General features: G+C 40.8%; 4 protein-coding genes and 1 long non-coding RNA gene across 8 annotated transcripts; 3 read left to right on the plus strand and 2 right to left on the minus strand.

The window, feature by feature from the left end:
• Window positions 1–987: 987 nt before the first annotated feature.
• Window positions 988–100,330, minus strand: hacl1 (2-hydroxyacyl-CoA lyase 1). The gene is made up of 17 exons (XM_060825507.1): window positions 100,193–100,330; window positions 98,774–98,878; window positions 98,637–98,677; window positions 98,439–98,519; window positions 93,432–93,504; window positions 73,178–73,255; window positions 65,087–65,181; window positions 62,131–62,243; window positions 49,382–49,517; window positions 45,605–45,710; window positions 41,310–41,393; window positions 25,957–26,058; window positions 22,600–22,754; window positions 20,494–20,652; window positions 16,574–16,681; window positions 7,768–7,954; window positions 988–1,587 (listed from the first exon to the last, which is right to left on the minus strand). The coding sequence occupies exons 1-17, from the start codon at window positions 100,274–100,276 to the stop codon at window positions 1,555–1,557; spliced, it is 1,740 nt and encodes a 579-aa protein (XP_060681490.1). The 5' UTR covers window positions 100,277–100,330; the 3' UTR covers window positions 988–1,554.
• An 11,324-nt stretch (window positions 100,331–111,654) lies between these two features.
• On the plus strand, window positions 111,655–114,815 carry LOC132816203 (biotinidase-like). Its single transcript, XM_060825696.1, has 3 exons — window positions 111,655–111,867; window positions 112,302–112,451; window positions 113,649–114,815. The coding sequence occupies exons 1-3, from the start codon at window positions 111,655–111,657 to the stop codon at window positions 114,813–114,815; spliced, it is 1,530 nt and encodes a 509-aa protein (XP_060681679.1).
• Window positions 114,816–127,070: 12,255 nt separating this feature from the next.
• Window positions 127,071–142,752, plus strand: LOC132816079 (biotinidase-like). Its single transcript, XM_060825508.1, has 3 exons — window positions 127,071–127,464; window positions 130,708–130,857; window positions 139,435–142,752. The coding sequence occupies exons 1-3, from the start codon at window positions 127,252–127,254 to the stop codon at window positions 140,605–140,607; spliced, it is 1,536 nt and encodes a 511-aa protein (XP_060681491.1). The 5' UTR covers window positions 127,071–127,251; the 3' UTR covers window positions 140,608–142,752.
• An 11,294-nt stretch (window positions 142,753–154,046) lies between these two features.
• LOC132815748 (serine/threonine-protein phosphatase 6 regulatory ankyrin repeat subunit A) lies at window positions 154,047–350,161 on the minus strand. Of its 4 annotated transcripts, none has more exons than XM_060824871.1 (28): window positions 350,101–350,161; window positions 285,151–285,234; window positions 250,034–250,112; window positions 248,513–248,583; window positions 236,339–236,539; window positions 231,777–231,864; window positions 230,658–230,800; window positions 228,127–228,339; window positions 215,016–215,094; window positions 212,926–213,040; window positions 208,474–208,556; window positions 205,717–205,780; window positions 204,509–204,577; window positions 198,837–198,977; window positions 192,774–192,885; window positions 188,239–188,265; window positions 187,443–187,517; window positions 186,640–186,841; window positions 182,572–182,659; window positions 180,287–180,401; window positions 178,773–178,992; window positions 176,104–176,191; window positions 175,925–176,008; window positions 172,537–172,682; window positions 169,592–169,674; window positions 162,253–162,335; window positions 158,855–158,946; window positions 154,047–156,280 (listed from the first exon to the last, which is right to left on the minus strand). In XM_060824871.1, exons 1-28 carry the CDS (start codon window positions 350,134–350,136, stop codon window positions 155,994–155,996), a joined length of 3,168 nt encoding a protein of 1,055 aa, XP_060680854.1. In that variant the 5' UTR covers window positions 350,137–350,161; the 3' UTR covers window positions 154,047–155,993. The 4 variants fall into 4 exon arrangements, 3 of the variants coding, with proteins under 3 accessions (XP_060680854.1, XP_060680855.1, XP_060680853.1); XM_060824872.1 differs by having other exon boundaries at window positions 349,950–350,143; XM_060824870.1 differs by lacking the exon at window positions 350,101–350,161 and adding an exon at window positions 285,655–286,963.
• On the plus strand, window positions 349,835–425,963 carry LOC132815749 (uncharacterized). The gene is made up of 4 exons (XR_009644703.1): window positions 349,835–350,274; window positions 388,256–388,398; window positions 416,691–416,735; window positions 425,709–425,963. It is a non-coding gene; the product is annotated as an uncharacterized LOC132815749 (long non-coding RNA).
• Window positions 425,964–530,780: the final 104,817 nt, after the last annotated feature.

A 530,780-nucleotide genomic window follows, 5' to 3' on the forward strand; every position in this document is an offset into this window, starting at 1 on the left:
CTCTCTCAACAGATATCCCAGACTTCTTGAGTTTCTCCAATACTTTGTTTTTTATTGTTCTTGATATGAAGTGGGATCAAATTGGCATGTACAGTTATTAGTTTTTATTGCTGAAGCTGCAGAGAATGACTTTGATCTTGAGACCAATAGATGAAAATAATAAAAGTTCAGCTGTGGAGTCTGTGCCAGCTTAAATTTGTCTCCCTCCCCAAACACCATTATTTACAAGAACAATAAAGATCAGTAGAATACAAAGAAGCTGTCTTAAACAAAAATGTTGTATTAATTATTTGATGTATTACATACATACAAATTGATATGTTTGATTCAGTTTTAGGATACCATAATGTCATATGATTCTATGGTAGACATTCACTTAGTTTAATGTTTTTTTTAAAATTCTACCTTTAAATAATTAGCACACCGAGATTAAAGTCATACATAGTTATAGATGTTAAAAATATTCTTGAAATTTGAAGTCAAGTTAAGACCCTCCATCATACCAAAGTAAATTACAGCACCATTACTCAATTTGAATACTCAATAATCCTATGTTTTACTTAATCAAATAGTTAAAACCTTTAAATATAACTCGTTTCCTTAAGATATATATACTTTTTAAATCTGGAAATATATTCCCTAAATAGGAACAAACATATCTGCACTAAATTTCTCACATTTTATATTTGCAATTTGCTAAATATTAGCTTTCTTTTTACTGGTCCAGCAAATTAAGATATTCATTTAGAGTATACCCAGTTTTGATTGCAGACTTCAAGTCATGAGTTGCGTGAAGACTTGAAGCTGTAGGCCAATGTCATTTTGAAATAAATATTAAATATCTGTGACAAATTTCTTCAGCAAGATGGCTTATTAAAATTACATTGTAATTATATAAAATTCCTCATAGCATTATAATGGTTATACGGTTATACTATCAATGCCTAAAATCTAATGATCAAATAACTCACTTCAGCACAATAAAAATGGAACTTAAAATCATATATGTTTTTATTTCTATGAAGTACAATTTCCCAACTACATTATGCTGGAATATCATGTAAACAGAAAGGTGTGCTTCATTTTGTAATAGAAGTTAAGAGAAAAAAAATGCAGTATTAGTTACAGGTATTAGTCTAAACATTGTATAAGATTATTTTCTGGTTGTAGTTAATGGCAGTGTTTTACAGTTATTTATATAATTTTACAATGGAATTATAACATCTTTACTACTTCCCATATTGACTCTGGTCTATCGTCCAGCAATCTAAACCTACTTTCCTCTTTGGCAAGACAAAAGATTATTGCCAACCTCTCTGCTTCAGAAACTTTCATGATCACAACCTTAGTAGCAGTATAAAGTTAATTTATTCTTGTGGTCCATCCCAAGTTCAGCAAATTCAGAATCAACAGTAATCACATTTTCTTTAAAGAATATAAGCATCCAATCTTGCCAAAATTTCACCTTGCAAATTGGTACGCAAAATGATGTCACTAACATATGTCTTCCAGTTAGCCTGGCTTACTCTGCTTTGGTTTTGCCATTTATTCCAGTCACATATTGGAACGAGTCAGCCAAGTAAAATCCTGAAAGCAAACACCATAACAGCATATAGTGAAAAGGTAGTAAAAAGTTATTTGGCTACTAACTCTACAAAATCAAGTAATGCTATTAATATCATTTCTCAACACATTGATTGATGATTTAATCCTCAATAATGTTTAATAGATTTGGGAAAGAAAATGTCAGCATTGCTTCTACACACACTCAAAATGTTCTGCAGTTGAACATGATTTCCAATAATTAGTTAGAGCTAAGAGGTGAATTGGAACTGTAGTAGTTTTTCCCCACTTGCACTTCTACATGCAGAAGAAATTACATCACATCTGAATTGGCAAAAACACCAACAACCTGTCAATCTTTTCTTGATATATATATATAAAATCATGTATTTCAGATACAGTCTGCATCTTCTCCAGTGCCTCTCTATTCTATTTATAAAATGGTAACGAAACTTGCACTTAAGTGCGGTCTCATCAATGTTTAGCATACTTTGTATACTTGTACTTTTAACTAACTGAAGAGTCGTTTGTGCCTCTACTCCAACAGGACTTGCATTTTCCAAGTTGTAACTGACCTCCCTATTCTTCCTCTCAAAATGTACTAACCCTCATTTATCTGCATTTAAGTTCGTTTGCCAAACATTTGCTCATTTGGGAAGTTTATTAATGTCCTCCCATAATTTATTGCAGTCCTTCTCATTATTGTTAATCCTCTCCATTTACATAATTTGTAAATTGTAAGCTTGATTACAAAGTCCAAATCATTATTGGGAACAGCAGTGGTTGTAACACTGATCCTTGCTGAATACTGCTTTCAACCTTTTGTCACTTAGAAAATCTACACTTTATTTCCATGCTCTGCCTTCTATCCTGAAGTTGGTTGGTAATCCATTCTGCCTGCTTATCCCTTACTCCACATTCCCTGGCCTTACAACAGCAAGAGCATTACTATTCATATTTAATTATTTGTCAGAAATAAGCAGTAGTGCCAGAGAATTGGTCAATAGTTACGATAATCCCAATACTTGAAAAGGGAAACAGAAAATATAACAGCAAATGTCGACAAGCCAGTTTAAGATCAGTGGTCTAAAAAAAATAAATAGAACTGTTACTAAAGCTGACAGTAAAAATACCCAGAAGTATCATAATGAAGAGTCAGCATTGATATCAAAAGGGAAAATTTTGCTTGACCACAATTATAGAATTTTTTGAGGAAATAAGAAACAGATAAATATTAATCATGCAACAAATGTAGTTTATCTGGATTTACAAAGGCATCAATGCCATTGTTATCTCTTCCCTAGATTCTTTCACTATACACAGCTACAAGCCATCCAGACCAGGAGTTTTATCCTCTTTGAATTTGTTTAGTTTATTCAGTATATCCTTTTAGTTTGAATTGGATGTAACTCACTTTTCCACTGATTATTGAATGTCATGATCACATGTTCTATCTCACTGGCAAATACATTATCATCTCCAAAATCCTCTCCTCTTTGGATTCCTCAACAACATTTGCCAACTGAAACTGAGATGACAGACAAGAGAGCGCCAATTCTTGGGTTTCTGGCAATGCTGTTCTTCCAAAGCATGACTGACTGACCTTTCCTCTCCATAGGAAAGCAGCTGACCCCTATCACACATCCTCTACTGGCGGGAGCTGGGCGGAAGTGAAGGCAGAGCGCAAAGCCGGTCGGGAAGGTAAGTGATTGTTCTTTGAGTGGGTGTGTTCTATGCCCCAGGTCCCACAAAGTAGGGCCTCCCTCCCTCCCTCCTCCTCTAACCTAAATTAAAAGTTCACAGACTTGCCCTAAAAAGAGGGTCCACGGAAGTTCCTGTGGATTTAAGAGTGAGGCTTTATCTCAGGAGTCTTTGACAAGGAGGTTGAGTGAAGTGATTACGCCACAGTTGAAGAGGGTGAAGACATGACTGCCCAGCTGGTTCAGTGTGCTACGTGCTTAATGTGGGAGGTCAATGACTCTGGTGTGTCTGGCTCGTATAAGTGTGGAAAGTGTGTGCACGTTCAGCTACTGACAGTATATATCGCAGCACTGATGAAAGAACTCAAGGACCTTAGGCTCATCCGAGAGAACGAGATCTTTCTGGATAAGACCTTCAGCGAGGTTATTACATCAATCGTACCAGAAGAGAGCAGAAGAGAGCAGACGATGAGGAAGACAGAGCGGAGACAGGTGCAAGAGACCCCGGGGGAAGTACCTGTCAGGAACAAGTTGAAGCTTTTCGAAACAGTAGTGACAGATGACACTGCCAGTCCGTGAGGTGGCCAGGTCTGTCAATCAAAAGTTGGCGTGGAGACAGAGCGGAAGAGTCGGACATCACACAGAGCCGTGGTAATAGGGGACTCCATAGTGAGAGGAACTGACCGGGGCTTTTGTGGCAGCAGACGGGACTTAAGGATGGTGTGTTGCCTTCCTGGTGCCAGGGTTAAAGACATCACAGACATAGTGCAGGAAATCCTCAAGGACGAAGGTGAAGAGCCAGAGGTGGTGGTACGTGTCGGCACAAATGATGTCGGGAAGAAGAGGTCGTTCATACTACAGTGGAACTTTGGAGAACTAGGAAGAAGGCTGAAAAGCAGGACGTCCAAGGTGGTTATCTCCGGTTTGCTTCCAGTTCCTCAGGCTGGTGAGGCCAGAAACAGGGAGATAATGGACTTGAACGTGTGGCTGGGGAACTGGTGCAGGAAGCAAGGATTTAAATTCTTAGATCACTAGGGTATGTTTTGTGATAAGCATAAATTATACGAGAGACGGTTTGCACCTTAATAGGTTAGGGACCAGCATTCTGGCAGGCAGGTTTGCTACTGCAACACAGTTAAGTTTAAACTAAGTAGCGGGGGGATGGGACAAACTGGATGTTTAAGAAGGAATTTGGAGGGAAAGTTAGAACAAGGGAAGTCAAGAAAGACAACTGTATCAATGAGGCAGAAAACTCAAAGGGATCATGCTGTAAGGTTGAGTGAAATAGGAGTTGATGGGAAGGATGAGAGCAGTAACAAATTAAAAATACTATACATGAATGCACGAAGCATTAGAAATAAGATGGATGAGCTTGAGGCTCTTTTGGAAATTGGCAGATACAATATTGTGGGGATAACTGAGATGTGGCTTCAAGTGGACAGGGCCTGGGAAATGAATATTCAAGGCTATACGTGCTATCATAAGGACAGACTGACTGGCAGAGGGGGTGGGGTGGCCTTGTTGGTAAGGGATGATATTCAGTTCCTTGGGGGGGGGACTAGAATCAGGGGATGTAGAGTCAGTGTGGATAGAGCAGAGAAATACTAAGGGTAAAAAGATCCTCTTGGGAGTTATCTACAGGCCCCCAAACAGTAGTCTGGATGTCGGATGTAAGTTAAATCAGGAGCTGAAATTGGCCTGTCGCAAAGATGTTACTACAGTTGTTATGGGGGATTTCACCATGCAGGTAGACTGGGAGAATCAGGATTGTATTGGACCTCAAGAAAGAGACTTTGTGGAGTGCCTCAGGGATGGATTCTTAGAACAGCTGGTGCTGGAGCTGACATGGGAGAAGGCAATTCTGGATCTGGTATTGTGCAATGAACCAAAATTGGTCAGGGATCTCGAAGTGAAGGAGCCATTGGGAAGTAGTGACCATAATACAATAAGTTTCAATCTGTAATTTGAGAGGGAGAGGGTATAATCGGAAGTGACAATATTTCTGTTGAATAAAGGGAACTATGGAGCTATGAGGGAGGAGCTGACCAAAGTTCAATGGCAATACCTTAGCAGGGATGACAGTGGAGGAACAATGGCAGATATTTCCGTGTATAATGCAGAAGTTGCAGGATCAGTTCATTCCAAAAAGGAAGAAAGATCCTAGGAGGAGGCATGGGTGGCCGTGGCTGATGAGGGAAGTTAAGAAACATATAAAGTTAAAAGAGAAAAAGTATAACATAGCAAAGATAAGTGAGAAAAAGGGGGACTGGGAAGCTTTGAAAGAACAACAGAGAGTTACTAAGAAGGAAATACGCAGAGAAAAAATGAGGTACGAAGGTAAACTGGCCAATAATATAAAGGAGGATAGTAAAAGTTTTTTTAGGTAAATGAAAAGCAAAAAACAGAAACAGGGGAATATATTACGGGGAACAATGAAATGGCAGAAGAATTGAATTGGTACTTCAGATCTGTGTTCACTGGAGAAGACACAAGCAATCTCCCTGAGGTAACAGTGGCTTAAGGACCTGAACTTAAGGGAATTTATATTTGCCAGGAATTGGTGTTGGAGAGACTGTTAGGTCTGAAGGTTGATTAGTCCCCGGGGCCTGATGGTCTACTTCCCAGGGTACTGAAGGAGGTGGCTCAGGAAATCGTGGATGCGTTGGTGATTATTTTCCAGAGTTCGATAGATTCGGGATCAGTTCCTGCAGATTGGAGGGTGGCTAATGTTGTACCACTTTTTAAGAAAGGTGGGAGAGAGAAAGCAAGAAATTATAGATCAGTTAGTCTGACCTCAGTGGTGGGAAAGATGCTGGAGTCTATTATAAAGGATGAAATTATGACATCTGGATAGTAGTAACAGGATAGGACAGAGTTAGCATGGATTTATGAAGGGGACATCATGCTTGACTAATCTTCTGGAATTTTTTGAGGATGTAACACTGAAGATGGACGAGGGAGATCCAGTAGATGTAGTGTACCTGGACTTTCAGAAAGCTTTTGGTAAAGTCCCACATAGGAGGTTAGTGAGCAAAATTAGGGCGCATAGTATTGGGGGCAAAGTACTAACTTGGATTGACAGTTAGTTGGCTGAAACAAAGAATAGTGATAAACAGCTCCATTTCGGAATGGCAGGCAGTGACCAGTGGGGTACCGCAGGGATCAGTACTGGGACTGCAGCTTTTTACAAGCTATATTAATGATATAGAAGATGGTATTAGTAACAACGTTAGCAAATTTGCTGATGATACTAAGCTGGATGGCAGGGTGAAATGTGATGAGGATGTTAGGAGATTACAGGGTAACCTGGACAAGTTAGGTGAGTGGTCAGATGCATGGCAGATGCAGTTTAATGTGGATAAATATATGGTTATCCACTTTGGTGGCAAGAACAGGAAGGCAGATTACTACCTAAATGGAATCAATTCAGGTAAAGGGGGAGTACAGAGAGATCTGGGTGTTCTTGTACACCAGTCAATGAAGGTAAGCATGCAGGTACAGCAGGTAGTGAAGAAGGGTCATAACATGCTGGCTTTCATAACAAGAAGCAAAGAGGTTCTTCTGCAGCTGTACAGGGCCCTGGTGAGACCACACCTGGAGTACTGTGTGCAGTTCTGGTCATTTTGGCTATTGAGGGAGTGCAGCGTAGGTTCACGAGGTCAATTCCTGGAATGGCAGGATTACCTTACACTGAAAGACTGGAGCGACTGGGCTTGTATTAGAAGACTAAGAGGGGATCTGATTGAGACATATAAGATTATTAAAGGATTAGACACTCTGGAGGCAGGAAACATGTTTCTGCTGATGGGTGAGTGCCGAACCAGAGGACACAGCTTAAAAATACAGGGTAGACCATTTAGGACAGAGATGAGGAGAAACTTCTTCACCCAGAGAGTGGTGGCTGTGTGGAATGCTCTGCCCCAGAGGGCAGTGGAGGCCCAGTCTCTGGATTCATTTAAGAAAGAGTTGGATAGAGCTCTCAAGGATTGTGGAATCAAGGCTTATGGGGATAAGGCAGGAACAGGATACTGATTAAGGATAATCAGCCATGATCATATTGAATGGTGGTGCAGGCTCAAAGGGCAGAATGGCCTACTCCTGCATCTACTGTCTATTGTCTCTCCAGGTAGCTGGCTGAAAGTTAAAAACTGTCTGTGTGGGTAGTCTTGTAAAAATCTTGAATGCAACAATTCTATTGGCACTATCTTGATGTGTTGCTGGAACATCACTACCAAACACAAATTTAATTTAAAAGATTCATGATAAAGAGTATAATCATCACCACAGGAGGTCACTCTAAATACTATACACTCTACAAAATACACAATCATCTAAACATACATAGCAATTTAATGTGATTAACTATAGATATGTTCATTCACATATGAGAATCTTTCAACTTTCTCCAACCTCAAAATATCAATGGCTGCTTCAAATGCTTAAGAATTAGTGGACTTCAAAATTATTACACGTATACAAAACTTATTCCTTCAAATACACTTACTTGTTTCTTTCTATCAGATGATGGGTCAATCATCACATTAATAAGTGATGGTAGTTTCTGGTCTGCTAAACATGCAGTAAGTGCCTTTTGCAGCTCCTCTGGTGTTTGTACAAAGTAGCCTTTTCCACCAAATGCAGTCATGACCTGCTCATAGTGAGCATTAGGTGAGAGAGAGATGGGTGGAGCTCTGAAAGAATTGAAAGAAAGTTTACATAAATTTATATTTTAATTATTTATTGAAGGAAAAAGCCATTCCTTCATTTATTTTTGTTTAAATGAGAGCCAAATTACACAATTAATCATGGTTTCAAAATTCAGCCAATTAATGAAATGCTATCCATTATTATATAAAAATATTCTTAAGACAATTGTTCCATCTGTAACATTGGCAATGTTTAGATAACGTCATTATTGGAAATCATGTTTGACAATACCAATGTTAACTGCTGCCTCAGTCATGTACAGTAACAAGTAAGATCAAAAGTTGCTATAAATTAAAAGCACATAATTCTCTGCAAGTTGAAAGAAGGCGATGGCCTAGGTGGTATTATCGCTAGACTGTTAATCTAAAACTCCCATACTATTCTGAGGGTTGGATCTGAATCCCATTGTGGTGAAATATGAATGAAATAAATATCTGAAATTAAGCATCTAATTGACCATGAAACCTATCTTGTTCACTAATGTCCTTCTGGGATGTAAATCTGCCATCCTTACCTGATCTGACCTACACATGGCTCCAGACCCACAGCAATGCGATTAATTCTCAACTGCCCTCTGAAATGGCTGAGCAAGCCACTCAGTTGTACCAATCATTATAAAGTCTCAAGAAAGCAATGAAACTGGACAGATGACTTGATATTAACCTAGACATCAGGAAAGACTACAGCAGAAACAGCTGCAAACAATGCTGCAAAGTCCTTTTTACTAATATCTGAGGATTAGTGCCAAAATTGGGAGGGTTTTCTCGCTGACTAATCAAACAACAGCTTGACTTAGTCATATTCATGGAATCATTCCTCACGCACAATGTCCCAAACACCACCGTCACCATCTTAGGTATGTCCTATCCTACTGGAAGGACAGACCCCACAGAGGTGACGACACTTTGGTATAGTCATGAGAGTGTAGCCCTGGGAGATTTCAACATTAACTCAATGATTTCAACGTCCACCACCAAGAGTGGTTCAGCAGTAGCACTACTGATTAAGCTGCTGATGTCCTCAAGGAAATAGCTGCTAGATTGGGTCTGCAGCTAATTACGAAGGAAACAAGTGGGAAAAACATACCTGACTCATCCTCACCAACTTGCCAGCTGCAGATGCATCTGGCCATAACAGTATGAGTAAGAACGGCCACCATTCCTTGTGGAGACAAAGTTCCACCTTCACATTGCGATGTGTGGCATTATCTTGAACTCAAGATTTGGCATCCATGATGCTCAGTAACAGCAGCAGAATTGTATTCCAACACACGGAGCCATTGCCATCAATCCGGGGGATCAACCCTGGTTCAATGAAAAGTGCAGGAGATCATGCCAAGAGCAGCACCAAGGCTTATTTAAAATTGAGGTATCAACCTGGCGAAGCCACTTAACAAGATTACGCACATGCCAAATGGCATAAGCAACAAGTGATAAAACTGAGCTAAGTGATCCCACAATCAATAGATCAGATCCAAGCTCTGCAGTCCTACCACATCCAGGTGTGAAAGGTGGTGGACAATTAAACAACTCAGTGGCTCCACAAATATACCCAATCTCAATGATGGAAGAGCCCACCACATCAGTACAAAGGATAAGGCTGAAACATTCACAGGAATATTCACTGAGGAATGCAGAGTGGATGATCCATCTCTGCCTCCTCCAGAGGTCACTAGCATCACAGATATCTGTCTTCAGCGACTTCAATTCACTCCATGTAGTATCAAGAAACAGTTAGGGACAATGGATACTGCAAAGGTTATGGGCCCTGAAAACACTCCAGCAATAGCAATGAAGACTTGTGTACCAGAACTTGCCGCTCCTTTAGCCAAGCTCTTCCAGTATAGATACTACACAGACAACATGGAAAATTGCCCAGGTATGTTCTGTACACAAAAAAAAGGGACAAATCCAACGCAGCGAATTACTACTCATCTGAAATGTAATGGAAGATATCATCAACAGTGCTATCAAGCAGCATCTGCTCAGCAATAACCTGCTCAGTGACGTCCAGTTTGGGTACAGCCAGGGTCAATCAGCCCCTGATCAGATCACAGCCATGGTTCAAACATGGACAAAAGGGCTGAGTTCCAGAGATGAGAAGAAAGTGACAGCCCTCGATATCAAGGCCGCATCTGACCAAGTGTGGTATCAAGGTTCCCTGGCAAAACCGGAATCAATGGGAATCAGACAGCAATCTCTCCATTGGTTAGAGACATACTTGCTACATAGGAAAATGGTTGTGGTCGTTGAAGGTCAGTCATCGCCACTCCAGGACACTTTTTCAGGAGTTCCATAAGGTAATGTTCTAGTCCCAACTATCTTCAGCTGCTTCATCAACACCCTTCCCTCCATTATAAAGGTCAGAGTGGGATGTTTACCAATGATTGCACAATATTCAACACCATTCACAACTCCTCAGATACTGAAGTAGTCCATGTTCAAAAGCAACAAGATCTGCACAACATCTAAGGTGGACTGAAAAATGGCAAATAACATACATACATACAAATACCAGGCATTGACTATCTCCAAAAACAGACAATTTAACCACTGCTCCTTGACATTCAGTGAATCCTCTATTAACATCCTGGGGGTTAATTACGAATAATTAGGAACACATTCTACAACCACTGAGACAGAGAAGGCTGCATCAGGAGCACCCAACTCAGCTTCCACACAATAAGTTGCATCCTACCAACTTGTTTGAATATTTTGAAGAAGTTGAGGAATGAAGGCAAGGAACCAACGAAGGCTAAAACATAACATGACCCCTTGTCAATTCATTTCTAGAGTCTCCTAAAATGGATCCCACTGTTTCACTCACTCCTCATCATCTTTCATCTTCAAGTCTGAAGCAGCTAAGGATGTTATGCCAACATTTAACTTTTCTTAAAATATGCTCAAGCAAAATGAAATGTAGATGATTTGTTTCCTACACATTGCCAAATTTTGCATTGCATGTAATCCAAGAGAAATGGAAATAAGAATATAATGCTTTATTTATTTCAATACATTTGTAAGTTTCATTCTCACAAATGAGAGTAGTAGGATGATACACAGATCATCGTTATCTTCTTCCACAATTCAGTGAGGTGCTCTCTCATCAGAGAGGTGACTGTTGGTGATTGAACCTGAGGGTCACCCCACCTCAGGCAAGGAGAGAGGTTGAGAAGGAAAGTCCTCCCTGGCAATCTCAGTCAGTATGAGAATTGAAACTACACTTTTGGCATCACTCAGCATCGTAAACTAGCTGTCCAGCCAAGTGAGCTAACCGACACTCCCACTGCCCGACAATTCACTGCACACCTCTGAAGAGAAAAGAGACAAAAGAACTGCAGATGTGGGAATCCAAGGTAGACAAGCAGGAGGCTGGAAGAACACAGCAAGCCAGCAGCATCAGGAGGTGGAGAAGTCAACGTTTTGGGTGTAACCCTTCTTCAGGATTGGGATGGGTGTAAGAGGAACTGCAGAGAAGGGAGGGTTTTGGGTGGCAAGAAGGGCTGAGTAGTGAGGTAGAGATAGGTGAACATAGATAGAGGGTACAGCCTGCTTGGTCAATGGGAGGAATGAATCTAGTTGGTAGCTGGAAGGAAGGATCAGTCAGAGGAATGGAAGGGATGAAAAGGGGATGGGAAGGGATATTATTTGAAATTGGAGAACTCTATGTTGAGTCCTCTGGGCTGCAGGTTGCCCAGGTGGAAGACGAGGTGTTGTTCCCTCAATTTGCGGTCTGATTCACTGTGGCAATGGAGGAGGCTGAGAATGGTCATGTCACAGAGAGAATGGGAAGGGGAATTGAAATGCACAGTGACTGGGATACAGTATCTGGTGTTCTCAATGTGACCTTCTCAACATCGGTAAGATCAAACATAAACGAAGGGTAGGTTTCCCTCTCCAACATGACCATCCTTGACCTCCTCCATTGCCACTGAGAATCAGACCACAAATTGGAGGAAGAATACCTCATCTTCCACTTGGGCAGCCTACAGCCCAGAGAACTCAACACTGAGTCGTCCAATTTTAAATAGCCCCTTCCCATTCCCTACTCCCTTTCCAACTGCACATCCTCCCTTCCATTCCTCTTAGACTGAACCTTCCTTCCAGCTACCAACCAGATTCATTCCTCCCATCGACCAACCAGGTCATACCCTCTATATGTGTTCACCAATTCCTACCTCACCACTCAGCTCTTCTCTCCACCCAAAACCCCACAACCCCCCTTTATCTGCAGCTCCCCCCTTACACCCACCTTTAGTCCAGAAGAAGGGTTACATCTGAAACGGTGACTTCTCCACTTCTTGATGCTGCCTGGCTTGCTGTGTTTTTTCAGCCTCCTGCTTGTCTATTCTGAAGAGAAAAGAGGTCTGATCATAGACACAATACAAGATAAATAGGTGGTATGTAAAATCACCAGGCCATGCAAGGATCTACATCTGAATGGAGCCCAGCCAAATGGAAGAGTAACTGATTTCACTGAACATCCATTTTAAAGAAAATCACATGAAGTGATTCTTAACAGTCATAGACAAACATCAATTTAGAACTAAAAGGTAACAACCTATAGCTCACCATTTGATATACAAATCATACTAACATCTCAGAGGGTGTGAAAAAGAAAACATTCAACCTAAAACATCAGAACGTATATTTATACAACGGCTTTAATTGTTACCGAGAAAATACTTGTATATTATTGAGATTATTTATTAAGGAATAAGAGACGACAAGCCATGGAATACTCAGCTGCCAATAAAGCAAAAAGAGAAATAAGCAAGCCCTGTAATGTTAGTGGCCTGGAATAATAGCTTCATTATCAAAAAGGCACTTCAGCTAGGCAAAGAACAAACTGCACCTCCTATAAACAAATCACACTTAGAAACAGAGCTTTGCTTTATACCCTCCAGATGAAAATCTAACAATCAAGGCCTTGGTTTAGTAAAACTTCATTTAGTAAAATTTGTTGCACAAACACCCACTGATATCCCAGCCCAAAAGAAATCATTGATATCAAATAATTGTTTTTTTTATGAAAATAGATGAATCAAGACTCTCATTAACAATGTGGGTCTTGTTCTGTGATCAGCAATGTGAACTCCCTCAATAGTTTACTGTCATTACGGTCCAGCACCTGCTGCTCTTGCAGCATCAGCTGTAGCTCACATTGTAGTCAGTGGAAACTCCAGTCGCTCTGTATGCTGTCATTTTGACTGAGGGGCAGTGGACGTGATCTATTTGGATTTCCAGAAGGCTTTTGACAAGATGCTGCACAGGAGGCTGCTAAATAAGAGCCGATTGTATAGGAGCAAGGTCCTGGCATGGATAGAGGATTGGCTGATGGGTAGAAGGCAGTGGGGATAAAAAGACCTTTATCAGGAGGGCAGCCAATGACTAGTGGAGTTCCGCAAGGGTCTGTATTGGGACCACAGCTATTCACATTATACATTAACAATCTGGATAAAGGAACTGAAGGCATTGTTGCTAAGTTTGCAGATGTCACAAAGATAGGTGGAGGGGCAGGTAATGTTGAGGAAGTTGGGAGGAAGTGCAGAATGACTTGGAAATAAAATGTAATGCTGAAAAACAAATTCACCCCATAAGCGTATGTGTGTGCGCATATAGGAGTGACAGATTGAGTGTGTCCACTTGGGTGTGAGAGCACGTAATAGAGTGTGTGTGTGTATATGTGTCTGTGTGTAAGTGTGATAGGGTATGTTTGAGATGGTGGGTGTGTTGGTGTAAGTGTGGGAGGCGTATGTGTGTGCATATGAGACAGAGCTTGTGTATGAGGGAGGGTCTTCGTGGGTGTGACAGTATGTAGGAGTGTGTGCGCGCACAAGCGAGCATGTGTTCGTGTATCGTGCAGTGGGGTCATCTGTAATGTGACATGAACCCACGGTCCCGGTTAAGGCCATCCCATGGGTACCGAACTTTGCTATTAGCTTCTGATCAGCCACTCTGTGTTGTTGCTTGCCCTGAAGTCCTCCTTGGAGGACAGTCCTGAAGATCTGAGGCTGAATGTCCCAGACAGTTGACTGTTCCCCGACTAGGAGGGAACACTCCTGTCTGTTGATTGTTGTGTGGTGTCCATTCATCCGTTCCCATAGCGTCCACTCAGTCTCGCCAATGTACTATGACTCAGGGCATCCTTGGAGTTCAAAATTATCAGATCAACTATGATCCAATTGATTGGCAGAGCAGACTTCAGGGTCTACTTCTGCCCTGTGCATTATGTCTTATACATGAGGCCCTTGCTGGAGTACTCTGAAGGGTTCCATTGGACTGATCAAAGCACTGAAATTGCATCCTCAGAACCTGTATGGTCTGCTAGATGGCTGATTGAATTGCTCTGAGGATCCTCTTGAAGTGGACCTCAGGCCCGTCAATGATGTAACTTCAGATTGTGAAACCCCACACCAACCTCCTCTTGATGCCTGAAACAATCCACAGGTTTCGATTTTCAGTGTCATGATAACTTCAGGTGCCACATGGTCACCACCTCCCATGGAGGACACTAGCCCTGCATGATGGCAGAGAGACCAGTGATGGCCTCACTGGAAAAGAGAACCAGTGGAGACAGAGTTGCTTGGACATTTACAGGTAGTTAGGCCTTAGACAGTGGACTCTGTATGGATGACCTGTTTTCAGGATATGGCTCATATATCCTTCTCCCATATTCTCTTACCTGCTGACCCCAAAGTAGACCCTTTTGTCAGCCTGATGGTGTTCTCCTGTTGCTGGGCAGAAGTCCTCCTTTCCTCTCTCATACTCCTCAAATGGGCCTCAACCAAACTCAGTCCAAATGATGTCTATGTCAGGTAGCCTCTCAGGTTGCAATGCCTCTAATGCAAAGGCCATATCAACAATCCCTTCCCTGCTCATTTCTTGAGCTAAAGCTACAGTGTTCAGAAACACCAGTGGAACATGGTCCATCAGTATTGGCACCTTCATCCTCCCCTCGACTTTCATTCATCAATGTCCATGTTGTTCCAGCCACAGCCCCTGCTGAATGAAGCCAGCATGAAGCTCCCTCTTGCTTGCTGCCTCCTTTTTCTATGTGAAGTCCTGACAGATCGTGATTCTTCAGTGACATTTGGAAAATTAGTCTCAATTGTTTAATTATTTGGCTTAACTACCTTCTTACTCCATTCACCCGCAATGTCTTCTTGTCATGATAGTTACAATCAGGAATATCTAATCGCACAAAGTAGGGCCAGGATGCATAGGGCTTTCAATTTCTTGATCTTGGTCTACTTTACTATACAAAGTTAGAACGTAACATAATCTACAATAAACATCTAATTTATATTCAAAGATCTAGAATTAACCTGAGGTAAATATGGATAATAATAAACTATAGCACTGCACCCTGTAGAGTTCAGCAAATAGCAAATAAAGACAAGACAGATCCCTCAGATCTTTTGGCAATGTTCCACATGATGTTAATGACCCTTTGGTTGTTCAAACCTCATTAAAACTTGACAAGTGATTCCAATTATTTAATTTTTGAAGTTTTGCAATTCTTTATGAAGTACTCCATCACAGATTGTCTCAACAACTGCTCATGTTCTGGTATTTCACCTGTCTTTCCTGAGCTTAAATTCCTGTGGATTCTGGGAATTGTTCTCTACCGCTCACTCACAGATATAATTCCAGCTTTTCACCGACAGCTAGCTTCACCCAGCTAATATTGTCTGTGGAATTTGTTTTCTGAGGTCTACTCATACAATTCCTTCACCTTTCTGATTCTTAAAACACAGAACTAGCCAACTATTCTTTGACTTCTTTCTGAATCCCCAACTCCCAGAACCTGTACAGTTTAGTTACCTTCTGAGCAGTCCAGCTGAACAGCCTGCTTCTGTTGGCCTCTCTCTCAGGCACTCCTGTCCAACCTTAAGGTTTGCACTGCTCTTCAGAGACCCTTGCATTTTTTTTGAGTGGCCTATTGAAAACTTTGCAACAAGACCATTTTTGTACATAGGTTGATTTGAATGTGGTCACCGAACAACCATTAGAACACTCAGTTCCTGGAATTTTCCATTTCACAGGTCATTTTTTCTTACACATCAAATAGATACGACTAAAGAAAAGGAATCCATCACAAGGGAAAAAGTGTGTTACAAAGTGTGCATGGATACTATAATATTATTTGACATCATTTGTACACAAGCATCCAGACTAATAAATTACTAGAACAAAATAAGAACATGAGCAAATGAAAAAATTCTGCTTAGATAACTAATTTTACAAAAAATTATTTTTACTCCACCACCCAGATGTTCCAAAAACAGTAAAGGGTAAAATGAACTAACCTAATCAAGTTCTGACCGATAGCACACCAGTATCTGATACCAAATACTATGTTATGATACCTTTTATTCAACGATCAGTACAAAGCACACAAATATACCTCAGTTTCCATAACTTTGACAAGCTTGGCCATTAGGGAATGTGTTTGCAATTGGCTTATTATCTTGCAGCCACTTGGACATATTACTGAAATGGAATCAGCTCCAGATACAGTTCTGTACATTCAAAAGGAAGCTTTTGTACTCCATCATGCACATTGACATTTATTCACCATTAAAAAGGTTCTTTACTTACACAATTGCAGCATCCCCTGCTTCTGCCAGCTCTTTCCATGTGTCCTCGTCCACTCCACTGTAAATTCCGTTATTGTTTACTACAATTACCACTATTGGCAAACGGTACCTAAGAATTAAAAAAAAATGCTTAGAGGAAGATTATATTCACACGCACATGGGACAAATGAGAAGGAAATACATAATGAATGGTAGGATCTTGGGAAGCACCAAATTTCAGAGGGACTTTAGCGTGCACGTATACTTGTCCCTGAAGGTATCAGGAAAGGTGGATAAATTAGAACATCAAAACACACAGCCCAAAGCGGGGGCCCAGATCCAACAAAAGACGTGATTGGAACAGAACCCAAGTATTGGACTTGGAGTAAAACCACAGAGAGTTTGTATGATGTGGAGTATAATAACAGGCTACAGTAAGATCCTGTGCACACTGTCTTTATATATGCGACTGTCCCATGTGTCTTTCATCTTATTTTCTGCTCTGTAGGTTTTATCTATTCTGGAATATGGAAGCTTACTATTCAAAACTAATGATGACTTTCTAGTGTTAGCTTGATCTGACAAAGATTAAACAAACAATAGTAGGGAATTTCATTGTTACCTGTTACCACACCAAAATAAGTCGGGCAGTGAAACTATCTTCAGTAAGAAGGAAGCTGGTTAAAATGTGCTGAAGGCACCTTTGAGTCAAAGTCAATATTTGTTTAAATTAGAAATAGTTTACCTGCCATTGGAAACACTCCTTTGAAACAGTACCTTTTTTTGAGCACAGGATCTTTCAAAGTACATAACAACCAATTCAGGACATTGCAGTAAAGTAGGGAAACTAAATGGAGAATACCTAAACAGCAAAGTCTAACAGGGCTTATGCTCGAAACGTCGAATTCCCTATTCCTGAGATGCTGCCTGGCCTGCTGTGCTTTGACCAGCAACACATTTTCCGCTGTGATCTCCAGCATCTGCAGACCTCATTTTTTACTCAAAGTCTAACAGGAAGCAAAGCAACAATTCCAGGTTATGGTTGAGGGTTTGTTTTTGATCTGAACATTGGGAGAACAGCCCAGATCTTCACCAAATAGTACCACAAGATCTCAGTTTGCACATTCTTAATGAATACATGTAATCTTGAAGCATTTCCTCCCCCGAGCACAAACGATAGATCATTTTATCAAGAAATGTTAAGGCTGGCACTTAGTATACCTTTTTGCAGCCATTTCGAGAGGGTGAGCTTGCTATCAGGATTATATGTGAATGCTGATTCTGATGATGTGTGTCAAAGGTGATCACACTTGCCTGTGTGAACTTTGTGGAAGTGGCCAATTAACAAGATGCCTCTCCGAGCTTTGTCCAAATGGGACAGTGGATCTACTGCACAGGCAGGAGAACTGAATATCCACCAACGCTGTAGGCAGCTGGCAGCTTCACCAGGAAACTGCTGATATTGGTGCGAAATGGCAAGGATATCACATGGAGGTGCTCTCCAAGGACAGATTAAGAATGGCAGCAGCTGCCAAGCTATCATTGTGGAAGGCACTGGAATAATACAAAACTGCAGACACTGAAGATCTGAAACGAAAACAGAAATTGCAGGAGAACCTTTGCACGTCTGGCAGCATCTGCGGAGCGAAAGCAGAGTTAACATTTCGAGTGCAGTGACCCTTGTTCAGAACTGTGACTGCAGCTGGGGTCGGTACAAATGCAAGGATGTAAAGGAGCAACTGACAGACCACCAGTTTGAGGCTGGGAAACCCTCTCCACAGCTGACACACACACACTTGCGCTGTTGCAACCAGCCCTTGAGCGTTGCCCTAATTATCTTAATTGGTTGCCCACCTCCACGGAGTAGACAGAGAAGTCTGGTCCCAATCTGCACCAGGAAAACTCCATTGAGGCGGGAATAAGAGGCAATCTGTCCCAATGCAGCTCCTCCCTATTTTCCTGGCTGGCATCCCACCTCCACCCTTTTCTTCCCAGGGCTGATAAAATTAAGCCCTGGGTTTCTGGACTTCCTTTCACTATTTTGTAGTTCGTGCTTTCCTCTCAATTCCTTCACTGCCACTCTCTCTTTCTGGTGCGAGGGAATTCCTTTTCAAACAGTGCCAGAGTATAATTTTAGAAAGCAATTAACCTTTCGGAACATAGATGTTGCTCATGCATGCCTGAGGAGCTACGCTGTCACTGAGATATGCATACTTCACTGAATAATTGTGTGCGATCCACCTTCAGAAAATTTGAAAAATAGCATTGCCAGGACAACTATATTTTTATCAATAGTAAATATTACACAACCACCCAAGCACCTAACCACCTACAAACATCAGCACTGACAAAATTACAGATGTACACAATTAACTGGTTGATATTTTGATTTAAAATTATTGTCTCCAAAATTCTATGAACAGCTCACCAATCTGAATAAAAATGTTAACACTATCAGTGGTGCTTCAGTACCTGTAGTTGCCACAATCGTTTAATGAGTGTTACATAAGCAAAAAAAAATGTTTTCCCAAAATAATAGGAAAATAGACAAGGAAGCAAATTTATTTTAAGAATCATAAGCTGCCCGAGTCTCAGTAGGTAAATATGGCAAGACTCGTTTTGTTAAGATTTCAAATCATTTCTTGGTTCCTCCTGATCTTTGCTTGGTTTATAGAGTGGACAAAGCCTCAGTATCTGAGTCTGAAAGACCAGGAAACAAAGAGGATTCATTTTTCTGCAATGGCTCCCGGTTATACAAAACTGGAAAAAGTGTGTTGCTGGTGACAATGTGGGATGAATGGGGCCAGGGCATTATCTACCTGGATCTTATAACCAATAAAATAAACATTTGTGTCTTGTCCTTGATTCTGTTCAATAAATTGGGGAGGTTACAGAGGAAATGTTCTTTTGATTGGATGGATAGAATTGTTAATCAGCACGGAGGTCCCCAAATCCTTCTTGAGAGCTACTGGCTCACAGCCTGAACCTTCTCCCAACAATTCCTTCTCCACCATTCCTATATTCCACTATATGACTGGTTCCACTAGCTGCTGTTGCACACTTTTCACTCCCTTATCATCACCTTCTGACTTGACACCGGATCTAAAACTGTCACTTAATAGAGCTGAGCACTTCCAATCAGGGATGGTGAGTGCTGTTCTGATACCAAGTCATTATTACCCAAGTTTTCTATTCTCCAATCTCTGTGTCACTGACCCCATATGAAAATCTAGGTCTATCACCTCAGGGACTGAGGAGCAGAGGATTCTAAAGTTCATTGGATTGATTGATAGAGGTAGCTGTTCATACAACAAACAGCTGCCTCCACTCTTGGGTGCTTTTGGTGAGGTAGGTGCCTCAAATCCAAATGGGCTCATTAGAGTTGGTCAGAGCAGGTCAGAATTTTGTGGATACAGTTCAAAACCCAAGATAATCCAAGGTAAAGCACCCATTCAGAAATGTTCTTCAGAAACGTTTGGGAAGTATCAGGAGCCTTTTTGGACAGGTAAGGTATTCCATGGAGGGAGGTCAGATGCCCTTTGGGATAGTTAAAAGTTGACATGAGTATGTGTAAAAATCTAAGACCACATTAAAACCATCAAAGTTGTCAAAGAACTGACAAGATGTCAAAGAGCTGTCAAATCTACAAAATACAGAGGAACCTCAATTATCCAAAAGACATGGACGGGGAGTATTTTGTTTGGATAATTGAATGTTTAGGTAATCGAATGCTGTATAACACAGTTTAGCTAAGCATCGGGACATTGTGATCTTGTCCAGAAAATCCATAATTCAGATAATCGAATACTGGATAATCAGGATTCCTCTGTAAAAATGAATATTGTTTTTGTTAAAATAATTCCATTTTCAGTTCCAGTACTGAAGCATACAAACCAATAACAAGGTCTATTCTTTCATACCCTCAGAGGTTTATTGCATTACCTGCATATAGTCTCCACTTCCATGCCAGAAAAGCCAAAGGCACTGTCTCCTTCAATACAGATAACCCGCTGACGGGGACTCTCATCCTTGGCAATCAGTGCTGCAGCTACAGCAAAACCTAGACCTACACCCATGGTGCCGAAGGTGCCAGCATCCAATCTAAAACAAGATCATCAGAGAGAACTTTTTATAGATTTTGGTTGCAATAATATAAACCAGGCGCAGTTTGAGAAAATACAAAATGGAAACATGGAAGATGGCCAATTGATGCTTCCCGTCTGTTTTGGTATTCAATGGGAATACAGAGGGACCTCGACTATCCAGCAAGATCGCAAGATCCCAATGTTTGGCTAAACTATGTTATCTGGCATTCAATTATCCGGAATTCGATTAACTCGGATAATCGAGTTTCCTCTGTACAGTTGATATACATCATTACTCCGTCTACCTGTCTTTGGTTTATATACTGATCTATCCTTGTCCAGCAAAATTCTATTGAGATCAGATTTAAGATGATTAATTGGTATCCGCCACATTTTAGTGGGAGTGGCTTCTGCACAATTCACATTTCCACCATCCTTTCAATGGAAGTGTGCTTCCTAATTCCGCTATTAAACACCAGGCTGCACAGAGCTTCAAGATCCACACATGGCACTGGCTCCAGAAGCAGACATCAATGCCATGTTGCAGCTCAGGGCTGCCATCTGACCTCAGCCACTCAACGGCAACGTCCTGCCTGGCCACAATTAGTGGAAATATGTTTTGACCTTTTGATCATTTTGTTTATTTTTGTGACATCAATTCATTTGGAAGACAAACACTGCAGGGAATCAAATGAGGACATTCCATTGACTACTGCGTTTTGAGAGTCAAATTCCATTTGGCTAACATAGTTACTTCAGTAACATAAATACACTGACATGAGAAAGAGAGAGAAGAGAGAGAGAGAGAAAGAGAAAAAGGGAGAGAGAGAGAGAAAGGGAGAGAGAAAGAAAGGGAGAGAGAAAGGAAGAAAAGAATGAAAGAAAGAAAGAGAGAAAGAAAGAATGAACAACAGAAAGAACGGAACAAAGAACAATAGAAAGAATGGGAGAAAGAGAGAATGACAGAATGATCAAATTCTTCCATTCTTTCTTGTGTCAGAATAGGTACATTACTGAAGTAACTATGTTAATCAAATGGAATTTGATTCTCAAAATACAGTAGTCAAAGAAACATCTTAATTTGATTCACCGTCGTATTTGGCTTCTGAGTGAATTTATGTCACAACAAACATCCAAAATGATCAAATGGTGGAAATCTATTCCTTCCTTCCTTCCTTCCTTCCTCCCTCCCTCCCTCCATTCCATTTGATAATTCCATTTATTTTTGTGACATCGATTCACTTGGAACACAAATACAACGTTAAACCAAATGAGGACATTGTATTGACTACTGCATTTGAGAATTAAATTCCATTTGGCCAACATAGTTACTTCAGTAACATAAATACTCTGACATGAGAAAGAATGAAAGAATGAAAGAAAAAAGAATGAAAGGAGGAAAGAAGAAAGGAACAAAAGAAAGAGGAAAGAAGAAGAAAGAAGGAAAGAAGAAGAAAGAAGGAAAGAAGAAGAAAGTAGGGAAGGAAGGAAATGATAGAAAGAAAGAACAATCGATCATATGGTAGAAATAGATTTCACAGTTGGGCCCTCACCCACCTTCAAGTGCTCCCAATGCTTTTGGCCATTTCAGAGACACCACCCAAATCCAGCAGTCTCCAGCTGTCACCACTTTAGATCCCTCTCCCTATTTGGTCCCAGGGTTCCCAGCATTTACACCTGTGGGATGTAGTCCCAGCATTGGCCATTGCTTCCTGTGGGGCTGCTGGGATTGCCAACCTCAATCGGATTAGCCAACAGCTCTCTGAGCCAAGACTTCCTCCTGAGTGAGGAAATGAGGTCTCACACCCAGCTCTATCCAGTATTGATTCATCTGGAGCTTTCATTGAATGACTTGGACAAAATATCGAGAGTTTTGCAGGAGTACAAAGCAGTTGGTAATAACTAAAACTGCTCTTCTTATTAAGTATTAATTTAACCCTTTATTTACTACGGGAATAATTACCTGTGCCTAGGCAGGTAGTTTTGCAACACTGTACGTCCAATGTCCATGGTATTGGCACCCTCGCTGACTATAATACAATCTTCTGGTAGCACTGCTTGGATGTTGTGGAACACAGTGTAATAATTCATGGGCAGGGTTTTCTGTGCAGCCAAAGCCTGGAATTCAGAAAATCTTGACTTGTCAAGTAATAATCTTTTGCGATATAAGGTGACAAGTAGCCAACTGACGCTTATTACCATAGCTAAGATATTACATCATGAGTCTTTTGTAAACTCATGACTGTGTAAACTCATGACCATTGGTAGCATCTTGTTCTATTAGAAACTCACTTCAGATAAGACGCTGAAACAAGTGTGTTCTTAGGGTCCAGTATGGTCTGTGTGCACTGATCAAAACTCATCCTCCAAACTGACAAATGATTGCATAATTTAAGATGATACCAAATCATAATACTTTGGGATAGGAGTTTGCATTGCCAAGGGTGCAGCCCTACAGATAAAATGTTAAACTAAAGTTTCAGTGCCTATTGAGGTGAACAGGATGTAACAATGTTGGTGGCTACGGTACTGATCCAACAATCTACAGGTCATTAAATTAATGCCAACATGAAGTCGTAAAGTTGTGAGACTCAATTCTAAAAAGCTCATCTATTTAAATGACACAAAGTAGGAGGACCACTGTTGAAATCCAAATAGATTTACGAGGCAAAAGACCTGCTCCTGCTACCCAGTCTGATCTGCATGTGACAGTACTTCCACTTGATAGAAATAAAATACTAATGCTTGAGAACCACTCAAAACAAGCAAACAGTATTGCCTTGCTAGTACTGTCATATCACAAAAGTAAGTATAAAAGACATTGAGGAGTGAATTTTCATTTTCAGCTGAAATGATGCGACATTGACAGACATGGCCAAAGATGGACTCACTGTTCAAAATATTTTATTCGTTCACAGGTCATGGGCAGCAATGGCTCAGTGACAATCAAGCAACTGCCATATTATTTAAGTTGGACTGGTGTGTGATTTGAAGGGAAAGTTATAGGCACTGGTGTTCCCTTGCATCTGCTGTCTGGTGACAATTAAACATGGCAAGCAGGTACCTAAACTTGGAGGGCCAGGAGAACAGCAAGCCACACAGTCAGGGGTTGAAGGGAGAGTGCGCAAGGGAGAGTGCGTGAGGGAAAGCGTGAGCTGTTGCCCCAAAACGGAAGAGCACCTGAGTTACACTGAAATGAATTTCAAAACTGGCCACAACCTGTGATGACTGTAGTGGAAGACACTCCATAGGGAGACCTATGACCATGGATATGGAGATCACAGAATGTTGGCTACTGAAGGTATGGTGAGAGGTTCAAATACAGTATAAAGTGCTCCCCTCAGCCCTGGCCAAATCCCTGCATTAGTTCAGCTCTGGACACTGCAGCTGGCCTCAAAACCTTAGCCCTTTAAATGGCTGTTTGTGGGCGTGCAGCCAAGTTAACTGTCACCCCACCAAACCGGACACGACTTAAAACGGGCCAGAGTTAGGAACATCTGGACCAAATAGCACCTCACTGGGCAGTCCCAATCTGCCAGGCCTCCTGTATCCATGCCTACCAATACCACACCCCATCCCTCCCCCTCCACCACATCCAACTGCTGTACAACTCAAACATTCTACCCGAGAAGTGTGGTTTCACCGACTTTGATATTTCAGTAAACATGAAGGAGTGGGCGGCACGGTGGCACAGTGGTTAGCACTGCTGCCTCACAGCGCCTGAGACCCGGGTTCAGTTCCCGACTCAGGCGACTGTGTGGAGTTTGCACGTTCTCCCCGTATCTGTGTGGGTTTCCTCTGGGTGCTCCGGTTTCCTCCCACAGTCCAAAGATGTGCGGGTCAGGTGAATTGGCCATGCTAAATTGTCCCTACCTTAGATAAGGGGTAAATGTAGGGGTATGGGTGGGTTGCGCTTCGGCGGGTCGGTGTGGACTTGTTGGGCCAAAGGGCCTGTTTCCACACTGTAAGTGATCTAATCTAATCTAAGATTCCATTAAATGCTCACTATTTAGCGCCAGTTGGGCAATCTTGCTGCAAGTAACACTTTTGTTTGATTCACTTAAATAAACATTTCTGAAGCAAGTGTTGACTTCTTCTAAATAAATGCTTTTCTTCCTTATTGATTGGTTAGATCATTACTGTGGTTTAAAGTGTTCTTTTTTTATGGCATATAGTTACCAGTCAGGGCAGTTACTGAGTAATAATCTTTTTAACTATCCCTCAGTAGAAAGCACTAGATTTCCCATGTGGATTACCAAAATGGCCAGTACAGAATAATGTAGCAAACTAATTTACAATGATATTTAAAAAATGGTTCACAATTTCAATAATTGCTGATTTCCAAAAAACAGCTATTCACAGAATCATAGAATTCCTACAGTATGGAAGCAGGCCATTTGGCCCATCGTGTCTACACTGCCGCTCCAAACAGCATCCCACCCAGAGCCACCCCGCTTATCCTATCCCTGTAACCCTACATTTCCCATGGCCAATCCACCTAGCCTGCACATCTTTGGACTGTGGGAGAAAACCCATGCAGACACAGGTAGAACATGCAAATTCCACACAAAGTCGCCCAAAGGTGGAATCGAACCTGGATCTGTGGCACTGTGATGTTAACTACTGAGTTATCATGCCCCCCTATCTGTTCCTGAAATAGAAGACATAATTTTTTTATTCAGGTGATCATTACCCTGCTGTGCCTTTCATATTTCTGAGCGTATTTCAAAATTTTCTTCACTCTTGCTTCTTTCCCCCACACCTGTAGCCACTTGTTTCTTAATGCTAACAGATTGTCACTACTTCTCCAGCCAATATTATTTTCCTTGAAGAGGAGTTGAGAATAACCTCTAGAATATTCTTTCATGCAAATAGAAATTAAGCTGTCAATGAAAATGTGTGAAATATTTCAATTCTCGTCTTAACACTCAATGTAAAAGTGTCAATCAAACCCACAAATTAAAAATAAACTGAATAATCATAGCTCATATCTTAAATAGATCATAATCTTTCTGCTAGAATTTTCCATCAGTCTTTCTCCCCTCAGAAATGTAGCCTTCCTCTGGTTGGAACACTTCACTCTGTGATCCAGGAAGAAACACAAATGAGGTTTCAAATGTCAATCAAAACTGACATTTTAATCACATCCTGCCAGGCTGCTGTGAACAATTTATTTAAATTAGTAGTAGTTTAAGAAATTTAATCATAATGAATGGCATAAATGACACAAGTCACATCTTTCCATCAATATACAGAACTGTATTAATTCAGACAATCATTTGCAATAGAAATATATCATTCAACAGTTTTGCCGATTTACCTTGGATTCTTCTTCATTGTCTTTCATTTTCTCCTTTAGGCGAAGCCACCACTCAGAGTTGGATGGGTAAGTCCAAGGGTTAATCCTGAAGCACTCCAATAACTGAAAAACAAAAGTTGCAGTTATATCACTGAATAAGAGGCAGAAAATAAATAAATTGATATACTGGAAATAAATCATCGTGTTGATTTTTTTTCAAAATCTCCTATAACAAGATACCAATAGAATTAAAAGAGATTATAGATAGTTACATGGAAGAGGTTTCCTGTGAGCAGCCAATGTGCTGAATGAGAAATGCTTACAAAATAACCTACAATGGGAAATGTTAATGCAAGAGTGTGATCACAAATTGAGAAAACTTGAATGAAGATTGAAGACAGGAAGCATGGATCCTCTGCAAGGCACACTGGCACATATACAACACTGCACAGGCAGCTGTGCCAATTCATGTCACCATGTTTCTACCCACCAATGGAAACAACTTCACTGCTTCGGTCTTATTTATTCTCTTCATAAATTTATGTGTTTCTATAAGATCACCCCCTCATTCCTCTAAATTCCAATGAGTAAAGCCCTAGTTACCAAATCTCAGATTGCAATTGAATATGTACAGCAAAAATTTCAAAGTGTGCAGATAATGCAAAACTTGGAAGTAAATGTAGAACTTAAGAGTCAGAGATCTACTGCATGGTGTGGCTCAGTATTAGTACTACTGCCTCACAGCGCCAGGGACCTGGGTTCAATTCCACCCTCAGGCAATTCTCTGTGCAGGGTTTGCACATTTGCCCTGTGTCTGGATAGGTTTTCTCTGGGTGTTCCAGTTTTTTCCCACAGTCCAAAGATGTGCAGGTGAGGTGGATTGTCCATGGTGTCCAGGGATGTGGAGGCTTGGTGATGAGCCATGGGAAATACAGAGTTACAAGAACTGGGTGGGAAAGTCTTCAGAAAGTTGGTGTGGACTCAATGGACCAAATAGCCTGCTTCCACACAGTAGAGATTCAGTGAAAAAGGCCTGTGGCCCATCACATCTGTGCCAGTCAACACTTCAAAAGGCCATTGCCAAGCCAATGGAGTGAAAAGGTATAGTGCTGGAAAGTCACAGCACGTCAGCCAGCATCCAAGAAGCAGCACAGTCAACATTTCAATCATAAGCTCTTCAAAACATTGATTTGCCTGCTCCTCAGATGCTGCCTGACTTGCTGTGCTTTTCCAGTGCCACATATTTTGACTCTGATCTCCAGCATCTGCAGTCCTCACTTTGGGAGGGGAGTGGACAAATGGATGGCAGATAAAGCTCAACACAAAGAAGTGCGAGGTGATATATTTTAGTGGAAATAACTTGGACATACAATATGAAAGAAAGGGTCCTATCCTAAGAAATGTGGAGGAGCAGACAAAACTGGGTGTGTGTATATGCACAAATCTTTAAAAGGTGAAGACAGGTGAGGAGAGCAGTTATTAAAGCATGTGGTATCATCTGCTTTACCAATAGGAACAAAGAGTACAAGAGCTCTGGAGACAGCAAGAGAGTTTACTTGAATGATTTCAGAGATGAGAAACTTGAGTTATCAATGTAGATTTGAGAATTTGTTTCCCTTTTTTTGGGGGGGGGGGGGGGGGGAGGGGGGGGAGGATTTGAAGAGATTTGGTACATCAGGACCCAATAGCTGGCCCCAGGGGCTTGCTGTGCTTGGGTCAGGAAGAGAAGCTACTGTATTCAGTTTAAGAATCACAGGTGGGGCTAGGGTCCAGGTAGGTATCAGGACCACAGCCTATGATTCTTGTCCCTGTCCTTGGATAACTGTTAAATCAATGCCTCTAAATCAACACTGATAGCAACTGCACACCCAAGACTTGATGCTTCCCACCACACCCAATCTAACCACTGACTCTTTCATCCAACCCAGAATTGACAACACCAACTACACTTAACCTGATCACACATTCCCAGGCCTTTATACCCTCCCCAGTTCCAACAACTCCCTGCCAGACACCAAACTGAAATCCCCGCTCCATCCTCAGTACCTGGCTCCCTACAACCCCTACATACAGCCTACAATACCACCTCCACACCAACACATTTCAACTCCCGATACATCTAACACTAATCACCCAACCTCCCCTAGTCTCCCATTACCACCTCCCAGTTAGAACTCCAACCAGATCTGTCCCAACAAATTCAAAATTTCACCCCTCTCAACCTAACCCCTTTCAACTTATCCAAAGTACAGATCCACTTGCCTGCCATCATACCCTATCATCCACTTGGAACCCTATCCTCCCCCCTCACCCTCCTGCCACTTCACTCCCCAGCCAAGTGCCACATCAATTCCTAACACATCTCACACCTGGTACCCTAAACCCAGCTACCACTCTCACCCCTCACTGATCTCATGCACTCACTTCCCCTCAGTAGGTGTGACAGTGGTTTCAAAACCTTTTAAACCTGGAACATGGCAGAATGTTGAATTTGGCACTCTGCTAACAACACTCATCCACTTTGCTATCAGCCATATAGATTCCTGGACTAAAACTGCTTTACTTAGCTCAGAGTCCACAATGAGAATTCTTCAGAATGTGAGTGTGGATTTTTTTTTATGGCTGATCAGGATTGGAATCCATTCCCATTCATATAACATGGAGCAGTACAGTGCAGGAATAAACCCTACGGCCCACCATGTCTGTACTGACCATGATGCCATTCTAAACTAATCCCATCTGTCTGTACATGGATCATATCCCCCTATTCTTTGTCTGTTTATGTGCCTGTCTGAATGCCTCTTAAACATTGCAATCGCACCTGCTTTTACCATTGCTCCTTTCAGAGCATTCCAGGCATCTAAGTAAAAATCTTTACTTGCACATCTCCTTTAAACATCTCCCCTCACCTGATCAGAATTAGATTAGATTCCCTACAGTGTGGAAACAAGCCCTTCAGCCCACCAAGTCCACACCGACCCTCCGAAGAGCAAACCACCCAGATCCATTCCCCTACATTTACCCCTGCACCTAACACTATGGGCAATTTAGCACGGCAATTCACCTAGCCTGCACATCTTTGAACTGTGGTAGGAAAGCGGAGCACCCGGAGGAAACCCACGCAGACACGGGGAGAACGTGCAAACTCCACACAGACAGTTGCCCGAGGCAGGAATTGAATCCAGATCCCTAGGGCTGTGAGGCAGCAGTGCTAATGACTGAGCCACCGTGCCACCCCCACGTACTTGGGCCCACATGTTTACCATCCTAAGGCCAAACAAACAGACTGCAACCATCATTAATTAGACTTCTCAGATAGTCATTGCATCAAGGCACAGCATAACAGTCAATAGAGTGGAGAACACTATTGAAAAAAATTGTAAATAAAATAGTTATCTATATATTAATAGCACTTGATGAATAAACACATAAGAACAACTAAGTTAAGTAAGTTAGCAATAATGAAATCATTAAATCCTCAAGCCATTAAATCCTATAAGTGTTGTATTATACATCAAAAGGTTGCAGCAAGTTCAATTTCTTTTGGAGAACAATGAAGTCCATGTTGCAGTTGTTGTAGTCTTAAGAACTGGTATCTAGGGAGCATTGTTGGAGAAAGTCTGCGCCTCTGATTTTTTCAAGACTTAACCCACAACATCTTCATGAGCTACACTGCCTGTTATTCATGCAGCTTTCTCCACATGCTCCACTGACTTTCTATTTATTAATCTCTGCAGCTGCACACAATGCAGCTATTTCAGATGCTGAAGAGTCTATTTACTATCTTCACTGCAACAAACAGGCGAATGCAAAAGATTAAGTAATGTTTAGCCAAAATAATTGAAAATGACTATTTACCAAAAAGATATAATGTGCCTTTGCAATAACATAAATTACAATGTTTGCTGCTAAGATAATTAGTGCTTCCTGTATTTCAAGTTTTGTTGAAAGTGTGCGTGGATCATGAAAGCAGTGATAAAGACAGAACTGTAATTTGTACACTACTCAAACCAGATTTAATTACTCCCAAGTGTGATATTATAGACTTCAGAACTTTAATAACTGTTCATGGGATTGAATGAATCAACAAAGATAAACTGTTACACTCGGAAATAACACTGTCTGGAATAAGCTATTAAAGGACAAGGACAAACATATACAGGAATTGAAAGCAAGTGGAGGTTACATAGACAAGATTGCTTGATAAACTGGATGTTTTATACTATAAGCATAACTGATTGTCCTGCAGAAGAAATTAAGGAGTTAATCACAGGAAAGCTGCGTCTTCAAACAGACAGTTAAGGTCAAATGTAAAAAAAAACAAAGAAGTTACTTTTGGTTGGAAGGCAAGCTGCACGTTGTAATAATGGACAGATTTTGAAAAAATCATCAATACATCACCTCAGAGACCAAAGGATGAAAATCTGTATAAGAATCGAACACAAGACAATTGCAGAACTTCGAAGAACAACGCTGCAGAAGGACCAAACTCTGGAAACTTCCAGAGACAGGCCATCATTGGTTAAACTCCTGGCCAGATTTCATCATTAATTGGGTAATAGAAAGGTGCATTGCAGCCTTACACTTGCTTCCTTGAGGGGTATTATATTTAGTTGCTAAATGCAATAAAGTTTGAATTATTGTTTCGGTACTTGATTGTACGGGAGATTACTTAATAAGTAGTCAAATTAAACATAAATTGTGGTGATTTGCCCAAAACATAAACTATGCTAAGGCTCAGCTAATCTACAGATCTGGTCTCAGGCCAATGATTACATAGTGCCAAGAGAAGTTGGCAAGACTCAATTAATGTTGCAGATCACACTAGATCTGCTTGCACTCTGCCCGTGAAATGAGTCACTGCTATACATCCATGCAAAGCTTTTGTATGCAGCATGTACTTCCTTGTCTGTCATATTTCAGTTATTGTGGAAATTTTTATGCATAATTACCAGTTTTATTCTGCTCAACTTATAATTATCAATATTTAACAATTACCATCTGAATCAATCAATTTGCTGTAAAACAATTTTGCATCTATTTTCACCCTCGGCCACGATTGTCTTCATCAGCTTCCAAAATGCACAGAACTGACCTGGCCTGGGATTTTGTTATTAAATTTAATTATAGACAAACTAGCATCAGCAGGCATGTATAAGGTGACAACAAATTGATGTGTGGACGGATGAGCAGCTATCAATGACAAAGGCCTTCTGTCTGCCAACAGGTATGTGATTAGCTCCCAGGTACCTGAACAGCTTGTGGGTATGGATTGTACAACCAGAAGCTTATGGACATTTGGAATGGGACGTGTCTGTCTTTCTGTAGTCAAAGATACCTAGAGCTTGAAGAAATCCAATTTATTTTCCCTCACCAGTTACTGCAAGCTATGGCTTTTACCCCAATAAGCTAGAGACTTTATAAGTTGTGACCAGTCGCTCTGTTCCTCCTGCAAGCATATAGAACTCCTGTAGAAGACAGACCGAGGAACAGCATGGCCTAACAAGTGAATAGAATCATTTCTTGAACCCTGTGGTCAGGGACCATTGAACTGCCTTGCCAGCATCTCCCTCCATGCATAACACTCATTTGCATAATACTCATTTTTTGATGTCTACATGAGAGTGTAAGGTGGGGGGGATGATTTCTAAAGGGGTCAGAATTTTAATTACTAGTTATATGTCAACATTTCATAGATATTTACCTATAGCTGGAATCTATTTATGTCAAATAAATAGTCATTTCTGTTAAGAACAGTTTGTGTTTTTGTGGTTCATGATTTGACAAACTGGGCTGATAAAGACAGGTAGCCTGAGGAACTTTCGCACACTTTTATAAAATCTTTAACTTTTTGGATAACAACAGGTATAGTGAGGTTTTCTAATGGGTTACCCAGCAAGATGTGACAGCAGACTGATCAGGAGGCCCATCTCAGCCCTCGAGGACAATGGCCCAGCTCAGTTTTAAGTCCCTTAACCTTACCCCTTTCATATACGAAGCCAAGCACTCCTCACTTATGTACATACTTGTTAAAACATTAACTTTCAGAATCGCCTGAACTTGAAGGAACATGTGATGTATTTTCCATTTCAAAGAAGGTTAACTGTCAATCAATGAAGTGGAGGTGGTAGTGAGTTGAGAAGAAGGTGGTTGTTAAAACTTTTTAACAATCAATAGCCGGGCATTTTTTAAAAATAAATTGTACATGACATTCAAGTTGAGTCCAAAATATTTGTCAGCTGCTTTGAATACATTAAAGCACTCCCCCCCACCCCCCCCGCATTTTTCAGTGGGTTTCCCAAACGTCCTATTGTTTCAAAATTTCCTATTGTTCTCAGAGGCAACCTGACCTCAGAATAGATGTATGTGCTTTTAATATCTAAGGACTTCCTGACGCATGAATAAATTAGATCTAGAACAAAGGAAATCTGTTTTACAGCCACTACAAAATCACAACTTCAGGTATCTTGAACAGATTTCCACTTCCAAAATGTGATGGAAATCTGGCCTGTTAAATTTTAAAAATTATGGTTACATGTACAGGCATTCTCTCATGTACAGCGGTGTTCATTATTCTCAGTCACCTAAATGGAATGCTTAAGGATGTTTAGGGGTCTTAATGCATAATATCCAACAATGTGATAATGTAACTCAATAGTGAAAGGTAAAGTAAAGGTCACCATAGTCCTATAGGACAATAGGCTGATTTCCCAGTAGGCAAAGATGACTCTGGTGGTGGTTTAACCTCAAGATCAGAGTGGTGCTGGAAATGCACAGCAGGTCAGGCAGCTTACGAGGAGCAGGAGCCTGATGATCATTCTTTCATCATTCCTGATGAAGAGCTCCTGCCTGAAATGTCAATTATCCTACTCCATGGATGCTGCCTGACCTGCTGTGCATTTCCAGCACCACTCTAATCTCCAGCAACTGCAGTACCCACTTTCACCTGGTGGTTTAACCTGACAACCACCAGATCTCAGGTGAGGAGAGAAGTTGAGAAGGAGATACCGTCAGGGTAACGTCAGCCAGTTTGGGAATTGAACCCACGTTGTTGACATCATCCTGCAATGCAAACTAGCCACCCAGGCAACTGAGCTAACAGACCACCTGGGAAGGAGTAGAATCAGACTGTTCTAAACTGAATATTGCTTGATTCACATACACCAGTTCTGTGATCTGTTACGACACTGGGCAAACCCTCCTGCTTAATTTAAAACCAGCAACTCAAAAGATTTATCTCGTGCAGTAATCTGTAAATATTTGAGTAGCCAAGAACTATTTAAAGTAAAAATTAACAACTTTATTTCTTAAAGTATAACAGAGAATAATTAACTAACAGCTATTTGCAATTCCTTTCTTTTACCTTCCTTTCTATAATATTAGACCAATAAAACTCCCAATTAAGATCTACAGAAAATTCAAATTTTAAAACCAGCCAGTAATTGAATCTCCTCTTTATCTTAGTCAATGGATTTTGCTCCCCAGGTTAGTGTTGAGGTTTTTCTCTGAGCAAACTTCTCCTCTAGACAGGTACTTCTCAAAGAGTTCGGACTAGCAGTCTACAGCTGTTGGTCTTCTGGCAGTTCTCCTCCCAACTGTTTAATTCTCCCCGGTCTTATACACCAAAGCATCAGATTATGTCATTGGCTTATAAGATTGTCAATATACACACTTCAGACTTGATTGGAATTTGGGGTATAATTTAAACTGATTGGCCTAATTCAAAACTGTTTTGGTGTGTCCAAGCAACCAGGTACCCGAGTAGCTGGACTACATGTTACATTGTTTGTTATTGAGAACACTTGGTACTGTCACTGCTAGCTTTTAACTCTCTTAAAAGTGCAGTACACACACATCTTCATAACAGGCCACCACAAAGGTGGACAATAACACTGGGGAAGAGGCCTGATATAATAGTTGAAACGCTTAATTTCATAATCAGCAAGTGGACACAAAAGGCATTAAAGTAAATTCCAACACGTTGGCTTAAACTCAGACCTCTCCTCAAAAACATGGATCTAAATTTTGCAGCAGCACTGTCAGCAAACGATTAACCACCATTTTTCCAACTAGTCACTCCTTCTGGGATTTGATATCTAGACCCCTTGTGGGGCAAAATCAGTGACAAGCAGGAACTAAAAGGAGCTTTGCTGCTAGCTACAATTCCTTGGCTTCATCCTGCATGAAAAACCTAACAGAAGGTGGAGATTGTTTAAAAATGCAACATTGCAATCAAAGAACCCTTTGGTTGAAAACACAATGCCTCATCTTCTGCCTCGGAACCCTCCAACCACAAGGGATGAATGCAGATTTCTCCAGCTTCCTCACTTCCCCTCCCCCCACCTTATCTCAGTCCCAACCCTCGGACTCAGCACCACCTTCTTGACCTGCAATCTTCTTCCCGACCTCTCCGCCCCCAACCCCCACTCCGGCCTATCACCCTCACCTTAACCTCCTTCCACTTATCGCATTCCCAACCCCCCTCCCCCAAGTCCTTCCTCCCTACTTTTTATCTTAGCCTGCTTGGCACACCTTCCTCATTCCTGAAGAAGGGCTTATGCCTGAAATGTCGATTCTCCTGCTCCTTGGATGCTGCCTGACGTGCTGCGCTTTTCCAACAACACATTTTCCAGCTCTGAAAATACGAGTCAAACATCCCACAATGTAACAATGACATAATTCACAACAGTAGAATTGAAGTTTCATAAATTTAATTAATTCATGGGGTGTAAGCATTGTGTATTGTCAATGCTTAATTGCTCTTCAGAAGGTACGAAGCCTTTTGGTTCGGCTGCAGTCCATATGTATTAGGTAGGCAGTTATCAACTGTACTGAAACGTTTTTAATTTCATTGGGTTAATGCACCATAAATTGAACCAGTTAATCTTGAGTCATACCAAATGTAACTTTATTTTTGCAGGTTCACACAGTACCCCAATTTACCTGGCTTTCAGATTAAGATTGGTAAAAAGCCCAGAGCAACTTTCTGTAGAAAACAAGAATGATTAATTATTACACATAATTAGACTACAGCTACAAGCAAACATGCACAAACCACTCTCACCTAACAGTACTGACTGAAACTCTCACGCGGTTATAAATTCCCCCCTTACATACAACAAAAGTAGGTTATTTGTGGAGGTAGAAAAACTGCAAAATTATTTTCATGGTCCTTGCTTCCCGATTCTAACAGTGGAAAATATCTTTCTTCAGCTTGCCAGGATCTTGGTATTCAGTTGACTTTATTTGGAAGCTTCCACTGGTCTGTAACGATAAAGTGACCGATTCCTTCGGAAAATGTCACGATTTATCAATACAAAAGCCACAGCTCACAACAACTGATACAGGGATAGTAACTGGCTTTCTTCAAACTTAAATTGAGCTTTTTTAAAAATACTGCAGAGAACAGGCAGCCTCTCTGAACAGCAGCATACCATTCTGTGATTTTCTCTCTCACTCTATGCCTCTGTAACTAACTTCCAGTTCCAATCTGCTCAGTAAGCTGAAAGCCAATCAGCTTCACTTGAAAACAACTCCTTAGCTCCTGATCATCTGCAGATAACAGACAATCACAGCCACAAAACAGGAGCTCACAACAGGTAACAAATTCCTTGCTTTGCAATTATATAGCCATCTTGATAATTCCACGGTTTTTAGAAAGTTATTTTTCCTTACTGTTCACAGTTTTTAAAGACACAAAAGTTAAGAAGATATGGTTCTTATATTTTATATTTATTCATGGAATTTGGACATCACTGGCTGTTCTAGTACTTATTTCCCATCCCCAATTGTCCTTGAGAAGATGGTGGGAAGCTGCTTTCTTGAACCGCTGTAGCGCATTTGTAGTAGACACACCAAAAATGCTGTTAGAGACAGATTACCTGGACTTTGAACCTGCAACACTGAAGGAATGGGAATATATTTTAAAATCAGAATGATGCATAGCTTGGAGGTGAACTTGCAATATGCTGGTGTTCCTATGTATCTGCTGCCCTTCTAGACAGAAGTGGTCGTGGGTTTGGAAGGTGCTTTCTAAGCAGCCTCGGTGAATTGCTGCAGTGTATCTTGTAGATGGTACATACTGCTGCTACTGAGCATGCATGGTGGATGGAGTGGATGTGATGCCAATCAAGAGGGCTGCTTTGTCCTGGATGGTGTCAAGCTTTTTGAGTGTTGTTGTTGTACTCTTCTAGACAAGTGGGGAATATTTCCTCACACTCCTGACTTGTGCCTTATGAATAAGCTTTGTGGAGGTCAAGGAGGAGTTACATGCTGCAGGATTCCTAGCTACTGACCTGTTCTTATCGAGACATCATTTACATGGCTAACTCTTTCTGTCTTCAGAGATGCTGCCTGATCTGCTGAGTTTCTCCAGCACCTTCAGTTTCTATTACTGATTTCCAACAGACACAGCATTTTCTTTTATATGGCTAGCCCTATTCAATGTAGGATGAATGATATGCCCCAAGAATGTCAAAATAATGAGGAATTCAGCAATGGCACCACATCTGAATTTCAATGGGCAATGGTTGGATTCTCTCCTGTTCAAGGTTGTCAGTGTTTAGCACTTAAGCAGCGCAAATGTTACTTGCCACTTTTCAGCCCAAGTCTGAATATTGTCCAGATTTTGTTGCATTTGAACATGGTCTGCTTCAGGATCACAATTATGCTGTACATGTGCAATTGTCAACGAACACCTCCACTTCTAACCTTATGATGGAGGAGAGATCATCGATGAAGCAGCTGGCAATAGTTGGCCTGGACGCTACCTGGAGGAACTCCTGCAGAGATGCCTTTGAGCTGAGGTGACTGACCTCCAACAACTACAACCATCTTCTTTTGTGCAATGGATAACTCCAAGGAGCTAAGAGTTTTTCCTTTGATTTGCATTGACTTCAGTTGTGCCAGGACTCCTTGATATCACATGTGTCCTTGATACAAGGACAGTCACTTTCACTCACCTCTGATATTCAGCTCATTTGTCCAAATTTGGATCAGTGCTGGAATAAGGATAGGAGCTGAGTGCCCTCAGCAGAACCCAAACGGAGTGATTTGCCTGCAGTGTCAATTGGTGGATTCCAGCCCATTGTAACAACATCTGCTCTCCAAATGAACAATTCACTTAGTTCTATTATTCCACCTTTTGTGTCACTGCATAGTTTCCTTTGTCAGATAAAGGTTCAATTCCTTTTTGAATGTTTCAGTTGAATTTGCCTCCACCACAGTCACAGACTACACAAGAAAGCTTTTTCTCATGTCAGTTTTGCTTCTCTTACCAATGACTCTAAATCGGTGTCATCACATCAGAGATCCCTTCACGAGTGGCAACAGTTTCTCCCTATCTCCTCTGAAAGCAGCCTTCATGATTTTGAACACCTCGATTAAATTTCCTCTCAACCTGGATTTTCTTCAAAGAAAACAGTTCTAATTTCTCAAATATATCTTCATGAATGAAATTCTTCATCCCTGGAACCTTTCTTGTGAATTGTTTTCTCACTGTTTCCAAGGCATTCACATCCTTCCTAAAGTGCAGAATGGAGAACTGGAGGAAATTAGGATGAATCAGGTGTTTTGTTCAAGTTCAACATCATCCTTTCACTCCTGTACCTTATGCACCTATTAATAAAGCCTAGGATACTATTTTTTTTTAAACCGTGCTCTCATCCCATCCTGTCACCTCAATAAAAACCAAACGAACTGTGGATGCCGAAAATCAGAAATAAAAACAGAAAATTGCTCAAAAGCTCAACAGTTAATGTTTTGGGTCGAGTGACCCTCCATCAGAACTATTGTGAGAAAGGGTCATTCAACCCAAAGTGATAACTCTGACTTCTCTCCATAGATACTGTCAGATTTGCTGAGGTTTTCCAGCAATTTCTGGTTTTGTTTCTGCCACCTTTAATGACTTATGCACAAACACATGAGTTGCATCCATTATTTCATGTTGCCTTACACTTGGACCTTAGGTTTCCATTCTCTTTGCTGTTGACCATTTTCCATTAGTCCTTGTGCCTTCAGTCTTGCCAATGCTTTCACAACATTCGTCTCTCTATTGCAGCACTATCTGTTTACATTGAACATATTCAATTTTCCCAGCGCTTGTTGGAACTGACATTTGAATCAGTAACAAATTACAATAATGAAGTGACCTCAAAAATTAGTTGCAGAAAACACACTTCCATACATGCTCCCATCCATTTGGAAATCAACTGCATTCCTAGTAACAACTTGGCTTTTTCTTCATATTTCTTCACAAGATATCTGTGCTTTGCTCCAACTTCAAGAACGATTTGCATTTACTTAGCACTTTTCACTCAAACTACATTACAACAGTAGTCAATATTTACTTTGGTGTAAAACAGTTTGGAACATCCTGAAGTCATGACGGTGCTGCATAAATGCAAGTCTTGAAGATCCTAAAGGTTTTTGGGCAGTCTTAAAGAACAGAGATTTAAGATGGCAGAGAATACAGCCCACACACACCAACAATGTTGCAGCAAAACCAAAATCAAGCATGTGCAAGGGTCAGATTAGCAATGGCTCAAATATTTCGGAGGGTTGTCAACTTGGAGGGAATAGCAGAGAAATGGCAGGGGCGAGGTCATGGCAAGATTTGAAAAACAAAGATGAGAATTTCCAACTCAAAGGCAATGCCAGAAATGACACCAATGTATATCAGCAAGCAGAAGATATGTGAATGAGACCAGCAGCAAGTTAAGATATGGCAACAGAGTTTGGATTGCACAAAAATATGTATTACAGGGAGAGTATTAGTCCAAACTGCTTTACACCCGTAGCTGTTGTATACTTGGTGTTCAGCTGTTCAGTATACCTGATCAGCTCAATGTTGACACTGATTCCAGAATTAGAATGTTTTTAAGGCACTGACTCACTCCCTTGGTGAAGGCAGCAACAGAGCTGTCTGTAGCTCCAGATTTCCACCATCTCCAGCCTGACCCACTTTCTCAGACAGTGCAGACTGCAGAGGATCTAATGCAGTGTTTAAAAATAAACAGACTTGTTCTTTCACTTCTGCTATTCACAGTGGGCTTACTCTACTCCTTACTCAACCAAATGGAGAAGATCCAGCTCTCCATTAAGACGACCTCTTTGAAACTATTTTTCAAAACTATTTTTGAAAATTATTGCAGATGTTCTAAATATATGAAAATGATCTATAGCTTAGTTACTAAATATAATGCTTATTTTGTACAGCTCTTTAATTTCATAGGTCACTTAAGAATCATTAAGTTCCTCTGTGAACAGAAAGTGTATTAGGTGAGAAGCTGATGAGTCATGAATAAAATGCTTTTGTTTCACAAGGTTTTGAAACAAACAACAAACAAGAAACAAGAGTAAGCAATTCAACCTCTCGAGTCTTCTCTGCCATTTAATAAGATCATGGCTGATCTGATTGTAATTGCAAGGTTAAATTTCTAACAAACCATGATAACCTTTCACCCTTTGTTTATCAGGAACCTAGCCATCTCTGCCTTAAAATTATTTAGACTCCGCTTCCACCGGATTTTTCAGGAAGTAAATTCCTAGAATTCATGACTCGTGAGAAGAAATTACATCTTTAAACAACGATGAATGATATTAGCTAAAAACATGCTGAGAAACCAAATGCTCCTATGCACTTCTCTGATGAAGGTAATGAGGCTGGAGGAATATGGGAATGAAGTGGGCGAGTGTGATTTTAACAATGTAATTGTGTTCAGGCTAAATGCACAGGCTGATTCAAATGACTAGTTTCACATTGTAACATTAACATGGATATCAGATTTCTACGTTGGCAGTCTTAGTGGTCAGGCCTATACGTGATCGAAAGCAAATGCTGAGGTAGAGTATAGGTTGAGTACAGACTGCTTCAGCTTCAGGCAGTTGCCAGAGAGGAGTTAGTGACAAGTGAAGAGTTTGTTGTGGTGATTGAAGACAATGGATTCTTCCCATTATTTAATGGGAGAATAAAGCAGTCTATTAACATAGCAACAGTGGGGGAGTTGAGAGATCTAGTGGGTCATTAGCCTACATGAGGAAAGTAAGACTATCTTCAAGTGATTGTTTTATCCTACAGTATGGAAACAGGATCTTCAGCCCAACCTGACCCTCCAAAGAGTAACCCACCCAGACCCATTCCCCCACATATACCCCTAACTAACGCACCTAACACTATGGGCAATTTAGCATGGCCAATTCACCTGACCTGCACATCTTTGGATTGTGAGAGGAAACTGGAGCACCCAGAGGAAATCCACACAGACAGTCACCTGAGGTAGAAATCGAACCCAGGTCTCTGGCACTGTGAGGCAGCAGTGCTAACCACTGGGCCACCATGCACATAGATAAGGAACAGATAGTGTCAATGAATAGATCCTGGAGGTATAGAGACGTAACAGCATGCAAGTGTATGAGAAGTTATTGCATGGTTGTCTTGTTACAATTAGATTGATAAGAATTTAATGATGCGAGGGCAGTCCCACCAAGGTGGATGTGAGACTTTAGAAGCAAAAAGTACCACCAGCTGAGGAAAAGATTGAAAGCAGATCAAGAAAGACTAAGAGGGCAAATTCACCATCGTCACTGTTCCCTAGCAGTTCATTTCTAACTTTGAAAAGAGCTCTCTGTACTGAGGGAGAGGCAGAAAGCTGATTAGAAGGTCTCAAATATGACACTGCTGAACAGATGGACATTGATTTGGGATGTGATATGATCAAGGACTTCAGAGTAAAGGCAGGTGGAGAGGGGTCAGCAGTTTATAAAGAAGGAAAATCAAGGTTTGTTTCTTTCAGAAATATGATGGCATCAGATTGGAAGGAAAAGGAGACTGCAGCTGAAAAGAGACAAACAGAAGTGACATCAGCAATAGTAGGAGCTTTGAAGGGAAACTGGGTGCTCAGCAGTTTAGTGAGAACAGGGCCTAGGGAATAGGAAGTAGGTCCTTTGGACAAGATAAACTTGGAGAGAGCATGAGGGGATAGATATTACACAACATTGTGAGGCCTTGACTTGAGCAAACAACAGAGTCATAGAAAGAAAGATTGCTTTAATGGGTCATTGGAAGAGAGGGAAGTGACAGAGGCAGCTGATCAGGTGGTGTCAATCTTAGTGACAAGTTCCTTGCTTTTGCAGTTGAAGGTAAGTGTGAAGAAAACAGGGGAGAAGGGTTTAAGAAGATGGCTTGCAGAAAAGAATCTAAGTGTCATCTTGGCAGAATAACCTGTAAAATAAGGAACTGGAACAGAGAGGAGTAAGGTCCAGTGATGGTTTATGTGGTGATGAATGGTTAAACCATAACATAATGCCTGAAGAGATATCTAGGCAGCAAGGAAAGTAACTCAGAAAAGGAGATCTTTATGAAAATATTAAATTACCTGTTCGACCACAGCATTCACATCACCGAGTAAGGCAGCAACGGGCTTCACATTATTTCCTAGTTCTTCAGCACATAGATCAACCTTATTTTTAAAAAAGTGAAGTCATTGTTTAATATCTAAGGGCCACATGTAACATACAACAAATAAAAAGGTGCAATAAAAGTGACAGAAATGGAAATAACATGCGAATTTTAAAAATGTGACATAAATATAGGAAACATTGAAAATAAAGACTACATTTTTCTGCTTTAGGCACATATCAGGAGATTAGACTGATCCCAGTCACATTGATAGCCTGGACAGCATTTTGTTGGGGACAGGGTCTTAATGACATAAGAGACTGGTTTGCTGCTGAATTAATGCCTGTGGTAATGGAGCTGGGACACTGGGAAAGCAGGCCGCACTGAGGCAGTGGTTGCCAGCTGCATGCAGCCTTAGAAAAAAATGAGAGGATCCGCTTCAAAGTGTCAGTGGCTTTCTGTTGTTGTTAAAACATTGACTGACATATCTTTTCACGTGCATTTTAACATTCCAACATCAATTGTTTTCAATGTAGGCCAAATTCAAAATATTGCAGAATCATAGAATCCCTACAGTGCGAAAAGAGGCCAGTTGGCCCATCAAGTCTACACCGACCCTCTGAAGAGCGACCCACTCAGACCCAATCGCCCATCCTCTCCCAGTATGCCCACATTTCCCATGGCTAACCCCTCTTGCCTCCACATTTCCCGTGGCTAACTCCTCTTGCCTGCACATTCCTGGAACACTGCAGACAATTTAGCATGGCTAATCCACATTGGATTGTGGGAGGCAACCACAGCACCCAGTGGAAACCCATACAGTCACAGGGAGAACATGCAAATTCCACACAGACAATCACTCGAGGCTAGCAGTCAGCCCAGTTGCCTAGCAATGTGAGACTGCAATGCTAACCACTGTGCCAGCAAATCACCTTTATTGTGGTCAAAATTTTACAGATGGCAGGGTTCCCACAGTTGAGCAGGGAATGGATTCCTTCTAATGAAGCTGCATTTGATTGGCTTTAGGTAAGATTCTTGCCCTCCAACCTAGCCAAACGTCCCATACAGAGAGTTGTCTGGCCAATCTGATTAGTCAGCATCTCTTCAGTCCCAGCTGCAGGAAGGGAGCCTTGGTCTTTCCTGAGGCCACAAGCCATGCCCAAATTCCAAGTCGTAGAGATATGTTTGGGGACATTGCAGCAGGCACTCGTGGGGAGGCCCATGTTGGTGCTCATGATGGCCAGGACAGGCTAGGAAGCTCAGCATCCCTGGCCTCTGATCTGGAAGGAAGCCAGTGAGTCTATCAACTATGCAACCCACTGTCCTACTCAAGCCAGGAAAATGGATCTCTCTGTCCTGAACCCCTCCCCCAGCCTGAGAAATGCAGCCAGGTTGGAAGTGGGCCTTGAGTGGACAGTAATTGACCCTTAAGGGTCTCATCTGGAGCAAGGGCAGGCAGGCTACCCTACGCCTTGCTTATTTCCTGTAAAATAGCTGACTGGCTAAGGTGGGAGGCAAGGCCAGCCCAGAATATTACAGACCCCCTATCCACCCTGCAAACCTGCCAGGAGGGGTATTGTAAAATTGCACCCTGTATAAAATAGCTGGAAGATTGGAGTTTCAGATACATTTATTTTTCAGATCCCAAAAGATATATTAATGCCTCATGAAAAAGTAAGTAATGCAACTCACTAAATATCGCACTTTCCAGTTTATAATCTGTCTTCATCTTACTTCAAGAGAGCTTAGATGGAGAGCTGTTTCAGGTCACGTGACCATGTTGTTAAGGATTCCCAAACAATTTCCTACTTTGACCGCGGTTTAACTGGCACGTTCCCAGGGGTTGGGGAAGAATAGTAATTTCAGCTACTGGAGTACCAAGGGGTGGTCAGTAGCAGATGGGCGAAGGGGATTTCAGACAGGCCAAATTCATCAGGGTTTGCATAATCTAACCCATGGAGCCTTTTATCTAAAAAACTAACATGTATCTTTTCAAAAACTTTCTTTTAGCAGCAAGCAGGCCTCAAAGATCTGACCTTTAAGCCATACACACCAAAATAAGAGGACTTAAAGGGGTCTTACTGTTATTAATGTTCCGTCTCAGCTCCACAGGCATCATTGCTGCTTCAGAACTCAATTTTAAAATCCTATTGTCTTGTGACCCCAGTGGGGGTTACAACACACAGTTTGGGAAGTTGTGATTCATAACTAGTATTACCATAACACTTTTAGTTTACACAGTTCTCCCCTTCAATGAATATTCTTTACATTAAATTTTTCCTCATAGCAGTGTGCACACAATCAGATCACTTGTCCACACAGCTGCTCTGTCTCCATCCTGCAATCCATTTTCTGGGCCACTTATTTTGCCTAAGCTCAGAAAAATGGAGTGGTTACAAAATGAAAGCTAAACGGATCTTATTGCTCTTGATAATCCAGTAGCTCACTGACAAGAAAATACCAGAGTTACTCCTGCTCCTTAGTTGTGAAGCAAGTCGTTCAGGGAAATGTTAATTTGAGCAATACAAATAAACTCAAAAAGATGGTTAAACAAATGTTCTGGTCATACTGGATTTCTGTTTTAACGCATACAAGGCCATTCAGACCAGTACGCGTCATGCACAATCTTGCCTGGTTTTTCAGAGGCTGAAATGGTGTGTGGAGGGACTAAGTCACATGGTAAGCTCCATCTAGTTCCAGAACTGTGTGAGGCTTCAACAAATTGTGGCTTGTCTTCTTTTACACAAGACAGATTGAACTATTATCCAACCCCAGCAGGAATCAGTGCCTGGCCAGTAGCTGATAGCAGGACTTCTGGTGGCAAAAGGTAAATGCCAGGTACCTGACAAAAGTTTTCTTCATAGCTAGGGATCTGGGGAGAGGGACAGGGCGTCACAATTGCAGTTGATTACAGTAGGGTTCCTCCTCCTCTTTATTCATACACAAGCTTTTTAAAAAAAAACACTCCTACTTATCTGGGCCTCTCCTGTCCCTCAATCTACCATTGCACCTTAATAGCGATAACTGTTCCCCTCTCGCACCCCTGGTCAGACGACAGAATAATGCAGCAGTTAGGCACTGAAGACTTGTATTCCAGAACTTGCCACACCCCAACCTAAGCTATTCCAACACAGCATTCAATGGCAATGGCATCACTATCATTGAACCTACATCCTAATAGTTACCAGGAACTGAATTGAGCTTGCCATATAAATAGTGGCTACAAGGCCAGGTCAGACATGTGGAAGCGTGCAGTGAGCAACTCACCTCCTGACTCCCCAGAGCCTGTCCACTATTTACAAAGGAGCGTGATAGAATCCTTACCACTTTTTGGGATAAGTGCAGCTCTAACAACATTCAAGAAACTTGACACCATTCACGATGATGCAACCCACTTGATCGGCATCATAACCACAAACATTCACTCCTTCACTGCCAATGCTTAGTAGCAGCAGTCTGTAATATCTACAAGATGCATTGCATAAATTCACTAAGGCTCTTTCGACAGCACCTTTCAAACCCATAACCACCACCATCAACAAGTGTAAAAGATATATGGGAACACCATCTGCATTTCCCACCCCTCTAGGTGAGGCATTAGCCATTCTGAATTGTTCCTTCACTGGCACTGGGTCACAATCCTGGGATTCCTTCCATAGTGGCATTGTGGGTCAACCTACAGAACATGGTCTACAGCAGTTCAAGAAGGCAGCTCACCACCATCTACTCAAGTATAACTGGAGATGGACAACTCTAGCCCAGCCAGCAATGCCCAAATCCTGAGAGGGAATACATTTTTAAAAAGACCCCAGTCAGAGTTTAACCTGCATAATTAAAGTCTGCATCACTGGTTTTGGCCAATTATCCTTTCTACTTAAAACTGCTGTTTGGCAAATGGGAACCAAAAGGTAATGGTTCAGCCCTGCCCACAGTTGTACATGAAAAGCCTCTTACTCCTGCTTTAGGCCAAGTGGGATGGAAATTCCTCCCATAATTATATGATAATATCCTGCATTTTGACATTTAAGACATATTTGAGATTCAAATTTTGTGAAGAAACTAAGAAAACAAGTAATCCAGCAGTCAGAAAGTCAATGGATGCCTGTAATAATCTAATTATTGTATGCAAATCAACTTGCTTTACATGCACATGGATATACAGCTGATGGTTGGACTAAGGAAAAACAATGAACCTAGATGCTGAGATACATTAAAATCTTGATCAATCCTTTTGAAATGGAAGCCCTTTATATGATGAAGTGCTCTCCATACCTGTATGATTTTTACATCAGCACGAAACCTTGGTGGATGCCCGAAATGTAAAATCCAGTTTAACCTGGCTCCCAGCAGCAGAATCACATCTGCGTTCTGCAAAGCTCTGAATAAGAGAAACTTTCAGTAAGGAACTTAAAAATGTTGACAAATAATTACTAACACCATCTTTAATTCTTTGTTTCTCAGGAAAGGAAAGCTGGAAAAGAACGTAATGAACAATGAAATTAGACTACATTTTCCTTTAAAGAGTTGGCAAGGTCTGGGAGAAGCCAATGAGGAGGTACTGGACGATTATGAAAATGCTGAGTCAGTATATGGACTATGAATAGCTCTTCACAACATGTGTGTGCACATTCATGACAGGCAATAATGAACAGATTGCATCAATTAGTGAAGATTTCTAGGCAAGGTCATTCTTCTATTAATACAATTTAGATTGAGGAAAACTATTTTAAGCTGAGCATCTATAGAAAAGATGACCATTAAAGAATAAGTTGAGATGTTTTCAGCCAGACACTGAATTCTTGTCTTTACAGAACCTTCTCAGAGTTGCCATCATCCATCACTGTCATTCTAAGGATAGCAGCATGGAGCTTTGGAAGAACAATCTTCTCAATGATACAGTGAGGTGCTTTCCAAGATTACAAATGACACATTATGGAGCACAGCAAGAACAGTTTCATTTTGCATCCTCAAATTTATATTTAAAAGAGATAGATTTAAAAAAGAAATCATATCCAGTGCGTTCACTGACATGCATGTCTCAGGCAATTCTCCAGGCCCAAAGAGATCGAAGAGGTAAAACATCAAGAGAATTAACTGAACTGGATGACCGGAGCAAGAATAAATTGAAGCAGCAAACTGATGAATCAACAGGAGGAATCTCATTAGTTTACCATTTGGTTAGGCTGACTCTGTTTTATTCTTCTTGGAGCTGAGAAAATTGATGCCCGAAAGAAATAGGCCTTTAAAGTGGTTCTTCAGTGGTCATCAATTGATCATGTAGGTAATGTGAGAAGATTATGCACCCAGAACTTACTTGAGTAAAGGTGGGAAAGCATGGGATGGCTATACCAAAAACAGCACACCAATTTTTTTTTTGACCTCCCAATTCCATCCAATATCATGCAGGACCAGGAAGTTCCACCCAATATCTTCTAGATAGCCACAGAAGTCACCAGTTATGATGCTGGTGGCTCCGTTAGAACCAGGTAGAGCAATGTAAATCAGAAAAGGAACACTATTGTCAATGTTCACACCTTCACAACTAGTGCGAGTATCATCAATAAAGTACCCCTGTTCTGATTTACATTGCTCTACCTGGTATATAATTGGACCCAAGCGCCTTTGCTCCAGGTCACCTGACTAGCTCTCTTAAAAGGGAAACATCTCCAACTATATACATAACACCAGGAAAAGCTGGACACTTAGGAAACTGTGAATTATTTCTTCTGATGAATTACCAGATTAAAAAAGAAGTAACTACCTAACTTGGGGGTACAGTGTGCTCAATTTGAATTTCAATAAAGACTGGTTTACCTCATGTTTGTCAAGGTCTGGGGGCGGGGGGGAAGAGAGGTAAAAAATCTTAATAGCCTCTGGATGGAGCTTGTTCAGTTCTCTATCCAGTCACTGGGCAGAATTCAATGCCTTCTCCTGTGGTGAGTTTGGTGCTACAGAGACCATTTGACCCAGCACAAGGATGACCAGGGCATCCTCATGCCTTCTCGTTTTTACCCAGATTAAGTCTGGGACAGGAAGTTCTATGAATTGCCTCCTTTCTAATTGTCAATTAAGGCCCTTAACTTGACAATTAATGTCTATTTCAGGACCTCATCCTATTCAACCAGCAGCAAGAGGGTAGCATGCCACAAGGGTAACCCGATAAGTAAACCATTGGGCGAGGAGGTGATGGTAGTTCCCCATTCAAAGGCATTCAGTGATCTTACAATAAGATTGGCCCATCAGAGAATGAATTAGATAACAGCAGGAAGTAATGTCGTTCAGGAGATCATTGCTTTAAAGAAACTAGTTAGGAATCTGTTTAGCCAATCTGAGATTAATCATGTGGTGCCCTTATGTGGCAAGCCAATTAGACTTCAGGATGTCCCTGATAATACAGGGGATACTGCCTAGAAAATCACAGAAATCATAGAATCCCTACAGTGTGGAAACAGGCTATTTCATACTGACCCTCCAAAGAATATCCCACCCAAAGCTACCTCCTATCCTATTGCTCCACATTTACCTTGACTAATACTCCTAACCCCCACATCACTGAACAAGTTAAAAAAAATTTTTGCAAGTGATTTGCTGTATAAGGAAGACCAAAGATAGAAGGAGAATTATAATCAACAGAAGGGAACAAGTGATATGTGCCTAGACAACCAGTATAATGAACTTGTGCCCCAAAGTAGATTGACTGTGAGCTACTACCTTAATTGAGTATCATTTCTTTTGTACTCATGTTGTTAAAATTAATAAATTCTGTGAAAATTGTAAAATCATATTTGCAGATGGAATGGGTCTTGTAGTTAATCAAGATTTGAGTATTATTGAAAAAAAAGCAAATTCTCTCAAAGCTTTTTATCTTACAGTCATCAGGATAATTTGTAAGAAATGCCAAAGTAAATATACTTACGCTATAGGAGAGGACAGCACTGATTGATTGGCAAATGGATTCTAATTAGTTGAGGTGGTGACATGAAAAGTGTAGAAGTTAATAGTGATTGACAGTTAACTGCCAAACTTTGTTTAAATTTTAAACTAAAACTAGAAATTTCTAGAGAAACTCAGCAGGTCCGGCAGCACCTATAGGAAGAAAGTGGAATTAACATTTTGAGTCTGGTGATTCTTCATCAAAACTTTAACTCTGTTTTCTGTCCACAGATGTTGCCAGATCTTCGAAGTTTCTCCAGAAATGTCTGCTTTTGTTTTAAATTTCCAGCAGCAGCAGTCTTTGTTTCTTTTTAGATTTTAAACCATAGTGATTGGTTACGGTTTTGCCCTGAGGAATGAACCAGCTATCCACCTATTTTGTGAGTTGAAACAGATTCTTATGAACATGATGCTGTACCTTTTTGTCTTAAACATATCAGGACAATTGCAAAACTCCAAAGTTTCAACCAATCATATTAACACTCTCTGGTTTGTCCAATGGGTTGAAGGCAAACATCTGTAACAACATGACTCACTTTTCAGCTATAATTGAGCTCCATAATACCAAGAAACTGTTCCCATAGCATTGTTCATGTGGAGTGTAAAATTCTGTACTTTACAACAACCTCTCTTTTTTTTAAAATAAAGCATGTTAGAGGAAATGTTCCATTCAAGACAGACACACACCTTTATTAAACTATAGTTGTCAAGATTTAGATTTAAAGACTCTGATGACGGTAGGCTCCCACTGAATGTAAAAGATAATTTTAATTTTTTAGCCTTTATGTAGTTTGATGGGAAAGATATACTGTGGGATAAGGCAGTTTCATCATAGAATTGAGAGGTGATAAGAAATCTGAAGTATGGATGATAAAAGCTAAAGATATTGCTATTTAGTGACAAGGAGAGTGCTACAATATAAAAAAGGGAATGTTAGTATAATTAAGAGTGCAATTAATGGGCAAAAGGTTTTTGTATTCATGTTCCCACAAACAGAAAATGAAAATTGAACAATGCTGAAATGTGAAGTCCTAAAAGATTGCTCAATAATTGGAATGTAATTTCCAGTGACATCAATTTTCCACATTGAAAAGACATCAGCATCGTCTCACTAACCTAGACCTGGCAGCAGAGACACAGTTGTGATGGTTGTCAGGTACCACACCTTTCCCCATTGGAGTAGGCAGAAATGGTAGTCCACACGAGTTTATAAGCTTCTTGATGTTATCTTCAGCACGAGAATAGGCTGCACCTTTAAAAAATGAAGGCCATGCATTTGTAAAGTTATGTCTGTTTTAACAATCAAGTGTTTATATTGTAACTGTGAAAGAAAGTATCTTGCTACAATACCCAGAAACTTTGATTATTAATCCTATATCCTGTGATCTTCAGTCCTTAGTTTGTTGATGCAGTAGCTTCTATCTACGTACTTTAGAATCAATGCAATATACAATTTGTTTTACATTAATATAGATCACCTTTAACTCATTGTGGAATTAGAGAATTACAGAAAGTTTACAGCCATTAGGCCTGACCAAATCAGGTCTTTGCCAAAGCTATCTAGTTAGTTCCACTGCCTTTCCCTTTCCGTGTAGCTCTGTGCCGTTTTTCTCTTTAAGTACGTATTGAATTTTCTTTTGTAAACTAAAATTCGATATGCCTCCAAAACTCCTTCAGACTGTGCATTACAGTTCATAAGCATTTGACGTGTAAAGATGATCTTCCCCATGCCATCTTTGATTACTTTAATAATCAGTGTCAATATGTGTTCTCTGCTCTTGAACATTCTACTAATGGGAACAGCTTCTCTCCTCTTACTCTACCCAAACCTGTCAAGCTTTCAAACGTTGAAAATAACCCCAGCTTCTCCAATCCTTCCACTTAACTGTTATACTCACCCTCAAGAATTAAATGATTCTTTCAAACCTTTTGTACACTTTCCAAGTGTTTCCTAAAGAATGAACCTTCTACTCCAACTGAGGCTGACAAAGCATTTTATTACAGCTTATTATAAGTTTTCCTTTGTACTCTATGTCTCATGTCATACAGCACATGATCCTCTAAGGTTCTTTAACCATTTTCACAGCCTACCTTGTGACCTTCAACAAGTTGTGTAAATATGTTGCTTGAACATTCTGTTCCTGAACACCTTTGGAATTGTACCCATTAAGTTATTCGCCTTTACTAATTCTTCTCACCAAAAGGTATCACATGTATCTGTAATAAATTTAACCTGGTCTCTCTCTTAAAGTCTATCAATATCCTTCTCAAATCACAACACTTCTAAGTTTTGCATTCTGCGCAAATTTTGAAATTGTACCCTTATATCTAAGTCATTAACATATGTTAAAGCAATGATCCTAGGACTAATCACTGAGGAACTCCAATAGCTTTTTAAGTACAAATCTTTCATGGATTGGTAGCATGTTCATCCATAATTGCCTTCGAGAAGTTAGTGGTGAGCTGCATTCTTGAGCTGGAAATCCATGTGTTGTAGGTAAACCAGCCATACCTTCTGATACTTCCAGGATTTTGATCCCATGACAGTGAAAGGATAGCGACACAATTCCAAATCAGGACAATGACTGACTTGGAGAGGAACTTGCAGGTGATTGTGTATCAATGCTCCTACTGCACTTATCTCTCTAGGTGGTGCAGTTTGTGGATCTGGAAGGTGGCACTGAAGGATGCTTGGTGAGTTGGTGCAATTTATTGTTTGTATGGTAGGTACATACTGCTGTCACCGTGCATCGGTGGTGGAGGAATGCTTCCAAAAGGGGATGGACTAGTTTGTCCAGGATAATCATAAGCTTCTTGATTGTCGTTGGAACCTCATTCATGCAATTAAATGGAGAACTATCCATTACCTTTCTGACTTAGAGATGCTGGGCAGATTTTGCCAAGTCAGGAGGTGAATTCCCAGTCTCTGACTTGCTGTTGCACCCACAATCTGAAAAACAAACATTTGCTACTCTTTTGTGTTCTGTTAGTTAGGCAACTCTGTATTCATGCTGCCACTGTCTATTCCTGGCAAGTGATTGTGTAGGTACTTTTGGGAGTTCATATACCTGTATACATCAAGCACCACACTCCCATCGCCACTACCAGTTATCTCACCAAAACAACCTAGGGAAGCATAAACAAAAACAAAATGCTGGAGAAACTCAGTGGTTCTGGCAACATCTGTGGAGGGAAAAGCATAGTTAACATTTCAAGTCAGAACAGTTCTGAACAAGAGTCACATTGTAACCAAATCCATGCTGGCTTTCCAGAACTAAGCCTCTCTTGTGCAGTGATTGTATATTTTGATCCAGATTATTGCTTTTAAGTTCTGTTTCCCTTGCGCTCCCCACCCCCCACCCCGCCCAACAAGGTGAAACTGGCTGTAGTTTCTGGGTTTATCTGAATTTATTTGACTACGGCAGCAACCTTAACAATTCTCATTCCTATTCGACAGAAGAACCACTGAGCCATCGCGCCACCATGAGCAGAAAGTGAAGTCACTGAGGTAGGATCTCTGTTTATGAGCATGTAGGTAACAATGGAACTAGCTGAATAAGTTCCACTTAGCTGTCCAATAGAGAAGCTATGAAGGAGGATGGTATCTATGCCAAGGGGTTGCAGATGGGTTAACAGGGCTGAAATGGCATAGATTTGCATGATCATAGTCACATCTGAAGACAGCGTGACTTTGTTGAGAGTAGTTTAGGTACTAATGCAAGGCCATAAAGCTGGAAAAATTTCTCCCTTAGCATTTGTGCTTTTGTTCCCTTCCAGAACTCGGACCATTACTCTTTTGTCTGGAGGCCCAGGAAGGTAACAGACAACATGCAGCATAATATAGTGGTAAAAACAATGACTGCAGATGCTGGAAACCAGATTCTGGATCAGTGGTGCTGGAAGAGCACAGAAGTTCAGGCAGCATCCAACGAGCAGCGAAATCGACGCTTCGGGCAAAAGCCCTTCATCAGGAATAAAGGCAGTGAGCTGCTCTTCCAGCACCACTGATCCATAATATACTGGTGCAGAGTAAATTCAAACTGCTGCTGCCACCTACTGTTCAAACAAAGCAGATGATTTAGTATGCGACTGTCCTGCCTGATTTTGTTTGCAGTAAGAACCTTCTCAATTTTCACATTCTCAAAAGCAAAATCTCCAAGATGAATATGGAAATCAAATTCAAGAAAAATTAGTTATTGCAGACTACTCATAGATGTTTACAGCACAGAAGATGGCCATTTGGTCCACCGTGTCTGTGAGACAATAAAGATCTGACTACACTAACACCATTTTCCAGCTTTTCATCCTTAGCCCTGGACGCTATGATAATGCAAGTGATTCTTTTATAAAAATACTCACTAAATGTTACAAGAGTTGCAACTCTAGCACTCTTTCATACAGTGAATCAAGACACCCACCTCGCTCTGGGTGAAACAGTTTCTCCTCAGCTCAGCTATTAGCCTTCCACCTTTTACCTGGTTACTGACGCGATACTAATGGAAGAAAGTGTCTTTGTGTCTACCCTATCTATGCCCCTGATAACCTTATACACTTTTATCAAATCCCCTCTCAACCTTCACTTCTCCAAGGAAAACAATTCCAGTCTATCCAATCTTTCCTCATAGTTCAGACTCCCTCTGCCTAGGCAGCATCCTGGTAAATCTCCTCTGCAGCCCCTCTAGTGCAATCATATTATTCTTGTATTGTGTTCATCAGAACTGATTGCAGTTTGGTCAAACCAGCATTTTAAACAGTCGCACATAACCTCACTGCTCGTATATTCTGTGCATTTATGAGTATTTCTCCGCCCTTTCTATGCTTTTAAACTACACTGGCACTGCTCCCAAGTCTCTCCTAGCTCTATCACTGATCTGTCTGCTTTAGGAATCTCTGCGCACTCTCTAGCCTCTTGTTTATTTCATAAAAGAAGGGAACTCTGTATTTCTGAGAGGAGATTGCATTTCAGGTTTCCCTCAGTCAAACAGAAGAATACTTCCATTCTGACAGCTGTCAGATGGTGACACACACCATGCCCCTTTTCACAACAGTCGGCTACTGGATTCTGTTAAAGTTCTGACAGCCATTTTGACAGCTGGTGTCAAAGGGCAAGTACAGGAGGTAAGTGTGATGTTAGGCTGCTGGGAGGTTAAGGTGTCATTTAAGTAGTGGGGACTGAGTGCCAACCGGGCAGTATATGGAGTGCCAAAGATAGGAATGCCAGATTATCAGGGGATAAGGAGCCAGCGGGGGAGGGATAGGGTGCTAGGTGAGTAGGGGTAAGATAACATTTAAGTAGGGTGACAAGTAGGGATGAAGTCAGGTCTGTAGGTTACCAGCTGGGTGGGGTACTAAGGGGAAGGATACCAGGTGGGTAGAGGTAAAGTGGTAGGTGGGTAGGGTGCCAGTTGGAGAGGGGCACAGTGCCAAACATAATGTGCAAATGAGTAGGTAATGTCAGTCATGTAGAATGACAGCTGTGTAAGGACTGAAGAAGAGGTAGGTGGTCAGGTGGGTAGGATGCCAAATGGGATTTGGGATAGGGTCTAGATTAGAAGGATGCTGGAAAAGCACAGCAGGCAGCATCCGAGGAGCAGGAAAATCAACATTTCGGGCAAAAGCTCTTAATCAGGAATGAATTTGGGGTAGGGTGTCAAGTAAATGCCAGGTTTCAAGGTGGGAAGATGAGGAATGCTGCTTTGGGTAGGTCAGAGTGAGTGGGAGAAATCAAGTCTTCCAGGCTGAGTGTGTTAGGTCAGGGTCTGGCAAGTGTAAGTTCCGGGAGAGTTGTAGTTACTCGTGTGTGTGAATTAAGTGTACAGTCAGTTTAATAGTTACTATATATTTATTTGTCTGTATTTTTCTGACTAGCTATTTTGTTTCATTTCATTTCATTGGAACTCTCAAAAATCTCTGGTTTAAATGGAGATCTTCAGAGGGTTCTATGCATCGATTTAATTTCCAGGGTAATTCCTTCAGTGTGAACCATGATCAGTATTCTGTAAGTCACCATTCACAACTCCAATCTATGCTAGAATACCAACAATCTGGCCATCGAAAAATCTGGGCCATAGATTTCTGAACCTTCCATATTTAGTCCAATTTTAAGTATAATTTACAATGCAACAGTTGAACAGTATCCCTTAAGTAGGACAGCAATGCAACATTAGCCTCTTATTGTAGAGAGTCTGACAGCTCAATAACTGTTTCAAAACAAAGTAGCTATTGCAATTAGCATGGAAATTTTCAATTCTACAGATCAATAACATGCGAAAATCCTGCACCTAATAGTCTTAACATAGATTGTAGCTGCATCAGAAATAGCATGAATAATACAAAGATTGCTCTTAAAAATATCTTGCAGTATTATCCTGCTCATAAATCAAAAGGCTTTAAAGTTTATCGCAGCTATATTTTATCAGGATAACTTTTAAGCAGACCTCTATTTTAACCACTGATGCCAAATGAATCTCTAACAGATGAATATAGTTTTCAAAACATCTACAGCTTCTTTTTAAATGCACTATTTTACTGAAAGCAAAGCAAAATGAATCTAAAGACAAACACACATTTTTTGGAGAGTTAAATATATTTGACAGAAGCATAGTTTAGTCAGTGTGAAGGAGAATTTTTTAAAGTTATGTTTCAGAATATCCATTATACATTAAAAATACTTTATCTGAATGCTTGTTATTTATTATTAAAATTACTCATGTCAGCATTTCCATTTTAACCTAAATGAATAAAATGAGAACTGGCCACTTGGTGCTGCTAAACTGTGATTACAGTGAAGGTACTTTAAGGCTACTGCATTGCGGTTATCCTCCTAGAGTAATTCATGGGCCTGGGCTAATGATTTGAAGGTACACGTTCAATCCCCATCATAGGAGCTGAGGAATTTTAAGTTCAACGAATTGAATAAAATCTGAAATAAAAGAGCTAGTATTAGTGATGGTGACCATGAAACTGCTACAGGGCCATAAAAGCTGAACTGGCTCACCCTTTGAGGAAGGAAATCTGTTGCCCTTACAAGATCTGATCCATGTGACTCCAGGGCCACAGCAAGTGGTTATTCTCTGTAATTCCACAGTAAACCACTTGAGTTTTAATCAAGAAATCACGTCACCACCTTCTGAAAATCCACCAGGAATTAACATTAGATGATGTGAACTGGCTCAAAGGTAGAAGACAGAGGGTGGTGGTGGAGGGTTGTTTTTCAGACTGGAGGCCTGTGACCAGTGGAGTGCCACAAGGATCGGTGCTGGGTCTTCTACTTTTTTCCATTTACATAAATGATTTGGATGCGAGCATAAGAGGTACAGTTAGTAAGTTTGCAGATGACACCAAAATTGGAGGTGTAGCGGGCAATGAAGAGGGTTACCTCAGACTACAACAGGATCTTGACCAGATGGGCCAATGGGCTGAGAAGTGGCATTTATTCAGATAAATGAGAGGTGCTGCATTTTGGGAAAGTAAATCTTAGCAGGACTTATACACTTAATGGTAAGGTCCTAGGGAGTGTGGCTGAACAAAGAAACCTTGGAGTGCAGGTTCATAGCTCCTTGAAAGTGGAGTTGCAGGTAGATAGGATATTGAAGAAGGCATTTGGTATGCTTTCCTTTATTGGTCAGAGTACTGAGTATAGGAGTTGGGAGGTCATGTTGCGGCTGTACAGGACACTACTTAGGCCACTATAGGAATATTGCAATTCTGGCCTTTTTCTTATTGGAAAGATGTTGTGAAACTTGAAAGAGTTCAGAAAAGATTTACAAGGATGTTGCCAGGGTTGGAGGACTTGAGCTATAGGGAGAGGCTGAACAGGCTGGGACTGTTTTCCCTGAAGCGTCAGAGGCTGAGGGGTGACCTTATAGAGGTTTACAAAATTATGAGGGGCATGGATAGGGTAAATAGGCAAAGTCTTTTTCCTGGGTTCGGGGAGTCCAGAACTAGAGGGCACAGGTTTAGGGTGAGAGGGGGAAGGTATAAAAGAGACCTAAGGGGCAACTTTTTCACGCAGAGGGTGGTATGTGTATGGAATGAGCTGCCAGAGGAAGTGGTGGAGGCTGGTACAAATTGCAACATTTAAGAGGCATTTGGATGGGTATATGAATAGGAAGGGTTTGGAGGGATATGGGCCAGGTGCTGGCAGGTGGGACTAGATTGGGTTGGGATTTCTGGTCAGCATGGACAGGTTGGACCGAAGGGTCTGTTTCCATGCTGTACATCTCTATGACTCTGTGACTCTATGGGCTTGGTAATGACAGCCACTTGTTGTGAATTTATAAACACTGCTAGTGGGGGCAGTGTCGCACCTCAGTTTCACAGCACCAATTAGTTACTCTGCACCACAGAGAACCTTCCAAACTCCCATTCTACTTCAACGTGTTTTGTTTCCCCAACCAGAGACCTTTACACCTTTAGTTATAAATTATACAACAGTATAAAGTATGATATAAAAATAAAGGCAGAACTTAAGATTTTGAATTGAGGACACATTTACTGGGCTATCTGGATATTTTCTAATCAACCTGTTCAGAGATATTACTCCACATCTCTGGAGCAAGTGGGACTTGAATCCAGGTCTCATTGTCCAGAGATGAGGCCACTACCAAAGCATCACATGAACCACTCCACACAACCCTCCCCCACCACCACCACCCACCCATCCCCAACCCACTCTCCTTCATTCTCCTAATCTGAATCACTTGAAGACTACACATTGAGTCATAGAGTTATAGAAATGTACAGTACAGCACAGAAACAGACTCTTCAGTCCAACCCATCCATGCTAACCAGATATCCCAACCCAATCTAGTCCCACATGCCAGCACTGGCCCATATCCTTCTAAACCCTTCCTATTCATATATTCGTCCAAGTGTCTTTTAAATGTTGCAATTGTACCAGCCTCCACCACTTCCTCTGGCAGCTCACTCCATACATGTATCACCCTCTGCATGAAAAAGTTGCCCCTTATATCTCTTTTATATCTTTGCCCTCTCACCCTAAACTTATACCCTCTAATTCTAGACTCCCACACCCTAGGGAAAAGAATTTGTCTATTTATTCTATCCATGCCCCTCATAATTTTGTAAACCTCCATAAGGTCACCCCTCAGCTTCCGACGCTCCAAGGAAAACAGCCCCAGCCTGTTCAGCCTCTCCCTATAGCTCAAATCCTCCAACTCTGGCAACATCCTTGTAAACGTTTTCTGAACCCTTTCAAGTTTCACAACATTTTTTCCGAGAGGAAGGTGACAATGTGTGATTCTATTGTTAGTTACAAGTACTTAATGGGTTCTTTGACTAAATGATTACACAAAGTCACCTGCACTTCAATACATAGTTAATTTATTGGGTTAAAATACTTAATATATAAATGATTTAATAATTGTCAGTTTAGACTATATATATATATGTTACAACATTACATAATCAGATAAAACATCTGAGATAAGCAACTGAGACTCTGCATTTCTATTTGATAGGGCCTTTGGCAACAACGGTATCAGCTGCTCTATCTCAGACTCCTGGGCACTGGTCACGTGAAGCCCAGTCCAATGGTGTGAAGTCTAATGAGTGAGGCAAAGTCCCTGATCTTAATACTTCTCTGAATCTAAGGCTGGTGTGCACTATCAGTTGGTGTCAAGTTTAGCACTTCACTTCACTTCACTTTTGGCTCCTTCAGAAATCAACTGGAGATATCGGCAGGATTTCTCAATGTGAATTATACAAGGCCATTCCACAGTTCGCACACACACAGCAAATGTCAGAATGACACAGGAGTCCATTCATCCCATAATGTCCATGCTGTTCTCTGTAGTCAGTCATTCTGCTTTCCCCACTTTACTGTCAGAGAACTACAAGTCCACTTCCCTCGAGTTCCCGTTGATTTTCATTCTCAAAACACTCATTTCCACCAATCTCTTGGGCAGTGAGTTGCAGGACATTACCAATTACTGCACAAAAGTGTTCTTCCTTTCACCATTTCACCCACCTGCCCCCACTCCCTGCACACCCCACTCTCGTGCCTTTTGATCATAAGTTGGAGGAGCAGAAATAGGCCATGCAGCCCAGTCAGTCTGCTGAGCTAGTCAATGATATTCCTCAACTTCACTTTCCTGCCTTTACCCTATAACCGTCAATTTCCCTCCGGATTAAAAATCTGTCTACCTCAGTCTTGAATATACCTAACAACCTTGATATCCTCTATGATAAAGAAACCACAGAAAGGAAAATATTCCTCCACAGCTGTCTTAAATGAGCAGCTCCTAACTCTGACATCATGTCCTGTGGCCCGAGGTCTCCCACAAGGGGAAACAACCTTTCTGCATCTAATCTGTCAAGATCCCAACAACCTTATATGTTTTAATAAGGTCACTTCGCATTCTTCTATATTCCACCAAGTACAGGCCCAATCCAATCTCCTCATAATCCAGTCCCTCCATATCTGGTATCAGCCTAGTAACCCTTCTGCGGACTGCCTCCAATGCCAATCTCCTTAGATAAAGGGTCCATACCGTTCACAGTATTGTGTCCGCTAGTCCTGGCATCTTTAATTAATTGGAACAGCTTGACTTTGTCTATGTAATCTTAATTTGGCATAATCTTATAAACCTCTATCTGGTCTCTCCTCAACATTTTTTGCTCCAATCAGAGCAATCCCAATTGCCTCAGCATAACCTCGCAGCTAAAATGCTTTGTGCCTGGAACAATTGAGAAAGGCAGAAACAGTTAAGAATTGGACGGTGCGCTGAGCACAGAGAACAAACAGTTATGGATAGAGATGTACAGCACAGAAACAGGCCCTTCCATGTCAACTAGATATCCCCATTTTGACTAATCAGTGTGAGATGACAATAAATAGAGGTTCAGTTTAGAGGTTGTCTATTTAGTTGGAGATTTAAGGAGGAGCTAGGGAAAAGGGATTGGGAGTGACTATAAGCTGTGTCAACCTGAAGAGTGCTGTACAGGAGAACACTGGTGAGATGAGAAAGTAAAGGCTGCGATTTAAGAACTGTATGACAGCCACCTTGACAGACCTTGACGTGATTGAATGTTTTACAATGCTGAGCCCCGATCCCCCGTGCACCATACTCCTACTGCTCATCAGCTCTGTCACTCACAGCCAAACCTGCTCAGTGAGCTTGGAGACTTCCATAAAGTGCCCCAGGGACAAGTCTGAGAACCAGGGTCAACCAATCCACAAAGGTGAGACCGTGTGGGTGCTGGAAATCTGAAATAAGAATGCTGAAGAAACCCAACAAGATTAACAATATCTTTGGAGAGAGAAACAAATTTAAGATTTTGAGAATAACTCATACTGGTATTGAAACATTAACTCTGTTTTTCTTTCCACAGATGCTGTCAGACAATGCTAAGCTTGCCCCAGCAGCATCTGTGTTTGTTTCAGCCTTCTGATTCAGCACCAGTTGCCACCTTCCATTTGTATCCAGAAACCTTCACTTGGAGTTGCCGTTGTGAGTCCTGCTGGAGTCCCTTTACATAAAAATCCTTCATTGATTATTTAAGCACTTTATTCCACTCACTCTCCCAGGTTGGGTGCCGTGCCTCTTGGAAAGGACCATACTCATTGAGTAATCAAACAGGTTCTTGACTCTCAAATAGTTCTGCCATTTCAGAAGGAAGTAAGTTGGCAAAATTTCTATCCTTAATAATTATAGTTTCCTACAGTTAGCAACACATGAATGAGTCTACTCTTAACACTCACAAAAATTTTAATTTGCCTTTTATAATAAGGTACCCCGAATTGCTACTTTAAATGTGTCCTACCAATGTTTTGCACATCCTTGCCACCTGGATTATGACAGACTATTCTGAAATGCTGATAAAGGGGGGACCTGTTCAAAGTTTTTAACATATTAAATGGTATAGGCCAAGTAATATTCTAGAAGTACATTAACTTTATTTAGATTTTAGAACAAAGTATGATAAATACAGATGTTCGAAAAATACCCTATACTTGAGAATACTCTACCAGCTAAGCTGTTGAAACAAACATGTTTGAAGAGTTTCTGATACAACTGGAAACTAGGATGCAGGAATTCAAATGCGAGGGAAATAAACACAGAGTCTGATAGCCTTTACTTGTCCTCGCCTTTCCCTTATATTCTGATGAGCTCGAGCTCTAACGCAGCAACTCTCTCACCTCCCTTACAATATGTTGTACCCTTGTTCCTCCATGTATGTTAAATAATCCTGACTCTCCACTCATATTAGCCCAGATAGCTCTGGGCTGAAAAGGCAAGGCATATTTGTCACAATTCACATTGTGCCTCACTAATACACACAAAAGGAAAACGGTATAGTGAGCCCCATTCATGACTTGGCACGAACCCTCCACAGAGAACGGATCATACCAGTTCTTGTAGATTTGAGACCTATCTGTACGTATGGGGTGATCTCCTTCCTGAGGCCAGTCTTTGCTCTTTCCCTCTAATGCTAAATGTATTTAATCCATTCAGATTAGTTGGGATAGTATTTACTGCCCATGCCAAGTTGCTCTTGGAAAGGTCCTTTCTTGAAACACTGTAGTCCAGTGATCTATATCCAAAGATGTGCAAGTCAGGTGAATTGGTTATGCTAAATTGCCCATAGTGTTAGGCGCATTAGTCAGAGGGAAATGGGTCTGGGTGGGTTACTCTTCGGAGGGTCACTGTGGACTTGTTGGGCTGAAGTCTAGGAATTTAGGAAATCTAATCTAATCCAATTGGTGTTGGCAGATTCACAATGTCACTGGGGTAGGAATTCCAGGCTCTAAACCTAACGATGCTGAAGGTATGGTGATATATTTCTAAATCAGGGTAGTGAGTAACCTGGCAGGGAATTTGCGGACTGTGGTGCATCTATGTATCTGCTGCCTTTGACTTTTAGATGGCAGTGATTGTGGGCTAGAAGGTACAGTCTAAGGAGCTTTGGCGAATTTCTTGTAGATAGTACACAGTGCTGATCTTGAGCAATTGAGAAAGTGAATATTTGTGGATGTGGTGCCAATCCAGCGGGCTGCTTTGTCCTGGTTAGTGTCCAGCTTTGAGTGTCCTTGGAGCTACATCCATTCAGGCACATGGACAATATTCTATCACGCTCCTGACTTAGAACATAGACTTGTACCTTGGAGATGCTAGAGAGGCTTCAGGGAGATAAACAATGAATTTCCCATTGCAGGATACCTGGCCTCTGCCCTATTGTAGAGGTAATACTTATACGACTAGTTTAATTCAATTTCTGGTCAAGGATAAACCCAGGATGTTGGCAGTAGGGGACTCAGTGATGACAATGCCATTGAATGTCCGAGGGCAGTATTAGATTCTCTCTTGTTGGAGATGGTCATCACTTGCCACTTTCACAGTGTGAATGTTAATCACCATTTGTCAGCCCAAGTGTGAAGACTGTCAACTTCTTGCTTTAACTACTGATAAAGCTATTAAGCTGCTAGCACAATTGCCCTCCAGGAGATTTGCAGCAAACACCAGCACACTAGAATTTTAAAAAATGAGGGCAGCAGGTTCCAGGATGCTGTCACTTTCCAACTTGTGACGTGCTACATGTACTGTCAGGTAACCAAATCAAAGAGTCATTCATCTCAAGAATATCTCGACATTAAATTTCAAAAACAAGACTGCACGTTTCAAACATGTAACAATAAGACATAGTCAACAATATATTCCCAATTACAAATAGGAAGAAGATTTTTTAAATTAATTACACACATTTAACATTTCTGTTTTATAAAAGTGCTGCAAAATTATTATCGACATGGATCATTAGCGAAAAGTTTGACTTCATTTGGTAGATGAAAACTACGGTTCTTAACATTTTCATTTTAAAAATTCTAATTTCCATCTCCATACCTTTGCCAACAATAACAAGCGGCCTCTTGGCACTTCTAATGATCAAAGCTGCTTCTTTTACTACTTGAGGTTCTGCCATGGCCACTGGAGCACGGAGACAACAAGGAACAGTTCTATATGGAGAAACACAGTTAAATAGATTCTCTCAGCTGTACAGAAGACTATGAGAGCAAATTTCACAGTAAAAGAAATCAATATCAATTGCAAGATTTGTATCAACAAGAAAAAAGGCATTGAACATGCATGTGATTTATTAGGTCAGCAGAACACTTTATCATGATAGTTACCGAAAACAAATTGTATTCAGAGATGTTTTAGTAAAAAATGAGGTCTGCAGATGCTGGAGATCACAGCTGCAAATGTGTTGCTGGTCGAAGCACAGCAGGTTAGGCAGCATCTCAGGAATAGAGAATTCGACGTTTCGAGCATAAGCCCTTCATCAGGAATAAGAGATGTTTTCCAAAGCTATGAATTGATCGTATCTAGAATGTATTCAATGTGAGGTGCTGAATGGGTAGTGATTCTGACTCTAAGCCAGAAGCTCAAGGTCTCATTCAAGGACTCACTCCTCAAAGAAGACACCCTAGTAAAGTGTCTAAGATTAGAAGCTGATCTGCAAATCCTTTCAACATATACCAAAGGCAGGTGGAGAAAGCAGAAGAAATTTCTGGTTCAGACAGAAAGAACTTTGTGATCCAAGCAAGACCTGCATGTATATACACACATTGCAAACACCAGGACTCTTCATAGAGTGCAGACATGCACACAAACATGGTAACCTAGTGTTGTCATTAACTACTTTCAAATGGTAAGATATGAGTAAAGGATGATCATCAGTTGAAAGACTGAAGGCAGTCAGCCTGGAAGTCAAAGCAGTGTCTGTAATCTCCCAGCCCAATACAGATCAGAGCCCATTATTCGGCCTCTGCCACTATTCAAGGGTATGCCTTATTTTTCAAACCATCTCAAGTTGTGAAACGTTGCTGCTGGAAAACATATTGAAGTCAATGGAAGCTACCATGTGCTAAATTGGCCCGAGGGCAGACTTGAGCACAGTAAAACTTAAAATTGTCATCTGAAGCCCAATTTCCAGTTTTCAGTTTTTGTCTGGACTCTCAGGCACAAATATAAGGGAATTTATTACTTTCTCCTCTAACATGACACAAATAATCAAAAATAATCTTGGTCCTACAACTGCACTGCGATATCAGTGAGTAAAGAATCTAATGCAATTAATATTATACTGATCAATTCATGTAAAGGAACAGCACTTGTCAAAGGAATACTAACACTGGAAAATTGGGAAAGGTTTGGTGGAAACACCTATGCCAGGCCGTAACTATTAATTTGCTTTTTGTTTTTTGGGTTTTGTTTTTTGGGTGGGCTTTAATTGTACATAACTATTAAAGCAGGCTTTTGTAAATGTGTTTCTGTAAATAAACTCCTGTAAGTGAATAAAGACAAGGCTCCAGTATTACATTGATCAGTAGCTGGCTAATTCAAGATTGTTATCAGCTCCCTTTGAAATTATAGCAGTACCATTTTCTTTTTAAAATGATTACATTACAAAATATTTTTCCTTATAATTACAGCATAACCTGTTTTAGGCCTACCAAACATAGATTACCTACACAAACGGAAGGATAGGGACAACAAGGGGCAAAATGTAGCTTCATGTGGACAAATGCAGTGGGATGAGTTTGAGGAAGGGGAAATATAGTAGAAATAATAGTGCGTTACAAGACAAGGGGGATCTGAAAAGGAAAACATTAAAACCATCAGCAAAGTATACATTAACAAGCCAACATCTTTGCGAATGAGTAGCTGAAGAATCTAATACATACTTTGGAGATATTACTATAGTAATAGCATGAATGGCCACAAATAGAATGTTCTAAATGCACTTTGAAAATAAAATGAGTTTGAGCACAGCCTATTTCACCCCTTATATATTCTTTATTTAGTTAAGGTCACCAAATAACAAAGGGGGAATTCAGAATATGATTTGATTTGATTTGATTTGATTTGTTGTAGTCACATGTACCTAACTACAGTGAAAAGCTTTGTTTTGCAAGCAGTGCAGGTAGGACATAGCAAACAAGGACATACAGATCATAGGGCTCTTAGACAGAGTGAAGTATACAAGGTTTCGGTTGCACAGGAGGTGCACAAAGCAGGATCAACATTATTTGAAGTTAGGGAGGTCCCTTCAGCAGTCTAATAACAGCCAGGAAGAAGCTGTTCCTGAACCTGCTGGTGTGTGTGTTCAGTCTTCTGTATATTCTGCCTGATGGAAGAGGTTGTAGGGGAGCATAGCCGAGGTGTGAGGGGTCTTTGATGATGCTGGCAGCCTGTCTGCGGCAACGAGTCCATGGATGGGAAGTTGGCTTTTCTGATGGTCAGGGCTGTGCATACAACCTTCTGTAGTTTCTTACAGTCCTGAGCAGAGCAGTTATCATACCAAGATGTTATGGAGGGACAGAAATTAAAATAGCTGAGACAGTTTACTCTGCAGCCAAGTAAACTCAATGAGATCTCACCGCCTTCATATTTCAGGGCTCTCAGGAAATAAACTGAAGTCAAGTATATATTACCTACAATCAACAACACAGACTCACGCTCAGGAGAATGAGTGTAGACAGAAAGCGTAGCTTCAACTCCCCAAGGTCAGTGAATGGGTGGAACTGACTTCCCAGGAGACAAACTGTTTACTTTGCAGATTAATGACTGAGTCAGCCATGGTCATGCTAAACAACAAAGCAGGCTCAAAGGGCCGAATGGCCTACATCTGCTTCTAGTTTCTTTGTCTCTACGAGTAGGTACAAGTGAAGGTGTTCTTTTCATACAAGGTAACGTTAGAATTGTCCAAACACAATGTTTGTTCCCACATCCCCATGATCAAAGAAGCAGCATTAATTCTAAAGCTTATGATCGATGTCCTGGCTCACAGACCTACCTCAGTAATTCACTCCGGATTGTTGACGTCACCATATCTCCAGGAATATCAACATAACAAGCTCCTGGACGGCCATAGATGCTGCTTCTAACTGCCTTGAACAAAATATAAAATTAATCGAGATTTCTACAGGTGAACAGCCTGGAGAACAACAAAGAAAAATAATTAACGTAAATTTATATAGCACTGATCAAGATGTCCCAAAGTGCTTTACAGACAATTTAAAACCATCAAATCTTCCATCATCATCCTTGAAGATGTTCTGTCCCATCAACAGGATACAACCATTAGGCATGGTAGCACAATGGTGTTTAATGCTGTACCATTGAGAGGGAGTTACCTCAGAAGCAGGGTCCAAATAACTTTCCTTTTCCAAGGGCTCTTTTTGAGACATTTCTGAGGAAGACTTTTGGATTTTCGGGGGTGGCATTTTTATTCTCAGTAAGGAGCAAGTGAGCTGAGGACCCTGGGACCATGCAAAGGGAGAGATCAGGACCACGAAACCAGTCCAAGAAAACACAAGTGGCTAAGTTCAGTCAGAGCAGCAGCTAAACCACAAAAGGAACCCCCACCATACTCCAGTATTCAAAAAGGCTGACAGAAGTGACATCAAAGCTGACTGATAGGTAGAGGTCAAGTTGTTTTTCTCCATTTTAAAATCAAAAGTGAATGTCCACATTTCTGTGAGTACATAGATTCCCAATAGGGGGCAGATATGGAGGCAAATCTCAGAGAAATGTAAATATGCTAAAATGTAATGGAGTAACAATGGTAGGGGATTTCAACTTCTCCAATATTGACTGAGAGAGACAAAACGAGAAAGTCTTGGAGGGGGAAAAGTTCTTAACGTGCATCCAGGAGCACTTGTTAAACCAGCACATGGAAAGTAATGTAAGGACGGAAGGTGCTGAATCTAATTTTGGAGAATGAAACTGAGCAAGTGGTTAAGAGTCAGTAGATGAGCGTTTTCGTGGTAGTGATCGTAAGTCAGCAAGACTTGTTATGGAAAAGTACAAGGATAGTCTGGAAGTAAAGTCTATGAATTGGGCAAGGGCCAGTAAGACAGGATTTCGCCAAAGAGGACTCGGAGCAACTACTTGCAGGAAAATCTACGTTAGAGCATTGGATGTCAAGAGACATATAGGATTGGATAAGGAAAAAAGTGAAACTTATGCCTTATGCTGAGGGTTCAAAACAGTAAAAGGTGGAGGAGTACAGAAAGTACAGGGGGTTATTTAATGAAAAAAAATTAAACTCTGGCACATAAAATAAAGGGATTTGTGCCAAAAGCATTTCATGAATACACCAAGGGGCAAGAACATAACAGAGAAAGAATGGGAGCAATTTGGAATTAAAGTAGCAATCTGTGGCTCTAGGCAGAAGATGTAGTTGGTCTTAAATGAGTACTTTGCACCTGTATTCACTGTGGAGGAGGACAATGTAAGTGAGGAAATTGTGATGGGGGTGTGTGATTACTGTGATATATTTGAACAGATTAGCATTGAGAGAGAGGAGATATTAGTGGTTTTAGTTGGCTATTGTGGAAAGCAAGGGAGAAGATTGCAGGAGCTCTGATACTAATTTTCAAATCCTCTCAGGCCACAGAAAATGTACCAGAGGAATGGAGGGTAGTTAATGTGGCACCATCATTCAAGAAGGGTAGTAGGGATAGACCAAGAAATTACAGACAAGTGAGTTGAATATCTGTGCTAGGGAAAATATTAGAAAGAAGTCGGAGGGTCAAAATTAATCTCCACCTGGAAAGACAAGGATTAATCAAGGATAGTCAGCGGGAGATCTTGTCCAACAAATTTGACTGACATTTTCAAAGTGATCACGAGGTGTGTAAATAACAGCTGTGCAGTTAATGTAGCCTACATGGACCTCAGCAAGACTTTCGACACTCCAGAGAAATTAGTGTCAGTCTAGTCAGCCTTTCCCTACAGCCCGCACCTTCCAATCCCAGCAACATCTTTGTAAATATTTTCTGAACCTTTTCAAGTTTAACAACAATTTTTCTATAGCAGGGAGACCAGAACTGAACGCAGTATTGTAGAAGTGGCCACACCAATGTTCTGTGCAGCCACAACATGACATCCCAACTCCTGTACTCAACGTTCTGATCAATGAAGGAAAGTATGTAAATACCCTCTTCACCATAAGACTACCTGCAATTCTACTTTTAAGGAACTATGTATCTGCACCCCTAGTTCTCTTTGTTCGGCAACACTTCCTAGGGCCCTACCATTAACTGCTTCAGTCCTGCTCTGATTTGCCTTATCAAAAATGCAACACCTCACATTTATGTAAATTGAACTCCATCTGCCAGTCCTCGGCCTATTGGCCCATCTGGTCAAGGTCTAGTTGTATATGTCATTCTGGTATATTGCACATTTTGTCAACATAAATTGGCTATAACATGATTGATGAATTGTGGACACTGTTTGGGTAACGTAGACATTTCACTGAACAGGTAAAGCAATTTTCTACAGCGATCCTCGACAGCGCTATTTTCTACAGCAGTTTTCCATAACGCAATTTTCTGTAGCATGAGGTTGCAGAAAACGCAACTGTCATGTTATACCAGAAAGTCTTGTACTCTAAGATAACCTTCTTCACTGTCCACTACATGACCAATTTTGGTGTCATCTGCAAACTTACTAACCATATCTCCTGATTTCACAACCAAATTAATTACATAAATAATGAAAAGCAGTGGACCCAATACCAACCAAAAGAGAAAATGCTGGAAAATCTCAGCAGGTCTGGCAGCATCTGTAAGGAGAGAAAAGAGCTGATATTTCAAGTCTAACTGACCCTTTATCAAATAGGGACGTATTTATACTAAGCTGAGAGGTGAGTCATGGCTCCAGAAGCCAAGATAGCAATAAAGAGGTGATAATGACACTGCATAGAGAGATTATAGGGAGATTGGGAGCTGTGAATGACCAAAGCTGAAGCCAGTGCTATGTGCTAACACTGAGAGAGAAAAGGAAAGCAGTGAAGGTGGACAGGAGGAGAGAGACAAATGAAAATCCTGTCGGAGAAAAGAGCAGTACTTCTTCAGGGTAGGCATTCCTGGAAGAGAGGTGGCAGTGGGTTAAACACTGGACAAAAGCAAATTATTGCGGACCCAATATCAATCCTTGCAGCACACCATTGATCACTGGCCAGATTCCTAGCCCCTGACCTGCTGTTGTATAGTATGTATATAGCTGTTCCAGTTTCAGCTTCTGGTCAATGGTACAAAAGGTTTCAGTAATGAAAATGTCAAGGCATGATAGTTAGAATCTCTCTTGTTAGAGATGGCCATTGTTTATTACTCATGTGGCACAAATGTTACCATTTCTCAGCTCAAACCTGGATATTGTCCAAGTTTTGCTTCTTTTGGACACTGACTGCTTGCACTTTGCGAGGATTAACAAGGCAAAGGAGTACATGTTAAAAAGTAGGACCCTACAAAGTAGAGGGTATTGGAGAGACTTAGTGTACATGTCCATACATCCATGAAGACAGCAAGACCGGTAGATAAGGTGGTTAAGAAAGCATTTAGAACGCTTTTCTTTATTAGTTAAGACACTGAAAACAAGAGCAGGGAGGTTATGATGGAGCTGTATAACATTTTAGTTAGGCCACAGTATTTGTGCAGTCCTAGTCACCACAATACAGGAAGAAGTTGATTGCACTCATGAGAGGAGACTCAGCAGCTAGCTAGAACGTTTTAGTTATAAAGAGAGACTGGATAAGCTGAGGTTGTTTTCCTTAGACTAGAGAAGGCTGAGAGGGGACCTGATTAAGGTGTACAAAATTATAAAGGGCATAGGCGGGGTGCATGGTAAAAAACCTTTCCCCTGTGTCAATGACCAGAGAGTATAGATTTAAAGTAAGTGGTGGGAGATATTGAGGGACTTAAGGCATAATTTTTTCACCTAGTGTGGAGTTATGTGGAACTCCCTGGTGAAAGGTTATAGTTTCAGCAACTCTCACAACATTTAGGAAGCATTCATAATGAACACTTTCAATACTACAGTATACAAAATGGGATTATAATAGATACACGTTTGATTAACCAGTATAAACATGATAGGCTGAAGGGTCCCTTTCTGTTCTGTAAATCTCAATAACTCTGCATCATTTATCAAGTGATGCTGTCACATGATAATACATTTTGCAATTGTGTTTATATATGGGGTACAATTAGAATAATTATCAACTCTTGCATTAAACTTAAAGCTACAATATGTAATGAAAGAATTGATTTTTGGACACCAAAGCATTTAAATTAGTACAAGATAACAGGAATAAGTTAACTAATGTTTTTATTAAAATAACTGACGCACACTTCTACATTTGAAAATAAATCATTCCAAACATATCTTCCACAGACTGATGAAGTTACAGCTAATGCATTTTTATCACATACACACAACGCTGGAGTCTCTTAATGAGGCAGTTACAATCTCGGATCTCAACCCAGATTTAAATGGAATGACGGGCAGAGTTCATTACAGTTGGGTTCACTACGGTTTTAGCAGGTGTAGTAATGCCTCAATATACACAGCTTGAAACTGTACATTCCACAGCATTTGTGACAAATTCATTACCTCATTAATTTGAACTTTGCTGGATCCAAGTTAACTGTGCATTTTTTTTTCAAAGGTTTAAAACTGTACTCTCTCCTGAGCAGCCTCCATCTCCCACCCTTCCTGCAAACTTCTTCTCATCCTCATGTCTCTCTTCCAGTCTCCTTCTTCCTGCTTTCCACAAATCCTCTTGCTGCCTCTACCCCACAGAAGCCTCTTAATCCCTCCCCAAGCCATCCTGTGACTGCCTCCTCTTCCCTCCTTCGGCTGATATCCCCATCTGGGTACCAAGTGAAAGAATTCCCGGATCTATTAAAATTCCCTTCTGGTCTAGACAGAAGGGCAACGCCAGCAAAACTGCCTGCACCCTGACCTTTTATGGTGACTTTTGATGGTCTATTCCTGTGCCATGCCCCAACTCTCATTTCCTCCCAATATTGGTGTTAGCTTTTCCACCCTTTCCTTTAACCCCAGCTACCCCACACCCTCGGCCCCATTATCTGCCCCACCCCGGCCCTAATTCAAGCACTGTCCCCATCACCCTCCCCAGGACTCACTCTCATCCACCCCCTCCACACCCATACCTAGCTCTCAGCACACAGCCCCAACTCCTGGTTCTGAGTAACAGCTGCTCCACAATGCTTTCAACACCAGCGCTGACTTCCCTAACTGCTCACTACTCCTTGGATCACGGGCTGTCTCTCTCCTGTGTTTGCTGCTAATAGGTTCATTCCTCACAACCACTTCTTAACATCACTGCAGATATACACCTCTCCATGGATTGTACTGGTCCTGGTAAGGATCTCACCACTACTTTCTCAAGGGCAATTAGAGATAGGCAATATATGCTGGCTGGGCCATCGATCCTCACGTCCCATGAATGAATATAGACAATTAAATACTTTCATAGTGTAATTTGGACATATTTTTATGATGAGAGGAGACATATATAAAAGGGTGGCAACTTTTTCACACAGAAGGTGGTTCATATGTGGAATGAACTGTTTGAGGGAGTGGTAGGAGCAGGTGTAGTTATAACATTTAAAAGATATTTGAACAGAACAGATATATAGAGGGATATGGGCCAAATGCAGGCAAATGGGACTAGTTTAGTTTGAGAAACTTGGTCGGCATGGACGAGTTGGACTTAAGGGTCTGTTTCCGTGATGTATGACTCCATTAGTATAGTGCATGAACTGGGCAGCCAAGTCGCACAAACATGAGATAATCGGTATCAATGAGAGAGAAAGAATAACATTCAAAAGAAGGCCAGCCCCTGAAAGTGCAGCACCTCCTCAGTCTTGCACCGAGGTAACGCTGAATATTTAATCTGATATACGCTAACAAGTTTAGTTTATACACACACTGACAACATAAATTCACTCTGAGTGCCTCTTACTGTAAATTGAAAATCCATACATTTTTTAAACATTTTGAAAATGTTAATAAAATTTAAATTGAGAATTAAAGGAAAGATAGGTCAGCAATTGTTGGCTGACAAAAGAATACAAATTTCTCTGTTGCTGAGTGGAATTTTTCCAGACTCAAGTGAGTTTGTCAACATGGAGAGAGTTAAATCCCATAAGTCTACCAAAGGTATGAAGTAATGACATCATCCGCTCCTTCCATGTTTCAGGGTGGGATTGAAGACAAGCAGGACGTATCCTGCAGGTTCCAGGTAAATAATTAAAATAATCAAATAGCTCATTGAGTGATGTTTATGAATTTCATAACAAGGGTATCTGCTAGGGTCACTGAAGTGAAGGAGAAGCTGGAAAAGATGCTTCAGTGAAATTGACAATCTAGAAATGCTTTGATCAGTGAAACTGAAAAGCTCCAGGTATGGCCAGGTTAAGAAGCTGCTGTTCGAAGCACTTGCCTCAGAATGCTATCATTGCTTGACAGCTGACTTCCAACCACCTGGGAATCAGTTCAGTTGCTGAGCACTTCACTCACCTTCAGCTGCACTTCCCACCTGCCAGCTTTCACAATGGCATGGCAGCAGCTTCAGCAGCTCTACCACAGACCTCTGATGAGAAAGCAGAGGATAAGCCACACAATCCCCACTAGCAGCAGCAGCAGCTGCCCTATCATCAGCCACATGGCCCTCCACAGGACAGATTTGATGGACACCAAGATGCAGCTGGAAAGAGGAAATACTCCCCAACCCAGGGTCTACAGGCAAAGGATCAAATCTCTCATCTTGCATGAGCATCAGTTTCACGAGAAGCACAGGCTCTCAAGGCAGGTAACTGCTGAGATCTAGAGCCTCCTGGAACAAGATCTTCTTCCCAATGAAGAAGGTTAGCACAGATTACCAGCAGCTAAAAAAGCATAGGCAGCCAATGTCTCCACTGGATCTCTTCCTCTCACCAAGACTAGCACTCTCTTCTCCCACAAGAAGAAAAAAAGAAGAGCGATCCAATGTCTGAAATGTTCTGTGGAAAGGAGGAAAGATGCTTGTGGCAGCTAACAGGGGAAGCCTGGGTGTCAGGAGTACAATAAGGTGAGCGTGAGTGAGTGTTTGTTACTCAGATGAGCAATGAGGAGGAGCCTGGAAAGACAGAAATGGGTGGAGCTGCAGGATGTGTCGACAGATTCCTGAGGAATACCGTGTAGACAAATGCAGTAAAAGACAGAATGTGGTGTTTGGCAATGACAGTATTCCAGCACTGTTTCTTAGTTAGATGGACCAGACCCCTGCTGCTGTCTGCTTGGCCAATTCCATACATGTCTGTTTGATTAAGAGGCTGGCCCTCCCATCAATGGGAGAGCTCACCTCACTAAAACACCTTAATACTACCTCTAGGTAACAGTGAGAGACCTGGACCACAGCCTTCTCAGCTCGCCTCATCATTCCTATAGTTGCTGCCATTCCCAAAATACAAGTATTCCCTTCGAGCTGATGCTGAGGTTCCACTCATTGTAAAACTTTCTTCGGACAGATCTGGCCACTCACCCTGACTGACTGAGGAAGCTACGGGCTGGATGTTCATTCTGAGGCTCAGCTGAAGAGCTTCGGCAAAGCCTGATAAATGTTCCTGCCACTTGGCCAGGGACTAAATTGGCAAAATCTGATTCGCTGTGTCAAACTATCCACTGTGAAATGAAGTGCTCATCTGAAAACAAAAAAGTCTCAGGAGTTCTTCCACTTGCAAACTCTGGAATACAAATTTCTCAGACCTTAGTCTCTCTGAAGTTAATTACTAGAAACCAGAAAGTTAACTCATTATACTTCCTTTGACAAAGATTACAAATAACATTGAATATAAGGGTTAATAATTTTTGCTGATGTACTTTCACTTTAGTGTCAATTTGTTTCAAATGGTTTGATAGATTCTGTTTATAGTCACAAAAGAAATTAAGTTGTAACTATAGTATATAACAATGAGCTATTGCCAACTTCCTATGGAACAGCGCTCACTGTGTATTTTAAAACTATTTTTTGAGATAAACTTAATGATACATGATATCTTACCTACTATCTCTACTATGTATTCCAAATTACCTTTTCTATAATGGCAGGTATAGCTTCCAAACTGTTTGGTCTAGATGAAAATTTGCTGTAAAGCCGACACGCCTCAACCTGTCAAAAAGATATAATGAAACCTGTTAAATAGATTTAGCAGAAAGACAGAGAACATCTACAAACAGAACATCTACAATGTTAATAAACAATGTAATGGCGTGGAATTTGCCACATGGGAAGGTGGTCACCACTGACATCAAAGACAGTCTCTCTGATAGCACCAGCAATCTATGGAGAAAATGTAACCTCCTCTGGCCATATCTGGAGCTTTACAATAGATACTAATGTCTTTCATGTGAACTCCAGTTGTAGAACTGCTGAAATGTTTTCAAACTGTCCAAGTAACCACCTGCATTAAAGAAGTTTTAAAGATAGCAAACCAGGAAATTCTAAGTGCTATAATCAAATTTTGAAAAATTTTGCTAAATGAAGGTGGGAACATGTACTTAGGGTGCGAAGATAGCAGTTGAAATATCATGAAGGCATATTTTTCATTATCTTTGAAGATCCAGTTTTTTTAAAAAAACTAATAATGAATAAAATGAGACATTTTCTGGGCCAGATTTGTTGTTCAACAGTAGGTCATAAACAGATTTAATTTTCAATGGGGTTTGTAACAGTGAAATGAGAGAGGGCGAAAGGGGGACATTCGCATTACATTGCTATGCTACACACAGAGGCCAATAAATTCAAACAAGAGATTTGAATTCCCAGTGACCAACTTAAGAAATTACATGATAAGATTTCACGTTTTAATATTTTTACTGTAACAACCAACTAAACCTTGTAAATAATCATTAGTCTAAACTGCAGAAAGGACATTGGCTTATTACTTTTTTAACATGAGCAAACCCCCAAGCCACAGCAATGTTTATGTCCCATTCTCTGCATGACAACAGTTTTCACAAGTTCATTCCATCAAGTGTCATGGGTTCTAAGGTCAAGTGGCCAACAAAAAGTGCTATTTCAGTTTTATGGAAAATTCTGAGCTAAGTTTTATCAGAAAACCCATTTTCAGCTTCACCACCATCACCCCAACACTGCCATTTCAGGATGAATCTTCCAGGATCCACTGATTGCCTTGGGATACCCAGGTACAGAGCTGAATTTTATCAAAAAATAGCTAAGTGTCAACTTCAGGCAGATTAATAAAGGATTCTTTCCATAAGCTCCATCGTATTATCTCTCACCATTCTCTCCTGTTCACCTTGTCATCGATGCACCATGCTCTTATAGTGCCACTCTCGCAGTATGCTGAGATCACCAGTTTCGGAAGTGCTAACGACTGCCATGATGTTCTGGGATTTCTGCCATCAAGTCATAGAGATGTACAGCATGGAAACAGACCCTTCAGTCCAACTCATCCATGCCAACCAGATATCCTGAATTAATCTAATCCCATTTGCTAGCATTTGGCCCATATCCCTCTAAGCCCTTCCTATTCATAGACCCATTCAGATGCCTTTTAAATGTGATAATTGTACCAGCCTCCACCATTTCCTTTGGCAGCTCATTCCATACATGTGCACCACCCTCTGCACGAAAAAGATGCTCCTTAGGTTCCTTTTAAAATCCGCCCCCCCTCCCTCACCCTAAACCTATGCCCTCTAGTTCTGGATGCCCCCAACCAGGGAAAAGACTTTGTCTATTTATCCTATCCATATCCCTCATGATTTTATAAACCTCTATAAAGTCACCCCTCAGCCTCCAACGCTCCAGGGAAAACAGCCCCAGCCTGTTCAGCCTCTCCCTATAGCTCAAATCTTCCAATCCTGGAAACATCCTTGTAAATCTTTTCTGAACCCTTTCAAATTTCACAACATCTTTCCAATAGGAAGGAGACCAGAATTGCACACAATATTCCATAAGTGGTCTAACCAATGTCCTGTACACCTGCAACATGACCTCCCAACTCCTAGACTGAATCCTCTGACCAATAAAGGGAAGCATACCAAACACCTTCTTCACTATCGTATCTACCTGAGACTCCACTTTCAAGGTGCTATAAACCTGCACTCCAAGGTCTCTTTGTTCAGCAACACTCCCCAGGACCTTACCATCAAACGTATAAATCCTGCCCTGATTTGTCTTTCCAAAATACAGCACCTCACATTTATCTAAATTAAACTCTGTCTGCCACTCCTTGGCCTATTGACCCATCTGATCAAGATCCCATTGTAATCTGAGATAACCTTCTTCGGTGGCCATCGAACTATACCTCTTATGCTCCCATGTAAATCACTTATATAAATGATGAAAACCAGTGGACCCAGCACCGATCCTTGTAGCACACCACTGGTCACTGGCCTCCACTGCAAAGGATCCTTGCCTTAGCAGAGGAGGACTGTGACTGCTCACATGATGATGCCAAGACCTCCAAGTGATGGCAAACAATTAAGATTCATTACCATGTGCTGTGTTGCTCCCCCATTACTAACACTGTAAATGTATTCTTAACCATCCAAAACCTCTACCCACTTTTCTCCAAAATCTCCTTTCTGTTAACGGCAGGCACCAGCAGCAAACACACTGGTGACATTGTCAAGAATGGACCCTGCCTGAATATCTTCCAGGAACCGGCCATAGCTCCTCCTCTTGACTGGAGGGTGCAGCAGCAGGAGGAAGGGGGCAGAAAGAGGAATACCAGCAACAGCAAGAACATGACCCCTCCCAGCCCCTCGCAGGTTGACCAAGACTCCAGGCCTTGGCTAGGCCGGGGTGCCAGCATCGGCGACTGAACATTCCAAATACTTTCATAAAAACAGGGCTTTCAAATTTGGTAATTTCTCTTCCCTTGTGGCTCTGGTTCTTTTATTTCTCCTGCTTTTTGGAAGTTCTGATTTGTATCCAAGATGACACTGGAGAATGATGACTTTGTACACTTTTCGCTGTACTGCTGCATTCCTATACTAGAGTACACATGACAATAACATCTAATTCTAATTCCACCTTGAAGAGAGAAGGCATTCTGGACATCGGCTTGAAAGATCGGTTGGAAAATTGGACTTTTCTTCCTGACATTGAAAACCTAAATTTTCTGATTTCACCAGATTTTATCAATTGAATCACCATCACCCATATCATTCAGGGACTTGGAAGATTCTACCTTCTGTGTGATTTCCCACATCCTGCATGATAGTTTGCAGAGGATTGGCAGTCTTATCCTCCACTACTAGGTGCAGTCTTTGCCACCCTCTTCCTAACAAAGGGCTTATGCCTGAAACATTGATTCTCCTGCTCCTCAGATGCTGCCTGACTTGCTGTGCTTTTCCAGCACTACACTTTCAACCCTGACGTCTCCCTCACTCTCTTTTTGTTGATGGCCTGGAGACTGAAAGTCTATCCATAGTCAGCACAGCTGCCCTTGCCTTTGGTTCCTGGTGAAATATTTGACCGTATATGTTTCAACCTGAACCTCCCTGTTCCCATCGTAACCAAACCACCCAGGAACAGATCACATGATTTCCTTCGCTGTTCCACTTTACCCGCTATTAAAGAGACAGTTCAAAACACAACCATCTTATGAGACATGGTATTCACAAAAAAAAAGTCAGTTGATTTCAATGACTGAATGCTTTGGAAAAGGTGTCCACAGCTGATACCAAAACAACCAGTGCACAGCTCAACTTCAGAGCCTTCATGTTAATCTGCACTCTGACTAAATTCTGAAGTTGCAGTCAGTATCAGAGGGGTAATGATAGTGAACACTGACTGCTCAACTTTCCTTCCACGTTAGGTATACCAATCATACAGAAGCTTTGACCGTCAAAACTTGAACATCTATCTCACTGCCTTCTAAGGAGTATGAATTTTGTAAAGAAAATTGCAGAATCCCAACCATTCAGTCATTAATAGGGAAGAAAATCCTAAGAGCCATAGTACTTGAACAGTATCAAACGCACATGTTTTTGCACCAGCACAGCAGGCTTTGATAGCAGACGGTATACAGTATACCAGCAAACTCACTGAGATAAACACAGGAGGAGAGGAAAGGTAAACATTTGAAGAAGTATGTGGAATTTTTAAATGGATTAATCTGTAGGATTATTTTAGGGAAGATATAGTTACTGTCCAGAGAAATAAAGAGAATTAATATCAACAGGCTGCTCTTTTTTCTCAAAAGCAATACATGTGGGCGGCACGGTGGCACAGTGGTTAGCACAGCTGCCTCACAGCGCCTGAGACCCGGGTTCAATTCCCGACTCAGGCGACAGACTGTGTGGAGTTTGCACGTTCTCCCCGTGTCTGCGTGGGTTTCCTCCGGGTGCTCCGGTTTCCTCCCACAGTCCAAAGATGTGCGGATCAGGTGAATTGGCCATGCTAAATTGCCCGTACTGTTAGGTAAGGGGTAAGGGGTATGGGTGGGTTGCGCTTCGGCGGGTCGGTGTGGACTTGTTGGGCCGAAGGGCCTGTTTCCACACTGTAAGTCTAATCTAAACATGTCTTGATTGTCTCGAATGCCAACCATATCCAGTGCTGCTTGGACCTGTTTTAATGTGTTTCTCTGACGATTCTTCTTTTGATAATACATAAAAGAAATTTCTGTTGCCATTATAATTGACCTATGAGTCCAAAACCCAAGGAAAACAATTTTATAAATAACCATGAGGTCAACAACTACAAAGCTTCACAGCTACTAGGAGGTGAGGAGAGCTGGTAGCTCATTTGGCTGGACAGTGGATATACAATGCAAAGTGGCACCAACAGCATGGGTTCAATTCTCACACCAGCTGAGGTTACTATGAAGCACTGTCCTTCTTATGCTCTACCCTCACGTGAGGTGTTAAACCTCCAGTAGTTGTGTCTCTCTCTCATGAGAAAGAGATGGTCCGGTACAACAACTTTACCTTTGTATCAAGTAGATCATAATATTTCAAGTCAAAATGGATTGAAAAACCTCTTACAACCTGGATTTTCTACTATATTTGATTTTTATTTCCTTGCTCCATCTGATACATCTGAAGGCAGCACTTACATGATAATGTTTAGAATCAACCATAGCATTAGCTTTGGTTTTGAATAGTCAGACAACACGTACTTCCTCTCTAATGCCACAGGGTGACACCAAAGGGCTTGTAAATCTACTGATTTAAGCCCTGCAACTTCTGCTCATATGTTTATAGTGTTGGCCAGTTTTTGTATTGATCTTTTCGAATGTTCCCTTCCTACAACTACAAGGAGAAATACAAAGATTGGTCATCACGTTTGCACTCCTCTCTGAAGGGGTTTTAGATTTGATCGAGAATATAATGGACCAACAACATCTGGTCAATGGGCTTTAACATGCTTGAATTTTACTTGCAGCTTGAGGGACAGAAGAGTGAACTGAAGTAAATTACTTTAAACTTAAATAAGGACACGAAGATCCATGTAGCTATAGTAAACTAGAAATTTAGATTTAGGGATGGGTCAATAGCGAGTACATACTTAATAGTTACATTCCATGGAAAAAGAAAAATTCCAAGAGGAGGCCATACTATATGTGATTAACTAAGAAAGTTAACACTAGTATCAAACTTAAAGAGAAAGCATATAATTATGCAAAAATTGACAGCAGGTCAGAAAATTGGACAGATTATTTTAAAAATGAGCAAAGAATGATCAAAAGATTAATGACACAGAGTTATTAAGAGAGTTTAAAAATCTGTGCCAAAGAAATCTATCCACATATACAAATACAGACAGTAATTAAGATCTCTTCCTTCAGTATTTCACTAATTTTTATTAAATTTTAAAAATATAAACCATAAGTATTAAATTAGCTTGCAGCATTTTTTTGAGAGCAGAAAGATTATGCTATTTTCTGGGTCTGTAGATTGTGAAGGAACAAAGATGGCCTTTAGTGGAGTGATGTGCTCTTCCAGTCAGATGTGGGAGTTGAGGGAGAATTTCCATGTTACTGATGGATTATATCTACAGGAAGTGTCTTTGGTTGTAAATTCTCTTAAATTGCATGGGTTAGTTGGAGCGACAGTTAGAGGGAATAAGGAATTTACAGGAGCTAGAGGGTATGATGGATGGCAGTTATAGGAAGGGAGAAAAGCTGCAAATACAGTCAAGTAGATGGGTTAACTCCAGGAAAAGTAGGAGGGGTAGGCACATGGTGCAGGAGTCTTCTGTGGCTATGCCCATTTCAAACAAGTATGCTGTTCTGGAAAATGTAGGGGGTGATGGACTCTCAGGGGAATGTAGCATGAACAGCCAAGTTTCTGATATCGAGACAGGCTCTAGTGTAAGAGGGGTACGCTGGGTTCCAAGCAATCGATTGTGATAGGGGATTCTCTAGTCAGAAGCACAGACAGACATTTCTGCAGCTGGCAGCAAAAAATCAGAATGGTGTGTTACTTCCCTGGTGCCAAAGACAGCTCAAAGAGGGTGCAAAATGTTCTCAAAGGTGAGAGGAACCAGCAGGAGGTTTTTATACACATTGGAACTAAAGACATAGGAAGGGAAAAGGGTGAGATTCTGACAGGAGAAGAAAGAAATTTAGACAGGAATTTAAAATGTAGGTCTTCAAGGGTAGTAATATCTGGATTATGACTGGTGCTACGAGCTAATGAGGGTAGGAATAGGAGGATAGAGCAGATGAATGCATGGCTGAGGAGCTGGTGCAGGGGAGAAGGGTTCACATTTTGGATCACTGGAATCTCTTCTGGGGTAGAAGTGACCTGTACAAGAAGGACAGATTGCACCTCAATTGTTAAGGGACAAATATATTGGAAGGGAGATTTGCTAGAGCTGCTCGGGAGGATTTAAACTAGTAAGGTGGCTGGATGGGACCCAGTGAAATACTGAAGAAAGAGATCAATCTGAAAATGGCACAGTTGGGAAAAGAAACCAAGGCAAACAGTCAGGGCAGGCAGGAACAAGGTAGAGAACGAGATAGTGCTGATAAGTTAAACTGCATTTCTTTCAATGCAAGGGGCCTAACAGGGAAGGCTGATGGATTCAGGACATGCTTAGGAACATGGAACTGGGATATCATAACAATTATAGAGCCGCAGCTCAGTGATGGACAAGACTGGCAGCTAAATGTTCCAGGATGCAGATGCTAGAGGAAGGATAGAAAGGGGGGCAAGAGAGAAGAGAGAGTGGTGTTTTTGATAAGGGATAACATTATTGCTGTACTGAGGGAGGATATTCCTGGGAATACATCCAGTGAAGTTATTTGGGTGGAACTAAGAAATAAGAAAAGGATGATCACCTTATTAGGATTATATTATGGACTCCACCCCCACCCTGGCCTGATGGTCAGGAGAAAATTGGGGAACAAATTTCTATGGAGATCTCAGTTATCTGTAAGAATAATAGGGTAATTATAGTAAGGGATTTTAAATTTCTAAACATAGACTGGCACTGCCATAGTGTTAAGGGTTTTGTTAAGTTTGTCCAAGAAAATTTTCTGATTCCGTATGTGGATGAACCTACTAGAGAAGGTGCAAAACCTGACCTACTTTTGGGAAATAAGGCAGGGCCGGTGACTGAGGAGTCAGTGGGGGAGCACTTTGGAGCCAGCAACCAGAATTCTATTAGATTTTAAATAGTGATGGAAAAGGATAGACTGGATCTAAAAGTTGATGTTCTAAATTGGAGGAAGGCTAATTTTGGCAATATTAGGCAAGAACTTTCAAAAGTTGATTAGTGGCAGATGTTCGCATTTAAAGGGAAGATGGGAAGTCTTCAAAAATGAAATAACTAGAGTCAAGAAACAGTATATTCCTGTTAGGGTGAAAGGAAAGGCTGCAGGTATAGGGAATGCTGGACGACTAAGGAAATTGAGGCTTTGGTTGACAAAAGGAAGGAAGCACATGTCAGGTTTAGACAGCAGAGATCGAGTGAATCATTACAAAATTATAAAGGCAGGAGGAGTATACTAAAGGGGGAAAATCGGGAGGGCAAAAAGGGGACAGTAGATAGCTTTGGCAAATAGGGTTAAGGACAATCCAGGGAAATTCTAGAATACATTGAGGAAAAAAGGGTAACTAGGAAGAGAATAGGCCCCCTCAAAGATCAGCAAGGCAGCCTACGTATGGAACTGCAGGAGATGGGAGAGATACTAAACAAGTATTTTGTATCAGTGTTTACTGTGGAGAAGGACATGGAAGATACAGAATGTGGGGAAATAGATGGTGACATCTTGAAAATGTCCATATTAAAGAGGAGGTGCTGGATGTCTTAAAGTGCATACGAGTGAATAAATCCCCGGGACCTGATCAGGTGTACCCTAGAACTCTGTGGGAGGCTAGGGAAGTGATTGCTGGGCCAGTTGCTGAGATATTTGTACCATTGATAGTCACACGTCAGGTGCCAGAAGACTGGAGGTTTGCTAACTTAGTGCTACCATTTAAGAAAGGCGGTAAAGAAAAGCCAGAGAACTATAGACCAGTGAGTCTGACATCAGTGTTGGGCAAGTAGTTGGAGGGGATCCTGAGGGACAGGATTTACGTGTATTTGGAAAGGCAAGGACTGATTAGGGACAGTCAACATGGCTTTGTGCATGGGAAATCATGTCTCACGAACTTGATTGAGTTTTTTGAAGAAGTAACAAAGAGGATTAATGAGGGCAAAGCAGTGGACATGATCTATCTGGACTTCAGGAAGGTATTCAACAAGGTTCCTCTTGGTAGACTAGTTAGCAAGGTCAGATTTCATGGAATGCAGTGAAAACTAGCCATTTGGATACAGAACTGGCTTGAAGGTAGAAAATAGAAGATGGTGGTGGAGAGTTGTCTTTCAGACTGGAGGCCTGTGACCAGTGGAGTGCCACAAGGATCAGTACTGGGTCCACTGCTTTTCATCATTTATGTAAATGATTTGGATGTGAGCATAAGAGGTATAGTTAGAATGTTTGCACATGACACCAAAATCGGAGGTGTAGTGGATAGCAAAGAAAGTTATCTCAGAGTACAACAGGATCTTGATCAGATGGGCCAATGGGCTGAGGAGTGGCAGATGGAGTTTAATTTAGATAAATGGGAGGTGCTGCATTTTTGAAAGGCAAATCAGAGCAGGAGTTATACACATAATAGTCAGATCCTGGGGAGTGTTGCTGAACAAAGAAACCTTGGAGTGCAAGTTCATAGTTCCTTGAAAGTAGAATCGTAGGTAGATAGGATAGTGAAGGCGGCATTTGGTATGCTTTCCTTTATTGGTCAGAGCATTGAGTATAGGAGTTGGGAGCTCATGTTGCAGCTGTACGGGACATTGATTAGGCCACTTTTGGAATATTGTGTACAATTCTGGTCTCCCTCCTATCAGAAGAATGTTGTGAAACTTAAAGGGTTCAGAAAAGATTTACAGGAATGTTGCCAGAATTGGAGGATTTGAGCTACAGGGAGAGGCTGATTAGGTTGGGGCTGTTTTCCCAGGAGCGTCGATTGCTGAGGGGTAACCTTACAGAGGTTTATAAAATCATGAAGGGCATGGATATGGTAAATAGACAAGATCTTTTTCCTGGTGTGAGACAGTCTAGAACTAGGGGGCGTAGGATTAGGGTGACAGTGGAAAATTTCAAAAGGGACCTAAGGGGTAACGTTTTCTCACAGAGAGTGGTGCGTGGATGAAATGAGCTGCCAGAGGAAGTAATGGAAGCTGGTACAATTACAACATTTAAAAGGCATCTGGATGGGCATATGAATTGGAAGTATTTCGAGTAATATGGACCAAATGCTGGCAAAAGGGATGAGATGAGGTTATGATATCTGGTCGGCATAGACGAGTTGGACCAAATGGTCTGTTTCCATGCTGCACATCTCTACAACTCTTGAACTCTAAGTGAGCATTGTCCAGTAGAAATTGAGTCTAGGGGATCAGTAATGGAAAATAAGGAGATGGCAAATGAGTTGAAGAAATATTTGCATGTGTCTTTAATATAGAGGAAATAAGTATCACCTTAGAGCCAGCTGAAAAATAGAAATGGAAGGGAGAGAGGAAATCAAGAAAATTACAATCACCAGGGAAGTTGTACTGAGTAAACTGTTGGAGCTGCAAGCTGACAAGTCCCTCGGCCCTGATGGAATTCATAAGAAAGTGGCTTAAAAGAAGTGAACAGTTGATTACCTCAGTTGGCAGGATGGCTGGTTTGTGATGTAGACTGATGCCAATAGTGTGGGTTCAGTTCCCATATTGGCTGAGGTCACCAATGAAGACCATCCAAAATAGGGACAGGCATAGGCAGTTAGGCCCTTGAGCCTGATTCTCCACTCAGTAGGATCATGGCTGATTCAACATTCCTCATATCCACTTACCTGCGTTGCCCTTGTCATCTGTGATTCCCCGAATGATCAAGTATCTATCTATCACAACCTTAAATGTACACAAGGACTCTGCCCCCCACAGCTCTGTGCAGCAAGGCATTTCAACCCTCTGAGAGAATAAATTCGTCCTCATCACAGTCTCAAATTAGTTCCACTTTATTCTGAGATTTTGCTGTCTGGTCCTAGACTCTCCCATGTGGGGAAGAGTCCTCTCAGTATTTACCTTGTTGAGTCCCTTAAGAATCCTATATGTTTCAGTGAGATCATCTCTCATTTATCTGAACTCCAGTGAGTAAAGTCCCAACCTGTTTAACCTTTGTTCTTCAGCCAATCCCTCTATATTGGGGATCATTCTCTTGAACATTCTCCGAACTGCCTCCAATGAAATAATACCTTTTCTTAAAGGGACCAAAACTGCTAACAGTACTCCAGATGTGGTCTCACCAGCACCTTGTACAAATGCAGTAAGTATCCCCTACTCCAATCCCCTGGAAATAAAGGCCAACTTTCCATTAGCCTTCCTGATTACCAGCTGCAACTGTTAGCTTTCTGGGTTTCATATCCCCAAGTCCCTTCATGTTGCAGCTTTCTGCAGTTTTTCTCAGTTTAAGAAATACTGTTCTTTTGGGCAGCACGGTGGCACAGTGGTTAGCACTGCTGCCTCACAGCGCCAGAGAGCCAGGTCAATTCACGCTTCAGGCAACTGTCTGTGTGGAGTTTGCACATTCTGCGAGGGTTTCCTCCGGGTGCTCCGGTTTCCTCCCACAGTCCAAAAATGTGCAGATTAGGTGAATTGGCCATGCTAAATTGCCCGTAGTGTTAGGTGAAGGGGTAAATGTAATGGGTCTGGATGCGTTGCTCTTCAGAGGGTCAGTGTGGACTTATAGGGCCGAAGGGCCTGTTTCTACACTGTAAGTAATCTTATCTAATCTAATGTTCTCCCTGCCAAAATGAACAAGTTCTCATTTCCCCGCATTATACTCCATTGGCCAATTTTTTAACCACTTATTTAAACTATCAAGATCTTTCTGCATCCCTCCCACAACCTGTCTTTCCCCTGTTTTTATGTCATCTGCAAATTTGGCTGCAGTACATTCACTTCCTTCCTGCAAGTCATTAATATATAAAGTAATAACTAGCACTGATCCTTGTGGAACCCCATTAGTCATAAGTCACCAACCTGAAAAAACTCCTCATCCCTACTCACTGGTACCTGCCCATTAGCCAATGCTCGATTCCTGAAGAAGGGCTTATGCCCGAAACGTCGATTCTCCTGATCCTCGGATGCTGCCTGGCCTGCTGTGTTTTTCCAGCACCACACTTTTCAACTCTGGTACTCCAGCATCTGCAGTCCTCACTTTCTCCTAATGCTCTATCAATGCCAATATACTCCCTCCAACACTGTGGGCTCCTATCTTACTGTATCACTAAACCTTCGTGAGATACATTGTCAAGTGCCTTCTGGAAATCTAAATTCAATAAATCTTTTGGTTCCCATCTATCCATTCTGGTCAAGACTTCCTCAAAAGTTTTAATTACATTAGACAGATGTGATTTCCCTTTTCATGAAGCCATGTTGACTCTGTTTGATTAGATAATTTTCCAAATGTTCCCTTGTTACTTCCCTTATAATTAATTCCAACACTTCTCCAACAATAGATGCTAAGCTAATCAGCCTATGGTTATCTGCTTTTTTTCCTCCCTCTCATTTTCAGCAGGGATATCACATTGGCATTTTTCCAATTCCCCCGGTTCATCCCAAGAATCCAAGGATTTTTGGAAAATTACCTTTAATGCATCTACTATCTCTTTAGCTACCTCCTTTGGAATGGGGAGGTGCAAGCCTTCAGGGCCAGAGATCCTATCTGCTTTTACTCTGATTAGTTTATCTAAATATTACTTCTCAAGTGATGGCAGTTATTTCCTCCTCCACATTAATGGGATGTTCAAAGTATTTTCTACTGTAATGACTGATGCAAATATCTGTTTATCTTCTCTGTAATTGCATTGTTCCCCATAACCACCACCCTTTCACTTTTTAGGTAGCCTATGTACACTTTGACCTCTCTCTTTCTTTTTGTATATTTAAAGAAGCCCTTCCTGTCAGTTTTCATATTTCTCATTAGTTTGTCTTCACAGACTATTTTCTGTATCGCTATTATCTTTTTAGTTCCTCCTTTACTAGATTCTGAACTTATTGCAGACTTTGGGGCTATCACTGATTTTTGCTTCTATAAATGCTTTTTCCTTCAACTTACCATTCTTCTTAACTCCCTTGGTTAGCCATGGCTTGTTTATCCCTATCTTAGGATCTTTTGCTCTCACTGGGATGAAGTTTTGCTGAGTGTCATGAAGTACCTCCTTAAGTGTCTGCCATTGCTTGCTTACTGTCCTTCCTGCCAATCTATCCACATAGTCCACATTAGCTAACCCTAGCATCATTTCATTTCAGTTCCCTTTATTTAAGTTAAACATAATTGTTTCTGACCCAAGTTTCTTATACTCAAGCTGAATATTGAGTTCAATCATATTATGAGCACTCCTTCCTAGGAAATCCTTTACTCAGAAGTCATTTATTAAACCTGCCTCATTACCTATTCCCAGATCTAAGACAGCCTGCACCCTGGTCAGCTCTAGGAAAGGATCCTTAATTAACTCTATAAATTTATTGTTGGAGGTGCTCTTTTCAATTTAATGAATCCAATCAATATGAAGATTAAAGTCAACAATAATTATTGCCCTTTTTTAATACATGCTTCTATTATTTGCTGATTTATAGCCTTTCCTACCGAGTGGCTACTCGTTGGAGTCTGTAATGTCTTCGTTCCCTTGCATTTTTTTTACCTCTTCCCAAATAATCCCCACATCATCTGAGCCTAGATTATCTCTCACAGTTGTCCACATTCCATCTATTATTAACAATTCTATAGAACATAGAACATAACAGTGCAGTACAGGCCCTTCAGCCTTCGATGTTGCACCGACCTGACGCCCATCTAACCTAGACCATTCCATTTTCATCCATATGTTTATCCAATGACCATTTATATGTCCTTAAAGTTGGCAAGTCTACTACTATTTCAGGCAGACCATTCTACACCCCTACTACTCTGAGTAAAGAAACTACCTCTACCAATAAAAGCTAACACACTGTATGCCTTCTTAACAAAACTATCAACCGGGATGGTAACTTTCAGGGATCTACATACATGGACACCAAGATCTCTCTGTTCATCTGCACTGCCAAGAATCTTACCATTAGTCCAGTACCCTTTCTTCCTGTTACTCCTTCCAAAGTGAATCACCTCACACTTTTCTGCATTAAACTCCATTTGCCACCTCTCAGCACAGCTCTGCAGCTTATCTATGTCCCTCTGTAACCTGCAACATCCTTCAGCACTGTGCACAATTCTACACCACCACCACTTCCAACCCTCCAGTCTTTCTGAAGGTCAAATATCTCCGAATGTTTTGTGCCTAGTTCTGATCTCCTTGTAACCACATTTCCATAATGGCTATGAGATCATATCTATTTACCTGCGCTATTGGTTCACCTACATTAACCCGAACGCTTCGTCCATTAAGATACAAAGCTTTTAAATTTGTTTCTATTTTCAAATTTTCTGACACTTTTACAGTTCTTATTATAATATGACATTGGAGAAAGTGAGGTCTGCAGATGCTGGAGATCAGAGCTGAAAAATGTGTTGCTGGAAAAGCGCAGCAGGTCAGGCAGCATCCAAGGAGCAGGAGAATTGACGCTTCGGGCATAAGCCCTTCTTCAGGAAGCGCTTTTCCAGCAACACATTTTCCAGCTCTGTAATATGACATTCACAATTACTGTCTGTGCGTTTTATTTTCTGGTACCAATCAGGATGGTCAGGAAGGAGAGATCATACCCAGAGTGAGACGCAGCCCGAGGGAGAATATAGTTTGGTGAATTACGAGGCAGCTTGAGAATTCAGTGCAGATGGGAAGAAGTGTTTTTTACTCATAGTTTTTATGTTTTTTTAGTCTGGGATAAATTGAAGCCCAGAATAAGGGGCTCAGCACAAAACAAAGAGTGAAATCACAGGGAAAGCTTAAGTTCATTGGTTGGTAATGGCTGCTAATTTGGCTATCTCTTACAGGTTACTTGCACATTGAAAGTAAATAGGGGTAAGAACTTACAGATTATACACAAAAAGACGAGTAGGAAACTTTTCTAAATCAAATTAAAAATAAGTAAATAAATTAGGAATGCTGGGCCAGGCAATGCGTTGTAATTGTATGACATGGGAACTGTTGGACCCTACTGTGGCTCATAGTGACCACATCTTTAGCAAGTGAAGGTTACTTGAGGAACTCTGGTTTCAGTGGTGATGAGCTTCAAACACCGCAGTACATCAGGAAGGGGGAGACTGACCTGGACGCTGTGTTTCAGGAGGCAGTCACATGCATTCTTGTGTCTCCTCTCTGAAACCCTTCATCTCCTTATCAATTGAGAACCTAACCATTTTAAAAACACTGAAAGACTTGGCCTCCACAGCCCTCTGCAGCAATGGGTTCCACAAGATCATCTGAAGAAATTCCTCTTCCTCTCAGTTCTAAGGGTCATTCTTTCACTCTTGGGTCTCAGTCTCTCCCACTAGTGGAATCATCTTCACCATATCCACTCTATTCAGGCCATTCAGTATTCTGTAACTTCCGATGAGATTCCCACCTGATCCTTCTAAACTCCATTTAGTAGAGAACCAGAATCCTGAACTGTTCCTGACGTGACAAGCCATTCATCCTCGGGATAATTTCCCATTTAATGCCATTTTTGTTTCAGCAGCATCGACTTGGAGGTTGACAGGAAGGTGAATCATTGAATTAAAAACTTACCTTGAGCGTCAGGGCCTCCGGGGGGGCTGATGGGAAGGTTAATGCTTTAAATACTTACCTTGTCAATAGATGGAGTGCATGCTGAGCAGCATCGGACACAGGGCTGCTGAGCAAGTGAAGTAATATATTATGGGTGCTTGCATTACCCAAAACACTACTTAGGTAATGTCTCCCACCCAAACTCCTTCTCTAACCAAGGAAAAAGGTTCTGTGCACCGGATTGGCAAGGTAACTAGTTTTTTTTATTCTTTATTTTTCTACAATCTCTTTGGGAATTTAGAATAGTGGGAATGGAGGTTAGGGCAGTTGAATGTTCCTCTTGCAGAATGTGGGAGGTAACGGTCACCACTAGTGTCCCTGCTGACTACATCTGTGGGAAGTGCACCCAACTCCAGCTTCTCGAAAACCGCGTTAGAGAACTAGAACTGGATCTGGATGAACTTTGGATCATTCGGGAGGTGGAGGGGGTTATTGAGAGAAATTACAGCAAGTTAGTCACACCTCAGGTGCAAGAAAAGAGGCAGATGGGGGTTACACTCAAGGGACGGAAAGGGAACCAGCAGGCAGTGCAGGGAACCCCTGTGGCCGTTCCCCTCATTAACAAGTAGACCATATTGGATACTATTGGGGAGAATGACTTACCCGGAGTAAGCCATGGGGTACAGGTGTCTGGCACAGAGTCTGTCCCTGTTGCTCAGAAGGGAAGGGGGAATGGAGCAAAACATTAGGCATTGGGGACACCATAGTTAGAGGGACAGATGGAAGGTTCTGCAGGAATGAGAAAAGGTTGGTGTGCTGCCTCCCAGGTGCTAGGGTTCGTGATGTCCAGGAGGAGCAGCCCCAAGTTATGTTCCACATGGGCACTAACGACATAGGGAGGAAAAGAGATGGGGATTTGAGGCAGAAATTCAGGGAGCTAGGGTGGAAGATTAGAGCTAGAACGAACAGCAGTTGTTATCTCTGGTTTGTTGTCCATGCCACATGCTGGTGAGGTCAGGAATAGGGATACAGAGGAACTGAACACATGGTTACAGAGACGGTGCAGGAGGGAGGGTTTTGATTACCTGGATAATTGGGGCTCATTCTGAGGTAGGTGGGACCTCTACAAACAGGATGGTCTACACCTGAACCAGAGGGATACCAATATCCTTGGGAGAAAAATGTGCTTATGCTCCTTAAACTAAGGGTTTTAACAATTCAGCTTCTGGGATGGGAACCTAAATTATAGTTCCAGTTTCCAGGAGGTTGAGAATAGTGAGGTCAGAAATGAGGTTTCAAGGTCACAAGAGTTGACTGGCAAGCAGGAAGGTTGTTTGGTTTGTGTCTACTTCAATGCCAGGAGAATCCAGAATAAGGTGGGTCAATTTGCAGCATGGGTTGGTACCTGGGACTTCGATGTCATGGCCATTTCAGAGACATGGATAGAGCATGGACAGGAATGGTTGTTGCTGGTTCTGGGATTTTGATATTTCAGTAAGAACAGAGAAGATGGTAAAAGAGGGGGTGGTGTCACATTGTTAGCAAGGACAGTATTACGGTGGCAGAAAGGACATTTGAGGACTGTCTACTAAGGTAGTATGGGCTGAGATTAGAAACAGGAAAGGAGAGGTCGCCCTGTTGGGAGTTTTCTATAGGCCTCCGAATAGTTCCAGAGATGTAGAGGAAAGGATAGCAAAGCTAATTCTGGATAGGCACAAGAGGAACAGGGTAGTTGTTATGGGGGACTTTAACTTTCCAAACATTGACTGGAACTACTGTAATTCGAGTACATGAGATGGGTCAGTTTTTGTCTAATGTGTGCAGGAGGGTTTTCTGACACAGTATGTAGACAAGCCAACAAGGAGTAAGGCCACACTGGATTTGTTACTGGGTAATGGACCTGTCCAGGTGTTAGATTTGGAGGTAGGTGAGCACTTTGGTGAGAGTGATGGGGAAGGAAACTGCAGGGGATGGACACACTTGAAATGTGAGCTTATTCAAGGAACAGCTACTGCGTGTCCTTGGTAAGTATGTACCTGTCAGGCAGGGAGGAAATGGTCGAGCGGGGGAAGCCATGGTTTACAAAAGAAGTTGAATCTCTTGTTAAGAGGATGAAGAAGGCTTATGTTAGGATGAAATGTGATGGCTCAGTTAGGGCACTTGAGAGTTAAAAGTTGGCCTAACAAAGGAGCTAAGAAGAACCAGGAGGGGGCATGAGAAGTTGTTGGTGGATAGGATCAAGGGAAACCCCAAGGCTTTCTATAGGTATATCAGGAATAAAAGAAAGATTAGAGAAAGTTAGGGACAATCAAAGATAGGAGTGGGAAGCTGGGCCTGGAGTCCGAGAAGATAGGGGAAGCGCTAAATGAATATTTTCGTCTGTACTCACACTGGAAAAAGACAATAATGCCAGGGAGAATACTGAAATACAGACTGTTAGACTGGATAGGATTGAGGTCACAAGGATGGCTAGCATGAGGGAACATAGCTTTAAATGGAGGGGTGATAGATATAGGACAGATGTCAGAGGTAGTTTCTTTATTCAGAGAGTAGGTAGAGACATGGAATGGCCTGCCTGCAACAGTAGTAGACTCATCACTTTAAGGGCATTTAAATGGTCATTGGATAAATATATGGATGAAAATGGAATAGAGCAGGATAGATAGGCTTCAGATTGGATCCACAGGTCGGCGCAAATCGAGGGCCAAAGGCTACACTGTAACGTTCTATATTCTATGATTCTTGTCAACCTCCTCTGAAGCCCCCCCAATACCAGCACATCCTTCCTTAAGCACTGAGCCCAAACATTCTCACACTATTCCAAATGCAGTCTGACCAGAGTTTTTTACAGCCTGAGCAGTACATCTCAGACAGTAGAGAAGACATGTGAGAAAGGTACTCTTATAACAATCAGGGAGGCTTCAATGAGTAGGTGGTCTGGGAATGTCAGGTTGGTCACAAATCCCAAGCAAAAGAATCTATGGAATGTTTATGACATGGTTTTGTGGAGCAGCTAACGGTAGAGCCCACTTAAGAACAGGAAATTCTGCAGCTGGTGATGTATCATAATGCAGACTTGATTAGGGAGCTTAAAGTGAAGAAACCCCTAGAGGCCAGTAACCATAATATTATAGAACTCACCCTGCAGTTTGAGAGGGAAAAACTGGATTCAGATATAACAGTGCTACGGTTGAGTAATGTTTAGGGAGGAGCTGGCCAGAATTGTTTGGAAGGAGGCCCTAGGAGGGAAGACATTGGAGCAGCTTTGGTTGGATTTCTGGGGGTAATTCGGCAGGCACAGCAGAAACTCATCCCAAGGAAGAAGAAATGTAAGAAGGAGAGGAGGGTGCAAACATGGAGGACTAGGGAAAGTCAGGGACAGCATAAATGCCCAGTACTAGTGCCAATCACCCATGAATTCAAACTCATTCCTCCCACACCAAACTTTGAGCCATGCGTTTACCTCTTTAATCTTGTTGACTCTGTGCCAATACACTTGTTGCTCAGGTAGTAATCGAAGATTATTACCTTTTTGGCTCAGTTTCTTAATATAGACCCTAACTGCTCACATTCCTTCAAGTTAAATTCACCACCATTCGTCTCTCTCGAATGAGAGAGCAACCCAATAGGGTCATGATGACTTTACCTTTACTTGTTGTAATTTACCAAAATTTCCTAGGGTCAGGAGAAGTTCCATTAGACTGGAAAAAAGTGAATGCGATTCAATAGACGAAAGTAGGAAAGGCATAATTCAGTGATGCAGGCACTGGTGTCCAACAAGGAGGAGCAAGCAGCAAGCTGACGACACTCTGATTTCCATTTTGAAATTTGTTGGTATCGAGCTTGCTTGGTGCATTTGGTAAGATGGAAGCTCAACAGTAGTGAGGTGAGTTGGGTGTTAACAAGGTTTTTAACAAACATTAATTTCTTATAATTAGCAACATGCTACTGCACAGCAAAAAACTCACCACAAGCAAATGCATTACAGGTGACACGAAGGGCTCCTGTGGTGCAGTGGTACTGTCCCTACATTTGAGACAGGAGGCCTGAGTTCCAGTCCTGCCTACTCCAGAGGTATGTCAGAACAAGCTGAATAAAAATATCTAAAAGACAGTGTGAGAAGCTCCTGACATTCAAATGCCAGATTTCTCATTCAATCCTACCACAAATCTTGCTGTAGTCCACATCACTCAGACCCCGACATAATTCCACCCCAAGTTTTTTTTTCTGGGGGCAGATAAAAAGGAGCTTGTTTTAGGAACTGTCTTTCATTATCTCTTTTTTCATATTCAAAAGCAAACAGGTTGTTTAGACAGCCAGTTCCGACCTGTTCCTCTCCTCCCTCCTGCTCCTGGAAATATGGCCTAATATATGCCAGCAGATGGCTATTGTATATTGGCTGTGTGCCATAATTTACTATTCCCACAATTCCCACTATTTCCACAGTTTTTGTCAGAATGTACCATCCCTAAACACTCACATGGACATTATTTCTCAAGAAAAAGGAATCAATTGGTCCATTTGTTACATTTAAGAAGATTATCAGTTTATGTGCTTTGCAATTAAAGGTAATATCTCCAACTCACACTTTGAACTTCCACTGTTTTCTTTAAAAGAAGTATCCAGAAACAATGACCCACCAACATAATCTATTAATTTAAAATAAACTGAATAACAGCAAGTTTACATGATTGGTAATTGATTAAGTGAAGAAAATAATTACAATGAACAACAGGCAAACTCTGCAGCCGAACTGGTATTATTATATCATCATTGTTAGGCTGAATCATTTATTTTCTTTGCATTGCTAAATATTCAGATTTCTCTGAGGTATGCACAACAGGGCTGGGTGTTGCTAACAATTAAAATCATAAAGCACCCAGCATGTTTTAAAAGTGCCAGAATAGAGCAAAATATTGGATCCAATGCCCAATATTTTATCAGGCAGTATACTTTAAACCTGAAAAAACACTGAAATCCAGGAGATGGCAATAATGATAACTTGGTAAAGCTTTCACTCATTCACTACAATGCCTGCATCCAAACAGATGGCAGCATCACCAATTTCAAACAGTTGCACATCTTCCAAATACAAATAATAATAACTTTAATGAGTTTTGAGTCCAACAAACCTGTGGAAATTCCTGAAATGCACCCATTGTTTCCTGATTTCGGTCAGAGGATCCTGCAAGGACAATTAAAGGCCTGAAAGAAAGAGCATTGTTTTTTATTCAACGGTTTTTCATACAGTGGACTTCATTCTTTGACAATTATAATGTTCTCGAAATTTGATATTTAACAACCTTAGAGCACTCAGCAGCAATACATCAATCATATCAACTTCACATGTAATTTCTTCAAATTAAAATACCATTATACAAAACTTGGTGTAGCTGAAGCCTGATACAACAAATATGCAGCAGGCAATGAGAACAAGTGGTCTTAAGCTAAATTATTGAGCCACGACATTACTGCACCAATGTGAAAATGTCACATTCATTACTCAACAAAAACCTATTATCTTTAGTGCCTTACAAAATATGCAACTTTAATTGGAATGTTGAATTTCTTCTGTCTATAATGTTAACTGAACTGCAACATTCACACTCTATAAAAAATGCAAGAAATATCAAGTAGGTCTTTCAATATTGCAAAAAGTAAAAAGCAATGTCTTCCCAGGTATAGGCATTATTTCCAAGGAAAAGTAATGCCAAAGGCATGAACCCATATTTTGTTAGCAATTTGGTGATTGAATTGTACTGAGAAAAATCTAACCTGGTGAAAGCAATCTACTTTAAAAAGATGCAGTGTTTTGGGAGGCACAGCAGACCAAGCTACACATTTCAAATTATTCAATGAGATGTAATGTCAGTGGACATACTTGCCAAACAAAAAAATCAATGTATACTATTTAACTTGCTTTAAAATAACTATCCAAAAGAGACTCATATTTCATCTAGTTCTGGATCAGTGGTGCTGGAAGAGCACAGCAGTTCAGGCAGCATCCAAAGTGCAGCGAAATCAATGTTTCGGGCAAAAGCCCTTCATCAGGAATAAAGGCAGTGAGCCTGAAGCGTGGAGAGATAAGCTAGGGGAGGGTGGGGGTGGGGAGAAAGTAGCATAGAGTACAATGGGTGAGTGGGGGAGGGGATGACGGTGATAGGTCAGGGAGGAGAGGGTGGAGTGGATAGGTGGAAAAGGAGATAGGCAGGTAGGACAAGTCCAGACAAGTCATGGGGACAGTGCTGAGCTGGAAGTTTGGAACTAGGATGAGGTGGGGGAAGGGGAAATGAGGAAACTGTTGAAGTCCACATTGATGCCCTGGGGTTGAAGTGTTCCGAGGCGGAAGATGAGGCGTTCTTCCTCCAGGCGTCTGGTGGTGAGGGAGCAGCGGTGAAGGAGGCCCAGGACCTCCATGTCCTCGACAGAGTGTGAGGGGGAGTTGAAATGTTGGAGCATGGGGCGGTGTGGTTGATTGGTGTGGGTGTCCCGGAGATGTTCCCTAAAGCACTCTGCTAGGAGGAGTTCGGTCTCCCCAATGTAGAGGAGACCGCACTGGGGGCAACGGATTCACCTAGCTGCCCAGTGCAGGTTTCTTTTAAAAGCAAATTTATTGAATTCTGTCATATTTAATTGTATAAGGTACAGTGATACACATGATTTTGTAATGATGTTGTCAGCAAACGTTTTCCTGTATATCCTCATTTGTTATTGAAACGGACAGCAAACCCTGCGGCCAGAGTTCTCCGCTGGAGACAGGAAATGGGGAAGTAGACAGGAACCCACCTCCATCAGGAAGGCAGAATTGGATGTGACTGTTAGGGATATGGGTCTGAGGGGTATGGGTCTGAATTGTCTTCAGGACAGCTTTGCTGCCCAGTTATGCAGACAGGAAGTTGGAAACAGGGACTGCGGGGCCACAGAGCGGGCAGTAACAAAGATATCACATGCCTATCATTTTCAACCCTGATCAAAAGGGTGGCATGCCTATAAGTGAAAGGCATAAAATGTTGGTGACCTTCCATCAAGATGGGGAAAAGTTAGAGATTTTGAGGAAGAGATGGCTGGAACGCAGACAAAATGAAAGTCTGTGACAGGGAGGAAGATCACAGAGAGCGAGTTAGACCTTCAGGGCAAGCTGGAATGGTGATGCAGCAGGAAAAAAAAGGAACAAAAGACCTGCCTTGAGATGTTGAAGGAGCGAGAGAAAAGCCAAACAAAGAAAAGGGGAAATGGAGTAGTAATTATCATCTGCAATTGTTCTGGCAGGCTGCAAACTGCCTAATGAAGAGATCGAGGCAACCAAATGCTGGCCTTGCCAGCCATCTCCACATCTACTTGAGAAATGCAAAAGTAGACTTTTATTCTGACAATTCTTTCAAAGGATTGAATTGTTCAAGGAAAGCAAACTACACTCTATTTTCACAGCAGTGAGCAACTGAGCTTTGACATTTAAAAATCCTTATAGCCACTTTGACAGCAGGAAGTACATAAGGTAAGAGTGATATTAGGGATTTGGTTACAGGTAGGGTGCCAGGTGTAGAATGCTAGGTTACAAAGTGAAGGTGTCAGGTACCAGCTGAAAGGGTGCCATCTGGGTAGGGGTAAGATGGATAGGATGCTAAGTGAAAAGGGGGTAGGGTACCGAGTGGGTAGGGTGCAACATGGTGAGGTAGTCAGGTAAGTGGCCAGGATGTGTGGAAGGATTCGGGACCATAGGAGGGGGGAGTCAAGAAAGATAGCTGATGGGTTTGGAGGGAGTTTGGCACACAGGGATTTGGGTCCGGTTGGCCGAAAGTAAGGGCTGTCAGGTTGGGTCTGGAGGTAGAGGGGACTAGTGCCAGGGGATAGTCAAATGGTGTCTGGTCGAGTGAAGCAGGAGAAGGGAAGTGTGCTGAGCAACGAGGGATAGGGAATGAGGAAAGGGGCAGGAGAAGAGGAGAGTGTGTTGAGCTGCAAAGGACAGTGAGGGAAGGGTTAGGGGGAGGGAACAGTGTTTTGCCAGCCAGGGAAGGGGAGTAAGGTCAGGAGCAGGGGAAGAGGGGAGTGGATCCCATAGTATGGCAAGGGTTGGGAAGAGGTAGATCACATTTGAGTGATGTAAATGCTCTGCAGCGTGTGTTGATAGGGGGTTGTGTGATGTAAGTATGAATTCTGTTTAATAGCTTCTCACGAGTTGGATGAAGTATTTAATTGGAAATCACTTCCCCCACACAGCAGTGGAGGCTGAGTCGTTAAATATTTGTTAGGGCAGAGGTAGCTTGTTTCTTTATGAACAACAGAGTCAAAGGTCACCAGGCTAGACGAGAAAGTGGAGTTATGGTCATAATCAGATCAACTAAAATGCGGAGGAAGCTTGAGAAACTGAATGGCCTACCCCTGCCCATAATTCACACATACAAATGCTCCTAGAACTACATTCCTGGCCAGATTTTACATCTTTTACTTAATATTCCTTTAAGCGATTTGGTATCCTACTTTGTATTACAACACTTCTGCAAAATGTTTTAAACTGATTTAATTGTGTTTAGGGTATTTAATGATATATGTTGTGGTCATTCCAAATTTTGAAAATGGAGATTGCACAGAAACAACTTACAGTGATCATTAATAAAGGCAAGGCTTTGGCAAAAGTGCAAGGTTGGGAATGTATTGGTCAAATCTATCAGACTCAGCACAGGCAGATTCATTGACAGGGTAAATGCTGAGAGGATGTTTCCCCTCATGGGAGAGTCTGGGGCCAGAGGTCATAGTCTCAGAATAAAGAGTTGCCAATTTAAGAATGAGATAAGGATGAATTTCTGCTCTCAGAGAATGGGGATTTGGAACTCCTTGCCACAGAGGGTTATGGGGGCAAAGTCCTTATGTATATTTAAGGCTGAGATAGATAAATTTTTGATCAATAGAAGAATCAAGGTTCTGGGGAACAGGCAGGAAAGTGGACATAAAGAACAATGGATCAGCCACAAACCTATTGAATGGCAGACCAGGGTCTAGGGGCCAAACAGCCTATTCCTTTATCTTATTGTCTTATTTATAAATGGTGTTCATTGGCCTCTTGCACATTACCAACTCTTCCTTCTCATATTTGTTCACTACCCCTACCCTTTTGAAAAACATATGTTCCTGAAAATGAGACAGCACCACTTCCTGTTAACACCTGAAATAACTCCAGAGGTACCTCATCACCAAGTTACCCTTTGTTTACTTGTGGAGAGTACTTGACACCGATCCAGCTCCCTCAGAGTCCGCTCTCAGTGAACTGGATGGCTGATATTCCTGTTTATATCTGTCACCCAGAGCTCCCTGTTTGGACCAGATTCTCAACCCCAGTCAGGGAATTCCTATTCTATGAGGTCCACCTGACTGACCCTGTTACAATCACTATAACACTAACCAACATAAATAGAAGACTTCCCATATCTATTGAGGAGCTTTTACACAAAACTAAATTTTGATTAGAATACTAATACTTAACTTTTCCACCTGTAATAACTCAGGAAACCTGACTAGAAAGAAACATTGTTTATTGTTAAACAACAAGGTAGAGTCACTACTCCTGATTAGTCCCGGCCTGGGATAGACAGTCTGTCTGGGTCTGTTTTTTTAATCCAAAATCATCCTATTCAGAGATGTTATGATACACCTCTGGAGCAGGTGGGACTTGAGCTTGGGCCTCCTGTCTCAAAGATAGGGAGAGAACCCTTGTGCCACAAGAACCTGCCTGGGTCTGCTTTCTGATTTTTCCCAATCAACCTGTACAGAAATGTTATACACCGCTGCAGCAGGTGGGATTTAAACCCTGGTCCACAGGTAGGGACACTACCACTCTGCCACACGAAGGCTTCTTGGGTCTGCTTTATTTTTGTCCCCATGGCCCTTGTAGGGGTTAGCATAACACCCATCCTTCCCAAAACTGACTAGTTAACAGCTCACTATCCAGGTAGAAATGAATAGGAGACAAAGAAGGCTTCACATTCACTGCCTGATCCATATATAGCTAACTAGGACAATCCGCAATGACAACTGAAATTACACTAGGCTTTTAAATGTATCAGTTTGAATAAATATTTGCAGGTTGACTTCCTAGAATTGCAATGGTTGCAACTGTTTCTTTGGTAACAGTTCATAGAACTTACCAGCAATTCATGTTTGCATTTGCCATTCCTCCTAGTGTGTGTAAAAGACCTGGGCCAGAGACTGCAAGGCAAATGCCTGGCCTAAAATGAGGAAAAACAGTCGTGTTTAAATTGCAGGTAAATCGGTAAAAATACAATTAAAAGCTCATCGTGGCAAAGTCATGAGATTTAAAACCAGCTACATTTTGAGAGACTAACCTTCCAGTTAAATATCCCACTGCAGATGCTGCATAACAAGCCTGTTTAAACAGCAAACATGAGGTCAGTAAAACACTAATTGATTTATTTTTACACTGTTGAAAGAACAGACAGAAGGTACACAGAATATTACTTACAGCTTGCTCATTTCTCATTCCAATGTATTTAATCCCAGCAGCTTGGGCTGCCATGGCTATTTCTATCACTGGTATACCAACAATCCCAAACATATACCGAAGATTCTGCAAAGAAACATGAAAGGTGGCCTTCAGGTTATTGCCCGTTTATTTTTAGTGTGAACTCAGCAAGAAATCATCTGTTCAGATCACAGATATTAGCTTCAAAATTTTCTGGTATCTATAAGTGTGTGTTGCAAATGTGCAAGATACAGAGAATATGAACAATTCGTAATTCCAGAGGGAAAACATATGATCGTACCTTTGGTCACTTTCTAAAGTCTGAGTGGTCTTTCTTAGTAACAGCACTTGAGGCCATTGAGTTTGGGAGACGTTTACTTAAATGATAACTGAATTGCAGCTCACTATTTCTCACTACATATATCAAATGTATTTTTTTTTCTTAAATTGTTCCAACACACCTTTCAACAACTATTCTACAAAACAACAGCCATTGAGTCACAGAATCCTGACAATACAGAAAAAGGCCACTCTGCCCATTGAGACTGCACTGGCCCTTCTAAGAACATTCCACACAGACCTAGCTCCCTCACCCTATCCCCACATTTACCATGGCTAATACACCTAACCTGCACATCTTTGGAGTGTGGAAGGAAACATGGAGCACCCAGAAGAAACCCACACAGACACAGAGAGAATATGCAAACCCCACACAGACAGTGACTCAAGCCAGGAATTGAACCCAGGCACCGTGAAGCAGTAGCGCTAACCACAGAGGCACCATATGTCAGCATGCCAGTTAAAATATACACAGCTATTCATTTATTTTCATTTCCTGCCTTTTCCCCATAATCTCAAAATTTTGTCATTAAGTTGAGTGAGTTCTTTATCTAATTTCCTTTTCAAATTTCTGATGTAGATTAAGCTTTCTGATCTTTCCATGATGTGGACGTGTTGGTGTTGGACTGGGGTGGTCAAAGTAAAAAAATCACACAACAACAGGTTATAGTCCAACAGGTTTATTTGAAGCCACAAGATTTCGGAATGCTGTTCCTCCTTCAGGCAGCTAATGCCTGAGGAAGAAGCGGGGGCTCTGAAAGCTCACAGACCTGAAAGGTTAACTGTTTTCATGTCACACTGCTGTCAGGCCTGCTGAGTGTTTCCAGGAGTTTCTGTTTTATTTCAAGCATTAAACAAATGCATTGGGTGATCAGGAGAGGAGAAATTCAAGCATAAGAAGAGGTTTACGTTCAGGTGGTAACTAATACGTTGTGGCTTCCTACCCAAGGTGAAGACATTGGTGTCAATGAAATTGAATAAGTTAGTCATACAGTGGCCTATATCGGTGAAGCCTACTGATTTCAATAAAGTTTCATTTATTGCAGTGGATTGGCAGCACATGGGGTGAATACTCCTCACCTGCCCTCTCAGTGCTTCTGCTACGATCTGAGCTCCGCTGAGTTCCTCTGGCTGTAACCCACCATCTCCCTCCGGAGCTGCCATTTCCACTTGGGGCAAAGGAGCAGTCACCGGTTGCTAAAGCCAGCTCGACATCGCTGCAGGGCGGAGATTGACAAACTGCAGCACCAACCCCAGCAAAGGAAGAACCAAGTCGCTCAGGAAGAGGAGTCACTGCAGTATGAATGTGTATCCTGTTGGAAAGCTCTGTTCGTTTTGTTTCGTGGAGAATTTTCAACAACAAAGTAATATGAAAAGATGCGTGTATATTTTGAAATTCAGTCCACTGCGGCGGTTTGGCATTTGTGTGCAAAATTACATACCAATACAAGTCCCGTAAGACCTCAATGTTTCTACCTGAGCAGTCCCAGTGCATTTGGCGCAATTCGAAGCAAATATAAGTTTTTTTTTAAAATGGACCAGCAAGAATGTTCAATTTCAGTTGCTGGTCTGATTTCCTTTTAAGATCCTTAATTGGCTCCAAAAAGGAATTCCCGTAGTGTCTGGCCTGATTTTTTTTTAATTCAGAAATTCTCACACGTTCGTCTGAAGGGAGAGAAGGGAAAACGGAAATTTCTAGAAGTTAGTGAAAGAGGGGAGAGAGCAGGTAAACCAGAAACTGCAGACAAAGAACGAACTGGAAAAGGTTGGATGATATCAGTAATTGACATTGATACTATGTTTTTACAGTGAAGCTTTAATCCAGAGTGCTTCAAAGCAGCATTATAAAAGAAAATATGTTAAACTGGATGACCAAAAGCTTAGGTGAGCTTTATAAGAAGTGTCTTAAACAAGGAAGTCAAAAATCACACACCAGGTTATAGTACAACAGGCTTATTTGGAAGCATTACCTGGTGTCATGTGATTTTTAACTTTGTCCAGCCCAGTCCCATACCGGCACCTCCGCATTATTCTTATTAAATAAGGAAAGCATCTTAGAAAAGATTAGGGAGAGAATTCCAAATTTTACATAGTTAAAAATCACACAACACCAGGTTATAGTCCAACAGGTTTAATTGGAAGCACACTAGCTTTCGGAGCGACGCTCCTTCATCAGGTAATAGTGGAGGGCTCGATTGTAACACAGAATTTATAGCAAAAATTTACAGTGTGATGTAACTGAAATTATACATTGAAAAATTGATTGTCTGTTAAGCCTTTCATCTGTTAGAATACAGTGATAGTTTCACTTCTTTCATGTGTAAATCACAAAACCTTTTTAAAAAGTTGCATTCTCGGGTTAGCTGTTAACAATGGTGATAGCTAGACAATATGTTGAAAGTGTTAGCCCCCTGTGTTCTCTGTCTATGACCTGATGTTTAGATTGATTCTAATCTAAAAAGTGAGATAACAGAGTTTTACATAAATTCATGCAGTTTTTGAGCTCAGAGTTCTACATGAATGTATGCAGTTTTTGAGCAAAGTGCAATGTAACTCTGCAAGTACAAATTCACCACACAAAATATTTGTGTGCGTGTGAGTCTTTGTCTGTTTGTGTGTCTGTCTGGAGTGGGGGTTGTGAGTGTGAGAAAGTGTGTGTGTGTAATGAATGTAGAGTGTCTTAAGTCTGTGAGGGGTGTGTGTGGGTGTCTGTGTGTATATGAGAGTGTGTGTGTGTAGTACAATGGTGATCACTTGTAATGTGACATGAACTCAAGTGTTCATAGGCCAACTGAAGAGATAGCAACCAATGGTGGAGTTATTAACATCAGGAATCCTCAAAAGGTGACATTAGAGAGGCACAGATAGCTTTGAATTTTGAGAGACTGGGAGAGATTATGGAGATGGACAGAGATATAAAATCCTTGAAGGATTTCTAAGCCATGGGTAACAGTGTGTAGGTGACCTCAGGTTTACAAAGTGTAGAATATAGGCGAGCAGCCAAGAATGTGTTGGAATAAGACCATAAGACATAGGAGCAGAAATTATGCCATTCAGCCCATCGAGTGCTCTGTCCTTCAATCATGGCTGATAACTTTCTCAACCCAATTCTCCCGTTTTCTCCCCAAAATCCTTGATCCCCATGACAATCAATAACCTATGTGTCTCCGTCTTAAGTATACTCAATGATCTGGCCTCCACAGCCTTCTGTGGCAACGAATTACATAGATTCACCACTCTCTGGCTGAGAATTATATAGAATCCCTACAGTGTGGAAACAGGCAATTCGGCCTAACAAGTTCACACCGACCCTCCGAAGAATAACCCACCCAGAACCTATTACCCCTGAGTAATGCACCTAGTCTATACATTGCTAAATACTATAGGCAATTCAGCATGGGCAATTCACCTAACCTGCACATCTTTGGTCTGTGGGAGGAAACCCAGAGCACCCAGAAGAGACCCACACACATCTGGAGAATGTGCAAACTCCACACAGACAGTCACCCAAGGCGGGATTCAAATCCCGGTCCCTGATGCTGTGAGGCAGAAGTGCCAACCACTGAGCCACCATGCTCAGTGATTAGGAAGAAGTTTCTCCCTATCTCTGTTGTAATAGGTCTTACCTTTACTCTAAGGATGTGCCTTCAGGTCCTAGTCTCTCCTACCAATGGAAACATTTTCCCAACATCAATTCTGTCCAGACTATTCAGTATTCTGTAAGTTTCAATTAGATTCCCTCTCACCTTTCTAAACTCCATTGAGTATAGTCATGTGTTAAGCATTTTATTCCTAGGACCATTCGCGTGAACGTCCTATGAACACGCTCCAGGGCCAGTACATCCTTCATGAGATATGGGACCCAAAACTGCACAGAATACTCCAAATGTGGTCTTATAGAGCCTGTTTTTATATTCAAGTCCTCTCAAAATAAATTGCAGCATTCCTAATTATTGACTCAACCTGCAAGTTTACCTTGAGAGAATCCTGGGCTGGAAATCTCAAGTTTCTTTGGAATTCAGATTGCTAAATTTTCATTGCATTTAGAAAATAGTCCATGCTTCTATTCTTCCTACCAAAGTGCATGACCTCACACTTACCCATGCTGTACCCCACCTGCCACTTCTTTGCCCATTCTCTTAAACTGTTCAAATCCTTCTGCAGCCTCCCCACCTCCTCTACACTACCTGTCCCTCTACCTATCTTTGTGTAGACAGAATGCCCTAAGTTCCTTCATCTAGATCATTAATATATAAAAGTGAAAAGTTGTAGTCCCAACAGTGACCCTTGCAGAACTGCCATCCTAAGAAAGACTCTTTTATTCCCAGTCAAGCTTCTGTCCAGGCTAACACCTTGCCTCTAACACCACAGACCATCATTGAATGGCAGAACAGTCTGAAGGGCTGAATGATCTGGTAGGAAGATTTTCCCAAGGCAGTCTTAGTGACAGCAGTTCATCCTGGATCAAATATGACACTAAAGTTGTGAACAAATTGGTTTGGTTTCAAACAGCTAACAAGAGAGGGGTGGTAACAGGAACATAGTTTGCAGTAGGGACAAAAGCAATAGCTTCAATATTTCAAATGTTTAATTGAAGGACATTTCTGGTTATCTAAAAGTAGATGTCAGTCAAGCAACCATGGAGGGAGTTGAGCAAAATGATTTTGATGTAGATCAAGGTGTCATCAGTGTACATGTGAAAACTAAAATACGTTTTAGCTGATGATCGAGAGAAGAAACATGTAGTTGGAAATTAGGTCGGAAATTCTTTAAGATACTCCAAAAGTAACTGTGTGGGAATAGTGCCTGGCCTTCCCCACCTGGAGACCAGCTGACACCTTTAAGTGACTTCTTTAGGACCTTATCCCAATAACACAGGAATTCAACCAGCAGTTTCCCACCACATCAGGAAACCAACAGTGAAACCCTGGTTGGAGAATGGTCCCTTCTTATCCGACACCCACAATCCCAAAGGAGGGAAGCACCTTTCTCAAGAGAGGGGCTGACAAAAGCTGCTGTGGGCCCTTTTCATCAATTCATCTTCGCTGATCACTCCCATGTCCTTTCTGGGGCATGACTAACTGTCTGATGATGATGCAGCTCCACTTACCTGCATTCTAGGGCTCCAGCTGGACTTCAATTCAGTACCAACAGTGTCCACTGCTCTGAGGGGGCGCAGCCAGCCTCTCGATGGCCAGCAAATCTCCGTGGTCAGCTGTCTGCCTTGAAGGAGAAAATAATTTGGGAAATTTCCCCAGTAGAAGCCAGGACCCCTGCTGACGTCCAGGAGGGTGCCTGATTCGAACTTAATTCTTTTGGTTTCTGACAAAAGGCTGTGGTCAGATTACCAGAAGTCTTCCAGTTGGTAGAGGAACCCACTGCTACAACCCTTCAATTGTGCCAATGACTAAATGCTGTTTGCTATGATTCTATGATTACTAAGCTATTACTTCACCCCCATGTGTAAATCATTTGCTTTCAAAGCAAAACTAAATTACTTAATTTGTGTGGAGCCTGAGGGGTGCTAGTGCGAATGCTAATATCTGAACTTTATAGGGTGGTCTGATAAATCACAATTAGACACTGTCTGTGTAATAAACATCATCCAATTCCACATTGAGCAATTAAAATGAAAGAGTTAAAGATTTATTTCATGCCCTTAATGAATATTCTTGTCTATATGTCAATTAAATGTTTTTATATGGGGATATGTTAATTCACTTCCTATCAGTGAACGGTTACTATCAATGTATTTCTAACTTACGTTAAATACATTATCTAAATTATATTTTTGTCTTCCCAACTGCATAAACCTATCTAAATAGGTTAATTCAAGATAACATGACAATGAGAGACTGTAAGCACTAATAACAGACCTGAATTGAGAAACTAGGTTTCTCAGATAGGAAGGAAGGAAAGAAATAATGGAGCATGATGGAGTAGGGGAGCAGGATAAAATTTTATCTACTTTCGTAAACTGAACTGGAATGGTACAATTATTATAGTGCAAAAATTTAGTAAGAGATTGATAGATTAGAAGATATGAGTATATTACAACAATCAGTATAAAATTAAACGACCTGCAAATTTATTTATACCTTGGAACATAATACATTGAATTGAGCAATTTTTTTTATTCATTAATGGGATGAGCACATCACTGGTCGGGCCAGCATTTATTGTCCATCCCTAATTGCCCAGAGGGCAGTTAAGAGTGAACCAAATTGTTGTGTCTGGAGCCACACATAGGCTAGACCAGCTAAGGATGGCAGTTTCCTTTCCTAAAGAACATCAGTGAACCAGATGGGTTTTTAACCAACAATGGACAATGGTTCATGGCCATCATTCAACTCTTGAATTCCAGATATTCACTGAATTAAAATTCCACCATCTGCCATGGTGGGATTCAAACCCAGGTTCCCAGAATGATATCTGGGTTTCTGGATTAACAGTCCAGCCATAATACCACTAGGCCATAGTCTCCCCTTAATTTCAATGAATCAAACTGCTTAGTGACTAGGGCAGCAAGTAGCAACATATAACCATCAGTTAAAAACAAACTCCAAGATATAAAATACAGACATGTTTGTCTATTATGACAGTTTAAAAACAGAACATGCTGCCTTTGCTTCGCCTCTTTTATTGTACATTGGCCACAAATGTTGCTGTGACAATTCCAAGACAATGCAGCATTTATGAAACAAACAATCAGTGTACAGAAATACATTAATTAACTGGTTTGCAACTTGTGTTGATGCTGTTCTTAAATCTAACAGGAATATACTAGGTTATTCTGAAAATCCATTGACATCTATTGAATGCACAATCCAATATAATCATTAACCAACATATAGATAAAAGAGGATAATTAATCAGGATATTTAAGTATCCAAATCATTGTCAAACTTATCTTCATATGAATTAACTTTGCTTGCATCTGCCTCTTGAAGCCTTTCATTTCTGCCAAGTCCCAAATTCACCCCTTTGCCAGTGAAATAGGATTGAAGGATTTGGAAAAACTGTTTCAAATAGGAAAGAAAGCAATATATTTAAGCAGACAATTCAATCTGGATAGTGCACAATCTGTTCAAAGGTTTAATTTTTGGTAATTAAAATTCTTGAAGGTTGCACACAATTTCCTGACGAAAATCAATAATCTTAAAATCATCTTTTCAACTGAAACTTCACTGAGTTATGCATCAAAAGTGTGATTGTTTTTAGAATCCTGGAAATCATTTGCCGTTCCGAACAGACATAATGATTAATAAGTCCAATCATAGAAATAGCTTATCACTATTTTTTTTACATATTTGCTTAGTGCTTATCATTTTTAACATGATTTTAAACCAAAATCATAACATTCCATCCAGCAAATGTCATTCTCAACAAAAGAATATCATGTTCCTCACTTTAAATATGGAATGTATTCATAATAGATTTTTTCGGATCATCTGTCTCTTAAAAATGGATAAAAAGGATTTCTGAAATGGCTGATTGTTTCTGCAATTTTTGACCAGACTACCTTAAGGTTTTGAAAAGTCCCTAATTGGATGACAGTGGGTTGGATGCCTCCTATAATGGGCATACCAAAATAAAAATCATCTGGAGGATTCAAATGGTTTGTGCATTTACTTACTGTCTATAAGCTTGGAAATTAATAATGAGAGTTGTACAGAAACCCGAGAATTCATTACCTGGTGTGTATGGCCACCATCCCTTCTTCATTGTATAGCAACGACATTAAGGATTAAATCATCCTGGGTGTGCAATTGAAGTATTGATCTAGTGACTGGAATTTATGATGGATAACAAATCTTGCTACCCCAAAATCTGGATTAAAACCATCAGTCTGGAAACCAACAGGATGAAATGGACCATTCTAGCAAAATCTCATTATTCCAAGGAGTGAAAAGGGAACAATGCATTGTCACTTGCAATCATTTGCCTCTACAGAAAATCGATATCTTTTGTGAATCCAAAGACTTCACACTACAATTCATCTCCAAAGAAACATGAGAATCAGGCCTACAACACATGAAGTTTAAAGAACTGAAATTTGAGTATGAGTTACTGATTGTATTTCTGCTAAAAGCCTAAACGCATACTTGGTCACTTTACATCTGTGTGAATGAGGAAGTTAGTGTTTTTTTTACCGAACTTGCATTTCAGAGATGTTGTGTGAATAAGCATCTTTTTTTGAATAAAATCTCTACAATGTGGAAACATTGCTCCAACAAGTCCACCCGACCCTCCAAAGAGTAACCCACCAAGACCCATTCCCCTACCCAATCACTCTACATTTGCCCCTAAAGTTAGCAGAAAGCCTGTTTGTTTTCTTTTGAAATCACGATGCTAAAAGAGTTTAAAACACTACCTCTCAGGCATATTTCATTGCAGACTATTGATAGGTTAGGACAAAGGGAGCAATCCCACCATCTCTCTTCCTGTTAGCAACAGTATAAACAACCTTTGTCAGCATTGACCTCCCAGCCTGTCTCCATAAGTCTGGTAAAATTCAGCATTCTATCGTGATTTATTTGGTTAAATTGGCAAAAATTTAGACTCTTGTTTTTCTGAGTAAGGAGATGTTGGTCAAAATGAAATAGAATTACAATAACCAGTTCACTTGTATTATTAAAGGAAGATCATTGTCAGCTTGTTGGTGCAACAGTATGATGTGCAATGGCAAGTATTAAACATATTTCTACCACACAATGTAACAAATTTTAGTATGTCATGGCATATGTTACATTTTGGCTGACAAAATAAAGCATCTCTTTCAAACTGAATATTGGAGTCAATGATTCACTTATTTCATGAGTCTGGTGATTTATTGAACATCTAGCCTTAGAAAATCAACTGCTCTCCAGTTCTTGTTAAACCTCCACTTTGTGACATTGTCATGTTTATTGTATTCTTATTATTGAAGGCTTCACAAGCACAACTAAACAGAATTTAGAATTCCACTTTTAAATATTGAAATTTGCTGTAGTGCAGATCAACTTTTTTCGGAATTTCTTCCTTTAATGAGGGAATATGAAGAATTAAGTTGGATCCTAAAACTAACACTACTATCCTCAATTGTAATATTGTTTGTAAATTTCTTTTCTCTTTTAATCTTAATCCAATGAAAACTCTCTTGAGTAAAGTTAGATTTCCATCCAGACACTTCAGGGCTGCATGTTACTTACCAGGTCCCTGTTTTGTTGTTTTTCTAAGGATTTCCATTCACTCTCAGTGATGATCAGCTCAGCAGTCACACATACCAGTAGCAAGATGGGGGCGAATATCATAAAGAAATTAATATTTTTCATCCTAAAGCACAAGAAATAACTTTACAAAGATAAATATGTAGAATTTACAGCACCAAAAGTGGCCTTTCACCTGTATGATCTATGCTGTTCTGTGTTTATGCTCAACATCAGTCTCCTCCTTCCACATTTCATCCCAATCCGATCAGTTGCTGTTTTCTCCTGCCCCTCGTGCGCTTAATACGTTATTAATGACAACATTATCTTTATGAGTGTACAAAGTTAAAAGGCACATAACACCAGTTTATAGTCCAAAGGTTTATTTGGAAGCAGTAGCTTTCGGACCACAGCTCCTTCATCAGGTGGTTGAAGGCACAGCGCTCCGAAAGCTTGTGCTTCCAAATAAAATTGTTAGACTACACCCTGGTGTTGTGTGATTTTTAATTTTGTACACTGCAGTCAAACACCGGCACTTCCAAATCATCTTTATGGGTTTGAGCTTTTGACCTACTCTCAAGTAGAAACTTCTACTTCACGTCGACTCTATTTATAATTTAGTAATAGTAAAAACCTGTAGAGAATAGGACCCCAACCTGCTTAGTCTTTCCTGATAATGCTGAAAAAAGTTTCAAAGAGAATACTGAGACTGAGTGTATGAATGAATTGCACAGTTCAAGCGTAAACATGGCTGACTGAATGGCAACTTCTTGTGGATAATACTGCTCCTAATCTAACCACAATGCATCACACCCAGCATCAAAAGTAATAACCCCAACCATTTAATATGTTTACACATCAAGATAAACCACTAGCCTACAGTAAAGGTTAACTCTCCATCATTGGAGATAACTCTCAGATGTCGCCTGAATTTAACCAGTGATCTAAAAGACAAGTAGTTTAGTGAAGTGCTGATTGATGATGAGGAATCTGAACTCATTTCTCATCTTCTAACAACTCTCTAGAGAAGGGATTCTACTCACTCAAACAAGCCAATATAGCAAGTCAGCATACACTAACCTGAAACTGCCTGCTCCCGGTGTCTGGTAAGAAGGGTATGTTGAGGCATTGGGCTTGGCATAATAAAACATCTGGGAGACTTCAGTGAACATGATAACCCAGAAAGAGATTAATGAACAAAATTTATTAATGCTGAACTTTTTCATTCAGATTGTAGTATGCCAATTGTGGAACAGTAATGTTGTGAATTAAATTTGACCATTAGTAAGTTACTCAAATTAATAGCAACACATCCTTGACAATATATTCTCAACAAGACTGGGATTATACACCTTTACAGATTTATCACATCTACAGGACATAATCACACTGTACTGGTAAAGCAGAGAAAGTAAATTGAAACAATATGAAATGTTTGCCAGATCACAATGCAGCATATAAGTGAACAAATAGGCAATGTCATAAGCAAGTGAATAAACACAAAGTAATAAAAGGCATAAATATAAATAAATGTTTCATAAGGGTCAATGAAAATATACTTAACATCGCATTTTACATTGAGAAGGTGTGCTATTAAAAATATTGATTTTTTGCACAGAAATATTGAAAGAAATAAGATATGCATAAGCAAGAAATGCTTATATAAAGATAATGGCAGCAGATTCCCGGCACTGTTTGTTACCTGTGTAGACAATTGTAAGTTGTGTATTACTGAAGGCTCTGCTGCTCCTTTTGATCTTCAATCTATAGAATCTCCCCAATTTATACTCTCTTCAACCCACTCCGATCTCTCAATGAAAGAACGACTCACTGAGCACAGACAATATACAATTTACAGATACCTCGATCAGATATCATAACACTTTGAAAATCTCAGACTTTTTTCTACCTGTCTTTGTAGAACATGCTTTATAGGACATGCTGTAGCGTACGTCACTAATGAATTTATGCAAAAGTGACATTGTTAACTGAAGGTATAAATACAAATTAACGAATACTGCCATTATAATGTTAAATTATATTTAAAAGAATGGAATTCATGAGCTAGCCAGTTTTATACTTGTAATTATGGAACCACTTCCTATGAAAACATAGTTATAATGAAAGATTAGAATATTTTATTTAGAGATGAATAAATAAATATTTAAACAATTTTTTTTATCAAAGTACGGAAGGTGATCTAATTCAGCAAAATCTGAAGTCCTCTGAATTAATGTTCAGAATAAATAATTTTCAAAGTAGCGCATTAATATACTTTTGAACTCAAGTATGACGAATATATCCTTTAATGTGATGCTCAGCTGGTAGGTTTTGAGATTATTATGCTGTAGATACAATGATCCAGTTGAAATTTCATTTTGAAGTTATACACAGGATGTTTTGCAGCTGCACTGTCCGATGGCAGGATATTGGAATAAAAACTGGTCAGTTGAGAAGTATCTTGAAACAAGGAAGGTTCACTGGGTGTGCTAATCGAACAACACGAGCATTATTTTGGTAACATTATCTGCACAACACCATGAAGGTTATAATTGTGCAGAGTATCCTTGCCCTTCCATGTATCCGCTAATCTTACCATTTAAACCAATCCCTGTGGAAACATAATTTCCAACTCTTACAGATTCAATTGCTATTGATCTGAATCCAGAAGAATTTCCTCATTCAACAATGGCAGAGAATACTTTGTTTGTCAGGTAAAGTTTCTTCTAAATTCATTTGATAGGAGAATAAAATTCATTAGGTGATTGAGGATGTTAGCCGACTGTGTTCATTTCCAGAGTGTCAACCTGATGTCCCATTGTAACTTCTATTTGTTTCTGATGAATCCTGTTGCTGGCCTCAGCCACTGCAGCAAGGTTAGATGTTACACCTTATGATAATAATGAATATCTATTGTTCTGTTTTGTTTATGGCAAAACATACTAAAAAGGTTCTGCAGTACAACTGCAAACAATAATAAAAATAGACACAGTTATCTTCATCAGCTTGGCTACCTGGAACTTCACAGTGACTAGAAACTGTACTGAGTAAGCATGGCAAAACTATTAAATAGTGCAGCAAAGTGATCACAAACAGCGGTTCCATGTGATGTTCAGGAAATCAAGGTAATATGATGTTTATTACAATACAGTCCAACTTTGTACAATGGATAAGGGATGATGATGAGGTGTTGCATCATTCAGGTCATTCTGACCTCAGTTTCCTTCTGGAGTACACATTGGATATTAACTGTTGTGCAACGTCTGAGGTATAAATTGTCATAGAGTCAAATATCCAGACAAACTTTGATTGCAGTGCTGCTACTTAACTGTTGTACTGAAACATCATTTAGTTATGGAAACATTTTTCTTGAGAGGGTTGCTGTTGTGTTGGCAATGCTTTGTAATCCCGGTGTGGGGACTGGATTTTTACACTGCGGCAGTCTTTGAACACCCATCATATTTTGAGTCAAACGTATCTATCGTTTCTACACGTTCAGAGGCACTGAATATAATGAGGGAATTCCTGGACATCTACCAAGAGCAAGTCCATGCTGCAAGTAAACAGGTAAAACAACTGACCTATCTAAACTAATCCAACCTTCCTGCACTTGGCCAATAGCCTTGATTGTTATGACACTTCAACAGCGCGTCTAAATACTTTTTAAAGGTGTGAGGTTTCTGGCCTCAACTACCCTCCCAGACATGCATTCCAGATTCCCACCTTCCTCTGAGTGAAAACATTTTTCGTAAAGCCCCTTAAACCTCCTGCCCTTCTCCTTGAAATTATACCTCCACATTCTAGCTAAACTGCTCCAAGCCAGGTGACATCCTGGCTATCTTACCTGCCAATCTTTGTGACCATTCACCTGGCCCTGACCTATTTTCAACTCTGAGGTTAGTCCACTTCCATTTGGATGTTTTATATCTGAATTTGCTTTTTGCTTTTCTAATTGTGGTCATACTAATGCATCAATTTTTTATTTATGATCTATATTGCAGGGAGTTAAGATAATTGTATTTCCAGAGAAAGGTATCCATGGCTTGCATCTCAGCAGACCTGCTCTTTTTCCCTATTTGGAGCCTATTCCAGATCCTAATGTTGTTCAATGGAATCCCTGCCTGCATCCAACTGCATATAATGATACAGAGGTAGGAGTGAGACAATATTTGAATTTGTTTATTTGTTTTTACATTTTAAGAATGTTTGTAGCTTTTTGTGGAACTCTCAGTTATAACCATTTAGACAACACTGCTTCTATTTTATACAGAATGCTTTATAAAAAGATCGATAGCCATTGTTTGGAATGCAAAATTAATTTTACATGATAAATTTCTCTACAATTTAAAGCATTGTGTCTATGGAACTAGATTTGTATCACTATTAACATCTGAATTTTGAAAATGGTGCTGATTTTGACAAAGTTAGAAGTCAGGTAGCTGCCTGATGAAGGAGCAGCATTCTGAAAGCTAGTGCTTCCAAATAAACGTGTTGGACTATAACCTGGTGTGTGAGTTTTCACTTGGTCCACCCACCCCAGTCCAATACTAGCACCTTCACATCATGATTTTGACAAGTTAATGCTGTTGAATCGTACGCCTGATATGGAGACATCTAATAAGGAGTGTGGAATGGGGATTGGGTTGTAATCCCTCCATCGATTTTCACCCATTTCTTACCGGACAGAAACCCATCACAGAATCCAATATGCACTCATAGCAGGTGAAGCTTTTCGCTGAATGCAATTTTGTAAGAATATCTCAAATATTTAATCAATTAAGGGAAGAGGACTGTGTTATGGACATTGCCCTATGAAAGGTCTTTCAGACAAATGAAGCAATGATCAACCTTGAATAAAATTAAACATTCCCCAGCTGTTTCATATTTAGACTGACAATTCTCTATTCTTTCTTTCCTCAGAAATCTACCTTCTATTTATTATTAAGTTCTCCTAATAACAAGTCATGGAGAGAATAATTCACCATTGGCTGAATCTCACATTCTATTTAGCAAAGTGAGAATTCTGTTGAGACTTTTTGCAGGTTATTTTACCATGTCTTCCTTGAAAATTGCTGCACTGCTTACAAAAATCATGAAGAACTGTGCAAAATGCTTCCATTGGAGTGTACCTTTGTTGGACTTGTTATCTGATTCTGCTACATATCTCACTCATGTGCCCATCTCACTCATACCCCTATAAGGTTCCAACCAACAATGCATTAAATAAACCACTGCATTAAGATACCCTTTGGGAGTGAGGAAATTATTTTGCAGAGAAATGTATAAATGATCAATTGTACTTTAATTATGTTAAAATGTAATGACTTCTCATGCCTGGTCTATTGTAGGTGCTTCATCAGCTGAGCTGTATGGCAAGGAACGGCAGTATGTACTTGGTTGCAAACATGGGAGAGAGACAAACCTGTGAGCAAAGCGATCCCAAATGTCCACCCGATGGAAGATATCACTTTAACACAAATGTGGTTTTTGATGCTGAAGGTACTTTCATTGCGAAATACCAGAGATGGAACCTTTATTATGGAAATATTTATGACAAACCCAAAACAGTGCAACACGTCATCTTTAATACATCATTTGCTGGAAGATTTGGCATCATAACTGGCTTTGATATATTGTTCTATGAGCCAGCAGTAAGTTTAATTGAGAATTATGATGTAAAACAAATTGTATTTCCTACAGCCTGGATGAACCAATTGCCCCTCTTATCTGCCGTACAGTTTCATCAAGCATTTGCTACTGCATTTGGGATCAATCTTTTCGCAGCCAATCAGCATCATCCTGAAGATGATATAACAGGAAGTGGTATCTACACCCCATTAGATTTCCCCTATTATTACAACTCCGAGAGCAGCGAAGGTAAACTTCTTGTGGCCAAGGTCCCTATAATCACATCCCGTCAAAATCACAGCCTACAACTTGAGGTGACGGCAGCACTTCTTAAAGGGAACAATTATTTTGAAGCTTTTGTCCTTCAGAAGAAGGGAGAAAAGCAGGAACAAATTGGCCCAATGGAAAGAAATGATCCTGGTGATATTTTTCATAATATCATGATGTATGATAATTACACATTTATCTCTTTGACAGGTTTAAAAGGTAGTCTGCACATCTGTTCCAACACCCTCTGTTGCCATGTAGCCTACAAACGTAGCAATGATACAGATGGTAATCTGTATGCATTGGGAGTCTATGATGGGTTTAACAATAGGGTTTTTGGCGCTTATTACACACAAGTGTGTACCTTGGTGAAGTGTGCAGGCTCAAGTTATGACACGTGTGGACAAAATGTTACAACTGCCTCTGATATCATAGACTTTGGATTATGGGGGAATTTCAGCGCAACCCATATTTATCCAGAAATATTGGCAGATAAGATGAAAATTTATCGTGCCGATACCAGAGGATGGGCTAACAGTAATTATTGTATGATCAAGAAGGGGATGTCAGCAGGTCTTGTCACTGCAGCACTCTATGGAAGGTGGTATGAGAAAGATTAGCTTTAGCTGCAGATTATTTCAAAGTGTGATTTGAATTAAATATAATTGGCACCATTTCAAATGATTTTCAGATAGTTTACAATGATAATATTTTTGCATTATATGTTATAATCTTGAATTTTGGCCAATTCTTTACAAAATAAATAACAGAATGACAGTATATACTCCACCAAAAGGCAAGACAAAGGCTGCCTGTCACATTCATCACCTGAATTCTCACTGGGCCTATTTTAAGTAACATTGTGAGGACAGATTCTGCTTTTGGATGTAGGTGAGACTGCTTCAGGTAAAGCCATTTGACCTTCTTGACTTCTCCAATTACTGCGATCCACCTGCAAACTTCCAACTGCAAGCAGACGCTGGCTACAAAGTTAGCTTACAAAGCAGCGTTTCTACACTGCCACATTGATACCAAACTGTGTCTGTGTACACAGATCTTCAATATGATTCTCACTGGGTGTCATATGGGGTTATCTGACAGAACTATAATGGATTTTTTGTTTTCCTTAGTGACAAATTTACCAGGTCTATATAAATGCTGATACAGCAGCAAAAAATGCAGCGGCTTTAAGAAACTGAAAACTGATTTGCAAAAATTAAAATATCATGGCATTTTAACTGCAGGATTGCCTTTGAAGTCTCTGCCTAACCCATTCCAAGCCATTTAATATCTTCCAAGACAGGGTGCTTAGACATGATGGTCTGGACATAATCAGTAAATTAACTAAAAACACTTCCGTCTCTGATTTTATAGAGCACTTGTAACATATTAAAGCACAAATAATTATGTTTTTGATGTTTGAGTTAACAAAATAAAGAGATTTGAATTACTTTTTCATGATCATTTCACCTGATGTTTAAGTGGACAATTGAATTTTCAATTAAAAAAACTAAAAAAAGTGAAACAGTCTCAAAAGCATCTGTTTAGTAAGGTGTCGGTATGTGGGAATATAACTGAACATCAACATAAGCATCTATCATATAACATTGCTGTTTAACTTGGGGGAATTTTGAAATGATAAAATGTTCAGCACAATTAAGTACTTTATTTTAGAAAAAGCAAAACATCATCCAAAATACAGAACAAACAAGAACAGTTATTGTGTCAATAACAGAGTCCTTTTGAGAATATCTGGTTTTTGTTTTGAAGTATTATGAGAATATTGTATTGGACACTAAAGTTTCTCAGGATTCATGAATGAGATAGAATCAGATATGCTCACCTTGGGACAGAAGATCAAGGCAAGAAAATCACACACCAAATGAGAGGGAGAAAATGCTAAGGACATATTTGGGAATAAAGTGTGTTTGAATAATAGGTACCATATCGTAGAGTGAACAAGTGTACACCCAGTGATTTGCAGGGTTCAATCCCCATGGAAAGTTGAAAGGATTAGTTGAGGTTTGGGTATTTTACCTCAGTGAATGCAATGAGATGGTATCTTTAAAATTAAATCAGCCTGATGTGTGAGATAACAAAAGAACCCTACGAAAAATTCAGAACAACTTTGACAGAATCTGAATTCAAACTGTTGTATTAATTTATGAGTGAATTTCCAAGAAGTCCAGAAAATTTTAGTGAAAGGCAGAGTAGATGAGATGAGAAAATTGATAGCTATCTCTTGGAGTTGTTTGTATCCTTCCTGTGGACATTTTCAAGATAACTGTGCCTGATAATCGACTGGCCACAATACGATATAATGGGCCAATGCCAGGGGAGCTAAGGAGAGAGACAATTTTCTTGATCTGATAGGATTACTGATAGTAGGGAATTTGCATGTAATTGGGAATTGTGAAAGTGCACACAGAGTGGGACGATTGGGTGCCGGTGTTTTGGCACGGCCGTTTGGGCGACAGCTGATTTGCTGCCAACCTGTTTGGTGACAGACAGTTTGGCGCTAGGAAAAAATGTTGATTGATTCATCATTATTCAAATGTAGAATTTAAAAAGTTTTAAAACCATAACTTTATTGAAAAATAAAAACATTAAATCTGTTAATCACTAAAAACTGTAACATAGTTTCATTTAGTTCATTTAGTAATTATGAGCAAGGCTCCTTAAGTACTCGATAACATCCATGTTTTCAAATCTAAGAACAGTTTCATGTATTCTTCTATCTGCATCTCTATACTTTTTTAGTTTCTGTGCTGGTTCATGCCCAGCTAATAACCCTTGATAATATGCATCTCTACCTTTCTGTACTTTATGCAGGCCATCTATTACTTTCCATATGGTAGGATGGTGCATGCTAAGTTTGTATTGTAATTGATGGTGGGCTGCCTCCACATGATTTTTTGTGCGGTTTTCCACGATTAATGTTCTCTGATGAAGGTTCCAAACCTCATGGAGAAATGGAGGTGTTTGTCTTGCATTTCCTCATCTGATCTGGTGACCAAAATATGTATCTTCAAACCAGTTGAGTAAATCTTGAAGTTCTTGCGGCAGTTCGGTCGCTAGAGCATCCAGATATTCATCGATTTTGTTCAAAGGTACAAAGGCAAGAGCAATAATCATTCTAGCTTTTAACACAAAATCAGGATCAGTGTCATACAAACTAGTGAACCCCAATCTAGCGAAATGTTTTTGCATATATTGAGCTAAATGAAAAAAACATCATTTTATTTGAACATCAGGGAATATGTCCCTCACAGCACTGTGCGCAGCTTGTTCAAAATAACAGACAATTGAAGTGGGTTTCACATTGGGTTCTATTTCTTTCAATAATTCGAACATTCTCACATATGCGTGTGTTGCTGGTTGGGCAAAAGAGCATACACTAGAGGGTGAACACCTTTGTGGTTTTTTTTGACAGAATTACATAAATCTGAGAAAAGACGCTGGGAGCAATACTGAATGTGCCATCGCCAAACCAAATATCAGATGTCACTAAGTGTGGGAGCCAGCTCTGTCTTCCGAAGATAAATATCTGGTCGGGACCTGGTCCGCTATCACACAGTAAAAAATTTTCTTTCACACCTGGTTGAGGGACATATATTCTGTAGCATTCTAGCAGAAATAATTGTTGCAAATCAGTTGGATTGGTGGGGTGTTCATCACTGAAGTACGCTTTCTGTGTATTATTTTCCTCAAAGCAGACATATTAGGAATGATGTCTAGACTAGCTTGGGATCTGTCTGTCAAACATTCATTAACAACTACAGTCGGTGACTCAAGAGTCTCCTCTGCTCTCTTATCCAGCAGAAGCTTCATGCGAATGGCTGTTCAGCTCCCTCACCACCTCTCCAGCCTTAGTATGGAGCCGTGCTTTGCACCGATGTTTTTGCTCACAACGCCAAAATTTCAAGTCGCGGTCAACTTTGCTTGCTTTGTCAGAGACGTAGAAGAGTCCATTATGCGCAAACTTTTCTTTACCATGTTTTATTAATACCTCCTCAGCCATCATATGCATAAAATGATTAAAAAAAATAAAAAGATGGCAAAAGAACGACACACTTGTGGCAGCGCACCCGCAGTTAACTCAACTGAGGCTAAGGACTAACTGTAGCCTGAGCAAACAGCTAATTGAGGAGAGAGCTAGTTTTCCTGTTCCAAATGCGTACTAGCTCAATTGATAGAAAGGAATACAAAGGAAGTGCAAACAGCAACGTACATATTGGTCTTTTCGAGGCTGCATGCTCAACTACTATACACAAAAACACTTAGTACAAAAAAAACATGCAATTATATGTTCATATGTACAAGTAGTATATTTATGTTGAAATTAAACTTATCTACACCATTTGATAAACATACATGGTTATTCAACATAACAGATGGTTATATAACAGATATAACATTATAACACAAAACAGATATAACACAAAATTCCCACATTATTGTAACATTAAAGCTGTCCATACAGACAGATTTACAAATAATGTTCTTCGCGCCAAAACATCCGTCGCCAAATGGGCAGTCGCCAAATAAGTTTGGCGCCCAAATGGCTGTGCCAAAACGCCGGCACCCAAACGGATGCGCCAAAACGTACCAAACCCAAGTGCACATGTGATTTATTCCCTGTGAAACAAATACCATGCAGAGACACTTCCTGGTCTTTTATTGAAGAATAGGCCGCAACCATTCCCTGTTACAGAACAACTGCTGAGGAGTGGAAGATGGAGCTCAATTTAGATAAATGGGAGTTGCTGCATTTTGGAAATGCAAATCAGGGCAGGACTTACACACTTAATCGTAAGGTCCTGGGGAGTGTTGCTGAACAAAGAGACCTTGGAGTGCAGGTTCATAGCTCCTTGAAAGTGGAATCACAGGATGGTGAAGAAGGCGTTTAGTATGCTTTCCTTTATTGGTCACAGCATTGAGCACAGGAGTTGGGAGGTCATGTTGCAGCTGAAGAGGACGTTGGTTAAGCCACTGTTGGAATATTGCTTGCAAGTTTGGCCTCCCTCCTATAGGAAGGATGTTGAGAAACTTGAAAGGGTTCAGAAAAGATTTGCAAGGACGTTTCCAGGGTTGGAATTTGAGCTACAGGGAGAGGCTGAAAAGGCTGTGACTGTTTTCCATGGAGCGTCGGAGGCTGAGGGGTGATCTTATAGTGGTTCATGAAATCATGTGGCGCAAGGATAGAATAAATAGACAAGGTATTTTCCCTGCAGTGGGGGAGTCCAGAACTAGAGGGCATAGGTTTAGGTTGAGAGGGGAAAGATATAAAAGGGACCTAAGGGGCAACATTTTCATGCAAAGGGTCGTGCATGTATGAAATGAGCTGCCAGAGGAATTGGTGGTGGCTGGTACAATTATAACATTTAAATGGGTATATGAATAGGAAGGGTTTGGAGGGATATGGGCCAAGTGCTGGCAAATGGGACTAGAGTAATTTAGGACAGGTGGTTGGCATGGTCAAGTTGGACCAATTGGTCAGTTTCTGTGCTGTCCATCTCTGTGATTCCATGACTGTATAACTATATTATATGAATTGATTAATAGGGTCAATGGAATGAGAACTTATTTTTTACTTTACTAAAGCATTGCCACATATTCCATGGAGAAACTGACTTTAAAACAATTTGTATATTAGTAAACACAACTGGTAATAACTAAGGAAAATGACATTAAATAATAAAGGATACAAAATTTGCATGGGACAATTGAGAGCTAGGCTGAATAACAATTAGCAAGACCGAGGAAACACAGATCCTGAGAGAACCAGAAAATTTCTCAAGTCCATGTTTAACTGTCACTTGAAGCCTAACACGTACATAGTAATATCTTGGAATTAGTACCTCTTTTCTGGGCAATTTTAAGGTTGAAGTGTATTGACAGGTTGCTTGTTAGGATTAGTGCCTAACTTGGAAATATGTCTGTTGTAGGAGGTGAGTTAAACAATGATGTTAGCCTGTGTCTCAGTTTGGTGTGACATCTTACCCATGACAACACACTCGGCGGAGTTACTGAGACTTGACAGTTTGTACACTTTGATCCAGAACAATCATGAAATTCAAAACTAAATTCCTGCAAGAGGGTGTGATTCCTCCTGGTGAGAGATTGGAATACCATCATATATCTGTGATTGGAATTAGTTGGCAGTGATGGCCTGATCACTTTTACTCATTAGTCCAATGCTACAAAAGTAAAAGAAGCGGTAGAAAACATGTTTTAAAATTTGACAGAGTGCTAGACAAGAATTAATTACAAAAGTGTCCTAGTGAAGTAAAAAAAAATCATAGTCGAGATTAGAGTGGTGCTGGAAAAGCACAGCAGGTCAGGCAGCATCCGAGGAGCAGGAAAATCGATGTTTCAGGCAAAAGCCCTTCATCAGGAATCATATGGCAGTCTATTGTTAGGACGGGCTACCGTCCCCGTGTTCGTTTGGAGGAGAGAAACACTGGATCTGATTCAAAATATAAGCTGGTTTAATGAGAGAGAGCCGTACAAAATACAGTGAGATTTGCTGCTCACTGGAGAAAGCGCTTTCTGATCTATTGTTCTCTTTGTCTAGCTTTTTAGCCCCCTCGCATCCCAGTGCTACATCCTTATTTGGTAGGATGCAGTATACTCTTATGGGATTGGTCCCAAAGCTGATAACATTCTGTTACCTCCGTATGAGCTACGTGCAATCTAACACGGTTTCAATGTCCTGTTATCTGTTCACCCTCCCTGGGGCCTCTTCAGGCTATGCCATCAGCTTTTCAGTCTGTTCTTAGTGTAACATAATGGCTTACTGTTGTCTAGTGAAGCTAACAAGTTCCAGACTTGCTAATACTACCTTACGTGAGCACTACCTAACAATAAAGTTTCTTACACTGCCTAACCTTAATAATGGATCCCAACACTATAAAGGCAACTCAAGCCAGTGAGATCCTTGTACCACCATTTTTCAAGAAGGTCCACGACAATCTTCTACCATTCAGGGTTTTGATCCATCCGCTGTGGCTCTCCCCAGTAGCACGGGCCCCATTTAAAGACCCCTCTTGCCTGTTGAGAGAAGCAGCGTGTTAGAGGCCTGCAGCGATTTTGTTCTCAGCAGTGCCACTGTGGGGATGATGACTACCACTTGCATCACATACTCCAACAATCTCCACTCGAGTTGTGGTGCAGGCACAGTTAAGTGATGGGGAAATAGGGCCACAGGCTTGAGGATATGTGGAAAGGGGGATGGAAGTGACATTCAGTAATCCCTTCCTGATGCCAACTCCCTCACTGAGTGCCTTGGAACAAGCAAACATTGGGAGCCTGCAAGCAAGGATGCCCTTGCTGACCAGCAACAGCTGGCTGAGTCCCTTAACTTGGTGACGGAGCAGTCACTAAGCCTTCCTATCAGAAATGCAACAGACGGAGGGTGTAGGTAGGAAGGTGTAGAATCCTACCATGCCACTTTCCTGTGTGATTAAATACCTACCTGACATTAAGCTCTCCCCAGACAGAAACAAAACTTCTGCCCAGAGACACATGAGGACAGACTGCAATTATGCTGAAAATAAGGCTTTTGATCTCATTTTAATGCCTGATATGAAGCCAGCATGGATTGGAAACCAAGAACAAACAAAAGGGACAAATATGTGCTCTCAGCCTATTTATAATAAATCTACTGAACTTGTTTAACTCTGAAACAAAGTATTACCAAAGCAAAGGAACAGAAATAGTTCAGGTCAAGAGATTAATTCACGTTTAAATTCATTAAAAAACAGACTTTGAACAGATGAAATAATGCACTGGAGGAGGAGCCACTATAAATATCCCAAAAGTGTGCTGGGCAAGCCCAGCAAATCTGTGCAAAAGATAAGGCTGAAGCATTGGCAACAATCTTCAGCCAAATGGGCCTGAGTGGATAATCTATCTTGGCCTCTTCTAAAGGTCCCGGCATCACAGACAGTAGTCCTCAACCAATTCGATTCACTGCATCTGATATCAAGAAACAGTGTAGGCAGTGTATCTGCAAATGCTCTGGGCCCTGACAACATTCCAGCAGTAGTAGAGGACTTGTGCTCCTCTAACCAAGCTGTTCCAGTACAGTGGGAAACAGGGAGCAGGAATAAATTTGAGGACAAAGTAATTATTTGCCTTAGCAATTACTTTCTCTTATGCTACTTTCTTCTCAATATCATTATTTCCTTTTACATTTGAAAGTGCACGTAATGTCAACGTTTGATGCCAACAATGACTTAGACTTCTGCAAAATGTTTTAGTATGCTTAAAAATGTTGCATAAATGTGAGTGGGAAAACATGAAGATAATAAAGGTGATCAAATACTTTCGATGTTAGTTTAGACGAGGATTTTGAAAGAGGATAAGGGGATGTTTTAAGATGAAAATTCAAAAGAATGGGACCTAGGCAGTTAAAATGAAAACCATCAAAAAGCACAAAAAAGGGAGAGTTGACAGAGAGGGGAGGCATTACTTAAGAGAAAGGGATCAAAGGATTGGGGATTTGCACTTTTAAGCTAACAGATGTTACAGGTCTCAGGGAACTGACAAAAATAGACTGGAAGCAGAGGCTAACTAGGTAGACAGTAGAGCAAAAATGGCAGGAGTTTGTAGGTATAATTGAGGACTCTGTACAGAGGTTCATTCCCAAGAAAAGAAAGATTATCCGGGGAGGGATTAGACAACCATGGCTGACAAAGGAAGTCAGGAAATGTATTAAAGAAAAAGAGAGATCCTATAAAGTGGCTAAGAACAGTGGGAAATCAGAAGATTGGGAAGGATACAAAAGCAAACAGAGGATAACAAAGAGTGTAATAAGAAATGAGAGGATCAAATATGAAGGTAGGCTAGCCAGTAATATTAGAAATGACAGTAAAAGTTTCTTTCAGTACATAAGAAACAAACGACAGGCAAAAGTAGACATTGGGCCACTTCAAACTGATGCAGGAAGCCTAGTGATGGGAGATAAGGAAATAGCAGGAGAACTTAACAAGTACTTTGTGTCAGTTTTCGCAGTGGAAGATATGAGTAATATCCCAAAAATTAAAGGGAGTCACGGGGCTGAGTTGAGTATGGTTGCCATTATGAAAGAGATAGTGCTAGAAAAGTTAAAAAGTCTTAAAATTGATAAATCTCCTGGCCCCGATGGGATACACCCTAGAGTTCTGAGAGAGATGGCTGAGGAAATAGCAGAGGCATTGGTTGAGATCTTTCAAGAGTCACTGGAGTCAGGAAAGGTCCCGGATGATTGGAAGGTGGCTGTTGTAACCCCCTTGTTCAAGAAAGGATCAAGGCAAAAGATGGAAAATTATAGGCCAATCAGCTTAACCTCAGTTGTTGGTAAAATTCTAGAATCCATCATTAAGGATGAGGTTTCTAAATTCTTGGAAGAGCAGAATCTGATTAGAACAAGTCAACATGGATTTAGTAAGGGGAGGTCATGCCTGACAAACCTGTTGGAATTTTTTGAAGAGGTCACAAGTAGGTTACACCAGGGAAACCCAGTGGATGTAGTCTATCTAGACTTTCAAAAGGCATTTGATAAGGTGCCACACGGGAGGCTGCTGAGCAAGGTGAGGCCCCATGGTGTTTGAGGTGAGCTGCTGGGATGGATTGAGGATTGGCTGTCTAACAGAAGCAGAGAGTTAGGATAAAAGGTTCTTTTTCAGAATGGCAGCCAGTGACGAGCGGTGTCCCGCAGGGTTCGGTGTTGGGGCCACAGCTATTCGCATTATATATTAATGATTTGGATGAGGGGACTGGGGGCATTCTAGCGAAGTTTGCCGATGATACGAAGTTAGGTGGACAGGCAGGTAGTACTGAGGAAGTGGGGAGGCTACAGAAGGATCTAGACAGGTTGGGAGAGTGGTCCAGGAAATGGCTGATGGAATTTAACGTGAGCAAGTGCGAGGTCTTGCACTTTGGCAAAAAGAATAAAAGCATAGACTACTTTCTAAATGTGAGAAAATTAGTAAAGCCAAAGCACAAAGGGATCTGGGAGTGCTAGTCGAGGATTCTCTAAAGGTAAACATGCAGGTTGAGTCCGTGATTAAGAAAGCGAATGCAATGTTGTCTCTTATCTCAAGAGGGTTGGAATATAAAAGCAGAGATGTGCTACTGAGACTTTATAAAGCTCTGGTTAGGCCCCATTTGGAGTACTGTGTCCAGTTTTGGTCCCCACACCTAAGGAAGGACATACTGGCACTGGAACGTGTCCAGCGGAGATTCACACGGATGATCCCTGGAATGGCAGGTCTAACATATGAGGAACGGCTGAGGATACTGGGATTGTATTCGTTGGAGTTTAGAAGATTGAGGGGAGACTTAATAGAGACGTACAAGATAATACATGGCTTGGAAAAGGTGGACGCTAGGAAATTGTTTCCGTTAGGCGAGGAGACTAGTGGACCTGTGGACACAGCCTTAGAATTAGAGGGGGTCAATTCAGAACAGAAATGCGGAGACATTTCTTCAGCCAGAGAGTGGTGGGCCTGTGGAATTCATTGCCACAGAGTGCAGTGGAGGCCGGGACGCTAAATGTCTTCAAGGCCGAGATTGATAGATTCTTGTTGTCTCGAGGAATTAAGGGCTACGGGGAGAACGCTGGTAAGTGGAGTTGAAATGTCCATCAGCCATGATTGAATGGCGGAGTGGACTCGATGGGCCGAATGGCCTTACTTCCACTCCTATGTCTTATGGTCTTATGGTCTAAAAATCAACTGCGGGAGAGCCAAGCTCAATAGGGTGAGAATGGACCTGTGCCAAATAGATTGCTAGGCGGCATGGTGGCTCAATGGCAAGCACTGCTGCCTCACAGCACCAGGACCCCTAGTTGATTCCCCCCTCAGGTGACTGTATGGAGTTTGCACATTCTCCCTGTGTCTGCATAGATTTCCTCCGGCTGCTCCAATTTCCTCTCACAATCCAAAGAAATGTAGGTGAGGTGAATTGGCCAAGCTAACTTGCCCACAGTGTTAGGTGCATTAGTCAGGGATACATATAGATTAGGGGAATGGGTCTGGGTAGGTTACTCTTCAGAGGGTCAGTGTGGACATGTTGGGCTAAATGGCCTAGTTTCCACACTGTAGGTAATCTAATCTAATCTAATTGAAGTAGCAGGGACCAGCTCTAATGACTGGAGGGCTATGGGGATGCTTGTTGGTGCCTCAAATCGTGTTACATTTCCTTTTTATGCTTTTGTGTTTATATTGTTGACTTGGATAAATTTACCAAATGCATAAGTTGCTAAATTTGTTGCTATAATGAAAACCATCAAAAAGCACAAAAACGGGAGGTGAGAAACATAGAAAACAACAGCAAGAACACATTATTCTCCCCCAACTCCTCAAACCAGCTCTGCCATTAAACTAGATCATGGATGATCATCTCCTTAATGTCATTTTCCTGTACTCAGACTCTAAGAGAGAAATCATGTGCCCTAGTCCCTTATTGCCTACAAAACTCCAACTATAGTATTTAACCAAGTCCTTCAGGATTGTCATTCAAGACCCAGTTTATTTTGTTATTATAATGGCAAAGTTTAATAAAACAAAATGGTTTGGAGTTAAGGATAGAAACTGAACAGACACTGAAAGTAAAATCTCACTTGAAGGAAACAAAATGTCTCTGATTTGTGTAGACTTACCGTTTTGTGTGATTGATCACTGGATCCTGAATGGCTCTGATTAATAAATCTTATTGGAAGACTATGCAGTGAGTACTAATGACTTGGATTAAAGGCTGTTTCCAAACTCTAAAGTATGATATTGTTTATGAAAGTGACAGCAAATTAATGTGGTCACTTAATACTTTGAGAGTCATAATATATATTTATTTTAAGTTTTGCAACATCAGTGTGTTTCCTCCAAAATTTGCCAAGCTTTTAAAATTGAAGCTTCACATCCTCCCATTTTACTTTCCAGCTTTAGTACTGACTCCCATAACCGGCCAACAACCTTAGAACATAGAACATTACAGCGCACTACCGGCCTTCTGGCCCTCAATGTTGCACCACCGTGTGAAACCAATCTGAAGCCCATCTAACCAACACTATTCCATTCTCGTCATATGTCTATCCAATGACCATTTAAATGCCCGTAGAGTTGGCGAGTCTATAACTGTTGCAGGCAGACCATGCCACACCCCTACTACTCTCTGAATAAAGAAACTACCTCTGACATCTGACCTATATATGTCACCCATCAATTTAAGCGATGCCCCCTCGTGCTAGCCATCACCATCTGAAGAAAAAAGTTCTCACTGTTCACCTGATCTCACCCTCTGATTATCTTATATGTCTGAATTAAGTCACCTCTGAACCTTCTTCTCGATAAAGTCCCTCAGCCTTTCCTCATAAGACCTTCCCTCCCTACCAGGCAACATCTTAGTAAATCTCCTGTGAACCCTTTCCAAAGCTTCCACATCCTTCCTTTAATGTGGTGACCAGAACTGCATGCAATTCCCCCAAGTATGACTGCACCAGAGTTGAGAACACCTGCAGCGTGACCTCATGGTTCCGAAGCCCCATCCCCCTACTAATAAAAGCTAACATACCAGATGCCTTCTTAACAACCCTATCAACCTGGGTGGCAACCTTGAGCTGAACTCAGAGGCATTGCATTTAGAACATTGAAGCTAAGACTTTTGGCAAAAAAATTGACGAAATGCTGCTTGTAATTTATAATTATCATATAGAACATCAACAAATGCATTTTATATTTTGCAACAGTTCTCATGATTTAATGTTAAACCCAAGTAAATAATACGTATTACTCATTAACTGAATAACCATTAGGAAACTATTAAAATACTGCAGCAAAGCAAGTCGTAGACTGTGTTTAGTAGTCAGCACCAGTAGCTGTTCCGCACGGTATCCCGACAGTCCACATGGTATTCTCGTTTAAAGACTATAGTCCGATTGTGTATAGTGACTAATGAGTTTTTGCAGATCATTTCCGACCCTGCCTTTTTCGCAGAATACTGTACACATTTGACGTGACTTATCGAAGTCTCGTACTTCCGTGTAACGTTGCAGTAAAACCTCCACGTTCAGGTATGGAGGTATTTGCCTTGAGGAGCTTGCTGTTGGGGTGGCAGTGTTTGCTCTTGCCGGTGTGGGGCCTGGATGGTTACACCGCAGCGGTCTATGAACATGCAGCAGTGTTGAATCCACGCTGGAAAATCCCTTCCACACGTCAGGGGGCGCTGAGACACATGAAGAAAAACCTGGATATCTATCGGGAACAAGTCTTTGCAGCAAGTAAACAGGTAAATGAAGTTTGATCCCTTCGCCCCAAACACTAAAGCATTTTCTGGCCTTTGAAGTCGTGGCTTCATCATATTCCGATAATAATAGGGGGTCAGTGAAACAAATGCAGACGGTTATAGCAAAATATTCTGAGAAGAATAACAACATTTGAGCCAAACTTTCACATTGTAAAATATTTAATGTAACTTGGCGTTCCATATTAGGATTGCCTCTGGACTATTAATGGGACAGCGTTCAAGGGAAAAAAAAGTTTATTGCTCCATGCAAAATATCAGCAAGATGCCAGGAGAACAACTTTGGTCTCCTCTGGTGTCTTCACTCGGGGCCTGGAATTAGCGTCTCACTCTGTATTCAACAGTGCACGACATTTATTTGTATGATCACAGAATACTGTAATACAGCGACAAAAATGCATTTAGTTCATTACATCCTTTGAAGGATTGATTCTAATTCGCCTAACTCCCTTGCTCTTCCTCCATTATATTTATTGTAATTTTCACCTTGAATTAATTAATTGATAGTATTTTGAAGGTGGTTATTTGTTTGCTCCCTTTCAGATTGTGCTTTGATCTGAAACGTAATGTAACTTGTTTTGTGGTAAATGGCTTGTCTTTTGCCAATCATTCTAAATGTGTGTCATCTAGTTACAGACCTCCTACTGGAAATAGGAACAAAAACTGAAATTGCTGGAAAGCTCAGCAGGTCTGTCAGCATCTGTGGAGAGAAATCAAAGGGTCGCTGGCATTAACTCTGCTTTCTCTCCACGAATGTTGCCAGACCTGCTGACATTTTCCAGCAAATTCTCTGTTTTGTTTCTGATTTCCAGCATCCACAATTCTTCAGTTTTTTTTGGACCGGTGGAATTCTTTTTAACTTTTCACTGTATAAAACCTTGTGAAGATTTTGAACATCTCACTCTGAACTTCACTGCCCCAAGGAGATAACTCCAGCCTCATTAGTCTCTCCATACAACTACAGTCTTCAGGCCAGGACCTGCCCCTCACTTGCTGGGCACTGCTGCTACTGGATGCTTCATTCTTCATCCTTCCCTCGGCGACTCTCCTGGTTTTAATGAAAGAAGAGAAAGTGCAATAGTAAAAAGAAGGAAAGAACAAAGAAGACACCATCTGCAGTCCTCACTTTCGCTGAGTTGATTTTAATCTCAAAGAGGAAAGAAAGCAGACAGCAATGGACAAGCCCTAGGCTCAGCCCTGCTACTCTGCAGCCATCTATGTTCCTGCTCTCCTCAGACCCCATTAATCCCTTAGCTGTTATAAACCTATTATTTTTCTTAAATATATTCAATGACTGGATGTCCACAGACTTCTGTGATCGAGAATTCCCCAGGGTGACCATGCTCTGAGTGAAGAAATGTCTAAGCAAATTACTGAAGATGCTAGAATCTGACCTGTTGGCTATGCTAAATTGCCCATAGTGTTAGGTGCATTGGTCAGACGGAAATGGGTCTGGGTGGGTTACTTTTCAGAAGGTCAGTGTGGACCTGTTGGACTAAATGACCTGCTTCCACACCGTAGGGGAATCCAATCTGAAAACAAAAAAATGCTGGAGAACATTGGAGAGTCCAGGTGAGTGTTTATCAAAGCTGATGTGAAGTGTGGAGGGAACGACATTTTGCAATGGTGGAGGAAGGGGTGGAGTTCCGGGGGAGAAATGGTGTTGACAGTGCAGATTAAATGTTTGGAATGTGAGAATGGCAGAACAATACTGTCAACGTGGAAAGAAAATACACTGTTACTAGAGTTGGTGGAGGTGAGAGAGGACATTGATGATGGAGAATGTAACAAGTTAAGCTAAAATAAAGGGAGAGTTGTGAACCCATCCCATTTCTTCCCTTTCTTTTAACTGTACTTATCTATCCCCCAAGTATAGACTCACCAAGAACTGCAGTAAACCATCCATACTCCTGTACTCCAACCCTCTCGCAATGAAGGCCAATATACTATTTCTTCCAAACTGCTTGCTGCATCTTAATGCATGCTTTCAATGATCAGTGTACAAAGACACCCAGCTCCTTTGTATAATGACATTCCAACATCAGTCAATCTCCCTTTCCTCTGAAGTGGATAACATTTCACATTTTTAATTGTTGCGCTGAATCTGCCGTGCATTTGCCCACTCTCTCTGAAGTCTCTAGAGGTCTTCCTCAACACTTACACTCCCACCTAGGTTTGAGTCATCGATAACTTGAAAACATTGCACTTGATTGCCTCATCTAAACCATTAATAAATATTGTGAATAACTAGGACCCAATGCCTGCAGTAACCCAGTTGTCATTTCCTTCCGCTTTGAAAATGACCCATTTATTCCTATGTCTGGTTCCTACCTGCTATCCAGTTCTCAATCCATTTCAGTATACTATCACCAATCCAATGTGCATTGATTTTGCACTGTCGCCTGTTGGGCCGGAAGTTATCAAGCTTTCTGAAAATGAATATGGTAATAGTTTATTTGGCATGGACATAGGTCTTGCAATTTCTGGATAACCTCAGCACCATCCTACCAATTTTATTTGTTCATGGGATGCGGACATCACTGGCATAGTCAGCATTAATTGCCCATTGCTAATAGCTCTGGAGAAGGTGGTGGTGAGGTACCTTTTTTGAACTTGTGAAGTCCTTGGAGTTTAGGGGCACCTACTGTAAGGGAGTTCCAGGATTTTGACCTAATGATAGTGAAGGAATATTTTCAAATCAGGATGGTGTGTGGCATAAAAGAAAACTTTCAGGTGGTATTAATACCAAGCCGAAGGTCCTTCTAGGTGATAGATATTTCCTAGATTTGGTTTGTGCTATTGGAGGAGCCTTGGTGACTTACTGCAGTGCATCATGGAGATGTTACACCCTGCTTCACTATATGCTGGGCTGGAGGAAGTGAATGGCATCATATCCACAAGCAATTGAGCAGACACTCCCCCTGGGTGGTGTTAAGCTACATGACTATCAATGGGGCTGCAGCCATCCAGGCAACTGGGGAGTCTTCCATCACACACCTGACCCGTGCCCTGTAGAAGGTGGACAGGTTCAAGGGAATGAGGAGGTGAGTTAGGTTCCTAGCCTCTGAATCTCTAGCTCTTAAAAATGATGTATTTGCATGGCTGGTCCAGTTATATTTCTGGTTTATGTTAACTTGCAGGAGATGGATGCTTAAGAAATTTGTATTTTAGAGTGTTCTTTATAATTGCAATTTTGCTAATGCATCAAATTATTATTATTATTTATAGGGAGCCAAGATAATTGTATTTCCAGAGGATGGTCTCCAAGGCTTTCATTTCAACAGGACTTCCATTTTTCCCTATTTGGAACCTATTCCAGATCCTAATGTTGTTCACTGGAATCCCTGCCTGCATCCAACTGTATATAATGGTACAGAGGTAGGAGCTGGACAAAGATCAACTTGTTACATCTTATGAATTCTTACACCTGTACACAACTCTCATTACATATAAATAGACAACACTGATGCTATTTTATCAAGGAAACTTTGCAAATGGTTGGCATGTATTATTTGAAATACTAAGATTTAAGGTGCCGGTGTTGGAGTGGGGTGGATGAAGTTAAAAACCAAATTATAGTCCAACAGGTTTATTTGAAAGTATAAGCTTTTGGAGTGCTGTTTCTTTGTCAGGTGCTTCCAAATAAACCTGTTGGACTATAACCTGGTGTTGTGTGGTTTTTAACTTTGAAATACTAAATTCACTTTATAAATTTCTATAAATTTTACAGGACAGTCTCTATAGAAATTCCTTGTATCTCAGGAGTTGGGTTGGAGTCTATGACCTTTTGAGAGGGCCTACACATGCAGAAGGATGATTTACCAGATTTTGTTGAAGAAAAAGGCCAAGATATGCAATTATTGCACTGCTTCCAGTTTTAATGTGGTTTAGTTTAGTTCCTATCCCCCGTGACTCACAAGTTCATCCAGCTACTTCATATTGATATGGAACTTCGTATTGTACAGTTTCACTAATGTTGGTTCTATAGCAACAGAGAGATTAGGAGCTGCAGTAAGCCATTCACCCCACTCAGCTCACTCTGCCATTCAAAATGATCGTAAACAGTGTGTTCAGCTCTCTCCTACCCTGTAATGATTAACATTTGGAATTTTACAATGGTATTGATTTCGATGGGGTCACATTGCTAAATCATGCTACAGGCATGTGAGCTTTCTTGCTAGGAATGTGCATTGGGCATTAAGGTGCAAACCCTTCCATGATGGATAGAAACATTACAGAAGTTCCAATATACACTTGCAGCAAGAAATATGGTCCAATGATTTAATTATTAATAGAAGAACAATATGCTAAGGGCATTAGCATAGGTAAAAGCCTTTCAAACAAATGAATGAATATTCACCTTCAAAAAAATTAACATTCCTACTCTCTTTCCATGAGGTCTGACTAGAGTGCAATTCTCTTTTTTTTAAATTTTAGATTGCTAACTTGTACCAATTTTACAAAAATAATTTCTCAAGTTTTGGATTTTGTCTCTCCTATTCAATTTGTTGTCAAGTTATTTTTTGAAAGTGGCATTAACTTGGTTTGACGGGGGTTGGGTCTCATGGGTTCCATGCACTGTCACAGAAATGAAGTGGGAATGCAGTGAAGGATGAGAATTTTATTGCACAACTTCATACATCCCAGCCCAATTCCAAGACAGGAAGAATGAGGCAGTGCTATATTTAAAAAGCATCCTTTTAAAAGTGGTTTTAGTAGTCCATAATTCTGCTTTGACCAGCAACACATTTGCAGCTGTGATCTCCAGCATCTGCAGACCTCATTTTTTACTCATAATTCGTAGAGATGCACTTTAATGTTTAGCCATCCTAAAAATGTTCATTTAGACACAGTATAAATCAGACGTCCAGTTTTAACCCTGCAATTTCTACTGTCATGATCACATTTTTTCACTACAATAATTGCAATTTAGCTCATACATCAAATTATTATTTATGTTTTGCGCTTGATTCAGCAGTTTTTGTTTTAACTGTTTCGTGTTAATATGTAGCAAGTCCCGCAACAGAGGACTTCATCAATTCTCAGTAACAAGTCTGGGACTTCGAGATCCAAATAAAATTGCGTTCCTTTCTTGAATTAATAATGAATAATATTACACTTTTTATTAAATATAAGAAGAATTAGTAAATTTCATATAGTTAAAAATAAGAGGCAAGTCCAAAAAGAAGGATTCAAAAAGCACAGAGACAGATCAGTCTCTGAATTATTCACGAAGAAGGGATGGTTGAATGTTGCAGCCCTTGCACTGGTGGTTATTGTCAAAAAGTATGATGCTAGAAAAGCACAGCCGGTCAGGCAGCATCTGAGGAGCAGGAGAGTCAACGTTTTGAGCAGAAGTTCTTCATCAGGAATGTCCTGATGGGGGTGTGGAGGTTATTGGTAATGTTAATGCTGGTGAGCAGTGGTCTTCATGATCTTTTAGTTTTGCAGATTCTCTCTTTAGTTGAGATTTTCTAATTCTGAAGCCTTTTGACCATAATTGAATTTCAGCATTCAGGGTGAGACAGAGTCCTTTGTTCTCCTGTTTCCTTTTGTCAAACTGGGTCACAGCACTCTGGTGAGAAAGGGTCTTTACCTGTAACACTAGGACAGCTACAGGATACTGTCCTGACTATGACTTCACAGTCTACTTCCGATCAAACCCAGGTGAGTGCAAAGAACAGTGTTCGGTCCCACTAATTCAAATAAAGGAAAATGCTAGTAATTAAGTGCCACCAATTCAGAAATGCCTGTTTCTTTTCATTTACGACCACAAAGATGTAGATGCAGGAGTTGAAGGAGGCCATTCAGGCCATCGAGTTTGCCTGCCATTAAACAAGATCGTGGCTGATCTCATAACCCTCAACTGCTTTTTGCTTTCTCCCATAATTCTTGATTCCTTCCACCTCAGCCTTCAATATCTTTCACAACCCAGCTCGACAACCCTCTGTGGCAAGGAATTCTACAAATTCAGAATCCTGTGAGAGAAGAATTCTTCCTCCTTTCCACCTTGAGTGTATTATCCCTTATTCCGAGATGATGCCTTTTGCGGCTCAGCTGTCCCAAAGGGGAAGTAACCTCCCTGCATCTATCCTGTCAAGTCATTGAATCAACAAAGTTGTCTCTCATTCTTCTAACTTCCAATCAGTAGAAGCCAAAATTTACTTGACCTCTCCTCAAAAGACAGTCCTTCCATACCTGATATCGGCTAAATGAAGCTTCAGTGGACTGCCTTCAATGCCAGTATATCCTTCCTTAGATAAGGAACCCAATACTGTTTGTTCACAATATTTCACCTGTAGTCTGAGTATTGCTTGGGTCATTTTAGCAACACCTCACTAATTTTATACTCCATTCCCCCAAAATAAAGACCAACCTTCCATTCCCTTCCCTGTTACCCACTGAACTTAGATGTTCACTTTTTTATGATTCATACATAAGGACTCCCAAGTCATACTGTTTTGTAGCTTTCTGCAGTCTTTCTTTCTTTAAATAATATTCAGCTCCTCTACTCTTCCTGCCAAAGTGCATAGCCTCACATTTTCTGACGTTATATTCCATCTGCAAAGTTTTTGATCAGTCATGTAACCTGTCGATATCCCTCTGCAGACTCTTTGTGTGTTCTTCACCACTTGCCTTCCCATCTATATTTGCGTCATGCACAAACCTGGCTACAGTATATTAACTTTGCTTATACAAGTCATTAATGTATATTGAAAATAATAGTGGCCCCAGCACTGATCTCTACAGCAGTCCACTAGTTACAGGTTTCATCCTGAAAATGTCCCCCATTAATCTCAATACTATCTTCTGTCAGTTAGTCAATCCTCTATCCACATTAATATACTACCTACAAAACCACAGGATCTTACCTTATTAAATACCCTCATGTGCAATGCCTTCTTTCGGAGAATTCAAATATAGTACGTCCACTGCTTACCCTTTATCTATTGTATTTGTTAATTAGAGTCATAGAGATGTACAGCATGGAAACAGACCCTTCGGTCCAACCCGTCCATGCTGACCAGATATCCCAACCCAATCTAGTCCCACCTGCCAGCACCCGGCCCATATCCTTCCAAACCCCTCCTATTCATATACCCATCCAAATGCCTCTTAAAATATTGCCATTGTACCAGCCTCCACCACTTCCTCTGGCAGCTCATTCCATACACGTACCACCCTCTGCGGGAAAAAGTTGCCCCTTAGGTCTTTCTTATATCTTTCCCCTCTCACCCTAAACCTATGCCCTCTAGTTCTGGACTCCCCGATCCCAGGGAAAAGACTTTATCTATTTATCCTATCCATGCCCCTCATAATTTTATAAACCTCTATAAGGTCACCCCTCAGCCTCCAACGCTCCAGGGAAAACAGCCCCAGCCTGTTCAGCCTCTCCATGTAGCTCAGATCCTCCAACCCTGGCAACATCCTTGTAAATCTTTTCTGAACCCTTTCAAGTTTCACAACATCTTTCCGATAGGAAGGAGACCAGAATTGCATGCAATATTCCAACAGTGGCCTCACCCAATGTCCTGTACAGCTGCAACATGACCTCCCAACTCCTGTACTCAATACTCTGACCAATAAAGGAAAGCATACCAAATGCCTTTTTCACTATCCTACCTACCTGCGACTCCACTTTCAAGGAGCTATGAACCTGCAGTCCAAGGTCTCTTTGGACCTTACCATTAAGTGTATAAATCCTGCTAAGATTTGCTTTCTCAAAATGCAGCACCTCACATTTATCTGAATTAAACTCCATCTGGCACTTCTCAGCCCATTGGCCCATCTGGTCAAGATCCTGTTATAATCTGAGGTAACCTTATCCGCTGTCCACTACACCTCCAAGTTTGGTGTCATCTGCAAACTTACTAACTGTACCTCTTATGCTCGCATCCAAATCATTTATGTAAATGACAAAAAGCAGAGGATCCAGTACCAATCCTTGTGGCACTCCACTGGTCACAGGCCTCCAGTCTGAAAAGCAACCCTCCACCACCACCCTCTGTCTTCTATCTTTGAGCCAGTTCTGTATCCAAATGGCTAGTTCTCCCTGTACCCCATGAGATCTAACCTTGCTATTCAGTCTCCCATGGGGAACCTTGTTGAACGCCTTACTGAAGTCCATACAGATCACATCTACTGCTCTGCCCTCATCAATCTTCTTTGTTACTTCTTCAAAAAACTCAATCAAGTTTCTGAGACATGATTTCCCACGCACAAAGCCATGTTGACTATCCCGAATCAGTCCTTGCCTTTCCAAATACATGTACATCCTGTCCCTCAGGATTCCCTCCAACAACTTGCCCACCACCGAGATCAGGCTCAACCGTCTATGATTCCCTGGCTTGTCCTTACCACCCTTCTTAAACAGTGGCACCACGTTTGCCAACCTCCAGTCTTCCAGCACCTCACCTGTGACTATTGATGATATAACTATCTCAGCAAGAGGCCAGCAATCACTTCTCTAGCTTCCCACAGAGTTCTCGGGTACACCTGATCAGGTCCTGGGGATTTATCCACCTTTAACCATTTCACGGCATCCAGCACTTTCTCCTCTGTAATCTGGACATTTAGCAAGATGTCACCACCTGTCTCCCTGCAGTCTATATCTTCCATACACTTTTCCACAGTAAATACTTATGCAAAATATTCATTTAGTATCTCCTCCATTTTCTGTGGCTCCACACAAAGGCCGCCTTGCTGATCTTTGAGGGGCCCTATTCTCTCCCTAGTTACCCTTTTGTCTTTCAGATATTTCTAAAAAACCCTTTGGATTCTCCTTAATTCTATTTGCCAAAGCTATTTCATGTCCCCGTTTTGCCCTCCTGATTTCCCTCTTAAGTATACTCCTATTTTCTTTATACTCTTCTAAGGATTCACTTGATCTATCCTGTCTATACCTGACATATGCCTCCTTCTTTTTCTTGACCAAACCCTCAATTTCTTTAGTCATCCAACATTCCCTATACCTACCAGCCTTCCCTTTCACCTTGACAGGAATATACTTTCTCTGGATTCTTGTTATCTAATTTCTGAAGGCTTCCCATTTTCCAGCCGTCCCTTTACCTGTGAACATCTGCCTCCAATCAGCTTTCGAAAGTTCTTGCCTAATACTGTCAAAATTGGCCTTTCTCTAATTTAGAACTTTAACTTTTAGATCTGGTCTATCCTTTTCCATCACTGTTTTAAAACTAATACAATTATGATCACTGACCCCAAAGTGCTCCCCCACTGACACCTCAGTCACCTGCCCTGCCTTATTTCCCAAGAGTAGGTCAAGTTTTGCACCTTCCCTAGTGGGTACATCCACATACTGAATCAGAAAATTGTCTTGTACACACTTAACAAATTCCTCTCCATCTAACCTTTAACACTATGGCAGTCCCAGTCGATGTTTGGAAAGTTAAAATCCCCTACCATAACTACCCTAATATTCTTACAGATAGATGAGATCTCCTTACAAGTTTGTTTCTCAATTTCCCTCTGACTGTTGGGGGGTCTATAATACAAACCCAATAAGGTGGTCATCCTTTTCTTATTTCTCATTTCCACCCAAATAACTTCCCTGGATGTATTTCCGGGAATATCCTCCCTCAGCCCAGCTGTAATGCTATCCCTTATCAAAAATGCCACTCCCCCTCCTCTCTTGCCTCCCTTTCTATCTTTCCTGTAACATTTGTATCCTGGAACATTAAGCTGCCAGTCCTGCCCATCCCTGAGCCATGTTTCCGTAATTGCTATGACATCCCAGTCCCATGTTCCTAACCATGCCCTGAGTTCATCTGCCTTCCCTGTTAGGCCCCTTGCATTGAAATAAATGCAGTTTAATTTATTAGTCCTACCTTGTCCCTGCCTGCCCTAACTGTTTGATTCACTTCTGTTCTCAACTGTACCCATCTCAGATCGATCTCTTTCCTCACTATCTCCCTGGGTCCCACTCCCCCCCCCCCCCACCTTACTGGTTTAAATCCCCCCAAGCAGTTCTAGCAAATTTCCCTGTCAGTATATTAGTTCCCTTCCAATTTATGTGCAACTGTCCTTCTTGTACAGGTCACTTCTACCCCAAAAGGGATTCCAATGATCCAAAAATGTGAATCCTTCTACCGTACACCAGCTGCTCAGCCATGCATTCATCTGCTCTATCCTCCTGTTCCTGCCCTCACTAGCTCATAGCACTGGGAGTAATCCAGATATTACTACCCTTGAGGACCTTCTTTTTAAATTTCTGCCTAACTCTATGTATTCTCTCTTCAGAGTCTCAACCTTTTCCCTTCCAATGTTGTTGGTTCCAATGTGGACAATAACCGTGAGAACATTCTGCACCCTCACTGAGACATCCTTGATCCTGGCACCAGGGAAACAACACACCATTCTGCTTTGTCTCTGCTGGCCACAGAAACATCTGTCTATATCTCTGACTACAGAATCCCCTAATACAAATGAACTCTTGGAAGCTGACGTACCCCTCACTGCATTAGAGCCAGTCTAAACACCAGAAATTTGGCTGTTCATGCTATGTTCCCCTGAGAATTCATCACCCCATACATTTTCCAAAACAGCATACCTGTTTGAAATGAGTATATCCACAAATGACTCCTGCTCTAGTTGCCTACCTCTCTTACCCTTCCTGGAGTTAACCCATCTATGTGACTGTATCTGAGACTCCCCCGCCCCCCCTTCTATAACTGCCATCCATCACATACTGTTGCTGTTGCAAATTCCTCATCGCTTCTATCTATCTATCCAACCGATCCACTCGATCTGATAAGAGTCGCATCCCAACAGCATTTACTGCAGATATAATCCGCAGTAATCCTTAAATTCTCTTTAAACTCCCACATCTGACGAGAAGTACATATCACTGCAAAGGCCATTTTTGCTCCTTCACAATCTACAGAAAATAACACCATCTTATTCCTCTACAAACACTGCCCCAGGTTAAATTAATTCCTATGGCTTATATTTTAAGTTTAATCAAGAGACTTATCTCCAAAAACATATAATCAAGAAAGAATCCACTGTACTCACTACTGCAGCCTTTCTCTTGGACAGACTTAAAACAACAATTAACTTATCTGATTCTGTGCTGTGAACTTCGCCCAACAGTTTCTCCAAGATTAGTTGTGAATTTCACTGTTTGTTAATTTTCCCAGGTGCACTCCGATTTCCAGCGAAACACAAATTCAAACAGCAAAGGTAGTAACTGTGCAGGTTCTCTCTCTCTCTCTCTTTCTCTCTCTTTCTCTCTCCCCTGCACTGTCCTCACCATGTGCTTCCTTTGTCTGCTGTTCTCCCTTTTAAAACTGTTGTTGTTTTGACTTTTTTCCCCAAAGTTCCAAAACAATGCAGCAGCATATAAAACAGTAATTGCTGCTCCTGGAATTCGAGGAAATCACCTCTAAGATACCTCAAAAAAAGAGGAGCAACTCTTACAGCCAGAAATTTTTCCTGTCCTCCATCTTGGATTACCCAGATTCCTCAATGACTTCAAATAAATTGGTGAGGCATGATTCTCCTGAGAATTTAGTCTCTTGTGGCACAGTGGTAGTGACCCTAACCCTGACCCAGGAGATCTAGATTCGAGTTTGACCTGCTCCAGAGGTGTGTTTATAACAACATTGCTGAACAGGTTGATTTGAAGACTATCTGCATCTGGAGCATCAGAAAGCATGATCCGAAAGGTAAGATTGTGTTTAACTGCTCCTCCAATCCACTTTCCCTATTCCTTCAGCAATCCACCTGAAATTTGCTCTGGTATTCTCTGAATTATAGCTCAAGACGGGATTGAGTCACAGTTTAGTTAAGTAAACCATAGCCTTAAATACCCTTTGGCAAGGAATGAGAGGTCTTTTTCACAGAGAAAAACATCAAATAGTTTCTTATTCTTTAATTCTGTTGAAGCAAAATGTACATTTATTCTAAAATTCACCAATGTTTTCATATCTATTGTAGGTGCTTCATCAGCTGAGCTGCATGGCAAGGAACGGCAGTATGTACTTGGTTGCAAACATGGGAGAGAGACAAACCTGTGAGCAAAGCGATCCCAAATGTCCGCCCGATGGAAGATATCACTTTAACACAAATGTGGTTTTTGATGCTGAAGGCACTCTCGTTGCAAAATACCAGAAATGGAACCTTTACTTTGAATATGCTTATGACACACCCAAAACAGTGCAACACGCCATCTTTAATACATCATTTGCTGGAAGATTTGGCATCTTTACTTGCTTTGATATATTGTTCTATGAGCCAGCAGTAAGTTTAATTGAGAATTATGGTGTAAAACAAATTGTATTTCCTACAGCCTGGATGAACCAATTGCCCCTCTTATCTGCCGTACAGTTTCATCAAGCATTTGCTACTGCATTTGGGATCAATCTTTTCGCAGCCAATCAGCATCATCCGAAATACAATATGACAGGAAGTGGTATCTACACCCCGTTAGATTTCCCCTATTATTACAACTCCGAGAGCAGTGAAGGTAAACTTCTTGTGGCCAAGGTCCCTATAATCACATCCCGTCAAAATCACAGCCTACAACCTGAGGTGACGGCAGCACTTCTTAAAGGGAACAATTATTTTGAAGCTTTTGTCCTTCAGAAGAAGGGAGAAAAGCAGGAACAAATTGGCCCAATGGAAAGAAATGATCCTGGTGATATTTTTCATAATATCATGATGTATGATAATTACACATTTATCTCTTTGACAGGTTTAAAAGGTAGTCTGCACATCTGTTCCAACACTCTCTGTTGCCATGTAGCCTACAAATGTAGCAATTATACAGACGGTAATCTGTATGCATTAGGAGCCTATGATGGGCTTCACACGACGCATGGCACTTATTACACACAAGTGTGTGCCTTGGTGAAGTGTGCAGGCTCCAGTTATGACACGTGTGGACAAAATGTTACAACTGCCTCTGATATCATAGATTTTGAATTATGGGGGAATTTCAGCACAACCCATATTTATCCAGAAATATTGGCAGATAAGATGAAAATTTATCGTGCCGATACCAGAGGATGGGCTAACAGTAATTATTATATGATCAAGAAGGGGATGTCAGCAGGTCTTGTCACTGCAGCACTCTATGGAAGGTGGTATGAGAAAGATTGTTGTTATTGAGTTCTCTGTCTGAATGTAGTGATAATTCACTAAAATCCAGGAATCTTACATTTTTTTTACTATGAAGTAATCAAAAAAGGGGTTTCTGAGTATTCCTCATTGAGGTTGAGGATTGCATCCTGTACTGTTGACAGAATATTTACTAACTGAATTCAGGAACTGTGGAAAAGCAGGGATGTTTAGAAGTCCAAGTACAGAAAATATTAAAAAGCCAGTGGACAGGTCCCGAAAAGTGTAATAGGCCAATGGAATGTTGACCGTTATCTCAAAGTTTGTAGAATATCAAGGATAGAAATAATAGTCCTGTTACATACTGCCCTGATTCTACCCCATTAACAGTCCTGCCAGCTTGCCTAAGGGATAACTTGGGAAGGATATATTTTTATTTCAGGAGGTATGGTGCCAGACTGATGCTGGTGCTAATGGTGTTAAAGAATGAGGACAGATTGGACTGTCAAACTTTGTATTCTTTTTGAATATAGAAAATGAAGGTGCAAAGTAATTGCAATATTTAAGATCATTTAAAAGGATTGTTAGACTAGATCAAGTGAAATTAGACATTTCTTCCACTGCTGGTGGTACCCAGAACAAGGCAACACAATCATCATCTTAGAGGCAGGCTGTTCAGCATCATGTCAGGAAGAAATCTTGACAGAAAGAAGTGAGAAAGTATGAAACTCCCCCCCCCCCCCCCCACAAAAAAAAAGGTGAAGTCACCTGAAAATTTCAAAATTCTGATTGATTAAAAAGACCATGAGATATAGGAGCCCAAATTATGCCACTCGGCCTATTGAGTCTGCTCTGATCGAATTGGTGAGGCATGATTCTCCTGAGAATTTAGTCTCTTGTGGCACAGTGGTAGTGACCCTAACCCTGACCCAGGAGATCTAGATTCGAGTTTGACCTGCTCCAGAGGTGTGTTTATAACAACATTGCTGAACAGGTTGATTTGAAGAGTATCTGCATCTGGAGCATCAGGAAGCATGATCCGAAAGGTAAGATTGTGTTTAACTGCTCCTCCACTCCACTTTCCCTATTCTTTCAGTAATCCACCTGAAATTTGCTCTGGTATTCTCTGAATTATAGCTCAAGACGGGATTGAGTCACAGTTTAGTTAAGTAAACCATAGCCTTAAATATCCTTTGGCAAGGAATGAGAGTTTTTTTTCACAGAGAATTATCATGGCTGATAAGTTTCTTAACACCATTCTCCTGCCTTCCCCCGGAACCTTTGATGCCCTTACTAATCAAAAACCTATTTGTCTCTGTCTTAACTACACTCAATATTTGTTCGGTAAGCTATCAAGACTTCAAGATGAAAAAGATGGACTTAAGATACTGATCATCCACAGTCTAAATGAGTGGGCAGAACAGACTGGAAGGATTGACTGTCCTACTCCTGTCACTGTGTCCGCTGATGCTTAGGATTGAAAGAAATTATGAAGTTAATTAAACAGCATAATTGTAAACAGCTTGTACAGGCTTTATGCTTTTGTGCTGTGATAACTTTAAATATTTCCAATACATTTTCAGTACTTACAAAGCAGAGGCAGGAAATAGTATACAACTATACAACCTATTACCTTCTGAGCTCGGGATATGAATAAATGAATGAGGTAAATATTCTATTGTTAATACAGGTAAATCCTCAAAGCAAATGTCTTTTTGCATGATAAATGTATTGCTTTTATCTTTTTAATTTTACCACTCCAGTTGTATTTGAGTGCTTCTGGAAATTGATCTTGCCAGGGTTGAATATATTTCTGGAATCAAAGTGTGGAAACATCAAAGACAGGCTTTTCAAAGAGTGAATCCATACAAATATTAATACCTTACTAATATCTTACATTGCTTACATCCGCATGAAGCCATCGGGCATCTAATTATATGTTTAACTCACTGCCAAGATACTTCACCTCGGCTTGTGTTGGGGGGAGCGCGTGGAATGTAAGCTTTGACCAAGAATTAGATTTACTGACAGGCCTACAGATAGATTTGTCTGAGTTTTGCTTCAGCAATTAGTTTTTATTACAATGGGAAAGATATGTGATAGCCAATGATCCAAGTCTGTGTTTAACTGGGGAAATCGATGGATACCAATAGGACTTGTAAGCTGTAATGATAAACTCTTCCTAAAATGTTGTCACATCATCTCCTGCATTGTTTTTCTTAAAGAAGAAAAGGTACCTTACAGTAAAGTTCAGGAAATAGATTCACTGACCTGTTTCTCTGGGGAACTTATTTTTCATTTAGTTTTTGGAGATAAATGGAAACATTTGCCATAATACTGCAACAAAATATTGACATAAATAGTACAAAATTGAATACAAGCACAATGGGAACAGTTTTCCTGTGACAAGCATTTTGGCATTACGTCTAACATTCCTTCAGGATGCCTGAGTGAAGGGATGTGAATTATTGGCATATGCAACAAAGTCAGGCTAAAGCCCACTTGTCAAATGAAACAAGAAGGGGTTGTGATTACTCCTTTCCCTGTTGTATTCCGCTGCTTCGTCAGTGATATACCCTTGTCACAAGATCAGGAGTGAGATTTTTTGCTGATAATTCCATTTTAGTTGGTAACGGTCTTATGATAATGAAACAGGCTTTGGATAAAATCCAGATGTACGTTGAGAACTGGCAGGTAACATTTGCCCGCTAGATTCTCTGCTATTGCTGGATGATCATCAAGCGAAAGCCAAACCACCAGCCCTAACCTTCAATGCATCAACGTTGCTTGGTCACCTGACATCACTGACTTGGCTGAGGCAAGGCTTTTGTGGGATTGGCCGAAATAACATTGTGGCTCTAAGAGCAGTGCAGAAGTTTTCCACCTGGTATCTTTTTAACAGCAAAACTTCTGAAAGACGTCTCATAGGAGTGTTACCTAATGCAACATGACACTGAAATATTTGAGTCGATATGCGCTGGAAAAGCACAGAAGTCAGGAAGCGTCCTTTGAGGAGACATTAGAACAGGTAACCTAAATTGTCAAAGGGAGAGATTTTAAAGACATGAGTCTTTAAAGAAGGACAGAGGTGCAGAGACATTGAGTGTGGGAATTTGAAATCTCAGACATTTGAAGGAATGGCTGCCTATGCTGGAAAAATGAGAGTGACACATGTTCGAATGTTGAAGGGGTTACTAATTTAGTGAAAAGCAAGACGGTGGGTGACGTTTAAAGTAGGAATGAATATTTTATTATTGAGGTATTAATCGGGGGAAGGCAAGTGATTACTGAACAAGTTTAGTGACAGTCTAGGAAGCGTGAGGGTAGAGTGTGGGTGGCATAAAAGGACTGGGTGAGAATAGTTGTACATGGATATAATAAAGGCACAGATCAGCATTTCAGCAGCAAAGTGATGTGACAGTGGTAGGCATCAGCAGTCTTTCTCCCAGAGAGGAGGCAGTCAGGTCTGTGTAAAATAGGAATCAAGATTGTAAACAGGCTGGACAGAATCAGACAGGGATCAGGGAGAGGGAAAGCGTTTCAGCTTCAAGATGATGACATAACACTTGGTGTTGTATTGTCACCAGTCAGAAGATTGGAGATGGTTGAAAGCAGCCCGGCCGGTCAGTATCTTGTTACTGGGCAGGGGTTTGTTAGATGGCTGGTATTTTTGGAGAATACTTAGGAGCTGCTGACTTGGGCAGCTGTTGCTGCTGCTTTAAATATTTGGCAGTTGCCTACATTTATCCCACTGTTCCAGGAACTTGACCCTACCAAGTGCCTGGCCTGAGCAAACATTGCTAAAAGAGTATTCAAATGACATGGGCTAGCAAGTTTCTGTATTGATAAACTCTCATGCAACTCAGAAACCTACACAGCACACAGACAAGGGTACTATAACTAAGACAGAAGTCCACCGCCTCTCCCATTACTTTACGAGTCACAACTTGAATACAAGTGTTTCATCCAGTTTTCGATATAGCCAATCATATCATAGCCAATCTTAGGGTCTAAATAATTCCAATTTGAGCTGGGCAGTAACTTCAATGGTACACTATGGCTCTTGTTTTCCATTTCAGCTTCGGACCCAGCCTGACATCCTGTCTCTTTTCCGTGCATTCTGCTTCCAGTTGGAAGTGGGAAAACTTCAAACATCTCATACACCTTGGTCACTGAAAAGTAGCTTAGAAGCCACAGCATGATCAATCACAATTTTCTATTTGGATTGGTCTAGGCTCGACAAAGTTAATTGGTTTAAGGGACTCCTGATCAATCTCTGATTGGCTCTAATGAGTGATGGACAGTGACTAACTTTCTCCTGACCAGCTCCTTAAGGTGTCAATTATCCACGGGTTTGAAATGTTCTTTACATTTTCATTAAAGGAAGGAGGGGGCATTTGTAGTCAGCACTGCAAGCTTGTTAGTTTGTGCTCATGTCTCAATCCTCACTTAATTCTAGCAAAGTTCCTATGACATCAGACATTTAACAATCACCATTTGTTTTTCCCATTGTCATCAACTAATTAGTTTTTTCACTGTGTTGGAATGCTTGGAATTTTATTTTTATCAAAGGAAAAAGTTAGAATATCAAAGCTACATAAAAAAAACAGAAAATACGAATCTCAACAAATTCTCATACAGTGTATGATAAAGTCTAAAAGGTAATAGAGCTGCAAACTTACACGCTGTGTTACAAAGTTAATTCAAATATAGATGTTGCATTTAAGCAAAAGGTGCCCTTCTGAACAAATTAAAACACACTAGCCCTGAACAAGAAATCATAACTGTAGCTGTGCCCTTGTTCTAATGAGCTAATAATACTTTGTCTTATATAACCTTGGAAGTCTGATTACATCAGCTAACTTAGAGGCCCTTCAGCTTACAGCTGTAACTCTAGAACACTAGGTTACTGTCTTCACTTTGTTCACAATCCCATTGTGCAATTCTTTGTCAAGTGAAGCTAAGCAGAGTCACATGATGTCAGTGTGAAGATCTGCATTGGCTTTAGTGAGCAGAATAATATATTAGGTTAATCAATAAATATACTTTAATTGTGAGATTATAACTAAATTAAAATCATAAAATGTTAGCTTCCCACTTAATCTGCCTTTGTTGTACTTTTTAAATTGGGTTCTGAAATGAGAGAGGAGTGTTTCAGGATAGTGATGGTGGTGTTTGGTATGCTTGCCTTAATAGGTCAGTGCATTTGAGTATGGAGCTGGGAGGTCATGTTGTGGCTGTACAGAACATTGGTTAGGCCACTTTTGGAATACAATGCACAATTCTGGTCTCATTGCTATGGGAAGGATGTTGTGAAACTTGAAAGGGTTCATAAAAAATTTACAAGGATGTTGCAAGGGTTGGAGTACTTGAGCTTCAGGGAGAGGCTGAATAGAGACCTTATAGAGGTTTATAAACTCATGAGGGATATAGATAATGGTAGTGGTAGCTGTCTTTTCCCTAGGATAGGGGATTTCAAGACTAGGGGATACATTTTTAGGTTGAGAGGAGAAAGATTTAAAAAGGACATGATGGGTAATTTATTTTACCCAGAGAATGGTTCGTATGTGGGGAATGAACTCCCTGAGGAAGTGGTGAACATTTACAATGTTTAGACAAGACATTTGGATAAATAACAAATAGGAAAGGTTTAGGAGGGATATGGACCAGGAGCAGACAGGTGGGACTAGTTTAGTTTGAGATTATGTTCGGCATGGACTGTTTGGACAGAAGAGTCTGTTTCCGTGCTGTATGACTCAATGAGGGACATGGACAGGGTGTATAGCCAAGATCTTTTCCCCAGCGTAGGGAAGTCCAAAACAAGAGAGCATAGGTGTAAAGGGAAAGATTTAAAAGGAACCTAACGGGCAAACTTTTCACAGGGCATGGTGCGTATATGGAACAAGCTGTGAAACATTTAAAAGGCATCTGAATGGGTATATGAATAGGAAGAGTTTCGAGGGATACGGGCAAAGTGCTGGCAGGTGGGACTAGATTAGGTTAGGGATATCTGGTCAGCACGGATGAGTTGGACTGAAGGGTTTGTTTCCGTGCTGTACATCTATAAACACTTTTGAGTCTAACAGTGTTTTGCAAGGATTGCTGCACATTTTGAAGAAGTGAGTAAACAGACCCTGCTGGAAACCATCAACTATACGGCAATTTGAACAAGCAATAATTGAAGTGGTTGCAGATGAACTGAAGCTGAGGGGTTTTATATTCGGATGGAGCTCTGGTTTACAAGAACTAGACAAGTGATCAAGTATCAGTGATAGGCTAAAGACCTTTGACAATGATCATGTGATTGGTTCTTGAATAACTGAACAGCTTTGGACTGAGAACAAGATAGATAAAAACAATCAGATCGCCACCAGCTCACGAGCTCCCTCTTCTCTGCAGTCAAAACCCCACTTTAAGTCTGAAGAAAACCTATTCATTTTTCATTCTGCAGTTGCTATAAGCTGTGACTTTTAAAAAATAAATCAGAAAGAAATAATTGTCTTAATTTTTCAAGTATTCATAAATATAACATTTTATTATGAATATCAACAGATTAAAGCTGCCACACTTTTATATCTTAACTGTATATAAGCATACAGTACTCCAAATGCAGCCGGTTTCATAATTACCTCTCAAATAATCCCATTTTACTAAAGTTTGATTTCAGAATCACATCTAGTGTTGGACACTATGTTGTGAGTTTTCCAAGAGCAGGCTGGTTTGATAAAATCAGTACCTTGTTGCAAACAGATGAAGGGGTTTACTATTTGGTACAATCTGCCAATCATTGAGACATTGGCCTTATATTGTTGGTACCAGTCTGGCACTGAAATGATCATATACCACATTACTTATTTGTGCAATGTACCGAACATCTCTTTGATTAGTCATGTTGGAAAAGCACAGGAGGTCAAGCAGCATCAAGGAGCAGGAAAATAGATGTTTCGGGCAGGAGCCCTTCATCACCTTCCTGATGAAGGGCTCCTGCCTGAAACATTGATGTTTCTGCTCCTTGAATGCTGCCAGACCTGCTGTGCTTTTCCAGCACCACTCTAATCTTGACTTTGATCTCCAGCGTCTGTAGTCCTCACTTTCGCCGAGAACACCTCTTTGGCTTAACAGCACAAGATCATAGGGCCATATAATATAGGAGGCCAAGACGACCATCCTGCTCCATCAATCAGTGAGATTATGGCTGATCTGATAACTCCACTGTCCTGCTAATTCTCCATAACCCTAGTTTCCCATCCTAATTTTAAAATAAAATCTATCTCAGCCTTGAATATACTGAATGAGCCAGTATCTGCGAATTCCACAGACTCACTATCCTCAGTGAGGAGTAATTCCTCCTCACCTCTGTCCTAACTGGACACCCCCACACCCTGGGATTATGCTTGCTGGTCAGAGTTTCTCACATTAGGGGTAACAGCCTGTATGTATCCAGACTGTCAACCCCAAGAATCTTGGGGCAGATTTTCCACTGGTCACACAGTTGTTATGTGGGTAGAGATGGGAGTTATTCTTGGTTATCCTGGAGAATCCCTATTGCAGTATTTGCCAAAGAAATTGTCTGGGAAATCGAATCTCCTGCTGGGCAATTCTACCACATCTGAAAGTGTCCAGAGAAATGGGAGACTTTGGAAGGTTCTGATTAAATTAAGTAAAACAGTTACATGAAATGCTAAACTATTAAATACATATTCTAACTCATCAGTAGCTATTAAACAGAGTCAATAGTTATCTACCCACAGTCCCAGACCTTCAGCATCAGAGCCTGACATGACCATCTCTTGGTGATCCAACAACCCCTGGAACCAGAACTCCACCCCAGCTAGGATGTGAAATCCCTGGCCTGATCTGTACCTAACTACCCTCCCCATGCCTCCACCACCTGACCAGGCCCCACCTCCTGCAACTCCCATCCCTACCACTGGACCTACTCATTTGTTTCCTCTGCCCTGTTAGCTCTCTCCCTGCTTCCCTGTGTCAGATCTGGACCAAACCAGAACGTGGACCCAATACCTGGTCTCCCCCTCCTCTGCTAAACCCGATTTCTCCAGCCCTGCCATACCAAATCTAAACACTAAGTGCCGCCTTGCACCGGACCTGCACCACATATGGAACTTTGATCTCTCCTTGGCTAGCATTCTAGCACTGTACCCCATCCTATCCAACATGCTTATAGGTGAAACAGCAATTTACTTGCACTTCTCTCAATCTAGTTGACTATATTCACTGCTCAAAATGTGGTGGACAAAGTTAAAAATCACACAACACCAGGTTATAGTCCAACAGGTTTATTTGTGGTGTTGTGAGATGTTTAACTTTGTCCACCCCAGTCCAACACCGGCTCCTCCACATCACAATGTAGTGGGCAGTACTCTATACTGGCTGACTGCAGAACGCCTACAGTCTGTCCATCAAAATAACCCTGAGCTTCCAGTTGCCAGTCATTTCAACACACCATTGTGTTCCCACACCAAATTTCTGTCTCGGGTCTGCTGCAGTATCCAGTGAGGCTCAATGCGAGTGGAGGAACAACATCTCATCTTCTACTTACGCACCTAACAGCCTTCGGGAGGCAGCATTGAGTTTAGCCATTTCAGAATGAAACTCAAATAGTTTAGAGAGAGATATTGATAGTTTAGAGAGAGATATTGATAGTTTAACTGGGCCAACAGTTGGTAACTGGAGAATGATGTGGCAAGATGTGATGTGCATTTTGGAAGGGATAACAAAAAAAAAGTGTTCAAAAGGAAAGAAACTGCAGAAAGATGCACTTGGAGGTCCTTGTGCACAAAACACAAAACTCATGTACAGGTGCAGCAGCTAATCAGGAAGGCTAAAGGAATGTTGGGTCTTGTTCTCAAGAGGGAATGTAAGAATAGCAACAACAATTGTGACCTATATTTCCAAGTCCTGTTTCAGTGGCTGGTATTTTCAACAACTCACACTTCCCCTTAGCACCTACTCAGCAGTTACTTTTTTCCTGGCTTAGTATTAGCAACCCCTTGATCTGCACTTTTTCCCATCTCCCTCTCTCTGGGCACTGTCTCCATCCATGTGTCTCCTTTCTTCCCCTCAACCCACACCCCCATCATGAGCATAAATGCCTTTTCACAGCTATTTTCAGTTCTGAAGAAAGGTCACTTGACTCAAACTGTTAACTGTTTCTCTCTCCATAGATGCTGCCAGACCTGCTGAGCTTCTCCAGCACTTCTGTCTTTATATTAATGGACAATGTTTCTTTCACTACTGCTATGTATTTTCCAATATTGCTGACAACACTGTTCAGGAGGGCAATATAGAATTTTGGAGATTCTTCAACAACTTTTTAGGCTTTAAAGATGGAAGGCACCCAAGTCTGTGTGTTAATGATCTATTTGCAAGGAAATCTGGACATTATGGTAGATACTTGCACTGATCTACACTTGAGAAGGTCAAAAGGCGGCACGGTGGCACAGTGGTTAGCACTACTGCCTCACAGCGCCAGAGACCCGGGTTCAATTCCCGACTCAGGCGACTGACTGTGTGGAGTTTGAACGTGCTCCCAGTGTCTGCGTGGGTTTCCTCCGGGTGCTCCGGTTTCCTCCCACAGTCCAAAGATGTGCAGGTCAGATGAACTGGCCATGCTAAATTGCCCATAGTATTAGGTGAAGGGATAAATGTAGGGGTGTGGGTGGGTTGCGCTTCGGCAGGTCGGTGTGGACTTGTTGGGCCGAAGGGCCTGTTTCCACTCTGTAAGTAATCTAATCTAATCTAAAAGAACTGGAAACATTGGGTTTTGCAAGCGTCACCATCAAACTGCATTTTCAAACAATATACTGTAAAATTCTCACTAGCTATGGAAGAGTTTGCTTGGGTGCTATCTTGTGTGTGAACTGACCTCTTTTGAAGCATCTTGACCTTTCTAGACACTGATGAATTCTTCATGTTGAGAAAAAATTCTTGTTAGAAATTATCACAAACTGGTAAAATCATCACCTCGTACTTTTTAATTTGCTTTTCTGCTCACAAGCGTCTCATAACCAGCGATAAGTCAAAGATTAAAGCAAAGAATGCCAAATAGACCAAAACTGTGTTCCATTGGAAACAGGGACAGGAAGGTGCAAAATATATGAATTGTGAGTTTGTTCATGCAAGCTGTTTGCAAGCAGAGAAGTCACATTACAAGGAATCAGGGACATGACAGATCACGAACTGAGAAAAACAGACTTCAGTCTTGAACTAATCGGCTAAAACTTATAATTGCCTCAAATTGCCTTAAGTGGGCGGCACGGTGGCACAGTGGTTAGCACTGCTGCCTCACAGCGCCTGAGACCCGGGTTCAGTTCCCGACTCAGGCGACTGACTGTGTGGAGTTTGCACGTTCTCCCCGTGTCTGCGTGGGTTTCCTCCGGGTGCTCCGGTTTCCTCCCACAGTCCAAAGATGTGCGGGTCAGGTGAATTGGCCATGCTAAATTGCCCGTAGTGTTAGGTAAGGGGTAAATGTAGGGGTATGGGTGGGTTTCGCTTCGGCGGGTCGGTGTGGACTTGTTGGGCCGAAGGGCCTGTTTCCACACTGTAAGTCTAATCTAATCAAAAAAAAAATTTTCCAGAAATATTTTAAGATTGAACTCTGGAAACAGGTACAATGGATCATTTTATAGGAGATAACATTTTCAATATGAGAAAAAGTTATTTGAGTGTTGTTGATCATCATGGACATTAGGTCTTGTCGGAGACCAATGACCCGTAGGGGAAAGGATGCCTGGCAGAGAATAGTCAATAGGACACAGTGTTTCCTTACTCTCACTTCATTGCCCTCAAAACTCTAAACTCATTTTGTAGGCCGGCCTATATGGTCCCAAAGAAATAAGTTTCCAGTGTTTACACTTCTATGAAAAAGCATTTTCGTATTAAGGGGGAATAACAAAAATGAGTCAAGGAGTCACAAAATGGATTGGATGTGAACAGACAGTTAAATCAAGAAGAAAATTAGCCAGTTATCTGAACTGCTCAAAAAAAGTACCATTTCAGTAATATATAGATAAGATCCAATTGTGAGATTTTATTTTCAACATCATTGACATTAAAGTTAGTCTTTCAATCCTTGATTGAGGGTTGCTGATTATCATCTACGATTTTGAGCAAGTCGGAGGACATGCCGGGGTAGCATCGGGTCAACCTAAAAATGGAGTGCCAACCTACTTTCCATATCCTGATAACCATCAACCCCTTGCTTCTCAAGGATCTATATTCTGCTTCTGTCCCCTTTTCACAAGGAGAGCTACAAAGCTTCCTGATCCTCAGTGGGAAAAAAAGTCATCTCATCTGTTTTAAATGGGCAGTTTTGTTTTTAAAATACTGATCCTGAGTTCTCGATTCTCCCAGAAGTGGAAATCTCTTCCCAACATCTCGCCTCTCACTACCTTTCAGGATCTCAAATGTTTCAATCAAGTTACCACTTATTCTTTTAATCTTTAGGTCAGAGGTGAGATGACAATGACAGCAAGGCAGCATTTGAAACAGTGCAGCATCAAGTACCCTAGCATGGGGTCACTCACTGGGATTTGGAGGTGGGGGGGGGGGGGGGGGTGTTGGGGGAAGAGGGAACCTTCACTGGTTAAAGTCATACCAAATGCAAAGGAGGTTAGGTGTAGTCAGAGGTAAATCATCTCAAAGCAAGGACATCACTGCAAGAGTTCCTCAGGATAAATATTTTCTAACTGACCTGTTTAGAGATAGTATTACATACCTCTGGTGCAGGTAGGACTTGAACTAGAGTCTCCTGACTCAGAGGTAGGGACATTGCCACCGCACTACAAGATCCCTCAGCAGATTCCACACATTCCTGTTGTTGAATTGCCTTACCAATAACTCTGGGGGTTACCACTGACCCGATATTTAACTGGATCAGTCATACTGTGGCTACAAGAACAGATGAGAAGCTAGGAATTCTGTGGTGACTTTCTAAAACCTGGCTTTCATTTACAAGGCACAAGTTGGGAGGGGAATGGATTACTCTTCATTTACCTGGAAGAGTGCTGCTTCAACAATCAATAAACTCACCACCATCCATGATAAGGCATCTGCCTGACTGGCACCCATTCTCTCCATCAGCAATACATAGTGACAGCAAAGTGCATCATCTACAAGATGCACTGCAGCAACTTAATACATTTCCATTGACAATACCTTAAAACCTAGAATCTTCATTACTTTGACTAAGGGCAGCAAGTGCATAGGAACACCACTACCTCCCAAGTTTTCCTCCAAATCACACACCATCCTGATTTGTAACCATCACTGTTTGGTTTTGTTGTTGAATCAGAAATCCAGAATTTCATTCCTAACTGCACTGCAAATGTACATGCACTACATAAACCACAACAGTTCAAGAGAGCTACGTGCTGAGTTAGAAGTAAGCACATATTGTAAGGTTAATTCTGAGAAATTAGAGATAAGGGGTTGGAATAAGAACCAAGTGTTAGGAGAGTTTCTGTAGGATAGGATAGAGAATGGAATAGTCAAGAGTCAATGTGGTACCAAAGGAAATCTTAGTTCAAGCAATGTCAGAAAGACAGGTGGACAATGTAGCTGCAAATAACGAATCAAGGATAAGTGAATGGTAAAGCTAGATGTTGTCAGTTTACTTATCAGAGCACTGAGGATTCAATTTTAGCTATATTCTAAAACACATCAAATATCGTGATGTAAGCTTAATAAATGTTTAAATATTGTTTATGTTGGATTTTGAGTTTTGTACTAGTAGCAAATGAGTTTTCTCTGTCCGAAGGGGTTTAATGATTAATGTGCAAGTATCTCTTTAACAATGATGAGTTCTTTTGAAACACAGTTATTAGAGAGACTTTATGGACAGTTTGAGTGAATGAAATAAACAATGTAATGCAAGATTTTCAGATCCAAGATTCTGGACTTTTTTTTGGAACTTGGGGAAAACACTTGGAATTTGGGAAAAAAAAAACTTTTTAGTTTCAGCTTGGGCAGATTTGCAGAGGTATTGGGTGATAACATATAAAACAATTGGTCCTGAAAAAGGAAGGTAGTTCGTGACCATTAACGAAGAGGTTACCTCAGTGCAGATAGTGTAGACTAGAAGTATTTTGGTTAAAACCTTGAAGGGGAAGCTGAGAATTTAAAGTAGAGGCTATCAGATTCTTATGAGAGAGAATTGAAGCCACAGCTAACTCAAATTCTGTATGGGACTCTCTGGCATGATGACTCAATTGTGTAGGGCTGGGATTAATGGAATTGCACTTTAAACCATGTGTTTCAACATCTTTAAACATGCTTTCATATCCAAATAGTATGGTTATTCTAACTTTTTTAAAAAAAAAGATGAGATCTATCAAGCCAGATTCAGTCTAGGATCTGACTCGTCCAATAATAACATCACCTGGGATCTTAACAAATACACAGAATGCAACACTTAATTACATACAACTCACATTTTTGTTTTATTATCCATAAAATATACAATAATCTCAGCAAAGTATTTAAAGAATGCAGGTAGGTAACCAAGCAGTCACAATTTCTATATACATGCTATAATCTTAACCTCTTCAAAAGAAATAAAACAAATCAGAAATACATTAAAACAGCACAGATTTTGTCCCATTTCATATTTCAAAACTTTGAGAAATCAGTTTGCACTTTAAAGGATTCCAGTTATTAAAATACCATGGTCTGATGGAACTGTTTTTAAGGGCCTTTATCCAAGACTGCTGAAAAGTCACACCAACTGAAAAAGTGGCAAAATAGGTAAAAGTCACACAGTAGTTGACATTAAACAACTAAGTAAAGAAACTGCTAAATGAAATGCAACAATAAACTGTTCAGAATGTAGTGATTTAAAAGGACTAAACTGAATCAAAATCAGCCATTTATTGTGCACTCCAGGCCTGCTGTTTGGAATGAATACATTTCAGGAGCACTATATTAACTAAATTAATTTGTACCAAGTAGTGCACTTAAAAAAAAGTAGTTTCATTTTGACAAGTAACAGGTAGAAGTCCTTCAGACACAGCTTATTCTGACTTGACAGAACCAAATGCAGGGCTATCATACTTCAATCGTGCAACACAGCATGAAGATACTGCCTGCTTCAATTGAAAATATATGCCTGTCATGAAATACTGGATAAGTTCTTCCCAAACACCTGTCAAACCAGTTCAAAGTATTCTGAAGCAAATTACTGAAGAGCTGCAACATTTTAGCTATGCCAAATGGGTACTGAAAAGTAACTTCTCAACATGGAAAGAAGTCTCAATTATAATGACTTCATACGTCTCCTCTCTGATGCACATCCATAACTATGAAACAGACAACAATGAAGGCACTGAAGAAATTGAAAACCAAACAAACAGTTGTACAAATGTAGCTCAAATAACTGTAATACAGTTAACCATCTATAAGGTGAATGTCAATTAAAAACTAAAGTCCAATATATTGCAAAGTCCAGGAAATATTACTATCTGAGACTTGTGGTATAGTTGGCTTCCACACCTACAAATCTATTTTAAAATACCAATTATATTATAAAATACACTGGTAAAATTTGGGTTTGAAAAATTGCAAAAAGAATGGGTGGCTCTCCACAACAACTTGGTCGATTTTAATATTTAATTAACCATCACCTTAACTGCACCAGGTCTGTCGGTCTTATGCCAAACTAGAAAAGTAGGAAAGGGGCATTTTCTGTTGGCTCAAAAATAGGTTTTAGTTTTCTCTTCCCTTTCCCTCCCTACTCTAACACAATGCCTTGACTATACTCATGCAAATCTCGTAAGATCTAGAATTGATCAACAAATGTACATCAAAATCTCTGAACGGTTTACTTTAATACTGTTAAAGCAAAGTTTTTAAACTTGCAGGTTGAGAATCAATTACAGCTCTCTAGTATTTGTATTTTGTTTTTATATAAGATTATTGTTTTAAAATCAGTTTGTTTGGTCCCTTTGGCAAATCATCATGCAAGCGAATGATGTGATATACACCAATCTTTTTACACCATTTTCTTTATTAAATTCAATAATGCCTAAGACTTGGGAATTTTTGATTGGACGTCTCCATTAATTTTAGTAGTGCTATTCCACCCAGCACTGAAAAATCTTCTCATTCAAACCATTAACCAGTGTATGCTGTTGAAATGGATCCTGGCACTGGAAATAAAGAGCTTTAAAATAACACAACATTGGCATCCATCAACTTTGTCCATAGTTTCCTACATTGTTTACAAGCTCGGAGCTGCTCGTTTCTTGTTCCATAGACCTGCATTCTTCTGTGTCTTTTTTTTTGATAAATTCAACTTTAAACCTATAATGTAATTTCTCCACTTGGCTGAGGGAGTTTAGAAGGTGTTCATTTAAAAAAAAACCCATCAATCTATGGGCATGCTTCAAGGGCTTTCATCATGAAAGTTCAAGTCAGTGTCTTCAGTAGGTCTCTGAATCAGAATCATTTAGTTCGTCGTCTTCAGTATAAGGGTAACCATCTTCCCTTCCTATACTGTTCAAACTGCAGAAAGAGCTATGATCACTTCTCATTATTGGTAAAGAGTCAAAGGACACAGTCTTCGAAGGATTATTGTAGTGATTAATGGCATTAAAGCTGAGAGTGGGTAAAGTGCTGCTGGATGAAACAGGCATCATGGTGGCCAGAATGAGGGCTAAGCAGTCTGCCACATCTTTATTTGGAGCACAAGCCAATGCAGGTGTGTATCCTAAAACAGCAAGTTTTAAAAGACACATTAGTTAGATTACTCTAATCTTATACAAATGGTAATTCAGTACAATTAATGGACAGTTATGAAAAGTCATTTTGATTGAACAAATTAATATACTTGAAACATATGAAATTTTGTTATATTTCATATTGGTAAATAGATATAAAAGCATGGAGCTGTGATGTAAATATTTAAAAATAAGACTATAACATTGATAAGGACTATCTTAACAATATGCAGTCAACAGGAGGAGGAAAGCACAAAAGTACACTTAGTTTCTTGATGAGGGGTAGAGCATCAGTCTCAGCATGTGAAGGAAACAACCTCGACTTAAAGATTTTCCTCTTCGAGCTATATCTAAATCTATTGCAGTTTTGTTGCTGACAATGTCAATATAAAACCATCTTAAGGTTCTTTAAATTATAGCTGTTCATACGTCCAGCAACAACTAAAATTTCAAGGAAATTTCTAATCAAGTACTACAAGAAGAAATAACCGGACAAGAATCTATAACCACTCTTTGGTGAATATAGCTACCCATAGAGCAGTGATAGCTCTCTCCCCTGAGTCAAGAGGTTGAGATTTTAAGTTCCACTGGAGAAACATGACACTATTGACCATGTCCACAGGTTTAAAAGTTGACAGCTCTGTACTAGTTGGCTAAAATTCTGGTCTTAGAAACTCAACGTTTACATGAGTAATATTTTGGAGAGGTTGCAGTTTAGTCTCTCCTACTGCTACTATAGCAGAATAGTCAAATTGTAGGCAATCGACAGTGGCTACATGGCTAACCTTTTACTCTAGAGTTTTATTGAATTTGAATTTTAACATCTACCACAGTGGGATTTGAAAACATGTCTCCATAATATTCCCCTGGGGTTCTGGATTACTAGCACAGTGACATGAGCATTGCACCACTATCTCCTCCTTATGAAAACTGATTGATTTTGGTTATATGTCAGGGGTTGACATTTACATGAGATCAACCAGCACTGAGGTATACACTTAAGCAAGATTGACACAACACTGTAAGACTAAAGGAAGAATGTGGTAGCTCTAATCTGAGGAAAGAATTAGGGGCAGTTAGAGAGAGAAGAAGAGTAATTGTCTGACAATTATTTTAAACTTAAACAAGGGCATTTACGAAGGCATGAAGACAGAGCTGACTGAACTCAACTGGGAAATTAGGTTAAAGGATATGAAGGGGTGCAGTAGTAGACATTTATGGAATGTTGTCAAGAATGTTGTCAAAACACAGGTGGTTAGGCAGCATCCAAGGAGCAGGAAAATTGACGTTTCAGGCAAAAGCCTTCATCAGGAATGAGGCTGGAAGCCTTGGGGATGGAGTGATAAATGGGAGGAGTGTGGGTCTGATTGGGGGTGGAGGGGAAGGCAGCTGAGTATGCAACAGGTGGATGGAGGTGGGGCTAAAGGTGATAGGTTCGAGGGGAGGGTGGAGTGGATAGGTGGGAAGGAAGATGGACAGATGGGACGGGTCATGAGGACAGTGCTGAGCTGGAAGGTTGGACCTAGGGTAAGGTGCAGGGAGGGGAAATGAGGAAACTGGTGAAATCACATTCATGTGCTGGGGTTGGAAGGTCCTGAGTTTCATGACACTCAGCAAAGATACATTCCAATGAGAAAGACTCTGGGAAGACCCAAACACTGTGACAGTACAAAAGTGAATGAAAAAGTATACTATTTCACAAGACGTATGGCAGAAGACTGGACAGAGTATTAAAAGAACAGCAAAGAATGAAAAAAAATCAAAATGAGACATAAATTAGGAGTATGAGGGAAAGCTACTGAGAAATATGAAATAAAAAGTAATAAGTTTCTACAGATATTTTTAAAAAGTAGAGTAAGCTTTGGTCCTCTGTAGTGTCTATGGAAGTTACAGAAATGGCAGATGAACCAATAAGTATTCACAGAAGAGTTTATAGGGTGCTGGATTGATAGCTAAATGAGTGGGTTGTTTTAACAGGATAGGGTGAAAAGTCTGACTTGTTTCCACTGGACATTAGAACAGGAATGGTGTGAGAGGAGTGTCTAATATCCTGAAAGGTCTTGACAAGTTTGGTCTGGAAAAGATGTTTTCAGTTGTGGGGGTTGTGTTTTAAAATTGTGGTCATCCTTTTAGGACAGGGATGAGAAGTAATGTTTCTCAGAGAGTTCTGTAACATTGAAACAGTGTCCCCGGTGGTGGTAGACAGGGGATCACTTAATATTTTTAAGGCAGCGGTAGATTCTTATTATGCAAGGGATATTGGGGCAGATGGGAATGTGGAATTCGAAACACAAATAGATCAGCCATAATTTTACTGAATGGCAGAGCAGGATTAAAGGGCTGAATAGCCTACTTCAGCTCCTAATTGTTGTGTTCATATATTTAGCATCTGTCTCTGCTAATGGTATAAGCAATATCCCAGAAATAGCCGCAAATATAGAGGTGAAAGACAATCGTCTGGGAAAAGATGCTGAAATGTTATGAAACCTAGAACCTAACAAATTGCTAGGACCTGATAAGACTTCACTTGAAGATCTTAAAAAATTAATTAAAAACAAACTTACCATTCTCATCTACAGCAAGTACACTAGCTCCTTTGCTCAGAAGCTCTTGCACAACTACCGTTAGCCCATTACGTGCAGCAACATGCAGTGGCCTGTGAGAACAAAAAAAAAATTATAAACTGCATCCAGAACTATTATGGTAACAATTAATATTTATATGGTACCCTTAAATCAGAAAACTGTCTATGACATTTCAGAAAGATGGAAGGGTTAAAAATACTTCCTTTTGAAACCTCCTAACTCTTGCTCTAAAAGAATTTTCCTTAGCCAAGGGAAATAACCTCTCAACTTTATACACCTAACCTAATTTTTTTAGTCATGACGTTAGCCTGCTCCATTTCAAAGAGAACAATTCTAGCTTATTTGATCTTTAAGACAGAGTTCTCCAGTCCAGGAAACTGCTGAGCCTACCTAGTATTTCACATGGCTAAGAAACGCAAGGAGGCCTCATGTCTTCTTGATCACGTTATCTTCAGGGATCTGATGAGATGCACTCCAAAGTCCCTTTGTTTCTTGCCACTTCACATCCTATCATTTATTCTGCATTCCTTGGCCATGTTAGCATTCCCCAATTGCATTGTTGCATATTTCAACAGATTACAATCCATTTGTCACTGTTGCATGATCTGACCAGTCCACAGATTTCTTCGTGCCATTCACAGCTTTCTTCATTACTAACTGCATTGTCAATAGTTGAACAGTCTGCAAATTACATAACAAAACCCTTACATTCAGGTCTAAATCACTGATAAATTCCATAAAATAGAAAGGACTAAGCATATAGAACATAGAACATTAAAGCGCAGTACAAGCCCTTTGGCCCTCGATGTTGCGCCGACCAGACATACCAATCTGAAGCCCATCTAACCTACACTATTCCCATGTACATCCATATGCTTGTCCAATGATGACTTAAATGTACTTAAAGTTGGCGAATCTACTACCGTTGCAGGCAAAGCATTCCATACCCTTACTACTCTTGGAGTAAAGAAACTACCTCTGACATCTGTCCTATATCTATCACCCCTTAATTTAAAGCTATGCCCCCTTGTGCTCGCCGTCACCATTCTTGGAAAAAGGCTCTCCCTGTCCACCGTATCTAACCCTCTGATTATCTTCTATGTCTATTAAGTCTCCTCTCAACCTTCTTCTCTCCAACGAAAACAGCCTCAAATCCCTCAGCCTTTCCTCTTAAGACCTTCCCTCTATACCAGGCAACATCCTAGTAAATCTCCTCTGCACCCTTTCCAAAGCTTCCACATCCTTCTTATAATGTGGTGATCAGAACTGTACACAATACTCCAAGTGCGGCCGTACCAGAGCTTTATACACCTGTAGCATAACCTCATGGTTCCAGAAATCGATCCCTTTATTAAAGCTAAAAAACTATTCCTTCTTAACAACCCTGTTAACCTGGGTGGCAACTTTCAAGGATCCGTGTATCTGGACACAGAGATCTCTCTGCTCATCTACACTATCAAGAATCTTACCATTAGCCCAGTTCTTTGCATTCCGGTTACTCCGACCAAAGTAAATCACCTCACACTTGTCCACATTAAACTCCATTTGCTACCTCTCAGCCCAGCTCTGCAGCTTATCTATGTCTCTTTGTAACCTTCAACATCCTTCGTCACTATCCACAACTCCACCGACCTTAGTGCTGTCTGCAAATTTACTAACCCACCCTTCTACGCCTTCATCCACGTCATTTATAAAAATGACGAACAGCAGTGGACCCAAGACCGACCCTTGCGGTACACCACTGGTAACTGGACTCCAGGATGAACATTTCCCATCAACCACCACCCTCTGTCTTCTTTCAGCAAGCCAATTACTGATCCAAACTGCTATATCTCCCACAATCCCATTACTCCGCATTTTGTCCAATAGCCTACTGTGGGGAACCTTATCGAACACCTTGCTGAAATCCATATACACCACATCAACCAGTTTACTCTCATATACCTGTTTGGTCACCTTCTCAAAGAACTCAACACTGTCGAAAAATATTCATTTAGTGCTTTCCCTATCTCCTCGGACTCCACAGACAACTTCCCACTACTATCCTTGATTGGCCCTAATCTTACTCTTGTCATGCTTTTATTCCTTAAATGCCTATAGAAAGCCTTAGGGTTTGCCCTGATCCTATCCGCTAACAACTTCTCATGTCTCCTCCCGGTTCTTTTGAGCATATGGAACCACACAAAGAAGAATTCAAAAACACAATCAAACAACTACTCCTTTTTTGCACCCAATTTGCCATTTTGTCTTGGATCACATGGGCTTTTATTTTTGTGATCAGTTATACTGGACTTGAAATGTTAACTCTATTGCTCTCTCCAGGCCTGCTAAGTTTCTCCAGCAATCTGCATTTGTTTCTCATTTCTAGCATCCATCATTTCCAGTATTGTAAGTGAACAAATTGTTGATTTTGAGATCATAGCCTAGAGTCTTCATGTTTTGAACAGAGCAACTTGCAATGATTCTGCCATCTCATTGACATGTCTCCTCGACCCTTTGTTTCTAGTCTCATTACCATCCCTTTTAGCCATTTAATCTCTTGTTCCTTCCTTCCTCGCACGGACCTTCCTTTTCATTCTCATTGACCTATACACAGCTCCAACCTGCCTTTATAATTGCTTATACCATCTAACGTGCATAACCTTCCCATTTCTGATGAACAGCCAATCTGAAACTTAAGCTTCGCTCTCCTCAGATGAAACAACAAAACAGAGCAGTAGAAATAGACGATTTAGCTCCTCAAGCCTTGAAATCATGACAGATCCGTACCCTAATTCCACAAACCGAGCAACACACTAAAACAGCAGCTAATTAACCTAAAAGATCCTATTCAGGTAACAATCAAAATGAATGTTCTCTAAAAAATACTTTGCAAAAACGGTTAACAAACAGTACATTGGACAAACCGGCAGAAAGCTAGCTGTCAGGGTACATGAACATCAGATAGCCACAAAAAGACATGGCCCACTATCACTAGCATCCTTACATACACAGGAAGAAGGACACCACTTTGATTGGGACAACACATCCATCCTAGGACAAGCCAAACAGAGACAAGCACAAGAATTCCTGGAAGCATGGCACTTCAACCAGAACTCAATTAACAAACACATTGATTTGGACTGAAAATGGTTTCACCAATCCAAGGTAACCTAAAAGCATAAATAGAAAGCTGGGTTTAACACCAGTGCTTCACCATAGGCTCGCTGATGATGTTACCTAGTATGGTGATGAAACGTCTGAAAACAAACATTCCTGCTCAGCGTGAGATGAGAGGAAAAAGCTTCAAATATATGGACAAAATATGTTGCCTAAGTCTTCCTTTATGTAGGCAAAGCATTTGCTTGCTTGCTGAAAATAAATTTTAAAATGCTTACGTTTGTAATGAAGTATTTGTTGAATTTATGAGGCTCCTGTCAGTAATCTTCTCCAGTATTAACAAGGCACTAGTTTCATGGCCCTAAATGTAATCAAAAGTGTAAATTGTCAGATGTAAACAAAAGAAATTCAGACAATAATAAACATAGCTTAAATCTGAAAGCCTGAAATGGAGAGACTTCATGAGGACTAGAGTTATTGTTGAGAACTCCCAGGGCAACACCTGTATTGTACTGTGCTATCACCTCTGTTGGGTTTGTCCTGCCAGTGGAACAGGACATATCCAGCAATGGTGATGAGGTGTCTGGCACATTAGCTGTGAAGTACGATTCTGAGAGTATGACTACTTCGGGCTGTTGCTTGACTAGTCTGTGAGACAACTATCCCAATTTTGGCATTCGTCCCCAGATGTTAGAGTGGACAACATTGCTGGGTTGACACGGCTGTTTCTGCCCTTTTTTCCGGTGCCTAGGTGATGTGCTTAATTTCATTACTTTGTTGAGACTTCATAGCTGAGTGGCATGTTAAGCCATTTCAGAGGGCAGTTCAGAATAAACCACACTTTGCTGGTTCTAGATTTACATTTAGGCCAAATTGGGGATAATGTAGAAGTGGAGAGAAGCTATTTTTAAAGCAATAGAAAACATTCTCAGCTCGGTAATTTGTCAGGGATGGTTGAGAGTTTCCTAATGATGAATTGAGAGAGATGTATACAAACATGAACATTATCAACATGAATATGACAGCAGAAGACACTTTTAGCAATGGGATGTGAGAAAGTAACTACGCAGAAGTAGACAAAACGGTTCAGAAAATTTCAGCAAATCACCCAAACTGTGAATTCTCAGCTGCTTGAGCAAGGGTTGTCCATGCACAGACTAGAAAATGCAAGTGAGAAGATTTCCTTGGCTTCCTTATCAATAAATGCTTGGGAATGTAGAACAATTGATGCTCAAAAGCTGCATTTTTGCAGGGAGATTAGCTCAAAAGGAAAACACTCCCTCTCCCTCAAACAGTAACCAAAAGCAATGGGAACACTCCACAAATTACATATCTATTTAACCTGAATGATCCTTCTGTAGTTTGGTACCTCTCAGTAAGTTTTGTTTTCTTAAACCTGGGTTGTCTCCAGTTGAAAGCAGACCTGCCATATGTTAATGTCACCAAGAAGTCAGCTTTCAGGCACCTTTGCTGTACATCAATGTTTTTGTGTGACTGGAGCAGCGAACTTGCAAACATTATCATAACTGGGCTAAGTAATTCAAAATTGGAAATCAAGCTTCAAGAGCTTTTACATGTATTGGATTGGAAATTAGGTAGAATGAATGAACTGTCACTTTTCATCAGGAACTTGTTTGGAAAATGTTAGCCTAATTGCTGTTACGCGAAGTGAAGTCTCACAAAAAGATGCAGCAGTTTCCAAAATGGAGTTTAATTGAACAGCTGAATGAGATGGGCATGCAAATGAGGTCCCATAACACATTTGAGGTCTTAACAGTTGATTACGAATACAAAAAGAAAATCCCAAGATGGAAGACATTATTTGGGCAAACAAAACATTTAAGAAATTAAAAATGCAGCATTGAAGTTTTGAAATTTCCACATTGGGGGATGCCAGGAAAATGAAACTTATTGGCTCAAGTGGTGGGTGGCACGGTGGCACAGTGGTTAGTACTGCGGCCTCACAGCGCCAGAGACCTGGGTTCAACTCCTTCCTCAGGCGACTCTCTCTGTGAAGTTTGCACATTCTCCCAGTGTCTGCGTGGGTTTCCTCCGGGTGCTCCGGTTTCCTCCCACAATCCAAAAATGTGCAGGTTAGACAAATTGGTCATGCTAAATGGTCCGTAGTGTAAGGTGAAGGGATAAATGTAGGGAATGGGTCTGGGTGGGTTGTGCTTCGGCGGGTCGGTGTGGACTTGTTGGGCCAAAGGGCCTGTTTCTACACTGTAATCTAATCTAAAAAAAAGTATCCTCTGTAAATCTACAGGAAAATTTTGTAGTTGTTATTTCGGGAATAAGAGGCACATGTTGCACTTTACCAAAAAGACCAGAAGAGTAGTAAAAAGTACTTTAGCAGTGAAAATTCTTGCTCTTGTTGAGGTGACAGATATGGTGTTTTTCTTAATGAAAATATTGAAAGACATTCTCAAAAGGGATTACACATCAATATCATACAATGAATGCTACATTTATAATAAATCAGTATGAGATAATATACTTGCATCAAAATATACCTATGAGAAAATACAGGATTGATATCATAGCTTAAAAACATGGAGGAGAATGAGAAATCTCCAAACTAAAATAGGTGTACAGCAATAGTCGATTATCACAAGATCTAAGAAGCAATGAGAAATACTGAGGGGCTTTGTAACTTTAATATTTATAAAAGAAAATAACGTAAGAGCTATTTTAAAAAATGTGTTGAAATTTTGTATTATTTTGTGGATGGATACCATTTTGAGAGAAGGATAATCTGTTATCACCTCACAGGGTCTGCCAGGGATCTCAGAGACCTCATGGAACTAGGGAGCGAGTGATGGTTGTACTCGAAGGGATAATTGGGTAAAAAGTGGGTGTCGAAATATGGGGAAAAAGAAATCAGAATTGCTGTAGAGGGAGGTGTTTGGTGTGGAAAATATGTCCTTCAACTTTATGGCCAGGAGTAAAGTCTGCTAATTATTATTCAGATTTATCATACTTGCAAGGCTTTATTTATTGGTGTATGGTTCATTGGTATTCATTTGGCTATTTTAAGCAATGACAAGATTAAATAATAAACAAAAGAATTGTAGGAGTACTCCAACTTCAAGAATGCAGGTACTGTGCTATGCAGGGTTTTATAGAAAATAATTTATTTTAATTTCGTGAGAGTATGGAAATCAAGAGACAATATCAGACAGGAATACCAAGGTGCACAGACAAGTGGGAGATAAAGACTGATTGTACTTAAAGTTGACAAGCCACTGGGACTGGTTAAATGCTTACAAATGGGCTGCACGGTGGCACAGTGGTTAGCACTGCTGCCTCACAGCGCCTGAGACCCGGGTTCAATTCCCGACTCAGGCGACTGACTGTGTGGAGTTTGCACGTTCTCCCCGTGTCTGCGTGGGTTTCCTCCGGGTGCTCCGGTTTCCTCCCACGGTCCAAAGATGTGCGGGTCAGGTGAATTGGCCATGCTAAATTGCCCGTAGTGTTAGGCAAGGGGTAAATGTGGGGATATGGGTGGGTTGCGCTTCGGCGGGTCGGTGTGGACTTGTTGGGCTGAAGGGCCTGTTTCCACACTGTAAGTAATCTAATCTAATCTAAAAATATACTGAGGGAAGTGAGAATAGGAGTATGGGAGGCAATGGCAATAAATTTTCACTCTTCCTTAGAGGACTTGTATCAGCAATAGTCACAGGTGAGGTGCCTGAAGACTGGAGGTTGGCTAACGTGGTGCCACTATTTAAGAAAGGTGGCAAGGAAAAACCAGGGAACTATAGACTGGTAACCCTGATATCGGTGGTGGGCATGTTGTTGGAGGGAATGCTGAAGGACAGGATTTGCACGTATTTGGAAAGGCAAGGACTGATTAGGGATAGTCAAAATGGCTTTATGCATGGGAAATCATGTCTCACTAACTTGATTGAGTTTTTTTGAAGAAATAACAAAGAGGACTGATGAGGGCTGAGTGGTAGATATGATCTATATGGACTCCAAAAGGCGTTCGACAAGGTTCTTCACAGTAGACTGATTATATTCCAAGTGATGTAACCTTGCCAGAGAGAATGAGTCATTTGGATATAGAACTGCCTTGAAGGTAGAAGACAGGGGGTGGTGATGGTGGAGGGTTGTTTTTCAGACTGGAGGTCTGTGACCAGCAGTGTGCCACAAGGATTGATGCTGCGTCCACTGCTTTTCGTCATTTACACAAATGATTTGGATGTGAACATAGGAGGTACAGTTAATAAGTTTGTAGATGACACCAAAATTGGAGGTGTAGTAGAGAGCGAAGGTTATCTCAGATTACAATGGGATCTTGATCAGATGGGCCAATGGGTCGAGGAGTGGCAGGTGGAGAATAATTTAGATAAATGGGAGGTGTTGCAGTTTGGAAAGGCAAATTCAGAGCAGGTCTTATATACTTAATGGTAAGGTCCTGGGGAGTGTTGCTGAAAAAAAAGAGACTTTGGAGTACAGGTTCATTGCTCCATGAAAGTAGAGTCATAGGTGAATAGAATATTGAAGGCAGCATTTGGTATGCCTTCCTTTGTTGATCAGTGCATTGACTATAGGAGTTGGGAGATCATGTTGCAGCTATAGAGGATATTGGTTAGGCCATTTTTGGAATATTGTATGCAATTTTGGTCTCCCTCAGAGATGAAGGATATTGTGAAACTTGAAAGGGTTCAGAGAGGATTTACATGGATGTTGTCAGGGTTAGAGGGTTTAAGCTATAAGGAGAGACTAAATAGGTTGAGGCTATTTTCACTAGGACATTGGAAGCTGAGGGGTGACCTTATGTAGATTTATAAAATCATGAGGGGCATGGATTTGGTAAATAAACAATGTATTTTCCTGGAGATGGGGTGGGAGAGTCCAGAACTAGAGGGTATAGGTTTCTGGTGAGAGGGGAAAGATTGAAAAGCGACCTAAGAGGCAACTTTTTCACGCAGAGGATGGTACATGTTATGGAATGAGCTGCCAGAGGAAGTGGTGGAGACTGGTACAATTACAACATTTAAAAGGCATCTAGATAGGTATACGAAAGGAAGGGTTTAGAGGGATGGGGGCCAAATGCTGGCAAATGGTACTATTTAATTTAGGATACTTAGTCAGCATGGACGAGTTGCACCGAAGAGTCTGTTTCCATGCTGTACATCTCTCTTACTAGAAAATTACATCATTTAAACCTTTGCTCAAAGAAATGGTGCAAGGAAAAACCAAGGAATTACAGACCAATGAATTTAACACATTGATTAGGAAATTTCTAGAAACAATAATTTGGGACAAGATTAATAATCACATGGAAAATTGTGGGTTAATGAAGGGACAGCATGACTTTCTTAAGAAAAAAATCATGTCTAACTAACTTACTGGAATCCTTTTGATAGACTAAGGGGGTTAATGAGGGTAATGCTGTTGACATGCTGTATATGGACATTGATAGTGTGCTGCACAGACCTGTGGACAAAATCTCATGGTATCAAAGGAACAATAGCAGCATCATACAAAATTTGTGGGGTAAGAAACAATAATTATGTATCTTTTTTGGACTGGGAGAAGATTTGTGGTGGTGTTCTTGTTTTTCCTGACATATAATGATGTAGACTTTGGGATACAAGACATGATTTTAAAAATTGATAGAAAACCAGGAAACACTATAAATTACAAGTTAATGTAAAACATCAAAAGGATATCGTTGAAAAGTGTGGTGCTGGAAAAGCACAGCAAGTCAGGCAGCATCTGAGGAGGAGAGCCAATTTTTCAGGCATAAGTCCTTCATTCTTGAGGATGGGTTTATGCCTGAAACGTCGAATCTCTTGCTTCTCAGATGCTGCCTGACCTGCTGTGCTTTTCCAGCACCACACTTATCGACTGATTTACAGCATCTGCAGTCCTCACTTTCTCCTAATCAAAAGGACACAAATCCAGTTGGTAGAATAAATGGATAGAATTGAACTTTATCTTCCATCTAAGTGTGAGGTAGTATACTTTGGTAGGAAGAACAAGGAGAGACAAGATAGAGGGCACAACTCTAAAACGGTTTAAGAGCAGATGGAGCTGTGTTATGTGCATAAGACATTAAAGGTGACAGGACAGGTGGAAACATTAGTTAATACAACATGTAGTAAACCAACTTTATTAAGTGGAGTATAAAATATGCAAGAGCAAGAGGCTATGCTTGTAAAAGACATAGCCTCAACTGGAATACTGCTTCCAGCTCAGAGCAGCACATATTAGAAAGAATGTGAAGGTGTTGGAGAGTGAAGAGTTTACAAGAATTGGTCTAGGGATGAGGAATTTCAGTTATGAAGATAGGTTGGAGACACTGGGACTAATCTTGAAGAACTGATGGCAAAAAGGAGATCTGATTGAAGTATTTAAAGGCATGAGATGTAGGCAGGGAAAATGACGAAAAGTGCTGTATGAGTGAAAGGATCATGAATGAGAGGGCATGAATTTAAACTAAGTTATTTTTTATTCATTGATGATTGTGGGAAATTCAGTGATGATGATGATGATGATGATGATGAAGAATGTCAAGGACGGTGGTTGCTTACTGGAGATGGTCACTGCCTGGCATTTGTGAGGTCTTGCTGCATTTGGACTGTTTCAGTATCTCAGGAGTTGTGACTAGTGCTGAAGATTGTGCAAACATCCCGACTTCTGATCTTATGATGGACATCGATGAAGCAGTTAAACATGGCTAGGCATAGGACAGTGTCCTGGAGCTGAGATGAGTGAACTCCAACAATTACAACCACCTTCCTGCCTGTCAGATATAACACCAACCAGCATAATGTTTGCTCCCAATTCTCATTGGTTCCAGTTTCCTCAGGACTACTTGATGCCACACACAGTCAAATGCTGTCTTGATATCAAGGGCTGTCACTCTCACTTCATCTCTTGAGTTCAGCTCTTTTTGTCCATTCTTGAACCAAGGCTGTAATGAGGTCAGCAACAGAATGACCCTGGTGGAATCCAAATTGGGTGTCACTGAGCAGGTGCTGCTTGATAGCATGGTTAATGACACCTTACATCAACAATAGGTAAATGAAGCGAAAAAAAAAAGAGGAAAACCCTTTTCACTTAGCAAATAGTCAGGTTGCAACTGTAAGACCACAAAATATAGGAGCAGAATTCAGCTATTCGGCCATCAAGTCTATTCTGTAATCATGACTGATTTGTTTCTCAACCCATTCCCCTACCTTCTCCACATAACTCTTGATCTCTTTACTAATCAAGAACCTATCCATCTCTGTCTTAAGTACATTCAGTGACTTGGCCTCCACAGCCTTCTGTGGCAATGAATTCCACAGATTAGCCACCCATCAGCTTAACAAATTCATCCTAATCAGTTCTAAAGATTCTATGCCCTCAGGTTCTAGTCTCTCCTCTTCGTGAAAATTCTTCTGCACATCCACTTTATCCAGGCCTCGCAGAATTCTGTTAGTTCCAATGGGACCCCCCATATCCTTCAAAATGCAATTGAGTACAGACCCAGTGAGTGACCGGGGAATGCTTAAATTACAACTATAATTTATTTAACAAAATGAACAATTACCAATAACTAATTCCATAAAATTGATAACTTTTGTTTCATATGTGAGGTCCATCACGTTTGACACTCACCTTGCTACAAGCTAAGTGGAGGGCTGTATTCTTGTTCATGTCCTGTAGGGTCAAATTGGCCTTTGCACTGCTGACCAGTACTTCTACAATAAAACAGCAAAAGCAAATTAGTTTAATTTTCAGCTTACAATGAAACTCCCATGAGAGTCCCACTTATTACATTTGATTCTACCTTCTTTAGATCATTTAAAAAGGCAGAAGCATTTATATGTTCAATCCTACAGCATACTTCTGGGTGGACGTACTGCCTTTAGACCTACTAACTGTGTATTAATTAATATTTACCAAATCTTGAGTTAGGAAGCATCAACAGTCGAGTTAAATGTAGAAACAATAAAATTTCTATGAAGTACTGAAGTTGAATAGTATATCAAACTTTGCTACTCAAGAGCACAGATTAACATTTTTCCGCAAAGAGAATTCAGTGATGCCAACTCCCAAAGACCTTCACCCACAGCTTTGTAATTCTTCCCTTTCAAGCATTTATTTAATTCCCTTTTAAGTATCAATTCAGTCCACCCTACCTGGCTGTGGGGCAGGAGTAACAAGAAGATGGATTACTGGGCTAATGGTAGGCTACTTGGTAGTGTGGATGAGCAGAGAGATCTTGGTGTCCATGTACACAGATCTCTGAAAGTTGCCACCCAGGTAAATAGTGCTGTGAAGAAGGCATATGGCGTACTGGGCTTTATTGGTAGAGGAATTGAGTTCCGGAGTCCTGAGGTCATGTTGCAGTTGTATAAGACTCTGGTGCGGCCTAATCTGGAGTATTGTGTACAGTTTTGGTCGCCATACTATAGGAAGGATGTGGAGGCACTGGAACGGGTGCAGGGGAGGTTTACTAGGATGTTGCCTGGCATGGTAGGAAGATCGTATGAGGAAAGACTGAGGCACTTGGGGCTGTTCTCAATGGAGAAAAGAAGGTTTAGGGGAGATTTGATAGAGGTGTACAAGATGATTAGAGGTTTAGATAGGGTTGACAGTGAGAATCTTTTTCCACATATGGAGTCAGCTGTTACTAGGGGACACTGCTTTAAATTAAGGGGGGGTTGGTATAGGACAGATGTTAGGGGTAGATTCTTTACTCAGCGGGTTGAGAGTTCATGGAATGCCCTGCCAGTAACAGTGGTGGACTCTCCCTCTTTACGGGCATTCAAGCGGGCATTGGATAAGCATATGGAGTTATTGGGCTAGTGTAGGTTAGGTAGGCTTCGGTTGGCGCAACATCGAGGGCCGAAGGGCCTGTACTGCGCTGTATTTTTCTATGTTCTATATCCGAACATAACCACTATCGCATTAAGTAGTTTAGCCTCATGTCACATTTGGTTCTTTTGCCTTTTACCTGAAAGCAGTATTCCCTGGTTCTAGTTCCCTCCTGCCAGTGGAACTCATTATCTCCTGTCTAGACACCTCTGGCAAAATGTTTTTGGCACTAAGGTTGCAGGCTGGGCAGTGGTGACAATGAAAACAACAGGGTGCTGCAACAGGATGGCTCTGTAATTTTTGCATCTGTGATTGAGTTTTCCTATCAGCAGGACCAATGCCAATCAGCTGCCTGCAAAATGGAAATGAGCGGCCTATTTAAATAATGAAGCCCTTATTAGAGTACAGCTGAAAAAAAAAGACTTCTCTTCAGTCTCTTCTGATGTATTATAAATGATCTAGTCTCTTTACAGTGGTATTTCTTGCAAATTGTCTTGATGTGTGCACAAAAAAGTTCGGTCTTATCTAACGACTATTACAAGAATAATTTTCGCATACCGCTCTAATTTACCAACAGCAAAACTGTTTCCTGCCACATGGGATGACTATGGCCATGCTGTAACTGCCTGGGCATCAGAGAAAGAAGCACTATTACTCAGATGGGAGTGAAGCGCATCCTGTGGTTTCACTCTGCTTCCCAGAGGGATTATTTGATCTTATCTTAGAGGGTTTAACATTATTATGCTCCTCTCGATCCCCACACGGCCTCAACATTGCACACCTCTCTCAATGAGGCAGCTGAGGGTTTAGAAATACATGCCCTCTGATTAAGCTGGCAATATGGGAACCTGCCTTAATGCCTTTAATTGGACAGATAGCCTAAAGATGGTCCATTAGAAGGCCTAGGAGAAAATGAGGACTGCAGATGCTGGAGACCAGAGTTGAAAAATGTGGTGCTGGAAAAACACAGCAGGACAGGCAACATCCAAGGAGCAGGAGAATCGATGTTTCGGGCATGAGCCCTTCTTCAGGATTCCTGAAGAAGGGCTTATGCCTGAAACGTCGATTCTCCTGCTCCTCGGATGCTGCCTGGCCTGCTTTGTTTTTCCAGCACATTTTTCAACTCCATTAGAAGGCCACATGGTAAAGCTGCCAAGTCAGTCCCAATGTCGGAATTCTCATTATGTCCTGATGATGGGGGTCCTGAAACTCTCGATAAAATCCTGTCACTCTCAATCTTGAACACATCAACCTGTTTTTTTTTTCAAACCATCTCTACTCTATAGACCTCAGCTTCTCCACTCTATCGACCTACCTATCTTAACTCCCTGATTTCTGGAACTATTCTAGTAAAGTCCTTCTAATATCCTTTCAAAGGCCTTCAATATTCTTCTTATAGTGTGATGCCCAGAATTGGGCATAGCGATCCAGTTGGGACCAAACCAGTGCGTAGCACAAGTTTATGATAATGTCCCTGTTTTTGCACTCTGACATCCATAGACTTACACAGCACAAGAATTCTCTATGTTCCACTTTCCCAACCACTTTGTCAACCCACACTGTCAATATTATATTTCCACATCCCTCTATTCCCACATCATCTTTATTTTATATTACCTCTCTTCTTTCCTCCTATCAAAATATATTACATTGCACTACTCTGCAATAATCTCACCTACCATGACAGTCTATGCCTTCTTGATGTCAATCATTACTGAAAAGTAAATAACGAATAGACTTACCAACTGCATTAGTTTGCCCATTTTCTGCTGCCATCATTATTGGCGTTTTCCCTGTTAAATCTGCAGTGTTTACTTGAGCATTATGGCTGAGTAGAAGTTGTAAACATTCAACATGATCTGTGAAAGCTGCTGCATGAAGAGGTGTTCTGTAATAAATAAAACAACAAAGTCACAATTGTTTCACAAGGTCAATTTTGTTCCTTCCAACATTAGAAAAGCTAAGTTACATGCTGGGTTGCCATTTAAATCACTGTCATTCCATGCACAAAATATTGGAATACAGTTTATAACATCTTATCTCTTCTTAGATTTCCCCATCTATTACGGAATTAGTGAAAATAGATTCAGACAGAAGGAATTTGATTTATACAGTACTTCGAGATATTTTAGGAACACCTCAATAAACCGTATACCAAGTGTTAGCAATTACTGCATACAAATTATTCTGTTGATGAGATAAATTGCTAGTTAATCTGTCTTTGTGGTATTGAAGGAGTATTAGTCAAAAAACATGGAGGTAATTGTGCTGCTCTTCAATTTGTAAAGACTTGAATCACTGAAACAGGGAAACAAATATAATGTCTAATGCAAGAACTGCACCTTAATAAGTAATCCGGTTCAGACAAAATGTATCCTAAGCTGCTGAATGAAGCCAAAGCAGAAATGGCAAAGGCATTGATCACAATCCATTAACTGTCATTAGATACAGGAGTAGTTTCAGAGAACTTGTAGAGGAACAAGGAAGGGGTGAGCTGCTATTATTATACTACAAAAGGAACCAGGAAACCATGGGTCAGTCACTGTAACATCAGCAAAGTGATGCTTCTGGAAACATTATCAGAGATAAAATAAATTTTCACTTGCAAAAGAAATGGATTAAGATGAGCCAGCATAGAGTCATAGAGCACAGAAACAGACCCTTCGCTCCAACTTGTCCATGCTGACCAAACATCTTAATATGACCTAGTCCGATTTGCCAGCATTTGACTCGTTTCTCTTTAAACCTTTCCTATTTATATACCCATCCACACACCTTTTAAATGTTGTAATCATTCCCATTTCCACTACTTCTTCTGGCAGCATGTTTCATATCTGCACCACTCTGAGTGGAAAAGTTACATTTCAGGTCCTTTGAAAATCTTTCCCCCTTTCATCTTAAAACTATGCCGTCTGGACATCCCCCACCCTCGCTATTCACTTTATCCATGCTCATGATTTTATAAACCTCTATAAGGTCACCCCTCAGCCTCTCATCCTCCAGGGAATAAAAGCCCCAGCCGAATCAGCCTCCCTCTATAACTCAAACCTTCCAGTCCTGGCATCATCTTTGTAAATCTTTACTGAACCCTCAAGTTTAACAGTATCCTTCCAATTGAAGGGTTACAAGAACTGTACGCAGTATTCTAAAAGTGGCCTCACCAATGTCTTGTACAGGCGCAACATGACATCCCAACTCCTATACTCAATTCTCTGATCAATGAAAGCAAGTGTGCCAAACAACTTCTTCACTATCCTGTCTACCCAAGTCAAGTTATCATTTAGGTAAGCCTGCTCCGTGTGCCTACTCAGGCCAATACAGGCTATCCTTTCTCAGGTCTGTTACACAGACTTGAACACATACTCAAGGATAATCTAATCAGGATTATCTAAGAACATTTATAGCAACACCAATACCAGAAACCATTTTTGGATTTGTTAAAGGTAAATTGACTAGTACAATTGAATTCTTTGAACTAGCAGACTATGTTGTTCAAGGTAGATATCTAAGTAGACTTTCAGAAGACATTCTTCAAAATAATAACTTATGAAAAAGATCAAAGCTAATGGATTTGGAAGGTTAAGTTCAGATATGAAAACAGAATTGGTTCAGTGACAGGTTGATCAGTCTTTGTGGCCAAATATCAATTTTGGGTCCATTTTAAAATTTTATGTATAATCTAAATCTGGGTGGAGGGACAGCACTGCAATATTTGTAGATGCTACAGAACTGGACAATGTTGTATATAGCAATGAGGATAGTTGCAGACTTCGGATGATTGATAGAATGGTGAAATGGTCAGAAATCTGGCAGATGAAATTCAATGCAGAGAAATGGGAGGTGATGGACTTCAGGTGGCCCATTAGGGAAGAGATGCTATGCAACAAAGGGCATAATTTAGAGGAGTACAGATGCATACAAATCCTTATATGTGACCTGACAAATTGATAAGGTACTTTTAAAACGTTGCATGTGACAACTGGTTTGGTAGACTGAAGAATAGATCATGAAAGTAAAGAGATCATTCTAAAACTTATGAATTATTAGTTAGGTTTCAATTGGAGTACCATGGACTATTCTGAGCATTACATTTCAGAAGATGTAAAGGCGTTAGAAAGGGTATACAGAAGGATTATCATGTTGTAACCAAGGATAAGGAATCTCTGTTTTAAGGGAAATAGTTCTAAATTCTTACACACCTGAATATTTAGAGGATTGATATATTTTTGGAGAAAACTATTCCCTCGGGTGAGTACATCATTAACCACAAGTCATAGATTTAAAACAATTTTGCAAAAATCAAGAAGAGAGATGAAGATTGTTTTCCACTCAGTTGTTTCCATCTGGAACAGTCCATCTTAAAAACTGGTAATCATGATTCCATGAATAATTTTAAAAACGGATCAGATAGGTTCTTGAGAATGAGGAACTTCAATTAAAAATGGAAAACAGGCCAAAGCACCGCTACGTTTTCGAAAAGCCAGTAAATGCACAATGGAATGAGTGGTCTCTTTCTGTGCTATACCTCAAACACAATACTCATTCAATGCAATATTCCTTGAAGTGTCAATTTATTTGCTCAAGTCCCAGTACAGAGCTAAAGGATATAATCTTTTGACGCATCAGAGTGCTGCCAACTGAATAAAGGCAAAATTTGTAATTATGAATCTGTAAAAATTCAAGATATGAAATTCTGACATTAAAAAGTTTAGCTGCAGAAAGAAATATAGAACTGTTCACGGACTATAAAAAGTGTTATTGGAATTGCTTTGCTGTTTGAGAGCTGCATGCATGTATTATTTTTTAAATTGGTTAAAGTTATGCTTGGCTGTTTGGTTTAAAAACTAATTCATTCTAAATACATTCTCCTCAAAATCTTGACCAATAACTCTTACACCAAAGTAAAAGACAGTTTTACATACGATATTGAATTATGTCACTAATTTGGATTGGCATAGCCTTTTCAACCATTTCATACCCCCTTAGAATACTAACATTGTCTTCTTTCTGCTGATTCTTTGTGTGCAAGAACTTTGAGAATCAAAGTGAAGGTTGGTTGGTTAGTCACCAAGATTCACTCTGTTTTCAATGGAGTATATAGGGATTAAATATGAAAATAAATTTCATTACCTTCCTTTTCCATCTGTAGAGTTTACAATACTAGCACCTAGAACATCTATTAACATTTCTGCTGAACCTTCATTGTCATTTATTCTGAAAGAAGAGGAAAAACAGTACTAGATGAAACATACATTTATTTGGACACTTACTAATAATTCAGATTATAGTGATTATAAAAAAAAACTTACACAGCACAATGCAATGGATTAAAAGAGTTACCATCCAGTTTTTGAAAAACCTCCTGTTCCAGCAGAAGTTCTACACAGGTATCGTGACCTGACAAAGACAAGAAAGCTCTTTATACCACTTTGTACTTTTACACGTTTCAAATTATGGAGATACTCCAGTCGTAGTCTCGCAAGGAAGTATTAGGCACAAGACATTGCAATTACAAGTCCATTTTTCGTTTTATGTTCGCGAATCCAATGGCCAAATAAGAGAGGGAAAATGTGTTGTTCAACTATTTTGTGAGTATTTACTGCAGGATGAGGAGTAAAACATTGTGCAAAGGAATATAACAGTTTTTCAAGAAATGACAAAAATTCCACAAAATATTAAAATTAACTGGTTTTATGATATAGTGATAATCAAGAGATCAATTTTAAGCACCAACATTAAAATAATCATTTAAACTCCTTGCTGGGACAAAATGAAGTCTGTGAGAAGGAGGAAATTTCTTCTATAATGAAAAGTCAAAATCTGTTATATGTGATTTCATGAAGTCCAAAGGAGGCAGGTAGTAAAGGAATCTGAGGTTATCACTGTTCTCCATAAAGATCCTGGAACAGTGATTAGATTTACAATAGAGAATTAGGTTCAGTGATATTTAAATGTTGTTCAAATAAATCAGGTTTGGAGGATTTAGTGAATTAAAGGCAAATGAGATGCTCAAGTCTGTATCTCTTGATACACACCTAAGTGCCTATATAAAAATTATTTGGAGAAATTTCATTTTTCTAAGACATGGAGGTATGATTTGATGGCTGATGTGGATGATAAATGATCAAAGAACATTAATTTTGGACATGGGGGGTTTTCTTGTGAGGAAAGGCTGAGTAGTTCAGGCTTGTACTCATTGACGTTTAGAAGAACATCTTATTCAACCATTTAAGATTATGAGGGGATTTGACAGAGTGGACAGAGAGTCTAGGAGCGAGGGCATAATGTCAGAATAAGGAGATACTTATTTAAGACAGAATGGAAGAGGAGTTTTTCTCTCGAAGGACAGGCAATGTATGGATTTGTTTTTTAAAAACCAGTGAGCTCTATCGAGGCTGGACAGGCAGAGTTTTAATAAGTACAGGAATCAATAATTATGGACAAAAGGCAGGAAACTGTAGCTGAGGATTATTAGATCAGCTACAATCTCATTGAATGGCAGAGCAGACTTCAAGGCCCAAATAGCCTACTCCTATTCCTATGGCTTGTTGGTTGGATAAGGTTTTGTTTGTGATGTGGACTTTCCAGTGGGGAAATGGACCACTCATGAAAATGCTCATTTAAACTGATAATGCTCAATTTAGTTTCTTGATAAATTTCAATGACCGTTTTAATTGTAATTTTTAAGTAACAGCTTCTTGACTACATAGGTTTACTAAGAAGTTTAAACAATTTCTTTGTGGAAAATGTGACATTGAACCATTTCTAATATGCCATTTTTGTTTATAAAAGTGCACATGATAGCACTTAGAAAATACAATTACTCAAGTACGATCCCTTTAACAACAGAACACTACTCCATTTTGTGTAGACCTTTAAAATGAGAGGAAAATGTTTGTAAACATCATGGAGGAGAATTCTGCAATGAGGTCTGGGTGTCCTTATAGACCAGTAGTTGAAAGTAAGCATTCAAGTGCATAGGTGGTAAAGGAGGCAACTGGCATATTTGTCTTCATGCTGAGAGGATTTGAGTGAATGTTTCGGGGTGATTTGCTGGAATTACACAGGCCATTGGTGAAACTACACTGGAATACTGTGTGCAATTTTGGTTTTCCTATCTGAGAAGGGACATTCTTGCTGCAGAGTGAGTATAGCAAAGGTTTACCAGACCGATTCCTGGGATGGCGAGATTTATGTATGAGGAGAGGTTGAATTGGTTAAGATTATATTCACTATAGTTTAGAAGAATGAAGGGCGATTTCATAGATAGCCATAAAATACTAACAGGAATAGATGGGGAGATGCAGGAAGGATGTTCCCAATGGCAGGGGAATCCAGAACCAGAGGTCAAATTCTAAGGATATAGGGTAAACCATTTATAACTGAAATGAGGAAATATGGCTTCATCCAGATAATGATGAGCCTGTGGAATTTGCTACTACTGAAAGCATTCAAGCACATTTTGTGGTTTCAAGTAGTTGTTGGATATAGCATCTGGGACTAAAGTGATGAAAGGACATGGGGGAAATGTGGGAATAGGTTACTGAGTTGAAGGATCAGCCATGGTCATAATAATTGTGCAGATACCATTAGAAAATAATGGTTGAAAATAAGGTGGCACAGAAAAACTAACAATGTATATTTTATATAAGTCATGATTTGGAGATGCTGGTGTTGGACTGGGGTGTACAAAGTTAAAAATCACACAACACCAGGTTATAGTCCAACAGGTTTAATTGGAAGCACACTAGCTTTCGGAGCGACGCTCCTTCATCACCTGATGAAGGAGCGTTGCTCCGAAAGCTAGTGTGCTTCCAATTAAACCTGTTGGACTATAACCTGGTGTTGTGTGATTTTTAACTTTATTTTATATAAAGAAACAAAGCTTCCATAAAATGTAATTTCCAAATAAAAAGGGCAAACAGCAAAAAGGATATATTTCCTATAAAGAAATTAATTGTAAAACTGCCTTATTTACCATTATAACAAGCCCAGTGCAGAGGGGTGTAACCGTGATTGTCTGAAACTGTAGGAACAATATCCATTGAGGATGCAGCTTGAAGCAATGCCCCAAGTACTCCTACATGCCCGCAAGCAGCTGCCAAGTGCAGGGACGTGCGGCCCTTGCAGTCCCGAATTAAAAAGTTAGCATTGTGTTGAAGTAAAGCTTCCACGCACTCTTCGTGACCAGTTACTGCCTGCAAATCAAAATGTTTAAAGTAACAAATCAACTTGTGTAAAATATACAATTACATTGCTTATGAATCAGAGGGTAAGTTACATGCCTAATGTATATAGTTGTTATATAATTAAATTTACTTTGCTGAAATAATTATACCTCATCCTATGATAAACCATTCAAAAGATTGTTTAGGTTTACATTTTTCTAAGTGAACAAATGAACTTTTACTCTTTTTAAAGAACTGTCATTTAGTTGGTACCTCAGCAAGCACAGGCGAATAAACCAAGAATTACTTCAGTGGTTTCAGCCAATATGGCAGACAAGAGTCAGATGTCTTTATAAGATTTTAGATAGGCCACACTTAGAGGCTACGCATTCAGTTTTTGTTGCCATATTTCAGTAAGGACGAGGAGGCTTTGGAAAGGATGCAGAAATGGTTTACCAGGATGCTGTCCGAATTCGAGGATATGACATATAAAGCAGAGTCTAGGAAAAACTTGGACTGTTTTCTCTGGAGTGGCGGGGACATGACAGGAGTCTATAAACTTATGAGATGCACAGATTACATTGATGGTCAGATCTTTTTCCTAGAGCTGAAATGTCTAATATTAAGGGGCATGCATTTAAGGTAAAAGGGGTTAAGTTCTAAGGAGATGTGAAGAGCAAGTCCTTTTTTTAAACAGAGTGGTAGGCATCTGGAACACACTACCAGGATGGTACTGATGGCAGATACCACCGGGGTGTTTTAAGGAACTTTTAGATAAGCATGAGTATACAAAGAATGGAGGGATGTGGACAAAGGGCAAGTAGAAGAGATTAGTTTAATTTGGCGTCATGCTCAGCACAACATCATGGGCTGAAGAGTCTGCTCCTGTGCTGTACTGTTATGTGTTCTATGCCATCAGATGGTTTTCAACTGTGATATGGACAATCATGCACATTTCTGTTTAGTGATAGAACCATGCAGTGTCTTTTTAAACATCTATGTCATATATTGTACATTTTTCCACAAGAATATTTCCAGATTTCTAGACTTTACACACCTTAAATATTCATAACATATTATTAAAATCAGTTTTGTGCTTACAGTTACAATGAATCTATTTCTGTTATTCGATTTATTATATCCTTGCTTCATCATTTCTAACTCTGCTCTGTGATCAGCAGCTAACAGAGACTGAAAAATGCAATCCATGCATGAGCTGCTGAGGCTGGAGTTCAATTTTAGGCAGCAACATTAGCCTCTTTCAAAGGCACCCGAGATTTCTTCATACAATACATTAGAAGTAGGACCATTAGAATCCACTAACCCCTCTGTGTAATGCAGTTCTCCCCCATTTGTCTTTGGCATCTACATTTGCACCCTTAAGAAGTGAGCATACACAGTCCGTATGTCCATTTAAAACAGAGAGCATCAGAGGAGTTCTACAATAAAGAAAACAATTCATACTATAATTATATGACAAATTTACATGTTCCAGCAATTTTTAAAGCAAATAGTTAGCATAAGGGAGTTAAACACAATGCATCGGATTATGGATATAAGTAATAAAAAGTAAAATGAAAAGGAAAATAAATATGGATTTGCGGAGAGCGATAGACACTGGGGAAAACACTTTCTTTTAATTTCAAATTTATAGAGTAATTAAAATGTACTACAGATAGAATCCATCACTGCTTATCATGTGATTTAATTATTACAATAACTTTACTTCAGAGGTAGCAATCATTATTGCAATCCTATATCGCTCAACTTATAAACATTAAATATGATTTATGATTATAAAATGCTATGAACTGGTCTGAACATTTTCTACATTAATAGCAAACTGCTGAGAGAATTGCAAATCTATTGTCAGTATATGCAGAATTTTCTTTGACCATTAAACTGCTAACTAAACTTTAGGCATTTCCACTGATATAACTAAAAATGCAGTCAAAGTAGACCAAATGTTCACTGCTTCTTTTGAACAACTGTGGTCCAATTAATAACCTACTTTGCAGCGGCTCTTGTGTAGGAATCCACGTTTTTAAATTTAGTTTGTATTTTTTGAAGCACACTAACTAAAACAGAATCTGACTGAAAGGGAAAACACCATAAGTAAATACAGAAATAAAAGAAACTCTTATACTTTCAAAGGACACAAAAACACAACTAAGGATTGAAATTTAGAACTTCTGGAAAACTAACTCTGCTCGAAGGATATAACGGGTAGCAGCAGCCAAGCAATAGCAGTTGATGAAATGACTGGTGTAGCACAAGCAAGCTAGTGACAGGAAGCTAAGAATAAGTTGCTGCAACTATTTCTGAAGCAGGTTCTGAAGGTGAATGCGACCCTGACTGAGGAACCCCAGGTTGTTGTGCCCCGTTGTTGGCTGGGGACCAGGCTAGCTCCTCAGAGGAGAGGAGCTGAAACTTCTTGCGTGAAGAATGGAGTCTGATGAACTTTGTGACTTGCTGTGATTACTAATGTTAAAGACTGGTCTGATAAGCCAATTTCCAGATCGGTTTTAGTTATACCGACTATTAACTGTGCAATTTATAGTCTATCAATCAATCGCAAATTGCTTACTAATTCATGTTTAACACGCAGAATATGGTCACAGTAAAGAGATGGTATTTGTTGACTTTTGTGTGTCAAACTTATCGAAATAAACTAAGGAATCTTGTAGCTTCACTAAGTCAGAACTGGGTTTTATGTTCCTTATTTTAAAAGGTGTCACTAGTCTCTACAGAATTGAAACTGTTTATACAAATTAAATAAATGAAGGGCTTATGTCCGAAACGTTGAGTTTCCTATTCCTTGGATGCTGCCTAACCTGCTGTGCTTTAACCAGCAACACATTTTCAGCATACAAATTAAATAGACAACACATGAAATAATCCTTTAAAAAAGTAACTGCATGAGTCAATGAGGGGTTGGGAAAGCAGGTTTCATTTACAAATGCGACTGAGTTAGCATTTCAAAGTCTGTAACAGGTTGTTCATACTTCATAGAACATGGGTAAACCTGCATCTGTTCTACTTTCTACAGTTTGCTTACCTCCTTTCAAACCTACAATTCTCTGCACAAAATTTTCTGTTCTCCCTGTAATTCCTCCTCAAGCTGTTATGCTTTGCTGCAGTACAGCTGGGATTAAAGGTGGCATTATTTCCTAACACTTATTCATATTAACTTCCAACAGGGATCACTGAACTACTTTCCCATTGGGGGCAAAGATCACTTCTCAAATCTCCCAACCTCCACCCCACCAGTCATGATATGTTGCAGTCTGCATTGCTCAGGTACTCAATGATTTAATCAATTCAAATATCTAGGGAGTACAAAAATGTCCTTCAAGCAGTTAGTAGCTTCAAATAATAACTTACTGAACATTTATAGTAAGAACAGATAAGTGTTGGCCTGCTCCCAGCTTCAATATGGCCATTTTGTAAACTGAGCCATTAAAAATACATATAATCAATCGTCATAAAGAAGAAAACAGCTTACATTAAACATAATTTGTTTCCTCTTACTTCCAGAGTAAACTTCCACTTAAACATTACAAAATGTCAATTTTTTCTGTCGAAATTCCATTAAAATATTTTACTCACTGTCCATTTCCATCTTGAATGTCCACTGCCGTGTAGAGGTCAGTATTACCTATTAGGAGCCGCAGGCACTCTGAATGACCATTTGTTGCTTAAAAAAAGTAAAGCGAATGGAATAATTCATGAGGAATAGCTTGTATCTTTTTCAATTAAAATAAATCCTGCAATGTCCAACTCCTTTCACAACTTGGAAAATGAAGAAACTTAATGTCTGGACAACATCCAGACTTGAGCCAGCTTATGCCATAACTTTCAAGATTAATATTGGGCAATCATCATTTTCATAGTTAAATAAACAGTCCAACAAATTGCATGGATTTTCAATAGCATCACCATAAAACATGTCCTGGGAAAGGCACAGGCTGAGAACTTGCATCAAGGGATTCACTACATGACTCATCTACATAATTCTTTATGATTCTATACCATTTCAAACGTTTCTTAAACATTGTGTGCTTTAGCAAAGAATATGATCTTTAATCTGATCGAATGAGTCAACATTAAGTGCATCTTAAATTAGATCTTAACTGTGTAGGTATAGCTAATTTAGATGTAACTACTGATGTATTAAAAAGACTGCACGTTAAGCTAACATACAGATCCTGGAAGTAGTTTGTTAAGTTTGAAGTAGCAGAGCGCTTGCTATTCCATCCCATACTCCGTTAAAATGTCATTGATGAGTCTGACTAGTTATGAATTATGATAAAGAAGGTAAAATGGTTGAGGAAGATTGTACAACCATTAGGCTTGAAATAAATGAGTTCCACTGAAATTTGTGATTGTTGAACTGCAAGTTCCAGAAATGAACAACTTTCTCTATATTTGCTATTTTCAGAAGCAGTTTAAAAAAAAAGTGAATTTTGTGATTGAGTTCTTTCCAAAAAAAGAATGTTTTATTTTATAGCAAAGATTAATTCCAAATCATTGTCTCTCACTGCTTAAAAGGTTTTCTCCTCACAATTATCTACACCTCTTGCCTAAACTCTTGCTAGTTCTACAACTGTTGAAACTTTTCCACAATCCTCATTATAATTGTTATCTTTCCAAATTTAGTGGCTTTAACAACAGGTGTTGTTCTCTCAATAAAGTTCAAACTGCTCCCTGAAGGAGCAAGAAGAGCAGTACCTGCCTGCTGAAAATCACTTTATATATATATTTCCAGTCTGAGAAGCTTCCCTTATTTTACACTTCGCACCTGCCAGCATATTAGTTTGAAACAATTATTTACTTCTCCCATTTACTTGTATGCTTACAACTTTTTAAACCTTGAAATGAAAAAGTAGCATGGATCAGGTGACTATTTTTCCACGTGCTCACTATAGTTCAAATCTTCTTGTCTTTGGATCACTGGAGAGAGGACATATAAATAGAGATGCACACTGAGTCTCTGAGAATGTCTTGATGTGCTGACCTGTGAGAAAATTGAGGGCATTCCAACTTGCCACCTGCCATCTATCACTCCATCTCACTTATCCTCCATACAAATTATTACCTTATCAATTCACCCCTTCACTAACATTCAAATTGGATCTTCAAAATTATTGTCTTGCAGCTCAAGTTGTTTAAAAAAAAGGCCCAATTCTATACTAGAGCTCTGACGATGTTAGTAAAAGCCAGGCTTGGAAGCCCAAGCACGAAATGCAGAGCGGTATCAAGGGAGAACATTCAGGCAGAGTGTCAACCTGACAATAATTGCCATTCTCTGGAAGATCTAGGTCATGTAAAAATGAAAGCACAAATTTTCATACATATTTTCCTCTGGTCATGTCATGTCATTTGCACAGAACAATGAGATTGTGTTTAATGAACCACTTCCCTGCAATATTCTGATGTCAAAATGAACACTGCTTCAGTGGCATAATCTTAAAAAAGGCCTATGGAATCTCTGACGCATTCATCAAGTTCCTTCGCTGTTGAAAGTAATAGTGGGTAACTAGATTAATCTTTGTGCTCCACTAACAGATGCAGATTCAAGGGCACACTTGGCAAGGTGGCTCAGTGGCTGGCACTGCTGCCTCAGTGCCAGGGACCCAGATTTGATTCCGCTGCCTGTGTGGAGCTTGCGTGTTCTCTCTGTGTCTGTGCGAGTTTCCTCCGGGTGCTTCGCTTCCTTCCATAATCCAAAGATGTGCAGACTGGGTGGATTGGCCATGCTAACTTGCCAATAATGTCCAGGGATGTGTAAGCTAGAAAGATTAACCTTGGGGAATGCAGGGTTACAGGGATAGGGTGAGGGGTAAGTCTGGGTGGGATCCTCTCTGGAGGGGTGATGTGGACTTGATGGGCTGAATGGCCTGTTTCCACACAGTAGGGATCCTAGGATAAGGAAAGTTGTGATGTTACCAACTAGCTCTGCATTGCTAATATTAAAGATTTCATCACTTCATGCACAGCTATAAAAACAATTTAGAACCTCCCAAAATCTTCAAGACCTGTCTGTTGAAACGCATCCTTAAATTTTTGGTGGCGAGTTAAAACAAGCTGAATGCAACAACAGGCAATTTACTGCAGTTGTCATAACAACCAGAACTGGGAGGAAGCATGCATGAGCAACAGGCCAAAGTGGGAGAGTGAGCAGCAGCCAGCATGAACAAGAGCCAGAGTGAGCTGGATAGAAAGAAATAACGAGATAGAAAGATAGAGATAGAGAGCTAGAGAGAGAGGGATTGGGATAGATAGAAATAGAGAGAGAGAGATAGACTTCTGAAGTATAATGTTGCATGGTACTTCACACAAGTGTTGAACCAAATCGGAAACTAAGCTGCATAGGTAATATTGCCTCCAACAACCCAAAGTCTGGTTTAAGTGGCTGGGTTTAATGGGATTCTTCAAGGACTGCATCCTGAAGGGATGCTGTTGTCTTGGGCATTTGCACACAGGAATAGGAATGAGTTATTCAGCCCATTGAACCTGCTCTACTGTTCAATTAGATCTTAGCTGACTATTTAACTCAATGCCACATTTCACACTACTGCCTCAGTATCAATAGTTGTCATTTCTGTCTCAAACACATTCAATGACTGAGCTTCCACAGTCAATGGGATTAGAGAATTCCATAAAATTTCCCTCATTTCAGTCTTAATGGCTTACCTCTTATCAATACATAGTTAACTAAATACCAGGGTCGGGCAGCAAACAAGGTCTGATGGATGTAGGGTTTTGACACTGGGCAGAGTTTTAGATTATCTTAAGCTTAGATTAGATTAGACTTACAGTGTGGAAACAGGCCCTTCGGCCCAACAAGTCCACACCGACCCGCCGAAGCGCAACCCACCCATACCCCTTACCTAACACTACGGGGAATTTAGCACGGCCAATTCACCTGACCCGCACATCTTTGGACTGTGGGAGGAAACCGGAGCACCCGGAGGAAACCCACGCAGACACGGGGAGAATGTGCAAACTCCACACAGTCAGTCGCCTGAGGCGGGAATTGAACCCAGGTCCCTGGCGCTGTGAGGCAGCAGTGCTAACCACTGTGCCTTATAGAGGCTAGAACTTGGGAGACAAGCCTGAACTGTGCTGGAATAGACAAATTGAGGAGGTCACAAAGTCATACATGAGAATATTTCAGCAGAAAAGGAAAGGAAATATAACCAGCAAAAATGCTGGAGAAACTCAGCAACTCTGAAAGCATCTGGATTCGCTTCTGTAAAAAGGCACCTCATAAGTTCCTGAGTGATAGGTATTCACAGTAAGTTGTTAGCTATCTGGGATAAGGAGGGCTAAAGGGCCAGCACAGCTGATGATTTGCATTTGGGAATTATAGAGAAGTTTTCTGGATGTTTTTGTAAGCTAATATCAATTTCTCTAACCCTTCCACCAATTATTTTGCCTTATACTTCTTCAGGAGATTGTATGGTAAAAAGGTAAGGAAACAGCACAGATATTTACACCTGATCCGGATGGTTTGGATTCAGTGTATGCGAACTGCCTTTGCTGTGCTACAATCCTTAACTCCCATGCTGCAGCAACTTCCTACATTACACCCTGAATGTAGATTTTGCACAAACACGATGAAAATTTGGTTAAATTCACTTGGTGCAATATTGTAACAAAATCTACACATACCTGCAGCATGAATTGGGGTTCTCTTAGTCACAAAATCTTTAACAAGAATGGATGCTCCCTGATTGATTAATACGTCCACGCACTCTACATGTCCTTTGAAAGCTGCTAGATCCAACGGTGTGCGACCATTATTATTTCTCACATCCAAATCTAGGAGAGACTGTACAAGTACCTCCAGAGCCTGGTGGTGTCCATGGTAAGCCTGAAAATGTAGAAAAGAGGTTTTGTTTAGCACAAAAAATGCATTTTGAATAAACATTAAAAGAAGTAAAACTGAATATTATAAAATTGTATGACAAAACCTGCACTCCCAAATATTGCAGGAGAAATTAATCCTTAAAATGTTCAAAATTTCATATTCACTTCCAATGGGAAATCAGTAAAATCACTTCAGAGAATGACATAGCTCAAATTGTGCACTGTTTAAATCAACAGCAAATTAGCTTATATTTAGAATTACAAACTATAATTGGGTTTGTATATTGCTTGTGGTTTTAATGTAGTTGGTAAACAAAATCATATTCCCCACTCAACATCACAAAGTTTCTGCTGCAATAAGTCAAAAATATGTGGAAAAAGCTTTCTCAAAAAATTTATAAAATTAGATTATGTTCAACAAGTTAGCTTTATGGCCAGAATAAAACAGTTACATAGGTGATTAAATACATCCCAGATTGTACAACAGTTACAATCCATTTCTGGACATGAAAAACTCATGATTTGACTGAAATGTTTGTATATAATCCAGATATACTTTAGACAGATATTCTACAAAAGCATTTGTATAAGCATTTTATACTCACAGCCAAATGCAAAGGACTGATGGGTGCCTTGTTATCAGAATCATTCAGCATGTCCGTACCTGATGTTTCCATCAACTAAGAAAATAGATAAAATACATTAGAAAATAAATATTATGCGGACAAAGAGAACTGATAAAAGTTCTTGAGCATGGCAGTATATATTCAATCTTAGGTAGGAAAATATCGGTACAGAGCTAATATAAAACTTCATGGGATAAACTTCAGGGGAGATGGCAAAACTAATATCAATAGATTTTGTTAAGGGCTATCGAATAATTTCATAAATATTTAGGATCAAGAAATCCTGACTTTCAGGCAGATCTAATATTTTGCTTTCTCCAGCAAGTTGCTTTGTCAACAATGTGGAAGTCAGCACATAACCTTTTCATTATGCTCACCTGATGCATTTGAGGGAGTGGCTTTAAAGACTTTGCGCCCTTTTAAGATTTGTAACTATACATGTAAAAATCAAAGGATACTGTATCCATTAACAGACATTTTGGGAGCAATGCTATTGCATCTTTTTTACACAATGTGGAAAGTGATGTAAAATATATGCTGCACTGTTTGACATCGTATGTAAGGTAACTAAAGTATCTTCATTCTGGAAAAATATAGGATTGAACTGACTCATATATTCAAAGTTAATATAGTAACTAAATAGGGGAGCAATTAAGTGGGTTTTAAACATACAAAACAAACATATTTAGCACAAACTCTCATCCATGTTTTAAAGGCTATGATATTAAATGACAGTTAGGATGCAAGATATGAAATGAATGTAATAATAACTTACTACATCAAGAGGAGTTTCATTAGCAATCTGAAAAAGTTGAAAAAAAACAATTTACTAAATGGGAAAAGCTCAAAAGTTTAAAGCATCCTTTTGATTCTACACACATCTAAAAATAAAATGAAACACGGGTTTAATTTATTTTTACATGAGCAGATATTTAATGCGTGCATGCATGCACAGCATAAAAAATATATTGCTTAATCTGGGCACTTGTCACTCTTTGGTAGTTTTTCATCACTGTTACTTTTCTCATGCTTATTTCGGAGCGAGCCCTGTCCTTGGTGCAACATTAGTTTCCTTGGATGCAGACTCTTCAGTGTCTATAAATATCCACTTAAAATAATCATGCATCCACTGCTTCTTTATTTCCACTGGCAACATGAGCATCATCAGTTGTCAAAAGGCTAATAATGCTGTTGACCACCCTCTTCCTCTTAAATGTAATTGCAAAATCAGTTTAATGTTGGTTTTGACATCCCTTGAGTGTTTTCCATGATCTTTTTGTAGCTCAACCATCCTTTGCTGGTCTTCATTCAGTTGCCTTTTCCAGGATGTAGTTGTTTTAATTTGTTCCTTGCTTCTTTGGTGTCAGTGTATTTTGCTTTGGCAAGTCCAATTCTTTCTCTGATGGCATATAAACTGGGAGTTTTTTTAAAAAGAACAATTTCACTGATTTTCTTTTCCTTCGCCCAGCAGCAGACTTGACCAATTTACTGTGGACAGTCTTTACCTGATCCCACTGAACATTAACTAAGTATAGAATCTTAATGGTTGTACTGAACATTTGCTTTTTAATCACAAGTTGAATTCGATAGCATCATGATTTCTTTCAGTTAAATATCGATGCACCATTAGACTGTTAACAAAACAGTCAAATGGCTGGTTCATTATTCATTTACTAATTATAACATGACAAAGCCCCTCATTTGTTATCAGAAATACTGGTGCAGCAAACGAACACAGGCTTATTCAAAATATTCACTGCCTTGCTCACAGGTGAGTTATTAGAATTTCATAAAAAGTGGCAATCTACTTTTTTTTAAAACCAACTAAACGTGGCTAGCAATTCTGTTTGGAAATAATAGTAGGGTAAATTGTCAAGTTAATCAAGAAACATCTATGGAGAACATGCAACTTCACTTCCACTAAAGTAAACTTCAAGTACAAACAGGACTGTTTTCTCCCCATACAATGGGTTTGATGGCAGAAGACACATTAATCATTTCCATTGTACAGACTTGGCGAAAAACACAGTGAAAGCAAAATTTTTACATTGTACTTTGTTCATTGATCTTGCCATGCATTAGGGTTTAAAATCATTTTCAGAATATTTAGAAAGGCATTTAACTCTTCAGATTAGAAATGGCAGCTACCTGGCAAATTATTGCTCAAAAAGTTCACAGAACAGTGTGCAATATATTGTTTAAAGGATGTAAAATATTTCCTAACAGTTGTTCTCATATTTCAAACAGATGCAAATGGTCTGAAACATTTGAATGACATTACTATTTTCCATTTATGAATTTTTCTCAATGGTTTATGAAGGTCGAGATAGGTTAGAAGGTAGGAGTCATCAATAAGCAAAACCTACTCACTCAGTAACATCCTCAACAATGCTCAGTTTGGTTACACTCGAATCATGTAGCTTCAGATTAATCATGGACGAAAGAGCTAATCAGAGAAGAATGTGGCTGCCCTTTGCATGAAGATAGAATTCAGCAACATTCCCCAGGACCTTACCATTAAGTTCTGATTTTATGATGGAAGAAAGGTCAATGAAATATTTGAGCATGGTTGAGCCAAAGACACTATTCTGTGGAATTCCTGCGGAGATGCTCGAGGAGCTGAGATGACTAATCTCTAATAACCACAACTGCCAGATATGACTCCAACTGGCAGCAAGTTTTCGCCGACTCCCACTGACTCCAGATTTATTGGGGCACCTTGCTGCCACATTTCGACAAACGTAACCTTGACGTCAATGACAGTCACACTCATGTCACCTCTGGAATTTAGCTTTTTTGTCTATGTTTGAACTAGGGTTGTAAGAGGTCTAATGTAAGTGGCATTGGTGGGATCCATTTGGACAGTTAGAGAATAGGTTATGACTAAGCAAGTGTTGCTTAACAGCACTGCTGATAATACCTTCCACAACTGCCCTGACAATCGAGGGTAGTGTGATGTGGCTGCAATTGGCAGAGTTATATTTATCCTGCCTTTTTGTGTTACATTTAAGAGCCATTACGGGCATTTAAGAGATGATTGTCGATCACATTGCTGTTTGTCTACAGTCACATGCAGGCAAACCCAGGTATGGACAGCAAAGCAAGAGAATTCCAAGCATTCAGTCCTGATATTAAGTATTGAAGGCTGCAGTGTCCCCAAGTGGAAAAAGAGATGTTTTAAAATGATGACTTTTTCAGGACTCATATCAAGTGCAATAAGTTTAAGGCTTCAGTTCCTTCTTCCAACTACTTCCCTCACCCCCACAAACTAGGCCTTATCATCACGTAAGCTGCTTTCATCAGTCAATGCAATTTCACCCACAAATGGTGCTCATTAACAAGTTTTTCTTTTAGCCCGACTCACCATGCCTTTGTCTGCTCTACTGTCTCTCTGACCCCAGCTCCATTTATTGTTTACTCCTCCCTGCATTCCCCCCCTTCACCCCACACTTACACACAGTAAACTCCATCTGTCACTTGTTGCCCACACATTTCATCTGGCTATACCTTTGCAGCTTCCTGTGTTTCCTTCTTAGGTCACTCTCCCACCTGCCTTGTATCATCAGCAAACTTGAATATATCACTATCCATCTCTTCATCGAGGATGAATGTTGTGAAACATGAAAAGATTTAAAAAGATGCTGCCGGGCTTGGAGGATTTGAGCTAAAGGGAGAGGCTAAATAGACTGGGGTTATTTTCCCTGGAGCGTCGGAGGCTGAGGGGTGACCTTATAGAGGCTTATAAAATCTTGAGGGGCATGGATAAATAGACAAGGTATTTTCCTTGGGGTGGAACTAGAGGGCATAGGTTTAGAGTGAGAGGAGAAAGATTTTAAAGAGACCTAAGGAGCAACTTCTTCACAGAGAGCGGTGTGTGTATGGAATGTGCTGCCAGAGGTACTGGTGGAGGTTGGTACAATGAAAACACTTAAAAGGCATCTGGATGGATATATGAAGGGTTTAGAGGGATATGGGCCAAGTGCTGGCAAATGGAACTAGATTAATTTAGAATATCTAGTCAGCATGGACAAGTTGAACCATAGGTTCTGTTTCCATGTTGTACATCTCTATGACTCTATGGAGATTAACAATAGCTGATACCCAGTGCTGATCCATTAGTCCCAGTTTGCAATCTGAAAATACACTAATTCTGCCCACTCTGCTTCCTATATATTAACCAATCCTCTTATTATATTACCCCAAACCCATGAGTCCATAAATTTTAGTGAGACACCGCAGCTCATTTTGGAAATCTAGGTTTACTATACCAGCTAAATATTACTGGAATTTGGAGATTGCAGCTGTTGGGAAAGATTGAAAAGGTTAAGGTTTCTATCCTTATGAACAGGAGAGATGTGGGGAGAATAATGTTTCCACATGTAGAGGATACCAAAACCCGATGCCACAAATACAAGACAGTTAGCCAATAATGATCCATTTAGGAAGTAAGGAGAAACACATGAACTGGAATATTGCGTTTAAAATACAAGATTTGCCATTACTGAAAATGGTCCAAGACAAGTAGTTTGGGTGCTTTCAAAAGGAAACTAGATAGAGGAAGTGTGAAAGAATGGATATGGTGAAATACTGATATCTGGTAAGTACATGGGAAGGGAAATCATGACTCTTGTGTAGAGTAGCAAAATAGGTGGATTGAATAGCTGTGGTGATGCTCTATATTGTGCATGATTCAATGTGTCTGCTCATAAAATATAAACAGGTTGACTGCCCCCAAATTAGGTGAAAAAGAATTGACAAGTCAGATCATTCACCTGAGTACAGCTCTGGCTTTGAAATACAGAATCTACTTAGTTTAGTTGGTCACTAGTTCAGAAGGTTCTGGGCTAATGCACCACTTGAGATCCGAACTCAATCTAGCACTTTAGTGAACTATTGTGAAAATATACTGAACACATTATTAAATGAAAATTACGCTTATAAAATGTAAAATTTCACATGGTTATATTTCAAAAGTAATGCTATCTTGGCTAATATTCCTCTCTCAACCAACGTAGATTAATCATTCATTAATTTCTTTTATTTCCTTTGCGACTGCAATTCATGGAAATTCACTGGCTTTCAAGAGCTTTAGGCTTAGAAATAATGAAAAATCCTTAATGCCGGATGCGATACATTTTTGATGGCAATCATACTGAAGTCTACATAAGAGATCAAAGTTATTCTATAACAAAGATGAATATGGAAGTTAACACATTTGCTACCTCCAAATTACTTTATCATTCAGTTCAATTACATCGACCAAAACATTTAGAGGTTAGTTCCTCAATTAAGAAAATCGAATAGACTTACAAGTTCAAGACATAAACGATGCCCATAAGCAGCTGCATAATGCACTGCATTATAGCCCTGTTTATCTCGAATTCCAGGATTTGCATCATTGCGGAGCAGATACTCCAGGCACCTAGACATGGAGAAAAAGTCATGAGTTGAGTGAACACCAATACTTCACCTTAAAAAGCACATGCAAGAATATTGCGTTTCCATATAATAAAAGCAGAGAATATTGAAAATTTCATCAGGCAACATTTGAATTCACATGAGTTGATATTTGAGTTGAAAACGAATTAACATTTCAGCTCAATGACCTTTTATTGGATTATTTATTCATGGAAAGTTCAGGAATTTTTAAGTTTTGAGTTGTACAGAAAGCACATTTAACCACTGACTAATGTTGGTGAGGTTTAAAAAATATATTTGGTCATAATGCAGTGAAAATGCTACTGTAATTGATAAGCATTTCACTGGACTATGTTTTGTGCCATAACGGGCGTCAAACCTCTCAACTCTCAATGTCTTTTCAGAATTACAAATTAAAGAAACTGACAATGGCTCAATGCACTCCCTGTAGATTACTCCTTACATCCTCTTCAGTGGCCGTTCCACGTGTTAAAATATTAGTCCTTATTTCAATCTCATCTCAACAGGTTCATGTCGTTGGGGATTATTAAGGTTTCATTCAACAATAGCAGTACTAACAACCACAGAACCAACTGCAACAAGGCCTATTACTATATTAAGTTACAGATAGAAAAGTCTTTAACCGTATACCTCAGACATCGTTTTTATTTTTTGGATAACTTCTGCTTTAGTAGCTTTCAATTGCAAACAATTTCAACCTGTCACTTCCCCAACCAAGCCTATCCTCCCAAAACATTTTGAATAAAGGCAATGAATTCATGTCTGGTGCCAAAAACAAAAAGAAAGAGAATCTTACTTATTTTAACAATGGAGAGCAAACTACAACTTAGCAAGTAATCTGAAATAAAAACAGAAAGTTCTGGAAATACATAGCATGCCTGACAGCATCAGATGCAAGAACTAATGTTTCAAGTTGCATATTACTCCACTTCAGAACTCTAGAACTTTTTTATTTCAGATCTTCAACATTCACAATATTTTGTTTTTATTTAAGTTCTCCGAAGACCTGCTCAATACCATTCTTTACTGCAGTATCCATTAGCTTTGCTCCACAGCTTCTCCAAGGGTAGGTTTCCTCCAATGGCTCGCACTGATCTGAAAGTGTGTGCTAGATTACCTCCAAATTTTAGTGCATTTCCCATTGCTTACCCATTAGATTAGATTACTTACAGTGTGGAAACAGGCCCTTCGGCCCAACAAGTCCACACCGACCCGCTGAAGCGCAACCCACCCATACCCCTAAATTTACCCCTTTACCTAACACTACGGGCAATTTAGCATGGCCAATTCACCTAACCTGCACATCTTTGGACTGTGGGAGGAAACCGGAGCACCCGGAGGAAACCCACGCAGACACGGGGAGAACGTGCAAACTCCACACAGTCAGTCGCCTGAGTCGGGAATTGAACCCGGGTCTCCAGGCACTGTGAGGCAGCAGTGCTAACCACTGTGCCGCCCACATACTTAACTATAAACTGGTTTTCTGATAAATCACAGGTGTTGCACAGGAAGTCTCATTACAGATGTCTGATACACCATCAAGATACACTCATATGATGTCATCACTTTATTGTGGCATGCGATTTAGTGGTACAAAGCTCAGTCTCCATCTTACTGGGCTGTGTTCTTTTGAAGTATGGTGTGTTGAGGGAAGTGTACAGCAGCAATCATTTCATGTCATGAGGACAAGCTCAGAAGTAAACATCAGTAGCTACTTACAAAATCATCATCACTGAAAATCAGCGGTCCAGTAAAATAAAGAAATGAATAAGTGCTGCATTCTACTTTAAAGAAATAAATGCCATAGATCTTCAACAAATAACTTCCAGATCATTAGTATTTATCAAAAAAAAACAGGGACATTATGAATAAAATTCACAAATCTCCTGGATTTTAATTGCCTACAATGGTATAAAATAAATCTTACATCATTGCATGTTTATGTTAGCTTTTCTTGAGACCTGTTCTGAAGCAGGATACAAAGCCAAGCATGGGTTACACCCAGTGTATGGAGTGTGTGAGGGTACCACACTTTGGGAAAGATACATTAGAGTTAAGTCACAGATCAGTCATGATCTCACAGAATGGCTGAACATGCTCAGGGATCAACTCTCTGACTTCTGCTCCTATGACACCCTCCAGTCTTCCCAAGACACAAGACTGGTTTCTTATCTTCTTCTCTGAATTGATGTATACCAAATTTCAATCTTTGATTCCTGAGCCAATACCGACCCCAATACGCATTAATATTGCAGACTTGTCCTCAAGTACTTAGCTCACGAACAGCTGCTATTATTTTATCCTCCACAAGATGGGGCTTTAATCTCTAAAAAACAAGACTACAAAACTTGTTATTGTTGTTTGCTACAGAGGTGGAGATTGAAATTCACCCAAGCAAACTCAACCGTAAGCAAAGTGGAAACTACATTTTGAAAGGGAAGGCAAGATTTAGCAAATGAAATCTCAAATTGGTTTTAAACCATCATTGAGGCCACATCGGAAATAATGAATGAGGAGGTTGAAGTTAAACACTTTTGAAATACTGATAAATCTACTGTACCTAACATGTTGCCCTACATTGAATTAGATAGGTAACATAGTATAGAAAGAGATCATTCAGGTCAACATGTGTAAGTGAGGACAGCAGATGCAGGAGATCAGAGTCCAAGAGTGTGGTGCTGGACAACACAGGTGGTCAGATATATCCAAGCAGTAGGAGAGTTGACGTTTTGAGCATTCCTAATGAAGAGCTTATGCATGAAATGTCAATTCTCCTGCTCCTTGGATGCTGCCTGACTGGCTGTGCTTTTCCAGCACCACACTCTTCAACTTGCACAGGTCAATTCACAAATCCTCCCATCTAAACCTATTTTCAATCCTCTTAAATGCATCTATACAATCATTTCAGTCTCTCCCTACTATTACTAAATGCTTCACTTGAACTCCCTATTGGACTTTTAATGATCATCTTGTACTGATGGCAATATAAGGACTGGTATAACATTTCAACATTTCTAGCAAACTTCAATCAGTAACCCCAAAGCAAGAATCAAACCCCTATCAAAAAGACAGATACGAAGACTTGGAAGCTATTACTGACTTAGAAGTACTTTATGTACTCAGATGTCAAATGCAAGCATTTTGTTCTTGAACTCTTAAAACCCATTTCTTGAAAAACAATTCAATCATCTAATTTTAAACATAAATTAAGCTGGCCTTTTGAAGTTGCTTTACAACTAGCAAGTTAACAAACGAACAGTCAAAAGGAAACTTGTCATTCACCTCACAATTTGTGTGGTAAAATACATTTACATTTTGGAGTTAATGTTTAAGAAAGGGAGTTAAAATTATGTTGCTGGAGTCATAATAAAAGCAGTTCAAAACATTGATATATAATACAGTAAGCTAACAGCAATAAAGCAAATGACTCAGTCAGTCATAACAATGGTGGGCTTCAAATATTTCTATGGACCAAGAAAGACAGATTTCACAATAAGACATCAATACTCACAAAACTACCATTTCCACAACTCCAGCATAAAATCATCCTTAAAACCCAGCTTGCATACAAAGTAGCTATTATCTTACAGAAAGTCAAATCAAACTGCTGGTTTATCTACAGGAACTTTTGAAGAGGCAATTAGAAAATGCGAAATGTAAAACCAACTTGGTACATTGCTCCCAGGCATCCTAAAATCTCATTTAGGAGTCAGTTTGAACTGTCCTAGTACAAGCATGATATTTTGCGTTGAACTGAAACTGACTTTCAATTAAAAAATACTGTAGTTTGCACAATAACTATTTGCAAATCTCTGTTGTACTTTAGACAAGATGTTCAATCAAGCATTCAGTATTTTCAAATACAAAACAGTAAACCACACATTTTGAAGACGTTTTGAGTTAAAGAAAAAAGTACAATATAAATAATGAAATAATTTCTACATGTTTGGGAAGTACACATGACAAGATATTTAAAATGGTAGGAAAAAAGAGTGGAAAAGTGCAGACCTCCAAACTATTGAGGGCGGCATGGTGGCTAGCACTGCTGCCTCATAGCGCCAGAGACCCAGGTTCAATTCCTGCCTCAGGCAACTGTGTGTGTGGAGTTTGCACATTCTCCCAGTGTCTGTGTGGGTTTCCTCCAGGTGCTCTGGTTTCCTCCCACAGTCCAAAAAAAAAATGTGCAGGTTAGGTAAATTGGCCATGCTAAATTGTCCGTTAGATGAAGGGGTAAATATAGGGGAGTAAGTCTGCGTGGGTTGCTCTTCGGAGGGTGGGTGTAGACTTGTTGGGCCGAAGGGCCTGTTTCCACACTAAGTAATGTAATGTAATCTAATCTATTAACAGCTGCCCATAAAAACACAAATTGCCAAAAAAAAGGAGTGCCTCGTGACAACAGGAAGACAAAAAAAACTCAAAAATGAAGGTGAATTATTTTGTTCATCTGTTATTATTGATGGGTTAATTTAAGGTTAATTTTTCAAATTATTTTACAAATTGGGAGGATTAGTTGATAAGAGGTCAGATGAAATACTATGCAGAGAAATATGAAGTAATGTACTTTCAGAAATTAAGGAATTATAATCTAAATGGCATAACTGTTAAAAGACAAAACGGAGATTTAAGGGTTCAGATACATAAACTTTCAAATGAAAGACATGATAAATTGATAATCTGTTCAGGTGTATCCAGTCTCCAATTATCTGGAGATTTAAAGATCTGGGCCATCTGCCTTAGTAAGGATATCAATAGCATGGAAAGGACATATTAGAGGTCTGTTCTAGGATACTAGAAAGAGAGGCTTTGAAATATTAACAGAAATATAAGAGAAATTATGTTAGAGATGCTCAAGACATTTTGATAATAAATAGTCCAATGAACAGATTTTATTATCTATCTAAACAGCAAAATAAAAGAAGCAAAGGAGTACTTGTGCATTTTTTAAAGGTGTTAGCACACAGAACATTCTTAAATACAATTGTGTTTTAAGTGATGTGGGGCAATATTTGAATACATTATAAAGTATTCAGAAAAAAGGAAAGATAATGGGGCTAAGCATCGAGTTGTTTTCCACATTTGGCAAAAAAAAATGAGTTCAAGCTGGATAACCTTTACCAATCACAATGAAATATTTAATAACTGATCAATCTGGGAGCTCAAGATCATTAAGAACATAGTCTGATATCTCAGTATCATTGTAGTTCAAATTATCCAAACAATTTCTGCTATAAAATGTTATCATTGTACGTTCCATTTTCCCTTTGAATTGCTGTGTTGCACAAACCCACAATCCAAGCAACTAAACTTAAATGAAAAGAGATGGAATTCAAAATACTTCGAGGAAAAAGAAAGAAAATGACATTGTTTAACCTTGACTTGTCCCTTCCAAAGATCCATCAGTTAAAAATTATATAAACCTTCAAAAAATAACTTTGCAAACATATTTTCAAATTTTTAACTTGCATTCAAAAATGCTCAACATTTATAAAACTGGTAGCGTTAATGTATGTTTTGGGGAGGGGTAGGGGTCTCTTCTATATCTTTCCCCTCTCACCCTAAACCTATGCCCTCTCGTCTGGACTCAGGGAAAAGACTTTGCCCATTTACCCTATCCATGCCCCTCATAATTTTGTAAACCTCTATAAGGTCACCCCTCACCCTCTGCAGGGAGTGAATAATTGCTGCCTCAAGTGGAACCTCGATTATCTGGCATTTGATTATCCGAATGTTGGATTATCCGGCAAAATCACAAGGTCCCGATGCTTGGCTAAACTGTTATCCAGCATTCGATTATCCAGGATTCAATTAACCATACAAAATACTTCCCACCCGTGTCCATTAGATTATCAAGGTTCCTCTGTATACAAATAAGGATCAATAAGGCTAGGTCACCGCCAATTTCCTACCATTTCCAATTTGCCTGCCATTACTTACTTTCCATCTGTATCCGACGCTGCTGCATAGTGAAGTGGTGTGCAACCTCTTTCATCAAGGTCATTTACACTGGCTCCAGATCCCACAAGAGCAAACAGGCACTGGTAGTTGCAGTTCGCAGCAGCATAATGCAGTGAGGTCCTTACAAGAATAGAAAAAAATCAATAAATATCTTTTTACTTGGTTATTATTTTTAGCTACATCATGATTTAAAGTTCTATTAACTGCCTTGTCATATTTTTGTTTTATTACTTTTTCATGAAGGCAGTGATTTTTGTTTGGATACAGCTCTTGTCAAACACCTTGTCCAAGTAAGCAGTTAAAATGTTTATTTAACCTATTTTTCTTATCAACCTGTTCAGAGGTGTTATTACACAATTTAGTAGCAGGCATGTGCAACATTTAAATACCATCAGCTTAGCTTAACTCTATCATGAATTAACGACTGTACTTAAGAGTTATAGAGATGTACAGCATGGAAACAGACCCTTCGATCCAACCCGTCCATACCAACCAGATATTCCAACCCAATCTAGTCCCATCTGCCAGCACCCGGCCCATATCCCTCCAAACCGTTCCTATTTATATACCCATCCAGATGCCTCTTAAATGTTCCAATTGTACCAGCCTCCACCACTTCCTCTGGCAGCTCATTCCATACCTGTACCACCCTCTGCGTGAAAACGTTGCCTCTTAGGTCTCTTTTGTATCTTTCCCCTCTCACCCTAAACCTATGCCCTCTGGACTCAGGGAAAAGACTTTGCCTAATTACCCTATCCATGCCCCTCATAATTTTGTAAACCTCTATAAGGTCAGTCCTCAGCCTCTGCAGGGAAAACAGCCCCAGCCTGTTGAGCCTCTCCCTATAGCTCAAATCCTCCAACCCTGGCAACATCCTTGTAAATCTTTTCTGAACCCTTTCAAGTAAGACTTCTGTCATAATGGCATCTCATTGCATGAGAAAGCAAGCACAGAGTTTTGCGTAATGGGTCTTGGAAGTAGTTTCATAAATACAATGAGGGAGAGTGGGGCCAGCAGCTTCATGAACATTGCAAATGAGAGAAACTTGGGATAGTAGCTTCATGTGATTGAACAAGAGAGGGTGCAGAGGAGATTTACCAAGATGTTGCCAGGGCTACAGGGTCTGAGTTAAGAGGAAAGATTGGGTAGGCTGGGGTTGTTTTCCTTGCAGCAGCAAAAGTTGAGAGTGGAACCTAAGAGATGTGTCTAAGACTATGAAACAAGGGAGGAAATTTGGGAAAATGGGGTAAATCAAAGAGTACAGACAAGCTAAGAGAATAAGCTATTAATGTGGGAAATTTACAAAGTAGGACAGGAAGGGATAGAGAGTATAGATCTAAGAGTAACTCAGCAAGTAAAACTTCAAGTATGAAAAATAACAAAAGAATAAAACTTAAAATTCTGTAATTGAATGTGCGATCAAAACAGAACAGATAAACTGATAGTACAAATCAAGGCAAAGTAGTATGAGTTAACAGCTATTATGGCTGCAGGATGATATTCATTCGGGCCTGAATACTAAAACTATATACCTTTCATGAAAGGGAAATCAGGTTTAACCAATGTATAGGAGTTCTTTGAAGGAGTAACATGCTGTGAATGGAAGGCACTGAATTTAGTGTACTGTATTTAGATTTTCAAAAGGCATTTGATAAAGTGCTAACAACAAAGATCATTATAGAAAATAAAGCTCATGATTTAAGGGGTAATATACTTGTACATATAAGAGATTGACTAGTTAACAGGAAACAGACAGGAGGCATAAATGGATCATTTTCTGGTTGGAAAGTTCTAATAACCGATGCACCACAGGGGCCAGTGCTGGGGCCTCAATTCTACAACTTGTATAAATGATTTGGAGTAAAGAACTAAGAAGTGGCTGCTATATCTGCTGTTATTCAAAGATAGATAGGAAAGAAATTTGTGAAGAAGACAGGAGAAGTTGACAAAGGGATAAAGGTAGGCTTGGTGAGTGGACAAAGACTTAGTAAATAGAGTACAATGTGGGAAAATGCGAAATTGTACATTTTAGCAGGATAGGTATTAAAAAAAAAACACTATCTGAAATGGATTGCTAAAACTATAGGTAGTAGTTAGACCATAGCAAAAGTTACTGTCCCTAGCTTCAGTCCCTTTATCTACTGAACTTAGGCGGCTATTACAGGCAGTCTAAAGAAGGTCGAATAAGTTTTCTTATGAGGAGCAGTTGAGTAGGATGGGCCTGTACTTATTGGAGGTTAGAAGAATGTGACGCAACATTATTGAAACATACAAGATTCTTAGAAGGGCTTGACAGGGTAGGTGCTGATTAGATTCCCTACAGTATGGAAACAGGCCTTTTTAGCCTAACAAGTCCACACCAACCCTCCGAAGAGTAACCCACCCAGACCCATTCCCCTATCCCATATTTACCACTGACTGATGCACCTAACATGACGGACAATGTAGCATGATCAATTCACCTGACCTACACACTTTTGGATTGTGAGAGGAAACCAGAGCACCCGGAGAAAACCCACACAGACACAGGGAGAATGTGCAAACTCTCATTCACCCGAGGTGGGAACCAGATACCTGGTGCTGTGAGGCAGTAGTGCTAACCACTGAGCCACTGTGCTGCCCCCATACTGAAAGGTTGTTTCCCTATGTAAGATTGTCTCGGAGGGTATGAACTCAGGGTAAGGAATATTATTAGGTATTTACTTATAGCAACTTTGTAATATTTTACCTCATTTCACATTCCTTGCTAAACTTTTATCAAAAATGAATAATAAACTAATGGTCCCATCTTCTTTTAACTAACAGGAATTAATCCGGTCCTTAAATCCTGCCATGGTTTATTGTTCAGATTCCCATGCTAATAATTTATCCCTCTCGCATAGTCATGGCATATATAAACAAAGAGACTCAAATTTCATCTTTTAATTGTGTCATGAATCCTCAAGTCCAGATTGCCTGACACATTCAACTGTGAATTAACAGAAAAAGTGATGGCTCCATAAATACCCATGACCATTACCATCCAGAAGGGCAAAGTCAGCAGATTATATGGGAACACCACCACCTGCAAGTTCCCCACCAACCCACTCACTATCCTGACTCCTGTCACTGGGTCAAAGTTCTGGAATTCCCTCTCTAATAGCATTGTGGGTCTAACTAACAGGACAGACACTATAGCAATTCAAGAATGCAGCTCATTATGTTTTTCTCATGGGCAGCTGGGACAGGCAATAAATGCTGGCCAGCCAGTAATGCTCACATACCATGAGTGAATAAAAAATATAGTTTTTTTAGATCTGATTTTTTTCACACCTGTGAAAGATAATCTTAATTTCTTTCCTCATCTTCCTTTAAATAAATTTCATTCAGTCATCAGATTGCATGAAATGAAATTAGTTGTTATTAATAATTAAGTGATTACAGAACTATCAATTCATTCAAAATGGATGTCAAAGAAGCAAGTGCAGAGAATGATAAAGTATACCAAATGTAATAAATAATTTCAAATAAATAGTTTATAAATATCAATGGGATATGTAACAAAGTGGGCAGCACGGTGGCACAGTGGTCAGCACTGCTGCCTCACAGTGCCAGAGACCCGGGTTCAATTCCCGCCTCAGGCGACTGACTATGTGGAGTTTGCATGTTCTCCTAGCGTCTGCGTGGGTTTCCTCCGGGTTCCTCCCACAGTCCAAAAATGTGCAGGTGAGGTGAATTGGCCGAGCTAAATTGCGCGTAGTGTTAGGTGAAGGGGTAAATGTAGGAGAATGGAGTCTGGGTGGGTTGCGCTTCAGTGGGTTGGTGTGGACTTGTTGGGCCGAAGGGCCTGTTTCCACACTATCTAAAACAAAAATCAGCATTCACTTATTTTGAAAAAAATATTCTTAGGTATAATGTTTTTTCCAGTTCTTCCTCAACTGTGTAAGAACGGGGAGAAATTAAATTGTATATTACATTTGTAATTCCTTATTGAGAGAACATGGAGAGATGTACTCAGATGATGGACTTGTGTATTGATTAAATGTCATTTGTGAAAATTACAAAAGGTCAGAATTACCATGGTGAGGAAAATAACTAGCAAGTATACATCATTACAGTCAGTTGATCTTCTCCTATTTTGGTATTTAGTTATCAGGTCTCCTGCACAGGTCCCAGACCTCTCATCTTTTCAATCTTAGTCGCTTTCTTGCCTCAAGCTCAAGGGGAGTCTACCATTCCTGGGTGCAGGATGAGAGCACGGGTAATCTGTCTCTCTGGACATTGAAAGCAGGAGGGATTATAGGCAAGAGAAATAAATTGAATGAAGGCCCATGCTCGGAAGGAGTTGAATAGCTATGCAGTTGTGCATGTGTAAAGCAACGATGGCCCTTTAAATCATTGCAGTGAAGTAGAAGAGGGGCGGTGTGGTATAAAATCAGATTTTGATATAAGGGAAATCAATTCAGCAAACCTTAACTACATAGGTGACTGATCAAATGTAACAGAAAAAATGAGATACATGATTCCATACTTAAATCAAATCACAAGATGAGGACTCCAGTAGGCAAATGAGACAATTAATAAAACACCCAAACTCTTTTGAAAAGTAGTAGTATGACACATACTAGCAGTAATGTCAACTTATTTGAAATTTGAAGGAAACAAACAAAAAAAACAAGGAAATGAGAAAACTGATGTCTGATAGAGAACTATGCAATTAAAACAAAAAGAGGAAGGCTGATAGTCAAATGTTCTTGCTCATCTGACCAATTTCTACTTATGACAGAACCATGCAGAAAAACAGAACTAAGGTTCTTAATAAATTACACTTGTTTCAAGTAAAGGAGGAAGATATTTTTGCTGATAACTGGGAATCATCCTGTCCTCATAGCAGCTGAGATAATAAAGTCATGAAAGACACTGATTTGTTTCCTCTATACAAGCAAAGATCTGGACACTACATCTGACGTCAATGTGTGTGCAATTTTCAAAGAACAGTTACATAGCAACCTAAATATTATACACAGATATATTTAATTTCTTTATATCTTGCTGTAAACAGTTTAATGTATGTGACAGAGAACTGGAAATACTGGGAAAATTCCATTGCAAAAGATGTGCCTTATGTGTCAAGCAGTCATGACTTCAAGCATCATATTCAGAAGTTCTAATATTTCCTTTCATTTATTCTTGAGGGAAACAAAATCACAAGCCCTCTTCTGAAGAGCCAGAAGCACTTGTAATACATTGAGTATACTAGTATTAAATGGGTGATCATGAATGTAAAGGAATATCAAGTTTTCTTCTGTGAAGCAGAAAACCTAACTTCAGGACAATAAGACCACCTGAATTAAAAGTGTGTCACAATGTACTAAAATAAACAGAATTACAGAGAGGTGCCACTAAGATCTTATGAAAATAGCCCAGCAAAACAGTATTAGCAAATAGGACCTAAAGTCCCATGCTAACAGCAATTTCAGTTCATTTGAATGTAAAAAGAAACCAAAAATAAAACGCAGTATGAGGAAATTTGAACCAAACGTAAGATCGGGTAGCTATAATGAGGCAGACACACCTACATAATCTTTTCCTGGAAAAGTCCTTTATATGAATTCTAAATTCTACACTTAGCTGCTTAATGAATTATTCTAGAAATCAGTTTCATCTCTTACCGTCCAAATTTATCTTTTTTGTTGAAATCAGCTCCACTATTAAGCAACAGATTCAAACATTCCAGATTTCTGGAAAATAATATACAGCAAAACTAAGTTGTAAAACTATATTCAAATTCCGCACACATACTGATCGCACTTTAAATAACAATCATTAACTGTATAAGCACAATTGTTTCTAGCAAGTTTCACAGTTGCCTGTGCTGCCATTACCAATTATTACATTAGGATTCTAGGGAAAAAGAACGTCACTAAAGCATCCCTTTCTTCTAAGACTTACAGGTCTAATAGGTTTCGAAACACCCTTTCCTCCCTGATGGGATACAGCTCTATGGGATCAAACTTACAAATATTAGCAAGAGAAGAACTTTGTTAACTACTCAAAAGACATGACATTGATTAAATCAGATGACCTAAACTTGGGACATGGAATCAGTATTGTTAAATACGAACAGGATGGCATTTTGAATATAGTAAATGGCAATAATTATACTCCACATTAAAGCAGCCTCAATGCTAGGTTGTAACAGAGGGATTTTTGCAGTAAATATACACAGATCTTTAATGACAGAACATATGGACCGGTGGGGCCGAATGGTCTGTTTCCTAGCTGTAATTGCTATGAGGTTCAAACAAGCACTCTGTCTAAATGGCCAATATCCATAATTAAATCAGGACAGGGTGATTCCCTCAGCAAGAATTACTGAATTGAGATCACGAGTGGGAATTCTATCTACGTCCCTCTTGAACTACAGCCAACAAAACAAACTATTTTTGTTCTGGTTAAAATCTGTTGAGCACAGACCCGAGATCAAAAACGATAGCTTGATACACTCATGTGTGACTTAATAACTCAGTCATTGGGAAACCACCCTTTCACAAGATATTCAGACTATTTCTAGAATTTGCAGAATGAATTTCAATGTCTTTAAGGTTAAGACTATTTTTGAGCAAGTATAACCTCCTAATATGGCAAAGGTATTGAACAGGAATAAACAGCAAAATGGTATATAACAAGATGCCTTAATAAATGCTTTCCTGATCAAGGTCATGTATTGTAATTAGCCAGTCTCCCACACAGATAATGGTGCTAGTTACTTGTAGGTTCCAACTGCTGCTCTGAGAGGCATAGGGATATAATTATGATCACGACAGTACTGTTGAGGGTTCAGTGCTATTGACTCAAAGAGCACAAGGTCATTACTCACCCTCCAGCAGCAGCCGCATGAAGACAGGTCCTGCCAAATTCATCTGGGGTGTCTATATCAAAACCTGTGCAATGAATAAGATGTTTGTGAAGCTATAAAAGGAACCCATCCATTCTGCCAAACTATTACTAGAATTTTTAAAGCTGTAACCAGTGCAAGCAGACTTAACAAACTGAAAGTAATTTTTTTTTTGTATTGTTGAACAACACAGAATATTGACCACACCAAATCTTTGAAACAATCAAGTGACAACTCCTATCCATACACGACTGATAGTCTGGTACAAGCAGTCCCCAAGTTGCAAATGGGTTCTGCTCTGGAGTCTGTTTGCAAGTTGAACACAATGCAAGACAATGTAAAGCATCTGTTCGTAAGTAGAAGTATTCATATGTCAAGTCTTTAAAATTACATCCCTGTATGGGATCATGTTTGCAAATTGTATTCACTTAACATAATCTAACATTATGTCACAACATATAAGATACAGAACTTTTATTAGAACATTGAGAGATTAGGGCAGTGATGTTATCACTTGTCTCAACTTGAGAAAGAAAATTATTTATATTAAGGTAATCAGTATACAATAATTGTTCCAGTCAAGATTAGATTAGATTAGATTAGATTAGACTTACAGTGTGGAAACAGGCCCTTCGGCCCAACAAGTCCACACCGACCCGCCGAAGCGAAACCCACCCATACCCCTACATTTACCCCTTACCTAACACTACGGGCAATTTAGCATGGCCAATTCACCTGACCCGCACATCTTTGGACTGTGGGAGGAAACCGGAGCACCCGGAGGAAACCCACGCTGACACGGGGAGAACGTGCAAACTCCACACAGTCAGTCGCCTGAGTCGGGAATTGAGGATATTATTTCCATGAAATCCCCAATTTATGATGGCAAGGAAGTGATAATACCAAGTTCCTGCAGTCCATTAACTTGCTTACATAACACAAGAAATTCAAATGCATTAAGTATTTGCATTACATACAATAATCAGCCATATTTGCTCATACTTTTTATCTTTGTATTTATCTTTTATTTTAATCCATCTCTATGTTACATAACAATCAAAAAAGTGCACGCAATTTTGGGGTGTGGAAGCCTAAGGAAGATAAATCAGGTAATAGTAAAAGGTGCAGATGTTTCGATTGGTTCATGATTTTTCACCATAAAATGATCACCCGTTCATTCTTGAATCAACTATTGTGTGCTGAAACAAAGAGAATTAAGGATCCAATACACAAAAATAAACAAGGTGATTTCTTTATTTTTCAATTGCCCAGTGGGCAGCTGAGAGTCAACCACTTTGTTGTGGGTCTGGAATCACATGTAGGCCAGACCAGGTAAGGATGGCAATTTCCTTCCCTAAAGGACATTAGTGAACCAGATGGGTTTTCCTAACAACTGGCAATGTCGCAATTAGATTCCTAATTCCAGATACTTATTAAATTCAAATTCTATCTTTTGCCATGGTGGGATTTGTACCCGGGGTCTGTGGAACATTACCTGCGTCTCTGGATTAATCACTAGGCCTTTGCCTCCCCTTAGGGGGAGGATACAAGAGCATTGGAATTTTGTTTTCAAGAAATGGGATCTGGATTAGGTAGGCCAATGGGCTGAGGAGTGGAAGATGGAGTTTAATTTAGATAAATGTGAGGTGCTGCATTTTGGAAAAGCAAATCAGAGCAGGACTTACACTTAATGGTAAGGTCCTAGAGAGTGTTGCTGAACAAAGGAGTTCAGGTTCGTAGTTCCTTGAAAGTAGAGTCGCAGGTAGATAGGATAGTGAAGACGGCGTTTGGTTTGCTTTCCTATATTGGTCAGAGTATTCAGTACAGGAGTTGGGAGTTCATGTTGTGGCTATGGTGGACATTAGTTAGGTCACTTTTGGAATATTACATGCAATTCTGGTTTCCTTCCTATCGGATGTTGCTGAACCTGAAAGGGTTCAGGGAATATTTACAAGGATGTTGCCAGGGTTGGAGGATTTTAGCTATAGGGAGAGGCTGAATAGGCTTGGGCCGTTTTCCCCTGAGCGTTGGAGGCTGAGGGGTGACCTTATAGAGGTTTATAAAATCACGAGGGACATGGATAAGATAAATAGACAAAGTCTTTTCCCTGGGGTGTGGGAGTCCAGAACTAGAGGGCATAGGTTTAAGGTGAGAGGGGAAAGATATAAAAGGGACCTAAGGGGTAACATTTTCACGCAGAAGGTGGTGTATATATAGAATGAGTTGCCAGAGGAAGTGGTGGTGGCTAGTCCAATTGCACCATTTAAAAGGCATCTGGATGGGTACATGAACAGGAAGGGTTTGGAGGGATATGGGTCAAGTGCTGGCAAATGGGACTAAATTAGTTTAGGTTATCTGGTTGGCATGGTCGGGTTAGACATAAGGGTCTGTTTCTGTGCTGGACATCTCTATGACCCTAAATGGTAATGCACACAGATCGTGGGTTAGAAAGTCATCTTGTGCAGTAGCATACAACTGGCATTATTAGTTAAGTGCTGGCTGTACTCCAATGGAATTAAATATTATTTTATTAAACATTATATTGTTTGCTATGGATCTAATATTTTGCATCACTGCCTGAGGTGAATTTCTATCCCCATATCTGGTGTATCTCAAAATGTCTTTGCTTCATGAGCCAGCAGCAGGGAATGGCCAGACAGGGAGTAGAGACTAAATAATTATTCTCACTAGGGTATGATCACAAAGTTAAACTTTTAGTTCCAAATTAATTATAAATACCTGAGGACAATAACTTTCGACAGCAATCAGAAAACCCACTTAAGGCTGCTAGATGTAGTGGAAACATTCCGTGGACACCCCGACTAGAGGGGAAGAAACAGAATTGTGAAGTGCTTTAAGTTATTCATCATCACATTATTCATGGAATCAATAAATACAAAATTCTAATCAAGAAAACAATCTTTTTGGCAGAGTCAGAATTAGTTACAGCATTAAAAACTGCCATTCAAATATCAAATTCCATCGTGTCAACAAATGCTTTAAATTACTGTACACTGACTTTTTGCTCTATCCCAATAGTTAGCCACTCTCTTCTATTGGGCAAAAGATAGCAAACAAAGTTTGAAAACACAACAGATTTAAGAACAGCTTTTTTCCCGCTGTTATCAGATTAACGAATGGACCGCTTATATTAGCTCTGATTTGTCTCTACACCTCTGTAGCTGTAACACTACATTTTGTATTCTGTTCTGTTACCCTGATGCACTTATGCAAGATATGATTACTCTGGTTAGCACGTAGAACAATACTTTCCACTGTATCTAAGTACATGTGACAATAATAAATCAAATATATGTTGGCAAAATATATAAATTAAAACAGAAAAATAAGGATGACTAAATGCACATTATTAATCTTAGCTATGTGTTGAGTAAACAATTGGAGAAGTAACAACTTGTCCTCAACCTGTGGAGGAATGAAATCTCAGCATTCAGTTCTTAGATCATCTTGCTTACTGCCTCAATTGCTGACAAATCAATATATATGAAGTGCCATGGATACTTTTATATACAATTCTGAAAAGTAACTTTTTTCTTCAGGGGTAATAAACCTTGCAGAAATAGTTGTCCAAGCAACCCTCAGTAAATAGTACCTCCAAATATCTTTGACTTCAGAAACATAGAATTGATCATTTAATGAATTCTTCGAGGAGAAAGTGAGGTCTGCAGATGCTGGAGATCAGAGCTGAAAATGTGTTGCTGGAAAAGCGCAGCAGGTCAGGCAGCATCCAAGGAATGAAGAAGGGCTTATGCCCGAAACGTCGAATTTCCTGTTTCTTGGATGCTGCCTGACCAGCTGCACTTTTCCAGCAACACATTTTCAGCATTTAATTAAATCACCTGGCATAGGAAGTGGGTTGGTACTTTGAAACTTTTCTTACCTGTTGGATTGCATCTATTTTCTATATTCTGAAATCCCCTTAAATGTCTGATACTGTTCCTATAAACCTATCCTTTGACTTAATTTGGTAATTCACTTCATTGAATTTTGCTTTCATGCTCTCAATTGTTTTTATTGAAATTTTAAAAAAATCTTGCACCCACGCTTTGCTCATTCAAACCGAATACAAAATTCAGTCATGGCTGCTATTACTTAGTAGCACCTTCACTGTGGCATCAATAATTAATCCACTCTCACTGTACAACACCTGGCCTGGCATAGCCTGCTTTCCAGTCAGCGACTGAGCATGCTGTTCTGAGAAGCTATCTTCAATAAATTCTATAAGTCTTCATTTAGACTACCTTTGCTCGCCTGACTTTTCCAACTGATACATAGATAGCGTCTCCCACGACAATCGCTGTGCCTCTCTCATTTCTTCCTTTATTGTTTCTGTTCATGGCCCAACAGTGACTTCTTGCCTTTATCATTTCTCATCTGTTTCCATATCTTGATTTCCTGAACTTAAGAGTTCAATTCTTGCAATTATGCTACGTACCAGAACCACCCCACGATCTTTACTTAGGAGAAAGTGAGGACTGCATGTGCCAGAGATCTGAGTCGAGAGTGTGGTGCTGGAAAAGCACAGGTCAGGCAGCATTCAAGCAGGCTTATGCCTGAATTCCTGATGAAGGGCTGATGCCCGAAATGCCAATTCTCCTCATCCTCGGATGTTGCCTGACCTGCTGTGCTTTTCCAGCACCACACACTCTTTACTTCCTTTCCTATAATTCCTAAATGTCCTTTATCCATCAAGATTCAGGTCCTTATTCATGTCCACCTCCATCCGTTGCTGTAATGGCTATCAGAATGTGCTTACTCATTTCTCTTTGCATACTCAGTTCATCAGTTCCGCTTCATGTCCCACAAGTATTCACATACAAAGCCTCTAATTTTATCCTTTTACTCAGTATAAACTCCAGTTTCATCTGTTGTTTGACTTTTAGGTTTATACTCTCTATCCATTCCTATCACTGACCATTTATCATTTCCCATATTAAAGTCACTACAGTCTGAGGACTATACAGCTGCTCTCTCTTTAAAGAGAGGCAACTAGGGGTGATTTAATCTGAGAGCCACCTCATCTCAGGTGAGGGGAGAGTTTGGGATGGTGAGATGTTCATGGTAACAGCCAGTGTGGAAACTGAACCTGCGCTGTTGATATCACTCTGTATCGCAAATCGGTCATCCAGCCAAATGAGCTAACCAATCCCATATTTAATAGCTCTCCCTTTTGTTTTGACTCTACTTACAACATTTTACAGACATTTTGGATTAATGAATGATCGGTTAGATAAACTGAGACTAACATGTTCTATGTATTTGTATTAAATTTACCCCCAACATTAGATGGAAGAGCCTTCAAAGTGCCAGCTCCATTTTCTGGAGGTGCTTTCCAAATCTCTCCTTTCCTTTATTAAATCTTTAAAAACTTTCCCAGAGCCTATAACTTTGATCAAATGTTTTGTTTTTCTTTATTCATTTATGGGAAATTGGGCATTGCTGGCTGGCCAGCATTTATTGCCCATCCCTAGTTGCCCGAGAAATGGTGGTGATGAGCTGCTTTCTTGAACCGCTCCAGTCCACTTGCTGTGGGTTTACCCACAGAGGGAATTCCATGATTTTCACACAGCAACAGTGAAGGAACGGCAATATACTGAGTGGCTTGGAGAAGAATTTGAAGTTCTGAGGAAGGGTTACTCGATCCAAAATGTTCACACTGATTTCTCTCCATAGGATAGCACAATGGCTCAATGGTCAGCACTGAAGCCTCACATTGCCAGGGACCTGGGTTGATTCAAGCCTCTGGTGGCTTTCTGTGTGGAGTTTCCCCTGTCTGCATGGTCTTTCTCTGGATGCTCTGGTTTCCTCCCACAGTCCAAAGATGTGCATGTTAGGTGAATTGACCATGCTAAATTGCCCAGTGTTCAGAGATGTGTAGCTTAAGTGCATTAGTCAGGGGAAACGTAGAGTAGTAGGGGTTTGGATGGGTTACTCTTTGGAGGGGTGGTTTGGACTTGTTGGGCCAAATGGCCTGTTTCTATCCTGTCAGGATTCTATAAATAAAAAGATGCTGCCAGACCTGCTAAATCTTTCTAGCAATTTCTATTTTTGTACTTGAAGGTGGTGGTGTCCCCATGTACCTGCTGCCTTTTACCTTCTAGATGGAAGTGGTTGTGCGTTTGGAAGGTGCTGTCTAAGGATCTTTAGTGGATTTCTGCAGTGCATCTTGTAGATAATTCAACACTGCTGCTGCTGAGAGTCAGTGGTGGAAGGAGAAGATGCTTGTGGATGTAGTGCCAATCAAGTTGGCTCCTTTGTCCTAGATCTTTACTAATTCTGTTATCTTTACTGATTCTCCCATGAAACTGCCTTTTCCTTTTGATTCTTTTCCTCTTATTTTATCTGGAGTTTCCATTTTAGAAACAGGCTGAACGATAGTTCTGTTGGAAATCACACTTAATGAAAACTTAGAAAAGCAGTGGAATTATTGCATGTAATCTAGTCAAGACTAAATCTACAAATGTTAAGTATTTAAATTTAAAAATTAAAATGAAATTCTTTCAATATTGTATACCCAACATTAGAATGAGAAATCACGGGACAGGAAAAATAAACAGTTCCCACCAAACTCAGCCATTCTGTCAACCATACATAATCCATCTTCCTACGGATTCTACTACATTGTAACCTGTGAGGGATGTTCAAAAGAAATGTCTATAATTTTAGACACAACTTTATTAAGAATATTAACACAGTAAGCTTAACAGAATCATTCTTGGATTTAGAATCTTATGTTATGGCACAAGATTTATTAAATTGAATTTCTGTAAGAATTGCATAAAGGATTACTCATGTGTCCACAATAGTGAGTGATACCTCCACCATGCTAATTAGTCATTTAAAATCAGGTCAAAACCCAGATCTTAGTACTCTCCTTGGCAACTTTAACCACACGACAGTCAACTTCAGACACTGAATCTGTGCTGAACTATTTAATTGTAACCACGACAGTGGCAAAGGTACAAAATACCTCACCTGGTGGCAAAGTGAGAGACCTTAATCACTGTCCAGGTATACCTGATTGAACCACACAGAAATTTCAAATGAAGACAAACTTGGGTTCAGCTCTGACACTTCTACAGTTGAACTACCTACCGACTCTATTAAGCTCACATACAAAGGCATTTGGGCGGATACTATCTAGCAGAAAAGTCAATTACTGTTACTCACTTTGCAGTGTCTGCTCCACTGGTGATTAGAGTGTTTATAAGAAGTTCATGTCCATATCGCGCAGCTATATGTAATGGAGTATTACCATTCTTATCTTCACAATCTATTTCTGCACCTACAGAAGAAAAAATAATTCATGACCATAAATATAAATAAACATGAGACTGGTTGTTTTATTTAGTTGTAGGATGTTTCTTCATCCAGAAAATGGCCACAATTCCTTCCTCATCAATTCTTCCAACTTAGCAAATTATACTCAATCTTGGCACTGTTTACCATTAGCAAAACCAAATCTCATGATTCATACCAACAAACCAGCCTATCTTCATTTGCATTGTACTGCTCATCTACACTTTTACCTGTGTTCCCACTGCCTCGACTCCGTTGAAACCAGTACTCAACCTTTCATCATTTCAAACCTGATTTATTTTAATCTCTCCTTACTAGTGATTCATTGCTCAGCCTCAAACTAAACTTTCCCAAAAAAAACCTCTCCTACCTATGGTAAGTTTTGCTTACTACTTACCTTATCACCTATGAACTATATTTAAACTAATGCATTAAATTTAAAATCATTATCCTTGCCTTTCAATCCCTGACAGCTTCTCTTTCTAAATCTTGTCATGCTTTACATCCTTTGGCTTTGTGCATTGTTTAGTTCTTTGACTATCGCCACGTACCTCACCATTCATGCCTCCCAGCTTCACTGACCATTTATGTCACTTCATTTTGGTCTCCCTCTGTAAATCCCAATACCTCCACTTCCTTGTTCTACAGTACCTTACTTGCCAAATAGCTACCATCAGTTCTGAGGAAGGGTCACCAGACTTGAAATGTTAACTCTGATTTGTCTTCACAGATGCTGCCAGACCTGTCGAGCTTTTCCAGCAACTTTTGTTTTTGTAGGTAAGTAGAATTACCTATTCTAATTTTATCCCATGACTTCATATCCATTGCTCCAATTCATTGAAGGTAGCTATGGTTTTCATGTTCTTTTATTTCCAATCAGATCTCAAAATTGTAAGGATACAACTGTTGCCTTGCTTCAAGATTATTTTTGGCAACTAATAAATGTAAGGCAATGGAAACATGTATTATCTAACTTCAAAAATATGCTTTCCTTTGGACTCACATTCTGTACGACAAGTATTATATATGTGCTTTGAAATAGTTTTAAAGCACTCCTATGGCTTGTTTTGAGAAATTAGCTTTTGCTTTTAATTTTGCTAAGGAGATTAGATTGGTGATAGCAGTAAATTAAAGAAAACATATCATTGTCTATTGGTCTGTTTTTCAGAGAAACCTAGTTATCATTTCTATTGCACGTCATCAATAAAGTTCTTTATTATTCATCGAGGGAATGTGACTTTGCAGATATCCTTGTGCTATAACTTATAGTTAAGTGATCAGGAAACACAAGCTTGTGTGTGGAAATGTCACCTATAAAAAGCAATCAGAGGATCCTTATACACGTTGGATAGGGCAAATTATTTCCCTTTCTTGAGCTATGCGTGGTTTTGGCAGCAGCAGTAGTCACTAAAGCTGGGCAAGGTATCATTCCAGTAACAACACTTGTGAAACAATTCAGAGGTGATTGCATATATAGTAAAACTGGACTTGTTCACCATTGGTAGTAGTAACATAATATTTTATATCACTAAAAATCTTGCATCATTATATCATGCCTTTTAAAAGGTTAGACATTTACTGTGCTTTGACCTGTAATACAGTAATGAGCCTACTATTCTGATTGCTATCACATGGTTAGCATAGATTAACCAGATATTCAATGTTTTTCTTAGAATTTTATATATTTGTATTTTTAAAAAAATATTGACTGCAGCAAATCGATTTGCTCAACCCCTCTGCATTAATTGACTGAAAGCTTTGCCACTGACTCAAGCACTATATTTAATCTAGTTCTTCTGCCTTGCTGGTCTCAATTTTACAAGGAACGAATTTGTTCATCACCTCTATACCAGATTAAAATTAAATATACAAAAAGAATAATTTAAAATGCAGAGGAAGATTATATAGACAACAAAAGTCTTGAAATGCATAATAACTGATTTAATGAATGGGTCAGTTACCATTCTGAATGATGGTCTGTGACCTTGAGAATCTGCCATGAATTGCAGTCATGTGCAATGGAGTCTTCCCGTCTTTACTCTACATCAGAATTAAATGAAAATGCATTATCACTGGGCCAGCAATACATATCAACATACATAATAGCCTGTACACTCTATTTTTCCATTATCACAAATTATTTAAATATCATTTAGCATTGATAATGACCAGAAAATTGAAACTGACAGCTTATTCATTCTTTATATTGTACAGAATCAAATGTCAGTTTTCTTTCTTTAACTGTGTTATCTAGAGGGTAATCCATGTAATGTAACCATTCAACTAAAAAGGATGGTATTCAGCGATGAAGAAAGCTCAATGCGCAGTGAATTACCCATCCACAAGAGAGATTCTTAAGTAGGTCAGGTATTCCACATGAGATGTTTCTAGGTTCCACTACACACCATTGGGACCTATATTTTGAGGTCATGCTGCATTTTACTATGAACAGATGCATATTCCTGTTAGTTTTATTTGTCTCACTTCATCCACTGCAAAAAGCTCCACTGCCTTTACACGAAAATAGACTGCTTAGATTTCACCAATAAAAACAACTTGGAGGATATTTACTGGATGTGAACAATGCACTTAAAGAACTGACAAACTGCGCACACATTGGTCTCAGGACGAATTAATAAACAGAACTTTAAATGCCAATACCAGACAAAACCATGACATTGAACCTCCACATTAATTCTTACATTCATCATATATTCTTCATATATTAACTACTTCTGAAAGTAAGAGGTGTCATTGACAGAATTAAATCTACTTTATGTCAAACAATTAAGTTTAAATCTGCCTCAAAAAAACCCCAGAAATGGCTATATCCATAAAACATAATAAAATCAAGTTGCTGTAAAGGAAAATTCAATTGGGGGGGGGGCGGAATCCATTTACTGAATTCCTGGATTCGTATGTTTCATTGGTTTATGGTCTTAAATTGTCCAATGTAAAGCTTTCAAATCCACACAGTCTTGGGGTTAGTATCAGAATTAAAATCAATCAAGCCTTCAGGTCTAGTAAACAAGGCAGAGATTATATGAAGTGATACAGTTCATTAGAATAATTATGGCATTATGAAATGATATGACGAATGTCAGACAGAAATAGCGTAGAGGATCAGCCTAATCATCTCAGGATATGAAAACTGGTCAAGGTGTCTTGATGATTTCTAAGGTAACATTCTATACAGAAATAGGGAAAGGTATTACAGTCTAACAGAAGCAGCAGATAGGTTCTAGATACCGCAAGGTATATGCATTAGGCATCTACTGGCTCTTTGGTAGACCTATCCAATTTATGCTATTTTGTTCTCTATGATCCCATAAAGTTTTCCCTTCAAGTCTATTTCATTCTCTTTTAAAAGCATGGCAATATTTTCAGTCGAAAATTTACTGGTCAGAAACATCAGTTGTCAGAAATTGCTTTGTTAAAACAACAATGACCCAAGCAGTTGGGTCATCAGCGTTTTATGAAGGGTGCAGAAACATAGAAGATATGGTAGTTGAGTAAGTAAAACAGCTGTTATTACTGCTTTATATTACGTCATCGCCTTTTAATGTTTGATTTAAATATTTATATCTTTGGTGTTTTCTGTTTCACATACCTGTGGTAAGGCATTCAAACCACAAATGTATTATAATTGAGAAATGACTCATCGAGCATTCTGGGTTGAGAGGTTACATTGTTTTACTATTAAAATTACAGCCCCTCCTCTCTTTCAGATACTGCAATACAGATCACTCATTATGTTAGAAAAAGCTTTGACACATTATGAAAGAATAGCAAGAAACAGAGCAATAAACTTTGACAGTCAACAATTATACACTAAATAATAAAACATTAACGGAAATTTTGGATGTCTCTACCACACATTCTGGGGGTTACTACTGAGCAGAAACTGACATGGACTAGCCATATAAATATAGTGGCCACAAGAGCAGGTCAGGGTCTAGGAAACTTGCAATAAGTAATTCACCTCTACTCCCAAAGCTTGTTCACAATCTGTAAGGCAGAAACTAGGAATTAGATGGAAAACTCGCTCCATCACTAACATTTAACAGTAGATGGCCTGCAAAGATTCATCAAGACTCCATACACAGACCCAAATCCACTACTACATTTGCAAAGGATAAGGGTATCAGATACATGGGAACACCACCATGTGCAATTTCCCCATCTAACTTGGAAATATACTGTCATTTCTTCAGTGTCATTGGATCAAAATCTGAGAACTTCCCCTCAGTACTAGTCACTGGGGAGCACTGTGGACTGTCCCCAGTGTTGGAAGCAGCAGTTCAAAAAACAGTTCACCACCACCTTCTCAAGGACAAATAGGAATGGGCAAGAAATTCAACCTGACCAGTAAAGCCCATACCCCATCAATAACAAAATGAAAACCACAGTTACATAAAATCTTTGTGAATGGAAAGACAGAGTTGTGAAAGTGTTACAATACCAGACCATTGTTTTCTTAAAAATGATATAGTATACAAATGGAATATTACCGATATATAAATAATAAGTTATTACATAAATAGAATTTCTACAGGGATTCCTCAATTTTGAATTCTGAATGAGCCCCAGAAAAATATTTATTGGTGCTTCTCCAGGCTATTAGCTAAGTGTCTGCTAAAGCTACTCAGAGAGATTGGGAATCCCTGAAAAATTATGGATGACTATGTTCAGTCTTTGGATCCTACATTAGAAATTATTTCAAAACGGTGGCATGGATGCAGTAAAGATTTATTTAAAAGCTACTAGGAATAAGCAGTTTTAGAGAAACTGAGTTATATTTCTTAGAAGTAAATTCGCTAAGGGTTCAAAGATTTTTTTTAATGGACTTTGATGAGGTAAACTGGAAAAAAAACTGTCAAATAGCAATAAATCACAACTAAAAAAAATCAAGAGGTTAGATAAAGTTCTTTGAGGGTTATGAGAACATAAATTCCCGACTTAGAGAAGTAGTGGGAGCAGAACTAATATTAGCACTGAGTGAACAAATCAAAAATGATTAATGTACAAAATTGATGGATAATGGAACAAAATGGATGGCTCTTTCAGAAATCTGATATGTTTTATGCACCAAGCAGTTCCTTTTTATTCACTAAATCCTACAATTCTAATTTAAATCGAACTTTTCCTCTAACATTTTACTTACACAAATAAATGTCTAAATTTGTCAGCAGTCAGACAGTGAAAACACCAACTCCTTCCCACATTTTTTAGAAAATGCCATGCATCATGACAGGTGGTTTGACTATACTTTGGGCATCAACTTTGTCATACAGCTACCCATTACATTGGTGGTCTAGAGTTTACATTTAAATTAATTAAAATTAGATCCAAGGAAAATTCTAAACAAAAATGTTTGCTCTGAGCAATGATGAAAAAGGCCGTTTAAGGGTTTAGTAGACAAACATAACCCGGATAAAGAATAAAGGCTTACATCCACATATCACCTTTCAGAGTTACCAAATCATAAAACAGTCTATAGCCAAAGATGAACTTTACAAGTGAAATACCTGTTAAATATCAGAAATGCTTGTAGGATCGAGTAAAAATCCCCAACATCTAAAATACTGGATTAGACTCTGAATTTTTTCCAATATCTTAAATACTGAACAAAAGCTCTGACTTTCCAAAACATTTAAGAGGTAAATGAAAACTGGAATGAGTTCTGTGAAGAATACATAAACAACCCTCAGAACTGAGATGGCTGTCTGGAACCATTGTTCAACCTGGAATTCCAATTTACACCTTGTAAGGCTGCAATAACTGAAACTAACGTTTACACTGAGGGCTACCTAGCACAGACACTATGGGACATACAGAAACACTGCTTCAGTCGAAATCCATTCAGAGACACCAGGCATTCACTTCAATCAAAATCCATTCATACATACACTTAAGGATCAGGAAACCAATGGACTTCAGAAGAAACACCAGAAACACAATTGACACCACAGATTTGATGGGAGATAATGGGACACACTGTTTATATAACTGCCAGCCCTGATCTCACCCAAGCGGAGAGTCTTTTTCAACACCAACCTTCCACACAAACAGCTTCCCACACGGGTTTCCAGCCCTGATAAGCAGCTTCGGAACGAAGAACCACAAAGGCCAAACCGAGAACCAAGAGCAGGGAACCTGAACCAAAGTCCTCATCGGAACAAAAGACATTTTTGGGGGAGAGGTGAACCAGAGCTTCCCGAACAACAACAGCTACCAGGCACAGGCCTGTTCCAAATCAAGAAAACTGAGGGTAAGAACCTCAGTAACCGGGCGGACTTTAAAACTGTCATTTCCTAAGTGGTGCATTGAAACTCTCAAGACCCTAAAGTTCTGATCTCATTAGCAGGAGGTGGTGACAGTGTATTGGGACCCCAAGGTTAGGAAGCCTGACTAAAGATTCTGTAATTAAAACTGTTGTATGGGGCATAGTAGTGTTTAATCTAGCTAATACATGTATTTAATAGCATTGCTGCCCTGTGTATAGTTGTTTGTGTCAATTTCCTTGCTTATTGCATTTACCTATATTTCTTATGTTATACATACCTTTTATACTGTAAATAAATGCAGAGATTTTTTTGTCCTGAAATACCTGTCTACTATCTTCTTCATTTCACATTCCCTAAATAGGTCCAATGTCTAGAACCAGGATCTGGGGATGATTTGAACCCCTTAAAAATCAGGAAATTACTGATTAGAAACTAGAACACTATATGCTGCAACTACTTTGCACAAAGAAAACTCTCAATTGAGAAGTGCTAATCATTAGATAATCTGCTTTTGTGTGATATTGACTGAGAGATAAAAATAGGCCAAAGCACAGATGCTAACTACCTTACCAGTCGTTGCAGTGGTGTTGTTGGAGCTTTATTTGTTAGCCACAGAGTATAAAGAGGACCTTGGTTTGAAGTCTCAAGCTAATATCTGTGACAGCACAGGACTCCATCCATATAGTGCTGCAAAAGCAGACTCCTACTTCTGAGTCACAGTTGACTAGTACTGCAACCCACATAGACCAAAGGTTGTCATCTGATATCACAATGGCTTCCTCTGTACTTTTGCATCTCAAAAGTTCATCACCAGGGTAAAATGAACTATAAAAAGCTTTATATCCAGGTGGAATAATGATTAGTTATCCTCGAAACCTCAATTCTTTCTTACATTGGAAATAAATAGACAATTTCAAATACTTCTGCTTACGACCTAATATCCTCAATATTCTTCTGGAATTTTGGAAACTGTTAGTCTATTCACTGTTAGAACACAGATTTCTGCCATTCTCTCTCTTGTGTAAACAAGGTTGGCAAGTTTATGTTTTGATTTGATTAAGGTCCAGTAATCTTTCCTTTTTTTAAAGTAGTCACAGTTCAAGATCCCAAGTACTTACAAAGAAAATAAAGCTACAAGCTCCCACAGCTTGGAAAAAAAACCAACAATACTAAATTGAAAATACTGCTTAATAACTTCCTTCAGCTCACTCTCAGCAGCAACGAACCGTCCATGATTCCCAGGTCTTCCTTTCAGTCCTAACCTTTTTCCACAGCATGCAACCACCACACCCACAGATATTCCTCAAGCCTTAACTTAGCAGCAGGACCTCTTCTGCTTCAGCACTGGCTGGTTCCAAACTAGAACTGACTCCTCTTTTGCAAAAGAATTCTCAGATAAACTGAATCCAGAGCATCTTCTTAAATTCTACTCATCACCATGACAACATAGACTGCTCCATACTCCTTAAAATGACCTTAGGTGGTGATTTTAAGCTACATTAGTTATGGCTCCCTTCGGACCGCTAGTACTACAAACTTCTCAAACACTATACACCTGCTTATTTATAACTTTCTTCTATTCAGGTTATATTAGGTAAACATGGTTACCATCTGAATTGTCATTTGTTTTAGGTGTTCTGGCACTCATTAAAACCCAGTATTTTAATTACTTTACCTTGCCAACTATTAACCTCTTAAATCAACATAACTCCAACCTTTTCAGTACAATAGACTTCAAAGTGCTTCAGTTATGTTTAATGTATTTTCTACTTAAAACTTTTAATCCTAAAACAAAAGAAACACACACACACCACAATTTAGATATCTACAATACCATTCAACAATGGGGACACACTTTAATTTCTAACAATAAACTGATTGTTTCAGGCATACGTCAAAATAGGTCCCATTCCTGATGAAGGGCTCTGGCCCGAAACGTCGAATTTCCTGTTCCTTGGATGCTGCCTAACTTGCTGTGCTTTAACCAGCAACACATTTTCAGCACATGATGAAACAGGCCCATTTTATCCTAAAATAGAGTTGTGTCTCAAAAAACAGTAATCTTATAAAACTCATAACTGGAATAGCACAATATACAAAGCAGGTAAGAAATTAATTTAAACCAATGCTGTATTAGTTAATCTCAGGGCAGAGAGTTTCACTTTTTATACAATTGAGAAAAGTCTAAACCTTAAGGGAAAACCATTGCCAAGATTGATAAGAGTAAGAGAACTCAAGATAAATAAAGTTGCAGTTGTTAAGATGAGTTTGGATTTTAAAAGTTGAAGATGGAAGTGAAGACTGAGGCTGATAAAAGTGTTGGGAAACAAAATAAACCAGAATCGGCAACTATACAAAGAGACTTGATTACAACATAGCAGCTGTTAGGAAGAGCAGACTTAACCACTAACGGATATGAAGAACCAATCAGCTACCAGACATATAATAGATGCATGCTAGACATAAGATTTTAATATTAAATCAGATGCCAGCTTTAGATCAATGCTGGTAATTTTACATTTCATTTATCCATTCATTCCTATGAGATTTGATGACATAATTTGTGTTGGAAACTCATTCAAAATTGTTGCATTGTCAAAGACACTGCATTTTGATGAATGTAAAAGACCCTATGGGCTATTTAAAGAACAGGGAGATCTTCTGGAGTGCTGGCATTTCCTCAACTAGCTTTATTAAAAATAGATTATTCAGTCATTTGTCATCTTGCTGTTGTTGATATTGACCGCTGTTTTTGTTGGTCAATCTTAGCTCCCGTGTTTGCCCAACAGTAAAGTAACATTATTTGAGAAATAAACCGATTTGATGCAAAGTGCTTCACACACCCTGAAGAAATGAAAGAGGTTACATAATGAAAGTTTTATTGTTCTTTTTAATGACATCGATTTAATTTTCAAACAAAATGAATTAATTTTGCTTTTAAATTTAAGCAAACATAAGATACAAGAACTGGTGTTTTATCTCACTGTTTCCATTTTTAGGACTAAAGTTTTGATTCAGTTTCAGGCCACACATTCAAGTCTCATCTCTGTCCTCACATTATGTTTAAATATTTTCAATCTGGTTTCAACCAAGGATTTCATAAAACAAAATGAAAAACCCTCAACACAAGTTGACACTATCGGCTACTAGAGGAAACAGAAAATTCAGCCTGGTAAAATTCCAGCACGCATCAAAAGTTGGAATTGAGATATTGTTGCAGCAAAGCAAAGGAACATCAATTCTATGCTACATTCAACAAATACTTCCTGGCTCAATACTGACATCCTTCACAGAATTATCAAATTTACAATTTTAAATATATGCACTATTATGCTTTTAGGAAAACCATACAAAATAGGATAAGATGGAGGATTCCTGATGAAGGGCTTTTGTTCGAAACCACAATTTTCTTGCTCCTGGAATGCTGCCTGACTTGCTGTGCTTCTCCAGCACCACTCTGATCTAAACTAAGATAGAGGCAGTCAAGTACTGGATGAGTTACAGTTTAAGTGAAAAGCATTGCATACGGCACTGGAGAAATCAAGCTTGGAGGTGAAGCAGAGTCTTGGTTCTGGTGGAGCTGTACTCTAATGGAGGCTCTGTAGGTTGTTATGCTCGACCTTTTGTTTTGTCAAAAAGAAATCCAAACTCCCAATTATGTACTAAAAGGATGAAGGAATCCTACTACACAAGAGTCAAACAAGGTAAAAACTAAATAGCAGGGTTGGGAGAGAGATCACAGGCTCCAGTTCTTCTCCTCTTCCTAGCACCCTTATTCCTGCACCCGTAACCCACCAACAAATGCCATCCCAGAAGAAAAATCAATTGTGGATGTTACCCACACTGTCCCACTTTCACAAATAGCAAGGTGCTATTGCCCTTTCTCCTGATCTTGCTTTCTCACCTGTTCCATTGCTCCTTTCAATGACATAGAACACTCTAGCACTGCTCAAACCCAAGTGCCACATGATCACATTGAAGTGTGCTCTCTACAGCTTTATCATTATCACTGGAGTTAGTCCAGACCCATCTGTGTGCATTTGCATCTGCTCTAACAGGGTCAGGGCCTTATGATGGAGCTCGACCAATTGGTGCACATCTGTGCAGACAGTAGTGTCCCATCTGTTTCCTGTGAAGTCATAAATAGCCTATGCCCAGAGCCTGTTGATTCATGAAAAAGCAGTATTTGAGTAACAATCTAAACCTAACTGCACTGGACACAGGGCTCATGTTTGTTCAAAACAGCTCTGGGATTTGTTCAGAAGTATATGGAGTAAATTTTCTCTCCAAGACTAAGACCATTTCTGTTTTGTTTAGTAAAAGCAAAAATTATTATCTTTGAAATGAGCTTGAGCCGACCTTCCCCACTTCTGGGACAGGCCCCAGTGTTTTGCACCTTGTGTGCCTGATTCTCCTAGGCCTTGCTATATTCAATTTTACGTAACTATATTCTATACAGTAGAATCAGCGTGAATTATCAGGCAGAATATGGATGATCGTAAACTATAAATTATAAATTAAATGCCAAACAGAACTAAGATGGATCTCATGTCGGCACGGTGGCACAGTGGTTAGCACTGCTGCCTCACAGCACCAGAGACCCAGGTTCAATTCCTGCCTTAGGTGACTGACTGTGTGGAGTTTGCACGCTCTCCCCGTGTCTGCGTGGGTTTCCTTCGGGTGCTCCGGTTTCCTCCCACAGTCCAAAAATGTGCGGGTCAGGTAAATTGGCCATGCTAAATTACCCGTAGTGTTAGGTAGGGGGTAAATGTAGGGGTATGGGTGGGTTGCGCTTCGGCGGGTCGCTGTGGACTTGTTGGGCCGAAGGGCCTGTTTCCACACTGAGTAATCTAATCTAATCGGCTTATAGTCCATTCAGCCATCAAACCCAGTCACAACATTCTTCAAAACTCTGTCTTCCTCGCAAATGTTTTCAATTCTTCTTCAGTGATTTAACATGATCCTTAAGCACATAACCAAGTTGGACTGCCCAGGCACAGACTTCGCCAAAAACGGGACATGTCTGCAGAGCTTCACCAACTCGGTTTACAACAGTCTGGATGGTATCTTCAATACAATCCTATCTTCAAGTAACAGAAACACTTACAGCAACTATATCTTTGCTTACCCTTTGCTTCTGCACTTGGCCTTTGTCCTCTTGATTTGCACCACTGGATTAATTAACTACTGAGCTCTGAGAGCTTTTCTATGATTTCAACCAGAAGTTTTATTTGCAATTTCAGTTTCCATCTTAGTTTCCTTAGCAACTGGGAGTCAGTTTTACTTCATAATTAGAGCTTGTCTTGAAAGGTACAAGCTTTGAAACCATGATTTCATACAGTTCAAATTGGAACTGGATATCAGAGGACGGACTGCACCTGAGCTTTGAAGATCAGCTCAAAATAAAAAGAGAATGTGCAGCTAAGCACGGATAATTTCAGTTTGAGGAAGGGAAGGAATCAAGAAGCAAAGATACTTCCTGTTTAATAAAGTTCTATATGATTCACAGCAGTAGCAAACAAGCATAATAACATTAGTCAAGGAGCTGATGATTGCAATGCAATGGTTAAGCTGGGTGGAAGTTGGTTCCATATTAACAGCAAGCACTGTTGATAGGAAGCTCAAAATTGAGGATTAGGAGAAATACAAGGGTGGAGCCTCGCAACATGGCGACAGTCAATGCGTAAATATTGAATAGGAACACATTTTGGTGGCCTGTTGACTCCACAGATTTTGCTGCACAGAAACAGGCCATTCACATCAATGGTCTATGGTAACATTTGTGCACCACACTCACATTCCAGCATTGTCTTCATTTAACTCTGCTCTTTTACTTTCTCATCAGTTTATCCTGGTTCCTCTTGATTGAATCTTTGCTATTTAAGAATTTAATGGTAAGCTGCCTTTTTGAATTGTTGTAGCCCATTTGGTGGACCCTCAATAGGGAAGGAGTCCCAGGATTTTGACATAGTGTCACTGAAGGAACAGAGATATATTTTGACATCAGGATGGTGAATGGCTTTAAACAGAACTTGCAGGTGGTGATGTTCCCATGTATCTGTAGCCCTTTTCCTTCTAGGTGGTAGTGGTCATGGATTTAGAAGGTGCTGTCAAAGAGTCTTAGTGAATTTTTGCACTGCATCTTGTAGATAGTAATCACCGCTGCAACTGAATGTCAGTGGTGGAGTGACTGAATGTTTGTAGATGTGGTGCCAATCAAGCAGCTTGCTTTGTCCTGGATGGTGTCAAGTTTCTTGACTGTTGTTAGAGGTTCATTTATCCAGACAAGCGGTGAGTATTCCATTATACTCCTGGCTTGTCCATTGTAGATGATGGATCAGCTTTGTGGAATCAGGAGGCATGTTACTTGCTGCATGGTTCTTGGCTTCTGACCTGTATCCAGTACTCCCCAGATATGGTCTATACAGTATTAGAATCAAATTCAACAATATACTGTATCTACTTTTCAATTCCATCTCTCCAGAAATAAATGTGAGGTGGTGCACTGGAGCAGGATAAACAAGGTTAAGGAAAGATATAATAAATGGAAGGACCCGGAAAAGCAGTGAGGAACAGAGGGACCGTGGTGTGCACGTGCACCAGTCATGTTGGGGAGCAGACAGATAAAGTGGATAAAGGCGGCTTTTGGGATAACTGCTTTTATTAGCTGAGGAATAGAGTTTAAGAGCAGAGATGTTATGTTGGAACCATAAAACAGAAAGTTAGAATACTGTGCACAGTTCTGGAATCCTCAACATAGGATGGATGCGACTGCACTAGAGGGGTGCAGAGGAGATTTATCAGGAAATTACCTGTGCTGGAGAGCTTTCCTTATGAACAGAGATTAGAGAGACTGGGTTTGTTTTGTTGGAACAGAGGAGACTAAGGGGAGATATAATTTTACACATCTAAATCCTGAGAGGCAGAGATCAGCCATGATTCTACTGAATGGCAGAGCAGGCTCAAAATGCTGAATAATCTACTGCTATTCCTATTTCTAATAGGATAGACAAAAAAGAACTTAACCTTTTGATGCCAAGGCATCAATTGACCGTGGGCACAGATTTACAGTAAGGGGCAGGAAGCTTAGAGGAGATATATGAGGAAAAGCTTATTCTCTCAGATGGTGGGAACATGGAACTTACTGACTGTAAGGGTGGTACGGGCAGAAACCTTTATAACATTAGTATTTAGATGTGCACTTGCGATGCCAAGACATGCAAGGCTATGGCCAAGTGTGAGATGATGGATTAAAACATTTAGGTGCTTGATATTGACTGGGGTGCAGACTCAATGGGCTGAAGGGCCATTTTCTGTGCTATGACTCTAAATGAACTGCTGTGCTTGGTCTGAAAATGTATTGCTGGTTAAAGCACAGCAAGTCAGGCAGATTCCAAGGAACAGGAAATTCGACGTTTCGGGCACAAGCCCTTCATCAGGAATGAGGAAAGTGTGTCCAGCAGGCTAAGATAAAAGGTAGGGAGGAGGGACTTGGGGGAGGGGCGATGGAGATGTGATAGGTGAAAGGAGGTCAAGGTGAGGGTGATAGGCCGGAGTGGGGTGGAGGCAGAAAGGTCAGGAGAAAATTGCAGGTTAGGAGGGCGGTGCTGAGTTTGAGGGAATCGACTGAGACAAGGTGGGGGGAGGGGAAATGAGGAAGCTGGAGAAATCTGAGTTCATCCCTTTTGGTTAGAGGGTTCCCAGGCGGAAGATGAGGCACTCTTCCTCCAACCGTCGTGTTGTTATGTTCTGGCGATGGACGAGTCCAAGGACCTGCATGTCCTTGGTGGAGTGGGAGGGAGAGTTAAAGTGTTGAGCCACGAGGTGGTTGGTTGGTTGACCTGCTGCGCTTTAACCAGCAACACATTTTCAGCTCTGATCTCCAGCATCTGCAGACCTCACTTTTTACTCTGCTGTGCTTGGTCTCCCAGTTTGTAATTTTATTAAAAAGCACAGTTGTTTTTAGTGATTTTTCTATGTATCCCTGAATCACATTATTTCTCTACTCTATTTGGATTTATGTACCAGGGAATATTTAACCGCTTTATTCTTCCTACCAAAATATAACATCTCAGCTGTCATTGCAGCTGAACATTAGCAAACCAGATGATGCCACAGAGTGGAAGCCCTGGACTATATTGAAATTGTCAATACTGCCAAAATGAAAACAGAATATTAAACAGTATTGATAACTTTTGACCAATACTGTCTCGTGAATGAGGTAGAACCCATATTTAACAGATTTAAATAGGCTTTGCTGGGAGAAGTGAGTGCAGTCGAGTGGAAATAATCTGCATAAAAATCTTGTAAAGGAAAAGGTTAATGAAGATTATGCGTTTACAGAAATTGGAGGCTGAGGGGACCTTTTCGACTTTTTACAGATCCATTGCTGATTCTAAAACTGAAGTATAACTGTTGCCAATATTTATCCTAACACAATATATTAAACAATGTATCAAATGACCTATTTTAAAGGATATGAAATATGTTACTGAATTACAAAAGTAGATCCTCTTTAGTCACAACCTTAAACAAAACTAAAGACTTGACAACTTAGTTAACTTTTACAGATATTTGCACTGATCCATGAAAGCTAATTATATTTACAATTCAGACATCCGATCCTCATTTAAGAATAAGATTTAAAAGGAAAAATGTACCCTCTATATGTAGGAGGACGGAAATTACCCTTATCAAATGATCCACTTAATTTAACAGTTCTCAGTATTAAAAAGTTGGTAAATTTTATTCTTATTCACTGACATTGCACATTTTTCCCCCTTACCTTAATGTTCACTTCTGCCCCATTACTGACCAAGAGTTCTAAACACAGTGCACCATGTGTTGAAGCAGCAGCGAAGTGCAGTGGGGTAAAGCCTTTCTCATTCACTTGGTTAACATTTGCTCCACAGTCAATGAGTTCATTCACAACTACATCCTGGCCATTGTAACAGGCCACATGAAGAGGAGTATTTCCATATGCATTTGGTTCATTAATCTGTGGAAGTACATAACAGTAATTAAGCACTGTGCTATCAATCAATCAATATACTTGCATTGCTATTACAGGTGGTCCATCCCTAATCTGGCATCTGGTTTTCCCTGTAGTGACATCTGGTAGTTCTGCATCAATCAACATTTATAACACTTTTTGTTTACTTTACTCAGTTTGGGTCCCCTAAATTGAGTGCTTTGTGTCCAATTGGAAATCGTCACCCATTAGGCATGTGATTGATATAGGTTAAGGTGAGGTCTTTACTTTTAAAACGTTGGTGCATCAAATATATTTAACATCCCATTGTACAGTGAAGGTCTGATGCAGAGACTGCGGGATTAGGGAGGCAAAGCCCGTAAAATATCATGTCTAAAGGTGCTAAAGAAACAGATATAAAATTTTAGAAATCATCAGAAATATTTGCAAAATATCAGCAAATTGTGTTAGTAATTCATTGTGCAGTCCAATGAACTGCTAACTTTCCAGGGAAACGTTAATCTAATTTAATAGTTGCAGTTATATTTTATTTCAAACTATTTATTTTGTAAATTCCATTCTATTGGATATAATGATTATCTGCAAGTTATCGATGTTAAGTTATACAAAAATATGGAAAAAAACTTGGACATTTCAAATTGGCCTGGGGAAATATGCAGCTATTTAAAGAATGACAATTAAAATAAAAAGTTTAGATTGGTGGAGATCTCCATTAAGAAGAAACTATGGAAAACTGTGTAAAGGAAAGCACACACTCATATCATCCAGTCCTTGAATATAACTCCAAGTTTCTTTTCAAAGGTATTTGCAAATATAATTCAAATATGTTTTATTGCTGTTTTACAGAAGGAACATTCAGCTAATCAGGCAGATTTTGTGGATAAGGAATCAGAGTCAATATTTTTAATAGATGACTTTCAGAGTTTCTATTTGAAATTCCAAGTGATTACCATCATTGAATTTCCCACTATCAATATCCCAATGGGAAGGGGAATATCACTGACCAGAAACTGAACTGGACTCGTTGTACGCATATTATGGCTGTAAGTCAGAGGCTAGAAATTTTGAGATTACCTCCTGTTGCCCGAGGACCGGTCCGCACAGGTACCTATTTAGAAGGCACAAGTCAGGACTGTCATGCAACATTCTCCACTTGCCTGGATAGGTGCAGTTCAAATAATACTCAAGAAACCTGACACCATTCAAGACAATCAGCCCACTTGATTGGCACCCCATTCACAACCTTAAAGATTCACTCCCTTCAACACCAATGCACAGCAGCTTTGTGTACCATTTAGAAAATGCAATGCAGCAACTCATCAACCCTCCTCTGCAAATCCATTTCAAAACCATGACATCTACCATCGAGAAGGACCAGGGCAGCAGATGCATTAGAAGACCAATTATTTTCGCTTCAAGTCATATACAATCCTGATTCGGAACTATATCTTCATTCCTTCATTGTCACTGGGTCAAAACCAGGGAATTCCTTTCTCAACAGCACTTTAAGGATTCCTACACTTGAAGGACCTTAGCACTTCAAGACAGCAGCTCAAAGCCACCTTCTCCAAGGCAATTATGGATGAACAATAAACACTGGCCTATCTAGTGTTGCTCACATTCCCTTGAGATAATAAAGCAAAAGTCAGATTTTCAGCATTTTGATCTATATGTATTAAACCACATGAAGGTTTGCATAGCTTTTTGCATCTGAGTTAACAGCAAGCGTGAAGCAATTTCCACATACAACTTATTGATCGAGAGGGGCCTACCACAAACAAAATATTTTCATGCAAACACAATACAAAATAAACCAAATATAAAACTTTCCCATATTAAAAATTAAACTAAATCTCAGAGTCGATGATACAAACTGTCAATTTCAAGTTTCACCATCAAAACAGGTAACATTTCGAAAAGGTTACAAAAACCAAATGAGAAAAAAAGGACGAACCTAAATAACAGACTCATGTTCAGACACAGATCCTAATGTTTGGTCATAGCTACCATTTTTTAAAAAAAATGATAGCAAGAAAATCAGTCTTGTGAAAAACTCAATTGAGAAAAGATCCCAATGAGATGGTATTCCCTCTGACAAATATATAAACAATGTTCATAGATAACTGCTAATGTCTATTTTTAAAAAAGAAATCTAGTACCATTTGAGGAACATACTTCACAAGTTTCAATAAAATTTGGTGCAGCATTATGTTAATATTAATAGCAATAGAAATTCTTATCTATAAATGCATTACATAAAGATAAATAAACACAGAGCTGGATAATTTTTAAAGATTCAAGTGAAAAACTGTAAGTTAACTTACATCAACTCCAAGGTCTAACAGGTACTTGACTACACTAAGCATTCCACTGGAAGCTGCAGCATGAAGTGGTGTATAAGCTTTCTTATCCTTGCATGTCACTTCAGCTCCATGTGCTACCAGCAGTTTGATCACCTCGATGTGGCCTACACAAAACAGCAGGGTAAGAATGACATCCAAGCACTGACGTACTGCTTTTCATCAATATTACAACTCTCATCGTCATCTGACATCACCAAATCTATAACGATTACTGAGCCTTAAAATTATTCTCCAATAGAATTTCACAAGTCTCAAGTCATATTAATTCAGTTGGAGAATATACTGAAAGTCTACATTTACCTGAAGTATCAATATTGTTTGTGGGTGTTCTCAATGTTAATTGTAATATTAATTATTGAAACAATGATAGACTTTGAGGTAATTCTAAAAACAAAATCAAGGTAAGTTCACATTGTTCCATGTTGTGGCTACTGAGTTTTCCTGTGGAGGGAAAAGACAAAGTTCCCACTTCCAAGCTGAGGGTGAGATGTAGTTTTTAAATGACATCCCTATCTCAAAGATGTACTTCATTTGAGCAATGATCACTTGTAAAGATTTAAAAGCAGATATGCATTGCTGAATTTGCTTTTAATCTCACCAAGAGACCTAGAGTTTTTTTTTATTTTCGTACTGTTTAGTTGAGATAAGCATTTGAAGGGAATTTTTTAAAAAAATTCTGATCACTTTGGATTAGCTGGAGAGAGAGAAAGTAGGATTATAATAGAATGATGACTCATATTACACCCAAAGCCACATGGAAGCACAATGGTGATCAATCACCATTTTTATTATTGACATACAAAGGAAAAGCAACTCAACATGTACCTTGAATTACACAATTATATTTATTTGGAGCACAATTTACTAGAGTTCAGCTGGCAAACTACTCATAACCCTGCTGCGCCCACCCTTGAAACATATAATTCTTTCGATTGCCTCACTACATCATTTCAAACCCCTCCAATACCACCCCCCAAACTGTTGCACTTCTGCAATTTTTACAAGAAACTATGACTTTAAAGCAAACAGAATAATACTTGTGAAAACTTAATCAACAGAATATGAAAAACAGTACAATACCCATGTATGCAGCCCAGTGAATTGCACGTCGATCTTTCTTATCAAAAGCATTGATGTTGGCACCTCGGGATAGAAGCAAGCTAACCATCTGGAAAACATTTTTTTATTGAATTTAAGTTTGTTTCTTACACAGTATGTAATGCTTTCTCAAGTTAACTTTAATTCAAATAATTTGCAAACATCTGTTCTATAACTAAGAATGCTTCAATATATAATCAAATGATCCTTTCAACAGAACTGCAATATTTTTCAACTTGGAAAACAATTAAAGTGTTACATCAAGCACTATGGGTCCAAAACATGAAGTGCAACTTCCAAAGTTATCTGAGGAAATCAGTACTTAAGCTCCTTCACTTCTGAGACAGTGTGTCCTGGAAGACATGATAATCCATCTTATGGATACTTTTATTCTACCTACTCAGACAGGCTGAGACACCTCAGAAGCATGTAGGACTTGAACCCAGGTTTCCTGTCTCAGAGGTAGGGATGCTACCACCGTGCCACAAGAGGAGTGCCCCCCCCCCCCCCCTTCAGAGTTTATCTTACATAGTTATAATAAAGAAGCCAGCATATGGTATTTTCAACACTGAATCATCACGACAGTGTGAAGTCGTATGTTAAAAATCTTCCTTCACTGTTGCTGGGTCAATATCCTGGAACTTCCTCTTTAACAGTCCTGTGGAAATCCTGATACCACAAGGATTTCAACTGTTCAAGATGCAGCTGACCACCACCTTCTCAAGGGCAATTAGAGATGGGAAATAAATATTGACCCAACCAGCAACATCCAAATCCTAAGAATGAATTTAAGAAAAGGCTGGTGCAAAAAAACAATTTTTCTATAACACCTAAATTATAATATGCAATATTTTGAGTGCGGCCTTGTAAAATTTCCTGAATTGTTAATATTTACACTTTTAAAATTGCATTTCAATATTATCTGAACCAGAACTCAATGCTGAGACTTCTCCTTAAAAAAGTGATTTTACCAATGTTTTGAACATTTGACATACTGTTTCAGTACTATTATTTGAGGATTCTATTACTTCAAATGTTTACTTTACAAGGTCATACTCAAACAATTACATACTTCAAACCAGATAGTTATTGCATTAAATACAAGCCTGTTCAATTAAATAATAGCATCAATGCTTCCAACACATCAGTAAGAATTTTGGAAAGATTTGGGGAAAAAAAAGGAATCAGATGACCCAACCAATAGATCTACGCCACACTTCACTTTCATTAACAAAAAATAAACTTTGTTATATATCAAAAGTAAACAAATTAAATTCTATTAACTTAACACGTTAGCAATTTATAAAGACTCAAAGCCATAACCTTGGCTCCATTATTGACTCACTCTCACTTGCCCCCTACACAAACCAGGAGTTCCACTTATGAAATTACTAAAGGCTTTCCTGAATGAACCGAAAAAGGTAAATTAAAGCTCTCAACATTCATTCTGATTTCTCTTCAGTATTCTATACTTTCTCCAAAGTATGAGGTTTCACAGGTAGTCCTTCTAATTGCTTTTAGCTAAATGACTGTCCAGTTTCTTTAGTGACCTCTTGATTTTGCGCTTTCAGCACAACCTCTATGTGGTGCCCATGAAGAAACTTACAATATCAGAAAACACCATTGTTTTTGTTTAGTATTGGAAAGCAAAGAAATGTGGATGCTGAAAATCAGAAAACACAAATTGCAGGAAAAGCTCAGCAGGTCTGGCAGCATCTGTGGAGAGAAAGCAGAGTTAACGTTTTGAGTCCAGTGAGCTTTCTACAGAACTTGATTTCCAGTGCCCTGCTGATATGGCTTCAAACTGCAACCAATTTCCAAATGCACAAGGATAAGCGTCTTTCATTGAGGATAACAGCAGAATTTGTGCTTTAGTTTCCAACTAAATAAATCTTCCAATTTCTTTTTTGCCCTTTCCAACTTGAGTCTCATACCGAATATCAGTTCCCAAAGGCGGACTGCATCATGGACAACATATCCATCGCTTACTATATTTCAGGTGTTGATGTTGCTTTATCTTTCAAATTTCAAGCTCGACAAGAGTCAAAATTGACAGTCCCTTGACTACTTTTCCAAATATTACAAAAGTTTGCCTGCTGGCTATATCACAACTGAATTCACAGAAAAAGCTCAAAACAATGACTCTCACTAAGCACCATCCATTTTCACGATAATGAAAATTTCTAAGGTAGAGAAATAAAAAGTAACTGCCTATCAATTCAAAGGAGCTGTTTAATTCTGTAAAACCAGATGAGCAACTTATCTTTTACTGGAACAAACGCAAACTACATGTCTCTAATTCTTTGGCTATATACACCTTCTTCCATGTATCTGTTTCTTGGACCAGCAGCCTCAAAATTGCCTGACTGCTTTCACTGAACAGTGAGACTGCTAAAAACCAAACCAAACCAGAGAAAGCTGAGCTGTGAGAACTGGCCACTCTCTTTTCATTGTACAGGTTTTATTTAAAACTCGAAAGCCTTTTGTTTGAGACAGTATCTGTTAGCTATAAACAAACTGGCCCTAAAACCGTTCAAACCTAGACTTTTCTGAATGACTGCTTTAGCAAACTCTCTGGAAAAAAAAAAGCCAAGGACAGCATAACCTTGCTAAAGGAGCAGCATCATCACAAAAGCTTCAGGTGTTGCCTCAATCTGGCACCATTTTGAATAGCTCAGAATAAAAAAGGTATAACGGAAAGAGAGTCCATCTTTGTTCCACCATCTCATGAGTTCTTACAACAGCAAGCTTTTGGTCACCTGACCTAAAATGTTCTATTTTGACTCAGTGACGTATTTTGTTTCATAATACTCCTGGAAAGTGGCATGAGTTGGTTTAATTTGTTAAAGGTACCATATAAATATGCTTTCATGAAGAAACTCCTCTGCTGTAATTCTCCGCCTTTTTTTTTCTCTCATTCACTTATTTAACTTGCTGCTTCTTTTTCTCTCTTGCCTCATGTCTGTTCAAGTGCCTCTCTTCAGCATCCCATTCCCCATTATCTTGCTCCTTATTCCTCTGCTCCTCAACCCTCCATATGTCACACTCTCTCCTTATTCTCATTCCAATGCTCTGCCTTCCTTTCCCACCGTTTTCTCTCCCTCGTGTCTCCCTACTCTTTGCTCCTGCAATCCACATACAACTTTTTAGCCTTGCTTGTGCGCTTACAGTTCGGAGACCATGTCATCCCTTGTTTAAAAAAGAAATATGGAATGGTAGGTCTGCTCGTCTTTGCATCACAAACACTCAACACTATCACTATGGAATGAAACAACAACAAAAACCATAATTTAAATTGTGTATTTCTTCTAAAGGAATCTAATTTTTATTATTTTAAAAAACATGCACCACATCCTGGCATTTACTGCATGATGGATGTAATATGTAATGCCTTTGTTGCCACTGTATTATGCTAAGTTGCCATATTGAACCTAACTAGTTACTGAATGGCTGTTTTCATCCATTTCTTTTGGGGTATTAATCAAGTTCATTATTTCTGCCTTTGACCTCTTTATGTGGAAAATACTATCACAAATCTGTTTCTTTCTTACAACATAATAGATCACTTGTGATAGAGCTTTAATGCTCAATATCTGTAACCAATTCAGTGAAAGTTTTGAATCCTGGTTAGAAATTTTCTTGAATCATTTATTTCTGTCTTTCTATTCCACCTTGTACAGGATTCTTTGACCTTTTTCATCATCTTGCCGTTGCTTAATGTTTGTTTGCCATCTCGCTGGTGCTCATACATCCTGATATATTTCTTATTGGCAGCTTGTCTTGGCCATGTAACGTAGAAAACAAAACCAGTCATGTCCTGGGGAGTGTTGCTGAACAAAGAGACCTTAAAGTGCAGGTTCATAGTTCCTTGAAAGTGGAGTTGCAGGTAGGTAGGATAGTGAAGGTGTTGGATCTGCTTTCCTTTATTGGTCAGAGCATTGAGTATAGGAGTTGAGGGGTCATTTATGGCTGCACAAGACATTGGTTAGACCACTTTTGGCATATTGTATGCAATTCTAGTCTCCCTCCTATTGGAAGGATGTTGTGAAATTTGAGAGGGTTCAGAAAAGATTTACAATGGTGTTGCCAGGGTTGGAGGATTTAAGCTATAGGGAAAGGCTGAATAGGCTGGGGCTGATTTCCCTGGAGCGTCGGAGGCTGAGGGGTGACCTTATAAAGGCTTATAAAATCATGAGGGACAAGGTCTTTTCCCTGGGGTGAGGGGAGTCCTGAACTAGAGGTCATAGAATTAAGGTGAGGGGAAAAGAATTAAAAGGGACCTAAGGGGCAACCTTTTCAAAAAGAGGGTGGTGTGTGAATGGAATGAGCTACAGTAGAAGCTCATTTAAAAGGCATCTGGGTGGATATAGAGTAGGCACCAGCTAAAATTATAAATCCTAGAACAAAAATAACATTCTAAAATAAATAATTTATGAATTAGATATTTTGCAACATGAAAAAGATGTTACTTTTAATTAAGGAAAAAGACAAGTAATCCCAACGATTCAACTTCAACCCACTTTAAAATAGCTTTAATAGAATACCTCCACATGTCCACTGAAGGCAGCATGGTGTAAAGCAGTTCTCCCTGCTCGGTCGGAGACATTTACATTACTTAAAAGGGGAACGAGAGCTTCGGCGCACTTCACAGCCTTGTTTGCAGCAGCAATGTGTAAAGGAGTCTGCCAGTTTTTGTCACGAGCATTTACATCAGCTGAATGCTTCAAAAGCACCTGAACTGCATCCTAAATCAAAATAAATAATTAAACAGAGAATCAGAGCATACAATATGTAAGCGAAGTAAAACCACTAGAACATACATATATATAGAGCTGATCACTTAGGCTAAATATTAAAAATATTTTTCAACACTTTTTTCACCCTCATAGCTACTGTTATCAAAATCTTCAACATCTGTAGGAGTAGATCTCCCTCCTTGCTGACTTATTTCACCTGAAATCAAGCTTTTAAGATCAACATTCCAGGTAAATCAGATAGCAAAGTCATAAATACATTTCCTAAAATTTCCACTGAGTTACTGCAATAATGGAAAAAGGCGAATAGTACAGATATATTTGCCAATATCTGACTTCCCGAAAAACATGCGTTTAAATCCTTAGTAAAGTATAATAGCCCTTTGCACCAAGGTAATTTAAATTCAGAACTTAGCTCTTTAAGAATGTTATGTAGCTAATGCATCTGTTCAAATTATTTGAGAACAATACTGGGGAACTTCTTATTTTTTTTCTAATTATAGAAGAAAAGACACAACATACTGAATTGAAATAATTAACCCTCTATCAAAGTAACTGAAATATTATGTACTCATCCTTTTCTTATAAGGTTAGCATTTGGAAGTTGAATCAACTCGACATTGTAAAAGCATGTAAAATAAACTGAAGTCACTCACAGAACATAGAACAATACAGCGCAGAATAGGCCCTTCGGCCCTCAATGTTGCGCTGACCTGTGAACTATTCATCCCCTACACTATCCCATCATCATCCATGTGCTTATCCAAGAATTGTTCAAATATCCCTAATGTGGCTGAGTTAACTACATTGGCAGGCAAGGCGTTCTATGCCCTGACCACTCTGAGTAAAGAACCTGCCTCTGACATATATCTCAAATCTATCACCCCTTAATTTGTAGTTATGCCCCCTCATACAAACTGATGTCATCATCCTAGGAAAAAGACTTTCACTGTCTACCCTACTTCATCCTCTGATCATCTTGTATGTGTCTATCAAATCCCCTCTTAGCCTTCTTCTCTCCAATGAGAACAGATCCAAGTCTTTCAGCCTTTCTTCATATGATTTTCCCTCCAGACCAGGCAACATCCTGGTAAATCTCCTCTGCACCTTTTCCAATGCTTCCACATCCCTTTTTGTAATGGGGCGACCAGAACTGTCCACAATATTCCACGTGTGGCCGCACCGGCGTTTTGTATAGTTGCAGCATGACACTGCGGCTCTGGAATTCAATCCCTCTACCAATGAAACCTAACACATTGTGTGCCTTCTTAACAGCACTATCAACCTGGGTAGCAACTTTTAGGAATCAATGCACATGGACTCCAAGATCCGTCTGCACATCCATACTACCAACAATCTTTCCATTGACCCAGTACTCTGCCTTCCTGTTATTCTTCCTAAAGTGCATCACCTCATACTTAGCTGCATTGAATTCCATTTGCCACCTCTCAGCCCAATTCTGCAGTTCATCCAAGTCCCCCTGCAGCATGTAACATTCTTCCAAACTGTCCACTGCTCCACCTACTTTAGTGTCATCTGCAAATTTACTAATCTATCCACTTATGCCTGCGTCCAAGTCATTTATAAAAATGACAAACAGCAGTGGCCCCATATGAATTATTTACAAATAATTTACATAAAAAGGAATCAGTCTTTTTAACAAAAATATCATGTCCTTAAGCACAAGGACAGGTTTAGGTTCCATAGATGGGTATAGATCTTATTCTAAATCATAACTTAAACCAGCTATCCCTAGTAGCCATACACTCAGACAACCAGGAACATGAATTTGACTGGGAAAACACTACCATCATAGGACAAGCCAGACAGAGAACAGCCAGGGAATTCCTAGAGGCATGGCATTCATCCACAAACTCCATTAACAGACACATCGACCTGGACCCCACATACAAACTACTACAGCTGAAACTGACACCCGGAAGCGGCAAGAACAAACCACTATAAATACCGGAAGAAACATCAAAGCAGCGCTTCACAGGAGGCTCCAATAGCACTGATGATGTTCCCTAGCCAGGGAACGAAACGTTTGCAGCAAAAACTTCCAGCTCGGCGAACAGAACCACAATAACTTAAACCCATAGCAAAACCATTTAATCTGGAAATTAAAACAAAATGCAGCAATAGAATAATCATTTCAAAAAGAGCAGGCACCAAACTAGCATCAACTCGAACTACTAAACAGAAACTAGTTGCATTAGTTTATTTAAGCTAAATAACCTAAGTTCACCCCTATATATAACATAGTGAGTCAATCAATAATATAAAAAAAACAAAATTAAATGATCCAGTTATCAGACCGAGCTACACTGTTGGACTTATTTACATGTCCATTTTGATTTACCATAGTAATTACAGCACCAGAGTCAATTTGGCTAAACTTCAAATGGAGTCATCCAATTTGCTTGCATCATTTTATATTTTAGTGAAGCTTCAATAACCACCACTTCTTGCAAAGCACCATATGTTGATATAAGCCTTGCATGAAATACCAAACTAAGCTCTTTGCTCTCCTGACAGAGACATTTTATAATTGTGTTGACTGCCTCTTGATACAATTAGTCATTTTGATACACCTTGTTCCTGCTTATTCATTAACCAGTGAAACAAATCTTTCATTTTTAAAATCTTTTTTATCACAGTTTCAGGATTTAATGTCACAGAATTTGATTTGCTATGAACACATGGAATAGGAGAAGCATTAGTCCATTCAACCCCATAAGCCTGCTCCACCATTCAATAATATCTTGGCTGATGGATGTGCTTTTAATTCCACATTCTCACCTGCCTACAAAGAACCTTGATTTCCTTGGCTCTCAATAACTGGTTATAGGGAATGGATGGGATTTTATTTTGCAAGTTATTTCAAATCTTTCAAAAAGTAATAGATTTGCTGCCAATTTTCAGGAGGACTCAAACTGACTCAGTTATTGGTCTGATTCTAGTTCAGGCAGTTATGAATCCAAGGCTCATATCAGCACACTATTTAATGCCAAGGCAGTACTTCGCTGGTGAAGATTGCAATCAAAACAAAACCAATTCCTTTTGCTCTGGCTACTTCAAGAGCAGTGATAGTTTGTTATATCTTTTGGTGGTTAGTGGGTGCTCATGTATCCTGGTGACTAGCCTCCTGCCCGTCAGTACAATGTAATGTTTGTTGCAGTCTGTGCAGAGTATTTTGTATATGATGTTCGTTCTGCTGGGTGTTGTGCAGGGTCTTTAAATTCATCAAGAGCCATTTCAGTGTAGTGGTAGGTTTGTGGACTACCATGATACCTAGAGTTCGAAGTAGTCTGGTTGCCATCTTTGAGATGTCTTTCATATATGGTAGGTTGGCTGGTGTCTCTGGGTATGTTGTGTCTTCCTGTTTCCATACACACAGGTATGTCATATCCATACACATTGACAGAGAGACACCAGTTCGACTTGGACAATACATCCATCCTGGGACAGGCTAAACAAGGACATACACGGGAATTCCTAGAGGCCTGGCATTCAAACCAGAACTCCATTAACAAACACATAGAATTGGACACCACTTACCAACCTCTCAGAAACAGAACTGGACATTATATCACCCACCACAACAAACCCAGACAGAAACAGCAAGCGGGACAGATCAATAATGCTTCACCGAAGGCTCACTGAATTTGTTACCTTGCACGGTGACGAAATATCTGCTCAGCTCAGCAAGCAAACTTACAACCTACGCTACAAATCTTCTCCAAAATCTCAGTTTTCTATATATTGGGCAACATACTTTGAATTATTCATTTCACTGATCACTGAGGAATCTTATTGGTAAAATGGTTCTGCTTCCATATAGACATTTAACTTGAACTTACTTCATCGTATTGAAGCTCTTATGCACAGATTCTGAATTTTTTTATGACCTCTGGTTTTGGACATTCCCACTCTAAGGAAAAAGACCTTGTCTATTCACCCTATCCATGCCCCTCATGATTTTATAAATCTATAAGGGTGCCCCTCAGTCTCCAACACTCCAGGGAAAAATGCCCCAGTGTATTAATCCTCTCTCTGTTGCTCAATATACTTCAGTCCAGACAACATCCTTGTAAATCTTATCTGCACCTTCTCAAGTTTAACAACATCCTTCCTAAGAAAGGGTGACCAGAATTGTATGCAGTATTCCAAAAGCATCCTCATCAATGCCTTGCACAGCGACAATATGACATCCTAATTCCTATACTCAATATTGTTAAACTTGCCACAAGCAGAGTTATATTTTTCAATCCATACTTTGCTTTTTGGAGTACTCCTATCAGTAGCATGGTTACTGTGATTTGGTGATGAATATTTCGGTGAATGGGGAACAAAGGTACACTATCTACTTTTGCAGCGCAGGTACCCATACACACAGGCAAAGAGGGACACCAGTTCAATTGGGACAATACAGAGTGTCTCAAAGACCTGTTCTAGATAGATTACCAAGGCTTTAATGAACCTTTGTGTGAGAACGATCACTCGGTCAGTTATCTGTATTCTTTGGAAGACAGCTTCCAGTTAAAATGCATTTCCCAGGTGTCACTGTGAATAGTCAGACCATCTAGGTACACCACACAATTAAGCCTGCCAGTATCTGGTTCATAATCCTTTAGAAAGCATCTAGGACACTACAGAATCTAAACAGCATGACTCGACAGTGATATAGCCCAACTGGATTACAAAGGGGAAATTTCTTTAACAGAGACAGTCAAGGGAACATGCCAATACATCTCAAGTAAATCTATCTAGTCAATGCAGTTGGCTGTAACTATTGGACATCCAATCCCTCGACACCTCCATCTGCCATGACCAGGGTCTCCAAGTCCTCCATTTCTTCCTCTCCCGATGATCCCACCAGTATTCTTCCACTGACACACTCATTCGTTCGGCTGAACTGGTCCTCATCCTCAACAATTTCTCCAGATGAAAGGGGTATCCATGGGCACTCGTCTGGCCCCCAGTTATGCCTCTTTGTTGGCTACCTAGAACAGTCCATCTTCCATAGTTACATCGGCACCAGTCCCCACTTCATCCTCTGCTACATTGATGACTACATCGGTGTCACCTCGTGCTCCCGCGAGGAGGTTGAGCAGTTCATTAACTTCAACACATTCCACCCTGACCTTAAATTTACCTGGACCATCTCTGACACCTCACTCCCCTTCCTGGATCGCTCCATCCCCATCAATGACGACCGACTTAACACTGACATTTTCTTTTATAAACCCCCCGACTTCCACAGCTACCTGGATTACACCTCTTCCTGCTCTACCTCCTGCAAAAATGCTATCCCATATTCCCAATTCCTCCGCCTCTGCCATATCTGCTCCCAGGAGGACCAGTTCCACCACAGAACACACCAGATGGCCTCCTTCTTTAAAGACCACAATTTCCCTTCCCACATGGTTGAAGATGCCCTCCAACCCATCTTATCCATGTCCTGCACCTCCGCCCTCAAACCCCACCCCTCCAACTGCAACAAGGACAGAACTGCAACAGGACCCCACCAACCTCCGCATAATCCGCATCGTCTGCTGACATTTCCACCACCTACAAACGGACCACCCCTATTCACTTTTCGTAAAGACTGTTCCCTCCGTGACTATTTAGTCAGGTCCATGCCCCCCAATAACAAACCCTCCCCTCCTGGCACCTTCCCTTGACACCGCAAGAATTACAAAACCTGTGCCCATACCTCCCCTCTCACCTCTATCCAAGGCCCCAAAGGAGCCTTCCACATGCAAAGTTTCACCTGCACATCCACAAATGTCATTTATTGTATCCGTTGCTCCCGATGCGGTCTCCTCTACATTGGGGAGACTGGGCGCCTTCTCGCAGAGTGCTTTAGGGAACATCTCCGGGACACTCGCACCAATCAACCCCACCACCCCGTGGCCGAACATTTCAACTCCCTCTCACACTCTGCTGAGGACATGCTGGTCCTAAGCCTCCTCCACTGCCACTCCCTTGCTACCCGATGCCTGGAGGAAGAATGCCTCATGTTCCGCCTTGGAACACGTCAATCCCAGGGCATCAATGTGGACTTCACCAGTTTCCTCATTTCCCCCCCCCCCCACCTTACCACAGTTTCAACTTGCCAGCTCAGCACCATCCTCATGACCTGTCCTACCTGCCAATCTTCCTTCCCATCTATCCACTCCATCCTCTTCTCCGACCTGTCACCTTCATCCACCTATTGTACTCTTAGCTACCTTCTCCCCAGCCCGACCCCTCCCATTTATCTCTTCACCCCGGAGGCTCCCAGCCTCATTCTTGATGAAGGGCTTTTGCCTGAAACGTTGATTTTCCTGCTCCTTGGATGCTGCCTGGCCTGCTGTGCTTTTCCAGCACCACTGTAGTCTTGACTCTGATCTCCAACATCTGCAGTCTTCACTTTCGCCCAGCTTTACCCACCTGCTTAAGCAATCTTCCAGATAGAGCATTGGGTAGGGGTTGGCTTTAGTCACCGCATTAACCTTTTGGCAGGCAATGCAGAGGTCTGTGGAATTGTCCGCGTTGGGCACAAACACAACAGGGGAACTCTCGCAACTGCTGGTAGGTTCTATTGGTTGATCTCTGAACCTGGGCCCAGTTTTCAAGGACTGCCTGATAGAGATGTTGCTCTATAGGATAGGCCTCTCTCACATCTATATTATGTAGACCTAGGATAATGCAGCCTGCCTAATACCTGCATTCATCCTTGAATGTAATGAGCTGCCTCACTGAATCTGCTCGTTATCCTGCACCAGGTGGGCACATAAGAAGTCTGCGGTTGCTCCTAATTCTGTAAAGTTAGCTGGGTAATAAGGGGTTCAATGTGCACCTCACCTATGTCTCTACTCAATCCATCCCCACTATACCGGTGGCCTCTATGCAAGTGGCAATGGGACAGATCTTTTCCCTGTTTGTCCCCTACTTGGTAGTGGAATTGCTTTAATCATGAGAAATGACCTAATCTTTGTTTCCTTACCCTGATTTGGGTCTTAATTAGAAAATTTATTTCCTGATGTACTTCACTACTCTAGATGAGACACTGAACCGGACTTGTAGGGGTTCACCTGATATTGCTAGGGCATTAACACATTGTCTCATGGCTGGAAGGTTTCAGGCATGGCATTTTTAACTGCCTTTTGATTCACCGCTGTTTGGGAGATTGTCAGACTACTTCACAAGCATGGAAGAGTTGCTATGGAGCTCTGTTATGTAGTCTATTATGGAAATTTCCTTCTTCTGTTCCAAACATCTCTCCTTGATTAATTTCAGAGGCCCTCACACTCAGTGCCTTTAAGTTAATTCAAATGGAGTAAAATGGATGAATTAGAAGAATCCCAGATTATAAACAAAAGCTCCTTACCCTAGTCATTGGGGGTACCCGTGGCATTATGCCCTGATCATTGTTCTTTTCAGTCTAATATTATTGTTCAAGAGCCCCCATGACTGTGGGCTATATGCCAAAGATTTTCCCAGATTCTGGACATGAAATAAGCACCATGGTTCAACTCAAGTGAGTGAACCTCACTGGGTGAAATATTGGGTCAATTACTTCATCACTATGGTGGAGCATGCAGTTCTCAGGGGTAAAGTTTCAGAGAATCAGGTCGCTGCATCAAGATGTTCAGGACATTGTGACAGATCCCTTTTGTTTTGGGCAGAAGACCCACAGGGTTCGCTAGTACTTACTGAATAGTTCCCCAGAAGCCAGCATTGGAATCAAGACAGCAGGTTTTATTGCAGGCTGAGGACTCCCCCAATCTCTAGCAGGCTTGGCAAGATCTGCAAAGCTTTACTACAGTACATCCTTGTGGATATATGGCCAGTGGAAATTCTGCTGACATTTACACCAACATGTCTAACAATTAAAATATGGTGACCTAACTACAATATTTCCCTGCTGATGATACCATTACCTGGTAGAACTTGTTAAGATAGTAGCAAATGTGTAAGTAGTTATATACACATAAATACCTAAAATTTTTAACTAAATGTCAAAATACTTGGACGGAGATGTTATACAAGGTAATGGCTCTGAGCAAAATTAATATTTAGCTGTCTTGTGCTCTATGCAATATACGAATGTCACATTGTTTCTCCGTGCAAAGACTGTCAGTCTGTCAGAAGGCCTGATAGACAGATGTGGCATCTAATTTCTGACGTCAGACCACTTCACAAGCCTGGAAGAGATGCTCCACAGCTCTTCTTCCAAGACCACAATTTCCCCTCCCACGTGGTTGATGATGTCCTCCAGCGCATCTCCTCCACTTCCTGCACTGCTGCCCTTAAACTCCACCCCTCCAATTGCAACAAGGACAGAACCCCGCCGGTCCTTACCTTCCACCCCCCCCAACCTCTAGATACACTGCATCAACCTCCTCCATCTACAAACAGACCCCACCACTAGGGGTATATTTGCCTCCCCATCTGTATGTCGGAGAGGCCATTCCCTCAGCAATGCCCTTGTTAGATCCATGCCACCCACTGGTCCCTCCAATGACCACATCCCACTTCTAGCACCTTCCCCAGCCAATGTAAGAAGTGCAAATCTTGCACCCACACCTCCCCCCTTACCTCCGCCCAAGGCCCCAAAGGATCCTTTCACATCCGACAGAAATTTGCGTGTACTTTCAAACTGTATTCCTTGCACCCGGTGTGGTCTCCTCTACATCAGGGAGACAGGACGTCAACCTGTGGATAGTTTCAGAGAACATCTCTGGGACACCCACACCAACCAACTCCACCACCCCATGGCCGAACACTAACTCCCCCATCCAACTTCACCAAAGACATGCAGGTCTGCGCTTCCTCCATTGCCAAGCCCTTACCACCTGAAGTCTGGAGGTAAATGCCCCTTCTTCAGCCTCAGGACCTTGCAACCACACGGGATCAACGTGGATTTCACCAGTTTCCTCATTTCCCCTCCCTCCACCTTATCCTAGTTCCAAGCCTCCAACTTGGCATTGCCTTCTTGACTTGTCAATCTTTCTTCACATCTCTCTGCTCCACCCTCCTCTCTGGCCTATCACCTTCCCCCTGAACCTTCATCTACCCATCACATTCCCAGCTACCTTCCCCACAGCCCCAAACCCCTCCCATTTATCACTCAGACCCCCAGCCCACAAGCCTCATTCCTGATGAAGGGCCTATGTCTGAAACTTCGATTCTCCTGCTCCTCGGATGCTGCCTGGCTTGCTGTGCTTTTCCAGCAGCATGCTCTCAAGTCTGACCTCGAATCTGCATTTGCAATCCTCACCTTCTCCTAGCTCTGTTATGTAGTCTGACAGAGTAACTATGCCTAGCTAATGTTAATTGTACCTAATGCTTGCATGCAATAAACAATACCTTGTTATGTTAGACAAGTACCTCTTCTGCTAAGGCACTATGAAAGTCTATCCTCTACCATTGATAATTAGGTATTTCCTTTAGACTCAGCGCAGAAAGGAGAGCTGGTGACAATAAACTAAACCCATCATGAACTGTCAGTGGCTGATAGTATTTCTTGTTGTATTTTGAGGCATTCTATCTTATTCTTTTACTATCCTAGCTGAAACAAGGAGCTGTCTGGCATGACACCTCGGTAACAGGCCATCACAGACGCATCACCCTCAAAGCTATAGCTATCTCTGGTTATCCCCTGCAAGGCTGGCACTCAGTGGCTGCACTCAGGAGCAGCAACTGAGGTCAGCACTTTTTCAATTTAAGTAAACAATTTCTGCTAATTATTATGAAAACTACAAACTAAGCTTAAAATAAAACAAAAGACACAAGAAGTCTCCTGCATTTCTACATTTCTGACCCAATTTTGTGATATAAAATTATGGCACAAAAACCATGCCACCTCATACTGAAATCATTTTCTGTGAATTATTCCCCCCTGCAAAGCATATTTCCATGGCAATGTGGATCAAACAGATCCTATATCTGATTAATGTTCTTCTATACTCACAACTTCATTTGTTTTAGAAATGAGCAGTCTAAAGTATAATTATTTATACAAGTTGACATTCTTAACATCTCTATGAGCATCAAAGATCAATAGTCTCCTCACAGATGGTTTAGCCATTATACACATATGAGCATGTTATACCTCCTCAGCAAGCCTTATGGTTGCATAACAACCAAGCCACCTAAGTTTGTTAACAAGTAGAATTCAGGTCACATAAACCCACCATTACTTCATTTTATCTTAAACTAGAAACAGTTCCAAAGCATAAACACTTTATAAACTTCATACTTACAAAACTGGCCATGCTTAATTGCCCATCGTATAAGGTGCATTAGTCAAGGGTAAATATGGGGAATGGATCTGAGTGGGTCACTCTTCAGAGGGTCAGTGTGGACTTGTTGGGCCGAAGGGCCTGATTCCATACCGTAGGGAATTTAATCTAATCTAATATAAAAACCTCCACCAAAAAGACAGGTTGTAATACCCATAATCTGCCTGTAAAGTCAACTGCTCCTATTGATACAAATACATAGAAAGACTTCAAAATGTTGCATGCCTTTTGGCTACAACTAATCAATTCAAATAAGCTTAAAAAACAATGTATATAGTTTTAATTTACAGTTTTCTATTAGGACTGCAGAAAGATTAAGCCTAGCAGGAAAAGTAGTTTTGCAACAGTGTCCAACCTATAAACAAGCTTGATTTCTGGTCAGCTTTAACAAATTTACATTTAAATATGACATTTAAAATGCAGAGAATGATGTCAAGATGCACATTAGTTCCATACTTAATCTATTAAGTGTGATTATCATTATTTGGGTTAGGAAGTCATTTAGGACTGCCAATCCAAAAAAGATTTTTGTTGGAGATGGAATACCAAAATCAGTCTGACTAAAGTATTAAAAGTCCACAGAAATTAAAGTCAAATTCAAATTCAAACAGGCCATCAGCTGTTATTAGCTGCAACATTGACAATTTTCAATAGTAAATACTGACCAGAATATACACCAAGCTCGTGTAGAAGGGCAAGGCTACATACGCTGGGACTTTTTTCATTGGAGCATAGGAGATTATGGGGTGACTTTATAGAGGTTTGTAAAATCATGATGGGCATAGATAAGGTGAATAGCAAAGATCTTTTCTCTGGGGTAGTATGTTCAAAACTAGTTGGTATAGGTTTAAGGTGAGAAGGGAAAGATTTAAAAGGGACCCGAGAGGCAACGCTTTCACACAGTGTGATTTGTACGTGGAAAGAATTGCCAGAGAAAGTGGTTAATTTAGGCACAGTTGCAAAATTTAAAAGACATTAGGACAGGTACATAAATAGAAAAGGTTTAAAGGGATATCTGACAAATACAGGTAAATGGGACTAGTTTAGTTTGGGAAACTTGATCGGCTTGGACAAGTTGGACAAAAGAGACTATTTCTGGGCCGTGTGACTATATGATTACAAATGCTGAACTGCTAAACTGTATAATGTGCAAAATTCTGATATTTGTTTACATTTTCAAATGTCTTAGCATCATAGAATCACTACAGTGTGGAAACAGGCCTACACTGACCCTCCAAAGAGTGACTCACCCAGATCCATTCCCCGACCCTATTACTCTACATTTACCCTGACTAATACACCTAACCTACATATCCCTGAACACTATTTGAGCATGGTTAATTCATCCAACCTGAACACCTTTAGAATGTGGGAGGAAACTGGAGTACCCAAAGAAATCCCCGCAGACAGGGGGAGAATGTGCAAACTCCACACAGTCGTCTGAGGCTGGAATCGAACCCGGATCCCTGGCAGTGAATTTTATTTTCTAAATTAAGACTATTCCTGGTTGCAACACCACTGCAGTCGAAATAATTCACGGAGGTGATTATTTCCAATACTTGGAACTCTGTCTTATGCAATACTGAAAAATCAAAATCACCTCTATGCAGGGTTTTAAGGTTAAATTTTCTAATTCTACAATAACAAGTTCAAAGTCATTTACACATACCTCACTGCATGAAGCAACAGCACGATGCAGAGGAGTCAACCATTTGTTGTCTTTGGCATTAACTCTAGCTCCTACAAGTACAAAATTATACAAGTAATAATGTTGCTATTTAGTGGTGATCTGCACCAAATTTTTACACCAATTTAATATAATTGCAATGATAGTGAAGGATGAGAAATTTAGTTAAAATGCTTCTGCAATGTTCAATGGATTAGCAAGAATGTGTAAAGTGACTTGCAATATTGACCTAAAACAAGGAAGTCCATTGCTAGTAGCAAAACCTAATTAACTTTTTCAATTAAAAGACAGTTGGTCAAGACCAGTTTAAAAGAAATTAAAAATGTTAAATTAACAAATATACAATTGTTTATATGAATCTGATAAAGATTTGAGGAAGTGAAGATCAAAATACAAGATGAACACAGCTTGCCTGTTTGATTGAAGGCAACTTAAGAAAATCCAAGCAATTTGGTTATAGGCACTTTGTAGAACAACTCTTATCACATTGCCTTCCAGCATCCGCTCTGTAGCTTGGAAGACTGGCTACTCGTATACACAAAAGCCGGATGAATTGAAAAAAACTGACATGCAAGTGAAATGTTTTCTTCATTTGACATAGGGGAGTACTTGCTGCAGGTAGTACCAAAGGTTCAAAAAAGTTGGTCATGGGTTAATTTTCAGCCCAACACATCAGTCAGGAATGGAGAATGAAGCTCTAAGCCCAAATCTAGCTGGCAACTCTTCCCAGAACAACCTTACAAGGCCTCACTGAAACTCGTGCCAGCCCAGAACTGACATGATTTCCACGAAGGTCATTTCAAAAAGCTGAGAAGCTCGGTCGAAAAAGGTCATCAAGCTCAGAAGGAAAAGATTATCTTTATTAACGTGAAAACTGACATTTTCCAATGCTTGACCATCACAGTTTTCATCAACCCATAGTGAGCTGGCCAGCATGCAATGGAACCACTGAGGTTAGTGGACTGGGCAAGCAAAACCCAGCCTAAAATGTACAGACATCATATCAGACTGGTATAGAGATGTCTTCAGGTTTAGGAACACATCACCTTCACTTGGTCAGCAGAGTGGGATGACTGGAGTTTTAAACTCATTTCGCCTGAACAGTTAAGTATGAGTGCACATTTAAGTTGACATGATTTGTTGAATTCTGTTTTTATTTGGCTCTTTCACGCTCTCAGCTAACAAGCGGCAAGCAATTGAGTTGCATTTTATAAAAATAATACTGACAATCAGCCAAATAAAAGCTCTTAAATGGCTCTGTAAACTAGCATTGAGAGTCTGGCTAGTTTGCACCAGTGAAATGAGATGCACAGTAGGCTTCAGAATATTTCATACAGACAAATACTGAAAATGAAAATACAAAATCCAAATTGTTAACACTTGTCTGGTATTTCCACGGGAGCTGTTCTGATCTCCTGTTGCAATCCAAAAAGATTTTGCAGAAATGCCACAGGAAACACCAACCTTTCTATAAGCTAGTTGAAGTACATAGTTGAAGTATACCTGATAGAATAAGGAGTTCAATAATTTCAGCATCTCCTAGATATGCAGCAGCATGCAAAGGAGTTCTCTTCTCAGCATCCTACAATGAGAGAAAAAATAATTTTACAGTAAGTCTCTTTGTTGTATCAAAGTGACAATGCCTACAAAAGTCACCTTTGGCACATCATTCCAAACTTAAAGCCAAGTAGCAATCTGGTATCTACAGTTGTAGCTAACAGTAAAACACCATTCCATTCAAATTCTGAAGTCCAGGACACATAGTTCATTCCTTGATTCTTACAGCAGAAGAGGCATTATTCAGGCCATCTTATCCGTGGCAGTCCTCTGAAAGTTATTCATTTAAAATTCCAACTCCTATATCTTTTCCGCATAAGCTTTAGCTCTTCAAGTTTGTGTCTTAATTCTCTCTCGAAAGCTGGTCAAACCTAATCATCACTTTTTCAGGTTGTGTATTCCAGATTATAACTTTCTCCTTTTAAAAAGTTCAACTCTGCTCTGGTCCTTTTGCTAATTATCTTAAAAATGTGTCCTGTGGTTATCAACATTCCTACCAATGGAATAGTTAATCCTTACTCCATCAAAGCTTGTTGCCTTCAGAACTTTTCACCAACTCACATCAGATATCCAAACCTTCCTGAATCAGCAAAAAATCAAGCAGAGGAAAACTAAACCAAAAAGGATTTGTGAAGCCTCAATCAATTAGGCTAAATTGGAATTGAAATTAGGTCCATTGGAATTGTGCAGAGCTTATTGATGAATATCTGTAGAAGAAATCGTTCTAAATATAGAGATAGTCAAAATAGGTGACAAAATCTGAATCAGAGCGGCCAGCAGCATAATTGGATGGGGCAGTAGGGGAGGCAATGGCCTAGTGGTATTATCACTATGCAATTATTCCAGCTAATGTTCTGGGGACCTGGGTTCAAATCCTGGCAGATTATGGAATTTGAATTCAATAAAACACATCTTGAATTAAGAATCTACTCATGAAATCATTGCTAATTGAAAAACTAATTGCTCAGAAAAAGTCACCTGGCTCACTAATGCCATCCTCACCACGCCCAGCCGACTTGTGACTCCAGAACCACAGCAATGTGGTTTGATGTTAAACTGTCCTCTGAAATGGCCTTGAAAGCCACTTGGCTGTACCAATCACTCCCACGTCTCAATAAAGAATGAAACTGGGTAAACCGCTTGGAATTGAACAAGGCACCAGAAAAGGTGATGGCAGAAACAGCCTCATCGATCCTGCAAAATTCTCCTTACTAACATCTCGGGATGAGTGCCAAAATTGGGAGAGCTATCTAACAGACAGCCAAGCAGCAGCTTGACACCCAGTAAGGTATGATTCCATGAATATGACAATGCCCCAGACAACACCACCATTGTCCCTCTCCTGTCCTAGGACAAACCCAGCAGAGGTATACAGTCAGGAGGGAGTTCTCTACTTTGACTCCAGAGCCCATGAGGTCTCATGACTTCAGGTTAAACATGGGCAAGGAAACTTCCTGAATAACATGCACCAGCCTCTTTCAACTGAAAAATCACTACCCCTCCATGTTCAACAACACTTGGAGGAAATACCAAGGGTGGCAAGGATGCAAAATGTACTCTGATGGGATTTCAATGCCCAACCACAACAGTGACTCAGCAACAGAATTTTACTGAATGAGCTGGTTGGATCCTTAAGGGCATAGCTGCTAAACTGGGTCTGCTGCAGGTGGTGAGGGAATCAACAAGAGAAAAAAAAACATACTTATAGAGTCAGAGTTACACAGTATGGAAACAGACCTTTTGGTCCAACTCACCCATGCTGATCAGACATCCTTATTAAGTCTAGTCCCATTTGCCAACATTTGACCCAATCCCTCTAAATCTTTCCTAATCATGTCCCCTTCCAGATGTCTTTTAAATGTTGTAAATGTATCAGCCTCCACCACCTCCTCTGACAGTTTGTGCCATACACACCCCCACCCCCATCTTCTGTGTGAAGACATTGCCCTTCAGATGCCTTTGAAATTTTACCCAAATCACCTTAAGCCTATGCCCTCTAGTTTGGACTCACCTATCCTAGGGAACAAGATCTTGGCTATTCACCCCATCAATGCCCTTCATGATTTTACAAATGGTTGCAAGGTCACCCCTCACCCTCCGACATTCTCGGCAAAAAATGCCCCCCCCCCCCCCCCCATTCAGCCTTGCCAAATAGCTTAAACCCTTCAACCACGACAACATCTCTATAAACCTTTTCTGCACCCTTTCAAGTTTAACATCTTCCCCATAACAGGGAGACCAGAATTGAATGCAATATTCTAAAAGTCGTCTCACCAATGTCCTGTAGAGCCGCAGCATGACATCCCAACTTCTAGACTCAATGCATTGACGAATGAAGGTAAGCATGCCAAATGCCTTTTTCACCATCCTGCCTACCTGCAATCCCACACCTGCACTCCTCACTCCCTATGCCTGGCAACACCCTCAAGGACCTACTATTAATTGTACAAATCCTGCCCTGAGTTGTCCTACCAAAATGCAACATCTAACATTTAGCTAAATGAAACTCCATCTGCCACTCCACTGCACATTGACCCATCTGATCAAGATCCCGTTGTACTCTGAGGTAACCTTCTTCACTGTCAACTTCACCATCAATCTTTAAACTAAAGTCATTTACATAAAAATGATGAAAAGCAGTGGATCCAGCATCTTATAGCATACCGCTGGTCACAGGCCTCCAGCCTGCAAAAAAATCCACCATTCTGTCTCCCACCTTCAAGCTAATTTTGCATTCAGTTGGCTAGCTCCTCCTGGATTCCATGTGACCTAACCTTGCTAACCTTCAGTCTACCACGCGGAACCTTGCCGAAATCAATATAAGCAACATCTACCACTCTGCCTTCAATCTTCTTTGAATTTTTGGAAGAAATGACAATCAAGTTAGTGAGACACAGCTCCCCACACACAAAGCCATACTGACTCTCACTAATCAGTCCTTGCCTTTCCAAAGGAATGTAAATCTTCTCCCACAGAATCGCCTCCAACAACCATAATGTCATCCTTATTAATCTGCCGGTTGTAGATGTATCTTTCAATGACAGCATTGGTAAGAGAGACTACTGCACAATCCTTGGAAAGACTAAGTCCCATCTTCACATTGAGAACATCCTCTATCGTATGGTGTGCCACTATCATCGTGCTAAATTGGACAAACTTCTAACAGATCGAGTCACTCAAGATTGGACATCCATGACCTACTGTGAGCGATGAGCAGAACTGTATTCATGCACATTCTGCAACCTATGGACTGGCATATTTACCACTACCATCAAACCAGGGGACCAACACTGGTTCAATGGAGAGTGCGGAAGGGCATGATAGCAGCAGTACTTGGGGCATTCCTAAAACTGGGTGTCAACTTGGTGAAGCTACCAAACAGGAATGCTTGCTTGCCAAACAACATAAGCAGCAAGTGATAGATAGAGCTAAGTGATCCCACAACCAACAGAACAGACCTATGTTTTGCAATCCTGCTATATCCAATCATGAATGGTGTTGATCAACAAGATACGTCAGTGTAAGAGGACGGTTCACAAATATCCTTATCCTCAATAATGGTGCAGCCAAATAAATCAGTGCAAAAAAATAAGGCTCAAACATTCACAGCAATCTTCAGCCAGAAGTGTTGAGTGGATGATCCATCTCCGTGTCCTCCAGTGGTCTCCAGCATCACAGATCTCAGTCTTCAGCAAACTCGATTCACTCCTCATGATATCAAGCAACAGTTGGAGGCACTGAATATGGACTATGGACTATGGACCCTGACAACATTCCAGCAATAGTACTTCAGACTTGTGCTCCAGAACTTGCAGTTTCCATATCAAAGCTGTTCCAGTACAGTTACAATACTGATATCTACCTAACAATTGCCCAGTATGGTCTGTCCACAAAAACATAGGACAAATCCAAGTTGAACAATTACTGCCTCATCAGTCTACTCTCAATCATCACAAAACTGACACAAGATGTCATCAACAGTGCTATCAAGCAACACCTGCTCAGTGTTGCCCAGATTGGGTTCTGCCAGGGTTACTCAGCTCCTGACCTCATTAAAACCTTGGTTTAAACATGGACAAAAAGGTCTGAATTCTGGATTAGAGTGATGCTGGAAAAGCACAGCAGGTCAGGTAGAATCCGAGGAGCAGGAAAATCAACGTTTCGGGCAAAAGCCCTTCATCAGGAATAACCCAAAATGTCAATTTTCCTGCTCCTCAGATACTGCCTGACCTGCTGTGCTTTTCCAGCACCACTCTAATCTAGACTCTGGTTTCCAGCATCTGTAGCCCGTGATTTTACCTAAAAGATCTGAATTCCAGAGTTGAGGTTAGAGTTACTGCTCTTGACATCAAGGTTGTATTGGACTAAGTGTGGCATCAAGGATCCAAATGGATACTGGGGGCAAACTCTCTGCTGGTAGGAGCCATACCTGGCACATAGGAAGATGGTTATAGTTGCTGGAGGTCACTGATCTCAGCAGGACTATCTTCAGCTGCTTCATCAGTGACTTGTCATCCACCATTATGTCAGAAGTGGGGATATTTGCCAATGATTGCACAATACTCAGCACCAATCACAATTCCTCAGATACTGAAGCAGTCCATGCTCAAATACAATAAGATCTGGACAATACTGACAGGCTGACAAGTGGCATGTAACATTCACATATACAAATGTGATTCAATGACCATCTCCAATAAGAGACAAGCTAACCACCACTCTCGACATTCAGTAGTGTTATTGTTGCTGAATCCTTCACCATTAACCAGAAACTGAACTGGACTCGCCACATAAACACAGTGTCTACAACAGCAGGGCAGAAGTTTGGAATACTGTGGTCAGTAATTCATCTCCTGACTCCCCAAAGTCTGTCCATCACCTGAAAGGTGTGTGATGGAATATTACCAACTTGCCTGGATAGGTGCAGCTCTAAAAACACTTTAGAAGCTTTCACCATCCAGGACAAAGCAGCCTTCTTGAGTGGCACCACATCCACAATCAAAGTTCAGTCGCAGCAGTATGTACAATCTATAAGATGCACTGCAGAAATTCACCAAAGATCCTTAGACAGCACCTTCCCTCCATGACCACTTCCATCCAGAAGAACAAGGGCAACAGATAAATTGGAAGACCACCAGCTACAAACTCCCCTCCAAATTACTTACCATCCGGAGTTGGAAATATTTCTCTATTCTTTCACTTTTGCTGGATAAGAATCCTGGAATTCCCACCCAACGGCATTGTGCATCAACCTACAGCAAATGGACTGCAGTTGTTCAAGAAGGCAGCTCAACACCACCTTCTCAAGACTCACTAGGGATAGGCAATAAATGCTGGCTAGCTAGCAACACCCATAAGTGAGTAAAACAAAACAACAGAAGCACAGCAGATTTCACAGCAACTCCTGCAATTGAAAGAGTTAGGGCATAAAATACAGGAATGACTAAAGAGTACAAATACTGCATCAGCAAAAATTAAAAAAAGGGCTGCACTCAATTCTTTAAAAACAGTGCTCAAAGTTACAAATGAGATGAAAAAAATACGGATTTCCCCAATGGCTAAGTAAGTTTATGCAATCACTAAATCGTGACCAGGAAATTCAATCCCATGGTACGCAAAGAGGTATTTGATCTCAGTTTATGCAATGACAGATGTAAGAAACAGCCCAGATTCGAGTGTGGTGAGGGAAGAGCAACACAAGAAAAGAAAATTATAAACTATGTTCTCAAGAAATTCTAAACAGTAACACTGTTATAGATGAACATTAGGTACGTGCTGTTACTGGTTAGACTATCTGTAATAGCAGGATCTTTAATTCTCAGCAACCATTGCTCCTTTACCAGCCTTTTCATCAAATCATTCATTGATAAATATAGCTCCAGTTACACCCACCACTTAGCTCACATCTATTAATTGCATGCTAAGCAGTAGCAAAATCGTTGAAAAGTAATTATTTTTGCGTTTTTTAAATGAAAGGTAATGGATGTAATGATTACAATGTGACCTCTTTCTGTGTTTGTGTAGTTTTTTTAAAAAAGGGAGCGAGTGAGTCCAGTCTGGGAACCAACATGGTTTGTTTAAAGTATATTTCCACCACTCCATGGGAGATTTTTGTGGGTTGTAAAATGACTCACCCTGTAACTCTAAAAAGACAACAAAGAGTACACAGGAAATGTGTAATGTATGAGTCAGAGGTAAAAAGTAATTCATTGCTTTAAGAGAATGTATGGATCTGAATGGAGAAAATAAGCTGAATTTCATGCAGTTATTAAATCTCGCTCCTACTGATGTAAACTTACACTAATACCCCAGCAAATTACGTAAAACATCTCTATCATACCTTATTAGAGTTAACAACACCCAAACATAAATTTGTCTTTATAGGTGATGCCATTACATTATAAAGATTCTCTTTGCCCACGCTGAAGTCTCACGTGCCCTAGAGGTGTGTCATAAATGGCTACAGATATTTTTAATCAACCTCTATCTAAAGGCTCTTGCAGCACATTGGAAATATCTCTACCTCAGGTGAGAAGGGCAGAGTTCAAGTCCCCCCTGCCACAGTGGTGGGTCATTACATGACTGAACAGGCTAATTACAAATAAGATGTGTTCAAGAACCAGGATGGAACAAAGGTTTTGAAGGGCGTTGACAAGCAAGGTAGGAATAATTTGAAAGAATGTTTGGATGCACAGTTGACATCGTAAAAGCTTGTTCAAGATGCATATACAAATGTAAATTAATTAAAGAATTAGCTTAAGGGAAAATAGATTTTCCACTGGTCAGGAGTTGTTATTCCAACATAGATAGGAGTTGTGCTTGGGGACTTTGTGGAATCCCCATTGCAACATACTCTGAAGGAATTGCTCTGGAGATTGAATTTACTGCAGGGTAATTCTTTGACACCAAGAACTCTCCAAAGTCTCGATAAAAAGACTTTAGAAGGTTCAAATGAAATTCAGTAAAATTTATTTGGGGAAGTTAGACTATGAAATAAATTCTCTAACTTCTGAATATCTTCAAGGTTTGTGTGAAGATTTGTAGCTCGGGTGCTCTTTGTTGTGGTTCTGTTCGCCGAGCTGGAAGTTTTTGTTGCAAACGTTTCGTCCCCTGGCCAGGCGACATCATCAGTGTCAAGCGGCAAGGACAGACCACTATAAATACCGGAAGAAACATCAAAGAAGCGCTTCGCAGGAGGCTCCAGAGTTCTGAATATCTATTGAAGTGACCCCATACTTACCTTTCCCATACTCAATTACATCTCTCTCAGACCACTTACATTCCTCAGATCTTGACTTTATACACCCCTCTGGGACCAGATCATTTAGCCCCACCTTGGTATGATCCAATGCTGTTGGACCCTTACAGGAACATCCCCCAATCTCTGCTGGACCTGACCGTCCCATTCCTTTCTTCTAACATACCCAATCCATCAAACATCCCCTTCTCCAGATCCATCCTATCTGCAAAAGATAGCCATTGCTTGGAGAATTCAACCCAATGTTTGATTAACTAAGCGGAGTTTTAGAAGAGATTTAATATTAGAAGAGAGGATTGACAAGTACATGCTGTTGATGTTGAGCACGTGGAATTCCAGAAGGCCTGTGATGAACTTGAGCACAATAGACTTATGAACTAAAGGAGAGTAGCAACATGGATACAAAACTGGCTGAGTGACAGGAAACAGCAAGTAATGGTTAATGAATATTTTGCGATAATTGGCGATAATGCAATAATTGTTCCCTGGCTAGGAGGCTCTGTCTCCTAGGCGAAAGCGAGGACTGCAGATGCTGAAGAATGGTGCTGGAAAAGCACAGCAGGTCAGGCAACATCCAAGGAGCAAAAAAATTGGGCAGGAGCCCTTCATCGGAAATGAGTCTGGGAGCCTCCGGGGTGAAGAGATAAATGGAAGGGAGGTGGGGCTGGGCAGAAAGTAGCTAAGAGTACAATAGGTGGATGGAGGTGGGGATGAAGGTGACAGGGCGGAGAGGAGGGTGGAGCAGATAGGTGGGAAGAAAGACTGGCAGGTAGGACATGTCATGAGGATGGTGCTGAGCTGGCAGGATGGACCTGGGGTCAGATGGAGGGAGAAGAAATGAGGAAACTGGTGAAGTCCACATTGATGCCCTGGGATTGAAGTGTTCCGAGGCGGAAGAGGAGATGTTCTTCCTCCAGGCGTCGGGTGGTGAGGGAGTGGCAGTGGAGAAAGGCCAGGACTTGCATGTCCTCAGAGTGCGAGGGAGGCTTGAAATGTTTGGCCACAGGGCGGTGGGATTGATTGGTGCTGGTGTCCTGGAGATGCTCCCTAAAGTGCTCTGCGAGAAGACGCCCAGTCTCCTGAGGGTAAAGGAGACCGCATTGGGAGCAACAGTTCCAATAAATGACATTTGTGGAAGTGCAGGCGAAACTCTGATGGATGTGGGAGTGCACTGACCCGACCAGGTAGTCTCATTTTTCTGCCATTCGACATACTTCTCATTCACTCACTGTGAAAGCTGAGAGATAAAAGGACAGGACAGTCTATTCTTGCATAAGCAAGCCAGCTTTGAGGGACACAAATGATTTAAAAAAATATTTGCATGCCCCATGGAAATCAACTGAGTCATCACCATGCAGTACTGGAAAGGGCTGCATTGCCAAAACACAAACAAGACAATAAATCTCATGTGAGCATTAAATAAAGTTCTATTCAAAGATGAGCAGAATAGCTCATTGATTGCCCTGGCCAACCTTTATCTCTCAACCAACTAGAAGAGATCATCTGAATATTTATCTCAAATGCTGTTAATGGAAGCTTGTTATATGCATGCTGACTGTCTTGTTTTTGATATTCTTGTGTATTCTCCTCTAGCCTTAGGCCAGTTTTGGCATTTACACCATCAGTTATATAAGTCCTCAAGCCTGAATTTCTATCCCTAGACCTCGCAGCTGCCATTTCTCTGTACTCCATTAAGACACTCCTTAACCTCTCTTATCAATTATACATTTATTTGGGTAATTAACACACTGCTTTTTTTTGCTGTCAATTTGACATTTTCCTACTTTAGCATGCCTCTAAAATTAAAGCTGTTTCCACAACTGAGAGTACAACTCAAAAATAATTGTGAAATACTGTGGACATCTTGAGGTTATAAAAGATACTTTATCAATAAAGGTTTATTTTTCTTCTCAATAATGCCTATTAAATTTTCCACGATTCCAAATGAAATCCTGTAAACCAAATGTCTTTTATTACTGTGATTGTGACCATTTACCTGTATGATTGTAAATTTCAGTATATTAAATATCAACATATAATTAATATTAAATATTAATTGCATCAAGTTAAAATATGGATTCTTTGCTCTCAATTTCAGTAAGTTTATTTAATCGTACATTCATCCAGTTTACCTGAACAAAAACATTTCAAAACAATCATCGCGGTTATACTTAGTTTTATAGTCTGGCTTGACTACAAGACGATTTTCACATGCGGAGCCTACAAGAGACAGTGGATTACTGTTCTCCTGCCAGAGAACTTTCCATACACTCTGAAACAATCAAATGTTTATTGCCACATCCATTCTCTGCAGCACAATAACTCCATTGATGAAATAAGATGAGTGGTTTCCACTTCAAGCTTTACAGGTTTGTGTCGTGGACTTAATAATGATACCATGTTCTAAATTTGCGATTATGATTACTTACTCTAAGTTATGGTAAATAAACTCTCATTCTGCAGAAGGTTGCTTGAGAAATGAAGCCAGCAAGTGGATATGCAAAGAAATGCAGGAAAGACTGGTAGATCAGCTTGGGCTTCAGGGTCTGCAGAACAACAAACAAAAAGCTGATTGGATGGCCAGTTTACAATATCACAGGATGTAGACATCGCAGGAGCACATGAAGTAACAAGTAGACAGATGAAGACACTGGCTACCCAAGTTTACTGGACTTCAATTAAGTCAAGGAAAAGACAACAGGGTTGATGCATGAAATAGTAGCGAAATAATGCACATCCGATAGAAAGAAAAGAACAGAAGCTCTGAACAACCATATGACATTACAGAGAGAAGGAAAAGTCCTGCATTGGGCTCCCAATGAAACACTTGTGGAAAGCCCAATCACTGAGAGAAGGTGTGCAGAATAAACAGAGCATCAGGGAAATGTGAAAGAAAAGAAACCAAATCACCAATAACTCTGGTAGATGACAATAAGAATACAACTGCATGAAATGTCTTTATGAGATTTACTAGATAAAGAAATTCAGACTTATCAGGGCAGGAAGACAGCAAGAAATAAGCCACAACCATAAATGTGAAGCTGAACTAGATTCTGTAACACAGAGAAACATCATCCTGAGTAGTGTTCTGTTGATAGTATATGGTCAAACTGAGATTCAACAGCTAGGAACAACTCAAATCAGAATGACACAAAAGAAAAGATGATAACTACATGTTCTGTTCCTAAAACAGACTATGCTACTACAGTGGTGCTGAAAAGTTGCTGGGAACTGCAGTAGATCTCGGTAAAGCATGAAATGAAGGAAGTGCCACTGAATGCTGAAGGTAATACAATGACTGAAAAGTCATCTCTGATCAGAAGCAAAAAAAAACTGGTTCAGTTTATTCAGATTGATTTGGTGAATGGTTGGATGAGTATCAATGCAGAGAAGAAACCTGTGACCCATTCCTGTCTATGTACACTGCATCTCCCACCTCAACCTTCATAACCCATGTAAAATATCAACAGAACTGAGATGGTAGGACAGAAAGTAATTGCCAATGTCTCACAGCTTACAAATTAAGTAAGTTTCATCATACTGAATGAGAGATGTCAAATGAAATACCATAAATTTGCTTTAATGCTTCTCTATTGTCATATGAAAATCATGATCGAAAAGACTTAGATGTAAAAATACATCAGCTAGCAACATTGCACCTCTGAAATAGAGTAAAATCAGAGACATGACCAGTAAAGACAGTTCAGATGCTCTCTCAGCAAGTGATCTTAAGGTTTCCTAATAGGATACAGTAAACAAAGTCAGGAATACATTTTATGATGACTTTCTTTGTATGCATTTTTGAATTGTTGAAGTCAGCACTCATTAAATAATGTAACACTCAGGGGAAACAATTCCAAGGGGTTGTCAATTTCAAGTCCCACTGCTGATTTACATTTAACTGTTCCAAATATTTGCCAAGAAACAAGGCATCCCTTGAATGTCTCATCCATGTTCTGCTGGATGATATCCTGATTCATTTTAAAGTCAAAAGGTAGATGCAGTAAGTTATATCATCTAAGGGGTATGGTGAATGTCGACAACAACCCAGATTCCTCACCTAAGCTATATGTTCCTGTGTCTGTTTCTAGCATCAAGTTTGCTGAAAAGGTTTGGTCCTACCAGGATTGGCATGATCTCTTCCAATATTGGTATATGGTAGTGATTTCTCGATCACTTGCACAACATGTTTGGCAACAAATTAGCAGGGTTTTTTTCAGATTTTCAAAGACCTTCTGGTATTGTGTGACTAGAATAATACATAGTTGATGATATTTAGATATGAAATGGATGAAAAAGATCAAGACTACCATCTACATGAAACCGTGGAGAGAAAGCTGGGATGAGCTAAATGCAGGTAAATGTGTTGTGAAAGCGACAACATGTCAATTCTTCAGAATAGGGTGCACAATTTATGATGTCAAGCAGTGTCCTGAAATATATCTCAGCTTCCTCATAGCACCAGAGATCCGGGTCCAATTCCTGCCTCAGGCGACTGTCTATGTGGAGTTTGCACATTCTCCCAGTGCTTGCGTGGGTTTTCTCTGGGTGCTCCGGTTTCCTCCCACAGTCCGAAAATGTGCAGGTTAGGTGAATTGGCCATGCTAAATTGCCCATAGTGTTAGGTGAAGGGGTAAATGTAGGGGAATGGGTTTGAGTGGGTTGCGCTTCGGCAGGTCGGTGTGGACTTGTTGGACCAAAGGGCCTGTTTCCACACTGTAACTAATCTAATCTATCTCAGAAATTAAAGCTCCAAAAGGACAAGGAAGAGCTATGAAATTTTCTTAGCTTGATCCAGTACATAAGTTCTTTTATACCTCGCATCATAAAACACAGAAAGGAGACAGGATGTTGAGTACAGAGATCTAAGTTAAGAAAGGAGTTCAGCAAACTTAAGGAAGGAGATATATGTCATATTAAAAAAAAGTACTTGTCACTCTACAAGTAAATATTTTTCACAAAAAAGACTGGGTGTTGGTCTGCTAAAAATATCAGTATCTGCATTCAAACCTCTAACATCTGCTGAGCCAGATATGACTCCAACATCTGCTAAAGCAGATATGACAAAGAATAATTTTAGTCAAATGTGCATAGATGAGATGTTCCAAACATACTTCCAAAGGAGAAAGGCTATAGTGGAGACTTGTCATCATCCGTGGGAGCAAATCTACAAGAAAATGTTCTATGAAATAAAAGCAAGAAAGCAGAGTTTACACTGGGGACTTGAAAGTTATAATTTCACTTTAAAGCAATCCATGGAGAGAAATGATCTTGTTCAATGCCATTTATCTATTGCCACATGAAAATCATGACCCATAAGATTTAGATGTAAAAATACACCAGCTAGCAACATTACACCTCTGAAACTGAGTAAAATCAGAGACATGACCAGTATAGACAAGGTTCAGATGCTCTCTCATCAAATGATCCTAAGGTTTCCTAATTAGATACAACAAACAAAGTCAGGAATAAAATTAAAATTATTCCAGTTGTCACCAAAAAGCAGTTTCCATGTCACAGTCAGTTGGAAAAAATGTCTAAGACAGAAGCAAGCGCTGTGCAGAAAGATAGTTGACCTCCACCGTTGAAATTTAACTATACTGGTTATGTGTAGTTGGGGATGTGGAGAAGTCAAGAGCATGAGGACAGCTCTGTACAGTTTGAAATTAGAAATAGTTTTTGGGAATTTTTGGGAACTATGTATTGGAGTTAAGGCTCTTTAAATGTTGAGAGAACTATGTTGGCTCAGAAAAAAGCTGTGTGCTTCTAACAGTTCAGTGCAACTGGATCGCAAATGAAGGAAACCCACAAAGCAGTTTTTGCTTTGCGCAATAGTCAGATTAGAGCTTGGAAAACTAACCGCCAAAGAAAGCATCACCTTAAGAAAGCTCACAGTCTGAGAGAAAACTAGAGCTACACCTATGAGTAAATGGTAGAGGGCAGTCTCCAAGAATACAGTGGAGTGAAGTCTCAGGAAAGGAAGGTGAACGACCGGAACATGAGCAGCTGCTGAGGCAGTCCACGACAAACTGGCTCGAGGAAGTTTCAATGCCAGGTGAAACATTGTAAACTGTTGTAAAGTTAAAATGAGATTTGGTGACCCACAGTGTCATTATCTGATCATGGGGCGTGGGTTGCATGTGTGTACAGATACACGTGTGTATATATATTTGTGTGCGCGTGCGCGCGCGTGCGTGTGTGAGATATATATAAAAATTGTTGTAAGAAATCCAGATTGATTGTATTTGCTGTTTGATGTGTTCTGCGGAATGTTTGACCAGTTTATCTGTTACACATACCCAGTCTAGGATATCTTATCTACGGTTGCACAGTCTAACCCATTTTATGTAAATAATTTTTGTAATTTTGTTTGTGCAAATTTAATTTGCAATAAACTTGTTATTCTTTGTTGACAAAATAAACTTGCTGATTTGTTTCAAGAACTGAAACAGATGCAGTTTAAACTTACATAATTGGTTTTACTATCACCCTGATTAAATTTCAAATTCATAGTGACAGGTGAAGAAACAGGACTTGAAAGAACTTGATACATCCTCCTATCTTGGTCACAACAACCTGTGCTGGTCTGTCAGAGATGACACCACACTCGTAGGTGATATTTAGTTGGTTGGATCCAGAATCATTGAATCCAAACAATGTAGAAAGACCAATTCAAGAAGAAAGGAAGGCTACATGGCAATATAACAGTGAGAGTTCAGAGACATTACAGCTTTGAAGTGGATGGGCTTCTATAAATAAACAAAAAGAATGGCACCTACATGTCACGCATGCCAGAAATGTAGAAAAAGGAAATAATAGCTAGCGAAACGGAACTAGACTAGGCATGCTGGAGAGACAATTTATTCACATTTAATTGAGAATAGCACCACATAGTAAACAGACTACTCAAAGTTCCCGGTTATCAGAAAAGAAATAAAAATCGGGAACTACAAACAATCGTCTCAAAAGCAAGAGAGTCCTTAAAGCGCAGGAAGAATGGAACCCAATTCACTGCGAGTGTGTTTATGGAATTTGCTGAACAATGTAGGTTTAACATCACCACACTACCCAAAAGCTCACTCTTATAGAAGGACGCATCTAGATGACAAAGGAAACCCTCACAAGGTGCTGGAAGACAAATGGAAGACCCTGGCCTTAATCAACACTCCAAGATGCACCTCTAAAAGCTGACGCAAAATTGTCTGTTGAGCTACGCAATGGCAAAAAATACAGATGACAATTTTGCCAATGAAATTCAGCCTACAATTTACCAGGAGGAAGAAAGAAACTGCTGGGTGCACATATGGCAGGGGGTGGTCAAAACCTGACGAAATATGTCAAATCTTTGCCCTAGTTGTTGAAGACAAATAATGAAAAGCTGCAAGCCAGCAAGAATTGTTGGTAAACCTCAGGGTCCACAGTCATACATGAGTAGTACAACAGCAACATCATCAGCCAGAAACACAGTATCAGCCAACATCAGGTAAAAATTCTACAATACCAGGGATACCATGCATAGCATCTCTTGTGCAGTATGTCAATTGAGAGTATAATGACAAACAAATTCATAAAATGGAGATATACCATCCTACCACCCATGTGACAATGCAAATGATTATTTTTGAGAAAAGAAAGACTATAAAATATTTGATAGCCCTCATCAATGAGTAAACCATCAGAAAGCACTGACACGTAAAGGTATAGACTTTTCTCATGTAATGAAAGCTGTTAAGATTGCAAACTTGATTTGAACAAGAACACTTCACCACTACTTGTTTAAACTCTTACTCTACAAAAGGAAACAGCCAAGATCAACTAAAGAGAGCATAAAACGAAGAAAATGGCTCTCAGAAAAAAAAACACAGATCCTGCTGAGCATGAAAGATGCAAAGATCAGCTAAGTGTCACAGAACTTCTAAGAGCTTCTAAAAGTGATTATGGAAAGAAACTCATCAAGCCCATCAAAATCAATAAGAAGAAACTTTATAGTTACATAAAGAGAATCAGCTGGTCAGGAGTAATGTTGGCTGACTAAAAACTGAAAGTGGGGACACTGTCAATGGCTACAGGGAAATGGTAGACACGTTGAAAAAATTACTTTGCCTCAGTATGTACGGCAAAAAGGATAGAGTGGTGCTGGAAAATATTCTTGATAAAGGGCTCCTGCCCGAAATGCCGATTTTCCTGCTCCTCGGAAGCCGCATGACTTGCTGTGTTTTTCCAGCACCACTCTAATCTAGACTCTAATCTCCAGCATCTGCAGTCCTCACTTTCGCCTGGTAAAAAGGACAGTTTGCTGGAAGTCTAAACAAAATTAGCACTGGAACAGGGATTGAATGAAATTAACACAAGTAAAACATCGGTAATGAAGAAACTAATGGAATTATAAAGTGAGCTAAATCCCAGGGATTTGATGACTTCCATCTAAGGTGTGAAAGTCGTGGAGCAGATTGTAAACATCCCATCTACATCCTTTCACAGTTCCTAGATACTTAAGTCCTCATTGTGAATTGAAAAACTGCACATCACTGAACTTTTTAAGAAGATGAATGAGGAAAACCAGGGAATTAGAGACCAACTGGCCTAACATCTGTCATACAGAAATTGGTGGAGTCTATAATTAAAGGTGGGATAACTGAACAGCGTGAAACTTTTCAGTTAATCAGGCATGGAATCATGACAAGTAGGTCACGCCTGGCAAACCTTGCTGAACATTTTGAAAAAGTGAAAAGGTCGTGGACACAGTAATGTCGATGGATGTTGGTTATATGGACTTCCAGAAGGCATTTGATAAAGCCCCACATAAGGGCTGTTAACTAAGGTAGAAACCCTGGAATGGAGTGTTCATTACTGACATCAGTAATGGATGCTGGCATTACTGGGAAATTGGTGTTGGCAGGGATAACAGCTAGGTACTCAAATTTGCAGAATGCCTGCAGTGGTATCCCACATGGAGCTGTGTTTGGGTCTGAACTCTTCAGATTATTTATTAATGAATTGGATAATGGCATAGGGGCATATATCCAAATATGCTAATGACAAAATTTGGAGGCAAGAAAGGCAATATAGATAATAGCATAAAATTACAGAGATATTGATAGATTGATGGGCAAAACTGTGGCAGATAGAGTTCATTTTCGCAATTGTGAAGTTTATTCATTTTGCACTGAAGGAGGGACGATCCGGGTATTTTCTCGATGCGGAGTTCAATACAGTGGTTGCCCAAAAAGACATGGAGGTTAATGTGCACAGATCTTTAAAACGTCACAAACAAGTGAAGAAAGTAATCAAGAAAGCTAATGGAACGCTGGCCTTTAGATCTACAGGATTGGAGTACAAAAATGCAGAAGTTATGCTGCAATTATACAAAATCCTGATTAGATCACAGTTGGAATACTGAGAGCAGATCTGGATCACACCTTAAGGAAGGACATATTCGCAGACTGCAATGTAGGTTTACAGGAATAATATCTGGAATTCAGGCTATGAAGAGAGATCACACAAACTAGATCAGTTTTCTCCAGAATATAGAAAATCAAATAAGGAGTGATCTGATTGAAGACTTTTGGATATTAATAGTAAAACACAGAGTAATTAAAGATAAACTATTCACACTGGTTGGGTTTTCCTTGAACTACAGGATGTGGTCTGAGATTTGGGGACAGACTATTTAGGATAGACATTTGGAAGCACTTCTACAGAGAAAGGATGGTAGATGTTTGGAACTCTCTTCCACAAATGGCACTGGATGTTGGATGTGTTGTCAACTTTAAATTTGAGAGATAATTTTTTCTTAAGGAAAACTATTTAAGGACATAGGCCAAGGGTAGGTAAAGTATTTGAGTTAGGCCAGAGATCAGACATGAATTCTCACTGAATGGTAGAAAAGGCTCAAGGATCTGAATGGCCTACCCCTGTTCCTGTTTCTTATTCCACAAACTCAATGCTCCCTACGGTGAACTAATCTTCCATGTTAATAAGATGATTAAGTTAAAGGATGGTCTGGCAAAGATTTTTAAATTTGATGCCTGAAACCATCACTTTTCTTAAATCAAACATACCCATCAAAATAGTTGATATGGAAATAATTTATATGCAAAATGAGACTAAGCTATAAGTCAAATCAAGACAGCAAATCAAGGACATTGCTCTCCAACATGAAGATATTCAAATCCAAATATTGTAACCCTCTCATAGATACCCACTTAATAGACTGTAGGCAACTAGCACACAAATTAGAACCTCAACTTCAAGACATTGGCAGAGTGTACAAACACAAGTCACTTTGAAACTTGGTGAGTAGAGGAAATAAAATATAGTTGGTTCGATACTTACATCGCACTAAACATAAACGGTTTATTTTTTTTTCAGGGTAGACCTTGGGTTGCACTTAAATTCAAAAAGTATCTTGTATTTAAAGATTGCAGATCAACAGCCTCAGGCTTTACATTATCTCTGGTGTTTTGCTCAATATTCATTCGAGTAAAAAATGAGGTCTGCAGATGCTGGAGATCACAGCTGCAAATGTGTTGCTGGTCAAAGCACAGCAGGTTAGGCAGCATCTCAGGAATAGAGAATTCGACGTTTCGAGCATAAGCCCTTCATCAATGAAGGGCTTATGCTCGAAACGTCGAATTCTCTATTCCTGAGATGCTGCCTAACCTGCTGTGCTTTGACCAGCAACACATTTGCAGCCTCAATATTCATTCCTCAATCAACTTCACAAAAAAATAGATTACATGCTCATTATCACTTTGCTATTTGTGGAAGCAAGTTCTGAGCAAATTAGCTGCTGCATTTCCTACAATACAACAGGGACTACACTTCAAAAGTACTTCACAGGTTATTAAGTCCGTCGAGAAATGTCATACTATAGAAAAGCAAGTATTTCTTCATCCCTTGCATTGCGACAATTTTTCAAAAAGCCCTTCATTGCTTGTAAAACATTGAGCTTTCTCAAGTTTGGGAAAAACATGATACAATAGCATCTTCCTTCTTTAAAACCTGTCACATAGAAAAGGATCTCAAAGTAATTTCTGGAACTGCAAAATACTGAGCACCAAGGCAAAGCAGAGAAGATAAAAGGTGAAGGTGACTAAATTCTGGCCAAAAGTGGCGATTATGGAAACTCTTACAAGAAAGGAAGCATGTGCATAGGTGGCAAACAAATGGAATTTCAGAGACGAACCTAGGACCCCAAGATATAATCACCAGTAGTTACTCAGAGTTGGAAGTTGGGATAGAAGATACACAGAAGGAATGAGCTATTTAGAATGAAAATATTCATGGCAGGAGGAAATTACAGTTGAAGTTCTCAAGACTATTGGAATTTAAAATGCAAGGCACTGAGGAATTAGACAACAGTGTAAATCTCGAGAAAAATAGTGACTGTTAAATGAGATTTATTGCAGGACAGAGTTGCTGTGGGAATACTTAATAAGATTATCATGACAATCAATTAAGTTGTGAAGCCAGCACAATGAGATGGTTTACATAGAGGTTAGACATTCCGAACAGGAAAAGGGCCTTATATCATTGATGGAAGAGAATAAATGCTGAAAACAGTGGATGGTGTGTCAATCAAGCAGGTTGTTTTGTCTCTGATGGTGTCAAACTTCTTAGGTGTTGTTGGATCTACACTCATCCAGCCAACTGGACAGTATTATAATCACGCCCCGACTTTTGCCTTATAGATACAAGTCAGACTTTGGGAAGTTAGGAAGCAAGTCACTCACTGCAGAAGTCCCACCCACTTACATGTTCACAGCTAATCCAGGTCTGTTTCAGGTTAATGTCACCCCCTGGATGCTGATAGTGGAGGATTCAGTGATTGTTAACAATTCACATAGATAATTTTTACGCTACACTTGGTCCCCTAAATTAACTAGAAGAAAGTGAGGACTGCAGATGCTGGAGATCAGAGTCGAGAGTGTGGTGCTGGAAAAGCTCAGCAGGTCAGGCAGCATTGAAGCAGGTGGAAAATCAATGTTTTGGGCATAAGCCCTTCTTTAGGAATGGAGATTGTGAGCCACGGTGGGGGGCTAAGAGATAAATGGGAATGGGAAGGTGGGGGTGGGGGAGCTGTGATAGTTTGGCTCACCGACCTCTAGTAAAAAGTGAGGTATGCAGATGCTGGAGATCAGAGCTGAAAATGTGTTGCTGGTTAAAGTGCAGCAGGTCAGGCAGCATCCAAGGAACAGGAAATTCGACGTTTCGGGCTAAAGCCCTTCATCAGGTGACCCTGATCACCGACCTCTACACAGCTGAAGCCAAGCGTGAACTTGCACACAGCTCCTTCTACTGGCCCCTCAACCACGACCTCACCTCCCATCACCAAAGCATCATGTCCCAGACCATCCGCAACCTCATCACCACTGGGGATCACCCATTCACAGCCTCCAACCTCATCGCCTGTGAACTCAGCACTGCCTGATTCTACCTCCTACCGAAGATTCACAAACCTGACTTCCCCAGTCGCCCTACTGTCTCAGCTTGCTCTCATCTCTGCATACCTTGACACCTGGCTGAACTGGTCCTCACCCTTAACAACTTCTCCTAAGTGGAACAGTCCATCTTCTGCAGCTACACCGGCACCATTCCCCACCTTTTCCTCTGCTACATCGAAGACTGTATCAGTGCTACCTTGTGCTCCCATGAGGTGGTTGAACAGTTTATCAACGCCACTAATACCTTTCATCCCGACCTGAAATTCACCAGGACCACCTCAGACATATCCCTCCCCTTTCTGGGCCTCTCCATCTCTGGCAACCAACTAACCATGGACATCTACTACAAACCCACGGACTCGCACAGCTATCTGAACTACACTTCCTCCCACACTGCCTCCTATAAAAATGCCATCCCTTATTCCCAATTCCTCCACCTTCACCACATCAGTTCCCAGGATGACCAATTTCACTGTAGAAAATACCTGCTCAAATCTCCTGCTTCTCAGATGTTGCCTGCCCTGCTGTGCTTTTCCAGCACCACACCCTTGACCAAGTGTAGTGTGCCAAAGTTCACAGATGACATTAAGGTAAGTGGTAGAGCAAAGTGTGAAGAGGACACAAAGTCTGCAGAGGGACATAGATATGTTAAGCGAGTGGGCAAGGGTCTGGCAGATGGAGTACAATGTTGGCAAATGTGAGGTCATCCATTTTGGTAGGAGTAACAGCAAAATGGATTACTTAAATGGTGAAAAACTGCAGCATGCTGCTGTGTAGAGGGGCCTGGGTGTCCTTGTGCATGAATCAGAAGAAGTTGTTTGCAGGTGCTACAAGTATTTAAGGCGGCAAACGGAATATTGTCCTTCAATGCTAGAGAGACAAGAGTTTAAAAACAGTGTGCTGGTGAGGCCAAACCTCGAGTATGGCTTACGGTTTTCATTTCCCAACTCGAGAAAGGATATACTGGCACTGGAGGGGGTGTAGAGGAGTTTTACCAGGTTGATTCAGAGTTGAGAAGGATGGTTTATGAGGAGAGACGGAGTAGATTGGAACCATACACATTGTAATTCAGAAGAATGAAGTGTTTCTGATAGAAACATATAAAATTACAAAGGGAACAGATAAGATAGAGAGGTAGTTCCACTGGTAGGTGAAACTAGAACTAGGGGGCAGACTCTCAAAGTAAGGGGGAGTTGAGCAGGAACGTCTTCACCCAAAGGGTTGTGAATCTGTGGAATTCCCTGCCCAGTGAAGCAGTTGCGGATACCTTGTTGAATGTTTTATACGGCAAAGATACATTTTTGAACAGTGAAGGAATTAAGAGATATGGTGAGTAGGCGGGCAAGTGGAGCTGTGCCCACAAAAAGATCAGCCATGATCTTATTGAATGGCAGAGCAGGCTTAAGGGGCCAAATGGCTTACTCCTGCTCCGATTTCTTATGTTTTCATGTTATAGCATTAAATATTAGGGGAAGACGATCAGAGTCTCTCCTGTTAGAGCAGGCAATTGTCTGGCATTTGTATGTCATAAAAACTAGCTTCCATGGCAGCCCAATCTTTGATGTTATCCAGGCAATGTTGTCCACGGGCACTGGCTGTTTCAACTATCAAGACCAACATTTATTGCCGATCCCAAATTGTCCTTCAGAATATGGCTTTGAGACGCCTTCTTGAACTACTTATCTCAAGAGGGTTGGAATATAAAAGCACTGTTGTGCTACTGAGACTTTATAAAGCTCTGGTTAGGTCCCATTTGGCGTACTGTGTCCAGTTTTGGTCCCCACACCTCAGGAAGGTCATACTGGCATTGGAACGTGTCCAGCGGAGATTCACACGGATGATCCCTGGAATAATAGGAACGGCTGAGGATCCTGGGATTGTATTCATTGGAGTTTAGAAGATTCAGGGGAGACTTAATAGAAACTTACAAGATAATACATGGCTTGGAAAGGGTGGACGCTAGGAAATTTTTTCTGTTAGGCGAGGAGACTAGGATCCGTGGACACAGCCTTAAAATTAGAGGGGGTCAATTCAGAACAGAAATGCGGAGACATTTCTTCAGCCAGAGAGTGGTGGGCCTGTGGAATTCATTGCCGCAGAGTGCAGTGGAGACCGGGATGCTAAATGTCTTCAAGGCAGAGGTTGATAATTCCTCGAGACATCAAGAATCTAAGGGCTACGGGGAGAATGCAGGTAAGTGGAGTTGAAATGCCCATCAGCCATGATTGAATGGCGGAGTGGACCCGATGGGCCGAATGGCCTTACTTCCACTCCTATGTCTTATGGTCTTAGTCTTACTGTAGACAATGGGTTGCAGAAACCCGCAATGCTTTTGAGAAGGAAGGGAGTTGTAGGATTCTGATCCTGTGATAATAAAGAAATAGTATAGAACAAAGAACAACATAGCACAAGAATAGACCCTTTGGCCCCCAAGCCTGCACTGACACATTTTGCCCTTTCACACTAAAACGGTCTTCATTTCCAGGATCCATATCCCTATACTCTTTTCCTATTCATGTATTTGTCCAAGTGCTTCTTAAATGCTGGTATTGTGTCTGCTTCCAACATCTCCTCTGGCAACATGTTTCAGGCACTCACCACCCTTTATATCAAAAGCTTGCATCTCATCTCTTTCAAACAGCACCTTCTACCCCCTCTTCCCCCCTACCACCACCTCCTCGCAACTTGAACCCATGACCCCTCGTAATCCACCCTGGAAAAAAGCTTCATACCTTATCCATGCAATTTGCAATCTTATAAACTTCTATCACATCACCCCTCAACCTCCTGTGTTCCAGTGAAAACAAACCCAAAATTTCCAAACTTTCTTCACAGCTAAAATCCCCCATTCCAGACAACATCCTGGTAAACCTTTTCTGTATGCTCTCCAAAGCATCCACATCCTCTGGTAGTGTGGTGACCAGAACTGGACACAATATTTCAAGTGCAGCCTAACTAAAGTTTTAAGTTGCACCATAATCTGTCTATTCTTATGTTTAAATCCCCTTCCAATAAAGGGAAGCATGACATAAGCTTTTTTTTTAAAACTACCTTATGTGCTTGCGCTGCTACCTTTAGTGATGTGTGGACCTGCACACTCAGATGCCTCAGTATATCCTAAGGATTCTGCTATTCACTGTACAATTGCCATCTGTAGCTGATCTTCAAGAATGCATCACATCAGTTTCAAATCAGTATTGTGCATGACTTGAAGGGAATGAGGGAGTGGTGACACTTCCTTATACTTGTTACCCCTGTCCTTCTAGATGGAAAAGATCATGGCTTTAGAAGGAACCTTGGTGAATTGTTGCAGTATTTCATAGATGGCATACACTGCTACCATTGTGTGTCAGTGGGGAAAGGAGTGTATGTTGAACATGACAGAGGAGGTGACAATTAAGCTGGCTACTTTGCCCTGTAAGGTGTCACATTCCAAGTGTTATTTGAGTTGCAATAATTTCACTAAGTATATTCTAGTATTTTATCACACTGCCAACTTACGCCTTGTAAACGGAGCATAGGACTTGAGAAGTCAGGGGCTAAATTGCTGGCATCAAAATTTCTAACCTCTGATCTGCTCTGTAGCCTAAGTGCTTATCCGGCTGGTTCAATTCAGTTTTTACTCAATGTTAACCTACCTCTGAATTTGAATATTCTAAAGAATCCTGGCTGACTTCCAGCTTCCGTAAACCTGAGGTCATCCAAAAGTCTACAGCAGTTGCCAAACTCAGACAAAAATCCCAGTCAACGATCAGTACTTTGCTTTTTGATTTACAAATAGGCTCACAGTCAAGAAATACCTCAATTTTCAATTCTCGTCCTTGTTTTCAAATCTCCCTGTAGTCTGACTGCCCCAAGATAACTGGACTCCTCTCATTCCAGTCTTGAGCATCACTGACTTTAATCATGCGACCTTTAGTAGCAATGCCTTCAGTTACCTGTCCTAAATTCCAGATTTACTTCCCTAGCCTCTCTATCTTTATTTGCTCCTCTTAGACACAACATATGGAATAGGAGGAAGAGTAGGTCATTCAGCCCTTCAGGCCAGCTGTGTCACGGTCACCTTCTCTATTTTCAGTCAACCTAGTTCAATGTCAAACATTGCTTTACAATATTTTTATGAAGTATTTTATTATGTTAAAGACACAATATAAATACAACTTACTATTACAGTCATCATCAGGATATACAATGCAGGGAAATTCTGAATTAAAACAGAGACTTTTAAAAACACACAACATATGCCTGAGATATTAAGGAGGAAAAAAGACAATGTTTATTTATTATTCAAATTATAAATGACCAATTTCCTCATCCAAGTATTTTCAAAATACCATATACAAAGTGAATGTTAAACCTTTCTCTGGTCAGGTTTTTATATGAAATTTAAGAAAAAAACTACTTTCACGCTTTGTAACTCAAACTTACTTCCATCATTTCATTTAAGAAAATAGGGCAATTATGAAAATGGCATATTTTATGAAGAGAACCATTACTTGTAATGCAAATTAGCTGCTCACAGTTCAGCATCAAATTTCTCCACATTTCTTAGCTACTTGATTAATCCAAAGTAACATCTAACTCTCACCTACTCCTCGTGCTCTATAAAATATGATGAAACTTGTGCAACTTCTGAACATTTCTTTTGTATACATGAACAGGATATTAGAAAAAAGCCTATCAATTCATACAATTCTTACCAACCTGTACAACAAACACACTCACCCTTTGCTAATGGATTAATACTTTCAGTGCTCTTTAAATTTACTTTTTCTTTATTCTCCTTTCAGAATGCCAAATAGGTTGAAGTACGTGCTTCCTCTGCCTCTCCACATAAACAGTGCATTGACAAAGATTCAACAGTCTCTAACTGACTCATTTGTTCCTGGTAGAATCAAAGAACAATTATTTTCCTTCCTTACCTCAAAATTCAAAAGACATAGCTTAATTTCTGCTCCTATCCGGCCAATCAAATCTGCTCTGCCATTCAATCATGTCTGATAGGTTTTTCTACTCCATTTTCCCACCCTCTCGCCGTAACCTTAGATCCACTTGACAATCAAGAACTTATCTCAGTTTTAAATAAACTATATGACCTGGTCTCCACAGTCTTCTGTGGCAATGAATTCCACAGATTCACCGCTCTCTGTCTAAAGAAATTTCTCCTTATTCTATCCATTCTAAAAGGTCTTTCCTAAGACTGTGCTTTCGGGTCCTCGTCTCCCCAGCCAATCAAAACATCTTCCCAATGTCAAGTCTGACCAGGCCATTCAGTATCTTTAAGTTTCAATCAGATCTCTGCCATCCATCTAAACACCATCGAATATAGTCCCAGAGTCCTCATACATTCCTCATATGTTAAACTTTTCACTCCTGGGATCATTCTCGTGAACCTCCTCTGGACCTGCTCCAGGGCCAATACATCATTCCTGAGGAATTGGATCCAAAATTGTTCACAATACTCTAAATGTGGTCTGACCAGAGCCTTATAAAGCCTCAAATATATCCCCGCTTTTATATTCCAGTCCTCATAAGATGAATGACAACATTGTATTGCCTTCCTAACCACCGACTCAACCTGTAAGTTTACCTTCTGGGAGTCCTGGACTGGGGCTCCCAAGTACATTTGCATTTCAGATTTCTGAATTTTCTCCCCATGTCTCTATTCTTCCTACTGAAGTGCATGACCTCACACTTTCCCACATTGTATTTCATCGGCCACTTCTTTGCCCACTCTCCTAACCTGTCTAAATCTTTCTGCAACCTCCTCAACACTACCTGCCCCTCTATCGATCTTTGTACAATCTACAAACTTAATCAGAATGCTTTCAGTTCTTTCATCCAAATCATTAATGTATAAGAGTAAAAAGTTGTGGTCCCAAAACCGACCCTTGTGGAACACCACTAGTCACCGGCTTCCATCCTGAGAAGGTCCCTTTTATCCACATTGTCTGCCTTCTGCCAGTCAGCCAACCTATGCTAGTATCTGGCCTCTAATACCATGGACCCTTATCTTACTCAGCAGCTTCCTGTGCGGCACCTTATCAAAAGGCCTTCTCAAAGTCCAGATAGATAACATCCATTGACTCACTTGGTCTAACCTGCTCATTACCTCCTTGTAAAATTCCAATAGATTCATCAGGCATGACCTCCCCTTGATGAAGCTATGCTGACTTTGCCCTACTTTACCATAGCATTTTTTCCCAAGTATTCAGGAATCTTATCCTTCACAATGGACTCCAAAATTCATATTTCTAATATCTATTTTGTAAAATTGAAATTTGGTGTCATCTGCTCACACCTTCCTGGTTTACACAGGACTGAAGTTAATGAGAAAATCCATTCCTCAAAATTCAAAACATAAACATTAAAATATTCAGCAAATGGAAATGAAATGATGGACAAAAAATGAAACTAGAAATTAGTGCTAACAAAATTGACTTTGATGATTAAATTAAACTGCTTGCCATTAAGAGCAGAACACACATATACAAATAAAATTCCTTCCTCTACTTGAATGCCAACACTTAACCATTATAATGCAATTTTTAAAAAAAACTTCAAAGCAATCGTATATTTACTATTCAAAAACATTGGGTTTGCCTACACAGCAGTTTCAACAATTTGTTGCTCACCAAATACAAGTATCAAAATTATCTCTGATTAGTAATTATTTAACAATCATTTTCTGATGAGTAATTAGAACCAAGATCATAAATAGTCTTAAACCAGTCTGAACTGGTGATATCAAAGTCTTGGAATTTGTTTAGGATTAATTATGGAGTATAGACTCCACCGCACCAAATTACCAATTGTTAAATATTACTGACAGACTTTGAGACATGATAGGTTGGACTGGCCAACCAATTAGTCACACTTTTGCACTATTTTTGCTCTTCTTAAATTGGTTTTGAGGTACATTTTTTGGGCATATGCATGATTTGCATTATTCTAGAATAAAAAAAATTGTTTGATGCAAACAAACACAGATGCAAATATAAAACCATACTTATTTTTTAAAAATCCACCCAATAAAAGCAAAAGAAATAACAGCAGGAATTATCAAATTAAAAATCAAATTCAATACATCAAATCACTTTTCCCATTTATGTAAATAATTCTAATTGCCTGCGTTGGAGGTACTTAAGTTCTCAGATCACTCAGGGATAATTTCAATAACTATCAATTTTTTGAAATTCATCTTTGTTCTAAGACATACTTTTCAACCTCCACCAAGAAAATATCACAAGCAGATGTTCCCCAATTCCCATTTTTAACAGCTTTCAGTAGCAATCAAAATTCAATGGTTATGACATGGTAAAACAAGATACTAACTATTAAAAATATTTAAGGGCACAATGACATAAAAAAAAACCATAAAGTGGTCAATTCAGATATTGAAAGCAATGAGGTGGTCATGAAAGACTATATAAGTGCAGACTGTGGAATAGCTGGATAACAAATATGCACTGTATAGTCATGATTTGGAGATTTGGACTGGGGTGTACAAAGTTAAAAATCACACAACACCAAGTTATAGTCCAACAGGTTTAATTTAAAGCATACTAGTGTGCTTCCAATTAAACCTGTTGGACTATAACCTGGTATTGTGTAATTTTTTGCACTGTTTGGTGTTCACTTTGAGAAGAAAATCAAAAGAATTAAAGTGTGCATGCATTAGTACATGAATGAACAGTGGTCTCAGCATAATTTGCTGCTAGTCAAAGTATAAAAACTTACATTTATATTGTACTTTAAAACAATAAAATGTCATAAGGCCCATCATGGAGCAGCATAAAACAGAAGACAACAACCTATCATATGGAGGTATTGGATCAGATAACCAAAGCCTTGACCAAGTAGTAAGCTATGGAGTGTCTTATCAAGACAAAAGCAAAGTAAAAAAGGGAAGAGATTGGGAGGGTGTGGAATGGGGAAGTTCCAGAATTTTTGGTTTAGGTAACTGTTGGCATGGCCACAATTGGTAGAGCAATTAAAATCGGAGGTGTCGAGAGGTCAGAATAAAAGGATCACACAAATCATTGATGGTTGCATGGCTACAGGAGTTAAAGTTCAGGAGAGGCAAGAACACTGAAGGATTTGAAGTTAAACAAAAACATATTAAAAGTCAAAGCATTACTTAACCATAATAAGCTAGTGCAGGTCAGTGAACACATGGTTGATAAATGAACAGGACTTATTACATATTGAGATATAGACAGCAACATATTATCTCAAGTTTGCTGAGAGTCAAATGTGAGATTGCATTAAAAGAAAGCCAAATGTGTGTTGATTTCAACAAAGTCGGCCAGGTAGACATCAGAGAATATAAGAGCCATTTGCTTTACGGGCAGCAATCAGGTGACTGGGAAGTAAAGAATAATCAAACCAGTCCAGTTTGCGGAATGGGCAGCACCAGTTGTACCGAGTGTGAAACCAGATGGATTGGTTCGCCTGTTTGAAGATTTTAAACAAATGGAAACTGCTCTTTGCAGCTTGATAAATACCTAATCTGCTGCACAGAAGATTTTTATATGCAAAGCTGGCAGATTTAGGGGCCGGGTGGAGGTTGCTTTCCTTAATTAAGCAGAACATAAGCCATGCATAAATGCAGCTGCGGTTAGATGTGGATTCCCTGAAGTATGCTAAAATTAACACCCATAAGGGTTTGTACTAATACACAAAACTGTCATATGGGATATCGACAGTCTGTGTAATTTTTCAGTGGACAATGGAAAACATTTTACGAGGTCTTCCCAGGTCACCGTTTATCTAGATGATGTGCCAGAGAAGATCAATAAGGAGCACTTAGAGAATTTGGACATAGCCCTTCAACGTTTCTCCCAGGTATGTGCAGGCCTTCGAGAAGGGAAAAATCTGTATCCCTGGCACCCCAAGTGACCTAATTAGGCTTCACAGTCAACAAAACTGGGTTACACCCCTTGGAAGGTAAAGAGTGATCAAAAAGTGCCCCAACTCTCACATCCGAACCAGATCTTAGGTCTTTCCTTGGACTGATGAATTATGGAAAGTTCAAATATGACCTGGCCTCCATTCTGGTACCTCTGCATCAACTCTTTTAAAAAAAAGGTAAGCCTTAGAAAAAGTCATGGAGCTAAGCCATAGTTTCAAGGAGTGAAGAAAGAGGTTTCATTCTCTAAGGTGTTGGCATGATCCCAAGCGAAATCTGGTACTGACATGCGATACCTCCCTGTAAGGCATCGGGGTAGTATTAGCTCAGAGGTGATCCAAAGAGAGAAAAACCCATAGTGTGCGCATCCAGGACTTTGGCTAATGCAGAGTATGAATACACCCAGATAATTGAAGTCAGAAAGTTCCAACAATGCCTTTATGAATGCAAATTTGTAATAGTTATGAACCAAATCCCTGCTAGACTTACATAAAGAGGACCAAGGCATCAGACCGAATTCAGCAGTGAACTGTCATTGTAAATGTACATAATTCAAATTGGAACACCATCCAGGAGGCCAAGTAACAAACACATATGCACTGAGCCACCTCCCACTAGCAAATATACCAGCAGTCACAGCACACTGGACACAGTTCCAGTCATATCTGACATCAGATATTGGACTCAGAGAGCCCGTCCTGGCAAAACTTAAATAGCTGGTGGCAATAGGGGACCGACAAGGGCCATCACAACCAGAAACGCAATCTTTGTGGAGCCAGACAGATTAGATCATAATAGAGGACAGTACATTATTATGGGGAGCAAGAGTGATTGTCCTAAGTGATTGCTACCAGATACTGACTGAACTCCCCCAAAGTTATCCTGGGATTTCCAAAATGAAGACATTAGTGAGAAGTTATGTCTTGTAGCCAGGGGTGGATGCAGACAAAGCCACATTGGTGGGGCACTACCCTGAGTGCCAGCAAGGACAAAAATTACCAACAGCAGCATTTGTGGGAATGGCTGGATAAACAATGGACTCAAGTGCATGTTGTCTATGCAAGCCCTTTGATGAGCTCAATGTTCTTAGTCATTATAGACACCCACTCAAAGTGGCTAGATATGCATTTGAGTTCTTTCGTCAAACATGGGGATGACAATATAAAAACCTGCGAGCACCTTTTGCAATACAGATGTGTTGGTCACAGATTATGCGCTATCATTTACCAGTGAGAAATTAGCGTATTCCCCAAAGTTGACATACAAGGTCACCTCCATACCATCCATCATCCAATGGCATGACAGAAAGAGCAGTCCAATTTTTGAATGCAAGCTTAACTAGATACCAGCTTCATTAGACACCAAAACTATCCCAGTTTCTATTTGATTATAGGACCACCCCTCATGCATCTACAGGAATAGCTCCAGCAGAGCTACTAATGGGAAAAAGACTTTGTACTAGGTTAAATGTTTACCTTCCTGGACCACCTGGAAGCAGGGAGGCACGCATGCGAGAAATGGCATCAAACAACGAGGTGGCAAAACGCGCCCAGCTCCTTGATGGTCTTTCCAACTGTCTGGAAAAATGGGTGCTCCTTTCCATCAAACGCTGAAGGTACCTCAGAATCAGAGATGGACATGGCAGATGTCGCCACCTCAACCTCTTTGCCAGCTCAAAAGAGAATCTCTTCTGAGATGCTCCGGGCTCCAAGAACTGAGCTACTGTATGTTACTTGCCGCCCCTATCAGAGGCAGAGTTGGAGGAACCTGACCCAGTGATAAAATGCCCCAGGAGGAGCTACAAAAAAAAAACTTGTCTACATCCTCAGACTCAGGGGAGGGATGTAGTGATTGTAACAAGGTCAGCTAGGTGGGCCTCAGAATATGAGCTCCCTGATTGGGGCTGTTAATCTAGTCCAATCAGGGAGCCTTGGTTGACAGACAAGAACAGATATGTCAGACATCCTATTCACTCAAAGCTGGCTCTGGGAGCTGGTTCAGTGTCAGGAACTCACCACATGTAAATAAGTGAAGGGATACTGGCATCTGTGGAGTTACTTCAACATAATTTCCATAATTGTGTTTTAGAATAAATGGTGAAATACTCATGTTAAAAAAAGTTCAATCCTGAAAGAAACATACAAATTGTGTTCTGTTTGAACCCCTTCATAGAAAAAACATTAAAGCCAAACAACGTTGTCGCACCTGCACAATGGCAGAATAGGAACCTAGTTAAGGGGAAAATGGTGATGTTTGTGCATTGTGAAAGGCAGGGAAAATTGGAGGTGATTTAACTAAACATTTTTAAAATTCTGAAGCGTTCATACTGGAAAAAGAGAAAGAACATTTTCCACATAAATTATGTCAACAATTTAATAATGTCTAAAATCTAGCAGAGTTGTTTTTAAACAGCAGGCTAAAATATGAAATGCTTAGTCTTAAAGTGACTGAGGCAGATTATTCCATATTTTCAGAATTGAATATATATTTAAAGCAGAGGAAGACAAAGAACGCCATCTTTAGTTTAAAGTAATATCATTGCGCCAACATAGGGAATTGTACACATAGGGAAATTAGTTTTCTCACATGTTATAATCTCTATGATTCTACGCATATTGTTCAGGTGTTTCGGGTTGTTGAGAGTCATTGTACTGTCCTATGAAGAAAGTTAAATTAGTTGCTTTCCATATATTTAGTGACAAAATCTACATTTTAGCTATCACATATTTATAATATCGTTCATGGTCTCTTTGTGATACATCCAAGTATATAGCACAGGATTATGGCATCAAACTCAACTGGTCTATGATCCACTCCTCTTCATCTAACCTATTAACATTTTATTCTCTTCCCTTCTAACTACCTAATACTGTAAAACTACTTTCAATTCACAAGATGAAAATCATTCATCAAGCAGTCAGTGCTGATTCGACACCAGCTACCCTATATATTACATTGAATAGCAGCTAGCTACAAAACATTCTGTGGTCTGTCTCATGACTCCACATGATTGGCCACATCATTAGCCTGCTGTGCAGTTCCACCTTGAAGTCTTTTGGAAAATCCAAAAAGGGTTACAAATACTACATTACTTGTCTAATTATTTTATAAACAATAAAGTTGAAAAAGCATAACCACTCTGTTTGAAATGTGCATTATAATTCCATTCTAGTTGTTTTTCTATTTTGTCTTTAAGTATCTTTCTCATGGGCAGTAAGCCAACTGATATAGTCAAATTGTGGTAAAAATATAGCAACATGTACTATGTTTGATGATGCTTGTAAATAATTGCACTTATATGCAAACAAGTTTAGAAGATTTGTAATCTGCCTTTTCAGTAATGGACATAATCTGTCGATCTGTGTTCATCAGCACTGGAATTTACAGGTTACTTGAGGATGTCTGACTTTGCGTTTCAAATATCTATGTCGTAGCATTATTAATAAACTAAAGGTTTGCAGCTACCCAAGCTTTGTAAAGCACTGCATGTAATTTAAACAATTCAGAAGAATGAATCGGAAAGAAGAAATTAAAACAAAATGCCCAGATGTTAATTTCATAGAATCCCTACAGTGTAGAAGCAGGCCATTCAGCCCATCAAGTTACACTGACCTTCCGAAGAGCATCCCAGCCAGACACACCTCTCCACCTTATCACTGTAACCCTGCATTCCGCATGGCCAATCCACCTTGCCTGCACATCCCTGGACACTATAGGCAATGTAGCTTAGCCAAGCCACCTAACCCGCACATCTTCAGACTGTGGGAGGAAACCCACGCAGAGACAGGGAGAATGTGTAAACACCACACAGGCAGTCACCCGAGGGTGGAATCAAACCCAGATCCCTGGCACTGAGAGGTATCAGTGTTAACTACTGAGCCACTGTGCTGCTCAAATTTGTGCAACTGAGGTGGTTTGCAAACTGTCCCCTAAATAACAATTTTAACCCCTACATACCCCATGCCAGTTTGCCATCTGAAATTTGGGGAGATCAGTGGGAGTGTCAAACAGCAACAGACATCCAAATGGATGAATGGGAAATCTTAAGCAGTGGGAGTCACTTCCAGAAACCAAAGGAATTGATTCTAATACACAGATAGCTTGTAGAAAGAGGTTTTGAAGAGGTTCTAATTCACCTGTCCCTCAAATTCATACATCTTATAAAACATTAAAATTTAGTTGCTGGTCTTGTTTGACTCCAACTCCTCTCACTTCATTGACCTGAAGGAAAAACAACAATGGGTTCCTTTCTCAGGTCTATTGTTAAAATAGGAGAAAGATCCCGAGAATCCTGAGCCTGATTTGTACACTGAATAAAGGTTTCCAGCAGACAGCCTTCCCATCTGTTAAGTGGAGCAGGCTAAAGTCAAAGGCCATCGGAACAGAGTGAAATACCAGCAATTCAGATACTTGATCAATTCTAACCTCTACAAGGCCAGACTGGAACAAACTTATTCGGGTAAAGTAAAAGTTGCATTATTATAGAGGAAATTAACATGGAAAAACAAAATGTCGGTACTAATATATCCATAAACCAATACACTCCAACTCAAAGCTGAATTTAGCAGTTCATAGTCAGTCAATTCAAAAAAAATATAAGGCTAATAAGACCACTCTATGCATTGATACCATACCTGCTCCCTTGTTATGGTTACCATTGTAATTACTCATTTTCTTCAAAAAATGAAAATAAAATTTAGAATTAAATGTTCAAACTCAAAATATTGATTGACTGGATTAGAATGACAGGCTTTTCAAACAGGTTAAAGCTGACTGGGAAAAAAGGCTAAAAAGTTTCAATATTACAAAAGTGAAAATTATCTCTGTACATAAACTGTTTCGAACACTTGTTTAATAGGAGTCTACCTTCCCTATTCCAATACTTGATTATCCGAATTTAATGCCAACTTAGAGAGAGTCAGAGTTGTCATGACTCTCACCCGCACTCAGCTTAAGAAGAAAATAAAGGCGGATTCTGACTTTAAATTAATTCACGGGATAAGGAGAAATCTCTAATCTCCCAAAAATAATTAAAAAGGAATTCTTAACTAGATTCAGAAAAGTATGTAATTCACAAAGAAATTGCCTAAATTTATCAATAAAAAAATGTGTTTGTAATATTTTACTTAATTCAACAATTAGGTAAAATTGCTAAAGTAAATGGCATGTTTGGTCCCTCTTGAAGGATTTATTTTCATGCTAATCACTGACATTATGAGTTAATACTAAGTTTAAATAGAATCCTTTCAGCTTTTTCAGTGAGGTGAAGCAAAACTGACTTATCAATAAGGGGTCAAAGTGATGATGGTGGCATGACACGTATCCTTCCCCGGCAAGATTAAATAAATGCATGCTGTAGAGAATTTAGATCTGAATGTGTTTCAACTTAATCAGAATCAAAACGTCTGCGTTCAAAATATTAAATACCACAATTTTTCTTTCTATGTAAAAGCACAAAACATTTAAACAAGAAATGTTCTATATTATCAAAGATACTAGCAGATGGATGCATTAAAAAGCTGTCCTGGTGTGTATGTCCATTGGTCTTCATAAAGAAGTTAAAGACATACAAGCAGAATATTCCCAAACATCACAAAATACTTTTTTGCAGCTTGATAAATGTTGCAAAAACAGTAACTACAGAATTAGTACTAGTATTTCCAGAAATCATATTTAAACCTCCTCCCAAACGCTTCTATATAAAAACCAGAAACAAAAGAATGAATAATAAATTTGAACAATTTATACAAAGTTTAAGATTGACTGTTGAACTTTAATAGATGACGCTTGCTTTTAAAAACTGGTCTCCAGTTGACCAGTTTGGAATTTTGGCCATATCACTGCAACAATTAGCCTTAAAAATGGCAAACATTTAACTTAAAGGCTTTTCAAACAAGTAATTTCCTTTAGGATATTTGGTATATTTTTTAACAGGAGGTACAGGCAATCCTTTAGCAAGCAACAAAAAGTCCTCGAGTATCCTGATGAGATTCCTCATCTGCTTAAATATAGGAAGTAAGTGAAGGACAGAGTAAGGAAACAGGTTTTAGTATACCCAATGGTTTAATCATGATCAATAATCAACAACACTTGTTAGCACATCAAACTAGCCTACTAAACCATTGGAACATATGGAAATAGGTAAAATAAAAGGAAAAGAGACTGCAGAAACAGATGTGTAATTTGGTGACAGCAGTTATGCTTTAAACAGAATTTCGGTTATTCACCCGAAAATTTCATTAATTTTGTTCATTGATAGTAACACTGGGTAGAATTCAGACCCAAGTACTGACGATCTCTTTTAGCCTTTCAAGTCACTTCTATAGCAACTGAAGACCAAGAGTCCAAGAACACTTTTGTGATGCACAATGACACCTGAGGGGGTGTTTGAGAGGATGGTCACTGCAGTTGGGAGTTGGCCTCTGGCAAACAATCAAATTACACTTACCTGGACATTAACATCCTCTTTTTTGAAAATTAGACTGCGGACTTCATCAGGATCTCCATTAAAAATAGCTTGAACCAGTGGTGGCTGCAATATTGAAAGAAAGTTAAGATTATACACTAAAATAACTCACCATATGACTGTGACATCACTAATTGACAAATGTGGATCGCATACATCACAGCAATTGTATGTAGGGTCCCTAACATTCAAATGTCAATGGGAAATGTAATATGCAGTATGAATTTACTCTGAAATATGGTCAAGACTTTTGGAAACTGCTGTTACACAATTTGTTTAAAAAATGTTGATACATGCAACTTATTCAGTTTATTATCCTCGAATGCCAAACCTTAAGACGCAATTGTTTGGACTCTCCACATTTTCTTTTTTTTCAAGTAACAAACATATTAAGAAAACATATAAATCCAGTTTTTCTATTTTTTTCAGATTGAAGCTGATGCAATACATTTACAGATATGTTTAGACAAGATGAGATATGCTCACCCTTCCATCTTCAGGTGGAAGAGACTTTGACACATCCTCGTACTTTTGCTGACGCTTTTTAGAAGTAGTAATAGGAGATTCATCGTCCACCTCCTCCAGAACAACAATACACACTCGGCTCATCCGATCCCCTGTTTACAGACTACTTTTATAATCGTTGATTCACAGACAACACCTGCACTTTTTGATGGAAAATAACAATCCTATCTTGTCACTGAGAACAAGTGACTATGCTGGAAATTGTGTGCCAGTTTTATCAATATGGTTTACATAAGTAGTTCCGGTGTAAACTCAATGCTAGTGCCAACTAATACTGCTGAACAGGTATCCTTATTTGACAGAGTATCCTCTATGCAGCGTAGCTGTTGTTATGGGTGACATGACACCATTCCTTAAATAGAAAAGCAGGCAAATCATGTGGTTTAGATTTTCACTGATTTATAAACATAGAGATACTGTGCATTTTCCATATCAGAAGGCTTCAAAATTTCTATTCCTCATCAATAGGTTTTCATCAGCCGAAGCAGAACCCAGGAGAAAGTACAAAACAATTTCACATGAAGATTCATTTAATTGACTCCACCGCAGTATAATCAAATACAGGCCAGATGAGAGCAAGAGAGCGACAAAGAGAAAGAGGCAAAGAGAGAGAAAGAAACCATGAACACGAAAAAGATAGCACAGCTCGTACAATAACGTGGAGTATGCAAGTGTGACCCAGAAACAAAGCACATCTATTACTCCGTTGGCGATTGTATTGTGCCAAGCAGTCACTTTTCTCCAATAGCTAGTCACTGCAGAAACTCCGACAAGAAATTCAATGAGCTGGAAACGTGCAGGCCAGTTCACTTCAACAGCACCCAAGAAGAAACTAGAATTCTCTTGAAAAATCTTGAATACAGACTTCCCAAGGAAGCAGACACTTAATTTCCTTCAGGTAACTGACTAAAATACTGAAGCTTTAATCTTCAATGCTGTGACTGCAGTAAAGAAAATGCCGCCGTCTGTGTATTTTCCCATGTGCTTGAAGTCAAGCTTCTGTCAGTCTGCCAGTTCAAGTTTACAATCCAAAACAGCTAATTTCCTGTTTTAGGCATCAATTATTGTTTCACCAAATCCAATCCATAACATTACAAAGCAGTCAGCAGATATCCGTGCATAGCCACCATTTCAGCATTATGTATGCTGATCCCAGACAGAGCAGCAGCAGAATTCTGGTAGCTTCTTCTACCGTGCTGCTTTCTGGCTGCCCTTGCAATTTCAACTGCATGCCAGAGATGTGAATAAATTACTAGTCTGACGTTAAAGCAGCTTTATTGCAGAATAGCTGCAATTTAACAGTTTCCATTCAAAGCCGCATGGAAAACTGGTCGCTGGCTTTGCTGACTCACACTACTACAGGGAGGACCCAACATTATGAGTAATCCTTTATGTATTTCATGTTTTTAAAAAAGCAATTAACGGTACTACTTCTTCCGTACAGTTCCCAGAAGTGTAAGAATACGCAAGCTTGGACGACTTCAAATGGTTAACCTTTCCTTGGTAATTGCACAAATGTCAGAAACTCTCAATGTACGCATAAAAGTATGGCTGCTGCTGAAAATCAGCAAATAAAACTTAGTGTCTTACAGATAATTGGCATGTAATACTTTGTGCAATTAGTCCAATAAATTCTAAATACAGAGGACTTCACAATTATTTTTGAAGTCTTGATAATGGATAGAGAATTGGTTCAGAAATAGGATTTAAATAAAGAGGGCCTTGCATAACCTGCAAACACTTTAACTTCACCCCAGTTTTGATATGTAAATACCTGGGAAAAGCTATTTTTTTAGCATGTAACATGCAAATAAAAGAGTACAGTAAACATGACACTGTGGAGCAAAGTTTAATTTAAATTAATCTGTTGTATGGGAGCAACTGAATAGATGACAAAATCATACAATGAATGGACATTTCTTTCTCATCATAGAAAAATGGGTGTAGCTTCCTCTACTTTTGCTATACTGTTTGCCTTTCTTAGCAGTCAAGAGAGTAGTCCTTCATGACATCAGAAAGCTCCATCAGCCTATCTGACCCTGAAAACTAACTTTCCTCTTAACAAATGGACATACAGGTCCATTCTGCTATAGTGCACATTTTGTCAGGCAAATTGGCTACAACACAATTGATGAATTGTGGATGTTGTTTGAATAACGCAAAATTTCTACTGAATTTTTCTGGTAGCAACCTTTTACCACACGAATTTCTATAGCAGTTTCCATAGTGTGACTTTCTATAGCGCCAGGTTGCAAAGGAACACAGCTGTCGTTTTATAGCAGAATGACCTGTATACACATACTAAATTAGTCGTTAATCACACGAAACTATTTCAGTTGCTATGTTAAATGCCACATTAGATTTTATAGTTTGTTCAATTAATTTTCATTTTATATTAAACAAAAATCACTACTTCAATATCAAAGTCTGATTAAATTAATTACAATCCCCATTCATTGTAGCTAATCCAATTCACAAAGGAAGTTGGATCGTACTTACAATGCCAGAAATGTACTCTCTCTAGTTAACAAAAAAATTTAATATCACAATTTAATATTGACTTAATTATAGATAAGTATGCTTTTCTAGTCTCAAAATTTACAATAAAGCATGAAACATGCCAGCTATTGGTCCTGTCATTGAACGGTTCCACACAATCCAACACAAAACTGCATCTTTACCAGTCTTGGATACCTCCTAAGATATTGCCTGAATTTATCATCATCAGTTAAGTACATGGTAGTAGCCAGTAGCTTAACAACACTGGCTTCTCAAAATGGTGAGTCAAATTAGAAATCAGAAAATGTTATTTACATATTTCCCAATAACATTACAAATATCCTTAGAAAGCAGATGTGCAGCCTTCAGGAACCTGAAATAAACATGGAAATATATGGAAATTAAAGGCCAAATATGCATAAAGCAAGATTTGGACTACATATCATAAGAATTTCAGCTAAGTGTCAGAAACATAAAACAAGGCACAAACTTCATTTTCACTTAAGCTCCATGTTCAAAACAATCCCAGTCATTCTGATCTTTCATCAAACAAAATTCACCAACCCAAGCAAAAACTTTGTAAATTTCTTCGGTACCATCCCAAGGGCAAGCATATTTCTCTTGCAATAGTTAGCAAAACTGCATTTGTGTACTGCAGCTGTGAGAAGTTACATGTAGTTTCAGGATAATTTCCTGGACATTAAATTAAGTGCTTCGACAAATAAAGGCAAGTTTTCCTTCCTACTACTTAATTGCCTTATCTTCCTGCCCTGACACCTTCAATGATCTCTGGACTCCAAGATCAAACTGCTGTTAATCTTCAATTCAGTATACTCCCTTTCATTACATATTCTCTTACTTTGCTTCTGCCCCGAATGCATCAGGTGAATATATAAAACACGTGTTTGCTCTTTTCCTTGGTAAAAATTGACAGTTATTTATTGAATTATTCTCAGATTTACTTTTCAAAAGTCATTAGTTTTGAATAATCCTTCATATTGAAATTACACCTTTACTAATTTCTTAAATATAGGAGTTAAGACAATAGACAATAGGTGCAGGAGTAGGCCATTCAGCCCTTCGAGCCTGCACCACCATTCAATGTGATCATGGCTGATCATTCCTAATCAGTATCCACTTCCTGCCTTATCTCCATAACCTTTGATTCCACTATCTTAGAGAGCTCTATCCAACTCTTTCTTAAATGAATCCAGAGACTGGGCCTCCACTGCCCTCTGGGGAAGAGCATTCCACACAGCCACCACTCTCTGGGTGAAGAAGTTTCTCCTCATCTCTGTCCTAAATGGTCCACCCCATATTTTTAAGCTGTGTCCTCTGGTTCGGCACTCACCCATCAGCGGAAACATGTTTCCTGCTGCCAGAGTGTCCAATCCTTTCATAATCTTATATGTCTCAATCAGATCCCCTCTCAGTCTTCTAAACTCAAGGGTATACAAGCCCAGTCGCATCAAATTTGGAGACCAGAACTGCACACAGTACTCCAGGTGTGGTCTCACCAGTGCCCTGTACAGCTGCAGAAGCACCTCTTTGCTTCTATACTCAATTCCTCTTGTTATGAAGGCCAGCATGCTATTAGCCTTCTTAAGAGGTCATGTTGCGTCTGTACAGGACATTGATGAGGCCACTTTTAGAATGCTGCATTCAATTCCGGTCTCCCTGCTGTAGGAAAATTGTTGTTAAACTTCAAAGGGTTCAGAGAAGATTTACAAGGATGATGTCAGGACTGAAGGATTTGAGCTACAGGGACAGGCTGAATCGGCTGGGGTTTTTATCCCCTCTATAGTGTTAGAAGCTGAGGGGTGACCTTATAGAGGTTTATAAAATCATGAGGGGCATGGATAGGGTGAATAGCCAAGAGATTTTTCCCAGGGTGGAGACAGTCCAAAACTAGACAGCATTGGTTTAAGGTGAAAGGGAAAAAAATTTAAAAGGGACCTGAGGCGTAACTTTTTCTCACAGAGGGTGGTGCGTGTATGGAATAGCGGCCACAGGTAATGCTGGAGGCAGGTATAATTATGACATTTAAAAGGCAACTGGATGGCTACATGAATAGGAAGGGTTTAGAGGGATGTGGGCCAAATGCTGGCAAATGGGACTGGATCAGTTTAGGATCTCTGTTTGGCAGGGACAAGTTGGACTGAAGGGTATGTTTCCATGCTGTATGACTACGTAAATATACCTGTTCAATCAATTAACCACACAAAATTTCAATAGTTGATTCAATTTTGAATCAATTTCTCCACAAATACCATGATGTGGGAATAGTCAGTTGAGGGTGCGTGAAAGGGCTCTCTGCTGGTAAGTTTCATATAAGGCAAAGTTGTATTATTTAATGTTTTATGGTATAAATAAAATATAACGGTGATGTGAATAGTCCCTACATTAGGTTTCTATTATTTAGTTATGTTTTTATGCTGATTACGTAGACCCCTTGTTCAACCAAAATGTTTGGTCCATTGGCACATTCCTGGCCACATGAGTGTTGCTTAATAAAACATTTGCTGTATTTTGGATAGACAAGAGTGTCAGGGGCAGAAGGAAAAGTGGTGTTGAGATGACAATTAGGTCAGCCTTGATCCTATCAAATGTAGAGCAGACTCAAGGAGCTGAACAACCTACTCCTGCCATGTTTATGCCCCAAAGTTTATAGTCATCTAGAAAAAACACAAGACTGCAAGCATTCTGTGTATTTGAACGAATTCTCAGATGCAGAAATTCATGTTGCTAATTTTTTAGTCTACTCACTGTGTGATAGACAATATCATCTCCTACTGGTATTTAGTTAAGGGTAGGGTGCAGTAGACAAGAACTGCAGTGGAAGCATGGACAATTATTCATTTTTGATCAATTTCAGTCAAACAGGAAATGACAAAACTACCAGATATCAGCTTCCTATTCTAAGTCCATAGATTTTACATCTACAATGGCTTATACTGCTTGCAAAAGATGATGATACCAAGTCCACTTTCATCACACCAAAAATAGATTTCAATCTGGTAGAGCTATTAAGCAGCTTTAAGTACTGATTCGTTTCCAATCAATTAGATTGTAAATTTGAAATTATATGGTATGAATGGCAAGCTTCCATTATATTGATGCACCACAAGTTTCTGAAGTGCATGCAGTCAATGGCAAACTTCAGTGTAAGGCTACTATATTAAAGCAATCTGGAAGAAATTATAAACCAAGTCTTCAGTGCTGCCTCCATAACAGCACCATGGGTGTACTGACACTGCAATAGACTGCAGCGGTTCACGAAGTTAGTTCAGCTCCACCTCCTCAGAACAATCTGAGATTAGCAATATGCGCTAGCCTAGCCAGCGACAACCACATTCTGAGAAAACGATCCTGAAAAAAAATTTAAGTTCTGTGCAACATGAGGCTCATACAAGGCTATTTTCAATTTCAGGCCTTTGACAACATTTTACCATTCATGCACATTAGAAAAACAGTTAAACTTCCCAGCTGTATGACTCACCTTCTGTTAAATATTACCCACACATGTATTTTGAATGAAAGTTTCGAAATCAAATTAACTCCATAATAAATTACATTTTATCTTGAGAAAATAAATCAGGAATCCCAATTCCACACAAGCTGAATTTACAATTTCCAAATTTCTAGTTAAGCTAAAAATGTTCTGCCTAAATAAGTAAAATAATCTAATAAATATACATCCTCCACAATTTGATTTATTTCTGGGAATAAAATCTGTGATAGGTGTGACTCAGATGACTAGGAAAACCCCAAAATTGATGATCTCAGCCACGAAGTATGGAAAATACTTTGAGAGTTTCCAAACCTCTCAGAATTGGAAGTTAGCAGTTGAAAAATGAATGTGCTGCTCTAACTAATAAAATTTCAAACTGTATTAATTCTGGCATTCTAATAGCAACAAATTATAGGCTGAATGAGTAATACAACTCCATACCCATAGATTAGACAATTGTTTTCATGATGCTGTGGAGAAATTGGAATGTAATACATTGTGATAATATCAGTTTTAGAATAAGAACCCATTTCAGCCAATCTTCAAGCAGACTTTCATTGTGCTTTTAGAAACACAATGATATTTGCATCCTATCATGATATAAAGAAAACATTTGTGTCAGTTTTACACTTAGATGTAAAGTTGCCTATAGAAATGTAAAAATAATGAAATATCACTAAATGCTTCAAATCTAAGGTTATTTAATGGGACATAGATTAATACCCAAAACTATCTTAGCTTCACTTAATTCTATACTGGATTTTAGATAGTCACTTTTCCAAACAAAAGCTTCACAAAATGGGCAATATAAAATGTGTTTGTGATAATTATTCATGGGGTGTGGACATCGCTGACAATGCCAGCATTTGTGAATTATTCTAAAAATGCTTGATATTAGTAGCTTGTTAGGCTATTTCTGAAGGCCTTTAGGAGCCAGCCACATTGATGTGGAACTGGAGTCAGACATAGCCCAGACCAGTTAAGGAAAGCATACTTTCTTCCATAAATGGCATTAATAAACCAAATGCAGCAATTTGCTTAGCAGCAATGATAGTTTCACAGATATTTTCTAATCGACCTTTTCAAAGACATTTTACACACCTCTGAAGTAGGTGAGACTAGAACCTCTCAGCTCAGAGATAGGGACACTACCACTGCGCTACAACAGCCCCAGTTTCATTGATACCATTACTGAGGCTACCTTTTAGTTTCAGAGCTTAATAAATTAAATTAAAAGAGGATTATTAAATGAAATTAGTTTGTCCTAAGCAATAACTAAATTGTTAAGTTTGTCTGCATGCTCAAAAATATCTCACACCTTTTTCGCTTAATCTATTCTCATTTCAATCATTCCTGGGATGCACGCAACTTCAGCAATGCTGTAATTACTGCTCATCCAAATGTGATTGTAGACACTGTATGCCAGACCAGAGTGATGTGATAGATTCAATGGAATTGAGTCAGTTGCTTTTTTAGAATAATCGAACAACTTTCATTGTCATTTTGTGGTGTAAACCTACAAATTATAAGATTAATTGAATTAAATGTTACATTTTGCTCCGCTGGGATCTGAATTCAACTTCTAGATTATTAGTATAGTATAACTTTCAGACTACGACACTCATTAGTCTAAAAGGGGAGATACAAATAGAAACTGGATCACAGGATAGGGGAAAAAGCCTGTTGAGACAGAAAGGTCACAAGGGTAATCAGGTTTATTATAAAGGAAAGCTAGAATAGCTTTGTTGATGGAAATTGGCTTGAAATGCTGGAAAGACTTGCTGTCAGATAAGACAATGAACAGATGAGGGGAGATGTATTCTCTTGTATTATTTCAAAAATAAGTTATACCAATTGCACTTCTTAAAAAAAAATTGGGTGACCTTTAATAGTTCAATTACCTGCTGTCAAATAAAGTAGCTCAACGATCCACAATAATCTGATCTGAATCATTGTTATCTTAATGTGCATTCAAAAAGAGGTGGAAGAACAGAGGGGAACAAAGACACATCACATCTTTGTACAGTCAATTCTGATATAACGCATGTTTCTTCAGCGCAAATTGGCTGTAACGCAACTGAAGAATTTAGACCATTATTTGTAGAACACAAACTTTCCTTATATGTATTGGCTCTAATGCAATTCCGATCCCATTGGTTTGAATGGTGCTATAATACAACTTTCTGATGATGTGGAATTGTGGGAATGGAATTATCGCATTACATCAAAACAGAGTTACATCAAGGGGGCAGACATCATAGTCTGAGGAATATAGCAAACATGCAAGTACATTAGTGTTTCAAACTTGAAGCTGTCTTGTTCACTGAGTGCAGTGGAGGAAATGATTCTATTCAAAATTCAGACTGATAACAAGCTTGGAGAAATTGAGGACTGTAGATGCTGGAGATCAGTGTCGAAAAGTGTTGCGCTAGAAAAGCACAGCAGGTCAGGCAACATTTGAGGACCAGAAGAGTTGACGTTTCAGGCATAAGCCCTTCACGGGTACTTTTCCAGTGCCATTCTTTTTGATTTTGATTGGTGTGGGTGATTTGGCTACTAAAGATTAGGGGATAGTGGCAGCAGGTATGCTGGCAAGTTGGAGACCTAAAGGATAGCTAGTTAACATTCCTACCTGAATAGAGGACTTGTGTGATTCAGCGTGACACAGTATTGGGCTTTAAGAAGGGATAAAGAGTCCATCGCAAACCATTGTAGCATCCAGTTACAGAACAGGAGTTTTGTTAAGATACCCCTGCACTTCACAGGTCAATCAGCAAGAATCTGGGAAGCAGTGACAGCAGAATCCTAAAATGAAGCTAGTCTGATGCCAAATAAAGGAGAAGTGTTTACTAAGAGAGCCAATACAGACAGTTAGAATGAAGAGACCAAGTTCTTGAGGATTTAAACAAGATTCAAGGATTCTTCCAACTTGCCTACAGGGAAATAATCTCCAATTCAGGCATCATGTTAGATCAGGGATTAGATGTTATTTGACTAGGACAAAAGAAAGCAAGCCCATCAGGTACTGTGAACACCACTGAACTCGTCCCTGGAAAATGAAGTATTCACTACTTATGGGACAGAATAAAGTGTATCCATGTAGAAAGATTTTCTGCTGTTTTAAAAGTTAATTTTCTACAGTTTGGAAAGAGTGTTTAGACAATGTTCCTTTAATGACTTTTTAAAAAATCAATAAACTTGAAATCTTGTCATGTGATTCTTTTTGTCAGTTGTTAGAAATTTAAAAGAAAACAGAAATGCTGGAAAAACTCAGCAGAACTGGTAGCATCCGTGGACAGAAATCAGAGTTAAAATGGCACGTCCAGTGACCCTTCTTCAGAAATTTAAGTATCTTTCTAGATTATAACATCAGTACAATTTAACTCCAGCACATTGAGGATACAGATCTGGGTATTGAAATCTGCACACTGGAGTGACAGGTGCCAATAAACTCAAAAGCGTATCTACCACAGAAATAAAAAAAATACTTTAATAGTACCACTATCAACACTTGTCACCATGTTAAATGCTACAGATACAAACTACATCCCAAACAGCAATTCAGAACGTTTTCACATAACATGCATCTTTTTAAAAGTTTAAAAACCTAAAGACCAAGATTGCATTTTCATATGTTGTATTCGAAATTGATACATACACAATGTATACATAAATGAATAAATGAAGTATTTAAGCTTTAGAATAACAACTCAAAAGAGCTAAACCAATTGTGATCAAAAAAATAATCGATTTGGGCAAATACTATTCTTCAACCCAATCAAAATTTGCAAACGCATCAGTAAATTAATTTGCCACTTCTGGGACCCTGTTTGCAGGAATCCTTTCTGCATTTGCCTCTGTACAGTAGCAATATTAATCTATTCACTGTAAAACCCTTTTTATGTAGTGTCATTCTTCTATGAACATGCTCATTTAAGTAAAGTTAAGTAGTTACATTTTGTGTCAAATATATTTAAAATTAAATGATTAACTGGATATTAGAATAAAATCACTTGTTACTTAAATAGTAGACCTTTGTCACTACCACAGATCATCTTTACTGTCATAAGAATTACATCATTCAATCAGCCTGACTTAATTCAAAAACATGCACCCCATTTAGAGTCATAGAGGTCTTACAGCATACAAACAGGCCCTTGAGCCCAACTTAGACATGTCACCCAGTTTTCACAATTAGACTAATTCTATTCATCTGCATTTGGTTCACATCCCTCCATACTTATCTCTTCGATGTACCTGTCTAAATGTTTTTTATGACAAAATTGTACTCACTTCCACCACTACCTCTGGCATCCCATTCCTAGCACACACCACCCTCAGAGAAAAATGCCACTTTGGACTCTTTTAGATCTCTCCCCTCTCAGTTTAAATCTATGCCCTCTAGTTTTAGACTCCCCTACCATGGGGAAAAACTGTTGGCCATCTACCTTATTTATACCTCTCATGATTTTATAGGCATCTATAAGATTAGATTCCCTACAGTGCGGAAACAGACCCTTTGACCCAACAAGTCCACACCAACCCTCCGAAGAGTAACCCATCCAGAACCATTCCCATACATTTACCTCTGACCTATGCACCGAACACTGTAGGCAATTTAGCCTGGCCAATTGACCTGACCTGCACATCTTTGGACTGTGGGAGGAAACCAGAGTACCTAGAGAAAACACATGCATACATGGGGAGAATGTGCAAACTCCATACAGACAATTGCCCAAGGTTAGAATCAAACCCAGGTACCTGGCGCTGTGAGGCAGCAGTGCTAACCACTGTGCCACCCAAAGGTCACTCCGCAGTCTCCTATGCGCCAGGGAAAAAATTCCCAGCATTCCAACCTCTCCTTATAACTCAAACCTTCCAGTCCAGGGAGCATCCTGGTAAATATTTTCTGCACTCTTCCTGGTTTAATAATATTTTTTCTATAGTAGAGTGACCAGAACTGCCCTCAGTATTCCAAATGTGGCCTCATGAACATCTTGTACAGCTGCAAAAAGATGTCCCAACTCCTATACCTAATGATCTAACTGATGAAAGCAAGCATGTGTCGGCCTTTTACTGAACCAATAGATCAAACGTTCTATAATTTTCTGACGATAGAATAAAAGTACATTTGTAGCTTAACTAGTAGTTAACTGCTCTTTAATTTAAACTGAAATGATGGTATGCCCAAAGTAAACCTAACTGAAGAGGAATGTTTCAATTCCCATTTTAATGTACATCAAAGCAAGACATTGTGCATGCTGCTGTATATATAATAGGCTGACTGATAAAATCCAACAGGACTGACTCAGACAAGGTTAATATTTATATAGTGTGTTCAAATCAATCTGTGAACTCACCAACTGAATAAAAGGTTATGCAGTAAAATGTTTAATGATATTTATCAAATGACAAATGAGAACAATTTTACATTAAAGCATGATCCTGCTTAATTAAAGCCTGAAGTTACAGAACACCTCAATGGTCCTAAATAACAAAGGGTGGGTTCCCAGTTTCAATTTCAGGGGTCTCAAATATCATCTTCAAAATCGAGGAGGAATGAGGGATCATGCAGGTTTACCACTAACAGAAATCTAGCTCATCTGGAAAAGCAAACTGCAAAGACAGAATCCCATGTGACAACAATGTCTCACTATAATCAAAAGGATGCCACATAACTCAGAAAAATTTCACGATATACTGCAAACATCTTGGCAGTAGAATCATTGACTTGTACTCCAGAACTAGCCACATCTCAAGTCTACTTCAATTGACACTGTGAATTACCAATATAATTCCTTTTGCTTTCTGATTTCTAAGCAGTTGTAAATCCAAATTATAACTCATTTCTTAACTCCATAATTTAAAGGAAAATGGATGACTAGCACTGCTGCCTCACAGCGCCAGGTGACTCTGTGTGAAAATTGCACATTTTCTCAGTGTCTGCATGGTTTTGCTCTGAGTGCGTCAGTTTCCTCCCACAGTCCAAACATGTGCTGATTAAGCGGCTTGGCCATGCTAAATTGTCCTTACTGTCCAGGGATGTGTAGGCTAAGTGGGCTAGCAAGGGGAATGCAGGGCTACAGGGATAGGGAAGGTGGGGGGGTGAGTCTGGGTGGGTTGGTCATCAGAGGGTCAATGTGGACTCAATGGGCTGAATGGCCTGCTTCCACACTGTAAGGATTCTATGACTGGCAAGCAAACTGGAAACAGTAAGAATAAATGGGTCACTTTTAAGTTGGCATGATGCAACTAGTGGAATGCCATAGGGATCAGGGCTATTGCCCAATGCTTATGTCAATGACAGATGAGGAGACAATGTATGATTGCCAAATTTGAAGATGACACTTAGAGAGATAGGACAGCAAACTCTAAAGACAACACAAGGAGCCTGCAATGGGATTTACAAAGCTTAAAGCAGCACATTAATTCAAAGGCGAGACATTACAGAACTCTACGGTACAGAGGAATTTGGATGTCCCAGTAGATGAATGACAACATGTTTGAGTACAGATACAAATTAAGAAGGCAAATGGAATATTGTTATTTAGTGTAAAAGGAATGGAATATCAAAAGAGGGGCTTGTATTTATAGGTTTCCAGAAAGTATTTGATAAGGTGCCATATCAAGGGTTATTGTGGAAAATAAACACTCATGGTATAGGGGGTAACATATTGGTAAAGAGAGAAGATTGGATTATTAACAGGAAGCAGAGAGTAGGGATAAGTGGGTCTTTCATAGGCTGGCGTGATGTATCACAGGTGTCCGTGTTGTGGCCTCAACACTTTACAATTTACACAAATTATATGGATGAAGGAATCAAAGGTATGGTAACTAAACTTGTTGCTGATACTAAGATACATAAGAAAGTGATTGCAAAGATGACAGAAAGGAGCCTATAGAAATAATATAGCTTGGTTAACTAAGTGGACAAAGATTTGGTAAATGGAATACAATATGTAAATTCTGTCCATTTTGGCAGAAAAATATTAAGTAGTACATTGTCTTAATAGGGAGTAGTTGCAAAACATTGAGGTGCAGAGAAATCTGGGTGTCGCATTACATGAATTATGGAAGATTACCAAGCAAGTACAGCAAGTAGTCAGGGAAGTAATAGAATGTAATGGCTTATTGTGGCTTAACTGAATCTAAGAGCAAGGAGGTAATGCCTAAGTCATCTAGGTGATATTGTATTGGGATGACTCTGTTCAGTACTGATCACCATATTTATGGAACGCCATTAACGGATTTGAAGCAGTTCAGAGAAGATTCATTAGACTAATACCTGGAATGAACGGATTGCCTTATGAGAAAAGGCTAGACAGGCTAGGTTCATATCCTCTCGAGGCTGAACGAGTCAAAGGTGACTTAACTGAAACATACAAGATCCAGAAGGGGCTTGACCACTTGGATGCTGAAAGGATACTTCCTCTTGTGACAGCGTATAGAACATGGTGTCATAATTTTTAAAAAAGGGAAGCACTACTTAAAACATAGATGAGGAAACTTATTTTTCTCTGAGGGTTGAGTGTCTTTGGAATTCCTTTCCTCAAAAGGCAATGGATGAAGATTTTAAATATTTTAAAAGCAGAGGCAGATAAGTTCTTGATTACCAAGGATGTGAAAGAGTTATCAGGAATATGCAGGATTGTAGTGATTAGGTTAAAATCAGATCATAACGCACTTGCACAGAGTTTTGGACTGGTAAGCCAGATTGGACCTTTGCAGTTTAGGGCAATGAGAGGTGAGAACGTATTGAAATAGAAGATTCTGAAGGGCATTGTCAGTGTGGATGCCAAAAGGGTCTTTGTCCTTCCAGGAGAGTAGAGAACTCTAGAGTCCACTTTAAAAACAGGGGATTTCCAATTTAAAATAGAAATGAGGAGAAATCTTTTCTCTGAGAGGGTCATTAATCTGCAGAATTCTCTTTTCCAAAAAATGACAGAGACAGTCGTTGACAATGTTTAAGTCAGAGGTAGATCAATTCTTGACCAACAAGGGAATCAAATGGTATTAGAGACAGCCAGGAAAATGAAGCCAAGGCCATAATCAGCCAAGATCTAAATGAATGGGGGAGCATTACAGGGAGGTGATGGCCTCATGGTATTATTTCGAGACACATAATCTCGAGATCCAGGTAATGTTCTGGGGATTTGGATTTGAAACTCACCTGTCTGACACTTATCCACACTTATTAAAATCCTTAAATAAATTCTAAGGCTTCCATAATATCTTTCCTAATTCTTTCAGGACTGTTGAATGTATTCAGTTTAGTCTGCAAGCCTGCCATTAAACATGGAAAAGATTATGAACAGCCAACTGACTGATGTTGGGTTCCAGATTCTGAATTAAAAGCCTACACAAACAGTAGGTTAACAGCAAATGGTATTCTAATGACTGAGCAGTAAGCATGCACATTTATCAAACATGGGTTGCTGAATAAGAATTTATGAACAAAACACTGTACCTCCCGATGGTTGGGCAAGGCATGGACAATGAACATTGCCATGAATATCACTCTGGAATTCTAATCTGTGATTCGGTGCAATATGATTTTTGAACTTCTGAAAAAACACTGAATTGCTAAAAAAAAAATCAGATTTCCAGCAATTACTTTGGCTAGTGATGCGAAGATCACAGCAACATAAATTCTACAGTAATGTGCTTGGAACTGTACTCAATTAGGTCAAGCAAAGGATTTCATTATTGTATAATGCACCAATTAATGTTAGTTTTAGGAAATATAATCAAATGCATAATTATCAGGAATGTCAACGACTGAAAGTATGTCAGAATTACCTAATCTTATCTGAAGTACAAGATCAATACTTCCTTTTGTTCAAGACCAACAAGATGTATTTAACAGCAACATTCAAATGCATGAAAGTAATTAGCTGATAGGCATTGAGCTAATTTTCCACATTAAAGGAGTCCAGAGTATACAGAACTATGCAAACAAATGAAAATGAGGGGGAAACAGAAATGTGTACAAAACAGCTGAAATACACCAAGAGAATAGGCTAGAAAGGAAAAAGGAAAAATTACAATATTTATTTCATAATAATAAATGAGCACCTTTCAAGGGGTCATAATGACTAGGAAAGATGATCAAAGAATTCTGTTAAATGGGAGGAATGGTGCTGGAGAAAGGACAGCTAAAAATCAATATGGCAGGTTAAAAAGAAAGGGACTAGACCAGTGAAGGAACAGAAATACCTGAAAGGGAGGGTAAACAGTTTGCTGACTACATGCAAGATGAAGTAAATTGTGTGCTACCTTTAATAGTTCAAGTAGTTAATTTAATTAAACCACAAGTTCATTTGTTCCTCCAATGTCATACTGCTGGACTTCCTACAGGGAAGTAAGGCTAAAATATAACAGGGAAGTAAGGCTCTTTCTGCTGATCTAATCATTTTAAGTCTGGCTACTGCTCTTTCAAATATCCTGTACCACTTGTTCTGCCAATGTGAATTTTAATTTTAGCCCTTTGTACAACCTCTAATGAAGAATTTTGAAGGAAAATATTTTGTTGGGATGCAACATTTCACAACCTTAAAAATTGAAGTACATTTGCAAACACAAGAGATTTAAGTGAAATCATCTAAGAAAAAATATATTGTATTTGAGTATCTGCCCAATAAAACAAATGCAGCTGCTTACGAAGGCAGCATGAGAGATTTAGTTCTGCCAGCAACACAATTTTTCCTCTGGCAGGAAAACTTTGCTTATTTAAATCAGGCCTTTGAGAACACAGCGCCAACTGATTCACAGACCACTTTTTTTTTCCTGGAAGGGTGGAGCATGAACACTCATAACTATAGTATGCTTGTCTCCATCAAAAATGTGGAAATTGATCCAAACCTACTTCTAGGCATGGTTCTTTTGGCACAGGGTATTTCTGAAACTGTCATGAGAGATTTGTTGTATAACCAAGACCACAAGTTGTTTGTTGCCATTCTCTCGTTTAGAGAAAAGGTTGGGGCTTACATTTATCATGTTTTCCACAACTGCCAGATATCTTAGAGGGGTACAAGGTACAGGTATAAGGCGGGCTGCAGCCACAGAGAAGTTTGATAAAAAAAGGGTGAGAATTTGAAAGCCTAGGCATTGCTACCAACCAGCACATCAATGCAGTACTGCAAAAGCTTTTCACAACCTCATCTGTGAGCTTAAAGGTCCTTTTCCCAAAAAAAAGAGTTGGGAGATATCTTAGTGCATTAAGTAGTATATATTCCTGAACAAAAAGACACAAAGTGTGCAATTTGTCCACAGAATCGTGATTACGCTTGAAAAGTTCATTTGCTTTAAATACATTGAGGATGCAGAAGCATTCACTGTAATAGCAAATTTTGAGAAGATTTATAGCACAGGTTGAGGTTTTGGATGTAGGTTTGCGCACTGATTTGGAAGGTTCATTTCCAGATGTTTTGTCACCCTTCTAGGTAACATCTTCAGTGGGCCTCAGGTGAAGCACTGCTGAAAATTCCTGCTTTCTATTTATATGTTTGGGTTTCTTTGGGTTGCTGATGCCATTTCCTATGGTGGTGATATTTCTTATGGTGATGTTATTTCTTGTGGTGAAGTCACTTCCTGTTCCTTTTCTCAGGGGGTGGTAGATGGGGTCTAACTCGATGGATTTGTTGATAGAGTTCCGGTTGGAATGCCATGCTTCTACGAATTCTCATGTGTCTCTCTGTTTGGCTTGTCCTAGGATGGATGGTGTTGTCCCTGTTGAAGTAGTGTCCTTCCTCATCTGTATATAAGGACACTAATGAGAGGAGGGTCATGTCTTTTTGTGGCTAGTTTGGTGTTCATACATCCTGGTGGCTAATTTTCTGCCTGTTTGTCCAATGCAGTGTTTGTTACAGTCCTTGCACAGTATTTTGTAAATAACATTAGTTTTGCTTGTTGTCTGTATGGGGTCTTTCAAGTTCATTACCCGCTATTTTAAGGTGTTGGTGGGTTTGTGAGCTATCATGATGCCAAGGGGTCCAAGTAGTCTGGCAGTCATTTCTGAGATGTCTTTGATGGAGGGGAGACTGGCTAAGATTTCTGGACGTGTTTTGTCTGCTTGTTTGGGTTTGTTGCTGAGAAACCGGCAGACTGTATTCATTGGGGACCCATTCTTTTTGAATACACGGTATTGGTGATTTTCCTCTGCGCTGCAGTGTGTGTTGGCTCATTGGAATAATGTTCTGATGCAGCTTTGTTTGTTGATGTTGGGGTGATTGCTTCTGTAGTTCAATATTTGGTCCGTATGTGTTGTTTTCCTGAAGACGCTTGTATTGAAGTTCCCCATTGACTGTTCACTCTCCTGTGACATCTAGGAATGGCAATTTGTTGTTGTTTTCCTCCTCTTTAGTGAATTTTATGAAGATGTTACCTAGTAAAATGATGAAATGTCTGGAAAGGAACCTTCAAGCTCAGGTTGAGTTACACCCAAAGCCTCAACCGGAGCTACAAATCTTCTCAAAACTCGCCAAGACCTATGGGCATAATACGCTAAAAATGGCCCGAAAATGGGAAACTAATGCCATCCGACAGAGTGCCACCCGCGAACAGCTGTACTTCCTGCACGAATGCCTAAGCAAACAGGTACTACCTAAATGCCTTAAATACAAATCTCCTCTTAACACCCCACTAGCCAAAAGAATTGTTGAGCAAAACGGTCTCAGAATGCTCAGAGAAACAATTAATGATGCCCACAACAGACTCTGTAAATACAGCCGGGAAATTTTGCACCAAAAATCTTTACTCACTCATGCAACAGACCGTGAATGGATAGACACAATACACAATATTAGACAGCGACAAACACAGAAAATGAAAAAAACTAGATTGCAGAAAAAACTAGACAAACTTACATCAAATAACAACACTGACAACACAGAAACATGGATTTAAAAAAAAAACTTATCTGACCGACCCTTAACAGACACTGAAAAAGCCGTCTTAGTAAGAGGATTAAATTACAACTGCCCGGATGTGGACAAGAAAGATTCCTTAGCAGCATTAGAAACAACACTAAAAGACAACCAACTCACAGAAGAAACCCAGCAAACCATCAGACAGGTAGTCGCACCAACATTAAGCAGAAAAAAGGAAGGAAGCACACTCAATACACAAGAAAGGAAAGCACGAAAAAAAGTTAAAAACATTGTTATCCTATTTGCAGACAAAGGACACTTGACAGTAATTTTAAATCGAAGAGACTACATTGAAAAAGTGAACGCACGACTTACAGATACTAACACTTACCAACAAGTGGTGGTAGACCCGACCTTATATCTAGAGAACCAAATCATAGCCCTACTCAAAAAAACTTCAGAAATCTGAAGAAATAAATAAGACAGACTTCCAAAAAATGAAACCAGACGGATCCAACACACCACACTTCTACAGATAACCCAAAATTCACAAACCAGGATCCCCCCAGTCAGACCCATAGTCTCACCACCCTGGAACACCACTTACGGATTGGCCAAGGAGCTACATCAAAAGACTAAAACACTTAGTAGAAGGCTCACGCCACTCCACCCATTCCATCCAAGAATTCCTGAAGATCAAAGACACTAAGATAGAAAAGGATGAAATAATGGGTCTCCTTTGATGTAGCAGCCCTGCTTACATCAATCAACATTAACCCGGGCCAAGAAAACACTGACTACACTATTAGAAGACCCAAAGACACATACACCAAACACCACTAACTTCATCAACAAGGACAGTACCATCAAGCTAGGGTACCTATGCCTTACCACACACTTCACCTTCAACACCAAAACCTACAGAAAACCAACGGAACACCTATGGGATCTCCGATATCAGGGTTCTTTAGCAGAAGCAATAATGCTGAGACTTGAACAAACAGCTCTGCCAACCATCCAACCCAAACTTAGGTCCGTTATATGGATGTCACCATTGTCATCATAAAACGAAACAAGTTAGAGGAAACCTTCAAGACCATACCCTTACTGGCATAAAATTCACTAAAGAGGAGGAAAACAACAACAAACTGCCATTCCTAGATGTCACAGTTGAGCAAACACGGGAACTTCAAACCAGCGTTTACAAGAAAACAACACCAAATATTGAACTACAGAAGCAACCATCCCAACATCCACAAATGAAGCAGTATCAGAACATTATTTTGACGAGCCAACACACACTGCAGCACAGAGGAAAATCACCAATACCGTGTATTCAAAAAGAATACCCAATGAACACATTCCACCGATTTCTCAGCAACAAACCCAAACAAGCAGACAAAACATGGCCAGTAACTTTAGCCACTCTCCCCTCCATCAAAGACATCTCTGAAATGACTGCCAGACTACTCGGACCATTTGGCAACATGGTAGTCCACAAACCCACCAACACACTAAAACAGCGGCTAATGAACTTGCAAGACCCTATACAGACAACAAGCAAAACTAATATCATTTACAAAATACCATGCAAGGACTGTAACAAACACTACATTGGACAAACAGGCAGAAAACTAGCCACCAGGATACATGAACATCAACTAGCCACAAAAAGACATGACCCTCTCTCACTAGTATCCTTACATACAGATGAGGAAGGACACTACTTCGACTGGGACAACACATCCATCCTAGGACAAGCCAAACAAAGACACGCACGAGAATTCCTAGAAGCATGGCATTCTAACCAGAACTCTATCAACAAAAACATTGAGTTAGACCCCATCTACCACCCCCTGAGCGAAGGAACAGGAAGTGACTTCACCACAGGAAATATCACCACCATAGGAAATGACATCACCAACCAAAAGAAACCCAAACATATAAACAGAAAGCAGCAATTTTCAGCAGTGTTTCACCTGAGGCCCAATGAAGATGTTACCTAGTAGGGTAACGAAACATCTGGAAGTCAACCTTCAAGCTCAGCAAGCAAACCTACATCCAAAGCACTCACTGTATAATTTTATCTGTAGGAACATATATAAATTATTCCAGATACACAAGCAAACATTTGCAATATGGAAGTTTATTTTGAAAACAACAATCTCAAACACAAATGAACGCATTATTTCACAAAGACACATCTACGCTTGAAAGGCATCCCAATATTTATCAAAAGCCAAAAGTGATAATTATTAGTATTGAATGAGTACATGGTTTAATGCCTCAAAGGATTAAAACTGCTGTAATACATAAAATAATACCTATATTTCGATGAAGATGCAGGCACTGAAGTTTCGGAATTCTTCATGCAATACATGTATGTCAACTGATACAATATATGTTAGTTTCATTATCAATATTACAACCAGATGAGGAAGGATGATTCAGCTCCTCTCCTTTTACACCCTGTGAATCAGCTGCAATAAATATTTTTATTTCTTTTTAGCACACAGATATTTCTATTAAAGATGCAGTTATCTGGACTAATACGAAGGAGCCAAAATGTAAGGTTTACTTGAGTGAAATTAATTGGAGTTATTTTGTTTAGAAACACAACAAACAAATCTGGCACAGTGGCTCAGTGGTTAGCACTGCTGCCTCACAGCGCCAGGGACCCAGGTTCAATTCCAGCCTTGGGTGGCTATCTGTCTGGAGTTTGCACATTCTCCCTGTGTCTGCATGGGTTTTCTCCGGGTGCTCCGGTTTCCTCCCACAATCCAAAGATGTGCAGGTCAGGTGAATTGGCCATGCTAAATTGCCCATAGTGTTAGGTGCATTAGGGTAGGGAAATGGGTCCGGGTGGGTTACTCTTCAGAGGTAATCTACTCCACCCTTTCCTCCCTGACCTATCACCTTCATCTCCTCCCCCACTGTACTCTATGCTACTCTCGCCCCACCCCCAACCTCCCCAAGCTTATCTCTCCACGCTTCAGTCTCTCTGCCTTTATTCCTGATGAAGGGCTTTTGCCCGAAATGTCGATTTCGCTGCTCCTTGGATGCTGCCTGAACTGCTGTGCTCTTCCAGCACCACTGATCCAGATCCTACTCTTCAGAGGGTCAGTACAGACTTGTTGGGCCTAAGGACCTGTTTCATACTATCGGGAATCTAATCTAAATAAAAAGCTTAAAGGTCTGCTCAATACAGATAGGATGAATCGAGGTTATATATTTAAAAATTATTAGTGTACTTGTGGTGATAGATTTTTAAAACTGAGATCACACATCACCGTGTTCCCTGGGCCCCATCTCTGTCTCAGGCTTACAGCAATGCTGCAGCAAAGCTCAGTGCAAGCCAGAAGAACAGCACGTAATTTTCTACTTGGAAATCCTGCAGCTTTCAGGAGTCAATATAGAGTTCAATAATTTTAAAGCCTGAACGCCTTCTCCCATGTCCTTATCCCAACCCTACATTCCAGGCCTTGCTATCACATGAGCTGCTACCACACCAACCCATTGTCAGCCACTGATGGTCTCCATTAGCAGCTACTGATTCTCCTTGGCTGACCTTTACCCATTCCTTTGTCTGCTCAACATATTTTTTCTTTCTCAGAGCTCCATGTCCACCAATCATTTACTTCTCCCCCTCCCAATCTTCAGCTTATATACCAAATGTTTCCTAACTGCAATCAGTCCTGAGCAAAGGTCACAGGACTTGAAACATGAACTCTGCTTTCTCTCCACAGATCATAGAGTCATAGAGATGTAAAGCACAGAAACAGATCCTTCGGTCCAACTCGTCCATGCCGACCAGCTATCCTAAATTAATCCAGTCCCATTTGCCAGCACTTGGCATATATCCCTCCAAACCCTTCCTATTCACATACCTTTCCAGATGCTTTAAAATGTTGTAATCATACCAGCCTCCACCATATCCTCTGGCAGCTCATTCCACACAAGTACCACCTTCTACGTGAAAATGTTGCCCATTAGGTCTCTTTTAAATCTTTCCCCTCTCACCCTAAACCTATGCTCTCTAGTTCTGGACACTCCCATCTCAGGGAAAAGACCTTGTCTATTTACCCTATTCATGGCACTTGTGATTTTATATACCTCTATACGGGTGACCCCTCAGCCTCCGATGTTGCAAGGAAAACAGCCACAGCTTATTCGGCCTCTCGAGCATCTCCCTTTACAGACGAACCTCAACTATTCAGCATTCAACTATCCAAATATCAGATTATCCAGCAGGATCGCAAGGTCCCGATGCTCAGCTAAACTATGTTAGTCAGTAGTCGATTAACCGAACGAAATACTGCCCACCCATGTCCTTTGGATAATCAAGGTTCCTCTGTAGTTCAAATCCTCCAATTCTGATAACATCCCTGTCTTTTCTGAACTCTTTTAAGATTCATAACATTCTGCTGCCAGACTTGCTGAGTTTTCTAACAATTTCTGTTTCTGATTTCCAGCATCCACAGTTTTTTGTTTTTTTTTCCTTTAGTGATCTCTAAAATACTAGGAAGAAAACTAAAACACTCTTGCTATTGTAAGATAAACATGTACAAAAGGCTCTTTGCTTTTGGGACCATCATCTTCTAGGAATACATCCATCTCAGAAAACAAAGTTTGGTTTTGATGAACTTGCCTTTTCAGTATCAAACCTCGAGTAAAAATAACCACTGAGCAATCAAATGAACACATCTTTTTCTCAAAGCAAATTTCATTACAGGAGCACAACAGGTAGCACAGAACAAAAACACAATGACTTAAAAAGTACTCTTGCAGCAAATAGGTATCTAAGTTAAAGTCAGAAGTCACACGACACCTGGTTATAGTCCAACAGGTTTATTTGAAATCACAACATTTTGGAGTATGACTTCTGACTTTGTCCATCCAGTCCAACACTAGCACCTCCACAGTGTGGCTGGCATCTAAGTTAATTATTGGTGTAGAAACAAAGATTAATACTTTGTTAACAGGGAATTCAGTTTCATTTTGCATACTAATTTAAATAACAGGTGGGTCAACTGCTCTCATAAAAGGTGATCCAGATTGTGGTCAAAAATCTAAAACTAATTTAGCAACAGTCCACTGACAAGAAAGTAGCAGTCAATCCATTAATAAGATAAAATGGAATGAAATCTCTCTCCAAAAATCTACTGACTAAAATCCTTGGAAATAGTTTTCAAAACTTGATAGAAAACGACACTTGGCTAGTGCTAAATATTTAAATGATGCACTGTGCTGAAGCAGTAAGTTGAACTACAATGACAAGCAACACACAGTATTGCACAAAAGCATTACATTTTCTGCATTCATTTTATATTAATTTTGTTCAAGCCTGCAGAGATAAAATCAAATATTTCAATGGACTATTTAGATCAACATAAATATATTTCATTCATCATGACGGATGCACAAATTCAGATTGGAACAGTGTGCATGTGCAAGCAATGGGTGGAAAGAGAAAAGAGATATATATCCAAACGTTTTTAATAGTTGCATATGAATCTAAATTTCTTATATGCCATAAAGATGTTATGTGGTGTATTATGACAAAAACATGAAACCTATAAACAAACAGCATTATAGTGAAAAAGTGAGGGGTCATTTGACAGACATTCATGTTTCTATGCTTGACAAGGTGGATGTGGAAATGTTTCTCTTGTGCAAAAGTCTAGAGCTAAAGGACTCTGTTTAAAAGTAAGAGATCACCCTTTTAGCACAGTGATGTGGGGAATTTTTGCTCCTTCGGAGGGGTGTGCAACTCTTAAATTCTGCCTCAGAAGACCGTGGAAGTGGAGTCGTTAAATATTTTTTCCAGAGGGGGTAGATTGATTCTTCATGGGTATTGAAACCAATGGTTATAGGGGATACAAGAAAATATGGAATTCAAAATACCAGCCATGATCCTACTGAGGAGCGGAGCTGGCTCGAAGGCTTACTTCTGCCTCTAATGTTTCTGAGTGAAGGACCTTTACTAAAGCAAGGACTTCATCTGCACAAAATGGGGTTCAACTGATGACAAATCACTTCAACTAGAAAGTTAGTTAGATTTATGATCAATGACTAATGAGTAGAGAAGTATGGACATTGAGAAGTCTTGTGAAGCGGAAATATTTTCAAATTGTTCTGTTCAGAGATATTATTACACATACCACTGAAGCAGTTTGGATAGGAATCTGGGCCTCTTTGCTCAGAGGTAGGGACACTACCATTGACCACCACTGTCATGGCAAACCTTGGGTAAGGTGATTGCTAGCTTCTGAAGTCTAAATTTCAATATCAAAACTTACAGTTTTGCAAAGAAATTGTCATTTTATTTTTCTGTATTTTTGACGACAGACTGAAATGGAAAGTGCACTGTTTTAAAAATAAAGTATTGTGGTAGGCATGCTACACATTTTGCCTGATATCCACTGTTTACACTGCAGTTTGTTTAGTTGCAGGATCACTGGAATCAAAGTGTAAATAAAAATGGAGATTCGGCAGCAATAAAGTCACTGACTTGTATGGGGAATGGTGACCAGTTATCGATGACAAAGGCTTTCTGCTTTCCAACAATGATGTGATTGTCTCCCAAGTTAGCCAAACAACTTTCATGAGTGAATGTTTGGGCAGAAGCTTTCACAAACTCAGAAAGGAAGGAGTGGTCTCTTCTCTACAGAAGAAAGTATCTCAAACTGAAAAAAAAGGATCATTGAACAGCCTTCCCTGTCTTCCACACCACCAATGTCACCCATGCTTTGTCTCGTGTCTATTTATTTGCCTATGTGTTTGTAGAGGGCACTTTTATAAAGGGAGCTAGAATTAAATTCTTATAGTTAAATGGAGAAAGTGAGGACTGCAGATGCTGGAAATCAGAGCTGAAAATGTGTTGCTGGAAAAGCGCAGCAAGTCAGGCAGCATCCAAGGAGCAGGAGAATCGACGTTTCAGGCATCAGCCAAAGGGCTCATTCCTGAAGAAGGGCTCATGCCTGAAACATCAATTCTCCTGTTGCTTGGATGCTGTTTGACCTGCTGCGCTTTTCCAGCAAAACATTTTCAGCTCTTATAGTTAAATGTCAACTGTTCGTTATTATTTACCACCAGTTAGAATCTATTTAATAGTAATCCTTGTTAAATGCAGGAAAGAGTCTGCATGATGAAGAACAGATAAATTGGGAAATTTTACGTATTTTTATAAAATCTTTCACTTTATTCTGATTGGGGAATAGCAGAACTTGATTTCCAGTGTTAATCCAAGGAGGCATAACAGCATTGCAATCTGCACATGAAGTCAAAAAAAACCTTTGTATTAAGAATCTTAATTAAAAGCAACACTGTTCCTGGAGGGTGTTTTCTACTGTTTAATTAAGGAAAGTCTTCCCAAATTTAAGAGGTGTCACCTAATTGTTTATTTTGTTGTTAAGTGGTGAAAGTGAACACATTCCAAGACAAATACTTAGTTAATTTTGTGTTATGGATTCACAAGAAGAACAATATAGAACACTGCTGTGACCTTTGTTAACATAAAAGCCTCTTCTGAAGAAATCGTTCCAGAGTGGAAATGTTCTATGTTCTATTAACGCTATTCATTTCTAGGATGCTGCCAGACCTGTTGAGTTTCTCTAACACTGTGTTTACTTCAAATTTCAAGCGTTTACACAAAAGCCATGCTTTCCCCCCCAAACATCAAGATATGACAGCATACATTTTTAAATGTAAAAGTCCGTTTTAATTTATGACATACATGATAGTGACTGTAATAAGGTCAGCCAGGTGGACTTCATGAGTTACCTGACGAGGGTTGTTAATCAGGTTCAATCAGGGAGCCCTGGCTGACAGATATAAATAGGAGTGTCAGAGGTTCTGTTCACAAAGAGCTGGTTCTGAGGAAGCTAGATCAATGTCAAGGACTTCCCACGTGTAAATAAAGGAAGACGTGGTGAAGCAATACTGGCCTCTATGGAGTTATTTAAGAACTGTATCTTTTTCTAACTGACAAACATGATCACACAGTTACAAGACAAGCAGAAAATTCAATAATTGGAGCAAAATGCCCACTATGCAGCCAGGATGTTGCATATGATCAAACTAAACAAAGTCACATTTTCTCGGCAATTGCCTTTCAAAGCACAAATTACTGCTTAATTTTAAACAAAAAACAATCACACACACAATGAAAACATACCATTATTGCTGCGCATTAAATGCTCATAGATATTAGATAATTGTTGCTCCAGCTTACTTTGCTTCTCTAAGCTTTTGACTATAATATTTAAATTCAAAAATATATAGAAATATGGAAAAATATAGGCCTAAAATAAGCTATGAAAATGGTGTACCCTTCCCCAATTCCAAAAGTATTTTGTTGAACTACTGTCAATATTGTTTTTTTTCTCTCATTTAGCAAGAGAAGCAATGTGCAGCTAAAAATGCAGAGTTATAAGAAATGTAACAAAACTGGCACCAGGCCTAAAACTGATTGAGTGTTACTCTACACGGATGGACGACATCTAACAGAATGAAAATAGAGTGGCAAGTGGAGAGAACAATGTGGACAAGGAAGGAGGAGTGGCAGTTAATATAGTTGGAGATTCAAGATAAAACTATTCAGGACTTTTTGCATCAGTACCGGTCAATTAAAGACTATTAAATTGTGGAAGAGAAATAGCAGAAGAAATCTAGAAACATAGAAGTTGTGTTTCTGAAGAAATTTTAAATCATTTATCCGCTGGAGTAAATTGGAAAATTAAACAGAACTTGGAAAGTATGCTCAACAGTACTATTGTTTAACAAAAATTAACAATGAAGAAAACTGAGAGCTGTCAGAATAATCAAAGCACTCCTACACTTCAATATTGCTGAACCAAAAAGGATATACTGTTAAACCTTTTTGTCTTGCAATTATGGGCGTATGGCCTATATCCCTTGCATCATACCAGGTAAAACAGCACATCCCTTCACTTGTTCACAAAGGCAGAAGGTTGACCATACTGAATCAGCACACGCTTGCAAGACTCATAACAGTATCCAACACTGGATATGATTCTGCGATTGGATAATATCTGTTGAAAGATTCTGAATGTGCTCAGCATTACACAAAATTTCAGCTATCAGTCAGACTTGTGGTGTGGTTCACTTATTTTACATGTAGTCACATGCAACACCCTGTCCTTTGCAAACAGAAATAACTTGTCCACGCATTGCACCCTTTCAGCCATATAAAAGCTTTATGGTAGTCATTCCATACTGAATTCCCAATGGGAAGGTTTTAGTAAATCAGATTTGCCTTGCCTAGTTTGAATTTAGACAAAAACTTGGCTGTAACTGCTCCTGATGCACTTTCCATGGCAAAAGGGGCACCATTTACATGCGAACCAATCAGTAACCTTTTCTCATCCAGTAACCCTCTTATTTCATCTTATATCTCCTGATTTTTTAAAAAATGTAACACTCAAACATCAAAGAAAATAAATTTAAAATGATAAAGGAAGGGTAAATGATGTGGTGGCAATGTTACTCAGCTAGCAATCCATAAACCTAGGATAAAGTTCTGTGGTCTTGGCTCAAAATCCACCATGGCAGACAGTGAAATTTAAATTTAATAAAAATCTGGAATTGAGCTAGCTAAATGGTGTCCATGTAGCCATTTTAAAACTTGTTGTAAAAACTTCTGTTCACTAACATGGTCATCCTTACTCGATCTAATCTATGTGACTCCAAATCCCACAGCAATGTGGTTAAGTTTCAACTAGCCACTAAAATGGTCCAAAACAAACCACTTACATCAAAAAACAATTAGGGATGAGCAATAAACACACAGCCGGCAACATCTATGAACAGGAAGAAAAAGACGGGGGATATTTGTGAAATCTCATCCTCCAGTGAGTTGTTTAATTGTCCACCACTGCTCCTGACTGCATTTGCCATGAGTGCAAAACTTGGATTTGATTGATTGGTTTCAGGATCAGATTGCTCTGTTTATCATTTGCTACTTGTGGGCAACACGGTGGCACAGTGGTTAGCACTGCTGCCTCACAGCGCCTGAGACCCGAGTTCAATTCCCGACTCAGGCTACTGACTGTGTGGAGTTTGTACGTTCTCCCCGTGTCTGCGTGGATTTCCTCCGGGTGCTCCGGTTTCCTCCCACAGTCCAAAGATGTGCAGGTCAGGTGAATTGGCCATGATAAATTGCCCGTAGTGTTAGATAAGGGGTAAATGTAGGGATATGGGTGGGTTGCGCTTTGGCGGGTCGATGTGGACTTGTTGGGCCGAAGGGCCTGTTTCCACACTGTATGTAATCTACTTATGCTGTCAACAGGTAAGCAATCCTGTTTTGTGGCTTCACTACATAGAGACCTAATTTTTAGGTATGCCTCATGCTGTTCCTGGCTAAATGCTAACACAAAGCAAGTTCACAGAGAAATGGTTATACTAGTTTTTATATATTATTCTTGGAATGGCAATGTTAGCAATCATTCATTCATTCATTCACACTCATTTTTATGAAGAAGGATTCCAGACTATTCATTCAATTGATGAAGGAAAGGTAAGATAGCTCCAAGTGAGTGACTTGGGAGGTGAACTTGCAAGTAGCATTCTCATGGGTCTGCATGCCTTGTTCTTCTAGGTAACAGAAACACGAGTTTGGAAATTTCTGACTCTGGGGCTTTAGTCACCCACTGCAATGCATCTTGTAGACAGTGCACACTGATGTTACTGCGCACATAGAATATCAAAATTAAAAATAACACAACACCAGGTTATAGTCCAACAGGTTTATCTGGAAGTACAAGCAGCTCTTCGAAAGCTAGTACTTCCAAATAAACCTGTTGGAGCACAACCTGGTGTTGTGCAAATTTTTTTACTTTGTCCACCCTAGTCCAACACTAGTACCTCCACATCATAGAGTATCAAGTTATATAGTTATACAGTCATACAGCATGGAAACAGACCCTTCAGTCCAACCAGTCCATGCCAAATGTAATTCCAAGTTGAACTAGTTCCACCTGCCTGCTCTTGACCATATCCCTCCAAACCTTTCCTATTCATGTACTTATCCAAGTGTCTTTTAAATGTGCCTGCATCCACCATTTCTTCTGAAAGTTCATTTCACACGAACGACCCTTGTGTAAAAACTTTGTCACTCATGTCTTTTTTAAATCTCTCTCTCACCTTAAAAATATGCCCCCTTGTTTTGAAAGTGCTCATACTAGGGAAAAGACTCCTATCATTAACCCGATCTATACTCCTCATAATTTTATAAACCTTTAAGATTACCTCTCAACTTCCTTCACTCCAGTGAAATATGTCCCAGCCTGTACAGCTTTTCTTTATAACTCAAACATTCGATATCTGGCAACATCCTGGTAAACCTCTTCTGAACCCTCTCTATCTTTAAAATAATCCCCCATTCAGTCAGCAAGAATACTCCCAACTTTTCCACGGTCTGTAATCTGACCTCCTCATATAGCTCTGACACTTACATTTGTGTCTCTGGCCTACTGGTGAATTTTTCAAATCTTACAGATGAAATTTGTTCAAGTTTTTTTTAAAATTCACTATTGGGATGTGAGCAACACTGACAAGGACAACAATTTTTTAAAAAACCCATCTCTACCTTGCCGCTGGGTGACTTGCTTTACTATTTCAGAAAGCAGGAGTCAATGACATTGCTATAGGTCTGGAGTCACATGTGGGCTAAACCAGGTAAGGACAGCAGATTTCTTGTGATAGAGTCAGGGTGAGGTTTGGGGTTGATGTTAACCCCATCGCAGATTCTCTTTCCAAAAAGAGGTTAAAAAACCATGAGAGTTTTTAAAGGCGAGATAATGGTTTCATGATCATTATTGATGAGACTTCCCTTGGACCAGTGGACCAGGGAATCACATAGGGAGTAGTACCTTTGGAATGCTGAAATGAGAGCATAGGTTTTGGTCGTGGCATGATGCTGATGATAATGGCTATAACAAAACAATCCATTGAATGTTACCGTCAAGAATTTTAGATGTTTCAATTGGGATACTTTCTCTTTCTTCTAAACTCCAGAGGCCTAATATAATGCAACTCATCACCAGACAATTCCTTTAGCTCAGGTCTCTGGAATAGGAGTCTCATCCCTGTACTTGATCACACTCATAAATACACGTAGTTCTCACATAATGCCATAGTTGCCTTCCAGTGAAAGCTCGCTTAAAAAAAACACAATGTAAATAACGGGGTCTATGGGAAAAGTAGGGGTGTGGGGGGGAGCAGATCTCTCAAAGTCACTCACGATCTCTCAAAGATCATCCAAAATTCTAACACAAAGTACTGTATAGCACAGCCTAATGAAGATTGAAATCGTATTTATTAATAAAATAAAAGTAAATTTAACACGGTACATGTAAAAAATGTAAGAAAGCTGCTTTCTGTACAGTCGAAAAGTGGCGCTGGGAAAGTACAACCGGTCAGGCAGCATCTAAGGAGGAGTCAATGTTTCGCTCATAAGCCTTTCATCAGGAACGTGTACAGTACCTCTCACAGAAAGCTGCTTTTTGAGTTCACAGAATGCAGCTGATATTGCGCATGCACAGAACGGCACGGAGACTTCAGTGCAGACATCGCACATGCTCAAAACGGCATGGCGGTTTTGGCGTGACGTTGGCACAGACATCGGCACATGCACAGCATGAAGTGCTCGATCCGGTCCGCACTGGAATTGTGCTGTTGCAAATAGAGATAAGCATTCTTGAAACCACCGTTCCCAAATTCTTCAATAACATGATAGCCAAATCACACAGCTGGAACATGTGTTATCCAAGAACTACTAGTACAAGCAGTCGTGAATCTGGTATCCCATCTATTTACAAAATGCAACATTACAGATGCCTTTTTCTTCCCGAACAGTCATCGTTACAGAAGTCTCTCTTTATATGTGTTCAAGGTACTCAATCAATGCTGTTCATCTCTTGATCCTTCACCTTAATAACAGAATTAACATAAAAAGCAAAAGAACTGGAGAGGCTATAAATCAGAAACAAAAACAAATTGCTCAAAAAGCTCTGCAGGTCTGTCAGCAACTGGGAAGAGATATCAGAGTTAATGTTTTGGGTCCAGTGACCCTTCCTCAGAACTGATGGTAGCGAGGAAAATGTTTTTTATGCAGAAGATATGGGGTAAGGAGTGAACGATTGGTGGGGATAGAGCCCAAAGAACGGTTGGACAGACAAAGGAGTGGATAATGATATGGCTAGGAGGGTGAATAGCTGACAACTGAGACTTTCAGTGGCTAACAATGGATTGTATGTAATAGCAGACTATGTGATAACAAGACGCGATGTGTGGAGGATGGGACTAGTTCATAGGAGCGTTTAAGCCCTAAAATTATTGAACTCGATATTGACTCCAGAGGACTGCAAGATCCCCAAGTCAAAAATGAGGTGTTGTTCTTCCAGCTTGCGCTGAGGTTCACGAGAACAACAAGCCTAAAACAGGGATATTGGCCAGGGAACAGGGTGGTGTGTTGAAGTGGCTCAGGGTCTGTTTTACAGGCAGAACACAGGTGTTCTGCAAAGCGGCCACCCATTCTACGCTTCACTTCCCCAATGTAGAGGAGACCATATTGTGAGCAGCGAATGCAACAGACTAGATTTTGTGAAGGGAAAGTAAAGTGCTGATTCATCTTGAAAGTATGTTTGGGTCCTTGAATATTGAGGTGGAAGGATGTACATGGGCAGGTGTTACACCTTCAGCAGTTGCAGGGGAAGGTGCCATGGGACTATTGGGAATGTCGAGCGTGAAGGAGGAGTGCATTTCTTAATGCAGATAAGGGAGGGGAGAGGGATGGGTGTCTGGCAGTGGCAGCTCACTGGATGTGGCAGAAATGATCTTGAGGAAATTCCTTCCAGTGACCCCCACGCCATTACCTCGAAGCTGATTGTATCCCAACTCCATACAGCTTGCTTCCACCTCCTTCCAGAAATCCACAAACGGACTACCTGTGCAGACCCATTGTTTCGACTTGCTTCTGCCCAACAGAGCTCACCTCTCTTTCAATCTTGACTGAGTTCTCTCCCCCGTTCCAGTCCCTACCTACTTATATCTACCATTCCTCTGATGTTTTACATCAGTTCCGGAATTTCCAGTTTGCAGGTTCCATCTGCCTCCTGGACACATAGAACATAGAACAGTACAGCACAGAGCAGGTCCTTCGACCCACGATGTTGTGCCGACCATTGACCCTCATGTAAGGTAAACCTAGTGTATGAACCCTCAAATTTCTGTGACCATATGCATGTCCAGCAGTCTCTTAAATATCCCCAATGACCTCGCTTCCACAACTGCTGCTGGCAACGCATTCCACGCTCTCACAACTCTCTGCGTAAACAACCTGCCTCTGACATCCCCTCTATACTTTCCGCCAAACAGCTTAAAACTACGACCTCTCATGTTAACAATTTCTGCCTTCAGAAAAACGTCTCTGGCTATCAACTCTATCTATGCCTCTCATCATCTTGTACACCTCAATTAGGTCCCCTCTCTTCCTTCTTTTTTCCAGGCAGCATCCTGGTAAACCTCCTCTGAACCCTCTCCAAAGCATCCACATCTTTCCTATAATAGGGCGACCAGAACTGGACACAGTATTCCAAGTACGGTCTAACCAAAGTTTTATAGAGCTGCAACAAGATCTCATGGCTCTTAAACTCAATCCCCCTGTTAATGAAAGCCAAAACACCTTATGCTTTCTTAACAACCTTGTCCACTTGGGTGGCAATTTTAAGGGATCTATGTATCTGCACACTGCCAAGAATCCTGACTTTAATCCTGTACTCAACTTTCAAGTTCGACCTTCCAAAATGCATCACTTCACATTTATCCAGGTTGAACTCAATTTGCCATCTCTCAGCCCATCTCTGCATCTTGTCAACGTTAAGCTGCAGCCTACAACACTCCTCTATACTATTTTGGATTTGGTGCTCGGCAATGAGCCGGGGCAGGTGTCAAATCTTGCGGTGGGAGAGCATTTTGGTGATAGTAACCACAACTGACTCACATTCTACATAGCTATGGAGAAGGAGAGAAGCAGGCACAATGGGAGGATATTTAATTGGGGAAAAGGAAACTATGATGCTATCAGACGAAAGTTGGGAAACATGGACTGGGAGCAATTGACCGATGGAAAGGGCACTATAGACATGTTGATACTGTTTAAGGAACAGTTGTTGCGAGTGATGCAAAAATGTGTTCCTCTGAGACAGGCAAGAAGGGGTAAGATAAAGGAACCTTGGATGACGAGAGCGGAGGAGCTTATTGTCAAAAGAAAGAAGGCAGCTTACATAAGGTGGAGGAAGTAAAGGTCTTGCTCAGCTCTACAGGATTACAGGCAGGCGAGGAAGGAGCTCAAAAATGGTCTGAGGAGAGCCAGGAGGGGGCACGAAAAAGGCTTGGCAGGAAGGATTAGGGAGAATCCAAAGGCATTTTACACATATGTGAGGAATAAGAGAATGATCAAAGAAAGAGTAGGGCCGATCAGGGATAGCATAGGGAACTTATGTATAGAGTCTGAGAAGGGAGGGGAAGCCCTAAATGAGTTTTTTGCTTGTCTGTACTAATGTAACAAGGAATGTTCCATGTACTTCACAAAGAGACAGGCTTAACTAGGGTCCATGTGGGTGTTCATGGCCACCCCCCCCGTACTGAAGAATATGAGAGGAGTTGAAAGTGAAGTAGTTTAGGATGAGGACGAGCTCAGCAAGGCACAGAGAGATGATGGTAGGTGGGGATGGTTCAGATCTTTGTTCACGGAAGAAGCAGGAGCAGGTGTGCATGCTGGAACGGATAGAGATTGAGGAAGCTGATGTGCTGAAAGTTTTGATAAACATTAAGATTGACAAGTTGCCAGGGCCAGACCAGATTTGTCCTCAGCTGCTTTGGGAAGCGAGAAATGTGATTGCTTCGCCGCTTGCAAAGATCTTTGCATCCTCGCTCTCCACTGGAGTCGTACCGGAGGATGGGAGGGAGGCAAATGTAATTCCTCTCTTCAAGAAAGGAAATAGGGAAATCCCTGGCAATTACAGACCAGTCAGTCTCATGTCTGTCATTTGCAAGGTGTTAGAAAGGATTCGGAGGGATTGGATTTATGACCATCTGGAAGAGCATGGCTTGATTCAATACAGTCAACACGGCTTTGTGAGGGGCAGGTCATGCCTCACAAACCTTGTCTAGTAACATCTTCAAAGAACTCGATAAGTTGATGAGGGTCGAGCTATGGATGTGGTGTATATGGACTTCAGCAAGGCATTTGATAAGGTTCTCCATAGTAGGCTCGTTCAGAAGGTCAGGAGGAATGGGATACAGGGAAATTTAGTTGTCTGGATACAAAATTGGCTGGTCGACAGAAGACAGCGAGTGGTAGTGGAAGGAACATATTCTGCCTGGAAGTCAGTGGCGAGTGGTGTTCCATAGGGCTCTGTTCTTGGGCCTCTACTCTTTGTAATTTTTATTAATGACTTGGATGAGGGGATTGAAGGATGGTTTAGCAAGTTTGCAGACGACACAAAGGTTGGAGGTGTTGTTGACAGTATTGTTGTAGGCTGCAGCATGACATTGACAGGATGCAGAGATGGGCTGAGAGGTGGCAGATGGAGTTCAACCTGGATAAATCTTTCTTCACAGGCATCCTCCACCAGGATGGTCTCAGGGCTCCCTGCTTCTTCCGTGAACAAAGATCTGAACCATCCCCACCTACCATCATCTCTCTGTGCCTTGCCGAGCTTGTCCTCATCCTAAACTACTTCACTTTCAACTCCTCTCATATTCTTCAGTACGGGGCGGTGACCATGAATACCCACATGGACCCTAGTTAAGCCTGTCTCTTTGTGAAGTACATTGGAACATTCCTTGTTCCAGTCCTATTCCAGCCCCCACCCAAAAAGAGAAAGAACAAAGAAAATTACAGCACAGGAACAGGCCTTTCGACCTTCCAAGCCTGCACCAGTCCAGATCCTCTATCTAAACCTGTCCCTTTTTTTCTAAGGATCTGTATCCCCCTTCTCCCTTTTCATTCATGTATCTGTCTAGATGACGCTATCATGCATGCCTCTATCATCTCTCCTGGCAACATGCTCCAGGCATCCACCACGCTCTGCATAAAGAATTTTCCACACATATCTCCCTTAAACTTTCCCCCTCTCACCTTGAACTCAAGACCCCTAGTAATTGTGTCTCCTGCTCTGGAAAAAGCTTTTTGCTATTTGTGTTGTCTATACCGCTCAATATTTTATATACCTCAATCAGGTCCCCCTTCAACCTCTGACTTTCTAATTAAAATATTCCTAATCTACTCAACCTCTCTTCATAACTAGTGCCCTCCATACAAGGCAACATCCTGGTGAATCTCCTCTGCACCCTCTCCAAAGCATCCACATCTTTTTGGTAATGTGGTGACCACAACTCTTTGTCTCATATAATCGATGATATCATCAGTGCTGTTTCCTTCTCTTCTCCAGAATTGGAAAGGTTTTATCAATATTGCTTCCAATTTCCACCCCATCCTCACTTTCACTTGTCCATCTCTAATTCCTCCTTTCCCATCCTCAACACCTCGTTTTCTATTTCTGGGGATAGATTGGCTGCTAATATCCACTATTACCCCACCAAATCCTACAGTTACCTGGACTATACATCCTTGCACCCTGCTTCCTGTAAAGACTCTAACCCAATATCCTAGTTCCTCCATCTCCATATCTTCCAATGATGTCAACTTCAACAAGGGAGCTTCCGAAATGTCCACCTTCTTCCTGATTCGAGGAACCCCCAGCACTGTTGTTGGCAGGGCCCTCAACCAGGACGGACCTCACCTCCCTCAACAGCGATAGGGCTCCCCTTGTGCTTACCTACCATCCCACTAGCATCCACATCCAACAAACATTCAAAGCCCCTCTCCCCAATACCCAAAATCTCACTCAATCAGTAGTTCCTTTGCCCAAAATTTCTCCCTCAACTTGCTCAGTCAGAAGTACCTCTCCCAACATTCACTCAACACATCTTTCAAAACTCCCTGCCTCTTGCAAACTCAATCGCCCAGTAACCTCTCTTCCCAAACCTTCCTGCCCCTATTCATTCTCTGTAGGCCCATTTCCCAAAGCCAATTCTCTCTTCCAACTTGCAGTTAATCTGCAACTCTTTTCCCTCATCGCCTTCTATCCCAGAATTACTCAGCCGACAATCACCAATCCCTCCTTACTCATTCACTCTCTCTTGGCAGTTCTTGTTCCCAAATCTGCAACCCTCCAAAGACACTTAACAGCCTCACTTCCCCTCCCCAGTTTCAGTTGACTTGCAGGTTCAAAGTATTGCTGATATCCTGTGGAAATGAAACAAGAATGGAAATATAATAAAATGTGAAGCCATTGTAAACCTTCCCAGTTCAAAAACAAATAACTACCAACCTCTGACTGCACAAACATCGAAGGCTGTTCATACATTGCTCCCAAAGCTAAATGGCACTTTAAGTTCAGAGTTGTCTTTGTTGTTTGGCTTTAAACCAGTGAATCCAGGTCTGCTCTGCCAGAGTTCCCTCTACACAATCAACTATTGTGACTTTGAAGGAGCAAGACTTCAAAACTCTGCAGGCAACCTCTGTAATCCTAATGGGAGAAATAACTACAATCATGCAGCTCAATTTAAAATACTAAAAGCTCAACAAAGGAAATGTATGCTAAATAAACTATAACATACTCAAACGTTAAGTGTCTGAAAAATAAATCTATATCTACCTTTCTTAAACACAGAGTAAAGGAAAACACCTAAGTGGAAATCAGCACTTTTATTTAAATTAGGAAACGAAAAGTATATATGGATTGGAAAAATCACTGACTTTTCTGTTTGGAATTTGGAATGGCAGTACAAAATTTGTAGCCAACAATCATTTCTATCTCACATTACTTCACATTAAAAAGACAAACCACAATATCAACGCTAGCCTTAAAAAAACATTGTTAAACCAGAGTAAACAAAGTGACATGGGTACAGTAACCAAGTCACAAATAACTTTCTTCTACCTCTTAAAATTACAAATCAAAAAAGCAGTTGCAAAACAGCACTGTTTACTTAATTTCATCAAGTTGAAGACTGACTCTATCTTAGTAGGCCCTCTACTGGCAGCTAGTTAACTTTTGTCTAAAGAATCACCCGAAGATAAAAAATTACAGAGTCAGAGTCAAAATGATGTACAACACGGAGACAGACCCTTCGGTCCAACTCGTCCATGCCGATCAGGTATCCCAACTCAATCTAGTCCTATTTGCCAGCACAAACGCCCATATCCTTCCAAACCTTTCCTATTCATATACCCATCCAGATGCCTTTTAAATGTTGCAATTGTACTAGCCTCCACTACTTCCTCTGGCAGCCCATTCCACACACATACCACCCTCTGCGTGTAAAGTTCCCCCCTTAGGGCTCTTTTATATCGCTTTCTCCTCTCACGCTAAACTTATGTTTTGGACTCACCCACGGCAAGGAAAATACCTTGTCTATTTACCCTATCCACGCCCCTCATTTTATAAACTTCTATAAGGTCACCCCTCAGCCTCCGCTGCTCCAAGGAAAACAGCCCTGGCTTTTCCAAAATGCAGCACCTTGCATTTATCTAGATTAAACTCCATCGGCCACTCCTCAGCCCATTGGCTCATCTATCTGATTAAGATCCCATTGCAATCTGAGGTAACTTCTTCACTGTCATCTGCAAACTTACTAATGAAACAACAAAAAAAGTGGTGGACCCAGTACCGACCCTTAGGTCACAGGCCTCCAGTCTGAAAACCAACTCTCCACCACCACCCTCTGTCTTCTACCTTTGAGCCAGTTCTATATCCAAATGGCGAGTGCTCCCTGTACTCCATGAGATCTAACCTTGCTAACCAGTCTCCCATGGGGAACTGTGTTGAACACCTTACTGAAGTTCAGATAGATCTCATCACTGTGCCCTCATCAATCCTCGTTGTTACTTCTTCAAAAAACTCAATCAAGTTTGTGAGACATGATTTCTCACGTACAAAGCCATGTTGACTATCCCTAAATAATCCTTGCCTTTCCAAATACATGTACATCCTGTCTCTCAGGATTCCCTCCAACAACTTGCTCACCGCCAATGTCAAACTCACTGGTCTATAGTTCTCTGGTTTGTCCTTACCACCCTTCTTAAACAGTGGCACCATATTTGCCAACCTCCAGTCTTCCAGAACCTCACCTGTGACTATCGTTGATACAAATATCTCAGCAAGGCACTCAGCAATCACTTCCTTAGCTTCCCACAGAGTTCTAAGTTACACCTGGTCAGGTCCTGGAGATTTATCCACTTTTATGTGTTTCCAGATATCCAGCACTTTACTGTCCTGTGCCTTAATATCTCTTTTGGTCAATCTACATGAAACCTCTTACAGCTAATTGCATGCAAAGGCAGAACTCAAACATTTCTAAAACGAGACATGAAGGCAAAGGATTTTTGTCTAGGATCAGGATGGAAAGGCAAGAAAACCAACTGTAGAAAGGAAACTATAACTTATACAGTATGGAAAGACTGTGATAGATGGACTACTGTTGACAAGGAAATGCAGCAGAACTGTTAATCATCTTAAATTAACTGAATGAACTCAAACAGAAAATGACACCCCTTCTGTCTACCATGGGAAGTAACCGCTGCTATACTAACTGCTGTGTACATACCGCCACAAGCAAAGGTTGATGAAGCTCTGGATGTGCTGTACTCCACCACTAACACCCTGGAAACGGAAGCATTGTTTATTGTAACTGGCGACTTCAATCAAGCCAATCTAAGGAAGGTGTTGCCCAAGTACCACCCGAACATTTTAGACCACCACCACACCATTGTGAAAGATGCCTACCCCCACCATCCCCGACCCTCATTTTGGGAACTCTGACCACAGTGCCGTGATTTTCTCCTGGCTTGCAGGCTAAAGCACAAGCAGGAGACTCCCCTCGCGGATTCAGGTCCAGTGCTGGTCAGAGGAGGCAGAGGATCAATTGCGGTGTAGTTTGGAATCAGCTGATTGGACCATTTTCAAAATTGTCCAAGGTACCTGTGGACTGTACGCCACCACCGTCACAGACTTTATCAGCAAGTGTGTTGGACGGCTGCATACCGAGGAAGTAAATCCGGGTTTCCCCAACAGGAAACCTGGATGAATCAGAACACACAGAACCTGCTAAAAAACAGGTATGAGGCCTTCAGTTCAGGAGACCCATTCAAATATAAGGCATCCTTCGCACAGCCATTAAGACAGCTAAGGACCAGAACCAATCCAAACGGGAGACCCAAACAGACACCCGGTGACTACGGCAAGGACCGAAGGGCATCACAAGTTCTAAAAACAGACAGTGCAAAATAGCAGACAATGACATATCCCTCCCAGATCGTCTCAATGCCTTCTATGCTCGCTTTGAGCAAAGTTTCGACGGAAATGTAACACCTATTCTAACAAGTCCTGATTAACCTGTCCCAACAGTCACTGCATCAGAGACCAGATCTGTTTTCCTTCATGCGAATCCAAGGAAAATGGGACCAGTTGGAATACTAGGCCGTGGACTCAGGGCATGTGCAGATCAACTGGCAGAAGTCTTCTTGGATATCTTCAACCTCTCCCTGCAGCAGGTCACTGTCCCTCCCTATTTCTAGAGGGCCAACATCATCCCTGTGCTTAAGAAGGCTCATGCAGCATGTCTCAGTGACTACGACCCAGTGGCCCTAACCTTGGGGGTCATGAAGTGCTTTGAAAGACTTGTCATGGCATTAATCAACTCCAGCCTCCCCACTGCTCTTGACCCACTCCAATTTGCCTATCGGACCAACGGATCCACTTGCTCTTCACTTCTCCCTGGAATATCTTGACACCAAGAACAGCGACATAAGAATCCTCAAAGTTTGTGCGAAGATTTATAGCTCGGGTGCTTGTTGTAGTGGTTCTGTTCGCCGAGCTGGAAGTTTTTGTTGCAAACATTTCGTCCCCTGTCTAGGAGACATCAGTGCTCTGGAGCCTCCTGCGAAGCGCTTCTTTGATGTTTCTTCCGGCATTTATAGTGGTCTGTCCTTGCCGCTTCCGGGTGTCAGTTTCAGCTGTCCGCTGTAGTGATTGGTATATTGGGTCCAGGTCGTTGTGTCTGTTGATGGAATTTGTGGATGAATGCCATGCCTCTAGGAATTCCCTGGCTGTTCTCTGTCTGGCTTGCCCTATGATAGTAGTGTTTTCCCAGTCATTGGGAAATAATGACATAAGAATCCTACTCATTGACTACAGCTCAGGCTTCAACACTATTATCTCCTCAAGACTGATTACTAAACTTAGTGATCTCGGACTAAAAGCCCCACTCTCTGCAACTGGATCCTCAGTTTCCTGACCAACAGGCCACAATCAGTGAAGACTGGGGACAATATTTCATCCTCACTAACACTCAACACTGGAGCCCCCCAGGGGTACGTACTCAACCCCCTACTGTACTCACTATATACCCATGGCTGTGTCACCAAATACCAGACGAATGCCATTTACAAGTTCGCTGACGACACCACCATAGTCAATCGAATCTCAGATGGCGATGAAACAGACTATAGATGGGAGGTGGAAGACCTGGAAAAATGGTTCACTGAGAACAACCTAGCTCTCAATGCCAGAAAAACTAAGGAAGTCATTATTGATTTTCGGCGGGATGTTACTCATGCCCCTCTACACATTAATAGCAGAGGTGAAACGAGTGGAAACTGTCAAGCTCCTGAGAGTGGTCATCCACAACAAGCTTTCTTGGACTCTTTATGTGGACGCACTGGTTACAAAGGCATAATAACTTCTCTTCTTCCTCAGATAGCTTATGAAATTTGGCATGATGGTGAATACCCTTGTCAACTTTTATAGGTGTGCCATCGAGAGTATTCTGTATGAATGTATCACTAAATGGTATGGGAGCTGTACCATTCAAGATCAGAGACAGTTACAAAGAGTGGTGAACTCAGCCTAGACAATCACAAAGGCCAACCTCCCATCTATAGAATCCATCCACCAGGCCCGCTGTCAAGGAAAGGCCACCAGCATTCTCAAAGATCCATCCCACCCTGGCAATGCTTTGCTACATCCGCTCCCATCAGGAAGAAGATACAGAAACCTGAACACACGCACCAGCCAGTTTCGAAGTAGTTTCTACCCTACTGTTGTTGGAATGCTGAATGGACCAAACTCTTAACACTGGCCTGTATCTGTGTTTTCTTTTTGCCACTGTTTGCCTATTATTTACTTATCTATGCTAGTTAACTCTGATCTGCCTGCATTGCTTGCAAGACAAAGCTTTTCACTGTGCCTCAGTACATGTGACAATAAATTCAATTCAAAAGTCAATTCTGATTGGTCAGGGGTTGCCAAAGGGATGCAGCAGGGATTGGTTGCCTCCACTACAGCATTTTCATTGAGGAATAGTCTGTATCTGGACATATTCCTTTCACCTATAAAGAACAGGGCTCTGTACAAGTATAAACGTGACTTCTGGCACACACAAATGAGTTGCGTAATGAATACAACTGATAATCTTGAGCTAATTTCTGGTGCAATGACTAGTACCGTAAAGTTTTTAAAAAAATCAATTGTTGACCAATAACAGAATCACAATATTGAACATTTCATACCTTGCAAGCATTGGCTGGTTGATGACATATGGAAAACTGTCCAATGCAGAGTCAAAGAGATGTAATGTTTGATAAAATCTGTTAGTCAAGAGGATGTATGGCCTCTATTCCTGCATCACCGGTGCACTGAAACTCGTGTCATGTAGTTAATTTGTGCAGTAGACAAAAGGTCTTTTTGGCTCGATGACAGCATCCTGTTACCAGAGAAAACCACGTGTATTTACAGAAGAACATAAGAACAAGGAGCAGGAGCAGGCCATCTGGCCTTCGAACCTGCTCTGCCATTCAAAAACATCATGGCTGATCTTTTCATGCCCTCAGTTCCATTTACCCTCACTCTCACAATAACCCTTAATTGCTTCATTGCACAAAAACATTCTATCTTAACTTTAAAAACACTTATTGAAGTTATATCAACTACTTCACCTGGGCAGATTCACAACCCTCTGGATGATGAAATTCCTTCTCAATTCAGTCCCAAATCTGTTGCCCCTAATTTTGAGGCTATGCGCTCTTGTCCTTGTCTTACCTGCCAGGGAAACATCCTCTCTAGATCGATCTTATCCACCCCCTTCATATGTTTCTACAAGATCCCCCCTCATTCCAATGAATACAATCCCAGTCTACTCAGTCTCTTCTCAAAAGCCACCCCCTCAACTCTGAAATCAACCTATGAACCTCCTCTGTATCCCTTCTAGTGCCAGTACATCCTTTCTTAAATAAGGAGACCAAAACTGCATACAGAACTCCAGGTGTGGCCTCACCAGCACCCTATCCAGTTGCAACATAACCTCCATGCTTTTAAACTCAATCCCTTTAGCAATGAAGGACAAAATTCAATTTGCTTCCCTAACTATTTGTTGTACCTGCAGACTAACCTTCTGTGATTCACACAAGCTTACTGCAAACTGGTCGTGTGAGATGGCCAGCTTCACTTGTTGCTCAAACTTTTGACACAATTTCCTCTTCCAGGATATGCGAAATAGACTGGGCACCTTAAAGAGTTTTAGACCCTTTGAGTTTGCACAATGTATAGTTAGTGATGACTTGACCATAGGTGCCATTATTGCACAGGATTTGAAATGACCAATATCAGCATCAAGCCTATAAGGTGAGCAGTTAGCTAGGGTGCTATTTGCAGGATTGCCTATAAAACTGATCTTGTAACACAAAGAGCTTTAAGAATCCAAAAGCACATATTGACTATTGAACACTAGCTTGCAGTGGAAAGCAACATAAATCCCACTGGCACATTTCTCAATGAATATATTAAGGAAAGGGAGGTGGGTTGACTGGACTATTTCAAAGGTGAGTTTGAGCACAAGATAGAATGCACTAAAGATGTGTGAGAAAATGTTTAGATGCAACTGCAGATTTAAATGCAGCAAATGTCTCATCTACACACCAGATGTCTTCAAAGGTAGAAGATTAGTGGTTATTTAATTGCAGATATAGTTCTCATGGTAACCAGATATTAGTTTAAATGGGCAAAAGTGAAGACTACAGATGCTGGAGATTAAAGTCGAGTGTGTGGTGCTGGAATAGCAGAGCAGGTCAGGCAGCATCCGGGGAGCAGGAAAATCGATGTTTTGGGCAAAAGCCCTTCATCATAGAAATGGGCCCAGAGGAAATCTCATGCAAAACTACAGTGATGCCATTGAAATTGAATTCAATTACACAGTTGCAATGTTCATGCGTTTGATGAACACACATTCAGACTGGGCATACCTAGATTGACATAATATGGTAACCTAGTGCCAACATAATGTTGACTCAGTGGTAGGTCAGTGAGTGGACTAGCAAGGTCAAAATAGTACAGGGATAAGATATTACTTTTGATATATAGGTCTTCCGTGGTCTAACAGAAGTGAAAGAATCCTTCATAGTGTAAACATGTTGTGCAGAACATGTCACAGATTATCTAGGGCACTCAGGGACATGGCTTGTGGGTCTGTGGCAACCTCCAAAATGCATCAGCACTGAGCCAGAAGTCAAATCCTATCATTTTTACCACCAGGCAAGTCACAACTCTTACTTAAATCCAATAAAACTCTCTTCAACTTGCCCTCCACATGTACAATCACATATCATGGTTATTCCTATAGTTATGTATAATAAAACAAAGATCTATGGACACAGAAGATCTGAAACAAAAACAGGAAGTGCTAGAGAAACTCAGTAGGTCTGACAACATCTGGAAAGAGAAAGACAGAGTTAATATTCGAGACCAAGTTTGCAACCTATACACAAAAATGACTGAAACAATATTGGACAACACTTTCCTGTGACTGCGTGCATCTGCTCAACCAGCCTACACTTTCACAACCCAGAACAGTGCTGACGAGCAAGTAGAAAAAAAATTAACATTGCAGGTCAATAAGTTTCCAAGATATTCCATGCAAAATCATTGACACAAAATGCCAACTCTCTTTCTCCCTTCATTGGTGCTGCAAGACCTGTATATTTCCAGCTTTTCAATTTTTATTCAAACTCAGTCAGAAAGGCTGCACCAATGGTTTTTATAGTAAAAATATTGGTATAAAAGATAAACTCTCAAAAGTTTGATTTGATTCTAGTCTGATTAGGCATCAACTGTTTGCCCTATTGGAACATTCCTGATGAAGGGCTTATGCCCGAAACATGGACTCTCCTGCTCCTTGGATGCTGCCTGACCTGCTGTGCTTTTCCAGCACCACACTATTTGAATGGCACAAAGATAGATAAATTCCCAGGACCTGATCAGGTGTACACCAGAAATTTCTGAAAAGCTAGGGAAGTGGTTGTTGGGCCCCTTGCTGAGATATTTGGATCATCGATAGTCACAGCTGAGGTGCCGGAAGACTGGAGCTAACATGTGCCACTGTTTAAGAAAGGTGGTAAGGAAAGACCAGGGAAGTGGAGAAGGCTGGAACAATTACAACATTTAAAAGATATCTGGATGGTTTTTTGAATAGGAAGGGTTTTGAAGGGTATCGGCCAAATGCTGGCAAATTGGACTGGATTAATTTAGGATATCTGATCGGTCTGGATGGTCTGTTCCATCTCTCTGACTCTGACTCTCCAGCATCCACAGTCCTCACTTCTTCACCAGAACAGCAGCAAATCTGAGCAATGGCTGAACACTGTAGCTCAGGAATTAAACAGAATAAAAGAGCCTCCGGTGAAATCAACAATAACTAAAACAATTGAAAACCAGCTGATAATGAAGTCAAAACCAACTGATTGGTGAGTAGCTAGTCAAGTCTTTCTAGTTAATAAACTATGAAGCAAGATATGGCAGAGTGTTTCAGCCCTGTGGAATGCACTTGATGTACCATCTAGAAAGTCCTGAATGACCATACATTTAAGAAACATTGCCAGTAAGAACAATAGGAGCTTTGGATTTCAAAGCTTGGGCTGGCAAGTTGAGTCTCCGCTGTGCATTTGCAAACTCAGAAGTCACTTAACACCAGGTTACAGTCAAATAGGTTGATTTGAAATCAAAAGCTTTTGGAGCTTTTGTTGTGAGTTATCCTCAAGTCACATCTTTTGTTGTGTGACTTCTGACTTTTTCCACCCCAGTCCAACACCACATCATGACATGCATTTGCAAGGTTGAGAGTTTGTGGATTTCATGCTTCTGGATAGAATCACTTCACACATTAATAAAGTGCAGATAGAGAGGGAATGAATGACCACCAAGCAGTAAAGGAAGATCTGGCAGGAGCTCCTGGATTACATCTTACACTCCAACAAGTATTCTGATCTGAACACTGGTGAAGGTGACAGTTCCTCCAATCAGTATGGACAGGCCAGGTCTGCAGCACTACTTCCAGCTACACAGAGGTTGGAGGAGTAGAAGACATGTGATAGGGAATTTGAATCCTCAATTCCACTTTTCTGCCTTTTCTCCACAACTGTGGAGTCCCCTACTGTCTCAGTTTGGAATATACATAATGACCAAGCCTCAAAAGCCCTCTGTGGTAAATAATTCCCCAAGTTAATAACCCTCAGAAAAAAAACATTCTTCCTCAACTGTCTTATATGTATATGCCCTTATTCTAAGATTATGCCCTCTGGACTAAGACTCTCCCAGAAGGGAAACAAACTTTCGACATCTACTGCGTCATGTCCTCTAAGAATCTTGTGTGTTTCAATAAGGTCACCTGTCAATTTTCTATATTTCAATGAGTATGGACCAATCTATTCAACCTCTCCTCATAAGACAGTTCCTCGATACCTTACAACAGACCAGTGAATCTTCTCAGACTCACTCCAATGCTGTATTTCTTCTATCATGCAGAAATGCAAGGTGAACCAGCACGAAAGAACAGTTTGATTTATAGGACTTGACAACAAACCACATGCAATGATTAATGCGGCCAGTAGGAGGAATATTTCAAATCAAAACATTGATATATTCACCATAGAGAAAGTGACTTTAGGATAACTCACAACCTATGTACAGTATATCCCTTTGCAGACTTTATATCTTCCTCACAACTTGATTTTACTTTTATATTTGTACTTTTATATTTGTATTTGGCAACAAGATCATCTGTCTCTTGATTCAAGTCATTCATATATATTTGTAAATAGTTAAGCCCCAGTACTGATTCTTGTCATTTTGATACAACAAAAAGATGATTAAGCAATACAGCTAGCAAATGGTCAGCACTTATGAAGATTATAAATGGGAGCCATTTGGAAATAAAAATAGATCCATAACAGCTGTTAACAAAGAATTTTCATATCCAACATAAGATTAAGATGAAATTCCAAAAATGTACTATATTAGTTACAGCAAGGAAATACATTCAGTAAACAGTGCAGGACAGCCATTGAGACATTTACACCTTACTGATCAAAAGTTCAAGCTTTAGCAGCAACCAGCAATGCACGGTGTGTAGTGAACTGATAGTTCACAAAGCATGGCAGACCAAAAGAGTAATTTGGGAAGGCAGTACAAATCGTGGTGGGTTACTTTTAGAGAAATATGGTAGGTAGCGAATAATTCTTCTCAGTAAATCAGTGATTTTATTTGATAAAATTCTCAGATACGTATCATAAGAAGCTTAACTTAACAGAGTAATATTTCAATAATACTCAATGACAATAGGAAAAAATCTTCAAAAGAAAAATCAACTTGGAACCACTTAGTTTCCACTAAACTTGAATTCAGGCCTACAGATTTATCATTGCTCCTGAACATGCTTCTACTCTCCATTACTTCCCTTTCATTACCAATGTTCATTCCATCACAAGTGAAATTACCATATATACATGAAAAGCACTTCCACACCAGACTACTTGATTTATTTTCAATTGCAGAGACAAGGACCTCAGCAGTAATATATATAGAAAAGTAAAGATGCAGTAATGCTGTTTTAAAATAGTGCCATGGTCTCTTTTACAACTAGTCCTCAATTAAAGTTGTGGTCATGTTCCTGAAAATTGTGACTTAGTTAAACAACTTTAATTCACTTGATGTTAAAGACTGCAATTTATTCGTTTGGACATTGTTTCTTCCAAGTGATATCTTATCAGCTTCCAAACCAGTTATGAAGGGTGCCAGGACCCAAAAATTAACTCTGCTTTTTCTCCACTGGTGCTGCTAAATCTGCTGAATTTTCCCAGCAGCTTCTATCTTTGTTTCTGATTTCCAGCATTCACGGTTCTTTGGGTTTTTTTCTTAAATTCAGTTACTTTAAAATTGTGCTTGCTTACAGTTAACTTGGTTTAAACTGTTGAATCATTTGGAATTCTACCTCTGAATCATATAGTGTGGTTGGGGGAAAAAATAAACTTCTCACCCGTAATTAGCAAAACAACTTATTAGATTATCTTGTAGTTTTCTTTTTCGATACAATAAGTACACACTTAATATTGACTTATTTAATAATGTTTTGTTTAGCATTGTTAACTGTCACTGTAAATATTTAATACTTTCAGTTTCATTATTTGCCACCAATGTCCTTTCCTGTGGCCTGCATCGTCACATGACCTTGCTCCAACTCTTCCACCCTCTCCCACGCTCCCTTCTTCCCTTGCCCTAAGGTCCACTGTTCTGATCTCGATTGCTGGTATTGCTCCAGGTTTCACATGGTTGGAACTCACATCCCCCTGGGTTCCATTTAATACAAACTGGTCAATGCAAGTAGTCTCTTCACATTAAAATATAGAGAGATCTCAGCTGATACCTGCACCAACCTACTCCTGCCACTAGGTGAAGGATGGTCAATTGAAATTGGAGTACTGCATGGTGAGTTTCTTTTAAATGCACCTCAATATTTAAGTAATACATTTTAGTTTGTAAGTTATTACAGTTGGGAATTCGCAGTGCTGCACACATACAATACAAAGAAGAACCCTGATTATTTGGCATTCAATTATCCAAATATCGGATTAACCGAAATAAATATTCCCCGCCCATGTCCTTCAGATAATCGAAGTTCCTTTGTAACAGTTTAACTTGTACATTTATCACTTGGAAGAAACAATGTCCAAACGAACAAATTGCAGTCTTTAACATCAAGTGAATTAAAGTTGTTTAAATAAGTCACAATTTTCAGGAACATGACCACAACTTTAATTGAGGACTAGTTGTAAAAGAGACCATGGCACTATTTTAAAGAGAAATGGCATTTCCCCTGTCCTGGTCAATATGCAGCCCTTGGTCAGCATCATGAAGTTATATCACCTGATCATTATCACGTCATTGCTTAGGGGAGTTTGCTTTACAAAAACTTTATTGCTGCACTTTCTACATTACTACTGCAACTAGACTTCAAAAAAGTACCAAATTGGTTGTAAGAAACTTTGGAACATCCTAAAGTCATGAAAGATATTGCATAAATGCAAACTTTTAAAAAAATACATTTCAGGCTGGCCTCAGATATTACCATTAAAGCCTGCTATACTCCTGCAACCAGCAACTTGACCTTTTATTTTTTTAAACAAGGCAAAAATTTCTGGCTCATTTAATCCAAGCAGTATGCAAACCATTTATATTAAAATAGCTTCCACCCTGCACACACACAACTGCTCAGAGTCGTAAAGTAGGTGAAATTTGATGCCATCTGCAAACATATTCGCCATATATTAGAACAGTGAAGTCTCCCTTTCCACTCTCCAGCCTTTACCACAAAAGGCAGTTAAATACAGTGAAGAATAAAGGAAACATTCTTGTCTCAGTACTTGAAACTTCATAAATTCCTCCATCTATTATGAATTCTCAGTACTCACATACTAATTGTAGGACATGCTTGAGATTTGTTTCATGGCACCCATTACAAATCACATTTTGCACCACAAAAAAAAAACTGATCACAGTTACTTGATTTAAAATACAAAATAATGAAGATTCAAAGTTGGGTGATCACTGAACTTGAATTTTTCAGCACTTTTTCTTATATTACAACATACAAGCCAAACTCATTCATTTATATATTCCTAAAACCAAAACATCCACAACGCAACCAAACAGACTTATATTTAGTGTAGAACTGACACGTCAAGCACTATGGCTGCAATCAGAGGCATTACTCATGTTGGCTCAAAAATACAAACATGGATTTACAATAAATATTGTTCCTTCCCTAAAGAGCAGCATGGTAGCTCAGTGGTTCGCACTACTGCCTCACAGCACCAGGGACCAAGTCCGATTCCAGTCTCGGGCGACTGTCTGTGTGGAGTTTGCACATTCTCCCCACGTCTGCATGAGTTCCCTCCGGTTTCCTCCCACAGTCTAAAGATGTGCAGGTCAGGTGAATTGGCCGTACTAAATTGGCCATAGTGTTAGGTTCATTAGTCAGGGGTAAATATAGGGTAGGGGAATGGATCTGGTGGGGTTTACTGTTCGGAGGATCAGTGTGGACTTGTTGATCTGTTTCCATGTTGAAGGGAATCTAATCTCTCTTACAATTTATTTTAAATCAACCTCCTCCACACTAAGGCTCTGCTTACTCAACACGGAATGGAATTTCCTCTTAAAACAGGTCAGTCCTGAGAGAATTTGACAGGGTGAATGTCACAAGGATTCTTTCCTTACGTAAGGAGCAAGGACAAGGGAAGTCAGTTTAAAAATAAGGAGGTGTCCAGTAAAAACAATGAGAAATTCTCTTCTTCAGAATAATTGTGGGATTCTCTTTCAGAACAGTGTAGGTAGGGCCACTGAAATTTGAAGTTAAACTAAATCCCTATCAACTTAAGAGTCTTAGGGTATAGGAGTACATAGGAAAGTAGGGTTGAAGCCATAAATCAAATGAGACATGATCTAATCAAATGGTGAAAAGCATAAAAGGCTAAATACCCTGTCCCTGCATCTAATTCTTAAGTTTTTTTTTTCCCCAATGAGTGGGGTGGGTGGGGGGTCAGACAATATATTGGTGGCTGCTAGTACCAGATCAGGATCCCATTTGCTTCAGCTACCTTTGCACTGCTTGATCCCATTTTCAGGATCTACTTCACACTCAGATTTGAGATTTTTCTCATTTCTGAAAGAATGCATATACCGGGAGTTGCCCTGTCACAGCTTGTTGTAGACGAAGGTTCTCAGCAAAGGTAGGTCACATCGCTCACAGGCATGGGGGATGGAGTGACATACCTGGTGACAGTATTATGTATCACAGTCATTTTGGCAATACCTCCCATTCATGTTCAACCATTTTCACCACTCACAAAATGTCATGATTTTGGCCCCTTCACACATCAGTTCTAATTCATTTCCATTGTCTCTGCAGATGCCTTAAGGCTAACAGATGAGGCAGCCAAAGATTTCTTAACAGAAGGATCAGCTTTGAGCTTGTACCATCACAGGACTCCTCTGCACTTGCACATCAGGACAGAACCTGGCAAAGAGAAGTAACAAGGATGCTATTATGATCCCAGCTGATGGTAATGCTGGACAGGTCAGGTCCCAGAACTAAATCTGGCTTGATAGATTCTACAAGTTGAAACTTGTTCTCAACACTATCCATGAGACACCTAATCCCACATCTATATCACTGAGTAATGGAGGACCTTCAAAGAATTTTTTCAAAGTGCTCAGCAAAAGTATATTCCGGTGAGAAGGAAGGATTGTAAGAGGGGGGTAATCTGCCATAAGTGTCTAAGGAAATAAGGCAGGATATTAAAGTGAAAGAGAAAGCATACAAAGTGGCCAAAAATAGCAGGAATCTAGAAGATTGGGTAAACTTTAAAAGGTCAACAGAAAGCCACAAAAAGAACCATAAAGAAAAGTAAGATAGAGTATGAGAAAAAACTAGCACGGAATATAAAGACAGATAGTCAAAGTTTCTATAAAAATATAAAATGAAGAACAGTGGCTAAAGTAAATGTTGGTCCTTTAGTGGACGAGAAGGGGCAGATATGGAATAGGATGAAACGGCTAAGGCATTGAACAGGTACTGAGCATCAGTCTTCACAGTGGAGAATACTAATAACATGCCAGTAAGTAACAAAGAGATGAAGGACCTGGAAACAATTACTATTATGGAAGAATTAGTGTTGGGCAAGCTAATGGAGCTAAGGATAGACAAGTTTCCTGGCCCTGTTGGAAGGAATCCTAGGGTACTAAAAGAGATGGTGGGAGAAATAGCAAGTGCACTGGTGGTAATTTTCCAAAATTTGCTGAACTCTGGGCTAGTCCCAGCAGACTGGAATACAGCAAATGTAACGCCACTGTTTAAAAAGGGAAGTAGACAAAGGATGGGGAATTATAGGCCAGTGAGCTTAACCTCAGTGTTGGGGAAGATGCTTGAGTCTATTATCAAGAAAGAAATAGCAGGACATCTCAAAAGAAACTGTCCAATTGTACAGATGCAGCATGGGCTCATGAAGGGCAGGTCATATTTCACAAATCTTTTGGAATTCTATGAAGACATTTTAGGGAAGGTGGACAATGGGGACCCTGTGGATATGTGTACCTAGATTTCCAAAAGGCCACACATGATGCTGTTTCATAAGGACGTATGGTGTTAGGAGTAAAATATTAGTGTGGATAGAGGATTGATTGACTGACTGGAAGCAAAGAGTGGGGACAAAGGAGTGTTATCCTGGCTGGCATTCATTGACTAGTGGTGTGCCTCAGGTATCGGTGTTGAGACCACAATTGTTTACAATTGATATGGATGATCTGGAATTGGGAACCACGTGTACGGTATCAAACTTTGCAGATGACACTAAGGTGAGTGGCACGGCAAAGTGTGCAGAGGTCTGTGAAACTTTGCAGAGGAACATAGATACATTGAATGAGTGGGCAAAGGTCTGGCAGATAGAATACAATATTAATAAATGTGAAGTCATACATTTCGGTAACAGTAACAGCAAAATAGATTATTACTTGAATGGCAAAAAGTTATATCATGCTGATTTGCAGACGGACCTGGGTGTCCTTATGCATAAATCGCAGAAGGTTGGTCTACAGGTACAAGTGATTAGGAAAGCAAATGGAATTTTGTCCTTCATTGCTAAAAGGGTTGAGTTTATAAGCAGAGAGGTTATATTACAGCCGTACAAGGTGCTGGTGAGGTCACACCTGGAGTACTACGTGCAGATTTGATCTCCTTACTTAAGAAGGAATGGACTGACAGTGGAGGGGGTGCAGAGGAGGTTCATGAGGTTCATTCCGGAGGTGAGGTGGTTGGTTTATGAGGAGAGGCTAAGTAGACTGGGATAATATTCATTGGAATTTAGAAGTTTGAGGGGGATTTTACAGAAACATATAAAATCATGAAGAGAATCGATAAAATAGAAATAGATAAGATGTTTCAACTGGTAGGTGAGATTAGGACAAGAGGGCATAGCCTCAAGATTAGAGGAAGCAGGTTTACAACTGAACTGAGAAGGAACTTCTTCACCCAGAGGATTGTTAATCTATGGAAATCCTTGCCCAGGGAAGTAGTTGACACAACTGTAGTAATCACTTTTAAAGCTAAGGTAGATACTTTTTGAAAAATAAAGAAATTAAGGGATATGGTGAAAACACAGCTAAATGGAGCTGAGTCCATGAAAAGATTAGCCATGATTTTATTGAATGATGGAGCAGGCTTGAAGGGGTGGATGGCCTACTCCTGCCCCTAGTTCTTATGTTCTTACATTTTACTTAACTGATCTTCCCCAGTTCTCTTTCTTGAGTTGCGGAGACAACTTTATGATTTCTTATAGTTTGCTGGCATGAACCTCTCTTAATTCTGATAATCTAAACTTTCTCCGTACCAAAAACTTGAAATTTTATTTAAATTTTTCTCATTTGGAAGCTCCGGACTAGAAATCACGAGGTAACTAGTTGCCCTGAAATGATTTGAGGACAAACTAACCTACTGTCTAACCTGTACACTGGGTTCTTCTGGACTAAAACTTCAAAACACTCAAAATGAAACTAATGGCTTTAATAAGTTTACTGTGTCCATCATTAGCCCAGATGGGTAAACAATTTATCCAATAAAACTACATGAGCTCTGCTAGGCACTCAATTGCAGTCAACATCCTATAAACTGATGTATTTAGGTCATAATTCTGATTCGAGTTTTACACCTTTAAAAAAAAGACATATCAGAACTGACTTAAGACCATAAGACCATAGAAGAATAAGAGCAGAAGTTAAGCCATTCATCCCATCAAGTCTGCTCCACCATTCAATCATGGCTGATAAGTTTCTCAGCTCTATTCTCCCACTTCCTCCCTGTAACCTTTGATTTGCTTGACAACCAAGAAACTATCTTAAATACACTCAACGACTTGGCCTTCACAGCCTTCTATGGCAATGAATTCCACAGATTCATCACTCTGTGGATGAAGACGTTTCTCCTTATTTCTGTTCTAAAGGTCTTCCCTTTACTCTATCCATCTGCCTGTAACATGAAATACATCTTTCATGATGTTATTTGTGTAACAAATTGTGAAACCCTTCATTACAGCAGGTTTACAAAAGGAATTGGAAGCAAAGTAACCCAGGACTCTGGAGGTGGGTCAAGTAGAAGAGCACCCCACTCTAGTGAGAAAACCAGAATCATAACCAATACATTTTTCTATGTTTGCCCTTGTGGTCACGTGAGCAATCGCTATACCACTCCATCGCATCACTGATAGAAATTCTTACAGAAGTCATCAGATGGGTTCTTAGAGAGTAAGTTTAATCTCCAGGAAGCTACCTACTCTCTTTCTAGAGGCAGGAATTCCTGTGGAAGATGTGACTGGTACAGAAAGAAGAAGTGAATCATCGCAGTTTCCAGGATACATTGCAGACACAGATAATAAACGCCCAGCAGACATTTATCAAATGAATTTCAAGGGAGTGGAATCCCTTCTCAAAGACAAATAATCTAGGCTGTCCTGAGGAAGCCTCAATCCTTTTTTGATTTGTTAATGGGATGAGAGCATCACCAACATTTACTGTGCATCCCTACTTGCCCTCAAGGTGGTTGTGCAATCTATGACTCCCCATACCGATAGAATCCAGACAGTAAAGCAAACCTAACACCTCTGTCTGAATGGCCTCTTCAAAATGGACATAAATGGCAGTCTTGACAAGTCAGGTCCCAGTCACCCAGGATGTGCGCATGCATGCAGCAGACTGCATCAACAACAGATCCCTGGAAGTAATTGGATGAAAAGAAAACAGGACTGCAGTGACCTCCATAGTTTACTGGCAATGGAATAACAAATACTGCATAATCAACAGGGCTGATGCTATATTAAAGATTTTGTGGTCACTAAGACCAAAAAACAAATAAATTAATACTAGTGACAAAGATTGAAAAATCTATAGGTAAAACATCACAATTTATTTAACAGTCGTCATTTAAAATGAAAAACGGATGCAAAACATTTGGAAAAAGTGCTGCTTTTCATCATTTATATAAGTGATTTGGGTGTGAACATAGGAGGTATAGTAAGTAAGTTTGCAGATGACACCAAAATTGGAGGTAGAGTGGACAGCGTAGAAGGTTACCTCAGAGTACGACGGGATCTTGATCAGATGGATCAATAGGCTGAGGAGTGGCAGATGGAGTTTAATTGAGATAAATGTGAGGTGCTGCATTTTGGAAAGGCAAATCAGGGCAGGAGTTATATCCTTAATGGTGAGATCCTGGGAAGTGCTGCTGAACAAAGAGACCTTGGAGTGCAAGTTCATAGCTCCTTGAAAGAGGAATTGCAGGTAGATAGGATAGAGAAGACGATATTTGGCATGCTTTCCTTTAATGGTCAGAGGACTGAGTATAGGAGTTGGGAAGTCATTGCGGCTGGACAGGACATTGGTTATGAAGACTGTGCAATTCTGTTCTCCCTCCTATGGGAAAGATGTTGTGAAATTTGAAAGGGTTCAGAAAAGATTTACAAGGATGTTGCCAGGGTTGACATATAGGGAGAGGCTGATTAGGCTGGAGCGTCGGAGGCAGAGGGGTGACCTTGTAGAGGTTTATAAAACTATGAGGGACATTGAATGAGTAAATAGACAAGATCTTTTCCTGGATGGTGGAGTCCAGAACTACATGGCATAGGTTTAGGGTGAGAGGGGAAAGATTTAAAAGGGATGTAAAGGGCAGAGGATGATGCATCTATGGAATGAGCTACTGGAGAAAGTTGTGGAGGTCAATACAATTATATTGTTTCAAAGGCATCTGGATAGGTATATGAAGAGGAAGGGTTTAGAAGGATACATGCTGTCAAGTGCTGACAAATAGAACTAGATTAATTTAAGGCATCTGGTCAGCATGACGAGTCGGACTGAAGGGTCTGTTTCTGTGCTGTACATCACAGTGACTGTATGACTCTAAACACTTGATCAGTAAATGAATAAATTGATAAATAAATGAATCTCAAATATGATCTTACATTATAGTAACTTACAAAATAAACTATAATTGAAACTGGACCACTCTTCTGATCCCTCTGTTCTATGAATAATCTTGTTACCCCCATGTTCCAGAATAAAAAGGGCTTGTTCATCTCAAAGGCACTGATTCACAATGCCATGCAAATTATTTTGTGGTAGCACAAAAAGTCATTCTTCTTCTTGTAGCAGCATAGATGTTACCAGGCCATTTTACGATTATCAGCCTGAGGGGCATACTGTCTCAGTATCACAAAGTCAAAGACGTACAGCACGGAAACAGATCAGCCCAACTGGTCAAAGCTGACCACATATTCTAAACTAACCTAGTCCTATTTGCCAGCATTTCACCCATATCCCTCTATACCCTACCTATTCATATGCCATCCAAAAGCCTTTTAAATGTTGTAATTGGACCAGCCTCCACTACTTCCTCTAGCAGCTCATTCCATACACACACCACTCTCTACATGAATAAGATGCCCCTTAGGTCTCTTTTATATCTTTCCCCTCTCACTCTAAACCAATGCCCTCAGGTTTTGGAGTCCCCCAACTCAGGGAAAAGACCTTGTCTATTTACCTTATCCAAACCACTCAGGATTTTATAAACCTCTACAAAGTTCCCTCTCAGCCTCCAACGCTCAGGGAAAACAGCCCCAGCCTTATTCAACCTCCTCCTATAGCTCAAATCCTCCAACCCTGGCAACATCCTTGTAAATCTTTTCTGAACCCTTTCTAGTTTCACATCATCATTCCCATTGGATGGAGACCAGAATTGCATACCCTATTCCAAATGTTGCCGAACCAATGTCCCATACAGCCACAATATAACCTCCCAACCCCTATACTCAACACTCTGACCCATAAAGGAAAGTATACCAAACGGCTTCTTCACTATCCTACCTACCTGCAATTCCAAGGAACTACGAACCGGCACTCCAAGGTCTCTTTATTCAGCAACACTCTCCAGGATCTCACCATTAAGTGTATAAGTCCTATCCTGATTTGCCTTTTCAAAATGCAGCACCTCACATTTATCTAAATTAAACTCCATCTGCCACTCCTCAGCCCACTGATCCATCTGATCAAGATTCCATTGTACTCTGAGGTAACTTGCTTCACTGTCCACTACACCTCCTATTTTGTTGTCATCTGCAAACTTACTCACTATACCTCCTACGTTCACATCCAACATCACTAGTCACAGGTCTCCAGTCTGAAAAGCAACCCTCCACCACCACCCTCTGTCTTCTACCTTCAAGCTAGTTCTGCATCCAAATGGCCAGTTCTTCCCGTATTCCATGTGATCTAATCTTGGTAACTAGTCTACCACGCGGAATTTTATCAAACATCATACTCAAGTTCACACAGATCTCATCCATGCTCCTCCCTGTAAAATGACTATATAGTTAATGAAGAATCTGATGTTCCAGAGAAGACCGTGACCTCATGTCTCTGTGTACAGGGGTGATTATTCTGTCTCCCCCTCAGGCCCACAATAAAGATGAAGGAGGTGTGTCTGTGTCTCTAAGCGTTTTGCTTCGACTGGGGGCAGAGGGAAACCGGACAACATGTTGATGCGTCAATAGTACAGTCCCAATAAGGTGATCATGCCTCTCATTTCTCAGTTCCACCTAATTAATTTCCCAGGACATATTCCCAGGAATATCCTCCCTAAGTACAGCTGTAACAATATCCCTTATCAAAAATGCCAATTCCCCTCCTCTCTTGACTTCCCCCACTTCTATCCTTCCTATAGCATGCCAGTCCTGTCCGTCCCTGAGCCACATCTCTGTAATTGCTATGATATCCCAATCCCATGTTCCTAACCATGCTCTGAGTTCATCTGCCTTCCCTGTTAGGCCTCTTGAAATGAAATAAATGCAATTTAATTGATCAGTTTTACCTTGTTCTCTGTGATGTCCCTGCCTACCCTGACTGTTTGACTAGCTCCTTTTCTCAACTGTACCAGTCTCAGACTGATTTTTCCTCACTATCTCCCTGGGTCTCCCCACACACTCCCACCCACCTATCTCCCTCCCTCTTCCCCCCCACCACCTTACTAATTCAAACTCTCCCGAGCAGTTCTAGCAAATCTCCCTGCCAGTTTATTAGTCCCCTTCCAATTCAGGTGCAATCCATCCATCTTATACTCGTCACTTCTACCCCAGAAGAAATTCCAATGATCCAAAAATGTGAACCCTTCTCCCCTGCACCAGCTCCTTAGCCAAGTATTCATCTGCTCTATCCTTCTATTCCTACCCTCACCAGCTCATAGCACTGGGAATGATCTGGATAGGACTACCTTCAAGGACACCTTTTTAAATTCCTGCCTAACTTCCTACATTCTTCCACAGAATTTCTTTCTATTCCCTTCCTCTGTCAAAGAGATGTACAAGACTGAAGCAGACCCTTCAGTCTAACTCGTCCATGCCCAGATATCCCAAACTAATCCACTTCCAGCTGCCAGCACCCGGCCCAGATCCCTCCAAACCCTTCCTATTCATATACCCATCCAGATGCCTTTTAAATGTTCCACATCCTCTGGCAGCCCATTCCACACACACCACCCCCTGCATGAAAAAGTTGCCCCTTAGGTCTCTTTCACATCTTTCCCCTCTCATGCTAAACCTATGCCCTCTCATTCTGGACTCCCCCAACCCAGGGAAAAGACCTTGTCTTTTTACCCTATCCAAGCCCCTCATAATTTTATAAACTTCTATAAGGTCACCCCTCAGCCTCCGCTGCTCCAGGGAAAACAGCCCCAGCTTTTCCAAAATGCAGCACCTCACATTTATCTAGATTAAACTCCATCGGCCACTCCTCAGCCCATTGGCTCATCTGATCAAGATCCCATTGTAATCCGAGGTAACCTTCTTTGCGGTCATCTGCAAACTTACTCGTTAATTTCAATGTGTATTATGACCTCCTGCTGGTCCCTTTCACCTTTGAAAACATTCTGCAGTCTCCAAGATATCCAGGGAGGCAACACACCATTCTGATTTCTCGCTGTCGACTGCAAAAGCGTCAGTCTGTGCCTCTGACTAGAGAGCCCCCTATCACAATTGATCACTTGGAACTTGATGGACCCCTCATTATGTTAAGGCCAATCTCAGTACCAGAAACTTGGCTGTTCATGCTACATTCCCCTGAGAGTCCATCACCCCCTACATTTTCTCTTAAAATACACAAGCACATCACCCAGAACAAATCACTGAATGAAGATCAGGACAGGACATGCAAGCTAATGCTTTTGCTCTTTAGCTCAGATTGCAGGTCCAAGCTGCTGTGGTATAAGAAAGCAAAAAGCAAAATTCAAAATACAAATCACAACCCTGATCCACAACCGGGAATCTATACCTATCTTCTTAGGTGCTAAACTGTCTAATCAATGGAAGAAAGAACAGAAAATGAATTTAAATTGTGGACAAGGATTAGTCAATAACATAAAATGATCTTCCTAGCCCTTTCAGCTTCACTTATTTTACCTGGGGTTGCCATGCTGCTACTAAGCACCCTTCTCCAATACCTATCAGCTAGCAATTTTTAAATTCAACGTGCAAATTAAGACTAAGATTAGGCCACTTATCAAAGATTCATCTACTTCTGCCTTAAAATATTCAAGGACTCTGGTTCCACCATCTTTGGAGGGAGAGTTCAGAAAACTTACGATCCTTCGTGAGGAAACAAGTTCCCATTATCCCTATCTTAAGGCAAAGGCAAACCTTGACTTTTAAACAGTGAACTATGAGAAAGTGAGGACTGCAGATGCTGGAGATCAGAGTCGACAGTGTGTTGCTGGAAAAGCACAGCAGGTCTGGCAGCATCCAAGGAGCAGGACAATCGATGTTTTGGGCATAAGCACTTCATCATTATGCCCGAAGTGTTGATTCTCCTGCCTCTCGGATGCTGCCTGACCTGCTGTGCTTTTCCAGCACCGCATACTTGACTTTTCAACAGTAACCCACTTCTTCTAAATTCACTCACAGAAGCAATATTCTTTCCACATGCACCCTGTCAGGATCTTAGTGTTTCATCTGGTTTACCAATGTCCTTTAGGGAAGGAAATCTGCCATCCTGATTTGGTCTGGCATATATGTGACTCCAAACAACACAGCAATGTGGTTGGCTCTTAACTGTCCTCTGGGCAATTAGGGATAGGCAATAAATGCTGGTCCATTTTTTTAAAAAAAATTTTTTAAAATCACTCACTGTTCTCAATACCAACAGATACAATTCTAGCTTGACTGACCTTTCCACAGAAGACAACCAACCTATTCAAAGCATTCCTGGTCCTTCCAATCTTAATGTGTTTAAGTCTCTTATCACTGCATCTTTTCATCTGATCTTCGGCTTCAATCTTCTTCCTGGTAGTCCCATCTCAATCATTAGCTTCACCAAATTTTCTCCTTCTCTCAACAAATAACCAACCCACCACAGCCTCTTCTCAGCACCTTTCTTCGACACTTCCACATTTTCACAGATCCCAGATGTGCTTGTTCCCTTTTAGGCTTTTTGCAGTAATACATATGTCCCCACTTCAGTATCCCCATCCCCTGAATATCCAATCATTGTTCCTCTCTTCTTGACGTTGCCCATATTTGTAATGTATATAGCAACGGCAGTCTCAACTTTCTTGTAGAACCTTTCAGTTTCAATGACGCGCTTCCATCACAAAAAACTGAATTTCTTCCAATGTTAATACATACATTCATACCCTTGAGGAAATTATGGCATCAAAACATTCCGATTAGAAAATGTTATTTTCAACAGCAGTCAACCTGAGCTGAAAAACAAAGGAGCTAATTTGTAATATCTAAGAGCTCATCATCGACTGTATGGCAGATTGCTGAACAGGATGCAATCTCAACATGGAGCAGCTATTGGTAGAATGAGTTCTTCTTTAAAAAAAGGCAGAAGTCAAAAGGAAAACAATAAATATATAGAGTCAGAGTTACACAGCATTAAAACAGACCCTTTCGTCCAAGTAGCCCATGCCAATGGAAAGCTTCATCATTCAGATAGTTGATGAAGGAAAGGATTAAACAAATGTTAATGTTTCAGGTTGGCAATCTATTAAAAACCATTTAAATTATTATTTTTGTTAAAGGAGGACCATCCAATTTGCATCAAATTAAGTTTTCAAAAGAATAGTCAAACTTCTGTAGAATTTGAGACAAAAATCAATGATAAACGGAGTCTCAAAATATTCGGGTTGCACAAAAGATTTAAGACTTCCAGCTCAACAGGTCATGATTCAGAAAGGTTCAGTGGATTCTCCTCTACCTGGTCTCTACTGGAGTATCAGGACCATTTGCAGGTAAGAATTCTGAATTCAGGAGGATCGAGTTTTCCCCCGGTTCTATTGCCATGCATATCATTTGCCTAACTCTGGATCTCTCAATCAAGGAGTCAGCGACATATCCATTCAGACAAAGCATTTCTCATTAAAGAGATTACAGCATGGTTTATCAAATACTCAGCAGTCAAAACTGAATCAATAACCAGAATGGTGAGAAACTTGCGAAGACTCCCAGCCTCTCACTCTTACCTAGCCATTTATTAATGCTAAGAGGTCACAATGAGGTGAACTCTGACAAAGGGCGGCGGGGGTCTTCATTATCTATGCCCCTCAATCAGCAGAGAATTTTCATGAGCGTACACCTCCTGAGACACTGAGTATCAGTCATATCAGGGTTAACTAATCATCTTAGTCTGCAGACACTTGGTTGAGGGTCTCCCCTCCTTCTAGCTGGACCTCTTGTCCAGGCTGTGCCTGGAAAGAATACTTAAGTGCTAAATAGGCAGTTAGCACATCTACTGGTGGACGTGGCACTGCTTCTGCCTCTCAGAGGTACAAGGTGAAGTAAAACACGTTACTCCCATTGCATGGTCAAGGCTAGCAACAGGGAGGTGAAGTAAAGGTGAGTGAAGTATAGGACAGGTGAATTCTCCCCAAGAAGCTGGCAATCACTTGTCAAGTTCTTTCTCAGAAGTGCTTTGAAAGCTCTCTTATTTGGCCATGAAGGTTCACTAACCAACGCCTGTCCAACTCGTGGTTCTGAGTGAGCTGTTGGTACATTAGAAAACTGATGCTGTAGCTGGGAAATTGAAAATTGAGTGGTAAGAGTTCTTTATTAGCTTAACTGCCCTGGTAAATTACCACTTTGCCTCAATCCAACTCTGCAGAAACCCCAAAGAGAGGCAGAATTCACACCAGATCTTTCTTCCTGAGAAACCTGGTGCCAGGAAAAAGCCACATTGTGTGTAGCGGTCAAAGTAAACTGATTGAAAACTGGATTGAGTTATGCATTGTTTTTAAATAAAAAGACAGATAGCTTAAACTTAGTTATTACATTAATTTGAAGACTGCACAAGATGGACGAGAGTGAGAGGTATAGTTAGTAAGTTTGCAGATGACACCAAAATTGGAGGTGCAGTGAACAGCGAAGAAGGTTACCTCAGATTATAACAGGATCTTGATCAGATAGGCCAATGGGCTGAGAACTGGCAAATTGAGTTTAATTCAGATAAATGTGAGGTGCTGCATTTAGGGAAAGCAAATCTTAGGAGGACTTATACACTTAATGGTAAGGTCCTAAGGAGTGTTGCTGAACAAAGAGACCTTGGAGTGCAGGTTCTTAGCTCTTTGAAAGTGGAGTCGCAGGTGGATAGGATAGTGAAGAAGGCATTTGGTATGCTTTCCTTTATTGGACAGAGTATTGAGTACAGGAGTTGGGAGGTCATGTTGCGGCTGTACAGGACATTGGTTAGGCCACTGTTGGAATACTGCGTGCAATTCTGATCTTCCTATCGGAAAGACGTTGTGAATTTTGAATGGGTTCAGAAAAGATTTACAAGGATGTTGCCAGGTTTGAAGGATTTGAGCTGTAGGGAGAGGCTGAACAGGCTGGGGCTGTTTTCACTGGAGGGGTGACTTTATAGAGATTTACAAAATTATGAGGGGCAGATAGGATAAATAGACAAAGTCTTTTCCCTGGGGTCGGGGAGTCCAGAACTAGAGGACATAGATTTAGCATGAGAGGGGAAAGATATAAAAGAGACCTAAGGGGCAATTTTTCACGCAGAGGGTGGTATGTGTGTGGAATGAGCTGCCAGAGGAAGTGGTGGAGGCTGGTACAATTGCAACATTCAAAAGACACTTGGACGGATATATGAATATTCCTGATGAAGGGCTTGTGCCCGAAACTTCGACTTCCCTGTTCCTTGGATGCTGCCTGACCTGCTGCGCTTTAACCAGCAACACATTTTCAGCTCGGATATATGAATAGGAAGGGTTTGGAGGATATGGGCCGGGTGCTGGCGAGGAGGACTAGATTGGGTTGGGTTGGCAAGGACAGGTTGGACCGAAAGGTCTGTTTCCATACTGTACATCTCTATGACTCTATGAGATATAGACATCAGCAAAAAAGACATCGCTCAATAACTGTACAGCTATGCATAAAGAACGATGTATTAAATCTAAATTCAAGGGCCTGAACTGCATTCACCAATTCCTTCCAAAGATAAACCATCTCCAACACACTTTCCACTGACTTGGAAAAGTAACTTAAGTATACATTTCCAATTCCTGTCGCAAGATACCACCATATCTTCATAACAGGCCCAAACACATAGGGAAAGGCTATAGAAGTTAGGGCAGTAAGGGAATATAATGTAATAAAGCTGCAGTATTACACAGCTGAGGATGAAAATGTGAGTTCGTTCCTGTGATTGCACACATACATTTGTATTGTGATGTAAGAGGATTTCACACTGCAGGAATAGAAACACATTTTAAATCATTTTTGCATACCTATGACATATACCAGGCATTAAATGGAACACAGGAGAAAACGAGGACTGCAAATCAGAATCAAAACGTGGGGTGCTGGAAAAGCACAGCCAGTCAGGCAGCATCCAAGGAGAGTCAACATTCCCAGCGTCAGGAATGAAGAGCTTATGCTTGTAACGTCGGCTCTCCTGCTCCTCAGATGCTGCCTGACTGGCTATGCTTTTCCAGCACCACACCTTTTGACATTAAATGGAATATGGTTGGCAGTGCGGGAATGCAGCTGAACTAAAACCATAGCAGAGAAGAGAAAAACACTATTTTTAAATGTGTTTTAAAAAGAACTTAGTAGGTGAACAAGTTATAAATCATTAAAAATGAATATCATCTTGACTTTCAAAAACATGGCCTTGAATATAAAACCAGAATCAAGTTGCACTATATACGTATTTATAAATCACCAGGTAGGTTTCAATTGAAGCAATCAAGGCCGAGGAGAAGTACGGCACAGATCTGCTGGAATAATACTGAGAGAGGAAGGACTTCAGAAATGTAAAAATGCTGGGGGTCGTTGTTAGAACACAGAAGGTTAAAGGGAGACTGGTCATTAGCTCCTTTAAAGAGCCAGGCTAATCGGAATGTGATTCCAAAAGCACTGGAACTACAGCAGAGCAGATTCAGAAATTAGGCTGACTTTGTTACCACCATCAACATGTTGGAGAAGTGACTACTGATCGCCACCGACAAAAGGCTCACGACTTCTCCCCGCATGAAAACCTCTGGCCTTATAGCGGGGAGGAGGGTAGAGCGAATTCCTGAATCTGCCACCCGCTGCAGGCTCCGGGAGGAAGCAGCCCCGGGCAGCACGTGTGAGGAGGAGAGTAGGGGGTCCCACACCAGGCCGCCCCCCCCCGGGGCTCAGCCTGACCGCCCACAGGCTGCGCTGCGTGCCCCAGAACTGAAGCTGAACCTCTAGTGCCAGCGGGAGGGAGGAAGGGGAGGGGGGAGGCCATGCCGGCCCGGCCCACTCACTCACTAACCCCCCCCGCCTTGCTCAGCTCAGCCCCGCTCCGGCCCCCACGCTGTGAGACGGGGCTTCTCCGCCCGGCACTTACCTGGTCCCGCAGCTTGAGGAACACCATGGCCCGCGGCGGCTTGTGCTGAGCTGGCCTCGGCGGTTACCGGACAAACCCCGAGACCGAGGCCGCCCTCGATTTTCCGCAAATCCCGAAAAATCAGAAACGTTAAAAAAAAACCCAAACTCACAACATTACCGCCACCCGCAGTAATCTGCACGGCCATTGGCCCCGGCACCACGGCCACCGCAAACAACAACCTCAACCATTGGAGCAGCAGCTCGAGGGACGTCAGCGCTGCCCTTTGACCCTTTCACCTGAGAAACAGCGGAGAGAGGGAGATCAGGTTCGGAGAGCGTGTGAGGTAACAGTCAGCACCATCACACCCCTCATGGTCACCGTGTGTGTGTGTGTCAGCAGCGACTGGGGGAGTTCGGGAACACGGGGAGGTGTCAGGAGACAGGGATCTAGTGGGTGGGGGAGGGTGTTGGGGAGATGGAGGGGGCGGGGTTGCGAGAGGGACGGGGGTGTTGTGTGAGGGGGATTGCGAGGGTGGGGTGTGAGGGGGATTGCGGGGGTGGAGTGTGAGGGGGATTGCGGGGGTGGGGTGTGAGGGGGATTGCGGGGGTGGGGTGCGAGGGGGATTGCGGGGGTGGGGTGTGAGGGGGATTGCGGGGGTGGGGTGCGAGGGGGGATTGCGGGAGGGGTGGGGGTGTTGTGCGAGGGGGGATTGGGGGAGGGGTTGGGGTGTGGTGCGAGGGGGGGATTGCAGGAGGTGGAGGAGTGGGGAAGGTTAAGGAGGGGTTGGTGTGCATTGGGGGGGGGGTTCTTTGTGGGTGTGGAGGAGTTAGTGGAGTGGAAGTTGTGTGGGGAGGGGAGGTTGGGTGTGAGGGAAGAAGGAGGTTGTGGGAGGGGCCTTATGGGATAGATTTTGCAGGTGAAGGAATGGTGTATGAAGTTGGGTGTGAGAGGAGAGGCAATGGAGTGTGGGGATGGGAGAGAGGGAAGGTGACTTCAAGGTCATCGGGATGTGCTCCAGCAGCTCCAATCTTTAACAGCATTGAGCAACCATTGATCTGCTGTTGTCCAGAAATATTTTCTGTGACCACTGTTGGGCTTTAATCAGCTCCTGCCATCGTTTGGAGTGCCTTGAGAAGAATCCTTAAGTGTTTTAAGCTTCATCTTCCCTTGTCTCTTCACCTATAATTGTTTCTCGGTTCTTATCTTGCGTTGGTTTAGGAGATATACTGTTCGTATCATCAAGCTTTGCAATACTGCATGCAATTCTGGTCCCTCAGCTATAGGAAGGATGTTGTGAAATTTGAATGGGTTTTCCGAAAAGATTTACAAGGACGTTGTCAGAGTTGAAGGGTTTGATCCATAGGGCAAGGCTGATTAGGCTGGAACTGTTTTTCCTGGAGTGTCGGAGACTGAGGGATGACCTGAAAGAGATTTACAAAATCATGAGGGGCATGGATAGGTGAATAAACAAGATCTTTTCCCTGGGACGGGGATGTTAAAAGCTAAAGGGCATTGGTTTAAGATTAGAGGGGAAAGATATAAAAAGGACTTGAGGGGCAACGTTTTCATGCAGAGGATGATGTGTATGTGAAGTGCCAGAGGAGATGGTAGAGGCTGTTACAATTACAACATTTAAAAGGAATCTGGTTGGGTATATGAATTGGAAAGTTTCAGAGGGATATAGGCCAAATGGTGGCAAATGGGACTAGATTTATTTAAGATATCTGGTCAGCATAGACGGGTTTCCATACTGTCTGGTTCTATGATACCGGAGGCGTGTTATCCTTGGTGCTATATCTTTCAGTTCAAGCAATTATGGTGCAAATATTTTGAACTTTCGAGTGCAGGAGATTGTTGATTAAGACTACGTGTGCAGTGAGGTTTCTAGTCCAAAAAGATTCAACACAATCTTTTAAAACTTTTCCCAATCCTATCCTTTAGATTTCAAAACTAACGCTGATTTGTTTTTAAAGCAGACTTTCATGGCCTTGACTTTCCCCAAATCAAAAGGGCTCAGTTCAGTTGAAGGCTAATCTTAAATAGAAAGTGGCTTCACAGCCAAAGTAGTGACACACATAAAACATTTGTTCACTGGTATCGTTCCAGCTGCATGGATATAGTCCAAGTTGTCCTATTCATAAGCCCCGATGACACTGATGTAATCAAAATAAGTAGTGCTATTTTAGAATTGCTAACGAGAATGATTATTGGCTATAGATCCATTTTTTTTCTAATTGCTTGAAACTGACACAATGCTGCATGTTTGTTGGAGTTACAGCTGCACAACAGATTTATTAGCTCCAAGCCAATCTAGTGGATAGCTATATTAAATCACTTGAAATAAAAATCCATTCCCTCTCTTGGCCATCTGGAGGACTTGAAAGATTTGGTGACACTTTAAACTTGAAGGAATTTTCTTCGTCTCAGCTTTCACGTGCCATCAAAAACAATTATCACATTGTCATTTGTGGGAATTTACTGTGCATAAGATAGTTACTGATTTGACATGTACGACAATGACTGAAATCAAGTCAATTAACTTACATCAAACACTGGGGAGTGATTTCTGTCAGGTATAAGATGTTATAATAATTTATGGTTTCTCTGTCCATTTTTGTTTTTATTCACTCATGAGGTGAGAGTGTCACTGGCTAGGCCAGCATTTATTGCCAACTACTAGATGCCCTTAGGAACGTGACAGTGAGCTATCTTCATGAACCGCTGTGATTCATATGCTGTAGATAGACCACACTTACCCTCATTAGGGAGGGAATTCCAAGATTTTGACCCAATAACATCCAAGGAACAGCAATATATTTTCAAGTCAAGACGGTGACTGGCTTGAGGAGGATTGTGGGTGATGATTTTCCTATATCCTTTGAGATGGAAGTAGTTGTGGGTTTGGAAAGTACGGTCTTTTAGGAGCCTTGGTGAATTTCTGCAATGAATCTGGTCGATTGTACACGCAGCTATTGCAAAGCATCATTGGTGGAGGAGTGGATGTGATGCCAATCAACTCAATTGTTTGTCTTGGATGGTGTTAAGCTTATTGAGTGCTATTGGAGCTCCACTCATCCAGCTAAGTGGGAAATATTCCATCATACATTTGTGCCTTGTAGATGGTGGCAAGATTTTGGGGAGTCAAGGCAGAAGGGGTTACTCAGTGCCAGATTCCTACCCTCTGACGTGTCCTTATAGCCACTGTGTTTATATGGCTAGACCAGTCGAGTTTCTGATCAATGCTAGCCCCCAGATTGTTGTTAGTGGAGGAATCAGTGATGGTAATGCTCTTGAAAGTCAAGGGATGACTGTTAGATTTTCTGCTATTGGAAATGGTAATTATCTGGCATTTATGTAGCACGAATGTTACTTGCTGCTTGTCAGCCAGTCTGGATATTGTCCAAGTCCAGCCCATTTGGACATGGACTGTTTCAGTAACTGAGGAGTCATGAATGGTGCTGAACATTGTGGAGATAAAGTAATTGAAGTTGCAAATAATATCCAGTGAAACTATTCTCCTTTCATCTTTTGATCCTGTCGACAGTGTTGGTCGTGGTTGACCACTAAGTGTTCCTCTCTCTCCACTGTCATCCAGCTGAGTGAGACCGCTTTCACCTGGTTGCATTCTTATCTACCCTGTCACCAGCAGTGATATCATCAACAATGGTGTTTCTTTTTCCTGCTCCTGCGACATTACCAACTCCCAAAGCTCTTTCCTGGACTTGATCTGTGTGCCACAAATCCAGAAGGCTGAATTTTGTTTTGAAACCATTAGGAACCTGGTGATGTGATTTAGATTTCCTGTCAGATCTCAAGCAAGACGATGCTCCATAGTTAAACACCAACCAGCCCTGTCTCTGTGTGGATTCTACAGTCAGCCTTTCTGTAAAAACAGCAATTATTTGCAAGCTGTGTTAATACCCAACAGAAGACAGGGTGCGAGCCAATGAGAATCATCAACTACAACCATCAGATAGTCTTCTGTTGATTGGCAAACCACCTGAAGTTGGCTCTGAAGTCTCAGTAAAGCCAGACGATTACCAAATGTTCAGGGAGAATAAGCTGTAGGACTTCTCCAGCATCTCTTGAGGAGGTGATGGCCTCGTGGTGTTATCGCTGGACTGTTAATTCAGAGACTCAGCAATGTTCTGGGGACTTAGGTTCAAATCCCACCATGGTAGCCATGAAACCATTGTTTGGAAATGTCTAATAGTTCATTAATGTTCCTTAGGGAAGGAAACTGTCATCCTTACCCGGTCTGGACGAGAATCATTGAATCCCAATAATGTGGAAAAAGGCAATATGGCCTTCTGAAGAGCATCCCACTCAGTCCCTGCTCCCTATCCTATCCCCATAATCCTACATTTATCATGATTAATCCATATAGCTTGCACAGCAGTAGACACAACAGACAATTTAGCATGGCCAATTCACCTAACCTACACATCTTTAGACAGTGGGAGGAAACTAGAGCCCACGCAGACACAGGGAGAATGTGCAAACTCCATAGTCACCTAACACTGGAATTGAACACAGGTCCCTTGCATTCTGAGGCAGCAGCACTAACCACTGTGTCACCCTACATGACTGCATTTGATTCCTACCCTTAGCAATGACTGACTCTTTACTACCTAACCAGTGATGCCCTCATTCCTGTGAAGGAATCAAAGAAAATTCTTTGAGAATCATGAAGCCATTTAGGGTGACCAAATTAAACTAGGCAGAGATCACAGCAATGATGAGCAGGAGTAGTGTACAGCCATGGGACAGGGTCTGTTGCAGGAAAAGGATGAATGGTTTTATTTAGACCATAACGGTGTGATTGATTGAGTAGCAAAATTTGAAATAAAGTAGAAAGCACAGAATCGAAAAAGACTCAGTTATTGGCATTGATCAGTATGCAGTGCAGCTTTGCCAGTTCCTCCAGTGACCAGATATATGAGTGTGTGCATATTATGGGAATGTGCTGCTTCCTCTCCAAAAAAAAACATGAATAATGCAAATTGCAAGTTTTGAACATGGGGGCTGTCTGGTGGTAGTGGGTCACTAAGGTACCACTTGCAGCCTCAATAGGCCTTACCTGCCAGACAGATGATGAGGAGAGACCGAAGGCTGTATATCAAGTGTGTGAAGGAGGATATTGCAAGTCGTCTAACCATTGCCCACTGCTGAGATAGAGGCTGCTGGTGGATCAGTGCAGTCATTCCATTTAGAGAAAGTGAGAATTGTAGATGCTTGAGATCAGAGTCGAAAAGCACAGCAGGTCAGGCAGCATCCAAGGAGCAGGAGAATTGACATTTTGGGCATAAGCCCACCTTCAGAAATGTGGGGGCGGTGATGGAGTGTGGAAGGAGCCTGCGAGATAAATTGGTGGTGGGGGAAGAGTGCTGCAGGGAAGGTAGTTTGGAAGGTGATAGATGCAGTGGAGGGATGATAGTGATGGGAAGGAAGATGGACAGGTGGAACAGTTCAAGAGGGCAGTGCTGAGTTGGAGGATTGGATCTGGGTTGAGGTGGGGTAGGGGAGATGAGGATACTGGTGAAATCGACGTTGATGCCATGCGGTTGGAGTGGCCCAAGGTGGAAGATGAGGCGTTCTTCCTCCAGGAATCGGGTGTCTAGGATTTGGCGATGGAGGACTTTGCGCGTATTTGGTGGAATGGGAGGGGGAGCTGAAGTGCTCAACAATGTGGTGGTGGAATTGCTTGATGCACATGTCCTACAGATATCCTCTGAAACGTTCCATAAAGTTGGCATCCTATCTCCCCAATGTAGAGGGGACCGCATCAAGAGCAACGGACACAGTAGATGAGCTGTATAGATGTGCAGGAAAATCTCTGCCAGATGTGGAAGAGCCTTAGATGGAGGTTATTCCATTGCCAATGCAGGGTCTTCAATGGTGAACATAGCAACTGAGGAGGCTCTGCATCCATATATTAACTCTGGCTTGAAACACAGAGTATATTTGGGAGTGGGCAATATATTCAGCTGATAGTGTTTTTGATTCCCTTGCAATTTCCATGCATTAGCAGTCCACCATTGAACCTCAGCAGATCTAGTCTAAAAGTGAAAGTCCCAATATCCCTGTACCCAGTAACAGCGCAGATACAGTCACCTCATTGGGAGACATTTGCAAATCCATTTTGGGTCAAATTTTGGCAAAGATTTTGGAAACCAAGCCTATGCTGTGCCTCAGGCTGAAGAAGGGCCCATAATGAAGATTACACCAGCCTGCTGAAGTGGCGGAGGCAAAACAGGAGAATCTAGTGGAACTATGGAAGGTGCTGAAAAGAAGTGGGTGGTGAAGCAGTCCATTCAAAATCTCTGCCATATCTCAGATGTGAGAGTGCATTGTTTCTGCAATGGAGCGACTGGTGGACAGACCCAGAAGACCATTCAGTGGAAGCCTGATGTTAACAACTAAGCTGCATCCATCTCTGGCACCATCTGCTTACTCAGTGGGAAGCAGAAAAATGCCATCTTGCAATGAGAGGCCAGGCAATTGAACTGCAGGGTGCAGGTGGAAGTAAGTTGCATGGACAAGATGAGCTTGAAGATTACATAAAGGGAGAAACTAGAAATAAAGAGAAAGAAGTGAGTTCAAGAGTAAGGTAGGGTGAACTTGTTTAACAAATCAATCTTCTTCTGCAACCATGGGGAAGTGGAATAACAGTAGAGATGGCTGAATGGATAGCTTCAAACGTAGTCCAATGCTTCTCACTTGTTGGAAGTGATATTGGAAGGAAAAGGAGATGTTCGGAATTGAGGAACAAAAGGCAGGAAATAACAAAAATATGAGACACAGAGTGGAATAGTGTACAGCTCTTCCAACTTGTCATAATAGGACTGAGCCCTCAAGTGAAACTATACAGATTTATGCATAAAAGAGAAGATTGAGCTTTAAAAGACTGAGGAAAAACTGGAAAGGAAGAAGTCTCAGGGTATGTTTGTTGCCCTTATGTTTACTAATACCACATCAACTGATGGTTGGAAATGCTACTCGTTGGATGCTGCCTGAACTGCTGGATCCAGAAAATGGATCAGAATCCAGCAATGGAAATAGATGAACCATTAAAGATTCAACATGTTCAGCAGGTCTAGCAGCATATATGGTAAGGGAAACATTATTGGTTCTGCTCAATGATCTTTCCTCAGTTCTGGAAAAAAGATTACCAACCTGAAAGGTTAACTTTATTTCTCTGCACAGATGCAGGCTGACATGCACAGCATTTTATTGTGCTGTCTATTTTCATTTCAGATCGTTAATAGTCGTAGTATCATAATTTTACTTAAGTCATGCTATCTACTTTCTTAATGTTCAATAGTTTGACTGCAAAAAAAACTCAAGTTTACACAGCAACTTCAGTGGAATATGATTCCCTATAACATGGAACAGGCCTTTCGGCTCAACAAGTCCACACTGACCCTCCCAGACCCATTCCCCTACATTTACCCCTGACTAATGCACCTAACACTACAGGCAATTTAGCATGGCCAATTCACTTAACCTGCACATCTTTGGACTGTTGGAGGAAACCAGAGGAAATCCACACAGACACGGGGAGAATGTACAAACTGCACAGACAGTTGCCCGAGGCGGGAATTGAACCCAGGTCAGTGGCGCTTAAGACAGCAGTGCTAACCACTGAGCCATGTGCCGCTGGGATAAAATATCCCAAAGTACATCACAAAACATGTTACAACAAAACAGGATGCAGTCATGAAGAAACTAGCATCAGTCAACCAAAGGCTTATTCAAAGAGGTTAAGTCTTAAGGTCCATCTTAAAGGATGAAAATGAGATAGAGATGAAAGAGACATGTGCAACTGAAACGATGGAAACCAATGCTGGAGTGATTAAAATCTTGGATGCTCAAGTGGACAGAATTTGAAGATTGCACATATTTTGTAGGAGTGTGGTTGTGTGTAGGTGTGTGTGTTGGTGGTGATGGTTGTGGAGGGTGTTGTACAAATAAGGAGGGCAGTGCCATAAAAAGAATTATAACCAAGGATGACCATTTAAAATCAAGATGTTGTTTGACCAGGAGACAATGTACTTGACAAGCGAAGGGTAGGGGGCGGGGTGGGGGGGGGAAATAGGATTTGAAGTAATTCAGTACAACTTTATGGAGGAAAATGTGGAAGATCACGTTGGAAGAGTCAGGGTTAGAGATAACAAAGGCATGCATAAGGGTGTCAAAGTCAAATGATGTTATGAAAATGATCTTAATCTAGCTCAGAGATGAAGTCGTACCAGAAAGATCAATTATCAGTACTGCCTGATTGGCTTCACCCGCAAGGACATTATTAACTATTTCTGTTGTCTCTTCTAAAGTTATTGATCTGATTTGGAGTGTTATAACTTTATTTGTTTCACTTGCCAGTTAAATAGTATTAAAGAAAATTAGCACAAATACAGGTCAAGGGCTGGAATTTTACAATGAGTGTTTCATCTCCTGACTCCCCAATTCCTGTTTGCCACCTAAAGACACAAATCAGAATATACCATCTGGATGGTGCAATTCCAACATCATTCAATAAATTTGATAGCATCCAGGACAAAGCAACCCACTAGAATTGTACCAATAAATTTTCCTCCCTCAATGACAGCACACAATAGCAACCGTGTGCACCATCTACAAGCTGTCCTGTACAAACTAACCTTCACCAGCTGCACTGCTCCTTCATCAGCAGGTTTCAAACTTGTGACATTCACTGGAAGAACCAGTACTAGGAAGGTGCAAAGGAACATGAACATCTGTAATATCCCACCAAGTTTTATATATCCTCACTTTGAACTAAATCACCATGCCTTCACTGTTGCTGGACAAAACTCTGAAACTCTTTCCCTCACAGCATGCATATGTATGACTACAGTAACTTTTGGGAAAAAGTCACTTCTACCTACTGAAGGGGAATTACTTATGAGTAATATATGTTAGCCTTGCTATGATATCCACATTCCATGAATTAATACAAAGTATAAATCAAAAGCATTAAATTATCCACAAAATAGATTTGGAGATGCAATGGTTGATGAAAAAAATCCCATAATATATATTTTGTTTCAGCAGCAAGATGGATATGATATTTTACTGTTATATGATCAAAATAGTTACCTTTTTTCAGCATCTTCCAGTTTTCTATTCAGTTTGAAAATGAATCAATGGACAGTTAAACCCTGAGTACTAAGCAAAATAACTTTCTTAAGTATGCCTTTTGTTCATTACAATGCAAAATAAATTGCTCGGCAATATTTTCTCATCTTTCAAGTAAAAGTAAATCTGCAGCAATTGTAGGAATGTTGCATTTATAATATATATAATACCATTAACAACTCAGAACCTCAGAGCTCTGCTTAAGAGTCATCCAGACTCGAAATGTTAGTTTGCACACTCTCTGGATGCTGCCTGACCCACTGTGATTTCCAGCACTTTTTGTTTTCAGTACAGTTTCCAACATCTACATTAAATTGGATCAGGTCAGATTAACCAGCAGACCAATGGAGGTTGATTGTCATATCTTCCTAACTGGAAAGCAGCAGGACTTTCTATTCCCAGAGATGGAGAGTTTGGAGGCAGAACAGACATTTTATTAAGTGGGTTGGTGATTTACCTGAACACCTGTGTCTTCCAGAAATGTTTTGACTTTTGTACCTCACTGTCAATTGAAACCCTTACATAGCCAATTAAGGGCCTCATCCAATGTGGTTTGTACTAATAGCTTCAATTTAGCTTGTCACCATGTGCCATTCCTAATAGCTGCCAACCTGCAGGGATGGTTCATGACCAATGGCAATTAGTGTCTAATCAAGGGACTAGATATTGAGCAGGAGCTGTCTAGTGGGTGCCATCCTGGTCTTTGTTTGCAATTGCACTATCTTCCTGTCCCTGCAAACTGTAAGAATCTCACCTACCCATCATGTACTTTTATCCTGGGCACTAAGCAAATTTGGTCTGTCCAAAGTGCTCTTCGAAAAGTAGCCATGGCATCTTCTGTGGCATTGATGAGTGCAAGAGCTCCTAGCCTCTGATTGTCAGCAGCTCTCACTGGGTAGGATTTCTCTGAAGGACCTTGATTCTAGGGTAAAAGCCCACTCGTGTCCTCACCAGTTGTGATTGATGGGTAATTCAACAGGTCTACATTGGAAGAGGTAGTACAAGTCTCTCACTGGAGCTCCAGCTAGAAGGCAAAACCAGCCAATGTTTGGCAAAATTCTGCCCACTGTAACACTTCAATCTTTTACTTTATACCAACATCTCATGAGGGCCACCGTTAGGCCAATTGTTGCTGAATTTGTGGGTTATGCTACACCATGGAAAGAGAATCGATCTGTTGAAACATTTTCTTAAAATTTCCTTAACAATCATGGGAGTCAGCAATCTTGTCCTCAGCCGGTGATTCAAACCTACAATTTCTGGGATGAAGTTTGAAAAGAAAGCTGAACAAATTGCATACACATCATGTTTCTTACATATATTACCTAAAACTAAATCTTGGGGATGTACATTTAGTAGATTATATTTATAAGCATATGTAATGATTGATTTTATTTATGAAAGCACTGACATGAGAATTTTAAGAATTGCTCACATTGATGTTTTCACATTGTGCAGTATCTGAAGAAGGTGAATCATTAACATAAAAAGAATCATGGATGACAGTTGCCTTATAGACCCTTGCAACAGCTGTGATTAAAAATATTACCAAACATACAAGGGCTGAGAATAATAATGCATTGGATGTATTAGAGGCAACAGGATAATTCTTGCCTGAGGACCAAATATGTTAGCGAGTTTGAGAAGATTTGTAGCTCAGGTTGAGGTTCTGGATGTAGGTTTGAACGCTGAGTTGGAAGGTTCATTTTCAGACATTTTGTCACCAGACTAGGTAACATTATTAGTGAGCCTCCGGATGAAGCACTGGTGGTTTGGCCCTATTTCTGTTTGTGTTTTAGGTTTCCTTGGGCTGATGATGCCCTTTCCTGTAGTGCTGTCATTTCCTGTGGTGACGACATTTCCTTTTCTCAGGGGAAATGACGTCACCACAGGAAAGGGCCATCACCAAGCCAAGGAAACCTAAACACATAAATAGAAAGCAGCCATATCACCAATGCTTCATCCGGAGACTCATTGATGATGATATCTAGTATGGTGTCAAAATGTATGAAAACAAACCATTCAGCTCAGGGAGCAAACCTACATCCAGAACCAAATATGTTCCTCTGGATGCCTTAAGAGAAATCTGAGACTCTCATACAGAAGGTTCCCTAACCAGCTATCCGCTTACAAATTAAAATTCACTCATTTGTGCCTCCTTTTGTCTCTCCCTGTTTTATATTTTGTGTTTCATGGCTTCTATTTGTTTCCATTGTTCTCAGGTTTTCAGTTGTATAAAACTCTGCTTGTCTTTTCCTCTCTGAATACCTGTCACGTTTTAGATATTTTCTAATTAACCAGTTCAGAGATGTTATTACACACCTCTAGAGAACATGGGACTTGAGCCCAGGCCTCTTGGTTCAGAGGTGGGGCACTACCTATGCACCATTGGAACCCTCAAGGGACCGTAGGAAGCAATAGCATCCAAGTTGCATATTAATGGGAATGTAAATAATCTGTCACTTTTTATGTAGGTATGAAATCCTCATTTCCTATCTTTCTGCGTATACTGCCTGGGTATTATTACTTCCGTTCTGGCATTCTCTGGCAATGCTTCTCACATTTGCTCCATGTTATGTCTGTCTCTCTTTGTTCTTTTGTACCCCTCACTGTCTATATTTCCTTTCATGTTTTCCCAAGCCGCTCTGAGGTAGAGAAGCAAAAACTGTTCTGCAGCTATCAAGGTTAGAGCCAATCAAATTAACCATATCACCTCTTCATTCCCTTTGCCTCTGCTGTGTACAATTCTGACTTACCCAAGTAAACAGGCAGGCAATATTTTCCTATGTTAGTGCAAATGCCTCTGTGCAAAGTAAGATGACAAAAAGGCTTAACCGACCCAATGTAATCCACGTAAATCATAACTTGTCGAGTGAAATTTATATAAACTTTGGGATTAACAGAAGATTCATGTAAGAGCCTAATGTTGCAATATACAATTCTGTTAAAGCATATAGTACTGCAATATACCGTATTTTTGCTGGCGGTTAGGGAAATGCATTTAGCTCACCAGTTGAACAGACATAAATAACCAGTTGAGATGGGATTTAAAATTAAGGAATTACACAGAGAAACAAAATGTGTAATGACAATGGAGGAAATAAAAGTATGAGTATTTTTAGAAAATTATATATTGCACAGATTTAAAGCAGTAATTTCATTTGGATTCACTGACAATTTTTAACCTCAACTAAAAATGTATGATTTTTGCCTCAATCATATTCGACTTCAAATGGTTGACCAAACATTGCACAATTATGGCATTTGTCTATTTTATTTGATTTTGCTGAGTGCACATCCAGATACACAAGTTCACTGCACAAAACCAATATCAATGCTTATCTAGGTCACTTACAGATAATCAGACAGTTGTAGTCTAAAGAAAACGCAGTCCAATCATCCTGAAAGGTAGGGCTTATACCATAATAAAAATGGATAGAATGCATGAATTAGAGCTTGTCTCCTATGAGATAATTGCACACTGAATATCTTTGTTTACCTTCTTTATCTTGTTATTCATATGTTTAAAATAAAATCAATGACGTATGCATCCTGCTATTCCTCATTTTATGTTCTTTCTGGTATGTACAATTATGAAATCATGAGGGAAAACATGCAATATTTTTCTAAACAATGTTCCTCCTACACTTAGAGGTATACTAAAAACTAAGGGAGAGGAACCACTTTGACTTGTCCTCTATTTGTTCAAACAATGCGTTGTAGACAAATTATAAGGATTAGACTGTAATTTGCAATTTTATGTTGTGTTATTTTAGTGCGCCGGTGTATTGTAAAGATGACCTTCTAATCATGTCCCTCAATTTTAGTAGTGTACAGCTATTTTCTGTTGTCTATTATCAGGAAATGATCATTTATTCACTTTTTTTCTTTTTTAAAAATTGCTCATGGAATGTGGGCATCACAGGCCAGGTTAGCTTTTTGCCCATCCCTAATTGAGACGTTGGTGATCCGACTTTTTAAATAGTTTAAATTGGTTGAAATAGGTCTACTCACTGTAGTGTAAGGAAGGGGGTCCCAGGGTCCTGACCCAGCAATAGTGAAAGAATGGTGACCTAGTTCCAAATCAGAATGGTGTGTACCTTGGTGGGGAACGTGCAGATGATATCCTTCTTTTCATGTACCTGTTAACCTTTTTTAAATGATCTATGCTATTCTAATTTTATAAACTCAACCTAGCTATATCAGGATGCTAAATGTTTTAATCCACTTATTAAATGCAGACCTGTTCCTCAGAGTATTGTGCGTTTATGTCTTTTAGTGTTCTCACCATGTTAGATATATATTCTCTTTTTTTTTTAATTTTAAGATGCCCTCTTTTATTTTCAGAGTCACTTTATCTTTAAAGTGTTGTGTCTTATGTTTAATGAAAAATATTGGTTATCTGTCGTTGAAAACAATCTACAACAGATTAAGAAAATGTCAAACATTTTTTGTGCTCATTCATTGATTGCTGTTTTACATTACATTCCTACCCTTCAGTGTAGCAGATACAAAACAGATGCAAAGAGGTGTCGGAGGGGTATCAAGAACTTACAGAAAGTAGGTTAATGGTCTCATTGCATGTGATATGGATTTACATAATACCTTGGGAAATGCTCACTTGTAATGCAGCAAACCGGCAATGGGAACACGTAGCAATAGGAATTTCGTACAGCCTTCCTAATTCAGTTGTCTGAATGATGATCAGTTAGTCATAAACTGAAACCGTGACAACCATTTCTATGGGGCCGCAATATAGACATCTGTTTTGGCAAAATAATAAAAGCAAAAACATTGCTGATACTGGAATTCTGCACTTAAAAAGAGTCCACAAAATCGCTCATCAAGTTTGATAGCGTCTGTCGAGAGAGATGCACAATTAACGCTTCAAGTATGAGTTCTTCAGAACTGAGGAAGGTAAAAATATGATTAATTGCACACCACGGAAAGGAAGGAGGGATAGGAAGAACAGAAGGGAAGGTATAGGATAGAGTAAAGGGTGGGAGAGATTAAATATCAAAAGGGCAAAGGGAGTTATAATGATTGTGGTGAAAAAACACAGCCTGTTTTCAGTAAGAATGACTGATAGAATAATGTACAACTTCCAGACAGCAATTTAGCAACACTTTTACACAAAGTGTATCTTAAAGAGTAATGACACGTGATATTTGAAAGTGTAGCTAATTGTTAATATTTGGTTATCTTATTTAATGTTTGAAAACTGCACACCCATTCAGAAAGAAAATTCTTTTGGTGGTTTACCAGGACTAAATTGCAGGACAGTCTGCTTCATTGTGTAGTGTGCACGTGCAACGATGAGAAACTGAAAGAACAGAAAAAAGCCATTAAAGTATCCATAGCACTTAATAAGGTGGTGAACATGCAATAATTCCCCCCACCCTCCACCTCCATAGAGACAATTCACTGCTGCCGAGCAAGAATTCACTGTGTATTCTAGTGTCCCACTAAAACATTACTGAAAGATCAATAATATTTGAGAGAAACAACACAAATTACCAATCATACGAGTACTCTGCCATGTTTTCCACATTTCTTTGTCACTGAAACTTAAGCAGGAGATTGGAAGCTGTGGAAATTTACCCCAGCGTGTTGAGAAGTTTTCAAAAAGGCTTCATGATTTTTGGTATGTAGAATCCCTGCAGGAACAAGCCATTCATGCTTTTGTCCACACTGACCTTAAGAGCATCCACCCAGACTCTCCTTCCTACCCTAACCCTGTAACCTTGAATTTCCCATGGCTAATCCCTGGTCACTAGACAATTTCACATGTCCAATCCACCCAAACTGAAGATCTTTGGACTGTAGGAGGAAACCGGAGCGTCCGGAGGAAACCCATGCAGACATTTAGAGAATATGCAAACTCCACACAGTCACCTAAACCAGGATCCTGGTGCTGTGAGGCAGCAGTGTTAACCACCGTGCCAATCCATTTCAAGAGTTGTGTTTATTAGCTAGACATATACAAATATAATGGAAAAGTATCGGAATCATATTTCTTTCCCTGATCTCAAAACAAAATTAAAATGGAAACTGGTTACTTTAGCATGTTTTCAAATACTTTTCAAAGACCAGTGCTTCCAGCTATTTGTACACGGAGGAAAAAATAGAAATTGCTGGAGAGACTCACCAGGTCTGGCAGCATCTGTGAAGAGAAGAATTAACATTTTGAGTCCATTGAAGAAGGGTCATTGGACTTGAAATGAATTGCATTATCTTCACAGATGCTGCCAGACTTGGTGAGTTTCTCCGGCAATTTCTGTTCTTCTATCCCGAGCAAGTTATCATGATCTGTACCTATTGTTATCATGCAACCTTGGTCCCTAAGTGCCTTTTCAGTTTAGGCTATGGTCTGTCATCTACCAACAATAAACAAGGCCTAGACTTTGCACTGAGGAAGGAGTGGTGGCAGCAAATGCACTCAAGCCAGAATACTACAGGCTGATATTGGTGCTACCTAAAGAAAAATCAAGAATTGGATTTATTAGAATCAGCTACTTGAAATATATGCATAAATAAACAAATTTATTTTTAAATGTGGCTGCTCAGATCTTCTGCTGTGAATGTTTATATTATGTGAAACAACTATATCTGCCATAAAACCTAATGAGGACCAAATTGACTGACTATATTGTAGCAAATGCAGTTAAAGGGAAGTGATCACCAGGGAAACTATCTTTCTGAATAGTTTGCAGGTGACAGGAACATTCTGGCCACCCAGAATAATGCCTACCTCTGTTTTAACTCTATCAATGTTTGACAGCCTCTGTAAGTGCACACGCAGTTTATGAAAGTTGCTATTGGCTTTTCTAATCATTGAGCAACTCAGCAATATAAACCTGGACGTTTCTAAGTTCAGTTCCAAACCTATGCTGTGTTAGCTGATTTTAGCTGGATTGGTATAGGTTGCTAATGTTAGGCTGGGCAACTCCAGATTAATGAGTGGAAAAACAGTCAGGACTTCCTGCTTGTGTTCATTGTTCACTGGTAACTGCTGTAAATGGACATATGCCGACGTTGAATGATAAGAAGCGTTGGAATATATAAGCATAAATAAAAGGAACATTTTATTAAATTAGCCAGTTCCAGAGTTGAAAACAAGAATTTTGCTATTTATATTTGTCAGTTGATTATCTTTATAAACACTGTCTTAAGCTTTCTGATCACAAAAACGAAAGAACTTCTGGAAAACAGAAACAAAACCCAAAACAAAAATTGCTGGAAAAACTCAACAGGTCTGGCAGCATACGTGGATAGAAATCAGAGTTAATGTTTTGGGTCCAGTAACCCATCTTCAGAACTGATGGTAACAAGGAAAAGGTTGGTATTTATGCAGAAGATGAGGTGAACAGGGGGGACAGTAAATGATAGGTGGAGATAGAGCCCAGAGAGAGACACAGTCAGGCAGACAAATGGATGGTTAAAGATCAGTCTGGGGAAATGAGTAGCTGCTGTGGTTGATTGGTAGCAGACAATGTGTGTTAGCAACCCCTGTGATGACAAGGCCCGGTGTATGTGGGGGTTGGGGTAAGGGCATGAGAGAAAGTTTTCAGGCCCGAAAATTGTTGAATTCAAAATTAATTCTAGAAGGTTGCAGGATTCCCAAGTGGAAAATGAGGTGTTGTTCTTCCAGCTTGCGCTGAGCTTTGCTGGAGAACTGTAAGAGGCCTGAGACAGAGACAAAGGCCAGGGAACAGGGTGGTGTGTTGACATTGTCAGGAACTGCAAGTTCAAGATCTTTTTTGTGGACAGACTGGAGGTGTTCTGAAAAGCAGACACCCAGTCTGAGCTTCGTTTCCCCAATGTCATTAAAAATCATATGACACCAGGTTATATAGTCCACCAGGTTTATTTGAAAATACAAGCTTTCAGAGTGCTGCTCTTTCATCAGGTAGCTAGTTGGCACGATACGTAGGACACAGAATTTATATGTAAAAGATCAAAGGGTCATACAACTGATGCAAGGTGTTAGACAAACCTAGATGGCTGGGGATTGTGACTTGAAAGAAATTCTGGAATTTACATATCAATCCAAATGAAACCTGCATTTCCATTCTAAGTCATTACAAAGTTAACAACTGCCTAGTTTGTCTAGTACATCACATCAGTTGTATGACATTTTCTCTTTTACTCATAAATTCTGTGTCCTGTGTGGGAACTAGAGGAATTACAATCCAATTTGGGACTCTGTGATGGATACAGCTCATTTTGTAATAAAACAGTATACTTCTGTCTGTAAAGGCCACACAAAAATAAATTAATTGACAAGGTTGGATATAAGCAGTAAAGTGAATACAAAATAAACTACCTTACTAACACATGACCATAAAATATAGAGTAGAATTAGGCATTTTGACCCATTAAGTTCTTTGATATTCAATATGCTTAGAGTCATAGAGACATACAGTATGCAAACAGACCATTAGGTTTAACTCATCCTTGTCGACCAGATGTCCGAACCTAATCTAGTCCCATTCGCCAGCACTTGACCCATATCACTCTAAACCCTTCCTATTCATATACCCATCCAGATGCTTTTTAAATGCTGTAATTGTATCAGCCTCCACCACTTCCACTGGCAGCACATTCCATACACCTACCACCCTCTGAAACATTTGCACCTTAGGTCTCTTTTGTATCTTTCCCCTCTCACCCCATACCTATGCCATCTAGTTCTGGACTCCCCCACCCCAGGGAAAAGACCTGGTCTACTTATCCTATCCATGCCCCTCATGATTTTACTAACCTCTATACGGTTACCCCTCAGCATCCAACACTCCAGCCCCGGCCTATTCAGCATCTCCCTACAGCTCAAATTTTTCAGTTCTGGCAACATCCTTGTAACTTTTTTCTGAACCCGTTCAAGTTTCACAACATCCTTTCTATAGGAAGGAGACCAGAATTGCACACAATATTCCAACAGTGTCCTAACCAATGTCCTGTACAGCCGCAACATGACCTTTCAACTATACTCAATGCTCTGACCAATAAAGGAAAGCATTCCAAGCACCTTCTTCACTATCCTATATACCTGCGACTCCACTTTCAAGGAGCTATGAACCTGCACTCTTTGTTCAGCAACACTCCCTAGGACATGACTATTAAGTGTATATATCCTGCACTGATTTGCTTTTCCAAAATGCAGCACATCACCTTTATCTAAATTAAATTTCACCTGCCACTACTCAGCCCATTGGTCCATCTGATCAAGATCCTGTCGTACTCTGAGGTAACCTTCTTCGCTGACCACTACACCTCCAACTTTGGTCTCATCTGCAAACTTACTAACTATACCTCTTATGTTCATATCTAAATCATTTACATGAATGATGAAAACAAATGGCGCAGCACCGATCCTTTTGGAACACCACTGTCACAAGCCACCACTCTGAAAAGCAACCCTCCATCACCACACTCTTGAGCCAAGACTTGGCCTACACAGCCTTCTGTGGTAGAGTTCCACAGATTGACCACCCTCTGGCTGAAGAAATTACTCCTCATCTCACTTCAAAAGAATCGTGCCTTTACTTTGAGACTATGCCTTCAGATTGTAGTCTCTCCTACTGATGGAAAGGACCTGAGGGCATTCATTGATACTTGGTTGAAAGAGCACGTTTATAGATGGTGAATGGGACTGAATTAGGATCGAAGTAATGATTTTAAATCGTATGAGGAACAGCTGCTTTGATGAAGTAATAGTGGGCAATCTTTTAAATTGTACCTTGTCTTTTGTGATTTAAATTGTTGCTTCTAGAGTTATTATTGCTTGCAACATTTTCTCAAAGATGACTGATTTGTAATGGTGATTTAAAGTAAAGATAAGTTTTCCATGTTTAAAATGATTATGGAATTGCATTTCTCATAAATAATGGAAGTATATTAAAGTGTTCCTCACTGCAGACAATATAGACTTTAACTGTAACTAAAGCACTTTGGGCTGTTCAAAATGCAAGTATTGAGTACTGAACAGTGATAGGAGAAAGGTTGAGGAAGTCACCAAAGACGTGTTCAAACAGTTACATTTTGAGAATTTCTTTGGAAAGTAGAGAACTACTTTGGAATCCCTGCAGAGTGAAAGCAGGCCATTCAGCCCATTGAGTAGACACTGACCCTCCAAGGAACATCCCACTCAGACTGACTCCATCTATTTAACCCTGAATTTCCCATGGCTAATCCACCTAGCCTGTACATCCCTGGACACTATGGGTAATTTAGCATGGCCAATCTTTGGACTGTGGGATGAATCCGGAGCAACTGAAGGAAACCCGCGCAGGCATGGGGAGAATGTGCAAACTCCACATAGACAGTCACCCAAGGGTGGAATCAAATGTGAGCCCCAAGCGCTGTGAGACAGCAGTGCTAACGCCTGAGCCACTGTGCCATCCATAGATTTAGGAAGAAGGTCCACTATGTGTGGCTTAAATGACTGAAAATTGAGTGATAGGGGATAGACTGAAGAGAAGGTGGGAAAATACACAAGGTAACAGAGCTGGAAGAACAAAAGGCATAGGGGGCCTCCAACAGCACATGGACTGTAGGTTCAAGCAGCAGCTCATCACCACCTTCTCAAGGGCAATAAAGGAAGGGCAATAAATGCTGGCCAGCCAGCAATGCCCATGTTCCACAAGTGGCTAAAAAATTCTAACTTTATTTAAATTAGTTCATTAACAGGAGGATTGCGATTTACTTTCTTGAGTTCTTGCTGCCATCTGCTGGTAACTTTTCAAATCTGGATATCACAAATCCTTTGAATAAATAATCAAGATAGCATAATGAAAACATTCTACAAAATTCTACAGTTTACATGTAATACATTGTTTCTACTTCTTCCCCTCAAAAATGTTAAATGTCTATGATGGGGAAATAGTGACTACATCCACTAAATTTCCACCTTCAGAATCTAGCTTCAACTGATAGCTAAAAGACCATCAGAAAGGCTTCTGTCTGAAGTGAGTTTTAGTGGATGTAACAATATATTAATAATATTTAATATTACTTGCCACAGTGCTTTTCAAGGATTGGAGCTTTCAGCATTTTGCTGGACTCTTAGCAATCCATTCAGAAAAAAATGCTGCATTCCCCATTTATCATGAATAAGAGGACAATTCATCAAAAACCAATCTATGAAATCAAATGTTTGGAGTACGTCTTGCATCCATCATAAACAAATCATGGTTTTTTTTGGTCAATGGCCATTTTTAAGATAATCTGAAACTGCTATCTTAATAAAGACACATTACATAGTGTCACTGATAAAATACAGCTAGCAATATATTCATCACCTGATAGAAATGCAATAAATCAAATTTTGAAAAGAACAAATTTGAAATCTTTTAAGTCATTTAGGGAGGTGATCACCTGGCTGAAGGAATAGTATGGGAAAGAAGAGTATCATTTTATGGGCAGTACCTCCATCACTGGGACATGGAGGAAGTGTACCATTGGTTAAAAACTCCACCTGATTGAACTGGGATGAAGATCGAAATGGAAAGAATAAATAGGATTGTCATGAGGACTTCAAGCTGTTAAATGGAAGGAAGGTTCAGGTGGAAATGGTTGTATAAATAATAGTCTGGGAACAAAAAAAGGGGAAGAAAGTATAATAACCATTGAAAAATGTGCTTTGGACATTCTTGGAAAAGCTATGATCAAAAGTGATCAAATCAGGAGAGAGAAATAAGAAATGTGTGAGAATAACATTAGAGCAGAAGGACAATTTAAGATATGTGCTTATTCTACTAAGTATAAGAAATAAGCCAAATTAATTGCTGGTGCATTTCAATTTGGGTGGTATGACATGGTGGAACATGAACAGGAATTAAATATACTTGGTTAAAATGCCTACAAGAAGAAAGGAATAATAGTTGAGGAAAATTGTTACTTAGGATTAATGTTAAATCACTTCCATGTTAAGAGAGTGATTAAAACAAGATGTAAGCAGGATGTTGAGATGTTGTGCACAGAAATACGAAATGGGAAATGATTGAGATTGTAAGAAAGTTGTGTATCGGCCCCTGTAGCAACTGTGAAATACTAGACTACAAAAATGCAGAAATTAGGCAATCAAATGGCAAAATCGGAATGTTTATAATTGGGGATTTAACTAGCAAATAGATCGGGATAAGCAAACTACTTCAGTCGAGGAAGAAGAAAGCATAGACAGTCCTGCATCCTCAGGTGAAGAGAAGGAGAAATGGACTGCAATCATTCACCTGGCTGCTCAAGAAAGTAGAGATGGCCTGAGCAGAGCATGGTTTTGCCAAGCTGAGTGTAAAGGACCACAAGATCATGGGATAAACGTATAGTTACACACATCTCCCCACATCCTCCCTACACAAATGGTGGACATGGAACAATTGATAGAAATAATTGCAGAAATCAAACTGGTTCTGAACAGATTAGTAGAGGTGATGGAGTGATGAAATACATCGAAACATTAAAAAATGAGGAGCAGGAGTAGGCTCTTTGGCCCTTCAAGCCTGCCCCACTATTCAATATGACCGTGGCTAATCAGCCAACTCAGTACCCTGTTCCCACTTTCTCTCCATATCTTTCAATCCCTAAGAACCTCTCCATCTCCATTAATGACGACTGACTTGACATTGACATTTTTTTACAAACCCACTGACTCCCACAGCTACCTGGATTACACCTCTTCCCACCCTACCTCTTGCAAAAATGCCATCCCGTATTCCCAATTCCTCCGCATCCGCCGTAGCTGCTCCCAGGAAGACCAGTTCCACCACAGAACACACCAGATGGCCTCCTTCTTTAGAGACCACTATTTCCCTTCCCATGTGGTTAAAGATGCCCTCCAACGTATCTTGTCCACATCCCGCACCTCCGCCCTCAGATCCCACCCCTCCAACCATAACAAGGACAGAACGCCCCTGGTGCTCACCTTCCACCCTACAAACCTTCACATAAACCAAATCATCCACCGACATTTCCGCCACATCCAAAAAGACCCCACCACCAGGGATATATTTCCCTCCCCACCCCTTTCCACCTTCCGCAAAGACCGTTCCCTCCATGACTACCTGGTCAGGTCCGTGCCCCCCTACAACCCACCCTCCCATCCTGGCACTTTCCCCTGCCACTGCAGGAACTGTAAAACCTGCACCCGCACCTCCTCTCTCACTTCTAACCAGGACCTAAAGGAGCCTTCCACATCCATCCACTTCCACCTGCACATCCACTAATATCATTTATTGTATCCGTTGCTCCCGATGCGGTCTCCTCTACATTGGGGAGATTGGACGCCTCCTAGCAGAGCACTTTAGGGAATATCTCCGGGACACCCACACCAATCAACCACACCGCTCCGTGGCCCAACCTTTCAACTCTCCCTTCCACTCTGCCGAGGACATGGAGGTCCTGGGCCTCCTTCACTACCGCTCCCTCACCACCAGACACCTGGAGGAAGAACGCCTCATCATCTGCCTCGGAACACTTCAACCCCAGGGCATCAATGTGGACTTCAACAGTTTCCTCATTTCCCCTTCCCCCACCTTTGGAAGTTCCAAACTTCCAGCTCAGCATTGTCCCCATGACTTGTCCGGACTTGTCCTACCTGCCTATCACTCCACCCTCTCCTCCCTGACCTATCACCTCCATCCCCTTCCCCACTCACCCATTATACTCTATGCTACTTTCTCCCCACCCCCACCCTCCTCCAGCTTATCTCTCCACACTTCAGGCTCATTGCCTTTATTCCAGATGAAGGGCTTTTGCCTGAAATGTCGATTTCACTGTATTTTGGATGCTGCCTGAACTGCTGTGCTCTTCCAGCACCACTGACCCAGAACCTGTACAATTATAGCAAGGCATCATTGCTCCTGTACTTGAATCCTTTTTCTATAAAAGCCAATATACCATTTTCCTTCTTCACCACCTGCTGTAGCTGCATACTTACTTTCAGTGACTGATGCACAGCGGTGCCCAGGTCTCATTGTGCCTTCTATCCTAATCGAGATAATAGTCTGCCTTTTCTGCAACCAAAGTGGACAACCTCACATTTATACACATTATACTGTTTCTGCCATGTACTCACTCAACTTGTCCAAACCACGCTGAACTATCTCTGCATCCGCTTCAAAAAAAAAGCTGGTTTATATACAGATTCTGGCACTAAAAATAAAAATCTGGTAACATTGAAAGAAAAGTAGACATAAAGTTATTAAATTGTTATAAAATGAAACTGGTCATTAATGTGTTTAAGGGAAGTAAATTATTATTTTTACCTAGGGTTTTGATATTCCAGCAACACATGTTAAAGAAAAGTTATTTTAGGGAGTAAGTGCCAGTGTCCACTAAAATGATTATACAACAAAGAAGGAGTGAGTTATGGATATATTTCTTTACCATGACACAAGATAAAAAGTCTCTATGGAGAGAATAGCATTAGATTTGGATTTCTCCAGCATAGGATATTTCCTTAGAATCAGTGGAGATCTTTATGCACGCAGGGTTTTATTTCTTGACCAGTTTACTCTCTTCCTTTTGTACTTTCCCTTTAATTTTTTACAAACATTCATTCATTGGATGAGTGCATCACTGGCAAGGCCAGCCTTTGTTGTCCAGAGGGCAGTTAACAGTCATACACATTGTTTTAGGGTCTGGAGTCACATATTGACCAGATTAGGTAAGGATGGCAGTTTCCTTCCCTGCAGGGCATTACTGATCCAGATTTTTTTTTGTTCCCTGATAACTGGCAATGGATTCATGGTCATCATTGGACTCTTAATTCCAGTTTTTTTATTGGATTTAAATTCTACCATCTGCCGTGATTGGACTTAATCCTGGGTCCCCTAGATTAACAGTGCAGTGATAATACCACCAGGCCATTGCCTCTCACTTTGAAGAATTGAAAAGAAAAATAAACATTTAACTGTCTGGCATTTAAAAGTCCATTGGTGGGCTGTCTTAGAAGGTGCAATTTATCACAACATGTACGTATAATAAATTGTTATTAAAATAGGATGTTTAAACTGCTTTTCTGAAAGTAAAATATTTCAACTACATAGTTCAGAAACTAGCTTATAGCTTATCCGAGAGCAGTGAAAAATAAGTTGGTACATAGGCAGTTGCCTGCCAAATGACAACAAGGTTTAGAAAGATGTGCTTCAGAATGCATCTCTCACTGTTTTTGGTCTAGGTGACCTGCGTAGGCCTATTCCTTTTACAAAGCTAATAACAGATTAGGTTCTTGTGGTGCAGTGGTAATGTTCCTGTTACATCACACTTGTTTTAGAGGTGTGCCATAGCAATTCTGAACAAGTTGATTGAAAATATCGACAGTGCTACTGACCAGAATCACTCCCAGCAATATGAGGCTGTGTTGTTTGTGTTTAGTGACTCCAGCTCCTCCTTCAGTTTTTGCAGCCTGCAGTGCGATGCCATTGTTCCCAGCTCCTAACATCTCATCAGTACTTCCAGACCCAGGCTGGTGCACCCAGAACCACTCTCTGCAGTGCTTCCACACCCTAACAATCACCTCCAATGCTGTCCAAGTTTTCAGGTGCTCCCACATCCATAGGACACAATATTCCTATTATCCAGCTCCATGTTTCAAGAGGCCAGCAGTCCATCAGTGCTCTGTGATTCCAGCAGTGAAAACCTCACTACCCCACCAGGATTCTGATCATATCAGCTTCCCTATTCAGTGAAGACACTCAACCTCCAAGATGCTTTTAGTGTCCAGAACCAGCTGGGATGGTTCTGCTTGCCCTTCTGAGCACTGTTATCTCCAAGTCCTCGCCAAGTATTTCCATCCACCCATTACTAAACACCAACAGGCATCAAAGCTCTTCACAGAACTCACACTCGTGCTCCAGTCTCCAGCCCTCCTCCGTATGAATATTCAGATCAAAGTTCCCAAAAAATACTTGCAGGCACCAACCACTAATTGCTCAGAAATATCCAGCATGTCCAGGTGCCTCCTCCCCTCAGTACTTCACTCTAAATCCATGCCAGACTGCAGATATTTCCTTTTACCTCCTCACATGCAGCAATTCTGATTTCCTGCCTCCTCCAAGCCACAGGCTACTCCATCCTACCCGGCGATAGTAGTTAAACTCTTTCTCACTTAAGAATTGGAAATGGAGTATACCAATCAAACAACATGTGAGATAAATGCAGGTATACTGGAAGACATTCAGAAGACAGAACAGATAGAGGAAAGACCAGACATCTTGGAAGGGTGAGAGTGAAAAAAATGAAGTGGAAGACTGCAGACCTGACAGTTTGCTGGTCTAGGATAAAGTTTTTTTTTTAAGATTAGATTCCCTCCAGTGTGGAAACAGGCCCTTCAGCCCAACAAGTCCACACCGACCCTCTGAAGAGCAACACACCCAAACCCATTCCTCTACATTTACCCCTGACTAATCCACCAGGTAATTTAGAATGGCCAATGCACCTAACTTGCACATCTTTGGAGGAAAGCAGAGCACCCGGAGGAAACCCACGCAGACACGAGGAGAATATGCAAACTCTGCACAGACAGTTGCCAGTGGTGGGAATTGAACCTGGGTCCCTGGCGCTGTAAGGCAGCAGTACTAACCACTGAGCCACCCATGTTTTAAATGGGAGAACTAGAGCAGGTCAGAGATAGAGAAGAATGTTGGCAGGCAGACAGTGAGAATTTTGCATAGAAACAGTTTGTTACAGGAGGAGAAGTAAAATTACTTTCAGGAATATCAGATGATTACTGCAGTTGCAAACATTTCTTCCCTAAACCCACTTAAGGTAAATAGGGTAATAACAGTGGAAAATAGGAATTTTATAAAATTGTATAAAGCAATGTGTTATTAGTGGAAATTAATTTCAAATGAGGAAACACTGACCTATTTATGTGGTATTTTCCAAGGTTATATTTACTGTGATCAAGATTAATCCTGGTAAATCATTGTTACACTAAGGACATGTTAGTAAACATGAATGATAGGAGAACATCAGGAGATGAAATGTCAATGAAGAATAGGTATGAGAAACAAAAGACAAGACAGTCTCTGTAACTTACTGTGTGAACCAAAGATGCTTCAGTAAACCCCTGTCAGACAGGAGTGTGATGCTGAATTCCTATGAGAGCATTACATTACTATTCTTTGCCAAAACGAAATGGACTTGAAACAAATGGCTGCTCTGAGCATGCCAGTGATTTTCCATGAGAAACGAGAGTGTACAAGTGAAGTTGGTGGGCAGTACTGGAATCCCATGGATGTAGAAGAAATAAAAACCTCCTAAGCAGCATGGTGAGTTGCTGCAAGAATGAAGAATACTGTGGGTAAACATCTGTAAAATGACCATGCACGGATCAGAGTGAGGAGAAGGAGCATTGCTATGCGTCGCCATGACAACTGCCACTGCAGTGAGTGCTTGGAGTCTAAATATCAGGCTGCAAAATTGTGACAACTGCTTTGAAGACGGCTGTGCTAAAGAATTATGTTGTCATTTCAGGCTGCGGTGTATTATTGCAAGAAAGAAAAATGGTTAAGACAGCACATGCAAGACAGCACATGCAAGAAAGAAAAGAATGCATAAATATCCATTGTTAATTCTGGTGAGAGTCATGAGATACTCTTGAGAAATGAGGGCCTTTATATTCCAGTGTAAAACAGAGCGTATTCCCTGCACGTAACTTAACCATCTGCTGTCAGAAACAGATGTTTCAGCTGACCAACAAGTTCCATAAGAAACAAAAAAGGCAACAAAATCCTCCTTCAAAATGGAGGGAATGTGGCATCATAGATAAGAACACTTTTGTTTTTTTTGTTTGTGGGATGTGGATGTCTTTGGCCATACCAGCATATGTAGTTCAACTCTAATTGCCCAGCGTCAACCACATTGCTGTAGGCCTAGAGTCACATGTAGGCCAGATGGGATGAGGATGACAGATTTCCTTCCCCTAAGGACATTTAACCTCTTACAACAATTAACATTGGTTACTTGTTTGCAGCAAGGCTAGCGTTTAACCCAGATTTTTAATAAATTCAAACTTCACTACTTCATTAATTTATTTCATAGTGTGGAAACAGGCCATTTGGCCCAACAAATCCACACCGACCCTCCGAAGATTATCCCACCCAGAACCATTCCCCTACCCTATTACTCTACATTTCCCCTGATTAATGTATCTAACTTACACATCGTTGAGCACTATGGGCAATTCACCTAACCTGCACGTCTTTGGACCGTGGGAGGTAACCGGAACACCCAGAGGAAACCCATGCAGACATGGGGAGAATGTGCAAACTCCAAACAGACGGTCACCCGAGGCTGGTCTCAAACCTGAGCTCCTGGCGCTGTGAGGCAGTAGTGCTAATCACTGAGCCACAGTGCCACTCTTTTAATTAAATAAAAAAATGATTTATTATTATTGTCATGTACCTAAGTACAGTGAAAAGTGTTGTTTTGTTTGCAGTACAGGAAGATAATACAATACATGCGGGGACACAGAGAGTGAGATCAACATCTGGTCGGCATGGACAGGTTGGACTGAAGGGTCTGTTTCCGTGCTGTACATCTCTATGACTCTATGACTCTAAGCCCATTCAGAAGTGTAATAACGGTGAAGAAGAAGCTATTATTGAATCTTTCTGTACATGTACAAACTTTTATACCTTCTACCCTCAGAATATTTGCCTGGGATTCTGAATTACTATCAAGGAAGCCAGTAAGAACGTGTCCATTCGGTTTTCTCAGATGGTCAGACACAGTTGCTGATGTAAGAGAGGGTACAGGTTCAGTAACAAGTTCTTGCATTTCTCCATGACAGGGTAACAGCAGTCACCAGAAGGGGAAGAAGCACAAGATGCTAGGTTTTTCTCAGCAGCAGCACTGTTGCCATCTCTCAGCATGATGTCTCTGAAATCTCATATGATGCTTTAGCACGACATTCACGCACAGTCTCCACCAGCTCAGAGACATTCACCTTGGTGGGTCTGCTATCTAGAGTAGAGAAAGTAAGGACTACAGCTGCTGGAGATCCTGATGAAGGGCTTATGCCCGAAATGTTGATTCTCCTGCCCTTCGGATGCTGCCTGACCTGCGGTGGTCTTCCAGCATCACACTCTCGACTGCTATCTGGGTCACAACTATGGCATGCAGAGCACTGACTCTCCCTCTCCTGAACTAATGCGCTCCATCCCATCCTAGTCAGACTGAGACCCTCTGTCTGCTTTGCTATTTTGTCCCTGACCTGTCACATCGAATCACTGCCACACTCCCTCCTCTTTGTCGTTCTGCTTGTACTTTAACTTGAAGCAACCATAATTTAAAACAAATTAAAACAGAAACTCTGCAGGTCTGGCAGCATTTGTGGAGAAAAAGCAGAGTTAATGTTTCAAGTCTTCCTTCTTCAGAACTAATAGGAAGAGATAAAGTCTGTGGAATGTGGAACAGACATGAATGAGCAGTCCTGTTTGTGGATTTTGGAAATGAGGTGGGAGAAGGCTCTATGGAGGTTGACAGGCTATGATCTTGGAAGCTGTTGGAGGGAGATCCCCAGATAAAATGAGATTAGTGATTATAGCCTAGTGTTCAATGGTGGGCAACAGTCTACATTGTACAGCTGTCTGACACCTCCTCCTATCTCCCCTGGACTGTTGCCCACCATTGAACACCAGGCTATAATCACTAATCTCATTTTATCTGGGGATGTACAATGTAGAGAGCAGTACATCAGACAACAGCACCCCACCCTTGTTGGCAGGTTTAATAACAAAGTCAGGGTCGGATCTGCGAGCATGAAGTACACTCAGTTCAGAGGGAGACAGGTTTGAATGGATGAGGGTTGGGAATTGGAGATGGGGATGGAGATGGCAGAGAAATTAAAATAACCAATATCACATCAATGGTTCTTGATGAACAGTTTGAGTGCAGCTAAAAGGTCAGAGGGAGGTGTACAGATGGGTGGAGGGTGGAAAGTGAAGGGATCTGGGAGATGGAGAGAAGACTTTTGTCCAAACAAACGAGCATGCAGGCAAAGTCGATGGAACAAAGTCACATCATGCCCAATATTTGAAGAGGTAGGGGTCAGAGGAATAAAACTAAGACTTCGCTGACTTTAGAACATGCAGCATCAGAGGGCGGAAAGTCAGAAGGGATAGTAAATACTTGACAAGAGGTTGGATTAGGAGAAGGGATGGAGATAGAGGGAAGGGAAGGAGAGGAAGGTTCCAGAGGGACATGGGTATCTCCGGGTTGTTACAGCTTGCATTCCTCAGTGCAATCCTAAAAGGAAGAGATAAAAAAAAATTTGGAGCATCAAACAAGCAGGAGGATGAAATGGAACCGCATGGGTAGGACAATACTGAGATAGCATAAGGTGGCACTGTTGGTCAGAGAGGTTGACAGTGTGCATATGGTGGTGCATAGCACTGAGTGTGGATCTCCAGATGCAGCAAGAACAGCTGTCTAAGGAATGGTATGTGTCACAGAGATGCCTATGATCATGGGTGGATTCAAACACCAAGGGTGGAGCATCAGTTAAAATCTATGTAGGCTAAACCTGAGCTGGAGATTGTCACTGAGGAATGAGATGTGGCTGTGGAAGCAAGTTTTGGCCAATACCTTGTTAAACACCAGCTTTGACAGCAAACGAAATGACAGTGAACAAGAAGATAGAGTAGAAATCCTGTCAGTGAGAACAGCAAAACTTCTTCAAGGTGGACATATCTAGGAGAGGCGTGGCAATGAGTTAGATGCTAAAATAAAACAAAACAAGAACTGCCAGGTCTGAAGAAGGATCACTGGACGTTAACTCTGCTTTCTTTCCACAGATGTTGCCAGACCTGCTGAATTTTACCAACAATTTCTATATTTAATTCAAATCTTCAGCATTTGCAGTTCTTTGTTTTACAATGTTAAGTTGTATTGCTACAAAGCCAGAGCTGCAAGAAGTTACCCTACTTTGAAGTCCATGAAGAATTGAAGGTCTCTAGAAACATGGCTCTTATATGCATTTGGGTAGCTGAAGAGATGGATTTCCCAATTGGGTCGAACTTCATTGGGAGCGATCACTTAATTGCGTTGTGTTTTTAATGAGCTGCAAATGCCAACAGATAGGCTTCCTGACACCTCGAGGAGAGAGTGAGGACTCTAGATGCAGAAGAGTCCTGACCCCTCTAGGTGGGTAGGTTGACCTGTCTTTTAAGATTGGGGAGCTAATGCAAAGGTTGATCCCACTGAAGTGAATCTGAATTTTTAACTATCATCCAATTAAGTAATTTTGCCTTCTGGAGGAATCTGTTACCCCTTCCAATTAAAATATTTTGAGTGTTTCTGTGCATTTATGTCACAACTTTGCAGTTATGATAATGAAGATTTTTACAGAAAAAAATGCTTAAATAATATTTCTGCCTTAAAATCTGTAACTCTGGGGAGAAAGGCTCTCAGATAAATTGCAAAACTGTCTTTTCAAGATGGAAATAGCAGCAGACAATGATTTGTTAGTCTGTTTTAAAACATATTGAGCTTTGTTATCTTAGCATCAAATACAAAGGGAGACATTGCTGGCACATTTGATCTTTCTAAAGGATTGGGAATTCAAAGTTCTGAGAGAATGAGAGAGAGAGTAAAGGACTTTGACTCAATTTATTCATTTACTTGAATAAGGTTTGAAACCAGGCTTATTTGAATTAAACAAAATATAAAGATCTGCAGATGTTGGAAATCTGAAACAAAAACAGAAATTGCTGGAGAAAGTCAATGTTTCAGGACCAGTGATACTTCTTCAGAACTGGGTGTGGCTAGAAAATAGTGGTATATATGCTGGAGACAGGGGGTAGCATGTGGGGTGATGGGGTAAAGAAGTAAACAATAGGTGGCAATGGAACCCAGAGAGAGGGAATATCAGTTGGGTAGTCCAAGGGTTGGATAATGGTGAGCCAGGGAAAAAGAACATCTGATATTGGGACCATTAGTAAGTGATAATAGCTTGGCAGTGATGAAAGCTAATTGGCCTGTTCCTAATGAAGAAATATCGACTCTCCTGTTCCTCGGATGCTGCCTGACTGGCTGTGCTTTTCCAGCACCACACTTTTTTGACTGTGATGAAAGCAGCCCGTGGGATAACAGAGCCTGGATAAGGGGGACATGGAATGAAGTGTTCAGGTTCTAAAATTATTGAACACGGTATTGAGTCCTGAAGACTGCAGGGTCTCCAAGCAGAAAATGAGATTCTGTTCTTCCAGCATGTGCTGAGCATTGCTGGAGCACTGCAATAAGCCTGAGACAGAGATGTTGTCCAGGGAACATGGTGGTATATTGAAGTGGCAGGCAACATGAAGCTCAGAATCATTTTTCCAAACACATGTTAAATGTCTTCAGCAATTTCTGTTTTTATTTAAAATCAATTTGAAAGTGTAACATTAAGGAGCACTAGCAAAATTAGTATCAATGGGTATCAGAAGGGCAAACTTTCCACTGGCTGGAGCCCCAGAATGCCTCATCGTCTACCTTGGGACCCTTCAACCACATGGCATCAACCCTGATTTCACTAATTTTAAATTTCCCCTCCCCCAGCCTCATCCCAGATCGAACCCCTCAACTTGGCACCACCCTCTTGAACTGTCCCACCTGTCCATCTTTCTTCTCAACTATCCGCTCCACTCTCCCCTCTGACCTATTACCAACACCCCATCTGCATATACCTATCGCCTTCTCCCCATCCCCACCCCCAGCCTCGTATTTATCTCTCAGCCAGCCCCCCACCACCACACATATACACATTCCTGATGAAGGGCTTATGCCTGAAACTAGGAGAAAGTGAGGATTGCAGATGCTGGAGATCAGAGCTGAAAAGTGTGTTGCTGGAAAAGCGCAGCAGATCAGGCAGCATCCAAGGAGCAGAAGAATCAGCGTTTCGGGCTCTTGCTCCTTGGATGCTACCTGACCTGTTGTGCTTTGCCAGCAACACATTTTTCAGCTTATGCCTGAAACGTCAACTCTCCTGCTCTTCGGATGCTGCCTGCCTTTCCAGTGCCACACCTTTTGACATAGGATGATGGTCATGTTTGTTGGAGGTTCTCAGCTCCAGGACATTTCTGCATGAGTTCCTCAGAGTGGTGTCCTCAGCTCAACTAACTTCAGCTGCTTCATCAATGACCTTCCCTCCATCATAATGTCAGAAGTGGGGATGTCCACTGATGATTGCACCATGTTCAGCACCATTCACAACTCCTCAGATACTGAAGTAGTCTGTGTTCAAACGTAATAAGATCTGGACAATATCCAGGCCTGGGCTGACAAGTAGCAAGTCACATTCGCACCACACAAACGCCAAAGAATGACCATCACCAGTAAGACACAATCTAACCACCACCCCTTGACATTCAATGGTGTTACCATCATTGATTCCTCCACTATCAATATCCTAGGGGTTACCATTGACCAGAAACTCAACTGGACTCATCACATAAAGTGGCTTCAAAAGCAGGTCAGTAACTAGGAATACTGCGGAAAGTAACTCACCTCCTGAATCCTCAAAGCCTGTCCACCATCTACAAGTCACAAGTGTGATGGAATCTCCCCACTTGCCTGGATGGGTGCAGCTCCAACAACACTCAAGAAGCTTGACACTATCCAGGGCAAAACAGCCCACCAGAAACTCAACTGAATTCACCACATAAACACAATGGCTCTAATACCAGGTCCGAGGCTAGGAATACTGCAGTGAGTAATACAGCTCCTGACTCTCCAAAACTATCTGCAAGGTGCAAGTCACTTGCCTAAATAAGTTCAGCTGCAACAATACTCAAGAGGCTTGACAACATTCAGGACAAAGCAACCTGCTTGACTGACATTACATCCTCTATCAACACTCGACATGACAGCAGTGTGTACCATCTGCAAGATGCACTGCAGGAATTCATCAAAAATCCTCAGACAGCACCTTCTAAATCCATGACCACTTCTATCTAGAAGGTCAAGGGCAACAGACAGATGGGAACACCACCACTTTCAGGTTCTCTTCCAAGATACTCACCATCCTGACTGGGAAATATATCACTGTTGTTCGATCAAAGTCCTGAAATCCCCTTCCGAAAGGCATTGTGGATCAACCCACAGCAGGTGGACTGCAGTGGATCAAGAAGGCAGCTCACCACCACCTTCTCAAGGACAACTAGGGATGGGCAATAACTGCTGGCCAGCCAGCATCGCCCACACCCTATAAGTGAATAAAAACAAGGCAGTCATTTTGTCTTGGTTGGGAGACAGCTTACAAATGCATTTTGCGCAGAATCCCTCGGAAGAACACTCGAAGACATTATCAAAGAGGGTTGTCGGCAATATAGATGGAAGGCAATCGCAATTAATTCCTACTGTGCTAAAGAGTCCAGGCAGTCTGCAAGTGCCATAACCACAGCACCTCGTGGAACAAGAAACCCTCTCTCTTCTTCAATTTCTACTGATTTGCTGAGTCTACCTTACAAATAAACTTTAATTATTCAAGTTCAGAAGTGATTTCAATTTCTAAATCTATTTTCAGGTCACTCTTTCACTTTGGACATGGAAACTTCAGATCTTAGAGACAGATCTTACTCTCATCCCTTTTATCATGACCTACTTTTAATCCTTCTTAAAAATGTATTCGTTTAAGGATATAGGTATCACTGGCTGGGCCCAGAATTTATTGCTTGTTAATAATTGCCAGAGGACAGTTAAGAGTCAACCGTGTTTTTTGGGGTTCTGGAATCACATGCAAGCCAGACCAGGTAAGGATGAGAGATTTCTTTCCGTAAATGTTACTAGTAAATCTGATGGGATTTTAAAACAATTGACAGTGGTCACATGATCACCATTACATTATTTTATTTATTTCTGATTTGTATTGAATGCAATTTTTGACATCTACCATGATCTGTTTCATATTCATATTCCCTGAATATTAGCCGAGGGTTCTGCATCACTAGTCCAGTGATGTTACCACTTATACGTGTATTTTTATGTAATAATCTTATCACTAACTTGAATGACTACTGCAGTAGTTTCCAACAGACTAATCTTCATTTTGTTTACGATTAAAGTTTTGCTGCTCATTATTCTTTAAGTTGAAACACTCAAAAACTAAAAGGGGCCATACAAAGAATCCCTACAATGTGGAAAAGGCCATTGAGCCCATTGATCTGCACTGACCCTCTGAAGAGCATCCAGGGAGACCAGCCTTCCCCACCCTATCCCTGTAACTCCACATTTCTCACAGCTAACTCCACCTAGTCTGTGCATCCCTGGACACTATGAGTAATTTAGCATGGCCAATCCACCTAAGCTGCACATCTGGAATCTAACTTCGGTCCCCGACACTGTGAGATAGCAATGCTGGCCAATATGCTACTGTGCCACGACTACGTATGAGGTTTTACTAATTCTTTGTTCACAGACAGTTCACTAAAGAGATGCCTGACATGGGTCATGATAAATGGAATCACATGTTCAGATTGTGTCCATTGGAAAAGGAGCCAAAGCCAGCTGTGATTGAATCCATCATGATAAGAGCCATTTTGCTTTAGTTGTAAACGAGACAGATTGCAAAAGCCATTTGTACAGATAACATGTGAGAAATCTCTTGAAGGAGTCACTGCTTCTCAACAGGGGGACAGGAAGGTATGCATGACTGCTACAGTAAACCAACCTATCAAGGTTAACATTTCCTATGTGTCTATGGGCCACAATCCTGATCTGCTAAAACAAAGGATCATGCACTCATTCCAAGGAACTGTTCTGCTCAGTCATCTTTATCTTAGTTAAGACTAAAGTTTTGTTGATGGTTATTTTTAAACAGTCAAAAACTGAAAGCTATAAATTCCTATAAAGTCTTAGCTTAAAAGATCACTCTGAGGAAATGCCTGGTGAAGGAGAGGCATGTATGCATTGCAATTTATATCTTTTTGAATATGAATATCATGAAAGTATAAAAGAAGCTGTTGGTCAGTAGAAGCAGAATTGAACAGGAAATATTTATTCACTTATACCACAAAAGACTCTCAATTTCTTTTAAGCAGTTTGTACAAAGCACGATATATGATCATTCATTTAGCGAATGATGAGTTTAAAAACCCTTACCCTGGAAAATAACTACCTCATGTTTCTGCAAAAGGATCCAAGTATGTTTTAAATAGTCATTTTTTAAAAAAAGGGTAAGATTCCTGATAAAGTTTTTTTTAGCACTAAAGACAAGTTAGAATGAAATGTTTGTAATGCAAGCATGTTGCTAGAGTTGGAAGATTTGAGCTATAGGGAGAGGCTGAATCAGCTGGGGCTGTTTTCCCTTGAGCATTGGAGACTGAGGGCTGACCTTATGGAGGTTTGTAAATTATGGGGGCATGTATAGGATAAATAGACAAGGTATTTTCCATGGGGTGGAGATGTCCAGAAGCAGAGGTCAACATTTAGGGTGGGAGGGAGAGATACAAAAAGGGACCTAAGGGGCAACTTTTTCACATAGAGGGTGGTGCGTTGGAATGAGTTGCCAGTGGAAGTGGTGGAGGCTGGTCCAATTGCAGCATTTAAAAGGCATCTGGATGGGTATATGAATAGGTAGAATTTAGAGGGATATGGGCCAAGTGCTGGCAGGTGGGACTATATTAGGTTAAGGTATCTGGTCGACATGGACGATTTGAACTGAAGAGTCTGTTTCCATGCTGTACATCTCTATGACTCTATGATACAATAAAAAATGATATGGTGCTACTCATGGGTAACATAGGCAGTCATTTGATCCATTTACTAGAAAGAAGCAATTCTATTTTTCAAAATAAAACATTCTGATAGCAATCTATTATGAGTAACATATTTAAATTGCATTTAATTATAGGTTTAATATAGTGGATTTGAATTTAACACTCCTCTATGTGTAATAGAGCCAAGTGCATTCTGACCCACAATGAATTCCCAGCACTTTCTTCATTGTGTTATACAAAAGAACACCTAAAATAAATTGCAGGCTGAAAATAGCATCATCCTTTGGCTCTGGGTTCACTGTTTCCTGCAGCACAATATATTTTTGTTCATTCTCTAGTGAACTGAGAATGTTTTACTGTCTCAAGATATTATGGAATAATTTAGTGATACCTTTTGTTTGGTTATGGCGAAGCAAGAAAAAGAAAAGCTGAATATCAGCACTGACATGACCTACTTTCCTTTTACAGTTCTTGGCAATCTAAAAGATGGATTCAATAAAATATGCTCTGTGCTGTCTCCAGGCAAATGGCAGACAGAGTGCAAGAAGGTAAAAGTAAAGCAGGACGTCAAAAGAGAAGCAACGGTATAGAGAAAAATAATAAAATCAAAATGACAAATGGATATTATCTGATCTCTATTGATAATTGCCATGCAGTCAAGCCAAGAGCAGTAACTTGAATTGAATAAAATCTTCAGTGGGCTAAATATAGAAAGGTTGAAGAGGTATGTCTTAAGAAGATTTTTAAAGCATGGAGGTGTGAAACCTAGGAAGGAGGTTGCAGCTGGGCTAAGGCAGCTAAAGCCTCAGATGTTCATTTAACAAAGATGGTCTGAACAGATTGGGGGAGTTAGAGAACCAAAACACGTGGGACATAATGTGGATAGAGAAGGTGGTAGAACAAATGGGCTATTTGGTATTTTCCCAGGTATTCACTGATGGCGACTTGTGGTATTTGTTCCAGGTAGTTGCTGCCACCAATTCTGTTAGCTTAGTCTTGGGTCTGTCTATTGATTACTGATCGAGGATACACGTCTACAGAATATCTGCAGTACAATCCTCGTTCTTGGATAACAAGACTAATTTTTGTACGATAACAATAAGTACAGTATATTTGGTCAGGGATAACTAATAGGACTGTATGGACCAATGCAGATACATCAACCCCTTCTGAAATGTAAATATTCATCCGTGGCTGTAAATGTAACTGGAAGATTCTGCAGGAGTTTCTCCAATCTGATGCCAGTTATCTGGCGTGATTGCCAATGTAGGAGAGAGGCAGTCTGTTTCTGGAGGAATAGTGGGTTGTGCAACATAATTGGTGACACGCTGCTTGAGGCCTGGAGCCACAGTAGTGAGTCAGTTGTATGTGGAAGGTTTCGGGGAATCTCTGTTTCCTCCACTGCTCAAACCCAATGGCAAACCTCTGCAGGGGATGAAGAGAATGAAATTTTGGTTGCTGAGCAGGATAGACTGGTTAGTGGGTGGATGCAGGGGAGTGACACTGTGGGGGTGAGGGTGGGGTTGGTGGGGATGGGGTTGTCAAGAGGGCAGGAGGAAAATGAAATAGGTGGGCTGATGGGGTAGAAATCAAGTTGGCCATTAGGAGGGGTGTATGAGAGGTTAACGAGTCAGTGATTAGTGAGTCGGTGGGTGGGCAAATGAGTGTGTGAGTGACTGAGGGATGGGTGATGAGTAATTTAATCAGCGAGTGAGTGACTCTAGAGGTGAGTGAGTGTTTGAGTGAATGAGTGAGTGAGTGACTGGTGCTCAGTGAGTGAATGAGTGAGAGAGTGACAGAGGGCTAGCTGAGTTTCTCTTTATTCATTCACAGAATGTGAATGCCACTGTCCAATATTTATTGCCCATTCCTAATTTCCCAGAGGGCAGTTAAGAGTTAATGATGTTGCTGAGAGTCTGGAGTCACATGTAGACCAGACCAGGTAAAGATGGCAGATTTCAGATGGCAGATGACAGGGGCCTGAGTGAGTGAATGAATGAGTGAGTGAATGATGCTGGGGTGTGTGAATGCATGAGTGAGTGATGAGGTGGGTGGGTGAGTAAATCAGTGAGTGAGTGGCAGGGCAGTGGATGAGTGAATGCGTGACAGGGGATCTGGGTCACGGGGGACTGAGTGACTGGGGATCTGGTGATGGGGTGGGAGTGGGAGGTGAAGTGAGTAAGTGACAGAGCTGGTGGGTGAGCTACAGAAGGGGCAGTAGTTTGAGCCGGTGGTGGATTCGAGCAGAACTGAATGAGCTGGGTGCATCCCCATCCTCTCCCTTCCCCTGACCCACAAAAACCAAGCCACACATGAACGAAAACCGAAAGTACTGTAGAAACTCAGCAGAACTGGTATCATCCGTGGAGAGCAAAACAGAGTTAATGTTTTAAATCCAACCACCCTTCATCAGAAAGAAGTGCAAAAAAAAACGTGCTTTATTTCACACTTCATCTGTTTTTTGAACAGGGGACATGCTCACACTGGCTGTGGCATGATGTCATAGCCAGTGATGTCAGCTGCGCTGATGATGCCCGGGTGTGCCAAGCCTCCTGCAGGGGATACAAGGCAGTGATGGGAACCAGAGGAAATGGACTCGTCCAGAGACAGAGGTGCCAAGAGTAGTTGTAATTAAACTTATGTCACAGTGGCATTCCCAACATCACATTAGAAATTCCATTGTTCATATTAACATACCACGTAGAGGCAAATTTGGTCCATTCAGCTCTTTGAGCCTGATCCACCATTCAACCAAGATTATGGCCTCAACTCCACATTCCTGTCTGACAGTCTTAACTCTGTAGAAAAAATTTTCAATCAATTCAATAATCCTGACTCCACTACTTCGTAGAGAAGACAATTCCACAGACTAACAACTCTCTTGAAAGAACAACCCAAAATCCAAATCTTGATTAAAAATGCCGACCTCTTATTTTTAAACTGGTTCCCCTAGTTTTCTTCTTGTGACAGAAGGAAACATTATTCTGGTATCTACCCAATGCAGTGTCCCCCATAATCTTCCATATTTCAGTAAGATCATTTCTCAATTTCCTAAGCTCCAGTGGATAGTAGCTCAACCTGTCCATTCGTTTTTCATCCTCAGAATATGCCAATTGAGCATGCTTTGAACTGCTTCAAATGCAATTATATCTTTTGTCAAATAAGTGGTCCAAAACTGCCTAAGGTACTCCAGATGTGTTCTCACTATATGCCTTGTACAGCTGCAGTAAAATTCCCATAATTTTATATGCTATTCTCCTTGCAATAAGTGCCCACATTCCATTTGCCTTCCTAATCATTTGCAGTAGCTGACATTTTGGTGATTCATGTACTAGGATGCCCAAATCCTTTTGTACCACTGAGTTCAGAAATCTCTGTTTATTTAAATAGTTTGCCACTTTTCTATTTTACCTTCCAAACCCAGAGCTCATGGTGCATGGAGCTTGTGACATCAAATGAGAATATGGCTTTGCCAGCAATGCAGTATGCTGCTAGGCTTCAAGCCTGACTTCATTGCTGGATATACACTGCAATTCGCAGAACAAGTTCCTGCTACAGTCTTGGGTTAAGGCTGGGCTATACAACTTCACACCGTTAACAATGAACCTCTCTGCATTACTACTGACCAGAAATTTCACCCAGTAACATTATAATTTATATTATGATATCTGAAAATCTTAGATTTTTAAAATGTTTTCATGCAATTCTTGTCAATGCCAACATTTATTGCCTATCCTGAATTGTCCTAGGGAAAGTGGTGATGGCAGTGAAAAATATGGAGATATAGTTTCAGGTCAGATGCTTTGTGGCTTGGACAGGAACTTGTAAATGGCCGTGTTACCATGAGGTGGCTGCTCTCATTTTGCTCAGTGGTTTGAATCTTGGCTTTAGAATGTGCTTTGCACAATGTACAAAAGGGAACTAACCAAAGAACAAAGCGTGTAAACACTTTATTTCCCTACTTTATCTCCCTACTTTATCTTGTGCATATGTTGATTACCTAAAAATAAATGAACAGAGTATGGAATAATTTTGGACACATAATGGGAGCACTATGATTGTAAAACTAACAAAACAAGTTGTCTGGTGTGACAACACAATGATTAGAATGCAGATTGCTCTGCATTGATGAGAGTGTTGGACGTTAATTGATTTAACAGAAAGGTATCTCATAGATGGGAAATAATGTGAAATAACAAAAAGCTATTTTTGTTGAACTCAGTACAATGAGGCCATAACCTGAATCTTAACTTGAATAACTTGCTCTTGATCAGATTATTTGCCCCTCTCATAAAACCAAAGAGACATTTGAGAAAGATTCTTCAAAACAAATTACCAAAACTTCTAAAGAAATGCAAAAAGCAAATCTATTTAATAAATTATGCTATATTCTTTTAAAGAGTGAAATACAATATATGATTTTATATATTTATATCAACAAAAATCATAAATTTTTGTTGAGCCAGATGTACTCGGCTCAAATTGTAAGTAGATGATTTCCAAATAATTCACAGAGGCCCTTCAGCTGCAAAACAATTTTTTTTAATTCATAAAAAGATTTATGTTCCTGTGCTTATATTTCCATTGTTATCTAAAATTGTCCACCCTTCCTGTTTTGGCTGCCAGCACAGGCGGTATGGAATCTAGTCCTCCCCTGTTACTCATAAGGCTGCTCTACATTCAGCTTTTTAAGGCACGGCTAATCCTGTTCAACTTTCCTATTTTCTTTGATGAAATCTCATACTTTTGCAATGTGCTCCATCTGGAGCCAAAGAAAGAGGAATTGAATTATAAATGTGTTTTCTTGTGAATGGGCCATCCAGAGGACTTTTAACGAAAACTGCCAGGCAGTTATGAAGTTTCTAAGATTGTTATGCTTTTGAAATGTCTTTATTGTAAAGTAAAATGGAGGGGGTTGTGTAAACTGTTTTGAAGATTGCTTGAGAACCAGCTTGGGCCTTAAAGATCAAAGGGAAGCCCAGACTATATTACTGAGACAATGGTGCAAGGTACTCATGGTTAGAGACAATGGCAGCAACTCCTGTATTCACAATAGATTGACTCTAAGCATCCCAATGTCCCAGAAAGATGTTGGAAGTATTAGGCTCTAAACAGTTGTGCTCTAAACAGTCCATTTACATCGAAGATGAAAGATAGCTGTGGTTAAGAATAAGGTAATTATGATTTCTACTTAGGTGCATAGCAATTTTTTCCTTATTATCATGTGGAAGGAAGCCATCCTTCTTGATGATGTGGAGGAGCTGGAGTTTTACTGGGGTGGACTTCACCAGTTTCCTCATTTCCCCTCCTCCTACCTTACCCCAGTTCCAACCTTCCAGCTCAGCACTGTCCTCATGACCTGTCCTACCTGCCAATCTCCCTTCCCACCTATCCACTCCACCCTTCCCTCTGGCCTATTACCTCCATTCCCACCCCCATTCACCTATTGTACTCCTTGCTACCTTCTCCCAGTACCCCCACCCCCACATTTATCTCTCCACCCTGGTGGCTTCCAGACTCTATTCCAGATGAAGGGCTTTTGCCCAAAACATTGATTTTCCTGCTCCTCGGATGCTGCCTGACCTGATGTGCTTTTCCAGCACCACTCTGATCTAAACTCCGGTTTCTAGCATCTGCAGTCCTCACCTTTGCAAAGTTAAAAACCACACAACACCAGGTTATAGTCCAATAGGTTTATTTGGAAGCATTAGCTTTCAGGGCACTGCTCTTTCATCAGACCATTTAAATAGACCATTATTTGCAGCAAACTGCACAGCCTTCAAGACAATGTTGACCACAACACCGTACAACCCTATCATGGCAACCACTACAAGACATGTCAGAGTGTCAACATGGATACCACCATTACATATTGGGACACCACCCATCATGTATGCAGTAGGTACTCATGTGACTCGGCCAACGTTTTCTATCTCATAAGCTGCAGGCAAGAATGCGCTGAGGTATGGTACATTGGCGGGACCATGCAGATACTACAACAACAATGAATGGACACGCACACCAATCGTTAGACAGGGGTGTTCACTCCCAGTCGGGGAACACTTCAGCGGTCAGGGACATTCGGCCTCGGATCTTTGGGTGACCATCCTCCAAGGTGGACCTCGAGGTAGATAGTCAAGTTTGGTACCCATGATTAAACTAGATTAGATTAGATTAGATTCCCTACAGTTTGTAAACAGTCCCTTCGGCCCAACATAACCACACTGACCCTCCAAAGAGTAACCCACCCAAACCCATTCCCCTATATTTACCCCTGACTGATGCACCTAACACTATGGGCAATTTATCATGGCCAATTCACATGACCTGCACATCTTTGCTGCACATGAGGATGGCTTCAACCAGGACCTTGGGTTCATGTCACACTTCAGGTGACCCTACTCTACACTATACACACACACACACACACTCTCATACACATGTGCTCCCTCATGCACACGCACATACACCCTCCTTACTCACACCCACGTGTACACCCTCTCACAAGCTTATACTTCATCACACTCATACACACACTTTACCAAGCATGCACACACGCACTCTCTCATGCGCACTCACACACTCTCTCTCTCTCTCTCTCGCTCTCATGCACACATTCACATATAAATCTATGGGGTGAATTGGCATTTGCAGAATTAAATTTGCAGATACATTCTATTTTGCTCAAAAATGCACAACCTGTAGGTGGTTAATGCAGGCAGTCAATCCATGTAATATTTTATAAATTCCACTTTGGAACTAGAACCAGTCTGACTCAAGATTGGGACACAGACAGACTCTAACTCATACATTTAATGCATTGTCTGAGCTGACATGTCACCATTTTTTATGATTTGGAGATACCGGTGTTGAACTGAGGTGATTGGATAAACACCTGACAAAAGAGTGTCCCTCCGAAAGCTAGTGTGCTTCCATTTAAACCTGTTGGACTATAACTTGGTGTTGTGTGATTATTAACCTTTTTTAGAACACCTTTAGTTAGCTTGAGAATATGATTTATAAGAAGTTTTGGGATTTACATATTAATGAACTGAAACTGCAACCCATTCTAAAAGACGAAAGACTTAATAGTGATCTAGGTTTGTTCAATATATCATTTCAGTTGCATGCCCCTGTAATCTTGTGCTATAATTTGTTTATCTTATGATCCTGCTCCACTAGCTACCTGATGAAGGAGTAGCGCTCTGAAAGCTAATGCTTCTAAATAAAGCTCTTGGACTATAACCTGGTGTTGTGTGATTTTTAACTTTACCCTTCTTGATGGCAGTGGTTGTGGGTTTAGAAGATGCCAAAAGTACTTAATTGATTAAAATTATTTATGTCTGGTATCATGAAAGATGCTACTTACATTAGAAAATTATTTGGTTTGAGTTTAAAAGAAAATTTTGAACAGTTACAACCTGCAATAATTCCATTTAACATAACCTGATGTGTGAACATTAGATTAAAAGCTTTTCTAGAATATCACTGAAGATAAGGAGCTAGGAGAGTCACTTAACCTGGGCTACAGGAGGAATCTCCAGGGAAAAAAACACACTCAACTTAGAAAGATTAAAAACAGGAATAATACTCGCAGGAGGTAGTAATCATTCTGGATTGATTCTAGGAAAATTGAGAATCTATGTAAAGGAAACTTATTTTTATTCTCTTGTGAGACATGAGCATCACTGGCTGGCCAGCATTTATTGACATCCCTAATTGGCCTTGAGATGGTGGTGGTGAGCTGCTTTCTTGAACCACTACTGTTCTCCTGCTGTGGGTTGACCCACATTGCCTTTGGAAAGGAAGATTTTTAACCAGCGATAGTGAAGAAACAGTGATATATTTCTAATTCAGGCTGGTCAGTGGTTTGGAGGGGAACTTGCAGGTGATGGTATTCCGATGTATTTGCTTCTTCATGCCAGAGGTCGTGGATTTGGAATATATCAAAAATACTTAATTGGTTAAAATTATTTATGTCTGAAATCATGAAAAGGTGCTATTTACATTAGAAAATTATTTGGTTTGAGTTTAAAAGAAACTTATGAACAGTTACACAACCTGCAGTAATGACCTTTAACAAAGGATAGAGGAATTTTATAGAGCCGGATGGTTGTGGTTATGGGTATGTTCACCGAGCTGGGAAGCTGATTTGTAGACATTTCGTCCCCTGTCAAGGTGACATCTTCTGTGCTTTGGAGCTTCCTGTAAAGCGCTTTTGTACTGTGTCTTCTAGAATTTATTTGGTTCTGTTCCTGCTGTTTCCGGTTGCTAGTTCCAACTGTTTGTTGTAGTGACTGGTATATTGGGTCCAGGTCAATGTGCTTATTGATTGAGTCCGTGGATGAGTGTCATGCTTCTATGAATTCTCTGGCTGTCCACTGTTTAGCTTGTCCTATAATTGTTGTGTTGGCCCAGTCATCTGTGTGTGTGGCTACAAGGGAAAGCTGGTTGTGGCGTTTCCTGGCAAGTTGGTGTTCATGGATGCGGATTGTTAGTTGTCTGCCTGTTTGCTCCATATAGTACTACGTGCAATTATTGCATGGAATCTGATAAATTACGTTTGTCTTGCACATGGTGGGTCTCGGGTCTTTGGTCCTGTTGAGTTGGAGTGTGGTTGTCAGTTGATGAGCTGTCATGAATCGCAGTGGTCAGAGGAATTTGACGGTCAGTTCAGAGATGTTTTTATGTAAAGTAGCATGGCTAGTGAGTTAGATTGTGGCACGTCCTTGTCACGTTGTCTGTCTGCTAGGCATTTGTGGATGAAGTTGCGAGGATATCTGTTCTTGGTGAATACTCTGTCGAGGTGTTCTGCAGTACATTATAGTCATTTTGAACATGGTCCTAATGCAGCTTCTCTTGTGTGTTCAGGTGGCTGTTGCCATAGTTCAGGATCTGGTTGTGTGTGAGAGTTTCCTGTACACCTTTGTGGTCACCATTCTGTATTGTTTCTACTATCATATCTAGGAATGGGAGTTGATTGTTGGTTTCCTTCTCTCTCGTAAATCTGATCCCTGTGAGCATGTTGTTGATAATCTGGTGCACGTTCTTGATTTCTATTCTCTTAATGATAACAAAAGTGCCATCCATGTATCTGATCCAGGGTTTGGGTTGGATTTGTGGTAGGGCTGTTTGCTCCAATCTTTGCATCACTGATCCTGCTTTGACCCCAGAGATGGGTGAGCGCATTGGTGTTCCATTGATCTGTTCATGTATGTGAAGTGTGTCGTCAAGCACAGTACTTGTAGTTTGAGTATCTAGTCCTTGTTGATGGGTTCCCTGCAGTGCTGTCTGTTCTGCCTGTCCAGGAGGTTGGCTATTGTCTCTCTGGCTCGAGTTTTGTTAATTGAAGTGAACAGTGCCATTATGTTCTATGACCATTGCTTCGTCCTTATCTATGTTTATGTTCTTGATGTTGTCTAGGAATTCCTGAGATGATTGTATGGAGTGTTCAGATTGACCAATAAAGATGTTTTAGTTTTTGTTGGAGTCCTTTTATCAGTTTATGCGATAGTATTCCTGGCCACAAGGGGTTGAATGCTATGTCTACTTTGTGTACTTTGGGTAATCCATAAAATCTTGGAATGTTGTCGCTTTCTGGTTTCATCCTTTTGTAGGTCAATCCTGGTTATTAGTCTGTTTTTAGAAGGTTCTATAGCTATGGCATGGGGTCAAACTCCCTCTATAGGTAGGTATCGGTATATGCAAGTAGTTTCTCTGCTTTCTGAATACTGTATACAGAGGAACCTTGATTATATGGCATTCGATGAACCGAATTTCGGACGATCCGAACGTGATCGCAAAGTCCCAATGCGTGGCTAACTATGTTATCTGGCATCAATTATCCAGCATTCACTTTACCAAACAAAATATTCCCTGTCCATGTCCTTCAGATGATCGAGGTTCCTCTCTGTTTGGTTTTGTTCATGATTACAGTCATTCTGCCCTTGTTCGCTGGTATTAATAATTATGTTCTTGTGATTTTTGAGTATTTTTAGGGCTTCTCTATCATTGATGTTGAGGTTGTTTGTCTTTTCTTTATTAGTAAGGGGACAATAGTTTGTCTGACTGTTTGCTGTGTCTCTTCGGTTAGTCAGTTAGTTCTGAGCGTAAATTCTAGTGCAGCTAGGAAGTCTGTTGTTTTTACATCCTAGTTGTTGTAGCTGAGTCCCTTGGCTAGTACAGCTTTTTCTGTGTTTGTAAGCTGTCTGTTGGAGAGGTTTCTAACCCAGGTGTCTGTTGTGTTGTCTTCTCTGCTGTAGGTTAGCTTAGTCATTTTATCTTGTACTGCCGTTGTGTGTGGCATAGCCTCCTGTGCTGCTACTCAGGGAAGAGGAGACCTCTCCTTTGCATTACCTTCTCATCCAGGCCCTCTAACAGTTCCCTGTTGGAGAAGCATGAGGTAATCTTCCCCTTCTCCAACATATTTCTGAAATGTCCTTGATTGAAAAGTTTCAGAGTGCCAGTGCTCATCTGAGTGTACAGCAGCTTCTTAAAGAAGGCCCGGGCTCAAGGGCTGTTGGTCTTTTAGCCTGAGGCTCTCTGAGTGGTGAGTGGTTCTGTAATAGCATGCGGTAATATGGTGATTTGGACATGAGGCACACCATTAGAAAAGGGCAGATGGTTAATGAGATGCATTTAGTAATATACAATGCAAACTCTCACTCAGCTTCATTTCAGAGATACCTCAACATAACTCATAGTTAACCATTGCATGTTTTTATAACATTCCTTTTTTGATTTAAAATTTGTCAATCTGTAGTTGAGAACGCAAAGGTTGGATAATTTCTGTGTCCAAATCCTGGTGTTGTGTCAGCTTCAGTGATGAAATGCAATTTTCAAGTCCAAAGGCCTTATTTTGGACTGGGAGCAAGCTGGGAAGGAACTGTGGTGACAGGAACTGGAGGGTAATTTCCAAAGGCAACCAGCAGCAACCCACAACTGGACTTACATTTTAATTTATTCATTCAGAGAATGTGTGTGTCACTGGCTGGGACAGCACTTATTGTCCATCTCTGGTTGCCTTTGAGAAGGTGATGGTGAGCTGCTTTCTTGAATCGCTGCAGTTGATTTGGTGTAGATACAGTGCAATGAGGGAGGAGAAATGGAGCAGATGGAACATCACAAGGCCAGAAATCTCGGAGGTCAAGTGCCCAAATGCTTCTCTTGTCAGGTATCCATTCTGCTCTGTTTAAGCAATGGCAACTTGGTGCCACTGCATGAATACAGTTCAGTTTCACTTTCTATCAAGGTTATACATTAGCAGCTTTAATTTTTAATGGTTTACCTGCTGTTCTCCCAATAACAAATGCTCATATGATCCATATTGTTCATTTGTTTCCTTTTCTTATCTTTGAAAATGTGATGCTGTCCTCCTCTAACCAGTTGACAAGCTCTGGAACAGTTTACCAGTTAGTTAATTGGAGATGAGCATGTTGCTGGAAGGCTGGTACACAATCTGGGAGCACTGCTTTCAAACAATGGCCATGTCTGACCTTGCCATCAAGGGCAATAACAAATCAAGCCTTTGGTATTGACAGTTCTCCCTGGCATCTCACACCTATGTCCCCACCCCCTTTGCCCTCCCATTTCCTTTCTTATTTTCTGGACCTGCCCAAGAAATTATATCCTTGCAGTTCCATCCACGTGCACATTCTTTTGTTTCTTTGAATCATTGCACAGTCTCACTTATTCACTCATCCATCACAATGGAAGACGACAGCCTCACTGTAGCTATTTTGTATTATGGCACAGTGTTGCCACACTGTAGGTTATTCAACCTGTTAACTGGCCTTTTCCTCATTTGAGAATTTATACTTCTCCTCCATAGCATTCCACAATTTTCTCCACTCTGTCCTAACCTCACTAAAACATTTGCTTATTTATTTGCTTTTGGCCCTGGTGAAGAATTTACAGCTGTTGATGGATCTATCCCTTACTGTCATAGTGTCTGTTTTTCATACGTGTTAATAAAATTGAGAACCATCCTGCTGTTAGGTTGAAGAACACACCAGGGGGCAGCAACAGACAGGTGCAATCATTCCTTTCCACTTCATTCTGAGCATTAAAAGGCAAACACATTGTACCATGTTTTTTCCATATGTTTTGCCTCCTTTTTTTTCTTCCTTTCCCAAAAGTATTGACTCATGCTCATACTTATTTCAATAATCCTGTAATACACTGCCAGCAAGGATGAGTACCGTTTCAAATGGAACTTTCAAAAGAGAATTGGATATTTATTTGTGAAGGTAAACTTTGTGAAATTTGAGGAAAAGACCAGGGGAATATGGCAGTAATTGGACTGCTCTTCCAAAGAGCCAGGACATGCACAATGGTCTGAGTGTGTGTATATCTGAGCAACACATTTCCAGGGTTCTGTAATTCTGTCCTAACTCTGGGCCGTGCAGACGTGAATATGCACATGTCAACTAAGTTATTGAATATTATAGCAGCATTATGATTAAATGTGATCCTATTTTATAGTTTTCAGCAGGAGTTATTGCTAAGCAATCAGAAGTAGTATCCTTCACTCTTTTTCCACTGTCTATTAGATTAGATTACTTACAGTGTGGAAACAGGCCCTTCGGCCCAACAAGTCCACACCGACCCGCCGAAGCGCAACCCACCCATACCCCTACATATACCCCTTACCTAACACTATGGGCAATTTAGCATGGCCAATTCACCTGACCCGCACACCTTTGGACTGTGGGAGGAAACCAGAGCACCCGGAGGAAACCCACGCAGACACGGGGAGAACGTGCAAACTCCACACAGTCAGTCGCCTGAGGCGGGAATTGAACCCAGGTCCCTGGAGCTGTGAGGCAGCAGTGCTAACCACTGTGCCACCGTGCCGTATCCAAGAAGTTTTGAAGTTAATTGTATCACCATCAATGTTGGCCCAGTTGAGATCTATTCATAGGGACCAAAGCTTAGCTGTTTCTGTTTTGTGCTATTAGGGTGTCCATCAGGAATAATGAAGGGCTTTTGCCCGAAATGTCGATTTTCCTGCTCCTTGGATACTGCCTGACCTGCTGTGCTTTTCCTGCACCACTCTAATCTAGACTCTAATCTCCAGCATCTGCAATACCCACTTTCGACTGGGGGAGTTTCAGCCATGGGGCGGTGGGGTTGTTTCGTGCGTGCGTCCTGGAGATGTTCCCTGAAGCATTCCACAAGTAGGTGACTTGAGAGGACAGCCCTGACTGCTGAGTGACCAGGTCTCTGACTGATCTCTGTACCGCTCCCCACTGTCTTCTCAGAAGTAGTTACCTTGCACCTGCAGGATTGTCTGTGTCTGTAGTTATATGGAACTGCTTTCCCTCACCACCCCAAATGGCCAACTGCCCATGTCCAACCTCCTGGGCTAAGAACAGATGCTGCCTTTGACTGACTGTAGTGCGACTTCCTGGACGACTGAGGACTATTCCTCTTAGACTTAGAGACATGACCGTTTGTTTGAAGCACATTCATTTGTTTCTCTGCCTAAGCTGCTTAGATTAGATTACTTACAGACCAACAAGTCCACACTGACCCTCTGAAGAGCAACCCACCCAGACCCATTCCCCCACACCTAACACTATGGGCAATTTAGCATGGCTAATTCACCTAACCTGCACATCTTTGGACTGTGGGAGGAAACCGGAGCACCCGGAGGAAACCCACGCAGACACAGGGAGAATGTGCAAATTCCACACAGACAGTTGCCCAAGGCGGGTATTGAACCCAGGTCTCTGGCTTTGTGAGGCAGCAGCGCTAACCACTGTGCCATCATGCTGCCCACATGATGTCACTGTGAGGTTGATGTAGCAAGGTGCAGTACAGCAATATGTTCACCCCCTTGACTGATCACTTCTGACCACCATGACAGGTTACCTTGGCTTTGTGACTATGTTAAATCTTAAGGCGAGACAGAAGTATTAGGAGCTTTTAAGACTTGACCCTTGTCCAATCCCTAAGGTGGGTGCAAATCTCTGTATGTTAAGAGTGCTGGCTGCAGAATTCTAATGGGAAAGAGCAGCATTCTCCAGCAGTGGAGAACTATATTCTGACTGACTGTAGTGGGACCTCCTGGATGATAGTCCCTCTTGTCTTCACTGAGGGTGCTGGAGATGAGTCACAAGGACATAGTGAGGCTGGTTCATTCCCTGTACCAACCTCCGTGGAAGGAAGCTGCAGGCTGTCACTTCCCATGATGCATAACTGGAGATATTGAGGACTGTTGCTCTGCCCTGAAATTGGCCAACTGGAGCTGACTCATCATTCTGATTCTCATGTCGGGCACTGTCACCATCTAGTCTCTGGGAGACTGGGAAACTGCATATCAAACAGGCCAGCTTAGATATTAATGAGATGAACATGTGTGCCAAAAGTGCTCTCACCACTTAGTTGCGGCATCCTTATCTCGTCTACCAAAATTTGATTCCTGAATTTGACTTTTCCCTGTGTCACAAATCTCAGTTTTCCGAAGTCACCATATTTTCCCAGCTGACCCATGTTGCACAAGTCATGTGAAGCCTCCAAAGTCTCAGACATTGTTGAGGACATTAGATTTTAAATTAATTGTGCTTTAACTTGTCCATTTACCTCAAGGATAAAAGAGAGGTCTGTTCTCAAGGATAGCTAATTAGCACTTCTCCCTGGATACAAGACCCAAGAAATGCATATTATCAGAAAGAAAGGCTTTGAGGGAGGAAGGATTTCTAAGATATCCATGAAAACTCACAGGTAAGTTCATTTTCTGGGGCAACAGAGAGGAAGTAGCTGGGGACAGAAGTCTCTGCAGTTTACCACACAGGAATGCAATTGAGAGCTTGCATTTGAATTGGAAAGATCAAATTCATGTGGAGTTAAAACAAGACTGGAAGATATGCCTGACATCAGCTGGAGGGAAAAGGCTCAAGAAAAACTCATATTGTGTAACACAATTTTAGAGTTAAACACGTCCAGGCTGTGAAAAGAAAAAAACAATTAGAGGTTAACCTCAGGAACTAAGAATTAGTTTGGTTTGTTCTACAAGCAAGGAATGTCTCCTTAAAGGTGAATGTAATATATACCTGATGTTGACATTGTTGGGTTTTATTATATGTTCTGTTTTGCAGTTTGATGAAAGGTTGCCTTAAGAATATTGCTTTGTCAATAGCAGTTTTCTTTTTAGTATTAGCACATCTTAAAACTTGGAGTGTTGTACCATCTATTCACATTGCAACTGTAAGTTTGAATTTCTTTTATTGATCTCTACTGAGACCTTGTGTGGGTGACCCATGCTTCACTGTAACCATTGAAGATAGTGGAAACAAAAGCATTGCAGACCCAAGCCTTTGCTCTCTTATAGAGACCTCTGTTGTTGAAAATCTAGTTGCACTATTTTTGGAAGACTGCATTCACACACCCAATAAAAACAAGAAGTGCTGGAATAATGCAGCAGGTCTGATAGCATCTGTGGAGAGAGTAACAGAATGAACGTTTCGAGTCAACTCACTCTGAGGGGACTCACATCCGACTTGAAACATTCATTCTGTTTCTCTGTCCACAGATTCAGAAGGTACTGCTGAGTTTCTCCAGTATTTTCTGTTTTTATTTTAGATTTGAGAAAGGATGTCGAAAAGGTTAAGGATGATCTGAATGTCACTCCTATCTGCTTTTTCCTTTTACATAATTTAAAGTCACCTATGATTCCTGCAATTACTTTATTACAAGCAGAAATTATTGTTATTAGTACCACGATGCTCTGCATCTGCCAGGAGTGCAGGTCTTAGAACTTTGCAGCGATACGTGGCATGTAAATTCAACATTGTTGTACGATGTCATAGGTGGGAAAGGGGTGTGCCCCAACCTTGATTTGTGTGTGTGTTTAAATTCATCAGCGCCCTTCTTTGGTGCTATCACTGAAATTAAGGTCTAGTATCCATTTACTTGAATTCATCAAAACTAGTCACAGTCACTCAGTGGTTAGCACTGCTGCCTCACAGCACCAGGGTCCCAGGTTTGATTCTAGCCTCAGGTATCTGTCTGTGCGGAGTCTGCATGTTCTCCCTGCATTTGCGTGGGTTTCCTCTGGGTGCTCTGGTTTCCTCCCACAGTCCAAAGACGTACAGATCAGGTGAATTGGCCGTGCTAAATTGCCCATAGTGTTAGGTACATTAGTTAGAGGGAAATGGGTCTGTGTGGGTTATTCTTCGGAGGGTCAGTGTGGACTTGATGGGCTGAAGGGCCTGTTTCCACACTGTAGGGAATCTAATCTAAGCTCTGTTTATCTGTTTCAGTAGTTTGAAAAAATATCAATATTCATGGCAACACACAAGGAGGATCAGGGAGTCGTCTCTACTGCTAACCTGGTCAACATTTTCACCTCAAATATGGTTTAACAACTATTTATCTCATAGTTGTTTATGATGTCTTGCAAAGCGTTTGTCTATATAAAACTGTCTCAACATTTTAGTGTAATTCCTAGTGGAAGGAACATTATGGAAGCCTCTATGGAAGGGGATGAAAAACCACAAAATTGTGCGTCATTCTTTAGCTTTAAACAAACCACAAATTTGGATACAAGTATCTGTAATAAATATAGGGGGATAAAGTGGCACATGACTCTTGGCAAATGAATAAAATTAATCACAAATCATCAAAAACTTTTAAAATGGAAATGGATTTATAAGAAAATGTATGTTCCAATGAACTAATAAGGTCCATTATTGCTGCAAATCCTGAAGTTAGTGATTATTTTTCAGTATTAGATTGCATGAAGATACAGTTACATTTTGCAACAGCCAGTAGAAGTTTAATTGAGTGTTTTTATTGAAATATTGCAGGACTGTTGTAAAGTTTCAAATGTCTGTGCATGAGAAGAAGGTGGAAAGTTTAACGATTGTGCGATTCACCTTTTGACTGCATGAGTATGTAATGGACAAGCAAAGCCCATTTTTAAGGCTGTAAATCAATCAGCAATGAGTTGTAAATTTTCACAAATCCAAGCAACCTTTAAACTTTTACTGAGCAGTCGGTATAGTGCTCTGTGTCTGCTAATGCTACCAGGATGAAATACATCATTAGTTGATCTGTAGTTTATGCTTTTCTCCCGATTGTAACTTTCTTGCTAATCTCTTACCAATGCTAGAATTATCATAGCTTTTCTGAACTTTCCTCGTTTTGACAGCTTCATATTTGTTAGCTTACACATAATTCTTCCTTCCTCCGTCCAATATTTAGCTCCATTGCAAAAGATCATATAACCTTGATATTTTATTTTAACTCATTCTTTCACAGGAATCCAAAACAACGGAATTCTTACCACTTTCTGTTATGATCCAGAAGGTTTTAAAACTCAAGTTTGCAAGTCTGATCATCATTTTTTGACTTGCATCAACTTCTGTCCAATTCTTCAACCTCAGTTTGGCTCTTTATCTGGGACCATTAGACTGTACATTACAAGAGAAAAATTAGGCTATTTGGCTCGTCGAATCTGATTTATGTGTTTCTCAAACTCATTCTGCCTTCTCCCCGTAATCTTTGATCCCCTTAATAATGATGGACCTATCTATCTCTGTATTAAATACAGAGGAACCTCGATTATCCGGCATTCGATTATCCGAATTTCGGATGATCCAGCAAGATTGAAAGTTGGCTTAGCTAAACTCCATTGTCCAGCATTTAATTATCTGGCATTTGATTATCCAAACAAAATACTCCCTGTCCGTGTTGTTTGGATAATCGAGGTTCCTCTGTACACTCAATGATTTGGCTTCCACAGACTCACCATCCTCTGACTGAATAAACTCCCCCTCAGTTCTAAAGGGCTGTGTGTTCACTCTGAGGCTGTGCCCTTGGGTCCTAGTCCCACCTATTATGATAAAAACCTTCTCCACATCAACTCTATCCAAGCCTCTCAATATTCTGTATGCGGTCCTTCCTCACCCTTCTAAACCCCATTGAGTACAGACAGAGTTTTCAATCATTCCTCATATTACAAACCTTTCATCTCTGCGATTATTATTGTAAACCTCTTCTGGACCCCTGCAATGCCAACACGTCCTTTCTTAGATTCCTGTCTAAAACTGTTCATAATATTGACGAGAGCCTTATATAGGCAAAAGTGAGGACTGCAGATGCTGGAGATCAGAGTCTAGATCAGAGTGGTGCTGGAAAAGCACAGCAGGTCAGGCAGCATCCGAGGAGCAGGAAAATTGACGTTTTGCGCAAAAGCCCTTCATCAGGAATGAAGGCAAGGAGCCTCTGAGATGGAGAGAAGGTAGCCAACAGGACAATAGGTGGATGGAGGTGGGGATAAAGGTGATAGGTCAGAGAGGAGGGTGGAGCGGATAGATGGGAAGGGAGATTGACAGGTAGGACAGGTCATGAGGATGGTGCTGAGCTGAAAGGTTGGAACTGGGGTAAGGTGGGGGAGGGGAAATGAGGAAACTGGTGAAGTCCACATTGATGCCCTGGGTTTGAAGTGTTCCGAGGTGAAAGATGAGGCATTCTTTCTCCAGGCATCGGGTGGTGAGGGAGTGGTGGTGGAGGAGGCCCAGGACCTGCATGTCTTTGGCAGAGTGGGAGGGGGAGTTGAAATGTTGGGCCACGGAGTGGTGGGGTTGATTGGTATGGGTGCCCTGGAGATGAAGTGCTCTGCAGTAGGCATCCAGTTTCTCCATTGTAAAAGGAGACTACATCGGGAGCAACGGATACAATAAATGGCATTGGTGGAGGTGCAGGTGAAACTTTGATGGATGTGGAAGGCTCCTTTGGGGCCTTGGATGGAGGTGAGGGGGGAGGTGTGGGTGCATGTTTTGCAATTCTTGCAGTGGCAGGGGAAGGTGCCAGGAGGGGAGGGTGGGTTTTTGGGGGACATGGACCTGACCAGGTAGTCATGGAAGAAAGGGGTGGGGAGGGAAATATATCCCTGGTGGTGGGCTCTGTTTGGAGGTGGCGGAAATGTCGGGGGATGGTGCAGTTTATGCGAACATTATGGAAGGTTGGTAGGGTAGAATTTGAGGACTAGGGGTGTTTTTTCCTTGTGTCGGTTGAACGGGTGGGGTTTGAGGGCAGAGGTGCAGGACATGGATGAGATACATTGGAGGACATCTTCAACTATGTGGGAAGGGAAATTGCGGTCTTTAAAGAAGGTGGTCATCTGGTGTGTTCTGTAGTGCAACTGGTCCTCCTGGGAGCAGATGCGGCGGAGGTGGAGGAATTGGGAATATGGGATGGCATTTTTGCAGAAGGTGGGGTGGGAAGAGGTGTAATCTGGGTAGCAGTGGGAGTCGGTGGGTTTGTAAAAAATGTCACTGCCAAGTCGGTCGTCATTAATGGAGATGGAGAGGTCCAGGAAGGGGAGGGAGGTGTCAGAGATGGTCCAGGTTAATTTAAGGTCAGGGTGGAATGTTTTGGTGAAGTTGATGAACTGCTCAACCTCCTCGCGGGAGCACGAGGTGGCACCGATGCAGTCATCAGTGTAGCGGAGGAAAAGGTGGGGAGTGGTGCCAATGTAACAATGGAAGATGCACTGTTCTACATAGCCGACAAAGAGACAGGCATAGCTGGGACTCATATGGCTGCCCATGGCTACCCCTTTCGTCAGGAGGAAGTGAGAGAATTTGAAGGAGAAATTGTTAAGGGTCAAGACCAGTTTGGCCAAACGAATGAGCTGGATAGTAAATGTACAGACCTGTATATATGAAAAATAAATTTCAATGTCTGTGTGAAAAGCAATGTAATGTGTGCATAAGAATGGCATGACCAACTGTATACAGAACCAAATAATTTTATGAATAAAGTATATTTTTGAAATTTAGAAAATTAAGCTCCCTAATCAATCTGTCACATTGCCCATCACCAAATCCAGAAGTGCCTGTTTCTTAGTGGGGTCTACCACAAATTGCTCCAAATAACAATCTTGTAGACTTTCTACAAACTCCTTTTCTTGAGATCTTCTACCAACCAAATTTTTCCAGTCCACTTACGTTCTTGCAATATTGTCTTTCTTGCATTCCATTTCTATCTCATGACTTATTTTCTTCCCCACATCCTGACTAGGAGGCTTATACATTAGTCACATCACTGTCTTTTTCCCTTTACATTTCCTCGACTCTATCCACACCGATTCTAAGCCTATCTTGCTTCTTGCTATTGATTTAATTTCATTTCTCACTAACAAGGCAACCCCACCCTCTCTGCCCATCTGCCGGTCTTTTCGATAGGATATATATCTTTTGATCTTTGGAGGTGGTGCCGGCCTAGTGGTATTACTGCTGGACTGTTAATTCAAAGACTCAGATAATGTTCTGGGGACCAAGTTGGACTCCTGTCACAGCAAATAGTGGAATTCAAGTTCACTAAAAAAATGGAATTAAGAGTCTGATGATGATCATTAAACGATTGTTGGGAAAAACCCATCTGGTTCACTAATGTCCTTTAGGGAGGGGAAACTGTGATCCTTACCTGCTTTGGCCTACATGTGACTTCAGACATACAGCAATGTGGAGGATTCTTAACTGCTGGCCTAGCCAATGACACCCTCATTCTATAAATTAATAAGAAAAAACATTTCTCAGTCCTGATCCCATTACAGTCACATCTCTATGATGCCTACAACATCGTACCTGCCAATTTCAATCTGTGCTACAAGCTCATTTACCTTGTTTCATATACTGCGTGCATTTAGGTACAAAATCCTAAGTCTTACATTGACTGCATCCCTTCTCATAGTTGACCCTATTTCTGCTGTACCTGAAGTTAGATACCTGACACTTTCCATACTCTCTGTCCTTTTACTTGTCCTGGAGACTTTAATAAGCTCTGCTGAGTCCTCCCTTCTTTAATCTTTTCCATAATTTTCCATGCAACTGAACCCACCACCACCACCCCACCAAACTCGTGCTCCCCCCACCCTCGAACTATTTGTATCATAAATGGGCAGACTATTTAACCAGTCTGTGCTTGCAAAATCCAAAACAGAACCGGCACAGTGGCTTAGAGTGGCACAGTGGCTCAGTGGTGGGCACTGCTGCCTCACAGCACTAGAGACCCGGGTTCGAATCCAGCCTTGGACAACTGTCTCTGTGGAGTTTGCACATTCTCCCAGTGTCTGCGTGGATTTCCTCCAGGTGCTCGGGTTTCCTCCCACAATCCAAAGATGTGCAGATCAGATGAATTGGCCATGTTAAATTGCTCATAGTGTTAGGTACATTAGTCAAGGGAATGAGTCTGAGTGGGTTACTCTTTGAGCGTTGGTGTGGACTTGTTGGGCCAAAGGGCCTGTTTCCACACTGTAGGGAATCTAACCAAACATCTAATGTGAGATGTGATTTCATGATTGTGCAGCACTTGTGGAGCTCAATTGGTGGTACAGTGGAAAGATTGACCTTGGACCTTGTCACCTGAGGTTATTTCCAACAGAGGCGAAGATCGGGTACACATCACACCCCTTCATTAAATGTTCATGCTGATTCTAAGTTGTCACCTTTTCGGAAACATAATTTTCTGTCCCTCAAAACATCCAGTGTCTACTTCAACAGCTTCCAAGAAAAAATATATCATCTCAGGTTACGAACATAACAATGAATTAAAAAAGAGACTAAGCAAGGAAAGATTGAAACTTGAACTAAACATAAAATAATAAATGTCCCTGACTTCCTTCAGACAAACACACTCCAAATAAAATCAGCAACTTATTTTTAAATGTAGTGAGAATCTTACCCACATAAAGGTATCTGAGATAAACACCCGAGAGAGAAATGCTTTAGTGGGATACATTGATGAAATTAGCTGAACAGACAATGGTGGAGACACAGAGATCAGTAGGGACATGTTCAGCCTGGTCTGTGCCAGTATATAGCCAGCTGACAAAAATTAGCACATAAACCGTGGGAGGAGATCCTGCCTGACCAATCGCGATAACTTTAATGAAGAAGTGACAAACCTATTGGGTTGTGAAAAGCCCTTTGATGTGGAATACCTTGATCTCCAAAGAGTTTCTGCTGAACAAAGAGAACCCAGACTGCAGGTTCATAGCTCCTTGAAAGTGGAGTCGCAGGTAGATAGGATAGTGAAGGTGGCGTTTGGTATGCTTTCCTTTATTGGTCAGAGCATTGAGTACAGGAGTTAGGAGGTCATTTTGCAGATGTACAGGACATTGGTTAGGCCACATTTGGAATAGGGTGTGAAATTCTGGTCTCCCTCCTATGGGAAAGATGTTGTGAAACTTGAAAGGGTTCAAAAATGATTTACAAAGATGGTGCGAGGGTTGGAGGATTCGAGCTATAGGGAGAGGTTGAATAGACTAAGGCTGTTTTCCCTGGAGTGTCAGAGGCTGAGGGATGACCTTATAGAGGTTTATAAAATCATGAGGGGCATGAATGGAACAAATAGACAACGTTTTTTCCCTGGGATTGGGGAGTCCAGAACTAGAGGGCATGGGTTTAGGGTGAGAGGGGAAAGATATCATAGGGACCTAAGGGACAACTTTTTTTATGCAGAGAGTGGTACGTGAATGCTATGATCTGCCGGAGGAAGTGGTGGAGGCTGGTACAATTGCAACATTTAAAAGGCATCTGGATGGGTACATGAATAGGAAGGGTTTAGAGGGATATGGGCCAGATGCTGGCAGGGACTAGATTGGGTTGGGATATCTGGTCAACATGGATGAGTTGGACCGACGGATCTATTTCCGTGCTGTACGTCTCTATGATTCTATGACTCTATTACTTGAATTAAATGTACCCTGGAAGTAGAGAAGAAACAGTTGAAGGGGCAGAAGCAATGATCATCATTTTAGTGAAGATATGGCAAAGTACAAATGCAAATGACCAGAAAAAGAGTTGATGAAATCTGATATTGCATATGCAGCATGTACAGGAAAAGTTGGCAACAAAAATACTCAATGAGAAGTGTCAGAAATGTGAATGTTGAGCTGAAAATGACTCACAATCTTTGTATCAAACATCATCAATCAAGGCAAGCTATGAATTAGTCAAGTTATTTGAATGTTGAACTTCAAACTAAGGCGTTGAACATAGGACAGAAGAAGTTCTAATCAAACAGTAATGTGCTCTGTTGAGAACTTAGCCAGGATTCCATTCCCAATGTTGGAAATAACCACCACGATTTGGAGAACTAGTGAAAGCTATTTGTTTGTTCGGTGGGGGTTATCTGAAGCAATTTAAGTGACTGGCCAGGAGCAGATCATTCCTGGGTTTAAATACGATGGGGGTAGAAGTCTTGATTAATTGCCAATTAGAGGCCAGCAACGTTGCATTGCCAGAGGTGCCACTGTGAGTGCTGGCTGCTGCCAACAGCGGTCCCAGGCAGAACCCGAATCCAGGTGAGTGAGTGTAGGGAGGATAGGGAATCCGAAGCAAGAATTCGGGAGTGGATTTCAGCACGCACTCCTCTTAGCTCCTGATGTTGGGTGTCTTGATAGTATCGATCAGTGAGGGAGCCCCTTTATGTAAGCCTGACAGTGTTGCTGGATGGCCTTTAGGAGCAGACGATGCCATGGAACTCCCTTTGAATCACTCACCACAAAATTCTGGAGGAAGGTGTTCCGGTTCTAACATTATTGAACTCATGGTTTTAGGATCTGAACACGTCATTCTATGTCCTTTATCCACCTGCACACCCTAAGCCCTGTCATCACACGGTCTGCCTTCATCCCAACCAACCTGTTTTCATCTAACTATAATCCCATTTATTAACATTATCACCTTTCCTTTCTCCTCAGCACTCTATCATCCATCCTTTTGTCTTTCTAACTGTCTTTGTATCTCTCTGGGCTCTGTCTCCACTCACTCCTTTCCCATCACTTCCTGAAACCCACACACTCCATGCCTGAGCTCCTGCTTTCAGCATGTATGCCCATCTCTGCCCAGCTACTGTTAGTTCTGAGGAAGGGTTACTGGACCTGAAACATTAACTCTGCTTTCTTTCCATAGATGCTGCCAGATTTGCTGAGTTTTCCAGCAATTTCTGTTTTGGTTTATTTTGATAGTTGGGTTTGTCATTTCATCGCTGCTGAAATATGTATTAGGTTAGATTACTGATAGTGTGGAAACAGGCCCTTCGGCCCAACAAGTCCACACCAATCCGCCAAAGCGCAACCCACCCAGACCAATTCCCGTACATTTACCCCTTCACCTAACACTCGGGGCGATTTAGCATGGCCAATTCACTGCACATTTTTGGATTGTGGGAGGAAACCGGAGCACCCGGAGGAAACCCACACAGACACGTGGAAAATGTGCAAACTCCACACAGAGTTGCCTGAGGCGGGAATTGAACCCGGGTCTCTGACTGCTAACTGCTATGCCGCTGTGCCACCGTGCCATCCACTGTACCAATTGGATATTCCACTGCTATTGACTGTCTTTGGGCTAGAATGAGGACTAATAATAGAATGTGGATTTTTCTGTTTGAAAAGGAAGGATTTAATTGATAATCTTATGTAAGGATTTAATGTTGTTAAGAGTATGGAAGAATACAACCTGGAACATTAATTAAATCTAAACTATTGGAGAAGAACTAGGTGGCATAAGTTCAAATGGTCAAATAAAGACTTTTGGATAAATATCAACAAATTCTTCTTCATACCAAGGGCAGACAGTAGGTGGAATAACTTTGCAGAATGTAAAAATGCTATTTAAAAATTATACGTTATAACAAGAGTGCAATAAAATTGCTCTAAATAAATGGATTCAAATGAGTGGAATTCTTTTCTGTAATTACCTTCTGCTAGAACTGCCCGTGATTGAGCGGCACAAACTGCCCATGGCTAATGCAGCAAAAAATGGCTGACAGTATTTAGAGGGCTCAGGAAAATATTTGCTTAATATAGTCTTCACAGATAAAACAACAGTTGCTTTGCAGACTCAAGGTTGCTGGAGTGACAGGGAATGTGCAGCTGCAGTTGTTTACACATCAGACAGATAAGAACATTGCACACTAATTAGTGCACTTGAATTATTTAGTCAAATCTATTACAATACTAAGAGTAGGTTTTAGTTAAGATTCTTCAATTAATCATAGATATAGATTCTGAAGCCGTTAAATATCCACCTACAGGTTGTTCTGCTATGGCGCGTTAACGTGAATTCGCTGTAACGTGATTGACGAATTGGAGACATTGTTTCTCAAGTGTGAACTTTGAAAATATGTATTGGTTGTAACATGATTAAGTGCTGTTTCTAAAGTGCAATTTTTCAATAATGTGGGGTTGCACAAGAATACAAGCATCGCATTATAGAAGAACTACCTGTATACAGTAAAAATCACTAAAAGCATTAGAGGAAAAGATTCAAACCGGCCTCAAACAGTAAAAGCAGCTCCCATATTGGTATAGGGAGATAAGAGAGTCTGGTAACATCATGGAACTGCGAAAAACCAAGAGTGTACGACAAGCCTGTTCAATTCTTTGATGTTCAGTGATATCGTAGTATATCATAGAATTCCTATAGTGTGGAAACGGCCTTTGGCCCAACAAGTCCACACCGACCTCCTGAAGAATAACCCACCCCGACTCATTCTCTGTAACGTATAGTTTACCTTGACCTAACCTGCACATACCTGAACACTATGAGCAATTTAGCATGGCCAATTCACCTAACCTGCGCACCTTTGGATTGTGGGAGGAAACCCACACAGACACGGTGAGAATGTGCAAACTCCACACAGACAGTCACCCAAGGCTGGGATCAAACCCGGAGCCCTGGCACCGTGAGGCAGCAGTGCTAACCACTGAACCACCATGCTGCCCAGAGCTATGATTAGCTTAATTGGAAATTGTTGAGTGCGGCAATACTTCCTTCAGGTTAGGGACTATCAGCAGTTAAACTTGGTCAAATAAATTGCTGAGGCAGACAAGCAGGAGGCTGGGAAAACACAGCAAGTCAGGCAGTATCTGGAGGTGGAGAAGTTGACGTTTCAGGTGTAACCCTTTTTCAGGACCCCAGCCTCCTGCTTGTCTACCTTGGATTCCAGCATCTGCAGTTTCTTTTGTCTCTAAATAAATTCATGAGGCAAACCTGAACTGTATAAGATGCTGTACCTAGAGAGTCAATTATGAAGGGATAACTCAGCACTGCTGACCAATACCAATCAAAAAGGGGGACATGTGCACTCTAAGTTTAAACTATATAGGTAAGTCATTCTGAAGCTTTTTCTGTGCCTTATTTTTCTGGAGAAATGAAGCTATCCTGAAAATACAGCTGCAATAAAAGTTTTCTGAAACCACCCCGTGACTTGGACTCTCATTGGAAACTATGAGATCGAACACCTTCTAGTTGTTTAAAACCTACCATTATGTGTTTTTTTGTGTCAGTGATTTTCTGTTCCTCTAATTTTCAACATGTGAAACCTTTTTTCTTATATGATCAAGTCCATTCACAAGTATGGTGGTTTTAAATTGGGCTGCTGATCCATCCAAAAATCTTCTTTGATCAGAACATATAATCCAAAACCACTGATCTGGACCATGTCAATGTTTCTTTCTCTGATATGAAATGTTGTGATTTGGCTGAATGCTGCATTTAGTTGTTTGAGTCAAGAGCTGGTAAAACTCACTTATTAGGCCAGAAGACTTGTATAGTAGGCACTACCGGGAACAAACCTTGTCATCAAGAATATTACAACTATCAGCAACTTGAGCTACTGGCTGTCTGGAGGGATTTGTTAAACTGAAGATTGGCCATCTCTCCTGTGAATTTTGGAGTTAAGTCTTGTTACATCTGCAAAGAGTTACAGCTATAAATTAATGTCTTCACTTCTGGCATTGTATGCAAATAAAATCTTGTTCTTTAATAACTTGATGAACGAGATGACTGCTGCCTCTGGCTGCGCTTATTGCTCTATCTGCAGTTTGGATGATGTTTTGCATAAATGGTTTTGACTGATTATTTTATATGCGCTCCAGTATTATTAATCCAATTTTGATTACACTATCAGAGCCAGTGAGGCAGTCAAGCCCCTGTGATAATCTTTAATAATAAAAAAAGTAGAACTTTTACGACTACATAGGTTACTGCTCAAGTACTTACAAAGTTCTATAAGACCATAAAATACAAAAACAGAATCAGCCATTCAGCCCACCAAGTCTGCTCTGCCATTTGATTATGAATGGTATGTTTCTCAACCTCATTCTCCTGCCTTCTCCCCATAACCTTTGATCCCTTACTAATCAAGAACCTTTCTATCTTTGTCTTAAATACAGTAAATTACTTGGCCTCCACAGCATTGAGTTCCACAGATTCATCGCGCTCTGCTTGAAGAAATTCCTCCTCATCTCAGTTCTAAAGCATCATTGCTTCACTTTGAGGCTGTTCCCTAGGATCCTGGCCTCTCCTATTACTGGAAATATTTTCTCCACATCCACACCATCCAGGCCTCTCAGCATTAGTTTCAATGAGATTCTCCGCTCATCTTTCTAAACTCCAAGTACAGACCCATAGTCCTCAACCGCTCCTCACATAACAAGCTTTTCATCCTCAGGAGCATTCTTGTAAACCTCTTATGGATCCCCTCCAATGCCAGCACATGCTTCCTTAGGTACAGAGCCCAAAACTGCTCAAAATATTCCAAATGTGGCCTGACCAGAGCCTTATACAGCCTCAGCAGTACATCTCTGCTTCTGTATTCTAGCCCCCTTGAAATGAATGCTAACATTACATTTGCCTTCCTAACTGCCAACTGGAACCTGCATGTTAACCTTAAGAGAACCTAGAATGAGGACCCCTAAGTCTATTTCTGTTTCAGATTTCCAAAGCCTTTCTCCATTTGGAAACTGCTCTATGTCTCTATTCTTCCTACCAAAGTGCATGACCTCACACTTTCCCACATTGTAATCTATCTGCCACTTCTTTGCCCACTCTCCTAGCCCATCCAATTCCTTCTACACCCTCCCGCCTCCTCAATACTACTTGTCTCTCCACCTTTCTTTGTGTTATTTGCAAAATAAACAATGATACCCTCAGTTCCTTTATCAGATCATTAATGTATAAGTTCCACAAACTTTGTTGAATAATTGAGACTTTTTTGCACCTCCTACGTTATTTGATAACAAAATGATTTTTGTCCACATGGTAGTAGTTAAAGTATAAGTTAAAAGATGCCTCCTGTTGTGATTTGTCAGATTCATGGCAGTGTGTTGAAGTATTTCCTATGGTGAGATAAAGAGTGGTGAAATTTGTAGGGTGTGTTCCGTAACTGAAAGGGTTTTGTTTCAATTCACCAATGTCTGCACTTGACATTAGGGTTGCATTTAACTGAATATGGCGTGAAAGAGCTTTAACAAAACTGGAGTCAAAGGAAATAAGGGGAAAATCTCTCTGATGGTTGGTCCTAAGCCTGGCACAAAGGAAGATGGTTGAGGTGCTGGAGATCAGTCATTTCAGCTCCAGGACATCTCTGCAGGAGATCCTCGGAGAGGTGTCCTCGGCCTGACCATTTTCAGTTGTTTCATCAATGACCTTCCCGCCATCATAAAGTCAACAAGGAGAATTGTTTTGATGATTGCTCAATGTTTGGCATAATCTGCAACTCCTCAAGTACTGAAGCAGTCAGTAACCATATGCAGCATGACCTGGGCAATATCCAGGCTTGATTGGAAAAGAGGCAAGTAACATTCATGCCTTACAAGTGTCAGGCAATGGCCATCTCTAAGAAGTGAGAATCTAATCATTGCTCGTTGATGTTGAATGGTATTGCTGTAATTGAATCCCTCACTATCAAATCCTGGGAGTTATTATAGACAAGAAACTGAACTGTACAAGTCAAATAAACATTGTACCTTCAAAAGGGAAGCCTCTGAAAGTAGTCCGGGGCATTGGCCACAGTTAGCCCTCTGGTTGGGGTGATCTAAACCAGGGGATCACTGACCCCGCAATGTGGGGAGTCCTGTGGCTCCATAGTGGTGAGTCCTGGGGTGTAGGACAAATGAGGTTGGGGAAATGTATAGGCATCAATCAAGGGTCTGGGTACTGTGTCCAGGGCTGTGTGGTTAGGGCACTCAAGCAGAATGTATATTCTGTTCAGAGAAACTGGGTAAAATGAGTAGGGTACAAGAGGGAACTCTGTCATAGAAGGTAACTCAGTTAGGATTTATATTTGCTAGAGTTCAGAAGAATGAGGTAGGACTATCATAGAAATCTATAAAATTCTAACAGGATCAGGCAGGGTAGATATAAGAAGGATTCTCCTAATGACAGAGTCTTGAACCTGTGGTCACAGGATAAAGAATACAGGATAAACCATTGAGGATTGAGGGGAGAAGAAATTTCTTCACCCAGGAAGTTGTTTGTGAGCCGATGGAAGTCTCTGCTACAGGAAGCAGTCAAAGCCTTTGTATGGTTTCTGGAAGAAATTGGATATAGCACTTGGCAATTAGGGATCAAAAGATATGGGAAGAAAGCAGGACAGAGTACTGAGTTGGATGATAACCATGATGATTATTGAGGAGGTTTGAAAGGGACTGAACGAGACTGTATCTCAGGGCTGTTTGTTTGTTCTCTTAGTGCATGCTCACTTAGCACCTATTCCCATGCTCACCTACCTCCTTTGCCTTTTCTGCTGTGTCAATTCACACAGTCACTCAACCAGGCAGATGGCCTTGCTGTTCAGCAATCCTTGGCCAAGGCAGCATACATCTTGCTGTGCATCAACCTCACAGCTTCTGCTCCCATGTTTCTATCTGAAGTGAGTGATTTCATTGGGCCTTGCAGACAGAACCCTCCAAGAAACTCAGTGATAGTAACAATTAGCCAAAAACTTGTAAGATTGAACCCTTGTTTTTGATCCTGTAAATAATCTTGCTGCATGTTCTACACATGCGCACGCATATTACCATTACATTTTGGGCATTGTGAAAATAGTTTCTAATTCTTTCTTTTGATTTAAATTTACAGGAAAGAATGTTTTCTGTTTGTTTTTAAGAGTCACAGCATTCAAGGGGTTAAGACATTCCTTTAAAATACAAAATGTGAACTCAATGAAGAGGTGGGTAAAAGGGGAAATTATCCCACCTCCCTACCTTGTCTATAAAGTGAAATCTATGTATGCCTTTCTGCTGTGATCTATACAAATCTTTCCGGAAATTATGACTAACCTCTCAGCTTTTCAATATATATCAAAACTGCAGCTTACTTGAGTTATCTTTTTAATATTAGTTTTGGTTGAATATTCTGCATAAGTAATACTATTATGGATGTATTATTGATCCAACATTTGATGCAATTATTCTTTTGCTTCTGATCACTGGTTTGAATATTTATATCCCATGGTGATAAATGAGGTGCTGACAATATTTTGGCAGAGGATCTCTCCTCTCATTGAGTGGGCCTGACTTGAGTCCAATATTATTTGTTTCTTTGAGGCATCTTTATTTTTATTGGCCACTTTCTTGCTTTTCTTCTGTTTAGAGAATATCTGGCCATCCTTTGAAAGAATAGCATCATTTTTGTGTTTGTGTCTAGTTGTGTCTTTTTAGTTCTAACATCTTTTTCTCTTTTGGGTTTCTTTTGGATGAATTTGATTCAATTCTAAAGAATCAGTTAATGTATCGCCAGAAGCTTTAGATTTTTGCTATTGTTTTCATAAAGTTAACCAATATAAGAAGGCAAATGGTAATTGTGGTTTATTATAGCTTTGTGATATTAGCTTTGACTCGAATGAATTGGAGTGAAAGCATGCTCTCCAGGGATTCTCCCACCTCTCTGGGGTTAGTTTGGACTCTGACTAAATTCAAGCTGCATTTATATTGGAACTGCAGTGTCAATGTAAAGTATTTTAACTTCACAGTTACAGTGTAAGTGCACTAAGATGCAGTTTTCTCAGACAAGGGGAGATGTGCATAAATACATGGGTGATTTAAATCCTTCCAGCAACTGTTGAGTCAGATTCCCAATACCATGCCACTCTCTTCCAGATTTTGCCTGGACTGAATTGAAAATGAGCAGGGAATCTCTACTGGGTAAGGCATTTATACATTCTAAAAGGTAATTGAGTGTTGTCTTTAACTCTCAGTTCTAGATGAAAACACGTGAAGGCATCTGCTTCCCAACCTGTCAGCAACTTGCCCAGGATTACAGAGGGGAGTGCTCAGGTTTCTGTGAAAGTGAGGTTCTGTGAAACTGACAAATTGAGAAAGTTTTGATCAACAAAACTGATGATCTGTGGGAACCAAAGGTGTAGGTAAAGTAGGAATGCTGATTTGTTGAGTGAGTTTGAAGGTTTTGGAACCAATTTAGAATACAAAACATGAAAGGTAATTATTTTGAATTGTTAACTGAGCTATGTGCCTTTTTGTTTGAGTCTCAAGCAGATTAGAAAATTAAATGGATGTCTCAGAGTGACATGGGATAAAGGGTTTTGATTCATGGAATACTGATGCGCCTACTCAGAAAAGAGACAATTTTCCATTGGGATGGCTTCTACCTTATTTAAACTGGGACCAGTGTCCTGGTGCTTAAGATAGACAGGGCTGTGGATGGCACTTTAAATTTTAAACAAACAGTGGGTAGAGGTGAGGAGGTTGAAGGTGTTGTTCAGGTGAAGAGAGAGTTAGAAATCCAACAAGGAAGGAAAAGACAGCAGAACATTGTAGAGATGTGGATAAAAATGAACATGTTAAGTAGGGAAGGATAAAGACTCTAACAGCAACTGTTCAGTGAGTAAGGTTCACACATGAACTAATAGTAAAAAAATTAAATTAAAGATCTTTCAGATTCACAGACTCGATACAGTGCTGTAGGAAGCTATTTGGCCTATCCACCACTTTTCAAATGAGTATGACGACTTACTGCCATCCTTTCACCCTTCCCCTGTAACCTTGCACAGTATTTCTTCAGAAGCAATCATCTCATACCCTCTTGAATGTCTTGATTGAACCTGTCTCTATCACAGTTCTGCGTAGTGCGTTCAGACCCGAACTACTTGCTCTGAGATTTTTTTTTTCTACTTGCTGTTTGACACTTTCTTTCTTTTCTCACATCATTTTTACTTCCTTTCCAAACTATTTTAAACCTGTAACAACCTGTACCAATCCTTTTACAAGTGGAACAGTTTCTCCCAGACCTCTCATGATTTTAAAAACTTCAATCAAATTTTCTCTTAGCAGTCCCAACTTATGCAATCTATCTTTGGAACTAAAGTTTCTCCTCCCTGGAATCATTCTGTTAAAACTTTTCTACACTCTCTTCCATGTGTTTACAGCCTTCCAAAAGTGTGGCATCTAGAATCATACACAATACCTCAGCTGAGGTCAAACTTTTGGATAAGACAGGGTCAGCATAACCTCCTTGCTCTTACACTGTATGCCACTATTAATCAATACCAGGATACTGAATGCTTTATCAACTTCTTTCTCCAGCCATTTTGCCATCTTTAAAGGACTTAGTACATAGCCACTTAGGTCTCTCTCTGCCCCTATACAGCTTTGAAAGTAGTACCGTTTTATTTTACACAGGCTCTCTCTGTTCTTCACACACACCCTTTCACCTTGAACATCATCTGCCACCCATTTGCCCACTCCACTAACCTGCCAATATCCTGACCTATTCACATTTTGTAATGCTCCCAAGTTTTGTTCCATTGGCAAACTTTAAAATTCTTCTCTGCACGATTTGGATGATTAATATAAATCAGGAAAAGCAAGGGTCTCAATACTGTCCTCTGACCCCACTACAATCCTTTTTCCAGCCTGAAACGTATCCATTAACCGGTACTCTATGCTTCCCAATACTCAGCCAACTTTGCATTCATATTTGTACTGCTCCTTTTATTGAACAAGGCTGGTCTGTGACACTATATTGAACACCTTTTGGAAGTACATGTATGCCATGCCAAAGGCATTACCATCATTAAACATCTCTGTCAATTCCTCAAAAAACTTAAAATTTAATTAAACATAATTCTCTCTTTAAAAATCTATGCTGTTGCTCACTATTTTTATTTGTCCATATGATTATTAATTTTATCCTGAATTATGGTTTCTGGAAATTTCCACACTACTGAAATTGAACTGACTCACATAATTGCTGTGCTTATTCTTATAACCTTTCTTTGACAAAAACATTAGCTTTGCAATTCTACACTCTTCTGGAAATATCTCCCATGTCTGGGGAAGACTGAAAAATCATGGGCAGTGCCTCTGATAATGTTCACTCTCACGTTCTTCATAATTCTTCGATGTATCTCATCTGGTCCTGGGGACTTGTCAGTTCCAAAACCCTTGTATTTTTCCAGGGTAAACTTCATCTGCTATTTTTCCATCCAAGTCTCCAGCCTATCTGTATCCTGCTGTATCCTCCAGCAATCCTCCTCACTATCTCTGGCTTCTCCAAACCTTGTGTCATCCACAAACTTACTAGTCAGACCATCTAAATTCTCCTCCAAATCACAAACAACAGGGGTCACTGCACTGATTCCTGTGGAACACCACTGCCCACAAATCTCCAATCTGAAAAATACCTTTCCACTGCTATTCACCTGTGACAAAAGAGAATACAAAGATTTCATGCAATGCCCCAGCAATTTCTTCCCTCGCCCTCCTCAGTATTCTGGAATAGATCCCATCAAGGGGACTTATCTGCCTTAATACTTTTTAAAACACCAAACATCTCCTCCTTTGTAATATCCCCATGCCCTAAAATATCAATGTACCCCTCCTGAAACTCACCATTCACCATGTCCTTCTCCTTTGTGAATACCAATGCAAAATATTCATTAAGGGCCTCACCCATTTCTCTGAGTCCATGCATAAATTCAATCCTTTGTCATTAAATGGACCCATCCTCTCCCTAGCTACCCTCTGGCTCCTTGGATACTTATAAAACACCTTGAAATCTTCATTAATTCTGTTTGCTAAGGACATTTCATAGCCCCATTTAGCCCTATTAATTCCTTGTTTGAGTTCTTTTCTGCTTTGTTGACAATCTGTTCTGCTATAACATGGTAGATCAGTTCTCGTATAAGCCCACGTTATAAGAAAATCACGTAATAGGAGCACCATTTCAACTAATGGGGCCGGAGTTGCATTATAACCAATGGACAGTTTAAACTTTGCACTTTAGAAACAGTGTCCCTATTTTGTCAATCATGTTATAGCGAATTCGCATTAATGAAACATGCATTATAGCAGAATGACCTGTATATTCTTTGAGTGCATTGTCTGTTAGAGTTTCCTAAACTTTATGGATGCCCCTGTTTTCTTTTAACTCAGCTCACAGTTTCTCTTGTCGTCCAACATTCCCATATCTATCCATTCTTATCCTTTATTTTCACAGGAACATACTGGTCCTGAATGCTAATCAACTGCCTTTAAAAGATTCACACATGAGAAATGTGGATGTAGCCTCAAACAGCCACGCCCCCACCCCCACAATCTACATTCCCCATTTCCTGCCTAATATTGTGGTAGTTAGCCTCCCTCCAGTTTAGTACTTTTATCCAAAGGGGTAGAGGAGTCCAGAACTAGATGGCATAGGTTTAAGGTGAGAGAGGAAAGATTTCAAAGGGACCGAAGGGGCAACTTTTTCACGAGGATGTTGCATGTGTGGAATGAGCTGCCAGAGGAAAGTGGTGGAGGCTGGTACAATTACAACATTTAAAAGGTATCTGGATGGGTATGTGAATAGGAAGCATTTGGATAAAAATGGGCCAAGTGCTGGAAAATGGAACGAGATTAATTTAGGATATCTGGTCAGCATGGACAAGTTGGACCAAAGGGTCTGTCTCCATGCTGTACATCTCTATGACTCTATGAATACACTTATTCATAAGTAACTTAAAGCTTACGGAATCATAGTCACTGTTCCAAAATGCTCCTGCACTAAAACTTTGATCACCTGGCTTGGCTCATTCCCCAGTACCTGATCTTGTATGGTCCCTTCTGTAGTTGGACTATTTACATATTATTTCAAAAAACTGTCCTGGACACATCTCAGAAACATCCCCATCCAAGCTCCTGGCACCAGGGGAGTCCCAGTCAATTTAGGGAAGTTAAAATCACCCACCACAACAACCTATTATCCGTCCACCTACCTGTTTCTCCATCACTCATTGCTATTGGGAGGCCTTTAGTTCAATCCCATCAAAATGACTGCACCCTTCAATTTGTGAGCTCTATCCATATGACCTCACTGGATGAGCCCTCCAAAGTGTTTTTCCTCAGGACAGCTGTAATATTCTCCCTTATCAGTAACACAACTCCCCCAGCTTCTACATCCCCTCTATCTCACCTGCAACATTTAAACCCTGGAACATTAAGCTTCCAGTTTTGTCCCTCTCTCAACCAGGTCTCTCTAATAGCTGCAGCATCATTGTTATATGTACTAGTCCAGGCTCCCAAGGTTTTCTGCCTTACATATCATATCCTCACATTAAAACAAATGCACTACAGACTGACACTCCTGCCATGTTCAGTAACCTGTTCTTCTTAGCCTTACTAGTGTTAGTCTCTAACACCTCCTCGGTCATTTTGCTTGTTGTCCTCAGAATGTTCCTCAGAATAGCAGATTTTGGGAGGGGGAGAAAGCTCCTTAGTCTTCAGTAGTTCCATGGTTTCAGGCTTTATGCCTGCTTTCCCCAGACAGCAGAGTATATGGTTTTCTCTAAACCTTTTTCCTTTGCCCACAGCTTGGTCAAAATTCCCCTTTCTCTAAGATTCGTCTGCAGAGGCTGCTTCTTGTTATTTGAATCCTAAGTTGGCTGAACAGTCAATTTTATGGAGAATCAAATTGTAAAAATGTCTGTTCTGGACTGTTTCATAACCTTTCTGACTGTGGAGCTGGACTCTTGTATTATCTTTCACCTAAGGAAACCATCTTCTCAAATACCGTGGTTACCAATTTGAATGGCACTTTGATATCTATTCAGCCAGAAGTACTGCTTAACACCTTAAAAAGACACATTGTGTTCCCCACAGTAAGGTATAGTCTTAAAATCTCCCTTTTGTAACTCGATACTGAAACACGGCTCATTCAGCTCAGAAATATTCCACTGTAACAGACATAAGCTGCTGGGGGCACCATGCTGAAGAAGCTTCTTTTAACTTAATTTCCAATGTACAGATGTTTAAAGCAGTGCTGTCCTCTTAACATTTTTTCGTTAAAAAAAATCAATCAGATAACATGATCATTATAGACACCAACAACACCAGCAGCACCACCTCCAGCTGTTTCTCTTTCAGGAGCATGCTCCATCACCACTGAGGAAAGAATGAAAAGTTACACACAGTCAGGAGGTGACAAGAAAGTCAACACAGCTTCTGCAGGCTGACGATTAATTCTCTCGGTATGTGAACACTAATGCCTCAGGTAGCTTAGGTTCTCACAACACATTATGACCCACATCTGCATCTTTCTGGTACAGGACCTCCTTCCTTATGGACCAGGTGAACACACATTGCCAATGGCTGGCAAGATGCCTGCCCCTGGATATTGGAACAATCTCGCATCTGTTTGACGATTTGAACATTTGACTATGCATCAACTCACATCCTTAATTCAACAAAATGTGTTCATGGACACTGGTCAAAATTATCCCTTTCTTTTCAATATTTTATTGAATGGATCTGGAGGCCATGTATCTGTTTATAAGGCTGAGTTGTTCAGCATTTTGTGGAAAAGATATCCATAATTCAAGCTAGGGAGGAGGGACTTGGGGGAGGGGCGATGGAGATGTGATAGGTGGAAGGAGGTCAAGGTGAGGGTGATAGGCCGGAGTGGGCCTATCACCCTCACCTTGACCGCCTTCCACCTATCACATCTCCATTGCCCCTCCCCCAAGTCCCTCCTCCCTACCTTTTATCTTAGCCTGCTGGACACACTTTCCTCATTCCTGATGAAGGGCTTATGCCCGAAACATCAAATTTCCTGTTCCTTGGATGCTGCCTGACCTGCTGCGCTTTTCCAGCAACACATTTTCAGCTCTGATCTCCAGCATCTGCAGACCTCACTTTCTCCATCCATAATTCAAGGACAATTATTCCAGAAATGCAATCAATTAAATCATTAGCATCCAGAAGAAAGTTAAGCATTTTCATTACATAATCCAATAGTATAGCTTTCAGGTCGGAAAATTGTTGAAATAAATACTAACTATTGCCTTCAACTGTCCTTAATCATGGTGTTGGCACAGCAATGCATAACAGCAAACATTCCACACTAGTTTATCTAAATGAAACTGAAGCCAAATTCTGATAATTATTAATTTTCCTTTTGGCAACTGTGTCAAGTCTCATGGAACCATGGAACTAGAGGTCTGTTTGCTCTTCAGGGCAAATCAGTCAATTTCTGACCTTTGTGATATCACAGTAGAAAAACAATGAAGTTTCCACACCGGCTGATCTAAAAAACTCAAAAGTTAATCGATCTGTTTATAAGGATTAATTAATTAATTTTATGTTAGGATAGGATTATAAAGCTAAGGAACTAATATCATAAAGTCCTTGCAATAAGCTGTGTCATTATTTTCTGCTGTAACTTTCTCTGTACTATGGTGAGACCTCACAAAGTATAATTTTGGACTCCTTAGGAACTATATAACTATCTTAAATGGAGTGAAATGCAGGTTTAGGAGACTGTTGTCTGTGATGAGGGGATTGCTCTATGAGGAGAGATTGAATAGACTAGGCATATATTCCTTCCGGTTAGGAAGATTGAAGGATGACATCATTGAAACATATTATTCTGGAAGGTTTGACAGTTTTGGTGACAAATCATCCGCCGACATTTCCGCCACCTCCAAAAAGACCCCACCACCAGGGATATATTTTCCTCCCCACCCCTTTTCGCCTTCTACAAAGACCATTCCCTCTGTGACTACCTGGTCAGGTCCATGCCCCCCTACAACCCACCCTCCCATCCTGGCACCTTCCCCTGCCACCGCAAGAACTGTAAAACCTGTGCCCACACCTCCTCCCTCACCTCTATCCAAGGCCCTAAAGGAGCCTTCCACATCCATCAAAGTTTTACCTGCACATCCACTAATATCATTTATTGTATCCGTTGCTCCCGATGCGGTCTCCTCTACATTGAGGAGACTGGATGCCTCCTAGCAGAGCGCTTTAGGGAACATCTCTAGGACACCCGCACCAATCAACCACACCGCTCCGTGGCCCAACATTTCAACTCCCCCTCCCACTCTGCCGAGGACATGGAGGTCCTGGGCCTCCTTCACCGCCGCTCCCTCACCACCAGACGCCTGGAGGAAGAATGCCTCATCTTCCTCCTTGGAACACTTCAACCCCAGGGCATCAATGTGGACTTCAACAGTTTCCTCATTTCCCTTTCCCCCACCTCATCCTAGTTCCAAACTTCCAGCCCAGCACTCTCCCATGACTTGTCCTACCTGCCTATCTCCGCTTCCACCTATCCACTCCACCCTCTCCTCCCTGACCTATCACCTTCACCCCCCCCACTCACCTATTGTCCTCTATGCTACTTTCTCCCCACCCGCACCCTCTTCTAGCTTATCTCTCCATGCTTCAGACTCACTGCTTTTATTCCTGATGAAGGGCTTTGCCCAAAACGTCGATTTCGCTGCTCCTTGGATGCTGCCTGAATTGCTGTGCTCTTCCAGCACCACTGATCCAGAATCTGGTTTCCAGCATCTGCAGTCATTGTTTTTATCCAGTTTTGGTGACAAGAACATGTTTCCCTTCACTTGGAGAAAGTAATGACTGCAGACGCTGGAGATCAAAGTCGAAAAGTGTGGCGCTGGAAAAGCACGGCAAGTCAGGCAGGATCCGAGGAGCAGGAGAGTCAACGTTTTGAGCATGAGCTCTTCATCGGGAATGTCGATTCTCCTGGTCCTCGGATGCTGCCTGACCGGTTGTGCTCTTCCTTTCACTTGGAAACTAGAACCAGAACACAATCTCAGGGTAAGGGGATGGCCATTTAGGAACAAGGCAAGGATACATCTCTGTGACAGAGAGCTGCGATTGTTGATTACATTCATCACAGAGATGGATGGATTAGGATCAGGAGTAGGCCATTCAGCCATTCTAACCTGCTGCACCACTCACTGAGATCATGGCTGTTCTGTGGCCTAACTTCACATGACAGCTTTTGGTCTATATACCTTGATATCTTTGCTTGGCAAAAAATTATCTATCTCATATATAAAATAAACAACTGACCTTGCATTCACTGCCTTTTTTGAAGAGAGTTCCAGACCTCTATCATCTTTTCTGTGTAGACATACTTCCTCAGAACTCTCCTGAATGGCCTGGGCCTAAATCACAAACCATGCCCCACTATGGTTCTAGAATCTCCAATCAGTGGAAATAGTTTATCTTTCTCTACCTTGTCTTTTCCTGATAGCTTGTTAGCCACTAAGTAAACAAAAGCTTATGAGAAAGTGCAGTAAGCTAAAATAAAAGATCCACCATCATTTTGTTAAAGGGAACAGCAGGCTCAAGAGGCCTTTGTTTCTTCCACCCTTATGTTCTTCTTTAACACTTGTATCACCTAGCTCTCAGCATATTGAAAATGAATGTTGCTCTGACCCATTTCCAAAAATAAAAGACTGAAATTAAACAAAAAAGAACCCATGGATTCTGGAAATCTGAAATAAAAACAAAGCACTGAAGAAACACAATATGCCTAGCTGCACCTGTAGAGACAAAAAACAATGTCAACTCTGTGATTTTCTCTACAGATGCTGCCAGACCTGCTGAGTCTCTCCAACACTTTCTGGTTTTGTTCCAAAAAGACCATTGCCTTCAGAACAGCAATTAAAGTATAATTGAGGTCTCCCAGAACCAAAACAATTTTATGAAGATTCTGAATTAAAATGGGGGGAGTTTATTGAAACGGAATCACATTGGAAGATAGCAAGAGACAGTTAATAACATTGATAATAAATAAACAATAAAATGTTGAACAGAGATCTTGATTGTTCTTTTTGTATGATGTAACCATGATTTCTTTTGTCCAATCAGGACAAATGGTTTTAAGAGTGGAACTCTGAAAATATTTGAGAGAAGACTGAGATACCAGAGTATGGATGTGAACTATGGAGAGCGATGTATCTGAGCGTCTGTGTAAATGATCTCTTCAAAACTTACAACGTGGGGGCTATGAAAAAACCCAGAAGTAATGTGGAAAAACACAGCTGCAATCTTCATGATGTTTAAATCATTTCAAAATAACCTCCTCTCTTATTTCCTGCAATAAAGAACCTGTTACTCCCTAAATGGTTGTTAAAATGTTAATAGTGTGTGGTTAATACATTACAGTTGGAAAAAGTTGTGTCATTTTATTCCTACCCAGAGACTGAAACATGAACTCCAACTCTGAACCTTTAAACTAACTAAAACAGAACAACTTTCACATCTGAGTAAACAGAATAAATTCGACTTTCTGAAACAAAAACAGAAAATGCTGGAAACACTCCGCAGGTCAGGCAGCATCTGTTAAAATTAAAATGCCGATGTATGGCCCTGTATCGACTGCAGGTGCAGGCCCCAGTTGCTCATCATGGGAAAGCCCCAGGAATTCCAGGGGCAAAATGGTGGGACAGTGATTTGACTCATTTGTTCTCCATCCCTTTTCCTCTGCTTTGTGCCTGGGAAATGCCAACTCCTCAGTGAAGGAGGAGGGAAGAAAACTAATTCTCGTACATGCATTTGGCATGACCTACACTTTGTCATTTTTGTGAGAATTGTTATGAGTAATCGGATTCAGATCTTTTTCCTGCATTTTCCACATGCTTGTATCTCTCAGTGCAAAATTATTACACTCATCGTTACTATTCAGATCATCAACCTCTGCTTCTTCACAATCGTTAAAAATCACACAGCATCATGTGATAGGTTGATGCAAATCCCAGAGCTTCTTTTATGTCACATTCTCGAGGTTTTATAACAAAAGCTGATGTCGCAGCTCAGATAATACCTTAAAGGTGTGAGGTTAGAGTTTGTCTGTATCCCAATCTTGAGTCAGACTGTTCTATTTATAAATACTCCATGGATTCACTGCCTGCACTAACTGCCTGCAGGTTCTGCATTCTTTGAGCAAAATAGAATGTAACTGCAAATATAATTCTACAAATACAAATTCCTTAAACCTTAAGTTATCTTGAGAATGTGACTTAAAAGGAGCTCTGGGATTTACATATTAATGAATCGAAACCAGCAAACCCACTCTAAAAGATGAAAGACTTAACAATCTATTAGATTTGTTCAATGTATTATTTCAGCTGCATGAGACTGTAATCTTTTGCTATAAATTTTGTGTCTTTTGCTCCTGCTTCACAACCACCGATGAAGGAACAGCACTTTGACAGCTACTGCTTCCAAATAAACCTGTTGAACTATAACCTGTGATTTTTAAACTTTGTCCACCCCAGTCCATCAAAATCATGTTCCTCACGACAATTTAACATACGGTTAAATGGGCCATTTGATGTAAAACTCCAGGGCACTTCACAGGGAAGTTATCAAAACAAACGTTAACACAGAAAAGCTCATCACAAGGTAGTAGGTTTTAAGGAGCATCTTGAAAAAGTAAATGATGGCAAAAAGCCGTAAGGTCTAGGGAGAAAATTTCAAAGCTTAGAGCTTTAGCAGCCGAAGGAATATCACTGAGTGAAGTGATTAAAATGAAGAATGTTTAAGAGCCCAGAATTACAGGAGTGCAGATCTCTCACAGGGTTGTAGGTTTGAAGCGAGGCCATGAAGGAATTTGGAAGCCAATTTAAAGCTGAGGTGTTGTACATCCAGGAGCCAGTGCAGACCTGTAAGCTCAGGGTGTTCGGTGAGTGAGTGTTGCTGTGCATTAGCACTTGGCAGAATTGTGTTTGACCTAAGCGTATGAACTTTGGATGCCGGCCAGAACAAGACTGGAATGGTCATGTAAAGACACAACAAAGACATGAGCAAGGACTTCAACATAAGAGAGATCAGGCAGGGGTAGATTTGAGTGATTTTGCCGAGGTAGAGATTTGTGGTCTTGTGATGGTATAGTTAGGTGTTTAGATTAGATTAGATACAGGGTGGAAACAGGCCCTTCGGCCCAACAAGTCCACCCCAACCCGCCAAAGCGCAACCCACCCAGACTCCATTCTCCTACATTTACCCCTTCACCTAACACTACGGGCAATTTAGCTCGGCCAATTCATCTAACCTGCACATTTTCGGACTGTGGGAGGAAACCAGAACATCCGGAGGAAACCCACGCAGTTACGGGGAGAATGTGCAAACTCCACACTCCTGAGGCGGAAATTGAACCCAGGTCTCTGGCACTGTGACGCAGCAGTGCTAACCACTGTGTCGCCCACTGTGCCACCGTGCTACCCATTCAAGGGCAAACATGACATCAACATTGTGAACAGTCTGGATCAGTGTCAGTAGGACAGTGTCAGTATATTCCCAATTGGGATCAGCCAACAGATAGGAAGGCAACAGTGGCATTGACCCAACTGTAAGTGTGATCCCCAGCCATATTTTACAAGGGTCAGGCAAGTATGTAGCTATCGCCAAAGCTGTTGTCCATTTCAAAGGTCATCATTCACCATTCCTACTGCTGGCAATGTGGAATGATAGTGAGAAGACGACATGCAATCCATGCTCAGCTTACCCTCACCACTCCATGGTCCTTCCCAATCTCCAAACCTTTCCACACAGAGCCACTGAAACCATTCCCAAACACAAAGCCACTGAAACTATTCCCAAACACAGAGCCAGCGAAATCCATCCCAAGCACAGAGCCAGTGAAATCCATCCCAAACACAGAGCCAGCGAAATCCATCCCAAGCACGGAGCCAGTGAAATCATCCCAAGCACAGAGCCAGCGAAATCCATCCCAAACACAGAGCCAGCGAAATCCATCCTAAGCACAGAGCCTGTGAAATTCATCAGAAGCACAGAGCCAGTGAAATCATCCCAAGCACAGAGCCAGCGAAATCCATCCCAAACACAGAGCCAGTGAAATTCCTCCAAAGCACGGAGCCAGTGAAATCCATCCTAAGCACATAGTCAGTGAAATCGATCCCAAACACCAAGCCAGTGAAATCCCTCTCAAGAATGGAGCCAATGAAATCCATCCCAAGCACATAGCCAGTGAAATCCCTCCCAAACACAGAGCCAGCGAAATCCATCTCAAACACAGAGTCAGTAAAATCCATCCGAAGCACAGAGCCAGTGAAATCCCTCCCAAGCACGGAGTCAGTGAAATCTATTCCACCCTCGGAGCCAGTGAAACTCATCCCAAACACAGAGCCAATGAAATCCCTACCAAGCAGGAGCCAGTGAAATCCAATCCAAGCATGGCGCCAGTGAAATCCAGCCCAGACACAGAACCAGTGAAATCGCACCTGTGCTCGGAGCCAGTCAAATTCATCCCAAGCACAGAGCCAGTGAAATCCATCTCAAGCATAAAGCCGGTGAAATCCCTCCCAAGCACAGAGCCAGTGAAATCCATCCCAAGCACAGAGCCGGTGAAATCCATCCCAAATACAAAGCCAGTGAAATCCATCGCAAGCATGGAGCCAGTGAACTCCATCCCAAGCACAGAGCCAGTGAACTCCATCCCAAGCACAGAGCCAGTGAACTCCATCCCAAGCACAGAGCCAGTGAACTCCATCCCAAGCACAGAGCCAGTGAAATCCATCGCAAGCATGGAGCCAGTGAAATCCTTTCCAAGCACAGAGCCAGTGAAATCCACTCCAAGCCTTTGCCAGAGTGCTGTAGAAAAAGAGAGTCAATAGTCAATAGCATAACCAAAGTTAGAGGAGATGTCTGCTTCTTCCTTGTTGAATATCAGACAGGCGGTCTGATAATGTAGAGACAGTGGAGAAAGGAAGCAATGATGAGGACATGCTTTGTGTCATCAATGGATGTGTGAAAACTGATTTTGCATTTTTAGATTTTGTTAGCAGGGGACAACATGAATAGTAGAAGGAGGCAAAGGAGAGATTTTGGGGGGCACTAGAGATAACTGAATGGGAATGGGAAACAATTCACGGAAACATATTGATGTGATTTAACTCTACAGGATGATGGTGATATGGGGTTGGAGAAGGTTAGAATGAATGGATTTTAAATTTCAGGTAGCAAAAAAACTGGAGGCTTTTGAAACCATAACTGAAACTGGCAAGCTGCCCTCTCCAAATTATCACTGTTGAAAAGCTCATTGTATTTATTCCCTTTGGTATCCAGATAAGTGGTTCATGCAGAAAGAACTGACATATCTAATGGGAGGTTTTGGATATATGAAAGAGCAAGGAATGAAAGGCAGAAACAGGAAATTAGAGTGGCGAAAGGATTTAATGGATCATCAACAGAGGTATAGACACACACTTAAGTGACAAACTATGGAGCTGTGTCTCCCTCTGTGTCTGTGTCTGTGTCTGTGTGTTTGTGTCTATGTGCGTAAGAGTGCACATATGTGTGCCAATGTGCCAATTTGTGTGTCTGCATTGGCATATTTCTGGGATCTCAGCATTTAGTTGCCAAAGGGAATGAGAAGAATATGGAAAGTAACTCAGAGTAAGAATGTCCAAGCACTTTGTCTTGATCTATGCCTTAGTTACAAATCATGAACCATGATGGGCCACATGCAAAGCTTCAGTCGGTGTTTCCATGAATGTGTACATAGTTCAAACTGACAACGGTGCTCTGATTTATGACTTCATCACCAGCACAGCTCAAATAACTGGACTGTACAGAGTAGTGTGTAAGAAATATAAACTCAGATAGAACTGAATTATTTGACCAGTCTGGCCTGCAGTGTCCCAGGAGCTGGATTTTGAGTAATACTAATGCAATCCATGAGCCTAAATTGAATTATTCTCTCTGATTCCACTTACCCTGACTGTGAGCAAATGGTTGGTAATTTTTTAAAAAACTAATTTACAGACAGTTGACATTAAAGGCAATGCCCATTATTAACTCACTTGACAGGATGGTGTTGAATCATCTTTAACTGTTGCAGTATGTGTAGGTACTCCCACAATGCTCAGCAAAGTTTCAAGACTGTGACTCAGTGATCAGGCTCCTTTACCCAAAAGCGATCATACTTCCTGTGGAATGTCAAATCTAGATATTGGTACATTTTATTCTTTACGAGGGGGTTTCTTTAAATTTTTTCTCCATTGTCTTTCTCTTTATTTATGAGAAAAAAAGCTACAAAGTTAAGCATTTAAAGCTTGAGCCAATGTAAGAATTTGCAAAATTTTTGTAGGATCATAATAACTTTGGGACAATAATAGTAGTGAACAATCATTGTTACAAACTCTACTATAAAGAAAATATAACACCTTAAACATTTTTCTGATCTAGAGTAAAGTTAATTACTGAGATACCTATCAGTCAATACAATAAACATTGCGAAGAAAAACAGCTTTGCATTTCCTTATAAACAAGTTATAATGTTATTCAGCTGTGAAAACGACTTGTTATTCAGCTGGAAGTATTAAATCTGTTCTAAATTTGTTCTGATAGCTAAACTTGGAACTATTGCTTGCTCAAGAATATATGGAGAGAAATCAAAGTTGACAAAGGAATGTTTAAGTTAATTAATCGTAGAGGAGAAAGTAAGATTTATAATTTGATCATGAGGTTTATCATAATGAATGCTTTATTTTGAAAAACCAGTCTGATGGATGTAAGGCATTGAGGATTTCTGGTGGGGTTGGTTGGGCAACTTGAGGTGGTGGTCAAGGCTCTGTGCCAAATATTTTCCAATGTTGGAAAAAACAAAGTCATAAAATCTGCAGCTATGAGAAACAAGAAGTGGTTGCTTTGTTACAGTTAGAAAACTACACCCAAATCTATACAGAGACCACCCAGAAGACGACATGTTATAAATCTTTGAATGTGTAAACAATAGGCCATAGATGTCAATAACAATATGAATAAAGGTAATGCCATTTAGAACCATTCGCCCGTCCCTTTTTAGGGCACAACTTATATTGAGTTTTATTTACAACCAATATGGTTACCATCAGGGCAATGCTGCAAAACCATGTTGTAGAATTGGACCAACATAAAAGAGAATTTTAAGGTATTTTCCACTTCAAGTATATTTTGACAGCTCTGTGCAAGACTGTGCCATTAAACAGAAGAAAAATAGTAGTGTGGAAAGGTTATTGTCTAGCTGCTGGTTATAACACTAGCTCCACATTCCAAAGCATTTCTCGTCAAAGTGTACACTGCAGAGAGATTCTGAACATCTGTGCAGAGAGTGAAGTTTTCTGTTCACATTTAGTCACAGGATTCTTGGGTCCATGCAACAAAGGATTGTGCCTGTTTCTCAAAAGAAAGCAGTTCAATCATCTTGGAAAATCATTATTTTAAAGAAATGAGCAGTTAGCTCACAAAAGATCTGGTAAGTTAATGAATATGGAAATGTGTAGAATGGAGAACTCTTCAGGTGACCTGTAGTGGATTTGGTCTCAGACAAGAACCTGTCAACCTCATGGATCCCAAGGAGCATTAACATTCTAATGCTGATTGCAACTCTCGGTTGGCATCTGATGAGGTGATATTTGGATCAGTTGTAACACTGAGAACAATGCATGTGTGCATTGAATACTGCTTCCCACACCCTTTAAAGCAGTGTATTCCTGATTGTCTTAACTCAAAGTGTACAAAGCTCCTTCTCATTATTCCCAGGAGTTCTTTTGTCAGTTATTGTATCTTCACGAAGAAGGGCTTATGCCCGAAACGTCGATTCTCCTGCTCCTTGGATGCTGCCTGGCCTGCTGTGTTTTTCCAGTCCCACATTTTTCAACTCTGATAGGTTTCCCAACCCTATTCTCCCACTTTCTCCCCATAACTCTTGATTCCTTTTTTACCCAAGAACCTATCTATCTCAGTCTTAAGTTTACTCAATGGCCTGGCCACCATAACCTTCTGTGGCAATGAATTCACCATTCTCTGACTAAAGAAGTTTCTCATTCTCTGTTCTAAAAAGTCTTCCATTTATGCTAAGGCTGTGTCCTCGGGTCGTATTCTCTCCTACCAATGGAAACATCTTTCCAATGTTCACTCTGTCCAGGCCATTCAGGATTCTGTATGTTTCAATTAGATTCCCCTCTCATCTTTCTAAACTCCATTGAGTACAGATCCAGAATCCTCAAAACTTCCTCATATGTTAAGTTTTCATTCCTGGGACCATTCTCGTGAGCCTTCTCTGAACATCTTCCAGGGCCAGCACATCTTTCCTGAGATATGGGGCCCAAAACTGTTCACAATACTCCAAATGTGGTCTGACTAGAGCCTTATAGAGCCTCCGAAGTACATCCCTGCTTTCATATTCAAGTCCTCTCAAAATAAGTACCATCATTGCATTTGCAACGAAGAGTCTCAAGTCTCTTTCGACTTCAGACTTCTGATTTTTCTCACCATTTGGAAAATAATCCCTCCCTCTATTTTTCCTGCAAAAGTGCATGACCTCACACTTTCCCACATTGTACTTCATCTACTATTTCTTTGCCCACTCTCCTAACCTGTCCAAATCCGTCTCCAGCCTCCCTGCCTCCTTAATGTTATGTGTCCCTCTACCTAGGTAAAATCAATGACTGTAGATGCTGGAAACCAGATTCTGGATTAGAGTGGTGCTGGAAAAGCACAGCAGTTCAGGCAGCATCCGAGGAGCAGAAAAATCGATGTTTCGGGCAAAAGCCCTTCATCAGGAATACCGTCATCCCTCTACCTATCTTTCTATCATCTACAAACTTAGCCAGAATGCTCTCAGTTTCTTCATCTAATCATTCATGTATAAAGTGAAAAGTTGTGGACCCAACACTGAGCCTTCAGAACACCACTTGTCACCGGCTGCCATCCTGAGAATGACCATTTTATCCCCAATCTCTGCTTTCTGCCAGTTAAGCTTCTATCCATGCTAGCACCTTGCCTCTGACACCATAGGCTCTTATCGTATTCAGTAGCCTTCTGTGTGGCACCTTGTCAAAGGCCTTCTTGAAGTCCGGTAGATAACATCCATTGACTCTCCTTAGTCTAAACTGCTCATTATATCCTCAAAGAATTCTAGCAGATTTGTCAGGCATAACCTCTCCTTGATGAAACCACATTGACTTTGCCCTTTTTTCCATACACTTCCAAGTATTCAGAAATCTCATCCTTCATAATAGCTTCCAGGATCTGACCCAGGACCAAGATTAGGCTAATCAGTGTTTAATTTTCCTGTTTTGTTTTGTATAAGCTTATGGTTCTGAAAGAGTTCATGTTAAAACTGCATTAAGCTCCAGCCAAACTGATGATATCCCATATCATGTGTAGAAGAAGCAGTCCAGCATAAGGTCTTGGTGAAAATAATCAGATGATCAGTGGGGTGGCATGGTCCCAGGGTCCCAGGTTCAATTCCAGCCTTGGGTGACTGACTGTGTGGAGTTTGCACATTCTCCCTGTGTCTACGTGGGTTTCCTCCCGGTGCTCCGGTTTCCTCCCACAGTCCAAAAATGTGCAGGTTAGTGAATTGGCCATGCTAAATTGCCCATAGTGGTTAGGTGCATTAGTCAGAGGGAAATGGACCTGGAGGGATTACTCTTCGGAGGGTCTGTGTGTACTGGTTGGGCCGAAGGGCCTGTTTCCACACTGTAGGGAATCTATTCTAATCTCTACCTGCTGATAGTTTATTTAAAATGCATAACTACTCAACGTAACTTGTGTTTTTTTGTTATCATGCAATGAACATGCAATGTTCTGAGAAGTGTCTCTTCTTGCTGTGATTCAATAGTTGTTTATCTTCCAGCACTGCTAATTAGATAAACCCTAACTTTAACCCTAACCCTTAGACCCAGCAATGAAGGGAAGAGTTGCTGGCAGCACTCTATCTTGGGCACAAGCCATCAGTGCTTGGTATCACAATGTACAATATGATGATCAGAAGTGGGATCATTGCATGAATGCCTCAAGGTGTAAAAAACAACCTATTAGACATAGGAGAAGAAAAATCAGAAGACAAGTGAGTTTACCACTTTAAGACCACTATCACTTTAAGAAGTTACACTCAGTGTGTGAGCAGTTCCATGCCACATATGTGGGCAAGCATTGAGTAGCATTCACTGAAGCAGCAGCAGGTGAAAAGCAGCAATCGAGAAGAACACTTACACCTCAGAGCTGGAAAGAGGTACAAGGAAGAAATGTGCAGCCAAGGAAGAGAGTAGAAATGTGTCATACTGGAAGCTACAGATTTCTCAGAGAAGAAGATATATGGCAGCAGTTCAGTGCTTCAGGAATAACGTTAGAAATCCCTAGAGACAAGGGGGAAAGCCTTGAAAAAGAATAGTGCAGTGGGAAGAATGGAAGTGAAAAGGAATACTTACTTTTCAAACCGAACATCACAGCAACCAGGAGCAGGCTTCACATAGCACAGAAACAATAAACACTGCAAGGGCTAGAAAATTAATTCATACTGAGGCCACAGCATTGGAAAAGTTTCAGGGTAATTTAAGGCAAGTTGTGAAGGCAGAGACTAATGGAAGAAGATAGAAGAATTTTAAAATTGTGATTAGGTAGTAACACTCAGAATCAAAACTGTGATTTTGGTGCAAAGGTTTATTAAAGCTGCAGCAATTGAAGGTTATTTAAAAGATTGTGCAAAGGTTTGTGCATTATATGTTAGACTGTGAAATATAGGAAAACATTTATCCCTTGACCTAACACTACGGGCAAGTAGGATATCTATCTAAAGTGAGGGATAGGTAGGAGGGTGGAGCCTATAGAACATGGGAAACAACCATGTTGATCAGAAAATAGGTGGGAAGATGCCTAAGCAAGTTGTACTTTATATTGCCATTATATGTAATTTAGGCTTTATTGAAAGAATTTTTACAGCATTACTTTAATACAGAACTCAGAAGACAACAAGAAGAAACCATACTTAAGGTTGAGGAAGCGAAGAGCAGACAGGACTTCAGAGGGTTACAAGGTAACCAGGAAGGTAGTGAAGAATGGACTTAGGAGAGCTAGAAGGGGACATGGAAAAGCTTTAGTGGGTTGGATTAAGGAAAACCCTAAGGTATTCTAAACTGCCATGAGGAGCAAGAGGATGGCCAGAGTGAGGATTGGGCCAATCAGGGATAGTGGAGAGAATTTGTGCTTGGAATCAGAGGAAGTAGGGAAGGTCCTTACTGAATACTTTGCTTTAGTATTCACTACTGAGAGGGATCTTGATGTTTCTGAGGACAATGTGAAATAGACTGATATGCAAGAACAGGTTAATTTAAAGAAGGAGCATGTGCTACAAGTTTTGAAAAACATAAGGATAGATAAATCCCCTCGGACAGACAGGATATACCTTTGGTTCCTATAGGAAGCGAGGGAAGAGACTGCTGCGCCTTTGGCAATGATCTTTGTGTCCTCACTATCTACTGGGGTATTTTCAAATGATTGGAGGGTGGCAAATGTTATTCCCTTGTCCAAGAAATGGAATAGGGATAATCCTGGAAATTATAGACAAGTCAGTCTTACATCTGTGGTGGTCAAAGCATTGGAGAGGATTCTGAGAGACAGGATTTATGATGTAGTTTATAAAATACCATGCAAGGACTGCACAAAACACTATATAGGACAAACAGGAAGACAGCTAACAATCCGCATACATGAACACCAACTAGCCACGAAACGACACGACCAGCTATCCCTAGTAGCCACACACTCAGACAACAAGCAACATGAATTCGACTGGGAAAACACTACTATCATAGGGCAAGCCAGACAGAGAACAGCCAGGGAATTCCTAGAGGCATGGCATTCATCCACAAACTCCATCAACAAACACATCGACCTGGACCCAATATACCAACCACTACAGCGGACAGCTGAAACTGACACCCGGAAGCGGCAAGGACAGACCACTATAAATACCAGAAGAAACATCAAAGAAGCGCTTCGCAGGAGGCTCCACAGCACTGATGATGTCTCCTAGCCAGGGGATGAAACGTTTGCAACTAAAACTTCCAGCTCGGCGAACAGAACCACTACAACAAGCACCTGAGCTACAAATCTTCGCACAAACTTTGAGGATTTATGATTACTTGGAAAACCACAGTTTGATTGGAGATAGTCAACATGGCTTTGTGAAGGGCATGTCATGTTTCACAAACCTTATTGAATTCGCTGGGGATGTGACACAACATGTTGTTGAAAGTAGAGCAGTAGATGTGGTGTACATGGATTTTAGCAAGGTATTTGATAAAGTTCCCCATGGTAGGCTCATTCAGAAAGTAAGGAAACATGGGATACAGGGAAATCTGACTGTCTGGATACAGAATTGGCTGGCCCATAGGAGACAGAGAGGGGTGGTAAATGAAAAGTGTTCAGCCTGGAGCTTGGTGACCAGTGGTGTTCCGCAGGGATCAGTTTTGGATTCTCTACTCTTTGTGATTTTTATAAATAACTTGGATAAGGAAGTGGAAGGGTGGGTTAGTAAATTTCCCAATGACACAAAGATTGGTAGAGTTGTGGAAAGTGTGAAGGGCTGTTGTAGATTGCAACAGGACATTGACAGGCTGCAGAACTGGGCTGATAACTGGCAGATGGAATTTAAGCTGGAAAAGATATTTCTGTAGCTGGCAGATTGATATGGATGAGGTCAAGTATGTTGCTCCCTCTTGCTGGTTCCCTCTCCTCCTGCTGCAGGCTCAGTCTAGGAGCTTTGTCCTTTAAGGTTTGATTGGCTCAATCAGCACTGCTGCCCAGCCACTTCTGTTGGTGGACGTTGAAATATCCCACCCAGAGTACAGTTTGTGCCCATGTCATCTTCAGTGCTTCCTCAAATGATGGTCAACATGGAGGAGAATGGATTTATCAGCTGAGGAGGTGTGTGGTAAGTGGTAATCAACAGCAAGGTTCCTTGCCTTTGTTTGACCTGAAATCATGTGACTTCATGAGATTTGGAGTCAACGTTGAGCACGTGTAGGGAACTCCTTCCCAATCATATGCCATTTTGCATTGTCTTTAGACCATTCTTCCATCTGCTATCTTCAGTTAAAATTGCAATGAACAGGTTGGAGCCAGGCTTGATTAAATAAACAGAATTCTCAGACTCTTATACACCACTTCCCCATTCCCCAATAAGAACATAAGAACATAAGAACTAGGAGCAGGAGGAGGCCGTCTGGCCCCTAGAGCCTGCTCTGCCATTCAATAAGATCATGGCTGAGCCTTTCATGGCCTCAGCTCCATTTGCCTGCCCTCTCCCCATAACCCTTAATTACTTTACTGTTCAAAAAGTTGTCTGTCTTAACTTTAAAAACTTTACTGAGGAAGCCTTAACTACTTCACTGGGCAGGGAATTCCATAGATTCAATTCAGTCCTAATCTAATCATATTTCACTTTAAAGCTAAAGTTCAGCTTGTTTACTCTGTTTCTCTCTCCAGAGATATAACTGATTGTTGAGTATTTTCAGCATTTTCTATTTTTATTCTACATTTTGCAATGATCAGGCATTTGATCCATGTCACACTTTTCTTTGTTTTTAGGCATTATACATAAATTAATATAATCATGCGCCACAGAAAAATGCTCTTTGGCCAATTATTTTTGTTCTGGCTCTTTGACAAAGTTATCCAATTAGTTCTGCTGCCCGCTTTCCCCAAACCACTGCAAATTTCTCCTTCACCCATATCCTTCCAACTTCCTTTTCAAAGTAATCATTAAATTTATTTCCTTGACCTTTTCAGGCAATGCTTTCCAGATCATAACAAATTGCAAATTAATTTCAAACAACATCATCTGATCCAAGGGAAACCATGCCAGTCTCTGTAATCTCTTTGTGTTTCTGAAGTCTTTCAACCCTGGTCTCATTACATCCTTCCTGAAGTGCTATATTTCAACTGAATGCGAACAGAGAACTTGTAAAAGGTAATTTTACTGTTTGTGACAGAGTTCCAATGATTCATGATCCTTACACATAAATTTCTCTTCATCTCTATCTTTTGAGAGATCCCTTATATTGAAGACTTGCCTCCTAGTTTTAGGTTTTCTGACATGAGAGAACCATCCTCTTAGTATCCCTGATAAGGCCATTCAGAGTCTTCTATGTTTCAATAAGACCATTTTTATTTTCTTAAACTCAAATTATTCAATCTGCTCAGGCTTTCCTCATAACACAATCTCTTCAATCTAGTGAGCCTTCACTGTTCTGTCTCCAAATCTAATGTATCTCTCCCTGACATAAGAAGAAGAAATCCTGAGCAGAAGTATGTCCAAAACTGTGTGTATGTGGTATCCGCTTCTATTTGAGCGGAACCATCCAGGCACAGATTGGCTTTAGCAGATATCTATGTAGCCACTGGAACTATATCAAACACCCCAGCTGATGAATATAGCCACATTCTCCTCAAACGATGAACAGAAAAGATCCATTTTTAAGTAAGTAGACCATAGCGTACAACCTGCTGTAGCGGTGGCCTCACCAAAACCCTGTAAAATGTCCCTACATTTGAATTCTATCCCTCTTGTAATAAAGGCCAGCATTCTGTTTGCCAATCTAATTATTTCTGAGAACTGCAAGCTTACTCTTTGTGTTTGATGTAGGAGATTACCTGGTCACAGTATACAGACATATTCTGCTGTCTATTTCCTTTTAAATAATCTGAGGTATTATTCTTTGGACCAAGCTAGATAATCTCACACTTTCTTACATTATGCTTCATCTGCCAAATTTTTGCTGATTCACTTCATTTAAATTATTTCTATTCTTTTGCAGGCTTTATGGGCTAGTTTTAACAGGACTCCGTAGGCACATCACAATGGCTAAACTGTAATGCAAAAGGATGCCTCACACGGATGACTGCCTTACAGAAAATTAACTCTGAGGGCAACATCGATTGTTTTAAGGCAAGGCTAATGTCCCTATTATGGGAGCAAATTGGTGCCATCTACTGTTGACTTTATGTTAGCTCATTTCATAGAAATCATGGATAGTTGGTTTCTGTTGAGTCAAACATAGAATCATAGAGATGTACAGCATGGAAACAGACCCTTCGGTCCAACTCGTCATTGCCAACCAGATATCCCAACCTAACCTAGTCCCACCTGCCAGCACCCAGCCCATATCCCTCTAAACTCTTCTTATTCATATACCCATCCAAATACCTTTTAAATGTTGCAACTGTACCAGCCTCTGCCACTTCTTCAGCTCATTCCACACACACATACCCCCCTCTGCGTGAAAAAATGCTGCCCTTTTGGTCCCTTTAAATCTTTCCCTTTCACCCTAAACCTGTGTCCTCTAATTTTGGACAACCCCACCCCAGGGGAAAGACCTTGTCTGTTTATCCTATCCATGCTCCTCATGATTTTATAAACCTCTTTGAGGTCACCCCTCAGACTTTGGTGCTCCAGGGAAAACAGCCCCAGCCTGCTCAGCTTCTCCATATAGGTGAAACCCTTCAACCCTGGCAACATCCTTGTAAATCTTTTCTGAACTCTTTCAAGTTTCACAACATCCTTCTGATAGGAAGGAGACCAGAATTGAATGCAATATTCTAACAGTGGCCTAACCAATGTCCTGTACAGCTGCAACATGACCTCCCAACTCCTGTACTCAATGTTCTGTCCAATAATGAAAAGCATACCAAACACCTTCTTCACTATCCTGTCTACCTGCAACTCCACTTTCAAGGAGCTAAGAAACTGCACTCCACGGTCCTTTGTTCAGCAGTATTCCCCAGGACCTTACCATTAAGTGTATAAGTCTTGGTCTGATTTACTTTCCCAAAGTGCAGCACTTCACATGTATCTAAATTAAACTTCATCTGCCACTTCTCAGCCCATTGGCCCACCTGATCAAGATCCCATTTAATTTGAGGTAACCTTCTTCACTGTCCACTACACTTCCAATTTTGATGTCACCTGCAAACTTAATAACCAAACCTCCTATGTTCACATCCAAATCATTTATATAAATGACAAAAAATAGTGGACCCAGCACTGGTCCTTGTGGCACACCACTGGTCATAGGCCTCCTGCCTGAAAACCAACCCTCCAACACCACCCTCTGTCTTCTACCTTTGAGCCAGTTCTGTATCCAAATGGCTAGTTCTCCCTGTATTCCATGAGATCTAACCTTGCTAACCAGTCTCCCATGGGGAATCTTGTTGAACGCCTTACTGAAGTCCATATAGATCTGGTCCACCACTCTGCCCTCATCAATCCTCTTTGTTCCTTTTTCAAAAAAATCAATCAAGTTTGTGAGATATGATTTCCCACGCACAAAGTATATTTACAATCCTATATGTTTACAAGGCCATGATATCACAAAGCTATGAATAGTTTGGATTCAATGCTCACTGGTGTTAGTGTACATTACATACATGTTAAAAATTGACTACAGACTCCATTTCAAAGAGAGCAACTGAAGATGAGGCAAGTAACTTTATACCAGAGTATTATATCCTGTGAAATGGGGGCTGACGATAAGCAGTTTGGGTACGATTAGATTAGATTACTTACAGTGTGGAAACAGGCCCTTCAGCCCAACAAGTCCACACCGACCCGCCGAAGCGCAACCCACCCAGACATTCCCCTACATTTATCCCTTCACCTAACAGTACGGGCAATTTAGCGTGCCCAATTCACCTAACCTGCACATCTTTGGACTGTGAGAGGAAACCAGAGCACCCAGAGGAAACCCACGCAGACACAGGGAGAATGTGCAAACTCCACGCAGTCAGTCACCTGAGGCGGGAATTGAACCCAGGTCCCTGGCGCTGTGAGGCAGCAGTGCTAACCATTGTGGATATGTTACCTATTTCTTCTGAGCTCTTGACCATTGCTCATTGTGAGCTAGGTTAGACACAGCAATGATGCGTCTTTCCATGAACCCATGAGAATATGAAAGTATTGAACTCACATGCTTTATCTTCAGTCAAATTGAGGTAGTTGTCTGCATGCTTGTCGATCATGTTATTACATTGTTTTCTCCCTTTTTTTCAAACAATGTGCTCATGATGTTAGGTTTTAAGAGTAGAAGAGGGAAGAGCTGTGTGAACATGTCAGCTGTTGGTGAAGATAAACAGTTACTTAAAGGAGTAGGACATAGATTTAACATGGTATCCAAAAATCTTGGCAAGTCGCTTTGCATTTAATGATCACGAATTTTACGATACAAACTGTAAAACTTTGACTGAAGGTGGTGAGGAGAGGAGTTATATATTGAACACTCCATTTCCTGTGTGTGTCTTTGAAGGGTGCACAAGTGTACTGTGGAGTTGATGTGCACTTAACATACTGAATGAAGTAGTTATTTGAACCAACAACCATTGCTCTAATGGCATAATTAAGTAGTTGCACAAAAGGAAATTTTGGTAGAATACTTAATCACCAGAATGTAATGGTTCCCATGGACACAGAAATATCAGAGTTAATCTTGCATCATGACTCAGAAAAACTATTATATGGAATTATAAGTTCTTTTCATTGTTGGAGTTGATGGTATTGACGTGACTCACATCACTCAATTAGTTGATCAATGATTTTATTATCTGCACCATTTAATCATTCATCAATTTCTTGAATATTACTGCACCAATGTGACCTTTATATAGATGGCCCCTAGTATGTCATGATGTAAACTAGTAATATTACCTTTTTTTTATCTTTAAAGATCGCATTCTTGGAGAGGTTCTAGCAATGTCTGAATGGCCAAAGAGACATGCTACCTTGTGGACCTGCTACATGTTTTTTGTCCACCTTCTGACAATGATCTTTTTGAGCTGCTGCTGCTGCTGCTGCTGCTGGCCATCATCTGTCACAGTTTGGTGAACCTGCCCCGCTCGGCTCTAGTCAAAAGGAATGGGACTGATGTTATAGCCTGAAATCTTTGGTGTTGCAAGTGATGGATTCAGCTCTTTGTGGATCATAAGAATATGGAGCTCTGTACATGGTGGCAGATCAATAATAGTGGTCCATCTGTTTCAAAACTGTAAAAAGCTTCCTATCTCCATCCTGAGGATCTCTATTGGCATATAAGATGGATAATGGCAGTCAATGGGATATCAGACCCATTGAAATGAGACTGTGTGGACTGTGACACATTGCACTAATTTCATAACTTCACAAGATATAGGAGCAGAATTAGGTCAATTGGCCCATTGAGTCTGCTCCTCAGTTCAATCATGGCTAATATGCCTCACAAGAGGAAGCATCCACTCCACACCTATTTTATCCATACCTTTTATCATTTCAATAATTCAATTAGATCTCCCATCATTCTTATAAATTCCAGTGGGTAAAGGCCTAAACTGTTCAATCTCTCTTCATACAACAAAGCCCTCATCTCTGGAATCAATCTAGTTAACCTCCACCGAGCTGCCTCCAATACCATTACATCTTTCCTCAAATAAGGAGATCAAAACTGTGCACAATACTTCAGGTGCAGTCTCATCAATGTCTTGTATAGTTGCAACAATTCTTCCTTACCTTTATATTCTATTCTTTTAGCTATAATAGCCAACATTCCATTCACTTTCTTATTATCTGTTGTACCTACATGCTAGTTTTCTGTGACTTATGAGCAAGGACATTCAGATCCCTCCGCACCAGAATACCCTCAAATACATCTCATGTAAGATGTGAAAAAGGATTAGATTAGATTACTAACAGTGTGGAAACAGGCCCTTCGGCCCAACAAGTCCACACCGACCCGCCAAAGCGCAACCCACCCAGACCCATTCCCCGACACCTAACACTACGGGCAATTTAGCATGGCCAATTCACCTAGCCTGCACATTTTTGGAGTGTGGAAGGAAACTGGAGCAAACCCACGCAGACACGGGGAGAACATGCAAACTCCACACAGTCAGTTGCCTGAGGCAAGAATTGAACCCGGGTCTCAGGCGCTGTGAGGCAGCAGTGCTAACCACTGTGCCACTGTAAATACTTGCACTTGCACAAATCTTGTATAATGCATGTTGTCCACTCCTTTTGAGATATATCATTTGGATAGAGGTATAAGTTTCTGCTTTTTGGATGGCACCCCGTGGTGTGCCGAATTTATCAGACATATGATCTGACTGGGGTTTATGAGCTGTAAACTTGCTTATGGACTTGATTGACATTCTTGTGTTTACCATGGATGGTACTTTGGAAGCTTCCTTAGTATTATTTCTTGGTTGGTTCTTCTTCATTTGCTACTGTGAAGTATTGTGTTGTACTTTGAGTTTCTTCAAGTGATCAACTTACAGCACATTTCAGCCCAATGTCCACTTGTGGAATATATAGTTAGAATATGTTACAAAATGCTGGACACTGTGATGGTGGGTGCCACATTGCATATCAGATGTGGCTGCAATAGTTGCTCCTGAAACGAGCATTTGTAAATGTTGCTGACCAACTATAATTGCTTCAAACTTCTGTCCATCTTCTCGCAGTGTGACAATGGGATATTCCTCAGGTTCATCCATGCTCTCCAGAATGATTTAGTGGCTGTAAAGGCAATGATCAGTTCCCTCTGTTTTTTCAGCTAAGTTTGGTCAAATCCTATTCCATACCTGCCTTTAGATTGGTCAATTCTTTCATCTGCATGTCACCAGTGTAACATGAACCCAATCTTGTGTATCCTGAAATTGTTTCACTTTAAGTTGATCTTTTAAAATCTGAAAGCTGTTGGTAGGATTTTTGTGATCATTGTCAAAAGTACTGATCTCCCTCTGACAAAGCCATTCTGATTATCCAGCAAGAGAGAGAGGTCATGCCTAACAAATTTGATTGAATTTTCAAAGGAGACACCAGATGTGTTGGTGAGAGTAGTGCAGTTGATGTCTTTTTTATGGATTTCAGCAAAGCCTTTGACAAAGTCCCACATTGGAGACTGCTAAAGAAGGTAAAAGCACTTGGGATCTAGAGTAACTTGGCAAGGTGGATCCAAAATTGGCCCAGGGATAGGAGACAGAGGGAGGTGTAGGAGGCTATTATGTACGGAGAAAGTGAGGCCCGCAGATGCTGGAGATCAGAGTTGAGAGTGTGGTGCTGAAAAACACAACCGGTCAGGCAGCATTCGAGGAGCAGGGAAATCGATGTTTCGAGCGTAAGCCTCATTCCTGATGAAGGGCTTATGCTCAAAATGTCGATTCTCCTGCTCCTCGGATGCTGCCTGACTGGCCATGCTTTTCCAGCACCACACTCTCAGCTATTTATGTAACTCAAGGCTGGTATCCACTGGCGTACCACAGGCATCAGTTCTGTGTCCCTTATTGTTTATGAAATAAATAAATGATTAGGAAAGTGTCCTCCCTCAGTATGTTGTGATATTCTCCCAAATCACTTCCCACCGCTCTGCCTCATGACTTTAAACCCTCCTGAGAGTCACAAGCAAAACTCCTTGCCAAGATATTGGTGGCTCTCCAGTTTAGGTGTAATCATCTTCCTTTACATTTTCCACTTGGCCTGGAAGACATGTCAACATATCTGGACCCTTCCCTCTTACACCAGCTCTGTAGCCATGTATTAAACTGCACTATCTACTTATTCCTAGCCTCATTGGCATGTGGCACAGGAAGTAATCCTGAGATTACAACCCTCAAGGTCCTATGTTCAAAATATTAGCTAACTCCCTTTGCAGGACCTCGTCACTCTTCCTGTCGATGTCGTGAATACCAATGTGTATCATGACTTCTGGCTACTCACCCTCCCTTCTCAGAATACCTGGTGTCCACTCAGAGACATCCTTGACCCTGGTACCAGGGCAACAACACACCATCCTGGAGTCTCTTTTGCAGCCACAGAATCACCCCTCACTATAAAGTTCCCTATTACTACTGCTTTATAGCACTTTGACCCTCCTTGCTGTACCACAGAGCCAGCTGTGGTGTCACTGCTCTGACAGTTGCTGTCACCATTTCCTGATAGCCATTCCTCCCTCCCCCCAGCCCTCCCCCCGCCAACAGTATCTAAAATGGGTTACTTGGTTGAGAGAGGGATAGCCACAGGGGGCTCCTGCACTGTCTGCCTGACCCTCTTTGTGGTTAGCCATCTATCTGCCTGAACCTTTGGTATGATCACATTTTAAAGTTCCTGTCTATGATGCTCTTGTATTCTCCTAACTGCATTCACCTGCATGTCATCTGACAGGAGCTGCAATTGAACACACTTCCTGTAGATGTAGTTGTCAGGAACTGTCCTAGAGGTCTGCTGACTGGTCAGGTTGGTTGGTAGCTCTGTGATCCCAGTGTTGCCAGCTGGGACCATTGGCCACTTGTAGATGACAAACAGCTCACCGCGTCAAGGCACTTGCAGGGCAATCTAGGGTCAAGGCTCTAAAAATGAATTGAGAGGCATGGAGGGCCAGGGACTGATAAAGGGGAGTGAAATAAGTACGGAGAACCTCAGAAAGGCATGCCCCCTCTTGCCTGACTCCATACAACTAAAGCTAACGTGTTTCTCACATCAATTGAACCCTTAAAGGCCTCAATAGGCCCAATGATGGGCCAGCTTTCTGATGCTTCCCCTAAACAGTTCAGACAGGTCAGGGGAGATGGGCAGAAAGGCCGCTGGCTGGATTTTATGTGACCGCTGCCTTCAATTCCCATCAGGGAGCATAAATTCCAGCTCTTTGCATTCTATAGGACTAGCTTTCCCCCATCCTTATATCATCAGCAAATATAGATTGTAAATAGTTGAGGCCCCAGCTCTAATCCCTGTGGACCCCAGGATCTAGAGTTTGCCAATCTGAAAATAACCCACTTACCCAGGCTGTCTGCTTCCTGTTAATTAGCCAATCCTGTATCCATGCTAATCTCTGTGAAACAATCTTTTCTTGAGAAATAGCATGCTGTCTGCCATTAAAAATGAACAATTATTAAAATATAATGAAACAAAGTATTACTAAGGGATCTCCTGCAGTGCTGTTGTGGTCCAAGGGTCAGCAAACGACTTGCAGATGTGAGTTTTCAGTTTGGATCTTGTTGTGTGCAGTTTAGGGGAACAGGCAGGAAGGCCAGGAGCTATGGGCTGGTGGTTACAGGATGATGAGAGTTAGTACTGGAGCAGAAGGAGTGACAAACTGGAGAGTGCATGAGAATACAGCTGAAGCTGTGTGATTGGATTTTAACTCCTCTACCCTGGCCCAGAAAGAATGGGCTGTTGGTGGAATTGATGAAGGTTATTCACAGGATATCCTCTTCTCTACCCATTTTAATTCACCTCTAAATAGACATGTGGGCTTTAACTCCATAATGTAAAGTTGAGAGCAATGGTGCCGCTGCTCTGCTATGTTAGTCTAAAAAAAGGATTAACATGGTAAATATTTTTTACAAAAGAAACCTTCACAATTCTCAACAAACATGCATTTCCCTGAGAAATTAAAAAATTACAAAAAAACTAGTCCAACCTTGGCTGACAACAACTATTTATAGATTTAACTTTACAACTGAAACCAAATTACTATAATAACTGCCCCAAGGCACTTCACGGGAGCATTACAAAACCAAATATGACATGGACCCACTTGAAGATATACTGTCACAGATCTTTTAATGGAATTAGAGCTGAACTTTGAGATATTTACTGTTGTGCATCGGGTCTCATGGGAGATCATGGTGTGTGGTAGTTATGTGCAAGATTTAATTTTCTGATTGGCAGAGATTCATTTCCTAGTGGTATTAATGTGGGACTCATAATCTAGAGGGCAAAGTCAGGACTGCAGATGCTGGAGATCAGAGTCAAAAAGAGTGGTGCTGGAAAAGCACAGCCAGTCAGGCAGCATCAAAGCAGCAGGAGAATTGACATTTCGAGCATAAACTCTTCATCAGGAATGGGGGGGAGGTGTTGGAATGGGGGGGGTGGGGGGGAGACGAAAGGGCTGAGAGATAAATAGGTGGGGGTGGGGCCAGGGGGAAGGTAGCTAGTAATGCAATAGGTTGATGAAGGTGGGAGGGTGGTGATGGTGATAGATGGGAATGGAGGGTGGAGCAGATAGGTGGGAAGGAAGATGGACAGGTAGGACAGTTCAAGAGGGTGGTGCCATGTTGGAGGGTTGAATCTGGGGTGAGGTGGCGGAGAGAGGAGATAAGAAAACTGGTGAAATTGACATTGATCCCGTGTGGTTGGAGGGTCCCAAAGTGGAAGAAGAGGTGTTCTCCCACCAGGCGTGGGGTGGCTAACATTGGTGGTGGAGGTGTCCCAGGACATGCATGTCTTTAGTGGAGTGGGAGGGGGAGTTAAAGTGTTCAGCCACAGGACAGTGAGGTTGTTTAGTGCATGTTTCCCAAAGATGTTCTCTGAAATGTTTTGCAAGTTGGCGTCCTCTCTCCCCAATGTAGAGGAGACTACATCAAGAGCAATGGACACAGTAAAGAGATATTTGGATGTGTCAAGATTCAAACCTGCATCCCCAGAACATTTCTTGGTCCTCGAGATTAACGGTCAAAAAGTGTGGAGTTGGAATAGCTCAGCTGGTCAGGTAGCATTCGCAGGGCAGGAGAGTCGACATTTCAGGCAGAAGCTCTTCATCAGGAATATTGGGGGGGAGCCCAAGGGGACTGAGAGATAAATGGGAGGGAGGTGGGGCTGGGAGGGTGGAGCAGATGGGTGGGAAGGAAGATGGACAGGTAGGACAGTTCAAGAGGGCGGTGTTGAGTTGGAGGGTTGAATCTGGGATAAGATGGGAGAAGGGAGATGAGGAAACTGGTGAAGTCAACTTTGATCCCATGTCATTGGAGGGTCCCAAGGTGGAGGATGAAGTGCTCTTCTTCCAGGCTTCAGGTGGTTAGTATTTGGTAGTGGAGGTGGTCCAGGACTTGCATGCCCTTGGCGGAGTGGAGGGGTGGGTGTTGAAGTTTACGACCACAGGACGGTGAGATTGTTTTGTGCGTGTGTCCCAGATATGTTCTCTGAAATGCTCCGCAAGTAGGCGTCCTGTCTCCCAAATGTAGAGGAGACCACATCAAGAGCAATGGACACAGTAAAGAGGTGTTTGGATGTGCAGGAAAATCTCTGCTGGATGTGGAAGGATCGTTTGGGGCTTTGGATGGAGATAAGGGGAAAGGTAATGGCACAGGATTTACACCTCTTGTCGTGGCAAGGGAAGGTGCTTGGAGTGGAGGTGGTTTGTAGGGGAGCTTGGACCTGACGAGAGTGTAGCGAAGGTAATGTTGAAAGGGGTGGGGAGGGAAATATATTTCTGGTGGTGGGGTCTGACTGTAGTGGGGGAATTCATGAAGGATGATGCGTTGTATTTGAGATTGGTGGTGTGGAAGGTGAGGACCAGGGGTTCTATCCTTGTTGCGATTGGAGGGATGAGGTTCAAGGGCAGAGGTGCAGGAAGTGGAGGAGATGTGCTGGAGGGCATTGTTGACCATGTGGGAGGAGAAATTCCGGTCCTTGAAATAGGAGGTCATGTGGGATGTTCTGAAGTGAAATTGCTCCTCTTGGGAGCAGATGGAGCAAAGACAGAGGAATTTGGAGTAAGGGATAGCATTGTTAAAGGAGGGAGTATGGGAAGAGGTGTCGAGCAGGTAGCTGTGGGAGTTTGAAGTAGATGTTCGTGTTGAGTCAGTCACCGGAAATGGAGCTGGAGAGGGCCAGGAACGGGAGGGAAGTATGTGAGTTGGTCCAAGTGAACTTGAGCTCAGGGTGGAAGGGTTTTGTGATGTTGATGAACTGTTCAACCTCCTCATGGGAGCATGAGGTGACGCTGATACAGTCATCAATGTAGCAGAGGAAAAGGTGGGGAATGGTGCTGGTGTAGCTGTGGAAGGTGACTGTTCCACGTATGTGTCGAAGAGGCAGGCATAACTGGGGCCCACGCAGGGCCCATGGCTACTACTTTGGTTCAAAGGAAGTGGGAGAATTCAAAGGAGAAATTGTTGAGGGTGAGGACCAGTTCACCTAATTGAATGAGTGTGTCAGTGTAAGGATATTGGTTGGGTCGGTGGGAGAGGAAGAAACAGAGAGCTTGGAAGCATTCATCATGGGGGATGGATGTGTACAGGGACTGGATGTCCATGGTGAAGCTCCCTGAAGACCTCCCCCTCACTGAGGATGAACAATCAGACCTCAGTAAAGGCCTCAGCTTCATCCCACTACACTCCGGGTTCAATGAATTCAATATGTGTCACGACAATAAACTTTTCTTCCGCTGCCTCCGCCTCCGCCTGCGTGCTTACCTTTCCCATCAGGACTCCCACCCATCTTCCGAGCAAATGGTGGAATTTGAATTCAATAGCTATCTGGAATTAAGAGTCTAATGATGTCCATGGGCCATTGTCGATTGTCAGAAAATCTAATGCCCTTTAGTGAAGGAAACTGCTATCTTTAACTGGAATGGCTACATGTGACTCCAGACCCACAGCAACGTGGTTGATTCTTAACCGCCCTCCAGTTAATTAGGGATGGGCAAAAAATCCTGTTCCTCTAAACTGCTAATAAGTTAGCGTTGCCTCCATCTTCACCCCAGAAGCCCACTCTCCCAACCCATAATCTCCATTTACATCCTAAACCTCTCTCAGCCTTCCCACCATCCCTCCCTTCAATAGGGAAACCATAGACTGAAAGCATTCAAACCTGCCAGAGAAGCTGTCGCAATCGATAATCTTTTCTGTAAACCATAAACCTCAATTAAACTCAATTTTTGAATAATTTAGAATTCAATTTAAAACTTATTCAACTTAAAACTTGCCTGTATTAAGTTAACTCAAAGCAATTAAAGATGTTTCTAAAGAATTAAATATACAGCAGTCCACCCGAGACCCACGGGGAAAAGATTCCAGAACGTACCGTGGAAGCCCGAAACTGCGGATAGGAGCAAACCCATACATTTAAATGGGAAACATACCTAACCCAAGTCTGGCAGCCTCCTGGTCCCTGGTTCAGGAAGGTTCTCTCCAATATGTTCTGTCCACGGTAAACTGTGGATAACTGAAACCGCAGAAAATGATTCCAAGGATACTGGGTTCGCCCTGTAGTTAGAAATGCTTGAAAGCTTTAAGACACCTCAGCTCTCTAAAGGGCATTCTTTTGGTTGTTGCCTCAATACTTGTGCACCTTGCCACTGCTCCTCATGGTCTCCCCCACAGATGGTGGTAGTTCCTCTACTGGGGCAGCAAGTCCCAGCTACAGGGTTGCTGAAGGTAAAGCCACAATTTCAACTGTCTTGGTCTTACCACTGACCAGAAAATTGAGGCCATTAGGTCAGATGACCAAAGACTTGGCGAAAAAGATAGTTTTGAAGGGACATCATAAAGAATGAAAGAGAAGAAGGAAGACCTCGGGCTGAATGTGATGATTTTGTTTTCCTTGGCATTGATGGAGGGTTTCTCCCCACAAGGTCTAATGGGTTTTCTTGCACAATTATCCCAAAGTGACCTCATTAACTGCCTACCCCACCACTATGGTGCGTCTCTCATCCTATGCTAGCCGGATGCTGCCACTCTTATAGCCTGAGCTACTTGCTACTGCTTGGATATCCTGGAATACATTAGCATCACTGGCAATAAAACCATTTTGGAACCTTGCCTGAACATCCGTAGAAGTCTTGGTAATCCAACGCTTCCCTTCACCATCAACATAGTGGCACGTCAGCCACAAATCCATTCTGAATAGAAACACATTGTGGGTGTGTTCACCAGTAATGATTATACAGGCAAGGATTTTTGTTGCTCCCAGCTCTTATCTGTCGCTGGGTTGCAGCACTTAATGCAGCTGAGCTCTGTCATGCACACTGAGGATTCCTGCTCCTTAACAGTCCTTATCCTCCTCCTTGGAAGACTGCTCCCATTCTCCCAGTTTCTCAGTATCCATCAAATCCCCTTATAACCAACTCCAGTTACACAGAGTTAGGATTATGGTCCAGTTTTGTATTCTATTCAGTTCATCTCTGAGATTAAATATCTGTGTCATTATTATTTGTCCTGCCATATTTACCTAATGTGGTTATTTATTCTTCTTTCTTTCAAACTATTTTAAATTCTGAAGTGTTTTGAGTTTCAAAGCATTTAATGGTGCAGTAAGTCAGTGCTGTTTTAAACTGCTTTATTTTCTGAACTTCTAAAGTTAATGCAGCAATGCTGCATTATTCTGTTATTTTAAACCTTTAATTGTGTCAAGTAACAATGCCTTATCTCTGTACCACTTAGTACGTAGTTGTTTCTACTTTTCATGATCAGTATGGTGGTTTCTGATCTTTGGCAGCCAAGATGAATGTTTCCTGCATTTTCCCAGACAAAATGGACACATTGCTCCATTTCTTGGCTTAAGACACAATACACATCTCCTTCTGCAATTTTCCAAATAAATTGTTATAACTGTGGCCTTAATAAATCTTCTTGCCAAAATCATGATTTATTTTTATTGAAATCCTGTTAATGTCACAGACTTTAAAACCATCTAAGTTGCTTTTGCTGTTAGACTCAAGCTTCTCTATCATTTCAGTTCTTCTTTTGTGGCATTGAATCTACTCCATAATGTTTCTGACATTGCAGCTTCTGTATAAATTAAATCTATAGCTAATTGACTTTGCTGCTACAGCAGTTCCCTGTGGTGTGCATTCACTAATGATGCTAGTTGAAACATGGTATTTCCTCCCTAACCTCTATCTTTCTCAGCCTCACCGTTTGCATATTAATCTGAGGTTTTCTCTCTATGCCTAACAGGCATATTTAACTTTATTCATAGAGTTCTGAAATAGTTGCCTCCCGACCAAACCTTGAATTAAGACTTCCCAGTAGATTTATCTTCCTAAGGACTCAGTAATTGCTCAGTAATTGACTAGTTTTTAAGCTCTTACTCATTCACATTGTTTCTCATACACTCCCTACCAGGTCTGAACAGAAAACCTTAGCCTGAAGTGATGCTTCTGCCTTGCTATGCCTTGCAGCTACTGAATTTTTTCACCTAAGTCCCACGGATTTCATTTCCCTGGTTTTTACCTTGTAGCGTTTAAGCAATAGTGCCCACTGCTGATCACTATGATGTTCACATTGCAGAATAAACTATGACAAGGTAATATTTATGATGGGAGGAGGGAATAGAGTGCTTCTTCCAACCCTCTTTTGTATTGTTAAATAAAGTTAAGCAGGTGAGACAGCTCATAATGTGATACTGAAATAAAAAAATCAAAATGTCAATCAAACACATGAGAATTAAATCAAAATATCATTAACGGGGTAATAACATACCTCAGAGATTCTCCTTCCCATTTTGAGTCTGAAGACCTATTAGGTGAATAGCGATTGAGTGACAGTAAAAGATACAGTTTATTGCATGTTTGTAATGCACACAAGTTAATTGCCTAGTTAGACATAATACTTAAGACTATCAAGAGACATTATGACACATTGTTTGCATCAGGATCTTGAGATAGACTCCTTTTTCCCCATCCAAGACTGTGTGATGCCAATAGATTAGATTAATGCTCTCTCCAATTTAACCCTTTCAGATATTAGTAACCTCGAGCAGCCATGGCTGAATCCTGCTTTTGTTTGTCATTCTTTTTTTCTACTAAGACAAGATAAACATATACAGTCAAGAATGTGAAGTATTACTTATGGACGAGATGAAGCAATAATGCACCCAAGAACCATGAATTCATTCATGTCAAGTTAAAGAAATAATTCAAACATAATCTTGTTGTGAAGATCACTGTTCATGACTGTTAGGAAGCCATCCATTTTGAACATTGATAGAAAGAGAGACATAGATGGTGGTACATAATTTTATTGAGATGTCGATTGACATAAGCAAGTTCATTGAATCACCAATTTTCCCTCAGAATGCCTTTGGCATTTATTCCAGCAGGAATTGCTCCACAGTATTGAGCTCTTTATATGTGTAATTTCCACTACTTCTGCTATTTCTGCTAAACTTCTGGAAGTGGCTACTGTTTTATAGATGCAGCATTCTTTTGTCAGAGCTGAATACTACTTAGAGTCATAGAGACATACATCATGGAAACAGACCCTTTGGTCCAATCCGTCCATGCCGACCAGATATCCCAGCCCAATCTAGTCTCACCAACCAGCACCTGGCCAATATCCCTCCAAACCCATCCTATTCATATACCTATCCAAATGCCTCTTAAATGTTGCAATTGTACCAGCCTCCACCACTTCCTCCGACAGCTCATTCCATACACATACCACTCTCTGTGTGAAAAGATTGCCCTGTAGGTCTCTTTTATATCTTTCCCCTCTCACCCTAAACCTTTGCCCTCTAGTTCTGGATTCCCCGATCCCAGGGAAAAGACTTTGCTTATTTACCCTATCCATGCCCCTCATGATTTTGTAAACCTCTATAAGGTCACCCCTCAAAGATTGAATGGTTCTGCAATAGATTAAATGTTGATGACTTCAAAACTGTGACCTTGCATGAAATCATTACATTTGATTCTCTTGTCCGAAAGCATCTTCAAACCTTTTAAACTATAAAGTAGAAATGTTACAGCACTTCATATGGCTGCAAATTTTAAGTACCTGGGTTAGTGTGACAGTGTAATATTCTCTTCTTGTACAGATTTCAATTCCATATTATGGCAATGCTGTAATATTTTACTTCTTTTAAGCTTGCTTTATAACAGTGCAGCATCTATGTATTTCTAGCTGGGAATCTCCTGTCTACTTTCTGTTGAAAATGGTGGTATCCTGCTGCTTTATGCAACCAAGTTGAAGTCTTCCTGCTTCTTCACAGGAAAAAAAAGACATATTGCACATTTTACAGGCTATAAAAAGTATATATCCCCTTGTGCATTTTTTTTGTGAGGAAAATTTTGTGGCTACATTCTTAATAAATCTTCCTGCCAAAATTATGGTTTAACCTATGACTGTTCTTGTCTTATCACAGTCTTAAAATTCTTCTGATTCCTTTATTCTGTTGGAGTCTGTTTACAAAATCTTTTAAATTACCCCTTTGTCACCTTCAATGTACTTTGTAACTTTTCTGATACTGCATCCTCCATATAAATTAATGTTTTGGCACTTGATCTGTGGACTAGATCAAGTCCCATCTGCTCCAAAAGTGTACTATAAAGTGGGTGAACAGATTGATTTGCAATATCAAGCCCACTCCACTAGCAATTATGTTCTAAACCTGTTAGTACCTCATGAGGGACTGTCAGCTTAAACCTCTGCCAACAGTTCAACACAACATTTACTTTGATGCCTACTAGGCTCCCATTTCATTGAGAGTATCATGGTCAGGAGAAGATCATCATCATGCTTGCCGATTCTAATGAGTTGGGAAACCTGGCAGTAGAATGCTGAGTTAAAAAATCAAAACAAAGGCAACTCCAGTAACTTTCCACTTTGCAAATCACAGCTGCAGTTCATTTTAATCATTGTAAGTTCTTTATATTCTGTTAATGATATTAATTTCGTATACTTTGAATAGAATTGAACTGTAATAATGCTCACAAAGATAATTAACAACACACATTCCCCCCCCCCCCCACACACACACAAAGATTGATTTTTCAAGGGAGATTTTCATATTTTTACACTTGGGTGCATGAGAATGCTGAAGCATAGCAAATACAGGAAAACTGAGCACAGTTTCTCAGGGAGCTGATCTGATTTTCTGATGCACACATCAGGAAAATCCTACTCTTAAGGCCCAATTATTGTACCATGATACTATTTGTGGGTGGCACGGTGGCACAGTGGTTAGCACTGCTGCCTCACAGCACCTGAGACCCAGGTTCAATTCCTGACTCAGGCGACTGACTGTGTGGAGTTTGCACGTTCTCCCTGTGTCTGCGTGGGTGTGCTCTGGTTTCCCCCCACAGTCCAAAGATGTGCGGGTCAGGTGAATTGGCCATGCTAAATTGCCCGTAGTGTTAGGTAGGGGTATGGGTGGGTTGTGCTTCGGCGGGTCGGTGTGGACTTGTTGGGCCAAAGGGCCTGTTTCCACACTGTTAGTCTAGTCTATTAATTTTCTTGATAGCTTAGCTTTTTCTATTTACTGTGCATCTTTGCAGTTAAAGATTGGTTGGGAAGGATGAAGGACGTGCTCTTACTGCTCAATGTAGTAACATGACTAGAGCAGCTCTTCCATGAAATTAACACAATATAATTAACAGCCAGAGCGATTTTATCTGCTTGTTTGTGTAAATTTGAGGTAAATCAAAATGGTGACAGAACCCCATAAGATAAAATGTTATCAATAATGGAGATGGTTGGATACAATGTACTATCACTACTATCAGCTTTCTTCTTTTCAAGAACTTGGATATCGTTTAAGAGTTTAAGGCAACACCCAAAAATCTGCATGATATAGCACATTGTTGTAATTCCATGTTACTGATGTTGCTGAGCTCTAATAGTATTGCCAGCTAACCTGTCCACGGCCGGATTTGCAATTGTTGGACACTTGTGCATTTCAGTAAGAACTTGTGTGTTTTCAGATTTAATGATAAGAAGGTATTAGTAAGTTGAAATCCCCGTTATTACTGAGAACATTTACTTTCACAGACAGAGGCAGTTTTCAACCAAATAGTGACCAGATCATAACACAACCAAGGCATTTTTAAACATTTAGTGACAATGACACAGAGATCTCTGATAACCAGAATATTGTTGGAGCAGTGCAGACTGGAGGTGATTGTCAGGACCACGTGGAATCTCATGCAGCTGACTCCACGGGAAGTACATGATGAATTGAATTTTTCAAGAGGCAATTTCCCTGCATCTGGAAACATCTGGAAAAGTCCACTCAAGTTAGAGGATTCAGATAGTATTGACACATTTAATCACAGTGGTGATCTGGAAAAGTTATACATCAAAAACTTGCCTAATTCTTGATTAATTATCAAACCCACCCCTCACCTAACTATTTAGCCCCAGCTACACTCTACTGGCCCCTGACCCTACTTCCCCTCCCTGGGGCCCTAACAACTATCCACTTAACCAGACACTGCATCCTCCACCCAACCCCACAGAATAAACCACACCATACTCAATCATGTCTGACCCATCAACTCCACCCCCACACCCCCTCCATGTAGTCCAGCCTGATTCCTCCATAACTCACACCATCTCCCATCCGTGGGACCAACACCCATCCCCCATGACTAGATCCCAGTCTGACATTTCCTTTTCCCCTCACTGAATCCCGGATTCCCCCGGATCTGAAATAACACTCACCATGGATGCTCCACTACAGGTGGCGCACCCCCAGAAGCAATACCCCCCCATCCTTGCAATGGCCTGACTCCCAACTGCTCAAACCCCATTCCCAGCTACACTGATGGTTCCCAGATTGAAATCTCCTCCCCCTATTGGACCTATCACAGCCCTGATCACTTCTCCAACACAGTGCCACATCTGACACCCACTCAAACCTCAGCTGATCCTAAACACTCGTTCCCTCCCTGGCATCCTCCCCACCTCACCCACCTAGCACTCTAGCCCCTTAACTGACTGCCACCCTAAACCCATATTCACCTGACAAGCTTTCCTTTTCAGAGATGCTGGACTATGCTGCTGGATATTTAACTTACAGTCAACATACTTACTGCTGTAAAAGAAAGTGTGGGTTCTATGAAGATTTTTTACATTACTGGGCTCAAGGATTCCTGGTCAGGTTTGTAACAGGTGATCGACGATGCCCTCCACCGCATCTCCTCCACTTCCCGCTCCTCCGCCCTTGAGCCCCGCTCCTCCAACCGCCACCAAGACAGAACCCCACTGGTTCTCACCTACCACCCCACCAACCTCCATATACAACGTATCATCCGCCATCATTTCCGCCACCTCCAAACGGACCCCACCACCAGGGATATATTTCCCTCCCCTCCCCTATCAGCGTTCCACAAAGACCACTCCCTTCGTGACTCCCTCGTCAGGTCCACACCCCCCACCAACCCAACCTCCACTCCCGGCACCTTCCCCTGCAACCGCAGGAAATGTAAAACTTGCGCCCACACCTCCTCCCTCACTTCCCTCCAAGCCCCAAGGGATCCTTCCATATCCGCCACAAGTTCACCTGTACCTCCACACACATCATCTATTGCATTCGCTGCACCCGATGTGGCCTCCTCTATATTGGGGAAACGGGCCGCTTACTTGCAGAACGCTTCAGAGAACACCTCTGGGACGCCCGGACCAACCAACCCAACCACCCCGTGGCTCAACACTTTAACTCTCCCTCCCACTCCACTGAGGACATGCAGGTCCTTGGACTCCTCCACCGGCAGAACATAACAACACGACGGCTGGAGGAGGAGCGCCTCATCTTCCGCCTGGGAACCCTCCAACCACAAGGAATGAACTCAGATTTCTCCAGTTTCCTCATTTCCCCTCCCCCCATCTTGTCTCAGTCGGTTCCCTCAACTCAGCACCGCCCTCCTAACCTGCAATCTTCTTCCTGACCTCTCCGCCCCCACCCCACTCCGGCCTATCACCCTCACCTTGACTTCCTTCCACCTATCACATCTCCATCGCCCCTCCCCCAAGTCCCTCCTCCCTACCTTTTATCTTAGCCTGCTTGGCACACTCTCCTCATTCCTGATGAAGGGTTTATGCCCGAAACGTCGAATTTCCTATTCCTTGGATGCTGCCTAACCTGCTGTGCTTTAACCAGCAACACATTTTCAACAGGATCTCTTTGTCCAGGAACCTCCAGCACAGAAGTCTCCTAAAGCTATGTGGACAATTTTAATTCAATCAGTTTCTGGGCCTGATCACATCTAGGCCAATAGGAGCTTATAGTATGGGTACATCAGCTTGCTACACTGTATGAGCTGCTGACCATCATAAAGGTTGCTGCCATCATCTTCTTCATGTGTAGGAATCTACTGGGCTGCTGGGCTGGTGTGGGAAAGGAGTACCTGGTCTAACTACAAGAGGCTGTCAAAGTTAACAAGATACAGCTTACTGCATATAGTTACAAGTGACATTGATATGAAAGATGTTGTTAGAGTGACTTTGAGGTAGACCAGATGTTAAGTCTCACCTCTTCGAAATCCTCAGTTGTTCTGCCCACATGTTCATATGACTTTGTCATGGGGGGTGTTGCTTATCGCACTCTTTGGTATTTTTCAGAACTTTTATACACACAACAGATCTCAAATTGACAAAACATTTTGCTTTAGTAGGCATGCTTACTCTTGGGCAACTTCCTGTAGTGAGAGGGATTAGTGTCCGTTACTTGTCAGTAACTTTTTGTTTGAAGAATTTCACTCCTGGATGTAGTTATAGTTCAGCCTCACACAGCTCGTCAACTTTTTGTAACTGCACAGCCAAATTACCTCACTCATAAATAAATGCTTGTGTACAAGTAGCAAGGAAACACAAGTTTGGAAAATCTTACCATATATTATTATGAAATGAAGCAATGTGGGATGGGACTTCATACAATAAAACCATAAATATTAGTTAGCACTTCATACTTCTGTTTTCAGTTTTCAAATCAGGGAAACTGTTCTTCTCAGGCCAAGTGAAATTTTCCAACAGGTATATTTGAAATTGAAATAATGGATCTTTAGATAGTTCTGAAGATGGAAAATTACATAATGATATATGATTACAACTGTGGAATTATAATGGAATATTCTGAATATCAGGATTGTCTGTCACACGATGGGAAAGAAAACAACAACTAACTTTTAAACAATTTGTCCACAAGATGATTCATTGGGTTTTGTGTGGGTACCCATTTACATGGAAGACATTAAAGTGTACATCAGAGTTCAGCAGAACTTTGAGAGGAATTTGAAACTAGGAGAGAGTGAGAACTGCAGATGTTGAAGATCAGAGTCAAAAAGTGTGGTTGTTGTAAAGGACAGACGGTCAGGTAGCATCCAAGGAGCATGCGATTTCACGATTCGGGCATAAGAGCTTATGCTCGTAACATCGACTCTCCTGTTCCTCGGATGCTGCCTAACCGACTGTGCTTTCCCAGCACCACACGTTTTGACAGGAATTTGAATCCACAGCTCTAAGAAGACTTTCAGATTACTGTTATTATTTCTACAGAGGGAGACAATGCAGTGAGGAGATTTTATAGGGACAGCAGGAGGGTAAAGCCAGACTGCCTCTGGCAACAAGAGTTCTGGTGAGAAAGGTAAGCAGTGGTATTAGACTGTGCATTGAATGGGCCAAATAGCCTCTTTCTATGCTGCAAACATCTATGATTCTATGAATTTTATTGGCTGCAGCTAAGGATGCATTTTGCTGCAAAATTTGAATCCACTGAAGTCTGAAAGAATCATAAATTGCTGTTACTATCTTCATGCTATTAAAAATAATCAGTAGTGAAAGGTATCATTTTCCTTGTCAGTAAATGCAAACATATTTTCCAGCCAGATTTATATGTTGCCTGCAGTTTCTAAAATTTCATATTAAATAGTCCAAATTTTTACGTCCCACTCTATTTGTGAGCCTCTTGTTGGAAGTATGCAAATGTAATAATTGGCCAGACCAGAATAAGACTTGATTCTAAAGCTCTCCTTGGGTGAACAGCCTTTGCACCCAACTACAACTGCCTCACACATGACAAATGGCCGAAAGAGTGAGATATAAGTCAGATACTGAAGGGTAGAGTGTAAAGAAAGAAAAATGATGAATTTCCCATGATGATAATGGAAACTCCTGGTAATGCTTGTGGGAAAGAGCTCTGCAAACTGTTTTCATTCAAAACTTACAGTCGTTCAGCCAAATAAATCCATTTCAATATTTGGAAAACACTTCCACAGAAATATGTGACCGGAAAACTGCTGGATTAATCATAATGTCCTCATTTCTGTGCACAGATTTGAATATTGGTAGAGGTCAGATTCAGTTTACAGTCAAAGATTAATAATATGTTCTATTTTTTACCGGTTAGGTATCATATTAGATAAATAATTAGTTTTGCTTTGATAGCAATCAAAAAGATCATTTTCTCAGTTTAGGTGGAATGCTTTCAGTGATTTCCTTGAGTCCTATTATCTGAATGATGTCCAGATACTTAGCACTAAGTGAGGAAAAAATGAATTTCTGCAAGCAATATTGGAAAATTACCTTTAATGCTATTTACCTATAAACACCAACATAAGTATCATCACACAATTAAGATTTGAGAACATTATTTTTAATCCTTTGATACAAGGTTTTCCAGGGCATTGCATTTGTTTTATTTCTCCTTCACTGCTTGTTCTCTTTAATTTTCTACTACTACATTTATATGCCTGACATCAATCTGTCTGGATCTACCAACTTCAACATGCCAAATGAGGTAGGGCTGGTCTGCGCTCTGTCTGAGTAGCAAGAATACAAGAATGAAGGGAAAGATGAGAATGTGTAAGGTCTAAATGAAACACACTCAATTGTATTCCAGACACTTATACCAGTTGGCAAGCATCTGCTCAAACAACTGATAAGCACCATTACACAGCTGCCTTCCCATGTACCAGAGTTTTATTTTTAACTCCAATTTGTCCATATTCTACAGAGACCTTAACTCCTACAACTCACTATGTCCATTCCATGAAAAAATTAAAGATCACTGCGCATTTGTTACTTCATTTGAGGCATCACTACTATAATTTGTTACGTACCATGTAAGTAGTGCAATTGTGTCTAGGATTGATGATTTTGAATTTTTGGACGTAGATTTGTTCACTGAGCTTGGAAGTTCATTTCCAGACGTTTTGTCACCCTACTAGGTAACATCTTTATGGGCCTCAGACTAAGCACTGCTGAAAATTCCTTCTTTCTATTTATATGTTTGGGTTTCTTTGGATTGGTGATGTCATTTCCTGTGGTGAACTCACTTCCTGTTCCTTTTCTCAGGGCGTGGTAGATAGGGTCTAACTCAATGTGTTTGTCGATAGATTTCCAGTTGGAATGCCATGCTTCACGAAATTCTCATGCGTGTCTTTGTTTGGATGGATGTGTTGTCCCAGTCGAAATGGTGTCCTTCCTCATCCATATGTAAGGATACCAGTGAGAGAGAGTCATGTCTTTTTGTGGCTAGTTGGTGTTCATGTATCCTGTGGCTAGTTTTCTGCCTGTTTGTCCAATGTTGTATTTGTTACAGTCCTTGCACGGTATTTTGTAAATGACTTAGTTTTGCTCGTTGTCTGTATAGGGTCTTTCAAGTTCATTAGCTGCTGTTTTAGTGTGTTGGTAGGTTTGTGGGCTACCATGATGCCAAGAGATCTGAGTAGTCTGGCAGTCATTTCCAAGATGTCTTTGATGTAGAGGAGAGTGGTTAAGGTTTCTGGACATGTTTTGTCTGCTTGTTTGTGTTTGTTGCTGAGAATTCGGTGGACTGTGTTCATTGGGTACCCATTCTTTTTGAATACACGTTATAGGTGATTTTCCTCTGCTCTGTGTAGTTCCTCTGTGCGGCTGTGTGTGTTGGCTCATTGGAATAATGTTCTGATGCAGCTTTGTGGATGTTGGGGTGATTACTTCTGTAGTTCAATATTTGGTCCATATGTGTTGTTTTCCTGAAGACGCTGGTTTGAAGTTCCCAAACAAAGACACACACGAGAATTCCTTGAAGCATGGCATTCCAACTGGAACGATGAATCGATGCCCTCGTCCTGTGAATGAATCAAAAAATGCGGTTAAGTATCCATTCATAACATTTCCTCCAGTCACAATGCCAGTGAGATTCGCATTGAATTCTCTGAAACACATTTTGACTGTGATGAACACTCACTCAGTAATTATTGTAAAGTAACATCTGTTATAGTCTAAAACTGTTGACTCAGTCACAACTTTAGATTGCATAATATGTTCAGTATGCAGCATCGCCTTACTGTAGATATCTTGTATAAGATAAGTGATGCTCAATCATGATTCTTGTGACATTCTCCACAATAATTATTTATTTTCATTAACAAGTGTTGTGAAATGTTACTTTCTTGATGCCCACATGTGAAATAAATTCTGCCTTCTTTCAGTAGGATTTCTTGGATATGTCCAGTTCTTATGGGAATGGTAAGTAGTAGAAGAGCCCACTGACTTTTAACACAAGCCTATTCCTGTCAGAAAGTCTGGAATTAATTAAAGTTGCATTCAGGGTGAACTCCCACACATATAGCAGGCCATCTGGAAGCTTGCACGCACTGATCAAGACATTTAGAGAATTGCTTCAACTGTTTAAAGGGCTCACATGTATAATAAATTAGACAGAAGAGGATTACAGCTCTTCATTACTTCCACCTAATACTGGGCCATATATATTTAGTACATTGACACAACAATGGATGTTTCCCAAGTAGTGCTTGTTTATAACATTACTGCTGCAATGGTTTTGCTGTCATACTGGTCAAGGAGTAGTAGGGTAAATATCTTTAACAGAGAGATCTTTTTTATTTGTTCATGAGAGAAAGTGAGGACTGCAGGTACTGGAGATCAGAGTCAGAGTCGAGAATGTGATGCTGGAAAAGCACAGCAGATCAGGCAGCATCCAAGGAGTAGGCGAATCGATGTTTCGGGCATAAGCCCTTCATCAGGAATCCTTGACACTTATTGGTTCATGAGATGAAGCTTTGCTGGCTTGGCGAGCATTCATTGCCCTCCCTAGTTGTTCTTGAGAGGGTGGTGGTGAGCTGCCTTCTTCAACTGCTGCAGTGTACTGTAGTTCGACCCACAGTGCTGTGAGGGAAGAAATTCCAGGATTTTGACCCAGTGATAGTAAAGGAATAGTGATATATTTCCAAGTCAGGATGATGAGTTTCTTGGAGGGGAACTTGCAGGTGGTGGTGTTCCCATGTATTTGCTGCCTTTGTCCTTATGAATGGAAGTGGTGTGGGTTTGGAAGGTGCTGTTTAAAGAGACTTATTGAATGTCTACAGTGCATCTTGTAGATGGTATACACTGTTGCTACTGAGTGTCAGTGTTTTCAGAGTTTCCCGCATCCAAACAAACGGGAAGCATTCCTTCATACTCCTCACCACTTTTGGACAGGTTTTGGGAAGTCAGAAGGTGCGTCACTCACTGCAAGATTCCTAGCCTCTGACCCATACACCAATACCAGTTCAGTTTCTGGTCAATGGTAACAATCAGGAAATTGATATTGGAGGATTCACTGATGTCAACCACATTGCTGGAGCTCTATCTGAAAACTTAAAATAGGATTCTGCTACTTTCCCAGGGTCCATTGTTCTTTTCACCTTGAATTAATCAGAACATTTTGCAAGAATACATACTGAAGGAATTAACCAAAATTGAGTAGGCATGAGAGCAGATGCTGATTGGTTGGCAAGTGGAAGAAGTGATCAAGTTCTATACAACCAAAGAACAATTAATGTATGAATTAAGAACAAGAGTAAACTGCTTGACCCCTTGAACTGTCCTCTGCTGTTCAATAAGATCATACTCATATACTCCACCTTCGTGACTACCTCTCACACTCCTCAAAATCTTGATATTCTGTGTCTATCTACTTCTGCCTTAAAAATATCATCTCTGGTAGGTATCCAGTGGGTTTGGAGGTGGTAACTCATTGCATTAATTTTAACTGCCTACCACCTCTACTCCTGCTGCGGCTAGGGTTAAACTTTTCCTCTAAACTCTCTTTCCCATTCAAACAAGTCATAGAGTGATTTGAATCCCACAATTAATTTGTAAATACTTCTTCAATAATGCTTTACAAGAATTAATTGAAAGAACAATGGGAGAAATATTACAGGGGTCTGAGTGTCATGCCCAGTGGTGAAATTTGTGGCAGAACTGGGTGAATAGTGCATCTTAACATCAAGATCATCTTGCACTGCCTTTCAATTTGTCACATAACCAGATTCTCACTTGACAGTAGTGAGATGTCAATTGATGGGGATTAGTGCTTGTTAAATGCCTTCTAAGACCACATTTTACAAAAAAAAATATTCAACCTCCCATTTTGCTAAACTCACCAGACAAGCAAGATCCCTGGAGGATTCAAGAAGGAAACAAGAGCATGTATCTGATGGATTTAGCTCACCGCTTAATTTGAACACCGTCCATAATGGACACCAGGCAACAATATTACAGGGCATAGTTCACAGGCACTAGCCACGCATACCCTTCATCTACAGATATTGACATCTGGAATCTGCTGACCCATCGCAACCACCATGGTATCTCTTTGATGCACCAAAAGGCCTCTCATGAAGTAGCAGGGCACACAGCATTCAGGATGCTGCAGCAGAAACACTTAGCATGTATGGACAGGAAGGCAGTTCAATAATTGGACCAGACTGCATCTCAGGACTGCTCACTTGATCTCTTAGCACTCACTCATTTTGTGCCTAACTGTGTGCTCACACCATCCATGTCAAGCCTTGCCCTGCATTACCTGTCAGCTCACTGGAATCATCAAACAAAGTTCCATTTACTCTGGGACGAAACAGGGACTGCTTACTTTTTGAAAGACAACAAATTTATAGCCAATGATTTCATCCAGTACAGATCTATTGGAACCGATTGTCAATGAAGTCCTGTCTGGCTTGTTTGCCTGATATTCCATCATTCTGAAGCGGGTGATCCTGCCACTCAATGTCCTCATCTTCCTCCTCAAAAGATTGTTGCTGCACCATCAACTCTCCTGCATCAGCCACCTCCTCTCTTTGCCTGCTGCAGCTGAGCAGAGCACAGCATACTCTGTTTGGAGAGTACACCGGACTGATCTGAGCATCAGAACGACATCTACAAGAGATCTAACAACTGCTCCATGGTGGCCCTGGGGGGAGAATGAGCTGTATTTATCTTTGCTCAATCTCAGTCAGGCAGTTGCACAATGGAGTCATCAGCCACAGTGACAGCAGGTAGCCCTTAGCCCCCATTAACCAGCCTTGGGAGGCATCCAGTCCTTGAAATAAAGCAGAAACCTGGAAGTTATCAAGGAATTAAGCATCATAGCACTTCCAGGTCTCCTGGTGCAGACATCAAGGGTATGGTATCAATGAACACAGATTATTTGTATGCAGAGCTGAAGAAAATCCTTTTCTGTTGCTGACATCTGTCACATTATGCTATGGTCCTCTCAATGAGGTGTGTCTATAGGCTATAGGAACCTGAAGCTGAGAGATGTCAGCTATGTTGGCAAAGCCCTGATCCCGTCACAGGGAAACAAGAATGAAGCACTGTGACCTTGCACAAACTGCATCACTGACTGCCTTGATCATGGGCTGAGGATAGAGAGATCCCACACAGGTCCCAGTGGATCCTTGGAAGCAATTCGTTGCATAAAAGTATGTCCCAGCTGCCACCTTGATGCCAGCAGGATTGAATGGTCACTCACACTTTCACATCTAAGTTCTGCACCACTAGATAGCACAGCTCTGTGATTGTGTCCTGGTACTCACACTTCAGAATATTTTCTTTTCCTTTCTGTTTCTTTCATTTCAGCTGTTATATTTAATTCTAGCTACATTATAAGATGGAGCTGAAGGCTGACAACTCCGTACACTTTTGACAATACTCCTGTACTCTTGTAGTCAACTACACGTGACAATAAAATCTCATTATCAAATCTAAATGGCACTGCAGTCAATAGGCTCTGGGCCTCCTGTCCACAACCTGAGGGGATCTTCAACTGCAATGTCTCCTTGTGGGGGCTCTGAGCAGCCACAGCAGATTTCTCCTTATTCTGCCTTTACTAACTCCTCAAACTCTCTGCGTCTTCTTTGCAATGTGGCCACAGCAATGACATGCAAGTCCTGGGCCTCCTCCACCATCAAATCCAAGCCACCCGATGCCTGGAGGAAGAATGCCTCATCTTCCACCTTGAGACCCTTCAAACACACGGCATCAAAGTTGACTTCACCAGTTTCCTCATCTCCCCTCCCAAACCTCATCCCAGATCCAACCATCCTACTCAGCACTGCCCTCTTGAACTGGCCCAACTGTCCATCTTACTTCCCACCTATCCACTCCACCCTCCCCTGCAACCTGTCAACATCACCCCCCTCCCACCTGTATCTACCTATCACCTTTCCAGCCAACTTCCACTAGCTCTACCCCCACCCACTCATTTATCTCTCAGGCCCACCCCCTCCTTCGCCCCCTCCCCAACATTCCTGATGAAGGGCTTATGCCCAAAATGTCGATTCTCCTGCTCCTTGGATGCTGCCTGATGTGCTGTGCTTTTCCAGTGCCATACTTTTCGATTCTGGTCTCCAGCATATTCTCCAAAGCAATGATGACCACTGCGGTGTCTGGATCCAATGGTCATGGTTCCAATGAACCTGTGTGAGGGCTATCAGAAACACAACAGGATCGAAGTGAAAAATTCAACTTCAAAGAAAGGTCACCCTGAGCAATCTGTTTCTCCTCTACACTTGCTGCTGAGTTTCACCAGCATGTTCTGATTTTGTTTCAGGTTTTTAATAATGTGGACTGTCAGCACTCACATCACATGCAAGTGGCAGCTTAGCATTGTCTTCAATACAGTAACACAGGATAGACTTTAATTAGGAGGATCATGGGATATGTGTACATGGACCTTTGACATCGTAGATAACATTCTGATGTATGCAGCACAAGCCATGCTATACAAATACAGTAGGAAATTGTAAATGCGGTAAGTTTGCTGAAACCTTAAGTCCCCAGACTCCACATTACCTCAAAAAGGCAGCACTGCATATTACAGCATGCCAGCAAATACATACAGTTCAAGGTGAGAGGAAATCTCCTCCATGCTCTTATGCAGCCTCTGAGACCATGGATCATCTTTGTCACTTGTGGCCCTCAGATGACACCTTTAAGGTTGCCTGTGATTACTTCTGCTTCACAGAGATGACTCTGATCAATTTGTAATGACCAATTAGACAAGATTGCTTATAACCAGGATTTGTATCCCACACAGTTAGTCACTGAATGCAGCTCACTTGCTGCATTCTGTGATTACAGATGTCTTCGCTCTGTACTGTCAGTACCTGATTAATGTAATTGCCCCTTGAAGGGCCTTACATTGCTCACACGTAGAGCCCACTCCCTCAGACAGAAATAAATCACTTGCTTTGACCACTCCAGTTGTGGTGGCAGCCACATTTAGTTTCCATTCCACATTTGTGCTTTAGATGAGGCTGCAAGGTAACTACACGCAGCACTTTACGCAGAGTCGCAGACTCAACCTTTCAGTCTAGATACCCACCCACCCACCCCCTTCAGCATTAATGTTCCTTTCACAGCTGTGCTGTGTGAAGGTAGTGCCATAGCGATCATGTCACTGAATGTGTAGAACAAAGAACAGTACCCTTCAGCCCAACAACATATGACACCTTTCTAAACTAAAAATGATTGGTCCTATGCAGTCCATATTTCTCTATTCCCTGCCTCTGAAATTACATCATGTATCTGTCAAGATGCCTCTGAAATGTTGCTATTGCATCTGCTTCCAGCACTTTCTGTGGCAGTGCATTCCAGGCAATTACCACCCTGGGTGTAAAAAAAACATGCCTTGCACATCTGCTTTAAACTTTCCCCCTTTTACCTGAAATCCATGGCCCCTAGTAATTGATGTTTCTATCCTGAGACAAAGATTCTGACCATCCATTCTGTAATTTTGTACACCTCTATCAGTTCACCCCCTCAGTCTCTGGCATTCAAGTGAAAATAAACCAAACCTATTCAATCTCTCCAAACCAGCGAACATTCTGGTAAACATTTTCTATACCCACTCCAAAGCCTCCAAATCCTTCTGCTAATGTAGCAAACTGTGTCCAAATGCAGTCGAACTAAAATTCGAGACAGCTTCACCATGTTTGTTGCAGTTATTGTACTCTATGCCCAGACCAATGAAGGAAAGCATGCCATATGCCTTTATAACTACCTTTTCCACTTGTTTTGCCACTTTTCAAGGAACTGTGGACCCGTACATCTAGATCCCTCTACCTGGTAAAAATAAGGACTGCAGATACTGGAAACCTGAGTCTAGATTAGAGTGGTGCTGGAAAAGCAGGTCAGGCAGCATCCGAGGAGCAGGAAAATCGACGTTTCGGGCTAAAAGCCCTTTAACAGGAATAGAGGTGGTTCAACCCCATGGCATTAATGTGGATTTCACCAGTTTCCTCATTTCCCCTTCCCCCACCTCACCCCAGCTCCAACCCTCCAGCTCAGCACTGGCCTCATGACCTGTCCTATCTGCCTATCTTCTTTCCACCTATCCACTCCACCCTCCTCTCTGACCTATCACCTCCATCCCCACCCCCATTCACCTATTGTACTCTATACTACTTTCTCCCCACCCCCACCCCCCTCTCATTTATCTTTCCACTCTGCAGGCATGCTGCCTCTATTCCTGATGAAGGGCTTTTGCCCGAAATGTCAATTCTTCTGCTCTTCGGATGCTGCCTGACTTGCTGTGCTTTTCCAGCACCACTCTAATCTAGACTCTAGATCCCTCTACCTGCCCAAGCTTACCAGCCTTCCTGATGATCACCCAATACTTTCAGGGAACTGTCGCCCCATATGCCTAAATTCCCCTGTATGTTAACGCTTCTAAGTGTTCTGCCATTTAAAGTCTTCTTGCATTTGTCCAGATTAAATTCCATCTGCCATTTCTCCATCCAAGTGTCCAGCCTATCTATTTCCTACTGCAATCCTCTTCACCATCGGCAGTTCCCTCAATCTTACTAATCAGATCACCTTCATTTTCTTCCAAATCATTTATATACTATACACAACAGGGAGCCCAGCACTTATTCCTGCAGAACACTACTGCTGACAGATTTCCAGTCAATACTCCAGACCCACGGGCTAGCGTGCTGAGAACACACGTTCAAATCCCACCATGACACTTGGTGAGTTTTCCATTCAATCTTTTTAAAATGGACCCATTCCAGTTCAGGTGCAAACCATCCAGCTTGTACAGGTCCTACCTACCCCAGAAATCATCCAAAAATCTAAAGCCCTCCCTTCTACATTATCCCTTTAGCCAAGTGTTAATCTGACCTATCTTCCTATTCCTATACTGGAAATAATCAGAGATCACAATGTTTTTAGTGTTCCTCGTTGATCTACAAATGACTCTCTCAATTCCTGTTGCAGGGCCTCATTTCTTTCTTCAGTCGTGTCATTGAGACCGGTACGTAGCACGATTGCTGGCTGACCATCCTCCCCCTTCAAAATGTCCTACATCCCTGACCTTAGCAGCAGAGAGGCAACACACCATTCAAGTTTCGTTTGCTGTCACAGAACTTCCTGTCAGTTCCACTGACAATTGAGTCCCCTATAATTAAAGCTCTCTCAGTCTTTTTCATCCCCTGTTGTACAGCAGAGCCAACTGTATTGCCATACACATGGCTGTTGCTGCTTTCCCCTGAGAAACCATTCCCTTAACAGTATCCAACAGGGTACATCTATTTGAGAGGAGGATGGCCACATGGGACTTCTGCACTACCTGCCCAAGCTTCCAGTCTTCCTGATGGTCACCCAATGTTTTTCTGCCTGCGTAGCCCCAAAATGTGATCAGCTCATTAAACATATTATCTATGATGTCCCCAGCTGTGGAAGCTCCAAGGTGAGTCCATCCACAACTCCAGCCGCTCCATGTGGTCAATCAGGAGCTGCAGCTGAACAAATTGTTTTGGAGACTGGAAGCCCCCCTGATTCCCACATACTGCAGGAGGAGTGTTCCATGGAGCTAGGGTCTCCTGCCATTGTGAATCTTATCAACTCCATACAATAAACTAGGAACTAATTACTCAATCTTGCCCACTACTCACTAAATCAGATTGAATTGGGCCCCACTCCTCAGGTTTTTATCCAGATACCCTGCTGCTGTTTATCATGCCCCCAACCTCCCACCCCCCCACCCCCAGATGAATCCATTCATCTTTGGTCTACAAAAATGAGTAGAAGTAGGCCATTTGGCGTTTTGAGCCTGCTGCATCATTCAACATTCAAGGTCGTGCCTATCTGTTTGCTTTTGAATTCCACATACCCATCTGCTTCTGATAGATTTTGATTCCTCTTCCTAACAAACCTTTCTCTGTTTCCGCTTTAAAAACATTCATTGATCCTATCTCCATGACCTTCTGAAGCCAGACAACCTGCTGACAAAACACATTTCTCCATCTTTGTCCTAGAAGTGTGACCTCTAATTTTAAATCAATGCTCCTTATTTCTTGACTAATCTATCAGAGGAAACATTCTTTCCATATCCACCGTGTCAAGACCATTCAGGATCTTATACACTTCAATCAAGTCCAGAAAACCATAAGACCGTCAGGAATAGGAACAGAAGTAGGCCATTTGGCCACTCAAACCTGTTCCTCTGTTCAATAAGATCATGATTGATTTGACATTCTTTGTGGACACTTTCCTGCCCTTTCCCCTAACCCTTGATTTCCCCGATTGACAAAGAATCTATCAATTGCAGCCTTAAATATAAATCAAGTATTTGTCCCACAGCTCTCTGTAGCAAGGAGTTCTAAAAGCTCAACCCTCTGAGAGAAGAAATTACTCCTCATCTCAGTCATTCCTCACTATTTTGCATTCAATGGAAACGAGCTCAATCTATCCTCATAAGACAACCCACTCTTTCCAGTTATCCTCCAGTAAACTTCTTCTGAATTATAAGATTATAAAATACAGGTACAGTGCTCTACCATTCGATTATCAAAATATCTCCAAAGCATTTACTCCTTCCTTTAAATAAGGAGATCTAAACTACAAACAGTATTCAAGATGTGGTCTCCCCAGTGCCGTATAGAATAACATTTTTAATTTTACATTAAATAATAAAGAAAGCGCTCCATTAGCTTTCTTAATTACTTGCTGTGACTCATGTATTAGAGTGCCTAAATCACACTGTATCTCAGAATTCTGCACTTTTTCCACTGTTCCTCATACTGTCTTTTTAAAAATATTTTTCCTGCTAAAGTGTACAACTACTATGGAGGCACAGACTTGGAGGCACATGACTGCCTCAATGGAAAGGGGGCAGCCATCTTGTAGACCCAGGCTCAGCAAAACACTCAGTGGCTGCCAGAAATGCACTTAGACTTGTGTGCCATCAGTGTTGACACGTGCACTCAACTTCAATCCATAGTAATGGTTCTCCTTAACAGGAAACTTTCAGCAGACTCCTGCCCTCCATGTCCAGAGCCCCCAGAATTTAGCTACCAATTTTTAAAGTCACTAGGTCTTTGCACTCAGCAGATCTACACCCAAGCTGTGGATGCCAGGGCAGCACTGAGATGTGGTGGGAGGGTGAGAAGGAATAACCTTTCTAACGGGACCCTGGTGGCACAGAAGTTCCAGCAATGTGTATATTCAGCACTTCTGTAAATTATCAATTCACTTCCAGTGTTCTAATTGGCCTTGTAGTCTTAATATACCATTAGGATCTGAGAATGTTCTCAGAAATATCCTTGGGAAGGATTGCTAATCTTCAATTGTCATATCATGGTACCTCACTCTTAATCAGCACAGTTCACTAATCAAAAGATTAGCTCACCTCATCGCTAAGGGAAGAACCTACACTATACATTGAGGGTGGGAGTCAAGGAATTACAGAATTATCTTGGAAATACTAAGGTTATTGCTAAGGTTTGAAGGAGGAACCAGAGCCTGTGATATCCAATTGGTGCACCCCGCAAATGCGCGTTATGGGAGAAATAGCAGAATCTATCCTATCTGAAAACTCCAGGAAGGAAAGGTCTGTCCCAGGTATAAAAATCTCAAAATCATGCTAGAAAATCAAAGAGTATGAGGTTGGTCATGGCTACATCACATATCGATCTGTCATGTTTGCAGAGCAGAATGGGATGATAAGTTTGAAACCTTCTTGCTTTGTCTCTGAGGATGTGTATGCTTTAAGAATACACTTAAAGTTCATTTAATTCTACAGTACTGCAAGGATAGTGAGGGACTAAGGTGTATAAGGAGCTGTCTCAGAATGTGAGACAACGCATGAAGAAGGAAAAGCAAAGGGCCACCTCACCAGAGAGGCCAGACACAACCTTGTACCGGCCCACATCCTGGGTGATGGAGCTACCCAGAGATATTTTCTTCTCATTATGGTTTAATTTATGCTGTTGGATATCAGGTCTCTGCTTGTCTTTTCATTACTGTGCAAAGGTCCCTTCACTTTCAGGGGACCTGTAATAACGGTAAATGAGAGCACATAATCCACTGAATGGTTTGCTTTAGCCCTGTCATCCTTCCCCATTAAGCTCTGCGTTACAGCCTGAGAGGTGGGCCTCACACTTTGACCAGTCACCAACTGACATGTGCTCCTCTTTATTCTGCAATACTGTGTTGCTTCAGAGTACAGCTTCTTGCCACAATATCCCTGGTATTTAGAGGCATCTATTATTGCTGGATTATTTTATGATTTGTCATTACTCTTTCCATCTACAACAGTAATACTGACCTAATTTATTTTTCCTCAAAATAGTGTCGAGGTGGTCTTGGCATGGAGCAGGCAGCCAGAAATCCACAGTTGATTCCCAACTGTACGACACCAGGTTATACCAGAGTGATAGGCCGGAGTGGGGTGGGGGCGGAGAGGTCAGGAAGAGGATTGCAGGTTAGGAGGGCGGTGCTGAGTTGAGGGAACCGACTGAGACAAGGTGGGGGGAGGGGAAATGAGGAAACTGGAGAAATCTGAATTCATACCTTGTGGTTGGAGAGTTCCCAGGCGGAAGATGAGGCGCTCCTCCTCCAGCCGTCGTGTTGTTGTGTTCTGCCGGTGGAGGAGCCCAAGGACCTGCATGTCCTCGGTGGAGTGGGAGAGAGAGTTAAAGTGTTGAGCCACGGGGTGATTGGGTTGGTTGGTTCGGGTGGCCCAGAGGTGTTCTCTGAAGCGTTCCGCAAGTAAGCGGCCTGTCTCACCAATATAGAGGAGGCCACATCGGGTGCAGCGGATGCAATAGATGATGTGTGTGGAGGTACAGGTGAACTTGTGGCGGATATGGAAGGATCCCTTGGGGCCTTGGAGGGAAGTGAGTGTGGAGGTGTGTGCGCAAATACCACTTGAATTCAGTATTTCATGAGATCAGGTTACAATTTGACAATGAGGTACTCTTATAAAGCAGCTTTAAATCTAACTCAGTCAATGGAGCCAAATTAAACCGAATTAAATAAAAGGGCACTATAACTGAATAAATGAAATTACATATTGACGGCTTGATGATAGAAGATGGAGAGTGGTGGTACAAAGTTGTTTTTCACACTGGAGGGCTGTGCCCAGCGGTGTGCCGCAAGGATTGGTGCTGGGTCCATTGTTAATCATCATTTATATAAATAATTTGGATGAGAATTTAGGAGATATGGTTAGTAAGTTTGTGGATCACAGTAAAGAATGGGAATGCAGCGAAATCCTGATCAACTGGGCCAGTGGGCTGAGGATTAGCAGATGAAGTTTAGTTGAGATAAATGCAAGGTGTTGCATTTTGGTAGGCCAAACCAGAGCAGGACTTACACAGTCAGTGGGAGGATGCTGGGAGGTGTTACAGAACAAAGAGATCTAGGGGTACAGGTTCATAGCTCCTTGAAAGTGGAGTTTCAGGTAGACAGGGTGGTGAAGAAGGCTTTCGGCATGCTTGCTTTCATCGGTTAGAGCACTGAGTATAGGAATTGAGACATCTTGCTGCAGGTTTGCATGACACTGGTGAGGCCACATTTGGAGTACTGCACATGCAGTGCTGGTCACCCTCCTATAGAAAGGATATTATTGATCTGGAAAGAGTGTAGAAATGATTTATTAGGATGCTACCTGGACTGGAAGGTTTAAGTTATAAGGAGAGATTTGGATAAACTGGGGCATTTTTCCCTGGAGTGGAGGAGACTGGGGGCAGGGTGGGGAGGGGCATCACTGACTGCCTGGGGTGCTGGGACAGGGGCATCAAAACTGGATGTGTGGAAATCAATTTGTGGATTGCAAGCTGTCACAGGCAGCACTGGGATAAGTGGCCAGTGGTTCCTGTTTGAGGGATAACTCTTTTTACAAAATCAAATCATGAGAGGCAAAGATAAAGTAGATAGCCAATAGCTTTTCCCCATGGTAGGGAAATTTAAAATTAGAGGGCATAAGTTGAAGATGAGAAGGGAGAGATACAAAAGGGTCCTAAGGGGCAATTTTTCTCGCATAGAGGGTGGTGAGTTTCTGGAATGGGCTGCCAAAGGTAGAGATGGACAATGTGACTCCAGTAATGAGGAGTCCAGTATTTCAATGTTTATCAGCCTTCAATTCCCACTAAAACTGCTCATGATCCAATCTGTGTCTATTGTGGTTTTGTCACCTAAGAAACATTCAGACAGTTATGTGGATGGGATGGATATGGAGGGATATGGACCAAACACAGGCAAATAGGATTGGATTAATTGTGAAAACTGTGCAGCATGGGCAAACTGGGCTGAAAGGCCTGTCTCCATGCTGTAGATCTCTATAACTTTGTGACTCTATATTGAAATGAAATGTAGTTTTGGGGGATAATAATGCAGTCCAGTCCTCGCTGAGTACACTGGCCACAGAAGTCTTTGAGCAGACAAGTGGATGCTGTCATGCTCCCTCTCTAAAGAAAACCAGGTATGGAGCTGTAAAAGACAGAGAGAAGAGGGTCAATTATCCCCTCAATTTCCCAGATCAGAGGATATCACTGATCTGTCTGCTCCCATTCACACCTCCCACCATCATTCACCCCCCACCCGTCCACCCCAGCCCTCTACATGAGGCAACCAGGGATCAGGACTGTGGGGCTGAGATGCAATCAAAATGGAAAGGAGACTGAGGGCATAGAGTCATGGAGTCATATAGATGTAGAGCACAGAAACAGACCATGAAAAAGCTGCCCCTTAGTTCTCTTTTATATCTTTTCCCTCTCACACTAAACCTATGCCCTCTAGCTCTGGACTCCCCTACCCTAGGGGGAAGACTTTGTCTACTTATCCTATCTATGGCCCTCATGATTTTATAAACCTTTATAAGGCCACCCCTCGGTCTCCGACGCTCCAGGGAAAACAGCCCCAGCCTGTTCAGCCTCTCCCTATAGCTCAGATCCTCCAGCCCTGGCAACATCCTTGTAAATCTTTTCTGAACTTTTCAAGTTTTACAACATCTTTCTGATAGGAAGAAGACCAAAATTGCACGCAATATTCCAACAATGGCCTAACTAATGTCCTGTACAGCCACAACATGACCTGCCAACTCCTTCTACCACACCAGTGTATATGTTGAGTATGAATTCCACAAGACCACAATAGACACAGATTGGATCATGAGCAGTTTTAGTGGGAATTGAAGGCAGATAAACATTGAAATACTGGACTCCTCATTACTGGAGTCACATTGTCCAGCCATTAGCTCTATCCCTTTCAGAAAAATAAAGGGTTACCACTCCTACTTTGGGTGTAGCCATCTTGAAATCAAAATTGTATTGCACATCTGATTTTTGGATAAAATTGTGAGTTTCAAAACATGTGTTTTCTACAATGTTGTAGCCTCTCTGCATGATCCATGAAATTGCCCTATGCCCCTTCCCCGCTATTTGACAATCCTTGTTTCCCAGTTAATCCTTAATCCTTTTTCCTGTTTTGATTGTGCTCCATTCAGCAACTATCAATGTCCCTGTTTTACCTGGGAAGTCTTTGCCTTCAATATGCCTCTGACCCCGTATCTTCCTTTAAAAATGCTATCCCTTATTCCCAGTTCCTTCACCTCGGCCAAATCTGCTCCCAGGCGGATCAGTCTGACCACAGAACACACCAGATGGCCTCCTTCTTCAAAGACCACAATTTCCCCTCCCACATGGTCAATGATGCCCTCCAGTGCATCTCATCCACTTTCTGCACCTCCACCCTCGATCTCTACCCCTCCAACTGCAACAAACAGAGAAGCCTTTGGTCCTCACCTTCCACCCCACCAACATCTGGATACATCACACCATCCTCGGCCATTTCCGCAACCTACAAATGGACCCCACTTCCAGAGATGTAATTCCCTTGCCACTGCTATCCGCATTCCACAAAGACCATTCCCTCCATGACTTTCTTATCAGGTCCACCCCTCCCCACCCCACTCCACCGCCCCCCAACCCCCTCCCCAAAACAACACACCCTCCCGTCCTGGCATTTTCCCCTGCCACTGCAAGAGGTGCAAAACCTGCATCCACACCTTCACCTTCACCTCTGCCCAAGGCCCCAAAGGAGTCTTCCGCATCCATTATAGGTTTAAATGCAATCTCACACACGTCACCTACTATATCCGCTGCTCCCGATGTGGTCTCCTCTACATTGGGGAGACAGGATGCCTACTTGCAGAATGCTTCAGAGAACATCTCTGGGACACGCACACAAAGCAACCCCACCATCCCATGGCCCAACATTTTAACTCCCCATCCCACTCTACCAAGGACATGCAGGTGCTGGGCCTCCTCCATCTCCAACCCCTAACCACTTGACACCTGGAGGAAGAACACCTTGGCACCCTCCAACCACACAAGAGTAATGTGTAATTCACCAGTTTCCTCATTTCCCCTCCCCCCCACCTTATCCCTGATCCAACTTTCTAACTCGGCACCATCCTCTTGACCTGTCCTACCTATCCATCTTCCCTCCTATCTATCTGCTCCATCGTCCTCTCTGACCCCACCTCAGATTACAAAGGGATCTTGATCAGATGGGCCAATGGGCTGAGAAGTGGCAGATGGAGTTTAATTCAGATAAATGAGAGGTGCTGCATTTTGGGAAAGCAAATCTTAGCAGGACTTGTACACTTAATGGTAAGGTCCTAGGGAGTGTTGTTGAACAAAGAGACCTTAGAGTACAGGTTCATAGTTCCTTGAAAGTGGAGTCACAGATAGATAGGATAGTGAAGAAGGTATTTGGTATGCTTTCCTTTATTGGTCAGAGTATTAAGTACAGGAATTGGCAGGTCATATTGCGGCTGTACAGGACATTGGTTAGGCCACTGTTGGGATATTGCATGCAATTCTGGTCTCCTTCCTATCAGAAAGATGTTGTGCAACTTGAAAGGGTTCAGAAAAGATTGGCAAGGATGTTGCCATGGTTGAAGGATTTGAGCTATAGGGAGAAGCTGAACAGATTGGGGCTATTTTCCCTGGAGCGTCAGAGGCTGAGGGGTGACCTTATAGAGGTTTATAAAATCATGAGGGGCATGGATAGGATAAGTAGACAACGTCTTTTCCCTGGGGTCCAGAACTAGAGGTGAGAGGGGAAAAATATAAAAGAGACCTAAGGGGCAACTTTTTCATGCAGATGGTAATATGTGTGTGGAATAAGCTGCCAGGGGAAGTGGTGGAGGCTAGTACAATTGCAACATTCAAAAGGCATCTGGATGGATAGATGAACAGGAAGGGTTTAGAGGTATATGGGCCAGGTGCTGGCAGGTGGGACTAGATTGGGTTGGAATATCTGGTTGGCATGGGCGAGTTGAACTGAAGGTTCTGCTTCTCTGCTGTACATTTCTATGACACTATGACTCTATCACCATTACCACAACCTCATCTACCCATCGCACTCTCAGCTATATTCTCCCCACCCCTACCCCTCTCCCATATATCTGCCTACCCCTTGGCTCACAAGCCTCATTTCTGATGAAGGGCTTATGTCCGAAACATCGATTCTCCCTGTCCTTGGATGCTGCCTGACCTGCAGTGCTTTTCTAGCACCACCCTCTTGGCTCTAACAAATTTCAACCAGATTAATCCCCAGACATGAGCTGCCTTAAGCCTCAACTGTTGTCTATTTCCCCCTTACTGCCTTTGCACAACACTCCAACTGGCCATAATACACCCACTAGAATTAATTTGCAAGCTATGTCCAACTGGCTGAGCAGCAAAGCCAGACTGATTTTGTTTGACTTCAGGCGCTGACCTAATCCCTGGACTGAAACATTGCTGAGCTTTGGGCATGATTTGGACCAACCAGCTGACTGATATTGTCTGAGAGGAGTACTCAAGCCTTTTATCCAAATATTCTTCCCTTGTGTGACAGACAAAAGGCAGGGAACCGAGTTAGAATTTAATGAAACAAACTCTTCTTTATTTTAACTCTTCAAGTACCAATAGTTATTATAACACATACATTCCTTGCAACATTCACTTATTATTTAATTTAAACTCAACTTTAACTCACTTTATTTAACTTCACTTTACCTTTCTTTACTTAATCCACATCTAACCCTAACTCTAACTCAATAAATTTGGCTTTACTACTGGCGACTTGACCATTCTAACCATGGCCAACTCTCCAACTTGAAATGGCCCAACCCCTGGACTGACTGTGGCAGTAGTCCCTAATTGTCTGGAGCTTACCATCTTCCCCATCCAACATGTATCCCCTTTCGCACATCACCATTGTCTTCTTGCATATGCACGATATTTGGTATGTGCATTGCAGGCAAATGCACCAACTCTAGCAACCGTGCCCTTACTCAGCAGGAATCTCCCTTTCAGGTTGTTGCTTAACTATATTCGAAAAACATAAGCTGCTGTGAAAGCTTCAGTGCTAAGTTGCCACCTCAAAAGCACAATCAGCTGCCTTGGGATTTGTGATAATCCTTGAATTGCTGCTTCTGAAAAGTTGTTGCTTCTGTTACTGTTGATCCTTTGGTTTAGTTGCTCCACTTTAAATCTCTAATTAATTTCAGAGAAACCCCATACTGTGCCATTGCTTCTGCCAATGCTATATTTCTTAAAACTATGCCCATCACAATGATTTTCCCAAACCCTGCCTAAATCAGCGCCTGCTTACATATTGTAACAACCTCTTATCCTCTTATCCTGATGCATAGTTCATTCAATGGGATTGATCCCACTTAGCATATCAGACACATACCACTCAACAGTAGCTCTACATCTGTATATATAATTTACAGTTCTATTGTTTGGCCATGGGATTTCAATGGCTCAGCCAAATCTAGACACATCCATGCTGTCCCTACGCTATTATGTTGATAAAGTCACAGATTTATGTCAATGCCGGCTTTTCGAGATTCTGTGAGTTTGAAGTAGGCACCACTCCTGTTTGGAGTTTTTATCATTAGTCTTTCCCGTTTCATCCAAAATGACCTCCATTGAATCTGAAGTTTAAGGTTTGCTTGATTCTTGATGTCCCTGGGTTAATAATCATTACAACAATAAAACATCCTGTCACAGCCAATGACCAATCTTTCATTTTTTCTCAGATATTGGATATTATTGGTAACAAGGATAAGGCAACACTTACTGAAGCATCCAGCAATGTCAACTAACTGTGAAAGAGTAAATTTGTAAAAGTAGAATATAAATTTACTCTCACAAATTAAATTTTGTTACAATATTACTGGATACTTACAGTTAGTACTGAAGAATGTCAAGTAGGTTTGTTCCACTTATAGGAATGGCAGAGGTGAGCTTATTACAAACTGCATGTCTCCAGATGGGGATAACTGAAAGGTAATGTTTTAGCTTGACATTCAACCATTTAGTGACTTGATTTGAGTAACTTTTGTCCATTTTCCTGGGCAGATTAATGGGAGAAAGCCATGGATTTACAAATATTGGCGGTGTTGTAAGTGAGCCTGCACTGGAATTCTTGATTTGTGCAAAACCCACTGTAGTCCAGTGTTGACATGTATCTAGCAGTCCACAGTGTGACATGAGTCGGCCCTGCACAGTTGAGTGCAGGATAGCAGTCTCTACATTTAATGTCAGTTCGGTAAAGATGCTAAAATGATGTTTTCCTTTGTGGCTAAGACTAAAACTTGGGGCACGATTGTGACTCAGTGATTATTACTGCTGCCTCACAGTGCCAGAGACCTGGGTTCGATTCCAACATCCGGCTGTGTGGAATTTGCACATTCTCCCTGGGTTTCCTTCCACAGTCCAAAGATGTGCAGGCCAGGTGAATTGGATATGCTACATTGCCCATAATGTTCAGGGCTGTGTAGATTAGGTGCATTACTCAGAGATAAATGTAGAGTAATAGGGTAGAGGAATGGGTCACTCTTCAGAGAGTCAGCCTGTTGGACTATAACCTGGTGCTGCATGATTTTTAGCTTTGATCATTTCCCTGGTCAGTCAATTGAGTTATCAATTCCAGAGCAGACTAGACTTGACGCAAGATCTGCTCAGATCAGAGGCAGGGACGCTGTCAAGGCACCACAAGTGCCTAACAATCCTGATGAAGGGCTTTTGCCCGAAATGTCAATTTTTCCTGCTCCTTGGATGCTGCCTGACCTGCTGTGCTTTTCTAGCACTTCTCTTATCTTGACTTCAAAGGGTCAGTGTGGACTTGTTGGGCCAAATGGCCTGTTTCCACACTGTAGGGATTCTATGAAAACTAGGGGATACAATTTAAAAATAGAAGATCTCCTATTTAAGATGAGAATCTTTTCTCTCCCAGAGTCATGGGCCTCTGTTCCCCGGACAGGAGTGGAGGTAGGGTAATTGAATATTTTCAAGACTGAGTTAAATAGAAACTTGATTGATGAGGGAGGCAAAGACAAGAAAATAGAGCACTACAGCACAGTACAGGCCCTTCAGCTCTCAATGTTATGCCAACCTGTGAAACCAATCTAAAGCTCATCTAACCAACATTATTCCATTATCATCCATATGTTTATTACTGGAGTAGCTCTTCAGTTGCTCCAAAAACTGCCCGTAACATTGGCGAGTCCACTACTGTTGCAAGCAAGGCATTCCATGCCCTTACTACTCTCCGAGTAAAGAACCTCTGTCATCTGTTCTATATCTATCACCCCACAATTTAAAGCTATGTACCCTCATGCGAGCCATCACCATCCAAGGAAAAAGGCTCTCACTGTCCATCCTATCTAATCCTCTGATCATCTTTTACATCTCTGTTAAGTCACCTACAGAGACTTATATGGCATTGAGGCCATAATCGGATTGGCTGTGACCTTACCAAATGGTGAACCCGGCTTGAGGGGCCTTCTGCTGCTCCTAATTGATATCTTTGCATGCCTGTGTACTACTGGGAGGGGTGCCAGCTGTAGCAAACAACCCCAGACTCGAACTAAGCAGTATCAAATCACCAGGATCAATCAGGCAGCCGAGAGAAGGGTGATGCTGTAGTTGCCAAGATATTTCAGTGTTGGCGCTAGCCACTGGAGGGTTCTCACTCTGGGTCCCAGGGAACCAAACAGAGAAAAGACAGGAAAGTGGAATTGAGGATTATCAGAACAACCATGATTACATTCAATGGCCCAAAGGCACAAGGGATGCAGATACCTTCTGCTGGTCCTCCTAAAGGCAGGCACTCCCTGCCATTTCTACAATGCCATGTAGCAATGCAGAACGTGGCCCTTAAGTGGCCTTCAACAGCTGAATCAGCTTCCCAATGGAATGGTCTTCCTCAACAATTTCCTCTCCTGACTGAAATGCAACAAGTTGAGAAACAATTATTTGAGGAGCCAACATGCAGGATAGTTAAAGGAGAACCATTGGATGTAATATGTTTGGCTTTCCAAAGGGTATTTGATAAGGTACCACATGTAAGGCTATTCAATATAATAAGGACCAGTGCTACTGGCGATAGTATATAAACATGGATGCACAACTGGCTAATTTATAGAAGACAATGATTTGTGAGAAGTAGGTTATTTGAAGGATGACAAGTAACTAGTTGTGTGCCACAGGGATCAGTGCTGTGGCCATAATTATGTAGTATATATATTTATGACTTGGATGAGGGAGGTTAAGGTACTATCACCAAGTTTACAGATGACATAAAAATAGGTGGGAAGGCAGAGGTGAGAATGATAAACTGATTACAGAGGATATGGCCAGTTTAAGGTAATGCACAAAAATTTGGCAGTTGGAATATACCATGTGAATTTAGGAGGTATATTTAATAAGTTTGCAGATGACACCAAAACTGGAGATGTAGTGGACAGCAAAGAAGGTTACCTCAGAGTACAATGGGATCTTGATCAGATGGGCCAATGGGCTAAGGAGTGGCAGATGGAATTTAATTCAGATAAATGTGAGGTGTTGCATTTTGGAAAAGCAAATCTTATATACTTTATGGTAAGGTCCTGGGGAGTGTTACTGAACAAAGAGACCTTGGAGTGCAGGTTCATAGTTCCTTGAAAGTTGAGTCACAGGTAGATAGGATAGTGAAGAAAGCATTTGATATGCTTTCCTTTATTGGATTGAGCACTGAGTATAGGAATTAGGAGGTCATTTTGTAGCTGTACAGGACATTAGTTCGGCCACTTTTGGAATATTATGTGCAATTCTGGTCTCGCGCCTATTGGAAGAATGTTGTGAAACTTGAAAGGGTTCAGAAAAGATTTACAAGAATGTTGCCAGGTTGGAGGATTTCAGCTACAGGGAGAAGCTGAATAGGCTGGAACTGTTTTCCCCGGAGCATCGGAGACTGAGGTTTACAAAATTATGAGGGCATGGATAGGGTAAATAGACAAAGTCTTTTCCCTGGGGTGGGGGAGTCCAGAACTAGAGGGCATAGGTTTAGGGTGAGAGGGGAAAGATATAAAACAGACCTAAGGGGTAACTTCTTCACGCAGAGGGTGGTTCGAGTATGGAATGAGCTGCCAGTGGAATTGGTGGAGGCTGGTACAATTACAGCATTTAAAAGACATCTGGATGGGTTTATGATTAGGAAGGTTTGGAGGACAATGGGCCAAGTACTGGAAGATGGGACTAAATTAGGTTGGGATATATCTGGTCAGATGGACGAGTTGGACCAAAGGGTCTGTATATCTCTCTGACTTTGTGACTCGAAGTATTTGACGGTTGTCCAGGTTATTTGTCTAACAAAAGTAATGGCTGGCAGGTTTCTGAGAATATAATTTAATCAAGCTGTGAATAATGAAAAAATAGTGTTTTTTATTTATGAAGCTTTATCATGATGCCAAGAAGGTGACTGACCTATGAGCTTTACCAGAAGTCAGGAATAAATGCTGTCTCCAATGCTGAGCTGGAAGTTTTATGCTAAGACTATGGTGAAAGCAAATTCTGTCCTTTGTTCCACATTTGCATTGAATTCTATTCTTCAGCTCAAGTGTGGTCTGGCACACATATTCCAAGCATCTAATAGTGACTAATATTCGAGAAGGTAGTGAAGACATTCATAGACAAAAAGAAGTTTTTTTTAACTCAGCCTGATCTGCCACAAAGCAGTGATATCATAAGTCACTGCATAAAACATTATTGAATCCTGCACTTGGTTCTGAGTTCAGGCTTATCTTAGAATGCAAATAGTTCCTTGTTTCAATGTTCCAACGATGTATTGTTTTCTCACCTGTCACTTGCTCAGGTTACTTTCTGCACATGGCTGTATTTTTCTTCCTCCCTTTCTGCAGCTTTCTACATCATCAGGCTCTGCACCCATTTTAAACGGCAATGACTTGAAATATTGCACACTATCTTGCACACAAACTCTGGTGATGACTTCAGCAATCTTGATCATTTTAATTGTATGCTGTTAATTTTAAATCTTAGATAAACATATTTTTGTTAAGCAAAGGTATTAAGGGATATGGACCAAAGGCAAGTATATGGAGTTAGGCCACAGTTCAGCCATGATCTCTTGACTGGTGGAACAGGTTTGAGGAGCTGAATGACCTTCTCCTGTTCCTATGTTTCTATAAAGGTCTGAAAGAGTTAAGAACTGATTCAGTACAATAAGCACCACACACTATAGCGATGTCAACAGCACTTAGTGGGAGAACAAAACATCAGATCTCAGGGGAGTCATACCTAAGACTAGTTATGCTCAACAGACTTTGTAATAATATATAGTTTATTTTTGTGTTCTGTAAACAGGCTCAGATATATACCAAAATGCATATTCTTAACTCCACAAGACGCTTTTCATTAGAACAGAAGATGATTACTCTCACGCACATTAGACCACGTAAGTCCTAGAAAAACCCTTACTTTAGAATATACACATAGCAACGCACACAACAGTTGTCTGCCACATCATACCATTCAAGCCACAGCACACATTTTTCAATATTTAGTGCTGTTCTGAAGGAAACAGCACATTTTGCAGAGTATCTACGTGCTGAATAGTTTCCTTTCAACACCTAAACATTCCTCCTTTTCTATCAGATGTCCATTGGCACTGTCAATGGAAATGTAAGCTATGTTTTGAACCACAATGGTATTGTGCTTTATTATTGTTGCAAAATTTGTTTTATCTTCAAGGCAGACCAAAATCTTTCTTGCAACGTAACTTCCAGTAGTCCATTATTTTTGAGAATATTCTTTTTTCTTTTGAGAAATTATTTGAAAAATAATAAAACTTCAGATTTTAACATAAAATAGAGTTGGTTTGCTCCATAAGTTTGTATGGATGAAAAACAGAGCTTCCACAATTTTTATGAACAGATAAAATACAAAACCTTTCCATTTATCAGAGGGTTTAGATCTATAAAACAGCCTGCTGTATAGTCTTGATTTCTGGCACTTTGGTAAATGTATTCTAGTAACAGCACTGCAGGACATCTTGTGTGAAACAAAGAAATCGAGACATATAATCATTGACAGATTAGATGTCAATTCACATGTTCACACACAAATTGTAAATTACGTGTTAACCCCAGTTGGACCAAAATTAATGCTCAATGGATTAAAATAAATCAGGGATTTCTCAGTAAGAAGCCATTCCTCTGTGATTAGCTCGTTGAATGCTGCTGCACTCCATAATATTCTCTCCTCATGGGTCCAGAATGTTTGAGTAAATGCGTTGCAGGTGCAAACAGTAAAATTCAGGCCATCATTCTCCCTGTCAGCAGCTGTAACAGCTGAAAACCATAGTTCATATTGGTATGTCGATAAACTGTTCAGAAATGTGCCATGTTTTCTATTCTAGGCACTGTGCTAATTTATCATTTATAAGATGGAAGTTAACATTTCAAATGGTCCATTTCTTTATGCTCGGCAGACATGAACAGTTTTAACTATTTACTTTACTTGTTGTTCTCTAATTAGAATGACATTGTTCAGTCAAAACTAAATTAACAGTGGCTTGAGCGTAAAGGTCTGAGTTCTGATGAAGAGTCATTGGAGCAAAAATGTTAACTCTGCTTTCTTCCCGCAGATGCTGGCAGACCTGCTGAATTTCACCAGCAATTTCTGTTTGTGATAAGTATTTGAATGGTCCACTGCAGTTTTATGGAGTTATTAGATTAGATTAGATTCCCTACAGTGTGGAAACAAGCCCTTCAGCCCAACAAGTCCACAATGACCGTTCAAAGGGCAACCCACCCTGACTAATGCATCTAACACTACGGACAATTTATCATGCCAATTCACCTAAATTGCACATCTTTGGATTGTGGGAGGAAACCCACACAGACATGTGGAGAATGTGCAAACTCTGTACAGACAGTTGCCTGAGGTGGAAATAGAATCCGGGTCCCTGGCGCTGTGAGTAGCAATGCTAACCATTGAGCCACCGTGCTGCTTCATTCTTTGGAATGAAGTCTGTTATATTCTTCAAAGATGCCAGCTATACGGGAAGGGCCAGGACCAAATTCAAAGGTAGTTTTTTTTTCTTCATTGCTTTGTTTAGGCAAAACTCCAAAGGGAAAATCTGACAAGGCAAATTTCACAATTTTTACAGAACCCATCAGATTAGATTCCTGACAGTATGCATATCTTTGGACTGTGGGAGGAGATCAGAGCACCCAGAGGAAGCCCACGCAGACACAGGAAGAACATGCAAACTCCACACAGACAGTTTCCTGAGGTGGGTATTGAATTCAGGTCCCTGGTGCTGTGAGGCAGCAGTACCAACCACTGAGCCACCATGCCACCCTAAATTTTTCTTCCAGTAAGAAGGACAATCCAATGGATTTGTCAACAACTTATAATCCTCTCTGCCAGATCTGCCTAATTTGACATTTTTGCATCAAATTAGGTCTGAAGGGATTCCTGAGACCTAGGAACAGATGACAGATACATGAGGTAAGAGTGAACTGGGTAAAAATGTTTGTATCAATATGTGGAGCTCGTAATTAGTGAGGGTATTTTATGCAGTGTGGTTAACTGAAATAAAACTTCCACTAAAAGTGTGATTTGGAAATTATTTAAATACAGTTATCTTGTGATGTGTGGCAGAGGTGGCAGACATGGTTGCATGAAAATGTAAAGTTTTGGGGCATAATTACCTACCGTTTGTTTTCTGAAAATAAACCATCTGACCAGAGGAAGAATGAAGTTATTTTACAGACCTGAATTAATTCACAAAGAGGAAAAGAGGATTTGTCTTCATACTTTCATTACCATACAGAGGATAAAAAGCAGATTTCTTTTGTACAATAAGCTTCAATCTGCAATTTGAGAGGGAGAGGGTACAATCGGAAGTGACAATATTTCTGTTGAATAAAGGGAACTATGGAGCTATGAGGGAGGAGCTGGCCAAAGTTCAGTGATGCAATACCTTAGCAGGGATGACAGTGGACGAACAATGGCGGATATTTCTGTGTATAATGCAGAAGTTGCAGGATCAGTTCATTCCAAAAAGGAAGAAAGATCCTAGGAGGAGGCATGGGTGGCCGTGGCTGACGAGGGAAGTTAAAAACATATAATGTTAAAAGAGAAAAAGTATAACATAGCAAAAATAAGTGGGAAAATGGAGGACTGGGAAGCTTTTAAAGAAAAACAGAGGATTACTAAGAAGGAAATACGCAGAGAAAAAATGAGGTACGAAGGTAAACTGGCCAAAAATATAAAGGAGGATAGTAAAAGGTTTTTTAGGTATCTGACAGGCAAAAAAATGGTTAAGACTAAAATTGGGCCCTTGAAGACAGAAACAGGGGAATATATTATGGGGAACAAAGAAATGGCAGAAGAATTGATTTGGTACTCAGATCTGTGTTCAATGGGGAAGACACAAACAATCTCCCTGAGGTAACAGTGGCTGAAGGACCTGAACTTAAGGGAATTTATATTTGCCAGGAATTGGTTTTGGAGAGACTGTTAGGTCTGAAGGTTGATATGTCCCGGGGCCTGATGGTCTACATCCCAGGGTACTGAAGGAGGTGGCTTGAGAAATCGTGGATGCGTTGGTGATTATTTTCCAGAGGTTCGATAGATTCGGGATCAGTTCCTGCGGATTGGAGGGTGGCTAATGTTGTACCACTTTTTAAGAAAGGTGGGAGAGAGAAAACAGGAAATTATAGACCAGTTAGTCTGACCTCAGTGGTGGGAAAGATGCTGGAGTCTATTATAAAGGATGAAATTACGACGCATCTGGATAGCAGTAACAGGATAGGTCAGAGTCAGCATGGATTTATGAAGGGGAAATCATGCTTGACTAATCTTCTGGAATTTTTTGAGGATGTAATTCTGAAGATGGACGAGGGTGATCCAGTAGTTGTAGTGTACCTGGACTTTCAGAAAGCTTTTGATAAAGTCCCACATAGGAGGTTAGTCAGCAAAATTAGGGCGCATGGTATTGGAGGCAAAGTACTCACTTGGATTGAAAGTTGGTTGGCTGATAGGAAACAAAGAGTAGTGATAAACGGCTGCATTTCGGAATGGCAGGCAGTTACCAGTGGGGTACCGCAAGGAACAGTACTGGGACCGCAACTTTTTATAATATATGTTAATGATATAGAAGATGGTATTAGCGATAACATTAGCAAATTTGCTGATGACACTAAGCTAGGTGGCAGGGTGAAATGTGATGAGGATGTTAGAGATTACAGGGTGACCTGGACAGGTTAGGTGAGTGGTCAGATCCATGGCAGATGCAGTTTAATGTGGATAAATGTATGGTTATCCACTTTGGTGGCAAGAACAAGAAGGCAGATTACTACCTCAATGGAATCAATTTAGGTAAAGGGGCAGTACAGAGAGATCTGGGTGTTCTTGTACACCAGTCTATGAAGGTAAGCATGCAGGTACAGCAGGTAGTGAAGAAGGCTAATAGCATGCTGGCCTTCATAACAAAAGGGATTGAGTATAGAAGCAAATCAGTTCTTCTGCAGCTGTACAGGGCCCTGGTGAGGACCACACCTGGAGTACTGTGTGCAGTTCTGGTCTCCAAATTTGAGGAAAGACATTCTGGCTATTGATGGAGTGCAGCGTAGGTTCACGAGGTCAATTCCTGGAATGGCGGGATTACCTTACATTGAAAGACTGGACCAACTGGGTTTGTATACCCTTGAGTTTAGAAGACTGAGAGGGGATCTGATTGAGACATATAAGATTATTAAAGGATTGGACACTGGAGGCAGGAAACATTTTTCCGCTGATGGGTGAGTGCTGAACCAGAGGACACAGCTTAAAAATATGGGGTAGACCATTTAGGATAGAGATGAGGAGAAACTTCTTCACACAGAGAGTGGTGGCTTTGTGGAATGCTCTGCCCAAGAGGGCAGTGGAGGCCCAGTCTGTGGATTCAGAGTTGGCTAGAGCTCTCAAGGGTTATGGAGATAAGGCAGGAACAGGATACTGATTAAGGATGATCAGCCATGATCATATTGAATGGTGGTGCAGGCTCAAAGGGCAGAATGGCCTACTCCTGCACCTATTGTCTATTGTCTATTGTTTGGAATTAGAGCTCTGATTATTTAAACACAGCAAAAGGTTTAGACAAATTGTTAACATTCTTGAACAAATTTATCAAAGGATGATTTATTGACTGCTTATGAGATATGGTCAGATTTTGACAAACTTAGGAAGATAGAGGATAGTACCATAAAAGAGTACATAACGGAATTCAGTAAATTCTATTCAAAACTGCAGAAAAGTCATTTAGAAATTTCCCAGTCCGTGCTGGCATTTAAGTTATTGGGTGAAAGTGAGGAGTGCAAATACTGGAGGTTAGAGTCAAGAGTGTGGTGCTGGAAAAGTCCAGCAGATCAGGCAGCATTTAAGTTATTAGACTGTTCCAAAACTATGGCCAGACTTGTAATGTTGATGGGAGTTAACTTTGTGGTTAACCATGCACCACTAGAACAAATATTGGAAAGGTTAAAACAATTCCTGGTCGAAAAGTGTAGCACTGAAAAGCACAGCAGGTCAGGCAACATCTGAGGAGCAGGAGAATTGACATTTCAAGCATAAGCCCTTCGTCAGGAAGGACTAGTTTGAAAAGCAAGTTTGAAAATAAGTTTGGTTTTGTTAGCAGCCAATATCGGGTAGTATGGACCAACTAATAGTAAAGTTGAATTTCTACAGGCACAGCAACTCCAAAGGGAAATGTTTCCTTGTCTTCCAAAAGAAGCACCAAATGTAGCGGGAACACTTTGGAAATGAAACAAATGTGTCTAGGGCCTAAATGATGCTCTGGAGTTTTGTAATTCTCAGTAAGGTCTGTCTTATTAAAATTGGGCTGCCTTTATTGCAAGCAGACCCTGCTGCAATTTACTGCCATCGGGAGAAGCTGCTTTCAGAGATCTTTATGATGCAGATAGAAGATTATGTTCAAGGGTAGGAGGAATGATCTTGGAATCTGTGTCATAATTGGGGATTAGAGCAGCATTCTAAATTGGAAGGCAGACTACTGGAGCTTTTTGGTAGGTAGGATTGGAAATCAGGCAGAATGGATCAATTTTCACGTTAGGCGATTTGGAAAATGTTATCTCAATTGCTGTTAGTCAAAGTAGGGCCTAACAAATGATAAAGTGGCTTTAAAACCTGAAATGTAGAAATTGTGAAGTCTAATTGAATAGCTGAATTGGCCGGGCATCAAAACAAAGCCAGCTGCCAATTTTTGAGACGAGTACAATCGTGAAAACTCCCAACACGAAAAATATTATTTGAATGAACAAAGCAATAGACAATTAAAAATGGAGCATTATGTTTTGAAGTTTCCATCATGAGAACATGCGAGCACTGTGAAACTTCTTGTTTTTAGTGATGCTTCTTATGCAAACAATGGCTTTTTTAAGAGCCGCAGAAAATGGGGGAGATACTAAATGAATATTTTGCATCAGTATTTACTGTGGAAAATGATATGGAAGATAAAGACTGTAAGGAAATAGATGGTGACATCTTGAAAAATGTCCAGATTACAGAGAAGGAAGTGCTGGCTGTCTTGAAACGGTTAAAGGTGGATAAATCCCCAGGACCTGATCAGGTGTACCCGAGAACTCTGTGGGAAGCTAGAGAAGTGATTGCTGGGCCTCTTGCTGAGATATTTGTATCATCGATAGTCATAGGAGAGGTGCCGGAAGACTGGAGGTTGGCAAAGGTGGTGCCACTGTTTAAGAAGGGTGGTAAGGACAAGCCAGGGAACGATAGACCAGTGAGCCTGACCTCAGTGGTGGGCAAGGTATTGGAGGGAATCCTGAGGGACAGGACGTACATGTATTTGGAAAGGCAAGGACTGATTCAGGATAGTCAACATGGCTTTGAGCGTGGGAAATCATGTTTCACAAACATGATTGAGTTTTTTGATTAAGTAACAAAGAAGATTGATGAGGCCAGAGCAGTAGATGTGGTCTATAAGGACTTCAGTAAGGCGTTCAACAAGGTTCCCCATGGGAGACTGGTTAGCAAGGTTAGATCTCATGGAATACAGGGAGAACTAGCCATTTGAATACAGAACTGGCTCAAAGGTAGAAGAGAGAGGGTGGTGGTGGAGGGTTGCTTTTCAGACTGGAGGCCTGTGACCAGTGGAGTGCCATAAGGATTGGTGCTGGGCCCTGTACTTTTTGTCATTTGCATAAATGATTTGAATGTGAGCAAAAGAGGTACAGTTAGTAAGTTTGCAGATGACACCAAAATTGGAGGTGTAGCGGACAGTGAAGTGGGTTACCTCAGATTAAAACAGGATCTGGACCAGATGGGCCAATGGGCTGAGAAGTGCCAGATGGAGTTGAATTCAGATAAATGCAAGGTGCTGCATTTTGGGAAAGCAAATCTTAGCAGGACTTATACACTTAATGGTAAGGTCCTGAGTGTTGCTGAACAAAGAGACCTTGGAGTGCAGGTTCATAGCTCCTTGAATGTGGAGTCGCAGGTAGATATGATAGTGAAGAAGGCATTTGGTATGCTTTCCTTTATTGGATTGAGCACTGAGTATAGGAATTAGGAGGTCATTTTGTCGCTGTACAGGACATTAGTTCAGCCACGTTTGGAATATTGCATGCAATTCTAGTCTCCTTCCTATTGGAAAGATGTTGTGAAACTTGAAAGGGTTCAGAAAAGACTTACAAGCATGTTGCCAGGGTTGGAGAATCTGAGCTACAGGGAGAGGCTGAACAGGCTGGGGCTGTTTTCCCTGTTTTCCCTGGAGCATTGGAGGCTGAGGGGTGACCTTTTAGAAGTTTACAAAATTATGAGGGACATGGATAGGATATATAGGCAAAGTCTTTTCCCTGGGGTCAAGGAGTCCAGAACTAGAGGGCATAGGTTTAGGGTGAGAGGGGAAAGATATAAAAGAGACCTAAGGGGCAGAGGGTGCTGCATGTATGGAATGAGCTGCCAGAGGATTTGGTGGAGGCTGGTACAATTGCAACATTTAAGAGGCATTTGGATGGGTATATGAGTAGGAAGGGTTTGGAGGGATATGGGCCGGGTGCTGGCAGGTGGGACTAGATTGGGTTGGGATATCTGGTCGGCATGGACGGGTTGGACCAAAGGGTCTGTTTCCATGCTGTACGACTCTATGACTCTAAGTGCAGTAGGGTTTATAATTTCTTTCACAGCCAAGAGAGGTAATGGTTGCCCTTTTGCTTAGGAAGCTGTAAATATCAGAAAATTAGTAATTTTTTTTTCCCAGCCACGAGAATGAGAGGTTCAAGAACAGTACAATCTGGAATATGCTCAGTTTTGGAAAAATTGAAAGACAGATTGTCTGGCCTTGCTTGATGTTTAGAATGTGAATTCTTCAAGGGCTACCATTTGTAAGGGAGCAAAGCTTCTGGGATCATAAGGCAATGAAACACGGGGTAACATTGCCCATAGTGTTAGGTGCATCAGTCAGAGAGAAAAGGGTCAGGGTGGGTTACTCTTCAGAGGGTCGGTGTGGTCTGGCTGGGCCGAAGGGCCTGTTTCCGCACTACAGGGAATCTAATCTAATCCAATCTAAAACAGAAATGGGATCATTAGCTCTAAAAAGAAAAAGAGGCCAATCCTTCTGGGGGTCAAATTTAGAGAACTCATGCAGACCCAGAGTTCTGTAAGAGGTCTGTTGGGCCGTACAAAAGCTCCATTAGATTATATGGGAGAGGACAACCTAGATCTTGAGGCATAGGTTCAAGCAACTGCTTTATCCTGACAACTCTCCCCAGGCAGGATTGTAGTGTTGCTGGTAATGGACTGTTAATCAATAAGCCCTTCTAATCCAGACTCAATGGGTGGAATAGCCTGTTTCTGCTCCTACTTTTTCAGGTCTTACCCCTGTTCCACCCATCGAGTCTGCTCTGCCACTCATTGAGATCACAGTTGATCTGATCATCCTCAACTCCACTTTGCATTTTATCCATAATCTTTGATTCCCTGACTAATTATAAATCTGTCTCTCTCAGATTTGTACATACTTAAGGACCTAACATCAACAGCCCTCTGCTTTAAAGAATTCCAGAGATTTTCTCCTCCCTCAAAGAAGAAATTCCTCCCCTGTTTTAAAAGTGTGAATCCTTCTTCTGAGATTATTCCCTCTGGTCCTACATTCCCTCACAAGGAGAAGCAATGTCTCTGTATCTAGACTGTGAAGTCTGCAAGAACCTTTCATATTTCAATAAGATCACCTCTCATTTTGGTAAACTTTAATGAGCACAAGTTCAATTTACTCAACCTCTCCTCATAAGGCAGTCACTCTGTACCTGGGGTCAGTGTAATGAACCCTCTCTGGACTGCCTCCAATACCAGTACATCTTTCTCTAGAGAAAAGACCCAAAACTGTTCAGAGTATTCCAACAGTGATCTATCTAGTACTTTATATAGTTTTAGCAAAACCTCCCTAATTTAATATTCCATTCCCTTTGAAATATAAAATGCCAACTTTCTATTTGCTTTCACTATTACCTGCTGCATGTGGATACTAGGTTTTTGTGATTTATACATCAGAACTCCGAATCCCACTGTGCTGTGGCATTCTGTTGTCTTTCATCATTTGAATAAATATTCAGCTCTAATATTCTTCCTGCCAAAGTGTATAACCCCACATTTTTCTTTGTTATGTTCCTTCTGCTAACTTTTTGCACACTTATTTAACCTTTCCATATCCTTCCGCAGTCTTGCCTCCTCACCACTTGCCTTCCCATTTATTTTTCTTTTGCAAACTTGGATATAGTACATTTATTTTCCTCACCCTGATTATTAATCCATATTGTACTTACATACTGTACTTGCAGTCCTGGCACTGATCACTGTGGCTTTCCTCTAGTTACAGGTTGCCATCCTGAAAATGGCCACCTTGTTTCCACTCTGTCTTCCATTATTTAACCAGTCTTCTATGGTAGGGCAAGAAGCCTGGCTTATGCAGTAGAGTTAATTGTGTGAGTGGAAAGACACCTCACTGCAGTGGAACTGAAAACATTCCCCAGGCCAATAAAGGCAAAAGAACAGGACTGTTTTTGAGGATGATAAAACTCCAGCCAGGTAAGGGGTTGCTGAGGAATGGTAAAGGGCAGTGAATAGAATCATGAGATAGAACAACTAAGAACAAAGAAAATTTACAGCCCAGGAACAGGTCCTTCGGCCGTCCAAGCCTGAACCAATCCAAATGCACTGTCTAAACCTGTCGGTCAATTCCTAAGCATCTGTATCCCTCTGCTCCCCACCTACTCATGCATCTGTCCAGACACATCATAAATGAATCTACCATGACTGCCTCTACCACCTCTGCTGGCAAGCGTTCCAAACACCCACCACCCTCTGTGTGAAGTACTTGCCATGTGTATCCCCCTTAAATTTTCCACCTCTCACCTTGAAAGCGTGACCTCTTGTTATTGAATCCTTCACCCTGGGGAAAAGCTTGTCTCTATCTACCCTGTCTATACCCTTCATGATTTTGTAAGCCACAATCAAGTCCTCCCCTCATCTTTTTTCTAATGAAAATAAGCCTAACCTACTCAACCTCTCTTCATAGCTAGCACTTTTCATACCAGGCAACATCCTTGTAAATCTTCTCTGCACCCTCTCCAAAGCATCTGCTTCCTTTTGATAATGTGGCGACCAGAACTGTACACAGTATTCTATATATGACCGAACCAATGTCCTGTACAATGTTAACATAACTTGCCAGCTCTTATACTCAATACCCCATCCAATGAAGGCAAGCATACTATATGCTTGACCACTCTATCCACCTATGCAGCAACCTTCAGGGTACGATGGACCTGCACTCCCAGATCTCTCTACCCATCAACTTTTCCCAAGGCTCTTCCATTCATTGTATAATTCGCTCGAGAATTAGTTTTGCCTAAATGCATCACCGCACATTTGTCTGGATTGAAAGCCATCTGCCGCTTTTCCACCCAACTCTCCAGCCTATCTATATCCTCTGTATTCTCTGACAGTCCCTTACGCTTTCTGCTACTCTACCAATCTTCGTGTCATCTGCAAACTTGCTGATCATACCAACAGTGTCCTCTTCCAGATCATTTATGTATATTACAAACAACAGCGGCCCCAACACTGACCCCTGTGGAACACCACTGATCACCTTTCTCCATTTTGAGAAACTCCCTTCAACTACTTCTCACTCTCTCCTGTTGCTCAACCAGTTCTTTATCCACCTCGCTGGAACACCCAGCACACCATGTGACTTCACTTTCTCCATTAGTCTACCATGGGGAACCTTATCAAATGCTTTACTAAAGTCCATGTATATGACATCAACTGCCTTCCTTCATCTATCAACTTGGTCACTTCCTCGAAGAACTCTATTAAGTTGCTAAGGCATGATCTCCCCTGCACAAAACCATGTTGCCTATCACTGCGAAGCCCATTCTTTTCTAAATATAAATAGATCCTACCCCTCAGTACCTTCTTCAGCAACTTTCCCACCACTGACGTCAGGCTCACTGTCTATAGTTACCCAGAATATCCCTACTACCCTTCTTGTACAGGAGGACAACATAAGCAACCCTCTAGTCCTCCGGCACCTCACCTGTATTTAAGGATGCCACAAAGATATCTGTCAGGGCCCCAGCTGTTTCCTCTCTCGCCTCCCTCAGTAAACTGGGATAGATCCCGTCCGGTCCTGGGGATTTGTCCACCTTAATAACCTCTAGCCTACCCAACACATCTTCCCTACTTATGTCAATGTTATTCAGACTAATCAAACTTCTCTCTCTAATTTCAACATGCATCATGTTTCTCGCCTCAGTGAACACTGATGCAAAGTAATCATTCGGAATCTCACCTATTCTCTCCGGTTCGACACACAGCCTTCCTTCATTATCCTTTAATGGACCAATCCTTTCTCTAGATATCTGCTTGCTTCTTATATAAGAATAAAATGCTTTGGGATTCTCCTTAATTCTGCTTGCTAAAGTCATTTCATGACCCCTTTTAGCCCGCTTGATTCCTTGTTTAAGACTTGTCCTACTCGTCTGATATTCTTCCAGGGCCCATTCTGTTCTTAGCTGCCTAGACCTTATGTATGCTTCCTTTTTCCTCTTGGCTAGTCATACAATTTCTCCTGTTATCCACGGTTCACGAATCTTGCCCTTCCTATCCTTTGCCTTCAACAGACATGCCTATCCTGCACTATCTTTGAAAGCCTCCCACATTTCAAATGTGGATGTTCCTTCAAATAGATATGTGTCCAATCCACACTTCTGAGCTCCAGCCTAATTTTGATATAATTGGCCTTGGCCCAGTTTATTACTCTTCCCTTAGGACCAATCTTTTGTTTATTTACGAGTATTCTAAAACTTACAGAATTGTGGTCACTGTTCCCAAAGAAATCCCCCACCACAACTTCCACCAGCTGACCTGGCTCGTTCCCCAGCACCAGGTCCAATATGGCCCCTTCCCTCATCGGACTATTGACATACTGCTCTAGAAAACTCTCCTGGACACTTCTTACAAATTTTACCCCATCCAGACCTCTGACATTAAGTGTATCCCAGTCAATGTTGGGAAAATTAAAATCTCCCATCACCACTACCTTATTGCCTCTACATCTTTCCATAATCTGTTTATTGATTTGTTCTTCTACCTCACGCTTACTGTTGGGAGGCCTGTAATACAACCCCAACAGTGTGACTGCACCCTTCTTCTTTCTCAGCTCCACCCATAATGCCTCACTACCCAAGCCCTCCATAGTGTGCTCCTTTAGCACAGCTGCGATATCGTCCTTGACCAGCAATGCAACTCCACCCCCCTTTTACTTCCCTCCCTGTCCTGTCTGAAGCGTCTATATCGTGGAACATTTAATTGCTAATCATCATGCCCTTCCTTCAACCAAGTCTCTGTGATTGCAATAACATGTTACTGCAAATCCTGGAGTAATCAGGAAAATGCACTGTTGGTACTAGTGCAATGAAAGGGTGCATCTAGTGACTTGTGGACTAAACCAGGAACAGTCCATGTAATACAACTTAGAGAATCTTAGGATGCCAACAGGTTTTATTCAGGTTAAGTGGTGAACCTTGAGACATGATGGCCATTCACCCTTCCTACAACCAATAAAGACTGATAGTAAAGATATGATGCTTTACTGACTTGGAGAGTACATTAATTCAGGTATTCTGGACTTTTGTGTGATGTGCATGTCTGAACCATATGGATAAAGTGGGAATAAAGTTTATGTATAAGGACGTATTTTAATATCCTAACATCTAAACTGAAAGATAAATGAAGAGAGGTGTTTGGAATTTCCACTGGGTGGTATCCAAACTTCCTTGAGCTGTAGTGCCCAGTTCAGATTTCCAGGGTTTCATACCTGAGCTAAAGGAAAGGTCAGCATGAGGACGCCAATATATTTTAGAAGTTGTTAATAATGCTATTCAAGAAATCGAGGTGATTCTAGTCAGGAACACAACCAATTTTGCCAGTTGCTTTCAACTGAGTTGGTGAAGCTAATATCCACTTCCGTGATGTTTGATTGAGAGATAATCTTTTTTAAAATAGTGTCATGAATCTTTTGTTCATGTCCAAGAGAAAAGGACCTTTGTTAGTGTCTCAATCAAAATGTAGACTCTCCAATAGCATAGTATGTTGAGTTAAGAGATTGACATCAGGGGCATAACTGATAATAATGTCATAATCACACACGAGTAGATAAAGAGATCTGGAAGGAAGCAGTTACTGTAAATCCATGCACAGATCTAGCTGTAACTAAGGAGTTCTTGCATGAAAAAAGACTTTGGACGTAAGCCATGCACTCCTATGAGGCTAAACAGTGCGAAAGTTGAAATACACAACAAAACATAGCACCTCCATAGTACTGTATTGAAGTATCAGGCTGGATTTTTGTAATCAATTCTTTGAGTGAGATTTGAACTCACAACATTCTGGATCATTGAGCAGTAATAGACAACCTCAAAAAAAAGCCTGAGCAGATCTACAGCACTGTGTCAACATCATGAAGGAGAAATGGAAAGAGATAGAGAGGCTTTCCCAGGGCTGGAGAAAGCACTAAACTGACTCAAGAGACACAGAACAGTGTACCTCTCCAGTGAGCTGACTGAAGGGCTATGAAGACTGGTCCCAGGACATGATACACCAGAACAACATTCACATCTCAATCCAGGAGGACAAGTGTGATCTATCGTAACCTGGTGATACCACTCAGAGACACTTTAACAGCAGCACTAAGTTAATCCCAGAAACCAAATGCAGAGAAATTAGAGAAGTTAGCCAAGAGATTCCTCAATCTTTGCCACTGGTGTGAGTGAAGAATTACATAGTGAATGGGGTCATCATTATCAACATCATCATCGTCATCGTGATGTGTATTCTGCCATGTTAGGAAGGTCTTTGATGCATTATTTGTTGGTGCTTCAGCCGGAGCCATTTTTCTCAGCCGACTGAACTAATGAGCCTCCAAGAGCAAATGAAGAAATCCCTCTGTGTGAGTCTCTGAACTTAAAAATGACAAATCTATATGATTTTCAAAAACTGAATGTGATATTTAGTTATTTCTGTACATTTTCTAGTTGATGTTAGTTACCTGAAACAAACAGAACATAAAATTCAAGTCACAATGGAGGATACTATTTCTGACTTCCAGATTTTGTTATTGCACAGTAGAATGTCAGGAAAAGTAATACAAATACCACATAAATGAAGCAACTATCACCACTTAATCCAGAAAGATAGCCATTGAAAGACAAGTTCTCTCTTATATCGAAGTAGATTAAATCTGCTCTTAAAAAATTGTGATATCTTCTAACTAGGTGCAGTGGAATGCTATCAAGTAAAGGTGAACTTGGCGGGTTAATGCTTTTTTTTCCATTTCCCAGAATCCTTATTGCTAGCATCTACCAGAAAATGTTTGGATAGTTTGTAGGGGACAAGTGAACTGAAACAATAAGCTCACCAAGTTAGGACAAGAATTCTCCGGTTGGCTGGTAGAAAAAAACCTCTCATTTCATATCTGTAAGGGCTAATAATTCATTTTACTGAGGAAGACAGGGAAGGAATCATTATATACAAGTTTGATCTCCCCTGCCACTTTAGTCACTGCTTCAAATAGAAGTAAATCATTTTCCTAACAGCAGTTTGGCAATACTAATGTTAATTCTAAAAGCATTCACCTCAGTTTCTGAATATTGAAGCAGAGTGCTTCAATAGATATAAAAGTGTGGTTAAGCAACAGGATTTCTAAGAAGCCATTAATCAAAGACAAGAGGTAATAACTGTGATATATGTCCAATTCATTCAGAATATTTTAAAATTGACAGAGGACACACATGGTATTCATTTTAGTTATTTTTATGCTGAACATTCTTTCAGATTTAGTCATTATTTTGATGTTTCAATGTCCAGAATGTGCCAGAATGGTTTTGAGTGTAATGCATGAAGATTACATCAAGGCATTTTTCATCAACCAATGATTTTAAAAATATATGCATGCAGTCACGCAGCATTGCTGAAAATACACAAACCCACACTTGTGAAATACTCCTATTTGTACTTACTTTTGAAAAAGCACAATTATTGAAAGGCTTGCCCTTTCAAATGGATCCTCGAAAATCAGAACAGTCCTTCCACATCAAATGACTAAACTTTTGCAGAGTGGCAATGTCTCGAAAATAACTTTATTTTCAGATGAGCAAACAACTTCTGAAGTCCATTCACTTGAATGAAAGTAACTGGTTAAATTATTGTCTAATGAAAGATCATTAGCCTGAAACTCAACTCTGTTCCTCCTTACATTGAAGCTGCTTAACCTGCTGAGTACTTCCAACATTTTACAGTTTTATTTCCCAATTTCCTGCATCTGCATTTCTTTGCATTTGTAGCAAAGTATTGTTGTTGACTGGTAAACTTCAGCACTGATCATCACACAGTTTTGCATTTTTTTAATGACCTGGGAATGATCAAGTAATGAAAATACTTCTAAATTTGATCATGAATTCAAAGTAAATTATAATATCAGTATTAAGAAATAAATATAATGGCAGAATGGGTTCAGCAATGAGAATTCTATCCATTCACATAGGAACAGGATTCAAATAGAGGCCGGATTGATAGAGGGTAAATGTTGCTTTTCTCTGATTTAAAGTTTCCCAAGTGAAATAATGTTGGGCATCTTCAACTCAGTGTCAAGTGGATATAAGTCAATAGGGCAAACCTCCTAAGTATTTATCTGATTTATCTTAAAGCTAAGTCTTTGATATCTTTGGTTAGTGGAATTCCATTAATCCATCTCTAATATCCACTATTTTTACAGAAGAGAGTTCAAAGCTTCTGCCACCATTTGTGTAAAACATACCTTATTTCTGAAAAATTAGAATTTAAATTTTAGTCTATGTAATTGTGCCCTACACCCCACAATCAGCAGAAATTACTTAGTTCTACCTATCCTACCTGCTTCCTTTAATATCTTAAACTTGGATTAAATCACACCTTAACCTTCTAAATTCGAGGAAATACAACCCTGAAGATTATCAATAAGGCAGGAATCCTGCCTGTTCTCCATGTCTTAGCTGGCATGCTTGTTGAACTCTCAGTCAAATCACACCCAGTCTTGCTGCACAGCCCCTAACAGTAGCTGTTGCTTGATATAGGTAAACTCATTGTTGGAGGCAAAAAATGTCACTGTTGCTCAGACTGAACTCTGAATAATAGCTCAGGTCTGTCAATAGTAAGTTAGCTGTGGCTGCAGTGAAGATTACAGTTGCATGTTGAGACTGTGCATAACCTGAGTGGCCTTGTACACCAGCAGGCAGTGAAGATGGTACATGGTATAATGACCACCATAGTAAGAGGACTTGAGTACAGGAACAGCAATGTCTTGCTTTGTTTTTCTCTCTCCACAGATGCTGCAACCTGCCAAGTTTCCCCAGCATTCTCTGTTTGTTATGATAATGATGTACTATGGTCACTGTTGTATGATATGATTCTGTGGAATTAATAGACTGTTGCTTGACTAGTCTGTTTGAAAGCTCACCACAGTTTGGCACTAGCTCCCAGTAGTAAGGAGGACTTTGCAGAGATGTCAGGACTAAGTTTGCCTTTGTCATTTTATCTGCCTAGTTGGGTGCCTGGTAGTCTGCCTGGTTTCATTTCTTTGATGCGTTTTAGTGGTTGATCATTTCAGAGAGCAGTTAAGAATCAACCATATTACTGATGGTTGGAAGTCACACATTGGCCAAACTAGCTAAGGAGAGCAGATTTCATTCCCTGAAGAATATTAGTCATCCAGATGGATTTTTAGAGAAATAATTTCATGGTCATTTTTGGACTTTTAATTCCAGATTTTTTTGACTTCAAATTGCAGTGTGGAACTGTACATGCGTCTTCAGAACAGTGCCTAGTTTTCTGGGTTACTACTCTATATATAATACCATATTGCCATCATCTGCTCCCTTCATCAGCTCCAGTCCACCCTGCTGCTGCCTGTGACAACTCCTGACTACGTCTTTGCTACTGAAGCTGAGAAGGCTCCTTGCCTTAAAGTGAACCCAAAATATGGCACCAAAAGTAAGCTGCCAGTTTTTAATTGGATCTGAATCAGACAAAGGGATTCAGACCAAGATTGGAAGATTCAGGCCGTTAATTAAATAAATGTAAAGCAAAATCTTAAATGTTGAAATTAAGTCACAAAATGTGGAATTAAATTGCAGGTTAGTCAACATCCAAAGAGAAAAGGCAGCCTAATATTTTTGGTTAGAACTACAAGGAAAGACTTTTCAGTGCTCCAATGCATTCTGAGCTATGTGACAATTCCAGGAAACTCCACAGCAGATAGATCCAAAGAACTAGTTCAGGCATACACAGTCTGTTGCCATTAAAGCATTGTGCAACAGATTGTAGACATTTCAGGTTCTATACTTAGGTACAGTAACAAAGCATCATCCCACCGGATTTCCAAAATCTATCTGAAATCATTAGCTTAGCCTACCAACTATTCAAGGGTTCATAGAAAAATGATGGGGCCAGTAGGTCGTGTTGTATGATGGGATAGCTGGGAGTGGCAGTTTTGTTCGCCCTTCAGATGCATAAATAAGTGAACAACAGTGCGTGGTGTCAGCCTGGTCAGACAACAGCACTAGTTGGAATTGCCACTGAGTCCAGAGCCTTCAAACTGCTGTCCAAAAACAAAGGTCCAAATGAACCAGGCTCAAAGAACCACCAGGAGGTTCAATGTTTCCATTTTTACTTTTTTGGTATTACCAGCACATTTCCAATCTTCCAGATAAACCTCAGAAATTCTGTGGCAATTACAAAGGACAACGTGGTTCTCTTTCCCCAATTCTTTTCCTATGGATTCAGAATGAAAGCATTCCCAGGAATATTTGATCGGAAGATTTGAGCCCATCTCCATTTAGAATTGTTTTGTGCTTTCATTGAAGAAGATGAATGTAACAAATATTCAGTCAGGATTATTATACACTAATATAATAGTTTTTGCACTGTTCATATTTTTTGTGTGATAATCTTTTAATATTAATCTGTGATATTTGTTGCAATAAATAGCTGTGATTAAGTTCCACATTGTCAATTTATCTGTTTAGCAGTTTCCATTGTCCCCTGCACTGCGTCAGTTTCTACTACATTCCCATGGCAACACCCTGACCAATCAGATTCTACCTGCCTTGACAGATAATGCTCCCTATTGCTGCTGTGCCAATGATGATTCGACCGATCAGCTGTCTCTTCTCATGCTGTATAAGTTAGTGTCCCTTTCTTCAAGTCTGTCTTTCTTGCACCCTAGTGTTGATGAGTATAAGATAAAAAGCTTCAACCTCTTGGCTCCTTTTAAAAATGCTTAAGTCTGTGCTACATTGAGGATACATCCTTTCAGTGTTCAAGTGCCCTCACAACCTTATATGTTTCAGTAACATCACTCCTTATTCTTCTAAATTCCAATGTATGTAGACCTAGCTTATCCAAGCTTCCTCATAAACTACCTGCCCTCCCACCCCATCCCCAACATTAATAGAATGAGCCTTCTCTAATGCACTTAATTAAAAAATGAGACCAAAATTATATGTAGCACTTGATGTAGTCTCATGAATGCCCTGTACATTTGGGGTTCATAGGTTTCCTGTGACATTATTTTTCTTTGATTACAAATATTTACCAAAATCACAAAAGACACTTCCTTTTCCCATCAATTTGTATATAATATTGATGTTGCTGACTACTCCAGGATGATAATTCACACACTACTCTGATCAGAAGAGAAATTGAGTTTGCAGTTAAGTTCCATCATTCGAAACTTAAATGTGCCAAGTTTAGCCAGCTAGAAACTTTTATTCAGCTTCATATTGATCTTGAAAGCCAGCTTGATTTCAGTGGAGGAATGCCTTATCATACAGAAATCTTTCTTCTCCCTTCTTGCCTTCTATCCCCCAGGCTGTTTCACAAGAGAAGCATTTAACAGGGAAAAAAGATACACCGGGACTAGCGTTTTGAACAACTGTCACGAAAGCCCATGTTTTTGGTTACAGGTTGCAGTACATGGTGTCTGCCAATGTTTACTTACCCTTTGCTCCCTGACCTGCATAATTGCTAGCAAAGGCAGCAAGAAAATGTGGAACAATTTCTGGAACTGCTCGATAATCTTATAAAGACCATATGTGCTGAATATCTTGACTGGAACTGCAGGGAGCAATAAATATCTGCATAGGTTAAAATCATAGAAATCTTGTCCTTACTTTGAAAACAAAGTGAAGTACTTGGTAGACTGGTGTGCCTGAGAATTTTGATGGTTTGTGATGCCAACAGAGCTAAAATAAAAGTCAAAAACAGGAACGATAATCAGTTTCTATAAAAGATGGCTGATTCATGCTACCTAAGTAGCAAGTTGAAAACTTACCTTATTGTTCTGCCAAGGCATCAATTTCCCAAAGAGGACTCCATTCTTTATTCTGTTTATGTTAGAGAAGGATGAGTAGGAAGAAAAGCAGAGAAACGTGGTGGTGAGGTTTGGAAGACAACAAAATCCAACCTCATTCTCAGAGGAGTCAAATTGTATGGATATACAAAACCTTCTGAATACCTTTCAAAGTAGATTACCAACCACTCATGAACCACGAAGAGCTTTGGCTCGCTTGGCATGTTAATTTGAAAACTTCCTGAGGAAAGAAGACAATCCCTATTCTCGCTCAATGAACCCTAGTGGGCTTTCTGTTGATCATTTATTCATGGGCAAATGGCAACTGGATAACGTGGACAACTTCAACCAGTTCAGGCAGTTTACTATCTATATTCACACACAATGCTAGTACATTTTAAATAAAATTAATTAATAAGAAGTAGGTGTCATTGATTCGGCCAGAATTTACTGCCTATCCCAGAGGGCATGTAAGAGTCAACCACGTTGCTGTGGGTCTGGAGTCACATGTAGACCAAACCACGAGGATAGAAGTTTCTTTCTGCAAAGGACAGTAATGAATCAGATGGGTTTTACTGACAACCGACAGAGGTTTCGTGGTCATCTTAATTCCAGATTCTTAATGATTTCAAATTCCACATCTGCTATGGCAGATTTCAAACTCAGGTCCACAGAGTGTTATCTGGATTTCGGGATTAATATTGCACTAATAACACCACTAGACCATTGCCACCCCAACTTAATAGTCCTTCTACTTCCTCCATCAGGCTCTTACAGTTCAGATGGCTCTATTCTAAGGATACTAATTCTTGGAATATTCCCAGAAAATCCTTGGGCTTAGAATCTTCACAGCCTTGAAATGCTGACTTTCCTCTACCTGAGCTGGCATTTCTAAGGACTGACTAAAGGCCTATTGCAATCTAAATAAATTTGAAATCTGAGAAATGAAAAACCTTTTCTGATCTTTGAACATAAGCATGTACTGTGCATAAACCAATTGAAAATGCAAAAATTAAAGAAAATAGAAATGGTAGATTAGGTGCTGTCAGCAGGCAGGGCAAGTGGGAGCCACAACAAACACATCTACAGGAAGTATCTGCAGCTTAAGGAGCATTCACTCAAAACTGAACTTGAGCCTACCTTTCAGACAGTGATGACTCAAAGGAAGGACAAGTTAACTGGACAATTTGTTTCTCCAGCATCTGCAGCCCTCACTTTCTCCTCCAATTTGTTTCAGAAGGCAGTCACACCCATTAGGTTAGGTACAGTTACACAAGATAATGATTCTGAAGGAGTTAATTTTCATGTTTCATTGGAACCACTTGTTCTATTGATGTCTGTGGCTGGAGGTGAGGTATAGCTTCCAAAGGAGCAGACGTACCTGTATCAGCTTTTAGAAATTATGTCTGATCAAATATACATATAGCTGCGAGCATGAAATAAATCTTGTTCCTTGAGAATAGTGCTTCTTTGATAGATATTTCATGGTGGTTTCTCCTCTGCCATGAAACATTAGCCAAGACCAAGAGAAAAGAGGATTGGTGACAGTGAGCTACTTCAAAACCCTTCCCCGTTACCAAATACTGGTCAAGCTGGCAAATACTGCAAGTGGTAATTTGAAAGAATATTCACAGTACTTTTGCTATGATCTGTGGCCAGGGATAGGGGATGTGACTGCAAGTGACACAGGTCTGGGGATCCGAAACGTAACAATGGAGCAGCTCAGTTGTTCAACTGTTTATATATAGGTTCATTAAGCTTTTGTAGATGAGAAGAGTAACTGAAAAGTGCGATGGAGAATTGACCACAACAATGTAATGCAAACAGGAAGAATAATGAAGTAGCTGTATTGAAGGCCAAGAGAGTTCAGGCCATGGTCCTGTTCCTTGAAGCTGCCTGGTTCCAAAGTTAAGGACATTTCCTTGGAGCTGGAGGAACTTCGGGTCAGAGGGTAGGTATCCAGTTGCCATGGTCTATGTGAGTAGCAAAGACATCGATAGAATGAAGAAAAAGATTCTGCTGAGTTAGCCTGAGCAGTTAGGGCTAAATTAACAGGTCAAATCACAAAGGTGTTCAACTCTAGAATACTACCTAAGGTATGAGTAAACTGACATAGGATAAATTAGATTAGAGAAATGAATGCTTTGTAAATTGCTGTGGAAGAAATCTGTTTCTGTTTATGGTTCAGAGGCATGAGTGCTGGGGAAAGTGTACCATTGGGATAGCCTTCATCGGAACTATGCTGGAGCTTGTGACCTGATAAATTGTATAACTAGAACATTAGAGAGTGTTTTAAAGTAAATGGTGGAGATGCCGTTGTGGGACTGAGGATTCATATATTGAGGCTTTAGTTGTTGGTGAAGAAAATAAGGGCAAGACAATCACATGGATAGGAACCCAGGTAATAGCGATTGTGACAGCCAGGGGTATTGGATGCAAAAAGGGTGTGCCAGTGAATCAGATAAGAAGAGTGAAAACTTGTAAAAAGACAAGTTTAGAGGCTTTTTGTGCAAATGCACATCTTCATTAGAAAATGGATGAATCGACAGCTCAGCCTGCTTGGTGGATAGCTGCACTGATGAGCCACTCTTGGTGATGGACATTGTCCCACACCCAGACCATATTGCGTGCCCACACTAGTACATCCTACAAGTGGCTTGAGTGGTGTTCAACATGGAGGAGTATTGTTTTATCGGGGCAAGTGTGTGAGATGGTCATTAGCAGGAGGTTTTCTTTTCGACAAATGGCCTGATGCCAAGAGAAATCCTAGGTTCTAGAGTTAATCCTGGGGATTCCACTTCCTCCTGACTGTATACCACTATGTCATCACCTTTAAATATTCATCTTATGGACATACCCAGGAGTGGTGACAGAGTTGGCTGGGACATTGTAATATATGATTCTATGAGAGTCATTACATCAGATTGTCATTTGATTAGTCCATAGGGCAGATCTCCCAATTTTGGTACAAGCCTCTAATTATTGGTAATGTTGACTTTGCAGTATCTGTAGGGCTCTGTGTGGCATTGTTGGTGCCAGTTGGCCCTTTTGTTTTGTTAAAGGGCCTTCATGAACCAGATGTTTTAACAACAATCAATTAACTTTTTAAATTCCATATTCATTAATTCAAATTTCACCATCTGCCATTGTGTGATTTGAAGTCACAAGCCCAGAGCATTAGCATGGGTGTCTAGATTACTAATCCAGTGACAGTGGGACTGCCAGACCCATCACCCTGATGTCCTATATCCTTTGTTCTTATAAGAAGCAGCTCCAGAGAAAGTGGAGGTATTGGTGATAATCTTTCAAAAGTTGTCATAGTCTCAAAAGACCATAGCCTGATCTCTCATTCAAGAGAGACAATGGAGTCATCAAGATATGGACCAAATGCTGGAAAATGAAATTAGAATATCTGTAGTTGATTGTTTTTGACTGTTGCAGACTTGATGGGCCAAAGGGTCTCCTTCTGTGCTGTAGATCTCCAAGACTTTAAGCAGGAGAGGCTGCACCAAAATGGTGCCAATTGCATCAGGTAAATATGTTAAATTAGATCTCCACATGCTCCACAAGATTACAGACAGCATTAACTTACCAATGTTAAAGTGAAACAACATTAGAAAGAATAACTTTAAATGAGTACTTCCTCTATGAATGAGGTAGACAAGAAAAAGACTGTTCCCAATGTCCAAGCATACAAGCACCAGTAGACACATACAGAAGAGATGCAGGGAATGTGAAAAAGAAGTGAATGGCACTGACTCGGAACTCACTGCCCATAAGGATGGTCGAAACAGAAAAGAACAATGATTTCAAACAAAAATTAGATAAGGACTTGAATGATAGTAGTTGTACCCCTACCTCTGCATTAGGAGACCTGGGTTCATGTCCCACCTGCTGCAGGGGTGTGTAATAACATAACTGGTTGATCTAGAAAATATCTTTTTCAATAATATTATGTGGGGCTGGCACAGATTCAATAGCTGTAAATAACTCTGTGAGTTTATGATGCAATGTAATGCTTTTATGTGAATGTTTTGGAATATTCAGTCTAGAGTAGCAAATCTAACTTTTATTTATTTAGTGACTTGTATGAAGGGTTTGGTCATTGCCTTCCATCTGATTGATATATGATACTGCTCTCAAATTCAGGGGCAGATGCAGAGATACAATTGAGTAACATTGCACTGGGTACATTTGTCATGAGCATGCGCTCATGTCACACCTGAGGGAACTTTTTATAACTGAAGAAATATGTATAAATGAAGATTTTAAAGGATATGGATGAAGGAAAGAGAGTGAAGGTAGCATTTTTTTTGCAATCGGGATGATCTCATTTGGGCAAAACTGAAAATGCTGTTTCAAATGATGGGCTTTTAATATTCCCTTGTCATTTGGTATAAACATTATCTCAAAACAATAGGCATTTAATATATTTATTGCAGTGTGTTCTACAAGTGCTAACATCTGAAAATTCATACCTTTATAATGTATCAAATAAATAGCTTCCTGCAGGTGAAAACAAAGAGAGATTACAATTTTGCGTATTATAATGGAAAACAGATGTGAGCTGATCAGGGAGAATAGGTGTTGACAGGAGCTGCACACAAGGCAGCTGGCTCTCATTTTGTCAAGCTTGTGGCCTACTTCAATGTGCAATCAAAAACCCATCTTTTATTTTAATGCCGTGAATTTAAAATTGGGACAGCATACATGGGCTGAGGCAGTGAGCAAACTAGCCCGGCACTCGCCATAGGAATCTGTGATATCCAAAGGGAACGACTCCCAGCACTCACCCGGGTTGTTAGATGAACATTCAGGAGTGTCTCATGGTCAGAGAAGGAGGGAAAGGAGGGTAGGACAGGGAAAGCCAACATTTTCCACATGGAGCCTACAGGAACATGAGTCCTGTTCTCCTCAAGGTCTCCCTACATGTCAGAGCTTCAGACTATCCCCCCACCCAGCCCATGCAACCTCGCCTACATCCTCGCCCCCACCTCCTGCCCCTGCTGCTGGTAAAATGCCAGCAGAAGCAGGAGGAAGCCTGTAATTGGGCCAAAGGACCCATAAATTCCAGCTGTAATCATTATACAGCAAGATAACTAGTGCTCTGCTCCAGGAGACTATTAACAAACATCATGAAAATATTAAATCAGTGTAAAGGAAAAGCCATTTCTTAATTAAATTCAGAGCTCAGCTGAGGGAAATTACACTTTTTTTAGATTCTAATCATTCTTTGTCATCATATAAGTCAAGGTGAGGGGAAACACAATGATGGCTAAGGCTGTTATGGTGTCAGGATTAATTCATTAAGATCAAAACCATTGGTGGGAATCTGTGCCTATTGGAGTTTACCATAGAGATATAAAGATCATAAGAAGAAAAATACAGACTTATTTTGCATTTGAAGGAAATTTGTGTATTGAAATCAAGCAATTACTGCTAAGCCAGAGAAGAATGACAAATTCAGATAGATTTTGATATTTTCAGTTGATTGGAAAGCAGTTTCATGCAAGCTGCAGTTTTATTACATAATTGTGGACAAACGTCCCTACTTTCCAAAACCATCAATCATATGTTCAGAATTAAACAAACTAATCAACATAAAATAATGTTCAGTTCCATAATAACATGGAGGCCATCTGATCTGTTTTACTGGATTATTTTTTCACAGGAGAGCTTTGGTAAATTTCAATCAGACAAACTGACAGAGTGACGTTTCAGAAACACAGGGATTCCAGATGGCATGATGAAGATTGTATGTCTATAAGGTTTTCCTCAATTGGAGAACTATCTTCTTTCAAAGTAGGCTCAATATATATAAATTACATATTTCAAACATTACTATTAAAAACACTCTATGGACCAACTATTTTAGGAGAATACTAAATTCTTAGCAAGCAATTATTATTTTTTAAATATTAAACTTTCTAGGCAACCAGTATATATTTTCTTAAAGATGTCAGTGCTGGTCCACTGATTCAGTTATCTTTGTTAAATGTATGGCAAATAGAATATTCATATTGGTGCAAATAAAAAGTCCTTTTTGAGATTAGTTTTGAGAACGTTGATAGATATTAGATTTAATACAATGCTCAAATGTATGGAAATGTATCAAGCAGTCCCCAATACCCAAAATTCAAAATTCACTTTGTTAACAGTAGCAGTCTGAAAGCTTGTTCTTTATGGAACTTTAGTTAGGCTGCTCTTGGAATACTGCATACAGCTCTGGTCACCACAGTATCAGAAGGATGTGGATGTGGATGCTTTGGAGAGGGTATAGAAAAGGTTTTCCAGGATGTTGCCAGTTATGGGGGATTTTGGCTATGAAGAAAAGTTATACAGACTAGGTTTATTTTCACTGAATGTGGGGGTTGAGGGGTGATCTAACTGAAGTTTATAAAAATTTGTGAATGGCATGGATTGGGGAAAGTATAAGGCTTTTTCCCAGGGTGGAGCATCAATTACTAGGAAACATAGGTTCAAGGTGGGAGGAGAGATGTTTAAAAGAGATGTGCAAGTCAAGTTTTTCACACAAAGAGTGTGAATACCTGGAACAAACTACCAAAGGAGGTAATGGTAGCAGATACAATAGCAGCATTCAAGAAACACCTGGATGAATACATGAATAGGAAGGGAATAGAGGAATACAGATCCTGTAAGTGAAGACAGTTTTAGTATAGAAGGGCACAATGTGGCGGTGCAGCTCAGAGAGCTGAAGGTTCTGTTCCTGTGCTGCCCTGTTCTTTATTATTGATATAGCTCCCTTGCATTTAAGAGATTGAGTTTATTAATAGCCATTTGTAGGTCACCCAGAATTTGTTTAATAAAGATGCTTGATGCAGGAACTGTAGTCCTTGGATGCCATAGACCATGAATCTCACTACAGCAAGTTATGATCATATGTTCATTAGTATCAGAAATAACTTGTCAAAGCAAATACCATGAAAGATAGAAATTTAATTGGCTTTAACATTCTCTTCAGGGGAAGGAACTCTGCTACCTCCTATCTCCTGGTCTGCCCTATGCATACATTTAGTCTCAACAGTGTGGATACCTTTAAATACCCTCTGAAATTATCTAACAGACCACTCTGTTGTAAAACTATCATTAAAACACAGATAAGAAGTAGACAGACTTATACTATGCAACAGCTCAGGCATGGTATCTGGACAAGATACAGGCAACTTTTTTAGGTTATGCTAATGACAGCTTTTTTCCCAACCTCTCAGAACTGCTATTCAAATTGCAAACACTTAATTTAGATCAGGCCAAGCTGGACAGATTTTCACTCACTGTTTTCAGTCATTTAAAACATTTCTTGAAAAGTTCTGATGGTCTCTCACTAAAGGCTATAATGGGAGATCGCAAGATTCCTTGCATAAATACAATGCTGCTTAAAAATAATCATCTTTCTCCATTTAGTCAAGAGCTTGTCTGCATTTAATGTTAACCTCTCCACTATTAACACATTGGGGTATGTACTTTCAGGGCTATCCATTGCATATGATAAGCAAGATAGGAGAGGCAATGATGCAATAGTATTGGCACTGGACTAGTAATCCAGAGAAAGTGAGGACTGCAGATGCTGGAGATCAGATCTGAAAATGTGTTGCTGGAAAAGCGCAGCAGGTCAGGCAGCATCCAAGGCGCAGACAAATTGATGTTTCGGGCATGAGCCCTTCTTCAGGAATGAGGGAAGTGTGCCAAGCAGGCTAAGATAAAAGGTAGGGAGGAGGGACTTGGGGGAGGTGCTTTGGAAATGCGATAGGTGGAAGGAGGTTAAGGTGAGGGTGATAGGCCGGAGTGGGGGTGGGGCGGAGAGGTCAGGAAGAAGATTGCAGGTTAGGAAGGTGGTACTGAGTTTGAGGGTTGGGACTCAGACAAGGTGGAGGGTGGGGAAATGAGGAAACTGGAGAAATCTGAGTACATCCTTTGGGTTGGAGGGTTCCTAGGTGGAAGATGAGGCACTCTTCCTCCAGCCGTCGTGTTGCTATGGTCTGGCGATGGAGGAGTCCAAGGACCTGCATGTCCTTGGTGGAGTGGGAGGGGGAACTGAAGTGTTGAGCCATGGTTGGTTGGTTGGTCCGGGTGTCCCAGAGGTGTTCTCTGAAACATTCCGGAAGGAGGCAGCCTGCCTCCCCAATACAGAGGAGGCCACATCGGGTGCAGCGGATGCAGTAAATGATGTGTGTGGAGGTGCAGAGAATGGAGGTTGAGTTGGTGGGGAGTGTGGACCTGACTTGGGAGTCACGGAGGGAGTGATCTTTTCGAAAAGCTGATAGGGGAGGGGAGGGAAATATATCCCTGGTGGTGGAGTCCGTTTGGAGTTGGCGGAAATGACGACGGATGATTCGATGTATATGAAGGTTGACCCACACCTCCTCTCTTACTTCCCTCCAAGGTCGCAAGGGATCCTTCCATATCCTCCACAAATTCACCTGCACCTCCACACACATCATTTACATCATGCCCGAAATGTCGATTCTCCTGCTCCTTGGATGCTGTCTGACCTGCTGCGCTTTTCCAGTAACACATTTTCAGTCCTAGTAATCCAGAGACCCAGGTAATATTCCAGAGATTTGGCTTGGAATTCCACCACAGCAGTCAACAGAATTTGAATTCAAGAAAATCTGGAATTAAAAGTCTAACAATAACTATAAAACCATTAAAGATTTTTGTAAAAACACATCCGTTTCACTCCTATCATTTAGGGACGAAAACTACCATTCTTATCTAGTATGGCCTACAAGGGACTCAAGACCCACAGCAATATAGTTGACTCTTAGCTGCCCTCCAAATGGCCTCCACAATTCCAAAATCTTGGAATTCCTCCCTATCAGCATTATGGGTGTATCTAGGCCAACTGGACTGCAGTGGTTCGAGAAGGCAACTTAACACAGAAATTACAAGTAGGGATAAAATGTAAACATGATCTTGCCAGTGTTGCTTACATTCAGAGCAGAAAAAAGAAAATAGGCGCATGGAATTTAAGGTGGGCTCTTTTTCCATTCATTGACATAAATGGGGCAAGAATTGAGCTGGTTCAGGTAGACTGGCGAGAAGGTGTGATGGGAAAGTCAATCTGAACAATGGGATACTTCAATAAAGATATGGTTCTATTATAATCAAGGTATATCAGCAGAATGGAAAGGCAGGGCAAACAAATCCAGAGTTCCCTAAATGAAAAATAGGTATGAAATCGGGGTGTCACAGTGGCACAGAGGTTAGCACTGCTGCCTCACCCTGCCAGGGACCCAGCGACTGCCTGTCTAGAGTTTGGACATTCTCCCTGTGTCTGCATGTGTTTCTTCTGGGTGCTCCGGTTTCTTCTCAAAATCCAAAGATGTGCATTAGGTGATTGGCCATGCAAAATTGTCCATTTTGTCCGGGTAAATGGATTATGTATGGGAAATGGGGAGGTACAGGGAGAGGGTGGAATGCTCTTCAGGGTCGGTGTGGACTCGATGAACCAAATCTGCAAATGTGTTGCTGGTCAAAGCACAGCAGGCCAAGCAGCATCTCAGGAATAGAGAATTCGACGTTTCGAGCATAAGCCCTTCATCAGGAATAAGAGAGAGAGAGCCAAGCAGGCTAAGATAAAGGGTAGGGAGGAGGGACTAGGGGGAGGGGCGATGGAGGTGGGATAGGTGGAAGGAGGTCAAGGTGAGGGTGATAGGCCGGAGTGGGGTGGGGGTGGAGAGGTCAGGAAGAGGATTGCAGGTTAGGAGGGCGGTGCTGAGTTGAGGGAACCGACTGAGACAAGGTGGGGGGAGGGGAAATGAGGAAACTGGAGAAATCTGAATTCATACCTTGTGGTTGGAGGGTTCCCAGGCGGAAGATGAGGCGCTCCTCCTCCAGCCGTCGTGTTGTTATGTTCTGCCGGTGGAGGAGTCCAAGGACCTGCATGTCCTCGGTGGAGTGGGAGGGAGAGTTAAAGTGTTGAGCCACGGGGTGATTGGGTTGGTTGGTTCGGGCGGCCCGGAGGTGTTCTCTGAAGCGTTCCGCAAGTAAGCGGCCTGTTTCACCAATATAGAGGAGGCCACATCGGGTGCAGCGGATGCAATAGATGATGTGTGTGGAGGTACAGGTGAACTTGTGGCGGATATGGAAGGATCCCTTGGGGCCTTGGAGGGAAGTGAGTGTGGAGGTGTGGGCGCAAGTTTTACATTTCCTGCGGTTGCAGGGGAAGGTGCCGGGGGTGGAGGTTGGGTTGGTGGGGGGTGTGGATCTGACGAGGGAGTCACGAAGGGAGTGGTCCTTGCGGAACGCTGATAGGGGAGGGGAGGGAAATATATCCTTGGTGGTGGGGTCCGTTTGGAGGTGGCGGAAATGGCGGCGGATGATACGTTGTACGCGGAGGTTGGTGGGGTGGTAGGTGAGAACCAGTGGGGTTCTGTCTTGGTGGCGGTTGGAGGAACGGGGCTCAAGGGCGGAGGAGCGGGAAGTGGAGGAGATGCGGTGGAGGGCATCGTCGATCACGTCTGGGGGGAATCTGCGGTCCTTGAAGAAGGAGGCCATCTGGGCTGTGCGGTGTTGGAATTGGTCCTCCTGGGAGCAGATGCGGCGGAGACGAAGGAATTGGGAATATGGGATGGCATTTTTACAGGGGGCAGGGTGGGAGGAGGTGTAGTCCAGGTAGCTGTGGGAGTCAGTCGGTTTATAATAGATGTCTGTGTTGAGTCGGTCGCCCGAGATAGAAATGGAGAGGTCTAGGAAGGGGAGGGAGGAGTCTGAGATGGTCCAGGTGAATTTCAGGTCGGGATGGAAGGTGTTAGTAAAGTTGATGAACTGTTCAACCTCCTCGTGGGAGCACGAGGCAGCGCCGATACAGTCATCGATGTAGCGGAGGAAAAGGTGGGGGGTGGTGCCAGTGTAGTTGCGGAAGATGGACTGTTCCACATATCCTACGAAGAGGCAGGCATAGCTGGGGCCCATGCGGGTGCCCATGGCAACTCCTTTAGTTTGGAGGAAGTGGGAGGATTGAAAAGAGAAGTTATTCAGGGTGAGGACCAGTTCAGTCAGTCGAAGGAGGGTGTCAGTGGAAGGGTACTGGTTGGTGCGGCGGGAAAGGAAGAAGCGGAGGGCTTTGAGTCCTTCGTGATGGGGGATGGAGGTGTACAGGGACTGGACGTCCATAGTGAAAATAAGGCGTTGGGGACCGGGGAAGCGAAAATCCTGGAGGAGGTGGAGGGCGTGGGTGGTGTCCCGAACGTAGGTGGGGAGTTCTTGGACTAAAGGGGACAGGACCGTGTCGAGGTATTGGGAGATGAGTTCGGTGGGGCAGGAGCAGGCTGAGACAATGGGTCGGCTGGGGCAGGCAGGTTTGTGGATTTTGGGCAGGAGGTAGAAACGGGAGGTGCGGGGTTGTGGGACTATGAGGTTGGAGGCGGTGGATGGGAGATCCCCTGAGGTGATGAGGTTATGGATGGTCTGGGAGATGATGGTTTGGTGGCGGGAGGTGGGGTCGTGGTCAAGGGGGCGATAAGAGGAGGCGTCCGCGAGCTGGCGTTTGGCTTCAGCAGAACTCGATGAACCAAATGGCCTCTATCTGTACAAGGATTCTATGATTAAGAAGAAAAAATGTGCTTAACTCAGGTGTCACATAGAAAATGTAATTGAGCACCAAGCAATACAAAATATTTAGAACGGAATTGAAAAAAGCAAATAAAAAAGGTAAAGAGGGTTTAGAAAAAATAACTGGTAGGGAAAATAAAGAGGCATTCCCAAGTCTCCTATAGGAACACAAATATTGAAAGGTTGGTAAAAGAAAGATGAAAGTTTTTGAGGAACAAAAAGGTTGCTTGAAAAGTGGGGGGTGGAAGGTGTTGTATTGATGTGGACAAGGCAGGCTGTGTCAGGTCTAGCAGGATGGGTGGAAGGTGTTATATTGGTGTGGAGGAGGCAGACTGTGTAGGGTCTAGCAGGGTGAGTGGAAGCTGTTATACTGATATGGACGGGGCAGGCTGTGTCAGGTCTAGCAGGATGGGTGGAAGGTGTTATATTGGTGTGGAGGAGGCAGGCTGGGTAGGGTCTAGCAGGGTGGGTGGAAGCTGTTATACTGATATGGACGAGACAGGCTGTGTAGGGACTAGCAGGGTGGATTGAAGGTGTTATGTTGGTGTGGAGGAGGCAGGCTGTGTCAGGTGTAGCAGGGTGGGTGGAAGGTGTTATGTTGGTATGGAGGAGGCAGGCTGTGTCAGGTGTAGCAGGGTGGGTGGAAGGTGTTATGTTGGTATGGAGGAGGCAGGCTGTGTCAGGTGTAGCAGGGTGGGTGGAAGGTGTTATGTTGGTATGGAGGAGGCAGGCTGTGTCAGGTCTAGCAGGGTGGGTGGAAGGTGTTATATTGATGTGGAGGAGGCAGGCTGTGTCAGGTCTAGCAGGGTGGGTGGAAGGTGTTATGTTGGTATGGAGGAGGCAGGCTGTGTCAGGTCTAGCAGGGTGGGTGGAAGGTGTTATATTGATGTGGAGGAGGCAGGCTGTGTCAGGTCTAGCAGGGTGGGTGGAAGGTATTATATTGGTGTGGAGGAGGCAGGCTGTGTAGGGTCTAGCTGGGGGTGTGGAGGATGTTATATTGGTGTGGAGGAGGCAGACTGTATTGGATCTAGCAGGGTGGGTGGAAGGTGTTATATTGATGTGGATAAGGCAGACTGCGTCAGGTCTCGCAGGGTGGGTGGAGGATGTTATATTGACGTGGAGGAAGCAGGCTGTATTGGATCTAGCAGGGTGGGTGGAAGATATTATGTTGACAATGCTGAGCTAAGGTGTTGGTTTAGAGGAGGAGACAAGTCTGTGTCCCTTGTGGTGTAATAGGTTTGTTAGATCCAATGGTGGGAATGCATGTAGAGCTGGGAAAAATTGTGCTATAATTGTAGATCTAGTAGGAAAACTTGGATGCCCTCCATCATAACAATTGGTCAGATACAATTTCTCCACAATGTTTGGCTGCAAAAAATAAAACAATTGCTCGTGCCTTTGAAGAAATAGTGCTGAAATTCCCACCTCCACAAATCAATAATCACATTGTCAGTGGCAGACTCTCTGGTAGGAACTCAATGTCAATAGTTAATAAGTAACAAAATCAGAAGGTGCAGCAGCAACAATTATGTGCAACTCAGAGAATCTCATGTCCACTATACACTGATCCCACTGTTGGAATACAACCAGTACAAAACAAACCCCTCTGACTCCAGTTCCCAAAATGTCTGTATCTGCGTTCCTAGAAATGTTTGATGGTTGCCATTAATTTATTTTCAAGAGCCTTCCCCTGTAATGTAAATCAAATAACTGCTAAAATCTTTCAAATCATGCACAACACAATTCACATCTCTGTTATTTACCAAGAAGACCGAGCATTAAAATTGCAGATGAAATGTTTCCCCTTTGTCACTAATGTTAAATGCACAGTCAGTTCTTCCATAGACAGCTGCTTCAGCAATGTCCCTGGGGTTTCACATGTCATAGTCTGGATGGAAGATTGGTGGGAAGCCCCATAACATACTTGAGTAGAGTTTCTGCTAACCTTTGCCAAAGTTTAGACAGCCAATCAGAAGATTGTCTGAAGACCTTCCTGGCACTTTACATTGAAAAATAAATGCAGTGGTTGAAAATTCACAGCTTCTCATTTATTCACAAGTTTAACACATAACAAAAGAGTAAACACAAATTTCCAGGCCAAGAAAACATCTGGGCAATGCAATAATTGTTATTGCATCAAAGATCAAAACTATGTTGACCTTGCTACTGTATAAAGTTATTTAATTCAGTAAATATCGATCATTAAATGAAACAACTTCCTTAAGACTAATTCCCTAATATAGTTAACAACATTTTATTACTTGTACCATATATAGTTTAAAAGTTAAATTTTTGTGCCAAAGTCAATTTATTGAATTTTGGGTCATGTTTCAATGTTTGATCTGTGTAACTGGTTGCAGCCCAAGTGAAATCCAAAAGAGACTATCGCAATGGAATGAAGTGAAAACCAACAACACTAAAGAATTCATACAAATCATACTACAGATGCTGAGAATCTGAAGCAGTCATTAGATCAGGTAGCATTTGTAGAGATGGAAAAAGAGTCAACATTTTAGATTGATGATCAGAATCAGAGAATGTTAGAGAAGTAATATGTTTTATTTAGTTGAAGAGTGTGATGCTGGAAAAGCACAACCAGTCAGGCAGCATCCAAGGAGCAGGAGAGTCAACCTTTCGAGCATAAGGTCTTCATCAGGAACTTATTCTCGAAACATCGATTCTCCTGCTTCTCGGATGCTGCCTGACTGGCTGTGCTTTTCCAGCACCACACTCTTCAACTCTGATCTCCAGCATCTGCAGCGCTCACTTTCCCCCACGTTTTAGCTATTACTAAGCCAGGTAAAGTAGGTGGTGAATTTTAACAAAGGAATGTTGGTTGGAAGGCAGGAGTGATTAAATGACAAAAAATGGATGATGGTCCAAGTCAAAAAGAGGTGGCAACAGAACAAGTGCCTATCTGATAGATAGCATTCTGTTTCTGAGATTCTGTTGAGCTTCAGTAAAATACGGGTTTTTAAGTCTCAAGATGTCAGAATGGGAGAAGAGTGGAGAATTGAAATGATTTTGGAAGATATCTTACCAAACAAATGAAGAAAAACAGAAAACAATGAAGGTCGATAACTTGTTCAAATTCCTCCATAGTCATGATCCTTGTTATAGTTAGGTGCTCCTGCCTGCCTCACTTGAGAGAGCTGTGTTTATCAATTTCTGGTCTGTTTTTGATTCTGACTTCCAGCATCGTGGTTCTTTCATTTTTTTGCTCAGAGGGGTTAGGCAGTGTTTTAAAAATTCATTTACAGGATGTGGGTGTCTCTGGCTAGGCCAATATATATTGCCCAACCTTAATTGCCCAGGGGACAGTTGAGAGTCAGCCACATTGTTTTAGATCTGGAATGACATATAGACCAGACATGGTAAGGATGGAAGTTAAATTCCCAGAAAAGCATCACTGAACCAGGTGGATAATTCTAACAGTAGTTTCAAGGTCATCATTACGGACTCCTAATTCCAGATTTCTTCAAATTCGACTATCTGCCATTGCAGGATTCGAACACAAGTCCCCACCTGGAGGCAGAGTAACCAATAATGGAGTACTTGTAAATTCTGGAATTCCCGACCCATGCTTACCAATCCCTCTTTCCTCCTCTAAGATAGTCATAGAGTCACAGAAACAGACTCCGGTCAATTTGCCCATGCCAACCAGACATCTCAGTCTGACCTAGTCCCATTTGGTCCATATCCATCTAAACCCCTCCTACTCATTGACCCATCCAGATGCACTTAAATGCTGGAATTGTACCAGCCTCCTCCACTTCCTCTGGCAGTCCATTCCATACATGCACCACCTTCTATGTGAAAAAGCTTTCCCTCATGTCCTTTTTAAAACCTTCCCCCCTCATCTTAAATCTATGTCCTCTAGTTTTAACTTTAAATCTACAGCTTTGGCACACAGACTGTAATATTTTCTCATATAATAGTGTCAAAGTTGGCTTTACCACACTCCTGTGAGCTACCTTGGGATTTTTAATTACTTTGAAGGTGCTATATTACTTGGAATAATGTGTCCAGTTCTGGTCACCTGACTAGAGGAAAGATGCAGAGGCTCTGGAGAGGGTGCAAAGAAGGTTTACCAGGATGCTGCCTGAACTGGAGGGCTTGCCTTATGAAGAAAGGTTGAATAAGCTTGGACTTTTCTCTCTGGAGAGAAGGAAGAAAAGAGGAGACCTGATGGAGGTATACAAGATAATTAGAGGAATAGATAGAGTCAATAGCCAGAGACTTTTCTCCAGGACAGGAATGACTGGTACAAGGGATCATAGTTTTAAGATATTACGAGAAAGGTATCGAGGAGACTTCAGAGGTGGGTTCTTTACGCAGAGAGTTGTGAATGCATGGAATGCATTGCCAGCGGTGGTGGTGGAAGCAGAGCCATTGGGGACATTTAATCGACTGCCGGACATGCACATGGAGAGCAGTGAGTTGAGGGGTGCATAGGTTAAGTTATTATATTTTACATTAGGATTAAACCTCAACACAACATCATGGGCCTAAGGGCCTGTTCTGTACTGTACGTTTCTGTGTTCTATGTTCTCTATAAATGCAAGTTGTTCATGTAAAGGAAAGAAATTGAAATCCAACGGGAGAACAGCAGAACCTTCTGAAGGTGAGTAAGCCGAGAGCAGAGGTAGCAGTGAGTAAATACCGCACTAGCTTCTGATGAATGCTGGGTATAATTTCTGTGCACCTGAAATTTTTCACATTGATCAGAGTCAAAACAGCCAATTTTGTTATGAGTTACAGGATCATAGAGACACCTGTCAAAAACAACCACTTAGGTATACTAATAGGGTGGGCAATAGCCTTGTGGTATTATTGCTAGAATATTAATGTGGAAACTCATTCAATGTGCCATGGATGTCCAGTTTTAATCCCACCTATGAATTCAATTTTTTTCAAATTTGGAATTAGGAATCTGATGGCCATGAAAAAAACTGCTGATTCTCAGGGAAAAAAAAAACCTCAACTGGCTCACTAGTGTCCTCCAGAGAAGGAAATTGCCACCCTCATCTAGTCCAGCCTACATGTGACTCCAGACCCACAGCAATCTGGCTGACTCTCAATTACCCTTGAAATGGTCCAGTAGGCCACTCAGTTGTACCAATTGCAATGAAAACTCAACAAAGAAATGAAATTGGACGTATCACCTGGCATTGACCTTGGCATCAGAAATGACAAGGGCAGATACAGTCCTGTTGACCCTGCAACATCCTCCTCACTAACATCTGGGGGCTAGTGCCAAAATTGGGAGAGCTGTTTCACAGACTAGTCAAGCAACAGACTGACATTGTCACACTCATGGAGTTATACTTTACAGACAATGTCCCAGAGATCACTATCACAATCTTTGGATATGTTCTGTCCCACTGGCAGGACAAACCCAGCAGAGGTGGTGTCAGTCAGGAGGGAGTTGTCCTGGGTGTGATCAACTTTGAATTTGGTCCCCATAAAATCCCATGGTTTCAGGTTAAATATAGGTAAGGAAACGTCCTGTTGGTTACCACACACCGTCCTCCCTTGGTTAATGAGTCGGTACTCCTCCATATTGAACAACATTTAAGTGAAGTACTGAGCATGGCAAGGGCACAAATGTACTCTGGGTAGAGATTTCAATGTCCACCACCAAGAGTGTCTGGGCAGCAGCACTACCGATTGAATCGGTCGGGTCTTAAAGAATATAGTTGCTCATGATTGACTGACTTTGAAATATACGAATGAAGCTGCACAGGCCAGAGGTTCTTAGTGCCACACCATGTATGTGCCTTACCCCATAAGTTCTGAGCTTCCCCATTTTCTTACTCAATGTCTTCATTGAAGTCTTCATCTCCCAACATTAACACTGGAGCTCAGGCTCTATACTTTAGCAATCCAGATAATCATGATGAACTGCCCTCATTCAAGACAATGGCGGTGATGACTGGCAATAACTTCCCACTTCCCACATCTCACATCCCACAATAATCTATGGTCCTTCACTGCACTATTGTCTCCCACTCTTATACAGTGAGTGTCCCCTGTCATTTCAGCTTTAGGCAAGGGGAAATGTAGCAGAGTCATCAACCTTGGTTGCAGATGATAGTTCTTCTCTCACAGTAACCATCTTGCATGACATCTCGTCCTTGAAATTACTCAGGAACCTGAGCCTTCTCAAGGATGTAGGTGTTGTGGCTTTTGACCCAGCACCTTGCATCTCAGCTTGCTGCCTTCAATCTCTACAACTGATTTCCCCAACTTCTCTTGAACAGCAGTAGACCCTGATAACCTGCCTTGACTTTCCATGAATAAATGGCTACTGTGGCCCAACCCTTGACAAAATTGAAATACAGCCCTGAATGATGAGTGACCAGGCCCTGACTAATCTCTAGATGGCATCCTGACTGCCTTACCATTAATCCCCGACTTGCAAGACCACCTTGCTGGATAGTAATGATGTGGAAGCCCTGATTCTTACCACCCCAACTGGCTGGCTGATCAGGTCTAAGCCCCTGGCCTGAGATCAGAGACTGCCCTTCACTGGCTGTGGCAGGAACTCCTGACTTGGTCTTTCTTGACTTGACTGAGCACTATTCCCCTTAGACTTTGAGACAGGGCCACTTGGTGGAGGAACTTGCAGTATGTTTGGCATGCATGCTGCTAGTGCATGCTGAAGGTGTGACATTGTTATTGCATTGTGCTATACAACAACATGTCCACTCTTTGCTTGATTCCTGCTGATAATTGTGGCAAAGTGCCTGCTTTGTGTTTGCGCTGAAAGGTAAGACACAATAGACATATGAGCCTGTATGTTCTGAATAAAGCAGCAAAGCCTAAAAAGGCAAGGCAGGGCAGAGATGCTGTGAACATCGAAGAAGACACAAAGTGACTGTGTGCTAAGAAAGCAAAAGCCCTGGGAGGGATCCCTGCTATAATGCATGAGATAGGTTCTAATCTATGTGTGCAAAGCAGCCTACAGTAATAGGTGCTAGCGTCCTCCCAAGTGCAACTTTGAAGTGGAGAACTGTATGGTAAGTGAGTCAGAGATGTGCCATGATGATTTTAGTGAGGTTGGTACATGTACAATGACAACGTCCATGTACGGAATGTGCCCTGAAATGTTGGAGACTGCTGGCAAAGATGGAGGTCAGACAGCATCTAAGAAGCAGGAAAGTCAACGTTTCAGGTTAAAACTCTTCATCAGGACTAGGCATTAGGCATTAATGGCAAGGGACTCTAATTACTCAGATATTGACTGGGAAAACATCAGAAAACAAAAGAAGGAAATTGCTTGGAGATGGTTTTCTTGACCTTTGCCCCTACTACAGAAAGCCTCTTTCTTATAAACAAAAACCAGGGAAAGGAGAACAGAGAGGTGTTGCTGCCTGACCTGCTGGCTACATGCATGATTTTTAGTTTCAATTTCACATTTCCAGTATCTGAAATAGTTTGGTTTGTCTTTATTGAATGCACCCAGCATTTTTGGGCATAGAAATGCTCCACGAAGTTGGCTGGTACAGCCTGGAAGTTAACTGAAGATTAATTAGATTTTCATTTTAATTGTCAGATGCCTTCTCACGCTTATTGTTCCTTCTAACTGCTGGTCACCTCGGGGCATAAAAAGAAGTCGTATAACTCACTAAAATAAGCAATGCATGGAAGATAATCAAAACTTTTCAAGAAAGGCTCCGAAATTTTCTCAAGTGAGTCAATATTTTCTGGTTTTCAAAAATATAAATACTTAAAAGAAAAACAAATATGACTGGATCCATCCACTTCCGAGACTGATCATCAGTCGATGACCTGTCATGGGATAGACCAGGCCAATTTAACGGCTAAACCTCAGACTAACATGGATCTGCTTAACGGTATTGGCACACCATGTTTAGTATGGGGAGAAAAAGGTGAACTTGTCAAGAGAAGAGAAGGGTCATGTCCTCAAAAATAATCACAGTCACTTGTAACTTATGACCTATACACATCTCACCATACACTTCAAAACTAACCTATCATTGCATTCATTTTATTTGTCATGTAAGATTTCAATAGCTTAACCATGTCTGTCAATTTATGTGTTTTCATGTTACTAAAATAATGATATTGCAATTAACTACTGTTACCTTTGAGGTCTCTTACACATTCATGTCCAATGAATGTCATGGTAAAACAACTTTACTTTCTTTTAACTTATCACGTGAAGATTTTTATCAAGTCCAGCACTTCAACAGGAACACTATAGTATCAGCATTGAAGTACTAGGTTCTGTAACATACCTGAAGGGTTCAGCACCGCAGAGTGTGATCAGCCAACATAAAATGATCAAGGAGCTGGGATCCTCCACACAGTTTATTTATGGGATCCCTGGGCACAATCAAATGAAGTGTCTGGACAAATGATTCCATTGACATGATGACCATCATGACCTTGAAATTGGTTGAATGACAGCTGTTTGCACAGACATCTTTAAAACAGGAATGAATTATATCTTCTGAGTTTTTACACCACACAAGTCTCCACCCATTCTCAGTAACTCACCATCCTGGCCCCCCCCCATAACCTTCTAGTCCCAGCTCCTTCCTTTCACAACCCCACTTCAGTACATCAATGTTTTCTGTTCCAGTCAAATCATGTTGGTGTTGAGTTCTATCTTTTTATTCTCTATACAAACAAAATACATAGATCAATATCTTCTAATCTTTTTAAAAACTTGATCTGTTAGTTGTTAATTAAATGTAATCCCTCTTATATGGCATTAACCACAAGTGAGTTTCCCCACATCAAACTTTTAAATTCCTTTAACATTTTAAAGGCTTTTATGAGTTCTCTTCATCTTCCCTTTTTCTAGCCTCCTTTAAAAGTAACCTGTTCACCTGATACATAAAAACATGAAGTTCTTCATAACAACATGATGGGACAAATGTTTTTGACATAGATAATTTGTTTCCATTGTACTCATCATTCAACATTACTTGAATGTGAAACTTTTAGTTATCTGTGACATTACCAATTTATATGGCAATGGCATCCTATTGTCAAATGTGGAATGCTAGACCTAGGATAAAATTGTGCTAAATTCTCAAAGGTAAACACAGCCACAGTCTATATTTGACAGCAGAGCCACTACTGTGAGATTGAATATTTTTTAAAGGGTCTGTTTCTGAATATTTTTTAAAAATTTATTTACTTTTACAGCGCAGTTATACATAACTATTGGAATCTAAAGGCCCTTTTAAGGCAATAATGTATTGAATCATATGTAGTCTATGCTGCAACGTTGAAAGTATGACAGCAAATTTGCACACAGAAAGCTCCCAAAATAATCTTAATGACCAGACAATTTGTTTTAGTGAAGTTGATCAAGTTGTAGGTACTGCCCAGGACACTGTGGATAAGTCACTTTGAAATATCACTAAAAATCTTTTAGATCCCTTGGAATTGTCTTGGAGGCTGAAGGGTGAACACGTAGAAGTTTGTAAAATCATGAGGGACTTGGATAGGGTGAATAGCCAAGGTCTTCTTTCTAGAGTGGGGGAGACCAAAACTAAACATTGTTTACGGTGAGAGGGGAAAGATTTAAAAAGAACTTAAAGGGTAACTTTTTCAAGCAGAGGGTGGTGCGTGTATGGAATGAGCTGTCAGAGAAGATGGTGGAGGCTGGTACAATTACAACATTTAAAAGACAGACGGATGGGTGTACGGACCAGAACCGTTTAGATGGATATGGGTCAAATGTTGTCAAATGGGACTGGATCAGACTAGAATGTCTGATCAGCACTGACCTGTTGGACTGAAGGGACTGTTTCTGTGCTGTATGACTCCTGACACTATGATTGTTACGGTTGTGTGAAATTTGGCACTCTTGCATTTGTCCCAATGAGTGCAAGACCCAAAGCTTCAGCAACACGTCTGTCTTTTTCAATAATACATAAACTCTGTACTACCAAATAAATGAGGAAAAGAATGTGCTGTCTGCCAGCAATTCTTTCCGTGTCTCTGTCTATGTCTGTCACATAATGTCAATAATTAGCATGTCCAGATTTCTAACTTACCAAAACATATATGAGATCATTAAAAGCTTTAAATTTTCTTTAAAATTTAGCTCACAGTCATTTGCAAAATGGGATCATACTTGGATGAAACAAAAATAGAAATTGCTGGGAAAACTCAGCTCGTCTGGCAGCATCTCTGCAGAGAAAGCAGAGTTCACGTATCAAGCTCAGTGGCCCTTCTTCAGAAAACTTGTAGCTTGGTATATATGCTGAAGATGGGGTGGGAGTGGGGTGAGGAGTAAACAATAAGTGGAAATCAAGCCCAGACAGAGAGAACAATACTTGGATAGACAAAATAACAGGTAAAGGTCAGCTTAGGAAAATTAAAGCTGATGATGGGGAATATTACTGGCTGACAATGTGTTTGTGATCACAGCCCGTGTGAATATAAGGCCCGGTGTCTGGGGTTTGGGATAAGGACATGGGAGAAAGCTCTCAGGCCCTAAAATTATTGAGCTCAGTATTGAGTCCAGAAGGTTGCAAGGTTGCCAAGCAGAAAATGAGGTCCTGTCCTTCCAACTTGCACTGATCTTTTCCGCAATACTGCAACAAGCCTGAGACAGAGATGTTAGTCAGAGAACATGATGGGTTGTTTAAGTGCCAAGCAACAGGAAGCTCAGGGTCATGTTTGCAGACAGAATGTAGGTCTTCTGAAATATGGTCACCCAGTCTGCGCTTCATCTCCCCAGTGTGGAGACCACATTGTGAGCAGTGAATGCAGATTGAGTGAAGTGCAGGAAGATTGCTGCTTCACTTGGAAGAGGTGTATGGAACCTTGGATAGTGAGGAGGGAGGAAGTAAACAGACAGGTTTACACTTTCTGTGATTGCATGGGAAGGTGCAGTGGAGGTGTATGGAGATGCATGGAGTGAAGGAGGAGCAGACAAAGGTGCCCCAGAGGGAACAGTCCCTGTAGAAGGCTGACAAGAGAGTGGAGGGAGACTATGTCTTGAGTAGAGGAATCCTACTGGAGGTCACAGAAATGGCAGCTAATGATCCTTTGGATGTGGATGCTGGTGAGGCAGTCAGTGAGGACGAGAGGACCCTATTGCTGTTATGGGAGGGAGTGGGAAAGTGATAGCCGGAAATTAGGAGGTGGGTTGGATATGACCAAGGGCATATAAACCATGGTGGTGGGGAATCCACAGTTGAGGAATGAGGTGGACATTTCCAAACAGATACAATGGAGATGGAGGAACTGGGAGAATGGAATAGAGTCCTTCTAGGATGCAGGGTGTGAGGATGGATAGTCAAGGTGACTGTGGGAGTTGGTGGGTTTGTAGTGCATATTGGTGGCCAGCCCATCCCCAGAAATAGAAACAGAGATGTTGAGGAAAGGAGGGGAGAAGTCAAAGTTGGACGGGGTGAAGGTGAAGATGGGGTGGAAATTAGATGTGAAACAGATAAACCTTTCCAATTCCAGGGAAGCAGTACCAATGATGTCATAGATGCTACAGGACAAAGAGTTGTGAATGGAGGCCAGAATAGGATTGGAACAAGGAACATGCACCACACAAAGAGACAGGCATAACTGGGGCCTATGCAGCTACCCTTAGACACCCCAATTGATCTGAATGACTTGGGAGGAATTAAAGAGAATTTGTTCAAAGTGAGGATGAGTTCAGCTGAGCGGAGGAGAGTGTTAGTGGTTGGAGATGGTTCAGGCCCATTTTTTCCAAGAAGAAACAGAGAATCTGAAGACCATCCTCATGGGGGAATGAATGTGTAAAGGGATTGCATGTTCTCTCCATAGATGCTGCCAGACTTTGAGTTTTTCCAGTAATTTCTATTGTGTTTCTGATTTCCAGCACCAATGGTTCTTTAGTTTTTTTCATATTTGGATAATTTTAGACTGATTACTTCACTTATTTTCTATTCTTTGTCGCCACAGAAGGATGCCATGAAGGTTATATTACATGACGACAATAGACATGATAATAGTATATATCTTTTTATAAAACTAAAATAAAAATACAAACTCTTCACTCAATAGATATGTTAGATTTTCTCAGGCATGATCAGACTACGCCATCTACACCATAGTACTCAGAGCAGAGGCAGCCCATTCAGCCCATCGAGTCTCCTCCACCATTCAATGAGATCGTAGCTGACCTGATAATCCTCAGCTTCACATTTCTGCCTTTTCCCGATAACCTTTGATTCCTTCACTCAGCCTTTGATTCCCTCATTCAGCCTTTGATTCCCCCTCTCAGCCTTGACAATGCTCAGTAACCCAACTTCAACAGCCCTCTGTAGTAAAGAATTCCACAGATTCACAACCCTCTGGGTGGAGAAATTCCACCTCATCTCTATCCTAAATGTGCAACTCCTCACTCTGAGATTATCCTCTCTGGTCCTAGATTCTCCCACAAGGGAAAGCCACCTTCCTACATCTCCTTTGTACGTTTCAATAAATTCGCCTCTCATTCTTCGACATTCTGATAAATATAGGTCCAACCTATTCAATCTCTTCTCGTACGAGGTCTCCAAACCAGATATTAAGCCAAAGCCTTCTCTGGGACATGACTACCACTCAACACATTCATCAGGCTGTTCTTCTCTCTTCTAAGAATTGATTGTATGTTAAAATTCTCTTATTACTGAGGTTAAAATCAGCATATCAAAATACAACCAGAGCAGCTTGTCAAGGTAAACACTCTGCAGATAATCAGTTTGAAGTGTCATGTTTACACAAAAAACATGTCAACTCTTCGATTTAAAACAATAAAATAATTCTTCAAACTACAAACGCACATTTGGAGGAACTGTTTACAAAGTTTGCATTTGATATAATTGAGAAAAGATTAAAATTAATGTATCAATGTAAGCAAAGGTTATCGCCAATGATCAGATGGAAATGTACAAGGTGTGTTGACAGAGCAAGAGAGGGATAGAAGACTTACCTTCAGTCTTATCATGCTGACCCATCCTGACATAGTGCAAGTGTGTGCAGCACCACCTTATCCTTCTAAATATACAATCTCTGTTAACATTGTAAATAGAAGCGAAGTGCTATTGCTGGGAAAGGCAAAACAAACTTGCAGTCAGTTCAGGAAATACCCAGAAAATTCCATGTCAATCTCCTAAGTTAAATCAGTAAGGCTGGAAAAGATTATAGTGATTGTTACAACCCTGTTGAAGGAGCCATAAACTTAAAAATCTAAATTTACTGTATAATCCCACATGAATAAAACCATCAAAAAGATTCCACTTTCTGTGGTTAGTACTTTAACACAAATCATAATGCATGTAAATTAAACATGAATTAACAGGCAAATTACAGTTGATACAATCTATAAGTTTCATAACAGCAAATACAGTAATAAACTATTTTAAGAGTTTCTAAGCATATTTTATATTTCCAGCATAAGTGTGACACTAAAGGTGATCTTACAGTTCCAGCTCTGGAACTTAAGATTTTTCATTTTTCTTCCTCTTTGGGTTTTGTCATGAAGATACCTACATGGTAGCTCTACTATATACTAGCCCTGCAGAAATAGTCAAATTTTACACTCCTAAAATACCTCCTTAGCTAGGTTTCCAACAGTTTTGATGGCACAGATTCCTCAGATATTTATTTAGCTGACTTCCTTAATGAATCTCATTAAATAGTCTGGTCAGTTCAAAATCTGTATTCTAAACATGTTTTCAGTTTTATGTCCCCTCTTAACTAGGCTACATGTACAGATCTTTGTAAATGTGTCCTTTCTGTTTTTCCATTGTTGCAATTCTCTCACATGCTTTCTGCATTCTAACTTCCTTCCTGACAGTACTGCTTCCAGGTCAAGGATCACCAGGTCACATGGACTCCTATTTCTTCTATTTCAAGGGAAGAGAGCTGCTTTTATCCTGGATGATCTCAAGCTTCTTGAGTGTTGTCAGAAGTGCACTCATCCAGGCAAGTAGAAAATATTGCATCACAGTCTTGACTGATCCTTGTATATGGTGGGCAGCCTTTGGGAAATCAGGAGGTGAGTTCCTAGCTGCAGGATTCCTAGCCTCTGACCAGTCACTGCATTTCATATTTAAGTTTCTGGTCAATGTACTGAGTATTGACAGTAGAGGAATCAGTGATTATAATGGCATTGAACATCGAAGGCTCCTATTTGAAATGGTCATTGCCTGGCATTTGCGTGCAAAATGAGACTTCCCACTTTTCAACCCAAGCCTGGATATTGTCAAGATGTTGCTGCATTTGGACATGGACGGTTGGAGTAGCTGAGGAGTTGTGAATGGTGCTGAATATTGTGCAATCAGCAAACATCCCCACTTCTGACCATATGATAGAGGGAGCATCATTAATGAAGAAGCTGAAGATGGTTCGTCTAGGACACAACCCAAAGGAACTCCTTCAGAGATGTATAGGAGCTGAGATGTCCAACCTCCAACAGCCACAACTATCTTCCTTTGTGCCAGATATGACTCCAACCAGTGGAGAGCTTTTCCCCAATTCTCATTAACTCCAGTTTTGCTGTGGTTAATATGAAACTATAAATGTGTACCCCTCTAAATAATCCAGAAAAAAAATCTGTTGTGAGCCCAGCTGTTACCACAAAACAAATCCAATGCTAGACTGAAATTCAGCTTGATAGATCACAGCTAATTATGTTTTGTTTTTATTGAGACTGTCCACTGAAACATAAGCAAGTAATGAGCAGATTGATTTAACAATAGAGAATGTACACTATGCAAATGAAGTGAAGAAAACAATAGAATGAATCAAACTATTTCCATATAACACATGTTCAAAGATTTTGAAGTGTGTGGTAAAATATAATCTCATTAATATTAATAGCACTCCTTTACAGTTTTTGCACTAGAAATAATTCCCTTCTCTGTCTTATGTATACAACTTAATTTAACTAATGTCTCAATTCCCAGTCTTAAAGATATGGTCATCTCTTCCTTGAATCTTTATATAACTGAAAGTAGATTTTCTCAGCTTCAAATAACTCCCTTTGGGTTTTAGCCAAACACTACTGGTCTGAAAGTTTCAAACTGAACTCTTTACTGAGGACCCTTTCTTAAGGCAAAATGAAGGGTCCTGTCCGAAGCATCGATGCTCCTCCAATGCTGCTGATCTGCTGTGCTTTTCCAGCACCACTCTAATCTTGAATTTCTTTTTTAGCATTTCTAAGCTATTTCCTTTCTTTGTGAAAAACTTGGACACATCCAGCTTCAAGCAGGACTTCTTAAAACTGAAACAAAAACCTCC

Source organism: Hemiscyllium ocellatum, chromosome 5 (genome assembly GCF_020745735.1).
Source record: "Hemiscyllium ocellatum isolate sHemOce1 chromosome 5, sHemOce1.pat.X.cur, whole genome shotgun sequence".
Taxonomy (NCBI): Eukaryota; Metazoa; Chordata; class Chondrichthyes; order Orectolobiformes; family Hemiscylliidae; genus Hemiscyllium; species Hemiscyllium ocellatum.

Coding starts and splice junctions, on each gene's coding strand:
- hacl1 (XM_060825507.1), bottom strand. CDS start 100,276: ATGGCAGCTCCGGAGGGAGATGGTGGGTTACAGCCAGAGGAACTCAGC. Junction 73,256..93,431: donor CATTTCAGGAATTTCCACAG/GTTTGTTGGACT, acceptor TCTTTTTGACAG/GTTGAGGCGTGTCGGCTTTA. Junction 41,394..45,604: donor CTGATGTAAAAATCATACAG/GTATGGAGAGCA, acceptor TTTAAAAATAAG/GTTGATCTATGTGCTGAAGA.
- LOC132816203 (XM_060825696.1), top strand. CDS start 111,655: ATGGAAACATTTTTCTTGAGAGGGTTGCTGTTGTGTTGGCAATGCTTT. Junction 111,868..112,301: donor TCCATGCTGCAAGTAAACAG/GTAAAACAACTG, acceptor TCTATATTGCAG/GGAGTTAAGATAATTGTATT. Junction 112,452..113,648: donor CTGCATATAATGATACAGAG/GTAGGAGTGAGA, acceptor GGTCTATTGTAG/GTGCTTCATCAGCTGAGCTG.
- LOC132816079 (XM_060825508.1), top strand. CDS start 127,252: ATGGAGGTATTTGCCTTGAGGAGCTTGCTGTTGGGGTGGCAGTGTTTG. Junction 127,465..130,707: donor TCTTTGCAGCAAGTAAACAG/GTAAATGAAGTT, acceptor TATTATTTATAG/GGAGCCAAGATAATTGTATT. Junction 130,858..139,434: donor CTGTATATAATGGTACAGAG/GTAGGAGCTGGA, acceptor TATCTATTGTAG/GTGCTTCATCAGCTGAGCTG.
- LOC132815748 (XM_060824870.1), bottom strand. CDS start 285,777: ATGAGCCGAGTGTGTATTGTTGTTCTGGAGGAGGTGGACGATGAATCT. Junction 236,540..248,512: donor CTGTTGCTTCATGCAGTGAG/GTATGTGTAAAT, acceptor ATTTTGATTTAG/GATGCAGTTCAGGTGCTTTT. Junction 198,978..204,508: donor AAAAAAGATAAATTTGGACG/GTAAGAGATGAA, acceptor TATTCTTGTAAG/GACCTCACTGCATTATGCTG.